Source organism: Astyanax mexicanus, chromosome 2 (assembly GCF_023375975.1).
Source record: "Astyanax mexicanus isolate ESR-SI-001 chromosome 2, AstMex3_surface, whole genome shotgun sequence".
NCBI classification, from domain to species: Eukaryota; Metazoa; Chordata; class Actinopteri; order Characiformes; family Acestrorhamphidae; genus Astyanax; species Astyanax mexicanus.
Genome location: NC_064409.1, coordinates 34,314,302 through 34,891,017, shown reverse-complemented (window position 1 = coordinate 34,891,017; position 576,716 = coordinate 34,314,302). Strand labels below are relative to the sequence as shown.

At 38.8% G+C, this 576,716-nt stretch overlaps 2 protein-coding genes and 1 long non-coding RNA gene across 3 annotated transcripts; 2 read left to right on the top strand and 1 right to left on the bottom strand.

Moving 5' to 3' along the window:
* Window positions 1-43,581: 43,581 nt before the first annotated feature.
* LOC111194568 (uncharacterized) lies at window positions 43,582-46,811 on the top strand. Its single transcript, XR_007437745.1, has 2 exons — window positions 43,582-44,097; window positions 46,236-46,811. It is a non-coding gene; the product is annotated as an uncharacterized LOC111194568 (long non-coding RNA).
* Window positions 46,812-299,318: 252,507 nt separating this feature from the next.
* On the bottom strand, window positions 299,319-575,589 carry snd1 (staphylococcal nuclease and tudor domain containing 1). Its single transcript, XM_022671391.2, has 24 exons — window positions 575,342-575,589; window positions 571,917-572,066; window positions 571,595-571,715; window positions 567,596-567,677; window positions 559,688-559,848; window positions 557,946-558,037; window positions 556,674-556,832; window positions 554,627-554,733; window positions 554,337-554,427; window positions 546,506-546,610; window positions 531,571-531,672; window positions 509,187-509,293; window positions 506,623-506,733; window positions 503,566-503,638; window positions 497,844-497,985; window positions 477,071-477,174; window positions 396,194-396,382; window positions 362,978-363,119; window positions 339,036-339,159; window positions 332,942-333,011; window positions 329,698-329,811; window positions 320,715-320,918; window positions 303,833-303,877; window positions 299,319-300,232 (listed from the first exon to the last, which is right to left on the bottom strand). Exons 1-24 carry the CDS (start codon window positions 575,417-575,419, stop codon window positions 300,167-300,169), a joined length of 2,739 nt encoding a protein of 912 aa, XP_022527112.1. The 5' UTR covers window positions 575,420-575,589; the 3' UTR covers window positions 299,319-300,166.
* Window positions 445,089-450,928, top strand: lrrc4.1 (leucine rich repeat containing 4.1). The gene is made up of 2 exons (XM_049474270.1): window positions 445,089-445,927; window positions 446,096-450,928. Exon 2 carries the CDS (start codon window positions 446,803-446,805, stop codon window positions 449,467-449,469), a length of 2,667 nt encoding a protein of 888 aa, XP_049330227.1. The 5' UTR covers window positions 445,089-445,927; window positions 446,096-446,802; the 3' UTR covers window positions 449,470-450,928.
* Window positions 575,590-576,716: the final 1,127 nt, after the last annotated feature.

Genomic DNA, 576,716 nt, shown 5'->3' with positions numbered 1-576,716 from the left:
ACTTGAAGGTCTTTTCATCGCAGCACAGGATTTAGGTCCGGGGCTTTTTTTTTTTTTCAGCTCCAGCCTGTGTGTATTTTTTTTTAGGTAGCTAAGAGTAAGAGAGCATCTATGGTTTAACAGGGATAAAAAATAATACAATTGTTGAAAAGTTTTAAAAATGATAGTATCTAAATACAGTTTCTGAAAGGGTCTACAGTGGCTTGGTACCATTAGTTTATTTTAGGGACTGTCTACAAATAACAGTTTTTGCTGTGTTTTTGGAAAGGTATTATATCTACAAACTCCTATACTTCAAATACTTCAAATGGCTTCACCTTTTTTCTAAAGGGATCATTTACAAATTACAGCACTTGATTTCTGAACTGTTTTTGGAAAGGGACCATCTACGAATTCCAATACTTTGTTTCTTTTAGGGACCATCAACAAGTTATAGTGCCTCTTTCAAAAAGGAATCATCTGCAAATGACAGCAGTTGATTTCTGAATTGTTTTAAAAAGGGATCATCTACAATTTCCAATACTTTGTTTCTTTTAGGCACCATCTACAAATTACAGCACCTGTTTATAGAAAGGGATTATTTACAAATAATAGGCCTTGGTTTCCAAACTGTTTTTGAAAATGGATCATCTACAAATACCAATACTTCTTTCTCTTAGGCAGCATCCATTTTTTAGAAAGGGATTATCTACAAATGATAGCCCTTGGTTTTGTTCAATTGTTTATTGAAAAGTGATCATCTACAAACTCCAATAATTATTTGTTTTTAGGTTACTTTTTACAAATTACAGCCCTTGTTTTCTGATTGGTTTTTGGGAAGGGACCATCTACAAACTCCAAAACTTTGTTTCTAACAGGGACCATGTCCAAATTATATCACCTTTTTTCATAAAGGATCATCTACAAATGACAGCACTTGTTTTCTAAATTGTTTTTGGAAAGGGACCATCTACAAATTACAGCACCTGTTTATAGAAAGGGATTATTTACAAATAATAGGCCTTGGTTTCCAAAAAGTTTTTGAAAAGGGATCATCTACAAATATCAATACTTTGTTTCTCTAAGGCACCATATACAAATTATAGCCCTTTTTTCAGAGAGGAATCATCTACAAATGACAGTACTTGTTTTCTAAATTGTTTTTGGAAAGTAAGCATCTACAAATTACAGCACCTGTTTTTGGAAAGGGATCATCTACAAATTCTAATGCTTTGTTTCTTTTAAGGACTATTTACAAGTTACAGCACCTTTTTACAGAAAGTAATTATCTACAAATGTCAGCACTTGGTTTATGAATTGTTTTTGAAAAGGGACCATCTACAAATCACAATACTTTGTTTCTTAAGGAACCATGTACATATTATAGCAACTGTTTTTGAAAAGGGGTCATCTACAAATGACAGCACTTGTTTTTCAAATAATTACTGAAAAGGGATCATCTACACATTCCAATGCTTTATTTCTTTTAGGCACTATCTACAAATTACAGCACATGTTTTTGGAAAAGGATCTTCTACAAATGAGAGCCACTTACATAAGGGACCCTAAGTATACAAATAAAAATGCCTAATACCCTACCCTTTCTGAATGCACACTCCTGTGCACTATTCCAAGTGGATAATGCTCGTCCATATACAGCTGTTATCTCAAGAGTTTGCCTTGAAGACACAGATACTGTGCCATGGCCAGCTGCATCCTCAGACCTACACCTGTTTTCAAATGCGTGGGATGCTATTGGACGTGCTTCAGCACTTCACCCCTACAGCACATTCTGCAGGAACTCAGAGAAAATATTCAAAATGCATGGAACCATTATAAACCTGTAAAAGTCCATGTGGAGACGTCTGCCATGGTGCGGAAAGTGATGACTGAGTGAAGGACATCTTATTTATTTGGTAAACATGATTGACATTGATTCCTCTGTCCTCGCATCTTATCTTGGCATCTCTCATGTCCTCAGGAGGATGGGCAAAGACGTGTGTAAATGATGGTAGGAAAGGAAAAAGGTTGCACTATTAAAGATATGGGAGGAAGTACAAATATTTGAAAAATACACTGTAAAAAGAGTTTGTACAACACTGACTAATGATTCTGGGTACTTTAGAGTACCCAATTTACCTGGTCTCCCTGTTTTTGGACTGTGGGAGGAAACCCACGCAAACAAAATGAGAACATGGAAACTCCACCCAGATAGAGACTTGAACCCAAGACCCCAGTGCTGGGAGAAGAACGTGCTAACCACTAAGCCACAATGCCTCCCACTTTACCAACTGTTTAGGTAACTTTCACATAATTAACACTTACACAAGTGGTATTACTTACCAAATACTAAAATTAAGATAGTCATATCATATTTTATAACATGCAGTACCAGTCAAAAGTTTGGAAACACCTTAAATTTAGTGGTTTTAGTAGTTCATTCAAACTTTGAAAAAAAAAAAAACTATTTATTAATTATTTAGTAAGCAAACCAGAATATGTTTTAGATTCTTCGAAGTGGGTATCTTTTGGTTAGATGGCAGCTTTATACATCTTGGCTGGATTTTCCCAGTCAGATTTTTGAGGTAGGGTCACCTGGAATTCAGGCTTTCAGTTAACAGCTGTGCTGAACTTATCAAGAGTCAAGCGTTAATTACTTGAATTTCTTGTTCTCTTAATGTGTTTTAGAGTATCAGTTGTAACGTTATAAAGAGGTAGAGTTGGTATACAGTGAATAACCCTATTTGAATAATTAGATAAGAGCCATCTAAATGCTTTACAGAGTATTTTGATTTGTTTAACACTTTTAAGTTACTACAGGATTCCTTATGTGTCCCTTTGTAGTCTGGATGACTTCAGTATTAATTTACCATGTAGGAAAGAGAAAGAGAAAAAAAATGAATGAGAAGGTGTGTCCAAATTTTCGACTGGTACTGTATTTAAATTGAAAAGAGCTGTAAAGATTAACATGCTACATGTTTTACACAACTAATTAGCCATGCCAGCTATTTGTGTACTGTGTTCTGTTCACATACAATCTCAAATGGCTAAATCTCTAAAGGCTCTTTATTCCCCATGTAGTGCACTATGTTAATCCAGAAATAACATCTGCTAACCCAACTAATTATTAATATGTCCAATAAAAAGCCATTTTTAGTCAGTCACATTAACATTTAGTGCTCTCTTTGGTTGTAAAGCTTGTGACTCATGTTTCATGACATGTAGAGCGCTGTGTATAGGGAGTTGTAATGACTGATTTGAGGAGGAGTTTATAACGCGCAGTGAAGCATTATTATCGCCATTAAGACAAAGAGTGGTCAGTAGTGACGTCAACCTTGAACCACTACTAAGATCCGTAATCTTAATTTATTCAGAGTGCCAGGTTTCAACACATTGCTTCAAAATGAAAAAGTTACATCACACTGTTTTAAAATGATTCAAATCTTCTCCAGCATTTCAGTACGAGCCTCAGGAAGTGAAAGCTGCTGATCTGTGAATTTATGGATCTAGTTTTGACACAAAATGCTTCTAAATGAGTTGAGTTGGAAAACCTTTATTTCAGCACAAAAATGCTTATTTCAAAACAATAACATCATGCTTGTTTTCTATTACTGTATTTAGTTTATTAAACCAAAGAAAAAAATAATATGTCAAAAAATTTGGTAACACTTTCTATGAATGTCATCTTTATTAGACTCTATAACTACATTCATAATATATTATAATGCATTCATAAGGCATTATAAACATGGCTATAAATATTTATAAAAAATGCATAACCCACTATAGCCATGTTTATTAAGCATTATGACTTGTGATCATAATACATTATAAGCTATGCTTATTATATACATGTTAAAATAGTTTATATCAATCGTTAAAAATCTAGTCCCACAATGAAAGTCTGTCACTTTACTTAGAGCGCACAAAGACCTGTTATAATACATTACAATTGACTATAACTAATATTATATTCAAGACAAGTATAATTCATGAGTGGTTAAAAATATATTTATAGGATTACTGAGGGTGTGTTTATAAGTTGGAAGCTGTTTTAGATACAAGTCTACAAGCTGGGACTGAGTTTCTTGGTATTGACATATAACTTTATAAACACAGCTATTAATGCTTTATAATCACAGTTCATGATGCACAATAAACATGGCTACGATGAATTATAGAGTTTTATAAATATGTACAGCCATGTTTATAATGTCTTATGAATGCATCATAATATGTTATGAGTATGTTTATAGAGTCTTATAGAGATGACATTCATAGAAAGTGTTACCAAACAATTTTCCCCAATTATCTATGAATGGAGCTCATGAATTTGATGGTTGAAGTCACTTAGAGTGGTCTGTAAGAGAGATGTTGCTGTTTTGACCAATGAGATGACCACTGATTGGTCACCAGATGAATTGGAGCATTTTACAAGATCAAATCGTTTATTTATTTGATTCCAAAAGTCCAACTTGTGCCATTACTAGCGGTCAAGGAAAAGACAGGCAGGCACAACACAGGTAGTTCTATAATCCAGGTCAAAATTAGGAAATTAAAAAGAAAATCACCAAAATAATAAAACTGAGGTTCTTTCAAAGGAGTCTTTATCAATCGATTGATAAGTAATAAGTAATAATTTGTGTCTGATGAGCTTAGCTTAAGCACACTGGAGCACATGGCCTGTCTATGTGCAATTTCCACAGAGCAAAATCTTTTTCTGAGGTCCTCAGAAATCTCTTTTGTTCGTGCCATGATACACTTCCACAAACATGTGTCACTTTGATAGATGCCTGATCTTTAAATAAAACAGGCTCCGCCCACTCACACCTGATTGTAATCACATTGATAAAAAAAAAAAAACTTTACTTTCACCTTTAAACTAACTGCTATTCCTAGAGGTTCACATACTTTTGCCACTCACAAATTTGTAATATTGAACCATTTTCCTCAATAAATAAATGAGCAATAAGATTTTTTGTCTTGTTTATTCAATTGGATTTTCCTTATCTACTTTAAGGACATTTCTTAGAAAATCTCATGTTTTAGGTCATATTTATGCAGAAATATAGAAAATTCTAAAGGGTTCACAAACGTTAAAGCACCACAGCATCAACTTGTTTTGGTGTGTACTATTAATAATTTCATCTCTTACCTTAAATGTAAAGTTAACTTACTGTTTTGCTTACTGTGCTAACTGTCAAATTACAAAGACACTACTTTTTGATGTTTAAGTTTTAGCTTTTGATAACCAATATACTCATGTCTTTAACCTTTGCTGGTCCCGGTTAGTTGTTAGTGGGCCAGGCATCTAAGGTATTGATATACAAAAAGAAAGAAAGAAAGAAAGAAAGAAAGAAAGAAAGAAAGAAAGAAAATACTAATATTAGTAGCAATAATACTAGGATAAAGCAACTGCATAAGTTAAAGATGATACAGTTACATTGGAGCTGGAATTAAATAACTGTATATATTATAGATATAAAACATTACAGGGTCTTTATATATATACTGGACTTCTTTTAATAATATTGTTGCCAACTGGGATTTCAGACATAATTTCTTCTTAGGAGTGATTGGAGAATAAGGCTCATTAGTTACATGCATTGATTAGAACATGCTGACAGTGTTACTCTGACTGATTAACTTGTTTTTGATCATCGCTATAACAGAATGCAGAGCATACAAGTCAAATTAGAACAAATACGACAAATAATTGTGATTATTCATAATTAACCAGAAAAACTAATGTGATTAGTAATGATTTCGGAACGAATTAGTTTGACAGCATGCTCATGAGAATAAGAAGACACTGAAAATGATCATTGCATTTTTTTCCCCCTGATGGCTGTTGCAGCTTCAGAAGCAGACACACAGCAGGTATTTTTACTCTCACAGTCATAAATGTCATTCTATTCTTATACAGTCATACAGTGACATCACCCTAGGCATACAAAAGCTTGGAAATGAACTAAAAGGGTCGGGAATTGTCAACAGCCAGCTGAAAGTGAACAGGAATGAACAGGTTAGACAGCTGGAGAACAAGAAAAGGTCACCAACGGTACCTTTCTAATGGCTCAGATACATATAAATGTCCTTGTTTATTTGATTTCCAAACATAATAAAACATTACAAATCTGTAAATGCACTAAAAAGATGTGTTGGGACTCACAGACAGCACCATTTTGTCTGTCTCACCTTTGTCGAGCTGTCTAATCATCGGATTAAAGGGAACGTTCTGGGCTGAGGACTTACAGGATGTTGACTTCAAAGCCTGGTTGCCAAAAAACACACCCAGTGCGTCTTCTCTGTTTAGATCTACTACAGAGAGAATGCAGAGCTTAAAACGTTCAGGGCTTAAAAAGCATCAAATAGCCAAAACCCAACACTGTGTCGCAGAGCAAAACAGCACATTGCATTTAATCCTGAATTATGCCACATGTCTTATTTTATTTATTATTTTCTGTAATGTTCCTGCCACTGTTTTTTTTTTGTTTTGTTTTTTTGCATTCTGACATATTTGCTTGGTATGATGGAAATCTAATTTAATGTGTTTGGAGAGCAATTCGTGTTGTAGGATTACAGAGGAGCACAAGGTCCCCACAGAAACAAGCAAATAACAGCATTGTTCACTGTGGCAGAAAACCCGCTAACCTGTGGCGTACAGTATTTGTTTGGCCCGAGTCATTTGTCATTTTGGCGTTTTGTTTCCTGAGCAGCTGACAGTGTACACATGCTAGCCTTAATGCACATGGTCACACAGGGTGAAAGCAGAAGATGAGACAGTAGCTGGCAGCCTAGGACAGCCACGGTTGTTCAGAATGGGCATTTTAGCAATTAAATGACATTTCCTGTTAGTTAGTAACTTACAATCAGCACAAACTCAGTGTACACTGATGATTGATTGTGTGTTTGTGTGGCTATTTATTTAGTATTTACGAATGGACGGGATATTCGTTTTTTCAGAGCGGTCCAATTAAAGGCATTAAACTGCAAGTTAATTTCTGTAATAATAATAACTATTGCACTTTATCTGAATTATGGGATTATATTATCTATTATACTGTGCCTTTTCCCTCAACAAAAATTATAAAATGTAAAATTATTTTGACTATTTATCATATTTAAAAAAAAAACAGACTACACAGATATCACATTTTAGCTTATTTGTATGTTTTTTTCATGTCCTGTCATGCATGTGTCCACCTCGTCAGGGTGGACATTTTTTTTTTTGTTTGGAAATTGGCTATTTAATAAAACATGATAATAATAGTTGTGACCTTGTTCTGTTTCAAATTTAGATTTTCTAAAATAAAAAAATATTTTAATTATTATGATAGTTAATCACAACAGTGTGGTAAGCCCAAGCTTTGCATCAGCTAGGTATGGAGACGGCATGAGAAACATAAAGAAAAATTAATATTATTAACTGCTGAACATTCAGCATGTGTCTTCAGTCTCTCGAAAATTAAACAGTGTGAAGGTTGCGATGTCACTGACCTTGTCAAACGTGGTTACATTCTTAAAGGTAGGGTTATGCAACATGTAGAATTGAGTTGAGAATGATCCCTAAATTCCAATTAAATGAGGTCGCAGGTTCGAACCCCCGCTCATGCAGCTTTGCCATCAAGCTGCCGGTGCTTAGAGGGAGCAAAATTGAATCGGATGAATCGGAACCTAGCCGCTGTGCTTTCCTCCGAACGCGCTAGCTGCTCAGGCAGTGATTCATCCGCAGCAGCTCGAAAAAAGGGGTGATTGACTTCACACGTGTCGGAGGAGGCGTGTGCTCGGGGATGGGGACGCACAAAGGGGTGGGACAATTGGATATCCAAATTGGGAGAAAATGGGGAAAAATCAGAAATAAAATTATTTAAAAAAAAAATTCCAATTAAATTATTGTACTTTAATTTAAATTGAAAATCCAAACAGAAAGTGGAATGGATTTTTGTCATCTGACATGCAACCCGAAATTAACATCTAGTGACTTGTAATTCAAATAGCAGAAAATAGAATTAGAATTCCATGAAATTCAAAGAAATTCCTAATATATATAATTAAGATGTATTTACCACCTACAATTTACATGATATTTTACATATACGTACAAGATAAATTTCATATATTCAGATATTATTGTATGGATCAAAAATTAACATTAAAAACATACTTTATTTGCGATTACTGATTGGACAGCACTTTCTATCCTAGAATTTTCATGCTTTATTAAGATCTTCAAATTAGTCATCCACACATTTGTCATATTTAGTGCATTTTTTTTTTTGTGAATGGTCAGTAGTGCTCAGTCCAGTCCAGGACCCGCATTCTCCCCCAGTGTGGGAGTTCTCCACGGGGCAGAACTAGAACCAGATACTGAGACCAAATTGCTGAACAAAAACTTCCCTGCAGGGCCTTTAATGACTCTCTCAATTACAAAATACAACAGAATCAATCCAGCACAATAGTCTGAATGACTTCTCCGCTTTCCTGAGAGTTGCCGGTCCCGTGCTGGCAGCCCACATTGCAGCTTAGTAGCCTGAGAAGTTCTAGTGGAGGCAAAAATCTTTTAAAACCTCCTGTGGGCAGCACAGGACCAGGCAGAACTAGAACCAGAAAAAAATATTAAAGGAAATGTTGACCATTAGATGCAAAAATATTACACTGTAATGCAATTTAATTAAGCAATAATAGACAAGATTCGTGCTATAATAATTCCGTCAATATAACATGTTATAGCACAAACCTCTGGTGTATTATTGTGATTATACCGCAGTTCCATTATCACTGTTTATTGGGAGACTTCGCGTTAAAGAGGACAAGAAAATATGATCCATTTGGCTATAAAAACTATTTTAACTGCCAGTCAAAATAGTGCCATTGCTGCTCTGTTTGTAGCTGCGCTGTTTCGTTTGTAAGCGCTGCATTGTTGCTACGTTACCTGTATGTGAAGGAGTAACACATGAAGATTTTCAGTTACAGTGCATTACCAGCTGACAATGTCACTCATAAAACGCCTCTCAGCCAATTACATTGCAGGGTCGGAACTAACTGTGGTATAATAAATGATAATTGCATTTACCAAAACATTGTTTAATTTGATTACTTTGAAATGAAAATATTGCTAACTACCTAACATAAATCAGCCTTGAGGCTTGCTTAAAGTTAGTGTCTGTGCTTCAATTACATATATAAAAAAAAACAATTGCTGTTAAAAGTATCACCTTCTTACTGATATGTGATGAAATCAAATCAAATCAAATTCCGGCAGCATTGATTCAATTTAAATTCTAATTTATTAGAATTTAGAATTTATTAAATTGAATTAAATTCTGAATTTTGCACAACATTAAAGCTTAAAGGGGTAGTTATCGCAAGATGACAAGGTGGATGTTAAAACAGCTTTATATGTTCATGAAAAAAAAAACTAAATGACCAATTAAAATGCTTAAATTAAGAAAGGTTTAAGAAAATAATAAAATAAAATAAAATGTGTTATTTTTGAGTTAAAAATATCATTAAGCATAACAAGGCAGCTCTGTGGATGTAGCAAACACATCCACTTCAAAGAAAACTGAATAAAATGGACAAAAAATATTTTAAAGTGAAGGGTAACATTCCCCTATACGTGCAGTAACATCTTCATTCCGATTAAATCATGACGAATTTATTATTAAACTGTGTTCATATGAAATTTACACTTAAATTATTGTATATCCTGGACACAAAAGGCATACTTTGATATTGAGTCAGCAGTAAATGGATACTCTATATCATGTACTCGGACTGGAAGTGCAGAAGGTCATTGTTACTGCAGTTTCCAGAGCTCACCTGCCAGTTTTTATACCTGAACCTGGCCTGTAACACAAGGTTGCAGATTTTTTATTTAATTTATTCAATTATTTTAAGCTGTTTTTAAGTGGATGCTTGCACTGTGTGTGAGATATAGCAATCAGCCTGGGGCTGTATATTCTGGATTTCATGGGTTTCCAGTGAACGCACAATGTATTGGGGTAAGATACAGTACGCGTGGCCGAAGCCGCTGTAAAACAGACTCCCATTATTGCAGAAATAATGCTAGCATGCAAAAACCATGGAGGCATGTTAGCTTCCCATAAAGCACACAGGGGGTGAAATTGTGTTGAGGAAAACTGGCCAAACTTTTCTTTCCTAACCTTCAGATCTGATCATGACTTCCAGTAACATACCTCTCCACTCCTCTCCACCCCTGCATTTAATTTACTGTATATATAAAACAAGTTGCTGCAACAATCATCTTAGCTGACAGCTGCTTTGTTGTTTTTTTTAATGTATAAATATACATAAGATATTTAGCATTTAGCACTTTTGGGAATTTGCATAAACGATGATAGATGCATTGTAATTTACATAATTTCGTATGCATAAAAAATTGAAAGTCCTATAGGCGAACGTCTTTGTGCAGTGCTTTTGGTTTGTGTGTGTGTGTGTGTGTGTGTGAGAAAGTAAATTCTCTCAACTTTACTGATAAACATTCTGCTCTTAGAAAGTAAAGGTAGAAGAGGTGCCTCTTATTCAGTAAATGCATTAACATGCACTTCATATTCCTATTCATGCACTTCAATTCAATCCACTTTTTTGTATGAAGTTGGGTAAAATAATGGGATCTGTAGGGTAATATTTATTTTTTTATTTGAAACCGGCCAACAGTCTCACAGAATAAGATGTGATGTAATTTCACCATATAAACTAATAAAAAATAATTAATAAAAAAAGGGTTAAACAAACCAGGATATGTTTTACATTTTCTTTCCTGCTTACATGAAAGCTTTGCACCTACAGTACTGGCTGCATTTTCTCAAATCAGCTTTATGAGGAAGCGTCACCTGGAACGTTTTCAGTTAACAGCTGTGCTCAACTTGTCAAGAGTTAATAACTTGAATTTCTTGCTTCTCTTAATGTGTTTGAGAGCATCAGTTGAAGAGAGTAAAAAGTTGTGAAGAGGTAGAGTTGGTGTACAGTAAATAACTCTATTTGAATAATGTTCTAACCCATATTATGTCAAGAACTACTCAACTAAGCAAAGAAAAAAATACTTTAAGAAATGAAGGTCAGTCTATCTGAAAAAAAAAAAAAGAAATTTTAAAATATCTTCAAGTGGAGCCGCAAAGACCAAAGACCATCAAAATTGCTATGATGCTATGATGATGCACAGTATAGGATCATCAGTTACCAGCCTCAGAAACCACAAGTTAACAGCTCCCCAGATAAAAACACCTAAATGCTTCACAGAGTACTCTGGTTTGTTTAAGACTTTTAAGCTACTACATGATTCTTTATTTGTTCCTTCTTATTCTGGATAACTATTAGTATTAATTTACAATGTAGGAAAAAAAAAAACATTGAATAAGAAGGTGTGTTCAAATTTTTGACTTTGATTTTTGAACATGATCACTTATTTGTACCACTGTATGTTTTCATGCCGTGTCTCAGACTGAGAAATCAATCTGAGAATACTCTGGTTACAAGTATAGTACAAAGGCCCTGGGAAGTACCATTACTGAGTAATAAGGCTCTATTTGTCAGATTTTTAGAAATGAATCTTTTGTAAAACAGATCAGTTTAATATAAAGAGGTCATTTTTACCTAAGATTTCTTAGTATATTACATAAAAAGTGCATGTTCTGTTGGCTTGTTTTTTTTTTTTTTTTTTTTTTTTTTTGCATAATCCACTTAATTTACTTACCATCAGGGTGTGGTCTTGCCAACAAGGGCAACTTTCCCTTGAGTAGTCAGTTATATTTTCTAGAATAGTTTACTGTCTGTACACAGTAATGATGGCTAAAAGAGCAAGTTTTCATTTTCTTCAATGTATAAGGGTGATTTGATTTCATACTGGCTGAGAGATGCAATGCAATGAAAAAAAATGTAAATCTTTTGGCAATAAAAACTGCTTATATTGCATAATTCTATAAATATTATCTAAATACCCAAGGAAGTAGCCCTGGTTGGCAATACTATGTACTGATGATGAGCTAGGGGTGGTGTGACAAATAAATAGCATATTAGATGGCCACATATATACACTACAAATCAGTTAAAGAAACTCAGAGTTTATTCCAAAAGACAGATTTGGCTAAATACTGGGCCACCACTGCTCGCACATAGTGTTCTTGTGTTAACTTGGCTTCAGGTAACATTAGCAGTAGCTTGAAACTCACTGAATTTCAGTTGATTGTTAAGCTTCTCTTTCTGCCAAACTCCCTGCAAACTCATTCCAACATCAGCTGCAACAGTTTCCACAAAACAAGTGTGATGAAACAGCCAATCAAAACACCAATAACGTGTGATTACATCGAGCCGTTTGATTTCAATCAGCACATGACAAGAGCTGCTTATGTTGCTTATTGTTGCTGTGGTTAGCTTTAACTAACTAATTAGCCAATTACCATTAGCATGACAGCTGTTTGAACAGTTGCTTGTGCTAGCAGTCATTATGCCTTGTTCTCCTGCTGTATCCTGATGTATAGTATGTACTCAAGTTATTCATTTTCTAAACAATTTCCTGCTTCTGAATGTCATGACCGAAAAAAAAAGAATAATTTGTATAAAATGAGCTCCTTGCATGTCCTCCTAGTATTTTATGTATTACATTGTTTAGCAGACCAAGCTAAAATGCTTCATGAAATGCTTCACTTTACTGGTGGTACTTTGGTTGAGACTTTTTTTTTTTATAGGTTAGGTAAGGTTATGAAGGGTTATGAAAGGTTATGTAGGTTTAGGGGGATTGTGTTATATGTGCAAGTTTGAATTAAAAACAGTGGTTCTGGTGTGGTTGGGATGGAGGGTGAAAATGAGCTTTGTTGGTGGAAAAACTGAACAGTGGGTTCCCATATTGTTTTACTCAAATATATCAAATATAATGCTGTGAAAAAGTGTTTGCCCCCTACAGATTTCTTTTGCTTTTGCTTCTTTATCATACTTAATTTTTTTAGATGTAACAAACACATTTTAATATCAGACAAAGATTACCTAAGTAAATATAAACAGCACTTTCTAAACAATGATTTAATTTATTAAGGGAATAATCTATCCAAATCTGGCCATATCTAGCCCTCTGTGAAAAAAGTATTTGCCCCTAAAGCTAATAACTTGGTTGTGCAACCCTTGGCGGCAACAACTGCAACAACTGTCAAGCTTTACTGATAACTGGAAATGACTCTTTTACATCTCTGTTCAGAAATTTTGGCTCCACTCTTCTTTGCAGAATTGTTTTATTTCAGCCACATTCGAGAGTTTTCAAGCATGAACAGCTGGTGTGCTTTGTTTGGATCATTGTCCTGTTGCAGAACCCAAGTATACCTGAGCTTGAGGTCACAAGCAGATGGCTGGATATTCTCCTTCAGGATTGTCTGGTAAACAGCAGAATTCATGGCTCCATCTATTACAGGAAGTTGTTCTAAAGAAGACCATCACACTTCCCCACCATCATGTTTGACATTTAGTATAATGTTCTTTTTCTAAAATGATGTATTACTTTTATGCCAAATCTAACATAGGATTCTCAAACATCACTCGTCCCTTCACTGTAACTCCTTAGCAGTTTACCCAAACATCAGGAATATAATCCTTATGTAATGTCTTATCCTAAATAATCTAATCTATCTGCTCCAAAGATAGTCTGGGCTTCAAATACACCATTATTGTATGATCTTCAGACATAGCAATAAATATACATTGATATTTCTGCATCATCATACATTTGGTGTTTGGAAAACAGGTGGACATAAAACCTGAGGGACTTTGACAAGGGCCAGACTGTTAGAGACAGACGACTCAGTCAGACAGTCTTTAAAACAGCATGTATTGTTGAATGAGGCCAATCAAAAGTCTGGAATCCTGATGACTCTAATTGGTGAATATGTCACACCTTAATCCTCTCCTCTCTCAACACAAGCCCTGCAACACTGGCAGCCGCCAGCCTACAAACCACTAAAACATGTTTAGTTCCTACATTCCACATATCCCTAATACCCCAAGGACTTCATATACTCAGACAGTGTTGTTATGCACTGTAAAACCTTGCCAATTTGTTTGTGCAGTCTGAGCTTTGCTTATTTATTTTTTTTCACCAGACTAGATAAGACTCTGTTTGTTTATTCCGTCTTTAAGCCTCTTTACGCTTTAATATTTCTGTCTGCTTGGTTTCTGACTATTGCCTGCACAGCTCTGCTTTTGTCTGAAACTTTTCTGAGCGTATCACACAATACACATTTCAACTTCTACAAGAAAACAGTGAGACTTATTCACTAAAGTACTCCAGACAACTTCCTACATGTATTGTAGGATCTGGTAACTGATGGATCCAGTTGTGCTCAAAAATTTAACATATCCCAAAAAAAATAAACTGTGAAGATAAAAACGGTGTTAATTTATATATATATATATATATTTTTAAGCTGTATTAGATCTTCAGTCTTTAGTGTGGTACCCAGTTTCAGTTTTTAGCTTGATAAAAATTATACAAATAATAATATTTCAGATTCATTGACCTTGGCTCATATTCTGTGAGGAACATGAATCAGAAAACTATAGTTTTGGAAAAAAAAAAAACTTTCTTTATTTGTACATTTACTGTTTTTTTGTGTTTATTAATGTGATTTAACAAAGATAAAATGGAACAAATTTAACAAACATGTTGTTAATACTACTTATAATTGGGATGAAGCAAACATCTGCTGAGTATTAAAAAAAATAACAGTTTGAATTTTTTTATTGAAAGCTCCAAAATAAATGAGTCCATTAGATCCAGAAATGCTTTTTTTCTAACAAAAAACGAATGCCATATATGGGTTAATAATGGTTGGTGGATGAGGCCCATATACTTCTGACATTTCAGTTTGGGTCAGGTGTAAAAGGTGCTAGGAAACATTGTCCAGACCAAAGGACCAAAATTGACCAAATCATGTTTCAGTTCCTGTTCCTGTTTCCATTAATTTGCTGTGTAGAATTAAATCTTTTTAATGGATTTCCACGTAGGTGGAACATTTTCAGTAGCAGGATCATGACATGAGAGTAAAACGGTACAGTATTAATGGTGCTGGTATGAATGGGATTTTACCCATGTCAGTGTCACTGCACACAGAACTATCCCAGTAAGAACATGGGGATATTCCTGAAAGCAGGCTCTCTCTATAAACCCGACTTGTTTCTAAAAGTCTGGCTCATTTTTGTCCATTACGAATCCACAAAAAAAAAGCTAATCTTGAGCCAGTCCGCTTTGTGGCTGGATAAAGCTTAGGCTCAGCTCAGCTTGATCCATTCTATTGGACAAACTGCACAATGTCACATGTTCACAGGTCTGTCCAAAAGCATATGTTGCCATAGGGACAGTGCGAGGCTTGAGATTAGCTTCTTTCATGGGACTGAAATTGGCTAAAAATTGAGTTAGCTCAGTTTGTGGAATAGCCTCCAGGTCTGTGATCAGAAATTGGCTACAGCTGAAGGGCTGCAGGAGGACTAACACATATTGTGCCTGGCAGAAGATAAGCTGCAGCCTGGAAGGAAGGTGTTGCTACTGGTAGAGATTTCTATTTCGCTGATCTGTGTGTGTGTGTGTGTGTACTGTATTATACAGCTGTATAAGGTAGAAAACAGTAGTATAACGTTCAGCATCTACCTGTACACCAGAAAGGTGTTAAAGCTACTGTATTTCTAATACAGTTACAGTGGTGTGAAAAAGTAGTTTTTTTGTCCTTCTAATATTTTTCCAGATTATCAAACCAACTTTAGTATCAGACAAAGACAACCTGAGTAAATATAGAAAGCACGTTTTCAATTATAATTTTATTTATCAAAGGAAAAAAAAACTATCTAAAGCAATCCAGCCCTGTGTGACAAAGTGTTTGCCCCTAAACCTAATAACTTGGTTGTGCCACCCTTTACTTCTAACTGGCAATGAGTCTTTCACATCTCTGCGGAGGAATTTTATCCCACACTTTTTTACAGAATTGTCTAAATTCAGTCACATTGGAGGATTTTCAAGTATGATTGGCCTGTTTAGGATCATACCACATCATCTCAAACAGACTTTGACTAGGTCACTACAAAACCTTCATTTTTTATAATTTTTTTAAAGCTACTCAGAGGTGGACTTGTTTGTGTGCTTTGGGTCATTGTCCTGCTGCAGAACCCAAGTACACCTAAGCTTGAGGTGAACAGATGAAACAGATGGTTGGATATTCTCCTTCAGGATTGTCTGGTAAACAGTAGAATTCCTGGTTCCATCTATTACAACAAGTTGTCCAGATCCTGAAGCAGCAAAACAGCACCAGACCATCACACTACCACCACCATGTTTTACGTTCAGTATGATATTAATTTTCAGAAATTATGTTAGTTTTACGCCAGATGTAATGGGACACATCTTCCAAAAAGTTCCACTTTCGTCACATCAGTCCTGGTGATCATCAGTATATTTTTGATGGTCAGCAGTGTTTTTTTGCCTTGGAACTCTCCCATGGAGACCATTTTCATCTCATTTTCTTATTATTGAATCATTAACACTGACCTTAACTAAGACCTTAACTAACCTCCAGTTCTTTAAATGTTGTTCTGGGTTCTTTTTCAACTTATTGGATGAGTTGTTTATGCCCTTTTTGAGTAATTTCGGTCGGCCTACCACTCCTGGGAAGATTCACTAGTGTTGCGTGTTTTCTCCATTTGTGAATAATATCTCTCACTGTGGTCTACTGAAGTCTCAAAGCCTTAGAGATGACTTTTTCCAGACTGATAGATGATTAATGACTTTGTTCTTCAGCTTGGGGCAGAATGTGTTGCTTTTTGAGATATTTTAGTTGATTCATGTTGTCAGACAGATTCTATTTAAGAGATTTCCTGATTCTACAGGTCTGGTAGTAATCAGGCCTGGGCGTGGTTATTGAAATTGAATTTTCCCTAATAAGTGGAAGAATAGAGGAATGACATAAATGCAAAACAAAAGACATCTGTAGGGGGAACTACTTTTTCACACCACAGTATATTTGTGTGTGAGTATATGTGTGTGTGTGTACTGTATTGTATAGCTGTAGTTTGACCATAGAGGATTTGAGCAGCTGTATAAGGTGGAAAACTACAGTAGTATAACTGCAGAGTGAATGGAAATGCAAGCACTCCCGTGATACCCATAAGAAACTGAAAGTGTGGTTCATTGTAGATTCTTCTACGAAAAAAAAAAACAGAGAGGATCTCCCGAGCCGACGGGGTCCAGTGGGTATAGTGAAATAAGAACACAGCAAATGGAAATTGAAGCTCTCCTGTGCTGGAGCTCCAGGCATATTTCCACCACAGTTCTGGAAAACTTTTGAAGAACTGAAGAATTGTGTTACTATCCTAAATGAGAATTTAACACATCCTTAAATACCTGTATTTTTTCTTGTCATCACTGTATTAAATAACAAGTGACTCAAATGACATAACAGCTTCATCATTTTGTCAATGCGACAAAAGAACAGCAATGATTGTAGAAGTGTACGAATGCACATTTCTGTAACACTTCCTATTAATCCTTCCTTTTGAATCCATTTATAGTGCATTATGAAGAAACATACCTGTACTCTGTAACATGTTTCGTAAGCTGCTCTAAGGGCTTTGAAAGTTTATTGTACTTTGTTGTAACAATTTTGAGGAAATAATAAGTAAAGGAATTTTATTCCAATTTCCCCACCTCTCTCTCCGCAGAACGCGCCACCTGTTTGGCTGACAGAGCTCATTCACATGTTTAGAAGGCTCTGCTGAATCAGCAAATACATGGCAGAATACGGTAAATGCAATAAGATGGTTTCGATAAGGCGTTAAAGTTTAAATAATTTTTTTCTGGCCTCAAATTTTAGCAAGCACTGGTTGGACATAAATGAGGATTACTGGCAACTGGATTAATGGATTTTCTTAAGTTTCGAGTGATTTTGAAGCCAGGAGTGTGAGGTACGCACTGGGGGAGGGTCTGTCTTTGTGAGGGGTGTACTCAGGTAACCCCGGGACATAAACACAAGCTGGTGTAAACTGTAAAGAAACAGTCTAACACACTCTTTCAGCTCTAGATAGATAGATAGATAGTTTGCATTTCCGTAATTCGGAGAATCAGGTGGTTTAAATGGTATTAATGACATGTCAGCATTGGATTAAACATGGATGTATGAAAAACGCAAATATGAAAATTATGAATCATTTTTAATAAACAAGGCATATTTCGCCCTAAATGTTTATTTTCTAAAAGGTAGTACAGCTAAATAGGCTAGATAACTGAAAATATGATATTCTAAGCTTTAATATTGCATATTGGGTGTCTATATTGAGTCTATAATTATTCATAAACAGAGCCAGATATTAATTATGACACGTTAAAAGGTTAAGTAATTAATTACTATTAGTTTGAGCAGTAACCCCAGTACTGATTATTAATGCTAACATTACATCGATACACACATTAAACAATGAAGAAGACACTTGTGACAGAACCAAAAAAATAGTTTTATATTCATGTTCTGTCCCTGCTCTACTTGCTCAGTGCATGCACATTTACTCAGCTATTTTCTCAGTTACTACTAACACTCTCCTTTAAAGGTTGTACACTTTTGTTAGCCTTGGAACATCTTTTACATTTTACAATTAAAAAAGTATGTTACTGTGCTATACATTCTTTTTTTAATAGCTGCAGATACAAGGAATTACACTTACACACTTACTTACATAAGACAAGGGCACACTAGCAGGGCTAGCAGGAACTTCAAGCTACACCAGACTGCTCTTTTACTTTTTTTACTTTACTTTCACTTCAGACACGCTGTAGCAGCAACAGCAAACGTGCTTTTCAGCGCCCTTTTTCGGACAAGGTTGGGCGATTCTCACTTGAGCGGGGCGTGGCAAACCCCCTCTTTCACACTTTCTCTGTTTGCGAACCTCGGGGACGTTACTCACGGCTTTAAAAGACAGTCTGGTGGCGCGGATTTCCTATATCGCCCGCAGCTGTGCGCAATCTAGAATCCTATTTCGTCACTCACACTCGCCGAGGCGTCAGCCGAAGGCGTCAGCTGTTGTGTAAAGACCCTCTCGTGTGAAGACCAACGCGGGTAAAGACCTGCGAGTCTACCTGCGCGAGTCCACCGAGCAAGACCACTGACAAGGCAGCCCGTCCTACTGCCTCACAAAATGTGCTCCCAACACATCTCAGTTATTTCCGGTACGCATAGAAGGCGTAAAAACACAAACAGGCGCCAGGATCATACTAACCTGCGTCCACTAAAACAAACCACGCCCACTACTACCTCATTCTCTGTTGGGCTATGGAACTGCCAGTCGGCTGTTAATAAAGCAGACTTTATCGCCTCTTATGCGAATCATCAGTCATTACAACTACTGGCTCTGACTGAAACCTGGATTAAACCTGAAAACACTGCTACTCCGGCGGCTCTTTCCAATTATTATTCCTTCTCCCACACTTCTCGTCTCTCTGGACGAGGAGGTGGAACGGGCCTATTAATCGCTAATGGCTTAAAACATACTCCACTATTACCGGCAAACACATTCAATACATTTGAGTATCATGCCACACTGGTTAATACTCCAGCAAAACTTGCCATTATTGTTCTCTACCGTCCTCCTGGACAAATGGGCGAATTCACGCATGAACTTGACATGCTACTGTCTTCTATCCCTGAGCAAGATTGTCCCATGCTCATTCTAGGGGATATGAACATCCACCATGACAGTACCAGCTTCACAGACTTCCTAACCCTCATGCAGTCTTTCGATCTGGAGCAGGTCCCCAGCCCTCCAACACATAAAGCTGGCAAACATCTAGACCTGATCTTCACTCGTAACTGTGACACCGACTCTCTAACTGTCACTCCTTTGCACGTCTCAGATCACTACTTTATGAAACTCAATGTTCATATTTCAAAAAAACCCACAGCTACTCCTACTATGGTCTCGTTCCGCCGAAATCTTCGCGATCTCTCAGCAGACCAGTACTCCTCGCTGGTGACTGACAATATGCCTCCACCAGGCTCATTTTCATCACTCAATGTAAATGATGCCACTGACACTCTCTGCTCCACACTAAGCTCCTGTTTGGACAACCTCTGTCCTCTTACATCTCGAGCCATTAGCTCAAACAAACCGCAGCCATGGCTTAAAAATGACACACTCAGGGAACTACGCTCCAAACTCCGAGCTGCCGAAAGAAAATGGCAAAAAACCCAAAAACAAGCAGACCTAAAAAATTACCAACTGCTCCTGGCTTCTTTTTCAGCCAACCTCACTACTGCTAAAGCTGAATTTTATCACAATAAATTCTGCTCTCTCACAGACTCCCGGAAACTATTTGCTACATTTAAATCACTACTCAACCCTCCGCCTCCTCCTCCGGCTACATGCCTTACGGCTGAAACACTTGCCTCATTCTTTACTGGCAAAGTGGCGGCCATCAGCAACCAGTTTACTGATGCACAATGTAGCAGTCCTACTGCATCCTCTACTGCCCGGTGTCCCTCCACCAAAGGCGTTGCTTTCTCCTCGTTCACTCCTCTCACTGAGAACGAGACACTGGCTCTCCTAACGCGTAGCCGTCCTACTACGTGTCCGCTTGACCCAATTCCTTCAAACCTACTGCAAACTATCGCACCTGCAATCATTCCGGCTATCACTCACACGATCAATGCCTCTTTAACTTCTGGTGTGTTCCCGACTGCTTTCAAACAAGCACATGTGACACCACTGCTTAAAAAGCCTTCTCTCAACCCCGCCCAGGTTGACAACTACAGACCGGTCTCACTGCTACCCTTTCTCTCTAAAACACTAGAAAGAGCAGTTCTAAATCAGGTCTCTGGCTTCCTCTCCCAGAATGACCTTCTGGACCAGAACCAATCTGGGTTCAAAAAAGGACACTCTACCGAGACGGCTCTGTTGTCTGTGACTGAAGCATTGAAAACTGCTAGAGCTGCAGGACAGTCCTCAGTGCTCATTCTGCTGGACCTCTCGGCCGGATTTGACACAGTCAACCATGACTTCCTCCTAACTATACTCTCAAACATGGGGATCGCAGACAATGTGCTGTCATGGATCAGATCGTACCTCACTGGGCGCTCGTTCAAGGTGTCGTGGCAAGGACAGCTGTCCTCAGCCCACTCCCTATCCACTGGGGTTCCCCAAGGTTCGGTACTGGGACCCCTTCTCTTCTCCATATACACCACCTCTCTTGGTCAGGTTGTCCGCTCACACGGATTTTCCTACCATTGCTTTGCTGATGACACCCAGCTATACCCTTCGTTCTCACCTGAAGATCACTCAATCTCTGCACGGATTTCGCAGTGTCTCTCTGACATATCCTCATGGATGAAGGAGCATCACCTTCAATTAAATCTCTCAAAGACTGAACTTCTGGTTATACCAGCAAAACCATCTTTTCAACACAACTTCTCTATAAGTATCGACTCTCTCTCTCTCTCTCTCACCGACAAAGGTTGCTAGGAACCTGGGTGTTCTGGTTGATGACCAACTCTCCTTCACGCACCATGTGGCCTCAGTTGCTCGGTCCTGCCGCTTTGCGCTCTATAACATCCGAAAAATTAGACCGTTCTTGACGCAACAGGCCACCCAACTCCTGGTGCAAGCGGTCGTCATCTCACGCCTCGACTACTGCAATGCCCTGCTAACTGGCCTCCCGGCCTGCGTAGTAAAACCACTCCAAATGATCCAGAACGCAGCAGCACGTCTGGTCTTCAACCAGCCAAAACGGGCACATGTCACCCCGCTGCTCATTGAGCTCCATTGGCTACCAGTTGATGCTCGCATCAAATTCAAAGCTCTTACAATCGCCTACAAGGTGATGAAAGAACAGGCTCCTTCCTACCTGCACTCGCTCCTGAAGGCTTACGCTACCTCCCGGCCGCTGCGCTCCTCCAATGAACGTCGCCTCGCTTTGCCAAACACTCACACAAAGCAATCCAGACTGTTCTCATACAGAGTTCCCCAATGGTGGAACAAACTACCTTCCACTACCAGATCAGGAGAATCTCTCGCTATCTTTAAGAGACTCCTGAAGACAGAGCTCTTCAAAGAGCACTTACTCTCTTAACACCTCTAACACACTAACTACTTCTAACCTCATTTCCTTCTTCCTCTCCTTCACTCCTCTATCCTATTATTCCCCTTTGTCCTCCTTTTATCCCTGTCCAAAGATGTTTTTCCTTTAAACTTATTTTACATTGTACTTGACTATTGTAAGTCGCTTTGGACAAAAGCGTCTGCCAAATGTAATGTAATGTAATGTAACATACTCACCTGTGCTCCTGTGTTCCCTTCCTGGTCTGGCAAAGGGCCCGATCACAGTTTTAGCTGCCCTTAAATAGTGCCTGAGCAAATTGAGGCATGCTCAGTAGCCCCATATAATTTAGAGGGGAGTTCTTTGGGGTTTATAAGATTTTAATTATTCCCTTTTTTTCTTATGTTTATTGTTAATTTTATGGGGTTGTTGCCTATGTTTTGTACAATAACTATTTTGAATATTTAGTTTCTTTTTTCATTTTGTGTTTATTTGATCTATTGTTAGTTTGTTTGTTTATTAGTGTATTCCACTGCAGAGGGAATATTTTGGTTAGGAGATTAACACTTCCTATGATTCCTGCATAAGGAGTTATTAATGCATATATAATTAATTATATAGCATGCATAGTACCTTAAAGTGACCATGATAAGCTTGAATAAAAATACCTTGAGCAACATACGTAACATGCTATAACATTCATTAAGTGTTCATTAAGACGTGTTTTATAATGCTTTGGCTAATGTTTGTACACCTTTGTAAATGGGACTAAATGGAACGTTTAAATTCAATGATTAAAAGATGTATCCCAATACTTTTGTCCATATGGTGTGTATGGGTGAAGAGACTGAATGCCAGGAACTGGTTGCTATTTCTTGTTCTTGCTGCTGGACTTTATAAATGCCTTGTTTGTGTGGGTCCTAAAAATGGTAGATATGAGCTTGTGTAAGGCCTGTGTTTAACCTATCAGTGACATTCAGTATGGCAGCATTCACCCGGTCCATAGAAAAATAGCCTCTCTAGAGACCAAACTAAACTGGTTCATGAATCTCTGGCCTGTGAGTTAATTGACTGTGTGCAAAATTCTGACAAGTCCCTTAGTTACTGTTGCTATGTAACTTTCGGTCCAGACTGCCTGGTATTATCTGTACGCTTGTGCTAATAGACTGAACAGTATTGTATCACAAAAGAGGAGCACATATAAACCTGTTTTATCACTCAAATACAACCTTACTTTTGAAAGAAAAAGAAGAGATGCTGTGTAAATAAAACAGAATGCTATGATTTGCAAATCTTATCAGTACCTTAAATTCTTATTTCATTACTTTGTTTTTTTTATGTAGATTGATAATACAATCAATCAAACTATGGGATTATTTAGTAAACAAAAAAGTGTTAAATTAATTTAGAATAGGTTTTATATTTTAGATTCATCAAAGTAATGACAGCAGATTTTCTCAGCCAGTTTCATGAGGTAGAGTCATCTGAAATGACTTTCAGTTAACAGTTGTGCTAAACTTAAGAGTTAATTACTTAAATTTCTTGTTCTCTTAATGTGTTTGAGAGCATCAGGTGTAAAGTTGTGAAGAGGTAGAGTTGGGTTACAGTGAATAGTCCTATTTGGGTAATGTTCAAATACATATTATGCTAAGAGCTACTCAACTAAGTCAAGATCAGTCAAGCTGAAGAACTTTGTAGGTATCTTTAAGTACAATCGCAAAGACAATCAAACTTCAAGATGAAACGGGCTCTCATCAGGACTGCCCCAGGAAAGGAAGACCAATAATTACCTCTGTTGCACAGAAACAGCAGTGCCCAATAACAAAAACATTGAATAAAAGGGTGTGTCCAAACTTTTTACTGATACTGTATATTTAATTCACATATTCAAAAACATTTCACCATTTTATGAAAAAAAAAAAAAAAAAACTTTTTGTCATATTTTTAATATGCAAAAGACAGTATAAGGTACTGTAGCTATATATGGCTGTGTTACCAAGTTTTGTGGGGTTGGCTTTCTGTTGTTGGGTGGGGGGGTTCTGTGCCACGGAAATTGCTTGTTATGAAGTAAATGACCATAAAACACTGAAAAAACTATGGTATTATAGTGTTTATTTGTGGGTTTCTTTGGTTGCTTGTGCCGCCATCATGCCAGTGATTTTCCCTACCCTCTGTTTTAAGTGTGCCTCTGACAAATCTCAGTTTAAAGGGTCATGTAGCCCTAACACTTCATCTCACCCTTCAAGCCTTACAATAATCGGGACACCCTACCCCTAGGCATACATGCAAAAAACACCAATCAAGGTGATTGGAAATGTGGTAGTTGCCTCTGATTGGCTAGAGGTGGCTAGAACACATTATATAAGGTTCAAATAAAGGTGATTTATGGGAAATGGACTTTTGTAATGTTTATTGAAGCAGGTGGGAGGCTTTATGTCTATTTTGTGATGGACATCAGCAATATCTCCTGTAATTTTAAAATGTAATGCTGTGTTCAGAATGTTTCAGTTTCAATAATGAAATAACAAAACTGCCACCCTTTAGATACTCAGGAGAGTGACTGATCTAAGAGGTTTTGCTTGAGGATTTTCTGCAACTTGACCAATAAAGAAATGCATGAAGATGGCTGTAATTGGCTGAGAGGTTGTATTTTGTTTTCTCCCAATGATCAAACTGAGATTAAAAACAATCTTGAGATCCTAAAAAGTCTGAAACAACAAGGGATTTGAGTCCCTCCAGGCCGGGTGATGATCTGAACGAGGAGCTAGCTGAGCATCAGCGTGCAGAGGAACGTCAGCAATGATGGCGCTGGTGGCGAAGCTATGATGCTGACTTTGACTTCTATTTTAGATGCTATTGATTTTGTCACCTCTCCAGCAGGCTAGTCACAGCTTGCCGACTAGGATTACATCCCTGTCTTTACAAAGTAATCATGTTTATCTGCTGCCCCTTGCAGCGAGACATTTAGGACAGCAAGGGTTAGCCTAACCGATCTCTGCTTCCCTCTGATCACCCACAGCTTTACTGCTGCTCCATTTCACTGCTATCAGAGTGGCTTCTCTGTTTCATGCAGCTTGCTGTCACTAACAGTATTTTAAATGAAAAAGTTCTCAATTTCAAAATTATGTATATACAGTATACAGTGACTGGCCAAAGAAAAAGGTCACACACTTGTGGTATGGCTGGGAGATTATTCTCATAGGGTTCAGATATGGTCCGACTGCCTGACTTAATGTGTAGGGCCAATAACATGGCATTAATATAACAGCTTTAAAAGTCACGCACGTGTCTGCCTAGTCACTAAGACAGCAGTGAATTGGGACACGGCCAATGGAAGTGGAAAAATATTTTTGTCATGAACTCTAAATAAAAGTATATATATATATATAACTGCAATTTGACATCCTGATTGTGCCTGTGAAATTTTGGTTGGCTCAGGTACTCATTTAGTTGAGTGACCTAGTGGGGGTCCCCATTTATAATATTAGGGGTGGCGTAGTCGTAATAGCTGGGTGTCTATATGGGTATATTTTTAGTGTGTGAATAATATCGCACAAGGCTTTAATTAGTATTGGTCACACACTCATAATTTTTTGTTAAACCGTCTGTAGCTTTGATATTTGGCCTTTCGCTGTGACAAACCTGTTTTTAGAAAAAAAGTCAATCACATTTTCTAAGGAGACTCTAACCATCACCCTATGTTGAATGCATGAGACATTATGCCTTATGCACAAAATATGTATTTCCACCCAAAAATACTGTATTTCCACCTCAACAAACAACCACAGGGGCGGCACGGTGACGCAGTGGGTAGCACTTCCGCCTCACAGCAAGACGGCCTGGGTTCGATTCCCGGCTGGGGCGACCCGGGTCTTTCTGTGTGGAGTTTGCACGTTCTCCCCGTGTCTGCGTGGGTTTCCTCCGGGTTCTCCGGTTTCCTCCCACAGTCCAAAGATGGCACGTTCAGGCTAATTGGAACTTGATTGACATTGCCCCTTAGGTGTGAGTGTGTGAGTGAATGTGTCTGTGTCTGTCTGCCCTGTGATGGATTGGCGGCCTGTCCAGGGTGTATCCTGCCTTCCGCCCGATGCCTCCTGGGATAGGCTCCAGCCCCCCCCGCGACCCTTCACGGATAAAGCGGTTGACAATGAGATGAGAAGAGACAAACAACCACACACACACGTACACATAAAAAAATACAAAAAAAGGTCTGGGTGAGTAGTCAAAGTTCACTGAATCTTAGTAGCAGTAGGAGTTCATGGTATTGTTGCGATAACGATACTCTTGGCGATATGACGAAATACTGATTTAAAAAAAAAAAAACACTACTGCACCAAAACAAATATTAAATTTTCTTATTGCATACGGTATGATATGGCACACCCTTAACTGAGACTTTTTTAAAAAAATACAAGAAATTAAGCAGTAACATTAATTTGTAACAGAAGTCAAAGATCCAGAATGTCATGGTACTAATAATGCGCTCTACATATCTCCATATATTCAGGATTAAAGTAAAAAGAAAATGATACTGGACAGATGTAATCTGTCTCTAGTAGATATATAATGGGAAATGAGAACAGTGTGAATTTTTCTTTTGCTAAAAACAGCAAAAAAGTACTACCCTGATGTGGATTAGGAGTGAGTGTTATGGCACGATATTTCAGGGTATAATATCGTACATGATATTGAAAAATTTTGGCGATATTATCACGTACAATACGATATGGCACACCCCTAATCTGAAATGTATATCAGATCCAGATGTGAAAACCTGGAAATGTCAAACCCAAATGTTTTTAGTGTATAGAAAAATAAAATGGATTAATCTCACTGTTCCAGTACTTTTGAAGGGAAATGCTTTATTTATTTATTTTTTTTTCAGCAATTTCCAGTAATGATTTAGGTCCTCTCTGAGATGTCTGAGATGGCCCTAGGGCTTCCCAGCTGTTAATCACTAATCACTGTTCATTAATTGAGAAATGCAAATTATAGATAATAGATGGTTCCTTTAAATTACTTTTACTTTTTAATTACTATTTTTTTTTTCAATGGCGTTCAATCGATGAATCGTGAAAGACCTACGTTAAATAGACCTTTACCTGGAGCTGTAGAGCTGATCATCTGTCATTTCCCATTTTGTAAAATCAACCAAGCTGCTTTGGTTCCCTTGCGTTGACAGAAAAGTCTGCTGCAGCTAGACACATTAATAAATCTTAATTTACGCTGCCTGCTCGAATAACAGGACACGCTGTAGGGGAGGCATGCCTCAGCATATCTAAGACTGGCTGCTTTTATTTCCATCATTGTTTGCGGATGTTCTTGTTCTTGTTGTCAGATGTTTAATCATAAGTAGCCACTCGTTGCATTTTTGAATGGATGGATGCACCCTGCACTGACTATTAAAAAGTTTGGAAAGAAAGAACACGGCACTCGTTCAGCTGGAGAGGATGAATACATTGTTAGAAACAAGAGGGAGAGAGCGAGAAAAAGAGTGTGGATTTTAATTAACCAGATCCCACAGGAAAGCATGTAGAGAAAACAATGGTGACTAATGTGAATAGAATCCACAAGTCCGTGGGATTCTCCTTTAGAGAGGAAAAATGTAATCAGGATTCGAAAGCCTCGCAGTTATGCAAGGACAGGAAAAAGGCATTTATCCTTTTGAGAGATGATACCTCGTAGAAATATAATGAAAATTGGAGAAAATATCCATAGGCAAGTCTTATTTGCCAAGAATTACCTTATTTCATGCTGTCATGTACAGACTTCATTTCCCCCAGGCTGGAATCTCTGCTATTGGCTGAATTCCTGCACACTGTGTAACAATATGTGGTCCTAGCTTATTATAAACAGGTGGATGATACAGTGCCTTGAACTTTTGCTACATTTCAGGCTTCAAACATAAAGATATGGAATTGTAATTTCTTCCAGGTGGCTTGTGGCAAACTTTAAAAGAGACTTTTTATGGATATCTTTAAGAAATGGCTTTCTACTTGCCACTCTTTCATAAATGCCGGATTTGTGCAGTGTACGACTGATTGTTGTCCTATGGACAGAGTCTCCCACCTCAGCTGTAGATCTCTGCAGTTCATGCAGAGTGATCATGGGCCTCTTGGCTGCATCTCTGATCAGTCTTCTCTTTGTGTGAGCTGAAAGTTTAGAGGGACGGCCGGGTCTTAGTAGATTTACAGTGGTCTGACACTCCTTCCATTTTAATATGATCGCTTGCACAGAGCTCCTTTTCGTATCCAAATCCAGCTTTAAACTTCTCCACAACAGATCTCCCTGGTGTGTTCCTTGTAGAGGTTAGATCGGGCCCAAAAAATGCGACCCGACCCGACCCAGTCCGAGCCCGTGCACGTTCTGCCCAAGCCAGACCCAACCCCAACCATAAACTGTCATTATGAGCCCGACCCGACCCGTCCCATAAACTGGTTGTTTTCGGGCTGTTTGAATGAGCGAAATATGATCAGAATTATATTAATTAACACTGAAACATAGAAGCATAGAACTATTATATAATTTAAATGATTTTTAAGAACAGCTACACACAGTGCTGCAAGTCAAACATGGAGGAGTTCACGTGCGAGAGAGAGAGAGACAGAGAGAGAGACAGAGAGAGAGATTTACGTGTTCTGGTGTATGAGCTACTCACAGGTAAAGGTTCTCTCATACTGTATCTCCTGTTTCTCTTTTATCTCCTCGTGCTCATATTCTAATCCCATACATAATTCTGCTGTTTTCTGGCGTATTTTGCGGCTACGCGAGTGCAACTAACACCGCGGACCGCGAGGTGCCGCTGCGCTGCCACTGTGGTGCTGAATCCGACTCCCTGCTGAATCCGACTCCCTGCTGAATCCGACTCCCTGCTGAATCCGACTCCCGCTTCGCAGACAGAATCGACACAATACCCCCCGCTGTAGAACTGCGGGAGTGAAAACAGCGATTATAAATAAATTTAGTTTTTTTACTTTGTTTTCGTTATTTGGTACGTCCCACTTGTTTTTGATTCTTCACAAAAAAAATACAATTTCATATCTTTAAGTTTGAAGCCTGGAAAGTGGCAATAAGTTAAAAAGTTCAAGGGGGCTGAATACTTTTGCAAGGCTCTGTTTCTAGTGAGAGCTAATTTACCAATATCTCCTCAAACTATGAACCAATCAGAACCATTTATGATTCCTGGACATCTGACAGGCTTTAGTAATGTCCCACCTCCGCCTTTACCTTCATTTTCACATTTCCTTTTATCTTGTATGCAAAATGCTAATGTTTCCAGCTTCACAACTAGATAGCTTAAAAAAAGTGCTTTGAGTCTGCTGTGGACATTAGTCTATTTATATAGTCTATGACACAAACGGCCATTAGCCTACTATTCTCACAGGTGTGTGAAAATTAGCATGCCACTTACTAAATTAGCGTCACTTATCCCGTGTGAAAGGGTGCGTTAAAAAGCGAGGAAGCCACTGACCTTTTATCTGATATAAACTAAGTGGTCAAAACAACATGTATGCTTTGTTCAGACAAGCAGAGATAATATTCAAAATGTACAAATTATAAAACCAATCTGAGTACCACAGATTTTCAATAGCACTTTACAATGCGAGTACATTAAGTAACAGAATGCCTTAACTAATTATTAATCAACACCAGAGAAGACGTTATTAATAGTTATTATTTTATTACTAATGTCTCAATTCAGTATTATTTACAAGCATTTACATTTATTTTAATGTATTCATTTGTGTGAATTAATGATTTCCAGGCTTTCCTTACGAGACAGAAATGTATTGCTATAGTATTAAACGGACAAAAAAAGAGTGAGAGACAGACTAAAAGGGGCAGAGGGAGACCGAGAAAGAGCATGTGTGCAAGAGCATGCGAGAAAGACAGTGAGAGAGACAGAGCAAGCAAAAGAGAGAGTAAGAGAGAAAATGTTTGGAGAGGGATAAGAGTAAAAAAGAAAAAGAGAAAGAAAGAAAGAAAGAGAGTGAGATAGAAAGAAAGGGCATGCATAAGAAAGACAAAGAGAGAAAAAGAGAGAGAGAGAGAGAGAGAGAGAGAGAAAGAGCAAGATACAGTGACAGTGAGAAACACAGAGCAAGAGAGAATGTGAGAAAAAGTGATACATTTTCAGAGGGAATGAGTGAAAGAGAAAGAGAGAGAGAGAAATGAAGAAAATGAGACAGCAAGAGAGAATGAGAGCGAGAGATAGAGAGAGAGAAAAAAAGGAAGAAAGAAAGAAGTTAATGACCAAATGAAAAAAAAAGAAAGAAAGAAAGAAAGAAATAAAGAAAGAGAGACAGAGAGAACGAGCATGCAAGAGAGAAAGCGAGGGGGAGAGACAGCAAGGGACAATGAAAAAGAGAGAGAGAGACAACGAGCAAGAGACTGTGACAGTGAGAAAGACAGAGCAAGAGAGAATGCAAGCGGGAGAGAGAGAGAGAGAGAGAGAGAGCAAGAGTGAATAAGAGTGAGAGAGTGATCAAATGAAGAAACGAAAGGAAGGAAGAGAGACAGAGACTGAGAGAAAGAGAATGCATGAGAGAGAAAGAGAGGGAGAGGAACAGCAAGGGACAACGAGAGAGAGAGAGAGAGAGAGAGAGAGAGAGGGAGAGTGCAAGAGAGAGCAAGAGAATAAGAGAGAGACAGAAAGAGAGAGAGAAAGGAAGAGTGAAAGAGATACAGAGAGAGACCAAGTGACACAAAGCAAGAGAGTGAGTGAAAGAGAGAGGGCAAGAAAGAGTGAAATAGAGAGAGAGAGAGAGCCCGAGAGAGCAAGAGACAGTGAAAAAGTCAGAGCAAAGGAGAATGTGAACGAGAGAGAAATTTTGAGAGGGAAAGAGTGAAAGACAGAGAGTGAGAGAGAGCAAGAAAGAATAAGAGAGAGAGAGAGAAAGAGAGAGAAAGGAAGAGTGAAAGAGATATAGAGAGAGACCAAGTGACACAAAGCATCGTTTCCATCTTTTTCCCCCAGAGTCTCTCTCTCTCTGTGACGGTTTGGCGTTGTGCCTTTTATCTGATCAGCTTGTTATCATTTGAATATTAACTCTAATTAACCAATCCAGAGTAAGCATGTGTTAACATTCCCCATCGGACCCCCTGAGACACACTGCAAACACTGTGCCCACTGAAACTGGGGGTCGAGCAGATAACCCACTGTTCAACTACAGGTTCAGGTTGAACAGTGATGTGGACCAGTGATCATTTTGAAATATGCCGATAGAAAAAGCAATGCAAAAAAAAATCTAATCTGTGTATTTTTTAAAATAATTTACTTTATGGACACGTTTATTGTTGTGATTATGTATTATGACTTGCTTTTATTCTAATTTGTTCTGTGTTTTTGTTGTTTTGTTGGTTCTGTTCTTTAAAAGATTAAATTTTATTCACTCTGGAAGCACATATTCTGATCTCACAGCATAGAAGGTCATATCAAATTAGTATCTTTTCAGTTTCATACCATTTGTTGTGGGCTAGCAGCATGTAGCATATCGTCGCTGTCCAATGAAAAACATTTATCTTCAAAAACAGCAACTTTAGAGGGGAGAGAAAAATCCTTGTAACCTTTCAATGGAAGTCAATGTAAAAATAGATTTTTTTCAGGTCATTTTGAAGAGTTTCTATTGGTCTGTTCATTAAAAAATCCACAAAAATGGACATAAGTGTTTTTCATTGGACAGCAACAATATGTAATTACATGTCATTACAAATGAATGGAGTGTGATTACATAGTTATTAAGACCCATGACCCTAGAACTCAAAGTGCTTTGTATTAGCTGTGCTTTTTAATGGCTTTAAACATATTGCGTTAGGAGCCAAGCGAGTGGTTCATGTTTGTGGGTGTGTGAGTCATGTCTTGCTTGCTCTGTTCTTCACAGGGATGAGCTGTTTCACAGGTCCCTGTCCTTTCAGCAGGAGCTTTGATCCTCAGAGATTTCTGGCAGATGAGTTGAGATTCAGGTGATAGCCATACCATTTGCATTATGAAATGAATCATTAAACAAATCACACTTAAATATGGCACGGTGGGCACGCTCGGTAGAGTGTCTGCTAATAGGTCAGAGGCAGAGAGAGAGAGAGTAAGAGACAGAAAAAGAGAAGAGATAAAGGGAAAATGAGAGAGACGTTATGTGTACACTGTATTCCCAGACGTTTACAGACAGGATCAGTAGGAAAAGAGGGCAGATAAAGTGACTTGAAGAGGGCACAAGTATGTTCACACAATAAACGATGTAGTAGCGTGATGGTAGTGTGATAACCTGCATAGCATAGCATTCACACATACTGTATTATTACATACAGTATATTACATTATTGCTTGGAATAGAGCCTTATTCCTTAAACACATATACAGTGTTATTGTGAATTGTTTTTCCTTTTTTTTTAATACTCACATTTTTAAATTAACAAACACGTTTTAAAATCAGACTAACGAGCAGTTTTTAAATGGCAATTTCATCTAATATGGAAAAAAAAACTATCCAAGCTAAACTGGCCATCTGTGAAAAAAGTATTCCCCCCACTAAAGTCTAATAACTTGGAATAACTGCAATCAAGCTTTACCGATAACTGCCCATGAGTCTTTCACATCCCTGTGAAAAGAGGAAGGAATTTGGCTTTAACTTTTCAGCCAAATTTGAGGGGTTTCAACCAGGAACAGCCTGTTTAAGATCATCCGACATCATCTTAATCAGACTTTAACTAGGCCTCTCCAAAACTCTTCATTTAGGTATGCTTTGGGTCATTGTCCTGCTGCAGAACCCAAGCACACCTGAGTTTATGGTCACAAAGCGATAGATGAACTTTCTCCTTCTGGATTTTCTGGTTGAGAGCAGAAAAAGTAATGGGGAAAGTCCTGGGGATCATTAAGATGTTTGTTGGTAAATGTTTGATACAAGCCTTTGTGTTCTATTTAGTCAGCATTTGTTTTTGCCTTGGAACTCTCCCATGGAGACCATTTTTTTTTACCAGTCTCTTTCTTATTATTGAATCATTAACACTGACTTTAACTGAGACAAGGGAAACCTGCAGTTCTTTAAATGTTGTTCTGGGTTTTTTTTAATGACCTCTTGGATGAGTTGTTCATGCCCTTTTGGAGTAATTTCGGTTGGCTGGTCACTCCTGGAAAGGTTCACCAGTGTTCCATGTTTTCTACATTAGTGAATAATAGCTATCATTATCATTATGCTTTGCCTTAGAAATAACTAGCAATCTTTTCTAGACAGACAGATGTCATTGACATATTTTTCTCACCTGTTTCATTTACCCTGCATCTTTTTAAGTACTATTTAAGTGATTTTTGATTCAATAGGCTTGGCAATAATCAGGCCTGGGTGTGGATAGTTGAATTTGACTTTCTTTTCCAAAAAAAACAAAAAAAACAAACTGTGGCTAATCACAGTCAAGGCCAGATTTGTCTTTGTTTTTTCCCCTTATTTAATGAAATAATAATTTAAAAACTACTTTTCTATATTTACTTGGGTTATCTTTGTAAATTTGTTTAATAATACAAAAAAAAATTAAGTATGACAAAACAGCAAAAAATAAATAAATAAGTAAGGGGGCAAATACTGTACTTTTTCAATGCACTGTAGCAATGGAAAGCCACCATCTTCCTAACCCTTTAGTTTTTTTTTTCTTTCTGTTTTTTTTTTCATCCTGTCTTCCTCCCATGTATTGAGATGCCCTGTTTCAGCCGTTCTTTCTTTGTTCTGTCCGAACCCCGTTTCCCATCCTGCCTACTGCCTGCTGTGATGCTCCTCGGCTCTGGATCCTGGTGTTAATTCCTTCACAGCAGGATGATACTGCATCCCTCTCACACAATATCACTGAGCATGTATCCTCCATCCTCTATTCTCTCTCTCTCTCACACATCTTTAATCTAATCTGTGGCTCATTAGCTTAATGTGACATCTTACATCTCATGCAACTTCTGTGATTCTCACGCATATTGAAAGTGGCTTAGCGATGCCCCTGGAAATCATTCACAATCTCCTAGAAACTGCTTGCTTGCAAACTTTTTGGGTTTCACCAGTTTTATTCACTCTCAAAATAATATTGAGCATTCTGCTGATTAGCTCAGACATCTCACATCTTCTGCAACTTCCGTGATTCTCACACATTAATAGTGGCTCGCTGACGCCTCTGTAGATCAGTCTTACAGAAATTTAAACTAGTAACCTCATTTAAAACAATAAATTCAATTTAACACTTTTTTTGGAAGGTTAATACATTTAACTGTGTTCAAATCAAGGTATGAATGTCTGACATGAGGCTTTTTAGAGGCTTCTTCTTTTCTGCAGCATCCTGCTTAATTCACTTCTCTGTTCCAGACTCGTGTCACGTCTGGTGTTGTAGGCGCTCCCTGTCCTTCCACACTTAGCTCCAACGGAGGTTCTCAGTCTATCAACTACAACACCCAGAATGCACCACACACTGACATCACACACTCTGCCGATCACGTGACACCTCACCTGCCCCGGCCAGGAAGTCCTGAATACTGATTACTTGTACTATTTAAGGTCTGTTCACACACACACACGCTGCGTATTGCCTGGTTTCGTCCACTTTACAAAGCGTTTATCTCTGTTATAGTTTTCTCGTGTATGACCTTGCTTTTGTTTTCTCGACTCTGATTTTTGCCTTGCCTACTCTGTGGATTATTGTGTATTACCTGGACTGCTTATCGTTTACGTTTTTGGATAACCTCTGATACTGCCGGCCTCGTGTATGAACTCTGGACTGTGTTTTGATTCTGATTGTGGATCTTCTCTGACACTGCCTGCCCCGTGTATGACCATTGGACTGCCTCTCTATCCGGTAATGGTCTTTTCCCCCTGTTATCTGCTTAACAGTATTCGCTACCTATTGATACTGTTTTGTTTTGTACCCTGTGGGTTTTTAATAAAATCCTTAACTGGTTCCGCGAGTGTCTGTATTCTGTACCCCACCATGACAACTCGTTCCTTATGCTTTAACTTTCTCTTTGCAAAAAAAAAAAAAAAAAAAAGGAAAAATCGGAAAACCCCAGAATGGGAGATTTTGTTTTGTATAATTAAGCAGAAATAGGGAGATGATTTCATCATGTATGGATTATTCTAGCATATTCTGTCCTGCCCAGGAAGAGGTATAAAGATGGTTGTAGGGGAGATGAGAGCCAGAGCATAATCTCATCTATCTATTCTCTATATGTGTCTTTTGAATTGTTTGTATTACCACTTTATGTATGTCTTTGTCTTTTCCAATAAATGTATTTCTTATTACAATGACTGGTTGGCTTGCTAGAGTCAATAGAGCAAATCCAGATATAATGAGGATATGGCTAAATGTAATTAAAGATGTGAAAATTCTTCTTTTATCATGATCACTTTCTATTAATAGACTTTGTTTCATGTATTTATTGTGCTAAATGTGTGGTGGTTGGGTGGGAAGGGAAAGTAATGGGTAAGGTGAACTGGATGTAGTGGGTTAGATGTAGGCAGAGTGGGATGGATGAGGGTGGGGTGGGATGGATGTGGGTGGGGTGGGATGGGATTTAAAAGAGATAAGAAAACATTGTCAGCTTTGGTTGGCGCAACTCAGTGTCCAGTCTCCTCCACAGGAACATTAAAGCAAGACGAATGAGTGAATATGGCTCACAGAGAGTATCCTGATTGGATTCTCATTGGTCTCTGCATCCTATTTGTGTGCTCTGTGAGCAGTGCTTAGTTTAGAAATAAAAAAGGGAATATACAATGTACTATACCTGCATGTACAGCCCATGGTGGGAAAATGACTGCAAGTTAAGCTAAGAGACATGCTGAACTAAGTTATTTATATACAGGGGTTATTCATTCACTGGTTTAACTAATGTGCTACCTTCCAGGAATAGTAAATTAAATAGTGGGATGTTTGATATTTGTAGTTTTCTATCTGACCAGTTATTCTACTGTTGTTTTGATATTTGTTGAGGTATTCAATGTTTTATTCTCTCTCTTACAATATCACTGAGCATGTATCCTGCATTCTCTCTATCACATCTTTATTCATCTATTGCTAATTAGCTTAATGTAACATCTCACATTTCCTGCAACTTCTGTGATTCTCACGCATATTGATAGTGGCTCACTGACACCACTGCAAATCATATACAATCTCCAAGAAATTGCTCACACTCATTTTTAGGAACAATCAAGTGAGACAGTGTCAGTGTGTAACACAGAGAGCATCCTTATTGGTCTTGCCTTATTAGTGTGCTCAGGGAAGTGTGCTACCGTCCATAAAAAATAGTGCTTTGCATTGTGGGATATCTAATAATTGTAGTTTTTTTTATTATTTCTATCTTACCATTTGTGCTACTGCTGGTTTGTTATTTGTGGAAGTATTTAATGTTGATGGGATGGGCTCCGTTTTTGAATTTTGGTTCCTCTCAAAGTTTATCATTTCCACTGTCAAGCTGTTGCTGCTGTTTCTTTTAGCCACAGCTTAAATGTTCAGTATATCCAAGAAAGTGAACCAAACTCAGAACATTGGTAAAGCAGGCAGTAGACACAGAGGGTGATATTGACTGAAAATGCTCAGCAGAGGAATCCCAGTAAAGGCTGTGTTTCCTGTAAGATAAGATTGGTAGCTAAAGCAGAAGGAGCATCGATTTTTTCTGCCCCTATTTATTCAATATTTATTCTGAAATCAAGGGTAGCAACAGGAAGTGTGCCTCCCTGTTGCTGCTGTAACAGGTAAGTAATTGCTGTGATGATTTGACTGTGTTTAGCTACAAAAGGCTAACTGAGTTCAGCAGGTACTGATGCTGGGTGGTTCGTTTTACTGAGGTCAGGTAGGTACTGTTGTTGGATGACAATATGTTCTACATAATTTAGACACATTACAAACACGACAAATGTCATATCAGTCATGTCCCAGTCATGCAAAAAAAAAAAAAATCCATATATTGTGACTTAGCTTACTGTAAAACCCAGCCCAACAAGAAAAGTATTGAATGGAGCTCCAGAGAACATTGCCTAGCATTCTGAGTGGAGATTTTCCATTGATCGGAAGATATAGTCTACAACTAGGCCTAATCCCTGTCCAGGAAACTCCCCCCAAATGTAAATGGATGATCTGACCCCATAGGACATATCATTTTATTCTATATTTTAACCCTTTTAGACCCTGCATCCATTACAATGACAATATAATTTATTTTCTTTATTTTTATTTTACTTTTTTTTTTGCACATAATGCTATTTGAGAGCTGTTGTCCATCAGAATACACCATGAACCAGCCAATGAACAAGTTTATATACCAATGAAACAGTAGCATGGCCCCGCCCACTGCACTGGAAAAACAGTAGTACTAGAGCCATTGAGGCAAAGTAACAGCTAATGTTTACTAACTGATTGTGATTTAGAGCACTTTTTTATAATAATCTTTTTTTACTGTTTAGGGGTGGTATATGAAATACAAAAAGTCAATATAAAATATTACACACAAGCTTATAATGCAATGGAAATAATAATAAAAAAATCTCAATCAAATATTTTAGTTATTTGGATTTATTTGTCGTATTGATTTTATAGTAGAACATTAGAGGCTTGTTTTTTATACATTACAGACAGAAAACAACATTCTTACATTTTTTTTTCCATCACTGGAGATAATTCAGGTCTGAAAGGGTTAATATAGTTTTCCCTAGATTGTACACGAATACTGAAGTCAACAAGACTAGAAGAAGACAATAAATCATATAGTAACTTAAAAGTGTTAAATAAACCAAAATACTCTGTATACTCTTAAGATGGGCTCTTATCTGCGATTATGTTAACTTATCCTGTGCAACAGAGGTAACGCTTGCTCTTCCTTTCCTGTGACGGTCCTGATGAGAGCCAGTTTCATCATTTTTTTGTTTTTATTTTTAGTTTTTAAGGTCCTTTGCAACAGCACTCGAGGATACTTTTCATGGTTGAGTAGTTGAGTAATTCTTGCCATAATATGGATTAAAACATCATTTAAATATAGTTATTCACTGTCTACCAACTCTACCTCTTCCAACTTTCCAACTGATGCTCTCAAACACATTAAATCTTGTTAATGTTCAGCACAGCTGTTAACTGAATGTCATTCCAGTGCCTCCACCTCATAAAGCTGACTGAAAAAAAAATGCTAAGATGTGCAAGAGGCGCCTACTTTGAAGAATTTCAAATGTAAATCTTTTTTTTTTCTTTTTTCTGGTGCAACACTTGAACACTGAACTTTAGGTGTGACCAAACCTTTCACTGGTATTGTATAATATCCATATATTAAAACATACAGTACATCTCAGAGAAATGGTTATCATGCCTGGCATAAATAGATTAATGATGCATTATTCTGCATTTCCTCAGCATGCATTTGGTTTGCCGCTTTCTCAGATATGCAAATGAAAAACACACTACTCTTCAGGATCAGATGTACGACTGCAAATGCTAATGCTCATTTGAAGCCCAACCTCCACATGGAGAATTTGTCCCCTGTGTTTTATGCCTGTCTGAGTTCGTCCAGCTCAACTGTCTGCAATCTGTGTCTGCAATCTAAAAGAGATCAATTTTAATATCAAACGTAATTCTGGAACTTGTACAGTGTAACCTCAGATGTCTTCTGGGAAATACTGCATGAGTATTTTATAACTGGGGGAAATTTGGGTCCCACTTTATAATAAGTGTCCCTAAGTACTGTGTAGTTACATGGTAACAATCCATGTAACTACAGTGTAACTACTGAAGAAGTACACATTGTTACAGATTAACTACATAGGTACAGGTTATGTAATTACACATGTGTATTAAGGTTAATTTTGACTTGTGTAAGTACACATGTGTACCAGGGGGAGTGTACTTACACAAGTAATAGAGCACGTGTACTTACACTTGTGTAACAATGTGTGTGTACTTACACATGTGTAATAGTGTGTGTGATAAGTTGAGTGTAAACTTATCCAACAGATATTGTCTGATATGTAATTAGGGCTGATTGAGTGTTTTGAAAACTAAAATAATTTTGGGAAGAAAAGGATGTCAGCATATCATCCCCTCAGGGGGAAAGTACTCATTGATATCCAGCACATTACCTTACTTTGTTAGCTCACCTAAAGACTCCACTTATGTTCATTCAGAACAAAAACCTACAGGTTTCCATCTTATAAATCAAATCATTAAACACTACTTCTTTTAATATTTAATGTAATGTTTAACTATACTTAAAATGTAATATAATTAAAATGTTTCTAACCTTTATCTAGTTTTAATGGTATGATTATGTTGCCATCACATTATCAGGGATCAACCCCTCTATAACCTTGCAGATCTATAACAGCAAGTTTCAGCAAACTGAATTGTAAAGATAAAACTCCTAAATATCCTATTTATTACACTATCCCAAAAGCAGTACTCTGATTAACAACCTGTAATTTACCAGTACTTACATAATAACTACACAGGAACATTTTAAAGTGTAACATTAAAATGCTATATAATAAATATGTTTAACTTTGGTACATGTATATCATATTTAACAGCAATGTACATACACAGTACTTACACAATAACTACACAGGAACATTTTAAATTGTAACATTAAAATCCTATATAATAAATGTTTAACTTTGGTACACATATTTCATATGTAACAACAATGTACTTACACAGTACTTACACAATAACTACACAGGAACTGTCCACTTATTTTAAAGTGTAACATTTAATGTACTTACTGTGGGATATATATGTTTAACTTTGGTACACATATTTCATATGTAACAGCAATGTACTTACACAGTACTTACACAATAAATACACAGGAACTGTCCACTTATTTTAAAGTGTAACATTTAAAATACTTATTGTGGGATATGTTTAACTTTGGTACACATATTTCATATGTAACAGCAATGTACTTACACAGTACTTAAACAATAAATACACAGGAACTGTCCACTTATTTTAAAGTGTAACATTTAATGTACTTACTGTGGGATAAATATGTTTAACTTTGGTACACATATATCATATGTAACAGCAATGTACTTACACAGTACTTACACAATAACTACACAGGAACTGTCCACTTATTTTAAAGTGTAACATTTAATGTACTTACTGTGGGATAAATATGTTTAACTTTGGTACACATATATCATATGTAACAGCAATGTACTTACACAGTACTTACACAATAACTACACAGGAACATTTTAAATTGTAACATTAAAATCCTATATAATAAATATGTTTAACTTTGGTACACATATTTCATATGTAACAACAATGTACTTACACAGTACTTAAACAATAAATACACAGGAACTGTCCACTTATTTTAAAGTGTAACATTTAAAATACTTATTTTCGAATAAATGTATTTAGGTTTGGTACGCATATATCATATGTAACAGCAATGTACTTACACAATAACTACACAGGAACTGTCCACTTATTTTAAAGTGTAACACTTACTCTGACAGATCTGCGTTGGATTATAGTATCCTAAATAGTAATTTAACAGTCACTACCTAATAGATCACTTTATGAAAGTACACAATCACAAACATACAGAACACAATAGAAATGTTTATCCAATGTTTTAACAATAAAATTATCATGATAAAATAAAACATTTCCAATGAACCTCTATTTCCCTACAGCAAAAACAAACAAAAAAAAGCTCATGAATTCATGAGGCATGAATAAAAGTTCAGCATCCCTGCTTGAAGAAGCTATCTTATCATTGGAGACAATACACCTCCCACTTGTCCAACACCTGTAACACAAAGGAAAAGAGAAGTTAGAGATGATGCAAAAAAAATAAACATTTTTTGGACAATAATGCACAATTATTCATGAATTTTACCTGTCAGGTATTAAGGATCAGTAAACTCAAGTGGTGTACAGCGTTACAAAGGAGTTTATAAAGGAGCAGTATTAGCATTAGCTAACTGTAGCACTAGTTTTTTCGCTGTGCAAAGGTGCGTCATTGCTGTTTTAAAACAAGCTACATGAGATGACCTGGTAACTAATATCGGCCCGGCCTACCGAAACATGCAAGTAAAGGTGACATTAAAAAAACTAGACAAATAAAACTAATGAAACTAAAGGTTTGGAGGACATGACCTGTTTGATTTGTATTCAGGAACATGTGGATTTTAAAATAAAGTTCAGGAAAGAGACAATTTTATAATTTTATTTGTTATATTTTGACATTAGCAGATTATTTTTTTTTTTTTTCTATTACAATTACAATTACATTTTTCAGTAATGTTCCTTATCAAACATGAAAGCTTTTTATGTAATGACTAAATAGAAATCCACGAGATTTAGTGGTGTAATGCTAGGCAAACAATTAACAAAAATCCCGGCCTGTTAATCTACATAAAAGTATAAAATTGCAAAATTTTCAAAACATGAACTACATCTCACATCTTCTTTTGTGCACATTAATTAGATCAATTTGATAAAGGAGAGATCACTTGAAGTAGAGAAATGTCACATCTGGTGCTGTAGGCGCTTCTGTTCCTTCCACACTGAGCTCCAACGGAGGTTTTCAGTCTAACAACTACACTACCCAGAACGCACCACCCGCTGACATCACACACACACCCACTCACGTGACACCTCACCTGCTTCCTCCAGGAGGCCCGTAGTATTGATTACCTACCCTATTTAAGGACACTGCGCGCACAAACCTGTGTCGCGTATTGCCTGGTTTCTACCACTTTACAAAGCGTTATTATTCTGTGATTGTTTTCCGTGAATGACCTTGCTTTTTGTTCTCGACTTCACTGTGGATTATCTCGTGTATTACCTCCCGACTCTGATATGGTCTTAGCCTCTAGGTATCTGTTTGCTGGCGTTATATGCTTTCTGTTTTGACTATCCCTGGACCCTGTGGATTTTTAATAAAATCTCAAAACTGGTTCTGTGAGTGTCTGTATTCCGTCCCCATCATGACAAGAAAGCTCAATTAAGTAGAAACATCCACTAGATCAAGTTTTTAGTTTGGACAAATATGAATCTGAAAAACTACAAATAAATGCTTTTTTATATAAAAAAAAATACACTTAAGTCTAGTTTGCTTCTAAAAAGAAATGGTGAACAGGGCTGGACAATATGGCAAAATGTAGTTATTGTATTGTGGTGGATATGTTTTCGATAGCTGGTTATAAAGGCAGGTCTCTGAATGAAAACACACAGATCAAACCCACACTGCAGCTTGAGTCAGTTAGCTTAATTTTGGAATTGGCTAGATAGGGAGTCCAGGTTAAAGAAAAAATAAACTATATATATATATATATATATATATATATATACATATATATATATATATATGTTCAACTTGCCCTGATGTGCCTGATCTTTTAATTTTCAAATAAGGTTTATTAATTTGGAATTGCAGGACTGTGATCTATAATGAACGAAAATTAATTTAGCTAACTAGTTAGCTAGAAGCTGGATGTAGTGGATAGCCATAATTTAGTACAACACTGTAGGTTGGTAGTTTAAAGCAGTTTTTAAACCCTGGACAAACAGTCCTTTACTGAGTTTACCTGTTATCCCTTAGCCCCCTATGGAGCTTCATGTTTCTCCAGCAGTGTGTTAGACACATCATACCACCACTTACCTTATTAAGTGCATTTATAGAAAGCTCTATAATATGTTGTATAATACAATGCTGTAATCTGACTTCTGTTCATTTGTAGTTGACAGTAAGACCACATGTCCTGACTTCTGCCAAAAATCTCTATGAAACGAAAAGTTACTTTCTTTTACATAAAAGGACACCATCGTAAGAAGTGCACTTAGAATAAACAAATTAAAAGCACAGGACCCAATGCTTCTAAGTATTTTTTAAGAGTGAAGAAAATGTAAATATACAACATTGTTATATTATTTTAAATATTAGGTGATAACTGATCAATTTTAATAATATTAATATAAACATATTTTTTTCTATGTAAATGTAATGTGGAGTAACATAGAGTAACTTAGGTTGTTAAGTCACCTTTACTTGCATGTAACTAATAATAAACAGAATACAGAAAAATATATATTTTTTGTGATTAAAAGTAATTGGGTGTCTGCCAAACCCAACCCCCCCCCCTCCCCCAAAAAAAAAAAAAAAATCAAGCCTGCTCCTATGCCCTTGTGTGTGTGTGTGTGTGCCAGCAATGAAGTAGCTAATTACATTCATTAGAATTAATGTCCACAAAATTAATATATAGCGAGTGTTTTATGTAAACATTATATATTTAAAAAAATGTTTGGGGTTATATTACACCAGCCAACTAGTCCAGTGTTTTAATGTTTTGTGTGGGCTGATTAACTCACCTTTTTCCTCAGCTGCTCTGGCAGGCATCTTTTTCCTTGCTGGTCTTGGAGGGGCCATTTTATGAAGCATTAGCAGCAGCAATCTAATTTAAACATGCAGGAACATTTACTCTTATTTCAGACAAAGTTCCAGACTCAAACACTGCAGCTTCTCTCCTCCACCGTCAGCGCGCGTGCACACACACACGCGCACACACACACACACACACACACACACACACACACGCACGCACGCACACACACACACACACACACACACACACACACACACACACACACACACACACACACACACACACACACACACACACACACACACACAAGCGCGCCCGCGCGCGGCTCTGCTCGCAAAAACCGGGGAAATATCGCGTTGCCTCAACAGCCAATCAAATCCGTCCGTGCTCATCCAATCAGTGGAAAATACCGGGAAATTCAAAATCCAAGTCCTCCACTAAGGCGCGCGGATCGTCAGAAAAAAGCGAAAATAACAGAGTTAACGCGGATAATGCTGATATATTTTAAAGTACAGCATACGATGGTTTGTTTAATTCACTGCTTTAAAAACGGTAAAGGAAACAGACGACTAATTAATTGGTTTTGTAAGTAAGGACTGCTGTACAGAGATCCGCCCTGCTCCTGCTCCTGCTGCTGCTGCTGCTGTGGGAGGAAGATGAAGCTTCAGCACACTGCAGATCAGACGGGCTTAAACGGTAAGATCTTTCATACACTATCACAATTACATATTACAGCATTCTACACAAAATACTGCTTTTAGAACTGCAAGATGTCTTCTTCTTTTTTTTACTGGCTAAATTATGCTATAACATAGTTAATATATTGACTGAATGAAAGTGTATAAATTTAAAGTTACAAAGTTATAAAGGTACAGCGTATTATTATTATTATTATTATTATTATTATTATTATTATATTGTTTTATTATTACATTTTTATGGAAACAAAAAAGGCAACAACAGTCACATTTTCCATGAACAATGCACTGTACTAAATGGCTCTAACTAACTTTCTAACTACTAAAGATTTCCTCCATAAAAGTAAATCTGCTAATGTCAAAATATAACAAATAAAATTATAAAATTGTCTATTTCCTGAACTTCATTTTAAAATCAACATGTTCCTGAATACAAATCAAACAGGTCATGTCCTCCAAACCTTTAGTTGTATTAGTTTTATTTGTGTAGTTTTTTTTGTCTATTTTTAAACCTGCAGAAATTGGGTTGATTCCTGTTACTGATTTGGAATTATTAAGTTGAGTAGAGAGAAAACAAACCCTCACATTTTCACAATATAAATAACTTACTTCACTGCAAAAATCACCTACACCTTTAGCCCGTATACGGGACAAGGCATTATAAGGGGTTATTTTACACTAAAGCCATGTTCTTGCATAAAGTTTAATGTCTAAAGCAAAGTTCTCTTTCTCCAATAGAAAAACCTGACAGCTATCTGGACAGCTATCTGGACAAAAATATAAAATACAGAAAAGAGTGAATATTAATATAAATGAGAATGGGTGTGCAAACCTATATGTATATAGAGCTCTGGAATAAAATTAAAAATGAATTTAATAATAAAAAAAAATTCTGAATCAGTTTCTGAGTAAAATGAACATTATTGTTTTATTCTATAAACTACAGACAACATTTCTCCCAAATTCCAAATAAAAATATCATTTAGAGCATTTATTTACAGAAAATGAGAAATGGCTGAAATAATAAAAAAAAAAAAGATGCAGAGCTTTCAGACCTCAAATAATGCTAAGAAAACAAGTTCCTATTCATAAAGTTTTAAGAGTTCAGAAATCAATATTTGGTGGAATAACCCTTACTTTTAATTACAGTTTTTATGCATCTTGGCATGTTCTCCTCCACCAGTCTTACACTGCTTTTGGATAACTTTATGCCACTCCTGCTGCAAAAAATCAAGCAATGGATTATATTCCATAGGTTTTCATTTTCTTTCTCTTATTTCTTTCCAGAGCTGTATATAGTACCAGTCAAACGTTTGGACACACATTCTCATTAATGTTTGTTCTTTATTTGAACTATTTACTGCGTTTTAGATTAATATCAAACACGTTTGCAGGTAGTTATTAGACAAAAAAGTGTTTGGTTTTCACAAACGCTTGATACAAAAACTCAACCCAAGTGGTTTGGGATGAATTGGAGCTCAGATTGTGTGAGTGAGTAGAACTAAATGAAAAAATTACATTTTCAGGGCTTTCAGAAAACAAAGCATGGTTCAGCATTATTTATTTGTAATATATTTTTCAGGTGTATGTGGAAATGGATTATATGACGCACTATCAACAAACGTGTATTTTCTGTTCTATGTTCATAAATAAGGCGCAACATATTGTAAGCGACAATAGTAAGAAACATGTAATTCAGCATGTATTGCTGCTGGGAGCGATTCTTAAAAAAAGCATTTTCTTTTAAAGTCAAACGAGTGCTGGATGTTAATCTACACAGATTTCTCTCCTGAAATTAGTTTTTTAAACGTAGGTTCTAACATTTACTAGCACTAAGAGCTACTAACGACTGCTGAGTGTTTCGGTAGGCCGGGCCGATATTAGTTACCAGGTCATCTCATGTAGCTTGTTTTAAAACAGCAATGACGCACCTTTGCACAGCGAAAAAACTAGTGCTACAGTTAGCTAATGCTAATACTGCTCCTTTATAAACTCCTTTGTAACGCTGTACACCACTTGAGTTTACTGATCCTTAATACCTGACAGGTAAAATTCATGAATAATTGTGCATTATTGTCCAAAAAATGTTTATTTTTTTTGCATCATCTCTAACTTCTCTTTTCCTTTGTGTTACAGGTGTTGGACAAGTGGGAGGTGTATTGTCTCCAATGATAAGATAGCTTCTTCAAGCAGGGATGCTGAACTTTTATTCATGCCTCATGAATTCATGAGCTTTTTTTTGTTTGTTTTTGCTGTAGGGAAATAGAGGTTCATTGGAAATGTTTTATTTTATCATGATAATTTTATTGTTAAAACATTGGATAAACATTTCTATTGTGTTCTGTATGTTTGTGATTGTGTACTTTCATAAAGTGATCTATTAGGTAGTGACTGTTAAATTACTATTTAGGATACTATAATCCAACGCAGATCTGTCAGAGTAAGTGTTACACTTTAAAATAAGTGGACAGTTCCTGTGTAGTTATTGTGTAAGTACATTGCTGTTACATATGATATATGCGTACCAAACCTAAATACATTTATTCGAAAATAAGTATTTTAAATGTTACACTTTAAAATAAGTGGACAGTTCCTGTGTAGTTATTGTGTAAGTACTGTGTAAGTACATTGCTGTTACATATGAAATATGTGTACCAAAGTTAAAAATATATATCCCACAGTAAGTACATTAAATGTTACACTTTAAAATAAGTGGACAGTTCCTGTGTATTTATTGTTTAAGTACTGTGTAAGTACATTGTTGTTACATATGAAATATGTGTACCAAAGTTAAACATATTTATTATATAGGATTTTAATGTTACAATTTAAAATGTTCCTGTGTAGTTATTGTGTAAGTACTGTGTAAGTACATTGCTGTTACATATGATATATGTGTACCAAAGTTAAACATATTTATCCCACAGTAAGTACATTAAATGTTACACTTTAAAATAAGTGGACAGTTCCTGTGTATTTATTGTTTAAGTACTGTGTAAGTACATTGTTGTTACATATGAAATATGTGTACCAAAGTTAAACATATTTATTATATAGGATTTTAATGTTACAATTTAAAATGTTCCTGTGTAGTTATTGTGTAAGTACTGTGTAAGTACATTGCTGTTACATATGATATATGTGTACCAAAGTTAAACATATTTATCCCACAGTAAGTACATTAAATGTTACACTTTAAAATAAGTGGACAGTTCCTGTGTATTTATTGTTTAAGTACTGTGTAAGTACATTGCTGTTACATATGAAATATGTGTACCAAAGTTAAACATATCCCACAATAAGTATTTTAAATGTTACACTTTAAAATAAGTGGACAGTTCCTGTGTATTTATTGTGTAAGTACTGTGTAAGTACATTGCTGTTACATATGAAATATGTGTACCAAAGTTAAACATATATATCCCACAGTAAGTACATTAAATGTTACACTTTAAAATAAGTGGACAGTTCCTGTGTAGTTATTGTGTAAGTACTGTGTAAGTACATTGTTGTTACATATGAAATATGTGTACCAAAGTTAAACATTTATTATATAGGATTTTAATGTTACAATTTAAAATGTTCCTGTGTAGTTATTGTGTAAGTACTGTGTATGTACATTGCTGTTAAATATGATATACATGTACCAAAGTTAAACATATTTATTATATAGCATTTTAATGTTACACTTTAAAATGTTCCTGTGTAGTTATTATGTAAGTACTGGTAAATTACAGGTTGTTAATCAGAGTACTGCTTTTGGGATAGTGTAATAAATAGGATATTTAGGAGTTTTATCTTTACAATTCAGTTTGCTGAAACTTGCTGTTATAGATCTGCAAGGTTATAGAGGGGTTGATCCCTGATAATGTGATGGCAACATAATCATACCATTAAAACTAGATAAAGGTTAGAAACATTTTAATTATATTACATTTTAAGTATAGTTAAACATTACATTAAATATTAAAAGAAGTAGTGTTTAATGATTTGATTTATAAGATGGAAACCTGTAGGTTTTTGTTCTGAATGAACATAAGTGGAGTCTTTAGGTGAGCTAACAAAGTAAGGTAATGTGCTGGATATCAATGAGTACTTTCCCCCTGAGGGGATGATATGCTGACATCCTTTTCTTCCCAAAATTATTTTAGTTTTCAAAACACTCAATCAGCCCTAATTACATATCAGACAATATCTGTTGGATAAGTTTACACTCAACTTATCACACACACTATTACACATGTGTAAGTACACACACATTGTTACACAAGTGTAAGTACACGTGCTCTATTACTTGTGTAAGTACACTCCCCCTGGTACACATGTGTACTTACACAAGTCAAAATTAACCTTAATACACATGTGTAATTACATAACCTGTACCTATGTAGTTAATCTGTAACAATGTGTACTTCTTCAGTAGTTACACTGTAGTTACATGGATTGTTACCATGTAACTACATAGTACTTAGGGACACTTATTATAAAGTGGGACCGAAATTTGTAGTCGAGTTAATCAAAGTGTCAGGGTGACCCAAGGTTCTTCCCGAAATACAAAATATTCTCTTTTATATTACTGCATTGAGGAAGCCGCAGCGAAGGGCAGGCTACGGCTTGTATTGCTGTTTGTACTCTTCGCTTCCCCTCAAGTTCTAACTTCTAAAGAGAGAGGCGTCTTATGTGGGCTGTTTTTCAGCTTTGCCCTTTCAGAAGTTCGTGCAACTTGTGAATAATCTTTTGCATCTTAAGCACACGCATCAGAGCTGTGTGCTTCTCGGCGCAGTGCAACGTCACTTACAGACAGACTGTACTATAAATAAAGCTTCAGAAATAATAGAGCACAATTATGAGTGATTAATCAAGCGCACAGTGTTCTGCCACAAGCACACCATCTATAAACTGTCTGAGCCTCAGAACAAGAGAAGAAATATCTGAGCGACTTTTTTTTTTTCTCGTATTTTTTGCATTAGATATTAGAACTTGATTTATATTTCTTAACAATGTTTAAAGGGGACATGTTATATCTTATTTTACACAAGTATATTTTATAGTGGCTTGCAAAATGACAGAACGAACTCTTTTACATTTAGCAGACAAACCAAGTCTCCCTGCAGCCGCGGGAGTCTCCCGCATTTCGGTAGTGGCTCCCTGATGCCCGCGAGTCACATATAATCTCCCGGAATTCAGAACGAGTGCCCCAAACGCGCACACAGGCCACAGACTTTTTTTCTCTAATCGTGTGTGGGAAGGAGAGAGAGAAAACAGAGAGGGTTCTGATTGGCCTGGTCTCTGCAAAGAGTCTGTGAGACAGCCAATCAGTTTTTAGTGTGGGCGGGCAGTGTTTTCTCCCCCTCCCGGACGGGATTTGTTCAGAGAGTGAGAGAAAGCAGATCATGGCGGAGGCAATATTAATAATTACTGTAATATGATATGAAATGTTTTTGATGTTGTGCATTTTTTTTGTGATATTGTAACGGTCAATTTTTGTCAAATAAAGGCTTTTTAAAAAAAAAAAAAAAAAAAAAAAAGGAAAGCAGAGGCAGGGCCTTCCAAAAAGAAAAAAGATAAAACTCATTTCACCTCTGAATACTATAAATTTAATTTTAAAAAAGTAAAATGAATGAATATAAAAGTAAAGTTTTTTTGTTTTGTTTTGTTTTTTTTTGGGGGGGGGGGGGGGGGGGGGGGGTGCATGGGGTAACCTCCCTGAAATCAACTTTTGCAACTTGGGATGTCTGCATTTTGTCACTTTACAACCACAAACCTAAATGTATTTTAGCGAGATTTTAAGTGATAAATCAACACAAAGTAGCACATAATTGTGAAGTGAAATGAAAATGCTAAATTGTTTTCCAATTTTTTATAAAACAAAATTTTGAAAAAGGTGTAATCTAAACCCCCTAAATAATATCCAGTGCAATCAACTGTCTTCAGAAGTCACTGACTACATTAATAGAGTCCAGTTTTGTGTAATGTAGTCTCAAAATAGTATAAATACAGCTGGTCCCTAAAGTCTCAGTGGTTTGTTATAGAACACTAGTGAACGAACAGCATCATGAAGACCAAGGAACTCACCAGACAGATCAGAGATGAAGTTGTGGAGAAGTTTAAAGCCGGGTTAGATAATAAAAACATATCCCAAGCTTTAAGCATCCCAAGAAGCACTGTCCAATCCATTATCCAAAACCAGAAAAAGAATTCTACAACTGTAAACCTACCAAGACGTGGCTGTCCAGCCAAACTGACAGATCGAGCAAGAAGAGCACTGATCAGAGAAGCAGCCAAGAGGCCCATGGTCACTCTGGAGGAGCTGCAGAAATCCACAGCTCATGTGGAAGAATCTGTCGACAGGACAACTGTAAGTTGTGCACTCCACTGAAAACAGGGCAATCCAAGAAGAAAACCTATTGAAGGAAACAAGACTTGAGACTGGGAAAAAGATTCAAGACAATGACTCTAAACATAAAGCCAGAGCTACAGTGGAATGGTTTAAATAAAAAAAAATATTCATGTATTAGAATGGCCCAGTCAAAGTCCTGACTTGAATACCACTGAGCTTCTGTGGAGAGACATGAAAATTGCTGTTCACAGACGCTCTCCATCCAACTTGGCTTAATGGGCAAAAATCTTAGTCCCTAGATGCACAAATCTGATAGAGACAAAGCCCAAAGCACTTACAGTTGTAATTGCAGCAAATGGTGGCTCTACTAAGTATTGATATATGGGGATGAATTTTTGTTTCACTTCACACTTATGCAATACTTTGTGTTTGTCTATCACTTAAAATCTCAATAAAATACATTTAAGTTTGTGGTTGTAAGGTGAAAAATGTGGAAATGTTTATGTGGAGTATGAATACTTTTGCAAGCCACTGTATATACTATAGAATAGGTCTATGGGCTATACAAAACATGCTCATGAAGTTCTTTGCACACAATCACTCTGACCAGCTCTATTCTTGCCAGCTTCAGTCCCTTTCAGAATGAGCTGTTTAAGGGCTCTGTCACTTTTATGCAAATAAGCTGTTGCTGGCCTCTCTTTATGTTTATGCTATGCGTTTACCACACCTTTGTGTTAGCTTGTGCTAAACTGCAAAACACAAGCAAGCTAGATTACGATTAGCTGTGATAGAAACACAAAACTCATTATTTGAAAGTACTTTCATCTCCCTCATCTGCTGACTTGCCAGAGACAGTAGGTATAGATCCTTCCATCAGACGAAGCATGGGGCTCAACTAGCAGAAACAAATGGTGGATCTTCAGCTCGGGTGAGGGCTCTGGTGGGGGCTGACGGGTGGTGAGGGGTGGTGCCAGTGTGGTTATATGCAGGTTTTCTTATTGTAATGTTACAAATGGCAGGTTGTTTTTTTGTATTTTTTTTTCAGAGTGAGATTATGCTTCTACAGCAAAAAAAAAAAAAAATATTTATAGGTTTTTAACTAGGGGTGCCAATAATTATGGAGGGTGCTGTATACAGTATGTGTAGTTCCCACAGCAAGACCCAGTGGGAATTGTGAACATATATATTGAGGAGATGCTGAAACTAGCCCTTAAAGCTATGACCCATTTAGTGTGCTGAACTGGCAGAGAGATATTGATATGTTAATATTAGCTAGCTTTTGTTTTCAGAAATGTGAATTGCCAACGCTCAGCCCAGAAACTCTCCCCGTGGAACGTTCTGGAAAACAAGCCTGGACGAATGCTTTCTCCTGAAGGCCTTTTTCACTATAGATCCAACTGAGATGAACAAACAATCCCCTAAAAATAGAGAACTGGTATAAACTAACTGTGATAAAAGAACAAAGCCCATTATTGCCATGGACAGTAGTTACAGATCCCTCAATCAAACGAAGCACGCTGCTCAACCAGCCGACCGAAATGGTGGCTTTCCACCTGATGTAGTGGGTGGGGCTCTAGTGGGCGTTGACGGATGAGGGGTGGTGCCAGGGTGGTTTTATGCAGTGGTTTTATCCTTATTGTGACATCACGATAAGGGAGCTATCTAAATGGCTCATAGAAGCATATGATTCCTATAGAAAATAAAGTATTGCTCGTACTATATATCGTTGCTGTCCAATATGAAAAAAAACACTTATTACCAAAACAGCAATTTAACAGGAGAGAGAAAAAAAACCTTGTAAACTTTCAAAGGAAGTCAATGTAAAAAGAGTTTATTTTTTTAAAGTCATTTTAAAGAGTTCCTATTGGTCCATTCATCAAGAAATTTTGGCACAGTGTAAGAGACAGTTTGTCTTTTCAAATTATGTAGTAAACTAAAAATCAACAAAAATGGAGATAAGCGTTTTTCATAGGACAGGGATGATATACAATATGAGCAGTTGTTGGCATTGGCTGCAGGAAGACCCTGTGGGAATTGTGAACATATATATTGAAGAGATGCTGGAACTAGCCCTTAAAGCGCTGATCCATTTAGTGTGCTGAACTGGCAGAGAGATATTGATATGTTAATATTAGCTAGCTTTTGTTTTCAGAAATGTGAATTACCAACGCTCAGCCCAGAAACTCTCCCCGTGGAACGTTCTGGAAAACAAGCCTGGACGAATGCTTTCTCCTGGAGGCCTTTTTCACTATAGATCCAACTGAGATGAACAAACACTCCCCTAAAAATAGAGAACTGGTATAAACAGAAAATTGACTACAGCAATGCGGGAGAGTATTTGCTGGTTTAAAATCACTTCCCGAGTCCATTTCCAATGCGGCCTTGCATGACTCCATCCCACAAATCAGCCAGGCTTTCCGCTGGAAATAGGCAGAGAAACTTGTGTTTACGCCGTGAACTCAAACTGCTTTTTTCCCCGCCGCCTCCGTGGGCCGTGGCTGGTACTTATCCGCGGGCGGCGGTGGTAATATCCCACCGGCTCACTCGGCCCATCTCCCACACTCACTCTCCATAAATGAGGCAGTTACTGGCACAGCTGTGGCCCGAGCCTAAAACCAGCTGTCCGCAGGGGGAAAGAAGCAGGACTCTCTGGATCCTCATTGACCCTCCGCTGTCATTTAGATTGCCCGGCACCTCGATATGGCTTCAACTCTGTCATCATCTACCTCTTACCCCTAACAGCCCTGTGATTACCACTGCATTAGGTCCTCCTGCTGGAGGAGGGTTTTTTGCACTCAACCTTCAGTTCGAGTGTGGGCAGTTCCATCAGACGTGGCCTTTTCTTACCCTTTCACATCAGACATACTGTTGTTTTAGGCAGAGAAGTGAACCGCTACATGTATTGCAACTGGTGACCCAAAACTGAAGTGAAAATGGTTAAATCCAGCTATAAAAACTGGTCTTCTTGCAATAAATTGTACATCATTTAGTGTGTTTTTATATCAGCTGACAACCGATGATTGTAAACTTTTGAAACATTTTACATTTTGTGTAATTTTAACAAAATAATACTGCACTCAATTAAGTTATTTCACTAGAGTGTACTGTTATCAAAATGGCCTAAATGTTTGGACAATCACTGGGATAAAGCAGATTATTCAGGGAAATGAAATAATGTACTATCATTTTACACAACTTTAAAGTTATTACAATTTTAAAAAGTATGTTTTTAATGTTAATTTGTGATTTAAACAATAATATATGTACGGAATGTACTAAAATGTAAAATGTTAACTGGCTAGCTAAAACTGTTGGCTGTATTAGCCAATGCTAGCTATAAGGGCTGTGCAAAATTCAGAATTTCAAAATTGAATTCAATTTGGTATATCAGTATGTATTTGAATTTCAAGAAGTGAAATTAAATTTCACTTCCTGCAATTTCATACAACTCGTTCGAGTATCATGCCACACTGGTTAATACTCCATCAAAACTTACTGTCGTTGTCATCTACCGTCCTCCTGGACAAATGGGCGAGTTCACACATGAACTTGACATGCTACTGTCTTCTATCCCCGAGCAAGATTGCCCCATGCTCATCCTAGGGGGTATGAACATCCATCATGACAGTAACAGCTTCACAGACTTCTCATCCCTCATGCAGTCTTTCGATCTGGAGCAGGTCCCCAGCCCCCCAACACATAAAGCTGGCAAACATCTAGACCTGATCTTCACTCGTAACTGTGACACCGACTCTTTAACTGTCACTCCTCTACACCTCTCAGACCACTTCTTCATGCAACTCAACGTTCGCATTTCGAAAAAACCCACAGCTACTCCTACTATGGTCTCGTTCCGCCGAAATCTTCGAGATCTCCCAGCAGACCAGTACTCCTCGCTGGTGACTGACAATATGCCTCCATTAGGCTCATTTTCATCACTCAATGTTAATGATGCCACTGATACTCTTTGCTCCACATTAAGCTCCTGTTTGGACGACCTCTGTCCTCAAACATCTCGAGCCATTAAACCAAGCAAACCGCAGCCATGGCTCAAAAATGACACGCTCAGGGAACTACGCTCCAAACTCAGAGCTGCTGAAAGAAAATGGCAAAAAAAGCAAAACCAGACAGACCTAAAAAACTACCAACTGCTCCTGGCTTCTTTTTCAGCCAGCCTCACTGCTGCTAAAGCTGAATTCTATCACAAAAAAATCAGCTCCCTCACAGACTCCCAGAAACTATTTGCTACATTCAAAACACTACTCAACCCTCCACCTCCTCCTCAGGCTACCTGCCTTACGGCTGAAGCTCTTGCCTCATTCTTTACTGGGAAAGTGGCAGCTATCAGCAGACAGTTTACTGATGCGACATGTAGCAGTCCTACATCATGCTCTGCTGCCCGGTATCCCTCTACCGAAGGCGTCGCTTTCTCCTCGTTCGCTCCTCTCACTGAGAACGAGACACTGGCTCTCCTAACGCGTAGCCGTCCTACTACGTGTCCACTTGACCCGATTCCTTCAGACCTTCTGCAAACCATTGCACCTGCAATAATTCCGGCTATTACTCACACGATCAATGCCTCTTTAACATCTGGTGTGTTCCCGACTGCTTTTAAACAAGCACAGGTCACACCACTGCTTAAAAAGCCTTCTCTCAACCCCGCCCAGGTTGATAACTACAGACCGGTCTCACTACTGCCTTTTCTTTCTAAAACATTAGAAAGAGCAGCTCTCAATCAAGTCTCTGGCTTCCTCACCCAAAATGACCTCCTGGACCAGAACCAATCTGTTTTCAAGAAAGGGCACTCTGAGACGGCTCTGTTGTCTGTGACGGAAGCGTTAAAAACTGCCAGAGCTGCAGGACAGTCCTCAGTGCTCATTCTGCTGGACCTCTCGGCTGCTTTCGACACAGTCAACCATGACTTCCTCCTAACTATACTCTCGAACATGGGGATCTCAGACAATGCGCTGTCATGGTTCAGATCGTACCTCACTGGGCGCTCGTTCAGGGTGTCATGGCAAGGACGGCTGTCCCCAGCCCACTCGTTACCCACTGGGGTTCTCCAGGGTTCGGTACTGGGACCTCTTCTCTTCTCAATATACACCACCTCTCTTGGTCAGGTTGTCCGCTCACATGGTTTTTCCTACCACTGCTTTGCTGACGACACTCAGCTATACCTGTCGTTCTCACCAGATGATCACTCAATCTCTGCACGAATATCACAGTGTCTCTCAGACATATCCTCATGGATGAAGGAACATCACCTCCAACTAAACCTCTCAAAGACTGAACTTCTGGTCATACCAGCAAAACCTTCTATTCAACACAACTTTGCCATAACCACCTCTCTCTCTCACCGACAAAGGTTGCTAGGAACCTGGGTGTCATGGTTGATGACCAGCTTCTCTTCACGCACCATGTGGCCTCAGTTGCTCGATCCTGCCGCTTTGCGCTTTACAACATCGGAAAAATTCGACCGTTTCTGACGCAACAGGCCACCCAACTCCTGGTACAAGCTGTGGTAATCTCACGCCTCGACTACTGCAATGCCGTACTAACTGGCCTCCCGGCCTGTGTAGTAAAACCACTACAGATGATTCAGAATGCAGCAGCACGTTTGGTCTTCAACCAACCAAAACGGGCACATGTCACCCCGCTGCTCATTGAGCTCCACTGGCTACCGGTTGATGCTCGCATCAAATTCAAAGTGCTTACAATCGCCTACAAGGTGATGACAGTACAGGCTCCATCCTACCTGCACTCGCTGCTGAAGGCTTACGCTACCTCCCGGCCGCTGCGCTCCTCCAATGAACGTCGCCTCGCTTTGCCAAACATTCACACAAAGCAATCCAGACTGTTCTCATACAGAGTTCCCCAATAGTGGAACAAACTACCCTCCACTACCAGATCAGGAGAATCTCTCTCTATCTTTAAGAAACTCCTGAAGACAGAGCTCTTCAAAGAGCACTTACTCTCCTAACACCTCTAACAAACTAACTAATTCTAACCTCATCTCCTTCTTCCTCTTCTCTACTCCTCTATCCCATTATTTCCCTCTGACCTCCTTAAGGCCCTATCTATAGATGCTTTATTTTTAACTTCTATTATTTTTGTACTTAACCTCTTCTATTATTTGCACTTCAATATTGTAAGTCGCTTTGGACAAAAGCGTCTGCCAAATGTAATGTAATATAATGTAAATTATTTGCAGTTTAGAGAAATTCATTCTTATCACATATTAGTGAGAATGTGATACATTTAACATACATTTTTCTTCCAAACAGAAGTACAGCCACTAACTTTAAACATATTTTTTTTATGAAAGAGAACAGATGTCCTTTTACATGTGTTAATATTTTGCATATTGCTGCAATTACAAAAATCTAAAGTACAAATCATCTCTGGCCCTCAATTAAGTCATTTCACTAAAAAAAAGTGTACTCCGATCAAAAAGCACTAATTGTTTGAACAACCATTGTGAAGACTTGGATAAAGCAAGGTAATTTGGGAAATAAAGTGCTGCCCTATCATTTTCCACAATTTGAAAGTATTTTACAATTTTAACGATCTATTTAATAGAGTATGTAAGTGTTATCATACAATAAGATCTGTATGCATGCTGTAGTTGTATTTAATATTTGCTGTAAGGCTTCATTGTTAAATAATTATGAGCTTTGATTATGTATTATGAATTTCTTTGACATTCATGGAATTTCTACTTCCTGCTATTTAAATATTAGAGATGAATTGAAATGTAGGGGTCATTCTCAATTTTATTGTGACTTTTGTACAAAACTACTTAATAGTTGGAAACAGCAATTTAAATATTCCAAATGTGTTCTTTAGTTGATCCATGTACAGAGTATGACTTATAATATTGCCATTGCAAAAGTTCTTAACCTCATATTTTGCTCATTTTGTAGGTTCGGTGTCTTCATCCTGGCATCCATTGTGAGCTTTGTGTCTGGGGAGAAGGGGGCTTTTCCAGTGTTATGAACCAGGACTGGGGTTGCCATTATTATCCCTTTATTATCTCTTTATTTTACTATTTTATAAATGTGTAACAGTAATTTACTATTTTTTTTTTATAAAAACAGTAGCGACAAAAGAAAATGGTTGAAAAAAATGTAACCCTCTTTTTTAATGTAACAGTGCATGTATTGTTTTACCATATTGTCTTGAAGTTTTTATGTCCATCTGCTTGTTCTCTATGATTTAATAATCCTTTCTGTCTTGCTAAAACATGGAATGCAAGTATTTTTGACCTTTGACCTCCTTTAGGTCCTATTTAAAGATGTTTTTACCTTTAACTTCTATTACTTTTGTACTTCACTATTGTAAGTCGCTTTGGACAAAAGTGTCTGCCAAACATAAAGTAATGTATTAGTTTTAATTAAATGCTGTGCCCTGTTTCAGAACTGCTGTACAGGATAAATTATATAGATAAGATAGATATTGTTATGTTACAGTATTAGAGAAGACCCACTAAAGCCTGAATGGTTTGGATTGCCAAACAGACGAATCTTCTTTCTTGTTGAGTTGCTGCATTGTAGACAGTCAGGCTGTGACGAGTTCACCATCCTTCTGCCTTTATCAGTGCTGACCCTCCCTCCAGTCAGCCCAGTGCTCTGTGGACCTGCTTTACTGATGGGCCTCTCTGCTCCGCTGCTCTTGCCGGACCCTGAGCTCCACTCCGCACCTGTGAGCAGGATGTGCCTAACCAAGCTTGTCCTGTCTGACAGTCATATCTTTCTCCTCGGAGGCCTCCGTCTCCCAGTTCCTCCTCTTCATGCCTGGCTTGCTCCTGCTCGCGGTGGACCCCCTCGGCCCAGCCGCCAGCCCGAGGCTGTTTGGCAGAAATTGGTTCCGCCGCCTCGGGTATCGTGTGGAGATCAGAGGAGCTGGTCAGCAGTGGACTGAAGAACATGATCAGCACCGACATGGCCTGAGCAAATGTGGACAGCATGCTGGGCAGATGGGCAGGGTAGGAGAACATTTTGGACATGTACTCTCAAAAAAAAAAAAAAACAGGTTCTTAAAAGTTTGGTTTGGTTGGTTTAAAATATATGTATGATTCTAGGAAAAAGTTTATTTTAGCCTGATCCCATCAGTTATCATGTCACCACCACACTCTCATCCAATCACAAACATTTCTTATGATCAGCATCACCGTGGTACTAATTTGACTCACCTGTGTTCTTTTTCTTGAGTTTGTACACCGTAAAAACAAAATCTTAACTATTGTCCTCATTATGACTTAAGTTAGCTGAACAAAACATACTAAATTGCACCTAACTAAGTTGCTCTGACTAAATAGTCTGTGTTGGCAAAATTGACAAATTGTAGTTGATCCCTAGTTGAGTGTAACATGCTTCACAAAAAACAAAACATTAAAAACTGACATGCTATTTTTACACAAAGATAATTACTAACAGCTGAAAACAATTCTAAAATAACAAGGACGACGAGCATGAGAAAGCAAGCTGATTGGTTGAGTTTTGACACGTGATAGAGACAGATGCATGCTGGGGGTTGTAGTCCTGAGGTGGAGATTGTCCATTGACAGAAGGTTTTGGACTACACAGTCTGTAATAGGCATGCCATTGAGGCCAAACCAACTATTCTGAACATGCTCATTTAGACTTTGCACGTGAACAGGGTCTCCTGAGCATTTATGCAGGGGCTTTCACCTGAGGTTGGTCACACTATCTGCATATTGGGTGTGTCCTCTCAACTCTTACTTACCATCAGTGTGTAGTCATTCTCCACAGGCTGCTGCCTTCTTTTAGGAATTATTCATGGGTTATATAATAGTTAACTTCCTGACTCAGTGTTTACAGAGGTACAAAACCCCATGATTCTTACTGACTTCACCCTCAAACCTTTCAAATTTGAAAAAGGTTGTGTCAAAGGGGCACTGAGTGATGTATGGGTTTAGAGGCAGGGTAGGAGGAAGAGCTGATTGGTTGCTCTGTTTGCTATAAATGCAAGCTTTTTATAACTTAAAAAATGACAGAAAATTATCAGTTGCCAACTTAAATTAACAAAATATATAACCTCACGCCCACTACATGAATTTGATTTATGTGAAGTGTGATTGACACTTGATTAAATTATTTTGTTGATCCTAAAGAGTCGTCAGGAAAATTTATAGTACACATTTCTTAACATTACATAGTTTTATACATATGAAAAATTCATTATCTGATCTGAAGATTCCTAGTTGGCACAACTGGTAGTGATTTTCTTCAAAACTTAAAACTTGGAATTGGATTTGGCCCTTAAAACTAAAAAAATACTAAAACATATTCAGTAAGTTGCCTTGAAAGAACGTTTTCTCTAATTTTTTTTCCATTTCATTTTTACAGTGTACTTTTCTGTTCTCTTTGTTCTTTGAGAAGTAGCACAGTGGAGCAAGTCTATATACTGAGCGTTTTATCTGATTTTGTTTCTCTATGCATCACCCCGCCTTTGCCTTTATCTATTTGGATTCATTTTTTGCCCTGTTTGCTATGTTTGTTTGGTTTTTGCTGATTTTTCTCTCCTGATTTTATATGCTCTCTTTTATGTTTTGATCAGTGCTTTTATTATTGACCCTATTGGATCCTTAATCAATAAAAACAACAAAAATGCAATGAAAATATAGCAAAACTTGAATGTACCTCTGCTTGACTTCATCATGCTAAGCCCATAACTGGTCATACATGGCTTTAGTGACTTAAGTGTTGAATATTTTGGATTTCCTGCAAAGTATGTGTTGAATAAGAACACTTCCTCCTATATATCTGTATCTGTGAAGATGAATGTATCCATATAAACTTGTCATTTATGCTCCTTTTTTCTCTCTTTTGCATTTACTCTTTATGCCTGTCTGCTGATCCCCATCCCCTCGCTGTTTAAATTTTGTATGAAAATAAAAATTCTTGATCACAAAAATATAATTATATATATTTATAGTTATAAATGCATTCGTAGAGCTTCATAAACAATTCATAATGCTTCAAAACACTTGACACAAGCTTTTCTAACTATACATAAATGTTTATAATCTCAAACATAAAACGTTGTAACACCACAGTATAAAGCTTTATAGCACAAAGCAATATAATGCATTATAATATATTCATATTTTCTGTTCTTAACATTAAATGGCGAGACCTGTTTCATAAAGTATAACAGATGTTGAGTTCACTCACATGAAGCTTTATCAAGATCCACTGCAATGCCTTCCCTCTAACTGCTATATGTATGCTATACGTAAATGCAGATAACATCTAATGCACACTTATAAGTGCTTTTCACAGACTTGTGAAAAAGTGATGTTATTACCAAAGGCATATAACAAATTATAAAAAGTCCGTGAAAAGCGATTATGAAGCTTTATAACTTGGCATATACCTAAAATCTGCGAAAAGTGCTTATAAGTGTTCATTAGATGTTATATGCATTTACGGAACAATTTTCATATAACATAAAACATATAGCAGTTAGAGGGAAGGCATCGCTGTGGATTATGTGAGTGAACACAACATCTATTATACTTTATGAAACAGGTCTCACCATTAATGTTAAGAACAGCAATATGAATACATTATAATGCATTATATCGCTTTATGATATAAAGTTTTATACTGTGGTGATATATCGTTTTATGTTTGAGATTATAAAACAATTATGTATAGGTAGAAAGGCTTATGCCAAGTGTTATGAAGCATTATGTATTGTTTATGGAGCTTTATGAAGGCATTTGTAATGCTTTATAGAAACCTGATTCATAGAAAGTGTTACCAATGACAGTATTTTTGTGTTGTTTATTCACAGATGTCTAACAAGCCAAAGGGGCAAAAAAAAGACACATTGTATTTAAAGATTGCCTTTATTTCTGCAATGGGTATGCTTTAAAATATGTATTTTGGATAGTTCTGAACACAGTCATACAGTGGGCATGACATATGTATCTCATTTCTCTTTCTTTACAACACTTTTTATCTATCTATTCTGTTCTCTTTGTACTTTCCTCTATCCGTCCCTTCTCCTCCCAATTGAATAGTCCTGATGTTTTACTGTATTTTTGCCTTTTCACCCTCTGTGTCTCTCTCTCTCACCCCCCCCCCCCCCCCCCCCCCAGGGCATGGCATCCATCTATTTCCATGCCATTGTTTTTCTTGCAGTGAACGATTGTTTTTTGCGCTGCTCCTGATCTCGGTGGCAGGCGGCCGTCGTGGCAGAAGAGATGACAGGCAGGGTCGCCCACCCCGTTGGCCGGCCTCAGATGTGATAACTGCTTTTTTGGAAAGGTCTCACCCCCAAAGTCACTCTCAATCAGCTTCTTCAGACTGTCAGGCTTGTGCCCAACTCCCCTTTCCTCGCAATCCAGGTCAGAGGAAGCTCCTGCTGTTCCCCTGGGCCCTGCCAATTTGAGTCTGTTGATTTTCTCATGTCTGAAGGACCGTCACTTCCACCGAAGGTCCCAGATCCACCCGCACAATTCACTTCGCTTTAAAGGGTGCGATGATAAATTGACGGCGGGCCACAGCGCTCTGTGGCGTCAGAGACTACTCCTGTTTTTCTCGGTTTCATCTGTTACACGGTAAATCTGCTCGCTAAGACAATGCGATTTTACAGCCGCAATAAACAAATCAAATCAAGCCGGAAGACACGGACGGAGTCGTGAAAACAGCACGTCTGCATTTCTCCACGTTCTGACACTGAGGAATTCTATTTCATGCATAATAAGGCAAAGCAACTAATGTTACGTTGCATCTCATCTGCTCTATCCCGAGCTTTATCTTTTTGATGGGTAGCTCTCTCAGAACACCAAAATTTACTGTCTCTCTCTCACTTTACCTCTCTCTTCCTCTCTTTTAAACTTATTAGAGGGTTTTGCTGTTGCTGCTCGTCTGTTCGTGTCAGATTCCTGGCACCGATGCCGAAAGCTCTGACAGAGACTGGAAATTTTCTGAAGACTTGCTTTTCTGAAGAAAGTGACTGTATGTCAATAATGTCATTTTCACAGCTAGACATAATAGTTTGATGTCAATTTGCTAGAAAAGCCCTCACCGTGTTCGAAAACATAAAAGCCATAGAATGTCAAAAAGTTTGTTTCTTCTGAAATCATTGGGATTAACCCTATCAAACGGAACACATCAAATCTGATCCATGCAAAGACGTTCGCAATGTGCTTTTAAATCTGTTTAAATCTAGTGCCAGTGAAGGTTTTGACCACAATAAAAGAAATTAGGATGTAGAATCTGTAGAATTATTTTGTATTTGTCACTGTATTAAATAGATTTTAAGTGATAGAAAAAGAGTATTCTACACCTGCTAACCTACCAAGACATTGCCCTTCACCCAAACTGACAGATCAAGCTAGAAAAGCACTGGTCAGAGAAGCAGCCAAGAGGCCCATGGTCACTCTGAAAGAGCTGCAGAGAAATCCACAGCTCAGATGGGAGAATCTGTATACAGGACAACTATTATAAGTCATGCGCTCCACAAGTACATCCTTTATGGAAGAGTGTCAAGAACAAACCCATTGTTAAAAGAAACATATGAATTGCTGATTGCAGTTGCAGCAAACATGAAGAGGAAGGTAGAAGGTGCTGTGGTCAGAACTTTTTGGCCTAAAGGAAAAGTAACACTGCTCCTAATCCTGAACACTCCCGTGAAACATGGTGGTGGCAGCATCATGCTGTAGAGATGCTTTTCTTCAGCAGGGACAGAGAAGATGATTAGAGTTGATGGGAAGTTGGATTGAGCTAAATACAGGGCAATCTTGTTGAAGGCAACAAAAGACTTGTTAGACTGGAAAGGAGATTCACCTTCCAGCAAGACAATGACCCTAAACACACAGCCAGAGCTTGAGTTGAATGGTGTAGATCAAAGAATTTTAATGTGTTGGAATTGTCTAGTCTTAAATCGCCTTGAGCATTTGTGGCAAGACATGAAAACTTGGGACACTGTGTAAAATGTAAATAAATATAAAAAATGCAATGCCACCCAAGGGCCAGAAGATCACAAGCATCCAGTACTGACCATCCACCTTGACCATGCACAGGGATTTTTCTAGATTCTTTATATGATGTGATGTATTGTAGATGGTGGGATATCTTCACAACTGACATTGAGTGCCATTTTTATGAGATTAGTGTTTTTATTATTTACTTTTTTTTTTTTAGATGAGTTGCTGCCATTAAGTTTCAAATTTGTTTTCTTTTTCCGTCCCATTTTTCTAAATTCTCCCAAATTTGCTAGGCCGACTACCCCACCCACTCAGCTGGCTTCCTTTATTACTAGCTATGTCTCCAACCTCGGGACAGTGAAGATTAGCACATGCCTCCTCTGACACGTGTGAAATCAGCTATTGTCTCTTTTTGAACTGCCGCAGATATAGCATTATAAAGTGCAAGTACACAGTTATTAGACACATTTATTATAAAGTGGGACAGAGTTTTCTAAAAGTTTTTCATTAAATAGTAAAATGTCTTACTTTTAACATATTTGATGTTTTCTGTAATTCATTTAGGAATACAATATGGGTCTATAAGGTTTGTATTAATGGTATTCTATTTTTATTTACTATTATCTATTATCATTTTACGTTAACATTTTTAAAACTGGGGTCTACAGAAAAAAAAGCAAGTCAATTATATTCCAATTCCATTGATGTACCGCTACTAGAGTTTTTCATTACTTAAACCTTTTAGACCTGAATTATTTCTAGTGATGGAAAAATGTAAGAATGCTGTATTTGGTCTGTAATGCACAGAAAATAAGACTCTAATACTCTTCTACTATAAAATCTATATAGCAAAGGAATCCAAGTTATTTAAAATATTTAATAATGATTATTGTTATTATTTTTTTTAAATTATTATTATCATTATTATTATCTTTTTTTTTTTTTTTTGTATTTCCATTGCATTGGAAGCCTGAGTGTAATAATTTATTTCATATTGACTTTTGATATTTCATAAACCATAAAAATGTAGCTGTTACTTTGCCTCAATGGCTATAGTACTACTGTCGTTCCAGTGCAGTGGGCCAACATGCATTTTTACTGGTTTATAAACTTGTTGATTGGCTGGTTCATGGTCTGTTCTGATGTTCAACAGCTTTCAAATAGCATTATGTGCAACAAAACATTTGAAAATAGAATACATGTAAAATACATGATGTCTGTTATAATAGATGCACAGTCTAAAAGAGTATATTTACATTCCCACTTTAACAAATCTCAAGCTAAACTGTTGATAACCATACTGTTCGTTTGCACCCTGCGCCAAAACAACACTGATCAAATCTGACTAAATATTTTTCCTTAAAGTAAAAAAAAAATAATAATTATTATATGTACAGCATTGTGCAAAAGTTTTTACCACCTGTGGAAATTTCAGTAAAGAAAAAGCTTCTTCTTATCTGTGCAGTAAGTGTTTATTAGCTCAGTAAAACGCCACAATAATTACAATATATTTAAAAACAGCAATTTTACAAAAAACATCCTGTTTTCCTTAAAGCATCTCCTAATATCTCCTCATCTGAGTTTAATAGAGTTATTTTTAGTGCTCATCATATCATATTAACACCTGGTTTGGTAAATTAAATTGGTAAATGTGGTAAATCAAGAGAGCTGAACATATTCACTCAGGAGAAATCTGAACTACACTTTGTTCTTCAGCTTGGCTCACAGGATATAACATAACTTTAATTAAAAATGAGAATTCCTTGTTATGTTTTACTGTATGTAAGTTTATTTGTATCTGTTCAAATCTTATGAGGTGCTTTTTTTTAAGGTGAGATAAATGGATTAGTTTAATTTGCTTTGGTGCCTAAAACTTTTGCACAGTACTGTAAATATATATATATATATATTTTTTTTTTTCTGAAAGGTTAATGGCCTTTATTCATCCATGAAGAGATTGAAGATATGTTCCTCCTTCAAGTAAATTCTGACCTTTGAGATGATCAGGTCACATGGTTCCCCGGACCGGAGGTGCACTGTGTGTCTAATGCATTATCCATACCTCCGCCCTGCGCCACTTAGCTTTGTTGTAAGTATTTCACCCTCACAGGTCAGTGACGCTGCTGGCCTTAACTGCCCACAGAAGCATGTCCTCTCCAAACAACCTTTATCTGCATCCTCGTCCGTATCGCCCCTTCCTACACCCACCTGGTTTTGTGGATCATTGCGCTCCGGTTGGTAGGAGAGAGTCAATCGAAAGGCATAACGTTCATTGACCTCATTAACAGCAGTGAAGGAGACTGAAAGTTCAGCCATGATTTACTCGAACCAATGCAGCCGGTTAGCTGATTTAAAGACCCGGGAAGGTAGTTTGGGCACAAATGGACTCCCTGAACTGTCAATCTAAGAAAACTCGGCAGCCGTTTCTGTTTTTTTTTTCAAATGTCGCCTTCATAACTCACTTTCGCCACCCTGTCAGGAGGCGCTTTTTTTTCCCCCCCACCCAATTCCCAAGGTTTTTAATATTCGCTAACGCTGATAAATGACGGCCCATAAACATATTTAGGATTACGAGAAAGGCTTTCCATGTATTACATTTTTCCCGTCTCTCTCCCGTCCCTTATAATATGCTGTTATCTCCTTGACAGTTATGTTCGCGTTCATTTTTCATTTCGCATCATAATGGCGAATAATAAGCGTCGGAATAGACACCGCGGGCCGCTTCACCAGAGCTGTGTGACCTGACTGGAGAAAAGTCCTGCCTCTTAGCCGCTGTGTTACTTTGGGCTTTCACTTTTAGGGAGAGTGACATTGAGTGCCAATGTGAGAGATGTTACACCTGTAGCCTTTTGTGTCTTGTATTTTGAGTTCTGCAAGCACATGGTCCCTGTTTCCACCCTAGCCATTAGTTTTGTAACCTTGTGTCTTATTTGTAACCCCGCCCCCTTGTTTTCTTGCCCCAGGTGTTCCTCACCCTTCTTGTGTATTTAAGCCTCTCTGTTTCAGTGTTCACTGTAGAGTCTTTTGTGTGCTACTTTGCTGTGTATGTGTCAGGTTTGTGTTTGATTCTAGTATTACTGGTTTCTTAGTTTTGATTATTCTTTTGATTATCTCATCTTTGTTATTTTAGTTATTCCAGTTTTGCGTTTTCTTGTGTTTGCTTTCTGTTTTATTTGCTATAGTTTACTGTTTAACATAATTAAAGTTATAACCTGCATTTACGTATATCCTCTCCTCATTCCTCAATTACAAGAACAAGCTAGGCTACGCTTTTAGAACCAGCATTAACGCAACTATTATAGAATAATGCTAACTTTAAATATACGTTGAGAAAGAACAAATTTAATGCCAGATTCTCATTTTATGAAGCTACACTACAGCAACTGTGGCCATCCTAAAAGTGATAATGGGGACTTAGTGAAACAAACATAAAATCAAGTCAAGCTTTTTTAAACTTGTTAAAGTGTTAAACAAACCAAACTACTCTGTGAAGCATTTAGGTGCCTCTTATCTGGAATAATGTTAACTCGTAGTCTCTGAGGCTGGTAACTCTAATGAACTTATTCTGTATATTGAAGTAACTAACTCTTAGAAAGACTGATGAGTTTTGTCCTAACATTTGTAATGGTCTTTGCAACTACAGTAGAGGAGTACTTCCAAATTTCTTTTTTTTCCCAGATTGACTGTCTTAAATGTTTTTTTCTTTACTTACTTGAGTAGTTCTTGCCATAATATGGATTAGAACATTACTCACTGTAAACCAACTTGACCTCTTCACAACTTTACAACTAATGCTCTCAAACTAACATTAAGAGGGGAAGACATTCAAGTGATTAACTCTTGAAAAGTTCAGCACAGCTGTTAAAACTCTTAGATAATCCTGTTTTAGCTATGCAGGAGCACAGTGTGCATACCTGCTTGTTTCCTTTTTTTTTGTTAATTTATTTCAATTTTTTTCCTCCCAATTTGGCTATCCACGCCTTTGTGCGCACACACCTCCTTCGACACGTGTGAAATCAGTCACCCTTTTTTAGAGCTGCTGCTGCCGATGCAGCATTGCCTGAGCGGATAGCATGCTCGGAGAAAAGCACTGCGACTCAGTTCCGATACATCCCCTTACAGACGCCTTGTGCCGCCCAGCCCCACCTTTGAGCGTGATAAGAAGAGAGTGCCATCTACCCACCCAGAGGGAGCAGGGCCAATTTTGCTGCCTCTGAGCGCCGGCAGCTGATAGCAGAGCTACATGAACGGGATTCAAACCTGCAACCTCCCGTTCATCGTGTTCCCCGCTTGTTAAACACAGAATAAAAGAATAAAATAACACTGCTGTTCTCTTAAATAAGCTGCTGCGTACCTTTACAGCGTGAACTCACAGGTCATTATATCCTGTGCTGAGACGCACGATGCGCCATGCTGTTAAGATACATTTGTGCCAAAGTCAGAGCACAACTGGATCTTAAAGAGAATGACGACTGGCACACTGATTGGTTTATTTCATGTTACACCAAAAACACACCACTGATTAATTAAGAGAATTAGTACATTGGGTTTAGTTTCGAGCCTGTTTCGAACAGACAGTTTAAAGTGATAAACTGGGCAAACCTAATAAAAAGTATATGATGATGAGAATTATTTATTTTATTTTATTTAACCCTCCTGTTATGTCAAGGGTCAAGTTGACTCATTTTAAAGTTTGATGATCTAGAAAAAAATAGTAAAAAGTATTTTTTCAGTATGAAACTGCCTTAATTAGTGTAATCAACATATAATAAGAACATGTTTCATCTCACATATTTGCAACTACCCCCTGCAAAAATAAAAACTAAAACTAAATTGCAATGTTATGTTTTACTGTTATGTAAAGCTACTGTTTTATATGTTGGTCTTAACATGGTTTTAACATGTATTTTTTTATGAAAACAAATGAATTATCCTAATTAAATCATTACCTATTAGAGTTAGGGAACAACACTAGATATTGATAGAATAATTAGTAATAGAGTTAGTAATTAATAAGTTTTTTAGTTTTTGCACCGGGTCAATATGACTCAGAAACACCATTGCTGTTCCTGACAAATGAACATAATAATAATAGGAGGGTTAAGCAAGTAGTGAGTAAAAACGAACTTTTCACTAAAAGAATAAATACTTGAGGAAAAACATGACGCTCCTGAAACTTTTCTTTTTAAAAATGTAGAAAGTAGAAAAAGAGAGACAGAGAAAAGAGAATAAGATGCACACAGATTTATACATGCTCAACAAACACAGCGGCTCGGTCTGCAATAAAACAATGCCACGGCACAAAAGCCAGCAACACGACCAGCCGACGTGATGGAGGACAATTACCCCAATTAAAAACAAAATGTCATGATTATCATACTCGCGCAGAACCAGCCGCCCGCGCTCTGTTGATGCACGCGTGCCTGTCCCAGGAACGCCTTTCTTCCCCCAACTGATCTTTAATTACCACAGTGCCGAGAGAGAGCTTTCCTCCACACTCTTTGTTTTGGCGCTGTCACCAGGCATCTGAGGCAGACTGGCTTTGATCACAGGCAGAAGCAGCATCACGCCAGCAGCCCAATGGGTCACAACACAGACATGCAGACAGTCTAGAGGTAGGAATGGAGAGAGGGAGGGTAGTCGAACCTTATCTTCAAGCATCTTCCTACAAAAGCATTTACAGTAAATATATAGGACTCTACAAGTTACTACTAGCTTGTCTTGCAACTTCATATGTGTACAATATGCGACTGAGAATTAGAAAAATTAAGAGATCACTTCACACTGACTAGTTGAAGCATGATTATCAATTGGAAACCTCTGGAATATAATCAAGAGGATAATGGGTGTTCACAAACCATCAAACGAAGCTGAAAAATGCAGTGGCATTTGGTCACCCAAAAGCAGTGTGTAAGACTGGTGAAGGAGAACATGCCAAGATGCATAAAAACTGTGATTAAAAACCAGGGCTATTCTACCAAATGTTGGTATCTTAAGACATTTATTGTTGTTTCTAAATTAAATATATCTTGTGTTTCTTTTCAGAGGTATGAAAGCATTGTATATTTTCTGCAAAATAAATGCTCTAAATAAAAATAAATATTTTTGGAATTTGGTAGAAATGGTGTGAGTACTTTAAAGAATAAAACAAAATGTTCACTTTATCTAAATATATACCTATACCTGAAATCAGAGAAGCTGACCAATAGTTTCCGGAGCTGTATGTGCAAACTGTATGCCAAGTTTATATATATATATATATATATATATATATATATATATATATATATATATATATATATATATATATATATATATATATATATTTATCACACAGTACTGTGCAAAAGTTTTAGGCACCTAAGCAAATGACACTAATTCATTTATTTTAGCAATACAAGCGCTTTTGCCTGAAAAAGCACCACATATGATTTAAACAGATGCAAATAAACATAAATACAGTAAAAAGTAGATTTATCCTGGATGCCCTCAGCCAGCATGTGTATAAGTTCAGTTCCATCAGCAGCTCACCTGATTAAACATCAGATTCGATTTACCAGAATAGGTATTAATATAAGGATAACTAGAAATAACTATTAAACTCAGATGAGGAGAGATTAGGAGCTGTTTTAAGGAAAACAGGGCTGTAAAAGTGCTGCTTTTTGTAAAATTGCTGTTTGTAATTATTGTAATGTTAGTGTTTTACGGAGCTAATAAACACTTACTTCACAGATAAGACACTTATTCTTTACTGAAATTCCCACAAGAGCCTAAAACATTTGCACAATCGGTAACACTTTACTTGGATGGTCCATTTGATGGCCTCTTTGATGCTCAACTGACTTTCAACTAACTTTCAACTACATGTCTATTAAATGCAAATTAACTAAAAGGTGAAAGTAAATGATTCTCTATTGAATAAAACCCTACATTCAACTCTAACCCAAACGCTTATCTTAATATTTTAGGATTGGGTTTAGAGTTAGATTTTAAGTTTAGGTTAGGGTTAGGGTTAGGTGTAGGGTTTGATTATATGCTTGATTAAGGGTTAAGGTTAGGGTAAGGTGTAGGGTTTGATTTTATGCTTGATTAAGGGTTAAGGTTAGGGTTAGGTGAAGGGTTAGATTTTAGGATTGATTAAGGGTTAAGGTTAGGGTTAGGTGTAGGGTTAGATTTTAGGATTGATTAAGGGTTAAGGGTTAGGTTCTATTTTAAATCATTTACATTCAACATAGGGTTAAGTTAAATTTAATGGACATTCAATTCAGTGTTAGTTGAATGTCAGTTGAGCATCAACAAGGCCGTGTGTGTGTGTGTGTGTGTGTGTGTGTGTGGATATATAAATACAGTTATGTCACATGCAGATATGTAAATGTAATTTTTTTTTCCCTTGGCACATGTGTGTATATGAACTGAACATCAATATTTATTCTTGGAGTTTCACAGTTGAACTGTTTGTTCAGTCTGTTTTGACATATGATGGACTGATTGCGCAGTCTGTATCTATGTGGCATTTCATGTTCGTAAAGAGGTATGAATACAGAAGCAGGGGTATTGACTGGACTCTGCTGGGGGTTAATTTGGATGCAGGCTTTGCGAGGCTGTAAATACAGTGCGGCTCTGGTGGTCAGGAGCTGACAGTGCTGCGGGCTTCTGGGAGGATTTTTGCTCTGAGGTCCTGTGGCTAAAAAGGCTGAGATTGATGACTTTCGCGTGGTCCTGCTTTTCATTTGTCAATAAAGCTGTCAGCACAGCACTAACCTGGGCGGGACTGTGTTAGCATTCATCAATGCTGAGGCATCCATCATAGCACTCAGAGTGGTGCCTTGGCAGTCCATTACCATGACTTGAGTGCAGTTACCACCTAAGTTCATTCTTCCTCCTCATGCAAGTGTGCATTCATGTGTGTGTGTGTATGTATGTATATGTGTGTGTGTGTATGTATGTATATGTGTGTGGGTGGGTGGATGAGTGTACTGTATTTGTGGGACTCTCTCTCTCTCTTACACTCTCTCTCTCTCTCTCACTCACACTCACTCATGTCCCTTGATGCTGTTAACACTAAGGTAATTACTGGTAGTGGTTTAGCACATCAGTCAGTCCCGCCGCCACTAGATTGATCTGTGCCCATCCTGTTTTCATCCTTCGCTTTCACAATCCTCACGGCATGATTTGGTGAATAGCCTCATTTATCAGCTCTGCTCTTCACCAGCCGGCAGCTACACAAGTATTTATCAAGCTACGGGCCCAGAGAAAATCAGCCCCATTACAGTAGGTTACTCAGTTAATACAGATTACAGCTTTCATGCAATAAAACAATAAAATAACAGATGTGGTGTGGCCATGATTAATTTGGATTAATGTGGTTTAGAGTTACAATTGGAAAATAAAAAGTTAAGTCACATTTTCAGTGTTAAAGCCATAGAAATAGAACATTTTACAACACAAAAATTGGAATTTAAAATTGGAAACAGTTCTAGACTAGTGTTAATCAAACTGTGAGGTGCGCTCTATAATGGGATAGATAGATAGATAGATAGATAGATAGATAGATAGATAGATAGATAGATAGATAGATAGATAGATAGATAGATAGATAGATAGATAGATAGATAGATAGATAGATAGATAGATAGATAGATAGATAGATAGATAGATAGATAGATAGATAGATAGTAATTTAGCATCATGTTTTGTCAGCTTGCAACAGGTCAAAATGGTCAAAACTAGTGTTTAAAGCATCCAAAAAGGATCAAAAGAACCGGACGAGACCTGCTAGAGGAGGCGGTCTCGATCTGACCCAGCTATTAAATATAGTCCATTTATTTGAGCTAAACTGCTCATAAGGTGCGTGACTCAGTTTACTAACATCCAAACACTGTGTTTAAAAGCTCAATGCTTTAGCGTTCAGTGTTAAAGCACAGATATAGGCGCTGGAACACAGAATCTTCTCGCTATATTTACTTTTTCTTTCGTATGTTTATATTTACTACTGTGCTAGAAAGCTCTGACCTCTGATCAGAGGACACAGCCTGCTGGCGTGGTTTATTGGTGCGCATTTTGGTGCGTTTAGGTTTATGCCTGTGTGAAACCAAACCAAACAGAAGGAGAAAACACTCCAAGTGAACAAACTTATCAACTGATCTGGACCAGAGAAACCAACTACAGGTCTAAAAACGCCCTTTGGCTACTTGAACATTGGGTGGGTAGTGAAGTTATTATGTATGTGTTATTATGTGTTAAACGGAGAGGAATCTTCTTGTTTTTCGTTCACTTTGTTAGCCAATTATAAATAAGATTTCTGGGCAAATGCAGAGTATGGATGCATCCACAGTTCAACACACCTGAATCACATACGAAAGAACTTTATGGGCACCAGAATATGCGAGCCAGGATCTAAACTTTTATCTGGGCGGTAATCAGGATTAAAAGTTACATTAGGTAAAGAAGTTAACAGTTAACAGAGGGTGTGGTGAGCTTTGTATTGAGCTGTTCCAAGCCAAGCATCCATCATATCATTCTAGTAGCAGTGGATCTTAAAATCACTTGTAAAAAAAAAAGCTGTTCCAGAACCTGGCTGGCTTCTTCATGTGTAAATATATATATATATATATATATATATACATACATATATATATATATATATATATATATATATATATATATATATATATATATATATATATATATATATATATATATACTTGCTGTAATCTACAGTATTATTTGTACTGTAAGATGCACTTCAAATCCTTTTATTTTCCCTAAATCGTCAGTGCGCCTTATAATCCGGTGCGCCTTATGTATGAGTTTTACCAGGATCAGTAAAACCACCCTGCTGAAGTGAAGCGTTACAAGCTCCAAAACAGCAACTTTACAGGAAAGAGAAAAAACCTTGTAAACTTTTTTAATGGAAGTCAATGTAAAAAGAGTTTCTATTGGTTTGTTCATCAAGAAAATTTGGTGCCAGGGACAGTTTGTCTGTTCAAATTATGTAGTTATCTAAAAATAGCCAAAAATGGAGCTAAGTGTTTTTCATAGGACAGCATTGATCCGTACGTTTTAAAAAGTACATCAAGGTTCTCACACTATATCAAAGTCTTTTATTAAAAAGTGAAGAAGGTTAAATTCTTCAGATGGAAGGTCTTCAAATTTTTAAGTGCAAAATGATGAATAGATGTACAGAATTGATAGATTGAATAATAATTTATAGTTTCACTGCACTAGTCTGTGTCTATACCAGACCTGGGCATTGTGTGAGACTGTTGACAGCTGTAAATTATAAGGAAACAGTAAATCTATTACACTATCCGCACCAAAAACTTGTGTGCGCGTCTAAACAGTGTATTACGGTAGCCGCGCGCACAGCTGAGCTAAAGGACCAGAGGCTCGCGCTTCTTCTGCAGAGAATGAAAATGAAACAGAAACTAGTTTTACAGCTAAATAAACATAATTTATCCAGATCCTATCTGTAGATCAGTGGAACTTTTTAGAAATGTTTGTCTAAGCTAATTAAATGGTTATAAAAAATAACTGCTGAACATTGTGTAACATGGTTAATTGTATTGAATATGTATGTTTCCAGGAATAATACTGAAACATAAGATAAGACAAAACAGGAAATTCAAAGGGTTATTATATCACACCACTAAATGCTTCAAGATCTTTTTCATGTATTCAAAATATATATTACTGTATCAGCTCCCACTTTAAAATAAGTGTCCCTAAGTACTATGTAGTTACACGGTAACAATCCATGTAACTACAGTGTAACTACTGATGAAGTACACATTGTTACAGATTAACTACAGAGGTACAGGTTATGTAATTACACATGTGTATTAAGGTTAATTTTGACTTGTGTAAGTACACATGTGTACCAGGGTGAGTGTACTTACACAAGTGATAGAGCAAGTGTACTTACACATGTGTAACAATGTGTGTGTACTTACACATGTGTAATAGTGTGTGTGTGATAAGTTGAGTATAAACTTATCCAACAGCTATTGTCTAGTATGTAATTAGGGCTGATTGAGTACACACACGTTGTTACACATGTGTAAGTACACTTGCTCTATTACATGTGTAAGTACGCTCACCCTGGTACACATGTGTACTTACACAAGTCAAAATTAACCTTAATACACATAACCTGTGTACATAACCTGTACCTCTGTAGTTAATCTGTAACAATGTGTACTTCATCAGTAGTTACACTGTAGTTACATGGATTGTTACAGTGTAACTACATAGTACTTAGGGACACTTATTATAAAGTGGGACCCTGTATCATTTTAAAAGTATTGGGATGCCTAACTTAGGAAAAAACTATATTCAGTTGTTCATAAAACAGTTGTTAATGCCAAAAAAAGGCTAGATTTCTCTCACTGAACACAAAAATAGAACTGATGTAAAACAAACAAACAAACACATACAAAACAGAAGCATAGAAGTAAAGTTCATTAGTCTGGCCCTCTAAAACCGTTCCAATTTCTTATGTGGCCCCTTGGGAAAATGAATTGCCCACCCCTGGTCTATACTTTGGGCACCTTGATGTCCAGCCAAGGGAGTTAGATCTCTAATCTGTTCTCTGATAAGCCATATGGACAGCGTCACACATATAGCAGCCGTCTACTGTTCAAATGCAGTGTAATTACAGAAGATAAGCAGTAGCAGTGTTTTCTTTCTTGTTCTCTTTATTAAACCAATTAGTCGGCGTCCACACAATATTTACTTTAATGGCACACATTAATTAAAGCCGCTAGCTGTAATCTGTGACCAAACAGTAGAATCATTTACTGTTGAACAGTATTGGTTGAGGAATGATGGGCAGGGACGGTAGTGTGGACTAATTAAAGGCCAGTAAGTGGAGGTTGATTGGTCTTTTACTTAATTATATGAGGACTCCAGCTTCAGCTTTCCGATAATTAAATAAGGCCGGTCGACTGCTCTGAAACGGCACGAGCGGACAAGCGCTGTAGAGAGCTTACAGCAGTTATGTTTAGTTACATGTGTTTAAGCGTGGCAAGAGACGCGTTTCATAATTATAACTAAGATTTCTTAAAAACACTTTATAACACTTTCTCTCTGAGTGTTTTTTCCTCTCTCGTTTCTCTCTCTTGTTCTCGTTATCAAGCCTAATTGCCAGAGCCATCAATCAAGATAGAAAAAAAAAAGAGAGAATATCTCGTCTGGCTGATGATCTTTTTTTAACCACTGAATTTATTTTCTTTCCACGTTTTCTTGCCGCACTGTGGTTTGAGCCTATGTGTCACCATAACAACAGGTATCCTCTGAGCTTCCACAGTGTGTACTGTGTTTAAATAAGTAGAGCCTATGAACAAAGAACAACACGAACTGAAACCATGAGGTTTATTTTTATCTGATTACATAAGTTTATATTTAAAGCATAGAAAAGTATTTGAGTCAAACTTACTAAGTACTAAGTAAAGAATTTTTAAATCAAATCAAAGAGCAAGTTTCTGCTGATTCTCCAAATATGTCCATTCGCCAATTTGACACTATTCGACAAAGCTATTTATAACTAATGCCTATGAACAGATGTCACTCTCCGCACAGAGATGTACCTTGCTGTCACCGAACGTCTCGTCCAGGGGCGCAGTGGTGGAGGTAACTGATTTGTTTTGACACTGGCCTGTCATTTGCCCTGACAGGATTTCACAGCCATTTTGTGATGTTAGATTTTCCCTATCTCTGCCTCTCTCTCTCCCCCTTCACCCTTCAGTCGACTCAAGGTCTGCGAATCAGTGCAATGGCACTGAGAAACCCTGACAGCTGCTCATCATTAAACACACCAGTGTACCCAAATAAATAAAGAGCCCCCCATAATTTCAAATCAAACCAATCAGACTTAAATAAAGTATCCCATACTTTAATAACAGTATGTGTGGGATCATTATTATCATGCTATAGGGTTAAGTACTGTACAGTCATGGATTGCACGAATAAGACCACTCTGCACCCTTGAAATAGCAATCCGCAAAAGTCAGAGTGCTCCTGCTTCTTAAAGAGAATGGCAAATTACACACTGATTAGTTTATTTTACTTTAGGCCTAAAACTCACCTATGATTATAAAAAAAAATGGGTAGATGCCTTTTGCGAGTTTGTCACCGTGAAGTATTAATCATTACTACATTTGAATGTTTAGGAATGTTGTAAATCCAGTTAATTATTATTAAATTGAGACTCTGGTTAAAAGATTTGTCATTATTAATAATGTCTTAACTAGTTTTAATTTAGAATTATTTGAGAAAACCTGTCGTAGGTACTGTTAATTCATGTTCCCTTGTTGTAAAGTGTTACCAGATGATTTCACAAAAAGTTAAATATAGTCATACCAGGGCAGAAAAGATTTTTTGACGGTTTGAAGGTTTTATGACGTATTTTTACAAATATTCAGACTTAAATGTGTTGATGAAATAACTATTTACATTTACATTTAAGGTATTTAGCAGACGCCCTTATCCAGAGCGACTTACAACAGTGCTTCAAAGTTACTTAAGATATCCAAAGCTAGTTTGTAGACTAGGATCAAGAGATACACAGAGCTTAATCATGTTAAGAACCCTAAGAACCTTTTTTTTTTTTTTTTTTTTTTGAATTTGTTTAGGAACTCTTTGAAAAGATGTGTCTTCAGTCGACGTTTGAAGACCGCGAGTGACTCTGCTGTTCTGACATCCAGTGGAAGTTCATTCCACCACCTTGGTGCCAGCACAGAGAAGAGTCTGGCTGTTTGTTTTCTGTGTGTTTTGAGTGATGGAGGTTCGAGCCGAGCCGTACTGGAAGCTCTAAGAGCTCTTGGTGCAGATCTGGTTTTGACCATCGCCATCAGGTATGAAGGTGCTGGTCCGTTTTTTGCCTTGTAGGCCAGCTTCAGGGTTTTGAATCGGATGCGGGCGGCAACAGGAAGCCAGTGGAGGGATCGCAGCAAAGGAGTCACATGACTGAACTTCGGAAGATTGAAGACGAGTCGTGCTGCCGCGTTCTGAATTGCTGAACTATGTGTTCAGCAATGTAATACCCCTTTAATCCGAGACAGCATTTAACAACCAACCAGACCAATATAATGCAGTTCAGACTTTTTGATTGAAGATGAAATTCATACTTATTTATTTGTTTGTACAAATATACATATAGATTTTAGGATGAATTGACCAATGTAATTTGTACAGCATACTTTTTACAATCTTTTTATGAGATTTCTTCCCCCTGCCAAGATCTCTTTATATATATATATATATATATATATATATATATATATATATATATATATATATATATATATATTATTATTTCCAATTTTTCCCATTTTCTCACCAATTTAGCACAGCCAATTACCCAACCCACTCACTAGGACTCCCCCTATCACTATTGATGCCCCAACACACCAAGAGGGTGAAGACACATGCTTCCTCCGATACATGTGAAGTCAGCCACCGCTTCTTTTCGAGCTGCTGCTGATGCAGCTGATGCAGTCGCCAGCTCGCTCGGAGGAAAGCACAGCGACTCGGTTCTGACACATCAGCTCACAGATGCCCTGTGCTGCGGACATCACCCTTTGGAGTGATTAAGGGGAGAGAGCGCCATCTACCCACCCGGAGGGAGCAGGGCAATTTTGCTCCCTTTGAGCACCGGCAGCTTGATGGCAAAGCTGCATAAGCGGGGGTTCGAACCTGCGACCTCCCGCCCATAGTGGCAGCACTTTAGACCACTGGACCACTCGGCGCCCCAAGATCTCATTTTTGAGATAAGGTTGTAAGGTAATCAAATGATGTTATTTTAAAATGTAATCCTTTATTAGACTTTGTTAGGGTAACAGTCTTAACAAGTGATCAGTAATCTAAAACATAATACAGTTTAAAGTAACCCGCCCAACACTGCTTTTAGTAACATAAATTTAGACAATAAATGTTATATGATACTCTACTTCACCCCTTGGCAGATAATGTTCTTTTATGAACATCAGTACATTAAGTTGATTAAAAATCAGTTTAAGTTAACAGGGTATTGCTAACTGACTTATTTCTTACTACGCCTCAAAAGTAACCTGGTTGCACAGCTAAACCACAGCTACAGTAAAATGGTTCCAGACAGTTTCAAACAGTTGCTATATACAGTATCAATGTGGTTTAAAAGCAAAAATTTAACTGCCATGTACATGTACTCTCCTTCTCTCCCTTCCAAAAAATCTGCTTCACCAAAAACTTCAAAGTGCTCTGCACCCTTCGGTGCCACTTTACACGCTTGGGCCCACCCCTCTCTAACATTTCCATCCATTAGACCAGACACATTTCAGTAATTTGGCCTCTTATATCTGACAGAGGCTATTGCATGCTAGCCGCTAGTTGCTAGCTGTATGCATCCTATAATAAAAAGGAGCACCGGTGAAAGATTTTTGCTCTGTCTCACTTTTGTCATTGACATGTGCTTTCTGGTAATGTTCCCTGCAAAAGAGGGCACAGCCATTTCAAGCTTATTTGTGACTACACCAACACTGCAGAACATGAAAGAGTCGCATTGGCATCAGCTCCTACAAAGATTATTATCTTATTTTTGGGGGGGAAAAAATCAAGGGGGCACAAAAAAGCAATAAGAAAACATTTACCGTATTTTTCGGACTATAAGGCGCACTTAAAAACTTTTAATTTTCACAAAAATTGACAGTGCGTCTTATAATACGGTGCGCCTTTTGTATGGATTTTACTCGTCAGGTTGTAAGGAGCAGTAAACACACACTCCGTGCAGCGTTATAGAGAGTTTCAGTGCTGTACAGAGTCCAGAGCCGTGCAGCTCCGAGTCTGAGCAGCAATAGCATTAGCTAGATGCTAACCGCTAAGCTAGCTAGCTTATTCACTGAGATCAGTATTATCTAAATTTTACTCGTCAGGTTGTAAGGAGCAGTAAACACACACTCCGTGCAGCGTTATACAGAGTTTCAGTGCTATACAGAGTCCAGAGCCGTGCAGCTCCGAGGCTGGAGCAGCAAATAGCATTAGCTAGATGCTAACCGCTAAGCTAGCTAGCTTATTCACTGAGATCAGTATTATCTAAATTTTACTCGTCAGGTTGTAAGGAGCAGTAAACACACACTCCGTGCAGCGTTATACAGAGTTTCAGTGCTATACAGAGTCCAGAGCCGTGCAGCTCCGAGGCTGGAGCAGCAAATAGCATTAGCTAGCTTATTCACTGTTCAGAGATCAGTATTATCTAAATTTTACCCGTCAGGTGTAAGGAGCAGTAAACACACACTCCGTGCAGAGCAGCAATAGCATTAGCTAGATGCTAACCGCTTAGCTAGCTAGCTTTTTCACTGTTCAGAGATCAGTATTTTCTAAATTTAGCACTTTTAATACTGCTGGAGCAGTATTATTAGAGTTAGATGCTAATCGCTAAGCGTTCACCGTTCAGAGGTGAGTTATCGGCCTGTAAGTCTGTGCTGCTTTGCCTGGCTAGCATTAGCTAGATGCTAAGCGCTAACTCTCTCAGAGGTGAGTTTTATCAGCCTGTAATCTGCTTGTTTACCGTGTTAAAACAAGCTACGGGGGACGAATCGCTAGCTAATATCTCACTGTCTTACCAGAACACGCAGGATTACTCAGTGTAACGCTGTCGTTTAAGTTTGGGTTAACTTTACTAGTTTAGGTGACTAGCTAGCGTGCTAGCGGATAGCTATGCTAACGCTGGTGCAGCAAGCCTTAGTGGACATCTGGAAATCTAAGCTTACTGTAAATAAACTGAAGCACGTTACTCACCCAAATAAACAGTTTTCAGGAGAGGAATCTGTGTAGTTAATATCCAGCACTCGTTTGACTTTGAAAGAGCTAGATTTATATATACTGAGATGCTCCACCGGCAAGCGACCACCCCCGGTGGGGGAAGGGAAACATGGCGCCACCCCTGTTCACTTTGATATAGGCACCCTTTCTAGTGTCACTTAACGCGCCTTATAATGCGATGCGCCCTATGTATGGAAAAATAGCAGAAAATAGGCGTTCTTTGATAGTGCGTCTTATAATACGGTGCGCCTTATAGTCCGAAAAATACGGTATATGAGGAAGAAGCAGTAATGTCTTAGTCCCAAAATATCAAACATATATACAGTGCTTTGAAAAAGTATTTCCCCCCTACAGATTTCTTTTGTTTATGCTTTTTTTTATCATATTTACATTTTTCAGATTTTACTATCAGACAAACATAATTTGAAAATTTCATTTATTAAGGTAAACGTCACAAACAACCTGTCCATATGTAAAAAAAAATAGAAAAGTGACCCACACATCTAATAATGTGGTTTTACAACTAAACTTGCGATATTGGCGATAAATGAGTCTTTAACATCTCTATTGAGGTATTGGGGCACACTAATATTTACAGAATTGTTTAATTTAGCCACACTGGAGGGTTTTGGAGCATAAACTGCCTATTTAAGTTCATGCCACAGCAACGCAACTGGACTATGACTGTCTAGGCCACCACTTTCTGGCGTGCTTTGTTCATTGTCCTGCTGCAGAACCCAAGTACGCCTGAGCTTGAGGTCACAAAGAAATGGCCGGACGCTCTCCTTCAGGATTGTCTGGCAGAGAGCAGACTTCATGGTTCCATCAATAACAGCAAGTTATCCATGTCCTGAAGCAGCAATGCAGCCTCAGACCATCAAACTACCACCACCATGTTTGACTTTCAGAATGTTGTTCTTTTTCTGAAATTCTGTGTTAGTTTTCGCCAGATGTAACAGGGCACAAACCTTTAAAAAAGTTTCTCTTTTATCTCATCAGTCCACAGGATTGTGACGTGACCATCATTCGGGACGCACGCAGATTCTGCCGTTCAGGCAGGACCATCCTGGAGGTGGTGGGGAGGAAGGATGGGAAACTAAACAAAACATTGTCACCTGAAAGCACCAGTGAGCAATGAGTATCATGTTGTGAGTCAAGTTGTTTAAAATGGAAGATTACAGAGCTCTGAGTGGTCCAGCAGACAAAGCGCTGCCACCATAATCAGGAGATCTTTGGTTCAAATCCCATTCATGCAGCTTGCCATCAGCTACCGGAGCCCTGAGAGAGCAAAATTGGCCTTGCTCTCTTTGGGTGGGTAGATGGTGCTCTCTCCCCACATCAATCCAAAGGGTGATGCCACTCAGCACAAGGCGTCTGTGAGCTGATGTATCGGAACCGACTTGCTGCGCTTTCCTCCGAGCACGCTGTGATGCTACTCAGCAATGCTCGAAAAGAGGCGGAGGCTGACTTCACATGTGTCGGAGGAGACTTGCGCTAGTCTTCACTCTCCTGGTGTTGGAGCATCACTAGTGATAGGGGGAGTCCTAATGAGTGGGTTGGGTAGTTGGCCGTGTAAATTGGGGAGAAAATGGGACAAAAAAATTAAAAAAAAAAAGTGACATAGCATTACCAGGAGTCTCCTGGTAGAACTTTCTCTAGAGCTTTCATTCTCATTCTAAAGTCATCCCAAAAGTTGTGTCTACACCCTTCTGTACCACTTCAGACTATTGGATGACCTCACTCTCCGGCTCGTCCATCCATCAAACACCAAACAGATTTCAGAGTAATTTGGCCTCTCATATCTGGCTGATTCATGCTAGCTGCTAGTCACTAGTTGTTAGTCACAATCAGCCTGTGATAAAAGGGCTCGTTGGTTGAGAGATTTTTATCCCGCTCCGCTTCTGCACTTCTGCAGTCGGCATGTAGTGACTGATGATGCTCCCTGCAAATGATCACACAGACGTTTACAAGGTCATTTGCAATTATGCTAATGCTGCACGCAATTGACTGGATGGAAAGAGGGCTTGCACTGGCTTGTACTGGCATGTACAGTTCATTTTCTTTTTTTCGTAGATTTTTTTTATTTTTATTTTTTATTTGGTTGCAGCTGCTAGCGTGCTACCTACATCCTGGAGGATGTCCAGCACGAGCTGGGCTCACGAGCGCTCATAAAATCTGCATTCATAAGGGACCTGAGTCATCTGTACTGATGAGCTCAGAAATCTTTCTGCCGTTAGCGTGGCTCTAATATGGGAAATGGCTACCAAATAATTTACGGACCCCCCCCCCCCCCAATGAAAAGCAGTGGGAAGGACAGGGGGATGTGGCCTCTAGCACACAGCCTCCACTTTAGGGAGTTCGGCGAGGGACAGGGCGTGCGGCAGGGCTTTATTTATTTATTTATTTTTTTGCTGGTCAGATTTGATTTGCTTTTTGCGACATGTGGGCAGAGGGGTCGTGGGGGTTTCTCTGCAGTGCTGAAGCTGGAGCATTAGCATAGGCGCACGCCCTGGGAGGTGGAGGCTTGTGTTGGGGTTGGGGTTGGGGATGGGGATGCACAAACAATCAGGCAACTGACCTCCCACAGCCATTCCCATCCAGTTCAGGCCAGTTATGCCAGCTGAATTATGCCTTCTCTAATGATCTCAAAACTCAAAACTAGTGTGTGTGTTTTTTTGTTTTTTTTTATAGGGCAGGGCAGCTTTGACCAACACATCCAATCTCATCACATCCTGGCTCCAATTGGCTCTTAGAAAAGTCATTAGCCCCAGGGGTTCACATACTTCCCCCCCCCCCCCTCACTTTGAAAGTTAATTGAACATGTTGTGTTCAATAAAACCATGCAAACATAATTTGTTGTGTGGTATTAGTTTAAGCAGACTGTGTTTGTCTATTGTTGTGACTTAGATGAAGATCAGAACATCATTTATTGACTAATTTATGCAGAAATCCAAGTAATCCCAAAAAGTTCCCATACTTTTTCTTGCAACCGTATTTCGGTCAGCAATTAGTACTCAGGGCAAGTTCTGCTAGATTAAAAAAGGGGGGAAAGTCTCCCACTATCTTTTTTATTAATATATATTTTTTATCAATGTTCTCTCTAGTGGCTAGGCTTGTCATTCACATTCATTATCTGCAGCCGATGAGGTTGAGCACTGTTGTATTAAAAATGTAATTGTCCGAATTCATAAATATGTAAGTGCCGTCTGTGAATAATTGATGCTCTCTAATGCGTGTGGGTTAGGTATAAACTCTGCGCAGGGGGACTGGCAGGTATGTACAGTGCATGCTGGATGGGAATAATTAGGCAGAGGAGCGTCACTAACCGAGGACTGCTCGTTACGAGTGCAGAGTTATTAATTACTAAACACATTTATTAAAACGGCCGGCCGGGGAGATACAGACACAAGCGAGGCCGCACACACTCACACACTCACAGACTCGGAGTCGCAGGTACGCAAGGGGGAATCTAATTATATTGGAGAGTCATTTTTATTATGATTAATGGTGGCTTATATGTAATACATGGTATTGCAATGGGGGGCACTGCTGCTGGTGGGTGATTTAGAGTGAGTAGCAGTATGTGTATGTGTGTATGTGAGAGAGAGAATGAGAGAAAGAGAGAGAGAGTGTGTGTATATATGAGTGTGTCTCTGCTATTCAGAGCAAGAGTGAGCGCGGTGTTTTTAATTACTCTCCAAGTCTCTGGAGAGTAATGGCGTCTCCGCTGTAGCTTAATTACACAGTGTTCTGTCAGAGGAACGGGGCCACTGTTATATCATCAAGTAAAACAAGGAAAGCGTCTCCGGGAAATATATATACGCGAGTAAATATATAAATAAATATAAAGATCTCCCACACTGTTAAATTTATCCCACGTTTCTCACAGTCCTCAAAGCCCAGCTAATTCTCTTTCCTCCGGCTTCCATCTACTGTACCTCTCATTTTCATGATATTAGATATTATCCTTAGATCTTCATGAACCTGCGTTGTAGTTTTTTTTTTTTTTTTTTTCATTCATCTGCACCTGTGGCAGCAAAACTAAAAAAAAAAAAACAACTATTCATCTCCAGCTGTCAGACATGTACAGTGTTGAAAGCCATATGCAGTATTTATGCCTCCATTTAACAATGCAATTACCATGTATCCCATTAATCTCACTTACACATTCACATTTGCACATGTGAATACAGAATAGGATTATTATTGCCTTTTATATGGTACTTCCTGCTGATGAACGAATCATAGACGTAACCATTTAGAACTGTGACTCTCAGAGGCAGTTTAATAGCCTACGAACAGTATATGCATGTTTTGCACATTTTGCATTTTCTGGGTAAAATAGATAGATACTAGATACTATATTATATATAGTAATTAGATACTATATTCTAAACTATAGATACTAATAGATACTATATATAAATAAATTATGTCCTCATTAAGTGTATTTTCAATTAGTAACAGTGATTTAAAGCATCATTCCTATTTGATAAAGCATATATTTAACCTCTTAGGTGTAATAGACCAAACCAGATAAGATTGAATCCAAGCACAGGTTTATTAGAAACATCTCAGGCAAAAACAGGACAATCCAAAAATCGCCGTCAAAATGACCAGGCAATAGTTCAAAAACCAAAACAGACTTTAATGCAAGGCTAACGCTTGGAAAAGTTCACAAAATCAAGCCCTCGCATGGATTTTACAGACGAGCAGGTTTAAATACACGACATAACGCATGCGCAGACGAAAAACAGGTGTGCCTCAAAACTGAGGTGAGTGCGACCTCTTAAGTCAGGGAGGGGTATTGCTTGTGTCACTCCTGACACTAGGACCTGGCGTCCACATGTGTGGACATGACATTTTTTGGGTTATCTAGACCGCAACACTAAATTGTGCTCTATAAGGTCCTGCTGTCCTCTTTTGAGGCCATTATACTGTTACCTAGCGGTGGCAGAAGAGTTTAACACGTAACAATTTGGATTTTGTTCAGAAATGTATATGAACTGTAAATACAGTTAATGTGTATGTTTTTACTTTAGCCAAAAAATGCTGCTGTGTTCAAGCACAAAATAAATATTTTGCACATCATCACTAATTGCGACTTCATTGTGTTTAATCAAAATATAAAACTAACGTACTCATATGTGGACTGAATTTTTCTCAGAAACTACGTCAGTTAAAAAGATAATTATTTGTTTTTACACCAATCAGGTGCCAATAATGTATGGATGTATGATCTAATGTATGAATTTGAATCTGTTGTACACCTGTTGTTACCTTTTTGCCAAATTCTATCTATGGACTTTGATTCCGTGGTGTTTGGATGCACTAAATATCATATAATTTGTTGTAATTAACAGATATCTCTTACAAGTCAATACTCTTGCAACAAAGCCAGAAGTACAGATTATTACAAGTTATTCAGTACTTCATGAATGTCTTATTAAACGTCCTTTAAAAAAGTGTGACTGAATATTCGGATTACATGTAAATTAGTGTAATTTGTCACTGTCATAAAAATACTGCCATTATTTTAGTTTTATTGCAGCATTTGAAAATGTCAGCTGCCTTTAACATTGTGGGGACATTCTGTGATTTATAAACCAATGGAAATGATTGAAATAAAAAAGTCTTATTAAAGTCATATTAAATGTATTACTTTTTCTCTCTTCTGTCAATGTATAGGTCTAATCTTGAAAAAGGGGTTTATTCAACAGTTCCTATGTTTTTATTTTCATGTATCTACACTGCCTGGCCACAAAAAAGTCTCCACCTGGGTTTAATTTGGCAAATGATGTGGGGTTGATGCTGCAGTTGGTCAGGTCTAGATTCAGCAGCAGTATTTGTTGAAAGAATGAGGTCAGCTGACTCCCTGAACATACTGAATATAGACCAGGTTATTCCATCAATGGATCTTTTATTCCCTGATGGCACGGCCATATTCCAAGATTATAATGTCAGGATTCACGGGGCTGGAGTTGTGAAAGAGTTCAAAAAAGGACAAATTGTTGGTGCACGTCTTGCTGGTGCATCTGTGACCAAGACAGCAAGTCTTTGTGATGCATCAAGAGCCACGGTATCCAGGGTAATGTCAGCATACCACCAAGAAGGACCAACCACATCCAACAGGATTAACTGTGGACGCTGTAAGAGGAAGCTGTCTGAAAGGGATGTCCGGGTGCTAACCCGGATTGTATCCAATAAAAACATAAAACCACGGCTGCCCAAATCACAGAAGAATTCAATGTGCACCTCACCAGAGCTGTTTGTCGGGACAATAAATTATTGTGGTCTAAAACCAGGTGTTTCAGTTTCATTGTCCAACCCCTGTATGTCTTATTTATAAATCAAATTAGGAAAATAATTTAGTTTACAAGTTTAGTTATTTAAAAGTGCAATAGTATAAAATTTAATATTGAAACTAGCCTATGTAGAACCATTTTCATTCTTTGGCATGGCAGAAAGGTTGCAACATTGTGAAAAAATAAACTGCGTGTGTGTGTTTGTGTGTGTGTTGTGTCTGAAATTGCTATTGGGCCATATCTCAAAGTCATGTAATAAACTGTGTTCTCTGCTGCTTTTTAGGTGCATCCAAGGTAAACTGACTTGCACAGCTCTGTGTAAGCAAAGCTTGTGGCGCTGTGGGTAGGTATATTTGTGTGTGTGTGTGTGTGTGTGTGTGTGTGTGTGTGTGTTTGATGAAATAAAGGATAAGTGCAGCTTGCTCAGCAGTGTGCAGGGTTTGAGAATAATAAGTTTTGGCGCTGGGGTGTTTTCTGAATTCTCTGCGAGTGGCACAGAGCATCCTCGCCTGCCCCCATTACACCATGTGACAAGGAGACAACCGAGAGGGACTTCTTCCCCCCTTCAAACGTTCGGGGACTCTCTCTCTCTCTCTCTCTCTCTCTCAAACACAGCCATGCACGCACACGCAGCCGGCAGACTGTGACTCATGCTGGATCTCGCACATTCTGTCTCGGGCCTGTCTGAGAGTTATGGTGTAATGTGATGGTGATAAAGCAGAGCTTGACCGAGGTTTTTTTGGTGGGGGGGGGGGGGGGGGGGTTTACTCACTGCACAATTTCTTCTGCAACCGTGGAGTCGTGTTCGGGAGATAAATGAGGTAAAGGGGTTTTCAAAAAGTCAAGTAAACATGTGAGTGAGTGTATGTGTTCCTGACAGTCTTCCACAAGTCATGTGTCAGTTAAGCTACAGATATAATTTCTGCACTACATTATTTTATTGTTTTTTTTTTTTTTTTTTTTATTCTGCACTACTAGTTTATTTACTGTCCACTGTTTACATCTCTAAAAAAATGCACTGATAAAATAAATTAATATATAACTGCGTACCTGCATTTTCTGTATGGCTTACATCAGTTATCCTCACAATACTGGTGTTCATTGTTGTTTACTGTGTTTTATTGCACTACCTCCATTACACACACGAAAATCAGTACCACTTCAAAATAAGACTACCATAAGACTACCTTTATAAAGGGTTTATAAATAACTTAATTAACTTAACTTATTCAAATGAACAGTAGGCTGTGACATCACACACAGACAACTCTCAACCAACCACAGAACAGCTGCTGAAAATGGAAGAATATGGATTTATAGAACTATGGATCATAATGAGGTTGATTAAAAAATATATATCTGTTGCTTCAATTGAATAATAAAAAAAAATCACAGACACGCCAGCACGCCAAGCCGAGAGATCCAGCACTGCGACATTCATTAAAGAAAAGTTCTAGTGGACACGTACCGTAACTATTTAAATCACTGGTGGTTCTAGGGGTGGGGACACAGGGGCAATGCCCAGCTGAAATATAATTGGCCCTTTGAAGTTGTCCCTGTCTTGTCACTTTTCAATGTACAGTAAAAATGCATGTAAAATTGGTTTATAAAGTTCATTTTGTTCCAAAAGTTTTACACAAAAATATACAATTTGCAAGCAAAATAGCAGATTATATACATATTAGCAAAAAAAAAAAAAAAAGAAAGAAAAAAATTCCAGAAGCAAAAAAAATTAGCAGCAACCTCCACAAACATCCATTTAAAAATTAAAGCAAAGGCAGGCAAAATCCAAATGCAAGTAATCCATATCAAATTTGGCCACTCGCGTCACAGGTTCACTGGTTCCAGACCAGCAAGATTGTGGGGCCAGAACGAAACCGGCTTTTCTGGCCCAGAGATGCTTTTATGTGTTCAGTGCATAAATTCAGACACTCATTCTGGGACTATGCCACTATATGAGACATCAGAGAAGCATCCCGTCTCTGCTCCCCTCTAGAGTGAACAAACTTCTGCAAAAAAAGTGACTCAACTTCTACATTATGCTCACATTAATAAAAACTGACTATAGTAAACTGACTGGCAAATCAAGCAACCTCCTAAAGTACTTTCCAGTAGATGCATTGATTTCCTTTCAGCCAATCAATGAGGGTCTTGTTGGCCTGTCTTCCAACGAAGTTTCAGGACATGCCAAAGAGTGGGCTGCCTGCGGATCAGAGCGGATTACCCAGCATTCCTGTTCTCCTCTGCAGATGATGGTGGAGGTGCCGACTGACTGCTGGATCCATTTTTCATCCACAACCCCCTTCACTGACTTCTACTGTCATATTTCATATTCTCTCTCGCTCTCTCGCTCGCTGTCTCTCCCTCCAGCTTCCTTCCTCTCTCTGCCAATTATGTGTTGCTCTTAATTAGGGCCCCATGTGAGGGAGTGTGTCCCAGGCGTGTGAGCGAGTGTGTGACGCCGAGACTCTAAGCAACACAACCGCATCTGTCCTCGTTTACCAGGACGCTCCGTCCACAGAGAGCACACCACTAATTACACACACACACACACACACAGCGTACCTCAGAATGGGAGTTTATGCATGCATGTGCATTTGGGGAGGGGCGAGAGCTTTATGTGGGGCACACAGTTCTGTGGATGGCTTGTGTTTTTTTTTTTTTTTGTATATTTTGCAAAAATGACTTGATTTTGTGGGAAAGCCAGATAAACACAACACAGAGCTACACTACAAAATCAGGACCAGCTAAATGTTCTGATTTTGTGTATTGCTTTTCATAAAAGACATTTCCTTTTGGCAGCTGCCGTAAGATTAGGGTTAGAAGAAAGGGTTTTAGAAATCATAAAACATCAAAAGAAAGCATCTTCAAAAACAGTTAACACATAACACTAATTTGGAACTGGCTGACCAAAACAGCACATTTTTTTTCTTTTTTTCAACACAGTTTTCTCTAATCCTCACAGAACACACTGAGGAACACATTCCCCAAATAAGAAAATTCTTCAAAAACAGAGACAACTTCATCAAAATCAAGTAAATTATGTAAATAGCCAAAAAAAAAGAAAGACACTATATTGACAAACTTATTCACTGATTCCACTGGTTCCAATCACTGCCATGGGCACGTGTGTGTAAAACCAAGCACATAGGCATACAGACCGCTATGATACTGCAAGTCCAGTTGTAAAAATTTCCTCACTACTAAATAATTAAACCCTATTAAACCTTATGGATTAGGAACTGGATTCACTCAAGTTGAAATGCATCGAGCGTCGAAGGCATTTGAGCAAATTGTTTTCAGATGTGCTGAAAAGAGGTAGAGTTGGTATACAATGAATAGCCCAATTTGAGTAATGTTCTAATCCATATTATCACAAAAAACTACTCAACAAAGTAACGAAAAGAAAAAATATACTTTAAGAAATGAAGGTCACTCAATAAAAAAAATGTCAAGAACTTCAAAAGTATCCTTAAGCGCAGTTGAACAGAACATCAAACATTATGGTGAAACTGGCTCTCATCAGGACCGATCCAGGAAGGGAAGACCAACAGTTACCTCTGTTGACCCGCTGCTGATGAGAACACTCTGACCTTTGATTCCTAAAAAAAGTACAAACAACCTCCAGAGCCTTGTGTAACTGTGAGACAGTTGAAAAGAAAGCAAATTTAAGAAAGCTGAATTATTAAGAAAATAGTTAGAAAAATAATATATGCATAAATAAAATGTACAAAAAAATTAAGAATTGTTTTGTATTAAAGGTTTGGTTATCTTCAAATCACACTGTTTAATCTACCCACAAGTCGTTTTTATTGCAGTATATTGTTATGGTAGCAATTAATTGCTCTAATCACTGACCACAAGTTGTGCCGAATTCAGCACCCCCGCCAGGAAAAGCACCCCCTCTCGGGAACACCTATCCACATCTTCTTGATAAAAGCGGAGATTTTTGCTTTACCTAACTTTAATTAGATTTGCGCACCCGAGAGGGAGCTTTTCATGGTGGGGGTTTACATTTTAGCACGCTTACAAAATAAAAGTTTATTTAATGTTTATTTATCCACGTTCCTATGCCAATGGGTTTTTTCCGGAGACTATGCTAGCCAAACCATATTTTCAAGCTTACCATCTTGGTCTTTTTCCTTAAAATAGTTCCTGCATAACTTAGACTTATGTTTCGGGTCATTATCTTGGTGTAGGATAAACTCCTAAACAAGGCACATACCAGTCCACACATCAGTCCATAATACCTTTTTCCAGTCTTCAGTTTTGCAATGGTGTTGTCTTAGCAATAGCTTTTTTGCTACAACTCATCCTGTCAAACCTGCAGCTCGAAGTCTTCTCTTATCAGTTGAAACTGAGACTTGTTTACCGCAACCACTATTGAGCTGAGCTTGAAGATGTTGTGCGGTGAGCCACCCATCACACAAGCTTTTAACTCTCAGGAATTTGTCCTCCAATTCAGTTGTGGCTTTGGGTCTGTCAGACCTCTTCCTGTCAGAGTTTCCCCCCCAGTTCCTGAGTGTCTTTTGATATTGAAGAAAACTGTACTCGCTGACACTTTGACTTTCTTGGCAATTTCTCTGTAGAAAAGACCTACATTATAAGTGTTTTTAAGTGATGGCGTGTCTCTCTTCTAATGTTAATTGCCTATATCTCACCATTTTGGTAGCAAAAAACTACTTTTTTGCAGTATAATACTGTACACAACTGATGCTCACGAGGGTATGGTACCACAGTGTGTTCCAACACTGCTTTTTAGCAGACAGAGAAGGTTGTAAACAATTGAGAAAAGTTGGAAACCCTGTAGGATTTAGTAGCACCAGCATTCAATGCTTGATCAACCTATTGCATATTCTCTGAAAGAGGCCTTTTTAGCCCTATCTGGAAAGGATTTGTCTCTCCGGGGATGTCTGTGAAAAATATTTCACACTTCTATTCAGTGATAAAACTCTTGCGTCCGGACTGCAATTAAAAAAACAGGAGGACCAGTGAGTTTTTTTGGAATTCTCAGTTGCATGACATCAGGTTCAGTAGCTCCTCCATTTCCACTCGCTGTTGTGTTTATGTGGGTCTCGGTGGAAACCACTTCCTCAAAGTGTAATTTTGGTGTGTGGCAGTGGACAAATAGGTATTTTATTAAACGTGAGGTGAAGAAACTCAGAGATGTGTGACCGGACAGGACTAAAATAACAGAAGGACCACCGGAGGAGTTTAGTGAAAACAGTAGGTAATTCTGTATGTAATTTTCTCAGAAAACGGCTGAGAAAAACACATACATGGTCGTTCCGGATGGGAATAAAATCACAAAGATAAAATTACCCCAGGACCTCATGTAAAACGTATCCCATCTGGATAGGGCTTGTGTAATTTTGAAATGTACGTTATTTTTTTTTTACATCTGGCTTTTCAGGACCTACCTTTGTACCACTTTAAGCTATTCATCGCCATTGAGCAAACTGCAAAAAATAACTGGAAAAATATATCTTAACCCTTTGAACATCCCAAGGAGCACTGTTCAATCCTTTTTCTAAAAATTGACAAAGTATTCTACAACTACAAACCTACCAAGACATGGTCATGATCCACCCAAACTGACAGATCCAGCAAGGAGAGCACTGGTCAAAGAAGCAACCAAGAGTCCAATGGTCACTCTGGAGGAGCTGCAGAAATCCACAGCTCAGGTGGGAGAATCTGTCCACATGTTAAGGACTCCACAAATCTGGCCTTTATGGAAAGTGGCTAGAAGAAAACCATTGTTGAAAGAAAGACATAACGAGTGCCGTTTGCAGCTTGCCACAAGCCTGAACAGACCACCCATGCTGTGGGGATGCTTTTCTTCAGCAGGGGCAGGGAAGCTGGTCAGAGATCAAAGAATATGCATTTAGTCTAACCTAAATGTCGTTGAGCTTCTGTGGCAAAACATGAAATTGATGTTCACAGCAGCTTTTCTTCCAACTTGGCTAAGCTTGAGCTATTTTGCAAAGAAGAATTGGCAAAAAAACTCAGTTTCTAGATGTGGAAAGCTGGTAGAGATATGCCTCCAAAAGACTTGCAGCTGTAATTGCAACTGAAAGTGGTTCTACTAAGTATTGATATAAGCAGAGGCGGTCTTTGCATAGAGGCATAGCTAGGCAACTGCCTTGGGCCCCTTTCACTGCAGCCCACTGTAGGGGCCCCTTGACTAGCTGCGAACTTCCCATAGGCCTACAGCTGGTAATTGGGGCCCTTTGGACAGTAATTCACACATAGTGCGTTCAGAAATGGTGATTCTTGTATGTTTAAAATGGAAACAAAGACAACACAATAAATTACAAAGAAATACAGTTCAGTCCACACCCCCTCTCTTTCGTGTTAAAATGGAATATTCTATTCATGCCATGTGGCCATGCCATGAACCGCAATGCGAGGAATTAAGGTGAAATTAAGTGTACAAGTGGGTTGTGAGCCAAAAAGCTACAAAAAGAAAAAAAGAAGGAAGAGGCTAAACTAAAAACAGATGCTCTTCCAAAACTGATAAGCTTTTTTTATCAATAAAATACTCAAAATATTTTAAATGAATAAAAAGTAATTAATATAAAATAAAAACTCATTCAAAACACAATCAAAAGCTATATAATAGTGCACAGAATAATATCAGTTTCAGTTAGTTTCAGTTTCAAATAATTGAAACAGCTCCCCAAAACCTCAAACTATCCTTTATATTTGACAATATTTTATTACTTTACAGGTCCTTACTCATCTTAATTTTAGTTGTTGTATTATTTTTAGCCTCACGCTGAATTTAGCTCCGTGCTGCGGGAGGGAGGGAGGGGGAGAGAGAGAGCGCAGCGCAGCGCATTTTGCCTGATTTCTCTTGATTAAATATCAATAAACATGTGAATTTAATACCATTTAATACCATATATTTTAATTCACTTGATAGGACCTTATTTATTAAAACGTTTTTTTTTTTTTTTTTTTATCGCAATGCCGCGCGCGCTTTCCTTTTGACTGACGCTAAACTGTTTGATCCAGTTATTATATTTTATTATATTAATTCCATTTTAAAGTTTTCGTTTCTATGTTTTGAAATTCGTTAGATTATATTTTTGTCCACATTTTGGGTTTATTTTCATTTGTTATTTTTCTAATAATAATAGAATTTTCATAATTTATTTTCAAAGTACCGTGCCCAACACTGGCTGACAATGAGCAAATTTCCTGGCACAACCAGCATGAATGACATGAAATGTTTAAAATTAATACAGACATGTAGAAAAACCAAGACGAAGACAAGCTGTAACCTAGATATAAATAATAATATAATAATAATAATATAATAATAATATAATAATAAATAATAGAATAATATGCCAATTAGGCATATTTAGCAGTAGGGTATTTTTTCATCCCTGACTCATATACCTGATTTGATCTTTTTCTGTACGATCCCTGCTAAAGTTTTAGGTGAAGGAGAACTAAAGAAGGTCAGTGCATGTTTCTGGAAAAACAAAACAGTGAGCGTGGCATCGCGATGGTTACCATCCATCGCAATGTTGGGTCCTAAATTAGGATGGACGATGATATCATCCATCGGCACAACCCTATTTTTTGCATATTAATGTTGATGGGCCCCCTAGCTAAATTCGCCTTGAGCCCCCAAATTGCTAAGTCCGCCACTGGATATAAGTACTGATACTTTTGCACATTACATTTTTCAGATTTTTATTTGATAAAACATTTGAAAACCATGTGTTTTTGTTCCACTTTTTAATTGTGTGCTACATTGTGTTGGTCTATCACTTAATTTATCAATAAAATTCATTTACCACATTTGTGGATGTAAGGTGCCAGTCCTTACTCTGTAAATCTACCGGCACTGGACTCTGATTCACACAATAAAGACTCCAGTTCCCAGCATGCACTCTGCTAATCACGTGATGCTACGGCGTTCCCGCTCTTCCAGCTTCTGATTGTAATCACCTGGTCTGCTTAGTATATATATACCCCTCTGTTTCTTAATTCATCTCAGAGAACTGAATCTAGCTTTTCTACAATGCGTTTCCTTTGTTTTTCTCTTTGTTACCTACTCATTATGTATTTTTGACTACTCTCTTGCCTTGCCCTCTGTATCATTTGCTGACCTATTTTTGTATATTGTCTACTCTTTTTTTTTACCTTGCCCATTTCCCTTCTGGATTTCCTGTGTATGACCTCATTTTCCCCTTTTACACTGTGGTATGTTGTTTATTTTTTGCTGCCTTCTTGTTACCGACCCTGCCTGTCCCTAACTACCCCTGCATGCCTAGCCCTCTTGTTAATAAATTGTGCATTTGATATCTGCGAGTGTCTGCCCTTGGTTTGGCCAGCGTTTTATATGGTGACAAAATGTAAAAAAGTTCAAGGGGTATAAAGTATAAATACTTTTGCAAGCCATTGTTTATGACACATTTCCTCCCGACATTGTTGAAAATCAAACGAGTAGGTATATAACTGTGTTGAATTTATCTGAGGGTCGCCTCCCCTTGCAAACTCTCGTTATATACTCCCATATCTGGTGCTTCTATCGTTTCCTTTCTAGTGAGTTTTTTTTTTTTTTTTTTTTTTTTTTTTTTTTTAGAGTGATCGATGGCAGAGCGTTTTCAACTAGAGGACATTCCACAGGTGAATTGCGGCTGCGCTCCTCAGTCGTCTGCTTTGTCCTCTGCCACATGTCCCTGCTTTGACTGGCAGCCACTGCAGACGTGGCAGAAAATCTATTCCACCTTCGTCCACCTCTACCTTTGACTGCGGTCTGTCTTCAGCCGACTGATTTATTGTAGCATTAATTTGATTTCAATTCCGTCTTTAGCCCTTGCCAGGGTAACCTTCAACAGTTTGGGAAGTACTAGATTATAGCTGTACCCACTGGTTATTCAGACTTTCCGAGGCAGGAAGGCAGAAGGGGGGAGAAATGGATGGCAGGAGCATGGCGAAAGTGAAGCCGTAAACATCAGCATATTTACCCATTCTATTTTACACCTGTCAACCATTTCTCAGTGAGGCTTTCTCTCAGTTCTCCTCTCTCTCTCTCTCTCTCTCTCTCTCTCACACCTTTCTTTCATGATGCCTTGGCTCAAACATCTTCTAGCTATCTATTCTAAATAGATATTGCCTTTTCTCCATGCTATTATGGCAGAGTTTCATAGCTCGAATGAAAAATGCTCAGGCTAGATGGATGCGCAAGATGGCTTGAGTGATTGATTTATGCGTATCCAGCTTTCTTCGTTGCCTACACATACATTGTGCATGCCACAGTTGCTGTCTTGAGTGCTAGATAAGAACATTGTGTGTGTGTGTGTATATATGTGTGTGCGCTAGAAGTTGTCAAAGAAAACTCTGCTTGGATTATAAGGCAGCTTATATAGTCATTTTCCCCTCACTCAGTCAACATGTCGGCTTTAACCAAGTGTGGCGCACTCAGTGCAGTGCAGGCTGAGTGCGTTTAGCTATTATGAGCCTTCCATTTGGAAAACGCCACAGAAAGACCTACAACCCAGTTGTTTTATAGCGAATCTTTCAGCTCCGACAGTCCAGCCAGTTAGCAATGAATTTATGATTAAATACTTGTTGGAATCCAGAGCAGGATATACAGTTTTTACAGTCAGTGGAAGGAAGGGACATTTTTTATGGACAGCATAAATGATCAGGATAAAACACCCAGATGCCATCTTTATTTGTTTGGCACAGACATCATTTTTATCATCATCACTATTCCAGTTCTGCTGTGGAAAACTTTCAAATGAATCAAATAGTTTAAACGAAAATAAAAATGATTATAATTCAAAGAACACAACCTGAAGATTGGCACCAATTACTGCACATTGCCATGTGAATGATATACAGTACTGTGAAAAAGTAGTTGTCCCCCCAAAATAATTTTTTAATCATACAAACACATTTTAATACCGGACAAAGATACCCTGAATAAACATAGAAACAACAACAACAACAAAAAACAGTTTTTGAATCATAATTTCATTTATTAAGGGAAAAAATATATATATTCAATCTAATCTAGCCCTCTGTGAAAAGCGATTTGCCCCCTAAATTTAATAACTTGGTTGTGCCGCCCTTGGAAGCAACAACTGCAATCAAGCTTAACTGATTACTGGCAATCAGTCTTTCACATCTCTGTGGAGGAATTTTGGCTCCACTCTTCTTTACAGAATTGTTTTAATTCAGACACATTGGAGGGTTTTCCAGCATAAAGGATCTGTTTAAGATCATCAACATCATCTCAATCAGACTTTAACTAGGCCACTCCAAAGTCTTCCTTTGGTTTTTTGTTTTTTTAAGCCATTCAAAGGTGGACTTTGCTGGTGTGCTTCAGGTCATTGTCCTGCTGCAGAACCCAAGTATGCCTGAGCTTAAAGTCACAAACTGATGGCCAGATTCAGTTGTCCAAGTCCTAAGGCAGCAAAGTACCCCAAGATAATCACAGTCTCACCACCATGTATGCCAGTATGATGTTCTTTTTCTGAAATGCTGTGTTATTTGTATGCCAGATGAAACGGGACACACACCTTCCAAAAAAAGTTTAACTTCTCATCTATTCACATAATATATTTAAAGTCCTGGGGATCAACAAGATGTTTGTTGGCAAATGTGATACAGGTCTTTGTGTTCTTTTTGGTCAGAAGTAGCTTTTGCCTTGAAACTCTCCTACTGATATCATTTATATTATTGAATCATTTTCACTGACTTTAACTGAGGCAAGTGAGACCTGCAGATCTTTCAAATTGTTCTGGGTTCATTTGTGACCTCCTGGATGAGTTTTCCATGCCCTTTTGGAATAATTTCAGTCAGCCAGTCACTACTCAGAAGGTTATTTGTGAATAATAGCTCTAAATGTGGTCCACTGGAGTCCCAAAGCCTTAGAAATGACTTCGCAACCTTTACCAGACTGACAGATGATCATCTGTTTTTGAATTTCCTCAGATCGTGGAATATTGTGTTGCTGTTCGAGATCTTTTAGCTGCTTCTTGTTGTCAGACAGGTTCTATTGTGTTTTCATGATTCTACAGGTATGGTAGTAATCAGATTAATCTGTGATTAATCACAGCTCATTCATGGGGGGTAAACACTTTGTCACACAGGGCCAGGTTGGTTTGAATTGTTTTTTCCCTTAATAAATGAAATCATCATTTAAAAACAGCTTTTTGTGTTCAATCAGCTTAGGTTTGATGATCTGAAAAAATATATGTTTGACAAAAACAAAAAGCAAATACTTTTTTTACAACACTGTATACATACAGTTGTATACAAATGTTTGATCACCCATGACCAAATTATATATTTAAAGCAAAAATAGGTAAATGTAAAATCTGTGTGTGTACTTAAAGGACCAATATGTAATTTTCAGTAGTAAATGATAAAATTATCAGGATGTTTCATCAGATATTAAGGAAACATGTTGAGTGAAAGCACTGACAGCTCTTGTCAGCATGGATTCAGCAGTACGTTCCTATTTTAAATGTGCAGGCCGTCCCGGGTTTTGTGTTTGTTTTGTCCTCTGACTCCTCCTGCTGCCCGTTCCCCAACACTAACTCCGCCCACCGAGGTTGCCAGCCGTACAGCGATCGGCGCTGCAGCAGAGGAGCTTAGCTAGCAGAGCTGGTTCAGTTAAAGCTCAGCTGCTACACAGCTTAAAAAGCCTCAGCATGTCTCAAAAAAGCTCAGTGACCAAAGCAGGAATATAACAAGAGTGAATATTGGCAGTGAGTTCGAACGGTGGAGATTCAGAGCTCAAAAAGACTGCAAGACCGACCCAGAGCTGCTACTTTTCTCCTGAACAGGTAAGCTAACTGGCTAGCTAATTTAGTCACGTCCTTTCACGGAGCCGCGGCCCGACACACCGCGGAGCTTTAGCTCTCCCTCATGTAACATACAGTCAATACAACTCTAGATGCTGGTTTTAGAAGAGTTTAGTGTGGTGTTTTGAAATTGAACTGCTGTAGCCATTTCACACACTAGCTCTCAGGTCCCACATAATGCACCTTTAATAAATAAATATTTGTCTTTTGCGTATACACAGTCTTCATAAAAATATATTTGCACCCAGAAGGAAGTGTCAAACTGCAACATCTAAAGTTTGCAAAACAACTAGATCCATTAATGCCAGAGGCATACCAGCTCACACATTATTGTGTTTTAAATTCACTCTATGGCAGACATGACCTCCATATTCAGCATAAACTCCACTTACTCATGTGTGTCTGAATATTTTGCTGAATGTTTTTGAAACCATTCCATATATCCCACGCAGAATAAACACTGAGCACAGGGCAGGAGATCTCTGCTGGAGTCTTCACTAAAAGATTAAATACATTTATTCAGACATTCAGCATTCTAAAATACTGCACTGTAATCCCAGATAAGTTACTTTATCTACTTTACCTGATCACTCAACTTTTCTAAACTTTGATTGAATAGCTCACGATTAGGTCTTAATACCATAATTGTCATGGTAAGACAGATTTTAGACACATGCAGATGTGAATAAGAAATAAGAGTCGAGGTACACAGGGAAAAATGTCACGCACGAGAATAAACAATAGCAGGGAAGTAATGCATTGTAATGCAGGAGGAACCAAAACAATACTCAGCAGAGAGTGAGAGTTCTGAGCAGTCTTTTATATTGAGTCCCCAGGTGTTCAGTATTCTGGTGATTGGCTTCCTGAAGGGGCCATGTGCATAGCCATGCGATCATGTGTGTGTGATGTCATGGTGAGGTGCATTCTGGGTAACGTAGTCTGGAAACTGAAGATTGCAGGGAAAGCAAAACACTCACAGTATAACTCACAGTGTGGTAAAGCAAAAATAGTAACTTGCTCTGATAAACTACAACATTGAACTCAAAGTTAACCATTATTAACGATTGTATGTTTATTTGCATATCGTCGCTGTCCAATGAAAAACACTTATCTCCAAAACAGCAATTTTACAGGAGAGAGAAAAAACCTTGTAAGCTTTTAATGGAAGTCAATGTAAAAACAAGTTTATTTCAGGTCATTTTGAAGCGTTTCTATTGGTCCGTTCATCAAGAAATTTTGACACAGTGTAAGAGACAGTTTGTTTGTTCAAATGTAGTAAACTAAAAATCGACAAATACGGAGATAAGTGTTTTTCATTGGACAGCGACGATATATATTTATAGGCTGGATTTTAGACCTATTCTTTATTTCCTTTCCCTTCTCTAGTGACTTTCACTGAAGCAATAAATTACAAAAAAATCTCTGCATCTCCACACATACTGCACACATTCAGCATTCACTAAAACGCATGAAGAAACGGTAACAAAGAGGGAAAATGAAGTATTGATTCCAATTGCCTACGAAGAAGTCAGGACGGACGCTGCACTCACCAACAATTTTCTGGAGCATCAGTGTGTTTGTGTGTGAAAGAAACTGAAATACGGAGAAAAAAATAAACGAATAATGATTACTGTGAAATAGACTTTTGAGATAAGTGCATTAAACAACTAAACAAACAAAAAAACTGTGTGAAACCTGTCAGACGTGTCGTTGGGACTAAATGGTGATAGGCACAGTCGTTCAATTCTTCCCATATTAAATGTTACATTTTTGATTTGCAGTTTTTTGGACTTTTATATATTTCAAACGAATCAGACAATGCTGCATTTGTACTCTCATATTTTACACAGGCGAGGTCTGACTCAGTAAATGAGTGAATAACAGTAATTTTTATTTCTATAGTCTAGAGCAGGGGTCACTAATAGGCGGACCGCAGTCCGGGTCCGGACCCAGACGTTGTCCAATCCGGACCCAAACCGATAAACTACTGAGAAGTATTTAATTCTGACAGAGTTCATTTAAAGCGGCGGAACGTTTATTGTCTATGGTTTACAGCGCAGTAAACTCCCAAACCAATCACGTGTGCTTTAAGATCACCGAACACTCTCCTCTGCCAATCAGATCTGTGCAGATGCGAGCGTGCGGAGCCACACAGGCGAAGCAGGCGGGGAGAAGTGGGAGAATAAAGCGAGAAAAGCTAAAACAGATGGTGCGCACCAGAAAAAGAAACATTAAAATACTACCTTTATAAAACATACTAACAGTAATGTAACCTGGCGGTGCAAGAGTGCAAAATATTCCACTTTACTCCACCTGCTCAGAACTCAGCAAGAAAAAAAAACTCCTTCGATCGCAGGCGCTCTCTCTCTCTACTCCCAAAACAACCATACCTCAAAACTAAGGCAACACCAAGGGGACAAAAAGCATTATCAACTCCCCCCATCAGTTTTACCCACAACATAATAAAGTATGCTACAGTAATAATATTAAATAAAATAAAACTACTGTTTAAAAAAAAGGTGATATTTTGGCCAAGTTCAGCAAACATTTCTCCATATATTGTACGATTTATCATTCATGTAATTATTATCATGACAGGCAGGCATAAATATAATAAAAATAAAAATAAAATAGAATAAATATATCATTTTGAAACAAAGTGAACATACAGATTCACATTATTAGACTCGATATGTTACATTATTGAGGGTGATTCCATTTATTGTATGATAGGTTGATAATGTAATTATTGTTAGAGGCCTATTTAAAACAATAAATATTGTTGAAATATACTAGTATGTGTAATTGTTTTGTCTTTCAGTTGTTGATAAAACACTGACAGAACTACTATAGGCTTCTTCAGTAAACAGAATAAAACACTGAATTATAACACAAGTTAACATTGGCGACGGTCCGGACCTTAGCCTGATTAAATTTTCTCTAACTGGACCAAACTGAATTCTAATTAAATACTCCTGGTCTAGAGTGTAGTTAAAGCAATTAAATGTTGTACCAAAGTGCATTACAAAAGAAAAGAGTGTTTTTCACCCTTCCTGACAGAAAATTACCTTTACATCATTTTTGAATTGTACTTTAAAATCACAAAATATTACAGTACTTCTCATTTTTTAAAAAATAATATAGTTTATTTTTGACAGCAGTTTTTAAAATATATTTTCTGGCACCACTGCTGCCAAAATTTACTTATTTTTACATCAACTTTCTTGCAGTTATAAACAGTATTTGAGAGTGATGTCTCAGAATAAAAACAGTAATTCTGTAAAGTTTTGTACTGTCAATGTTAACACATTAACACGTTCAATTAATCTGTAAACTTTTATTATTGTTATTATTATTATTTTTTTTTTTACATATTTATCATTTCACCTATTTTGACCCCAACTCCTGCTGTTCATACTTTTGCAGAGCCTAATGGAGTATTAGCTTTTTGTTTAGCGTTTTTAGTTGTTTTTAGCAGTATTTTAGCAAACACAGCATCACTACTGATCAGAAGTTTTGAATGCCTTTAGATTACCTTTCATTCACATTCAAATATGTAATAAATTCTCAATGTTGTAATTAAATAATAGTTTTTGTTTAGGTTAATAATGACAGTTTGCTTTGCTTGCTTTCATACTAACATGGTGACATTTAAAAGCAGAATTTGAATTGATAGGATGATTCAATGCATGTCAATGGCATTGCTGCGTTAGCTTGTACTGTGACGGGAACAAAATGAAAAAAAAAAAATCTCATTATTCTAATCATACTATACTAATAAGACTTGTCTTAATCTGTTGGATACACAGCCTAATCTCCAGTGTTGAATTAAGACCTACAGTGTTCATTTAATTCATTTAAAATCAATTCATTGCTGCACATTTTGCCCTGTTTAAGATGACCATCACTATTTCAGCTGCTTACTTTTACAAGCTGCTGACTGAACAGTAGCTTTACTGCCTTCCTGTCTTATCAACAGCCCCAATATTTACTCCCTGCTGTTAAACTGAAGGTAAACCAGCATTTCTCACCACCACTTTTTCACCATTTTCTCACCAATTTAGTCATTATCAGTTTAGCCCTCCATCTAGAACACATGGTAACCATGCTGAGTCTATCATCTCCTATCAACATATTTTTTTCCAGAAGGCAATTACCCAGCATCATTAGATGTGCTTGGAGGACAACTGCTCAACACCACATATATCTGTGAGCTAGTTTATGCCAACTGGATAATATTAGACGATGGTAGTGTAGACTGGTCTCAAGACAGATCCCAGCATACGCGACTAAATTACTAAATTATTCAACGCTTCCTACAGTGTGTACTACTAAATATAGCTCAACCCTATAATGCTCTGAACAGAGAATGTTACACAGTAACCAGTACTTTTATTAGAAAAAAAAAACAATACCTTAACCTAAACCATAACTTAACTTTAACCTTAATCATAACTCTACATTAAATTGACCTTATCCACAATCTAAACTTTACCTCAACCATAGCCTAAATTTAACCTTAACCATAACCTAAACTTAACCATAACCTAAACTTACCCTAAGCTTAATTATAACCTAAACTTAACCTAACCTTAACCATAACCTAAATTTACCCATAACCTAAACTTAACCTTACCTTAACCATAACCTAAATTTACCTATAACCTAAACTCAACCTAACCTTAGCCATAACCTAATTTTAACCATAACCATAACCTTAACTTAACCTAAGCTTAACCATAACCTAAATTTAACCATAACCTTAACTTAATCTAAGCTTAACCATAACCTAAACTTAACCTAAGCTTAACCATAACCAAACTTAACCTTACCTTAACTTTAACTTAAACTTAACCTTACCTTAACCATAACCTAAATTTACCCATAACCTAAACTTATCCTAACCATAACCTAAATTTACCCATAACCTAAACTTAACCTAACTATAACCTAAACTTAACCTAACCTTAACCATAACCTAAATTTAACCTAACCATAACCTAAACTTAACCTTACCTTAACCATAACCTAAATTTACCTATAACCTAAACTCAACCTAACCTTAGCCATAACCTAATTTTAACCATAACCTTAACTTAACCTAAGCTTAACCATAACCTAAATTTAACCATAACCTTAACTTAATCTAAGCTTAACCATAACCTAAACTTAACCTAAGCTTAACCATAACCAAACTTAACCTTACCTTAACTTTAACTTAAACTTAACCTTACCTTAACCATAACCTAAATTTACCCATAACCTAAACTTATCCTAACCATAACCTAAATTTACCCATAACCTAAACTTAACCTAACCATAACCTAAATTTACCCATAACCTAAACTTATCCTAACCATAACCTAAACTTAACCTAACCTTAACCATAACCTAAACTTAACCTAACCTTAACCATGACTATGCCAAACTATGCCATCACTGATTCCTACCCCTTAGTTTCTGCACCACTGAGTTCTTGCATATGTCTCCTGCGGCTAAAAAGCAGACAGACTCCTTATGAGTTCCTCCTGGTGAAAGATCATGTCATTTCTAGTCCCATGTCACAGTTGTGTAGTGTGTAAACCACAATGATTAGAATATTTCCAATTCGAGAAGAAGAATCAATTGTAAAGGGAAGTGTGTGTGATGTGTAAAAGTTACAACAATCTGATGACTCAACTTCCCAAATCAATCAACTACCACAAATGCAACATTACTGCATAGCTTAACATGCTTGGCTGCGATGGATTGGTGGCCTGTCCAGAGTGTATACTACCTCCTGCTGAGTGGGGTGGGACGGACGGACGGACAGACAGATAAACATGCTTGGAGGAGAAGTCAGGTAACAGACTCTCATGCTGAGTAAGTGGAGAAAGAGCAGGTGGACATACAGACTGTTAGACTGAGTTCAGACAGTGCAGTCTGTTCCACTCAGAACATAATTACACCCCGAGGCGGGACATGAATTCCATGGATGAACGAGTTGAAAAAGTTCAACTTGGGCCACGAATAGACAGAGAATTTTGTATCTGTAAATAATGCACATCTTGCCATTGATTTCAATGAGAAAAATGTGTTGCTGCAGAGCAGATGCACTCGTACCACTGTCTTATTCACCAGGATGTGAGCTGTTAAGTGCTTTTAAATCCGCATTCCACATAAATTGTGATAAGGTGTTGTTTTTCCCACAGGTGATAAAACCCTTAAAGGTCTGCCCTTAAATTATCTGCTTATTTGTCCTGTCATATGAGGAGTATTTATGATTCAGACAGGATTTTTATCCATCCAGACGCAGACAAAGAAGAATATTATTCATGCAGAGACCACAATTATAGAATGTCATGCTAATACAATGGCATTCATACACAAAAAGTACCGTTTAAAATGTTCAACATTTTCCCCACAGTAACTTTTGTATAGTTCTCTCCGATTAAAGCAGATTTCCGTAAATTTTGAGATTTAGGGCCCTCTCTGGTGAGAATGGGTAATTGCACTGTGCAAGCGGAAGAATTATTTTAAACTGTGCGGGTGTGATGCGGTCTCCGTTCAGAGTGGATGAATCCGATTCCAGGTTATGTTCTGTCAGAGAGTGAGAGCGCGCTCAGTCAGAAACTTCACGTCCCTCGTTTATTATCCCTCTAGCTTCTGAAGTCTCCATTGCTCCACCAGCTGCTCGCATTCAGTAAAACTGAGCCAGATCCCCTTTTAGAAGCTGTATTTGTGACGTAAGTATGTAAAGACGTGTCACGTGGCCAGAAGAACTCCTGCGAGAAGTGACCCGACAGCCCATTTTTTAGAATAAATATATTAGGCTTAGGGATGGTTGTTCCAGCACACTGGTACCATCAAACACAATATTTTATCCCTTCTCCTCTCAGAAATGCTTCTGCTTTCAGTTCAGAAACAAAATAATACAGACTGCCACTTGAAATACACAGTGCAGGCTTAACCATTACAAGATCTTGTTGTTTTTTTTTTTTTTTTTTTTTTTTTTTTTTTGAGTACTGCTGGGTCTGGTGGACCCACAGCATTTTAGGGTTTAAAAAAAAAAAAAAAAAACTTTTTTGTTAAATTAGTTTTCTTTACCTTTGTTAAATCAAAATCATAAATAGAAATGCCGCTTGATTTTATTTATTTTATGAACAAAGTAATTAGCAAATGTACAAATGAAGCAAGCTTGTCCAAAACTAGGGTGAATTAATTATTTGAACTTCATTAGAAATTTAACCTACTCAGGTCAGTTTACACATAACAACTGTCTAAACATCACATTAAACCCTATTGAGCACGGACATCTTTATTCCAGACTATACCACAGATAAGAGACAGGGATTCACTGCGCATGTGTTGCATTTCGCCGCTGTCCTATGAAAAACACTTATTTCCATTTTTGTGGATTTTTAGTTTACTACATAATTTGAACAGACAAACTGTCCCTCACACTGTGCCAAAATTTGTGTGTGGAGAAAGAGCAGGTGGACATACAGACTGTTAGACTGAGTTTAACTAGACCACTCCAAAACCTTCATTTAGTTTTTTATTTATTTATTTTTTAACCATTCAAAAGTAAGATTTGCTAATGTGCATTGGATCATTGTCCTGCTTCAGTACACCTGAGCTTAAAGTCACAGACTGATGGATAGACGTTTTCTTTCAGGATTTTCTGGTAAAGAGCAGAATTCATGGTTCCACTGATTAAAGCCAGTTGTCCAGGTCCTGAAGCAGCAAGAAGGCAGACCCAGACCATGTTTTACATTCAGTATGATGCTCCTTTTCTGAAATGATGTGTTAGTTTTACTTCAGATTTAACGGGACACATACCTTTTCACTTTTGTCTTGTCAGCCCACAGAATATTTTCCAAAAGTCCTGGAGATCACCAAGATGTTTTAAAGCAAATGTGATTTAAGTTATTGTGTTTTTTTGCCTTAGAACATTCCCATGAATTCCCATGCAATTCTTTAAATGTTAATTGTTCCGGGTTCTTTTATGACCTCCTGGATGAGCTATCCATGTCCTCTTGGAGTACTGTTGAATAGATGTTAATGACTTTTTTTTTAATCTGTTCTTAAATTTCTTCAGATCAGGACACACAGCGTTGCCTTTTGAGTTTGAGAGAGAGGGATAGGGAAGGATATATATATATATATATATATATATATATATATATATATATATATATATATATTTATATACAGAGAGAGAGAGAGAGAGAGAGAGAGAGAGAAAGAGATGAGACCATAGTCTACACCATAAATAATCAGTATTCTGAGAGCACATGTTCTGCTTTCCTTGCCTTCCTCAAACTCCCCCAGTCTCATACTCACCCTTCACACACTTTTTGTAGGAGCATATGCATGTGTTTGAGAAAAGGTGAGCTTATGTAATTGTTATTCCGCACTAATATGTACAGGTGCAAGACAGAGACCCACATCATGCATCATAGCTGACTAATAGCATGCAGAATTTGAATAATGAGTACTCACTGGCTGCCAGTGTCAGACAGCTGGCATTTCCACATATTCCACATATTACAGAAATAATACATATTATATATACCCCCTAGAGAAAACAGCAGGACGTTAACATTTAATATTAGTTCTGTATATTCTTATTGACAGCGCAAGTGGAAAGGTGCTGTTAAGGATGGGAAAGTGGGTTCTAAACCCTAAATCAGTGCCAAAGTTGCATTTATAAAAATGATATAACCCCCCTCCCTTCCCAAACTCACCATTTATCTAGTTCTCTGGAGTGATGAAACTTCACCCAATACCTTTAGAATGAGTTACAGTGGAGTTAATGATTCAGAATTACCATCCACCAACAGTACCTTAAGCAGTCTAATGCTCTTGCGGATAAATGCATCAAATCCTCGAAACAAAGATTCGTAATGCACTCTGCCATCTTGCGTGCACAGTGCTGTGTGCATTGTCATTGTCTTGTCTAATGGGGAGGTTCTATATCCACACAGGGTGTCTGATTTAATTTTCTGATCAGAAAGTCTTTATCATGATGCAGCATAACATAGAAATGAGTTTAAGTAACGCTTTATTTTGAATGGCCAACTGTAAATGTTTAATAACCTTACCTTAAAGATGTAGTTTCGATGCATTAGTTTAGTACAATTTAAATGGTAGATACACTGTTCATATGTTACATGAACATGAACCAAAGCTTAACCCTAACCCTAATCTTAACCTCAACCCAAGCCTCATTCTAACCAGTCCTAACCATAAGATCATTCCAAAACCTGTAATCGTAAAGCTAATTAATGGGGCACCCTAACTGTCTTTACACATCCCCACTTCTTATACTACCAGACAAACTCCAGCTACATGCAGAGCACAGGAAGTCTCATAATACCAGACAAACTCTGAGACTATGTCCTTGTGCTTTACAATGGAATGACACTTTGTGGAGAGGATAACCAGCAATACTAGGCAGCTTGTGTGTGAAGTGAGGGTGTTTATATAGTGCAGTAAACAGATGAATTCAATACGCAGGTGATTGATCTTCTGTGTTTGTAAACAGGTGTGGTGTCAGTGTGAGGTGCTTTCTGGGTATCGTAGTCCAGCGACTGAAGATCGCAGGTAGAGCCGAGTGTGGGAGAGACGGGAGCTCTTTCGGCACAAGGCGTGACTAAGTTTTTTTTTTTTTTTTTTTGTGAAAATAAATTGAGGGAAAAGAGAGAAAATAGATAGAACAGAATAAAGAGAAGGAATATATATATATATATGCCTTATCTGTCTGTGTGTGTGGGGGGGGGGGGGGCATTTAGGTACAGGTGCTATATGAATTGGATGGTTACAGATGTATAATGGTTTTGTTAGTGATGTGTTTGTGGCTCCACATATAATTTGGCCCCATTGTGACCCTGATCAGCTGTATAAGATTTGGGCGGGATCTTAACTCTGTAGAATAATAGATCTTTAAGACAGTGATTTTTCAATCACTTGTGTTAAAGGTTAATATTCACAGGGTTCCACAATTGGGGCTCTATTAAGCCTTTACTTTCTCTCCGTCAGTGGAAAAGTTCAAGAGTTAGGACAGTCAAAGATATGACGTACTTCCTAAAACTGCCTGTGTGTGTGTGGAGATTGTTGACAGTGCAGGACTGTGTGTGTGGATGAAAGCATAAAGGGAGTCTGATATTGGGAAAAAGGGACTGCCCTAGTTTCAGAGCGAGTGAAATCTTATCCGTCTCCGCATTCACTGAGGCTCTGAAAGAGACATATGATTTTCTTTCTTCTCTCGATTCTCTGTAATATAATTACGGGTGGTTTTCTTCTCTTGCTCAGAAAGAAGCGTCTCACTGCTTTGCTGACTCAAGTCACTGTCACCTCAGTGTTTCTGAGGATGCCCTATATACTTTATGATGGAGCGAAATTATTATATTAAACATACCTGGTGGAAACTTGAGGGCTTTAGATTTGATGACTTTGCATATAATATGGTTTTTACTGTGGACAATGAAGGGAAAGCTCCTACGCTCGGCCAGATCCCTTCAGTGTCATTTAATGCCTGACCGCATCCTGAGGTAAAGGAGTGTGTTTTGGCCTTGAGCCGTTTCCTCAAACGTCTCTGAGAATTTAGAGTGCCAGTACGAGACACAGAGAGAGAGAGAGAGAGAGAGAGATAGAAAGGGAAAGAGAGAGAGACATCCTGTTCCTTTACTCCTGTTTCACTGGAATTCTGCACAGACAGGCCATTTGTGTCCAGATGGAGAAAATGAAAGAGCCGTTTGACTGTGGTGACTTATTATCCACTAATTACCCTGAATTATTCAGCTAGTACTATAAGAGTATTATATAAGGTGTGTAATTCTGAGAGAGAAAAATGGGAAGCGTGACCTGAGGATGAGTCTCTTACAGTTCAAGAGTTAATTAAGTTATGAGATGAACTAGATATTTTACAACCAAGAAAAACGAAACAATTCTAACATACAGTGCTGTGAATAATTTATTTGCCCTCTTCCAAATACATATATATATATATATATATATATATACATATATACATATATATATATATATATATATATATATATATATATATATATATATATATATATATATATATTATTTTTTTTTAATCACTTACATTTTTCAAATTAACCAACATATTTTAATATCACCCAAAGATTAAATATAAAAGAGTAAATATAAAAAGCATTTCTTAAATGATAATTGTATTTATGACAGGAAAAAGTAAATTCCAACTAATCTAGCCCTGTAAGAAAAAAAATATTAAAACTAAAACTCTAATTTATTTAATTTATTAAAACTAATAATTTATTTGTGACCCCCTTTGGCAGCAACAACTGAATTAAAGCTTTACCAATAACTTGCAATGAGTCTTTCACATCTCTGGAGGAATTTTAGTTACATTCTACTTTGCAGAATTGTTTTAATTATCAGTATTCAATATCAGTAAACAGCAGCCAGAGAGAATAAACAAACCAAACACAGTTAACAGTCCAGGGGTCATAAATAAGGAGGCAACAAGGAAGATCAGGCAAAACATCAGAGCATCAGAGAGGTCATAACAGGTAGGAAAACACAGACAACGAAATAACGCTTTGTAGAGAGGAGAATCTTCAATACTTAGCATATTGTGTGTGAATGAGGGTGTGTATATAGTGCAGTGAACAGATGAATTCAATACTCAAGTCATTGACTTCCTGAAGGTGCTGTGTGCAGTGTCATGTGATTGAAAAAAAAAATCCATGTAAACCGATCTAGCTAATATAAATATAAAACTAATATTTTACTAAAACTAATATTTTTTTAAATTCTGACACCATTAGTGGCAACAGCTGCAATCAATCTTTTAATTCAATCAAATTAAAGGTTTTTTAAACATGTAACTGGTCTCACCTTCCAAAAATTTCCACTTTTGTCTTGTCAGCCCACAGAATATTTTCCCAAAGTCCTGGGCATCATTGAGATTTTCTGGTCAGCAGTGGTTTTTGCCTTGGAACTCCCAAGGATACCATTTTTGATCAGTCTCTCTTTCTTATAATTGAATCATTATTACTGACCTTAACTGAGGTAAGTGAGACCTGCAGTTCTTTAAATGTTGTTTTGGGTTCTTTTGTGACCTCCTGGATGAGTTTTTCATGCCCTTTCAGAGTAATGTCGGTAGGCCCGTCACTCCTCTGAAGGTTCACTACTGTTCAATGTTATCTTCATTTGAAAATAATAATAATAACTCACTGTGGCTCAATGGATTGGGCTTTAACCTACACCTCAACCTACATTTAACTTACACTTCAACTTAAACCTAAGTTAATATACAACAGTTTACATACACCTAATTCTAAACTTAACCTAACCCTTAAATGTAACCACTGAAGAATATGAAACTCTTTCTGTATGAGTTTGTACACATTATTAATTGTTTGAATCACCATATGTCACCAAAATGGAGAGAAGCAGCATGGCTGTGACTGTGAAGACACTGTTTTGTCAGTTCTTCTTTGAGTACATGGCAGACACAGTGGATGCATCAACAGTGGATGGGAGCTGTACTATTATTTAAAATTAGTTTTGGGTAAAATTAGGGATTGACCATTTAAAGTGTTATTTTAAGAAAACATTAGCTAAACCAGTTTAATTTACTTACTTCCTTCCTTTCTTTGTAACTTTTCCTTACATCTTAACTCCTCTCTCTCTTTCTCTCTGTCTCTCTCTCTGAGGTTGGAGGACAAAAGGAACAGAAGAATGAAAACGATGCAAGGACGGAGGAATCAATGTGGAATCAGGTGTTTACCAAATGCAAGGCTATTTATTCATGTTAGATTTTTTTTATCTGTTAAAGGATCTGCCAATATTAAACAGTTAAAAAAAACACTTCTCCCAGAGTATTGTTGTTATTACAAACTGATGAAATACCCGAAACCGCGTTTCTTAAACCTCTCTACTGGAATTAACTCTAACTGGAATAAACTGTGTTCCTTGTTTCTTCATGTCCATGTTGATGTATTTGGGATTTGATTTAGATTAACACACAGACGAGCCTCACACACACAGAGCAATCGCCTTTTAAACACAGAAGAAAGACTAAAAATGGCAAAATATGGATTTATACAGCTATAGATCACAGTCAGGTTTACTAAAAATGTAAAATCTTAAACTTATGATTGACTACATCAGTTGCTTCGTTTGAATTCAAAAACGTCAAGGCGCTGGCGTTTATGATCTCTCAACTCGTATACTTAATTTAATATTTCTAATCTTCTAATCTGTCTATTTCATCATCAGTCTGTCAGAGTTTCTTTATGAGTTTCAGTTTTTTTCAGTGTGGGTGTTAGGCTCTGAATGGTAAACACAAAAAAGACAATAGGTCACATCCATCTTGAAAATGTGCCCCTTGTGGTTTTTCAACAATTGACCTGAGCTCTGAGCTCAGCAGGTCTCCATCTTTTAAAACTCTAACGACGTGGCCCTTCAGAAAGGTGAGCTCATCTTTCCTCTGACTTTCATTTCACTATTACTATTTCACCGTTACACAACGGGGGGCGTGTGCGAGTGCTTGTGTGTATATTGACTTTGATGAAAGAACAGAGAAAGAAACAGACATGGAAGTAAATGTAAATCTCTCACTATGACTGTCCACATGCTGAGCCCATCTGTGCATGTATGTTTAAAACCACACACAGATATATATATACAGTATATATATATATATATATATATATATATATATATATATATATATATATATATATATATATACAGTATATATATACAGTATATATATATATATATATATATATATATATATATATATATATATATATATATATATATATATATACACAGTATATATATATATATATATATATATATATATATACTGTATATATATATATATATATATATATATATATATATATATATATATACTGTATATATATACTGTATATATATATATATATATATATATATATATATATATATATATATATATATATAAGGTTAATCCCCCAAGGTCCTGTTTCTGTAGTAAATACACATACACAGCAGCAGCAGCAAATAACAATGATAATAAAAAAAACCCTCTAAACTCACACATTAACCACTCAAACATCTCAACCATCTTCACACATCTCACTCTTTCCAGAGAAAAAGAGAAAAAAAATAACAAAAAGCATTCAGCCATCAGCATCGCCAAGGCTAAAATACACTGCGGCCCAAAGAGATGCTTAGTATGTAGCTTCAATGCTGCTAAAGTTTGGCACTTGTGTGGTATACTATGTGAAAACATGCCTGCAGATATATACACAACTTTCAGAACTTCCATAGCAAACAAAAATTCAGTATGTAGGGTCCAGTGGTAAAAACAGTTTAAACATTTTAAAGTCTACATCAGGGGTGTCCAAACTTTTTTTGTTGGGGGCCAGAAGGAGAAATATATTTGAAGTCATGGGCCACAGACTCTGTAATAAAACAAATAATGAAATATACCACTTTAAATAATACCTTTTCCTGATTATTTCATTTACACACCATTTTACTTGACTTACTATCTTTATCTTTGACAGTGTTGTGTAAACTAAGATTTTTTAAATTGATGTTTAATTTCATGATGTCTCTTAATATTAAACTCCTTAATTACGGCAACTTTTAGACCTTTGCCCTGTTTTTCTGAGCTAGAAATGCGCACTCTCTCCGCTTTTAGACTCTTTGGCCCGTTTTTCTGCGCTAGAAATACGCACCCTCTTCGCTTTTAGACTCTTTGGCCCGTTTCTGACACCTAGCTTTCAAACTTTGAATCTCACATTATAAAAACCTGCTTAACAGCGGGACAACTTTCATTCTATTTCTAAAATACGCGGGCCGCTCCAAAAAGGGAAACGGGCCGCAAATGGCCCGCGGGCCGTAGTTTGGACACCCCTGGTCTACATAGTCTACAAGTTTGTGTCGCTGTCCAAATATTTATGGACAACTGTATATATTTTGAGTAAACATACACTAAGCGAAACATTTAATGCATTTTTACTAGGGCTGTTGTGATTTACAAAAGGTTAAACATACAGATAATAGGGTCTCACATATTTTAAATTATTGTTTAATTGTTTTTTAAGGACCGTTTTCATTCTAAAAACATGACAAAACAACAAAAAAAAAGCTTTCTACCTTCCCGATCTAATGCTGCAGCCACAAGCTATTAGTTCCAAGTCAACATGCTAATCACAAATTGCTTGTGACTGTACAATAGTATTATACTCATTGTTCATTCATAAATGATGATTAATGGCATCTTTTACAGCTTGCAGTTTTCCCTCAGCAGTAATTAATAATGGAACACTACTGCCTAAAAATACCACATTTATTAGCCTGATGATATATTTTCTTATATGAAGCCACATTTTACTGTTAACATAAGTATCGTTAGTAACACAGTATCATCAAGTCAGGCAAGACTTTCCAACATTTATTTAGGTTTTAAAGCCCTATTCTTGTTAGATTAAATTAAATATAGTAATGAATTTTAACTACAGGATGTGTCTAAAATTTGTGAACAATTTACAAAGGATAAGAAATCAATGATGAGAGGGAAGTGGCTACTTGAATATTCACTGTCATCACTTTGAAAAACAAAAAAATATTATATCCAGTCCTAAAACCTGTTTATAGCTATAATATATAGCATAGATGTATAGCTACAGTTCCAGTCAAACGATTGGATAGACCTTCTCATCCTTAAATATATTAAGTTTTTTTTTTTTGTTTAATCTTTACTTAGTTGAGTAGTTCTTGCCATAATATAGTTAAGAACATAATTCAATTCAAATAGAGCTATTCACTGTATACCAACTCTACCTCTTCACAATTTTACAACTGATGCTCTCAAACATCTCAAACTGAAAGCCATACCACTTGACTAGCTAACTTAGAAAATAAGATGTGCAAAGTTATTATTTAAGCAAGAAGTGCCTACTTTGAAGAATTCCATAGAATAATTTATGTTTTTTTCTTTATAGTTTGGATTATTTAAATATAATGTATTAATCTACAATGCAGAAAGTTTTTTTTTTTTTTTTTAATTCATTTAACGTGTCCACACTTTTGACTGGGGTAACAGTTAGGAATTAAATTTCCACAGTTAAGTAAAAACTCTAACACTGCAGGTGATGTAAATTCATTTTTTTATATGAATACAAAGGAATAATGACTGTCACGAATGCCAGACATGGGTGAGACACACACGGATTAGAATCAGATAATTTATTAAAGATGGTAACTGTGGACTGTCATAAACAAAAGATTAACACCACAAACCATGGGCAAGGGTCAAAACCAGAACACAATCCTAAACAGAAGGGCTAAGCTAAATCAGTAGTCGGTAAACAAACAGGCAGAGGTCATACACGAAAGGCAGAAAAGATAAAGAAAACATGAGGTAGAACATCTAGAGACTTGCTTCAATACAGGACAGGAAATGAGGGGTATTTATACAGGAAAGCACAGGTGAGAACAATGATACTAACTAATATGATGGAGAGTTTATGAGACACAATGGCACGTGACTGGGAGAGTCCGGGGGAGAGCACAGGTGAATTCTGGGTGGTGTAGTTCTAAGTCACTGAATTAGAGTCCAAGGCAGGCAGACAGGAAGTGGCTGGCCTAACAATGCCAAACTACGTGCAAATCTTCCAACAGAACCCCAAACAGAGCACGAGTCCAATTTAAAAAAAAAAAAAAACAAATAAAAAAAAAATAATTAGAAACACAAGTGTACAAGATCCAAAAAAATTAGATTAGTTTAAAAAAAAAAACTGAAAATCTCAAAAAAAAAAATCTCCCAAAAAATCCTTAAAATCTCACAAACACAAAAAGACAATCCCTCAGCAAAAAATCTCCAACAAAAACACAAGTCCCAGCAAAATACAAAAGGTATTCGTCTTACCCAGTTTCATGTACAGCTCACAGCTCCACAAATAGTCCAGCCACATGAACAAGAGTGAGAGAAACAGCTTAAAGGATCTGTTCCTCAGAGGTTGAGAGGTGTGGAGCAAACTTTTTCCCTCTCATTGGCAATCCTCTCCACACAAAATGGCCGCCACCATCACTTCCTCTCACTAGTTTGTTATACGATAAAAGTCTTTCGGTGAAAACAGGAAGCAAAGCAAAAAGTTGATAAATAACATGTATATATTAGACAAAAAAATACCCAAACTGACATATTGAGCAAGAAGAGCACTGGTCAGAGAAGCAAACAAGACGCCCATGGTCACTCTGGAAGAGCTGCAGAAATCCACTACACAATGATTCTTGCCTAAAGCTGCCAATAATAGAATAGCCCTATTTGAGTAATGTTCTTTTTATATCATGGGGAGAACTACTCAACTAAGTAAAGAAAAATACTATAAATAAATAAAGGTCTGTCAATATAAAAATAAATAAATAAAAAACAAGAACTTTAAAATTATCTTCAAGTGTAGTTGCAGAGACCATCAAACTTTGTGATGAAACTGGCGCTCATCAGGACTGTCCAAGGAAGGGAAGAGCAAGAGTTACCTCTGTTGTTGCACAGAATAAGTGCATCAGAGTTACAGCAGCCCAGATAAGAGCCACCTAAATGCAGAATATCACAGAATATTTTGGTTTGTTTAAAACGTTAAAGTTACACTATGATTCATTATGTGTGCAGTATTAATGTACAATGTAGGGAAAAATAAATAAAAACGTTTTTGAATGAGAAGGTCTGTCCAAACCTTTGACTGGTATTGTATTTCTTTAACTTACTTTCTTTAACTATCTTGTGTAAAATGATTTGTTTATAGCTTTTTTTTTCCCACAGATCTACTGAAAAATAAAGCACCTACACTTCAAGGCTGTTTTGAATGGGGGAAATGAAGGGAGATCTATGAATTTTGCACAGATCCAATATGCTGTTGATAAGAATGCCCTTAATTAAAGTTATATTAAAGTTATATTCTGCAAGTCAACACTTTAAAGCACTTTTGTTCTTTTCATTTGAAATAGCAACATACCAGAACGTACAGTATAGTGAGCCAGAAGCAGGGTCGGTACACGGTGAAACAATCAGGAGTATAGGGATAAGGCAATGGAGTAGTCAGAGAGGAAAGCAAGGTCAGTAACTAAAGATCAACAGCAGAACAAACGTCTAGACAAAAGAGTAAACAAAGAGCAGAAAAGGGTTGACAACAATAAGGCAAGAGAGCAAGGAAAACGCATTGTAACAGAGCTAGAAAACTAGATAATACTCGGCAGGGAACAGATGAAACAGAGGACTATTTATACTAATACAAACAGGTGTGGGAAATGAGCAATCAGAAGGTGGGTGAGGCTGAATGCTGCAGAGTCACGTGTAGTTCAGCTACGCCATTATAGTTCATGGGCTGAGAATGCTGGGAAATGGAGTCTTTATGAGAACCATAGTCCTGAATTGACCAAAGATTTGCTTTAAGGTCAACTATGCGTACTTAATATATTCTATCCTGATGAGCATTGCAAGCAAAAGGGCTGTGTGTGTGTGTGTGTGCACGTGTATACATGCACATCACGGGAGGCCATTAGCAGTGTCCTTGGGCCGGGGCTCCTCAGCACTGCCATATTTCAGGTTCAAAGTCGTGCTATCGGGCAGCGCGTCCCTGTGGTGTCTTGAGTGGCCTCTGGTGTCGCACTGACATTGAGGTTTTCAGACAGGAAAGACGTAAGTGCTGTCTGACAACTCCATCAGATCACACTCTTTAAGTGCCATCACCCATATAGCTCAGCATCTACTTTAAATACACTTCGGAAAACGGACAGCGACGGTTCTGGAAGCTAATTGGCTGAGTCATGAGTCATTTTAAAGCATTTGCACAGTGCTTACAGTGTAAGCTATGAATAATCAAAGGAGGTTTACTTAGATGTTTAAAGAACTGCTAGGTAAAGCTTTATTTGGAACGGACACATTAGATGCTTTACCTTAGATATATGTTCAACTAACTGTCGAATTCCATTTCATTACCTCTGATTGCAAGCCTGGGGCTCTGTCGTACATCCTGCATAATGCATGAGGCACATCACAATGCTCTTTGCTACCTAACACCCCGTCAAAAGTGACCCGTTAAAATAGTGCAGAAATTTAGGAATAAATAAGTGAGATAGATCGATAGATTGCCTTCAGAAGTCACTTAATTAGCTGTGTGTAATTTAGTCTCAGTATCATAGACTGTGTATAGCTGGACAGAGCATCGTCTCTCAAAAGTGAAGCCACCACAGGTCGGGCGCCCCCTGCTGTTCGGTTTCAGAAAGCTGTATAACCCCACCCATCCCCATAGGTTTCAATGGCAAAACAGAAAACTTTCAATCACGTTTTTTTCCAATATACTGTAATTCTACCTCCATTATTTAAATGCAAGTGTAACCTCTGCTTATATTGTCAATTTTTTATATCCCCACAGAATTCGTTTTTAAAAACGTTATTCAGCTCTATTCATAAAAGGTGTGGTTATTGTAAAAGGGCTGGTTATGGGTGGGACCAATAGCAGACCGTCAGCTCTGCTCTGCAGTCTGTGACCGTGAGGCAGCCCTCAGGGGTGGGTTTATTTAAATGAGTAGGCTGCTCTCCACAGTCTTTCTCCCTCCTCTGGTCTCTACTGCGCAGAATCGGGTGTCAGGATCGCCAACATGGCGGAAGATTTTGGCTTCATTTTCATTGAATGAATGGGAACGGCGACACGACGTCCATCTTTTTTACAGTCTCTGCTCAGTATAAATACACCTGCTCTGTGAAGATCTCAGTGGTTTGTTAGAGAACACTAGTGAACAAACAGCATCATGAAGACCGAGGAGATAAAGTTGTGGAAACCTTTAAAGCAGGGTTAGGTTTATAAAAACATATCCAAAGCTTTGAGCATCCCAAGAAGTACTGTTTAATCCATGATCCTAAAATAGAACTGTATACCAAAGACATGGCCATTCACCCAAACTGACTGATCGAGCAAGGAGAGCACTGATCAGAGAAGCAGCCAAGGGGCCCATGGTCACACGAGAAATCCAAAAAACTCACTGGTCCCTCTGTTTTTGCAGTATGTAAGATGTAGAAGTGTGAAATACAGTATTTTTCACAGCTGTCCTCCTGAGAAACAAATCCCGTCAGGATAGGGCTTATGTTGATCTCAAACTTTTGAGCCCAGTTTACAACTTAATAGTCTATATATTGGATATTTCCTAGTTAAACAAGACTAATTTAAATTGTAAACTACACTTGTGACTCAGTTAGGAAGGGGGGTGAAATAGGGAAGGGTGATTTCCATGGATTCCGTATGAATGAAGCTGCAAGAGAAGGCTTTGAAGGCCAAACCTGCCCCAAGGCCTAATCTTCACCATTTGTAATTTGCTACACGAGCTAGTTCATGTGAATTCCAACTAATTTGCAATTACCCAAGGATATGCAACTGTCTTACTGAATTTGTTTCTCGCTCCACCATTGAGCTCATTACGGCACATCTCTGAAGGAACGCGTTGAGGACATGTCAAGCACACATCAGTATGATGCTATCTGATTAGTCAATAAGGGGATAAATTCTGACTTTCATTTAGAGTCTCAGAGTGGCGTGGAAGCACGCCGAGCTACCCTGAGGTATAAGCAGGCACATTTGAAAGAGGATATTGAGGAATGTCCTTCAGCTTTTCTTTTTTCTTTTCGAATGAATTATTTCCTATGAAAAGAATTCAAAGACATTATAACAAACAGGGCAGGTTGAAAGAGAAGTGCTCTTATGAATGGTGGTGGAGAAATCAGCATAACAGGAGCTCCACTTACTCACCTATTCTACTGCCATTTTCAGAACAATGCCATGGTCTAATGACGTAGTTAGGTATCACCTTTCCTGCCTGATTCCCACTGTTTTAATTATTTCACACTGAAACCATTCAGCCCCACTATACTACACCACAGCGAGACAGCTAGCCAGTTTGAGTGCACACTTCAGAATCTAGACAAAGAGAATCAGCTGAAATAGGTTCAGCATATGAAATTGTACATATAGATTATTTATGTTAATTTATTTTATTGAAATATTATTATATATATTAAGTAGTTTCATAATAGAAAACTGTGTTTTTTTATATTAAGAGCTCATTGTACCCCATTTGTCAGGTGCGGGTGCAGGGAGGACGAGGAGGCGGACGCATATGCAAACAAAAGGGATTTATTGAACAACAGGAATGAGGAAACTTGGGAAAACATGGAGCACTGACAGACGATAAACGTACAAGGATCGACACCGGGGAAATGGAACACGGACCTTAAATAGAGGTGCACACACACAGGAAACAGGAAACACCTGGGACGAAGGGGCGGAGCTACAAATGAACACAGGTGAGTGGAAAAACACTGGAAAAGAAACACAGACCTCAGAATAACACAGACATGAGAACCAGACAGACAAAAGACCTGACATAACCCCCCTCTTTAACGCTCAACTCCCGGGGCGCATAAAAACAGATCCCCAGGAGCCGGGCAAGAGAGGGTGGAAAACACAACAGGATACCAAACAAGACTAAGACTGAACACAGACGAGAGGAGACTGGCCAAAGGACGGGACAGGAAACTGAAACACAGACTGGATACTAGACAACAAAGGGGACTGGATATTGGGCTGGACAGGGGATGGGAAACGAGACTGAACAGGGGACTGGACAGTGGGCCTAAACGGAGACTGGACATTGGGCTGGACAGGGGATACATACTGGGACTGGAGTGGAGACCGGGGAGGTGGGAAAAACAGAGACCGGATGAGAACTGAGACTGGACAGAGGGCTGTACATCGGGCAGGGATGCAGACAGGGCAGGGGACATGAACAAAGACTGGACAGGGGACGGAGACTGGACGAAAGACTGGACAGGGGGCTGAGACTGGACAGGGGACAAGGACTGGACAAACGACTGGACACGGGGCTGAGACTGGACAGGGGACAAGGACTGGACAAAAGACTGGACAGGGGGCTGAGACTTGGGAACAGGGACGAGGACATTAACAGGGACAGAAACAAACACAGTGACTAGGACAGGAACGGAGAAACCACCAGGGACAGGAACCGGAACAAACACAGACACGGGAACCAAGACAGGGAGAGACACAGGGACCAAAAACATGGGAGGGTGCCCAGGACCAGCAAAAGTCTGCGGGGACAGCCTGGGCACAGTACTGGGGGCAAAGTCAGGAGGCCTTGCTGGCCTAGGGACACGGGGCCTAGGGCCAAACATTGTTCTTGGAGCAGGTACAGGAACAGGCCGCGGGCACAGGGTTAGAGGCGGCCGGAGCCGCGGGCACAGGGTCAGAGGCGGCCGGAGCCGCGGGAACAGGGTCAGAGGCGGCCGGAGCCGCGGGAACAGGGTCAGAGGCGGCCGGAGCCGCAGGCAGCGCTGATACAGAGGCGGCCGGAGCCGCGGGCAGCGCTGATACAGCTGGCGAAGACGCCGATTCAGCGGGAGCTGAGAGTGCAGCTGCCGCCAAGATCCGGCCTGGAACCGCAGATTCAGCAGTTGGCGAGGCGGTAGAAACCGGACCGGAGCTTGCTTCTGGAGCAGGAGTCGCAGACCTGGAATCCGGCCGGGCTGGAGAGCTGTAAGCAGGTGGGGCTTGAGAGCGCGGTGGAGCGAGCAGGCTAGCTAGCTTAGCCGGAGCTTCAGAGAGCGGCGCTGCCGCCGACACTTTCTCGGGGGGCGGCGCGGCCACCGCTGAAGTCTCGGGGAGCGGATGAGCTGCGGGGGTCTCGGAGCGCGGAGCCTCAGCCGCGAGCTTCTCGGAGCGCAGATGAGCCGCGGGGGTCTCGGAGCGCGGAGCCTCAGCCACAAGCTTCTCGGAGCGCGGATGAGCCGCAGGGGTCTCGGAGCGCGGAGCCTCCGCCGCGAGCTTCTCGGAGTGCGGCGTCTTGGTCGCGGGATTCTCGGAGCGCGGATGAGCCACGGGAGTCACAGAGCATGGCGTCCCATCCGCTGGCTTCACGGAGCGTGGTGTCTCGGTCGCGGGATTCTCGGAGCGCCGACATCTCGGGTGCGTGATTCTCGGAGCGCGGCGTCCCATCCGCTGGCTTCACGGAGCGCGGCGTCTTGGTCGTGGGATTTTCGGAGCGCGGATGAGCCACGGGAGTCACAGAGCGTGGCGTCCCATCCGCTGGCTTCACGGAGCGTGGCGTCTTGGTCGCGGGATTCTTGGAGCGCGGATGAGCCACGGGAGTCACAGAGCGTGGCGTCCCATCCGCTGGCTTCACGGAGCGCGGCGTCTTGGTCGTGGGATTTTCGGAGCGCGGATGAGCCACGGGAGTCACAGAGCGTGGCGTCCCATCCGCTGGCTTCACGGAGCGTGGCGTCTTGGTCGCGGGATTCTCGGAGCGCGGATGAGCCACGGGAGTCACAGAGCGTGGCGTCCCATCCGCTGGCTTCACGGAGCGCGGCGTCTTGGTCGCGGGATTTTCGGAGCGCGGATGAGCCACGGGAGTCACAGAGCGTGGCGTCCCATCCGCTGGCTTCACGGAGCGTGGTGTCTCGGTCGCGGGATTCTCGGAGCGCGGCGTCTCGGCGGCGGGATTCTCGGAACGCGGCGTCTCGGTCGCGGGATTCTCGGAGCACGGCGTCTCAGCCGCGGGATTCTTGGAGCGCGAATGAGCCACGGGAGTCACAGAGCGTGGCGTCCAATCCGCTGGCTTCATGGAGCGTGGCGTCTTGGTCGCGGGATTTTCGGAGCGCGGATGAGCCACAGGAGTCACAGAGCATGGCGTCCCATCCACTGGCTTCACGGAGCGTGGCGTCTTGGTCGCGGGATTCTCGGAGCGCGGATGAGCCACGGGAGTCACAGAGCGTGGCGTCCCATCCGCTGGCTTCACGGAGCGCGGCATCTCGGCCGCGAAAGTCACTGAGCGCGGGTAGAGTCCAGCCCCTGGGGGAAACGGCAATGGAGTACGGGCTGGTGCGGGGTAGAGCTCCTCCTCCCCCTCGGAGCTACTGGGCGCACATCCCAGGTAGTCCCACGGGCTGCGCGCCACTTGCCTCGGGTACTCATGGCAACTGCCAAACACGGGATGAGACCCGAGGCTCAACGCACCAACCCATAGCGCCCCCCCAAGAAAATCCTCCCCCGTAAAGGGATCCTCTTTATGCTGGCGGGACCCCTTAGAACGTCTACCCCGAGGCCTGTGGCGTCCTTTAGGCCTCGGGGATTCCAACGCCGGGGTCCCGCATGGTGCATGGCGGATCGCCAACCTGGAGCCGGTCCACTCGTTTGCTGCGTCCATATTTGGTCAATCCTTCTGTCAGGTGCGGGTGCAGGGAGGACGCGGAGGCGGACGCATATGCAAACAAAAAGGGATTTATTGAACAACAGGACTGAGGAAACTCGGGAAAACAAGGAGCACTGACAGACGATAAACGTACAAGGATCGACACCGGGGAAATGGAACACGGACCTTAAATAGAGGTGCACACACACAGGAAACAGGAAACACCTGGGACGAAGGGGCGGAGCTACAAATGAACACAGGTGAGTGGAAAAACACTGGGAAAGAAACACAGACCTGAGAATAACACAGACATGAGAACCAGACAGACAAAAGACCTGACACCATTACACACAGCATGCATATGAAAGCTTTACTAAAGGCCTGTGGAAATGAGTTACGGATTATTTATACTTTATACAGTTGCAAGAAAAACAATGTGAACCCTTTGGAATGACTTGGATTTCTGCCTAAATTGGTCATTAAATGTGTTCTGATCTTCATCTAAGTCACAACAATAGACAAACACAGTCTGATTAAACTAATACCACACAAAAACTTGTGTATATGTTTGCATGGTTTTACTGAACACAACATGTTAACATTCACAGTGCAGGGTGGAAAAAGTATGGTAGGAAGATGTAGGTTTATTAAGAGCATATTAGCACATTAACACATTAATTACATTGTAATAGACAGCCTGTACTCAATTTAAAGCATAGAAACATGATTCTGATCTGTGTCACATACAATATATGACGGGGGTTTGTTCTCAACTGGTCTCAGACTGGGACCCACATTTTCTCATGGTCATTAAGTGGTGACCCCCTTTTATAGAATACAAATCAAACAAATGTCTTTTTTAAAAATGCATAATATATATATTTAAACATACATATCCATGCTAAGTGAATTAAAGAGTGTCACGTCTTGGCCTCGTCTCGTGTCTCTGTGTGCATTCCCCACGTGACCTGTGCTCCCCTGTGTCTCCCGTCTCAGTACTTTTCCACATGTGTTTCTAATTTGTAGCTCCGCCCCTCGTTACCTGTTTCCCCAGGTGTTCATTGTTTCATGTTTAGTATAAATAGTACTTGTGAGTCTACGTTTGCGGTCGGTCTTTGCACCTTCCCCCGTTGTTTGTCTTGCCACGTTCTCTAGTTCTTCGTTTTGTATTTATCTCCGTTTATTCCCTGTATATTTCTAGTTTGTTTTCTTGTTTGGTTATCGGTCACGTTATTTCTAGTCACGTTTAGTTCCTGTTTGTTTCTTTGTTTATGTTGTATATATTTACGTATTTATCCCTTGTATATATTTCCTCGCCCTGTTTTGTTATTATCTGTTTCACGTTTTTTCCCTGTTTGTTTATGCACCTATTTATATCCGTTATTCCCCTGTTTGTTTATTTGTTTCTTTGTTATTTAATAAAGTCTGGTCTTACCCGCATTTACGTCCGCCTCCCGTCTGGTTCCCGCGTTACAAAGAGCATTTTTTAAGAAACTAAGGAGGAAAAAAATGACAACTACATGTATAAAAGATACTACAATAAAATTAAATATCAAAACTGCACAAAATGAATAAGGCCCCAAAATTATATATTTCCATTCTCTGCATATCTCTGCATTCAGAGTATTTTAGTAAGAAACTCTCTCTGTCTCTTTTTTACCCCCAATATAAAAGACGAATACAGAATCAGATGAGCATTCTTTTTTTTTATGTATTTACTTTTTACAAAAAAATCGAAACGTGTCCGAGACCCACTTTTGGGTCCTGTCAAATAGACAAAAATTTGGGAAAATTACAGAATTATAGATGTCTAGAAAATGATCTCCAGGGATATTTTACTTTCATTTTACTTAGATAGCAGTATGCTCTACAGTGTCAGAGACCAGGACCACAAGCCTGTTTGCTTAACAATTCAACATGGCATGAAAGATGGTATAGAATGTGTGAGAATGATTCAGGCAGGAAGTTTACACAGTGATAACTGCTGGCGTATTACTTCATCTGAGGACAGTAAATTGTTAGTTTAACGTTTAGCCTTTCTAGAAAACATTTATTTATTTACTCCTATACTTAAGTACTTAAGTTATTGCAAAGTTATGGTTTGTTACCAGCAGCACCAACGTCAAGCCAGAAGTCTGTCAATCTGCAGCATAGGTAGGATTATAGTGCTTATTATGAGTCCTCCATAATAGAACCCGTCCTTCGTTGGATCCCGAGCAGAATATGATTTTTTTTTTCTCTAAAGATGATTTAGTTTTAGTCTGTAGAAGTGTGTCTTAGTTTATTGTTTACAGAGGCCTGCTGATGGAAGGCCTAGGTAGTGGGCAATTAATCGAAACAACAATATGTGTGAAACAGGTGTGAAAGGAGCCGCGAACCACGGGCCGGACCAAAGGACCAGATTTTGGTCCAACCAAGAGAGGTGGTCTCGGTCCGGATCTTCTGAACCATGGTCCGGTTCGCCTGCAGTGTGAACGCGCTTTTCTGGATGGTTCGAACTTTTGCACCAATTACAGGAAGCTGAGCAGGTGTTCCTCAACAACGGCAGCAGAAGAAGAAAAATAACCAACTACTACTGACTGCAGCCTGCGGGAAGGTGGAGTTAGACGTCCAGCGCGTCCAGTCCCACCCACTTTGTCCACGCCACACCTCGTCAGTCTCGCAAGCTTGTAGTGTATACACAGTAATTAAGCCAGACACATTATATTTAAAGTCCGCTAACTGCCCTGTACATTGTTTACTTCCATTCAGAAGCGGAGCTAAGACATGATGCTGACAAAGTGGGCGGGACTGGACGGCATGATGCTAACAAAGTGGGCGGAGCTGGACGCACTGGACGTCCAACTCCGCCTTCCTGCAGGCTGCAGTCAGTCAGCACCCTCTCAAAATAACCGGAAAAGCAGGAAAAATGAGCCGTAGATACAGTTGCTTCAGGACAAGCACGCAAATTTTAAATAACCTAGAGTACTGTGCCTGAAGTTGCTGCTGCTGGTATAAAAAACACAATAGCAGCACTACTATAGAGACAAAATAAATCTGTTCATTTATTTTACCCTTATCCTGGAAAGGCTTTCCACCGAATGAACCACCCGCTGAATTGTCAACACGCAAACGTCAGACGCATTTCCTTCTAAAACCAACCAGCGTCAAGTTAAATTAAGGAAAACGCATCGATACGTAAGTGATGATGAAAGGATGTAGGAATATCACACAAAGGTATTTGGTGCGCTCCCTAAACTGCAGTGTGAAAACAAAAATAAGCGGACCAAATATATACAATGTAGCAAACACATGAACCTTGGTTCGGACCACGGTTCGGACTTTCAGGTGTGAAAGCATTTTTATAGGCCATTTTTATAGGCATTTGTGACAGGACCTGAAATCATTTACATATCTGTCTGAGAAATTAGTCCAGGTAATAAAGGTTGTCTTCTTTTCTTGTTCTCTTGTTCTCTAGAACTCTTGGATTGGCTCATTGTTTCATTCTCTTGTAGATCTTGTTCTTGATAGTCTTCTTTCTACTGTCTCCCACAGTGGTCCACACCAGAATTAGTGCATTGGAAATAGAGAATTACAAAACCCACTATACCATTATGTTAACTGAATGAAAATTTGCTGAATACAATTGAATCATGCCGAACTTACTAGTTAAAATGAACACCCATATCCACATTCACCTTATGATTGTAATTACATTTAGAGTAGCTTTTTCTGTTGTTGTGGCACAACAGACTGAGAATATTTAAATCAGCTCTCCTGTAAAACCTGCATCTTCTGCTAATAGGATTCAATTACAGCACCTCCATCCAGAGATTACACTGTCTTTTGTGTCTCTTTATGGACTGAGTGTGTAAAGAGGATGTGCATGCAAATGTGTCTGGATCTGTATTGCGAGAACGGTGGGCTTGAATTGTGTACATGCAGCCTATGTTAACGCTTTTGCATGTGAATAGCAAATGTCAGCCAATGCATACGTGCTTGTTTGTGTGTGTGTGTGTGTATATGTGTGTGTCTGTATGTGTGAGCGCACATACCAGCCTAGGCCCCTTATATATATATTTTTTTTCCCTGAACTCAATCATTTCTGTTATACCTGTTTAAGTGGTGGCTTTGGGCTATATAATCATTATATGACAGTTTCCTCTGTGTTCAGAGGCATATATGAATATTTTGTGTGCATAATATGAATATTTTTTTGCCTCTGAGTATTTTTGTTCTACATTCTCTGGAGAAAAAAGTACTAAATTGTATTTTTATGGATACATTGTCTGCGGCGGTATCCTCAAGGGAATGTTTTCAGCACCATTAGTTCCATTGTAACTCTAATTTTGATATTTTTAAGTGCTAAGCTCTGCCTTTTAGTATATTTTTTGTCTCCTTTAAGAAACATTATTAAAAAAAAAATCTAACTTTTTAAAAACGTGCTACGTGTGTTTTAATAAATGTTGTATTAAAACTGGTAATATGTTCAATATATGATAATTACAAACAGTGTTTCTGTGTACAAAAATATAGAATTGTTCATAGATTATAATGAACTTAATTATTTTTTTTAATTCAAGAAAAATATTTTATTTGTGCAGAATAGTTTAGTTATAATTTCATTAATTCATTTATTTATTTATTTTTTGCAATTTAGTGTTGAGTTTTTCTATATTTCCCATAATCCTTCTGCCAATCTGTACAACTGTCCAACACTCAATTTACTTAATTTGTTTCAGCTGGGACTCATTACGGTACCACTTTAAAATAAGACTACCTTTATAAAGGGTTTATAAATGGTTTACAATGAGTTTATTAATGGTTACTAATTGGGTTGTAAATGCCTTAAAAATCATTATTAATCAGTTATAACACATACTTAGAAAGGGCAAAAATGACTTGTTGTTTGCCAAATAGTGAATCCACAGCCGTCTATACTGTTGCCCTTTCTACATATGTGTTATAACTGATTATTAATGATTTTTAAGGCATTTACAACCTAATTAAAGTGGTACCCTCATTACTAATCATCTGTCTCATATTGGTCTAATTCCTCTGTGTGTATATAAAAGCTGTGTATATTGTTTCTAATGCTTAAAGTGAAGTATTGTAACTATTATCCTATTATACTATTATTTCCTGTTTCTTTCTTTCTGGATAATCAATCCCTGTTTATCCTGATTTCTCATTGGCTTCTGACCCTTCTGAAATTGCTCACCTGACTTTGTTTGGACTTCCTGGTTGTGGATTCTCTGCTTGGTTTAAGGTTTATATACATGTCTGCTTCTTCCTTCTCTCTTTTTTATTACCACCAGCCTATTCACTCTTTTTACCTACTGCTCCATTAACCCTTTTAATCTGCAAGTGTTTGACCCATCTGTCATTGTCTTATTTATGTGTTTATTATTTTTATCAATAAACATGATTCACAATTATTTAAGTGGCAGCATATTAGGTGGCTCTTATCTGAGGTGCTGTTAACTTGCGGTTTCTGAAGCTGGTAAGCAAGAGGAAACTCTTGGTCTTCCTCTCTTGGGGCAGTCCTGATGAGAGCCAGTTTCATCATTATGTTTTTGATGGACTTTGAGACTGCACTTTCCACATTTTTTAGACTGACTGATCTTAATTTTTTGAGGTAACCGTCATGTCTGGTACAATGCCAACCTGGGAGTTGTAGGCGCCTTAATCTCCTCTACACTCAGCTCTACCTGCGTTTCGCCGTCACGGGACTACAACACCCAGGATGCAGCACTCTATGATGCTGCTCACACTCACACACCTGATACATCACATGACTTTCTTCAGGAACTGTTTGCAGATAACGGATTACTAGCCCTATTTAAGAGGTTCATTTTGCCTTTGTTCTTCTATTTATTGACTTTTCCTCATACAAAGCACTTCTATATTTCTTGGTTTTGCTATTTCGTCTATGATCTTGTTTTTGTTTAACCAACCTCGTTTTTTGCCTTGCAGCTGATATTGCCCTGTCGTGTATTGCCCTGGACTGTACCCTCTTTGGTATGAACGTTCTTTGTTTATCTGTTTGCCGGTATTGATCTTCTTCTTCTTCTTCTTCTCTGACTATCCCTCTGCCTGCCGTTTATTGTAAGAAATTATCCTTTTATCAGTTTCTGCATGTGTCTGGGTTCTGTGATATCATGACAGTAACTTTTTTTTAAAGCTGTCATCTAAGCAAGAGGTGCCTGCTTTGAAGAAGCTAAAATATAAAACATATTTTGGTATATTTAATACTTTTTTTACAATGCAAATACCAAGTTTTCAATAAATATAGTTTGCATGACTAAGATGCATAACAAAAAAAAACACTTTTTACTAAACTAAGGAGTTTGAGTTAAACTAATAAAAAACAGCACCACAGTAAGTCTTATAATACACTTTATGTCCAAATGTTTGTGGACAGCCTTTCTGATGAATGCATTCAGCTACATAAAACTGCACCCATTACTGACTCTGATGTGCAAGTGTATGTAGAGAACAACAGAATAGAGAAAAACAACTCTGGTATGAATGAATGGGTTAGGGTTCGATTTAAGTTTTGGGTTAGGGTTAGGTTTTAGGGTTAGATTTAAGGTTAGGATTAGGTTTAGGGTTAGATGTAAGGTTAGGATTAGGTTTAGGGTTAGATTTAAGGTTTACATTAGGTTTTGGGTAAGGGTTAGGTTTTAGGGTTAGATTTAAGGTTAGGATTAGGGTTAGATTTAAGGTTAGGATAAGGTTTAGGGTTAGATTTAAGGTTTACATTAAGTTTTGGGTAAGGGTTAGGTTTTAGGGTTAGACTTAAGGTTAGGATTAGGGTTAGATTTAAGGTTAGGATTAGGTTTAGGGTTAGATTTAAGGTTTACATTAAGTTTTGGGTAAGGGCTAGGTTTTAGGGTTAGATTTAAGGTTAGGATTAGGGTTAGATTTAAGGTTTACATTAAGTTTTGGCTAAGGGTTAGGTTAGGATTAGGTTTAGGGTTAGAATTATGGTTTATATTAAGTTTTGGCTAAGGGTTAGGTTAGGATTAGGTTTAGGGTTAGAATTAGGGTTTATATTAAGTTTTGGGTAAGGGTTAGGTTTTAGGGTTAGATTTAAGGTTAGGATTAGGTTTAGGGTTAGATTTAAGGTTTACATTAAGTTTTGGCTAAGGGTTAGGTTAGGATTAGGTTTAGAGTTAGATTTAAGGTTTACATTAAGTTTTGGGTAAGGGTTAGGTTTTAGGGTTAGATTTAAGGTTAGGATTAGGTTTAGGGTTAGATTTAAAGTTAGGTTTAGGGTTAGATTTAAGGTTAGGATTAGGTTTAGGGTTAGATTTAAGGTTTATATTAAGTTTTGGGTTAGGGTTAGGTTTTAGGGTTAGATTTAAGGTTAGGATTAGGTTTAGGTGTAGATTTAAAGTTAGGTTTAGGGTTAGATTTAGGGTTTATATTAAGTTTTGGGTTAGATTTAAAGTTAGGTTTAGATTTAAGGTTAGGATTCGGTTTAGGGTTTAGATTCAAGGTTTACATTAAGTTCTGGATTAGGTTATGCTCTGTGAACTGTTTCTGTTTTGTGAAAAAGTTCTCATGTTCTTGTTTCAGGCTGTTTTAGCTTGGTGAAAGAATGTATATATTCTATATATATATATATATATATATATATATATATATATATATATATATATATATATATATATATATATATATTCATGACATGCAAACATCTCATCTCTGATTGGCTAACAGCACTGTGAATCTCCCTCCATGGCTCTGCAGTGGGCGGTTACAGCCAAGGAGGGTGAGATTTATGGGTTTATGGATTTATGGGTTGACATTGGTCCATTTTTCTGTCTGTTTTCTTTATTGGTTAATGCAGGCAATGGGAGTATCAAAACAGTTTTACATTTTTTACAGTTTCACAGCAGGCATACACAACTCGAAAGAACCTACTGTATTTAAATAAAGAGCAAGTACTTAATGCTGTCTATTGAAATTACACCTTTTAAACCTTTCATTTTGTAAGAAAGAATAAATCTGTAGGAGTTCCAATACCTTTATGCATATTGTGTAAGTTTGTGGAAGTTGATTCTTGTTTTTCTACATATGCTTTGTGTTTTTTTTTCTGCTGAAAAAGAGCATGCAGTGTTCCCTGTCTTCTCAGAATCAGTTCTTTTGCTTTATTGAGACATCATGCAAGTTGCAATCAGGTGTGACACTGTTCTCTGTGAAGAGTAGTATGCACCAGCTGAGGTGTCTTCTAGCCTCATAACCGCTCAGCTGTGCAGGTAAATAATGCAACCGCAGGCGAGCGAGGTAAAAGAAAGCAGACGACTCAGCTGAGCTGGGTAAATAATTTAGTGCGGCACGAGAATGGCAATATATGTGGTGCAGCGCTTCAAAGCTGTTTTTTTGGCGACTTGATTGGTTTGTTGCGGATTCTTGTTTTCAAAGCCGCTGTCGTATGTACGTTAGAGGATATTCGGGGAATTTTTCACTGCCTTGAAGCCATTTGGACCCTGCAGGCTTATAGTAAAAAAAAAGAAAAGGTGTTTGGAACATGACGAAAAAGAGAGGTAAACAATTGCAGTCAGCAGGAATGTGCATGGCACTTCAATGGAATACAGCCTCATTTTCCTCCGAGTGAGTGGTGACGCCTGGGGAGAAAGGAGCTGCCAAATTTCCAGTGTTCTCTGAAAAAAGAAAAACAGACAAAAGCCTTCAAAAACACAAAAAAAGCTGTGAAGGAACTGTGCCAAGCACATCACTGGGTCTCAAAAGCAGAGCACAACATGAAACGAATGTTTGCTTTTAATCACCTGCTGTCAGGGTCACGGATGGGTGAGGTTGCCCTCACAGCTACAGTACCTGCTCTCAGAAGAACAGGGGCTGCTACTATGTGTAGTTCTAGGATCAGATGAATGAACAGCAAGCAAATATATTCATTTTACTCTTTCTGAGACATTTACCAGTCTAGCCTCAATGAATCAATGAATGAATCAATGAAGTTACAGGGTATCACTTTATTTGGATGCTCCATTATAGATGCCTCATAAATGCTCAACTACATGTATGTGCAGGTCTATTAAATATAACTGAACTTTACTATTTGGGTTAGGTCTTGGTTTAGGGTTAGATTTAAGATTTGGGTTAGGGCTTGGTTTAGGGTTAGATTTAAGGTTTAGGTTATGTTTTGGGTTTGGGTTAGGTTTTAGGGTTAGATTTAAGGTTTGGGTTAGGGCTTGGTTTAGGGTTAGATTTAAGGTTTAGGTTATGTTTTGGGTTTGGGTTAGGTTTTAGGGTTAGATTTAAGGTTTGGGTTAGGGCTTGGTTTAGGGTTAGATTTAAGGTTTAGGTTATGTTTTGGATTAGGTTTTAGGGTTAGATTTAAGATTTGGGTTAGGGCTTGGTTTAGGGTTAGATTTAAGGTTTAGGTTACGTTTTGTGTTAGGGTTAGGTTTTAGGGTTAGATTTAAGGTTTAGGTTATGTTTTGGGTTAGGTTTTAGGGTTAGATTTAAGATTTGGGTTAGGTTTTAGGGTTAGATTTAAGATTTGGGTTAGGTTTTAGGGTTAGATTTAAAGTTTAGGTTAAGTTTCGGGTTAGGTTCTAGGGTGAGATTTAAAATTTGGGTTAGGGCTTGGTTTAGGGTTAGATTAAGGTTTAGGTTATGTTTTGGGTTTGGGTTAGGTTTTAGGGTTAGATTTAAGGTTTGGGTTAGGGCTTGGTTTAGGGTTAGATTTAAAGTTTGGGTAAGGACTAGGTTTAGGGTTAGATTTAAGGCTTAGGTTAAGTTTTGGGTTAGGGCTAGGTTTTAGGGTTAGATTTAAGGTTAGGGTTAGATTTAAGGTCTGGGTCAGGGTTAGGTTTTAGGGTTAGATTTAGGGTTTAGGTTAAGTTTTAAGTTAGGGTTAGGTTTTTTTGGGTTAGACTTAAGGTTTGGGTTAGGTTTTAGGGTTAGATTTAAGGTTAGGGTTAGGGCTGGGTTTAGGGTTAGATTTAAGATTTATGTTAAGTTTTGGGTCAGGGTTATGTTTTAGGGTTAAATTGCCTGCTGTCCATGAGAATAGACCATTCACCAGCCAATAAAAATGTTTAAAAATCAATGAAACAGTAGCTTAGCCCTGCCCACTGCACTGAAAAAAGACACAGTACCTCTGGCAGTAGGGCGTGGCAGCACAATGTATGCTTAATCTGAGCATCTATCCAACAGGTCAAACCAAGATCAGTGCACACTGTATCTTACTGATGTACTTGCTTTGTGCTTCTTTTTTTATTTTTTTCTGCAGACATAAACCAAAGGAACAACATATTTTGCATAATATAACAGTGAAAAAAGTAAGATATCTGACTTTGAAATGTATGGGAGTTGGAAATACCTCAGTAAAGTTCAGTATGTACTGTGTGTTCAGTCACAAGTTGCATTTAATTTGTTACTGAGCACCAGTATTAGAAACCAAAGACTAGTTGATAAAAACAAAAATGTGATATATTGCAAGTAGCTGAGTTTCCTAATTGATCTGCTATACATATAATCTGGGTGAGAAGTAGAGTTTACAACTAGAGTGCTGTACATTTAGCTGCATGCACACTTTGCCAGCTATTTTAACAGATGGGTTTCGCAAGATAATTTCAGACACCCTAGAGGCTTATCCTTACATATAAATAGTTGTAGTACAAATACCTCAAGGGTAGCTGCTCCTGATGCAAGCAGCCATGGTGCTCATGCAACTGTAGCAGGTAAATGTGTAATAAAGAGGGAGTCGTTTCAATGTGCACGTGTTTAAAATGCAAAAACTCCAAGGTCATATATGAAACACAATCAAGGCTCTTCTTCACTGTAGTATTCAGGAATACTATTATGCAAGGGTGTTGCCTCGGTGTGTGAAGATCTGGGGCTCAGCCCAGTAAAATATAGGATCAGTTTTGTCTCAAAACTAAACTCAAAACAAGCTACAAGAACAGACAGGACTGCTAGAATAAACATGGAATACACTAACAAAACAAAAAAACAAAGAAAAAGCAACCTGACTGACGTATAACACGCCACAAGACCAGACCACCTATCACTGAAAACACAGGGGCTTAAATACACATGGAGAGAACAGGAAACAGGAAACACCTGGGGACAGGTAATGAGGAGGCGGAGCTACAAATGAACACGAGTGGAAGAACTGAAGACAAGGGTGGAGACAAGAAGAGACACGGAGACTAGGAGGGGAAAAAACATGAAAGTTGACAAGGGATAAGACAAGGACATGACAAGTTTTTAGAGGGGTAGAAAGGTAGGTAGGTTTTATAACCAAAGGTAAATTTGTTTTACATTATGTGAGTCAGCATCCTGTTACAAAAGCATTTGTCAAGACAACACAAACAGGTTAAACAATAAAAAAAACAAATATTTATAGTTTTATTGAATTCTAAACCCTCTATGGCTGCTGAATTGAGCTTTATATAATTTGTTGTACGTTTTAGAGCTCTAAACCTTCGTCCAGATGAAAGACACCTAAATTCAACATACAAGGATGAGTACTGTCACCTAAAATTGAGTTAGTTACTTGCTTTAACTGTCTGTCGTACAAAGCCTCCAAGTTATTTAATGGTTAACCAATCAGTTTACGGAACTTACCCATTTTGCATTCAGATTCAGGCAATTCCTGTTCTTAGATGTCAAATTTCCAAACCATGCAATCAAGGAAAAAGATAAAACGGATTTAACAAAGCATGATGAATTAGGGTCAATCATTATTAATCCAAAAGGTACTAGACAATTAATATTTTTTAAGAATTGTGCAGTTTAATAACTTCCACCTTATTCCAAAGTACTTATGTAAATATAATTTGATAGAGTGTCTACAAACATTTGTACATACAGTGTATAATAAAGATTAAAAGAAGGTCAATAATACATTTTTGTGAAAATAAAAGAAAATGTTTGCAATCTCATTTACATGTAAAAAGATAATATTCTTTAGAGATTGTAAAATGCTCAATTCAGAGAAAGTTACATAAGTGAAATGTATTTAATTCTGGGCAATACTATATTGGCAACAACACCTTTAACTCAGCTTAACATTCAACTAAGTCTCAGTTTCATCAGTAAAGAGAGGTCTTAGAGGTCTAACAGCTAAAGTACAGCAATTAAGTCATTGCTAAGATGAGAAAATATAAAAGCTGGGCTATACAGCATTGTTACCAGAAAACTAGAAAACAACTAAAAAACTAAAAGATTATAGAAGGTGTTTGTTTACCTTTTTTACTCCATGCCTGTGCCATGCCCCACGTGATCCTGCACGTTCCTCCTGTGTTGTCACCTGTTTCCCATTTCCTGTTTTGGTCCGTGTGTATTTATAGTGTATTTCCATTCTCCTTTATCGTTTTTTTTGTACGTTGTTACGTTTGTTAGGCTGTTGGATTCCTTTATTTATGGAATAAATTTTTTTGGATCTCCATAACTACAAATACTGCTATCGTTCGGAAACGCCAGATAACTGAAACAGCAAAGAGTTCATCTGCTGATGCGAGTAATTAACATTTTTCTCTCTTTTCTTTTTTCCTCTGCATGTCGTTACTCAATATTAATTGTAATTAAAGTCACAAGGCATAAGGGGTTAAAGTGCATGTAGAAGAGTGTGATTGTTCTTTCTGTGAACTGTGCAACACATGAACCCTGTCAAAACCAACTACTCAGTAAATTTATTAAGGATGCAAAACCTTCATTATCCTCCATTAAGAAAGCAGATGAAACAGACCTAATAAAACCCTGTGATGGAGAGTGATGGCTCAATTAAAGAAGATAAAACTGACAGTTTAGGCGATCTGTTTTGGTAAGTAAGCAGATCTGGGAACTGGTGGGTGTTCACTGCAGACGACCTGGAGGTGTGTGTAAATCAAACAAATTGACAATTTGTAAACAATTAGTAGAAAAGAAGATAAAGAGATCTTTAGTTTTATTCTTTCACAAGTACTTTATGACTCTCAGCTCTCCAGACACGAGACTGTTCCTGCTCTCTAACAGGCCTGTGCATCAGAGAGGATAATAATAATAATACAGGTTAAACACGGCAAAGGTGAGAGTCATCACTAATTACTAGATTGCTCAGCAAATCCTCGCTCTCTCCTGCAGAGGACATGCGGCTGAAACCTCGCAATGTCAAGCTTTTTACGAGGCTTGGAATGAATCATGCAGTAATTTATATTTAATTGATCTGTGTTTTAACTGTTTTTTTTTTTTTTCTTAGAAATCAGCATAGTATATTCAAATATGTCAAGTAAGCCCTTTAACATGCTCTTTAATAATGTAGTGAAACATCTGAACCCACTAGATTGGAGCCCACTAACTGGATTAGGTACATTTAGTATTAGGACCGGGGGGGTTAGGATTAGGTTTTGGGTTGAGGTTTAGATTACGGTTAGGATTTGAGCCAGGGTGAACTTTAGGATTAGGCCTTGGGTTACTGCTAGAATTAGGGCTGAAGTTTAGGGTTAGTCTTTGAGTTGAGCTTTGGGTTACAGCTAGGATTAAGGCCAAGATAATTGTTAGTTTTAGGTTTTGGTTCAAGGTCTGGGATAGAGTTAGGATTATGACTATGGTGAGGTTTAGGATTAGGATTTGAGTTGAAGTTCTGGTTACAGCTAGGATTAAGGATAGGATAATTGTTAGTTTTAGGTTTTGATTTGAGGTCTAGGATAGAGTTAGGGTTATGGCTAGAGTGAAGTTTAGGATTAGGCTTTGGGTTATCGCTAAAATTAGGGCTGAGGTTTAGGGTTAGGCTTTGAGTTGAGCTTTGGGTTACAGCTAGGATTAAGTCTGAGATAATTGTTAGTTTTAGGTTTTGGTTTGAGGTCTGGGATAGAATTAGGATTATGACTATGGTGAAGTTTAGGATTAGGATTTGGGTTGAAGTTTGGGTTAGAGCTAGAATTAGGGCCAGGGTAAGGTTTAGGATTAGAATTTGTGTTGAAGTTTTGGTTACAGCTAGGATTTTTCCACCCTCACTGTGAAAGTTAACATGTTGTGTTCAATAAGACCATACAAACATATATTTTTTTGTGTGGTATTAGCTTAAGCAGACTGTGTTTGTCTATTGTTGTGAGTTAGATGCAGATCTGAACACATTTAATGACCAATTTTTGCAGAAATCCAAGTGTTTTAGTAGTTTTAGTCACCCTGCTGCTAATCCGGCTGTTAAAGCATAGTTGGTTTTACTTTCCAGCACTTTTAGGTGCTATAAAGAAGGAGAAAACTAATTCAAATAGAGATTTCAAAAGAGATTTCAAAGAGATTCATAGAGATTTCAAAAAAGCATGTTGCCTTCCTCTGCTTCTTCCTGCACATGCCACATCTTCACATGTTTGCTTCCATGTAGTCAGAAGTTATTCTACTGCTACTTTACAGATATGATATACAGTAGTGGTCATCTCCACTCAGTGTTTACTCAAAAAAACTACTTCAGAAATTACATTTGTCTCTGCCCACTAAAATTATCAAACTAAATTAACTTTAGTTAAATGGTTTGCAAGTTGCTGTTTCAGTATATTTGGCATTTTGAAAGAAATGCATAGTCATGGACAGATGCTAGCTGTTTGATTCTTTTGTTCTTCCTTTTTGTCTCTATCTTTTTCTGTTATTATGAAACAAATATTAGAATTATAAATCCAAGACCTTTTTTAGAAAATACGGCATTTTTGTTAATAACTACTTTCTGTTAAGAAAAAAAAAAAACAATGCTTGTGCTTGTTTTTAGTTAACAGTATGTACCTAACTTTTTGCCTCAAATACAATGGATTTAAAATAAATAAATAAAAAATTCATGGGAACAGTGCCAGTGCGTTAACATTATAGAACAGAGTGTGGTATGACAAAAATCGTTCACATGCACAGATCTCCACAGCAAACGCTGCCATTTAAACAAACACCTTGTCAGCTTCACTAATTCATTTAAATTTAAATTCTGGTTACAAATGAGACAGGAGGGATTACAGACGACAGGGCGGGGCTAAGGGCGAAGACAAGGCCAAAAACAAAACAGAGCCACATAAGGGCACATGGAGCACATGGGGAGGTAAACAAAACAATATAATAGAACAGAGGAAAGGAGCAGGAAGTACAAAAAAAAATGAAAAACACAAGACAGACACAGGCTAAGCTGTGGCACCGTGTCTGCCTGGGTTTCCTCCAGAGACTCTGGTTTCCTCCCACAGTCCACAAAAAAAAAAAAAATGCGGAAAAGTGGATACCTTGATATGTGTAAATGTGTGGGATATCCAGATATGGAATGGCACCCTGTGCTGGATCAACTCCTCAGTGCCCATAGCAGTCCTCCAGGTGGACGGTTGTTCCGGTTGAGAGTATGCTGTGTGTGATTGGCTGCCGCTTCTCACTGGTGTGTGTTGAGTGTGTGTAGACTGTAATTCTAAGTGTCCTTGAGTGTCTTGAGTGGCAGAAAGGTGCAATATAAGCGTAATTGTAAGTAAGTTTGGTTTATTATTTTTTTGTAGCTAGCAGCAAGCCCAATCAATCTACCTGTATTTGTCAAATCCTATCCAATCCTAATACAGAAATTTTACAAATCATTCAAACAGTCAATAGTATTAATGATTTTGCGATAACTAATGATTTTTAATTTATTTTTTAGAAACATTCACATCTGTTCATAAAATGAAAGTTTTGCTTATAGTTAGCAGCAAAGCATGAATCATCCTGACGTGATAAGTGCTAACTTATAAGTGCTAAGTCAACCAATTTATGGGCAATTCAGAGTTATCAATTCAACTGATCTCCATGTTTTTGAACTGAACTGTGGGAGGAAACCCAGCAGGCCACAGGACGAGCATGAAATTTCCCCACAGAGGGGGACTTGAACCCAATACCCCAGTGCTGAGAGGCAGATGTGCTAACCAACAAGCTACCATGCTAATGTGGCTTACAATAGAATTACCTGATACCAATTCTGCTTCATGCTTTCTTTGCTGTGGTCTTCTTTTACTGTACATCAAATACTTACAAAACAGTTTGCATCGTTTGACTGTATCAGACCATTTAGTTGATTGAATAGTTTGTTGTTGTTATAAAATGAAGGTTTTACTTAGGAGTGTCACATACACGACTATGGTCATGTATGTATCATTTCTCCCAAATATTTGCCCTGTGGACTGATTTAAAAGCTGTGTATTGTAAATATATTTAGCTATGGTTGCTGAAGGAAAGGCTACATACACTTACCCAGATTTTCACAGCACCATTTGCATCATGTATTGTTTAGAGACTGCTTTAGAAAATGCAAATGCCTCCAACAATCATTACTATGCCAGGAACACTATTAAGTACCTTGTAATAGCTCCTTGTAGACTTGTCATTCAGATCGGGCACCTATGGTGAGGGCCCATGATAAATATACAGTGCAGTACAGTACTCGCTGTTCTCATTATTTACAGTCATCGGGACATTGTGGATTTGCTATTTGTGGCTTACTGGAGAAACATAATGTGACCTTGGTCATTGCAGCCTGCATGCATGTGGGTTGCCTATGCACAGCGTACCTATGATGAGGTACCAGCACCAGGCAAATTGCAAAAACCCACAATTATGTGGAGACGTGGAGACTTCTCACAAGCTATGTCCATCATGCTCATCCTCAAAACAGATTAAAAAAAACAGTTTATTCTATCTGTGCTGGAATGGTGGAGCTAAAATATACACTAGTGCATCTAAAAAAAGATTTAATATATCATGGAAAAGTTACTTTATTTCATTAATTGAGTTAACAATGTGAAACTCATCTATTATAATGGTGCATTACACACAGAGTGGTCTATTCTAAGTGTTTATTTCTTTGATTGTTAATTATGGCTTACAGACAATTAAACCCAAAAATCAGGTACTTTTGCAAAGGTGGGCAGTGTGCCAAGTCCTGCTGGAAAATGAAATCCGCTTCTCCATTAAAGTTGTCAGCAGAGGGACTTTGGACTTGATATAACACAGTGGACCTTGGACTGTGTGTCTTTCCACTTGTCCTCCAGACTCTGCTCCCTTCATTTCCAAATAAAATGCAAAATTTACTGATGGTCAGTGATGATTTGGAGAGACATGTCATCTGCTGGTGTTGATCCACTGTGTTTTATCAAGTTCAAAGTCAGCAGAGTATTTTCCCACAAAATCTTACAGCACTTAATGCTTCCCTCTGCTGACAGCTTTTACAGAGATACAGATTTCATTTTCCAGCAGGACTGGGCACAATGCCCAACTTCCAAAGTACCAATAAGTCTTATTCAAGACACTTATTTTGTGGTTTTCATTGGCTGTAAGCCAAAATAATCAACAATAAAAGAAACAAATGCTTAACGTAGACAACTCTGTGTGTAATTCATCTATATAATATGTGAGTTTCACATTTTGAACTGAATTACTGAAATAAAGTAACTTTTCAATGATATATATTTTTTATATATCGTATCATAGTCACAACATATTGAGCATTTCACCACATCCCAGCTTTGAAGAGCTAGAAGCATTCACAAGTTGAATGAGTTTATGTAGGTGAATTAAATGAGTCAAGAGTCAAGAAGCAGACATTTTAAAAATTAAACTGTCAAAAATTAAAAATATCTTCAATACAATAGAATGGATCAATATTTTTTTGGGGCCAAAACTGATCGTTTGGGAATGATCGTTTAATACGGATGCTTAAACTGCCTGGATTTTGAACATTAATGTTGACCGTGTGTCCAGCACCTACCCATAAATCAAAACCTGTTTCTACATTAGCTATAGCTCCCCATAAGCTCTCTGTATGGTTGCTTTTGTTATGATATTTGTTTGGTTGTCCAGGTCGACCATAGGCTGAGTTCCTCTTACTGAGTCTTGGTTTCTCCTAAGCTTTCTTATTCTAGTGTGAGAAAAGTTTTCCTGTCAACTGTTGATACTATCACGGTGGTGTTAACTCATAATAGGCATGGACTCATATCTCTAAAAATCTGCTTTGTGAAAACTTCCATTGTAAAAAGAGTTAAATAAATCAAATTGAATTGATACTGAAAGATTATGGGGCAGGTTGCAACTGTACATTAACCTTTCCAGGTAAACTTGGTAGTGCTCATTTTGTAGGTCTTAAGTTATGGTCATGCATCATCTCTCAAAATGGAATCAACCCTATTGAAATGCTTTCGAACTTTAAACACCAACTAAGAGAGAGCTTGTGAATTTATTTGCAGAACTGCACTATTAAGCTGATTGTGGAAACATAATCAAAAATGCTACTTATCTAGCGCTACAAAAAAATCACAATTTCATTAGATTTCGGATTTACTTTTCATTATAGGGAAAAGTTAGGTCTTAACGCTGTGTTGTTCATCGTATTTGTTGGTGTTTATTGGCCATGCAGTGTTCTGATACTCTCTGTTCTGGGCTGAGTGATGTACTTTCAAGAAGGATATCCAGTTAGTGGTGTGACTCGTTTATTCTACTTCCATAAGGGACAGTTTTACACCAGTCAATATTACTGTAAAAAAAAAAAAAGCCTGACTTACTCCCTGGCTTTAATGAGTGTCTGCAGCCATGTGGAAGCTCCACAGTTCTATTAAAGAAGTGTGTATTGATAAGTAGTGGATGGGTTTTTTAATAAATTAACATTTTAATAGGTTTTTAAGGCTTTTTATGTTTAAATTATGCATATAAATTGGTACAAAGATGTTCGATTTATATTACTGAGGAGTAGACATATTAGTTTTTATTAGCAAGAAATACACAGATTAATAATTTTTTTTTTTTTTTTTTTTATAACTCGGAAGAAAGCGTGTATGAAAGAAAGACACTTTTTTATTACCATTTTATTCCATTCAGCTAATACACAGCATGGTCAACTGATTCTCATGTTAATAATCATTTTTGGTCCTATTAAAATTCTTACCTGCAGAGTTGAGAATATCTGAGTTTCTTAGAGGATTTGAATGGGTTTAATCCATTCAGAGCTGTGCAGCTTCAATAGTTGTACGGCACTAAAATGGCAGAGTCAGGCAAAATGAGCAAATCAATTTTCCACAGGTTTTGCGTGTATTTACGTTGAGCTCACAGGGCCATTTAAAACTGGTCACAAATGGATTTCCTTTCACTAAAATCTATCAATACATTCCACTCGCCAGCTCACCTTTTATAACCTTTTTAAAATGTACTGTATGTGGTGTGATGTCTTCCATGTTAATGCATGGAGGCGCTGTCTACATCTCAGTTTTGAAGGGCAGTAAAATTAGAAATGATGCAATGGTCTGTATTTCGAGTCAGTTGGCTTATAGACTCTTAGGGCGTTTTCACACCAGCACTAGGAAGAGGTGTCGGTCCGGTCCCAAACGAACTCTGGAGCGGTTCACTTGTGGTGAGAACATAATCTGGGGCCTCATGTACTAAGACTTGCGTGGACTTCCTACTAAAATGTTCCATACGCACAAAAAAAATCCGGATTTATCAAAACTTGAAATCAAGCGCAAATGCACGAAAACATCACACCTGCCACGTCTTCTATAATGTTATAATAATAATAATTACTATTAATATTATATACGCGCAGCGTAATAACTAATAATTATCCATATTTTAAATTGTATTATTCTAAGATGGATAATAAATGCTTTCATTTAAATGTTTTAAATGAGTTGCTTTCCAAGAAGCCACATGTCACGCACTCTTTTTCACACTTTTCTTTTGCTCTTGGAAATCTACAACGGTTTATAAGCCAGTCATCATCATGGGCCAAAAAAAAAAATGGTCACGGAAAATGCGCTCTTAGTGAATTTGGCCATTAGCAATATTTTCCAATAATGCCAACGCTGCATCTCCAACAACTTTGGAGTTTATATAATCTAGGCTAAGTGGAAACACGTTGAACGATTATTTCTGTAATCCAATGAAATTGTCTGATTAATTTACTTTATTTTACCCAATAATGGCTTACTACAATGTGCGCATAAAGAATATCTTAAAAGTTGTAATTTCAATGCATCGCCTCTAAGTGTCGCCAAATGACAAAAACACAATACATACGTACAAAAAAAAGGCGTACGTCTGAAAGGAAAGTGCCGTGGGGGAACTCACTTTCTCACGTTCAAGTCAAATTTAGTACATCTGACCATGAGCGTGAAATATGGCGTGAAACTAAATACACCTTTAGTACATGAGGCCCCTGGTCTTGATCCGACCCAGCTATTAAAAATAGTTCATTAATTTGAGCTAAACTGCTGATAAGGTGTAGTTTAAATTGATATATTAGTCAGATAACGCTGATTAACACAGCTATGAACAAACACTGTGTCCATGCACGAGCAGTCTGTGCTGCGTTCACTGCTCACACAGCCATGTGACTCGGTTTACTATGCGTACATCTGTGCTACACGTCCAAACACTGTGTTTGAAAGCACAGCATTTCAGCGTTTAGTTTTAAAGCACAGATATACGTGCTAGAACACAGAATCTTCCCGCTATATTTACTTCTTTCGTTTATTTATATTTACTCCCACACCAGACAGCTCTGACCAATCAGAGGACAGAGCCTGCTCGCGTGGTTTATTAGTGCGCATTTTGGTGGTTTAGGTTTATGCCTGTGTGAAACCAAACCAAATAAAGGGATAAAACGCTCCAATTTTCTCAAACAAACTAATTCGGACCAGAGAAACGAAATACAGGTGTGAAAACGCCCTTATAATTAAAATGGCATGACAACTGATACCTTACCATCTACTATGCTGCCTTCCACGTACCTGTGCTGCAAGCTGTTCCCCTTTAAGTATTTTTTTTCTCAAGGGAAGGACACTTGCTCTCTCAGTTTATTAAAGGTCATCTTCTTCTTTGTCTTTTACGCACCCAACAGAAACTTATCTGAACAAGTAGCACATGACCTCTCTGTCCCTGGAACACTGAGATAGGGAACACATAACAATGGCTGACGTACATCTTATCTACTGCAGAGGTGTATCTTCCCCTTTGTCTTGAAGTGTTTAAAAGGACGTAATTTGGTATTCAAGCTTGTATCACTTTATAGTTGCAAAGACTTACCCTTACGAATGCTTACGTCTGTTCTATCCAGTGATGGTATAGTTACTTTGAAAAAGTAATCCGATTACTGATTACTCCTTTAAAAAGTAACTTAGTTACTTTATGGATTACTTGATTTTAAAAGTAACTAAGTTACTTTACAAGTTACTTTATTAGTTACTTTCAGCAGCTGCAGACACCACCTCCCGCCGCCTTAACATAAACATTATAACCAGTTTTGCCAATACTCCCTTTATTGGAAAATGCATTTTTAACAGCAACAATTTATCTCTATTAAGTTGAACTATTTTCTAAAAAAATAAGTTTTTTTTTATAAAAATAAGAAAATTAACTTAACATAAATATTTTTTTATAAAAAATAAAATACGGTCTTTCTTGATTTTACTAAACATAAATACTTGTTTTTATAAAAAATATATAAAATAAAGAAAGTCTTTCTTGACCTGACATATTTAACACTGTAAAACTGAACATTGAACTTGTTGTTCTCTGCAGGGCAGCAGGGAGTGGTTTTATAAAACAGAACCGTGTATATGGTCTAGACCAGGGATCACATATATGCGGACTGCGGTCCGGGTCCGGACCCAGACGTTGTCCAATACGGACCCATACCGGACCCAACTACTGAGAAAGATTTAATTCTGACAGTGTTCATTTAAAGCACCGGAACTTTTCTTGTCTTTTCTTGCGCCACAGTGAACTTCCAATCACGTGTGGTGTAAAATCTTTAAATGCTCTCCTCTGCCAATCAAATTTGTGGCAGACCGCTGCCCTGGCTAGTGAATTGGGACGCGGCCGCAAAAAAAACGCCTTTATAAAGAGATTTGGAGCCCGACAACTGGCGGAAAACGAAAACGGGCGGAAACTAAAGACACGCCGAGCGCGAGAGAGAGAGAGAGAGACAGGGGAGAAAGCGAGACGCATGTGATTGGGGAAGAGCGGAGGGGGAATGGGTAAGGGAGCGATGTGTGTGTGTGTGTGTGTGTGGAGGAGATGAGGTGGAGAGAGAGAGAGAGTAACGCACAGTGACTTAAATAAGTAACTTTAATCTGATTACTGGATTGGAAATAGTAACGCGTTAGATTACTCGTTACTGAAAAAAGGGTCAGATTAGAGTAACGCGTTACTAAGTAACGCGTTACTGACATCACTGGTTCTATCTGCTTCAAATATATTCCTTCTGGGAGAATCTAGTCCATACCTGTTCATAGAGATGTGAACTTAAAAAAATGTATTCATTTAAGATACAGTCCCTTCTAAAAGTATTGGAAAAATAAGGCCCATCCCTTTATTTTGCTGTTGATTAAGAACATTTTTGACATTAAAAGATAAATGAGACCCCAGGTGCATCAGGAACTGATACATAGCTCAGAAGATAACCCTTTTATGTTTGAACCTACAGTTGCAAGAAAAAGTGTGGGAACCCTTTGGGATTATTTGGATGTTTGCATAAACTGGTCATTAAATGTGTTTTGATATAAATCACAACAATAATCTAACACAGTCTGCTTAAATTTATACCACACAAAAAAGTATATGTTTGCATGGTTTTATTGAAAACAACATGTTAACATTCACAGTGAGGGGAGAAAAGGTATGTGAACCCCTAGGCTAATGACTTTTCTAAGAGCTAATTGAAGGCAGGATGTGATGAGATTGAATGTGTTGGTTAAAGCTGCCCTGCCCCATACAAAGAACACACACCAGTTTTGAGGTTGCTGTTTTTAGGAAGCATTGCTTGATGTGAATCATGCCTCGCACAAAAGAGATCTAAGAAGACATACGTTCAAGAATTGTTGATTTGCATAAAGTTAAAAAGGGTTACAAAAGTATCTCTAAAAGCCTTGATGTTCGTGTGTCCACGGTAAAGACAGATGGTCTACAAGTTGAAAAAGTTGCACTGTTCTCTTCCTAGATGTGGTCGTCCTGTAAAGATGATTGCAAGAGCACAGTGCAAAAGGATCAATGAGGTGAGGAAGAATCCTAGAGTATCAGCTAAGGACTTACAGAAATCTCTGGCCCTGCTAACATTTTTGTTGACAAATCTACAATAAGGAAAACATTAAACAAGAATGAGAGAAGGAGTTCATGGGAGGACTTCACGGAGGAAGCCACTGCTGCCAAACATTATAAATATATAAATATACTGTGGACAGATGAAACCAAAATTGAATTGTTTGGAAGGAACACACTAAGCTATGTGTGGAGAAAATGGTGAAACATGGTGGAGGGGGCATCATGGTTCGGGACTGCTTTGCTGCCTTAGGGCCTAGACTGATTGTCGTCATCAACGGAAAAATGAATTCCCAAGTTTACCAAGTTATTTTGCAGAAAATCTTAAGACCATCTGTATGCCAACCGAAGTTTAACAGAGGACGGATGATGCAACAGGACAACGACCCAAAACATAGAAGTAAATCAACAACTGAACGGCTTCAACAGAAGAAACAAAAGTATCGGAACATGTGGCTGTCAGGCATTTTCACTGTCTGCATTTTATAGTTCATAGTGTGTGTAATGGGAGATAAATCAGTGATTAGGCAGCAAAAATAACAACTGATTATTATTATATATATGTTTGAATCTTACTAATAATGCCACTTAATGATTTACTTGTGAAAACATTTTAACAGTATAAGAAAATGGTGCAAGGAGGTGCAAGATATGCTATGCTGTGGTAAATGAGCAGTGTTGTTCTTTTCAAAAACAAATCATGATCAATATCGGATTCAAGGTAAGGCATATTTTTTTGCAGCATCATGATACCGAGGATATGCCCTAAATGGTATTTCCTGGAAGTTGTGCATTTCAATGTATTGGTCTTCCTTTAAGTTACACATACCAGATTAGAATATCAGTGAGTTCCAAACATTTGACACAGCATCAAGTCTGGGATTTGAAATTTGAAATAAAATAAAAGAGAAATACACCCTGCAATGCACACCATTGTTGTTCAGTGTTCTCCGGATGGTGGACTCATAGTGGCTTTCAGTCGCGAAGAGGTTGGGTTATTTGGGACCACATGCATTGGAGTGATCTTTGTTGTTTGACTATTCTTAAGGAGGGTAACAGTGGTCTCAAATTTTCTTAATTTGTACACAATTTGTTTTGATTGTGGATTGGTGGAGTCCAAACTCTTTAGATGGTTTTGAAACCTTTTCCTGCCTGATATGCATCAACGACTCTTTTTTTTTCTGAGGTCCTCAGAAATCTCTTTTGTTCGTGCCATGATACACGTCCACAAACGTGTTGTGAAGAGCAGCCTCTGATAGATGCCTGATCTTTAAATAAAACAGGCTCCGCCCACTCACACCTAATTGTTATCCCACTGATTAAAAAAACACCTGACTCTAATTTCACCTTAAAAATTACCGGCTAATCCTAGAGCTTCACACACTTTTGCCACTCAGACATATGTAATATTAAATCATTTTCCCCAATAAATACACTAAAAGTATAACATTTTTGTTTTATTTGTTTAACTGGGTTCTCTCTATCTACTTTTAGAACTTGATATTGATATATGGATATTTTAGATCATATTTATGCTGAAATATGGAAATTCTAAACATACAGAATAAGTAATATAATAAACTCACTTAGTTATCAAGTGTCACAGCAATTAAAAGAAGAGATTTTTGCTTTAACATCAGTGTTTTTAACATAACATAGATATATTGGGGTCTTAAATTGCCTTTAACTTATACCCACCACCTTTCACACAAAATGAGCTGGTAAATTAGCTAGTTAGCTAATTAATAATCATTTAGAGCTTTTATTGTGTCATTGTTTGATTATATACTAAAAATGACTGAACTTGTTCTGTTTTAGACAAGCTAAGCTAGCTAACTAATGTATATTGTACAAGTAACTCTCAAGACTGGTACACAGTGCTGTTGCCAGATTCGACATTTTAGATGGAGCCTCATGGATCTGTGTCTTTAATTTATTTAACTCATTCAACCAAACGCCTGTACATCTGCTCTTACCATTTTATAGAGGATACACCAACACATGTCTAAAATCCAGAAAAACAGCTTATTTCTGATGCCGTAAGATTTTTCTCTATACATTCTACACCCTGCCCCCTGCACTTGTAGATTAGCACTGAAGCTAACATCTTTTTCGACAGTTTTACAGCACCCAACCTGTCCACTTCACCAGAGCTTCAGAACCGAGTTTCTGTTAAATTTAGCTTTTTCAACCACAGATGCAGCATATAAGTTAGCTAGGATAGCTAGCAAACTAGCTCCACAAAGCACTCCTATCTTTTTGTTGTGTGTGAGTTGTGTGTGAAAGCAAGTTAGAGTGGGTTAGCATAGCTAGCTACTTTATGATCAGTGTTCACTGCAGTAGCTACTTCAGACTGCATTTATTGTAAATAGCATACGACCAAAAAACATTTACCAAATCGTTTGCTCTATAAGGCGCGCATAAAATTCTTACATTTTCCCCAAAATCATTAGTGAGCCTTATAATCTGATGCGTCTTATCTATGAATTTTAACAGTCAGGTTGTAAAGAGCAATAAAGCCACTCAGAGTTTCAGCAAGACTGGAGCAGTTTTAGCATTAGCCACTAAACACAGTGTTAACTCTTTCGCCGTTTAGAGGTGAGTATATCGGAGTGTAGTTTGTGTGTTTACCGCCTTAAAACAAGCTACATGGAACAAAGCGCTAGCTTATTGAGCCGTGACTTACCGGAACACTCAGAATTCCTCAGCGTAGCTCTGCCAGGCGACGTTTACTAGCGCTAAGCACTGCTAACCTTGGCTAAACTTTTTAACTTTTGAAAGTGGCCGTAGCAGAATAAGGTGGATATAGAACCATGACAACTCAAGAACGTTTTAGAACCACTAATACATTTTATTTATTGTATGTCTTGTGTGTGTGTGTATCATCTTTCTTTGATAAATGTACTGCCTCTTTTTTATTGCTTCATTAAGCAGCATATATGTTTCTGTGTGTTGTAACATGTTCAGTACATTTAGAAGGTCACAACCTGCTTCAACCAAAACAATAACATAGCTAGTGTTAAATAATGCCTTATAGAAATAAAACAATCCCACAGTAAAGCTCATTATCATGTGCACGTTAAAATATAATTTAAGGGCTCCATTTCGAATGACGCAAAGTCAGATATACTGTGTATTTTTATATTTTACAGGGGTAAAAGCGCGCCAATGATGTCCTGGATTTTGAGTGTGAAAGGGGCTTAAGCAATGTGAGTAATCGGAAGCGTAGAGAGAATTCCTGGTGGGCTGGAAATGACTCCGCTGTGGCTCTGGGCTTATATTTAGCTTTTTTTTTTTTAAAGTGAGGAACCGGTCATTTACAGATGAAATATGCTTCACCTTATATGGCTCCAGCTTACGTATTCCATAAAGGCTACAGGCCTGGAGAATGTACAGTAGTGTAATCATAGCAACCAGGACTGCCAGCACAGGGTGTAGTATGTTAAAATAAGCACTCGGCTTAATGTTTCTCTGTTTGTAATTGTAATTGAAGTATCTGGATCATCTGGCTGAATTGCTGCACATCAGAGGCAGGAGCTGTGATTGATTATGCCACTGATTTATTTAACCAGCTCTTATGAGGGAAGGTAAGGAGTGGATTCTCTATTCTCTCCCGTCAGTCAGACCTGTCTATTCAGAACGAATGCTCCAGTGAGTCCAAACGCATCCTGCAGGCCACAGTATTAAGGTAAGAATATTCTGCATTATGCATTCAACTGCGTCCTTTCATCTTCAAACTACATCCCCTACTAAATTATATGCATATGGGGGTAACTCCAGCCAAGCAATCAGAATCCAGTGATTGGTATTCTCGTGTGCGGCCTGGGCTGTACATCAAAGCCAGCAGGCCTACTACAATAAGCTTTTTGATCTCGCTACACAAAGTTAAGCTGACAGGCTCAAGTCAGAAAGCCCCTCATGCACAACCGGATAAGTACATATACACTCAAACTCCTATATTACCCACGCTGGAACAAATGAAGATAGCACCACTGGGCCAGGAAAGCCTTCATTTGGTCAGGGATTTCACACCTGAAGAGAATCTTGTGCAACTGAAAGAACTGCACGGCATCACTTCCTGTAAAAAGACAATGATGCATATAAATTAGGGATGTAACATATGAATACATATGTTCTACAGTATGTTCTAAACAGATACGACTGCATAGACAACTAGGGTACAAGCTACTGTCCAGTAGAAAACAACTTGCAGCTGCTGCAGGTGTTTTAAATCAACGTTTTCACAGCTTTTCTTCAGATTTTATTTAAACCAGCAAATATTCTTCCATCCTCTTTTTTTATTGATTTGCAGACAGAGAACCTTTCCATGTAGCTGCGTCATAGTGTGATATATTTCACTGTAGGAACTATATGATCTTTAAAGGATTTTAACCGCTTAAAATGCATTGTCTCGAATACAGGCTACAGGTGTAGGTGATATAAAATCCGTTTCTCTGCAGTAAAATAGGTTATTCACTTTCTGGAAATTTGAGGACTTTGAAATCTCCTACAGGACACTTGGAGAAGCTCCAGTTAATAATTCCAGATCAGTAACAGGAATCCATCCAAATTCTGCATGTTTGAAAAAAGAAGTAAAAACTAGACAAACATAACCACAAACTAAAGGTTTGGAGGCCATGAACTGTTTGATTTGTATTCAGGAAAATATTGATTTTAAAATGAAGACAATTTTATGATTTTAATCATTATATTTTGACATTAGCAGCTTTACTTAAATAATTTATATATATATATATATATATATATATATATATGTTCTATTACAATTACAATTCTGATTTTTAGATGTCTGTCAGGATTGTAGGCAGGCAGGAAGATGAGGAGGCAGACGCATACGCAGGCAGTGTTGGGAAGTAACGGATTACATGTAACGGCGTTACGTAATCAGATTACAAATTATAAGTAACTGTAATCTGTTACAGTTACTGCTTCAGTAAGTGGTAATCAGATTACAGTTACTCTGCTAAAATAAAAGGGTTACATTGCGGTACTTTCCTATTTTTGCTCTTCCAATCCAACACCGACAAAACGCAAATAACATTTTGGTGTGAAATCGCTCTGATATGACAGGGAACTGTCTGCCCCTCCTCCCGTCTCGCTGCACACACACACACACACACACACACACACACACACAGAGGAGGGGCAGACAGCGGCTCCGCACACACAACGAGACGAAATTAACTGACATTTTGGTCCACGAATAAAAACGAGACGAAAATGTTTGGCAGGGACGAAATCCAATCAGAACTGATTTAGTTCTGTGAAAGGTAGAGACCACTTAGGAAGAGATCCAATCACTGCTACTTTAGCGGAGGCGCCGCGCGCTCAGTTACAAACCCGGGAATTAACCTGTCGATACTTACGGAGCTCGACTGGAAGTTAACTCGACAGTGTTCAGCAGGAAGAGAGAGAGGGGAGAGGCGATATATTTCTCCTTTGACGTCGCGAAAAACAAGATCATTTGTAAACAGAGACTCCATCTCCGGTAAAAACACCACTAATCTTTCAGCTTCTGCAGACCAGAGTCACACAGATCTCCATGCAGAGATCCGCGTTTTAATGCTGATGTTATTTCATGAGCTGATGTGTTTAACTCGGCAGTGCACTAAAACACAGAACTGATACAGAATTCACTCATTAAGATCAGATCATCTGTTTAGTCTAACAGTGGGAAAGATATAGCTAGTGTTAAAGCAGGAACAGGTCAGAAAGGAACTCAATAATATAACGAAAATAAAACAATAAAATAAGTCAATCTATGAACCCAAAAGTCTGTGTAAAGTTCCTTACAGCACTTTCTCATCAGTTTCTCACTTTAACTCATGACGTCTCTCAGTACATCCTGAGAGCATCTCTACAGGACAGTGTGTGAATGTGTGTTTTGATCTCATTTATAGACTGTAGCTCCAGTAGGTGTGCTCAGTTAGTGCTGGAGATAAAACTAGATCCTTTAAAAGTTGTTTTTGCATCTACAGCTCTGTTTAAACTTTAATTTAACTATTCAGATGTTTTATGACCTGATTTCTAGAGCAAAATTTTAAATGTAAAATATGTATAGTCACACACCTACAATAATAATAATAATAATAATATACATTAAATCATATATAAATATATTTCACTTTCAAACATTAACAATATTACTCAAGTGGTTATTAAACGTTTCATTTCGTATACGTGTAGAGTTAATAATTCAAGGAAACTGATGAAAAAGCATTTACATTTACACCCTTTACATTTTAGTCGACTAAATTTACTGTAATTTTAGTAGACTATATTCTTATGACATTAAGTCGACTAAAACTAAAAACATTTCAGATGACTAAATTGTGACTAAAACTAAATACTATTTTCGTCACAAGACTATAACTAAGACTAAATCAAAATTTGTTGTCAAAATTAACACTGGTGGCAAACCTGCAAATAGATAGCTTACAGTTGTTGTTACATTGTTTGGTTTTAAATGGTTTTATCAATTTATAGAAGTGTTTCATAAAATTGTTTGATGAAATGGTTTCATAAGTATTTTTATAGAGTGATTGAAAAGGCTGTTTTATTTGTTTATCTATTTGTTAACTGGAAAGAAAAATAAAATAATAATATGCAATATGTGGTTGCTACATTCATTCAGGCTTAAAAAAATGACAATATTTAAAGTAATCCAAAGTAATCAGATTACGTTACTCACTTGAAGTAATGTAACTGATTACGTTACAAATTACATTTTGAGTGATGTAATCAGTAATCTGTAAGGGATTACATTTTAAAAGTAACCTTCCCAACACTGTACGCAGGTAAGGGGTAATTTATAATAAATACACAAAGAAACAAATAAATGAGTAAACAAAGAAACAGGCCATGCAAACAGACCAAAACAAAGCAAAGGAGAAATGAGGAACAAAAACAAGACTGAATAAACTAAACAGGGAAAAGAAATGTAAAATAAGGAAATAAACAAGAAGATTAACACGGAACAGTGAACTAGGGCTAAGAACTAGGATAAACGTGGAATAGACAAACGACAGGGGAAGGTGTAAAGACCAGCGCGGACAACTGACACAGGAGGACTATATATACAAAAACAGGAAACACAAACTAACCATTAACACCTGGGGCTAGGGGGTGGAGCTACAAATGAGATACGAGTGGAAAAGTACTGGGGCAGAGAAAGAGGAGCACGGGTCATGTGGGGAACACACAGGCACGAGGAACAGGTACACACAGAGAAACATGAGAACAGACAGAAAACAGGGCAAAGACATGACTGTGGCATATACTTTGGCCGATTAACTCATGTTGTGTCATTTTTAATGGCAGTGTTTTGATATGGAAACGTGACTGTATTTCAGATTGTTGTGTTTTATAAAAAGAACCAAGTTCAGTCTCTATAAAATGTGTTTAGAGTGTTGAAGATTTAAGTAGAGGTTATAGCCTCTAAATAATAAGTTTAAATAATGAGCCACATGTCACTTTAGCGGGTTAGAAATTGGGGGGAAAAAAACTATAAACCTTCATGTATTCTGGTTTGAGAGCCCAGTGATAACATCAGCTTATTTTCCAGTATAAATCCTAGATGTGAATCAGTCTTTTTTATTTTTATCCCATTTTCTCCTTAATTCACACAGCCAATTACCCATACTACTTATTTGAACTAACATTAGTAGTGCCCCAACACCAAAAGGATGAAGACTTGCACATGCCTCCTCTGATCAGTGTTGGGCACATTACTTTGAAAAAGTAATTAGTTATAGTTACTAGTTACTTCTCCAAAAAAGTAACTGAGTTAATAACGGAGTTACTCCACTATAAAAGTAATTAGTTACCAGTAAAAGTAACTATGCGTTACTTTTTGTTATTCGCCCGTCAAAAAAAAGGAAATCAATTATGCATTTACTATTATTATTAGAAAAATAACAAACGAAAATGAACCCAAAATGTTGACAAAAATATAATCTAACGAATTTCAAAAAAATAAAACGAAATTCTCCACACAACCAAAGAAAATTACAAAAACTTGGAAAAAAGTGGAAAAACGCGTCTGGGGATGAAATTAAACAAACCAAGCCACACAGGAAATATGTATATATAAACAAAACAAAATAATGGACAAAAACAACAATCTAATGACCGTTAAAATGGTATTAATATAACAGCTTCACCAAAAGAGAATAGAGCTTAGATCGACCCAGCCGGAGCCCGTGCACGTTCTGCCCAAGCCCGAACCATGAACTGTCATTATGAGCCCGACCCGATCCGCCCCATAAACTGTTTTCGGGCTGATTGAATGAGCAAAATATAATCAGAATTATGTTAATTAACACTGTAACATAAAAGCATAGAACTATTATTTAATTAAAATGATTTTTAAGAACAGCTACACACAGTGCTGCAAGTCAAACGCGGAGGCGTTCACGTGCGCCCAGAGCTACGTGATTACATTTTAATTTTATTATAGTTTAATTTTATTTATTTATTTATTTTCTGTTCAGTAAGTTTTTAGGGTGGGCTTGCTAGTTTTTATTAGTTTTCACACATCTCATCAGAGCGATCAATCTAAGAAACGTGAGAGAGAGAGAGAGAGAGAAAGAGAGAGAGAGAGATTTGCCTGTTCTGGTATAAGTTACTCACAGGTAAATGTTCTCACACACTGTATCTCCTGTTTCTCTTTCATCTGCCTGGCGCTCATATTGTAATCCCATACATAATTCTACAGTTTCTCAGAGTTTTCTGTCTTATTTTGCGGCTAGCGCGAGCGCTTTACACAAGAACTAACGGACCACGAGGTGCCGCGCGCTCGGCACAACACCTCCCGCTGTACAACTCCGCTGTACAACAAATTAAACACAAAAATTAGTGTATTCTATCAGTAGTTTCAGTTCGTTTTAGTTAGTTTTATAAACACAAAATACAGTTTGAGATAGTTATGTTTTTTCCTTTTAATTATTGTTTTTATTAGATACAGTTAACACACATGTTTTTTCACTTTCAGTTTTCGCAATTTTTTTCGCTTTAGTGAACAATAATAATTGGTTACTTAGCAACATTGTGATTATCACACCAGAGCTTTATATAAAATAAAAATAGGAGCCCGGTTTCAGGTCGGTCCTCGGGTCAGGTCGGGTTCGGGCAGAGAATCTAAGCTCTAAAAGAGAAAGCAGCAGCACCACAAAAACCGGAGCAGCTAAAAAGAGCTTAACGTCCTTAATTCGGAACTTGGGCTGTCCACGGCAATCACTGAATTGATAAGAGCACGCAAATCGTCACAATTGTGCCTCACTTCACCACGCTAATCCACAGGCACAGCGGCCAGAAACTCAAGTTCACCGGAAAGAGGAGGGGTTAACCAGGGCAAAGCGAAGTTGAAAAAAAAAAAGTTAATAGAGCGGCTAAAGTAACGTGCAGTAACGGGGTGTCGGAAATGGTAACGGCGTTCTAGTTACAGTCATAGTAATTAGTTAGATTACTCGTTACTGAATAAAAGGAACGGCGTTAGTAACGCCGTTAGTTTTAATGCCGTTACTCCCAACACTGCCTCTGATACATGTGAACTCAGCCACCAGCTCTTTTTCAACTACTGCTGCTGATGCAGCATTGCCAAGTAGCATCACAGTTCGCTTGGAGAAAAGCGCAGCGACTCGGCTCTGATACATCTGCTCACAGATGCTTTGTGCTGAGCACTGATCACCCTTTGCACTGATCTACCCACCCAAAGAAAGCAAGCTCTGGCATCTGATGGCAAGCTACATGAACGGGATTCGAACCAGCTCATGATGTCCCGATCATAGTGGCAGGCATCTTAGTCTGCTAGACCACTTGGAGCCCCATGCCAAGAGTCTATTTTCATGCCTTGCATCTGTGTCATTTAAATAACTAGGGTATGTGTGAATGTAATGAAAATAGAATTAAATGTTAGTGGTGTTTAGGTATATTTCTGGCGTATTGCTATTTATCTTAGCAAAGGAAAACACAGGTGCACCACTAACTGAATACAACCAAGGCAGACGTCAACAGTCAGATGTTTATTGCCATCTTGGCAGTAAATTGTCAACACAGGTGTGCACCCAACACGTATACATCCCGCTTGTTGCGCTCACATGGACTTGCAGCATTGCACAAACCCAAAGCGCATGCCAGTTGGCAGCTATGCATACATTTACATCAACAGTAAACAGAATAAACAAGCGTGAATGAGCAGATCAGTTTCCTCTGCTGATAAGCATTGGACACGTGCCGGTATCTGCGCCCCTGAATTAGCAATCTGCCAGTCAGAGCACACCCTGCTCCTCAGAATAGCATGGGACAAGTTGAATGTACAACCATACACCAATGATTAACAGAGTTAGTATGTGCCTTTTGTGCATTCCGTTACAATCATTACGATTAACAAAGACATACTGACATGCCCTAAATCAAGCTGTGCGATTGGTGGTTGACAGTTTACCTAAAGATCACTAAAATATGGTCCTAAGTTCACTAATATATATTTTTTTAAAGTTCCACTGAACCTGGATTTTATCCTCTTCCCCTATATAAACCTGGGCAGTTTTTCTTGTTTTTCTTCTGAGGACCTTTTAGTTTTAAATGACTGTAAGGTGAGTAAACGACCTAACACAGTGCTGCTACTGCTACAACCCTGCCCTTTGGTCACTCGCATCACAGGTTCAGTGGTTTCAGACCAGCGGGATCATGGGACCAGAACATCACCTTTTTTCTGTATGAGAGAGTGTGGTTTTTCTGTGGAAAAGTGCTGAAACTTTCAGGAATGAGGCCGAGCACTGACACCATGCCAGTAGAAAAGTGTCATTTGAATCTGCTGACTTTTACGGTCACTGCCTTTTTATATAAAAGAATAAAAAAAGTGTCAGTTTTTTTATTCAGAATATACATTTTCTATGTATGTAGCATGATGTAACCTTCTTAGACAAAAAAAAAATATATATATATATATATATTTTTTTTTTTTTCTCTCTTCTCTGTAGAGCTACCCAAGCCAGTCCAGAATTTTGATACAGGGCTCTCCTACCTGAACTCCAGACCTAAACCAAATAGAACATCTTTGGGGCATCCTCAGGCTACATGATGTCGCCATGGAGGAGTGGAAAAGCATTCCAGTGGCAACCTGTGAAGCTTTGGTAAAATCCATGCCCAGGAGAGTTAAGGCAGTTCTGGAAAATAATGGTGGCCACAAAATATTGACACTTCAGGAACTTTCTATGTTGCCAGTGTTTTAGACATTAACGGCTGCACATTGAGTTATTTTGAGGGAAGAATAAATTCACACTGTTATATAAGCTGCACTCAGACTACTTTTCATTGTGTTAAAGTGTCATTTTGTCAGTGTTGTCCCAATAAAAGATATACGTAAACATCTGCAGAAATCTGAGGGGTGTACTCACTTTTGTTATACGCTGTATATGGCTGTCCATCTCTGGGAGGACTACAGAATGGAAATTATACGTGGAAACAACATAACAACCGTAAAAATATTTGTAAAGCGATAAGAGACTAAATAAGCAATGTAAGCTTGTGTTCTAGTGTAAACAGTCTAGCGTGAGCTCTGTCAGTCCTGATGCAGGTGATGTTTATTCCATCAGTGCCACACTCACACGCGCACACACACACACACACAAACACACACTGTGTTTACCAGCGTGCTCTGCCAACACTGGAACAAGTGTTCCTTTAGAACAAGAATCTTTTACATTTAGCGAAACAATGCACAAATATCATTTCTCTCTCTCTCTCAAATGATTATTCTTCTTAGGAATCAATTATACCTTAAACCAAATGCCAAGCAATGGAAGAGAAAGAAAAGGCCAAGTGAGAATGGGAGCAAATAAAGACTGGGCACCATTGATTCATTACATAACAGCCATTGTGACATTTCACAATATCTCTGTGTGTTTATAAGTATGATTCTCTTCAAAGGGCAGTCGGATCCATCACCACGGCAACGCCACGCCAACAGTACCTGGACCTTCACTACATTGTTCTTTACCTAGAACACACACTGCACACACACACACACTGCGCACTCCCAAAGAATGTTTCACCTACAGCTCACACATCAACTTAGTCAGCAGCTATTGATTCCACTGCCAGTTCTCTCTCTCTGTCTCTGTTCCACTGTAAGCTTTTTCAGATGTGCTCTACACCCAGAGTCTGACATCACAGTACAGCATATAGGAGAAGCTGTAGGAACATATAGCTCTAAAGAATTGAGTTCAAAGAGAATTTTAAAAAGTAACTTAAAAATATGGTTTATTCATATTAAACTGCACTGAAAAATGATACCATTTTTTTCCAATTATAAAAAAATAAGACATTTTATAAACTAGGCTGGTTTTATCAAAATGCTTAACACAATTCACAAAACCACAAACCCAAACTGTGCAGTAGCTCATATATCATTCAAAATAAAGCACTAAAATAGCCTTCATGGAAAGGATCAGATTTTTGTCTAACCAGCTGCACACTGTTGGGCAAAACGAAAAGCTCTCTCTGTTATAGAAAGCTTTGAAATAATACTAAAGTAAACTAAAAAAAAATCTAAAAAAAAAAAGGAAATAATAGAAAATAATAGAAAACTCCTCTACCGGCTCTGCCCCACCACTCACTCTTCCTTCCCCTCTCATTCTCACCCTTCCTCTTTTTCTCTCTGCATCATGTTTCTTTTTTTAGTGCTTAATCCTGGTTATGCCACAGATAGTTCCGACCCTGCGTTGTGATTGGTTGAGTGCTATTATCAGCCGGTAATGCACTGTAACCTAAGCTCTCCATGTATTACTGATATGATCTGTTTCTAATTTTCAAACAAACTTTAATATCAGACAAAAAAAAAACTGGCAATGAGTATTCCATATCTCTGTGGAGGAATTTTGGCCCACTCTTCTTTACAGAATTGTTTTAATTCAGCCACACTGGATGGTTTTTGAGCTCAAACATCCTGTTTAAGATCATGCCACAGCATCTCAATCAGACTTTGACTAGAACACTCCAAAACCTATATTTAATTTATTATTATTATTATTATTATTATTATTATTATTATTTAAACCATTTACAGGTGGACTTGTTTGTGTGCTTTGGATCATTATTCTGCTGCAGAACCCATGTGTATTTAAAAAGTGCACTTTTTAACTGTATTGGAAACTTCAAAAGAGGTTGAATTCTACTAATATCAGTTTAAATAATTGTTCTGCACGTGTCATTTTAGTGTGTTAGCAACTGGAAAACCCTGTAATACAGGCTTAGTCAATCTTTGGACACATCTTATTATTTAATAGTTTTATTTAAATTCTTCCTAGAATTTAAATTAATACTGAAGTTATTTTAGACAATGAAGGAACACATAAGAGATCATGTACTAAAATCAAAAGTGTTAAACAAACCAAAAGACTCTGTGAACTTTTAGGTTCTGAGGCTGATAACTGAACTCTTGGTCTTCCTTCTCTGCGGTGGTCCTGATAAGTTCTAGACATTTTTCAGATTAACTGACCTTTATTTATTAAAGTATTTTTTTCTTTACTTATTTGAGTAGTTCTTGCCATAATATGTATTAGAACATTATTCAAATAGTGCAATTCACCGTATAGCAACTCTACCTCTTCACAACTTTACAACTGATGCTCTCAAAAACAACTGTTAACTTAAAGCTATTCCAGGTGACTCTACCTGATAAAGCTGACTGAATAATGCCAAGATGTGCAAAGCTTTCATTAATGCAAGAGGTGCTACTTTGAAGAATCTAAAATATAAAACATATTCTGGTTTCTTTAACACTTTTTTGTTTACTAAATAATTCCTTATGTTTTTCTTTATAGTTTGTATGATTTTATTATTAATCTATAATGCAAATCATTGTAAAATAATGAAAAAACACTCATTTACAGGTGTGTCCAAATGTTTGATTGGTACTATACTTAAAAAATGTCACTGTTGATAAAAACTAATATTTTTCAAAACTTCATCAATTACAGTAGAGATTTTTCTTTAACAGTGATTTTTTTTATTGACAGTTGCATATTACTTTATTGACTAAAACAGACAATTCATCACAATAAAAAGGAAATGAATCAGTATGACTCAGTATGTGTCAGGTCTTTTGTCTGTCTGCTTCTCATGTCTGTGTTATTCTCAGGTCTGTGTTTCATTCCCAGTGTTTTTCCACTCACCTGTGTTCATTTGTAGCTCCGCCCCTTCGTCCCAGGTGTTTCCTGTTCCCTGTGTGTGTGCACCTCTATTTAAGGTCCGTGTTCCATTTCCCCGGGGTCGATCCTTGTACGTTTATCGTCTGTCAGTGCTCCATGTTTTCCCCAGTTTCCTCAGTCCTGTTTTTGGTAGTTCCCTGTGTATTTTGTATTTGTTTTTCGTTAATAAATCCCATTTTGTTTGCATTTGCGTCCGCCTCCGCGTCCTCCCTGCACCCGCACCTGACAGAAGGATCGACCAAATATGGACGCAGCAAACGAGTGGACCGGCTCCAGGTTGGCGATCCGCCATGCACCATGCGGGACCCCGGCGTTGGAATTCCCGAGGCCTAAAGGACGCCACAGGCCTCGGGGTAGACGTTCTAAGGGGTCCCGCCAGCATAAAGAGGATCCCTTTACGGGGGAGGATTTTCTTGGGGGGGCGCTAAGGGTTGGTGCGTTGAGCCTCGGGTCTCATCCCGTGTTTGGCAGTAGCCATGAGTACCCGAGGCAAGTGGCGCGCAGCCCGTGGGACTACCTGGGATGTGCGCCCAGTAGCTCCGAGGAGGAGGAGGAGCTCTACCCCGCACCAGCCCGTACTCCATGGCCGTTTCCCCCAGGGGCTGTACTCTACCCGCGCTCAGTGACTTTCGCGGCCGAGATGCCGCGCTCCGAGAAGCAAGCGGATGGGACACCACGCTCTGTGACTCCCGTGGCTCATCCGCGCTCCGAGAATCCCGCGGCCGAGACACCGCGCTCCGAGAATCCCGCGGCCGAGACGCCACGCTCCGAGTATCTCGCGGCCGAGATGCCGTGCTCCGAGAATCCCGCGACCGAGACGCCACTCTCCGTGAAGCCAGCGGATGGGACGCCACGCTCTGTGACTCCCGTGGCTCATCCGCGCTCCGAGAATCCCGCGACCGAGACGCCACACTCCGTGAAGCCAGCGGATGGGACGCCACACTCTGTGACTCCCGTGGCTCATCCACTCTCCGAGAATCCCGCGGCCGAGACGCCGCGCTCCGAGAATCCCGCGGCCGAGACGCCGCGCTCCGAGTATTTTGCGGCTGAGGCTCCGCGCTCCGAGACCTCCGCTGCTCATCCGCGCTCCCAGAAGCTCGCGGCTGAGGCTCCGCGCTCCGAGACCCCCGCGGCTCATCAGCGCTCCGAGAAGCTCGCGGCTGAAGCTCCGCGCTCCGAGACCCCCGCGGCTCATCCGCTCCCCGAGACTTCAGCGGTGGTCGCGCCGCCCCCCGAGAAAGCGCCGGCGGCAGCGCCGCTCTCTGAAGCACCGGCTAAGCTAGCTAGCCTGCTAGCTCCACCGCGCTCTCAAGCCCCACCTGCTTCCAGCTCTCAAGCCCCACCTGCTTCCAGCTCTCCAGCCCGGCCGGATTCCAGGTCTGCGACTCCTGCTCCAGAAGCAAGCTCCGGTCCGGTTTCTACAGCCTCGCCCACTGCGGAATCTGCGGTTCCAGGCCGGATCTTGGCGGCAGCCGCACTCTCAGCTCCCGCTGAATCGGCGTCTTCGCCAGCTGTATCAGCGCTGCCCGCGACTCCGGCCGCCTCTGACTCTGTGCCCGCGGCTCCGGCCGCCTCTGACCCTGTTCCCGCGGCTCCGGCCGCCTCTGACTCTGTGCCCGCGGCTCCGGCCGCCTCTGACTCTGTGCCCGCGGCACCCGCCGCGCCTGCCCAAGCTGCACCCGCCCACGTGGTGCCCACTGCTTCGGCTCCAGTGCCAGCGGTGCCCGCCGCTCCTGTGTCTGCAGTGCCTGCCACCCACGTGGTACCCACTGCTTCAGCTCCAGTGCCAGCGGTGCCCGCCGCTCCTGTTCCTGTACCTGCTCCAAGAACAATGTTTGGCCCTAGGCCCCGTGTCCCTAGGCCAGCAAGGCCTCCTGACTTTGCCCCCAGTACTGTGCCCAGGCTGTCCCCACAGACTTTTGCTGGTCCTGGGCACCCTCCTATGTTTTTGGTCCCCCTGTCTCTCCCTGTCCTGGTCCCCGTATCTGTGTTCGTTCATGTTCCTGTCCCCTTAGGTTTTTCTGTTCCTGTCCCCGTCACTGTGCTAGTTTCTGTCCCTGTAAGTGTATTTGTCCCGGTTCTCTCGTCCACAGTCCAGTCTCCATCCCTGTCTAGTGTCAAACCCTCTGTCCAGTCTAAGCCCCATGTCCAGTCTTTGTTCATGTCCCCTGCCCTGTCTGCATCCCTGCCCAATGTACAGCCCTCTGTCCAGTATCAGTTCTCGTCCCCTGTCCAGTCTCTGCTTTTCCCACCTCCCCAGTCTCCATTCCAGTCCCAGTCTGTATCCCCTGTCCAGCCCAATGTCCGGTCTCCGTTTATGCCCTCTGTCCAGTCCCCTGTTCAGTCTCATTTCCCATCCCCTGTCCTGCCCAATGTCCAGTCTCCATTTGTGTCTAGTGTCCAGTCTAACGTCCAATGTCCGTTCACGTCCTTAGTCCAGTCCCCTGTTCGATCTCCAGTCCAGTCCCCTTTGTTGTCTAGGGTCCAGTCTGTGTTTCAGTTTCCTGTCCCGTCCTTTGGCCGGTCTCCTCTCGTCTGTGCTCAGTCTTAGTCTTGTTTGGTATCCTGTTGTGTTTTCCGCCCCCTCTTGCCCGGCTCCTGGGGATCTGTTTTTACGCGCCCCGGGAGTTGCGCGTTAAAGGGGGGGTTCTGTCAGGTCTTTTGTCTGTCTGCTTCTCATGTCTGTGTTATTCTCAGGTCTGTGTTTCATTCCCAGTGTTTTTCCACTCACCTGTGTTCATTTGTAGCTCCGCCCCTTCGTCCCAGGTGTTTCCTGTTCCCTGTGTGTGTGCACCTCTATTTAAGGTCCGTGTTCCATTTCCCCGGGGTCGATCCTTGTACGTTTATCGTCTGTCAGTGCTCCATGTTTTCCCCAGTTTCCTCAGTCCTGTTTTTGGTAGTTCCCTGTGTATTTTGTATTTGTTTTTCGTTAATAAATCCCATTTTGTTTGCATTTGCGTCCGCCTCCGCGTCCTCCCTGCACCCACACCTGACAGAATGACTTAACATTTTCATTAAATGACTAAAACTATGACTAAATTAAAAATATGACAAATCAACACTGCCTGAATTGGTGGCAACTAGATTCTGGATTTTACTTCAAAAGAAACAAAAGATTAGTTTACATCCCTTTAAGCTATATGCATAAACCAGGTGAGTGTGCAGACGGAAGTAGTAGGCCATTATTTTTGGTAACATAATGGTCGCTTCCAATACAGAGTCATTTCATTTTTAGAAATAAATAAAGTGGTTTATGTGCCGTACTGTGTAAAGCACTAGTTAGACACTCAAAGATACAACAAGTTGGAAATAATCTAATTACTAAAAGAGCCAAAAACTGCAACAAGCATCACATAGAGAAACAATACAAGGACTAACAAGACATGCACTAGGCAGAGACAAAAAACATTAACATGGTCAGAGGCAAAAGCCAAATAAGCAGACAAACCTAAAATGACATATTAGAGGGCAAAACTAACAAGGATAATCAGGGAAACAGGCAGAGACTGGTAACAGGCTTAGATAAACACCACAATATAAAGTCCACTTGATATGCAGCTATAGCGGGTTGGCAATACTTTGCAAAGTTACCGACAGACTGAAGGGGTATTTCTGCAATCAGGTGATACTGGTACTCAGGGGATGATGACAAGCATCAAAACTGTTCATGATTAGCTGACAGCCGTTACTTTTTTCAGTAACGAGTAATCTAACTAATTACTCTGACTGTAACTATAACGCCATTACCATTTCCGACACCCCGTTACTGCACGTTACTTTAGCAGCTGAATGAACTTTTTTTTTTAACTTTGCGCATACAGACAACGGCGCAAGTGTGTGTGTGTGTGTGTGTGTGTGTGTGCGAGTCACAAGGGAGGGGAGGATGAGACCAGGACTTCTCTAAGGGTCTGCAGGCTCATCCTCAGAGGGAGACAGTATTCTGTAGTGAGCACTACAGAAACTAGTAACGCAATAGGTACTTTTAATGGTAACTAGTTATTTTTATAGTGGAGTAACTCAGTTACTAACTCAGTTACTTTTTTGGAGAAGTAACTAGTAACTATAACTAATTACTTTTTCAAAGTAACGTGCCCAACACTGTTAGCTGATGATGTGCTAGTCCTCCACAAGAGCAGGTTTCTAAAACATGTAATCAGTGAAATCAGTGGACACATGTGGGAGGCCCAAAACTTTGACTTTGAATAAATGTACAGTGAACGTGTACAGTACTTTTCACTGACATTAGATAAAATGCCCTTAAAATGATATCTAGATCAATTTCTATATAATTAAGATCAGATTCATTCAGTAAATTCCTTCAGATTAGAGCTGAAATTAAGGGTCTTTCCCCATTTGGATCAGTTTGTCTCATTGTGAATATAATGTAGAGCACTCAGGAGTCTGCTATAGAAACACTGCCTCTGCTTTCAAAGTTTGGAGTGAAGAAGCGTTAGCCTATTAAAGCTCTCTGCGAGCTTTCAGAACTGTCTAGAAAGCAAATCATACACTGTAAATAGTCTTTCCAGCTCAACAGGCAGATAATTAATGGATGGGGAAACAACATGTCTGGAAGCAATCGGCATGGCTTTTGATCATCATGTGAAAAGCAAACACTCATGCAAATTCAATACAGCAGTGCAGGTTTTGCAATTTGCTTTATTTGGAGTGATGATCGGAATTCATAACCTAAGTGCAATTTATGCGGCGATAAACACTTCAGCAGATGAAAAAGACTCTGCATATCTTAACTTTCCCCTGCATTGCCTCAGATCCTCCAAAAATATTCCAAACTGTCTGCGCTCCTGCTGTCTTTATTTACAAAGAAACCAGCTTAACAAGGCATGGCGGTGACTTACAAAGGGTTAGGCTCATCCCAGGCCACTGCAGGTCTGCCTTTATAAGGAGCCGCAACGGCTGAGCATTGCAGGAATTCATTGAGTGGCACTGAGTGGCTGATTACGTTAATAAGACACCGGCGGTTTATTTAATTAATTGCATTGTTGAATTAATTCATGAATTTTAAATGTATAATTACAATAGACAATTCTCCTGTCAACCAATATGGACTGATAAAAGTGGGCTTCTGGTTGCTAGGCAACATAATGGTCAAAATGATTCCAAGACAGCACAGTTGTTTGTAACATCTTTCCAGATTAATGCAGAATTCAGCTGAAGTGTACTAAGCATTATTATTCTATAGTGCACTAAAGTGTGATTGTAGCCACACTATTAATCAGTATATTTAAAGAGTAATACAATGGAACAACTTTTTGTACTTGTACTTTAGTAATTAACTGTACTAAAATAGAACTATTTTAAATATACTCAAGTAGCATTTAAACATAGTAATTCATGTATGTAACCCCATATTTTAAATATGCTTACAGTAAAATGGCAATACATTTAATGAGTGTTACAACTGTATCACTATTATACATAGAGTATATTAGGAATGTACTAAGAGTTGATGTTTAATATATTTACATTAGAGTACAAATATGCTTCAGATATGTTCTTTTGTAGGTAGCACACTTCTAGTATACTTCATTGGGTATAAAAAACATATTTTAATATACTCTAAAAATACTGTATATTAACTGTAAATTTACTTTAGTTTACTTTCTAAAAAGTTACATAATACATTGTCTTTTAACTGAATTAGTGTAAGAGTTGTTTTTAACTCACTTTGCTAAAAATGTACAAAAGTATGTTTGGAAATAGTATTTTAGAAGTATTTTAGAAGCATATAGAATTACATTAAACTAAAAGTACTTTATTAGTCTATTTTTTTATAATACACTATATTCTACTTTTTAAAAAGTATGATCAAAGTTTACTTTCAAACATTTGATAAAAGAATAATATTATTGTACAGCTATTATTGGAGTGGTTGGCCATTCTCAGTACTGCAGTGGTTCTGGCATGTGTCAGTGTGTTAGTGTGAGTTGTGCTGGCACAGCAGATGAGATAATGCAGTGCTGCTGGAGTTTTTAAACACCTCGGTGCCACTATGGTCCACCAACCAGAAAAATGCAGACAACATTTGTAGAAGAGTTGTAGAAGCCAAATTGGCCTTCTTATGGCTGTAGTCAAAGCCATATATCTTCTTTTATTTAAATGCTTTATTTTAAATGTGTATTAGTTTTATGTTTGCACAGCAATAGATTTGTTCTAATGCTTTGGCTTTGAACTATGTAAAACGTCAGGTGATAGACCATGTTATATGCTTGTAATTGGGGGGTACTTGCTGTTTAGCAAGGGTGTCGCACGGTTTTCTGACCGTGTCATTGTGCCATGGACTGAATTAGGAAAGTGGACATAAGAGGAACATCTGTATCTTTAAACTTGGATTTACTTTGTTTACGGAAAATCAAGGAAAAAAATATGGATTCAGGAGACAGGCTACAGCTGGAAATATGCGTCAGTAATGCGGCTCTTTTTACTTTCAGTTTCGGAAACCCACTACAAGCATCCTGTGGGCAGCGTCCCATGACAACTGATGAAGGACTAGAGGATGTCCGACTCAAACTGTCCAAAAACAGATGAGCTTCTCTTACTGACTTTACATCTACAAGGTTGAGCAGCTATGTAGGAGTGTCTTATAGAGTGGACAGTGAATGCACACAGCGTTTAAAAACTCGAGCAGCATGATGGGCTCCACTATGATCAGGAGATCGCCGGTTCGAATCCTATTCATGTAGCTTGCCATCGGCTAGCAGAGCTGTAAGAGAGCACAATCTCTTACAGTGTAGACGGCGGTCTCTCCGCTCGTCAGGCGCCTGTGAGCTGATGTATCGGAACCGAGTCGCTGCGCTTTCCTTACCATGCTCTGTGATGCTACTCTGCAATGCTGCATCAGCAGTGGTTCAAAAAGAGGCGGTGGCTGACTTCACATGTATCAGAGGAGGCAAAAAAAAATACAGTCTGTAATTATAGAACTACAAAATGCTCCTATATATGCACTGGTTTGGTATTTGGCATTTTAGTGCTTAGTTTAGACACACGATGCCCCAATACTCAATGATGGGTTTGAAACTTTGGTTTTGGATGCTTCTACTGTCGGACCCATGAGCAAGTCTCTTAACCCTCACCGCTGCCTGGGGCACTGCAGCAGTGGCTGCCCACCAGTACGGAATGTGTGGTTACTAATGGTCACTGTATGTATGTGTGTAGTAAGCCTGCACAATTTTTGAATTTTTTTTGGCTAAGTCAATACCAATTACTCAAAACCCAAGGAAAACAGCAAAACAACAGTAATTGACCCTTTAATCAGGCATTTAAATTGCTTTTTTTTTAAGGTAAATAGGAGCGTTTTTTCTGGGATTAAAAGCATGAATTCGGCTGTAACTGGAAATATCTGCACAAAACTGTGCTGGACTGAGCTGTGCTGTGCACAGCTGTCAACACGTGCGCTTACAAGCATGTGCCCAACCATATCGATATCATATGATATCGCGTGTCCTGCGATGTGACTATTGCACTGATGCTTAAATGGTATATCGTGCAGCCCTAGTGTGTATGTTTACTGGAGTGTACATGTGTGTTAAATGTACGGATGGATAAAAGGCAGAGGGGAAAAAGAAGAAGAAGAAGAAAAAGAAAAAAAAGGAAGGGTGCATCCTCATTCTGTGCAATTACTTTGTGCGAACAGAACCTGACATTCTGCAAATCTCACTTTACTATATCTTTGTGATTAAATGACTGATTCATTCCCCCTATTTTCGGATCAGTCCAGGCAATGAAGTCACCTGAAAATTGCATTTAGCAGAACACTAATAAAAGTCATTTTCTGGAAACATCTTGGAAAAATGAGAAAATTGAGACCTGATATGCCATAATTTCCTGTCTATAATGCTTCATTAAACCTACTGAACCATGTGTTACAGAAAACAGAGAAGTTCATGAGTATTTTACTGAAAATAATATGACACTACTTTAAGTTAGTGCACCTTAGTTAGTGCTGAGCTCAGGTCTGTATAATTATATCCAATAGGCATGCTTTAGTTAGAAAGCTGCAGCTCTTTCTTCCTCCAGAGACTTCCAGAGGACAGTGAAACACTTGGCACAACTCTGTAGTTTTATGTTTAATTAATTATGTTTAATCGACTGGCCGACATATTGGCCAATACTATCACCACAGATATATCAATATCTGCAAAGCACAGTAAACTTGTGGCACATCTTACATCATCTTATATTACAGTATAATGAGCATCTAAGCGGCAAAAATAATAATAATAATAATAATTTTTGATGAGTGAAACTTTTGGTGCCTCACAGACAGCAATAGCAGCAATTGAACTTAAAGCATCGATAAAAAAATAAGAACATGTAGAAAGTATCTAACCTATATTGTGCTGATGCAGGTTATGAAACAAAAAAATGTAAATGCTTTCAAATAAGAAAAAGGAAAAAAAAAAGTAATTTGAGGTACTTTTGAAATTTAACATTAGAATATTAAATTGAATTGAAAAGAATCTCCAGTTCCGATAGTTTAATATGTATGTTTAAATTATATATAAATAAAGTAAATAAGCTGGTTAGTGATGCTAAATTACCCAGCTATAGTTAACAAACCCTTCTGAAGCTCAGTGATGACCTGTTTAGGAGAAACACAGCCAGCACAATCTTTGTTCTATACCTGACAATCCATAGTATGGAAATTGGAATTGGAAATTGGTTTCAACTCAGCATGTTTCCTTAATTTCTGATGAAACATTGTGATCATGGTATGAGTTACTACAGAAACTATAATCCTTAAACGGTCCCTAAAAGGTGTCCTTCTGCTAAAATCCACTTTTTCTTGATATGAACAGTGTGACTTTTGAATCTGGTGCGCCTTATAGTGCAGAAAAAAAATTGGTAGTATCAGTCAAAAGCTTGAACACACCTTAAATTCAGTGTTTATTTATTTATTTTTAGTTTTTTTTTTCATTATATTAAAATGTGTCAATCCAAACAATGAATAAAAACATATGGAACTATTTAGTAAAAAAAAAAATCTGAAAACATTCAAGAACTGAGGAAAGTATCCTGTAGTGCATGTGCAAAAACTATCAAAAAGTTCTGATGAAACTGGCCCTCATCAAGATTAGCCAAGGAAAGGAAGACAAAGAGTTACCTCTGTTGCACAGGATACGTTCATCAGAGATACCAGCCTTAGAAACCGCAAGTCAACAGCACCTCAGCACCTTTTTACCAAGTTTACAACATGGTTTCTAGTCTGGATTACTAAGAAAAAAATAAAAACATTGAATAAGAAAGGCATGTACAAAACTTTAGACTGGCCCTGTATCTATTGGGATCCAGCAACCACATTATAGAATGCGTGGACAGTTGTAACACATGGGCAGAAGAGATTGACCCACTGTGAGTGAAAGAATAACTTGTTCAGAGAGGAACACACATGGCCATCAGCTTCTGCAGCTTCACACATGGCCTCCAGAGCAGTCAATCCTTGTGAGTACAGAGTGGATTGGATTTCTGCTGCTGTAGACTGAGTCCTGTAAGCTGACAATCATTGTATCTAATCCATGTGCTACATGCTCAAGGCAAAAGTGTGTTTGACCATATGGAGAATGGTGTTTCCATCTCTCACTCTCTCTCTCTCTGGTTCGATTTCGCCGAAGCAGCTGGGGCCACGGGCTCTGATTGATAACATTTTGCCTGTTCTCGACAGGGGACTGCTTGGGGACAATCATGTCTCAAATTGGCTAAAATGGGCAGTGTTTATGCACGGGCATGCCAAGGGAGGAGCGGGACTATGCTGTGGGCTCTCAGCACACACACAGCCAGTCTGTGCGAGAGAGAGAGAGAGAGAGAGAGAGAGAGAGAGAGAGAGAGAGAGAGAAGAGGCCAGTCTGGACGGTCTGGAGCTGAAGTTTGCAGCAAACCATCTGATCAACCATCACCATCCATTCTCAATACCAACGTTGGTATTGAGCAATACTCATGTAAAAAGGTCAATACTCAGTGCTCTTCTCGAGTCCACACGTCACAGTACGGAGAGAGAGAGACAGTGTTTTTTTGGGGGGGGGATATTTTTTACACTCTGTCTATTTAATAAAAAACAGAATTGCGTTAAAAGAAAGAAAGAAAGTTCCTTATTTTTTATTATTTTTCCTAAGAAAAATTCTATTTGAAAGGAGAAACAAAGAAATGAAGATCTAGAAAAGATGTCTAATGAGGGGATAATTTTTATTTTATTTTTGTATTAGGGTTTCTCCTTTTCTACCTTAAAAAATAATAAAAAAAATTCTAATGTTAAGGCAAATTTTGTTTTGTTACTTTTCTATTGTTTCTAAACAAAAATGTTGATTGTGATTAATAAATTAATTTGTTGCCACGTACAATGTTTGGCAAAATTCTATCCTAGGTCTTTTGGATCCTTTTGGATCTATGAAGGTTAAATATTAAAAAGCATCAATATCGGTATTAATATCGGCAATACTGGCCCTGCATTTACTTGGTATCGGATCGATACCAAAATTCCCAGTATCGCCCACCTCTAGGTTTTGGAGGCTCTCCACAATTCTTCCATCAATTCTTCAGAGTTAAAATTATAAATTGATTTCTTCAAAGGTGTCAAAAGTATTTACATTCATTACTCAGGTAGAAGTATAGATACTTGGGTTTTAAAAATACTTCTGTAGAAATGTAAGTATCAACTCAAGACAACTACTTAAAGTATACAGATAAAAGTAATTTGAAGGGAAAAAAATGCCATTAAGGACAAAAGCTTAGGCCCGAGCCACGGGGTCCTATAGTATACTATCCCCCTCCCCAAAATACATTTTTCAAAAAGCTATAATGACTATAATGTTATTATAGTTCAAATGTTAAGGTTGATAAATGTGGGATACGTTAGGCTCACTGTTTCAGCCGCATATATACCAACTAAAAAAAAATGCATTTTAGCACAATGCAAATATATTAAAGAAACTTGGTTCAGACATTTTGCTCAAGGTTTTTTTTGTGTCTCTGCCACAGATACTACAAAAAAGATGCCTCGAAAGCTAGCTTTGTAAATGTCTGGCAGAAAAAAAAATTGTGAAACCTTTTACACCGTTTGCAGAGTTTTTTTTTTTTGGGGGGGGGGGCAAGAAAAACACTTTGTAATGACAGAAAGAACAAGATCAAATACTTGACAAGGAATGTGTATGGGGAAGGGGTTTATATACTAAATCAAATAGGTGTGATCAATATTTCGGTGATGGTGATCTGGGAGGTTTTATCTGATTTGTTATGTAATAAGGTGAGTGCTGTCAGAGTGTGGTGCATTCTGGGCAATGAAGTCCGCAGATAGAGGATCAATGGTAAACAGATGCATGAGGAACAAGAGTACCTTCTGCACAGTGTGTGATATGTGCCAAAATACAGATGAAATCGACACAGAAAATGGAGAAAAGGCTCTATCTTTAAAAATGTTTAGTTTAATGAAATGATTTTATGTAACAAGCCTGATGAATCTATAAAAAGATGAGTTGCTTGATTAAATAAAACAATTGCTGCCACATTTCCATTAGAACTGGTCAATTTTCACATACACTATATACTGTAGATTACCAATCAAAAGGAAGAAATGACTTTCAAAACATTTGAAAACAATATCATAAATTTAATGACAAACCAAACCGATTTGTTTTACAAATATTTATTTTTGAAATATCTCCTCTTATTTGCATGGTGATCAGGCATTTTTTTCCCCATCACTTTTCCCTTTTTGTGCATAAGTAAATATAACATTGGTTCTTTACATTGTGTGCAAACTTCATTATGAATAGCTTAATACAAACTGTCCCAAACAACCTGTAAATAAATCTTTTCCACTGGCAAACAATCAAATCAGTGTTTTGTGTTTATTTTTGCATCACACAGACAATATGTACTGAATTTATCTTTAAAATACATCCTAAAGACTGTTTGAAAAGCCTCCCAGGAGGCTCCAAATGAAGCTGCATGAGAGGACACTTTTATTTTATGCCACCAGCTATTCATTCTGCTTTTCCTGCTGTGTTTGTTTTGTTGGTTAGATGTAGAAGAGGCGTTAAATAATGATGCTATTGTGAGACTGCATTTCTGCATAATCACATTAATTTTCTTGTCAAAAGCTATTCTACTTAGGTTTCTCTACAATATTTCATGTTCCAACAAAGCTGCGGTCAGGTGTACTAGTTAATTGTGAACTTTTATTAAAGAGCACAATTGAAAGTATCCTTTGTCTCTGCATGACTGTATGGTATTCCAGCTATACAGTACACTTCCACATCTGGACTCGGTGCATGCTGGTCGCCTCCATAATAAATCCAACAACATCACTAAAGATCCCGCCCACCCTGGACACATTATATTATATTATTATTACTTTTATATGGTTTTAAAAACTTGTTGACTGTTTTATGGATATATGTTGTGTTGCACTGTCATTAAGGTACCACTTAAAATTTCATTGTATTATATGCAATGTTCAATGACAATAAAGCTCCTTTCTATTTAATTTGACTTAATATAATAATATAAAAATAACAATTACTTATTATGAATAAAAAGACAAGCTGCTTACTGCTAAGATTTAGTATTTTCGTATGATTAATAATTTACAGTGGTGCCTGGAAGTTTATTACTTCATATAGTTTATATAGCATATGCAGGAATATAAAATCTGGGTTTACAATATTTTGAACAGCACTGTATATAAAGCCCCATTATTTCTGTTATGCAATGTAATGTAAATACAGAACTGAGGAATAAAAGCGGAATTCAAATATAAATACTGAATCACACAGAATCAGACAATGAGTTGATTGAGATCTAAGGTCTCAAGTGAACTACAGCCATAATCCACATATCGTCGCAAACCACAGAACCCACTGTTAGCATCGCTAGACTAATCTGTCTTTTTTTTTTTTTTTTTGCTTCAAACTAAAATGCCTAGGACAGATAATGTAAATGAAAAGATGTATACAAAATAATAAAGAGCATATATATACATATATATATATATATATATTTTTTTTTTTTTTCTTTTAAGCCTAGTAAACTTTTGATCGAAATACGGTCAAATACTACAGTAACTATTTAAGATATATTTGTATAGTCTAGCATCTCCTAAAAATAATCTCTGGTATGTGTAACTGTCTTTTATAAACTGTTTTGTAATTTTTATCACTTTTTTATCATCATGTAATTTCATCTGTTATTGACTTAGCTTTTGAGTTTATACCAGTTATTCATTCATTCATTTGCTCCTTAACTAAAATGTATATGAATTGTACAGTTTAAAATATGTTGATGATAAATGCAGTGAATGAAAAAAAAAAAAAAACAGCAGAAAATTAAACAGAATTGGCCCAAAAAATATATAATCAAAATATCTAAAACATTTGTATAGGGCCCTATGTATAGTGCTGCAACAAATATGAAATTATATAAAACATGGCTGACACACATTGCACTGGACAGCTGGTCTATCTTAAGAATAACTGTGTGCTGATACAGATGATAATAAACAGTGTTTAACAAAAGCCCCTTTTATCCACTCCACAAAGACCACCAGGCTTAGTTAGACGTTTATTAAGCTCTATATCCATGTTTTGTCACTGAGTCTTATCAATTTCCTAGGAAATATCCACTCTCCCTCCAACTGGCTGTAAATTATCAACCAACAGCATTTTACGAGTCTGGCCTTGTTCAGATCTCTGCACTTTTATTACTTTTATTTCTCTCTCTCTCCCTTTCTCTCTCTCTCTGTCTCTTTCTATTTATGCTCTGCATCTTCTGTCTCCTTTCTTTCTTCTCTCTCTCATTCCTTTTTCTTTATGCCTTGATTTTTCTTGTTCTCTCTCTGCTCTCTTTTCACTCTGGCATTATAGCTGAGAGCGTCTCTGGGCAACAATGCAGGATGCTGTGATCCCTATCTGTGAAGGAAAAGAGGTTAATAATGTCTTTGAGAAAAGGCACTGGCAGCACAGCCTTTGATTTTTATCTCAGGGAGGGCAGATTTTAAATGGCGCTCCAGTTCCAAACACTGGTGTCGGTCTAGCAGCACACATCTAATCACAAAACTGCAGAAACAGAGCGTTCCATTACTCTGCAGCTCTTTTTTAATCAGGCAAACAGCGAAAAAAATATTAAACATTTAATATTTTGTAAAATTGTTTACTGCATATATATTTCTGTTAATTTCACAGTTTCCATACAATTAACAGACAATTATTTCATTCCTTAAATAACAACTGTGTTCAGTTCTGTAAAACTGTGCATTCCTTCTGTAAAAAGTAAAATGTTCATTCATCTCTAAAAACGTCACTAAGTTGGTAAGATTAGCCAATTTGTTTTGTATATTTCTATGTTTTCTGTTTTAATAAACTCTAACTCTACCAGCAGTCTCTTAAGCAGAAAAATAGACTGTCTGTTTTTGGTGTAATGTTTGATTATATTATATATTTCTCTATTCTCTATTCCAAAAAAATGTGACAATAACTTGTGACTTTTGTCATTTGAATTGGGTTTAAACTGCTGATATCCTGAAAACAGTAAATAAAAAAAATAGTGCTGTCTAAGAAGAACTTCACACAGAATTTCTTGATTTCTCAACTTGGGATTTTATTGTATTTATGGTGTCCTGTTGTGTTTTGTAGAGTATTTAACAAAACAACACATACTGTACATGTACAGATTAAGAGACCACTTAAAAAATTATCAGATTGTTTGAGTAAAATGAACATTTTTTGTTTCATTCTATAAACGACTGACAACATTTCTCCCAAATTCTAAGTAAAAATCATTTTAAATGTCATTTTGAGCATTTAGTTGCAGAAAATGAAAAATGCTCAAAAAAAAAAAAAAAAAAAGACATTATACTTTCAGACCTCAAATAATGCAGAAAACAACAAGTTCATATGCATTTGAAATCAATGTAATACTCAGGACGTTTAGAGTTTAGAAATCAATATATAGTGGAATAACCCTTATTTTTAACTACAGCTTTAAGGCATTATGAAATGCTCTCCGCCAGTCTTTCACACTGCTTTTGGGTGACCTTATGCCACTCCTGACTCAAATATTCAAGTAGTTTGGCTTTATTTGATGGCTTATGACCATCCATCCTTCTCTTGATTACATTCCAGAGGTTTTCAATGGGGTCCAGGGTCAGGGTCTTGATCTGGTGGTCCTTCATCCACACATTGATTGATCTAGCTGTGTGGCTTAGAGCATTGTCCTGCTGGGATAAAAACTGTCCTCAGGGTTGGTGAACATTTCCAAAGCAGAAGGAAGCGAGTTTTCTTCCAGGATAATGATGTATGTGTTTTGAATCATGCATCCTTCACAAAGATGATCCACCCAATCCCAGCCTTGCTGAAGCATCTCCAGATCATCACTTATCCTCTACCAAGACACTGTGGCTTGTAAGCCTTTCCAGGTCACCATCTAGCCATTTGTTACAAGATTGAGGTCCATGTCTCTTTAAAAGAGATGCAGGTGAAAGCATACTATTTTTGTTTGGATCAGCTTGTCAGATGCCAGTTAAGTCCTCCCCTTGTTTTTTTTTTTTGTTTTTTTTTTCAATGCTAGCTACATTTATTTTTGAGTGATAACAGCTGTTAATAAACACAAATGATGTGCTGGGAACCTCGACTTGGACTCCTGTGACTCATTTTAAAATAAAATGAGAAGAAAGTAAAGTCTTGAGGCCTGGGTCTCCTTTGATCTCATTGATTTAGAGCTTTTTTTCTATACTTACATGACTTGAGCCCTGCCTCTTGGAGACATCATCATTTTTGTAGGTTTATAGTTAATATACAGACTTGAATCTCATTGAAAACCTATGGAATGTAATCAAGAGGAAGATGGATGGTCACAAACCATCAAACAAAGCTGAACTGCTTGAATTTTTGGAGTGGCATAAGTTCACCCAAAAGCAATGTGAAAGACTGGTGGAGAGCAAGCCAAGACACACCAAAGCTATGATTAAAAATCAGGGTTATTCTAGCAGATACTGATTTCTGAACTCTTGAAACGTTTGTATTGTTGTTTCTAAATGAATATGAACTTGTTTTCTTTGCATTGTTAGATTTCAGATGCCTGAAAGCACTGCTTCTTTCTGGTCATATTGAACATTTTTAAATTTCTGGAAAAAAAAAACATTAAATGACTTTTTTTTGGAATTTGGAAAAAAAAATGTCAGTAGTTTATCGAATAAAACAGCCATTTTTATTCTACTCAAACTTACCTAATTAATACTGACTGAATAATTATTTTTTACAGATGTGTTTTTTTTAGAGTTGCAAACATTTTGTACTGTTCAGGATGACCTTGTGCTGTTTTAAAGATACATATACATTTACATATTTTATTTTATTATTTTAAAAACTTTGATATATTGCCATGACAGTTAGGATAGCTTAAGCTTTACCTCAGCTAAATATGGAAATAACATGAGGAATACCAAAATAAATTAACAACATTAATTTCTGAACATAGTGCAAGATGAAAATAAAACATTGTAAAGGTTGTGGTGTCACTGACGTCAAAAGTTACTTTCTTAAAGGGGCTTTTATCCCAAGAAAAACCCACCAACACGTCAAGGAAATCTATATTTGTAACAATGATGTGTTGATTCAGAGTAAATCGTGAAAAATGCATAGTTACATAGTGTTTATATACAATGTAACTATTTATGCTGCAGACGCAAAAGCACATTATATTGATAATGACCCGACACTCAGTTCTTTACATTGAAAGATGGTTCCATTCAAATGGAATGTAAACAAAACACTTTTGTTCCAACCAATCATCCTTCTGTTTACAACATATCTGAAATTTAAAGGAAGCAGCTTATTACCCGCCCACCAGCTTTGTAGTGAATGAAAGAGAAAGGTGACCACTCTTTTCTGAAAGCACAGGCTACTCTTATGAATAAATATGATAATAAATAATGATGGTTCCTGCCTCTGGCTCTCTGTGTGCTTGTAACAAGGCAATAAAAAACATTATGACAATGCTGTGTATTGTTATCAGCTGAGACATGCATTTAAAATTGTTATTGCTCGTATTATCATTCATTTAATGGCTTATATCGTCACAGCGTACTGCCATCTTCAATGTACTGTGTTTAAGTAGCCTGACAATAATGCACCTTTCAGCATCTGAACTAGGGACCGTTTGTCTTTTTTAAGCGATGAACGAAAGTAGGTTACGTGTTACATAAAAAGGGTGGGGCCTGAACCCTTTGAGCTCTCTGAAGCCCCTCCTCCTCCTCCTCCTCCTCCTCCTCACCACACTTGTACTCCAATGTTGGTAATGATGCCTGCAGTAAACAGCTGAAAAGGCTCAGCATGCTACAAAACCCCCTCTGGCCCTCTAGGTCTCGTTTAAGCAATGGGCCAGAAGTAATCTCTTTAAAAACTCACATTAAGCACACTGCCTGGCTTTTGTTTCCAAAGCAAATGGAGCTTGTGTCTGTCGCCAGTTTAGAACATTACAGTTATGGATTTGGAGAGAATGTGACTTCAGGGTTCCATAAATTTAGAGGACAAACTGACTGTGTTGTGAAAGGCTACAGTGCTGGGCAAAAGATGGGGACTTATGAAGGTGTTTCCATGTGTGTTTGGTATTGTGGATTTAACAATGAAGGTCCCTAATTTATCTATAGGTAAGCCGTCAAACATGCAGCTTGATTTATAGTGTGTCAGTGTGTCTTTGCTATCGGAACGACAGGAAAAGTATGCCTTGCGAGTCTCGAAGCACGTAAAAGGCATGTACAAATTATCTTCGCCATTCTCTAATTATACTTAAAACAACAAAATACAAAAACATAATACGAACAAATAAAACATGTAAATAACATTTTTTTTTATTGTGTCTAATAAGGGGATTGGCTGCAGATTTTAGTGCCAAAAGTCATACAGTGAAACAGGGGCGGTGTCATAATTGAACAGGTCTTGATGCGAACATACACAGATGCAAATCAAAGAATACTTTATTAAATAAAGTATAAGACAAAAGGATGGTCAGACAAAGCAAGATCAATAACAGTAAACAGCGGCAACAAGAAAATAACATTATTAACCAGGGTTGATAAACATTCCTTGGCAGGTCAGACACGACAAGACAAGGTTAAAAAGTCAATTCATCAGCACTGACTTTTTTTTAGGGCTAAACCATGTGGCTAGAACTCAGGTGATCTACTTCCTGGAAGTATCATGTGTTGTGTCATGTGATCAAGAATGGGTATAATGTCGGTGTGTGATGCATCCTGGGCAATATAGTTTTGTGATTTTATTAAAACTATGATCAAGAATGGGGAAAGATATGCTGAGATCTTTATGCGCATGGAACAACACTATAGAAATGAAACTTGGATAAACAGTAAATTAAAGTAGCCAGTCTACAACTTCCTTAAACATGGATTACTGAAACCATGATCTGTGGTCTGACGAGACCAAGATAAACTGGTTTATAGCGCACTCAACTAGAAATGACCATCCGCCTGGAGGACTGCATCGGGCACTACAGCATTTTAGCCAGGATCCAATATCTTGGCACACCAGTCTTACATACATTTGCACACACAAACATAATACACAAATACACACATACCAGATCAATTTAAAGTGGCTAATTTGTTTATGAATATTCAATTTACCTGAAATCCATGTTTTTGGTCTGTGGAAGGAAACCGGAGTCCCCAGAGGAAGCCCACGCAGACACAGGGAGAACATGTAAACTCCACCCAGATAGAGACTTGAACCCAAGACCCCAAAGCTAGGAGAAGAACGTTCCAACCACTAAGCCACTGTGCGACCCACTAGCAGAGAAGGGCTTTTTAGTTCACTTCTACATTGAATACGTGCATTCATTTTCATTGGTCCATGTGCAGCTGGGTTATCAATGTAATGAGTATTGAAGATGAAGGTAAAATGATCCAGACCAGTGTTGGCTTACACTATAATGTTACACCATGCTAATGTGAACAAAAGCAGAACATTTGACTCAATATTGACTATCAAAATGATTTACATTTTTTTGTTTCAAAATCAGACTGCTACATAATGTTGGAGAATTGAATAAAGCAGAATTGGCAGAGTTGATTTAAATTTACAGTATTGGAGAAAAGCTAATTACGTTGCTTTGTGATAAAGTAGACTAATATGTTACAGTTTATATTCTAGCACACATTAAAGTACTGGCTCATGAATATATTACTTGTTACTCATGTTACTAGAATGTCTCTGACTTTGCAGAGAACCTTCAGATAGAAAATGGATCAGAAATGCTAACCAGCTGTTTTTTCCAGCTTATATGGGTAAAATGAAGTAATTACTTTTTTCTGAATTGAGGCAACATACTTTAGCCAGGTTTCCAACAGTGAGTACAGTGACTGGAATGTGGGGAAGGTTTTGAGGTCTGCTTCTAAATTACGTACACATCCAGTCACATTAGGACTGGGACTTCAGTATCAGAATCATGTTACACTGTGCTACAAGGTATGGACATTGTACTGCACTGGAGAATGACTGAGGAGGCGTGAATGTGGCGTAATATAAATTTGAATAAAATGTAATTTATGCAGCTGTTTTGAGCAGAGACTAATTGGTATTCTAACAATGTTCTCAGAAGAACCAGTGATGGTATAGTTACTTTGAAAAAGTAATCCGATTACTGATTACTGATTACTCCTTTAAAAAGTAACTTAGTTACTTTATGGATTACTTGATTTTAAAAGTAACTAAGTTACTTTACAAGTTACTTTATTATTTACTTTCAGCAGCTGCACACACCACCTCCCTCCGCGGCGCCGCCTTAACATCAAAACTATAACCAGTTTTGCCAATACTCCCTTTACTGGAAAATGCATTTTTAACAGCAACAATATATCTCTAGACATTTAAAGTTGAACTATTTCCTGAAAAAAAAAGTTTTTTAATAAAAATAAAAGACCATTTCTCTTGAATTAACTTAACATAAATTATTTTTTTTATAAAAAATAAAATATGGTCTTTCTTGATTTCACTTAACATAAATACTTGTTTTTATAAAAAAGAAAAATAAAGAAAGTCTTTCTTGACCTGAAATGTTTAACACTGTAAATCTGAACAGTGAACCTGTTGTTCACTGCAGGGCAGCAAAGAGTGGTTTTATAAAACAGAACCGTGTATATGATCTAGACCAGGGATCACATATATGCGGACCGGGTCCGGACCCAGACGTTGTCCAGTGCGGACCCAAACTAGTAAACTACTGAAAAGTATTTAATTTTGACAGCGTTCATTTAAAGCGTCAGAACTTTTCTTGTCTTTACGGTATACGCGCTCTGCGGCCCAAAATCTTCAAACGCTCTCCTCTGCCAATCAGATCTGTGCAGACCGCTGCCCTGGCTAGTGAATTGGGACACGGCCGGGAAAAAACGCCTTTATAAAGAGATGGGGAGCCCGAGAACTGGCGGAAAAATGAGAACAGGCGAAAATTAAAGACACGCCGAGCACGAGAGAGAGACGGGAGGATTGTAAAGGTGACGGGAAAGGGAGCGGTGTGTGTGTCTGTGTGTGAGTGTGAGGTGGAGAGAGAGAGAGTAACGCACAGTGACTTGGATAAGTAACTTTAATCTGATTACTGGATTGGAAATAGTAACGCGTTAGATTACTCGTTACTGAAAAAAAAGGGTCAGATTAGAGTAACGCGTTACTAAGTAACTGACATCACTGAGAAGAACGCAACATGATATTGTATTTTTGATTGATATGCACTACATTTCAGTACAGTCATATACATTAGCCCAACTTAATCACACCAGAGAACCATTTGTTTGTAGCTAGAAAGCAGAAGAGCCCATAAAGCATAATGAAAGTTTGTATGCATAATTTGTTTGACTGATTGATGAATTTATTTTTTGCATATCATTAGTCTTTTGCTCTGACGTTAAAAGCATGAGAGTTGCTATTTGCCATCTTTTTGTAGGTCACCTGTGGTTTCTGACTGACGTTCGACCATTCATTAGGTCACCCAAAAGCAGTGTGAAAGACTGGAGGAGAGAATGCCAAGACGCATAAAGGCTGTGATTAAAACTCAAAAGGGTTATTACTTGATAGCAATGGTCAAAGCCAGATCTGCACCAAGAGCTCTTAGAGCTTCCAGACAGAAACCAACAGAAAACCAACAGAAAACAGACATCCAGACTCTTCTCTGTGCTAGAGCACCAAGGTGGTGGAAATAACTTTCACTGGTTGTCAGAACAGCGAAGTCACTCACGCTCTTCAAACGTCGACTGAAGACACATCTTTTCAAAGAGTTCCTAAACTAATTAAAAAAAAAAAAAAAAAAGGTTCCTATGATTCTAAACATGTTCAAGCTCTGTGTATCTCTTGATCCTAGTCTACAAACTAGCTTTGGATATTTGACGTAACATCGAAGCACTGTTGTAAGTCGCTCTGGATAAGGACGTCTGCTAAATACCTTAAATGTAAATGTATTACACCAAATATTGATTTCTGAACTCTGCTGAGTTATTTATTATTATTTTTTTGTTTCAAAATGATTATTTACTTATTTTCTTTGCATTGTTTGATTTTCTAAAGATATTTTAAAATTTACGTGCCTACAGACTACAAGATGGTGCTACACTGCTCAATGTTGGTCTGCGGCACCAGAAAAAAAAGAGAAATGCTAAACCATGAAAAACCCCTGGGAAACCCTGACCCCTGAAAAAAACCTGAGAAACCCTGATCTATACCACTTGGTGCACTGCTGTTTATAGTCTTGCCCTAATAAATGTAAATACCATATGCTGTGAACTTATAAAATGATTTCATCACATTTTCTTTTTTTTTCTTCTTTATTTTAAAGGTTTAGAAATCTTCAAATGCTCAAATTGTAAATCAACTTTTGGTCTTCAGTAACTGTGAGGGATGAGGTTAAATGTTAAAGTTTTAGTATTAGGTTTAGGGTTGGTGAGTGGGGAGTGTCAGATATTAGCTATTTCAGGGGGTGTGACTTTTCGAGTAAAATGTATTCTGCAATTTGATGATCTTGTTTTTGTTTTGTATTTAATTTAATATAGGTTGAAAAGGCTTTACAAATCATCATATTCTGTTTTTATTTATGTTTTACACAACGTTTTAACTTTGTATTGGGGTTGTATTTTACCATTTACCATCTGTATCACATTTAACCCTTGTGTGGTGTTCATATTTTTGTTACTTGTTTACTTTGTTACTTGTATTTTGCTAAGTGCGGACCACGCCTAAAGAAGTAGAGAAAGAAGAAGGAAAAAGGGGAGGGAACTCAGGGAAATTTGGGCTGGAGTTCTGAACTGCGTGCTTGAAGAAGCGTGCAGTTATATCCCGCCCTTTTTATTTAATGAGAAATGGAAGAGTAGAAAAAGGGGGTTGTTGGGGAGGAGGTGGGTTGCGAACTTTCATCACGAGAGATAGTTAGTTAGGGGAGGTATTTATAGGACGGTTGATTGATACGGGGTAGAGTTAGAACGTAGAGTTCGGGCGTGGTCCTTCTCCCAAACTTTTGTTATTACATAACATAATTTAATTCAGCAAAATTAAGCAATTTTACATTAAAATGCTTTACACATGCTCGCTTCACCTAAATTGCAAGCAATATAAACAGCTTACATGGTTAATATTTGCCCTTTTCCTTTCTTATGTTACATTTCTTTCAAAAAGTGCTACTCTTTTTTTTTATTAGTTTTTTAATAAAATGTAAAAGAAAATGAATTAAACTCAAGATATGAGTAGAACATTTGTTTAGTTTCAAATTTACAAATTAAGCAATGTTTATTAGCCCTTGGCCAAACATTCTGTATGTAATATAAATGGTTGGGGGGGGGGGTGTACAGTGTGTGTTTATCGAAAATGTGTTTTGATATATGTTTTTCACAAAAAATGAGCCAATGCCAATGAGTTTGAGTTAGAAAAAATATATTTTTTTAGTATCATTTGATGAAAATTGAAAACGGGTCCCACAGACCCGAACACCACACAAGGGTTAAAACCGCGTGTGGTTTATACTTAGCTGTATTTATGTATCATATGTGCCATAAGTTGCAAATAAACTAGTGATTTCTTTTTTTGAAAGTTAGAAGCAGCAAATTGTTCCTTCCTCCATTATGAGTTAGGAAAAGAACGCAGTCAAAGCACTTTTAGTTGATGCAATGGCAGTCTTGTCTCATTACTGCTTGTAACGACAGCCTTGCATTTGTGTATGTGTGTGTGTGTGTGTGTGTGTATGTGTGTATGTGGGGTTTGTTTCCACTGGCCTGTGTGTTTAAGTGAAAGGGCAGCATGCATGTAGCTAATGTGTGTCACATAGCATCAGACTCATTAGCCTCTAGCTATCTCCTCATCAGCATGTCAGCATTCTCATCTCCACTCATCTCGAAACAGTTGATGGCCGTTTAGCCCCTGCAGGAGTTCCTCATATCAGCAGGTCAGCATTTCCATGCCCACTGACCCTGCGATGCTCAGGAACACACTCAATAAACCAAGGTGAGCTTCTTTAGCCTCAACCTGAGAACTTTACATTTTTTTTTTTTTAAATCAGGGTTTCTCTGTAAACCCTGATGTAATTTTTGTGGTATTGGCCTACAATACTATACTTTATCAGACATCCCAAGTCGCAAAAAATAATTTCATTGTTTTATTACTTTTATCAGACATGAATATACTGGAGTAGTCAGAGGTAAAGTGAGTTTTGATGGGAGCCATGATGCTCCTAAATGCATTCCGTCCAGGAGGAAAAAAACAAACAAAAAAAAACACTGCTCACCCTCACTAAAAACTGATTTGCAGAGAACAGGCCAATCAGAACCCTCTCTGTTTTGCATGCGCTTCATGAATATGCACACGAGGAGAGCGCCTTTTTCTTCCTCTTCCTCTCTTTCACACACGCGATTAGGTAAAAAAAAAAACATCTGTGTCTGGAGATTTTATCTGACATGAGGACATCAGGGACTCCTGCAACTTCCAGGAGACTTGGGAAATCTGCTATCCTATACTATACTATACTACACTATGGCTCTCATGTTTTAAAGTCAATATAGAAAATGTCCATTTGAAATTAAGGTTAAAGAAAAGAACGTAATCATTGAAAAGCCAAGGAAAAGGGCATTTAAAAGCTGAGAGACATTTTTAAACTTTAAAATTTGCTGTTTTTTTGTAAATTATCATATTATGTGTGTGTCGTTTGATAGCTCTGAGGAACTTGCATCATTGGTTGAGTGTAAAATCAATTCACTGACTGAGTCGGTTCACGAATCGAGTGCAAATTTGAATCAATGATTCAAAATATTGTTTACAAGCCCATGCATTAATATAACACTCTGACCTCATGTAAACACAACCACGGGGAAACTCAGAGACATCACATAGCTTATCTCAGACACTGGAATATACTTGGGACATTTCATGATTTTGGTACATTTCAGGGGTGGTCACTTTTGAAAATTTGATTTTCAATTTGACCAATTTTTGTCATGTATTTATTAAATACAGGTGATAGACTATCAACAAATTTTATTTGTCAAGCTCAGCTATCAAAGCAGTTTTTTTATTAGATTATGCAATATATTTGGTAACTTACAGTAACAGGGTTGCAAGTAACAGGGATGCAAATCTAGGCTAAGTTGTGGTTTACCCCAGGAACAGATGCTAACTGTAGAATGCCTGGTTCCAATTGGGCTAAACAAATGTGGTATTAGACTGTTTTGTATTGAAAGTATTGAGACTTTAAGGATCAGTGAAGTGAGGGTGGACTATTAAGTTATATCATTCTAATTTTTGCTATTTTTCTTTGGATAATCTTATGTGCCTATGTTGACAGAGACCTTTTCATATGTCTGAGTACAGCTCATATATTTTTCAGAATTACAATTCACTCTGTGCTAATTAGTAGGCCTATGCTTCCATTCCTTGCTAGCTTATTTTTTATTTATTCATATATTAATATATTATGGTTTCATTTGCACATTTGCAAGTCATGCTTTCTCACACACAGCACTGTGCTGTATTATATTATAAATGCTCTATACTGTACTGTATTGCTGTAGAAACTCACTTGTAACTGCCTTATCCATTTCTGCACACTTTTAGTTTACTACATAATTTAAAAACACCAACTGTCCCTTACGCTGTGTCAAAATTTCTTGATGAACGGACCAATAGAAGTTCTCCAAAATGACCTGAAAGAAAAAAAACAACAACTTTTTTTACATTGACTTCCATTGAAAGTAGTTTTTTTTTTCTCTCTCCTTTACAGTTGCCGCTTTGAAGGTCCTTGTTTTTCATTGGACGATTTCTACGATATGTAACGCCCTTTATATACTGTGTGTATAGTGGCTTGCAAAAGTATTCATAACCCTTGAACCTTTCCATATTTTCTCATCTTTCAACCACAAACTTAAATGTATTTTATTGAGATTTTCAGTGATAGACCAACACAAAGTGTGAAGTGGAACGAAAATGATTTTATCAAATAAAAATCTGAAAAGTGTGACGTGCAAAAGTATTCTAAATTTATTCTAAAATTCCTAAGTAAAATCCAGTGCAATCAACTGCCTTCAGAAGTCACCTGGGATATGTTTTTTTTTTTTAAATAAACTAACCCTGCTTTAAAGTTTTTCACAACTTTATCTCTGAACTGTCTGGTGAGGTCCCTGTGTCTTCATGATGCTGTTTGTTCACTAGTGTTTTCTAACAAACCACTGAGGCCTTCACAGAACAGCTGTATTAATACTGAGACTAAATTACACACAGCTGGACTCTTTTCACCAATGAAGTGACTTCTGAAGGCAGTTGATTGGACTGGATGTTCTGGCCTCCATTTTCAATCATTCCTTCAGCCAGAGCATTGTTCCCACCTGCTACAAGACCACAACCATCGTCCCCCTCCCCAAGAAGAGCCCCCCCACCTGCTTGAATGACTACAGGCCAGTAGCACTCACTCCGATCATTATGAAGTGCTTCGAGAGAGTGGTGCTGGCCCACATCCAGCACAGCATACCGGACACCCTGGACTCACTGCAGTATGCCTACTGTCATAACAGATCCACCTCAGACGCCATCTCTGCTGCCCTCCACTACTCCCTCTCACACCTGGAAAACAAAGACTCCTACATTAGGATGCTCTTTGTGGACTACAGCTCTGCCTTCAACACGGTCTTCCCCCACAAACTCACCCACAAGCTGTCCGCACTCAGCTTGCACCCCTCCCTCTGCGACTGGCTCCTGGATTTCCTGACTGGCAGGCCCCAGTCTGTAAGGATTGGCAACAGGACTTCAGCCAGCATCACCACCTACACCGGCACCCCACAGGGATGTGTCCTCAGCCCCATCCTTTACACACTGTTTACCCACGACTGTGTCGCGTCACACAAGGACAATATCATCCTGAAGTTCGCTGATGATACCGCGGTGATAGGACGCATCACTGGCGGAGATGAAGCGGCCTACAGGAGTGAGGTGACCAGGCTGGTGTTATGGTGCGAAGACAACAATCTCGCTCTCAACACGGTCAAGACAAAGGAGCTGATAGTGGACATGAGAAAGGGGAGGAGACCTCATCAGCCACTGTTCATCCAGGAACTTGAAGTGGAGAGAGTGAGCAGCTTCAAATACCTGGGCGTCCACATCAGTCAGGACCTCACATGGACAATAAACACAACGCAGCTGGTCAAAAAGGCTCAACAGCGGCTGTACTTTCTGAGGAGACTGAGGAAGTTTGGGATGTCTCCCAAGATCCTCAACAACTTCTACAGCTGTGTGATCGAGAGCCTCCTGACCAGCTGCATCACCGTGTGGTACAGCAGCACGACTGTGGCAGAGCGCAAACGTCTGCAGAGAGTGGTGAAGACTGCCGAGAAGATCATCAGGACTCCACTGCCCTCCCTGCAGAGCATCTACCACCACAGAGTCCACAGGAGAGCTGCATCCATCCTCAAAGACTCCACCCATCCCCAGCATGGACTGTTCACACTTCTGCCCTCAGGCCGGAGGTACAGAAGTGTAAAATGCAAGACCACCAGGTTAAAGAACAGTTTCTTCCCCACGGCCATCAGACTCTTGAACACACCAAAGGAATGACCCTGCCTTCAGACTCTAAACACACCTCAGGTATAACCCTGCGATCAGACTCTTGAACACAACTCAGGAATAACCCTGCACTTTACTTCAACATGTTTACATTGCAGCCGTCACTTTACTGTTAATCTTTTTTTAATATATATAGTTAATGTCCATAACTGCATTATTTCGCACTTGCACTTTTTTTATACATTTCTTTGCTTAAGTAACTTTTTTTTTATGTCTTTGACAATTAGTTTAATATTTATAACCTTATTGTATTTTTTTGCACTTTTTCTATCTTCTATTTGGCATTCTTGGTGAAGAGCAAAGAAAGAATTTAATTGTACACTGAAACCCGTTTCTGTACTGTACATATGACAATAAACTCTTTGAATCTTGAATTGAATCTTATCTTTGGTTTTCTGTACAAAACTACAGGAGTGGCAGCAAGCTTGTACTGACTAAGTCGTTTTTGATAAAGGAGTAAAATGGTTTTGGTGAATTTGAATTGAAAATTTAATTTGACACCATGGCTTTAGGTGGCAGTGTCTGCGCCACGTGTGTTCTGAAAATGCCTCAGTTGTATTTGTGTTTTCTCTGCACGGGCTATTGCTTTAATAAGCTGATGCTGCACTCGGCTTGGCGGGGGGGAGGAGGAGGCAGCTTGGAGGGAAAAATACACAGCATCTGTAGCAGATGCTTTTCCTCCTTTTTGGAGAGCATTTTGTGTGACATTTGTGAGAGCTTGTTTCTGCCCATCCCCTCTCCTTGCTCTTTAAATATTCATTCTGACATTGTTATTCCTCCCTTTAACTTCTGGGTAACTTTTTTTTTCTGTATATGAGTGTGTGTGAAAAAGAAGAGAGAGAGAGAGAGAGAGAAGGAGAGAGACAGACAGAGAGTGGAACCATTTTCCTTCCATCTTTTTTTTCACAATTTCTCTTTCTCCCGCCCCTCTGGAGCAGATCACTGGTGTTTTGGCTGTATCTGGGTCAGTTGAAGAGCACTACTTCCCTGCCCTTCCTAAACAAAGGGGCTGTGGCTATTCTTAGCTAACAGGCCTGTCCTCTTTTTGTTGTGTCTTGATATGAAAGCTCCAGATGGAAAACTCCCTATCACAGATGAATGAGACCAGTTTTTCAACATGAAAGCATTTTTACTATTTGTTGTGACACGTAAGGGACTGCTGTGCATGTTTTTTGCTTCCCTGTGCAAAGAAGTAAGGTATGAAATTGAACATCAGTTTAGCCGTCATGTAGCTTTTCCTTATAAGTTACAACATAGAGTAGTAATGCTTTATAGTCATATACATATACATATACAGTGCCCTCCATAATTATTGGCACCCCTGGTTAAGATGTGTTCTTTAGAGTTCTCATAAATTGAGTTTTGTTCAAAATAATATAGGACCACGATGGGAAAAAAAGTAAAGTCCAACCTTTAACTCAAGTGAATTTTAAGGGGGAAATAAAATCCCTGACTAAGAAATAATTATTCTTCATAAAATCACCTGTTCCACAATTATTGGCACCCCTAACAATTCTTAGGAAATAAATTTAATAAAAGTATTTCTGTCACTTCTACAGTAGTTTACGAAGTTGATCAGAGTATGTAGGAACATTTAATTAGTAATTCACAACTTCCTGTTTCCCTGGGGTATAAATATGACGTGACACAGAGGCCATTTATCTTCAACATGGGAAAGACAAAGGAACATACCATTCAAGTGAGGCAGATGTGTGTTGACCTTCACAAGTCAGGCAATGGCTACAAGAAAATCGCTACTCGCCTACACCTGTCCATATCTACTGTCAGAGGAATTATTAAGAAGTTTAAAACAACTGGAACAGTGGTAAACAAGCCTGGACGAGGACGCAAGTTTATTTTGCCACCACGCACAGTGAGGAGGATGATAAGAGAAATAAAAAGTTCTCCAAAGCTCACTGTTACAGAATTGCAACAAATGGTAGCTTCTTGGGGTCACAAAGTCTCCAAAACAACCATCAGGCGCTATCTACATGCCAACAAGCTGTTTGGGAGGCATGCACGGAAGAAACCATTTCTCACTCACAATCATAAACGCAAACGTTTGGAGTTTGCTAAGCGGTACTATGACTTCAACTGGGACCGTGTGCTTTGGTCAGATGAAACAAAGATAGAGCTTTTGGCAACAAATGCTCTAAGTGGGTCTGGCGTAACACAAGAGCTGAGTATGCAGAAAAGCACCTCATGCCCACTGTGAAATACGGCGGGGGATCAGTGATGCTGTGGGCCTGTTTCTCTTCTAAAGGCCCTGGGAACCTTGTTAGGGTGCATGGCATCATGAATGCTCTAAAATACCAGGACATTTTAAAACAAAATCTGGTGGCTTCTGCCCGAAAGCTGAAGATGGGTCGTCACTGGGTCTTTCAGCAAGATAATGACCCTAAACATGTGGCCAAATCTACACAGAAATGGTTCACCGCACACAGAATCAAGCTCCTCCCATGGCCATCTCAGTCCCCAGACCTCAACCCCATTGAAAACCTGTGGGGTGAGCTGAAGAGGAGAGTGCAGAGGAGAGGACCCAGGTCGTTGGATGATTTAGAGAGAATGTGCAAAGAGGAATGGTCAAAGATCCCTCTTTCTGTATTCTCCCATCTTGTGAAACATTACAGGAGAAGATTAGGTGCTGTTTTTTTGGCAAAAGGGGGTTGTACAAAGTATTAACATCAGGGGTGCTAATAATTGTGGCACACATGATTTGATGTTAAATAATTATTTCTTAATGTGGGATTTTTTTCCTACTGAATAAATTCACTTGAGTTAAAGGTTGTATTTTACTCTTTTTTCCATCGTGGTCCTATATTATTTTGAACAAAACTCAATTTATGAGAAGCTAAAGAACACATCTTAACCAGGGGTGCCAATAATTATGGAGGGCACTGTGTATATATATATATATATATATACAGTATAGACCAAAAGTTTGGAAACACCTTATTCAATGCGTTTTCTTTATTTTCATGACAATTTACATTGTAGATTCTCACTGAAGGCCAGTGTTGGGAGTAACGGCGTTACTTTTTTTCAGTAACGAGTAATCTAACTAATTACTCTGACTGTAACTATAACGCCGTTACCATTTCCAACACCCCGTTACTGCACGTTACTTTAGCCGCTCTATGAACTTTTTTTTTTTACTTCGCTTTGCCCTGGTTAACCCCTCCTCTTTCCGGTGAACTTGAGCTTCTGGTCGCTGTGCCTGTAGGTTTAAGTGGTTTGGCGTGGTGAAGTGAGGCACAATTGTGACGATTTGCGTGCTCTTATTAATTCAGTGATTGCCGTGGACAGCCCAAGTTCCGAATTAAGGACGTTAGGCTCTTTTTAGCTGCTCCGGTTTTTGTGGTGCTGCTGCTTTCTCTTTTAGAGCTTAGATTCTCTGCCCGAACCCGACCTGACCCGAGGACCGACCTGAAATCGGGCTCCTATTTTTATTTTATATAAAGCTCTGGTGTGATAATCACAATGTTGCTAAGTAACCAATTATTATTGTTCACTAAAGCGAACGAAATAGCGAAAACTGAAAGTGAAAAAACATTTGTGTTAACTGAATCTAATAAAAACGGTAATTAAAAGGAAAAAACATAACTATCTCGAACTGTATTTTGTGTTTATAAAACTAACTAAAACGAACTGAAATTACTGATAGAATATCCTCATTTTCGTGTTTAATTTATTTATAAGCGCTGTTGTACAGCGGAGTTGTACAGCGGGAGGTGTTGTGCCGAGCGCGCGGCACCTCGTGGTCCTTTAGTTCTTGTGTAAAGCGCTCGCGCTAGCAAGCGCACCCTAAAAACTTACTGAACAGAAAAAATAAAAACAAAATAAAATTAAACTATAATAAAAATGAAAACTGTAATCACGTAGCTCTGGGCGCACGTAAACGCCTCCGCGTTTGACTTGCAGCACTGTGTGTAGCTGTTCTTAAAAATCATGTTAATTAAATAATAGTTCTATGCTTCTATGTTAGTGTTAATAAACATAATTCTGATCATATTTTGCTCATTCAATCAGCCCGAAAACAGACAGTTTATGGGGCGGTTCGGGTCGGGCTCATAATGACAGTTTATGGTTCGGGTTGGGTAGGGCTTGGGCAGAAAGTGCACGGGCTCCGGCTGGGTCGGGTCGGATTTTTTGGGCCCGATCTAAGCTCTATTCTCTTTTGGTGAAGCTGTTATATTAATACCATTTTAACGGGCATTAAATTGTTGTTTTTGTCCATTATTTTGTTTTATATATACATATTTCTTTTGAGTGTGGCTTGGTTTGCTTAATTTCATCCCCAGACGCGTTTTTCCGTTTTTTCCGCTTTTTTCAGTATTACAAGTTTTAGTAATTTTCTTTGGTTGTGTGGAGAATTTCGTTTAATTTTTTTGAAATTCATTAGATTATATTTTTGTCAACATTTTGGGTTTATTTCCGTTTGTTATTTTTCTAATAATAATAGTAAATGCATAATTGATTTCCTTTTTTTGACAGGCGAATAATAAAAAGTGTATAATAATAAAAAAACGCGATAGTTACTTTTACTGGTAACTAATTACTTTTATAGTGGAGTAACTCCGTTAGTAACTCAGTTACTTTTTTGGAGAAGTAACGAGTAACTATAACTAATTACTTTTTCAAAGTAACGTGCCCAACACTGCTGAAGGCATCAAAACTATGAATGAACATGTGGAGTCATGTACTTAACAAAAAAAGGTGAAAAAAAAACTGACTATGTTTTATATTCTAGTTTCTTTAAAATAGCCACCCTTTGCCACACTCTTGGCATTCTCTCAATGAGCTTCAAGTGGTAGTCACCTGAAATGGTTTTCCAACAGTCTTGAAGGAAGGAGTTCCCAGAGGTGTTTAGCACTTGTTGGCCCAGCTCACCTCAAACCATCTGGATTGGGTTCAGGTCCGGTGACTGTGGAGGCCAGGTCATCTGTCGCAGCACTCCATCACTCTCATTCTTGGTCAAACAGCCCTTACACAGCCTGGAGGTGAGTTTGGGGTCATTGTCCTGTTGAAAAAAATAGACGATCGTCCAACTAAACGCAAATCAGTGTGCCTTCAATTTTGAATAAATCCCCAACAGTGTCACCAGCAAAACACCCTCACACCATCATAGCCCCTCCTTCATGCCTCACAGTGGGAACCAGGCAAGTGGAATCCATCCGTTCACCTTTTCTGCGTCTCACAAAGACACGGCGGTTGGAACCAAAGATCTCAAATTTGGACTCATCAGACCAAAGCACAGATTTCCACTGGACTAATGTCCATTCCTTGTGTTTCTTGGCCCAAACAAATCTCTTCTGCTTGTTGCCTCTCCTTAGCAGTGGTTTCCTAGCAGCTATTTGACCATGAAGGCCTGATTTGCGCAGTCTCCTCTTCTCAGTTGTTCTAGAGATGGGTCTTCTGCTAGAACTCTGTGTGGTATTTAACTGGTTTCTGATCTGAGCTGCTGTTAACTTGCGATTTCTGAGGCTGGTGACTAGGGAAAATGAACTTGTCCTGAGAAGCAGAGGTGACTCTTGGTCTTCCTTTCCTGGGTCAGTCCTCATGTGTGTCAGTTTCATTGTAGTGCTTGATGGTTTTTGTGACTCCACTTGGGGACATATTTAAAGTTTTTACAATTTTCTGGAGTGACTGATCTTTATTTCTTAAAGTAATGATGGCCACTCGTTTTTTTCTTTAGTTAGCTGATTGGTTCTTGCCATAATAAGAATTTTAACAGTTGTCCAATAGGGCTGTCGGCTGTGTAGTAACCTGACTTTTGCACAAGACAACTGATGCTCCCAACCCCACTGATAAAGCAAGAAATTCCACTAATTAACTCTGATAAGGCACATCTGAAAACCATTTTAGGTGACTACTTCTTGAAGCTCATTGAGAGAATGATGCCAAGAGTGTGCAAAGCAGTAATCAGAGCAAAGAGTGACTATTTTGAAACATGTTTTCAGTTATTTCTCCTTTTTTTTGTTAAGTACATAAACTCCACATGTGTTCATTCATAGTTTTGATGCCTTCAGTGAGAATCTTCAATGTAAATGTAGTCATGAAAATAAAGAAAACGCATTAAAAAAGAGAAGGTGTGTCCATACCTTTGGGCTGTACTGTATATATAAACATATACAGTGATGGAAAAGTTGCAGGACACTTTTGTGTCAGTGAAAATAAATGAAAGGGAACAGGACCTATTGGAATACCGCAGCAAGTAATGGCTGAGGGGGCCTAACCTTTTGGGCTATGTTCGACACATGGACGCAATCTGGCAAGCAAGCATATTTTGTTTATGAATAAAAGGGTGTCCTACAGCTTTTGACTCACCTTGTACATACAGTAGCAGTCAAATATATTGTTATTTCATTATTTTAAAATGTTCTGCATTGTAGATGAATACTAAAGTCATCCAAACTATGAAGAAAAACATCTGGAATTACAAAAAAATAACAATTTGTGTAGAGTCACCTGGAATGACTTTCAGTTAACAGCTGTGCTGAACTTGTCAAGAGTTAATTATTTGAATTTCTTGCCTCTTAATATGTTTGTCACATTCTTTTTCGTTTTTTTGCATCTCTGTGATCTGTCCCTGTGATACAGGAGAGTTGACGTGTAGCCGTGGTTTTAAGTTTTTTGGATACAATCCGGGTTAGCACCCGAACATCCCTTTCAGACAGCTTCCTCTTACAGCGTCCACAGTTAATCCTGTTGGATGTGGTTGGTCCTTTTTGGTGGTATGCTGACATTACCCTGGATACCGTGGCTCTTGATTCATCACAAAGACTTGCTGTCTTGGTCACAGATGCGCCAGCAAGACGTGCACCGACAATTTGTCCTCTTTTGAACTCTGGTATGTCACCCATAATGTTGTGTGCATTGCTATATTTTGACCCTGCTAATTGAACTTTCACACTCTGCTCTTACTGGTGCAATGTGCAATTAATGAAGATTGGCCACCAGGCTGTTCCAATTTAGCCATGAAACCTCCCACACTAAAATGACAGGTGTTTCAGCTTCATTGTCCCACCCAGAGTTGCCAGCTTCAGAAACTGCAAGTTAACAACACCCTACATAAAAGCCACCTAAATGCTTCCAGCCTTCAATACCATTAGTTCACATTAGTTAAAGCACTATTATTCATTATATGAGCTAGTCTACTTTCTTTTTTGACACCTTGAAGCTAAGAAACACGGGCTAATGTTAGGTTTCTGTTAATCAGAGACAGAAATCTGCTACTTCTTAGGAGATAAACAGAGTCAGTAAAGACCTGTGCTTGAGCCACTTGATTTTTTCCTGTCTATTAGCATCATCCACCCTCTGGCGAAAAACTCTGCAAAGCACCTTTAGCCAAGGATGAAGCTGTCTGATTGATTGTCCTTATCTGTGCCACTTTTCTTTTTAGCCACTTTCTCTCACAGCCCGATCACTTCGGCGTGCTTGATAGACTTTGTGTACCGTCAATGTTTTTTAGTCAGAGATTAATTTCAGTGTGGATATTGAGGTGCTGGGAAGCAGTGGGAAATCAGATAACGTTTATAAAGCTACACTTGACCTCGAGAAAGAGGGAGAGAGAGAGAGAGAGAGAGAGAGAGAGAGAGATATCTTGAGAAACTGAGAGTAAGAATGCACAGGAATGCGTTATCGAGCCAGAGCTCATCAAATTCACCTCAGAGTTGGCCAGTCTAATGGACTTCTCATTCCATTGTTCCAACAGAAGCCTTCTCTCCTTCGTTCACTCATTACTGACAAATTGTGCAGCTCAACTCTTATTGAGCCACCCTAATAGTTTACCCTCCTGCTTCTGTAGCTGCCGCTGTGGAATAGATCTCTCTCTGTCTCTCTCTCTCTCTCTATTTCTCTCTCTCTCTCTCTCTCTGTCCATTGGTATGAGCGCTAAGCTGGCGTTCAGACCTAATCCTCTTCACTCAGGTGCTATATGGTCAATCCTGGCATAACCAGATGTGCTGAAGGTGACCCGCGCAGGATTAACCTCCTTGCCTCGCACAGTTGGAGCTCATTTGATCCCATTTGCAGAGCCATCACATCATTTCACATTTATCTAAGGAAAATCGTTTATCTAATGAAAGCAATTATGCATAGCTACACTCCCCACTCGTTTCTTTGGCAAACATAATCTGAGCATTTAATGCACAGAGGATTACTCCCGTGGATGGATCGGGGATTTAAAACACTTTTCTTTTTTTTTTCTTCTCTTTTTCATTGGCCAAAGCGAAGGCGTTGTGCTCGTTCGCGAGCCTGATTTATATCGTTTATTGGTCATTTTTTATTTCCGTGTAAAGCCCCAGCGCGTGCAGGCCTAAAATGCTGCAAATGACATCAGAGCAATCAGTGCTCCATTGAACCCATCAAAATGCTGTTACACCACAAGCAGCAATTGGTAAATAGCAATTGGAAATCCTCAGTTGATGCCTCTCTAACAAGTCCCAGAAAGCTAATGGACTGGCTGATCAATAGGCCGCAGGAGATTAACCAGATCTCATAAGAGCACATCTTCCATCCATTCAATTTGATTTGTGTCGATCCTATTTGCATACGAATACTGTATATGCCTGAAAGTGCACTTTAACTCTTTGCATGGCTTGTGGATTGCTTCATGCTTACGCCACAGCTCTTTATACCCTCAATTAAAAAAAATACATGATGGGAAACTGATTCCCAGTGATCTAATGCGGAAAATGTAAATGCAAAATAAATGTTTAGGATTATAATGCCTTAATAAAGCCCTAATTAAGGCCTTATTATAGTAATGATGCTTTCAGCTACTATTTTATTACACAGAAACTGTTGTTAATTAACCATCGTCTAGAGCAGTGGTTTTCAAATTGTGGTATGGGTACCACTTTTGGTACTCTAAGCTTCCCATGGTGGTACACTTCAGTAGACTTTAAAAGAAAATTCTGCTTGTATTAAATTATTAAGGACTGAAGTTTCCACCTGTAATTTTCCTAACATTACATTATATAGTTTGGGTTTAGTGCTTTACTCATTATAAATGGTATGTAAGCCTATGAACGCTTCAGGCCTTCACTTTCAGAACTACAGTTTTTACATTTTTATAATGATTAACTTTAGTTTCATTGGCCCTAGAATAAAACCCTGTGGAACACCACAAGGTATACTACTATATTAGCCAGTTACCAACAGTTCTCAACAGATTTCTGCAATATATATTTAACAGCTAAATAAGGCAGTAAACACTGTAGTTCACTGACTCACACTCTTGTTTTTCAGTCTAAACCCTACTCAGGAAAACTGTATTAATCAGAAACAAAAATCAAACAATTTACCATGCTAATTTCCAGATTGCAAAAGCAGGGAAAGCTTCACACCTCAGGTAAAGAACAACTGAGAAAAAGATATGACACGTATAATTGTGGATTACATGTCTACCTCTCTGTGTATAAATGTGGTGGTACTAGAAGTTTTAGTCTGGTAATTGGTGGTGCATGGTCTAAAATGTTTTTACATATTATACATGATAAGTTTTAAAATAAGCTTTGGAAAAAAAATAAAGAGACCACTTAAAAATTAGTTTCTTTCATTTTCCCAAATTGAAAACCTCTGGAATATAATCAAGAGGAAGATGGATGATCACAAGCCATCAAACCAAGCTGAAGTGCTTGAATTTTTGCACCACGAGTGCAGGCATAAAGTTATCCAAAAGCAGTGTGTAAGACTGGTGGAGGAGAACATGTGGAGATGCATGACTGTGATTAAAAAACAGGTTTTTTTTTTTTTTTTTTTTTTTACCAAATATTGATTTCTGAACTCTTAAAACTTTATGAATATGAACTTGTTTTCTTTTATTTGCATTATTTGAGGTCTGAAAGCCCTGCATCCTTTTTTGTTTTGTTTTTTCAGCCATTTCTCATTTTCTGCAAATAAATGATCTGGATTTTTTTTTTTTTTTGGAATTTGGGAGAAATGTTGTCCGTAGTTTATAGAATAAAACAACAATGTTTATTTTACTCCAACATATACCTATAAATAGCAAAATCAGAGAAACTGATTAGAAACTGAAGTGTTCTTTTAGTTTTTTTTTTCCAGAGCTGTACAGTAGAAGACTTCAACTAATTTAGCCTCATTCTCTTTTAATTTGGCCTGACAAAAAGATATCAGAGGTCTTGAAATTAATCTGAAATACTACACCAATACTGGATCTTTTCATTGATCAATTACCTATAACTGGATGCTGCATAAGGCTGAATGAGAACATAATAATAATAATAATGGACCTTATACACTGTTTTCAGTATATCAGTGGTGAAATAACCTGCTGAGAAGAAGTTTATGCTTCACACAGCTGGTACGGCCAGAACATACTTCGGATGTGAGCCCCGAAGCTGTTAGCATCCCTCCCGCTGATCGAGCTGCGACGCCCTCGCCATTAACACACGTCGATGTGTGTGTTTCCCCTGCACACCCAAATGCATGTGATTGATCGTCACACTTTGTAAGCTAAAAGTCCTCTGTGGTGTTTAGCACGGAAACAGATGGGCAAAATTAGATTGTAAATTGATGTGGTTCAGACAGTCGCTGACACGCGGCTGCCTGAGCGCGCACCGAGCATCGGAGGCAAACCCGACTAAATATTGATATTCTTCTGGAAATGGTATCCTTTATTAGCATAATAGAATAAAAATATCAGGGGTTTGGGCCTCTGCCAAGTAATACAGAAGAGAAAAGACGCATCTCATCCTGAGAGAGAATGCCAGTAGGAATGAGCTGTAATTGAAAAAATGAGTAAAACATGGGTAATGTAATAGGCAATACATTAAGGACCGGGAAAAATATCCAAGGTCAATAAAAGGTCGAGCATTGTGCAAAACCACTCTTTATCTACTTAATTTCCAGTCAGAAAGAACCATTAAGTTCACGTGTTTCAGGAGATTATCAACTGGCATAAGAGAAAGAGGAATGCATACATGATGAAAAAATACAGTGGAAAGACCTCTTAGACTAATGAACTGCCCTCAATCAGATAAACAGCACTTAAAGCTTTCATCTTTGAGAGAGAAGAGAAAATCAATGCCCACTTTCGCTGCAGTTCTAAAACAAAACAGGTGCTTCTTTTTTTGTCCTTACACTGGGAGAAGACCCGGAGGTGTCGCTAAGCCTGTTATAAGGGTGCTCAAGCAGATCCAGTATATATATATATACGTATATATATATATATATATATATACGTATATATATATATATATACGTATATATATATATATACGTATATATATATATATACGTATATATATATATATATATATACGTATATATATATATATATACGTATATATATACGTTTAAAGGGTAACTAAACCCCATGATTTTAGCTGATTCCTTTAGCTCAAATTTGAAAAATTATATTTAAAAAAAAATGTGAGTAGAAGTTCAAGTACTGGGCACTGGGTGATGTATGGGTTTAGAAGCAGGGCAGAAAAGAAAGCTGACTGGGTTGAGCAGTGTGCCTCTAATAGCAGTGAGACGCAAATGCTTAGACAGTATTATTGATTGATTATTGATTGATTTTCATATTGTGAATGTCTGCGTACCAAAGTACGCAGACACGTCATCCACGTCTATAGCAGAGTTGAACCTGTGAGGGCACTGCAGAGGTAGAAATAACTGCAATAACAGCATTTTTGAAGGTTAAGAAATGTTCTTCAAAAGGAACACTTTTTTTTAGCTATTAATGAAAAAAATATGGTTTAGGGATAAGTGCCTCTTTAAGGACTCTTTAATAACATTCCTCTGCCATGATGCCATCTGTCAATGGTGCTGGCACTCTGTGGATGTTCTGTGCTTCTAATCTTCTGAAAATAATTCTTCGTTTTACAGATAAATCCTTTAAAACCCATGAATGCATCAAATATAAAACAATAGATACTTCCTTCTCTGCCTCTTGGAAAGTGAATTAATTTCTCAACCCCAACTCCTCAACCCAGTGTAAATCAACCACTATATGGCACAACCCACTATATGTTCAAAACTAACAATACTCCCATAATCTTTGCCACACGGAAAAAGCGAGGAATAAACAGCCTAGGGGGCCTGTTCAGTGATGGCTCCCTCCTGACCTTTGTCCTTCCCTTTGTTTCTCGTCTCTCCTTGTATTTCCCAGTAATTTTCCATTCATGTGTGTCTAATTTGTAGCTCCGCCCCCTCATTACCTGTTTTCCCATGTGTTCATAGTTTCATGTGTGCATTTGCTGTGTATACATAGCCCTAGTGTTTCAGTCGGTTGTTATCTCTGTTTATTTCTTGTTTATTTTTCCTTGCCCAGTTTAGTTTATTCTGGCTTGTTTACGTTTTTCTTTTGTTTCTTTTGTTAGCCTCCCTGTTTGTTTATGTTATCTTCTTTATCTCTCGCTTGTTCCTAGTTTTTTATTGTTTGCTTGTTATTTATTTAATAAATATTACATCTTACCTGCATTTATGTCCGCCTCCCCTTTCTGTATGCTAACCCCTGACAAATTCCAATACCTACATCTTAAAGAGATTATTAATAAAAGTAAATACTATTAAAAATTTCTAAGAACTGACCCCCTCTCTACTACTGAAAATAAATTCACTCAAACCCAAGAAACTACTCTCCCGAAACTTTTAACACCATGAAAACACTACTTCACTAGCGATAGACAAATGGATCTCAGACCTTGTGACCAAAACAGAAAATAACTGGCAAATAATTCACAATGTCACCCAATACTAACATACAGTTAATTCAATAGAAAATATTACATAGCATACATATCACTACCCATAAAATGTACCTGATGGGCCTCACTGACACAAACACCTGTACACACTGTCCAAGCACAATAGACGACCAGCATCATGCATTTTGGAACTCCCCCCCCCCCCCCCCCCCTCCCCCCCAGTTTTAGTCTGAGGTCATGGGAGAGCTATCAAAGATCCTCAGTCTCAGCTACCCAATCCATTTCAATCTCAAAATATCTGCAAACAGTCTACAAAAGTAGCTTACAAATTTATTTTACGCAACTAGAAAGGCCAAACTAAATTATCAATAAAGCACTGATTCAGTTTGCTAACTGAACACTCAACTCTGGAAAGACGTACATTTACCTCAAAAGATAATATCAATCACTACAACAACATCTGGTCAGCATTTTTGAAATTTATCCAAAGCTAATCCCTCCAGTATATGTTTGTTTATTTAACTATTCTTTCTCTTCCTTCAACATGCCTGCTCAATACTTACTATTACTGTACAAAAATAACCCGTCTGTTATCTTGTCTTATTGTATGTTGTTTATCACTCTTACGTATTTGTGAACTTATATATCGTCGCTCTCCAATGAAAAACACTTATCTTCATTTTTGTGGATTTTTAGTTTACTACATAAGTTGAACAGACAAACTGTCCCTTACAATGTGCCAAAATTTCTTGATGAATGGACCAATAGAAACTCTTCAAAATGACCTGAAATAAACTCTTTTTATATTAACTTTCATTAAGTTTTTTTTCTCTCTCCTGTAAAGTTGCTGTTTTGGAGATAAGTGTTTTTCATTGGACAGCGACGACATGTGCATAAATGAATAATAAAAAAAAAAAAGATAATTCTTCAGTTCTACCTCTCTGTGATTTGCACAGATTCCTGATCCTTCATGTCACTGGTATGTGCCTTCTTCTACCCACCGCCACCAACAGCGTGCTTGGGTAAGTCTTATGATGCATGATGCGACTCCTCTCTACATCTTGAATCACTGCTTGAATTGCTTTTGAACATTTCTCCAAAGCACACATAGCTTGCAGTCAAAATAGAAAGCACACACAGTAGAATAATGTTATCCATTAAGTCAGTGACAGTCAGCAACAGAAAAAAAAGGTGTTAAAACGTCTCTGACATTTTTTTTTCTGCTCAATATATTCTTATCCTTACACAGGTAACTTGTAAGCTAAACTAGTAATGCCCCCAACAGCAGGAGGGTAAGAAATAGCACATGCCTCTTTTTAAACTGCTACTGATGCAGCATCACTGGACAGCAGACGCCTAAGAGCGAAGGGAGGAGAGAGCAACACAGATCTCCCCACCCAGAGAGAGCAAGGCCAGCTGTGTTCTCTCAGACTCTGGCTGCTGATGGCAAGAAGGTCCTTCTAACCCTTTAGAAAAGGGGTGACGATAAATGCATGTAAATAATTACCTAATTTTTAATCAGGAAATATACATTATAGCTATTGTAAGTGTAAGAATGTATTTAATAAATTAACTAAAACAAAAAAAGCAACTAATTCAAAGCATAAGTTTGTGTTTTTCAGTTGTTACAGGACCCTTATCTGACTGACAGCGGTTTTAACCAATCAAAGCCTTTTAAAATGGCTTCTGCCCCCACGTGACTGTGTGCCCCTTCTCCTGATTTTGAGAAGAATGTAGTAATTAGCAAAATCAAAGCAGGTCTAACCAATCAGATTCATGATTTTCACTCCGGGGGCGGGGCCATGGCTGTGTAACCCCTTCTCAGCGCTGTGCTGAAGGTGCTACGCGTTGCTTAGTCATAAACGGAGCTCATGCTGGATTAATTCAGTCGTTAGTTAACTATCATGGAATTGCGGCTGCAAATCAGACAGATATTGTGTCACATCATATTAAAAAGCCTTTTTAAAGGCTATCCTTCAATGTGAAACTAATTCACAATAATAGGCCACCTGACTGGTGAGGTTTTGTGTGTACCTATTGTTTTGGCTGCTCTGGTGAACTGTAGACATACAAATGAGTGATCTTTGTTGAACGGTTGTCCTTGTAGGCAAATTAAGCATTTATTGTTGGGTCTATTGTACACTTTTGTAGTTTGTAGTTCTATCTGTGGGCTTTTGATGTGTATAAAGTTAATATAACTTTATATAAGTCAAGAGAGAGAATATGTAGTTTTTGTGGTTGCAGAAGGGGTACCCACTATATTCACTGCACGCCACTGCTTAAAAGTAGGTTGGATCTTTTTACTCAGTCCATATTTATCTACTAAAGATGCATCACATTTAAAAAGAACCCCACATCTAGTGCTTTTCTCCACTTTCTAGAGAGCTTGCTCTAGCAGAGCAATATTCTTCAAACATTATACTGTCAGTGGGCTACCTTGCAGTAAATAAGCGCAGTTTACTCAAGCACAGCAGCAATTATGTATTATATTACTCTAGTATTTCATACAGTGTGTAATTACTGGTAAATATCTGTATGAATCACTGAGAAGCCCAGTTGTTCCCTTGATAAGGTTAAATAAAAACGCTCTATTCACTTTCCAATGCCGGCAATAGCTTATACACCACTTGTAGCACTGCGCCGGTAATAAAGGTTAAATCACTGAAGAGCATGGTGCTCTGTGGCTTTATGATCTTTGAAGAAAGCTTTAATCTGTCTGCGTCCATAGGGCACATAAAATGTTTTACAGCTTCTTTCAATTTAATGCAGAAAGGTAAGGTGGTGTTGTATGTTTGTTTTTTCTGTAATTAGATAATGTCTTTTACAACAGTGGTGTTTGCCTATTACACTCCACATAGCGCCACATAGCAAACTGCGCTTGTAACATATTGGCCTGAGCTTATAAACATCCCAGTGTATTAGCTGAGCTGGACAGCGCCCAAAGTCCTTAAGCTTTATTTAATCCACTAAAATCCCCATCCATGGAATTGAATAGACTTAAAAATTAGCCCTGTAAACTTCTGCTTATAATATTTCAGAGGCAGGAAACACTTTCTTTCTGGACCAACAGCAAAATGACTAGGAAAAACAGTCCTCTATTTATTTTATTTCCATTTCAAGGCACATTATAATGAAAAATAAGCTACTTTTAAAGATAATAACATCTGATAAATGTTAATAAACACATTTTCACAGCATGGTTTGCTTCATTAATACCAACCATATTAGATTCGCTTAGATTAGATTAGATTTAACATTAGAAGTACTTGTGTTTTCTCAATAACAATAATTAGGTTTTGGAGTTAAAAGTCATTAGAATTGTCAGGTATTTACAACTGGATCTGATACACAGTTCAGAAGATAGCACCTTTTGTCTAAAACCACTATTTTGTCTTGTGAGCAAAGGTATTGAAACATGTTGCTGTCAGGTGTGTTATCTTCCCAGGTGTGTCCTGATTTTTCCTGATTGCCCATTAATTTATTCAAACAATGAACAGCAGCGAATGTCTACATTCAGTTTAAGATTTTGGGTTATATCTGTGCAGACTGTACATTTATAGTTAGAGGAGTAACCGACGCAAGCATTAGAGAGCAGTCAATCGGCATTTGTGAGCAACTGTGAAATTGCTCAAATTTTCCTGAAGAAGAAAGTCATCACTGGTGTACTAAGTAACAGATGGCAGAAACATTGTTTCATTGTTAGAGTGCTGCAAAAAACACAACATAAACATAAAATATCCAAAGGGCAGGAGTGAAGATATCACAATCTACTGTTCACAGAAGACATCAGGAACTAAAGTACAGACACTTCACCAGAAAATGGAAACCACTATAGCAAAAAAGAATAAGAAGGGCAGGTTCAAATTAACCATGAAGTTTAAAGACAAGTCTATGGACTGATTATGGACTGATGAGACAAAGATGAATCTTAACAAGTGTGAAGGAAAGGCTAAAGTTTGGAGAAAGAAAGGATCTACTTATGATTTCAAATATACCAGCTCATCTGTGAAACACAGTGCAGGTAGTGTAATGGTTTGGGCTTGCATGCTTTCTTCTGTGACTTTTTTTTGTACATTAATGTACTATGAGCTCAGAAGTCTACAGAAACATTTTGACTGTCAGTTTGAGGAAAGATGCAACCAAACTGATTGGGAGACCATTCATCATGCAGCAAGATAATGACCCAAGATACACTGTCAAAACTAAAAAAAAAAAAAAAAGTTTATCAGGGGCAAGAAGTGGAAAGTTTTTAAACTGATGTAGTCAATCTCTAAACTTAAACCCTATATAGCATACATTTTACCTGCTAAAGAAAAGACTGGATGAAAAGAAACAGGAAAGCAAAGAAACTGATAATAAATAGTCTTATTCACTTTAATCTATTTTAACTTTATTAATCCAATACTTTTGCTCACAAGAAAATGTGTGGGTTCAGATTAAATGTGCCATTTTCTAAACTGTACATCAGAGCCAGATGTAAAAACCTGGAAATAAAAGCTGAATTATTTTTTACTATTCAAATTTTAATGTTAAACATTTTCAGGCTGCAGCAGAAATAAAGGCATTTGCTTTATTTTTCCAATGCTTTTGGAGGGAACTTTAGCATCTAAACAAAAGTGGAAAGTAGTGAACATGTACAATGGTGTGAAAAAGTGTTAGCCCCCTTCATGATTTCTTATATCTTTGCATATTTGTCCCTCTTATATGTTTTAGATCAACAAACAAATTTGAATATTAGTCAAAAGACAACACAAGTAAACAGAAAATTCAGTTTTTAAATGAAGGTTGAACAGAATGCTGAACATTCTTCATCAGGATTTTTTGTTAGACAACATAATTCAAGGTTACATTTATCACAGTAAGTCTTCCAGACTCTGATGTAGCTAAACAGCCCCTGACCATCACACTACTACAACCATATTTTACTGTTGGTATAATGTTCTTTTTCTGGAATGCAGTGTTTCTTTTTTGCCAGATGTACTGGGGCACACACTTTTTAAAATTTTAACTTTTGTCTCATCAGTCCAAAAAATATTTTCCCAAAAGGGGACCATCAAGATGTGTTCTGGAAAAGTTGAGACGAGCTTTAATGTTCTTTTTGCTCAGCAGTGGTTTTTGTCTAGGAACTCTGCCATGTATGCCATATTTGCCCAGTCTCTTTCTGATGGTGGAGGCATGAGCACTGACCTTAACTGAGGCAAGTAAGGCCTGCAGTTCTTTGGATGTTGTTGTGGGGTTTTTTTGTGACCTCTTGGATGAGTCGTCGCTGCGCTCTTGCGGTACTCATGGGAAGCTTCACCACTGTACCACAGTTTCATTTGTGGATGATGGATCTCACTGTGGTTGGCTGGATTCCCAATACTTTAGAAATGGCTTTATAACCCTTTCCAGACTGATAGATCTCAATTATCTTCTTTCTCATTTGTTCCTGAATTTCTTTGGAACTCGGCATGACGTGTAGCTTTTAAGGATCTTTTGGTGGACTTCACTTTGTCAGGCAGGTCCTATTTAAGTGATGTCTTGATTGAGAACAAGTGTGGCAGTGATCAGGCCTGGGTGTGGCTAAAGGAATTAAACTCAGGTGTGATAAACCATAAATAGGTTATGTTTTAATGGACAACCACTTTTTTACACAGGGCCACATAGGTTTAGATTTTTAATTTAAAAACTGCCTTTAGTGCTTACTTGTGTTGTCTCTGACTATTATTTAAATTTGGCAAAGTGATAAACATGCAAAAAAAATAAATAAATAAATCTTGAAATCATGAAACACTATTTCATTACATTACATTACATTACATTACATTACATTACATTACATTTGGCAGACGCTTTTGTCCAAAGCGACTTACAATAGTGAAGTACAAAAGTAATTGAGGTTAAAGGTAAAACATCTTCAGATAGGGCCTAAAGGAGGTCAAAGGGAAAAAATGGGATAGAGGAGTGAAGTTGAGGAGTCAAGCTGTAAAATCATATATATGCTGTTATTGTTTTTTGTTTCTTCATTGCTACAGCCTAGGCAAGACCAGGAAGACAATGTTAACATTGACTGCTTACTAAAATAACATCATAATAACATCATAATAACATCATACATAAAATCAATGGAGAGAGCCGCTGCATGCCTCGGTGCATGCTGGGTTGCATTGCGTTTAACGCAGCTCCGCCCTCCGGCTCAACTTTATTCAAATAAATCCGGCCGCCGCACTGTGTCCAGTCCAGCCAATCAGGGAAAAGCAGGCTGCGTCCACCCAATGAGGGAAGAGCAGGCTGCGTCTTCACACACACACACAAGCCTCTTACACACACACACACACACACACACACACACAGAACAGGCGCCTTTCAACCACAGAAGAGAAGCTGAAAGCGGCAGAATATGGATTTATAGAGCTATAGGTTACAGTGAGGTTGGTAAAAAAATAAAAATATTAAACTTATGACTGTCTACTTCTGTTGCTTCATTTTAATTCAAAAACGAGCAAGGAGATCCAGCGCAGCGGATTGCGTTGAAAAAAAGTGCCAGTGGACACGTACCGTAAGGAGCTGGTAACTGCCTGTGTCTGTAGTCTACAGGCAGTTACCAGCTCCTTAGAACCAAGGACTTGAGAAGGTGCGTTAAATTTACATTGGAACTGGAACACGGAGCTCCGAACAATGTAACCTCTGAACTGAACGCTTCCTAGTTTAAAAACGAGGGCATTGTGGAACACAGAATTCCACAAACGTACAGTTAATTAAATTAAAACCCCAACGTTTATGCTTGTAGATGCTAGATTTCGGATGAGGTCACTATAAATCTGACATGTCCCCCCCGTCCCCAGTGCCATCTGCGCCCATGGTTAGAAGTAGTTAGTGTGTTAGAGGTGTTAGGAGAGTAAGTGCTCTTTGAAGAGCTCTGTCTTCAGGAGTTTATTAAAGATAGTGAGAGATTCTCCTGGTCTGGTAGTGGAAAGTAGTGTGTTAGAGGTGTTAGGAGAGTAAGTGCTCTTTGAAGAGCTCTGTCTTCAGGAGATTATTAAAGATAGTGAGAGATTCTCCTGATCTGGTAGTGGAAGGAAGTTTGTTTCACCATTGGGGAACTCTGTATGAGAACAGTCTGGATTGCTTTGTGTGAATGTTTGTTTGGTAAAGCGAGGCGACGTTCATTGGAGGAGCGCAGCTCCACCTTAATAAGGTGCTGAACAAAATCTAGAAAAAATATGTCCAACTAAGTGGAAAATGTATATAAACAGGCAAGTATAAAAGTATAGACTTAACAAATTAAGAAATAATGATGGAAAAAAAAAAACTTTAAACAAATTTAGCTCTGCCTTGCTAATGCTCAAACAAACCAGACCCCAGTCCTGATGGGGGTTATTTTAAAGATGTTAATACTTTCATATAAACAGCATTTAAGCCACACTGATGAAAGTGTAAACCGTGTTTCCAGCCCCAACGGCTAGTGAACTATCCTGCTACGATCCTGCTAACATTCCTACAGGAGCATGAGAAGATCAGAAGATGAGTGTGAACTGTTTACTCTGAACTCGGGCACTGGTGGTCCAGTGATTAGAGCACTGGGTTATCGATAGCAGGGTCTGGGGGTTTAATACCTGGATTGACTAAGCTGCAGTGGTTGGGCTCTTGAGCAAAGCCCCTGACCTTTTATCCCCCCCAGACACCACAGCAAATACTGCCCCTTTGTACCTGTACTCACTAGTGTGTACGTGTGTGTGTGTGGTCACTGCTTGGGTGGATCAAAGGTGGAGGTCAAATTCTGTTTGGGTCCAACACAACTGGTGAATATCCGTTCCTATTGTTGAGATCTATACATAACAAATGCATGCTACTTTTGCCTTACATTGTGTCCTGCTTTTCTTTATAGATTTTTTGGTAACACTTCCTATGAACCCTGTATTCATAATGTATATACAACATGCATAATACCTTATAATGACTAAAATAAACCTGTACAATAACTCATAAGTACCTACAGCAGCATTATTCATAACACAATATAAACTACAAGTGTAAGACTTTGTAAAGAAAGGGCTTATAATGCCTTATAATATATATATGTTCATAAGAACATTGTACAATGTAGTGCTGTAATACACTATAACACAGATTTGGTATATTTTGGTATAATGCATTATATAATATGCAGCTATGATTTCTCAAATGAAGCGTTTATATAAGTGCGTAACACATTATAAAGCCTTATATACAGTCATTATGGTCAAGACATTATAGTAAGGCATGATAAAATTTACTTCATGTTTAAAAAGCATATGAAAATTCACGTCACTTAAAGTCAGTAGTGACTGTATATAAGGCTTTATAATGTGTTACGCACTTGTTACTACATTGTACAATGTTCTTATGAACAGATATTATAAGGCATTACAAGCCCTTTCTTTATAAACTCTTATACTTGTAATTTATAATGTGTTATGAATGCTGCTGTATGTACTTATGAGTTATTATACAGACTTCTTACAGTCATTATATGGTATTATGCATGTCATATAATGCATTACAAATGCATTTATAATACATTATGAATACAGGGTTCATAGGAAGTGTTACCGATTTTTTTTTATAAACACTCCATCAGAAATCACAGTGGTTCCCAACTTTAGCCATAACTCCTCCCAAGGGCGTAGGAGCGGGCTTGATATTGGGGGGGACACATTTGCCAATATGAACCCAAGCCCACCCTATAGTTTCCTAGAACAACATTTGTGGAAATTACTTTAAATTAAAAGTTAATTATTATTATAAGGTGATTTTACAACCTTAACAGGTTACTCCACGTTACAGTTACTGTTGTTAGAAAAAAATATGCATGCAATGTCTGAATTATATACATATAACAAAAATGATCAGTTATCACCTAATATTTAAAATAATATAACAGATTTGGTTATTATTATTATTATGTATTGGCATGTCAATTCTGTCATATATTTACATTTTCTCCTGCGCTTTTATTTCTTTTTCTACTGAGAGCTCTTCTTAAGATGGGGTCCTTTTATGTAAAAGATTGTAACTTTACGTTGCATAGAGATTTTTATAAACGTCAGGACATGTGGTCTTACTGTGAACTACAAATGAACACTAATCACGTTACAGCAGTATTTCTCAACCCTGTTCTTACATATTCTACTGCATATTAACACTGTTCTGCATATTCTAGAGCTTCCTCTGCTTTAAAGGCATTTAATAAAGTGGTGGTATGATGTGTCTAATACACTGCTGGATTTACATGATTAATTTAGGCTCCATAGGGGGCTAAAGGATTTTAACAGGTAAAATCAGTAAATGACTGTTTATTAGCTGATCAGGTGGTTCAGGTGGAAAACACAGATTTAGGGCAGTGATAAGGGTTAAGAAACTGCTTTAAACTACAAACATAAAGTACTGTACTAAATCCTGGCTATCCACTACATGCAGCTTCTAGATAACTAGTTAGTCAAATTCATTTTCGTTCATTATAGCTCACAGTAAGTCCTGTAATCCTAAATTAAGAAACAGTTTGAAAATGAAATAGTGATTAGCTGATCAGGTACAGGTCAAGTTGAACATTACATATATATATATATTTCTTTAACCCTGACTCCCTATCTAATTAATTTAAGTTAAACTAACTCACTAACACAGCTGCAGTTTATTAATCACAGTGGGTTTAAACTGTGTGTTTTGATTCAGAGACGTGTATTTTTAACCAGTTATCAGAAACATATCATCACAGTTGAAGTGGTTAGCCTATCGTTACCTTTCTGTTAGAAAAATCTCCGTATATCCAGATCTGTTTTAAAATCAGCTGAAGCTGCTGCGTCCCAATCCCGCTGCTAAATCTCACAGCGAGGGGGCGGGGCTTCCCCAACAGCAAACTGACTCTCCTCCTCCGATTGGTCCGGTCTGTCTCCTCATTAATATTACGGCTGATGTGAGCGAACTGATTTCATTTTTGGGGGGGACAAATCCACCTATTTCTAATATTGGGTGGGACATGTCCCACCCATCCCCCCCGGTTCCTACGCCTATGACTCCTCCCATCATTAACTCTAAAGAATGTGTATTAAAATTAAAGACCCTTGTGAAAAGATAGTAAACTTAAGAGCATTAAAAGTATGTTCAAATTAAGTAAAGAATACTAAAAGTGCATTTTCTATTTAATATACTTTATGAAAACACACATTAAATATAATTTCTCTGTAGTTCCATAAAATATATTTTGAAGCCATGCTTTAAATTATATGTTGTGTCGCTAGAAAATGTATATATAGTGGCATTAAATACTGCTTAAATTGCACTTTTTTGTAATTATTGTTCCAGTAGCCTTAAGGAGTACACAAAATGTGCATCAATACGTAAGTAGTACAGTAGTAAAATAAGTGTGTTAAAAAGGTGTTTAAAAAACACAAATTTAATTCTACTTAAGTTCACAGAAATTGTATGCAAAAAGCACTCAATAGCACAATTTAATGCTTTAATGTTGAATTTAAATGTAGCTTAATTACAATTGAAATATACTTAAGTTGCCATAAGTTCCAAAATAGTGCATTTAGTATGTATTTAGGTATGTATTTAAATTTGAAAAAGTATGTACTTTTTCATGTTAAGTATACTTTTAAAAAACATACTTAATACACTTTTCTTTTACAAGGGCAGACACAGCGTCAATTCTGGAAATGTAATACATGTACATATGTGAGAATGACTTGTGTGCTTAGGGTCATTGTCCTGCTGCATGGCCCAATTTCTCTTGAGATTCAGTTCATGGACAGACACCCAGATACTTTCTGATATAATATTCTGAAAGAATTCTCTGATATAATTCAGAATTCAATGTATCATCAGTGAAGGAAAGCCTCTCATCGTGTTTATTTTTTAAAAGAGCACACAATAGTACTGGCTTTTTTGTGAACAGATTACACAAAGATTTAACTATTGCTGCGCTACATCTAAAGGTCTAAAGGCACTGCACATCACCATGAAAACATCCACTGAAGCATAAAGTAAGGTAGAAGAACTTCATGATTTCAGTCTGATTTGCTGCATAATGGTCTGGTAAGCTTACAATCATTAAGGGGAAGATGAATTCCCAAGTGCAACAAAATAAATTACAGGGTAATGTAAAATTGTCTGTACATCATCTGAAACTCTGTAGAAGTTGGGTGATGCAACAGGACAGTGACCCAAAACACTGGAGCAAGTCTATTTTTTGGAGCCCAGATGCTATGGATTAATTAAAGAGAGCTGTACACTTGAGGTGTTGAAGGAATATGACAGAGCTAATTCGTATCTGCTAGATTATTGCAGCCAGAAGAGAATCAACCAACCGAGTCTTGAATGATTGCGTTTAATAAAGACATGCAAGATTAGTATTTGTTGTGTTATTATTTTAGGACCGATGTATTTGCATTTATCCTTGACTTGAATGAAGATTAGATCACATTTTATGACAAATTTATGCAGGAAAACCATGTAATTCTAAAGAGTCCACATACCATTTAATACCATTTATTTACAGAGCAATAACTGATATAATTTAGGAGACTTAAAGTTGTCAAATTTCCTCATATTTTTAGCAGATAAATATGACTACATTTTCTTTTCTTTTTTTTTTTTTTTTGGAAACATCTTGCAGTTTTTTCCAGACTGAGCCCAGCATTCTAATTCCAACTTCCTGGATTGAAGAAAAAAGTTTCACACACACACACTTCCTCTCTCTGTCTCTCTAGTCCTACAGTACACTATCTTGCAGCTGGTTAAAAACAGCTGTTTTTTTTTCAGATATTCTGCTTCGGTTTTTAGAAATGAAGTTGGCGTAGCATGAAACGACGCTAAATGATGTAACCCAATCAGTGATCTGTAGAAGGAGCTAACGTGTGATTGGTTGCACTAAAACTCCTAAAATTCCTGAAGTGGAAGATGCTCCATTTTGCTCACATGTAGATGCTGAAAATGAAGCTCTGGTATGATTTCATATGCAGATATTATGCACCCCATGAGCAACCCCAAGCATGCAGTCAGGTAGTGCAGACAGAGCTTTGTGCACTGGCTCATGGCTAACAGAGCCAGTGGAGGAGAGGTTTGGGTGGACGGCTGAGAGATGAGCCGTTCCGCTGATGGATCGCCCACCTCAAACAGAGGCAAAGCCGAGGCCATTAAGATCAGGGAAAATGATACATGCTGCAAACCAAGCAGATCTCTGCTTTTGATTAGAACGGGGACTTCTTTGTCTGTCGGCGGTGTTGTCACAGAGCCGGGACAGCGATTGCACGCCTGTCTTACACATTTCTTTGATCAAAGGAAGGACTGGGAGAATGTAAAAGGAAAGCTGACAGCGTAAGTGAAAGAAACAAGATTAGCATCAAGCTGTCTCTTAAGCGAGTGATACTCAGGTGGACTTCTTCATCATAATGAGCTCAATGCGTTGTCTGGTCTGTCAGAAATTTGTGATTTTAAAAAGTAGGGGCAAGCGTGGAAAGTAGAGGCCACATGTAGACACACTATGGTACACAGTAACGTCATGGATATGCTAAATTAATTGTTTGCTTAGTAGACAAAGACAACGTTTATAGCTCATGTGTCAAACACAATTTAATCTTTAACCCTATTTGAACAGGATTAGTTTCTTAGGGGGATGTCTGTGAAAAATTTCACACTTCTACTTAGTGATAAAATTCTTGCATCCAGACTGCAATTTAAAAAAATAGGAGGACCAGTGAGTTTTTTGGCTTTGTCAGTGACATGACATCATGTTGTCACGTGTTATCAGGTTTTGCACATGGAGTACAATGTTGTGTTTACGTGGATTTATGTGGAAATGCACGCCCAAAGTGTATTTGCGGTGTACACTTGTCCAACTGCCCATTAACGCAAACGTTGAATTAGCCAATCACATTGCGCGCAGCGCCTCGCGGACCGCGGAATTACTTATTTTTACAGCGCTGCAGCTAGCCGCAAAATAATGACAGAGAACCCTGAGTAAACTGCAGAATGCTGTATGGTATTAGAATATGCGCATGAGGGACATAAAAACTGTTTTGTAGAGAAACAGGAGATGAGGAATATTTGAGAAGCAGCTGTAACTTTGAGTAACTCACACTGAACACACCACACTGCAGGATAAACTGATAAATCTGATCATTTCGGTCGTTGGTTGTTTTTTTTGTTGGGGTTTTATTGCCACTCCAGCACAAATGTGGCTATTTGTGGCGATAATTTGGTTGAAAATTAGTGAAACCTGTAGAGTTTATTGAGTTTTTGCTGTATGATCTCCTCAGTGAGAATCCCCACCCCATAACCAATCAGGGAGCTTCAACTGCTTACCCCTCCCACTGCTCTTTCATTGTGGATGTGCAGAATGTCTTCAACGTCCGTTTTTCAAAGTTCAGGTTTGGAACATCACGTGGTTAATATACAGTCACTGTTTACAATTTACAATACCGTCACCATATTTAAATACCGCGGTATACCGAAATACCGTCATACCGCCCAACCCTAAACACAAACAACCAGAAGAGCATCTCTGAACCCACAACACGTCCAACCTTGAGGCGGATGGGCTACAGCAGCAGAAGAACCACACCGGGTGCCACTCCTGTCAGTTAAAAACAGGAAACTGAGGCTACAATTTACACAGGCTCCCCAAAATTGGACAATAGAAGATTGGAAAAACGTTACCTGATCTGATGAGTCTCTGATGATTTCTGCTGCGACATTTGGATGGTTGGGTCAGAATTTGGCATCAACAACATGAAAGCATGGATCCATCCTGCCTTGTATCAACAGATGGTTCAGGCTGGTGGTGGTGGTGCTGAAATGGTGTGGGGGATATTTCCCTGCCACAGTTTAGATCCATTAAAACCAACTGAGCATCGTGTCAACGTCACAAACCTACCTGAGTATTGTTGATGACCATGTCCTTCCCTTCATGACCACAGTCTACCCATCTTCTGATGCTACTTCCAGCAGGATAATGCTTCATGTCATAAATCACAAATCATCTCAGACTGGTTTCTTGAACACGACAGTGAGTTCACTGTACTCGAACGGCCTCCACAGTCCCCAGATCTCTATCCAACAGAGCAGCTTTGGGATGTGGTGGAATGGGAGATTCACATCATGGATGTGTAGCTGACAAATCTGCAGCAGCTGGACCAGACTCTCTGAAGAAAATCTGTGCCACAAAAGATTAAGGCAGTTCTGAAGGCAAAAACGGGTCCAACCCGGTACTAGCAAGGTGTACCTAATAAAGTGGCCGGTGAGTGTAGGTGTTTTATTAAATGTGAGTTGATGAAACTCATAGTTTAGCAAAAAACAGTAGGACGACTGAGAAAAACATGTACATGGTTGTTCCGGACGGGAATAAAATCACTGAGAACCCCCATAAAATAAAATATTTTCCCTGGACCACCTGTTTAGCATATCCATAACATCTAGCTCATAAAAAATGTTCTGGTCAACAGTCCCAATCATTAACTGCAGTGTAATGTAGCACTGACCCCTCCCTCAACAACACCAGGTACATGCAGAGTTATTTTCAAAAAAGCAAGTAGCAACAAATATAGTCACTTTTGTACAAATCTACAGCTAACTTCCACAGAGGAGAATCACCCAAACTATCCAGCATTCTTTCTCTCTTTCTCTCTCTCTTTCTCCAAGGAAATTGATCACAAGAATGATTAAACTCAGAACAAAGCAGTTTGCATAATGCATAGTGTCCTACCACCTCTCAGTCACCATCATGGTGTATACTGTGTGTGTTATATATTAGTTAGCTACCTGCTCTCAGTGTTGAAAGCTAGAAGAGCAAGTTGCTATCTACACAGATAAAACCCAAATCTGAATCTGATTGAAGACATTTAGCACTACTTATGTTTTCAATAATCAATGTATCAGAACCTGAGCAACAAAACCTACCTGAAGTTCACATTTCAGTATTTCAGGTATCTTTTAAACTGTGTATCAGATTCAGCTGAATTTTTTATCTTTTGTCTCATATTAATCTTTTAATGACCCATTTTTTTTTTTTTTTTTGTCTACAGCAGAATAAAGGGACTGGCCTCACCGTTCCAATACTTTTGGAGGAGACAGTAGATTGTTTGATTTTAAGTAAAACATCACATCATTAAACCAATTAAAAGGATTTATTTTTGTATATAAAAACCAATTTGGTTTTAAGCCAATTAGAGTCATTTTTAGAATTTATAATCAACAAAAGAACTGTGCTGGCTACAGCTTACAGTACCAGACAAGGACAATGAGGTGCTCATTGTTTTTAATGCACAGTTTTTTCATTTACAATCAATAATGTAAGTAGAAAAAAATTATGTAAGTAGACTAACAGTATATAGTGCACAGACATTTTCAAGGCTTTGCCCATAATATATATATAACATTAAAGCTGGTGTTGGAGCGTACCGGAGAGCACCGCTCTGCTAACAGCAGCTTAATGACTTTATTTCAGGGACTGCAAAGAACTCCTGGGACATTTAGTCATGTTTAAATGGTTTCATCTACAACCTCATCAAGAACTCTTTAAGTACCACTTCTTAAGAGGATAAGAGCAGCCCCCCCCATCTTACCAGTCACAAGGGTGGAGTCATTTTTTCTCCACCAGATTCAAACACTTACATGAGTAAAGAAGAAGAAAGATCAGATTTGTTAATTAGACAGAATTGAGCTTGTTAATTCTAATCCCTGCGTCTCTGGGAACGCTCTTCATCCATCAGCTAAATGGCCGAGAAGAAGGCACTGTATTAATTGCCATCTTGCTTCCATATGTCTTAATTAACTTTAAAAGCCACCTCCTTTTTTCTCTTCTTCTTTTCCCTCCACTGGTTTCCTTGATGTTTCCTTCTTGGAACCATTGAGCATATACAGCTCTAGAAAAAAATTAGACCACTTAAAAATGATGAGTTTCTTTGGTTTTACCTCATTGAAAACCTCTGGAATATAATCAAGAGGAAGATGGATGATCACAAGTCATCAAACCAAACTGAACTGCTTGAATTGTTGCACCAGGAGTGGCATAAAGTTATCCAAAAGCAGTGTGAAAGAGTGGTGGAGGAGAACATGCAAAGATGCATGAAAACTGTGATTAAAAACCAGGGTTATTCCACCAAATAATGATTTCTGAACTCTTAAAACTTTATGAATATGAGCTTGTTTTCTTAGCATTATTGGTTTAATTAGCATTAATTAGCATTAAAGCTCTGCGTCTTTTTTGTTATTTCAGTGATTTCTCATTTTCCGCAAATAAATGCTCTAAATGACAATATTTTATAATTTATTTGGAATTTGGGAGAAATGTTGTCTGTAGTTTAGAATAGAATAAATAGAATAAAATATCAGTGTTCATTTTACTCAAACATGTACCTATCAATAGCAAAATCAGAGAAACTGATTCAGAAACTGAAGTGATCTCTTAATTTTGTCCAGAGCTGTATACACAGTGGTGTGAAAAAGTGTTTGCCCCCCCCACACAGATTTATTTAGCTTTTTTTTGTCATACTGATAGTTTTACAATTGTCAAACACACTTTAATAGCAGACAAATATGACCTGACTAAATATAAATAAAAAAAGTACTTTTGAAATAAAAATATATAAATTAAAGCAAAAAAGTCAAGCCCTGTGTGAAAGTATTTGACCCCTAAATCTAATAACTTGGTTGTCACCCTTACCAGCAACAACTGCAATCAAGCTTTACCGATAACTGCCATTGAGTTTTTCCACATCTTTGAAGCCACTGAGAAAATGTGTCCTCAAAGCTAAATGTGAAATTAAAGTTCAAATGTGATCTAAAGCATAAAACATATTCTGGTTTGTTTCACACTTTTTGTTCACTAAATGATTCTACATGTGTTCCTGTAGAACTTTAATGTCTTTATAATTAAATAAAAAAAAAAGAAAATCATAAAAAGAAAGAAAACTTGTTTAATGAGAAGAGGAGTGCCCAAACTGTTGTACTGTATAAAACTGTACCTAATTAAACACAATAAGGTAAATAGTGTGCTGCAAAAGTTACAATGAAGACTGTCAATTAAAGTAATTAGAAATAATTTTTTTTATTTATATAAACTAAATTGGTTACAATTTTTTTTGCATTCAGTGGAATCCACCCACCCACCCTTCCAGTTCTGTTTCCAGACAGTACCATGCATAATCAATGGGGTTTGGGTCAGTAGATTGATATGACCAGTCAATAACATTTCACTTTTGTTTTTTGAAAGCTGCATAGTTTCTTTAGCAGAATGTTCCAGACAATTTTCTCTCTGTGAAGTGGAGCTCTGTCCACAGAGATTTGAAGCATTTGGTAAGATCTGAGCAGCTGCTGTTCACTTCAGAGTTCATTCTGCTGCTGCTGCTGCTGCTGCTGCTATCTGCAGTCACATCATCAATACAGACAAGTGAAGACGTTCTACTGGGAGTCGTTCCTGTCCGTGTGTACATCTTTCACTGATGAGGTCATATGCTGCACATCTTCAGCCATTCTATTCCACACTTACCTAACAAATCTCCCTGCAAAATGCCAATGTTCACCTCACCTGTCCTGAGGACTTCCCAGAACTCATATTCCTTCTGTTCTGCAGAAGGCCTGCAGTAGAAAATGCTTTGAGGTCATGCTGGTGTATTCAACATTAGGCTTTAGCAGAAACAAAAATGTCAGAGGCAATCTTTCATTGATTTAACATCCTGCTAAAATATGTTTATGCTACTTTAAAAAACATATCAGCTTTAGGAACAAAGGATTTCTTCATACAGAAATTGAACATCAACTATGTAAAATGGTAATAACTTATGCAATATAATATGAAATGATTCGGTATTAGTTGGTTACCCTCAACCTTAAATACTTCTTTTATTCCTTTCAATCACTTGAATCCCTTTTTGATGCAGTAAATAGGGGAAAAGGTGCTACAGCCTACTGTTTGTTAATTTTGCTACCAAAATTAAAAGTAATTCTTCATTAAGAATGCTAAAGTCATCCTGACTATATATGTGTAGACTTTACGTGGCTCGTATCTGGGGTGTGGATAACTTTCAGTTTCTGAGGCTAGTAACTGATGATAAACTTATGCTGTGCAACAGAGGAAACTATTGATCTTTCTTTCATGGGACAGTTCTGATAAGGGCCAGTTTCATCATACTGTTTTTGATGGCCTTTGCGATTGCACTTGAGGATACGTTCAAAGTTCTTGAAATCTTACCATTTCTTAAAGGATTTTTTTTTTCTTTTTTTAGTTGAGTAGTTCTTGCCATAATATGGATTAGATTATTACTCCAATAGATCAATTCACTGTATACCAAATCTACCTCTTCACAACACAACTGGGCATTAAGAGACAAGTAATTCAGTAATTAACTCTTGACGAGTTCAGCACAGCTGTTAACTGAAAGCCATTCCAGGTGACTCTACTTCTGACTAAGAAAATGCCAATGTGTAAAGCTGTCATCTAAGCAAGAGGTGCTACTTTAAAGAATCTAAAATATAAAATGTTTTTGTCTTCATAGTTTAGTATTAATCTACAATGCAGACATTTATGGTGTGTTCAAACATTTGACTGGTACTGTACATCCATTATTGCATTAATATTGTTTACATCTAACTTTATAGAAGCCAACCCCATTCTATTTTTTCTTTTTTTTTTCACATTTTTATCCCATTATCTACCCAACCCACTCATTAGGACTCCCCCTATCACTGGTGAAGCTCCAACACCAGGAGGGTGAAGACTAGCACATGTTTCCTCCGATACATGTGAAGTCAGACTCCACCTCTTTTTAAACTGCTGCTGCTGATGCATCACTGCAGAATAGCATCACAGCGCACTTGGAGGAAAGCGCAGCGACTCGGTTCAGATACTTCAGTTCACAGACATACGCCTTGTTCTGATCGACATCACGCTTTGGAGTGATGATAGGAAAAAGAGTGACATCAACCCATCCAAGGAGAGTAAGGCCAATTGTGCTCTCTCAGGGCTCTGGCAGCTGACAACAAGCTGCTTGACTAGGATTCGAACTAGCGATCTCCTCATCATAGTGGCAGTGCTTTAGACTGCTGGACCACTCTGACCTTTTGGACCTTTTCTATTCAACCATTTCCCACCAAATCTTCACACAAGGTAGCTGCCTTTATATACTTAAACTGTAAAAAAAAAAAAAAAAAGAAAGAGCCAAAACAATAAAACCCTTTGCTCATAGATCTATTACTTTATGAAGTACGCTGCACTCTGTAGCTGCACTCTCTTGTCACTGGGGTGTCAGTATGGTGTGAGCTGAGGAGAGTGAGTGGTGTGGGGCTTTGCGGGTACTGCTGGCTCACTCTCTAACTGGCCGTCTGAGTGGCGGTAATTGCATCTGACTCTGTCAGCTCAGGCATGGAGCAGCTAGAGAGGATGAAAGCAGGGCCTGGCTGAGCCTCGCCATGCCGTCACATACAGAGCCCTCCGCTCCAGCCACTGCTAATGCGTTCCGATGCCCAGCGTGGCCAACCCAAGGGGTCATTTTGCAAAGAGACAGGCCGGAGGGGCAGAGAAACGTTTACTTATTTAAATGGAAAGGTCATTAGTGTGAAGATACAGAGGGCCTTTGACAAATGGAGTCAAAGCCACTTAGCGTTGGTTTCCCCAAGTGAGGGTGTATTTAATACATAAGACCGGAGTGCTTCACTCTTCAGGGCAGAATACAGGGGGTGCCCTTAACGTGGCGTATAAATAATAGCATAATTAGTCCATTCATTTGTGCATTCAATTAAGTGAAATGAATTATTGAAGAAAAAAAAAATCTGATTTACTCAGTTGTGAGTAATTACAAAAGAGAAGCAGTCATTGGCATATTTGCTATAACATACAAAGTCCTCAGGCACTTGCTGTCTCACCACACACACACACACACTCGCACACACACACACAGAGACATCCGAGCCCAGTGCTGTCTTACTGAACACAGCTGTCTGTTCAAATGAGCACCAATAAGGAAGCTGGATAAGAACAGTGGCTTAATTTCTCTTCCTTTTCCGTTTCCTTTTCCTGTGAGTGTGTGTATGCGTGTGTGTGCGCGCGTTTCCTGAGGGCATGATTGCACAGCTGTCACATGGGACAATACCACCAGCTCCTTGTCACACAAACACACATACACACACACACATATGGCATGCCATGTGAAGTCACATGGTAGTAAACTTGTGGCCCAGCTGGGCTCCCTTACTTGTGCGAGGGTTACTTGTGTTTGTGGCTGCTGCAGGGATTAAATCTGGCAACTTATGCATTCCTTAACCTTTTCAACTTTAATTTTATTATTCTTTTATTAATCCTGCTATTAATGAATAAAAAAAATGACTATGAATTATTTAATAAGAGTTTAGCATATTCTGTGGCATCCCTCAGGGCTTTATTTTAGGGTCTACTAAACTGATGTTAATTATGTGAATAATGCAGTAATGAAGTGAAAGCCTATACATGCACTTAACAGGATTTAAGGCTGAGATTACACTTGTAATAGTAATTCAGGTCCCTTGGTTAAGACCCAAGTAAAAAAAAAAATGATACATTGTTGCAATGGAGTTGTGGCTGCCTTGGTTGTTAAAATTCAGATTGATATTTCCTCATCAAACTTAGACAAAAAAAATGTACAAAAAAGTTGTTCCTAATGAGGTTCAGGTCTGTAGGCTGTGGTGCCCAATCCATCCTTTCTCTTCATAATTTGAGCCTGATGAATCCTGGCATTGTCATCTTGGAATATGCCTGTGGAACAGGATAAATCAGGACTCATCAGATCACATGACCTTCTCCAGAGTCCAATCTTTATGTTCCCTAGCAAATTAAAGCAGCTTTTGCTTGTTACCCTCGATAATAAGTGGTTTTCTTAAGGCTACACAGCTGTTTAGCCCAAATCCCTTGAGTTCCCTTCACATTGCCTGTGTGGAAATGCTCTTACTTGCACTATTAAACAGATATCTGATTGCAAGGTTTTGCACAATCACGCAAGTTTTTTTTTTTCAACCACATTCCTTTTCTTGTAGATGACATTTCCCAACTGTCCTTCTACTTTCTACCAATGTGTTGGTCAGCTCTTAACCTGATTTAAATACTCTGAGCTCCTGAAATTATACTAAATTCATCTCCATAGATGGTTTCTCTGCATGCCAATAATTTGACCCTTTTGGAACAGATTAATCAGATTGATCCACAACCACAGGATGTTCCTGTCTTTTCACATGGTTGTTTAACAAATAAGAAGCTACTCACTGCATCAGCTAGGGTTAAATCACTTGTTGCCAGCTCAAACATTATCACTCATTCAGTAATTAATTATCCAATGGGAAGCTCTTAAGTATTTGCTTAGTTTAATCCAGGTGGTGACCTTTTTGGGCCAGGCAGTGTATTTGTACCTGAATAAAGGGTAGATATGTACTTGCCTGTGAATTAATTAAGTTCCCAAACTAAAAGTTCTGTAAGTTCTATAAATGGTTTAATATGATGAAATGGGACTACAGACATGAATTTGTTAATCAAAATAATATGGATTATTTATTTTGCTTATACATAGGTGATTTTTTTAGGGAGCTTGATCTTTTTAACCTTTTAAAAAAAATAATATATGTGTACACATTAGAGTGTTTTACAAAGATTGCCTCTGCTTTCACTCAGGTACTGAAGTATTGTAGGTCATAGTTCATAGTATAGTTCATTTCTTAGAGTGTGCACAGATGTGTGAGAGTAGAGTGCAGTGCGCAGAGTGATGTAAAGCTCTTTTCCAACACAAAGGAGAAATGAGGAAAAAGGCCTTTTCCTCAAGTGTTGACTTTACATTAGCAATATAGGTCAACTGTTACTCTTCCGCTGTTGTCCGCTTCAGGGCTAAGTGGAATAATGTTGCGTTATTTTATTTATTTTTTCCTTCAATCAGAACTATATTCACCATACACGCTTTTAAAGTTGGCCAACAGTACATTTACTGCTAATTTATGCTTCAGCCTTTCCGTCTCATGTCCTTCTGTCACATGTTGTGGCTAAAACATCTGTGCTCAGGGATTAACCCCATGTGATCAACGTTTACGAAAGATTAGCGACGTTATTCAGCGCGGGTTGGCAGTGCGCAGGTTAAACCTAGCGAAAGCAAGTCTCCAGGCTCCGAGGAGAACAAATGCATAAACACCAGCTGCCTTAATAGAAGAAGAAGTTCACTCAGGGGTCAGACATTATTCTGCCTGTGCCCGACTGCAGCACTCCCAGCCTGGGCTCCTGATAGCTGGGGGAACTATGAGCTGTGACAGAGACTAGACTGGCCTTCCTCTGAAGGAGGAGGGGGATCTGAAGAGGTTAGAGTAAGTACTTTCAGCGATTGCCCCGCATTATGGTCTGCCGGCTCTGAGCTCTCTCCCCTAAGGTTGGACATCAATGTGACATTGGGAATGGGAGTGCGAATGCAAGGCCACTGGTGCACGGGAAGTGGACACAAGATGTAGAAGTCCAAGGGTAAGTGGCTGCAGGCAATTTGTGACAAATGAATATAGAAAGTATATATATATAAAAAAAAAAAAAAAACATTCCATTAGCCTTTTGTGTGTTATGTCACACTAAGAGTGGGAAGTTGAAATAAAACTGCCCTGGGGTTTCAGATCTGTTGTAGTGGCAAAAATAAAAATCTGACAACAGTTTGATCAGGAACCATAAGGGGTAGGAATGGTGTGTGTAGGACAAAATCAAGATCATTTATAAACAAAGAACAATGCAAATAAATCACACAAATAGACCTGTCACTTTAATTATGTTATCGGCATATCGTACGATATATATTTGCAGACGGTTATAATAGCCATTGGGTTTCCGCGTGGGTTTGATTACATGAGAATTAACCGCAGCTAGATTTCAGCGACTCGCGCTGTGCTGCTCTCTCGCCGGCTCTGTAGAATCTGTCAGACAGCGACATCTATTGGTTATAAAATTAATGTAGTGCACACAGAGCTTATGCATCTGTGACAATGCCCCCTCCCACACACACACAAACACACAAACATAGCGGAGACTGTTATACTTCTGCACCAAACCTACGCCGTAGCCTACGCGTATCCAGCAAAGGTGTGCTACACAGCGGAGTGCGTTTATACTTTCCTAGCAACAATGTTTGGCAAAACTTTTTTTGGACTCTGGCCAAGTGTTGCTAGAATTGCAATGCTCTATTTTTGTCAGTGTAATATGATTTCCAGATTTAAAAAAAAAATAATAATTTGTAGTGTATTTAAATTTTATTTTAATGATCCCTAAAATAGCTTGGTGTAACTTTTTGTTTTTAATCTCCACAAATGTCACTCACTAAAAGGCTTGCTTTATGCAAGGAAGCACATCCTAGCACCTTTCACCACTGGCCACATAGGAGCCACACCCAGAAACTTTAACTAATCCTCTTCATCCTTTCCTACTTCTTCTCTACTCTTTATCCTTTCCCACCTCTCCTCTCCTGGAGAGACAGAGCTATAATTGGGGAAAATGGGAGAGCTGATTTCTTTTAATAGGACCTTGACTGCTGATAAACTGAGCCAATCACAACGTTCGCTTTCAGCTCACCCAAATACTGCCCAGCCAATCACATTAAATGCAAACAGCCATCTCTTTAACTATGTTAATTGTGGAAGTTTAAACTTCCGCTCCTTGCAAAAAATATATATAAACAAAAATTGTATTGAATTTTTGCCACTCAAATAAAATGTTGTCATTTTTATGTAAGTTTTGGGATATTAAAAGTTATTATTTCTACACATTGTATAGCAAAATTCAATGAATAAATAATTAATAAATGTGTGCTTCTGTGCTCTGTGGGTATGGGTGTGGTAGGATACACTAAAAGACACTTTAAAAAGAGTTTTAAGCAGCTTCTTTTGTTTCCTTCAGTATTTGTACAGGTGGAAAGTTGGAGTCACTAAATCAGTTTCCGGGACAGGGAGGAAAGGAGGAGAACCGTAAGGAAAAAGGAGTAAATGTTCGGGTTTATAGACGCAGCCAGGGTCATATGATGGGGCAGTCTTAGCCACAGAGTGGGCTGCCTGTTAGGTCGATTGTAAGGTGGAGTTGTTTTGTCAAAACAGTAAAATGTCCAATGCCTCAGTGTAAAGAGGATGAAACACTTCCTTATGGAGTGTGGGATAAATTACAAACAACTAACCTTAACATCTCTATTAATTTTAAATCTGTAGCCTATGGGATTTTTCAAAACATCTCAACATCAGAAAAAGACATCACATGGTTGGTCATCTGTATCGCAAAAAGTGAACTGTGGAAAACTCGCTGCAGAGTGACTATTGATCAGCAATTTGTGTCCAGTCCTTTTTAATTTCAGAATTAAAAAGTAGAAGGACTTTGGACTGTCAAAACAATCAAAGTAATGCATGGGACTTTTTACAATTTTAGGAAGTAAGTATATTGAGTATTTTCTCAGTGCTCATTTTTTTAATTATTGTGTGGTTTATGTATTATATATTTACATAAATTATCATGTAATGTTTTTCTATGTATGTGATGAATATTAATTATCAATAAAGTTTCTCTAAAAAAAAGGAAATGGAAATTATACAATTTGGGTTAAAGGAAAATATTTTGTTGTGACATCATATTCTTTTTTTATCTGTAGGTTACAGTTCATTAAGTGTTGAGCTGCTTTATTGGCTCTGTTTATGACCTCTTTCCAAAACAAACAAACAAAAAAAAAAACAATATTCTAAAGGGTTCCTGGTTTGGACATAAGACTTTGTACATAGGCCAAGAAGTGCTTTAACTATTACTGACATAAGCACTGAATGAATGTCCTGTACCCTCAGAAAGGTCATGCGGGTAGGAGTTACACAAAGGCAAAAACTCAATTTAGGGGTTAAACTCCTGACATTTGTAATTACTTGGCAGCCCAGAGCATTTTCTCCGCCAGTCCTCCTTCTAGCCCCTTGTCCCAGAGTTTAAAGGACGCAGGCAGGTAGCGTCAGCCATTATCTCATGAGGAGAGAGCGGCTTTTGACTGGTTTTCCTGCTATTGACATGAGCTCCCAGCAGTAATGACTCAGGGTTGGGGTTGGGTGTTGGGCTTCCTTGATAATTAAAGTATAGGAGAAATGCTGGTGATGTCACTGCCACAGAGAAATTAGACTTTGATTGATTTGATTATTGAAGATCATTTCCCCTGAACATTATCTGGTGGATTTTCAAATAGCTAATGGTCGGCCATGATGGATACAGTCAATAAGTCACTCTACTGTAGCGCCTCCACAGTAACCATTTTAATTTCTGCTAATTAAGATTTATTTTTTAAATAAAATAAAAAGAGCTCAAGCATATTTGCAGCAAGATCCACAAAAAAGTTGTAAAGCTGCATTGTTTTTACATTATCAATTAAATGCACTTTTTGCTTGCATGTGGAAAGGGGCATCACTAGGCAAGTGTAGATATATGCTACAGACCTAAATAAATGTACCATATTTTTTGCACTATATTTTTCTAGTCTATTTTCATACACAAGGTGCACTGGATTATAAGGTACATTATGCAACACTAGTAAAGAATAGGGGTGTTGCCTTGTTTTCCATATAATTCAGCATCTAAGCTAACTTAAGTAAACCAAACTGTAATTCATAAAAAAATATATATTTTTAATTCAAACGAGTGCTGGACATTAATCTACACAGATTTCTATCCTGAAAACTGTTTATTTTAGGGTGATTAGATTTGCAGATTTCTAATAAGGCCACCCCACATCACTACAGTGAGGAACCCTGGGTGTTCCGGTATGTCAGGGCGATATTAGCTAGCAGTTCGTACCACGTAGCTTGTTTTAACACGGTAGACATGCAGGCTACAGTCCATTATGCTCACCTCTGAATAGCAAGCTAGTGCTTAGCGTGGTTAGCAGCTAATGCTAATACTGCTCCAGCCTCGGTGCTGGAGAAACTTTGCTGAAACTCCTGTATAACACTGTACTTTTAGCGGATTGTTTTTTTCTACTGTCGTTTACCGCTGTCTCTTTGCTGTGAAGATGCTTGAAGATGAGGAAGAAGACACTGCAGACATTGCCTTAAGTGTAATACAATTATTTATTAAAAAGACTAAGACAATATCTTCAAGGCTTCCTAGGCCAGTCTTGGAGAGAGATGTTTCCCGATCTGATTGTCCCTCCTCTCTCTCTCGTCGTGTGGTCTAAACAGTATATATAGCTTTCCCACAGTCACTCCCATAGCTCTCATACCAAAACCACCCTATGTTCCAACCACCCCATGTATAGCTCCACCATATATGGAGACATGACCTTTTTAAGAAGTGGCATTGACCCCTCATGTGACATTCCAATCATATATAAACATGGACTTCTCAGAATAGTTCACCTGGACACATGAACCCATCTAGGCTAAAGGTCATTGTTCTTCACAAACAAGAAGGGACAGACATCCATAGTACAAAATATACCTCAAAAGAAAATACATATGCCGAAAAGATACGTCACTACTTCTTACAACCTGACTGGTAAAATTCATACAGTGCATTATAAGATTTTTGGAAAATTAAAGGACTTTACGTGCACCTTATTGTGCGAAAATACAGTAAATTGTTTAAATATTTTTTTATCCTTTATTCAGACAAAAAAAAATACATAACTTCCATTTAGTCACCATTTAGTTTTAAGATGTAAACACATAATATAAATAACTAAGTTATTTAGAAGAGAAGGTAGTTTTGTGTGACAGATAAAGCACTGACGCTAAGTGAGAGGGTAGAACATGACGAAAATGCAAATATATGAAAACAGGAGCCAGTGGGAGAGATATACTGTATTTTTGCACTATAAGGCGCACTTAAAATCCTTTCATTTTCCCAAAAATCGTCAATGCGCCTTATGTATGAATTTTACCAGTCAGGTTGTAAAGCCACTCTGCTGAAGTAGAGAGTTATACAGGAGTTTCAGTTTAGTTCTCCAGCACCAAGGCTGGAGTAGCATTAGCATTAGCCGCTAACCTAAAGTATTTCCCTCTTCCTGCTGCTAACCCTGGCTAGTGCTGCTGGAGCAGCATTAGCATAGCCTACTAACCTCATTTAGCGAGTAAATAAACCAATGTGCTTTATGGATAGTAAATTAAATATAAACTAAATACTTGTTTTTATAGTTAAATACTTTGTTTTTAAGTTTGAACTTCTATTAAACTCATTTTATTGAGTTGCACCTGCCAGTTATTTCCTCTTTACATAAATAAAACTCTCTCTTATTTAACTTAAACACAAAATCACTATTTTTTAGAGCACAGTCCATCTCTACATCTCCCAATTTAAAATACTTGGGGATAACACGTGGTTAGAACCTGGTAGAGATGATGCTACTCCTGCTTTCATCCAGCACTTCCTCGGCTGCTAAGAGAAACTGGAGAGGCAGTTGGCAACTGCTAAAACTGTGACAGGATATTGGATACAAGCTAACTGAAGGGGCTCCCGAGTGGCGCAGTCATCTAAGCGTTGGCCCCCTTGGGAGCCTCCCCTCAGTAAGCTCTTCGCCAACATCCTGTCACAGATCCATTGACTGTTGTCAACTGTCCAGCTTTTCTCAGCAGCTGTGGAGGTAGCGGATCAAAGCAGCAGCAGCAGCAGCGGCAGTCCCTAGTGATGCTACAGTCATTCCTGCCTAGGAGATCCAGCAAGCTCTCACTCATCCTGGGTGGGTTGACTGCCCCTTTATCATCCCCATCTTCACCTTCATTTAATATAATGCTAGTCAGTGCAGATCTCTTGGTAGTTAATGTGACAGAACTGGCAGCAAGTGCTCTCCTCCAAGTGTGTTCAGTTGTCAAATGATAATGTTGTAGCTCTGAGACAGATGACTTGCTTTAATGTTATTCAGAGGTGGTGCTACATATGCTAGCCTTAACCCTTAAACCTCCCAGTACTGGAAGCACCATGTGCACCATCTTACAACCTTTGCAAGGCCTGTGTCATGCCTGACTCTGTCAATCTGCCTGCTCCTGAAGCCGCTCTGCCTAAAGACTCCCAGTTTCCCAGCAGCCTCTGGCTCAGAACTACAATGACTGAGAATCACGTGACTCTCAAGCGTTCTACATCACCCAGCTATTAACTGATGGCTAATCATTTTCACCTGGTCTAGCCAGTATAAATACTCCCTCGGTGCAACTCCCTAGTTGCTGCATATTACCTAGATTTCTAGCTATGTACAAAGCTTTCTATTCTATCTTTAATTTCCTGTTTTTCTGATAATTTACTCTTTAGCTTTTTTTTTTTTGTTTGATTTACTGTTATCGACGCTTTTCTCCTCTTTGACTACTCTCTTGCCTGCACCCGGCTTACTGGATATTCTGTGTACCGAACTCTGCTTGCTCAGTACTCTTAGGTATGTTGTTATTTACTGCTGCCCTTTTGGTTATTACTCTGCCTGTTTTTGACCATCCTTACCATAGACTATGTATAGCTGGACAGAGCATCGTCACTCAAAAGTAAAGCCACAGCAGGTCGGGCGCCCCCTGTTGTTCAGTCTCGGAAAGCTGTGTAACTCCACCCATCCCCATAGGTTTCAATGGCAAAACTGACAAATTTCAATCACGTTTTTTTCCAATACACTGCAATTCTACCTCCATTATTTAAATACAACAGCTAGTGTACCCTCTGCTTATGTTGTCAAATTTTTATATCCCCACAGAATTATTTTTCTAATCCATTGTTCAGCTCTATTCAAAAAGGTGTGGTTATCGTAAAAGGGCTGGGTTACACCTAGCCGGGGTGGGACCAATGAATGTATGGGCGGGACCATAGACTGTGTATAGCCCTGTGGAGGCAGCCCTCAGGGGCGGGGTTATTCAAATGAGTAGTCTGCTCTCCACAGTCTTTCTCCCTCCTCTGGTCTCTACTGCGCAGACTCTGGTTTCAGGATCGCCAACATGGTGGAAGATTTTGGCTTCATTTTCATTGAATGAATGGGAACGGTGACATGGCGTCCACCTTTTTTTTTTTACAGTCTTTGATCCTTACTTGCCAAACGCTGTTAATAAACCTGTGTTTTCTAACCAGCGTTTGTCTTCCCTGGTCCTGGTCTACGTTACAGCCCATTGCAACGCTTATTGCTATCTTAAACTCTGCAAATGTATCTCATGAGGAGAGAGTGGCTTTTGACTGGTTTACCCACTATTGACATGAGCTCCCAGCAGTAATGACTCTTAAAGGTTGGGGTTGGGTGTTGGGCTGCTTTGATAATTAAAGTGTAGGAGAAACGCTGGTGATGTCACTGCCACAGAGAAATTAGACTTTGATTGCTTTGATTATTGAAGATCATTTCCCCTGAACATTATTTGGTGGCCCTGCCATAGATTGGTGGTTGACGATGAGAGAGTGAGTGATTATCTGGTGGATTTTTTTAAATAGCTAATGGTTGGCCATGATGGCTACAATCAATAAGTCACTCTAGCGCCTCCACAGTAACCATTTTAATTTGAATCCCTGCTAATTAAGAAAATTAAATTTCTTAATAAATGAAAACGAAAAAAAGGGAACAAGCATATCTGCCGCACCATCCATGAAAAATAATGTAAGGTTGCATTGTTTGCATTTTAATAACTATATGTTTATATTTCTACCTTCTCAATAGGCAAGTGTAGATATGTGTCTCAGACCTAAATAAATGTAAAATGTTTAAATACATTTATTTTTATTCTTTATTCACACACACAAAAAAATCATTGACTCAACTCAGTCAAGTCAGTATTTTGTTTTTTGAGAAGTAAAGACATAATATAACTAGCCGAGTTTTGTTTGCACAAAATCTTCTAACTTACACGACTGGTTATTTTAAGCTTTGTGGGTTTTAACAATTTTGTTTTGTTAAAATAAGGCAATATTGTGTAAGACAGTATTGTTTAATTGTTGTAACATCATATTCACAACGTTAAAAAAAATCATTTGTAGGACAATGTCTGTATTACAATCTGTAGTCTGCTGTTTATTATCTGCATTATTTGTAGGTTAAAGTTCACAAAGGGTGAGCTGCATTATTATATTGGCTCTGCTCATGACCTCTTTTTAAACAAGAAAAAAAAATTCTTAAGGGTCTTTGGTTTGGACATATGATTTTGTAGATAGGCCAAGAAGGGCTTCAACTATTACTGACATAAGCACTGAATGAATGACCTGTACCCTGAGAAAGGTCATATGGGTAGGAGCTACATAGAGGAAAAAACTCAATTAACACCCCGCCAACAGTCTATTTTCATGGTTTGCGTCTGCATCGTTAAAATAGCGATATACAAATATATGTGCGCTGATGGGCATGGTGATCTGGAAGTGAAGTGTGTTTAGGTAAATTTTTGGTGTATTGCTATCCTGAGAATGGAAAACACAGGTGCACTACTGACTGAAAACAACCAAGACAACAGTCAGATGTTCATTGCTATCAGGGCAATGCAAGCGTGCCAAACTCATCAACCCCAGTTTGTTACACACACAAGGACATGCCTCAACAATGAACAGAACGCAGAATAAAACAGCATTGTTGTTCCCATAAATTAACTGCCTTCACTGCATTAAGGCAGTATACACCCTGGACAGGCCGCCAATCCATCGCAGACACACCCATGATTAATTAAGAGAATCATATATGCTCTATATATGTCTTGCTTTTATATCTTTAATCAGTATTGAAGACAATAACAAAAGCACTAATCACAGATTGCTGTAAGGAAGTATCAGTAAAAGTGGTAGGTCATAAAACAATGAATAGCATCATTAGAAACTTTCAATATCGTGAAAATTACAGTATTAGAAAAGCTACTTGGAGTTATTGTCATTCTCATAGCAGCAAGTTTGTATTAAACACAGGTATCATGTGACTTACTACTTTACTATCCACCCACTATCCATCTCTTTGCCCCAACAAAAACAAAGCATTAAACTATTTCTTAAAAATGGTTTAACAACATTCATGTTTATGCCAATCAGTCCCTTAGGCTTTATATAATTGGATGTACACAAGCAGTGTTTATATAGTGTCTGTTGGAAGGTGATGGAGAGCCATATTTTGGATCTGTGCCAAATACTAACCTCAAGCAAACAGATCTACTGTGCATCAACTCCACCAAATAGCCATATTTAAATTGATTTTATGGCTATTGCTGCACTAAAGATTCATTAAAAATTCATTCACAGGCATGTTGGGACCTGTTTTATTTATCCTGAGGGACGAAACCCCCAAGCAAAATGCTTAGCCTCCCTATCCTTAATCTGTAGTGATGCCCCTGCAGTTAGGAAAGGTTACGCTGATTTATTTGACCACTTTCCCTAAATACCAAACACACACTGTCCAGAAGGGGAAACATGAAATATTTAACTGGATCTGTGAACAAAGGGGAAGCCAGGTTGCCAGTGTTTACCATACAGACGTGCAGTTAAGGTTATGTTTGTATTAGAAAATTCTTCTTATTTCTAGCTACTTGATCTTTTTCCCCCCACTACTGAGTGAATACTTGAACTAGGGTTCAGTCTGAAGTGGAAAACAAGGGGATGCTCCTCTCACTGTCAAAATAAATTACCCCCCTTAAAAATGAACCTTCCCTCTTTCACGCCCTTTCGATTTCAGATGTCTGTTAGCTCTGTGTTTTTGCATTCCATCCGTTTTGTAAGATTTACATACTACCAGGTTTCTGTCATGTCAAACAAACATGCCGTGATCTGGGCAGAGCAATTTACACCAACATAAGATGTGCTTATGCAGAAATTCGCTCTTTCCCTTTTCATTGGCTGTGCTGTGGAGTCTTTGGGAATGTGCATGCACCCACTACTGGAGTGGTCAGATTTGCAGTTGCTTATTATTATTATTATTATTTTTTTTTTTGGAAAATAATTAAATAATTATTTTTTATGAAAGTGGAACATGATAAGTACAAACTCCCAACTCCGTTCATCCCCAGCTGTTCGAAATGAAGCATTTTTAGCTGATGCTCCCAACAGCCTTACAATGCTAGAGATAACAATGAGGACATCACTATTTTTACACCGTTAACAAACTCAAAGTAGCTCCACATTTCATTGGAAGGATGCTGGGGGTCCTGATATTTAAAACAAGAAAATAAGAGCTTTGAAAGTGTACAGATTATTATTATATGTTTATTTAAAAAGACTGTTTATACACACAGTACCTTGAGGTAGTTCTCTGGATGCCGCCATCTTGAAATTAAGTAACAATAAGTCAACTGACAAACACAAACAAATAAGTAGGATAAGGAAACACGTTTCAAAATGAATTCAGTGGAAATGCATGAATTCCAGCTGTTGCTGAAAATATCTCTATAATATTCATGCATTTTCACAACATGCCCCTATCGCCATCATTGTTACCCTTTTGAAAGCATCGGATAAAAGTGATGTATTTCAAAATGCTGGGGGAGCTTTCGGAACAGAGGTGGGCTATTCCACAAAAGTCTATTTGCACTTATTAGGGCTGCACGATATTGAAGAAAAAAATACATAGCAAATTTTCTTTCTTTTTCTTTTTTTCTTCCAATGATATATATTAGGATATTAAACAATGCTTGGCCCATGAAGTCACCAGCCCCGCCCCCAACTGCGCGCTGTCTCGGTTTCGGGTCAATCCAGAGCTGAGTCAGCGCCGAGCACTCAAAACCTGAGAAAACCAGCAAAACAACAGTAATCGGCCCTTTAATCAGGCATTTAAATTACTTTTTAAAAGGTAAATAAGAGCGGTTTTCTGGGACTAAAAGTGTGAATTCAGCTGTAACTGGACATATCTGCGCAAACCTGCGCTGCACTGAGGTGTACAGCTGTCGACACATGCGTTTACACGCTTCCCCTCCCCCTCAGGCTTCTCAGGCAGCAGCAGCCTCACACAGTCACTCACACAGACACAGAGACAGCGCTGTGTATCTTCTTTTTGTGTCAAGAATCAAAACATTGCAACATGACGTGTTTGATTTAATTGCCTTACATGACATCGCACGTCCTGCGATGTGACTATTGGGCATGTGCACATCATGATGACTATGCTTAAACAATATATCGTGCAGCCCTATACTTATCATCATGTTTCACTACATCCAAACTCCATTTCACACTGAATTTACATTACATTACATTATATTTACATTTGGCAGACGCTTTTGTCCAAAGCGACTTACAATAGTCAAGTACAATGTAAAATAAGTTTAAAGGAAAAACATCTTTGGATAGGGATAAGAGGAGGACAAAGGGGAATAATAGGATAGAGGAGTGAAGGAGAGGAAGAAGGAATTTCTCCTTTAAATGTAGTAAATTGGGGAGTGTGAAAATATAGAAGAACAGAAGAGCTGTCATTTTTTTTAAAATCTTCTAATGAGTGGCTTTAGGCAAATTCTGGGCTGGAGATTTTCACCGGACTATGCAAACCTGCCCACTGTTAAACCTGTGGACTATTCTGAAACAGGACAAAAACATCATTATAACACCATTACCAGCCTAGGATATTTCAAGTTAATAAAAGTGAAATTCGGGAGTGTATGATTGACAGAAACTGCCTTAAAATATGATTAATGAAGGGCAAAAAGTAATATTGAACAGCAGCTCTGACAGCTCCATCTCCTGAGTGAGATAAGCTAACTTAGTGACATATTGCTGCCAGCAGTGTTGATAACTGTGATGATGGGTGTTAACATCATGCCTGATATTCTAAATGCTGTTACTGGTAATTGCAGCAGACAGTTTTGTTGGAGGGAATAAAGTGCTGGTTAAAGAATGAGAGGCAATAAACTGATCAGCAGCTCATTATACATTCCAGTTTTCTGAAAAAGATAGAAGAAGGTTTTAGCTAGAAACCACAAAAGTCTGAAGAGTTCAGAGAGGATGTGACCGACTACAACAGAACTAACAAAAGTGACTGAGCATCTGAAGTTAAATACCTTGCATTTCGTTGCTGTCTAATAAAAAAAAGGTACTTTCCTTTTTTGTTGATTTTTAATTTACTACATAATTTGAACAGACAAGCTTATGTCTTAATGTCTAAATGATTAGACCAATAAAAATACATTAAAATGACCTGAAATAACCTCTTTTTCACATTGACTTCCATTGAAAGTTTAGAATGTTTTTTTTTTCTCTCTCTCCTGTAAAGTTGCTGTTTTGGAGATACTTGTTTTTCATTGGACAGTAATGATATATAGTTAGTCCTACAGTTAGGAAACTTTGAAGCTCAGCTTGCTGGGATCACTGAATCATTTTAAACTTTTAGTTTCTAAACACCACCAGAAAGCCTGTGACTGTTTTAATTAGTTTTTTTAATTAGTATATATTTTTCTTATTTTATTGTTTATATTTATTAAATGTATTGTTTATTATTACTTTTTATTTTGTATTCTAATGTTTTATATTTTGATTCTTATGTTCTTAGTTCATTATTATTCATTTTATAATTCCTTCATTTCATCATTTTTATAATTTTACTTTACTTTTATTACCTTTTTATTCATTTAATATTTTATAAATGCTTTTTTTGTGTCAATTAGTTTTTTATGGTCTTTTAGAATTTTCTATTGTACATAATATATATTTTATTCATATATATTAAATGTTGATTTAAAATGAGTATTTCTTTCTTATTTTTTTAACAATTTTATTCTTTATTATTTCTAATTTCTTATTAAATGTTTTCAATCCCTTTGATGCTGTAAATGCTCTGCAATATTGTAAATTAGAGTCACCCTCAATGTTTTCCCAAGTAGAAATAATGGTTGATTAATTGATTGGACAGTGACACAATTGTAGACAAGTGTACACTTTCAGGTTTCATTTAAAGGGCTGAACAAAAATATCCTATGAAGTGTTTAGAAACTACCCCTCTATTAAAGAAGCTTAAAAGTAATTGAACAAATTCTCAAAAGCTTGTTTCATGGGATCCCCTTGTTAATACATCATTAGTGAAGCAGGTAAAAGTTCTGGAGATGATTCCAGGTTTGGCATTTGCTTTTGGAAGTTACTGTGAACCCATAACATGTGATCAAAGGATATCTCAATGGAAGAGAAACAGACCATCATTAACCTGACAAAAAAAAAAAAGATATCTAAAAAATAAAACGGATAATCACAGTTTGGAATGACTCAAAACAATGCTCACCACATCCTCTGTTAAACATGGTGGTGGTGGTGGGCATGCAAAGCTTCCAGTAGCTCTGGGTCACTAGTATTTATTGAAGATGTGACAGCAGACAGAAGCAGAAGGATGAGTTCTGAAGTGCACAGGGATTTACTTTCTGCTCAGATTCAACCAATTACAGCAAGTTTGATTAGATGGTTCTGAACAGTACAAATGTACAATGAACAGAAACACAATATGAAAGAAAACCAAGAATTTTTTTAAGGTAAAAAAGGGGAATATTGTGAAGTAATCCAGTCAATCACCAGATCTCAACCTGATCGAGCAGCATTTTAATCATTTAAGACAAAACTAAAGGTAGAAAAAGCAACAAATCAGCAACAACTGAAGACAATCACAGTAAAGACCTGGAAAAGCATCATAATGGGTGAAATCCAGTGTTTGGTGATGTCAATAAGTTTCAGACTTCAGACAGATTATTGCTTTCAAATGATTCTCAACAAATTATTAAAAATGTACATTTTATTTAAGGTAAAGTTTGCCTTTGCAGTTACTTTTGAGCCCCTAAAATGATGAGGCTTTTTAGATGAATTATATTTTTGTTCCCCTTAAATTAAATTTAAAAGTCTGCACTTCAGTTTAATCTCATTTGTTTCATTTCAAATCCAGGGGAGTGGATGGCAGATACTAAATCATGAAGATTTAGCCACTGTCCAAATACTTATGGTACTAACTGTATCTTCAGGTGCTTAAAACATTTGTATTATTGTAGTGTTCTTGTGCAGTGTGTTGAAACTCTGACTAAAACACCAAGTTAAATGGTAGCCAAAGTTGTAGTAAGCTTAATCATTTACTGTCACACTTCCTCATTAACATTGAGGTGAAAACTGTAAATAAACAACACAAAATGACATTTTCTGTCTTAATTTTACATTACATTGTACATAGTTGGAAATATTAGCACAAACAAAGCTGTCTTGCACTCTGACTAGCAGTTACCATAGCTGCTAATGTTGCTGTTAGCTTCTCACACAACTTAATAACAATGTGTTTTTAACTAACTTAACTTTAAATAACTAAACTCCTAACCATATCACCATTAAAATAGATCAACTTTAACACAATGATTTTGTTAGATAAACTTACGGCATTGCCTCAATGATGTTTTTTTTATCAAGGATGGAGGTGGATGTGCTTGACTAGCTTCCTGACAAGAAGAACAGCAGCTCCCCAAATCCCCCGGAAGTGACCCAAATAGGAAGTGACATCATAGGATAAATAACCAGAAAAATCACACCAATTTCTTTCAAAAAAAACATTATCCAACAAAGTTAGTAATCTAATACATGTTCTGTGCATTATTTTTATATAAAAAAAAAAATAGAAAAATTATACGAAGCAACACAATAATAAATAAAAAAGTAAAGCCACAGCCCATGCCAAAATTCAGCCATGGGGAGAAAAATTGATTGGGTTTCACAGTTTTTTTATTTATTTATTGTATCATTATTATTTTTTTTATCTTACAGTTGTTCCCAAATGTTTAAATTTGTTGAATCTTGGCTCTAAATACTAACTGAAAATGATTAACTACTTTGTTGAACTTCCACAAATCTCTAGCAAAACTGATTCCTTCCACCAAAACAACAGACACAGCTATTTATATGCTCATCTCTCACAGAGCATCAAATAAACACTGACAAGATAAATTTAAAGCACTATCATCAGAAGTATTTTTTTTTTTTTTTTTTTTACTTCATGCGACCACTGTACAAATTCAAATGCATACAAGTCCATGGAAATATATTGGATTTCTGTTCTTTATATTTATTTGTTGTGGTGTAGGACCCCCCATATAGTGATACAGTACTACATGTATATATGACACAAATGTGAGCCATTTTTACTGTATGTAGTTTGTTGCAAAACTGTAATTTTCACTTATGTAAGTACAATGAGAAACATGACGAGGAAAATCAGTTCACATACTAAGAGGAAACAAAAATGTACTTATTATTCATGTATTTGAAGGTCAGTGATTCTTAGATGACCAAGGTGTACTAAATGATGCAATTTGTGTTTAGTGATTTGCAAGGCTGTGATTTAGAATGATATTTGAGTGACAACATATGGAATTGAGCTTAGAGTTTAGCAGTTCGAAGTCACAATGTTGATACATGAGCTTCATGTTTTTTTTAGATTTGTGAGCATAGTATACAATGTGGAAAAACTGTATTACTTACTATTAAAATATTCTTCCTTTCATTGATTACTAAAACACTGAATATCAAAAATGTATTAACCAGCCAGGGATTAGCAGTGGCTTAGTTCATCCACCCTGTTCACGTCCATCCAGAAAATACAGCACCGTTTAAACCTTTAACTAACGCTTTCTGCCGCTAATGGGTTTCATTTCAATTCATTGGCGACGTTTGGCCCAAGTGACCCTGCCATCAGAGCACATATGCACATGCAGCGCTCCAGGAGAAATCACTGCCTGTCTGTCTGACATCACTGTTGCCTGTCTCTCTCTGGTGATCATACTAAATGGCATCTGCTAACGGCAGGCTGACCTCTGGCACCCCCGAGATGGGGAACGGATCCGTCCTGTTGGCAGATTGGAAGGGAATTGGGGAGCCGGTCCAGGCTAAAGCCCCCAGACTCCACCAGTACATTATATTACATTTCTCTTCTGATGAGCCGCCTATGTGATTTCCATATAAATGGAGGCTGCGCTATAAAGAAAAGCATGTATGTTGCCTGAGTGAGCATTTGGCTTCAGTCTGTGTGTTGAGGGAGATAGAGAGAGAGAAAGAGAGAGAGAGAGAAACAATGGAGGAGGGTGGAGAGAAAGTAAGAATGAGAGAGACCAAAAGAGACTGAAAGACAGAGAGAAAAAAAGAAGTACTTGGGAATGAAGAAAAATGAAGAAAATGGGAAACAGGATAGGAAAAAAAGATAAAAAATTGAGGCTCAGATAGAAAAAGAGGTAGATAGGAATATAGAGAGAAAACAACTGTAGAGATTACAGATAAAGTGTGTGTGTGTGTGTGTGTATGAGAGAGAGCTATAGAGAGAGTATAAAGAGAGAGAAGCAAGAGAGACAGACAGAAATATAGAGAAAAAGAAAGAAAGAGGAGAAAATAATAGAATGAACTCTGTTCATGTATCTAGTGTTCTTATTAAATATTGCAGTTTGTATATTATGTATACTGTTTCTTCATGAATTCCATCTCTCAATGTATCATTACTATTCATTCTATTATTGCTATGGCAACAGATGTTACGTAGACTTTATGCTAATAAAGCTGCTCATCAAGTTTCATTATGAACATCTACAGCATGGAAATTAAACAATAGAGATATAGACAAAAAAGACTGAAAAAAGAAGAACAACTGGTAAAAAGAAAAGAGAAAGTAAGAGACTGAATAAAGAGAAAAAAAGAAAAAGGAAGTGATGAGACAAGACAGAGAGTAAAGAAAAAGAGAGATTAGACAGAGAGTGAGACAGAAAGAGTGGGAGAGAAAAAGGAGAGAGAAAAGAAAGAAAGGGGAAGTAAAGAAAAATAGAGATAATAAAAAAGGGTAGACAGAAAAAAGGGAGAGAGAGAAGAAAGAACGAAAGAAAGGGAAAGTAAAGAAAAATAGAGATAATTAAAAAAGGGTAGACAGAGAAAAGGGAGAGAGAGAAGAAAGAGGATAAAAAAGTAAAGAAAAATAGAGATAATAAAAAAGGGTTGACAGAGAAAAGGGAGAGAGAGGAGAAGAAAGAAAGAAAGAAAGGAAGAGGAAAGAAAAATAGAGAATTAAAAAGAGAGTAGACAGATAAAAAGGAGAGAGAGAAGAAAGAGGACAAAAGAGAAAGTAAAGAAAAATAGAGATAATAAAGAGAGTAGACAAAGAGAAAGGGAGAATAAGAGTCAGAGAAAGAAAGCCAAAGATTGGGTACAGAGAAAAAAAGGAGAAAGGACAAAAGAGAGAGTAGAGAGAGAGAGAGAGAGAGATAACGCGTAGTTAAAACTAGCTGTTGCCCCTATGCCAGCACAGAAAAATATGAATGAATGAAAAAATGAAAAATGCAAGAGGGAATATGAAGAAAATGATGGCGTGTGTGTGTCTTTGTGCCTTTTGCTGTGGCTGGTAGAGGAGCTCTCTTCTGGCAGGTCTGCAGAGATAAGAGCAGACGCCGAGCGACAGTTGGTTGTCAAAAGCAGCCATGCATGACCCGACACACCGCATCAGCCACAACCAAATAGCCTCGCTTATCTTCCGACACCTCCGTCTGGAGAATGACGACAGGCCCGGCTTCCATTTTTCTCCCTCCGCTCGCACTCTCTTTCTCCATCCACAGAGAGCCCCGCCTGCCTTTCAGCCGCACACACGGCACGCCGTTCTCCTTACGCTATCGCCTCTTACGCCGCCTCTGTTTGCGGTTATCTCGACACGGGCTTTTTTAACAGTTACACTACAGCAGCTTTTAAAGGCTCGCTCGTGTCACTCCTGCTCCCTTTCAAAAGGATGCTGTAATTATTTGCATGCCACTTCTCCTGCCCCCTTTTTCAGCAGAACTGGATGGAGCCAAAAAGAGAAAGAAGCAGACTGATCTGCTCCGTTCCCCGTGACGTTACCTACGAGAAAGCCTCATTGACAAGGAGCTCATTAAGTGGGCCTAAATGGGGAACAGGTGGATGCTGTTAGCACTGGAGGGAAAAAGCTTTTATTGCACATTTTTTCAGATACGTAAATGACTTACTCAAGGAGCCTCTCAAGGACCCTTCAAAATCTATTTAATCCAAACACTGCCAGGATAAGCTCGTGTCCGTCATTATCAATCTGTCTCTGTTTACGTTAGTGCTGTGTTTTACTGAGCACACCAACACAAACAGACCATTATTGCAGGAGGCCCATTCAGGAGTATGCGTGATGGGAACTGTTATCGAGAAGATCAAAGCTTTAATCAAAGATTTCTGCATTATGACTTTGATATTCAGTGAAAATGAGAAAGTAGCAGTTTGAAACTTTTGGCATACAGTACTGTGCAAAAGTTTTAGGCACCAAAGCAAATGACACTAAACCATTTATCTCAGCAATATGAGTGTTTTACCTGACAAAAAGCTCCACATATGATTTGAACAGATGCGGATAAACATACATACAGTAAAACGCAACACAGATTTCTCGTTTTTAATGTAAAGTTTGTTATATCCTGTGAGCCAAGCTGAAGAACAAAGTGTAGAGATTTCAGATTTCTCTTGGATGCTCCTCAGCCAGCATGTGTATATCTGTATGTTTAGTTCCGTCAGCAGCTCACCTGATTTACCACAATCACCAATTTACCAAACCAGCTGTTGATATGATGAAATCATATGGAAATAACTCTATTAAACTCAGATGAGGAGAGATTAGGAGATGTTTTAAGGAAAACAGGATGTTTTTTGTAAAATTGCTGTTTGTATTTATTGCAATGTTAAAAATACTTACGTCACAGATAAGAAGCTTTACCATTACTGAAATTCCCACAGGTGCCTAAAACATTTGCACAATACTGTATATAGTATTTTGTAAGATCAGTTGTTTGTGTTCTTTACTGTTTAAAGTGAAGTTCAGAAAGGATTCTTACTTATGGTGTATGGAAGTGCCGTGTTTGGTTCTAACTGTAATTATTTTGTGTGTTCTCTGTCTTTTTTTTATTCCACCAGCTTAGCCATGTGGTAATACGAAAAAAAAAAACTTTAACTTGAGAACTTGGATTTTTTTAAAAAATAACAGTAGTAACAGCAGTAAGATGCTCGTTGCTATCTTACACCCCGTCAACAGTCTTTTTCATGTCTTAAGCCTGAGCCGTTAAAATTGCGTCAGAGTTTAGGAATAAATCTGCACTGATATGTGTGGTGGTGTTCCCTTAATGTAAGCTGCTGGCGTACCTTCACAGCGTGAACGTGTAGCCAGCTTGTGTGTGTGTGTGTCTCTGTCTCTTCCCTTGGCCTTAATACCTTCTGTGTGAAGAAAGTACACCATTTTAGCTTAACTGGTAGCTGCTCCACCGTTTACTCCATTTAGTCTGCTGTACTAATTAAAAAACATCTACACACAATGTCTACAAACACAACCATCAATATGTGACTCTCAGTTTTCAAATATATCTCAACTAACAAACGTAGTACATTATAAACGCTTAAACAACTTTTAAACAGTATTTTACGAAGCACACTGCAAACACCCACCTCTTCTCACCAAGATTTAGCGAGGTGGTGGAGCCCAACGCTGCTTCTGAAAACTCAAAATTCAGAACGCCCAATTTTAAAAATAAAAATCTGCTTCACAGTTCGGCTTACACCCAATATTTCACCGTGAAAGTGCTCAAAAATCACAAAATCAAATCTAAAATACATAAAAACAAGAAATACTGCTGAGACACGCAAAGCATGCTGTTAAGATGTCAACGCGCCAAAGTCAAAGTGCACCTGGCTCTTGAAGGAAATGACTACTGGCACATTGGTTATTGGTTTATTTTACGCACCCATGATTAATTAAGAGAATTAGTACATACCTTCTGCACACTTCGAGCTGCGAAAGGTGTATTTTTTCCGCCCATACTATACCAAAGACACGCCCTAAATCCAGCTGCACGATCAATTGACGATCAATTGCAATTGACCGGTGTGCTATAGATCGCTAAAGTAGGGTAAAACACTAAATATATTTTCTGTTTACCTTTCTACAGTATGTTTTTATTTTGCACATGCAGTAAACAATTCATAATATCACACCATTCCACAAAAAATATCATCTTAAACCTGTCTTCGTCAAATCTTTCTGGTAACCGGGTTGGTCTATTGAACAGTCATTTGTTACATGGTCACATCTGCCTCAACTAGTCACGTGCTTTGTTGCCAACATTGGTAATGATGGATATTTACAAATGGGTGCACACTAACACCACCATAAACTTGTATTTTTGTATTAAGAGTGGAAAATCCATGTTTTTATTAAGCCCTGACTTTACAGGTTGGGGTGAGTTAGAGGAAATCCTCTGATTTAACAGAAACTGCAATTATAAACATAATTTTTAAAATGCAATGTACACTATGTTGTATAAGTTCTGGTTAAACCATGATTTTAGCACCATGATGGAGCAGCATACTCTCAAATAGACTGCCAGCTTTTCAACCATGTTTACCATCAAATATGTTAAACCAGCTTAAACCATCCAAAACCAACAACAACCAGCATAAGCTGGACTTCAGCTGGATTTTTAATCAGTGCACTGAGCTGTGGAGCAACAGAACTACATTCTCTGACTTGATGAAGCACCATCCGCCTGATCAATACCTAATCAACCAATATAACTAATCAGCCATTTCTAACCAACCAACATCAGGACCTGATGATCCACTGATGCACAGAGAGAGGAGAATGAGAATAGATGTTTCCTAAAGCTTAAAGACTACTAATTACAATTCATTGTACAAGTCATTTCCAAAAAAAATGCAACCTATTAAAAAGTATTCCTGTAGAAATAAGCAGTTTACCTCAGAACAGCTTCTGACGAAGAGTTTATTTGAGTTAAAGTAAACTATACAACTAAAAATTACACGTTACCACATAAGGTAATTTTGGGGGCCAAAGGTCATAGTAGAATCCATCAAACGATATAGATATCTATTGTGTGCTTAAGAAAAAAAAAAAAAAAATAGAAAGTATATAAGATCTGTTTGTATCAAACACCTACCTCAAATCAAATTCAAAATGTTGACAGGAGCTTATGTCAACCTGTCACTCAACCCCAAGGTTTGAGTTGAGCCCCGCACATGAATTCCCCAGTAATGAAACTTAAAATTGGCTGGCACAAGGCCATGGCTGAGTCTAGAAAGCACAAAAATTACCGATCCTCCTCCTCCTCTGTAAAAAACCGGAAACTGAGTTCGTGTCTGCATTTTGCCGCCTGTCTTAATCCCAGACAAGATGAAAGAAGCTGCCTCAAATCCCCTCAAAGTGGCTCCCAGCAGAGAATACACCAGAGTATCCTAGCCAGGAAGTATTTTAAGATTTTGGAGTGGTATCACTGTGGCTACGCACACAGAGCTTTTTTTTTTTCTTTTTTAATAAATGGATTAATAATTTATTTATTTTTTATATATTGTAAGACATTGTGTAGGGGAAAAAAACAACACAAATATTTACCAAAAACTTATAAATGTAGTGTTTTCTTTGCAGGAAGCAGGTTTTTAAACATCAACAATTAACACAAGAGGAGGATGATTACTAATCGGCTGGGCAGCCCTTGTGAAAAGGAAATATACTTAAAAGTATGTAAAATTGGGTAAAGTGCATTTTCAATTTAATATACTTTATGAAAACACACATTAAATATACTTTCTCTGTAGTTCCATAAAATATATATTTAAGCAATGCTTTAAATTGTATGTTGTGTTGATATAAACTATATATAGTGGCATTAAATACTGCTTAACGTGCACCTTAGTGATTTTTTTTGTCCAGTAACATTAAGATGTACACAATATGTGCATCAATATGCAAAATAGTACATTTACACTATACTTCAAGTGCATTAATATGGTGTTTAAAAACGCATACTTAAATTCTACAAGTGTACAAAAAAGTGCTCAAAAGCTCAATTTAATGCTTTTATGTTGTTTAAATATAGCTTAATTACAACTGAAATATACTTAAATTGCTGTAAAAGTGCTGTAATTGGCTCAGATAATTAGTAATCAAAATACTATTAAAAGGGATCAGCTGTCCCATTTCCCAAACTACTACAGTGATTTCTCTCCAATCCTTCTGCTTTTCTTCCGGGTAGGAGAGGAGCAGTAGGAAAGGAAGAGGTGGAGAGGAGGAGTAGCAAAAGCATACAGGAAAGTCTGTTTACTTGGTAGCCATCTTGGTATCATCGCAAGGCAATTATTCGCATTCAATCCATACATAGTGTCCGTTTCCCAGACATATATTAATCCTAGTTGTAAAATGCTGTATATTTTTTCTTTCACTTAAAAAAAGCACCATTCAAAATGCTGTGTAGTTCAAGACTAGACTTGCTGTAACCCCTCTCTGGGAAATTGCGAAATTTCCCCAAAGGGTTTGATATATTTCGCTCAATTAATGTGCAAAACATTATTTCAGGATATATGCATATCTGCACAACAAAGGCTACCTTTGCCACTTAAACCCTTATAAACAATATAAGGGTTTACTTAAACCCTTATAAACAATATAAGGGTTTACTTAAACCCTTATAAACAATATAAGGGTTAACTTAAACCCTTATAAACAATATAAGGGTTTACTTAAACCCTTATAAACAATATAAGGGTTTACTTAAACCCTTATAAACAATATAAGGGTTAACTTAAACCCTTATAAACAAATATAAGGGTTTACTTAAACCCTTATAAACGTCCTGTTCCTATTTCAATCAGTAACTTGCTTCCTCCTCTTTCTATTCTGGCCTCAATGATCTGTGAGAAGTTGTGTTAAATATGGAGAGTCGTTATCCTAATAAATGTGCAGCAAGTGACATTTAAATCTTTAAGTAAATTTTCTGCAGATTTCATGGGGAGCATAGCAAAAAGGTAATTAATCAGTGGCGCATTTTAATGACTGAGATTGAGACCTGAAGAGTGCGGTTAGGAGCAGCGCAGAGCAACATGCCGAGCCGGAATTCATTTTCCTAAGCAAGGATAAATGTCCTTAACTGCTGCATGAAAGCAAGGTCAAATCACTGTCTGCAGTATATATATTGATAACTAAAGCCCAATGTGACATGTTTAAAAAGAAGGGGAATGGAGTTTATGGTAGATTTGGTATTCTTTAGTTTAACTAATGATCCACAAGTGATGAAATGCGTTTTATATATCATTTATATCATAAGCCCTAATGCTGAAAACTTAAAAATTGCCTAAATAAAAGTTTCAAAGATGAATTGGTGCCATCTTACACCCTGCGCAAGGTGCATTGCGATGCTCATTGCCATCACACACCACGCAGACAGTCTATTTTTTACATCTTGCAGCTGCACTGTTAAAATAGCCACAGAGTTTACAAATATATTCATGCTGATGGCCATGGTGGTCTGAAATGAGGTGTGTTTAGGTAAATTTCTAGCATATTGCTATCTTGGCAACAGAAAACACAGGTGCGCCACTGACTGATTTGAACCCTGACAACAGTCATAGTCAGATGTCCTCTTAAAAGCGTTCATTGCTATGTTAGCTACACAGGTATGCCATACACCCCCTGCTAATTACACACTCATACACACAGATGTACCGCAGTGCACAACCCCAACTCTTAAATCATCAATAAATAGAATACAGAATAAAATAACACAGCGTGAACATGCAAATAAATGTCCACTGCTGAAAAACACAAAAGCTCTTCACTGTTAAAATACCAATCCTCCAAAGCCACAGTTCACTTGGTTCCTAAAGGGAAAGGTAAGTAACACACTGATTGGTTTATTTAATGTTACGCTCAAAAAACTCTCATGATTAATTAAGAGAATAAGTACATGCCTTTTGCATGTTTTGTAACCTCCTGCTTACCTCCATGGACATGGATGGAAGGGGAAAATGAATAAAAAGATGCAACAAAAGATAGTCTGGAAGGTGGATAAGCAGCCCCAATCAAGTTTAAAAAAAAGCTGTCCTGCATGCTCAGGGTGCATCAGTGTTAGAAGGAACTATCCATCGCTATTTTAATGAAATGGACCATTACGGCAGGTTGCTGATCCAGATAAATAAAAAAGCTGGACTGCAGTTTAGTTTATGTATGTCTTTTCTTTTGTACAGAAGAGACCAAGACTGAGTACATCTTTTAACTGTTTACCAAAAACCAAATAAGGCCTACAAAGAAAAGAACACAGTACCTACACTCAAATATGTTGGAGATTCAAAAATGTTGAAAAAATAGATGGACGAATGGATGGAAACAAAGTGCTGGAGAGTTCTGAAGTGGCCAGCTACGAGTCCAGATCTAAATCACCCTTAAAATACAAGAGATCTAGAGCTGTTTGCAACAGTAGAGTGGTCCAAAAGTTGTGTGTAAAATTTTCACTTTTGGTCTTTTTTTTTGTGTTTTTTGTGTTTTTAATTGATGGAAGCCATGATGCTCCTGAACGCATCCTGTCCAGGAAGGGAAAAAAAAACAAAACAAAAAAAAAAACACTGCCTACCCACAGTAAAAACTGACTGGCTAACTCACAGACTTTGCAGAGAACAGGCCAATCAGAACCCTCTCTGTTTTGCATATGCACAAGGGAGGAGAGCCTTTCTGTCCCTCTCTTTCCCTCACGCAATTGGGGAAAAAGTCTGTGTCCCCTGCATGTGTGTTTGTCTTCACTCTTGGGCCACTCGTTCTCGATTCCGGGAGATTTTATCTGACTTGCGGGCGTCAGGGATTCGTTATTGATATACCATACACTTCCACAACTTCCAAAAGACTTGGGAAGTCTGCATTTAACAGTCAATACACAGGCATATACACAGGCAAGAAAATATCAGACAGCAATCCAAAATCAAGGTCAGTAAATACAAAAACAGGGTCAGTAACATGTTTTAAAACAATCTATCAATACTCAGAACAGGTGAAGGGGAGAGAGGGGTTTATATAGGCCAGTGATCAGGTGTTAGTAATTTGGTGACTGACTTCCTGGAGGTGCCCTGTATATTGTCATGTGATCGTGAGTGTCAGTGTGTGAGGCATTCTGGGTATCGTAGTCCGGAGACTGGAGAGTGTGGGAGTAACAGGAGTGCTTTCAGCGCCAGACATGACAGGAAGATATACTTCACTTTCTGGAAAAAAATCATGGGTGCCAACACTTTTGGCCATGACAGTATATGAAGTTAGTTCTACATCAGGTGTGGCTGATTTGTCTCAAACTGATGATTTTATTTTGCCCTGAATTTTTTCAGCAATATGTTTTTATTCATATGTAATCTTGTGGAAGGAACAAATCCCAGTGGGTGGCTCACTTTGGCATCTGTGTGTGTGTGTGTGTGTGTGTGTGTGCTCTGAGCTTTGCACAGCCCTCCAGTCATGTGAGCCAAACTCTGTGAGCTGAAACATCTGGCCCGTGAGGTTTGAACTATAATGAATGATAAAGAAAAAAATAAAAATAAAATGCTTCTATGGGGAGCTTTTGTTTACATGCCTCCCCAGTCTCTCTGTCGTGCTCAGAGTGACTTTAGATATGGCGTTCTTTTGCGCCATATCTCCTTATAAGGGCATCCCATTTCACTAGCCGGGGCAGCAGTAGTGTATTGGACAACGGCCCTGATGACACGGGTTCGATCATGCGTCTATTTATTTTTTCCTTTCTTCTTGGGTTTACCTGCTTTGAAATCAACTGTACTGCAATTAGGTTCAACAACCCTCTGGGCTGGAGAGCTACTAGTCTGTAGCACTCCATCTCATTACATCCCATTACACTTAATTTTTCAAAACAGATTTTTTTTTTATGGCCCGCCCCGTAATGGCTTGGAAAATATCTGACCAGAGGTCAAACTTAATTGCTGACCCCTGATCTAGAGGATGCATTATGACCCACTGGTGCTCTTTGGACTACCGGTTAAGATATTATGGTTTTAGGTAAAAAAACTAAATTGAGCTAATATGCTACAGTTTATTATGTCTACTGTTTTTTTGGTAATCTGTTTAGTGCTCAAAACAACAGTATCTGTAGCTATATTGGTATTTTGGAGCTTGATGCTTTCTTACATTTTTGTTTAATATAGTATTTAAACAACATTAAAGCAGAAGGCCAGAACAACAACAGAAAAACATAATCTGCAATAGCAAATACACGCATATATTTTCTAATTTTATTATTAAGTGATTAAGTATTTTATGTATAAGTTTGTTTAATGGACACCTCCCTAGAGATTTGCACAGTGTACCTTTATATGGAGCAGAACCTCAGCTGTGAAGTTAAGGTGGAACTATAATTTTAGTATTTCTGTCAGAAAATATATGAGTAGCATTATATTTGTGTATAATTCTCTGTTTATACAGTATGAACACGGCTTTATTTTGGAGCTCAGTGATGCAGTGTCAAGGTCAGACGACTGGAGGGAATCGCCAGCTGTGTCCACACGCTAAACATCTTTTCCAAGAATTTGTGTGATCTGTTCACGAGCATCACGAGTTTGTTGCGAATCGTGAGGTCTTGTGAGGCGAAGTAGTCTTACGCACTAATAAACAAAAACAAAACTCCACAGTGTGCCTCTTATTCGTATCTGTGTTTGTAGCTCTTAAGGATGTGCTGTCTGTTTATTGTGAACAAGGCATTATGCTCCTAATACACACCTTAAATAAAATTAAAATCCTCTGACATTGCAATTGTCAACGAATGATTAATTGAATCAAGCATCAGTGGACCTGCTAATTCTCACACAACAACAACTCTGATGGAGGGCTATTCAATTCAGGCAATTATGCTTCAGCGCACAACATGCTTAATCTTTCATCTGCTCAGAAGTAATGGGGGCTGTAATAAAACTGCAGACTACTGCTGGGTCAGGAATGGGAGGTCCTCAGCAGTTAGACAGAGGTTATGTTTTGTCAATTCTGCGGGGGGGATTTGTACGAGTGAGAAGAGAGGCGTGCGGAAAAAAAAATCCCTCTATTCATGAAGGTGCGCAGCAGATGGATTGCATCAGTAAATATTAAACGCAGTGTTGCAACCTCATCTCAAAGTGAAGAGACTAGGCCTCTTTCCATATTGCTAACACATCTGTCGACATCTATAAATATATAATGTCTCTATAAATGTGTAACGTCTCTCTTAGAGCTGGTAGAACATTTATAATCAGCTTTCAATATCAGTTCGATATCTAGCTCTCAGGTACATTTCATATACTTAATTTTGCAAGATTTCCAGTGTGGATTTTTCTTGAATCTATAAGCTTCAGTTCTAGTTCTAGGAGGAAACTCCAATGCTCATTAGTGGTATCTCAACCAATCACCAGCTTCCACTTGTTTTTATAAGACCTCCCCTTACAGTGTTCTCAAGTCTCACGTTTTGAGCGTGAGTTCACACGCTCACACGCCACACATGGTATTTCTCACGCTTGCCAATCCATCGGCTGTATACTATAATGTACTCACGTTGAGCCAATCAGAATATAGATCGCTCTGTTGTTAGGCAAACCTAGTCAAAGAGGGTGGGGTTTTAGCCAGAGTGTCTGCCTCCAATTTGGTCCCATTGGCTGTCTGGGGGTTGGCTCCACCCCTGCCTTCTACATACATCAGGATTTAGATGTGTTCCAGACCTGGGCCAACGACAGGGCCTACACCAAAGATTAACTTTACATTACCGGCGCACTGGATTATAAGGCTAATTCATCAGGTCTCACTGCTGGGTGGTGGTGAGGAGGGTAGCTAACTAAGTTAAGTAAAGCTAAGCCATAGACTGTGTATAGCTGGACAGAGCATAGCCTCTTAAAAGTAAAGCCACCACAGGTCGGGCGCCTGCTGCTGTTCGGTTGCAGAAAGCTGTGTAACCCCACCCATCCCCATAGGTTTCAATGGAAAAACAGACAACTTTCAATCACGTTTTTTTTTTTCCAATATACTGTAATTCTACCTCCTTTATTTAAATGTAACAGCTAGTGTAACCTCTGCTTATATTGTCAAATTTTTATATCTCCACAGAATTATTTTTTTAAAACGTTATTCAGCTCTATTCAAAAAGGTGTGGTTATTGTAAAAGGGCTGGGTTACACCTAAACGGGGTGGGACCAATGACTGTATGGGCGGGACCATAGACTGTGTGAGCTCTGTGGAGGAAGCCCTCAGGGGTGGGTTTATTTAAATGAGTGGGCTGTCTCTCCACAGTCTTTCTCCCTCCTCTGGTCTCTACTGCGCAGACTCGGGTTTCAGGATCGCCAACATGACGGAAGATTTTGGCTTCATTTTCATTGAATGAATGGGAACGGCGACACGGCGTCCATCTTTTTTACAGTCTCTGAGCTAAGCTAAGTAAACGAAACTGTAATAGAAAAATACTTTATTTTAAAGTCAAACAAGAACTGAATGTTAATCTACACAGATTCTCTCCTGAAAACTGCTTATTTGGGTGAGTATAGGGCTTTTGTTTATTTACAATAAGCTTAGATATACTAATTTCTCCAGCACTAGGCTATAGAGCATTAGCATTAGTGGCTAACCACTCCAGCAGTATTAGCCAGGGTTAGGAGCAGGCTACAGGCTAATAATACTCTCTTCTGAACAGTGATTATGAATGAAGTTCAACTTATATAGCGCCTTTCTAGAAACCCAAGGACGCTATACTATTTCCATGTTTTTTTTTACACACAAGCACATTACATCCACACACCGGTGAGAAGCGGCAGCCAATAGCGCACAGCGTACTCTCATCCGGAAACAACCGTCCACCTGGAGGACTGCATCGAGCTCTACAGCATTTTACCCAGGACAGAGTGCCAATCTATATCTGGGCAATCATACACACATTTACACCCACACTTACACACACACAACTTACATACATACCACATACTTTTTACACATACTTTTGTATGTGGCAGATTATTTGGCAGATTTGGCAGATTATTAAAGCATTTTAAGTGCGCTTTATAGTGCGAAAAATATGATTCTTGATATCTATAACATTAACAGTACTATTGAATTTAAAGATGTTATTATTGCATGCTTGTCTTTACAGTCTTCCTGGTAGAACTAGTCATAAAAATACATCAAAATGTAGTCAACGATTATTTAGTTTCGACCACTAATAGATTAAGTTAAGTGATTAGGCAGTGAGGTCTGCAAACTGCTTATTTTGTCTAAAGTTTATCTAAAATGCTATTGATCCCATCAGATTCAAGATATCTTGCATGTTCTTTAGCTGTGTTTTTGCTAAATAAATTATAATCAGCTGGGTCCTAATTATTATTCTGAAATATTCATCTATTATTTACAAAGACCAGGGTCAGAACACCAGGTCAGCCGATCTGTGCTGTAGCATTTTAACACCTTGCCCAAGAACCCAACAGTGGCAGATTAGAGCACCTGAGTATCAAACCTATAACCCCGGGATCAATAGCCCTGCAGCGCTCTGAACTCTGAAACAGTTAGTTTATCTTTTAACTGCTCACAGGAACAAAGTTTGAATATTTGCGCATAATAACTCAACCTAGGTCCGTTTTTAGATTTTTAGCAGTTTATAGAGAAACAAGAGCACCACGCAAAATCTTGACTCTCCAAGAAATGTGAGCTCTGAGATAACTTTTACAAATGTCTTAGGCTTCAGTTATCTTCACAGAGATCTTTAGAAAAGGGATTTATAAAACCATACAGTACCAGTCTTTTTTTTTTTCATTATTTAAAACTATGAAGAAAACCACACGAAAAAGTGTTAAATCAAACCAGAATATGTTTTATATTTTAGATTATTTAAAGTAGCACCTCTTGCTTAGGTGACAGTTTTGCACATTTTGGCTGGATTTTCTCAGTCAGTTTTATGCAGTGGCGTGCAGTGAATATAGTGGGTACCCCTTCTGCAACCACCCCCTAGACCCCCCCCCCACCACGCCGCTGGCCGACCGACCGACACAGAGATAAATATTACAGTAACTACATATTCTCTGTCTTGACTTAGTTGCACATTGAAGGACAGCCTTTAAAAAGGCCTTTTAATATGATGTGACACAATATCTGTCTGATTTGCAGCCACAATTCCATGATAGATAGCTAACAACACGTAACACCTTTAACACAGCGCTGAGAAGGGGTTAGAAAGCCATGGCCCCGCCCCTGGAGTGAAAATCATGAATCTGATTGGTTAGACTTGCTTTGACTTTGCTAATAGACTCATTACTACACCCATCTCAAAATCAGGAGAAGGGTCATGCAGTCACGTGATCAGAAGCCATTTTAAAAAGCTTTCATTGGTTAAAACCGCTGTCAGTCAGATAAGGGTCCTGTAGCAACAAAAAAAAACACAGACTAATGCTTTGAATTAGTTGCTGTTTTTTATTTTAGTTAATTTATAAAATAAATTCTTACACTTACAATAACTATAATATATATTCCTGATTTAATTTTAGTCACCTGGAATATCTTCCAGTTCAAAGCAGTGCAGAACTTCTCAAGAGTTTATATTTGAATTTCTTGCCTCTTAATGTGTTTGAGTTAGTATACAGTGAATAGCGCTATTTGAGTAATATTTTAATCCATATTACGGCAAGAACTACTAAGTAAAGAAGAAAAAAAAAACAAAAAAAAATTAATGTCAGTCATTCTGATCTTGAAAGGATCCTCAAGTGCAGTCGCAAAGACCATCTAAAACATTATGATGAAACTGGCTCTCATCAGGTCCAGCCCAGGAAAGGAAGACCAAGATAAAATCATTAAAGTTACCAGCTTCAGAAACTGCAAGTTAACAGCAGCTCAGATAAGAGCACTTAAAAGCTTCACAGAGTATTTTGGTTTGTTTGACACTTTTAAGTTACTACATGATTCCTCATGTGTTCCTTCATGGTCTGGATGACTTCAGTATTAATTTACAATATAGGGGGAAATAAAAGCATTGAATAAGAAGATGTGCATGCTTTTGACTTGTACTGTATATACTCTGATGTCTCAAACCTTGTCCCAACAATCGGCAGAAATGGGCTCCTCTAAGCAGCTGCCAATCAAATTGAAAATAATTGTTGACGTGCTAATAAAAGGTGCTAGCTTGGTCATAAGTTCCACCTGGAGACTCAAATGTAAGTCACTTATGTCTTTTAAACCAATCACATTTCAGTTCCCCACCATCTTCTGCTTTCAACCTATAAATGTACTGGTAGAACAGGAGAATGCTATAAGAAGATAGTAAAGCAGTTTAGGGTAGCCATTTATGCAGTTTATAATGTAGTTAAGAAATAACAAAGAATTCTGTTAAAGATAGTAGTAATAGTATTTATAGCAGTATTAAGTTATATTAAGTATTAAGTTATAGCAGCAGCAATAGTAGAAATAGAATAGTAGAATTCAGTAGATGCAGTAGTTTTAAAATTTCAGAAGTTAAAATGTTACTGCTTTCAGATTTAAACTGTTGCTTACTGCGAGGCCTGAGGGGGATACGATTTCCGCTCTCGGAGGTGTGAGACAGTACTGAGGTATTGCCGTACTCCAGAGAGTCGCAGAACAGGTGCTCTGATGTGTGAGACTTTCAGCCTCTCGGGGTTCGGAATGAAACTCTGAGATTCAAAGTGTCTGTGATTCTGCACACTAGAGTGTACAACGTGTCAGAACTAACAAGCATCCACAACATGTACGAATGTCTGTATAGAGATGCAACATTGCAAGAAGTGGTTACAGTGAGATTTCAAAGGTATGGAAGCTATTACTTATTTATTATAAAATAAGTATTAAAAATTAGATTTTGTCAAAATGTGATTAAACCGACCAGGCAATTTATTAATAATTTACAATAGCCTGTTTAATTTTCATCATTTCTTGCTTATAAGTTGTCACATCCTGGCTCTTTTCCCTGTTCATTCTCATTTGTTTTCGAGTTTTCCTGCTATTTTTGTTTATTTACCTTTCTCCATGTCCGTCATTTCTCCTTGTGCTTCAGTGTTTTCCTCCAGTGTCTCCTCGTTCAGTGTTTACACTTGTGTTTCATTTGTAGATCCGCCCCCTTGTTAACCTGTCTCAGGTGTTTCCTGTTTCCTTTTTTAGTCCCTGTGTATTTATAGTCCATGTGTTTCCATTCTTGTATGTTTATATATCAGTTCAGGTTGTGTGTGCCGTTGGTTTCTCCACTTTCAATGTTTCCTGTGTTTCTTTGTTTATTTAGTTATTTGTTTGTTTACTTTTATTTTCTTAATAAAACTACTTGTATTTGCGTCTGTTCTCCGTGTCCTTCCCTGCTGCACCTGATATAAGTGATGACCTGAAAAATTACATCAAAACATTATTTAATCCAGTGGGATTCAAGGCTGGCTTTAGAGCTTTTCCCTTTTTTAACACACCCACTATATCTCAATAATGGGCTGTTAATGAGCAGTGTTAATTTTGTTGACGTCATAGTTTTAGTCAACAAAGCTTTTTTTCAAGACTAAAACGAGACGATAACTAAATAAAAACAGCTTAAAAACAGTTTTTGCGTCTACAGCTCTGTTCAAACTATAACTTTACCATTCAATTCATTGCTTTATGACCTGATTTCTAGAACAAAATTTTAAAAGCAAAATATTTATAGTCACATACTTACAATAATAGTATACATTAAATCATATATAAACATAAATATATTTCACATTCAAACATTAACAATATTACACAACTGGTTAATAAATGGTCATTTAAAAAGTGTATAGTTAATAACATGTACATCCTTTACATTTTAGTCGACTATATTCTTATGACATTTCAGATGACTAAATTATGACCAAAACTAAAATGCTATTTTCGTCACAAGACTATGACTAAAACGATATTAAAATTTGTAGTCAAAAGTTAGGTGTTAGGTGTGAGCACAGAAAGCACTAAAATGTGCAGGGCAGTTAGAATTTGTAACTGTTTAAAAGCTATTTCTTAGCAGTGAATAGATTTTATAAAAAACCTTCCAAAGTTAAAGAACATTTGCAATTGTCCAGTGTCCAGCCAGCAAACATTACTCCACATTCACCTGCTACCATTGCAGCTGCTGTCACAGCTTAGCCCATGTCTGCCTTGTGTTTCTCCCTCATTTGGTCTCTTGTGCTCCTGCCCCTCTGTTTACCTGTCATGTTTCCCAGCCATGTGCTTCTGTTGTGTTTTGGTCCTGTCTCCGCCCTAGCCCCACCCTGTCATCAGTGATTTGTAACCCCGCCCCCTCTTGATTGATCCTCAGGTGTTTCCAGTTTCCTGTTCCCTCCATGTGTATATAAGCCCCTTTGTTTCAAGCCTTCTTGGTCTAGTCTTTTGTTGGTTTGTTTGCTGTCCGTGTTCAGGTTTGGTTCATGCTGTTTCTTAGATTCCTGTTTTCAAGTTTAGTGTTTTGTAGTTATGTATTCAGTGTAACTTTGGTTTATTTTGTTTGTTTGTTTGCTAATTTGTTTTAGTTTGTTAATTTAAATAAATATCATTATATTCTGCACTTACGTCCATCCCCTCACTTCTGTAACAGCTGCATTTGTCTCGTTATTCGTCTTTCATGTATATATCATTCCAGTGATGAGTAGCTCCTCCCATTCCATTACACATAACTATGCTCAAAAAATATATATATTTATATATTTTTTTGCTTTTTCTTTTATTGTCATTATGATCAATCTTAATGTGTTTTCTAAATGACTGCAGTAAAATAGTCTTCTATAACACTACATTTATACAGACAAAGGATTAGAAAATTATACATTGTATGCATTCATTTTTTAGAGTTTAATTTGTTTATATTGCAACAGACCAGTTTTTTTCATTATATTTCAGTTTTTTTTTTTTATTATTATTTATCATAAATGGCCACTGGACTTTGTACCATTTTATATTATCTTAAGCTCTCGTTGTCCATTCTGCTCAGTCATCTTCTCTGATTCTGCATGTCCTTCGACTGTTTTACAGTACAGATGGTGAACATCAAGCACACCAAGGTGAGTGCTCAACAGAGAATTTAAGTTTAAGAGTCATCAGAGTGATGCTACATCAAAAAACATTTTTTAAAGATAAAATTTTTTACCCTTTTTTCCTTGATAATGAAAAGGACATGTTTTGTCACGTGTCTATTTGGTCTATGCCCCACATATTCATGTTCATCAACTTATCTATAGATCAATGATTCATTAATCAGCACACTTTTTTAAGCAAGATTAATAATTCTACTTGAAACAATCAATCAAACAATCTCTGCTGCAAATTACATTTGTACATTATGTTTCCAGCACCAATCACTTTAAATGATTCAGCATTATGTAAATTGTTTGGAAATGTTACAATTTATTACAACTAGTTAGTTGTAATCCTCACTGCACCAGTAAACAATTATTCAATACATTTCTGTTGTTTTTAAGGGGACATATTATGCAAAATTCACTGTTTGTGGTCTTTTGTATTTACACCATAAGTGTGAAGAAAAAAAAATCCAGTTTTCTGTAAATCAGTTGAAAGAGTTCAGTAGATCAGTAGAAAATCCTCGGACAGCACACAGCAGAATTAGCCCGCAGACTTCATCTGATGGCGGGATCTGTGGCAAGTCAGCAGATGAGGGAGATGTAACTTTCAAATAATAAGTTTTTTGTTTTTATCACAGTTAGGAATGAAATAGCTTGTTCAAGCCTGGTCAATTAGCACAATGCAACACTAACGTGGTAAATGCTCAGCATTATATATATATATATAAAATGGTTGTGGCCAGAAACAGCTGCTTTACATAAAAGTGACGGAGGCCTTTAAATAGCCCTTTATGTGAAAGTGATTTTGTATAAAGGACTTCATGAACATGTTTTGTGAAGCCTATAGACCTATTCTAATGCCGACCTTACAGCTAACGATTTTCAAGCAATTTCACTGTTACAGACAAATTTCCAGAGTCGGGATAAAATCATGAGAGTCTTGCTAGAGTCGAGCTGCAATTGAGTTGTGGTCGTGTCCTCTCCATCGTTCAGAGTAAAGTGGTTAGGATCGAAGGTTTTAGTCAGTCAGGTTTGTGTCCTGACGCTCTTCATGAACATGAACAATATCAAAAATACAAACATTTTTAATAAGTACACATTTTACAATAATAATGTTCTTATTGCATTCATTCTATCTAAAACAAAAGCACATGTGTTGCAGTGAAAATGTGATTCTTTGCTATACAAGGTTGTAGCAAAAAGGGTAGAAGATCCTTATAGGCAGAGTTGAACACAAAATGTACTGTATGTTATCTCCACCAGAAGCATGATGGGAAACAATCTTATAAAGGATCTAGTTACAGTCTTGCAGTTAGTGATCCCCAGTCTTTGAAAATCTTACTCTGTGAGTAAAAAGTCTGTAGACTTGAGAGAGTGTCAGAATTCAGTCTGTTAAAAGTCTTTCAGAGTCTTTTTAAAGTTGTGTAGTGTATGAACAGCATAAATCAGGTGAACACCACACAGTAAAAGGTGGGCATCAAGTACTGTTAGCACCAGATACTAGTAAATGACCATCAGTTATTTTTAGATGACCAGTTAATAGTGGGTGATCCAAAGAAACCATAAGAGGAGCCTAGATAGTACTTTATAAGCACCTTATATGGTTAACCCTTATGTTTTTTTTTCTGCATTTGTTATACTGGAACTTCTCCCTAGAGAACACACCAAAAATAAAACCTTACATAAGATCTTCAGAGTGGTTGATTGCTCATGGAAGCTGCTGAGTCCTTGTTTTAGACTTAACGTCTCACCAGATCTAAGCATCATGGGATTTACAGCCATGAATAAATCTCCCTCTGTGTACATATACACCCAAATTATTATTATGGCAGGAATAGACCCACCAGAACGCCAACACTGTTAATAGTATCATAATCATGTCTAAAATATGTCACATGTTAGCATTAGCATGTTAGCATTAGCATGTTAGCATTTGCATGTTAGCATTAGCAATAAGTTAACATATGCAAAAATAAACATTTTATCAAAAGCATGTTAGCATAAGCATGTTAGCATAAGCATAAGCAACTTAGACTTCTACCCACGAAGCCTAACAATATGTGTAACTCTCATGTGTATCCAAACAGTTCAACACCAGCCAGTTTCACAAAATAAGAGTACTTACCAAAAGGTTTCCTCTCAGAGAGAACCAGCACAGAGTACAATGTGTTTATCCAACCACGCCCTCCCTCTGACCATTAGACCCCAACTATGTTGCCAAAGCATAGGCAAAAAGGTCTAGAGGCCCCCTAGTGCCAGGGAGGCCAAAACCTCTGTAAGTAAATCCATGTAGCCAGATTGATTACAATACAGCTCTGGAAAAAAAATAAGAGACCCTTCAAAATGATCCTTTTCTCTGATTTAAATATCTATAGGTGTATATTTGAGTAAAATTAACATTGTGGTTTATTTGTTTGATTTGTTTGATGGCTTGTAACTAACTTACATCTTACATGATTACATTCAGAGTTTTTTTAATAGGCTTCAGTGCATAGACATAACTGTTCAAAACAATCTCTTAGAGGCAGGATTCAAGCCAGAAAAGCAAAGAAGAGCTAGGCTAAAGTGAAATTTTCAGCTTTGCTCAACACCTGGCCATTTAATGTTTAGATGGAGACCTGCAGAGGTATACAAGCCACAGTGTCTTGCACCTACTGTGAAATTTAGTGGAGGATCGCTGATGATCTGGTGATGCTTTTGCAAGGCTGGAATTGGACAGTTTGGTCTTTGTGAATGATGCAAGAATCAAGCTGCATACAAGGTTATCCTGGAAAATACTTGCCTTCTTCTACTCTGGAAATGTTCCCCAACTTCCAGCAGGACAATGCTCAATTCCACACAGCTAGATCATTTATGGTGTGGATGAAGGACCACCAGATCAAGACTCGGTCACGGCCAGCCCAATCTCCAGACCTGAACCCCACTGAAAACCTATGGAATGTAATCAAGAGGAAGACGGATGTTCACAAGCCATCAAACCAAACTGTGCCACGAGTGGCACGAGATCACCCAAAGTCAGTGAAATACTGCCACAACACTTGAAAGCTGTAATTAAAAATCTGGGTTATTTTACCAATTATTGATTCTGAACTCTTCTTTAGATAAAACTTTGGTATTGTTATTGTTTCAAATATGAACTTGTTTTCTTTCCATCATTTGAGGTTCAAAGGCACTGCATCTTTTTCATTAATTTGACCATTACTCATTTGACCAGAAGACAACAAACAGGGAAACCAGAACCAGTAGGTCAAAGACCAGGAGAGAGTAAATCAAGAAAAAAACTGAGATTATACACATATCAGCAAAACAGACAGGAAAGCACTAAGTATGTGCAGTACATGTTGGCAATACTTTGCTATAATAGACTGAAACAAAAGGTTATTTAAACTAATGGGATCAAAACAGGTGAACATGACTATTTGGAGATATGGTAACTGTCTCTGAATGGTTGGTGTGGATCATATAATAGAGGGTGGTTTTGATTATCAGCACTAACAGCTAGTAACAGGTTACTGCTGCTATGGCAGACTAAAATCTTATTTCTGAGACAACCCTAGGGAAAGGTCTAAAGAGACTCAAGGGATGACTGCTGGATCCCCTTGCCCATGAATGTGGCATTCCAGATTCCTGGAAGTGGTTTCTGGGTCAGCCACTGGGATGTGGAGCAAAACAGGATGGATGGTACTGATGAAAACCTCAGACCATCCGGAACATCAGAAGCCAGAAAATCAACTCTGTTTCCTCTCCCAGTTCACCAGGTATTGGAGTACACCAGTCCTCCTTGATAAATCTAGTAAATGATAAACAGCGTACACAAAAGACCCAGCAATGTCAACTGAAGTGGGAGGCATGGCATTAACTTCACAATTAAAAACATCCACAAGTTTTCCTGTTCGTTCTTCCGCTGCAAGCAAATGACTCACCACTGTGGACCTGAAAGGTTGATGAGGTGATTTTGAAGTTATTTCTGAGAAAAGAAAAAAAAAAAAACAGACATAAAAAGCTGTTGCTGTTTTCAGAACAATTTACTGAATCACCCCAGAGACCAGATCTCAGCATCATTGAACGTGTTTGAGATCATGTTAGGGCCCCAACTATTTAGACTAATCTGTGTAATTTATGATAATATGGTTTATCTTGTCTAATGTTATTGCTGTTGATGTGTATTCTTTTGTGATAATAGTGACATAAAAGTAAATAAAGCAGGCATGGGCTAGGCTAATACAAAAAAGAGACATAAGCAAGGATCAATGACCAGAGGACAACCAACAGGGCAACCAGAATCAGTAGAGCGAAGACCAGGAGAACTAGGAGAAAGTAAACCAGGAGAAAAACAGTGTAAATCCTGTCACTGACTGTCTGCCTGCCATGGACTTTACTTCTCTTTCTAAAGACTCTATTTCCCAGAATGCACCTGTGCCTAACCTCACGGACATTCCGGATCTCGTGACACTTCGGCGCTTTGGCTCACGTGACTTTGAAGACTGCCATTCCCTGTCTCCCTTTGTATAAATACCCACCTGTTTCTGTTCCCTATCCCCAGAAAATTATATATATGCTTAACTGTCATGCGGGTCAGACAAGACATAGACATAGAGTTGATGGTGTTGAGATTTGTAGAGTCAGTGAGGTGAAGTTTCTGGGTGTCATCATTGATGAAAAGCTGACATGGAAACCACACATAAATCATTTAAAAACAAAAATTGCTAAATCTATTGCAGTATTGTACAAAGCAAGGGAGTTATTTAATGATAAAGCTCTATATATATTGTAGGTAACACTTTACTTGGATGGTCCATTTTATGACCTTGTTGATGCTCAACTGACATTCAACTAACACTGAATTAAAGGTCCATTAAATGTAACTTAACTCTATGTTGAAGGTAAATGATTCAAAATAGAACCTAACTGTACACCTAACCCTAACATTAACCCTTAATCAACCAGAAAATCTAACCCTACACCTAACCCTAACCCTAACCTTAACCTAAGCTCAAAATCTAACCCTAAACCCAATCCTAAAATATTAAGAAAAGCGTTTGGGTTAGAGTTGAATGTAGAGTTACATTCAATAGAGAATCATTACCTTTCATCTTTTAGTTCATTTGCATTTAATAGACATGTAGTTGAATGTTAGTAGAATGTCAGTTGAGCATCAAAGAGGCCATCAAATGGACCATCCAAGTAAAGTGTTACCATATTGTATAATGCTATAATTGTTCCACACTTAATCTACTGTATTGAAGTCTGGGGAAAACGTGCAAAACAATTACAAATTCTATTCTTGTTCTACAGAAAAGGGCTGTAAGAATTATCACCAGAAAACATTACAGTCATGCATCAAATACATTGTTTTATCAGTTGAAATGATTGAAATCCTATGATTTAGTTGACTTTTATATTTTATTGTTTATGTATAAGGCTTATAAAAATACATTAAGTTCAAACATCCAATTCAATTTTGTGAAGAGAGAAAGTTGTTAAAATCTTAAGGGGATAGATATGTTTGTAAAACCTAAATTTCGAACTAGTCTGAAGGAGCGGTGTACTGTAATTCAAGGAATAAGATTATGGAATAATTTGGAGAATGATGTTAAAAATGCTAGATCAATGTGTGTGTTTAAAAAAATGATAAAAGCTGGTCTGTATAAAAAAATATGAAATAGTATAATGTGTAACTATATAAACTGTTGTTTGAGAAGGATTTGATGTTTTTGTTTAGTTTTTCGAAATGTACTATTGTTCTTAATTATTTTTGGGATAAAAGGGGCAGATAATATAAGATTTTTTTCTTCTTTCTGACTTTCTTTTTATTTGTGATTTGTATTTTTTTTTCTTCTGTAAAAATGTATTTTGTTTATAATGAAATGAATAAGTCTTCTTCTATTTCTATTTCTTCTATTTCTAGACATGCGCAGGTACTTAACCCTTTCAGACCTGATTCATGTGCCAGTAATTGAAAAAACTAAATAATAATGCTGATTTCTGTCTGTAATGCACATAATAGAAAGATTCTAATATTCTAGTATACATAAAAATTAAATCCAAAATCCAAAATACTAAAATATTAACATTTTTTTGAAGTCTATTGGATTGGAAGCCTATGCCTAACATTTTTATTTAAGATTTGATATTAATATTTTTGTTCACAAACTATTCCTAAAAACTAAAATGAACATGATAAAAAGTATGAATCACATACAATTAGTAAAAAAAAAAGCTTTTTAAATTTTCCTCTTTGGCTCTAGCGCTGTTTTTCCACTGCAGTGGGCGGGGCTAAGCTATTGTTTAATTGGCTCATTTATAGTCTATTCTAATTAACAACAGTTTGTATCAATTAGTGTTAAGTGCCACAAAACATTTAAAAATATATAAAAAAACATCATGTCCATTATAATGGACACAGGGTCTGAAAGGGTTAATATATAGTTTTTTAGCAAAAAAGTAAAACTTACGTTGGACAGGCATAGTAAATAGAGCAGCAATAAATAACATACCACAGAAAGTAGGCTAGAGATAATACACAGGAGGTAAAAAAAAACAGAGCAAAGAGGAGAAGCAAACGTATAGTTAAAAAACAAAGCAGGGTCTAAACCAAGAGAAGCTAATAAACAAAGGGCTAGGTTAAAGAGAAGTCAAAACGTACAAACAGGTCAACAACAAAAGAGTACAAAGTAAAAAAGAAACGCTGGATAGAAGAGCTATGAAAATACGTTTAATACTCAGCAACGGGGAACAGAAACAGAGGGGTATTTATACAAGGGGAAAAAGGAAATGACATTTGGAACAGTCACGTGATCCGGAGGGCACAGTGCAGGTGCATACTGGGAAATGTAGTCTTTAGATAGAGAACTAGAGTCCAGGACAGGCAAACACTTACTCTCCTTCTCTGCTTTTCTTTAGTGTTTTGTTTGTTTTTTTCCTACCGACCTTGTTTTTGCCTTGCCCTTCTGTTTCTATTTTGGATCACCCCTGTGTGACCTTTTTTGCCTGTTCTTTCTGGTTTGTTGTATCTCGATGCTCAATTTAGGTTTTTACCATGCCTGTCCCACATAACTCTTGTAAATGTAACCATTTTTAAGTATCTGCGCACGTCTATGTCTCGTCTGGCCCGTGCACAGAGCAGCAAAACAGGTTGCAATGAGTGTGACTGATGTGTTGGCAATACTTCGCAATAATTGACTGAACAAAAAGCTTGAACAGCTTATTTATTCTAATAGGATAAAAACAGGTGAACATTATTACCAACAGTTGAGAAACTGGAAATGTGAGAACTGTCTCTGAGTGGATGGTTTGGATCATATAATAGAGGGAGGTGCATTATCAGTGGAGATAAAATGGAGGTGGTAAAGCATGACAGTATGTTTAAAAGGATACATGATAATACAATACAAGGACTAAGACAGGGGTTAACATGGGTTGCTGCAGAATGTTACATAAGCAAGCAGCCTCACTTGCACTGCATTAGGAATTTTTAGGCAGAATTTTTTTAGAACATATAAAACACAAGTGAGACTGATTTCGCATAGGTTGGTGCATTTGTGTGGTTGCATTAAGTGTGCACCTGGCCTGTTGTTTTCATGAAGTGGTAGAACTTTAAAAAAAAAAAAAGAGTGCTGACACTCGAAGCAAGGGATTGTCACGTCCCTCGCTGGGGCTCATACTGAGAATAAAAACAGGCCAGTTGCCTGCTTAATGGGATTGGTGGGTGGGCTCTCAAGTGGATAGCCTGCTTCATGAAAGAACATCATGTTTCAATTCAGAAAAGCCCCTGTACCAACGCCTCCTTTTACACCTCCCGTTGTACGAGTGGGTGTGGAAAACACAAAAGCACGTTCAGGGGAATTATACTCAATCAATTTTCCAAACACTGATTGTGCCTTGTCTTGATCTAAATATCACTGTCAGAGCAGAGATTCTCCACTGAAACCCATTCAGCTTTCAAGTGGAAAACCAGCTTAGAGGGTTTTGTGGTGGTAGAGTGGGACTCATTTACCACATACGTACAAACACATTTGATTGCAGTCTAGCAGCATGATTATGTATATGAGTTTTGGATTTAGTGCTATAAGCACTAAAGTGGTTAGATCATGATCATATTTCACAATTTCCGACGGCAAAGCAGATGAATGAGCTATAATAATGAAAAGGATCTGAGAACATAATCAGATTGCTTTCAGAAATAGTACTAATATTAATCCAACACTGCAAATTTCACGGTGTAATTCACTAAGCACTTACATAAATAATCCTTACAGCTGTTTCAAAACTGATTTGTTGACATGAGCTCAGTCAGAATTAAAAATACTAATGATGCTGGGTTTGGATTGGTTAAACTCACTGACCTGTGACCCAGCTCAGACTTTGGTTTAATGCTAATGTTACACTAGAAGAGTCGAAAAAAAATCTACTTTTTATCTAGTATTTATTTAACATTTATTCACTGTTACACTGTGCAATAATACTGGTCACACCCTACCATAATCATATCTCCTCTGACCTCTGACCTGATCTTAGCTGCACTAGATGTATATTTTTTTTCCTTTACTATGTATAATTTTTAAGTATCTTTATATATTTCCTGTAATTGTTTTGTATATATAGTTTTATTATTATTTGTATTATTTGTTTATATATTTTCCTGACCTGTTTCTCTGGCCTTTCCTCTGTACTGATGCAACATTGCAAATTTCCCCATTGTGGGATTAATAAAGGATTATCTTATCTTATCTTATCTTAAAACAGTCAAATTTTGTTTTACAGCACTAAAGTCTATTATTCTCTTACATACAGTGGTGTGTAAAGCATTCCCCCCTTACTGATTTCTTTGTTTTTCTTTGGTTTTTGCATACTGATATTTTTCAGATTATCAAACAAACCTTAATATCAAACAAATATATCTTCCTTTTATACAACAGTAAGTTCTGACCTCACAATCTGATTGGTTGAGAAGTGTTCTAACCGTGCTGATATTTGTGATAACAGCGCACAGCCTTCTTACACTAAATCTGTATCACTCCACGGACGCATTGCCGAGTAACAGAAGATACACACAAGACATTTTTGAATCATCACATCCAGCAGCAGCAGCATTAGCTTAGCACAGGCTAGCACCCAGCCAAAGCATGCTGGCATGTCTTTTGTTGAAAAAAGGGAAAGAAAATCCATCAGTCTCTTCGGCCGCACTCTGACAGCTGGAACAGTAACCAGCCAGGCTAGGCTAATCTAAGCTAATGCTAAGCTAAAGCAAGCTGCACTAACCTTACCACAGTCCTGCAGCTAGCCTGCCATCTAGTTAACCAACACCACCCAGCAAACAGGCAGAAATGCTCGCAGACGAGCAGCTTTCACATGAAGACGACTCCTCTGAGCAGAAGAGAAGAGTTTCAGCGTTATTTGATGGTTCTAAAGTTTATTAACCCCCTTAACCCCCTTATTTAGATTTTAAGCTACATTCATGGTGTTCAGTTCTGTTACAGGTCACTTGTGGTGGAACTTCTTTTTGGCAGAAGGTACAGTCTGTATTAAAGCATATTCATTATGAATTTCTTGAGGGTCTTTGCTTTTTTAAATTTATTTTGTAAAAAAAAAAAACTGTTGTATAAAAGAAATAGAACACTTGTGGTTGTGTGTTATCGCGAAAAACATCATGGCTGTGATGGGCTACGGCACTCGCCAAATCACAAGACGCATTATTATTATTATTATTATTATTATTTGCAATAACACACTCCCTCTTGTGTTCTATTGCTTAATTAGCATCTGTTTGTAGAGGGAGGTGGTGGATCCAAGTGCAAAGCGGTATGGATTTTTTTTTTCTTCTAATTATATACGTTTACTCAGGTATATTTATCAATACTGGTAAATATGGTTAATTATTTCTACATATGCCTTCGTATTATTTATATCGTCACACCTTTTAATAGGAATTTGGAACAGAAATGGTGTGTAGTGATTAGAGGTGTGCTTGTGGAACTGAAAAGAAAAGTGAACAGGCTGGGATTTAAACTGACTGGAGAATAAGTGGAAGAAAATGCCTCAAAAGAGTTAAAGAAAAAAAGGCGGGAAACCGAACAAAGAAATGCATATTCAAACAAAATGCAGCCTCTAATTCAGAATCAACCAAACTTAGCAAAACAGCACAGATCAGTCCTCTCTCTCTCTCTCTCTACTTTGTTTAATTCTGATAACCCAGATTATACTGGTGACTTTCTTTTCTGATAAACACCCCCTTGGATTTCTCCTAGTTTTGGTTTTATTTTATAACTTTCTTTTATAAGTTTATTTTCTTTGTTCTTGCTGTTACTTCTTTCTCTTTATTTCCTTGTTTTCTATTCTTTTCTTTTCTGTTACCCCCATGTTACCAGTCATCTACAAAGGTGCGACAAAGAGTGAAGCTTTGTGCTGTGTTTTTTTTTTTGTTTTTTTATACCATGCTGCACAGTTGTGGTTGGTTAGCATTGATCACTGCTGGGGGTTGTGGGAATTGGAGTTTCGGGACCCAGCTCCACTGATTCTTCCCATCTGTCACCCGGCTCCCCTGCTTTTACTTTTACTGGAAAATAACGAGGACAGAGGGAATTATTTTTTGACATTATATTTTTAACAGAGGTGTTGGGTGTTCAATTTCCAGCAAAACCACCTCGCAACCACGGTTGAGGCAGCGTATAAAATCACTAGCTATCTTGTGTCATTTAGGTGGTATGTTGCACCATCATAATGGCCCTGTTACAAGCACATGTTCCATTACACCATTACTGAGACCAGTACAACAGCACTACTGCAGAAACCTCTGAGAAGCTTTGGTAAAAAGCAGCATGCTCTTAAATCTGTCGTCATGTTGAAGTAATGGGCTCTAGACCGTATCAGCATAATAAAGGAATGTAGAGACTCTACAGAGAGACTCTCCAGTCCATTACATCGCAATTACACTGACACATCATATCAGAGAGGAGAAGCGCTTAGCATGCTTTTCCTGGGGAAACCATGGCAGTTAGAACCGCCCCCTCACTGTAATGGCAGATGGCTGTCTGTCTGAGCTGAGGCTGTCTGTCTGAGCTGTCTGTCTGAGCTGAGTGCAGCCCACTGGGAGCCATGTGCAAATATTTCAAATATTTCAAAAGCAGGCCAATTTAAAAGTGATTTCACAGCAGAAAGGGTGAGATGGATGGCGTTAAGGGATGATGCCTTAGATTAACCACCACTCTGCTCTTGTGGGCTACGTAGGAGGGTTTTAGGTTTGGTCAAGTTTTGAACATGTTTTTGTTTTTCACTTTTTTAATGGATCGTCATTATTGTCACACCTGGTGCTGAAAGCACTCAGCTCTACGTGCAATCTCCAGTCTCTGGACTACAATACCCAGGATGCACCACACACTGACTCTCACGATCACATGACACTGAGCACAGCACCTCCAGGAAGACAATCACCTGAATACTGAACGCCTGCTCACTGCCCTACTTAAACCCCCTATTGCACTTCACTCGTTGCTGAGTATTGTCGGTTTATCCACTCTACAATGCATTTATTTCCTTGCCTGTGACACAATTTTGTTCTCTCGACCTTGATTCTTGCCTGCCATCTGATACCTCCTTGCCTCCGCGTATGACCCTCAGACTGTTACTAGTTTATGGTATGTTCTCTCTCTCTTGCTGCTGTTTACTGTTTTTTGATCCTGCTCGGTTTGACTAATCTTTGAATTGCTTATTTTGCCAACAAACCTGTTTTATTGTATCTGCACACATCTAGGATCTGCCTAGCCATGACAATTACAGCCCACCTCAATCTCACATGGTTCATATCTTGGCTAATTTTGTATTTTGTATGTAACTAAGATGGGACCTATGTTTAACATCTCCTGGTCTCATTGTTGACCCTGATATTGAATCCATATGTAGGGCCAACATGAAAACAATGGATAAACATTACCATTCAACAGTTTTTCATTTTCACTCTTCTCTTCTTGTTCAATGTTTTTTTTTCCTACATAAAAATAAATACATTCTCCAGACAGTCATCCAAACTATGAAAGAACACATAAGGAATTATGTAGTAAAAACCTAAGTGTTAAATTAACCAAAATACTCTGAGCTTAAAGTCATTTTTTTTCACTTAATTAAGTACTTCATGTCATAAAATAAATTGGAACATAACTCAAACAGGGCTATTCACTCTACATCAACTCTACCTCTTCACAATTTTACAACTGATGTTTTTAAACACATTAAGAGAAATGGACATTAAAGTAATTAACGCTTGACAAGTTCAGCACAAGTAAAATATAAAACATTCTGCTTTCTTTTGGTTACTAAATACTTATAGATGTTTTTCTTTATAGTTTGGATGACTTTTTAGAATTAATCTACAATGCAGAACATTGTTAAATAATGGAAAAACACTGGATTACATGGTACTGTAACTTTTTAGATCCCAGTTGGGTTATTTATACAGGCCCAACATGCACATGTTATCTTGTTAAAGAAGCCAAATGGAATAAATCTATTAAGAACTGCATACAAGTCATATCTCAATGATGATTCTGTTGAGAAACAATGTAAATATAGCTAAATGTGAGCAGCAGTAATGCTTATATTTAGGGGTTTCACAACTGCAATGCTGCATTCTATTTTAATGTGTTTTACACAGTGGACACAGTAAACATTAGTACATCTATTCAGTGGACCTGGTGGATTTCATCCCCTTGACCTTCCAAATTACTCTCTCAATATCCTTAATGGCTGCTGAGCCACTGACTGAGTTCCCAAGAACATTTGGCTCATTTTTCCTCACAGCTACTATTCTTGGCCTGGCAGTTAGAGTTGAATCTTTTGGTATACTGTGCAATATATGTTTTTATTCATTAGCAAACAACCAAAATGAATGAATGATATGATTTTAAATCTGGAGTCTGATGTCTGCTATGATGTGGCAGTGATTAAACCTGACATTTACCATTTGTGCTTCTCTCCACCACACTTGTGTTGCATTATGCTCAGGTGTATAATTTGAAGGACGATCCAGACACTCAAGAATGTTAAAGAGAGTTTAATAACAAGTATAAAGTGAGTAGTTATAGCACTAGGTGTTAACCAAAGCCTAAACACAGTAGTCATCAAATTAAACATTGAGTAGAAAATATAGGCAAGAGGTCGAGAGCAAAGAATCAAACAATCAGACGATCAAACAAAGGGTGTGTTTACACCTGGTATTAATCTTTTTTTGGTGTATTTTCACACCTGTAGTTTATTTCTCCAATTTGATTCAGTTAATGGATTCGTTTACTCTGGGTGTTTTCCCTCAGTTTGGTTTGTTTTCACACAGGCACAAATTGCGCCCGCACACCAAACTGCGCCCCAATGCGACAGCACGTTGTCTCCTCTGATTGGTCAGAGTTTGGAACAAGTGGAAGCAAGAAGGTCAACAAGAGGGTCCTGAGATCCAGACCAGAGCACACAGCTGTGCAGTGTGAAGCTGCTGTAACACTGAACTTAGAAAATACGCCTCTGTGCTTTTAAACATGGTGTTTTTAATAGGTAGCTTGGCATACATGGATCGGTAATTGGAGTTGCTCAAACATGAGTGGTGAGCACTGTACATGTTGTCGCTGTCCAATGAAAAACACATCTCCAAAACAGCAACTTTACAGGAGAGAGAAAAAACCTTGTAAACTTTCAATGGAAGTCAATGTAAAAAGAGTTTATTTCAGGTCATTTTGAAGTATTTCTATTGGTCCGTGCATCAAGACATTTTGGCACAGTGTAATGGTCAGTTTGTCTGTTCAAATTATGTAGGAAACTAAAAATTGACAAAAATGGAGATAAGTGTTTTTCATCAGACAGCGACGATATGCTGTTCAGTGTGAAAATAAGTGATAAAGCTGCAGCAGAGACATTTGTTAATAGCTGTGGTCATTTTCTGGGTACTTAATCAGGTTAAACTGCACCTGAAAGGTAGTTTAGCTAAAATATGAGAAGTATATATATGACAGCTGGGCCGAATCGAGACCGGATTATGCTGCCACAAATGAACAACTCTAAAGTTTGTATGGAACCGGAGCCTTATGATGTCAGTTGTCTACATAAAAATCCAAGTATAAACACTCCCAAGACACAATGTAAATAAATTACACATCTGGGGTTGGCCAGAGATGGATCTCATCCACATTTAGTACAAGTGTAACCAGACTGCATGTTCTCCTATATCCCATGCTCTCACAGTGTGTGTATGTGTGTGTGTGTGTGTGTGTGTGTCTGTGTGTCTGTGTGTTGCTGGTAGATGAGTAGTAGGGTTTATTCACTTTAGATTTAAATAATCTGCTTACTGTTTAAGATGATATGGGAATGCAACACATATTCCACCATGTTGTAGAACTCTTAGAATAGTAGATTAGTTGTAAATGTAGAATAGTTGTAAACTATGAATAACGAGAAGTAAAATGGACATGATGTACCAACTGCAGTGTTTTTTATGTAGGAAAGTAACAGCAGATCTCATCTGATTACACCAGGAATGCCTTATAATGATAAGCGTAAAGCAAATCTGGTCAAATTATTGTACTATATATCCAGATCCTGTCAAGTTACAAAACACATGTTAATGGGCGTAAAAGGGACAATCCCAAAAATGATAAACTGAGATTAACCATGGATAAAGCAGAACAGAAACAATGCTCGGTATGCAGTGGATACAGTTGGCAATACTTTGCAAAGACTGAACAAACATGAGTGGTATATATGATAAAAATTAGTGTGGTTGAAAACACATGGCAATTATTGGTACTAAGCTAACGTGGAACAGAAAAACAGCTCATATTTGGTTCTAGGAAATTGTGTGAATATGACATCATGAGATCAGGTGGATTTTGGGAATTATAGTTTAGTAGGATATCGTACTATGTTCTCAAATTATTGCTTTTTTAGAAAATTAAATGCATGTGCAACAATGATAAAGAATGTAAATGTTAAACACACACCTTTTTTGGATATGTATTTGTTTGAACTGTCAATGCACTTTTACCATTTTTTTTTTTTTAATAATTTATTTCGAATCATTAGCAAATGCCCCAACACCACGAGGGTGAAGATTGTCAGAAAAACACTGGATCTCCTTACAAGTCTATCAGACCAAACATTTTTTTGGGTTGCGAAATATTTGTTACGCTTAAGATGTCTGGCTTAAAGTGGAAAACAGGAATAAACAGTAAAGAAGTAATGAAAAAAGTTCTTATTTTAACTAAAAACACAAACATTATAGCAGAGATGTCTGAGAAGCTAACTGGTGAATATCTTTATTCTGAGAACATTAGCCTGAGTGTGTGAAATGTCAGTAGGACACTCCTGAGTAGGAGTGTGAAATGACAGGCATTAGTTGTGGCGGGTGGGGGGAGAGGGGGGGACTGTCCTCCTTCATTTTCTGCGTTAATAGTCCATGGTAATTAGAACAATCCATAAGCCAATTTTTCATGTTTGTCCTCGATTTTCCGCCCACTGCCAGATATTTTATTTCAGTGGCAGGCCATTCCAAAACAAAGCAATCGCTAACTTCCCTTATTATCACTGAAACAGGTAGAGACTGGAGTTATCTCTAGAGAAGCAATTAGATCTTTCTAGGAATAAGATTAAATTTATCTTTAAACTGATATCACAATTATAGTTTGTAAGTGCAATCCTAATTCCAAAAATGTTGGGTTATATAGATGTACTGTATTTTTTGCACTATAAGGAGCACCTAAAATCCTTAAATTTTCCCAAAAACTTACATTGCGCCTTATAATCAGGTGCGCCTTATGTACCAGTCAGGTTGTAAGAAGCAGTAAAGCCTCTCCACCAAAGTACAGCTTTATTCAGGAGTTTTAGTTTAGTTCTTCAGCACCGAGACTCGAGACTGAAGCAGTATTAGCATTAGCTGCTAACTGTGCTAAGCGCTAGCTCTTTTGCCATACAGAGGTGAGAATTATCTGCCTTTAGCCTGCTTCTAACCCTGGCTATTACTACTGGAGCAGCATTAGCATTACCCGCTAACAGCTGTTTAGAGGTGAGTATATTGGACTGTTGTCTGCATGTGTACCGTGTCAAAACAAGCAATGTGGGACAAACCACTAGCTAATATCACTACAGTGTAGTGCTGTCGTGTGGCACTAGCCGCTAACCATGGCTAGCCTTACTGAAAATCTGGAAATATAATCTTATTGTAAATAAACAAAAGCGCTTTAGTCACCCAAATAAACAGTTTTCAGGAGCAAAATCTGTTTAAATTAACATCCAGTGCTCTTTTGACTTTAAAAATAATGTGCCTTATAGTCCGGTGCAGCTTGTGTATGAAAATAGACCAGGAAATAGATTGATTGATAGTGCACCTTATATTACGGTAAATAAAAACAGGATGCAAAGATTTGTAAATTTCATTGACCCGTATTATATTCACATTAAAGCCTAGAACACATATCAGATGTTGAAAGTGAGACATTTTACCATTTAATAAAAAATAGCTCATTTTAAAAAGTTGAAACAGGGCCATATCTACAATTGTGTAGTGTACCCTCTTCTTTTCAACAGTGTGTAAACATCTGAGAAGTGACAAGACAACAGTTCTGGGTCTCCTTTGCTGAATTTTTCAATTCATTATGCGCCAAATGTTTTCTAATAGTGAACGGTCTGGATTGCAGACAGTCCAGAACCCAAACACTTTTGCCATGTTGTTGTGATGAATGCAGTATGTGGTTTAGCATTATCTTGCTGAAAAGATGCCAGACCTTTCGCAGCAAGAGCCATTCAGACTATCTTACACCCTGCACAAAGCATGTTTTCTCTGCTGAGAAGTGCAGAAATGCTGCACCACTTAAATACCAATCCACCAATGTCAGAGCTAATTCGGTTCTTAACAGGAATGGCAAGTTTCACACTGATTGGTTTATTTCACGCTGAGCACAAAACACACCCATGATTAATTAAGAGAATTAGTAGATGCCTTTTCCATGTTTTGAGCCGCGCAAGTTTTTTTTACTGCCGTTACCATAGCAAAGACACACTGACATACCCAAGTCAAGCTGTGCTTTGTGTAGCTAATTGCTCACCTAAAGACTTAAAAGTAGACCTAAAATAGGGCCCATTGGTATTTATAATTCCACACAATCAGATATGGCAGGTTTTTGAACTGTGCACTGATAACAAGCTGGATGGTCCCTCTCTTCCTGAGTCCAGAAGACATGTTGTTTGCAAAAAGAGGAGCTTTGGCTCTGAAAAGATGGCAGGAATTCTGGATTGTGTTGCAGCATCTCATCTTTTTTGGGATTAAAATTGTAGAAGAAGGTCTTTATTAATCAATTATTTTCTCTTTTTTACATTTGGTGACCTTAAAAAGTTACAAAAGTACAAAAGTATAGACCTGAATGTGCTGATACTGCATGGAAACTAAATGTAAATATAAATTATTTTATCATTTTAGCATAGGTGTATCATTTTAACGCCTACATAACTACATATTCAGATTAGATTTGCATTGTGCCATTACTTTTGAGCAAAAATAAACTATGTACCTTCAAACTGTAACATAAGTCTCCCACCAACACATGCACACGTTAGTCCTGATCGCTTGATAACTAATCACAATCTCAACCACTTGCTTCCCACCCATTACCCATCTAGCCATGCAGAACAAGGTAATGCATGGGGCTTCTTCTTCTTCACAGGACCAGACACACGTGCAAATGCACAAACATGCAATGCACACTACATGTGTCATGCATATTTAATAGTGCGGGAACTCTAATGCATATTTTAAACCACATGGGGTCTCAGTGGCGACCCCGAAAGCGCTGCGGTTACTCTCCGAGGAACGAGCGTTCTCAGCGTAGCTTCAGCTGAAAAATCTCAATTCCTGGAAACCCATAGCATCGAACACTCATTATCAATAAAACATGAGATCAAGCTCTATAAGGAGGCGTGACATGACTTAAAAGATGCTTTTTCCCCCTGCTGCTGTGTTTGAGGGGCTTTGATTCACGGAATAGTTAGTGTTCCTCCATGTTATCCCTGTGTATTACCCATGTTTTGCTCTCCTGGGTGAGAGAGGATGAGATCCTTCTTGGCAGTGAAGATGGATGTCTCACTCAGGACGTTTCAGCAGCTCACTGGGCGGAACAGTCCAGGCACATCAGCAAGAAGCGTCAGGCCAATCATTCAAGAACAGTTCTGCTGCAAAGAGCATGATGGGAGAAGAATCAGAATCAGAACTAAAGAAAGACAGACAGTTTTATTCTATAAACTACGGACAACATTTATCCAAATTTCAAATAAAAATATTGTCATTTAGAGCATTTATTTGCAGAAAATGAGAAATGTCTGAAACAACAAAAAAGAGGCAGAGATTTCAGACCTCAAATAATGCAAAGCAAACAAGTTAAAATTCATAAATGTCAAGTTTTAAGAGTCAAGAAATCAACGTTTTCATGCATCTTGGCATGTTCTCCTCCACCAGTCTTATACACTGCTTATGGATAACTTTATGCCTTTACTCCTGTGTAAAAAATCAAAGCAGTTCAGCTTGGTTTCATGGCTTGTGATCATCCATCTTCCTATTGATTATATTCCAGAGGTTTTCAATTTGATAAAATCAAAGAAACTCAACATTTTTAGGTGGTCTCTTGTTTTTTTTTTCCTGAGTTGTATTTATCTATTTCTAGTTCCAGTTCCAACATTTACATGACCATGCACTTCTCTGCAATATGCTGGATGCATATACCAAGCCAAGACGTATTACTGTCATTTTCCTGTACTTCCACATATATAATTACATGGATAATGGATAATTTTGTTCAGTGCATTATAGGGCTGGGGCGACGCGTCGACATAATCGACGTCATCGATTACAAAAATACATCGATTTGCATAACGTGCGTCGGCGCGTCGTAAACATGGCGGCGCCTGTGGAGAGCATTAGAGGTTAGATCGGGCCCAAAAATTCCAACTGGCTGTTTTCGGGCTGTTTTAATGAGCGAAATATGATCAGAATTATGTTAATTAACACGGTAACATAGAAGCATAGAACTATTATTTAATTAAAATGATTTTTAAGAACAGCTAAACACAGTTCTGCAAGTCAAACGCGGAGGAGTTCACGTGCGAGAGACACAGAGAGAGAGAGAGAGAGAGAGAGAGAGAGAGACACACACAGAGAGAGAGAGAGATTTGCTTGTTCTGGTGAGAGCTACTCACAGGTGAAGGTTCTCTTTGATCTCCTCGTGCTCATATTCTAGTCCCATTCATAATTCTGCAGCTCCCTCAGTGTTTTCTGCCGTATTTTGCGGCTAGCGCGAGCGCTTACAACTGACACCGCGGACCGCGAGGTGCCGCCGCGTTTGTGCCGAATCCGACTCTCTGCTGAATCTGACTCCCGCTTCGCGGACAGAATCGGCACAACACCCCCGCTGTAGAACTGCGGTAGTGAAAACAGCGCTTATAAATAAATTAGTTTAGTTTCACTTTCAGTTTTCGTTATTTTTTTTTTTTTAATAAAAATATAATAAAAAAAACAGACGCCTACATCTCGGACTATTTTCTGGAGCCCGGTCGGATTTACGGGCGGGCCTCGGGTCATGTCGGGTTCGGGCAGAGAATCTAAGCTCTAGAGAGCTTGGACTCCGGAGAGCAATCTCCAGCTACAAAAAAACGCCAGCGGGCATCTAAAGTTTGGGAGCATTTCACGCAAAAGGGCAACAATGTGGTCCTCTGCCATACGTGCAAAAGGAGCACTTGAAGCGCAAACATCCAGGAGCACTATGTCAACAGGGTCACACAGTAAGTTACCGTTTACATCAGGGTCTCCGCGGGTGTCCTTAAAAAGACTTAAGGCTGTCTACCAAAGGTTTTAAACCTGCCACAGGCAGAAATTATACATTTTTGGTTTATATTTGTGCATGGCATTTCGCAGTTTCCAGAAACAGTAGCATTATTCATAAGTTCAGGTGTTTAGCTAAGCTAGCTGCCTTAAGTTATTTTAGCTAGCGCCGTCGGCGCTGCGGTGTCACACCGTTTCCTGTCACCGTCGGAATTTTGTGACCAGTGCTCACGGTTATGAGCGTTCATTGGCAAAACGGAAGCTTTCTATACCTACACCTTACCCTCAGCCCTAAACTGAACCGTTTTGGCCAGTCGGGGTAAACATTAGAAACGAACACATTTCGAATCGGCCAGTGCACCGGTCTGCTGAGAACTACTTGCCAGTGGTCACAAAATCTAGCGGTCACAGAAAACAGTGCAACACACGGTTGTGGTGTAAGGGAGCTTATCCATTTTTAGCGTTATAGATCTAAACAACGTGCTGTACATGTAAGTGATTATAAGTGTGGGGTTTGGTTTAGTAGGCTTGTGTTGTTGTTGTTGTTGTTGTTGTTATTATATATAAATATAGTAATTTATCGTTTGCTTTAAAACGTAAAATAATTATTTAAATATGTTTCTCAATGAATAGATTAGTCGACTAATCGAAAAAAATAATCGTTAGAATAATCGTTTAAAAAATAATCGTTAGGGACAGCCCTAGTGCATTATAATCACCCACCTAATTACACAGACAGATAATGAATCTAATGGAAGGAATTATTATTATCATATTTGACAGGTTTTAGTATGTGCTTCTGTTTTTTCCAGGAATGCACCATATGGGAATATAATTACGTGTAGGAAAAATGTAGGCATCAGACTGACGTTTAATATTTCCAACTCATATTTCGTTAATAAATTCTAGATGAGCAGAATTTTAAGGTAATGGTGGACTACTGCTGGTGAATGATGAAATGTCTGCATTTCAACTATTTCATCAGATTTTTGTTAAAAATAAATGCTGTGTTTCTCTGTTTTGCATATGCAGGTGGGAATTGTCCTAGCGTAATCTTTTTAACATGTTTATAAATGATCAGAAATATAAACTACAGGCCAAAAGTTTGGACATACCTTCTCTTTTTCTTTATTTTCGTGACTATTTACATTGTAGGTTCTCACTAAAGGCATCAAAACTATGAATAAACACGTGGAGTTTTATGTACTTAACAAAAAGGTGAAATAACTGAAAAAATATATAAAATAGCCACCCTTTGCTCTGATTACTGCTTTGCACACTCTTGGCATCATTCTCTCAATGAGCTTCAAGAGGTGGTCACCTGAAATGGTTTTCCATCAGTCTTGAAGGGGTTTCCAGAGGTGTTTAGCACTTGTTGGCCCCTTTGCCTTCTTCACTCTGTGGTCCGGCTCACCTCAACCCATGTCAATTGTGTTCAGGTCCGCTGACTGTGGAGGACAGGTAATTTTTTGTTGAGTACATAAAACTCCACATGTGTTCATTCATAGTTTTGATGCCTTCAGTGAGAATCTACAATGTAAAGAGTCATGAAAATAAAGAAAAAGCATTGAATGGGAAGGTGTGTTCAAACTTTTGGCCTGTACTGTACATGAAATATATCTGATCTGGGAATATACAGTTCCAATTGCCCAAAGTTCCAATACTGAGGAATCACTACTTTTATGAATTACTCTTGTAAAAAAAAGCACAATTAAGTATATTCATAAAAGTACATATTTTTAGCAATAATACCGATACATACTTAAATACACAGAATATGTACAACATATGACCACTTAAAGGGGACATATTATAGGTTTTACGAAGTTCTTTGCTCTAATCACTTTCACATAAAGAGATCTGACCAGCTCTATTCTTGCCAGTTTCAGTCCCTTTCAGAATGAGCTGTTTAAGGGCTCTGTCACTTTTATGCAAATAAGCTGTTGCTGGCCATGCCTCATGTTTACGCTGAGCGTTTACCTCACCTCAGTGTCAGTTTGTGCTAAGTGGTAAAACACAAACATTAACTGTGGTAGAAGCACAAAACTCGTTATTTTTAAGTTGCTACATCTCCCTCTTCTGCCATGGACAGAAAGTACAGATCCTTCCCTCAGAAGAAGTCTGCCCGGCTAAGTGAGCTGATCTACTGAGTGGGGTTCTGGTAGGGGTTGACGGGGGAGGGGTGGCGCCAGGGTAGTTCATGGTGAGTATGTTGGAGGAAGACACAGTGGAAAATGGGAATGGTGTGAATGTTAGTGGGAATTTAGTGGGGCTTTTTAACGTTTTTAGCATTGCATGTAGCATTATACAAAATGGTTTATTTAACCAATTATATGTATCATTTTTTTTAGATTACTAGTACAGCAATCTTTGCCTTACTGTCATCTGCCATGTTTTTTTCAGGCTTTGTACACAAGAACTTCCGGTAGGTAGGTAGTTGGTGAGGCATGTCCGGAAGTGGGTGGTGTTTTATTTCAGGCTAATCTTTATGTGATTGAGGTGGCTGTGACGACTGAAGGACAACTTAAGATTAAAAAGAAAAAAAAAACAAGGTAGAAGGTCACGTGAGCATGCACACCGACACACACCCACACACTCACGCAAGCATACGTTGTTTTTGTATGTCCGCAGGCACATTACCGGGGGCTAAGTGTGACAGATACACAGCTCCAGGCCAACCTCTTCATGTTACAGTTCACGGACAGTGACCCGCGAAAGAAGGTCCAATACCCCAGCAGATGAGGAGCTTTCAGCAGGGCCGTGACTGTGTGCACATTCCTCTGCGGACTATGACTCACCTACAAAACGACGAGTCAAGGCTTTCTGTTAGCGCTGTTTTCACACTGTGGTGAGCATTCAGCGGCTCACGCACCTCCGAGTACCTAACAGCCGTTCGCCTACACCGAGGGCTGCCTGTGTCCTTGACTCTGAGTGTTGAGTGAATAGGATTCTGTACATCTTTTGAAAGCAGACACCTTCCCACAGTGCGCCGCGCTGGAATGAAAAAATTCAGATGGAATTGAAAGACACACAAAAAAGAACCTCCAGAGCAAAGGCCTGAATACTTGTAGGTAACAAGGAAGTGTTAACAGCACACAGGAGCAACGGCAAAAGCCACAGCGACCTTGGGAACATAATAGCAAAGGCAACAACAGTATAATTGCTTCAGTGGTTTTATACCCATACAGAAAATACAGACATCAGCTTGCGCTGCACCTAGAGGAAGAAATATTTATCTACAGTATTTATTAGTAATGGCAAGAGTGGGGCTTTTGGGAGATTGAATCAAATAAACCAATTGATTCGGAAAGAGATTCAATGTAGTTGTTGAGATGTTCGAATCTTCAGCTGCTTTTGCTTTCTTAGTACCAAAACACATGAAAATATTTGAAACGTTTCGTAACTGTGAGATGTAACTAAATCTGTTTTGGGACTGTCATGTGGTTCTTTTCATTTTGATACAGACTCAGGGCCCTATTGTACAATCGTACACTCTGCACAAGCTGTGTCGCAATGCTCATTGCTATCTTACACCCTGCCAGCAGTCTTTTTTCACACCTTGCACATGTGCCGTTAAAATAGTGTTCAGGAATATATCTACGCCGATGGGCGTAGTGGTCTGGAAGTGCAGTGTGTTCAGGTAAATATCTGGCAGGTTTCCATCTTGGCAACAAGAAAAACAGCAGGTGCGCTACTGACTTTTTAAATCCCAGACAACAGTCAACAGTTAGCCGCCCAATCCTGTCTTAGCCATGCAGAAGCCATGCAAATCCAGCTTTTACCTCAACAGTAAACAGAATAAATGTAGCCAGGTGGTGAATTGATTATACACCTTTAAAATGTTTGTCTGTAGCTTTAAGAAACACAATCAGAAATGTTGTCACCCTGAGAGAGGAAAGGGAGGAGCTAAGAGCATGGTAGAGAAGGAGGCTCAAGCTGCAGTGAATGGTGGTGCTCCATTTTAGGATCCATCCAGAGCCATCCTAATGAAATAAGAGGTAAAAATCAGGAAATACTGAACAATATAAGGTTTAGTTGGCCTATAACAGTAGTAGATGCCTATATTGCCTTTCTAAACATGTATTTTGGATGAATCATAACCAGATGCAGGCAGATGGCATTGTTTCTGTGGGGTAGTGTGCTCCTCGTGGTCAAGCCTTGTATTTTTCTGGGTTACAGAAGCTGTTTATCCAAGTTCTGTTAAAGAAATGCTCAAGTCTTGTTGAGTAAAGCTGTGTAAATTGAGGTGAGCTTAAAAACAAATATAAAAAGAGCTCTGTTAATGGTATTAATGTGGTATTAATGTTATTTATCTATTTTCTGTAATTAGTGCCACTACCAAATACTGTACTGTGTTCTAAGTTGGGGTTTTTACAGTGTGTTCATTTTTATTTTTATTGTTACAATTTAATCAGAATAAAATACCCGAAAAAGTTTCTTTTGTCATTTGGTGTGCGTCCTTTTCCCCGGTGACATAAAGAATAAAACAATGTAACATGCTGTTCCCTTAAATGAGCTAAGATGCACAAAGCAGCGCTGTCAAGATATCAACACGCCAAAGTCAGAGCACACCTGGTTCTTAAAGGGAATGACAACTGGCACTAGTACATGCAAGATGCTAGTACATACAAGATCATTAGTACGTGCCTTTTGCGATTTTTAAGCTGCACAAGGTGTATTTTTTGTGCTCTCACGATACCAAAGATACACAGACACACCCTAAACCAATTGCAATGTGCAATTGACCGGTGCGCTATAGGTCGCTAAAATAGGGGCCTTACAATCAGTGTATTGAAACACTATGATTGAAATGAATTGATTTATTTCGAATCTGACTTTTTGAGTGTGCCATCATTAGTATTTATAGGAGAGAAAAACAAAAGTCTCTCAGACACTGAGGTGTTTGGCCACATGAGGAAAAAAAAACTGCGATGGACGCTCTAGAAAACGCTACGCAAAAAAAATCAAAGCCCGTCTGTTTAAACAGCGCACAATTACAGTCGCTTAAAAGAGCTAAATTCGCTCAAAGTGATTAGGCCTGTGTTTACTATAAGCAACACATTCTGTACACAAGATAAGGGCGCCTCATTTGCATATGCTAATTAGTCCAATTAGTTATGCTCCACAGAGTCATTTCTATTCAGCCAACCTACGGGCGCTTTTTGGGGGAGATTAACGAAAATAATGAAATAATTCAATCAATCAAATAAAGGCTAATATATGCACAGCGAATGGCAAGGGGCAGTCGCACATTTAATGTCACGAACAGGAGGAATTAGTCCTGGACGAATTAGCATTAGCGCCCCTTTTCGCACAGTGCCAATGCCAGCGAACGGTGGCCTTTTTTTTCCCCCCTTGCTCAGACTGAACAGGCCCGGTAGCTTTCAGGCTTTCGGCTTTCCTCCACCGCAGCACGAGGACAACTCGGCTGAAACTTCCCACTAATCTGTCTGCTACACGCAGCCCTTTTTACGACTCATCGATGCCGTAATGGCGTCGGCTGCAGAAAGGCACGAACGGTTTCCTGCTTTATTGCTGTTTACACAGGAACACTCGGCTGACGAGCGGGAGAGATGCAGAGCGCAGCCCCTCAGCCGGTTTTACCGCGCCGCATGTTTGCTTCTGTCCTTTTATTCAGGTGATTAAAAGCATGATAAACTGTAGACTTCATTAAGCCCGTCTTTCCTCTGGTGGTGTTGTTAAGGCTGCAAAGCAGAGCAACAAAAGACAGAGCAGAACGGAATGAAGCGCTGATGGAGAAAAAGAGACGTGATGAAGTGAAGTAGAGCATTACATTTACTCACTTACTGAAGTTACATACTGTTACTTGTATAAAACTCTGGAACATGCATCAGTAGAAAGGAAGGGAGAGGTAGAGTTTAAATACACGTGTTGATTTTCTGGAGTAGACCATTTTTTGGTATGAATATTTAAAGTCAAAGGTCAATCCAGAAGCTTAAAGGTCTCCTTCCACTGAAATCCACTTTTTCTTGTTGTTTGTGAAAAACAATAGGTTCTTCTGAGTTGTACATTTATGCTGCACATAAGAACTCTTCCTCATTCTCCATTGTCTGTAGTAGCTAAGAAAAGAAAATGTTCTTTTTTTTTATTCTTTAGAATTTCAGGTTAATACAAGAAACAACGATAGAAGACAGCATTAAAAAAAATACAAACTAGAGAAGGGAAAAGAGGAAAGAAAGACAAAAATAAATAATATGTCAACCAGAGGCAAGTGAGAGTTCATCACAAAGTTCTGGCAAGACTTTGCCTCTTTCTTTTTGAAGAAAGCCAACATGTCTATGAAACTTAACCTTGGAGATATAATTTTTTTTTTTTTCACACATCGAACTACATATAGAGTATATCATTAATATTTTCATTTTGTTAAGTAAACACTACATTCACTGATGCAAATGCTTGTCCTCAATACCAAAATTTGATATTTTTTAGCTAAAAACGAGAAATGTAAAAGAACTGAAAAGAAAATGTTCAGAAAAATGAGTCAATCAGGAAATCATCATGTCTATGTCAACTTGTGAGTTCATGGCCTCGCCCACCTCAGATCGGGACTGCCCACACTCAGCTAAAGAGCTTTACAGCTCTGTTTACACCAGCTAGGTAATGCTAGGTCTCTTGTGTAAGTAACTATAAGTTTAAATTGGATCTTTACAGTAGGAAAGCATGGTTTGACAAGGTAGCACAACTCAACAGAACACCGGTCAAAGTGGGCGCCGTTTGCAATGGATTTTATGATATAGAGCAGACATGGTGAAACTGCCCAAGCACCGAATCACCAAGTTTAGTAGCCTTAGTTTCGTTCACTGAAAGAAGCGTTTTCATCGCCACTAGGGGTGGAGAGTCGTTTGCCGGCAGGGCGGACTGTGGAGGCTTAGCAGTTAAAGAACCGAGCCATCCAGATACATCTCTCCATCCGGAAAGAGTGAATTTGATTGTGATTGGATGAGAAGTATAAACATTTACCATTCCGACACCCTATTGGTTTATTGGTTATACACAATTCATCACACCTGCACACGTTTTGAAACTATTTTTATGCATCTTGGCATGTTCTCCTCCCCCAGTCTTACACACTGCTTTTGGATAACTCTCTATCTTCCTCTTGATTATATTCCAGAGGTTTTTCAATTTGTTAAAATCATAGAAACTCTTCATTTTTAAGTTGTCTCCTATTTTTTTTCCAGAGCTTTATATTTCTACTTGAGTAATGGATGTGAATACTTTTAGCACCTTTGGTATTTGTCATTCAAATCTGTCTGAGTCATGAATTGGCGCATTGATATGTTTATTCATGTCATTGTTCCACCATTCTCACTCAGAGCTGTTCTTCTTCTTTTTCTTCTTCTTCCTTTTTATCGTTTTGCCACGCTGCCTGTGCAGCAGGCTGATGACGGCAGCAGTCTTAAGCTCACACGTACAGCACAGGCCAAAATCATATAGATCTGACTGTTCACACTCACATTCACATCACATAGGTGCACATATAAAAGTGACTCAAATCTGATTTGACAAGATTGTTTCGACATGTTCATACAGGCCTGAAAAAAATCAGATCTGTGTCACTTTAAGCCTTATAGTTCGGTACTGACAGATCCCTACAAGCTTTCATTATTCTCCTCTCCTTGATGCTCCTGTAAAGCAGACTTAATTCTGCAGCAAGTCCTTCAGCAAACACAACTGTCTGCCGCTGTATACGTTTCCCTCTGAAAAATCCCAAGCGAAGAGCTGGAGCTGTTCCAGCTCATTTCTTCTGCCTGAGCGGCTCCTCTGTGTTTAAGATGCGCACATGATAAAAATGCTGGAGATAAATGCATAGATAGATACAAAAATAAATAAATAAATCTCTCTCCATACTTCCCCACTGCAGAATATATCTAAACAAATCTTCCTCGAGTTCCATCTCCTTTCTTTCTGCTGAACTTGCACATGGATGGACACACACACAGTATTACACCTCCTGGGCATCTGGAGGTCATCGGATTACTGCAGAAGACATGTAGGCCCAAAGGGAGACGCAGGGGATGGGGGGGGGGGGGGGGTTGTTGTATGAAAAAAAAAAAGAGGAAAAAAAGAAAGGGAGCATGCTGGCACAGAACTGGAAGAGCCTGGGGAGTAGGAGAACTGTCTGTATGTGCTATGAGAAAGAAGGAGAGAAAGAGAGAGAGAGAGAGAGAGAGAAAGGGAATTAAAGGGGGGGATTCCACGCTGTGCTACTCTTGGAGTCACGTGGGAGTTGAGTGTGCAGGGTTTTTTAAGAAGTCAGCAGGAGAAGAGAGGACAGCTGAGTGCTTTTGCCGCGTCCTCGTACTTTCTTCCGCAGAGAAGAGGAAAGACGTCACCCCTATCAAACGGCTGCTCGTTAAAGGTGCCGTCACTCAGAAGTGATAATCACTCAGTCAAGGCGCATCTGCCGTGTGAAGTTTGTCTTTTTATATTGCAGCTGAAGCTGTTAAGCTAATTTAGCTAACGAGTAACAGAAGCTCATGACCAGCAGTTCTGCATCACACGAATCCACACGCACTAATCATCACACACACAAATTATAAACAGGAATGCAAACAAAAGCTTCTTTTCCAACACATATATAACAGAATGTCTGTGTGAAATATTGTTGCATCACTGCGGCAGAGTAAAGACACCAGGTCTTAAACTTGTTTAGGAATAATTATAGGTTCAATATACACACCATATATGCCATTTTAAAGCATTTTAAAGAATCTCTGCTTTTCAGTTATTTAGCCAATTAAGCTGTATCTCCTTTCAGAAAATAAACATTTAGGGCGAAATATGTCTTGTTCAATTTTCATATTTGCGTTTTTCGTACGTCCATATTTGATCCAATGCAGACATGCCTACAAATGTTCCTGGTTTTTACCATATTTTTGCCATTACATGTTCAATTGAATAATTAAAGTGTCTTAAATGAATTTTGTAAAGGCTTATTAAGTAATTATTAAGTAATATTAATTCATAAAACTGCCTTTGAATTATTTAATGTTTGAGTGAAAAGCCTTCAAATGTGAGTATGTCATTTCAGGTGGAAATTGGTAAAAAAAAAAAAAAAAAGGCTTGGAGCTTAAGAGGTTAATCAAACATGAGCGAGTATGAAGCTTAAAAGCTGACATACAGTACTGTGCAGAAAATTGGACACACCTTCTCATTCAATGTTTTTTTTTTTTCAGATTTTTTCCTACATTTTAAATTAATACTGAAGTCATCCAGACTAGAGCTTAGATTAAGCCCAAAATATCCAGCCATTTTTTAAATAAGCAGAGTGCTAAAACTGAGCTTTTTGAAACATCTTCTGGCTGTTTAAATGAGAGAAATCTGTCCAGAATTATGTTAATTAACATTGCAACACTGAAGAAGCATAGACCTGTTATTTAAAAAAAAATGTATGTTAAGAACAGATCTCCAAAGGATTAAAACACGAACAATGTGAACAATGATCCACAGGACTAAACATCTGTAAATTAGGCAAAGAAATAAAATTAAAATTAATAATTTATTCCATTAAATATTACACATTTAGTAAAAGTAAATTAAAATCCAGTAAATGTATGTCAAGTATGCAAAATTCAGTTTCAAATACTTATGAGAGAGCAGCAAACAGGCATTAGTTCTCTCATAATATGGAGACCCCACCGGTGGAGCCCCTTCTTGCCCATCCAACCCAACACCAAGAGGGTGAATGAGACTCCATTAATAGAACTGCCACATCTAATTTACTTAAGCAAATATACATGCATTCATTAGCAAAAAAAAACCCAAAATAACATACCCCCACCCACAGACGTATCATAATGCAGAAAAACTACTTCACTACTGTACTTCAGTACAGTATATTTATTATGTGCTGCATCGTTACTCATGACAAATAAAGAAAGTGCTACCAATCATTCCAAACCTAAATTACCACTGTACTTAAAGAACAAAACATTTTGAATACTTTAGTACTGCTACTTAAAGCCCCAGTAGGTAGGATTTCCTTGATTTTTGATCTTTTTAAAGAAGTAAAATTACAGCTTGAAACTCACTGCAGCGCTGCGTTGAGGTGTAATAGGAGGAATAGCGGTGCTCTCGTTTCTGTGCCGGAGCTCCTCTGAGCTCAAACCAGACTCTGTAAGTTTTCGAGGCGGCCGCGACCAACGTTCACGAGAACTGCAACCTGCTTTCCGACCTTTAGTTCTAACAGTTCTACAAGGACTACTGGTTCATTCTTTACAAACTAACATACAGACACTCTGGCAGAAGCTGGAAAGAGACCGAAAATGTCTGTGAAAGCCAGAAAACGAGAAAGAGAAACTAATCTGCTTGAAACATTTATTACATTCTACAACTGACTACTTTGTGCCCGCGAGCACAAAATCTCAATCCTACCTATTGGAGCTTTAAGTGTGGAGTTTAAAGAACACTTCAACTTTTACTCAAGTCACATTTTTTATAGAGCACCCAAGCCTGGGTCTCTAGATCTTTATACATGTCTGCCCCCAACTCAAATAACCCCAATAATACAGGAAGGCTGAGCCACAAAGCATGCTCAGAGCTTCTTTGTGAGCTTTTAAGGGGGTACATTCAACTGACTGCATAATTTTGATGGAATAGATCATTTACAGCATGCAGTGTTGGCTCAATTCCAGGAAGAACATGAAGTACCTCAATCATCACAACAATGGACTCTTCTCTTTGTTGCAGTCAAGAAAGTGATTTCACTTTCAGAGAGAAGGAGGAGGAGCTTCTTCCCCTAAGCTATTTGTATTCTTAACCAGGGCAGCAAATAGATTCCCCCTACACACACATTACACACTCAAAACATTCTACTGAACCCTAAAAGAAGATATAATTATCTCATTCAATTGCAATTATATAATATTACCTCTTGCTTAGTAGAGTAAATTGTATTGCTGTATTTAGTTTTATATATGAGGGTGTGCTTTATCTTATTTAATATTTCTTTATGTCCATACCTAACATATATTTATTTTTAATCTTTATTGTTTCATATGAGCAGACAGTTATCAGTGGATTCGTCTCATCGTGTACACCTCTGTATATGACAAATAAGCTTTGATTTGATTTGATAATAAGTGTGATGCATCATGACAAACTGTAGTAAAGTATTATGGGCTGTCTGTACTTCTGCTAGACATTTACTGAACAATGCAATCCAATTCAATTTGGCTTCATGCTTTTGTCCATTTTTATAGATAACAGTCTGTCATTCATCATCAGAAACCACATAAACATGTCTGATAGACATTACTTAAATGTTAAATGAAGCTCTAGAGACCTGTGAAACAACTTAAGAGAGAGTTTCACATACACACTACTTTGCAAAATGTATAAATTAATAAGAGTCTAAACTGAGGTTATTCAGGGGGGTTAATTGTGAAATTATGTAATATGGAGGCATATTATCCAATGGTAGTGGTATAAATCAATACCCACAATATCTACACAAATACTGTATATGCATTATTTTACCCCGAAAAAAGCAGTGATCCTACAACATTTTCTAACCTCTCTCTTTCTCTCTATTATTTATTTTATTTGTTGGTTTATTTTGCAGGGACAGAGCTCATTCATAAACAAAGAAAAGCATGATACATCCAGTGATGTCAGTAATGCATTACTTAGTACTTAATCTGACCAATTGTTTCAGTAACAAGCATGTTACTAATTAAGTAATCAGATTAAAGTTACTTATCAGTCACTGTGTGTTACTTTTTTGTCATTTTCCTTACAAAAAAGTAGTGTCCAGCTGAACGTGTTGAAAGGATGGACAAGAAAGACATTCACACTCATCACTTTACTGCTAGAACTGTCAACCACAACCGCGCCAAAATAACAACACCCTTGAGAAAAAGTTGTGTATTTAAATATAATAATAGTATACTTGATCAACAGGGGTTGGACAATGAAACTGAAACACCTGTCATTTTAGTGTGGGAGGTTTCATGGCTAAATTGGAGCAGTCTGGTGGCCAATCTTCATTAATTGCACATTGCACCAGTAAGAGCAGAGTGTGAAAGTTCAATTAGCAGGGTAAGAGCACAGTTTTGCTCAAGATACTGCAATGCACACAACATTATGGGTGACATACCAGAGTTCAAAAGAGGGCAAATTGTTGGTGCATGTCTTGCTGGCACATCTGTGACCAAGACAGCAAGTCTTTGTGATGAATCAAGAGCCACGATATCCAGGTTAATGTCAGCATACCACCAAGAAGGACGAACCACATCCAACAGGATTAACTGTGGATGCTGTAAGAGGAAGCTGTCTGAAAGGGATGTTCGGGTGCTAACCCGGATTGTATCCAAAAAACATAAAACCACGGCTGCCCAAATCAGTGTGCACCTCAACTCTCCTGTTTCCACCAGAACTGTCCGTCACCACAATAAATTATTGTGGTCTAAAAGCAGCTGTTTCAGTTTAATTGTCCAACCCCTGTATATACAGAATAATTAAAGTATGCTCTTTCTAATTATACTTTATTATACATTTTTACCTGCTTAATCAGTATTTCAGTATATTTTATTTGTGCTAATGTTGTACTGGTGATGTACTTAATAAAATAAAAATTACAATGCTTACTATAATTTTATAAAACTGTGGTTTTTATGAAAAAAAAAAACATACTTTTACTAAATGTGTCTAGAAGCCTATATTTCTGCAATACTGCAACAATACTGTACTTTGAAATTGTGAAATTTTGCTACCAAAACATTAATTTTGTGTTAAATTAAAACTGTGATGATGAACTTTTAAAACTGTTAAAAAGAACACAAAAAAAAATATCTACACTCATGACTGATGGCACTTTTTGGCTATAATTGTGTAAATAAGTAAAAGATGTTTTCATTTTAAACCTCATTTAATCAGATTTAAAAACTCTAGATTTCAAATTCTAGATAGCACTGTTTGCTTATTTTAATTTAAGTTGTCCATAAAACTAAGACACTTCATTCAGCTTTGCTATAAATGCATTTTACTGTTCTGTTCTACTGTTGTTCCACAGTACTCAGCTAAACTCAAAACCTAAGTGTTTTAAATGATAATTGTCCAACTGTTAATAACTGTTCTGTAATATTGTAAAGTAAGTCTACATTTGTGTTCTTATAGAATCTGACAGAATCTGATCTGTGATGTGGGTCTAAGTCTCTCTAATGCATTTCTATCTATTCTAGTCATAAAACCAGACAGCCGAGCAGAAAAATGGAGCCGCGGTGCACAAAAGCTCTGGGTGAGCTCGGCGTCGCTTTGTTAACAGCCTTGCTTTTCTGCTCTTTTACTGAATGAGATTCTATCAGGAAGGGGGTGGAAATAGTGGTGCGGTCCTGATGGACTGAAATTATGCAACCGTTCCTCCCCGCTGTCAGTGACTGACGTGAATGACGGAGGCTGAATCCTTAACGCTGTTTTTTCAGGACAGGTGTAATGAGCTCTGGCCTAACTCATTCCATTCCCCTCCCCTTTTCTAGCCAAGTGGAAAAATGGTGCCGGTGACAAGGGCAAAAATGATGGCGCTCTGAATCCTCTTAGCCACTCACGTGTCCGGCTCTTTGTTTGGCAAAACACAATGATTATACGGGAATAACACTCTGAATATTCCATTGCTGTGCCTTTTGTGTATTCTGAACAGAGATAAGAAAATATTTCTAATTAACGTATGAAATCAAGACATTTTTCTGAGTGAATGTTACAAAGTGTTGACACTTAAATGTAGTCAAGTAGCTGTAAAAAGTAAAAGTACTGGTTTTGACAGGAATTTAAGTAGATATTTTCAGAAAAATTATGATCGGATCAGCAGCTTATGCACTGAGGGGACAGTTGTACATGATGAGGAAGGCCTAGGGGGCATAACGTTCGTGTTTTATCTGTGAGTCAAATAAATAAATTGGATATTATACGAGTGCTGTCCGATCTTTTTCAATTTTTGGATTATCTATTGCAGATTCAGCACGTGAGAAGTATTTGGGAGGGCAGCCTGTTTTTTTTTTACTTTTTTGGGACCGTTGTACTGACATATTTCACCTTCTTTCAAAACGATTATTTATACAGTTAGGCCCATAAATATTTGGACAGTGACACAATCATCTTATTTTGGGCTCTGCATTCCTCCACACTGAATTTGAAATCAAACAAATACAAATAAGGTGAAATTGAAGTGTAGACTTCCAGGTTTATTTCAAGCAGTTGAACTAAAATAACCATGAAGTGTTTAGGAATTACAACAATTTTTCTACAATAGCCTCCTAATTTCAGGGGCTCAAAAGTTATTGGACAAATGAGCCATATATAAAATGTTCGTTTTTAATACTCTGTTGAGAATCCTTTGCAGACAGTGACTGCCTGAAGTTTTGAACCCATGAACATCACCAAACACTGGGTTTCATCCTTTATGATGCTTTTCCAGGCCTTTACTGCAGCTGCCTTCAGTTGTTGCTTCTTTACCTTAAAAAAACTCCTGGTTTTCTTTCACATTATGTTTTGAGTCATTGTCCATCTGTACTGTTCAGAACCATTTAATAAAGCTTTGCTGTAATTGGTTGAATCTGTTCAGAATTCATCCTTCTGCTTCTGTCTTCTGTTACATCTTCAATAAACACTAGTGACCCAGAGCTACTGGAAGCCATGCATACCCATACTACCACCACCATGTTTAACAGAGGATGTGATGATGAGCATTGTGTTTTACACTTGGGGCTATGATTTACTCCTCATATTCAGATCTCAAACAAGAAGTACTTGTTACAAATCTCAAACGCTAGGAGATTTTTCTCTTGCCAATTAGTTTAGCTGTCAAACGCTTTAATTTGTTGTTTTTATTAAAATGCCCAACCAGATTCATATCACTACTGTGTTAATTTGTTTCTGTGCGAGGGCTGGTACTGCTGATTAGTCACTGCACCCCACACACCACCAAGCAAAGACATTTGTTCGTTAAAAACTACTTTTAATATTATGTACATATAATTATACCTTGCAAACTTCAACTATTTAATATTTTTTAACTTTAAAGAACCTATCCTCACAGTTATCACATGCACACATTCTCACCTGTGCCCGGGGGAAGGTGGGTAGCCATCGTTGTGGTGCCCAGGATGCAGTAAAGGGCTTCTTCAGGGACCCAACAGTGGCAGTTTGCCAGATGTCGTAACTTGTAAACACAACACATCATCAAGATTCCAGTGCTCTAACATGGAAAGCAATGTAAAAATATTTTGGCAATTTTGAAAAATGTATATTGGTTTATTTATTGTAAATGTTCGAAACAATGGAAAGTCCTCCAAATTGTCAAAAAGTGAAAAATGCAAAAATGTAGAAATTCAAAAAGGATTTTAGGTAATATCACAGAATTTGTTTTTTTTTTTTTTTAAGAATGATCTTTTTTCTTTTTTAGAATAGGTCTATTGTCTAAAATGACTCATAATTCACATAAAGAATCTCACCTGCTCTATTCTTACCAGTTTCAGTCCCTTTCAGAATGAGCCGTTTAAGGGCTCTGTCACTTTTATGCAAATAAGCTGCTCCAGGCCACAGTGAAAGTACTCACATCTCCCTCATCTGCTGATTTACCACAGACAGTAGCTACAGATCCCTCCATTTAAAACAGCTGCTAAATCCTGCTGTGTACTGCCTGAGGTTCTCCACCAGCAGCCCAAAATGCCAGAACTTCAACGGATCTAGTGGGCGGGGCTCAGGTGGGGGTTGGCAGGTGGTGCCAGGGTAGGTCTAAGGGAGCTACACAAACAGCTCATAGAAAAATATGATTCCTGGAGTGTTTATAGGAGCAGTCACGAGCCAAGTGGAAATACACAAAGCACACACAAAAAAAAAAAGAGTTTTACATAATACGTCCCCTTTAAGTAAGACTTTGAGAAAGCTTTCCTCAGAGGATGATGGATTCCCTCTTTGGGAGTCTTAATGCTTTTTGACCAGAGAATTCAGAGAATAAAGATATGTAATAATAGTTATAGTGTCGTTAAGAATGAACAAAGTTTTGAGATATGGGCCACGCCCCATTTCCCTGAGCTCCTCCCCCTAGTCTTATATATACCTCTTAGTCACACCTCCCCTAACTAACGACCTCGCACCCGCCACCACCCTTCACTACCCGTCACGCCTCCCAATCCGCATCACTCAGGCACAGTCCATTATAACAGTTTAAATAAATTGTATCTAGTTTTGGTAACACTTTACTTGGATGGTCCATTTTATGGCCTTGTTGATGCTCAACTCACATTCTACTAACACTGAATTGAATGTCCATTCAATGTAACTGTTGAAGGTAAATTATTCAAAATAGAACCTAAACCTACACCTAACCCTAACCTTAACCTAAGCTTAAAATCTAACTCTAAACCCAATCCCAAAATGTTAAGATTAGAGTTTGGGTTTGAGTTGGATGTTGGATTACATTCAATAAAGAATCATTTACTTTCTCTTTTCAGTTCAATTTCATTTAATAGACATGTAGTTGAATATTAGTTGAATGTTGAGTATTAGTATTAGTAGTTGAGCATTAACGAGGCCATCAAATGGACCAACCTATCCATCCATCCATCCATCCATCCATCCATCCATCCATCCATCGTATGGGAGTGGGTAGTTACCCAGCCTACTCCAAAACAACAGATGTGTGTAAAGAAATCCAGCAAATGAGCAAATTGAATTCTTTTAGGCTGTGTCCCAAACCTGTTGCATATTGTTACACTAAACACCACACGGGAGAAACGTTCATCACACCTTGAGGTGTGGTATATAAAGCACAAGTAGTAGTGAAGTAGTGTAGTGTAGAACACTAGTGGTTTTTACCATTTTTACAGATTTTTACCCATATGTACCTCTGCTGCTTGGTAGAGATGACACAATCAGCTTGATTAAAAATGATAAAATGAACACCTTTTAAATACGATAGTGTCTCTAATAAGCTCTATTAAATGGTTGAATAGAAGTTAAAGGGAATAGAAGTTAAAGGGTTCCTTCATAATACAATCAATTAAATTCTGAATTAGAGGAATGAACCTAAATTTCAGTTTTTCAATTCTGAAAAACTTTTCTGCATAACACCTGTTGTATAAAACCCTGTGTAGATTAAACTCCTCTGACTTTCACTTTCACTGAAGTTCAGTGTCTCTTTACTTTTCCATCAGTTTCTTTCTTTTTTTTTTTTTTTTTAACTCCTCAATCTTTTCCTATGTCTGGGTGCTGCAATCTTTTCAAATGGAAGATCAGTCCTAAGAGTCATTTCCTGATAGCTCTCTTTGATCACCTCTAATAAGAGACTTGGAACAGAACTGAAGAGGACTGAACAGAACATAATTAACACTTTGAGCCTCAATTCTTGAGGACAGTCACCTAGGTCCAAATTGTCATTTTATTCCTCCAGAGCTGTTAACATGGCTGCCAACAGCTCTGGCTAAAGGCACTGTCAGCTGAAATGCAAGTAAAAAAAAGAAATGAAAATAGAAACTGGTGTTAAAAACAGTCAAAGGGACTTCTGTTTCAGGAATTTTCAGTTTTGGTCTTGGAAGTATTGAAAGAAGAGTTTAAAACAGTTTGGCTAATTTCTGATGGAACACACCTTCATGTAAAGCACCTGTGCTTGCACTAAGACCATTTAGAACAGGAGCTTATATATGGGTCACTATCAGAATATTGTGCATTTTGGCCTTCAAAAATGACGAAGTTTCACCTTAAATATTTATTTGTTTTGTTTTTATTTTAGTGTCAAGCAGTAAAACATGGTGTACAATTCTAGTGAAACTTTTAAAACTTTAATGCTGACCTTGTTCTGTCTCAACATTTCACATTTTTTTATTATTATTATTAATTTCTAATTTTTATCTCATTTTCTCCCCAATTTACACGGCCAACACCAGGAGGGTGAAGACTAGCACATGCCTCCTCCGATACATGTGAAGTCAGACTCCGCTTTTTTTTCAAACTGCTGCTGATGCAGCATTGCTGAGTAGCATCACAGCGCACTCGGAGGATCCGATACATGAGCTCACAGACGCCTTGTGCTGATCAACATCACCTTTTGGACTGGGAGTGCATATAGGCGGGCGGGACACACAAACTGCTGAGTAACTTAATGAGCTAATTAGATGAGCCTATGGTTTCAATGTTTTACTTTTGTTTTTTTTTTTTTTTTCAATTTTGACTGTTATGTCCCTCTTCAGGCTTTAGCTTACACCCATGTGTAAGGCGCTGTTGTGATGTTCATTGCTATCTTACACCCCACAACAGCCAATTTTCATGCCTTGCACCTGCATAATTTAAAAAGTAACATCACTTCTTAATATATCTACACTGATGGGCGTGGTGGATTGAAAGTGAGGAGTGTTCAGGTATATTTCTGGTGTAATGCTATCTTTGCAACCGAAAACACAGGTGCACCACTGGTTCCAAACAACCTAGACGGATGTCAACTGTCAGGCGTTCATTGCTATCTTGGCAATGCAAGTGCGCTGCACACGCCCAACACACATACACTCCCACGTGTTACAAAACACACAAGTACATGCAGCAGCACACAAGCCAACTTTTACATCAACAATAAACACAATACTAAATATAACAATAACATTGCTGTTGCCGTAAATGACATGCTTGTGCACCTTCACAGCATGAACAAGCAGGTCAGCTTCCTCTGCTGTTAAAATACCAATCTGCCAAGTCAAAGTGCACCTGGCTCTTAAAGGGAATGGCAAGTGACACGCTGATTGGTTTATTTTACGTTACACCCAAAACACACCCATGATTAATTAAGAGAATTATAGTTCATGTTTTTTGCTTGTTTTAAACTGAACAAGAAGTACTTTTCCTGACGTTATGACAGCAACCCTGCCACACCCGGCTCACCTATATACAGTACTGTGCAAAAGTTTTAGGCACCAAAGCAAATGACACTAATCCATTTATCTCAGCAATATGAGTGTTTTTATATGATTTGAACAGATGCAGATAAACATACATACAGTAAAACGTAACAGATTTCTCGTTTTTAACGTATTTAAGTATGTTATATCCTGTAAGCCAAGCTGAAGAGCAAAGTGTAGTTCCAGATTTCTCCTGGATGCTCCTCAGCCAGCATGTGTATATCTGTATGTTCAGTTCCGTCAGAAGCTCACCTGATTTACCACATTCACCAATTTACCAAACCAAGAGTTAATTAATTAATATGATAAGAACTAGAAATAACACTATTAAACTCAGATGAGGAGAGATTAAAAGTGGTTTTAAGGAAAACAGGATGCTGTTTGTAAAATTGCTCTTTGTATTTATAGCAATGTTAGTGTTTTACTAATCTAAAAAACACTTACTTCACAGATTAGAAGAAGCTTTTTCTTTACTGAAATTCCCACAGGTGCCTAAAACACACTTTGTTCAGCAAAATTAAGCAATTTTACATTAAAATGCTTTACACATGCTCGCTTCACCTAAATTGCAAGCAATATAAACAGCTTACATAGTTAATATTTGCCCTTTACCTTTCTTATGTTACATTTCTTTCAAAAAGTGCTACTCTTTTTTAATAAAATGTAAAAGAAAATGAATTAAACTCAAGATATGAGTAGAAAATTTGTTTAGTTTCAAATTTACAAATGAAGCAATGTTTATTAGCCCTTGGCCAAACATACTGTATGTAATATAAATGTGTAGGGGGGGGGTGTACAGTGTGTGTTTAGCGAAAATGTGTTTTGATATATGTTTTTCACAAAAAATGAGCCAATGCCAATGAGTTTGAGTAAGAAAAAATATATTTTTTGTATCATTTGTTGAAAAATGAAAACGGGTCCTCCCACAGACCCGAACACCACACAAGGGTTAATATTTGTCCCCTAAATTTTAAGCAGCCCTCAACTAAGAATTAGAAGTAGAAGAATTTGACTCTGCTGGAGATAAGGCAATTTTTTATTTTTTATTCTATTTCTGATAGAACCAGTTGCATGTGTTGCATGACAGAACCTGACCCGGCCCTGCAGTTCGGGTAAGCGGAAGGCGCTTCAATCCTGTGGTCAGCCCTTTCAGCGGAATCAAACGCCCTAATAAAATTCTTTGCAAGGAACCCGAGGCATGACCGGACGGAATTTCCTGCTGTCAGTCAAGCCTTTCATCCTGCCGCCACCAGCACAAGAGCTCCACTCGAGAGAAAAAGTGAATTAGAATAGAAACCGGTCTTTAGCCCGTGCCCTCAGCTCCAGTCTCAGAAACAGCACAGTCCTGGAGTAGAATTCAGAGACTCAATGCAGAGCGAGTGACCGCGCATGAGCTATTGTTCGAACTGGGATGCTGCTGCTGCTGCGGCTTGTGTTTGCTGAAGCTTGAGCTGTAATCAATTACTGGAGTGTATCGCCTTTCATTAACCTAAAACCCAAATGTGATTTGAAACATATTTTGGGGTCTGAATTATTGAGTGTGTTTCATTTTGCCTCCAAACGCCTTAAAGGGGAAACATGCTCCGTCCTCATGAAATATAGATCCCTGTATTCTCTCGCTTCAGTTTCTCACACGCCAACCGGCACCAGGGCTCTCTCTCTCTCTCTCTCTCTCTCTCTCTCTCTCTCTCTCTCACACACACACACACAAACACACACAAGTGCAGACACCTACCCTTCTCCGCTCCGTTTGATCTAGTCACACCGTGTCTGACAGAATTAGTGGCAGAAACTCATCGGCTCTTTAAAGGCTCACCAGCACGTGCGCTCATGTGCTTGAAGCACTATTAATCAGCTCTAATTTACACAATTTACAGCACTATTGCAATCATCACCTTGAGTACACTGTAGCAGAGGTTCCATGCTAGTGATTATATTTATAACCTAGTGAAGAAGCACAGCTGTATGGTGTGAAAATGTTAAGCCAGCATGGTGTAATCCAATAACATTAAAAACTTTTGATGTTGATGAGGCATCAAGTAAAAAATATTGATCACACGTTCTATGAATGTCATGTCTATTAAACTCTATAAATGTACCATATCATATTATAATGCGTTCATAAAGCATTGCATTAAAACAAGATTATATGTGGGCCATTTCATTTCAAATTGGTGCAATTTCTGTCCCCTGGATATTGTCCCCATGTATAAATGTGCATATAAAATAACTTTAAAATAAATTTTATTATGAAGCATAGTGTCTTGTACTTACCTGACCTAATTTCAAGATATGTAAGATATGTAATTAAAATATATATAAAAGTTACTACACTGAAAAAATTGCATTTGTTTCCTGTCCCCACTTTCCAACTATAAACTTTACCATGAAATATATTTTTATTAAAATCCTTCAGAAATGTATTTATTTTTTGCATTGTTGTGCGACTCCAAGTCCCATCTATGCTTTAAAAATATATATTTTTAGCTTAGAAATAACTTGTGTCCCTAGGTTTCACTCATTCCTGTTACTGTAACACATTAGAGTTGAAAAAAAAAAAGTTTAGTGGAATAGCCCACATATTTATTTCAATGTAAAACACATTATAGTAATGTTTATGATGCATTACAAACTGTGATTACAATGCATCATAAGCTGTGCCTGTAATATGTTACACATCTGGGTTAAATATCATATTTCTGTCACTAATAAAACTGTATGTTCCCATGATGGACATCTGTGACTTACTTGGAGTATACAATAAGACATTATAATACACTATAAACTACTATAAGCTATTATAATATTTAACATAGTGGTTAACAGTACTGTCATTGTAGCATGCGATGTTAGGGCAGCTTTGTTAAAGTTCTTTGTATTAACATATTACATCTTGTAAAAACAGCTAATGATGCATCATAATGCCAATTAAAATTAATATATAATAATCATAGCTATAATATCTAATTCACCTTTATAAATATTTATAGCCATGTTTATAATGTGTTATGAGTATGTTTATCGTGTTTAATATGCATGATGTTTCATAAAAAGTATTGTTTTTAAAATCCAATATTATATTAAAACCTATATTGTAAAAAGTTTGTTTCAATGTGTTTGAAACATTTACAGGTCACTGTGTAAAGTTGGTGTTCCTCATAAAGTTAGAGTGAGAGGAATCAGGGATCACCATTCCAAATGGATATCTGTGCATGTAACTACATATTCCAGAATTTCTTGGCTATGTGAAAGTCCTCAGCACTACACCTGTACATTTAATCCAACAGCTATATACATATTCTGTACTTCATTTTATTAAGTCATTTAGTTAATTCATTATTTTGCTGTCTGCTACATTGGGTTTGCCACTTAACTTGTTTATCAAACGGCAAAGCATATCTAAAACTAGGCGATTATTGGATGATACCAGTGGCAAATATTTATTACACATTAAAATGACTTCTATATTTTACACTAGATTGCAAATATTTCCTTTTATTGGCTTTACAGTTAAAAAAAATCTAATATTTATTAAAATATAAATAAATCAGCCCAAGGCAAGAGTTTGGACAAATTATATTAGTACTTAGTAACTTCCTATATCAGATATTACATATTTCTAATGCTTTCTTTAACAGGCAAGTCTACTCACTCTTCTTTGCAAATGTAAAAAAAAACAACAAAAAAAACCCTTCGCAAAAGGCTTTTAAGTCTGAGGGTCATCGACAGAGTTTCTACAACATTTAGGTCCTTTATCTTGCTTTCTGAAAGGTTTAAAGCGTTAGAATATACTAGTATTTATTCTCAGGCCTGCACTTCTGCAATTACCCTACTGCAATTTTACTCAGACCATACGCAAACAGTGCATTTTAAATTCAGTCACACATTCACTGTTGAATTGAGGTCTGCCACTCCAGAACGTTTACCTCGTCATCTTGAAACCATTTCTGTGTAGCATTCACTGTATATTTTTACAGCTTACAGTCTTGCTAGGGGGAAAATAAAAACTGACTTTCTCTTGACACTCTTCAATAATATATATACTTTTTTAGAGCTGTGCATTTCTTAGAGAGTTCTACTGTCTTTTGCCTTCATTTATTATCCAGACAGCTGTCTTTATGCTACAGTCACTTAACTAACTTGTATCGCTTTTATATATTTGAATATATTTAATTTAGCTGCTAGTCAGCTGTGTGTCCCTCATCACTTACGCCACAACAAAAAGAGGGTGATGAGCATCACAGCACGCTTGGAGGAAAGCGCAGCAACTCTGTTCTGATACATCAGCTCACAGACGCCCTGTGCTGCGGACATCACCCTAAAAGTGATGAGGGGAAAGAGCGCCATCTACCCACCCAGAGAAAGCAAGGCCAATTGTTGTGGCAAGCTGTATGACCAGTATTCGCAATCTCCAGCAATTTCCCAAACATAGTGGCATCGCCCAGCCCGCTGAACCACTCTGTGCCCCCTCTATCACTAACTTAAGCTTTGGTTAATTAGCGGGTGAATATTTATGCGGTTACAAATTCTATATTACATATTTTTATTTTTCTGAAATTACTTCTGTGGAAATGTTTTACTTTGCTATTACAAGAGTGTTTATTTTACGATGATTCCATATAATGTTTTAATCAAATAAAAGGTGCATGACCTTGGCCACAATAATGTAGTTCGGTTAGCAATCTTCTTATAGCATAGGTAATCTTTGTGGAGAGCAACAATTATATTTCTCACATTATCAGAGAGTTCTTTGCCATGGAGTGCCATGTTTGAGTATCCAGTGGTCAGTTAAAAAATATAAAAATTAAAATAAGTACCCAAAACACCAAATTTTACCACATGCTCCTCATTCACACCTGGACCACTGTAACTTCAATGAGGCACTTAACATCAGGGAGAACAGTGGCAAAATTTGGAACAATTTGGACAATGTTTACTGTAAAGTGTACTCATTTATGTTTCAAGCTAATTTAGACATTATTTAGTTGTTTTCAGAAGACAATAATCTATACTGCTACAAGTTGTACACTGACTACTCTTAAGTTATATCCCAGTTTAATGTGTAGTTTTTCTAGTTTTGTCCCATAAAAATATATAAAAGAATATTTGTTGGATACTGTATTTGAACATAGTTTTTGTATGGATGGGTTGTTCTACACAATAAGTGAATCAAGTAAGGTAACATCAATTAGGTACTGGCTATTAATTCCATTCCCTTTCACTCATTAAATCAGCAGTGAGACACAAAAACGAAGACTTTGCTCATTTTTATTCAGCAGATTTAAATACAATGACAGGGTCTACCTTGGAAGGAAAATAATTCAAACACTGTTGTTTCTGCTATGGCAGGAGAGCGAGACAGAGAGGAGAAGACAAAGAAATGACCGTTATATGTAAACATCCCAGAGGAGTAGAATGAATGCTTGTCAAGGCGTTGGCAGCTTTTCTTTGTGCCACAAAGAGAGAGAGAGCGAGAAAAAACACACTCCTTACACAAAAGTCCAGAAAGGTCAAACACTCATACATTTAAAAAACACACTCGTTAGTTTCACTTTGAGTGCACTTATCTAGCATCAAAATAATATCCATATACATTTAAATATAGAACTTTTCTCATGATTAAGGAAGCGTTTTCTCAGGAAGCTGTCGAGTTCATGAGTCCTCTGTGCAGACCCCACCCTTCTGAAAGCTCCGCCCTCTGAAGTGGAGCTCAGGCTGGAGCAGAACTACAAAGAGTTTGGCTGTTTGGTGTGTTTGGTTAAACAGTTTGTTTGGCTAAAATGAAAATGGAAATGATGATTGGCTAAAATGTCACGGTACGTTGGTCCTATTTTAAGTATCTACAAGTGAATTCACCTGTAGCCCTGCTCTCTTTTTAAAAAGAAAAAAAAGGAAAGAAAAAAAAAAATGGGGGAAAAAACCTTGGGGAGAAGAGGGGAAATGCACAGAGTGTCAAAGAAGACCGAGAGAGATGAATGTTGCGATATTACCAAAAAATAAGAGAGCATATAAACGCTTGCTTGTGATGTTTAGATTCTTTTTCCTCTTTCTCTCTGCGGATGCATCTTATCTTCCACAAGGTCTTTGGAATGGCAGGGACTCAGCGCCTGTAGCCAAACTCATCTGCGTCATCGGCACGGAAGTCTCCGTAGCGCCAAATGTTGAGCTGTGAGGGAAGGGTTGAAAGAAACGAGAAAAATTAATTAATAAGCCTCTGTTAACTTTGTTAACGGTCCACTGGCACAATGACCCAACAAAAAGTTTACAGATAATATATACAGAGTTTAGTTTGAATGTATGCCCTCATCCATTTTTTTTTTTTTTTACATTCGCTCACACTCCATAGTATCAGCTCCAAAAATTATTTGGAGTGAAAGTAACAGTAAGTGGGTGTAAAAATTCCAGCAGCAGAAAATGAGCCACCAACCAAATAATAGCTGCTATTTGGCAGGACTTTAGGGTCCTTACCACTGCAGAACAGGGTGAAATGAGGATAATAAAGGATAATAAAGTATGCAGAGAAACAGAAGGACGACAGTCTGTAATTATAGAACTATAAAGGGCTCCTATATGCTCAGTGGAGCTGAGAAAATGGACAATGAGTGTAGTTAGAAGAAAGCGAAAACATAAAACATTACATTAAGATCAGACTGCTTACATCCCAACAAACCATAACAACACCATCATTACAACCAAATAGTGATCAACTGATATGACAGCCAATTTATCAGGTCAATTTTTAGACTCGGCAATACCTCAAAAAAGTCTTCAGGCACCGCACGCTGCTTATATTTTTAGTGTATTTGTCACGCCCAGAATGCATGCATTTGTCTCTAACACGTGTCCACACTCTACCAATCAGCACACTTTCTCTCTCTCTCTCTCTCTCATCATCACCGGAATTCAGCTGAGTGTGATTAACTTTGGGAATATAAGCCAGTCTATTTCCTATGTTTTCTGCAAAGTATTGCCACTGTTACCCAGCGACATACCGAGCGTTCTTTCTCTGTTTGTATTTCCATGTACGATCCGTTTGTTCTCATTTTTGGCTACGTTTTTCTCGCCATTTCTGCTTTGTTTACACTGTTCTCTTCGGGTTTTCCGACTCTATATTTTTGCTCAGGGTTACTCTTTTGATGCTCTGATGTTATTGGTTTAGTGTTTCTCTGGTTCTGACCCTCGCCTGTGTAACGACTACTCTCTCTGTTTTTGTCCCTCATATTAAAGCCACATCACTTTTTAACTGTGTGCGTCTGACTCCAGTCTGTAAAGTTACAGTATTATTTATTATCACAGATGGCAGCCAATCTCACCTGGACATTTCAGAGGGCGTGGTTGGAGGAGGAATAGGTGAGCAGTGGAAATAGCTACTTTTCCACAGGCCAAAGTTCTCTTATATTACTTTGTACAGGGTTTATACACGTTCTAACCAATACATTTCCATGATTTTTTCATGACTTTTTCCATGCCATCACTGCACACAGACAATAAATCCCAGAATTAACTAAAACTATAACCAAAATTGATTATAGTAGGCCTAAAATAAATTTTTAATAATAAAATGTGTGTCACATCCTGAGAGCTAAATAGCTCAGGCAAAATAGATTTTCTCCATCGATAAACTGAAACACAAATGGTTTGTAGACCAAATTTCCATGACTTTTCCGAAACTATCTTGGTATTTTTATTTTTCCAAAACTTATCCAGGCCTGGAAACTGCTATTTTCAGATTCCATGACTTTTCTAGGTTTTTCATGACTGTACGAACCCTGTCTGTAATGTCACTGATTGAATGTGGTAAGATAACATGGTTGTACTTTTTGTGTGTGTGTGTGGGGGGGGGGGGGAGACCCCTAAAAATCAGTTGTGACTAAAAAATAAAATATTGGCGTTATAATGAGAGGCTATTTGTGCTCTCTAAATAACGGCAACGGCAATTAAAAAATCCAATAATGGTCCATCAAATATAAGGCCTTTTTTGTGAAAGGCTTTTGTGATGTTAAAAAAAAGAGCAAAAGTGCATTAGGCATTGAAAAAGTCCATGTAGTGACCAACATCAGCACGTCTCTCTAAAAGCAGAAAGAGCAGACTTTTTAAACAGCCTCTCGCACCAACCAATTTAGGTCCAGTCATGTGTGGACACATCCTCATTCAATTCTATTCCGTCGATTTCTCACGCAGGCTTCACTTCATAAAGCATTGAAGTGCTTTTTTTCTGTTTAACGTTCCATTTCCAAGCAGTGAAATGACCTTACATTCACAGCGAATTCCGAGATTGGAAGAGAAAGGAGTCGTACAAGCTTCACTCTTTCACCAAACACTCCCCCTCTCTCTTCTTCTCCGTGTGTGTGTGTGTGTGTTCGCTCGGCTGTTAAGACTGAGAGAATCACAGCTAATTAGCAGCTATGATAATTAGCGCCGTTGTTAGGAGAGACATCATCATCATCAGCTCCTCGCATGGTTCCGTTTGCAGCTCCCACAACAGAGCTTGCCACTCGTGTCTTGTTAAACACCCATTGGCCTCTGATGGGGAACTGTGCACAAGTGAGAAGATTGTGTTTCTTGCAATGGTGCTGGAAAATGCACCAAACTGGGCTGAATGGGCCACAGCCACAGAAGTAAGTGTTGTCTGGGACCAGCACTAGTTTTGAAGAGCTCACTGTTCCATGGTTGACTGTTGCCTTTAGAAGGAAAGAGCACATGGTCATACGGGACAGTGCAGTAGCTGTACTGAGCATGGAAGCTAAAGAAAGGCCTGTGCTTCAAATCAACACCATATAACCTGTGCATACATTAGTGTACCTGCCCTTATGGTGTAACTGCTATGCGATGCCAACACACCAAATGCTTACGAACTGGACTAAAGCCCTATCCCGTCAGGATTAGTTTCTCAAGGGGACGTCTGTGAAAATCTTCAAGCCAGATGTTGGTGGTTCCATTCATTACCACCACCTGTCCAGTCCACTGTGGGTGGTAATTCCTTCTATGATGTATTAATGATACAAACTGGAAATTGTGGAGACTGAGGAATGTTAAAAGGCAGCACAACTTCAGAATTGGACCTACTATAAGAACTATAAGTCGTCCTACCAAGAACACATGAGTGTTTACCCTCACAACAAATACAGTGCCCTAAGATAACACTCTGCAATACATACTGCAATCCCATGTTTTTTGGCATGTTAGTGCATAGAATAGCAAAATCGTTTAATGCAATGGATGATGAATAAAAAAGGGGAAAATAAGAACACCAGGGAATGTTTCCACAACTTGCGCTAATGTTAATAAGTAATAGAATACAGGAAGCTGATAAATCCTGCACCTAACAATTGAAGTTAGAAGGGCCAGGATCTATAATTCACTATAATCATGTGGTGGTCATGTGGTGGGAACATTTACATAACTTAAGAAAACCATTCTTGGTACATTGGGGAAAGAAATTACATACTAAGGGTGCATTTCTAGACAACATTTTGGGAATATTTAATTACTGTTGCATAAAAGTGCTGGGAATGTTCACAAAACTGTTCTTGAAAAATAACTGTAATCCTAGAATGTTGAATTGTTGCAAATAAGGTTAAGGCAAAGATTCAAATCTCATGTTAAGGAAAAGAAGAAAGTGCAGACAGCACGAATGAAGAAGAGAGATAGTAGGACTTGAGGGAATGATTTTTAGAGTTTAGCGTTGGAGGTGATTGAGAGAGCAGGGCAACAGAGGACAGAAGGAAGATGAAGAAAGATGGAGAAGACTGGTGAAGGGACTTACTCTGGCACTCTTTGCAGACTCCTGGCCATTTAGATACTCGGTCACCTGGAAAACAAGCAGAAGAACAGTGCTTAGGCTAAGAGCTGGGATTAGTGTCACATGGCAGAGCTGACTGAGGATTAGTGGCTTTAAAAATGAGTGAACAACAAAAAGATGACTAGAAGAATCACCCACCCACAAAGCTATGCAGTCAATGCAAACAAGCAGCTTTAGGGCAAGTGGGCTTCCCCTACGCATGTCCGCAATACAAACAGCAGACCTAGGAGCATCCCTGGGTCTAACAGGCACACATCCGAATTACTTTTATACACCTGATCTACATAACTACTAGTGTATTAAAAAATATAGAGCATTATTGAAAAGTTACTGTATTTCAATAACTCAGTTCAAAATATGAAACTCATTAGGTGTTTTACACACAGAATGATCTAGTTTAAGTGTTTTAAGGATCCATTTCTTTCATTGTTGATTATGGCTTAGAGGCAATGAAAACCCAAAAATAAGTGTCTCAGACAATTCTAATGTTATATAAGAACAACTGGTACTTTTGGAGATTAAGGCAAAGTTCCAAGTCCTGCTAATAAATGAAATCCACATCTCCATAAGAGAGCCATGTCATCTGCTGGTGTTGGTCCACTGTGTTATATTAAGTCCAAAAAATCTTACAGCACTTCATACTTCTCAAGGCTGACAACTTTTATGCAGCTGAGGATTTCATTTTCCAGCAGGATTTGGCACAATGCCCAAACTGGCAAAAGTACCAATTGGTCTTATATAATATTGTACATTTCTGAGACACTGATATTTAGGATTTATTACAATCATCAACAATAAAAAGAAATGAACACTTAAAATAGATCACTCTGTGTGTAATACATTTATATAATATAATATATGAGTTTCATATTTTGAAATAAAGTAACTTTTTAATGATATTATATATATTTTTAAATGCGCTAGTATGTGGACACTGAATTACTACTGAAAGAAGTCTTTAGTCAAGGAGACACTGGATCAAGGTAAGAGGGGGGTTTATATTTGAGGTCTTTGGTTTTGGTTGGAGACGGAGAGGTGTGGGAGCTTACAGGCTGCACTCAGACCAATCTTTCTGTCTCTCTCCCTTTCTCTCTTTCTCTCTCTCTGTCTATCTGTATGTCCCTGCACCCGATGAGCAACAGCACGAGCAGGCCTGCACAAACAGCGACCATATTGACCGTTTCTGCCAGAGTGGCCATTTAGAATCATCGACTGACCCACAGATGAGTCACGCAGGCAGGAGATAGAGAGAAGGTGTGTGTAAGAGAGAGAGGGAGAGAAAGGTTGAAAAAAGAGAAGAAGAAAAGGCACAGATAATGTGTTCAGCTCATAGTGCAAAGCTCTTAGAATTTGCCATTGTGATAGATAGCTTTAGAATGAAACAGAGGGGTGGGATGAAGCATGTTCCACTAGTGCCATATTTCCCAGCTTATTAGAAACAGTTGAGATCACAGCCAAGAAATGAACACAAACGCGCAAAGATGCCAGATGTTGAAAACTGCAGCGTGAGACGTTCTTTCTATAACGTGCTGGAGCACGCGTCCGCAGAGCTCGCGTGTGTTTGTGTGGAGGGTGTGGGGGTGTATTTAGGTCTTAATTGCTTAGCTGGCAAGCTGATTCTGCAGTGCTGCTGAACACACGGAAGGAGAGAGAGAGAGAGAGAGAGAGAGAGAGGAGGGAGACAGAAGCATATCTGGAGGGTACAGCTGCAGACTGAGTGGAAAGTGCAGGCAGCGCATGGGCCATCCATCAAGTCCACGGCCTGCTCGAACCACACGCACGCAAAGCAGCCTTGCACCTCATCGTCTACCAACCCCAAATGCCACCAGCTATAACCATTCACACCTTCACACACTCAGCGCTAAAGCTAAAGAAGCAGCGGAACACCCTGACATACATATAATCACCAGATGGTCTGAAGATGATGTGTAGATGTTGAGAAATGTGGATAGATACTGAGGGACACTGAGAGGATCACACACAGGATCTGACAGTGCTAACCTGTCCTCCTGGTGTTAGACAATTTTGTTTGAGTTGCGCAAAAAAAAAAAAAAAAAAAAAAAAAAAAAAAAAAAAAAAAAAAAATCTAACGTGTGATAAACATAAAAAAAAAAAATACATAGATTAAAAAAAAAATTAATAAAAAAATACTGGTAAGTGTTTACGTTTTTGGCCAACCTAGATTCATGCCAATCATTTTCTATGACAAAGCATTCCTATTATTCCACCCATAATAACATTAATAATATATACAGAACAACTGACAGGTGCTTTTGCAGGTGCTTTGATAGCAACGATACGAAGCTAACATTACATATTGCGATAATGTAAAAAAAAAAAAAAAAAGTGTTAAATTTAAGGCAGCAAGATATGTTTCGTATACTTTTATTCACATATCTGTTTAAACAACAAGTGTAAAAGCAATTTTTGACATTTAAATTATGTGTAAAGGGACGCTCTAAGAAGCTAAAGAAGTTTTAAGTAGCATAAGTAGCATGTAACAAATAAAGCCAATTTTTGTTTTTAATATATTTTGCCATTTAAAAAAAATACAGACATATTTACTATACTGTAGCAGGAATTATATGTATAAAACGTATATATCTTGTGTTTAATTTAAATCGATACAATGCATTTTTCCAATTTAATAAATATAAACTGTACAGAAAACCTAGAAGAAAGCCCATTATGAACTGTATTGTATACAGAAATACTGAATGTGTGTTTTATTTATGTAGAGTATTTAAACAATTGTTCCTATTCCAAATCCATTGCATTATGTTGCTATTATAGACCGTTTTAATGAGGAAAACAATAACAAAGCTAATGCGCATGTCTGTTCCTTCGACGCTTCCGGTGGCGCTATTTTCAAGTATACAGCTGTCAAAATGAGAGCGCATATTTCGCAAATCTCCCGAAAACAGAGCAAACATATGGACAGAAATTAGTATAAAAGTGATCAAACCTCTTTTCCTGATCCTTTTGATAAGGATTTAAGAGGGAAGTTTTTTTCCTCTGATTTAAAACGCTTGCCAGAGGTGACCTACCCAGATGTGATCACTACCTTGTTGACACTGAGGCAGTGAAAGCGTAACGCAGTTTGGGCACATATAATTACTTTCTCAGTGTAAAAGTTGGGAATATTTGTTCCTGTAGTAGAGAAGGCATCACTATAGTGTATGGTGAGGTTGGAGCAAGTCAGACGCTATCCAACACGTACTCTGCATGATTTGTAGATAAGAAGGAGGGAGAAGTTGTGAGCAGACACTGTAACTGCAGGCAGGTCAGCAGTGTGAAAAACGAAAGCAGGCGTGTTTACTATGGAGGACCAAAAATGAAAGTATAAGTAAATAAATTTTGAAATAAATAAATTAATAAATAAATAAATGTTGACATAAATAAATGCACATATAAATGAAAATAAATATATAAATAAGAAATGTATTTATTAATTTATTTACCTATACAATTATTTGAGCATGTATTTATTTACATATTATGTATTTATTCATTTATATGTGCATTTATTTATATATTTATTAATTTCAACATTAATTTATTTATTCATTTATATATTTATATATTTATACATATGTGTATTTATTTATACTTATGTAATTTTTGGTCCTCCATAGTTTACTTGTTTAAAGAACAATTTGACCTGATTTTCAATGTTTGTGACCTTTAGATTATGTGAAGTTTGCATTCATGTTAAATTAAAAAAATTACGTCCACTGTTTTGAACGCTGTTTACCGCTAAACTGAAGTGTCCTAGGAACAGCTACGTCACTTCCTACGCTCATGAATATTCCTCTAAAACGGTCTATATTGCTGTTATATTTGTGACACACAATGATTTAAAAAAAAAAAAAAAAAAACACACTGATAGTATCTATTTTATAATAACATCATTCTTTAATAACAGTTAACCTGACAGGCCTACTCTGGACGCAGCAAGCTTTAGCATTTCATGACCTGTAATTTGAATATTGCATATGTGCACATTGGAATGACCATGCTAGAATGATACACTGTACAGCCCTAGTTGAATCTAGTTGTGATAAACTGGCATTAAAGTCAATTTTTATCAAAGATTAAAAAAAAAGTTTAATCAAATTTAGCTTTAAAAAAATTTAATGTACAAAATTAAGATCTCAGTCTGGTTGGGAAAAAGCAATCTATTTAAACCTATTTTAATCAAATTTAGTTTATTATTGGAGACATTAGTCTCATTTTGCTAAAATAAAATCACTAGAGGACAAGGAAGCAAAAAAAAAAAAAAGAAAAATCGGACTGTTATCACAGTTGTGGTGAAGAAATGTCCTTTTCTTTTTACAATTTGGTAGGTTTTTACCTCATTTTTGTGCAATTTAAAAAGTGTTTAATATCTGCTGGAGATCTTAGATATGTGCACTTGGGGACTATATAGTGAAGTGACATCTCCCTAGAGATGTGAATCTGGACAAGATTCAATGACAAAACAGCAGGTAATTCTGCTTCTGAAGTTCTTGAAGGAGAGTGTCTGAATGGAAATGAAATCACAGATGAGGTCCTGTGAAAGAATTACCTCAGGACCCCATGCAAATTTAATCCTGACAAAATAGAGCTTTAGTCTGGGCTTTGGGCTTCATTTGGTCATCATGCTGGTGTTGAAAGCATTTGAGGAATTTATTTTATTTGAGCTAAACTATCTGTGTAGTAGAGAATAGGGGTGGATATTATTACCATACAATTATTATTATTATTTTTTTTCATTTGCGATATATATATATATACATACATACATACATACACACACTTTTGCAACAAAATGATATTCAATTTTATTTGGCGGTTACTGCATTGCATCCAATATGATAGGGCACACCCCTAATTGAGATTTTCACCTGACTGTAACCAGTAAGTCCAGGATCCAACATGTCATAATAATAATAATGCACTCCATACATCCAGGGCTTAAGTAAATTAAATGATACTGGATGGATATAATGTTACTAGTAGATATTATTTAATGTGAAATGAGAACAGTGTGAATTTTCCCTTTTGCTACAAACAGCAAAAAATCTGCACCCCGATGACCCATATGGCCCTAAAATAATATCACAATACAGCTCTGTAAAAAAAAAAAAAAAGAGCACCTAAAAATGAAATGATTTCTTCGATTTTACCAAATAGAAAATCTCTGGAATATAATCAAGAGTAAGATGGACGATCACAAGCCATCAAACCAAGCTGAACTGCTTGAGTTTTTACACCAGGAGTGGCATAAATTTATCCAAAAGCAGTGTGTAAGACTGGTGGAGGAGAACATGCCAAGTTGCATGAAAACAGTTATGAAACCAAGGTTATTCCACGAAACATTGATTTCTGAACTCTTAAATCTTTATGAATATGAACTTGTTTTCTTTGCATTATTTGAGGTCTGAAAGCTCTGCATCTTTTTTGTTATTTTTGCCATTTCTTATTTTCTGTAAATAAATGCTGTAAAATAAAATATTTTTTTTAGAATTTGGGAGAAATGTTGTCTGTGGTTTATAGAACAAAACAACAATGTTCAATTTACTCAAACATATACCTATAAATAGCAAAATCAGAGAAACTGATTTAGAAACTGAACTCTTAATTTTTTCCAGAGCTGTATATTATGCAATATCAAAAAAAAGGGCAATATTATTGCATACAAAAAATATACAAAAATCAAAACAATTGAATCATACACTAGAGACAAAAAATAATACATCAAGAATATATAACTAATTTTAAACAGCTTTCATATACTCTTTGAATTAAACCTGTTAAACCTTTCCTTACTGCATATTCATGTACTGTCCCCTAAAAACAGAAGTGACTGAACATGTGACTCTACCCTGCCCAATCAGTGACATTGTGGTAAAACGGACTTTAACTAAAACACTAAGCTAACTGGCCAACATAAGCAGCTTATAAGACAAACACCATGCCTGTTATTCATTAATTGAAATTGGAAAAATATACAAAAATATAATATACATGTTAACATTATAATTAATTAATTTGAGTTCATATCATCTAGGTCTTTGTGCACTACTGTGCTCCTAGTGCAAATTAAATTAATCACCAACATATGAACATATAAAAGTCCCATATTCTCTTGTGTTGATTCTCTAGTTTAATTCATGCTCTCTATTGAATTCACTTTTGTGTTTTCAAGTGTATCACTATTACACTTCCTCCCCCCAGCTCAACACAAAATCACCACACAGCATCTCCACAATGCTCTGCTGCTGCACACTGACTGAACATCAAGCCACACTCCAAACGCCCCTAACATTGAAAGCGTGTTTGAAAGTTTGGTGTACTCAATCTCCTCACTGAAATGAAGCGAAATGGCCCGAGTGTCTCTCTCTCTCAACCTCCAGGTCATCCTGCCTGAGGAGTGTCAGAAGCAAATAGGTTTTGGTCAGTGGCGCGTGTCATTCGGGATGCGTCTCATGCCTTAACCGTGACTGCAGTGGCACACAGGAAGTGTGTGTGGGCGCGTGCGTCTGTGTGTTTTATGTGTAGAGAACGGACTTATGCGAGAGGAGTCCAAAACGTCCATTACAAGACAGACGCTAACACAGTTCTTGGTTAATGAGGACGAGGGTGAATAGGGCTGTCAGAAGGAAGTGTCTTGCCTGCCCACAAACACAACCACCACCACCGCACTGAGGGCTGGGTAGCGGAGTGGGGGTTGATGGAACATGACAGAGGGTGATAAGGGGTGGCGAAGTCAGTGTGCTAAAGTGTGAGCGAGAGTGAGACAAAATAAAAAAAAGGAGGGGACGATACTGCTGTCAACTAGCCAACATGCGCTTCAGTCCGCCTGAATCTGTGGTTTATTGAGTGCAAAAGTGTCGAGAGAGAGAGAGAGAGAGAGTGTGTTAACAGTTCACAAACTACACAGCATTAGCAACAAGAACACGCCCCCGTCTCTCAACTTTCCCCAATTAGAGAATACTACGAGTACGTGACTGCATTAAAAACTAGAAGCTAGGACAGGAACAAAGAAGAAGAAGAAAAAAAGATGTACGAATATCTGGCAACTGAAAATGGCAGAATAAGAATTAGATAAAGAATTAGATAAAAATAAGATAGATATTTTAATTATTTATACCAAACAAGTACTGATTTTTGGTTATATTGCAATGACAAGCACTTTTTTTGGATTTCAAAGCACAAAACGGATCAAAAACAAAACAAAAGAAAACAAACAACAGACTGTTGGGTTGCCTATAGTCACAGGCTAGTGTAAAGACAGTCTGTCATCAACTTGGTGAGTAATCCAGCTGAGAAAAACAATTAGCTATCATCACAGCGAAACCGCTCCCACCTAGCTGATGCCTACAGTACTACTTACTATAACCCAACTGTTAGTAATCACGGATTAACAGCTTCAGCCCAGCCGGCTGCCGAGTCCGCATTCTTTCCTACAAAGTAAAAGCCCTCTTTAGGTTTTTGTAATTGTGTGGTCCACCACTCTTAAATAAATGTAGTAGAAACACTGCATTGTACTTTGTTGGTATATCTGCTGGGATGTATAAAAAAAAAAAAAAAAAGTTTAATAAATATTTATACATTATAATTCTGTAGAAAAAAGTGGCAAAATAAACAAAAAAGACTGCTAACAAAATCTTGGGAGTCAATGTAGTAGTCCTTTTTTAGTTTCGGACAACAAAAAATAATTTTGTAAAACAAAAACCATTCAGAAAATTATCCACAGACAGCTTCATTCATCTCTATCAGTCTATCATTACAAATCCGCGAAATAACATTTGTAATCCTGCTTTATTTAATAATAATAATAAAAAAAAAACATCCACATCTCCCAGGAGACAATCTGATGTCTCCCCCTCAGCACAATCACAGAGTAATAAAAATACTATACCTCCCATGGGCCTCCTCATCTGACCCCTACAGCTCAATTACACTAGGGGAAGAGGAGGATGAGGTGGGTAAGTGTGTGTATTAATAGTGCACAGGCTCCACTGGCGTACAGCTTAGAAACACTGAACTTCCTCTCATGAAATCGCTGCAAAAAATGCAAAAACTTCAGGAATTTCATCATCGCTCCTTCTGTTTTCCTTCCTCACTCAGCTTCTCTGTATTTTAAATCAAGCGGATAAATTTAGATGTGCCAGATTCTTTTATGCAAGCAGTCGTCAGTGCTGAAAAAGCTGAGATAAGCAGGGGGGAGTGGTTTGAGCGTTCCCAAATGGAAGCTGCTGCTGCTCTGGTGATAGAAAAAAAAATGGAAGTGGCTGAATGAAGCGTACACTACGTGGACAAAATTATTGGAACATCTACAATTGGTGACTGAGTTTCTGTGTTTTTTTTAAACCATTTCTAGTTGATCAAGGAGTAAGATCGTATTACGCTTTGTCTTGGGAATTCCTTTTAAACAAATAATCTTGTTTCAGTCCAATGCTGAGCTCTTTGAGGACCACCAATTCTTTGACCAATATTCCTAAAGCATGCATGGCCAGGTGCTTGATTTTTTTTATGACCTATGGTCATGGGCATGTATAAAATGACTAAATCCATTGATTAAGAAAAATCCACAGCAAAGGAAAACAGAAGTTACAAACTCTCAAGATTCTGCAATATTTAGCTGTGAAGCATTCAAACTTTTCAGGCTTGTAAATCTGTCCTGATAGCAGGTTGAAGGTTCTCCTCCAGGGTGTTGTTAGTACTCAGTTTACCGTGTCTTACGTCAGTGACACAGTAGCGTGTGCTTGTTTCCAGATTTTTAACTGCAACTGCATTTTTTCCCCCAGTCTTTCCATAACTGCACAATATATCTGAATCAGACTAAAATGCTCTGGAAAATCACAGGCATTTCTGGGTCTGATTTTTTTCTAAAGCATTTTTAACCAGCAGTAGGGATCTGTTCTATGATTGTAATTGGTTGTAATTACTGAGTAGGTAATGATCTGTGTGTAAAGCTAATGAACTTCAAATGGCACCAGTGTCACTTAGACAACCTGATGGCGCGAGGCAGCAGAGAAATCTCCATCAGGCACAAAGGGCTTTTAAAGGGCAGAACGAGAGGAGTGTCATTTGATTTCAGCGTTCTTTGTTTAACTGTGTTTTGTGGACTAGAAGCCTAGGATAATATTAACAATTATAAACTGAAGCCATTTGAGGACAAAAACAGCTCATATAAGCCTTTTGCAGACAGAATAAATGCATAAATGAAATAGTTTTTTATTTATTATAAAAATATTTAATTAAGATGTATTTTGTACACCCAACATTTTCAAAAAATTAACCATTTGCAGTAGCAAAACTTCATCACAGCATTAAAATGAAAGTAATAAAATCAAAAAAGCTATCACATTGGGTGAGCATGTGGGATATTTTGCTGGCAAGCCATTGCATAGCCCTACTCTGCTTTGTAAAGACTCACTACACAGCTGGATTGGGAAGTTGTGTATTGCATCAACATGTATCACTAGGCTAATTAAGGCATAATTCATTAGTCTTGGTAGGATAAGGGTGTAGTCCTTGTGTGCAAGTGTCCACAAGGACCATGAGGCTGTAGAACAGCCCGCTTCTTATTCTGTCAATCTAAATTGTGTTCATGAGCGCCCTCTGCGTGCCCCCATTAAGCCCTTCGGCAAGGATAGCTACAAAGCAGACTCAGCGGCACACTATTACCCAGAATTCCCTTTTAACAGTCGCCTATCTGAATGCATGGGTTCTTTCTGAGCTGTGTGAACATCATGGCAGAGAGGAAAATAAAACAATCAAATGTGAAAAAAAAAAAAAAAAATCATTTTTTTTAAACAATTCCTAGATGTGTGTCTTTATATTATTATATTACCTATATATCACCTTTTAATATTATATTTTAAAATATTACCTATTAATACTGACTAAGTAAAACTGATGGTTCCACTCCATCAAATATCCATGTAAAACCTGAAGGTTTTTATACCTTGCACACTAAGGCCCTATTTTAAGGATCTATAGGCAGTCAACCATGCACCATACACTTTCATTTAGGACGTATCAGTGTGTCTTTGCTATCGTAACGTCAGGAAAAGTACGCCTTGTGCAGCCTTAAACAAACAAAAGGCATGTACTACATCTCTTAATTAGAGCCAGGTGCTCTCTGACTTTGAAGGAATGGTAATTTAACAGTGCAGTGGTTCTGCGCTTCACAGCAAAGGAAACGGATTGCCTGCATTGCCAAGATAGCAAAGGATGTCTGACGGTTGACTGTTGTCTAGGTTAATTTCAGTTAGTGGCACACCTGTGTTTTCTGCTGCCAAGATAGCAATACGCCAGAAATGTGAACCTGAACACACCTCACTTCCAGTCTATCACACCCATCAGCGTAGATATATTCACAAGCTCTGTCACTTTTAAATGACACAGGTGCTAGATGAAGAAAACGGTCTGTTTGCAGAGCGCAAGACAGCAATGAGCTTCAGATTCGCCTTGCGCAAGGTGTAAGGTAGGACTGCTTATTTTGGCTTTGCCCTAAGTTTGACTCTTACTATCGTGTGGCTGGCTATCTTGCTCCCTAATTTAGAATTAGAAAATATTGGGCTACCCATTACTTTCTTCCATGATTAATTTTTATAAGAATGTTTCTGTGTATGTGCAAATATGCATCACATAAAAAAGGAAAAGAAGAGACTGTTCTGAAGAATCTGCTTGGCTAATTAGTTTAGAAAGTCACTTCACTGCATGAAACTTAACCAAAATATCCACTCGATACGTGTTGCTTGCCACTTGTCGCCAAATTGCCGTCAGAAATTGCATACTCCCATAGAAAGTGACTAGTTGCTTGTCGTTCTGTCACCTGATAGTGTGAATACAGGGTGAGCGGAGGAGGACCACAGGAGTTAGGGTTTCATTTGGGACTGGAAACAGCTTTCAGGTCATGTGTTTGTGGAAAGAGCAGCAGAGCTGAGTATGTGGGTTGTGCACATCAAAATTCAGCTTATTGTGCCATGGACTTGTTTGGTGTTTGACGCCCACTTTGCTGCCTGTTTCTGACATCCACAGTTACATGGAACTTGACCTTGAATTTGGAGATACTGGTACCAGGGCTCATTCCAAAAAAAAAAAAAAAAAACAAACCTTCCAAAAAAAAAAAAACGTAGTTTTGCGGAACGCCAGCTCTTTTGCCCTTTTGCATATGCCCTATCCAGATCAGTCAAACAAGGCATGCCGATTCTGGTCAGGCAGCAGATTGGCAGCTAAAAACAAGTGTCAATAGCTTGGCAATGGGAGAAGGAGTTGCCTAATTTTTCATGGACGCAGTCCACATACTCAGCTCCACTGCTCATCCAATAAAAAACATGTTCCTTACATTTACTTTATTCTTAATATTCTTACCATTTAAAAGGGAAATAAACAGGCTTTCCAAATTGTATAAGATTTTCTGCCAAGTAGCATCGATACAGTAAATAAATAGTCTACTGGACACACACTTCCTGACTTTTTGTGCTATGTTTTCTATTGAGTTAAGGAGTGTTAGCAAAGAAATCAATCTCTTCTGTAACTGCGCATACATATATCTGTTACAGATATCTATTGAGAAGTTTTAAATCATGCTGTCACAGTGTTAAACTGACCATAATGTAGTTTGTTACCATTTTCATGACCTTTGGTTTTGAGAAATTCTAAAGACGGCATGCTATGCTTTACTCCGCTCAGTGCAAAGAGCTAAGTATACAGTCAGCAACGCTTGTCTGCCTGCTGATATTACCTCTACCATTCTGGAAGCAAACATCCGCAAAAGAAATTGTCAACCTGATGTCAGACTAATACACAGCCATCAACCTTAAAACCAGCTTATAAATCTCAGACTCTTATCAGAGCACCTGCATTAACAGAAAGAGTGGGGGTGATGGGGGGTGTTTGCAAACCGTCTTATCTATCAGCTGCTCTCTATCTAACCTTCTCTCTCTCACTACTATCTTCCTCTTCATACTAAACTACCGTGAAAGTGTCTTGTTTGCTCTCAGATGTGTCGACTCCGGTCCGTGGGCTTTAGGAGGGCTCAGATTTGCTGATAGGTGGGAAAGCAGGTGTCAAGCGCCGCTGATATCCTCTGAGCAGAGAGGAGGACAAGTAAAAGGAGAGGATTCCGTGGCTCTTCACCTCTCCCAGTTCCCCCGGCTCCTCACGTGGGGTGAAGAAAATGAATAAAATATCAAAGAGCTGTAGTTCAGGGGAGTTGGAGGGCAGGTTGCTATGGCGTGAAAGCAGTGTAAATAATTACCATATATTAATGGCATTCTAAATCACATCTCATTTAGCAGGGAAGGGAAAGGTTTGATCCAGTGCATTTACTTTAATTCTGCAGATTATAATTTATCATGCTGCTTTCAGAGACATGCAAATGGATGCAAATTTCCAAACAGCAGCCAAGTGTACTAGAAATGCAGCGCGGGCGGCGGCGGGCGAACAAATACGAGAGCATGCGAGCAAGAGAATTGAATTTCAATTAAAGAACTTTCATGAATGTCTCTCACAGATCCCGGCCAGTTAAAAGGTTCTCCAGAGGCCTACATGACCCTGACTCATAGAGCAATAAACAACGTGGGCTTGGAAAAATGTTCTAAGCCTCTGGACTGAAATCTACAGCCCATTAGCACATCCTGAGGACGTGCAATACACAATAAACTCTGTGTTTAAAAAATGATTATGCAGTTTAATTATTTTCAAGGTTTGTTTCATTTCTTATATCCTTTTAAATATCTAGCATTATTCTGGGAAATATCTGATAATTCGTTTGCCAGCAGATCTTAATTATAATAAGTTTTACTAAAACAGGCTGTTCAACATTATTAAGCAAGACATCAATTATTATGCAATAGGTCAGAAAGACAGATCTTTCAGAGGATAAAAAGCTTTGCAATAGTGCAAGGTCTGGCAAAAGGCATGAAAGCGATGGAAATTTTATGAAATCTAAAGAGAGGTCATAAAAATGTAACAAGATCTGTGAGTGGTTCAGAGCACAGACAAAATATCAGTCAGATAAAGACTAGTTAAGCAAAAGTTCTGTCAGAAAATTTTATAGAAATAAATGAATGACTATTGGAAAATTCTCAATGCAGAATCTTCTAAAGTCTAGCAGCTGGCATAAAAGTGTATTATGTCCTCTTAAAACCATAAAACACAGAGAGACATATTAGCAGACATATTAGGTGCTCAGAACTACAGACAAATACCACAGTAACCTAAAATTTTCACTTGAAACTTGAACCCCTTAAGGTGCTTTTAAAAAACTTAAAGAAAAGGATTTTAGAAAGTTCTAATTGAAGATCCTGCAAAATTTCCCTCAATGATCTTGTATTTTAAACAGTATATAGTGAAAACATGGGCTGGAATATTAAAAAGTGTGCTTTTTAGACCCAACAAATGCTAGGTTTGCAATGTTTTTTTCTACCATGTAATAACATTAAATCATTGCAGTCATAATTTGCTCCATTCCATGCTACAAGGGAAAAATGCCAAAAAAAAAAAAAAAAGTTTGGCTTTACATTTTTTTAGGGATTTATCTTGGCATGTATGCCTGTAACCAAGATCTCCCCAGCAGACAGCAGTGTATGATCAAACATGATTTACTGACAACAAACCTGATAAAACCCTAAAAGTCCCTAAACACCTAAATTGCAATGGAATGCTTTACAATTAAAAAATCTGGGTTTCATGCACAAGAAAAAAGCTCATATCCTGCAAAAAAGTACAAATTGCTGTATTTTTTAGACTATAAAGCACACTTCAAATTCTATTTTTTTCCCCAAAATCTACAGTGTGCCTTATGTATGAATTCTACCAGTCAAGTTAAGGAGTAGTAAAGCCACTCCGCTAAAGCACAGCATTATAAGGGTAAGTTTTCAGTGAAGTTTCTCCAGCACTAAGGCTGGGTGCAGCAGCATTAATTTACTAGCGCTTCAAAATGTTTTCAAAAGAGAAATCCATGTAGATTAACATCCAGCTTCCCCATTAGATGTTCACATTGATGTAGGCATCTTTAATAGTGTTGCTTAAAGCGCTTTACAATCTGGTGCCCCTTATGTATGAAAATAGACTAGAAAACAGACGTTCATTGATAGTGCGCTTTATAATCCGAGTGCGAAAAATACAGAAACACCACAAGCATGGTTTTGTATGGATCTCCTAATCGATTTAACTGGTTGAACTTTGGAATGACTGTTTGGATGATAGCGGTTTAATACCTGTTCCACATTAACTAAACAGCGATCCAGACAATGTAGATGCTGACAACCTGTAGTTCCCAGGCTAATTACAGTACAATTACAACTTAATGTGAGGATTTAATTACTACGAATCAAGTCTGGTCGTGTACTAATAAAGCTTAGCAGGGTTTTTTCGGAAGCTGTGGCTTCTTCCAGCTCCAAGCGTCTCTCTCCGGCACTTATGGGAGCTGCAGGGAGCAGCTGGAAAGATCTGCCATGATTAGCCTCATCTAATCCAGTGGTCAGTGTGGCTGTGGTCCATCTGCTTAGCCATATACATATATCCACCCACACATACATACATACGGACACTTGTGCACAGGCATTCTGCAAAGCGCAGCCTCCCAAAAATACCTGCAGAGGATAAGCGCTTTATAATCATCTGATGACTGAAGTACTTGGCTAGGCTTCAAAAGCAGCACAGCAGCTCTCTCTCTCTCTCTTTCTCTCTCTCTCTCTCTCTCTCAAAGACAAACACATACACACAGCATCTGTAGAAGCGGAGAGAAAGCAGGCCAGGATGCGGCAGATGCGCGCATGCTGCAGATTACATGGTCGTGTGTGTGTGAGAGAGGGAGAGCTCTCAAAGGGGCGGGGGGGGAAGAGATGTTTTTGCAGTAATTCACAGCGAGGCCCAGCCAGGAGGAAACTGGCTTGCCAGCGAAACGAGGCAGAGGAAGAAAGCGACCCGGAACGACAGTGCTCCTTTGGGAACGGCGGCGCGGCAGACCGGACGGGGTCCATCCCAATCAGGTTCCATATGGCGCCGGGCTGCAGGTCCACCCGCTGAGTTTACACAGCAGTTGATCAGGAGAGCTCTCTGGAGAGCCGGAGCAGAAGGCCTGCCATTACTCCAGAGCATTAACTGATGCACATGTTAAAGAACAGGTTAAAAGACACAGGGTGAGACAGCCGCGGAATCACAGGCCATAAATGCTCACCGGTCACCACTAGCCAACTCCAATACAGCCAGTCTTACAGCGTGAACTTCCGTAAGCTGGAATAGTCCATTAGAAGAAGTTTGCCGTGGGGTTTGTTTCAAAACGTACGATCAAAAAGCTTTGCCATTTAGAAGATTAAATAAAAAAAGCCAAAGTTAATAATAATAGCACTTTGCAGGGAACGTCTCTGATTCCTCAACACTAGCGGCATAATTCCTGTGGAGACCCTAAAAAAAGAGAATCCTGAGCAGCTGCATTATTGCCCACTTTGGGAATTGCAATGCCTCTGACTGCAAGACCCTACAAAAGATAGTGAGGACAGCTGGGAACATTACTAGGGTCTCTGTCTACTCCATCTTTGACTTTTATGGTGCATACTATATCCACAAAGCCACTTGAAGTGAATATGCAGTGTGACTGCACCCACACCTTACCTGGCAACAAAATGTGAGGAGTGTGAATAACTGGCATCAACACGAAAAGTATTTTTATTTGTTTAACATGTTTTTTTTGGGTTTCGAGTGGTCCAGCGGGTTTTAATCTCGTTCATGTAGCTTGCCATCAGCTGCCGGAGCCCTGAGACAGCAAAATCGGCCTTGCTCTCTCTCTGGGTGGGTAGATGCGCTCTTTCCCAACATCACTGCAAAGGGTGATGTTGATCAGCACGAAGCGTCTGTGAGCTGATGTATCAGTGATGCTACTCGGCAATGCTGCATCAGCAGCAGTTTAAAAAAACAGGTGGTGGCTGACTTCACATGTGTCGGAAGAGGCATGTGCTAAATTCCACCCTACTAGTAATAAGGGGAGTCCTAAATGAGTGGAATGGATAATTAGCCTTGTAAATTGGGGAGAAAATTGGATAAGAATCAGTTTAATATAATATAATACAATTAAAACATGTTTTTGTAAAAATACACAATTCTATTTGTTGCTTCATTGTTCTGATGTCTATATTGTCTTAATCTACAATATATATATAAAAAAAAGGGAAAATAAACTTTTTTATATATATTGTACCATGGTTCTAACAAAGTATTCCAAACTTGAAATATTTTAATGTTTAATGGTAGATGATTGAGTTCTCTTGAACTTGAAATTGCAATGATATAAAAGCAGAATTTGGAAAATTAACTTGACAAAATTCAGATTCACCCCCTTCATTGGCAATGCACGCCAATAGCTCCACTCCAGAATGTAGCAGTTTCAGTAAACGACTTGTGTCAAATCTTAAAGAACATAATGTCACCAATAGTTCCGCTTTCTCATAAAGCTCCAACTCTGAGAAGACTGCTGAGCAGACCTTGGGAGTGCAGTGCTTTATAATGGTAGAAAATGGCCAGCGAATGAGAACCTGCTGAGGGCTCAGTGAAGAGCTGATGGGGAAACAGCAAGGCGCACGGGCCCACTCAATATGTTACAGCAGACCGCATGCCGACCTAGCGCTGACCAGGATGATTAAGTTTGTCTATAGCTGTGCTCTATGGATCAATGGAAAATAGCTCTCCATTTTACAAGGCGTAGAAAAGCCCATTACAACACAATACACCTCAATAGTGTGCTTATGTATGAAGCTAGGGGTCATGTCAGATTTCTACAAAAGCGAAAGTGTGCGTGTAAAGCTGAAAATTTCCCTGCTATTCAGAGAGAAATGTATAAACTCACCATTTTCTGCAGGTGTTTCTCCTTGCGGACATCTACCATCACAAGCCCCTCTTTGACCAGGCCCAGACCCACGTCGTCTTTGGAGTCTGTGAACTGCAGGGTGACGTGTGGGCAGGAAGCGCCGCTGTACTCTACGTTCAGCAGACACTGTGTGTTCTGAATGTCCTTCACAATGCAGTCCACTGCATCAGCCCGGGCATCCTCCTGAAGGGGGAACATGCACACAGCCACAGATTACACCTACATGCATTATATGGTCCACAAAAGAAAATGGTAATGCATACATCTTTCCTGGATTCAATTCACTTACATATGCCACTCAGTTGCACATAGACTACAGCAGTGACAAATAGAAATGCGTATTCACTAAAGGAAACGGAGAACGTTTACAGAGCTGAAAGGGTGGAACGAGTGATATAAAAATAATTTTAAAAAAAGGGCTGCGAGTGGTCCAGTGGGCTAAGCGCTGTGACAATAATTGGGAGATTCGGTTCAAATCCTGTTCATGCAGCTTGCCAAGAGCTGCTGGGGCTCTGAGAGTGCAAATTGGCCTAGCTCTCTCTGGGTGGGTAGATGACGCTCTCTCCCACATCACTCCACAGGGTGATGTCGATCAGCACGAGGCGTCTGTGAGCTGATGTATTCAAACAGAGTTGCTGCGCTTTCCTACCGAGTGTGCTGTGATGCTACTCGGCTACTCGATGCACCCTCCTGGTGTTTGGGCATTAGTAGTGATAGGGGAAGTCCTAATGAGTTGGTTGGGTAATTGGCCTTAAAAATTGGGGATAAAACTAAATAAAAATTAGAAAAAAGACAAATGAATGAGTATGTGTGAGTATGGCTGTGAAGATATTTGTAAAGTAACAATGATGATGACAAATAATGAAGTATCCTCAAACCAGTAGTGTGTTTTGGTTGAGCACAGTACAGTCGACTTTTTGATGATCAAAAAGCTGCATTCAGTGGCTTGCAAAAGTATTCATACCCCTTAAACTTTCTCAAATTTTGTCACCTTACAACCACAAACTAGCACATAATTGTGAAGTAGAACGAAAATGGTTAAAAATCTGAAGTGTGACTCAGCCTCAATATATCAATACTTAGTAGAGCCCCCCTTTTGCTGCGATTACAGCTGCAAGTTTTTGTGGTTCGTCTCTACCAGCTTTGCGCATTTAGAGACTGAGATTTTTGCTCATTCTTCTTTGTAAAATAGTTGAAGCTCAGTCAATCTTTGATCTAAATCATTCCACTATAGCTCTGGCTGTATGTTTAGGGTCACTGTCTTGCTGGAAGGTGAATCTCCATCCCAGTCTTAGGTCTTTAGCAGCCTCCAAAAGGGTGGTTTCTTCCAGGACTGTCCTGTATTTAGCACAGTGAACAGTGCTCCTTTGGATGCTCAAAGCTTGGGATGAGTTTTTAAAACATAAACTTGCTTTAAACTTCTTGACAATTTTATCTCTGACTCTTGGTCTTCGTGATGCTGCTTGTTCAGTATTGTTCTCTAACAAACCGAGGAGACCTATAAATTGTATTTAGGGGTTTCAGAGCAAATACTTTACACTGAACACTTCTGTACATCACATATTTTTACTAGCTCTTCACAAACTTGCTCTATTCCAGCTGTTTCACTTTTTCAGTTGTGCTTAGGTACAATTTTGGTGTACAAATATGCAACCATAGTTATCTTTGAAATCACTCTGAAAGCAAATCATTCAGTGATTAAACTCCCTCCTCAAACTTAGCTTTAGTCTACCCTCTTTTATACACATTTAAAAAGCAGACACTCACACACACATACAGGTTCATGCACAAATATATACTGAGTGAACTGGGGCACTGTGTGTGGTACTGCACCAAGAGTTGGAAGGCTAGTATTGACCACCGTGCTTTCACTGTCCCTCACTCGAGCACTCACATATACACACACAGAAACACACACACACACACACATAGCATTAGAGCTGACCCAGTCTCCATGGCAACTGTGAAGCATGGTACCCTCGGGGGTGTTAGGAGGGGAGTTGGAGAGGGACACACTTAAAGAGGGGGAAACTCAGGAGCTGTTTTGATTTCGCTTTCCCTCCGGTCAGCCCATTTCAGTCGCTATGGGCTAGCCCAGGGCTCACAGAAACAGATAAAAAGAGGGGGGAGAGGGGGAAAATAGAGAGAGAGAGGAGATTGTGAGACTGAAAGAGAAAGAAAAAGAGAGAGGGAAGTACAGAAGGGAGGAAGAAAGAAGTTTAAAGACAGGAAAAAGCAGGAACGAGATGGGAGGGGTTTGTCTCTTATTAGGCTGTATTAGACTGCAGGGTGAGAGACATGCCTAACATGGATTTTCTTCCCTGAGTGGCAGAGCAGAGAACAGTCTGTACAGTGAGTGTGATTATTTTTTTGCTAAGTGTGTATGCGGCTGGGTGATGTCAGAGGCTGCGTGTGCGGTGTGTGCAAGGCACGGGGCTGTCACACACACTGACAGCGGGCGTGGACAGCGAGCGAGTTAGTGTCAGTCGGGGAGACATGCTGTTTTTAGAGAAAATTGAGTGAGTGTGGATGTGTGTGTGCGCGTCTCTGAATGTGTGACGGGCTGAGAGAGCTCAGCTGAGGGAGAACTGAGGTGACTGCAGAGGCTCAGTCCTCACATCCCAACAGATGGAGCACATCACATACTTTTACAACAAACGCCAATAAACAAAAACACCTGACAAACCAACCTTCTAAAGCTTTCTTTTACAAGATTTTTCCACCTGGTCTGAATCAGTAAATAAATCTGGAGAATTTTCTCCAAGTGAGAACATGGAGTACATGATCTGTCTGGAGCGGGAGCAAGAAAATAAATACAGGAAGAAGATCCCAGGTTCCAAGTTAACACTGAGCAACAGCAGAGATAATACAGAATTTTCACACTATAAAGCACTCTTAAAATTCTTTCATTTTATCAAAGATTTTCAGTGCGCCTTATAATCCGGTGCACCTAATGTAAAAATTCTAAAAGTAAAGCCACTCTGCTAAAGTACAGCGTTATAAGGAATTTTTAGTTTAGTTTTCCAGCACCGAGACTCGAGACTGGAGCAGTATTTTTTTGCAGCTAACGCCGGCTAGCACTGCTGGAGCAGTATTAGCATTACCCGCAAACCATGCTAAGCGCTAAGTCTTTTGCCATTCAAAGGTGAGCATTATCGTACTGTAGCCTGCATATTTACCGTGTTAAAACAAGCTATGTGGAACAAACCGCTAGCTAATATTGCCCTGGCTTACCAGAACACTTCTCAGTCCTCAGTGCAGCTCTGTCGGGCAGCATAAGTCGCTAACCGCGACTAGCCTCAGTGAAAATCTGCAAATCTACGCTTACTGTAAATAAACGGAAGCCCCTAACTCAACCAAATAGACAGTTTTCTGAATAGAAATTTGTGTAGATTAACATACAGCGCTTGTTTGATGTTAAAATATTTTTTTTTATTTAAGAATTAGTTTAGTTTACTTAACTATACAGGTCCTGTACACCTCTGTTCCTCACTAGTGTCACATAATGAGTCTTATAATCCGGTGCGCCTTGTACTTTGAAAAATACGATACCTGGACAATATACAAGGTTGTCTTTGCTAGCAATTTAGCTCAAACTTCCAGATTACAGAGTGCAGAGATCTTTAAGGATTGGACCAAATTAAAACATACAGTGTGAAAACATCATTGGCTACCTTTTCATTCAACTCAATTTGCTTAGGTGATGTAGAGACTAGAACATACTATGAGCTTGTAAATCTTCAAGTGTCAGTTTTCTTGAATGTCTTGCAGGAGAGGGATCAATATGAAGGTGCACTCAGTGGTTCTGTGTCTGTGTACATCAATGTGTCAAATGGTACCTGACTGAACTGTAGGGGTTTTCTAGGTTTGAATCAATCTGAGTCTCTTTCTATGCTCTGTAACCCAGCGCTTTCCTAGAGCCCATTACCCAGAGGAGCTGTAGCTGTGGAAGCATAAGTGCTAATAGAAGAATACAGGATTTTTTTGTTAAATGAAATCCTGAACACCAAAACGTATGGAATGGTGTTACCATTATGTGTGAGGATAATGTGAACATTCCCTCTATATCTAATGACAATGGTACCTGGAGCCCTTTATGTTTCAAGTACCTGACTGAAGTGTTTTCACACCTAAAGCATGTTTGCTCTCACACAGCCCATGAGAATCTTCTCTTCACTTATTGAAGATTCATTTGTTCATAACTGTAGTAATGAACCACTCTGCCGATGCCGAGGTGATGCAAAGACTAGAAGATACTAGTCTCGAGGTTGTGAATCTTCAAGTGTCAGTCTTCTTGAATGTCTTGCAGGAGAGGGATCAATATGAAGGCGCACTCAGTGGTTCTGGGCGCGTGTACATCAATGTGTCAAATGGGACCTGAATGAACTGAAGGTGTTTACCAGGTCTGAATCAATCTTTGAGTCTCTCTCCAACTCCTTTCACACATGTACACTAACCCAGACCTTTTCCAGCATCACCCAGAGGAGCTGTAGGTGTAGGAGCAAATGTCCTGATCAGTTCTGCCAGCACCCACATCCTCTAGTCTGTGTGATGTCTGAGTGAGGCATTATATGTTTATTACTAATACTAGAATAGAATGGCAATTGAAGCTACTTCATCTAGAATATTTTAAATGTCAATATATTGGCATGAGTAACATTCTTGATTTTTGCCTTTTCAAGGCATAAAATATGTAACTTTACATAAAGGCGTATCTTAGACAAACAAAAAAAATAGAATATCAGTGAAAAGTAACTTTATTTCAGTAATTTAGCTAAAAATGTGAAACTCATATATACAGCTCTGGAAAAATGTAAGAGACCACTTCCCTTTTTACATCTGTTTCTCTGATTTTAATATTTGTATGTATATGTTTGTATGAGTAAAATTAACATTGGTTTATTCTATACAATTCTATAAACTACGGACAACATTTATTCCAAATTCCAAATAAAAATATTGTCATTTAGAGTATCATTTATTTGCAGAGAATGAGAAATGGCTAAAATACCAAAAAAGATGCCGAGCTTTCAGACCTTAAACAATGCAAAGAAAACAACAGTTTTCATGCATCTTGGCACTTAATGCCACTCCTGGTGCAAAAATTCAAGCAGTTCAGCTTGGTTTGATGGTTTGTGATCATCTATCTTCCTCTTGATTGTATTCCAGAGGTTTTCAATTTGGTAAAATCAAAGAAAATCAATTTTAAGTGGTCTCTTATTTTTTTTTCCCCCAGAGCTGTAGATATGTAATTACACACAGAGTGATCTATTTTAAGCGTTTATTTTTTTTATTGTTGTTTATGACTCACAGCCAATGAAACCCCCCCCCAAAAAAATCTGTATCTCAGAAGACCAATTGTTACTTTCGGCAGTGTGGGCAGTGTGCCAAGTCCTGCTGGAAAATGAAATCTAAATCTCCATAAAAGTTGTCAGCAGAAGGAAGCATGAAGTGCTGTAAGATTTTCCTGGAAAAAACTGCACTGACTTTGGACTTTAACACAATGGATCAACACCAGTACTCTCTGAACCACCACTGATTGTGGAAACTTCCCACTAGACTTTAACAGCTTTAACTGTGTGCCTCTTCACTCGTCCTCCATTGATTTTCAATCGAAATGCAAAACTGACTGATGTTCAATGATGAAGATTTCATTTTCCAGAACAATGCCCACACTGACTTCTGGGTTTTAATTAGCTGTAAGACAATCATCATTTTAAGCATTAATAATGCTTAAAATAGATGACTCTGTGTGTAATACATCTATATAATGAGTTTCACATTATGAACTGAACTACTGAAATAAAGTAACTTTTCAATGATATGAACATTTTTGGAGATGCACCTGTATTTTTACATATTTACATTAAGATATACATACAGGTGCTGGTCAACGAATTAGAATAATTTGAAATAGTGCAATCATGAAATTCTTTGAATGCATTTTTTGTGCAGAAAGCAAATCAGGTGTTCACCGCACCTGTCCTACTCGTTAGACTAAGAACAGAACTCGTTACCTGGAAAAAAATTTGCTCAGCTGAGCTTTCCAAAAGGCCCATTTAGGCCATTTAACTGTGACACTGTTGTTTTATTGAATTAGAATAATGGAGAAACCGTTTCACTGAATTAGAATAAATGCTCGAATTTTTGTTTTCTGTGAAGAGTGTTCACTGTGCAGTATAAAGTCAGGGTTGAGTAGAATTTCTAAGTTGTAAAATCAATCATGGGTAAGCAGCACGACCTCTCAACCGGAATAGTGGCTCAAATTCAAGCCCTTCGCCAACAAGGCTTGACCCAAACTAAAATTGCTGAGCAGCTCGGCATCAGCCAGTCTTCCGTCTGCAAAGCTCTCAAGAAAAACTGCAGCAAGCGCACCAACTGCTCCGGCGTCCGAAAAACTTCTGCTCGCAACAACAAGCAGCTGAGAAAGATCGCAGTCAGCAACCGGTTCAAGTCCACTTCCGAGCTCACCGACTTGTGGAACAAGCAGACCGGTGCTGACGTCTCCAGATCAACCACTTACCGTCGTCTGCGCGAACTCGGCTTCAAATCTCGCGTTCCAGCAGTAAAACCGATGCTGAACAAGAAACAAATGGAGAAACGGCTGAAGTGGGCCAAAGAACACGGCGAGTGGACTGTTGAAGACTGGCAGAAAGTGGTCTTCAGTGACGAATCATGCTTCTGCATCTCCTTCGGTGACCAAGGTCCTCGTGTCTGGCGTCGTGGTGGCGAAACCTACAACCACGAGTGCGTGAAAAGATCCGTCAAGTTTCCCCAGAGCGTTATGGTCTGGGGATGCATGTCTGCTCGAGGTGTAGGGAAACTCTGCTTCCTCAAGAAGACTGTCAATGCTGCCGTATATCAAGATGTTCTGGAAACGTTCCTGATTCCGACTGTTGAGGAACAGTTCGGCGAAGAAGACTTCATATTTCAACAGGATCTTGCACCGGCTCATGCGGCAAAGTCGACCAAAGATTGGTTCACTAAAAAACAGCTTGAAGTTTTGGCATGGCCGGCCAACTCGCCTGACCTCAATGTCATTGAAAACCTTTGGGCCATCGTCAAGTGGAAAATTCGTGTGAGTGCGGAAACTTGCGACAAGCTGGTCAAATCGATGCCGCGGAGACTTCAGGCAGTCATACAAGCCAAGGGGGCAGCCACAACATACTGAGAAAGTGATGATGGTAATTATAATAAAAATTATTCTAATTCAATGAAACGGTTTCTCCATTATTCTAATTCAATAAAACAACAGTGTCACAGTTAAATGGCCTAAATGGGCCTTTTGGAAAGCTCAGCTGAGCAAATTTTTTTCCAGGTAACGAGTTCTGTGATTAGTCTAACGAGTAGGACAAGTGCGGTGAACACCTGATTTGCTTTCTGCACAAAAAATGCATTCAAAGAATTTCATGATTGCACTATTTCAAATTATTCTAATTCGTTGACCAGCACCTGTATTAACACTGAACTTCCCCAGGGTGTCTGAACGGAAAAGACGCTAGCTTTTGTTAAACACTGACTGAAAAACCATCTCTTTCGAGATCACTGTAATTACGCAGTTATTAAAGGCTTGTGATTGCACTTAAATGTCTTAATTGGATGTCCTTGACATTCAAGCTTGGTGTAGTCTTTCTATCTAGCTGCTGGGTGTTGGGCATTGTGTAGCTTTATCTGAGTATTAATACAGACTTTTATATTTGGCAGCAGCATCAGAGCTTAGAGGTATTTTTTGAATTTTGCCTATACATAGCCACTGGGGATGCTTTTAGAGTAAATATGCACACTATTTACTCTAACACTATAAGCTGCTCTGTATAGTAGTTTCTGCTAAATGTCATAAATGTAAACATTAAATGAGACTTCAAAACAGTTTGCGTACCTACTCTTTCCATCTTTTTCATTTAAGACAAAACATTTTTTTCAAGGAAAAAAAACAGATTGTGTTGGATTTCTATTAAATTAAAGTAGATTTTCATAGATTTTTACCAACATTTTAGAACTTAAAACGAGAAATTATCATTTTTTCGGATTTAAGAAACACTCAAATTAAAAATTTCCCAAAATTAAATTTTAATTTTCCCAAAAACTGACAGTGTGTCTTTTAATCCAGTGAGCCTTATGTATGAATTCTATTGGTCAGGTTGGAAGGAGCAGCTGAAGTACAGCGTTATACAGGGGTTTCAGTAAAGTTTCTCCAGCACTGAGGCTGGAGCAGCATTAGCGTTAGACGCTAACTGCAGTGCTAGCTCTTTTTCTGTTCAGAGGTGAGTATGCATTAAAGTGTAGTCTGCGCATTTATCCTTTAAAAACAAGCTACACTGCTAGCTGATAGCATCCTGGATTACCAGAACAATTAGGGTTCCTCAGTATAGCTGTCTGGCAGCATTTACTAGTGTTTACTTTTTTTTGTATGAATAATGAAAATACTGTACTCTTTCACTGTGAATAAATTGTTGTGCGTGTTAAAAAATAAATAAATAAATAAATAAATAAATAAATAACCATGGTGACGGGGGAGTATTCTTGTGACATGATGCACTGAAGACAAGCTATTAGTCTGATTTCCACCAAGAAGGTAGTGGAACTATTGGTCACAATGTCTACAGTCTACAGTGTTGCCATTTATTATCCAGCTGATAATATGCTATACTGCTAGTTTTGTACATAATGTTGATTAGATATGATAGAGAGTGCCTTTTAGGCTTCTAGTAGCTGATGGCAAGCTGCATGTATGGGATTCGAACCAATCTGGATCTCCCAATGGTAGTGTCCCAATAGTTGTGTTTCTGTGTATGTGTTAGTATTTCTATCCTGCAGACACAGGATTAGGGAGAAAACACACTCTCTGGTCTCTCTCTCTCTTGGTATAATGGTTTTGCTCAGTGTATATGTATTTCAGCAAAACCTGCAGCAAGTCTTGTCTACCTGGCCTGCGTGTTTGTGTGTGTGTGTGTATACTTACATCCTGCGAGACCTGGATGAAGGCAAAGGCATACTCTGTGGCCTGAGCAGGCAGGGCCCGGGTGCTGAAGGCAGGAGGAAGAGTGGCGAGACGCACCGAAGACAACACTTCTCTCTGCGGGGACGACACAAACACACACAAAATACATTACAAAGAGGCCTTGCTCATCTCACAGGATGTAAACTATTGACACAGCCTCTGCTGAGCGCAGAGGCGAGCTGAGAGTGGAAGCTGGATTCTTTCTGTTTTCATCCCATCTGCCGCGGCCCGCTCTCAAAGCCTCTGTTTAAAACCGGGAGAGAGTACAGCACGCTCTTAATAGGCTCTTTACACCCACTGTGCTGGGCCCTCGCTGCGACGATAGGGGGACGGCGGCACTGACGCCAGAATGGGCTGCGCAACCTTAGTGAGGAGCTGCCACCATGCTCTACAACAAAAGCCTACTCCAGCATCAAACACAAGAGAAAGAACTGAGAGGAGGAGAGAAAGTGGGAGAGAAGAGAATGAACAAAGCACTTGCCAAGATGACTGTATCTTCTCCTCTACACTAAGCTTTGAGTGGTTCACTGAGACGACAGCGAGTTGGCGGACATATCAGAATACCTAACGGCAGTACTTTTTTTTTTTATTTTTTAACACAAATACCGCAGCATTAAAACCACTGCGGTCACTGAGGTTTACATCCTCTGCATTATAGCTGCTCTAAGCCACTGCACTAAAAGTAAAAGGGGGATTTTATCTATATATTTATTCAGAGAGAGATTTATTTAAGCCATATACTTCAGAAGGTCCATTTAAAGCCAGAGCCAGCCTAAGACAATACGCTGTCAATCAATGGCTATTACTCAGCTGTAGCTGACTAGTTGATGGTGGCAGGTGACTGAAGGAACCACATTTAAAAAGATAATGGGCTCCGTTGATGGGCCGAAGCTTTGGGTGTAAAGCAGACTGATAGCGCTTTGAGATGTCAAAGCGAGAACGATGGAGACTGAGCGAAGGAGATGGGCAGAAAGATAGATGGTGACAGAGGGAGTGAAAGAAAACACAGTATAAAGCAGTTGGTGGGAAAACATGAAGAGTAGAGAGAATAAGATCTAGATTTAGATAAATAAAAAGACTTAGACAACAGAGAGAGAGAGAGAGAGAGAGAGAGACTAATAGGTATACATTTCAAAAAAAAATTTTTCCCCTGTAAAAACATCAGCGAGCTTCACCGCAAATTATTTAAAATTTCCTTTTTATCAGGAAAGCTGAAAGCAAGCAGCAGGGCCTTTTGTTGGTAGTCAATACACACTGCAGGACACCATCAAGAGCACAGACCAAACACAGCAAGAAAATGTGCTGCTAGTAAGTAGAGCTGGGCAATATGAAGATCATCATGATAAATTGCATCACACTGTCATAATGTGCCTCTCTAAGCATATCATGAATATCAGTACTTCTAGAACTCCGAGCAACTGAACGTTTCATTACAGAGAGTATAATTAATCCTGTTTAACTGGATTAGGCTCAGCACAGTGTAAAATGATGAATAAAACCATTTATAAAAGATCCTTTTTCATTCATTCCAATATTTCAAACGGTTTGAGTAGGGTCTAACAACTCTATTGTTTTTGCAATACAATTCTACACTGAAGACATTTGGGACTGAGATCAAAAGTTGTATGAGAAAAAAATCAATCACAATCTCAGCCTTTTCCCATGTTTTGACTTACACCATGCAACCTAATTTGTAGGTAAGAAAAAGGATTGGAGAAGTATTTACAGCATCAACATCAACTTTAAATATAGGTACATTTAGGGGGTCTGCAGTCTTCTTTTTCTACTCTGCATTTATTTTGCCTTTACTTACTATACAGGTTGGGGGGGAAATATTAGAACATAAGTAAATGGTGTCCCTTGTTGACAGGTGTTGTCTTTTACAGTACCTTGTTAAAATGGTTCCTTACCTTCTGGTCCAGTATCATTGCAGTGTTATGTACGTGGAAGTGCATCATGTCTAATTTGACAAAAATGTATAAAATAATTACGTATATTACTCAGGTAGAAGTATAGATACTAGGCATTAAAAACGGTTAAGTACGAGTGTAAAAGTGCTGGTTTTAAATCTTCTTAAAGTATAAAAGTATTTTTCACACTTTTCAAGCGCATCAGATTATAAGGTGCACTGAACAGGGGTGTCTTGTTGACATGTTTTCCTTCTAATTCAGCAGGTCTCACAGCTGGGAGGTGGTAAGCTAAGCAAACAAAACTAAGCTTAGGCTAGGTGCAGCAGCTTTATCATTAGCGGCTAACCGCTAGCACTAGCTGTCCTGAGAAACCCTGAGGTGTTCTAGTAAGCGATATCAGCATGCGGTTTATCGCACGTAGCTTGTTTTAACATGATAAACACGCAGACTACAGTCCGATATACTCGCCTCTGAATGTTGAAGGAGCGAGTGCTTAGCGCAGTTAGCTGCTAATGCTAATATTGCTCCAGCCTCAGTGCTGAAGACACTAAACTCCTGTATAATGCTGTATTTTAGTGGAGTGGCTTTACTGCTCTTTACAACCTGACAGGTAGATTTCATACATAAGGCGCATCAGATTATAAGGCGCACTGACTATTTTTGGGGAAATTAAAGGAATTTAGGTCCCTCTCTCTAGTGCTAAAAATGTAAGCGGAAAATGCTATTAAGCACAAAAGCTTAGGCCGTGCCACAGGGGTCTATAGTCTGCAGGGGTATAACATTTTTCTTAAAGCCACAATAATAAGTCAACAAGGGACACCATTTAGTCATGCTCTATTATTTTTTTTCCATTCTGCATGTCTAAATGAAAATATCAGAAAACAAAATCTGAAATTCTAATGGATTGCCTGATTTATCTTTTGATCTCTGACTGAAGCCAAATTTCTTCCACTGTACAGCAAAAACAAATAATTTACTTTGATGTACCAATATTGTGCTAAAACACCCCGACATATTGGGATTGGAGTATTGAGATTTGTATATTCCATCTTGCTTCTGGCTGGAATTGGGTGATATGGCATAAATGTGTCACAGTACGATAAGAACCTTTCACTGTGACGGCAGCGATGTGTGCGTAGTGGACTTTAAGCCTTTAAACTGCCGGGTGAGCGGCTAATGCTAATCTGCCCCATCATTTCATTCCCTAATTTGATTGCGATGAGTTTACAGTTGTTTTAAATGAGATTTCACCACCTGCTGACACACAAACAAATACAGAGAACTGGATTACTCACGTTGCCATAGTCGATGTAGAACACATGAACCTTTGCTGGGGATTCAACCTTCTCCACACGAGCTCTGTACCTAAAGAGAGAGGAGGGGGATAAAAGTGGATGAGTAAATTATTAGATTCTTATTTTCCATGGCAGTGTGTGTGTGTCATGGAGGACCTGTTGGGGTAGGAGCTGATGCATGAGCAAAGATGCAAAGATACACATTGTATATATATATCTATTATATTTATAGGACAAGGAAAAAACAGGACTGTTCAAGATTCACTTTTGATTGTATAAATTGACAATCGTGCAATAGCCTAACGTTCTTAACTTGGTATTGACCATTATACCACAGTAAGCTCTGACCCAGCAATTATTGGCTGAGTGGCATTCTGTGAGTGCCATTATCAGCCAGTAATGCACTGTAACCGAAGCATTCCATGTATTACTCCGCCACATACAGGTAACCTAGCAACGGTGCAGCCCTTACAAACCAAACAGCACAGCTTCAAACAGAGCAGCAATTAACTATTTCAAATCGCAGAGTTTTTATAACCAAACAGATCGTATTTTCTAGTCCTCTTTAACTCAAATTTAAAAAAATCTAGAAAGTCTATTTTGTTAGGGGCCCCCTTAAAAGCCTTGGAACGGCCCTGACGGCATGTTGTCACAGATATGACAACTTGTATAATTTTTAATGTTATTATTTTAAAGCATATCATCAGCATAATATCTATACAAAAAAAAAAAAAAAATCACATCATGTAATTAAACCCAATAATTGTTTTATTATGAATAGTTTTCAGACACTAGAATTTGAATACAAAATACCCTATTAAATAAAATAAAAAGTAATAAAAATTTGAGACTAGGTCTATATAAATATATTAAACAACAGATCTTTAAGGTCATGATTATGACAGGCCACTATGCTTATTACAAAAAAAAAACACATTCAAATGCTTTAAAAAGGGTCTGAAATGTCTGGATGACAAATGATCACCGCTCCACCTGATCCCAAAATTATTGGATGGAGCCCCACCATTCCAGGGGGCTTTGAATGCTTCTAGCTATGCATTAAGCATGGCACCAAAATGTTCCTGTTAATCTGCTCCAGATTCTACTACTGACTATACTTCTCTATAGGGACTAGGCAAGCTATGTGTGTACTTCTGCACATCTGTGTCAACAATGGGTGCAGCAACATCTATTAGCTGAATACATTCATTAGAAAAAGAAGTGTCCACAAACATTGGGACATATGGTGTATACATAGATATGCACACACACACACCACACACAGCTCCTTGCCATGGGTCTCCAATCTGGCCCTCTGGGCAGCTTCCAGACAGCCTCTATCTGGTATGGCCCAGTTTAAGCGTGGAATGCAAAGTGTGTGTACATCCATTCTTCCTTCCTTCGCTATACAGAACTGAACAGAGTGTGTGTGTGTGTGTGTGTGTGTGTGTGACAGGCAGGTCTTCTGAATAGGGCCATTCTGGGTTCAGATCCTGTTATAGTCAAAGCGAGGAGAAAAGAGAAGCCCATATATTCACTAACCCTCAATCACAGGGCCAGTGTGAAAGAGCGGTTTTTCTATAAAACAGTTCAAAGCCCCGCGTGACAAGAGCAGAGACAATGCTAAAAGACGACTGGTGTCTCATCAAACCCACTCGCTCTCTCGCCTTTCCCTCAGATCCAGCGCACCCCTGCCTGGTTCCTTATTCCACAAAGCTCCAACTATGCAAAACAACATGCTTTATTTAAGACCTCTTACACAGCTCAGCCCAATTTAAGTCTTCCCTCACATTACAACCTTCACTGCTCAGATCTTTCTAACTCAGCTGTTCACATTCATGTTTTAAGTGCCCTATATCTGTCGTTACCGTGAACTCACTTCCTGTGTTCCCTCGCTGCCTGGAAAAGAAGTTCTTTAAAGACTTTCAAGACTTTAAAGATCAGAGTTGTGAGTAATTCGGCAATCAATGATGAATCTCCAATTCACTTGCCGTTACTGTATTTGCGTCAGAGTTGGGAACTGTCTAAAAATCACAAAGAAATCCTGCAATCCAATTATCATTTCCAAGAACATGCTTTTTTTAGATGCTTCAAGGAATTATTATTATTATACCAGTTAGTTTCGACCTTGCAATTTGCAATGTGATTGGCTGAGAGGCGTTTTATGAGCGGCATTGTCAGCCGGTAATGTGTTGTAACCGAAGCTCTCCATGTATTACTCCACCACATACTGGTAACCTATCAATGATGCAGCACTTACAAACCAAACAGCACAGCTACAAACAGAGCAGCAATGGAACTATTTTAACTCGTGGAGTTTTTTACCGGAACAGATCGCATTTCTCGTCCTCTTTAACATCTTTTAATGAACTGTGATAATGGAACCGTGGAATAATCACAATAATACACTCGAGGGTCTTGCTATAACGTGGAAAATTGACACTGCTGGACTGATCTACAGTACTCAGCCTGCGGCCTCGTGCTTGTGACTAGGGCTGCAACAATTGGTCAATATAATTGACAATGTCGATTATGTAAAATTTGTTGACTACAAATTTTATTGTCGACTAATCGCTAATTTGTAACAATACTGCATTACACAAAGTGCTGGGGACAGAAGCACAAGGGGAGATGGGTAAATGGTTTACTCAAACAGTTTAAATTCAACTCAGTGTGTGTTTCCAAAAGTGCCAAAATACAACAGATCACATATTTACTTACTAAATTTAGTGCTTCCCACGTTTAAAAAAATCTAGACATTTAAATACCTTTTAAACCTAATGTTTAGCTGTTTCTATTGTTTTTAGAAATGGAGGACATGGCAGAAATAATCGTTGACTAATCGAAAAAATAAGCCCTACCTATGACCGCAGCGCAACAGTGCCAATATTACACGTTATAGCAATCTCTTTCGTGTATTTTTGCTTAAGTACTGTGTAAAAAAAGCATTTGCAGCTGTTTTTAAAGGACCAAAATAAATAGCCATTTCAGTAAAAGCTGTGGTTGTAGAACAGTCATCTTGAATTTGGCCAAAAAGACACATGTAAGCAAATGTTACTGTACCACGCTTTCAACAGCTACTTGAAACTTAACTGTAATTTGTATGGTGCAGTGGATAACACCACTACCTGCCAGTGAGCTAACTATCATATTGCGTGGGAGACGTCGGTTCAGTCCCTGGCCTGGATGGCTGAATGCTGAACTACATCAATAAGAGTCCTTGGGCAAGACTCCTAACACTACATTGGCTGACCTCTGTTATAGGAATAACCTTGTAAGTAACTCTGGATAAGAGCATCAGCTAAATGCCATTTTAGTTTTAGTTGTGTTGCTTTAAGAACACAGCATTCACATCGATCTCTAATGGTGCTAGCTAACATTTCTAGAAAACATCAGGCTGTTTCTGTGGCAGCAAGGCGTAAAAAAACAAACAAAAAAAAAACACTTTTGACATTCAGTAAATTCCACATTATTAAACATATACTGTGACCAAGTAAATTAATATTAGTTCCTACATCGTAATAAAAAATGAGATGTGGTAGCTTTCTCACTAAACTTGTGCTGAGTTTACTCTTTGGGAGTCACAGAAATGAAGATTGATTGGTTCTGCCTCTGCGTTTCACCAGAGAGTAATAAATTAAAGAGAGCAGTCGCTGCTGGAAATATATATATATATATATATATATATATATATATATGGAATGAGAGGAGGATAAAGCCCTGCCCCTCAACAGAAAGAGCCAATTAGTGCAATAGTTATACGCTGTAAGCGGCAGAAATTTAACAATATTGTGGCACTTGTGGGGACCTTATATCTCTCCTCAAAAATGGTCACGTACCAAATAGTGATTCCACATTCGTTTATAGGGTGAAACCTCAGATCAGTCAACATTTGTTAATAACTTTATTCATTTAACTATAATAACATTAAATGACTAAACTGACTTTCTATATTATTATTATATATGTTGGTCTTTCTATTTATGTGTTGTAATGTTTTAACATATTTACTACTTAATTTATAACCATTAATAAACTCCTTTATAAATTATTTATCAAGCCTTATTTTAAAGTGGTACCCATTATAGTCATTATGGCTTTAAAAAAATGTTTTTGCACTATAGGACACCTGTGGCTTTTGTCCTTAATGGCATTTTTTCCCCTTACATTACTTTTACTTTCATACTTTAAGTTGTTTTGCAACCAGTACTTTTACCAAAAGAAATTAGTAAAAAGCTTGACTTGATCATTTAACCTCTACAGAAGTCTATTTTAAGCCTAGTATCAATACCACCTAGTAACGAATTGGAATACTTTTGACATCTTGTTTAAAAACACCGTTACATTTATTAAAGGGCCGGAGCCCTAAGCCCTACGAATCCTTAATTTGGCTGTTTGTGACCCATGTGCTAAATGTTTGACATCCACACCAAAGATGGCTTTTTGTAGCTACCTTCGTAGCTAAGATTTCAGTCTCAAGGGGGTCACAAGTGGGAGTTACCATGTTAGTCAAGATGACAATCACTAGGCACAGTTTTACCCAAGAACCATCATTATACCAAAGCTCTTTAGCACCTAAAGTGTGTAGCCAAAACGGAACGATACATTCTATTCACAATCCTGGCAAGTCCTGTAGATTGCTACAGTTTAGAGGCACCAATGTTAGCAGAGCAAACACTAGCATTGTGCTGAGGAATACAACAATAGTCAGTCACGCAGTCAGTCAGTCAATCTCTCCTGACACTTACAGCATTGTGAACGTATTGAGAAACCAGATGGTGGAGGATAGAAAAAAAAAAAAAAAAAAAAACCGAGCTGGACAAACAGAAAAGAGAACGTTTAAAAACGATTTGGCAGCGGAGAGATAGCACGAGAGGGGGCTGAATCGTCACAGCTCTGCGCCAAGCTTTTCAAACCCCCTCGCCATTCAGCAGACCTTGAAAGGACGCAAACTCTAATTAGTATTTAATAAGGAGAGAACAAGGCACCACAAAGAGTGCAGAAGAGGGAGGAAGAAAAAAAAAAAAAAAAAAAGAGCGTAATGGGCCTCCCTACAGAGGCTGCTGCTCATTCCCAAGCAGGAAGGGACAAAGCCAGCTCTCTCCATCGTCCCCGAATGACGAAGCTCTTTTTAAAGCAGGACACAGATAAGCACCAGCAGAAATAAGCTAAGGCAAATTGCTAACAACAAATAAACAAACAAACAAATTCCATATAACAGATGGCTTTTTTTAAGTGTCTATTCAACACTACTCCAGAGGACTAAATAATGGCAGTGACGTTCATTCGCACTTACGCAAGGGAACGGTCGCCACTTGTTTTACATAAAAATTGTCCAGCTCCCCCAAGTTGCTTTAACAACAGTTCTGATGACAATTCTGTTTATAATCAAGTGAAGTTCCTCTATTCAAGAGGCAGCAAACACTCATCATAAGAGCTTACACATGTGATTTACCTGGAACATCTGCTCTGCTCGCCAAAAGCTGCTCAAAGCTACTTAAAATTTCTTTCATACTGTTTGTAATCAATAACAAAAAACATCCATACAACCAAAATAACCCTTAACCAGGGAAGTTACAATCAGAATCACACCTGAATCATATTGGCAAATATCTGTATAAGTAGATCTCTTATCATACAAACTGCTTTATACTGTATATCAGACATGCTGGACAAGCAAGCTTTATTAGATACTGAAAACAGTATTTAATTTTTTTTAAGGCTCTGAATATTATCTGCATTCCCTTCATAGACAAATCTACATTACTGGTCAAAAGTCTGAGAACATCCTTACTGAATACACTTTTTTTATTCCTATTTCAGTGTTATAAAACCTTCAAAAATGTTATTAAATGACATTATAAGGAGAGACAGCCCCAAATTTATTTGGGGAATATCATTTAATTTTGGGGAATACTTATATACTGTATAAGTGTATTACACAGGGTAGAACTGACTACAGAAATGTAATAATCAGGTTCACATTCTGTGTTCTGCATCTTAAGTCTATAAATGAAATGAATATTTGTAATGAAGTCTGAAAGACAGCTCGGCAGACTGCTCTGGGTTTAAAGGTGAGTGTTCCTGTGCTTACCATTCTCCGTCAGCAAACTTGGCCATGCAGTAGTCTCCTCTGTGCGGGGTGAAAGACCCCTCCACAGGTGGCTGAGCTGCGATCTCTGCCCGCATGGTCTCCATCAGGTTCTCCAGCTGTGCTCCTGCACAAATCAAAAGGTAAAGAAGGGTCAATCTTTCCACTGTACTATTGGTCACTCACTTGCACATAATACAAGGCAAGGAAAGATCAACATCAGCACTTCTGAGATGAACATTGTTGTTTTTTTCTATAAACTACGGACAAGATTTCTCCAACTTTCCAAATAAAAATATTGTCATCTAGAGCATTTATTTGCAGAAAATGAGAAATGCTGAAATGACAAAAAAGATGCAGAACTTTCAGGCCTCAAATAATGCAAAGAAAACAAGTTCATATTCATAAAGTTTTAAAAGTTCAGAAACCAATACTTGATTAAATAACCCTGGTTTTTAATCGCAGTTTTCATACATCCTGGCATGTTCTGCTCCACCAGTCTTACACACTGCTTTTGGATAACTTTATGCCGCTCCTGGTGTTAAAATTCAAGCAGTTCAGCTTGGTTTGATGGCTTGTGATCATCCATCTTCCTCTTGATTATATTCCAGAGGTTTCTTAAATAGGTAAAATCAAAGAAACTCAATTTTTAAGCGGTCTTTTATTTTTTTTTTCCAGAGCTGTATATATTTATAAATAGCCTATGTCGAGACTTTATATATACACTAGCAAAGTACAGTGACCTAAATGGCTGGAGTCCAAGTGGCCATTGAAAAACTACTTAACAAACCATTTCTATTGACTATCACTTGGATTTTTAAGGGAAAGTGAACAGCTTCATGCATAAGAAAGAGCGACTAATAAAATAAAATAAATAAATAAATAAATTTGATCAAAGAACAAGGCGTGACCCGAACATGGAAATAAATAAAGGCAGCTCTGCAACTTGCTGTTCCTCTCACTCTGAGACAGAGGGAAGTCAGGTGGAGATATTTGTTTCCGCGTGAGCCCTGCAGCCATTCAATCATTCCCTCCAACAACACAGCAATCAGTGTAATCGCTGAGCTGTGAGGTTTTTAGGGGTTATGGAAAAGTCTCACAAAATGGCTTCACAGCCATGCATGACTAATATCATGGAGGGGGAATGAGGAGAGAAAGTCGGAGCAAGAGCACTGGGGTGGCGGGGTGCATAACACTTGCTGTTTTAGCAGGTTTATCAGCGCTGCACATAGGCAGCCGCCAGCCAGCACTGTACCTTAATTAGAATAATGTCAGTGCTAAAGAGAGCGGTACAGGGAGAAGGCTACGGTGTGTGTGTGTGTGTTGAGGAAACAGGAAAACAGATAGGAAGCAAGGACAGGGAAAAAGGAAGTTGAAAGACTAATCCAAGTGTGTCTAGCTTAATGCTAAGTTATTTAACACACACATGGGCGTCCCAACTACAAACTGGTAAATCAGCTCTATTGGTGACGTTTGGAAGAGACAGCAGTTTTTAGAGGAGGAAAACAAAATATGTTAATGCCCCACTGGTGTCATTTGTGATGCCACGTCTACTGACAATGCAGAACTCGGCGCTGATTTATTCCACTCATTAAAAAAGTTTGGAGTGTGTTCTGCCAGCCAGGAGAGCAGGAGAGGGTATCCTACCTCAGCTATGCTCCACTTTGAGTCCTGCGAGAGCTTGTTAAATAATAAATAAGACTCGGGGGAGGGAGTCCTCCGAACGCTATATAAATCTTTACACTTAATTTAACCTAATTAATATCAGATGCTCTCATTAAGACACGTGGACATTGCAGAGGCACAACTTTCACTCGCGCTGGATGAGAACATGGCAGAACTGTGTAATTTGCATATAGCAGTATAGAACATGACATAATTGGCACACTGCAAGAAGGACTGGGCAGTATAGATGTAATACAGAACACCACTGTAAATATATTTTATTTTAATTTTACTTTAACCAGGTTAATCCCATTGAGATCAGAGCAAGATTAAAAAAATTGTGTCTGTGTTTATTTAATACACGACTAGATAAGCTTATTCACTCCATGTTTTAAATAGGACTGTGGGTGCTCACTATACTTGAATGTAATCCTGCTAAGTAACATATGTTAAAAGTATAGACCTTCATTATTCAGTATAGATAGTATGGTTGTTTAAAAATACCTTTTTTAATAGAAGTTAAAAAACTCAAGCTTTTTTGTTTCTTCCCCCTAATCTGTTCCCCATTTTCTCCCCAATTTTACTCAGCCAATTACCCAACCCACTCATTAAGACCCCCCCTATCACTAGTGATGCCCCAACACACCAGGAGGGTGAAGACTAGCAGATGTGAAGTCAGCCACCACCTTTTTCCAAGCTGCTGCTGATGCAGCATTGCCGAGTAGCATCACAGCGAGCTTGGAGGAAAGCGCAGTGACACTATTCTGATACATTAGCTCACAGACGCCCTGTGCTGTGGACATCACCCTTTGGAGTGATATCCCTCCCACCCGGAGGGAACGAGGCCAATTTTGCTCCCTCTGGGTGCTGGAAGCTGATGGCAAAGCTGCATACCACTCGGCACCCCGAAGAACTTAAGCTTAAAACTCAAGTAAAAAATTAAAAGTACTGGTTTTAAAACTACTTAAAGTATAAAATTAAAAGTAAAGTCAGGGGGAAAAAAATAAAGAAGGCCACACTACAAGAGCCTATAGGGCTCTACGTAACCCCCCCAAAAAAACATTTTTCTTTAATAAAAAAAAAAAAGTTTCAAATAGTTTGGGATGTGCTAGGCTCCCTATTTCAGCTGCATACATGGCCATTAAAAATAAATGCATTCTAGTACAATGCAAATATATTAAAGAAGCTTAGCTGGGACATTTAGCTTGAGTTCTCTTGATTGTGTATTAACCAATACGGTGTCAAGATGGTATATGTTTAATGCTTCTTATCCAACCAATCAAATATCAAATTTATCAAATTCAATCAGATTTATCTGGATAAGGGATTTATTTGAATTATAATTTATAATTAATTTAATATTTTTTAAAATGAAAGGAGTAGAAAGTACAGATAACTGTGTAAAAATGTAAGGAGTAGAAATAAAGTCTAACAATCTTCTCTTCTCAAAATTGCCATAAATGTAGGGTTGTGACAAATTTACATACTATACAACCACTCTAAAAAGGTCACCAAAAACTCACAAGCAGGTCCTGTGCTTTTTTTTTTTTTACATAAAATAAATGGTGGGGAGGGGTTGTCTCCACACAAGCGGCAGCCTGATCCAATTGCGTGACAAGTTAAATCCAATCACACTGTCGGCTGACGGAGCATGATTCAAAATGCTGGCAAAGCAGAAAGGTGGCCCTGTGTTTGTCCTAAGCCTCGAGGCATTCAACCCCACACGGAGCACATGGAGAAAAAAAATACAGATTAAAAAAATCGCACACATTCTGAATTTAGACACCACTTGTTGCATGGTTACCGTGTTAAACATACTCAAGAGGTTTTAAATGTCTTAAAAAGCCCCTGTCACAAAAAATGTCTCTTCTGCTCACAACTTCAAAAAATACAGCATATTTCATAACCTTGAGGATATGAAACTCAAGGATAGCTGTGATAAATACAGTAAGGTTAAATCTTTAGCACCTGCTATAAATCTAAACACTCAGTGCCACCACTAAGTAAGAGTCAGTCAGAGAGTAAGGACGTATCTTGTATCACTTCCCACAAGCAGATGTGACTGTGCTCAGCGACTGTGCCCAGCGACTGTGCCCAGCGACTGTGTCCACAATGCTGTTATTGAGTGTATGAAAGCATGAACTAGCAAATGACAAACACCTACTACTACTATTAACAAGTTAGGTCTGATGTATTGATGAATGATAATGTCAACATTTCTATCACAATATATTTCTTTTAAATCTGTTAAATGCCACAGCCTGGGTTGTGCTTCATCATGCATTGCTGCTGTCAGTCTAAATGAGCCTTTGTCACAGATGATGTAATCCTAGTCCAATATATTGTATAGTTTAAAGAACCTTTATAAAAAATATATATATATAATAATTTATTGGAGAGATAGCCAGATGTTATTTTCAGGAGATCCTAGACAAATTAAATATGTCTTAATTGAGAGGCAAATGTGAATAGATATTCAACCATATTTTGATCAAATGTTTACTAAGTGAAGTCTAAATAAAATGAAAGAATCTGGATGTTCCTTAGTAATGGTATTAGTTCATATTTTTCCACTAAAGATTACAATTGTAGATTCTCCACAATGCTAACCCCTGAACCAGCGATGCTAACTGATTTTGCAAGCTGTGTAAATTGCTGACTGCAGTGGCTAGATTGCTCAAGTCATATTGTTTGAAATAAAATGATTGTGTGTATTATGTAATATGTATTACATCTATAGCTTACTCTGGTCTTCGGTTATGAAGTTTAGGACACTGGCATGAAGCTGCCGGTTTAATGAGGCGTTAACTAGTGAGGTAGCTGCAATGCTAGCTGATAGCCAGACTCGCCAGGTTTAAAAGGTGTCATTTAGCTTAAAAAAACAAAAAAAAAAAAAAACAGAGTGGGTAACACAGTTGTATATGCACACTGTATGTGAAAATTATGTTCTTCTACCCTCATTGCATGCATTAACCAATAAAAGAAAACAGAAAAATCAGCGAATCAGAAAAAAAGCCCCTGGACTGACGGCAACCCGTAAATTAAGATTCATGGCCTGCGAGTGACAGTGCTGTCAGCCAATCAGAGACTATATGTTTGCATGTCATAAATATTTATAAGTAAGAAATCCTCTTGTTGTTTGCTGCCCACTCTTTAATCAAATTAAAACAGCCTGAAATAGAAACACTAAAGCACTTTTTACACCAAAACCGGCTCACTTCACATTTAATCATACCCGATATAATTGGATTCAGTCTTCATAGTGTGGTGGACGGTTTAGCCACACCACAGTTTTTAGTGATATTAAGACAGTGACAATGTGTTAAAAAATAAATAAATAAATAAATAAAAATCATAACCATTACTGATCTTGGGAATAAATATTGATATTGAATTATGGTCCAGCCTTAGTCTGTAGAAAGGAATAAACATATACATTATAAAATATGTATAAAGCTATATATTTACAAAGAGTGAGGAGACTTCACCATGGATTGACTAGGTAAAAAAAAAAAATCCAATAATACAGGTTATACTCTGAATAAAGGGTTGTGGGAGGTTGCTTGGCTGAGATGAAGTGAATGTGTAGGACCCATTGATCCCTGAGCACACTTAAGGCTCTCGTCTGATACAGATTAGAGGCTCTTCCCTTTTTCCTCCTACTTCCTCCACTCACATCCACAACTTAAGACTTAAGGCCATCTTAATTTGAAGGTTTGAAGTCTGCACGCCTACGCTCCCCCATTGCAGTCAGTCTACCGTGCCTGAGAAGCACAAGAGATAATGCTCTAAGGTGAATGGCAAGGCCTGTCACTTTAAACAATGTCCTTCCTTGCTGAAGCACCGAGGAAGAGACATCATAATCGCACGCCGCCGCGACACCAAACAAACTCCTCAATAGGATCAGCCTTAAATACTTCTGAGTGCATCTCTAAAACGGGAGTGAAGGTGACCTATTTCTTTCATTCACTGCTCCTCTCCACACCCAAAACATGAAGCATACTGCAGGGAACTAAGCGATGCTTGTTAGCATTGTATAGTTGCGTAAGAAGCTATAAATAAATCATACCTGCATGTATTAGCATAGATAAGAAGAAGTGAAGCAATGGAAGAGAGGTCAGGGGGGGCTGGGTGCAGCCATGAGTAAGTACAATATACATATATGAGATCTGTCTTTTAGGAATGACTTGAGTTGAGACTGGAGAGAAGGAGGGAACAAATACCTGAGGGAGAAGAGAGGGAGGGAGATGAATAGAAGTGAGCTGGGAGGGAAAGAGGAAGGCAAAGAGGGATAAGAGAGAAAAGGGAAAAAGAAGAAAAAGAAATACTGAGTGTGCTACTGAGCTAGCGAGAGATATGCTGGTACATTTGCAGTCACACTTAGCAGAGAAATGGGCCTCCAGTAGAGTGAAGCACTTCATGGGGGGAAACAGCCCAAGAGCTGAACCAATAAGAAAGCGCTGGCACACTCGTTTCCCGCTTTTTCTACCAGTTCTGTCATTTCTTTGTAATTGTATGGCTGTGTTGCTGCAGCTGGCTGCTAGTGTGTAATTACATTTCAAATGCCCTGTGCAACAGAGGAGCAGGAGAGATTTCAATACAAGAGCAGGTTTTTGTTGACGATCCCATTTTCTGTTGTGTAGAAAGGCAGAATGATAATGCAGCCCTGAGTCCACCACGGCCCATTACCTGCTAATATTATGCAAAAAAAAAGCATATTAAAAATAAGACATTACCAGCACAAATCGAGACCGCCACAAAGATATATATATATAAAAATATATAACCAGGTAATCATATTGTAAGTGTAGCCAGACAAGGAGGGGCCTATAATTTCCACAATGGGGAGAACATGGATGGAAGGCGGAATTGAAGTAAAAACATGGGTTTCAGTTGAAATAAAAACACCTGTATTTGTTATTTTAGCGCTCGCACTTAGTACACATCTCCATGGGTTAGAACGAACATAAACTGTGGACTAATAGTTAAAGCTAATAACAGTGTGGAACATACAATTTCTGCCGGTACTACTTTTTACAGTAATAACTGTAACCCCTGGTCTACCACAGTGGATAAGAGAAATGACTTCAAATCTCACTAAGGAAAAAATATCCTATATTATTTTTATGGGTAGAATGAAGGAATTTAGAGAGATTTGGGAGGTTTTCTTGACTTTTCTTGAAAAGGAGGAGCTTGCTGACTTTATTGACTGATAATTGAATTACCTGTACTTTGGTATAACGTAAATACAGCTATCCGGCTTACTGAAGAAGTCTAAAGAAGAACACCACAAAAAAGTGGACATGAGAAAACTAAGAATATTTTGTATCCTTATTATAAATATTTTTTGGGGTGTGATGTTGATAAGCTGTATTTTCTTGCAATTAATGTTTGCAATGCGTTTTTCAAAATGGGATAATCGAGATTGTACATCTTTACATATAGAAGCTCTCATAGGGGAATCTCATTAGATAGACATTTGCTTCTGCCAAAAACCTGTTAACAACTCTCTTGGTGATTTTCATATTTTACACTTTAACTAAACTAAAATAGAAGGGGGTTTTGTTTGCACCTTGTTTAACATAAAGGCTGCATGTAAGTTTGAAGAGGGCTGCTTACTATTCGTTAAAAAAATAAATTAATAAACATACATATTTTTTTAACAATATCGCCCAGCTCTAGCAGCATGCATTAAAGCAAATAAATTATGCAGCTGTTGGTTTAAAAATATAAAAAAGAATAATAATAATAATAATAAAAAAAAGCCAATCCACAATTTAATACTAAACTTTATCTACATTCAAATCCTTACAAGAAAGCAACTTTACATGAAAGGACACCATGACCCAATAATGAATCATTTACAGTGTTTATAGAGCAGAACATCCTTTCACTCTCAGAACATTCTTTCCTCTGGGTCATGCTGACACGATTGCATCACACATCAATTCCTTCCAATTTATCAGAAGCACTTTAATCACACTCAAAAGATGTTTCTAATGGATTCAGATTCTGTGAATGGGAAGACCCAGTCATACCATGAACATCACAGTAAGTTCAGTCCTTCTCAGCTGAACATGACTTTTGCTTTGTGCTATGCTGCATTATCATGCTGGGAGTACCGTTACATGATGGCTAAATTGAGGCAGTGAAAGGATGCACCTTGTCAGCATCAATAGAATGTGCCATTCAGGAGATAATTGAGTCATTTGAACACATCCAAGGTGTGCCAAGAATAAGGAGCAGAACAGGTGTTCCTAATACAGAGCTTGCTGGGTGTCGAGACTGGCCTTTAATTAAAAGAGAATCTGAATGAAAGAGTGGAAAAACATAAGGAGTGCAGATGTTTCTTGAGTCAACAAAGTAATCAACATCCTATCAGGCTCCGTGGCATACTTAAAGAGTCTGAGCATGCTCAGTTCACTTCAGCTACAATCTACTGATTTGCATCAATGTGACTAGAACAGACACATTTTCTGATAATGGGCATGTGACATGAATGTAAATGGTAATAGTGGACTCCATGACATACACGCATGTTATTAGTGCTGTTGGTCATGGAGGCTGTTTCCTCCACAGCCATATTTGCTACAGTGTATAATTTTTTTTTATATAACTAATAAAAACTAAAAAAAAAAAAAAAAATACTTGGATAGTTTTTTTTGTAGGATTTAGGTTAATAAAGCACAAACATTATAGCTTGAACTGTTCTGGCTACTGCACTTGCGCAGATCTCCACATCACCTGAGGTTTTCCCAGAAGCCTGCTGTCATTCCTTCATATATATATATATATATATATATATATATATATATATATATATATATATATATATATATATATATATATATATATGGTTCAATTCAATTTTATTTATATAGGTTGTCACAAAGCAGCTTTACAGAGTAAAAACAGGTCCACGCCTCTTAGGAGCAGCACCACAGAGCCATATCTGATCTAAGCAAAAGAAAGAAAAAAAAAAAAAAAAAAAAATAAAAAAAAAAAAAATAAATAAATAAATAAAAAATGAGAATCAGAAATGATTGAGGCTTGCAAAAAAAAAAAAAAAAAGAACTTTTAATCAAAATAGAATTTACTTTATTTTGTAGGAGATTTTACTGATTTGGAACTGACCGAAGAATATAGTTCTGTTTATTTTGTTATTCTGTTACATTTGATCTTTAAATATACAGCATTTGATTATTTTTATTTATTTATTTATACAGTTATATAATGTTCTAATGTTCATTTGTTAACTTCTGGCAAAATAAAATAATCAAAAAATGACTCTGACTTATGTGTAAAAAGAAAGTGATTTGATTTATATCGTGATGCATATCGATATCGACTGATATGGAAAACTATATCATGATCCATATCCATATTCCATATCGCCCAGCTCTACTTGCAATAAAAACGTAGTACAAGAAAACAATCTGCCATCTACTTTTTAAAGACTGAACTGTTTGCTCAGTGACAAATATCAACCTGAAAATATAAGCCTATTATGGGCTCAGATTGCAAATATAATAAGAAAAATAACTATTTGAGCTGAAGCCTGGCTGCTGCACTTGTTTATTGAAGCTCAAATTCTTAGAGCAAAGAGAAACACTTAATGAAATTTGGGCAAACTGCTTGAAGTGCTAAGAAGTGTTTAATTAATAAAAGGCTGCATAATCATACTGCATAATCACTAACAATATAATTGTCATATCAGGACAAGGATTTGCTTGTTTAAATATCTTGTGCTTCAAATAAAACTAATAAAACGATCTACTTTAGGGGAATAACCGGCTAAATCACAAGATAATTAAAAAAAAAAGAATCACAAAATGAATCATATGTAAGATTTCTTTTGGGGGGCAGTAGTAGTAGCAGCAGCAGGCTGTGCCTGTCATCTTTTGGTACTGTTCAGGACTTGCTTAAAATGTATATTTAGTATATGTAGTATGATTGAGGGAACAAAGAAGAAAGTAAGGCAGAACAGAAGTGAAAAATTTATGTTTTTTTTTTCAGCATTAAGCCAATTTTTTGTAAAGTTGATTTAGTGTAGCTAATTGTGTCCCACTGGGTTCTATTTTAGGGCCTATGAAACTGATGTTAATTATGACATACAGCTCTTGAAAAAAACTAAAAAGAAAATATAAAAGTTAAAAACTTCTGGAATATAATCAAGAGGAAGATGAATGATCACAAACCATCAAACCAAGCTGAACTGCTTACTGAATTTTTGCACCAGGAGTGGCATAAAGATATCCAAAAGCAGTGTGTAAGACTGGTGGAGGAAAACATGCCAAGATGCATGAAAACTATGATTGAAAACCAGGCTTATTCCACCAAATATTGATTACTGAACTATGATTTCTAAATCTTTATGAATATAAACTTGCTTTCTTGGCATTGTTTGAGGTCTAAAAGCTCTGCATCTTTTTTGTTATTTTAGCCATTTCTCATTTTCTGCGAATAAATGCTCCAAATGACAATATTTTTATTTGGAATTTGGGAGAAATGTTGTCTGTAGTTTATAGAATAAAACAACAGTGTTCATTTTACTCAAAACATATACCTATAAATAGCAAAATCAGAGAAACTGATTCAGAATCTGAAGTGGTCTCAATTTTTTCCAGAGCTGTATAGGTAGATGAAAAAAAAAACAAAAACAAAAAAAACAAATGAACGAGCGAATGAGCAACGTGGGCTACAGGGTAGATGTGGTTGAAGCATTTTCATTTTCTAAAATCACCACAAGCATGTGTAGCCAGGACAACTAGGGGATTTGGAATTATTTGCTGCTTCATAACACCAATAGACACTTCACACATCAATTGCCTAATCTGTCAGTTGCACTCTACTGTTGTATTCTCTTATCCAAGAAGGCTTGTCTACTGGTTGGCTGATGTTTATGCAGTGCACGCACACCTGAGTGCACATTCAAGGGTCAACACAGCTCAGCTGAATGCAAAAACACATGAGAACCTTCCACCTCAGAAGAAGTGAAAAAGTAAGAATTAAAAATCCTTTCCGTATCCAGCGGCTGCGCTGGCTGCTTCAGTTCGAGGCGAGCGCAAACAGAAAGGAGATTAAAGTGCTCTTATGAGACTAATTTAGCTTCCGTTCCCCGTCAGCAGCAGGGCCGAGAGAAGGGAGGGGAATGTGGAACGAGGCAATCAGAGCCCGTGCGCTAAATTACAGCTTCGTAATTTGGGAGCAATTGCTGAAGGAGAACAGAGGCATCATCTGTGGCTTTTTCCTCACATTGTGCTGCTGGGAGCAAATCTAACGCTTTGTTTTGATTGCGAGGGTTTCCAAAATTACCCATAAAGCCCTGCAGTGCGCAAGGAACTCGGCTGCGTTTGAACGCTTCCCGTCTCCGCCACTTCAAAATGGACAACTGCGGAGATGGCAGCTTCTCAACTCGTTTCTTAAACAACTGCCATCTTGCCTGATTCAGAAAGCGAGAGGTGGTGGGAAAGAGCCTGGAAACAGACTGTTCATCACATCAAAAACTACATTCCTCGCCAGATTTTTAACACACACACGTCCCTTTGAAAACTGTGTAAAGATTAATCCGATCGTGCAGGATCTCTTTTAGTTACCTGAATCCGAGAATCTGAGATGCATTTACTCCAGGCTTAAAGGAGTGACTCCAAGCAGTAATCAAATCTATCCAAAGGTCAATGTTACTTATAGTGATTTCACTGCACAATTATTGCTTCAGTGCATCAGAACTGCATGAAATGTCATGAAACTGAAATCACTTTCAGTCAATTTTATTTCAAACGAAAAGATACAGACGCTAGCAGACAATTAATGAAGGCAAGCACTGTTCTGATTCGTTAGACCAATCAACACACAGCACATTTCACAGTACTGTTTAAACACTACATTAAAACCATATTAAAAATTACAACAAAAAGTTACCTCATAAGATTTTTATTAGGGGTGGGCGATATGGCTCTAAAATAATATCACGATATTTCAGGGTATTTTTGCGATAACAATATACTTGGCGATATAGGAAAACTAAAATAATTAATTAATTTCAGGAATATAGTATAATAGTATAACAGTATAATCATAATGTGGCAAAATAAATAATATAGCATAAAGTAATATAATGCAGCAAATAATATTGCAGAATATTTAGTGCATGCATATAAACTGCAAACTAAAACAATTATATACAATAAATACACCTAAAGCTTCTCAGTATAATAATAAATAATAGACTACTTTTAAGACAGAACAGCCCTATTATCACGATATGGATTTTTAATATCATGATATTTCTGTGTCACGATATATTGTATACAATATAATATTGCCCACCCCTAGTTTCTATTATAGCCCTGTACAGCTTGTATCCAGTAGGACTGTACAAGCAAATGCGCTTCAACAAAAAGACCTGTTCGCTTCGTCCCCCCAAAAATCTGATACTTAACATTAACTTAATATCAAGAACTCACAAGGATAAATGCTAGCACATGCTTCCTCCTATACATGTAAAGTCAGCCACCACCTCTTTTTAAACCGCTGTTGATGCAGCACTGCTTAGTAACATCACAGTTCACTTGGAGGAAATTGCACGGGCTTGGTTCTGATACATCAGCTCACAGACGGCTTGTGCTGATCGACATCACCCTTTGGAGTGATGTGGAGAGAGAGCTCCATCTACCCACCCAGAAAGAGCAAGGCCAATTGTGCTCTCTCAGGATCATAGTGGCAGCGCTTAGCCCGCTGGAGAACTCGAAGCCCAACAATCATGATATTATTTATATCACCCACACTTCGTCGTAACAGCGCAGCTCATGAAATCACACAGTGAGCTCTGAGTGTCTCAGCAAATGAAGATGCAGACACTTTGTTTAGAGGATCGAGGCCATGCTGTTTCACCATCAGCATTCAGGGTCTGAGGTTGCACAATTGGGCAAGCTCTCTTTGGAAGAAACAAACAAAATAAAAACAAACAAAAATAAAAATATGGGGTCTGTAATATCAGGTCATGTTCACATTTAATTGTAACCTTTATTGTAAAGCTTATTGGGAATTTCTCTCCAAGAAATTCCAAGAAAAAAACAACCAGTTCAAAACAGTTGTGTAGCTACAATGTTTTTTTATTTATTTATTTTTTTTTTATGAAAGGTAGATGGAGAATACTCCGACTGGGTTCAACAAACAGATAACTGAAGGCTATTGTCAGAAAAGTCAGATAAACCCTTTGTTTAACTGTAGTGAGCAGAAAAGCATCAGTGAGATGAATAGGCTACAACAGCTGAAGAACACATCAGATTTCTCCACTGTCAGCAAAGAACAGAAAGCTGAGGATGCACAGTTGAAGACACGGCCTGGTGTGATGAACCTCAGTATCTGCTGAGGCTCGCAGATGGTAGGGTCAGAATTTGGCACCAGCAGCATGAATTTGTGAACCCAATCTGCCTTGAGCCAACAGTCCAGGCTGGTAATATAGGTGTAATGAATGGTGTAGAAAATGTTTTCTTGGCACACTGTGGCCATGTTATTTTATCAATCTCCGCTTACATATGCAATTAATTTTAAAATTGTATTCATATAGCGTTTTTTAAAAGAAGTGTCGCAAAGCAGCTTTACAGAGATATGGGTCCAAGCCTCTTAGGAGTTAGCACCACAGTGATGCCAACAGTGTGCCAACAGTAGCAAGGTGGAGGTGGTAACAGTCGCAAGGAAAAACTCCCTCATACTAGTAGGAAAAATGGCTAGACTAGAGTGTATATGAGTTGAAAGCATAAGAATATTGATGATAGTTATTTTTCTTGATAATCACACCTCTAGGATACATGTAGATTACTAAAATCCTGACACTCAGGGCAGCCTATGCCTTTCAATTTTTTTGATCAGGGTCAATATGGTAGATCATCCTAACTAATAACAAAATTGATTTACTATACTAGATACTTATTTCTAGTCGATCACCTCCCCAGTACTGTACTTTTTCTTGGGAGCCATACTATAAATATGATTATGCCAAAATCTTGCTATCCTCAACTTAAAGCCTGTCCCTGTGCACGTCACATGGTCAGAAGGAACGCACGCACCTTTTCTAGCTTTAGTTTGAGTGCACGTAGTTTCACACTTTTTCTGTGGACACTTTTGAGTCATTTACTGATATTATTTGGTTTGAAGCATAATATAAATATGTTTGAAGCACTAGAAGTAAATAATATTGCCTGGGAAATAGCAAATTGCACTACTTTTTGCTGTAGTAAAAGTCCCTTTTTTCAACATTTTGAGGAATCTGTGGCAATGATGACGTCATGCGATTTACTCAGAGACCCGAGAGTGAATGTGAATACAATTGATTATGTGTTTTGAGCACATAAACAGAGTTATATTGGAAGAATAAAACATTATTGTATTTATTTTATTTAGGTGTTTTTTCTCTTGAATATAATGAAGAGGAAGATGGATGATCACAAACCATCAAACCAAGCTGAACTGCTTACTGAATTTTTGCACCAGGAGGGGCATAAAGTTATCCAAAAGCAGTGTGTAAGACTGGTGGAGGAGAACATGTCAAGATGAATGAAAACTGTAATTAAAAACCAGGCTTATTCCACCAAATATTGATTTCTGAACTATGATTTCTAAATCTTTATGAATATAAACTTGCTTTCTTTGCATTGAGGTCTAAAAGCTCTGCATCTTTTTTGTTATTTTAGCCATTTCTCATTTTCTGCGAATAAATGCTCCAAATTGTCACGTCTCTAGACTCTCCTTTCACACTCCCGAACTCCATTTTCCCATAAACCCACTGGTGATGACGTCACCATCAGCCGCCCACCTTCACCCAATCGCGTTACGCTCCCCCGTTCAGAGTCACCTGTGTTCTAGGAAGTTCCAGTTCAAAGTAATTCTAGTTTTGTATATATAGGTCTTACGGATTTTGCCTTTTGTCTTTGCCCTTATCGGATTTGTTGAACTATCGGACTGTCTCTCTGGCCTCGGATCTTGGGCTGTTTTCACTACTACGTCTCCTGTTTACACTGTGAGTTTTGTTCAATCTGTTATCTGGCTGTGTTATCCTGTTTACGGCTCTGTAAATAAACCAGTCTTTACCTTGTATTCGGCGAGGGTCCCTCCTATCTGTCTGGCGTTGACAATATTTTTATTTGGAATTTGGGAGAAATGTTGTCTGTAGTTTATAGAATAAAACAACAGTGTTCATTTAATTCAAACATATACCTATAAATAGCAAAATCAGAGAAACTGATTCAGAAACTGAAGTGGTCTCAATTTTTTCCAGAGCTGTATAGGTAGATAAATGAATAAAAGAATGAACGTTTTTTGCTGTGGTGAAAGTCCCTTTTTTCAACATTGAGTAATCTGTGGCAATGATGACGTCATGCGATTTACTCAGAGACACAAGAGTATATGTGAACAGTTGATTTTGTGTTTTGAGCACATAAATAGAGTTATATTGGAAGAATAAAACATTATTTAAAACATTATTTTCCCAGTGGATATCTTGCAAATGCTTTACAGCACTGGGATGTAACCATTGTTTTTAGAAAGAGTAAGTTGCACCCTTCCTAAACATATATGAATTATGCTGATGTGTAAAGGCCTTCCTGAGTAATTGAGCTGAGGATACAAGGTGCGATTTTGGACGTAAAATCAGTCCATCGGGTTCTAAGGGTTAAACATCTATATGTACAGCTTTGGAGTATGGCAGGAATGGGCAACGTCACCACATTGAGAATACCACAGCCTATTTTGACCTTGTGATTTCCAACTACGTTAAAAAGCAAACGTCATCTCAAACTGGATTCATGAACATGACAATGAGTACAGTGTCCCTTCAGTGACCTCCATGGATACAAAAAGCAAAAAGAACACTTTCGCAATGTTGTAAAATAGGAGATAGGAGAAAAAAAAAAAAAAATCGTACAAAATCCATGCAGCAAAATGGGAGCTGTTAAGAGCAAAAGAAAGCTCTACCCAGTTTTACTGTAGTCGTGTAGATTGTGGATTAGATTCCTGTTATATCTCAAGAATGCCTCGACTGATGAAGTCAACAAAATTATAAAAAATAAAAGGAATAAAACAAGCGAAGCAGAAAAGAATAGAATCTTCACGGGCACTAGACAGCTTCTTATTCTTACACGCCTGTCACTACATTGGAGCACCCTTCAACCAGGGTCTATTATTACAGCACCTGCCAGGACGCTTCCCTCACTGAAATCAATACAAAATGCTAACACTCATGTCCTCTTAATGAAATAAATGCAGCGGAATGCAAGTGGTGGCACTGAACGTGACAGGAAGGAAAGTGAGTGAGGAGGAAAAAGATGTTCATATGGTCTATAAGCTGGAGTGAAATCAGGAAAGAAGGTTTGTCAAGTGGTATTAATAGCAAGGGCACAGTGCAGTGATTGTTTTTTTTTTTTTTTTTAGGAAGTGTAGTGGTTCCCCCACACACCATAGGCTGTACGGGCTTCATTAGGTGGGAAACAGCTGCTGGGTGTAAAGCTAGAGTGTGAGTAATGTGGACTGAGTGGCACCTGGCAGGGAAAACAATCTAGTTATTAAGTCCTGAAGCCGTGCCAGCTCCAGATCTCAGCGGCCACGGAGCGGTGGAGTTCGGTGATGGCGCCACAGCCAAAGCTTGCAGGCAGACTGGAGCGACCGATCGCTGCAGAATCGGCTCTGAACGAGAGGTTTTAGATCAGGGCTGCAAAACTGCTAAAATATCTATAATATTACTTGACTGAAAAGGAGACAATAAATGAAAAATATTCTCGCCTATAAATTGAGATACATTATTATACTAGAGCAGTAAATGAAAGTAAAGAGAAGAGAAGAGGTAATGAGACTAGACAAAATTAGAGAAAAGAAAAGTAATGAGATTATGCAAAAGTAGAGATGAGAAAAGAAATACTGTGATTACACAAAAGTAGAGTAGAGAGGTAACAAGAATATAAATAGAGATGAGAAAAGAGAAGAGAAGTGAGATTATGCAAAAATAGATTAAGAAAGAAAAGAGAAGAGAAGTAGAGGTATTGACAATAGGGAAGATTAGAAAAGATAACAGACGAGAACAGTAAAAAGAAGAGATGAGATGATAAGAGGTAGTGAGATTAAAAAAAAGAAATGGGAAGTGAAGGTAGGATGAAATTAAGGTAAATGTGATGTATGTATGAGACTTGCTTTATTGTCCATGCTGGAAAGCATTAAGACTCTTAATGAATCAGTATTTATGTAATAAGTCTCAATAAAACTCATTTTACTGGCTCACTGAAATGCTTAAAAAAGCTAGTCGTCATGGCTGTTCAGTACAGTGCTTAAACATCTCTACACCTCATCAACTAGGAACAAAAATCCTTACTTACTTACTTGATCAATTATGATCTTGGTCAATTCTCTAGAGTAACAAAGAGCAATTCTCAGTGTGTTAACACTGGAGAAATCTGGTGTGAATTGCATACAGCACTTTAAGCTGATGTTCCCAACATGACTTACAATGCTAGTGATGGGGGCATATCATTGCCTATGCAAAAAAAAATCGCAATTTTTACACCATTAAGAAGCTCAAAGTAGCTCCATACTTCATTGGTAGAATTCTGAGGGTCCTAACATTAAAAACGAGGCACGCAGAACTTGGGAAGTGCACACATAGTTTATTAAAAACACTGTTTATATACACAGAATCTTGAGGTAGTTCTATGGCCACCGCCATATTGAAATTCAGTCATGATAATTCGACTGAGCAGCATAGCAAATTGACCAGCAATGAATAGGTATGATGGGGGAACAGACTCTTAACTAAAATTTTACCTTCCTTGCAATATAACTCCAGTCCAAAACTAATGCGAGAATTTACTTTGACTTATCAGCTGTCGTTTTGTTTCATGCCGTGTGTGTAAACAGTCTGGGTCTGGGCTCTTATGGGTTAATCTGTGTGGGTTATCTGAAGCTCAAATTTGTAAATCAAAATCTTGATCAGTGTATGGAATGGTTCTTGGTTAATAAACATCACTACTGAAAGGGAATGCACTCTGAATAAAACCAGAAGGAAAACTGAGGGTTGTTATTCCATTTTAAAGGTAGGGGACAGAACACAGAGTTATTGCCACTAAATGAGGTGCAAAAAAACAAAACAAAAAACAAGGTAATGACCTGTAATTACCCTCAAGAGCCATATCTGCACAAGGTGACATTCACATCCCACACTTCTTCTTTAACATCTGGAGGCCAATAGGTAAAGACAGCCAGCGCCTGATAGAGCAGACCCCCCTGACGAAGAAAAACAGCCAAGGTAGCTAAAGGTGTTCATTACCTTGCATATTAGCTCAGCTGGAGAGGCCTGGCCTATGAACAGCTTTTCTTTCGCCCAATGAGTAAAATTCCCCCCAGAACTGCATCCACCGAGCAGATTTCACATTGAGTAATTAAATAGAACTAATTAAAAAACACAGAGAAAAGAGAAATACAGAAAGTGAGATTGTGAGATAGTGCTGAGCTGAGGTGCCTAACCCCCTGAGATCTGAGCAAAGCACTATATTGGCGGCAGGGAGGGAAAGGGGGGATGTTTTGCTAGTGTTTAGAGACCATTAAGTGATATTATGTGATAAGATGATAGCAGCTTCCCATAGCAGAGTCCCAGAGTAAACGCATGCCTCGCAGCTCTGATAAGAACCAAGAGAGTCAGGCTTTGTGAACAATCCGCCGATGCTATGTTCACTTTGCTTGACTTCATGTATTCGCTCTGGCATTTCCCAATGAAAACAATGAAGCAACGTTCATTCACGAGAGACACTCGTCACTGCATGTAAGCCAACTGCTCTTACTTTCAAAATGAGAACTCTGCCAAGTACGCCACATTCGGAAGCGGTTTATTATTTATCAAAAGACACATCAAAGAAACATTTTCCAATTGTGACTAAAAAAGTAGATTACATGCGGTTTTGAGGTCAATGTGCTTTTTCTTCACAAGATAAACCGTTTGTCTCTGAGCATCCTTAAAGTACTTCACGCATCAAAAACAAAGTACTTCACAGGTACACTGAAGAGATCAGGGGAAAAACACCTACTCTGCACTGTGCATTCAAATTGACTGGAAAACGAGAGTTTTCACACTACTAGTGCGAATACTACAGCTGTAGAGCAAATTAATTTGTGGTAGGATGTGTCAGAACAATCTGTCTCAGTAGCCTTTTGATCAGACACATTGATCAGGGACAGTCTATAAAGAGTTTGTGACATCAACAGAAACAACCTCATGCAACTGCTGAAGGATTTTTCATTTCTTCATAAAAATGTATAAAAATAAAAAATGTAAAATAAAAAAAAATAATAATAAAATTAAAAAATGAACTTTGCTCTGGGACTTTGTTTTTTTAAAAACTTTCTGGGTGAGAAATACAGCCTACCTCATGTCTATACTGTAATCTACAAAATACAGATAGGCAAAGATGTGATGAACTGCCTGCAGCAGAGTAGGAATTCAGCCCACTGTGCATCAGCAGATGATCATTGCTGATGAGAAAGGAGATACTTGCTTTAGATCCACAAAAAGCTTTTTTCTACTCTGATAAGTACTCTGCACTAACCATAACCCCTGAAGGAAGCATCCTGTATTTGGAACAGGGCAGGAAAGGAGCTTGAAATTGCAGGTAGTAGGCGTTCATTTGAGGTAATACCACTAAATTCGTAATGAGAAACACCCACCAGTTGGGATGTTCTACTTTCACAAAAAGCAAATATCAGCACAGTGCTTACACTGGCATTGAGGTAAGGCTTATAGTAGAGTCCTTAAGCTACACCGCAAGCATTTTATGCAGTAACAAATAAATAAATACAAATATGTACAACGCACACATGATGGAAATCCGTCTTCTTATTGCAAAATCTCTGACAGATGACAGAACGGAAACACATGGCATTTGGTTGTTATGGCTGCATTTAGCATGTCTAGATTGTTTGCAATAATTCACCCATTTTTTTCCAAGTGCTTCTGAAATCAGAGCCTGGCCCATTAGAATATCTCTGCCTTTGTAAAGACGAAGTGACAAACCGGTAATGAAATTGCCCGGCTTGTAGCAATTTATCGAGCCGGGCTTTGAAGTAGTCTTCAAGGATGAAGGACTCCTTGATGCAGAGGCGTGGAGCGCAGAGCGCAAAAGGATGAGAGAGAGAACGAGAGAGAGAGACAGGACGCATGAGCTAGCAATGGAGATTTTGAGAAATTTGCTCGTTAAAAAAAAACATGCTTGCTCTTTTCAGCAGGACTTAAATATGACCAAAATTACCCCTTCCCGTCACCTCTCGTCCTGTTGCGCTCTTCATCCTCCCCTCTGCCATACTGCTGTCTCCCTCTCCTCTCCCTCTCAGAAAAACACTGGCCAATTAAAAACTGAACAAAACTGAAACACTTGGTGATTCAGTTGTCAGTTGTTCGGTTAAAGTCATGCTTCACACTTATACACACACAGAGGAAGAAACACAGCATAAAAAAAATAAGTTGTAATAACTGTTTAAAATAAGTTGCACAAGCTAGAATGTTACAATCACGTAGCTCTGGGGCGCACACGTGAGCTCCCCCACTTGTCCGCATTTGACTTAGAGCGCTGTGCAGCTGTTCTTAATAAACATTATTCATAAATAACAGGTCTATGCTTCTTCATTGTTGCAATGTTTATTAACATCATGCTGAACAGATTTCGCTAACACGTTTTTAAAAAGCTTAGTTTTAAAACTCTACTTCCTAAAAAATGTCAGGTTTAAATCAGGCTCGGGCTCAAAATGAAAGGGGGCGGGCGGGGCGGGGCGGGATGGATGGATGGCAACTACATGCAAACAATCTAAACTGGCTAAACTGTTCAAAAGGTATTAGTGAGAAGTTCTAAGAGTTAGTATAAGCCAGGAACTCAGTGGTTCCAAGGAGTTTAAGAGGTTAACGTGTAAAGACAAGGTTAACGTATGAAACTACACATTAAACTATGATAATACAGCGAGTAGTTCTTATAACCTTTAACAAGGAAAATACAAAAAATTGTGGCTTTCCTTGGTCGACAGTGATTCTTTCAGCCCTCTCCGTTTTAAGAAACATGTACCCCTAACATTTCCCCCTACCCCTTAATCCTAACAAAAAATTAGGACACCCAACCCCCAGGCGTGCACATGCAAAATAGATGGGTAGGGCCAAGCGGTGAAATGTCACCGTTAGTGAGATGATACAAACAGAAACATATGAAACCTTATGTTTAAACAACTAGAAGCTTCACTGACCACAATCTCAACTTTGCTACCTTGTTTCTCTGTTCTGTGTAGCAGTTTGGATGGATTTTCACCCTTTACTCAAGGGAACATTTCTCTCAGATCATGCTGCAGAATTTCAATGGGCTCAAGGTCAATACTCTGACTTGATTGTACTAAATATTGAATTTCTTCAATTGCTTTAAGGCTGTGTTCAGACTACAGGCAAATCAGATTTGTCTCTCAAATCACATCTGTCGACACGACTGTCGGCGCTGTTATTTGTAAGTGATCAGATCTGATTTGCATGTCCAGACACCACAGACATGTCTGCATGGGTTGCTGTGGTAACAACGTAGATGTCAGTAACTCATAGCTAAGATGGTCTGAGGAAGCATGGGATATGAAGGTGCGTTATCTCACCCTCCAAACAGTTGCTGTATGAAGTAGTGGTTTACTTGTATGTATCAACAGATACATTAAACAATGAAGGAGGCTGAAAAACACTGCAGCTGTAGTTGATCTGCTTTACTGTGCACCCAAAGGTGAGGCTTCATCCATCACACTGAACCTGATGTCATTGTCTGTCATGCTGTGATTGACTCAAAAGACACTCTGAAATCTGATTTGAGGAGCAAGAACATCCAGAATAAGAGACTCTGGTAATCGCATTGTATTTCTGTAGGGGTGGCTCGATACTGCTTTTCCATATCCAATACAGCTCTGGAAAAAGAATTTCTTTGATTTTACCAAATTGAAAACCTCTGGAATATAATCAAGAGGAAGATGGATGATCACAAGCCATTAAACCAAGCTGAACTGCTGACATTTTTGCACCAGGAGTGGCATAAAGTTATACAAAAGTAGTGTGTAAGACTGGTGGAGGAGAACAAGCCAAGATGCATGAAAACTGTGGTTAAAAACCAGGGCTATTCCATCAAATATTAATTTCTGAACTTGTTATTTCAGCCATTTCTCATTTTCTGCAAATAAATGTTTAAAATTACTATTTTTATTTGGAATTTAGAAGAAATGTTGTCCATAGTTTATAGAATAAAACAAAGAGCAAATGCGTTACTACAACCTACACACCATGCTTCACAGCTGAGATTAGACTCTGTTAATAGTTTTCTCCGAGCACAATGCTGTCTGCTTTTACCAAATACTTAGACTTAGACCTCTGAACACAAGGTAACAGCATGGCCTCCATTCACATGGTTGGGCATGTGCTTGTAAATGAACATGCCGAAAGCTGTGCACCTCAGTCCAGAAAAATGCTCTTATTTACCTTTAAAAAAAACATTTAAATGCCTGATTAAAGGGCAGATTACTGTTGTTTTGCTGGTTTTCTCATGTTTTGAGTGCTCGGCGCTGACTCAGCTCTTGATCGGTCCAGACATGAGACAGCTGCATTGTTTAATATTGCGATATATATAATTATAAAAAGAACATTTGCAATGTAAATTAATCCAACATCGTGCAGCCCTACTCTGGACACTGTTGTAAAATTGGGTAGACAAAATAGACTAATATAAAAAAGTGACAAAGTGCAATGGGTGCTGTTTGTTAAATAAGACTGCACTTGACTAAGGAAAAAATTACCTGATTTTCTCAGTTGCCCCCATTTTGCAGCTAATCTGCATTAATTAACCCACTGCAGTGAGTTGCGCTGAAGCGCCTGTGTGTGTGTGCGCGTGTGTACGAGAGAAGCTGGCAGCTGGTAACAGTGATGTTTACCAAACACGGCACAGTTATCTTGCATCACATGCTCTGAGGGCAGAACTCAAGAGCAGCCAGAAGGGCAGAAGGTCATATCTAGCATGCGGAGAGGGGAAGAGTGAGAAAGTGGAGGAGGAACAGACTCTCATTCTTCTCATCTCTCTTCCAGTGCTTTCCGCACCTGCAGCTCCGCTACATGGGGGTTAGCCGCTGCTAAACGCTGAACTGAACGTGATAGGATTGTCACGCTCCTGGGGACGCGAGTCACAGATTCGTTTTAAATTCATGCACATTAATTAATTATTGCATTAAGACACATTAGGAGACGACGGAAGTCAATTTTAAGGCCTCGCCAAAGTAGTTCGCTCCCAGAACAAAAGCCAGGACCCCTTATTATTATGCTAAACGCATACGCTGGTCTGGTTTGTAAGAGGGAGGTGAGGGAGGTAAGGGATGTGGGTATGTGTGCATGTGTGTGGAAGTAAATGTGCATGTGAGTGTAAAATACAGAGCTGCTGATTCACTACAGGTCACTGGCCTGTTCCTAGAGCAGGTCAGTCCCTCAAGGCATTCCGATGTTTGCTGACCATCTCCTATCATATGTAGGACATAACTGCGTAGAGCGCCTGTGGCTCTCATCCACCGCAATGTTTCCAAACCTGACTATGCATGAGAAGCTCCACACAAGCCTCAGCAGTTATGACATCGACACCAGCCATAACATCTGCAGCTCTCTGTACGTGCCTGTAACCCACCTCGTCACTTCATTTATATTCTATTCATATATGTGGACTTGTTAAAAGTCTGATGGAAGTAGGTGCGCACTCCTGTACAGGCTGACTTATAGTAGGACTGGGTGGTATAATGATATTTTTGTATACTATAGGGCTGAAACAATTAGTCAGCATAATACTTATTAAAACAGCATTTTTCATTTGTTGCCTGTGTAAAACATTATGCAGTCAGGCCTCTATTTAAGCAGTGCTTTTTTTTCCCTTCAAATAAAATACAATTCATGCCACAGAGGGTTAATTTAACAGTGTGCAGCGTGGGACCCTATGAGCAATGCCTATTTTCTTTTTTTCCCTAAAAGGGAAGGATAAGATGGTACAAAAAACACATTTACATAGTACCATCTGCAGCTGCACTACTCACTGCCCCCTGGTAATACTGTATAACGCAAGAAATATTTTGTATTTTGAGACAATTTGGCGGAGAAAAAAAGACAATGCCACCCAACTCTAGCTTACAGTCACATCAAAAGATTTCACTGTATCACAGCTGAGGTGACTGTATAGGCTCATTAAACCTGGAAACTGGGGGTTACTCACCTGTTTCCACATCCTGTGTGTAGAAGTGCAGTCCGTCTGTGATCTCGGTGACGTACACAGCCCTGTAGTTGGCCACGCGCTCCTTCTCTTCTGATACCTGGGCCACCTCTTCTGTTGGCTTCTCCTCATAATTGGCCCAGAGCTGCAAGATGATCAAAACACACATTTCAATATAAAATCACCAAGTGCATCATTTCAAATGAACAACTATTATTTCAACAAGCCAAGACTACGCTATGAACAGCTGAAGAAACAGCAAAAAAAAAGTCTATAGAGGACTGCATATCAGTAGATATAAAAGCACCAGATGGATGAGACACTGCATTTTAGAAGTTGCAGTGCAGACATTTGGGAGCCACTTGGCTACTGGGAAAGCATCACAGAAGGCATTACTACCCACAGCCGGACAGTGCAGTGGGTGGTAATGACCGTGACCAGCAGTGTCTAGCCAGAACTGTCCATGCAAACGGATAAGCGACTCTGGGAGAAAATCATTCACATTCAATGTAGTTATGGGATACAGATTGAACCCTAATATTATTAAAGGTGTCATTCCATTGTTTTTTTTTTTTCAATCATTGTAAAAAAAAAAATTGTGGTCTCTAGAATGAATGAATTCCATATGAGTTGGTTTTTGTGTGTGTGTTTGGGGGTGGGGGGGGGGGGGGGGGGGTGCTCTGGTGATCCAGTATAATGCTGCTTTAGTCCGGTGGAGGAGTGTGTGGCGGAGAGAAATGATGGGATTTTGGCTCTTGCTCATGAATATTCAAACATGCAAACATATGGCCTCTGATTGGCCAACAGCGCTGAGAGGTAGCGAGACAGAAAATAGTTAGAAACGTTTTAAAATACTCATTTTTACACTAATAACAGTCTTTGCAGTGTCATATGTTACTTTACAACATGTGCAACGGCCTGCTAAGTGCAGTTTTTAGCCACTGACCTAGTCTGAAAGTCTCTGTAAACAAAAACTCCACCGAAGATCCTATGTAAACTCACAGAGGTGGGTAGTTCAGGTTTAAAAAGTAAACCCCAAGGTTTTGTTGGTTGAGCTTCGTACTTCGCTGGTGGTGTTTGATGAGACAAATTCTAACCATTTGTTTTCTTAGCTCTGAATGACTGGGCAAATTATACAACACTGATGTGATATTTGCACACATAACACAGGAACAAACTGCCATGCTATTCCTAGCACTGTTAGCTTTTATCTGAGGAGACTGTTGCTGTCTGGTTTCAGCTCTGCCAGTGGGCGGTCACGAGGCAAGGTGGGCGAGGCCATGAATACTAATTCACAGACAGGGACTCTTATCCTGATCCACTCGTTTTTCTAAACATTTAATTCGTTTTTCTTTTAATAGCTACTGCAGAAAATGTAGGCTAAGGAAGAGTTTCATGTGCAGCCTCATATACAACTCAGAGACCTATAGTATTTCACTAAGAAAAAGTGGATTTTAGAGGAACACCACCTTTAAAACAATAAACCTTAACCTTAAGACAATACACACTCCTAACTACCCAACAAAAAATAATAAATAAATGAACGACTGAATTAATTAACTTAAAAAAAAGTGACACTACACTATTATAAGACATGTCGAGAACTGTTGAGTTCACTAAATGCTGCTTAATAAGATTCCAGTCAAAAGATAAGTCCTTACACACTGTGCCTTGTTGGAGCTTTGTTTCTATGGGATGCGCATGTCATTCATGACTAAGTGACAGTGAATAGTGGAGATAATCAGAGATGGTTAATACTGAGGATGCCTTCATCACTGGTAATTCTAGGCTGACAACATTATTGGCGTCTAATATAATAAGGCAAGATCGCATCAATGCTTCCTGCTATGAGCTACTAAGCTTCAGCACAAGCCTACAAAGGAGCTGGATCAGACATAACAAAATGACACATCACTCTAATATACCAAAACGTAATTTATTCAAGTCCTGCAGCCCATCTACTTCAACCTCTCCAAGATGATAAACTGGGATTGGTTGGTTACATAAGTGTTTAATAAACGCAGCCCTAGATGTGAGAAAAGTGACAATACTATATTGCACTGGGATCAATTTTGACATCATGATACATGACGGTTGCACCATGATTTTATGAGCATGTCATGGATAGTCAGAGTTTAAAGGACACTGGCCGACTAATGAAAGCATAATTAATCATACACATAATGGGATAGTACTTGGATAGTAGTGTACTGATCAGGCCAGTAACAATACTTGGCATCATTACCTTTTAATACACTACAAGGTCATAACTTGTGTCCATTCATGTGAATACATTTATATATGGATTGTTAAAAACAAAGAAAAAGAAATCCAATTCCAGTGTCTGAATATAAACTTAACAGTTTTTTTGGACTATTAGGCACACTTAAAATCCTTTACTTTTCCCAAAAATTGTCCGTGTGCCTTTTAATCCGGTGCATTTAGTGTATGAATTTAACCAGTCAGGTTGGTAGGAGCAGTAAAGACACGCCACTGAAGTGCAGCATTATAAAGGAGTTTCAGTGAAGTTTCTCCAGCAAAGAGGCTGGAGCAGTATTAGCATTAGCTGCTAACCACACTAAGTGCTAGCTCTGTCGCCGTTCAGAGGCAAACATTATTGGACTGCAGCCTGTGTGTTTACAGTGTTCAAACAAACTACGTGGGACGAACTGTAGCTAATATGGCCCTGGCTTACTGGAACACTCACTGTAGTGTTGTCGGGCGGCATTTACGAGATCTACCCGCTGGTAGCCGCTGATTCTAATGCTGCTGCACCCAGCCTTAGTGGAAATTTAAGCTTACTGTAAATAAAGGGAAGTGCTTTACTCACCCAAATAAACAGTTTTCAGGAGTGAAATAGTGTAGATTGTGTAGATTAACATTTAATGCTTGTTTGCTTTAAAAGATTTTTTTTTTTTTAAGAATTAGTTTTGTTTACTTAGCTTAGCTTTACTTAACTAGGTCACCACCCTGCGGCAAGACCTGCTAAATTAGAAGGAAAACATGGCGACACCCCTGTTCCTTACTAGTGTTGCAAAATGTGCCTTTTTTATCTGGTGCGCCTTATACAGTGAAAAAATACAGTAATTGAAAGTTCACTGCTCTAAAAGTAATGTTTAATGAAATGTGTTTTTTTTTATTTTGGATCTGTTTTGATTCTTATTACCTAGAACAAAAATGCCTGGATCTAACTTTAATATCTAGGATCTTACTAATCTCTTCTAGAACACTTTAAAAAATAACGATTTTTGAGCTATCTGAACAAAATGTGTGTGTAAAATCCCACACCCCTCCACAATTTCTCCAACATACCTCAGATGTATTGCTGTATTTTGATGTATTAGAAAATGTGTTAAATATCTCATTCTTATTTCCCAATCAAATTCCCTCCACATCGGACATTTTATTTGTTAATGTCCTGCTTTAAATGTGTCCTCCCATTTGTCATCCTTGGTAATATTAATAGTTGCCTCTAAGTCCCATTTTCATTTGATTTCCCTGTTGTCATTATATTCTAATTGGTAACGTCTTTGTACATCTTTGCTATGATACCTTGTTTATCTCTTTTTTCATCAATAATATTAATGGTTCCTTTAGTTTGGAAGGATCATTGCATATGCTACAGTATTACTCAATCATTTGAGTGGCATAAAACTGCTTTAGTATTATAACAATAATAATAAAAAAAAAATATTATAACTGTTCCACTGCAGATGCATTCTCAAAACATTGAAATAAATATAAAAAAAAAACTGGACTGCAAACAAGAGACCACCACTAAAGTTGCACCTTTTCAGAACACAGCATTATGTAATGTCTTCCTTAGGGTTAAGTCAAGCAGGGCAGGTTGTTGGCTTTATTTGTCGAGTGCAAACTGTGAGGTTTTTAAGTTAAAGGTAAAGATAAGGAGCAGACCTGAGTTCTATTCTAGTTGGTGTGTAATTATTAGCTAATATCCAAAGTTCTCTCTCTTTTTTTTCTCGTTTTTTTTGTTTTTTTGGCACGGCGCAGACACGAGTTAATTAGGACCAAGGGCTTTATATGCCAAGCTCTCCAAGTTCCACGAGGTGCAATTTGGGCCAGGAGGTGCGAGGAGCCGACATTTACTGGCTGATTTCACCGCTCATGCGAGAGGCTGCTAGCGAGAGCAGAGGAGCTGGTAAAAAGCCTTTATTACAAACCCAAGCAGTGACACGTGCACTGAGCCTTGCAGCTGTAGCCACCAAATGACAAAAGACAGGGTCAAACTACCCAATTACATTCAATTATTCCCCCCGAGGCCTGAAATAAATAAAGACGCATAAAGAGGAATCATTCCGGAGAGAAGAGGGCTGAGTTAATGAAGATCTAAATATGCCACGCTTCGCAAAACTTTTCCCTTTTTTTTTTCTCTTTCTCCTCCTCCCATTTCCTTCTCTCCCTGCCAGTGTCCTCTACAGCGGGTCATTCATCTCGCCCACTCTCTCTCTCTTTCTCTCTCTCTCTCTCTCTCTATGCCATGCCCTGGCACACTGACACGGCCTGACTTTTAATCAAACCTGCAGGACCAATCAGAGGCACCCAGATTAGTGTGTCACCACTCATTATCGTGGCGACTGTCACCGTGTCGTCCAAGGCACAGCTGGACGCGGCAGTGAATGCTATGCCCCCACCGGCTGAGTGACCCCTGACACGTGCTGGAACACGCGGCAAGGACACTGTCGCTGAACACATCATCCACATACAAACTGTCTGACCTGCGCATCTCCCACACCACAGCGCCAAAGACAAGTGACCCTCTAACCGCACACTCGTTTCTTTCTCTTTTTTTTTTCCTGTATGACTTGCTGAGACACACAAAGGGAAACACACACACACACACACAAACACACACAGCCATCCTGTGCCCTAGGCAAATGACCTTCCGCGAGCAGCCAACCATTCTTGTTTGTTCCACTTGAGCGCAGGTATGTGACTGCTGCTGCTACTGCTTCTGCTGCTGAACCACTCAAAGCGAAAAAGAAAAAGTGGGGGGAAAAGAGAGAGAGAGATAGAGAGAGAACAAAAAGAACACAAACAGCACGAACGAATGAGAGGGGAGAAAAAAAAATAAAAAATCACCCTCGGGTCTGTTCCAGACATCAGCAGGTCAGCAAATGTTCTGATGTGCAATTGTTAAATAAATAAATAAAACGAAACAAAATGAAACCAAATAATCATAAAAATGAACGACGCCGCCATCATCCTCATCTTCTTAAAACGAAGGTCATCGGATGCTCTCCTCATTACCGTCCATTAGGCCCTCCGCACAAACACATGCTTTCAACATCTCCTCCCACCCATCACCCAGCATCTCCAGCTGCACCACAGGGCCCCGGGAGCACGTGCCATCACAGGTTGACTCAGAGGAGTATGGTAGCTTTCTGCTTTCTGCCCAGCCATGCTGTACTGAGCATTCAAGTGGAGGTCAGCCTTTTCCTCTGAGAGATGCACTACAGCGCAGTTACATTCATAAAATCTCCACCCCTCCCTCTCTCTCTCCCTCCCTCCCTCTGTCTCTCTCTCTTTCTTTCTCTTCCGCTTTCTCTCTCTCTCTCTCTCACACACACAGCCCATTCCAAGCACTGATTAAAGGTGACAGCGTGTCAATTCCAATAGAATGTGTTCTGCCCAGCTAGAGCCAATCCCCATCAACACCAGGAATGAACACACACACACACACACACACACACACACACACACACACACACACACACACGCACGCACAAAATGGAGGTGGGGGTGCTGAGAGACAGAGAAACTCACTCACTCCATCTCTCTTTCTCTCTCCATCCCTCCCTCCCTCCCTCCCTCCCTCCCTCCACATACACACATGCACACACACAGAACTGGACCTGACAAAAGGATTCTCAGTAAATTATAATAGGATTATAAGCATTAGAATGAGTGAAAAGTGAAAAGGACTACAATATCCACAAGTCCTTCACCCAAGGACAACACAGCAGGAAGTGGATGGGTTCTGTAGGTGCGTTGGGTGGGCTGCATTTATTAGCAACTATAATACAGGGGGCCGTTGCAAACAGAATGATTTTTTTAATATAGCCCAAAAAAAGTAAAAAGTTTAAGAATTAACTCAAGTTTTTACTCAAGTAAAAAAAGTGTAAAATACTGGTTTTAGAACTACTTAAAGTATAAAAGTTAAAATCATATAAAGGTAAAAAAAAATGCCATTAAGGACAAAAGCTTAGACCGTGCCACAGAGTGCTATAGTGCACTACCCTCCTCCCTTATATAAAAAAAAACCAACAACAAAAAAAAAAAAATCACTAGAATGTTATATTAAATGTTATAAATGAAAACTAGCTGAAACGAAAGAGGAGTAATGACATGTTTGAAAATTAGAAAGTACAGATAACTGTGTGATAATACAAGGGGTATAATTAAAAAGTTATGTAAAAAATAATTACTCTAGTAAAGTATAGATTTGTTTGTTACTCAACACCTCTGCAATTTTGAGGAAACAACTAATGTATGTTTGAAGGCCCTCAGTTGGCCAAAGTTGCTTGTACGGCAAAGAACAACCCTTGAGAAAAGGAAGTATACTTAAGAGTATGTTCAAATTAGGTAAAAAAATATATATATACTAAAAATGCATTTTCAATTTAATATACTTTATGAAAATATACATTAAATCCATAAATACAAATGTCCTAAAATGTATTTTTAAGCAATATGCTTTGAATTATATGTTGTGTTGATAGACAAATATATAGTGGAATTAAATACTGCTAAAAGTTTTTTTTCAGTAGCATTGAGGTGTACACAATATGTGCATCAATACGCAAAGTAGTACATTTACAATATACTTCAATTGTTTTAAAAAGGTGTTTAAAAACGTACTTAAATCTATTTAAGAAAATAGCACTCAAAAGCCCAATTTAATGCTTTTATGTTGTGTTTAAATATAGCTTAATTACAACTGAAATATACTAAAGTTGCCATAAGTTGTTCCAAAATAGAACACTTAGTATGTATTTAAGTACATAATTTAATTTTGACCTTTTTCATGTTAAGTATACTTTTAAAAATCTATACTTAATACATTTTTCTTTTACAAGGGAATGGCACCAGGAAAATAGTGCAAAAATTGAAGCATCTAGATTCTAGTTTTAAAATTATTTTTATAGTTTTTATAATTATAATTTATTTATCAGGAAAATTAAAGACATTTAACTCTTCATAATTACATTGCACGTGACATCAGCATAAATACTCTTTCATTAGTGGTGGGATCATTAAAATTACTCTATTTTTCCCATGTGTGCTTCAATCTTTAATCCCCTTTAATCTTGTATGAACAGCAATTATTTTATTCATGCAACAAGCTCTGGCCTGCACATCACATATACATACCTAAAAAAAAACTATATTTTTAAATGCAGTAAACGTAACTGAAACAGCCCTAAATGAATGAATAGATACTAATACCCAGCCATATGTTCCATATGTGTGAACATATGTGAACAGGCATCACCTTTAAGGGACCCATTCTTGCTTGACTGCAGCCAAGACACTGGAACGCTGGCTCTACGTTGCAGGTCCAGAGGGCAAGAACATGAAATAACAGATCTGGCCTCGTCCAGAGTTCCCAGTAAACCTCTGGCTTTAATGAGCTCTTTGATTTCATCAAGTAGCCAAGTCTCGCCAGATCTGTAAGAGCACTGGTAATGAATATGAGCTCACTTGGTAAATCAATTTAGCATGCATTATATTATTAACCAAGACCCCTTTAGGAAACAAAGCCTCATTACTTCAGTAGCTTCACTCAAACTGCCTCCCTCAATGCCTTCCCTTCTGCTCATTCCACACCCCAAACACACATGGTTACTGTTTATTATTGTGTGTGGAGTACACACACACACACACACACACACACACACAGATCTAAAAAATAACAAGACCACTAAAACAAGAGTCCATTCAACTTAAAACAATCCACACACAGGTTAAGGAGGAGTCCGGCCCTGCCGTCCTGATGGCGGGCTGGTGGAAGGCAAGCGAGGCGGGTCAATCAGGTTCTGTGACCTAGTCTGTCTCGTCGCTCAATTCATCTGTCCATATCGATGAAGCTATTAGAGCCTGTGGGGGCATTGATGAGACGGGCTTGCCCTTGCATGCACCGTCTGCTTCCACGCATGCAAAACTAACCGTTAAGCTCGTAATGGGCGTCCAGATGCTTGCAGACGGTGTAGTAAATAAGTTGCACCCATACATGCTGACAATTTAGCAGAACAAAATGTTTTTTATATTGTGTCAATACATCATATGCATTGATAAAGTTAGCAAAACTGAATGATCCATCACTAAACAAAACTCACCATTAGCTTAAATTTCACTCAGCTTTAGCACCAAAAACTGAAGAGCACAAATTAGAGAATTAGAGAATAATTTTCTTAATACATTCATTCATTCACTTAGAATGGCTAAAGCTACAATTTGTTTCAACTAAGGTGTTTATTCACTATTGATATGCCAATTATCCACAGTGCATCTACACACAAATTGCAGAATTCTGGGAACAAATGTGAAAATGGTCCGAACACACGATCCTGGAAGAAGCACTATGGGAAATGTAGTGGGGAAGCTTGAAAGAGTTTGTTTTGGTTTGCAGAAACTGTATCAGGTGCCTGGGCACGTGACACAGGCAGATGCATTCTGGAATTGTGGTGCTGAATCAGGGCTTCTCCATTCTCTACAAGTGAAAAAAAGTACTGACTATATAGCACTGTAATGCAACATGTGCTGTTGTGCTGAACGACTCCCATCCAAAACTGAAAACTCATAAAAACGGCTTATTTTGTCAAACTTTATGTACCCAACACAGCATTGGAAACATGACTTAGGCCATAGGTCGGTAATAGGCGGACAGCGGGCCAGATGTGGCCCACAAGTGTGAAACATTTGGCCTGTGAGGTTGTTTGAACTATAATGAACGATAATGAAAAAAAAAAAAAAAAAAATGCTTCTCTGACGAACTTTAGTTTACATGCCACCCCTGTCTCTCTGTCGCGCTCGGCGTGATTTTAGTTTGCGCCTGTTCTTGTTTTTCCCGCTTGTTCTCTGGCTCCCTTTCTCATAAGACGTTTTTCGCATTTGTAACTCAGCCCACTAGCAGACACAGCGGTAGTATATTGGACCGCGATCCTAACGACTCTGGTTTGACCCCAGCGTAAGGAGCGCTGTGTTTATTTATTAATTTTTCTTTCTTCCTGGGTTTACCTGCTTCATTTTCCAAAACCTGTTTTTTTTTTTGTGGCCCGCCAAGCAATGGCTTGGAAAATATCTGGCCTGACTACCTGACTTAGGCCCTCATTTTTGACAAAGCAAAGTGTTATATGATACACATACTTCTTAATACAATCCAAACGGTCACAATTTACACTTCTGTAAGAAACTAAAAAGGGGTGTTTACTTTTACAACTGCACAGAATGCACAGAATAATCAACTACGGATTTTACTATTCAAACACTGGTGCTTTAAATGCTTTAATGAGTATTCATAGCCTGTAGAACAACTGCTGCATTCTTTTTCATCACACATGGCGATGGACAACCACCCTCCAACATCATCCATCCATCCATCTATTACACCAAACATATTAATCTATCTGCATAACAATGAAGCAGTCACTGCTGCTGAACACATCAAACACGACCATCAGCTAACACACCCCTACACATTAATGTCACGACCATATTATTAAACACTTCACATAAAACACAGAGAAATTAGTACCAGGATTATATTCTTATTTTCACCACCACAAAGAAAGACACACACACACACGGGCATACACCCTCTTACAGTGACCTGCTTGCAGCTAGCGGAACACCAGCGGTGCTACAAACAGCTGTAATCCCGTTAAATCCAGCGCTCGCCGGCGGCCTGGTCTGAGCCGCGACTGTGGTTACTTAGTAGATAAATTATGCATTAAAAGAGCACAGGTGGTGCACGCTGGTTTGGGATTGAGCAGCTGGGAGTTTAAGCACACACAGAGAACCTCTCCTTAGCCCCATATAATCGGCAACAGATGTTCGGCCACGGTGGCTGCCGCACTGCCTACACCACAGCTTACATCGCTAATATCGCCGCCCACTCCCTCACTGCTACGGAGCCTGGCCGCGGCAGCCCTCCTTAGCCTGCCAAAGTCGCTCGCACTCCTGATTGCTTCTGCCACCTGCATCCACAAATGGACTTTACACATTGCTAGCAGGCTGAGGAGCTGGCACAGCTCTGCTACAAATGGCAGGTGAAACATGAAGTCGTAGAGCAGCGTTGGCCGAGCTGCTCGGAACGCGTGGGATCGTTCGGTGAGGAATGGCCGGCCGGGGTAACCATGGGAACAGAGAGAGCGGAGGGAGAGCGGAGGCAGAGCGTCGGGCGCTGGGTGCTGGGCTGGTGTGGGGCTTGTTTGGGGGGAGATGGCTTGGCAGAGTGACTGCACTCGACCATTCCCTTCCTCCTTCTTTACGGAGCCCTGCCCTGAGGGATGCTCTCCAGCATATGGGGGCCTTATGCAATGCCCACACATTCTGCTCCACTGCTGCCTGTGAACATGGCTGCTCGCGAGTAACACAAGCGATGTCACACCGCTAGCGAGAAAGCTCTGAACATTGCAAAGGGGTGGGATGAGCGTCAAGAGGGAACTAACAATGCTAAGTACCCAAACAGTCCGAAGGAATAAGCAGAGCCAGAAATGGAGGCAAGCGCTTCACATTTTATATACAAAATGGCTTTAGATCATTCCGATTATGAGATTTTATACAGCGATATGTGAAAAGCCATTGGATAGCAGAATGTGAATTAATGATGAAATGTTTCCTCATAAAACACTTTATAAATTTATTTCTAACTTTTTTCATATTTTCTCTCCAACTTACACGGCCAATTACCCAACACACTCATTAGAATTTGAACCATCACTAGTATTGCCCCAACACCAGGAGGGTGAAGACTTACACATGCCTTATACATGTGAGGTCAGCCACTGCTTCTTTTGAACTGCTGCCGAGTAGCATCACAGCACACTCGGAGGAAAATGCAGCGAATTGGTTATGATAAATCAGCTTACAGGCGCCTCGTGCTGATCAACATTACCATAGCAGTGTTTAGCATTATTCTAAAATGTGTTTGTAAAAGTCTTATATTGTACTAGTCTTCGCCTACTAAATATATTAATGAAAACAATATATTTAAGGCATATTTTATTTAATTGAAACAAACCAAAACGTAAGAAAAGTGGGTGTATGTGAAAACCATGTAGACTCTCAGATATTCTTAATAAGCTTTTAATAATAGGTATTTCAATTAAAAAAAAAAAAAAAAAAAAAAAAAAAAAAACAGCATTCGATTGGTAAAACTAAATTGGCAAATTATATTTATAGGAATGATGTCAATCACTTAAACAATAATTGTATTATTTGGCACCGTACTGTAATTAATCATTACTAAAATCAGTTTTTTTTTATGCCGGCACTTTCCTGTATGTTTGGAAGGGGGGCAGTAATAACAGTGTAGTGTAGTTTACACCTGGCAGACTTGTGTTTTTTTTTCTGTATTATAATATCTCAAGGCAGTTGTGATGTTTTTTTTAAATGAGAATATTTTAATGTGCTGGGTTACTGAGTTTAACTGAGAGCTGTAATATAGAAAAATAAATTACAGTGTGGGTGTAGCATATTCTTTCTAGTGAAGAGGAAATATGCTATCAGCTGTGTTTGTGTGCGTACTTGTGAGTGTGTGAGACAGAGTGAGAGAGAGAGAGACAGAAAGATTGTGCCTTTAGCACAGTAACTGTGTATGGATAATTTGGAGGAAAATGAAGCGTGGATGAAAGTAGTGGATGGCTCCATATGTAGCTTGCTGGATTGCATGAGCAGTCACGAACACAACCACACAGATAAACTCATCATTCCAATCATTAGTATGGTCTCTAATTGAAGCTTAAAGCTAGGTGAGAGTGATGTGAGGTGTGAAGCTTAGGGTGAAAATAGAGCTCTCTGATTGGCCGAAAACACTCTGCTTTACGGGCAGATCTCTGTAGTTCAGTGGCCGAATAAACTTCAGGGACAAACCTGGTGACAACTTGATTAAAACTGCTTAAATGCGAGATCAAACCTTATGCGGACTTTAGAACATGGAATTGTACAAACATACTAGGAGGTCAAAATTCGTACCTGTTACGCAAAATGCAAACCTGTTGGCGAATCTGGATGTTTATCATGTTAGAGCTTTTTTGCTGCTTGAAACAAAAAGAACATTTGTACTGTTCTCATATTCGATTTCCATTTTATATTCCAATATCATTTATTCTTTATATTGCAGTATGAGGATTTTGCCACCAATATTATTCAGCCCAAATTCACAATATTCAAATAGCACACCTATAGTATTTAGGCAATGCAGCAAACTCTACTCTACTAACCACCACCCTTCCTGCCCCAACAAACAACCCTTAAGTTAACAGTACATCTGTACATGTAGAATTAAAATGCAATTAATCAAGTTTAATTAATGCTAGCATTCCTTCCTCACTGACAGGTTGCCATGGACACAGAAGCACTTATCAGTGTAAGTAAAGCCGCCTTCTCTTCTCAGATCAAATGCTGCGGTTTTTCCACAGCTCACTGCTGTCCGCACCAACCACTAAGAGGCATGTGCGTTTTTATCTGCCTTTCCGCACGTGACTGACGCAGTTCATACGGACTGGCGTGGTGGTGAGGAGGAGAAAAAAGAGAGGGAGAAATGCATAAAGAGAGAGATGAGAAGAGAAAGGAGTGTGTGTGAGAGACAGATAGAGGCAGAGAGAGAATAGGGGGGAAATAAGAAGAAACGAGAGCTGAATGCTGGGAGAAAGACAGAAAGACTGTAAGGAAAAGATAAAAAGAGACTTGCTGAAGCCTGAGAGACTGAGTGCAAATTTATGTAACTGTGTGTCTCCTTCAGGCTAGACAGAGACCCAGTGTGTCTGAACAGAGAGTCAAACAGCGATAGAGGCACAGAGAAACAGACAGACAGACAGACAGGCTTAGAGGAAGACATTCAGACAGACAGAGAGAATGACTGGATGACAGAATGACCTCTTCTATTCAACTCATCAAAATTAGACTCACTGCAGGACAGAGTGCACAACCTTTTCAGTCAACACAAACACATAACCACGTTAAAAAGAACAGAGAACACGACCTCTGTTACCCTCTATCCAAACCTCACTCCCCACCACTCTTCCCCACCTCTCCTACGACTGGGAACAATGCTGTAGTAGTGGCAACACAATGGTGTTGAGTACTGTTCTACACAAAGTTCCAGCAGGTTCAAAATCACACGCAAAAAAAAAAAAAAAAAACGTTGCGGTTCAAGACGACCTACATCCTCTTCGAGTGACTCCGTTTCACTGGGTGCAGGACGCCGGCGACTTGATCTGCGCGTGAAGCCGTCAATTCAAACCGACTCGCTGATTCACTCGACTCGCTCGGCGTGTGGAGCTGTCAGTTCAGTCGGAATCCGTGATGTGAGCGATTCCCTGCGCAAATTGATTCCCGCTGGAGCAGAGAGCGTGGAGGGAGTTTCTATGAATGTGTTGCCCTATTCAGCTAGTTTACAGAGCATATTAATAGAAACACACACACACTGATTTCAGCTTCATCCTGTTTAGGAGAGAATTCCACAGATTTTGCTCAGCTTTGCATCAAAGAAGAACTCCAGTGTGAACTGGAAACATAACGAGTGTGAACGCTTTGCTTTTAGCCGATGCTCCCAACAGGTTCCCAACATTGCTATTTATAAGATCATTGCATTGCTCATGCAAATAAATGGCTATTTTTACACCATTAACAAGCTTAACAGTGCTACAGAAGTAATCACCACCGTATTCTGTTGAACTGGCTGCTGTATTTAACTGTATTTAAGCTGTGTTGCAGCATAAGTTGTCACAGCTTTCGCTATTGCGTTTGATATACATATACATTTTAATGAACCAGGTCTGTTATGTAACAGTACTAGGGCTTTGCAAATGACCTGTTTTAGAGCTTTGTTTTGGTTACGTTCACCAAATAAAAGTTTTTTGTTTCTTCACTTAGCGCTGCTCTAAAGAATAGCACTGTATTTTTCGCAGTTGTTTTTTTTTTTTTTTTTGGTTTAAATTCTACTGGACAACACTTTGGTCAACAAAGTTGTTTTAAATGTGCTTTAGAAATGAATTTGACTTGGACACTATAAAGTGCAATTATAAACAATTTTCCCCAAAAATCGCCAGTACGCCTTTTAATCCGGTGCGCTTTATGAATGAATTTCACCAGTCAGGTTCTAAGGAGCAGTAAAGCCACTGCTGAAGTGCAGCGTTATACAGGAGTTTCAGTTTAGTTCATTAGCTGCTATCCCTAGCTAGCACTGCTGGAGGAGTATTAGCATTAGCCGCTATCTGCACTGAGCGCTAGCTCTTTGAGCGTTTAAAGGTGAGTGTTATCTGCCTGTACCCTGCTTCCTACACTGGGCAGCACTGCTGGAGCAGCATTAGCAGGTCCTATCGCAGCTCCTAACTGATTGTAATTATGTTGTATAAAAGCCTGGTAAATTTTTAAGTATGCATATTATCCACAGACATGAGTTACATGAGCTAATGCTCCAGCTTTAGTGGAAATCTTTAAATCTAAGCTTACTGTAAATACATCGAAACACGCAACACTCACCCAAATACAGTTTTCAGGAGAGAAATCTGTGTAGATTAATATCCAGCACTTATTTAAAAATGTTTTATATTTTTAAGAATTTAGAAGGAAAACATTGCGATACCTCTGTTCCTACTACTAGCTACTAGTGTCGCATAAAATGTGCCTTATTACCCAATGTATAAAATAGACCAGGAAATAGACGTTTATATAGTGTGCCTTAAAATCCGTGGACATCTGTAAATCTAAGCGCACTGTAAATAAAATGAAACACGAAACTCGCCCAAATACAGATTTCGGGAGAAAAATCTGTGCAGATTTACATCCAGCACTTGCTTGAAATGTTTTTTGTTTTTTTTTAAGAATTTAGAAGGAAACCATGGCGACACCTCTAGTTACTAGTGTCGCATAAAATGCGCCTTATAATCTGATGCACCTTATGTATAAAAAAAGACTAGAAAATAGACATTTATTGATCTCAGTGGTCTAAAGCTCTTGTGCTCTATCAGACCCACTTTAGCTTATTAAACAGCTGATTAGTTGCATCAAGTGTATCTGAACAGGAGCAAACACATAAGCTCCCCAGGGCATTGTTTTTTTCAGTGGTCTAAGTGCAAGAACTGGAAACCATTGCTCCAGGGAACTCTCCCACAACCACTGACAGCACATGACAAAGGAGACGCTTATTTTTCTCTTACAGAAACGGCCTCTTCTGGCAGTGACCTCTCGGAAGCCTGGAAGCGCCATCGGAGGGGACGGAGGGGAGCTGATTTACAGCCGGACGTTAAAGTCATAGGGCTGCAGGGGTCGGGAGGGGTTGTCGTCGGCGGAGACTGATGGCTTTGGAGAGCGGATGAAAGGTGTGTGTGTGATTGATGTGGAGCGGCTCTAACTTAACAGCCTGCTACAACTCTATAGGGGATGGAGTGTCAAAGAGCCAACATACAAACGCAAACACACAAACAAACAAACAAACACACAAACTACATGTCTGGCAGAATGACAGAAATAAGATGCAGGCCTCCGTAAAAAGGCATCCGACACAAAAGCGACAGAAGAATTAGGAGGGATCACTAAACGAAGGGAAGAGAGCATTTTATAGAAAGCGCAAACAGTGCGAGCATTCAAGCCTTTGAGTCAGAAAACAAACACTTATTTGAGCTCCTCCAGGTCTAATATACACCCTAGTGACAAGGTGGTAGCAGCCATTCTACTAACAAAGCAGAGTAAATGAATGCGTTTCAGCCATCTGAGAGTGAATAGGGGTTCTCAGTAAAAGAAAGTAAGTGAAAGAGAGAGAGAGACGGAGGAGACAGAAGGGGGAGTGAATGCATTTAAGAGTGGAATTGGCTGAGGAGCTAAGAATAGCTTCTCCCTGTGCTGAGGACTTTTTTCCCTTTTTTTTTTTTTAGAGCAGGTAATAAAGAAAATTGATGAGCCGTTAGCTGAATCCTCAGCCCTGGATCTGCCGGCTTAAACCTGTCTACTGCACACATTCTCTCTCTGGAGGCTGTATGAATGTGTGTGCGTGGAAAAATGCACCTCACCACGACGAACCGGCAGACAGGAAGGCCAGAAACGGGGGGAGAGAGAGAGAAAAAAAAAAATGTTGCATCAAGCTACGAAGCGCTGCGGATTTCAACAGCCATTGAAAGACGCCGCACTCCAAATCCAGTAAAGCTAAGCATTCAGAGATTGCGATTGCTACAGCCTACGAAACACGTTTTAGATGAACTCGTAAGAACATGAACAGTGGCACCACCATAATGTGAACCACACACATTCACTGAGTGCCATAAGCGATTAGAGGACATCACCCGAAAGAAAGCGAAGTCCATGGAACCGGTTCTGCTCATGCAGGCAGTGACATAACGAACAAATGTTCATGTAAGGAGAAGAGTTGCTGTTAGCCACTTGCTCGCTGCTTTTCCCCCACCAAGTATTCTCCGTATGGAGGAGTATTTATTTAAACCAGCCAATAATCATGCACTGAAACCACCCACAGCGCTCTGTGTGTTCGACTGTGGGCTGTTTGCTGTTGCTGTCAACAGAATCCTGGGTCACACCACGAGAACATAATGTATTCTGTTGTGAAGTTTTGAAGGAAAAGGAGTTTGGAGTTCACCGGTGGCGAGTTTAAAGAGCTTAGCAAAACTGTTTTATAACGAGAGCCACGGTGCAAATAGCTGAGGACACAATCAGCCCCCTAAGCGCTCTTTAACTTCGGAGAGCGTGGTAACGCCGCCGCCGCCTGCAAGAGCAAATATTTAGCATTTCATTAGTCAAATAGCCTGGGCATCCCACCGCAAAACTCATCAGACTGAGAGTTCAAGAGTCCCCACTCTCCACAAATGTCACTGTGTGTGTATATATGCATGTGTGTGTGGGGGGTGAGGGCTCATTCTATTTTTTTTTTTTTTTTTTTAATTACAGTCAGGCGATTAAAAGGGGACACCTGAAGCGAGCGCAGGGATGAAGGCCCTAAACGCTCTAGTCGTGTGGGAGTGTGTACTCATCAAAAAATAAAAAATAAAAGCAAATGTCAGCAGGCTAGAGGGAAATGCCAAGGGTGTGTGTGTGTGTGTGCATTGCACGTATGTAATGGACAGGTCTCCTCAGCTCTTATAGCTTCTATACAACTCAGTTGAACAGAACAGAGATTTATATATGTTCTATGTTTCTGCACAAATTTGACCTAAAACTCTGTGTGTCAATTTAAACAAGCCTTAAAAGTTAATAAGGGAGTCAGTACGATTACTGGAGACATGTTTTTTTAAGACATTTATTATATGATATGTTACTAATGTAATTATTGTAGCAGGACCAACTGAAGATGCAACTGAACTGCAAACTATTGGTTAGATTCTGTCTTCAGTATCATCTGAGGCACTGGTTCTTAAACTGGGGTATATGCATCACTAGTGGTACGCAAGGTTTCTCAAGGTGATAGGCCAGTGCTAGGCCAGTGATAACATTATTAGAACTATTATAACCCATATTTAACATTAGCGTCTTTTTTTAAAGTGTTTATCCTAAAAATCACTACATGTAAGCCACACTTCAGTTTTTTACTCTTAAACTGCATTGCTGTCATTCGCAACATCATTCTCCAACTGGCAACCAAATCATGGTCTACTTCATAAGGGTTAATAGCTGAATAATTAACATAGGGTTCAAGGGAATGCCATGTACTGTAGATACCATTGTTCAACATGTGTGCGGCATATGCATTCCTGTAAAATGAGTCATAGCTGATAATTGGATGATTTCATTTCATTTTAAGTCAGTTAAAAGTTTAAGAATCTCTAACATGAGGGAAACCAGACCAGCAGACTACCAGGAACAAAGAAAGCAGTACAATGTTCATGTCAAAATGACCACTACAGCCTTTCATGGCAGAATTAAACAGCTTTTCTCTTTTCATTTGAAATGTCAAATCTCAATGAGTCAAATATGCACTAATAGAAAGTCAGGCTATTACATCTCCAAAAAATCCAAGTGGCCCATTAAAGCCAAGGTCATTCTGGTGTTAAGGAAGAATGAACCTCATTTTCCTCTAAGCACATCCATGTAACATGGACTTGGAAATGTATTAAAGTGGCAGTCCATAGTATTTTGTTTCTAAACTGAAAGCAGAAGCATTTCTGAGAGGAGAAGGGAGAAAATAGTGTTTAATGGTACCAGTTTGCTGAAACAACCATCCCTGCTAAGCCTAATATATTCATTCTAAAAACTGGGGTGTCTGATCGCTTTTCACAGGAGTTCTTCTGGCCACGTGACACGTCTTTACATACTTACGTCACATGTACAGCCTCTAAAAGAGGATCCGGCCAAGTTTTATTGAACGCAAGCAGCTGGTGGAGCAATGGAGACTTCAGAATTGGAAACGCAGACCTCAGAAGCTCATTCACTCATAGTAAAAACAAAGAAATGAAGGAGTGAAGTTTCTGACTGAGCTCTCTCTCTCTCTAACTAAGCATAACCTGGAATCGGATTGCCCTGAAATCCCAAAATTTAGAGACATCAGCTTTAGTCCTCCAGAAGAACTTTTCATAATGGAGGTAGGAGCCAAAAATACAGTTTCACATTAAAATAATAAATACAGAAATGTTCTGTACTAGTTTTGTAATGTAATGTCTTGTAACAGTTTTCCAGAACTATTGCAGAGGAGCACAGCTAATAGAGAGAATCATTAGTTGCAGCCCTAATCTTTTGTGACGTGTAGTTCGTGCAATATGCCGGTTTGTTTTTTGGGGTAAGCACAGTGAAGCCACTGCAGTGGTGGGCCGGGGAAAGCCTCGCCACCAAATCATGCAGAAAAATGGCTGCTCACGGTGCTGCACAAGGGACGAACCTCCGCACTCCCAACACTCGTCTATCACCCTTACTCACATCAACAGCCCCCTCTGCACGAGAGAGAGAGAGAGAGAGAGAGAGAGAGAGAGAGAGAGAGAGAGAGAGAGAAATAGCGAAGAAGAGAGGCAGGGCAGGATGTCCCGAAAGCAGACAGCAATCAGTTGTGTTTTCTTTCGCTGCCCGAGTATTCAAGCATGTGTTAATCAGCAGTAATGCAATTCACAGCGTCATATCTTATTACAGCCCCCCCTCCCTGTAACATGCACACACAGGCACAGTCTTCTTGTGCGAACTCTTGCTGGTAAAACAGAGTCATGCGTACTCTTTCTGCACGAGTGGACCCGGGGCGGCCGCAAATCTGCCCCTGAGGACCTCAGCTAAGAGCTGGGAGGAACATCACAGATGAGTGCAGAAAGGCAGCAGAGCGGCCAAGGACACAAACACGCAAACAGCCTATCCGAGCACAAGCCAGAACTGGCCTCGCGCTGCGCTGGCTTCTTCATTACGCTGCGCACGAGTGTTTATACATGTGCGTACACACCATGAAGCAGTCACGCTGACGTAACCCAACAAGTCCTACGTACATGTATGTGTCATAAAATGATCAAGTCAGTCTATTTAGCTTATTCTTTGAGCTTTACTTTTAAGAATACCATATTTTACAGACTACATGGTGAACCATATCATAAGGCACACCATCAATGAACGTCTATTTTCTGGTCTATTTTCATACATAAGGCACACTTTAAGAAACAATAGTAAGGAACAAGGGTGTCGACATGTTTCCCTTCTAATTTAGAAGGTCTCGCCACTGGGGTGGGGGCGGTTGGCCCGAGAGGAAGGGAAAAAAAAAAAAAAAAAACTGTACTAGGGGAGCACTGAATGTGTTAATCTACACATATTTCTCCCCTTAAAAAAACTGTTTACTTGGGTGCTTCTGCGCTTCTGTTTACTTACAGCAAGCTTAGATTTTCAATATTGTAGCACGGTTAGCAGTAGCACAAGCCTTGAATAGCAGCGCTATGCGCTAGCCGCTAATGCAGCCTGACAGCACTACACTGAGTAACCCTGAGTGTTCCGGTAAGCCAGGGCTCTATCAGAAGCTAGAAGCAGGGCTAGTTCTGCTGTTAGCAGCTAAAGCTAATACTGCTTCAGCCTTAGTGCTGAAGAAACTTCACTTAAACTTTATAAAGCTATGAAGTGGCTTTACTGCTCCTTACATCCTGACTGGTAGAATTCATACATAAGGCGCACTGTCGATTTTGGGGAAAATTAAAGGATTTTAAGTGCACCTTATAGTGTGAACAAAACGCTTCAAAATGCTATTTAACCTTATCTAGATCTAACTGGAGCACCGCTGACTACTTTTCCAACACAAGACAAAAAAAGATTTGTGGGACACCATATAGCTTTTATCCACTGCCTTACAAAAAAAAATATATATATGACCCACCTCTATGGTTGAAGATCATACATTTACAACTTTCTCCCAACCATCCACATGTCTGTTCTCTTTGTGGAGGTAAAAATCAGTTAAGAAGAGTGAAAGCATCTGGTTCTTGTAAGGCTATCGAGTAAGATCTTAGTCCAAGAGCCTCACAAGCACCAGAGAAGCCCACCTCACCAAAGCTAAAACAGTTAAAACAGCGCCAATGTCTCTGGAAAACGATGTGCTGGTGTTGGATTCCCCTCCATATTATGTAAAGAGCAGATTTTTGGATTCAATTTTGAGCCGTTAACCATATAGGTAGGTCCTCTTTCTTTGGAGACACTGTAGATGGTGTTTGTAACACTGCTTTTCAAGTAAAAAAAACAACAAAAAAAAAAAACAACACCACACCAATATTTGTTATATATGTTGAAGCGCATTTAGCTTTGATTGTGGCTCACATTCACTGTGGCATTGTTTCAATAAGCTTCTGCAATGTCTTAAGATTTATTTCAATCCAGTGTTGCATTAATTTTTCACCAAGATCTTGCGGCATTGATGATGGTAGAGTCTGACCACTGCTCAAAGCCTTCTCCAGCACATCCCAAAGATTCTCAATGAGTTTAAGGTCTGGACTCTGTGGTGAACAATCCATGTGTGAAAATGATGATCTCATGCTCCCTGAATCACTCTTTCACAATTCCATGCCCATGAATCCTGATATTATCATCTTGGAATATGCCCGTGCCATCAGGAAGAAAAAATCCACTGATGGAATAACCTGGTCTATATTCAGTATATTCAGGTAGTCAGCTGACCTCATTCTTTCAGCACATACTGTTGCTGAACCTAGACCTGACCAACTGCAGCAACTCCCGCTCATGTACTTAGCTCAATCCAGCCACAGCAATATTGTGAGTATAGTTCTGAGTGATTCAGCTGCCCAGTCACACATGTAATGTCCGTATGCTCGCTCTATTAGCTTAGATATGTGTTTTTCGAGTCATCAATAATGCATTCTCAGATCTAAGCACATTCAATCAACTCCATTCAGTCTTGATCTTGTCAGAACACTGATTTATACAACGCGTTTTAGATTAGATAATGCAGCTCAACAGCAAACGCAGTCAGACTCTACTGGTGGACGCTGTATGTGGATGTGCACGGGTGTGCAGTTACAGCAAAGGGTGGGGAATAAGAGTGAGTGTGTGTCTGAGGAAGAGGGCTGAGAGGAAAGCTGACAGAGTGCTGAAACTGCATCCAGGGATTTGTGAGAAGAATGTGTAAATAACACACGCATCACTTCCACTTCTGCGCTAATCTTTACGATTGTGCGCGTGGATGTGTGCATGCTGACGGCAGGCTGAGCGAAGCCGAGGAGTTTGTGGGATGCCTTTAGAGTTCTTGCGTTGCTTGTGAGAAGAATTGTGTGCTTGTGTATGCCTGTTTGTGTGTGAGAGTTTTGATGTAGAATACTCCAATACCCTTCTCCGGGTAATGCACATATTACATAATCTATGCAACGCATGCAAGTAACACTTGTCAGCTTTTAGCCTTTGTAAGATGAAAGGAATGATCTTTTTTTAGTGATCTAGAGAGGAAGAGAGAAAGTCGAGCACTTACTCAACTACAATCAGACGCGCGCAGAAGAGCACACACAAACACAGACCTTACATTCTCCAACCGGAGGCAAAATAATTGGGGTGTGTGTATGTGTGTGTATGACTCCCAACATTCAGCTCAATGTCCCTGGAGGCATTCTATCATACAATATAAGACATATCTTCTATTGAACCCTATGCCCCCTTTTCTCCCGCTATTCAGTCCCAGCACTGCTATTCAATGCGCAAGCCCGTGTTTACCTCTTATGGGAGATCACCTAAAGGACCACAGTGCGAGAAACGAACACGCACGATGGGTGGAACGGAGTCGAAGCCTGGGGCTGCCACGTTCAATTAACTCCACGTTGGAATCAGCACAGAAAACACATTACAGACAGAGAGAGAAGGAAGAGAGGGAAAAAAAAAACACAGCGTACGGCCTTGTGGATACAGAGTCATTGTTATGTATACGCGGTTCTGTTGTGTGTACACAGGCTGCGGCGGGTGTCACTTAACCATGCTAATTGGCTCTCTGGCTCCAAGTGCGAGAAGAATTAATCACTTTCCCAGTTTTTTTTTTTTTTTTTTTTCGTCAACCCTGAAACGCACAAGTCACTTTCCCACCGGCCAAGGAGGCAAGGACTGCTGGCTGCATAAATTATCTGTTTAAAAACTTTCTCTGCACTCCTGAGACCACAGTTCAAAATGTTCCGCTGAGCGACCCACAGAACATGCTGCTGATGTCCTTCAACTGTCAGTTACTTATGACAAAAAAAATGTTTTTTTTTTTTTTTTTTACAAAATTCTGAGCAGGTAAAAACAAACTTAGCCTAATGGAACAATACATATTACTTTGCTGGTGTATTGTTAATACCTAGACATGAGAGACTGCTTGTTTGACATCACAAGGTCGCATTTTGAGAAACTTAAATAGATTTATTCATTACTCACGTTGTCTGCCATTTTAACTTCAGCAGTCTTGCCTAAAACAGTTCCTGTAGTCCAATAAACGGCCTTTTTATACTTGTACGAATGGACAAACTCTTATTCAGCACTACAATTCCCAGAATGCATCTGCCTGTGTCACATGTCCAGAACGTTTTCACTCCTGACACAGATTCTGTGATCCAAAACCCACGTAGCTTTAGCCATTCTAGCCTAGCCTTTCTAGCGCACGTATATTAAGAAAAAAAAAGTAATTCCATCTCAAGTAAAATTCTAAATGTTAGTTTCCCTAAAGAAGGTTGCATTACATTTAAGAATTAAGTGATTGACAGCTTTTGCTGGATCGGACTATGTGCACTACATGGGGTAGCTGAGTTGTAGTTGAGGCTGTCAGGCAACTAGCAAGTTATTTAAAACTTTTAATGATCATGTGTTGTGCTGTTGGTTGCATTAACACAAAACTCAAAGTTTGTACAATGTTTTCTACAGTTTTGTAATAAAATGCACAAAATCTGCCCTTTTTCTGCTGAAACATTAGGCTTTCTGGGCAAGTATATGAATTGCTACTGTTTTTTTGTGCTAGGCTGTTACTCAATGAAGGCCATCTGAGACAAATGGTCTGAGAGAAGGGGATGGGTCTACAAGCAAGTGAAAAAAAATCACAAAAGCAACAATATGGCACACATTTGTGCTTCATTTCTAGAGAAAAGGACAGAACTAACCCACGACAATCCATGTTTCTGTACAGTCAATGACTTATTCTGAACACATACTCATTTCTGCTGTGGAACCCCTTAGCTTCACCACCCATGGAAGCCACACAGTCAATTATTCATACAAACTTGGAAGTGGGAAACTGCAGAGGCATCAATCTGTGCTTCTCAATTCGAAATGAGAGGGGAGACCACGCAGGCTTTGGAAGAGACTAAAGAGCTTCCGCAGGATTGCACCGGATGACGGGTTATTTTTTTGAAAAGGGCTCAGGAAACATTTCTTGCAAGACCACAGCTCAGGCGCGCCTTTGAATAAAAAAAGTGGGGGAGAGCCGTTATATAACAAGCTCTAATGACATACATTACCTTAATATGCAGCGCCAACTCTGGGTCTCCTACTGACAGGGGGGATTACGGATGGATCAAACCAAAGGTGTCGGTGCATGCAATTTTGACTAACAGCAGCAAGACAATGCGCTTGCTGTGAGATTGGTTGGAAACAGTAGAGGGACGATCTTATCTGTGGGTGGGGCAAAACACCACTGTAGGTAGGCGGTATGTTTGGAAAGAACTCAGTGAGAACCTTTGTTCTAAGTGTTGACGAAGATCAGAAAACACAAGGAAAAAACAAGGTTTGCTGTATTTTTTTTTTCTTTTCCTCAGACTGGCATGCTAAATACTACGGGACAGGAACTATCTATAAAGAATGCTGCACTGACCTGTGAGAGTCTCCTGCATTAAATGTGAATGCGATTTTTGTCAGAGTTGCTTGTATTTTTGAATGGAAAATACTAACCAGAAGCCAGGGTTCATACACATTGTAACCAATACATTTCCATGATTTTTGTTCATGACTTTTTCATGCATTCAAGGCAAATTTTCATGACCATACGATTTTTTGAAATATTAGTGCAAACATGGAAAATAAAACCAAAAATCAACTAAAGCTATAATTAAAACTGATTATAGTAGGCCTGAATGAATCTGATGTAAATGTTGATTTTTTTTTTTATAATAATAAGTGTGTCAGATCTTGAAAGCTCCATTGTGTAGGCTTAAATTACTGAACTGGCTCTGAGCTGACGTATTTGTTAGCTCAAAACAGCTTTTCTCCACCGATAAACAGAAAAACAAATATTTGCACTTCTAATTTTCATGACTTTTCCCAAATTTTCTGGGTATTTTTATTTTTCCAAAACTTATCCAGGCCTGGAAATTGAGATTTTCAAATTCAATTACCTTCTCAGGTTTTTCATGACCATACAAACCTGAGAAGCTGACGTCGTGATCATAACCACAGTGGGTGGCAATGCCTTTTATAACATACTTCCTTCACTAATATTGTGATATTGTGTACAAAAACATGTTAAATGTAAGCCCAACTTCCATCCATCTGGTTCACATACAGCCTTCTGAGACAACAAAATCACAATCAATTTACTGCTGTGTCATGACATATGGCAAGTCCCATGTATGCTAAAGAATGCTGCACTGGCCAGCAGAATATGCATGTGGAGCCTTCTGTATTACATGTAGATGTGATTTCTGCAGATGTGATTTGTCTCATGTCTCATGGACAAATTCTAGCAAGACATTGGCGGTTATATTTATTACATTACATTGCATTGCCCATTGTGGGTGGTAAATCCTTATGTAAAAAGGGGGATTGTGCGTTTCCCTAAAGAAGGTAACATTACATTCAGGAATTAGTTGATTGACCACGTTTGCTGGAGTGGATCATCTGAATTACATGGGGTATCTGAGTTGTAGTTGAGGCAGTCAGGCAACTAGCAAGTTAATCATACTATCAATGATCATGTGGTGTTGTGCTGTGGTTGCATTACCACAAGCTTTGTACAAAATACTCTATAATTGTATTTTTTGATGTAAAAATGGCATAAGAATGTGACTTAAATATAAGTGGAAATGCTCAAAAGCCACATTACAAGCCTATTAACACCCAAGTTATTTTAGGGGGGATAAAATAAGCCCCGATAAGCTGTGCTCTCAGTGGCTGGCTAGCTTTTAGATAGCAGGTTATAAAGGTGTCGCTCCTGCAGGGGACTCTGGACATCACCCATAGCCTGGCTCCTGCAGTAGGGAAGGCAGGGCTGGGCAAAAGCCTCGGGGGAGAGCTGCCGTATCTAATTGGATAACTCTTGCTGTGATTCAGTGTGTCGTTCCCTGTCTGACACAGCCTGCCCTCCATTTGTTAAATTAGAAGGCAACAATGACAGTGGTGTGAGGAGTGATGACCAGAATTGTAATATATATATAATCACCCACTGCCCCTTTCGCTATTAGTCTCAATTCTCTCCTAATGCAATTTACTATCACCCCTAAAATAGAATAGTGGCCGAGAGAGCGGGAGAAAGACAGAGAAAGCAATCAAAATGTACAGAAAGAAGAAGGCCCTGTTCATACTTGGCATCAAAATGAGTTTTGGGTGATCTGATCTGAAGTGCTTGGGTCAGATTTCTCATATGACTCAGGTTGAAGTAGAACTGGGTGTTTAGGGTAAAAAATTCAGCTCAAACCATATTATTTATTAGTAAGTTATTATAACATGCTTTGCTTCTAACCCCAGCGGACGGTGGAAGGTTTGTCCTTGAAACGCAAGCATTTTACCCAGATCACACCTGTACTTGTGATGGTCAGTAATGACTGGATCACCTAGGGTGAAGTAAGAACAGGATCTAAGATGCAACTGCCTTTCCTTCACAAACACAAACAGCAAATAATGTACCTGCAGCTTCAAGCTGGCCAGCACTCCCTTTCCCTCATCAAGTCTTCAAATAACTTTAACCGAGGCGGATTTGAAACGATTTTCCTGCACGCTTTGACATTGCCATGGTGACAACCACTGCTGTGGCTTGATCTCTGAGTGGGAAAATAAATACATGATATAAAAAGCTTCGGATTTAATTGAGGGTGCTTTGTCAGGGGTGACAATAGAACGTATTTCATATTCCCATGCTCAGGCAATCTGGCTGACAGGATTTAATTATCATCATCATCATAAGAACAGATTATAAGAGAAGGACCTTTAATCAAAACCATTGTCCAACAGGGAGAGTGAGGGGGGAAAAAAGTACACGGACAATGAGAGATCAATGCTTTCATCTCATCATACACCACTAACAACTTATTTAAAGCCACACTGATATGAAGCAGTGATCAGGGATGTGCGTGATGAACAGGTAATGGAATAAACCCAAATGAGACAAAAGGGAACATCACTTCTCCTGATTTACATGAGAAGCCATAGACGGAGGAAGTCTCCATCTCTCAAGTGCTGGGTTTGAAATTTCAAACCTATTAGCTTCCCTAAAGCTCCAATTATCCTGATTCATCTTTAGCTCCTTCTTGTTAAGCCAGGTGTGTAAAGGGCTGACTCGGCAGCAGCCTATGCAAGGCGGGCCATCTCTGCGGAAAATACCCATTTTCTCCGGCTTCTCAAAAAACTAAGGCGTCCTCAGGGCTCTGCAGGGGCCCGCGAATGCGCTAGAATCACTCAAGCTCTCGTGGCAGGCAGCGTAATCTTTTGATAGTCTGAAGCGCTGAGAAACTGCGAGGAAAATGGCCCAGGCCATTTAGCCAATCATTTGTGACTGTTAAGCTGGTGCTGTAGGTCCGCTGCTGGTTCACCGGCTGCACGAATGGCTGGATGTAGGTACCTTTCAGTCTCTTCCCGCCTAAAGGGCTGGACTTCGTCCAAAAGAGTTAACGGAGGGAGAAAATACTGAAACAGGATTATACATCAATCAGCAGTCCTCAAGGACACACAGCCACTGAGCATCAAAAGCAGGAGTGTCGAGCTTGCCAACTTTGCTGGATCTAAACAGAGCTGAACCTTTGACCAGAGCAAAACTGAAGGGCAGAAACTACATCTCGGGACTGCGGTTCATACGTTACCACTTAACAACTCAATCCATTATTATTAGTTATAGTTGTAGTTAAAGATACTGCAAGACAATTTCTTAAAAGGATATTTGTTCCAGAGAGACAGCCTATAGTTAGAAAATTACAAGATCACAAGAAAGGTTTGACTTCATGTAGAAAATAGCATATACCACAGTATGTTTACGTATTATATTGATGTCTCCAAGTGATGTGGACAGAAAATGAATGCTACCCTCCCAGATAGGCTAATATACTGTAATCCTTAGTTTGTGAATATGATTGGCTCTAGGAATCAGCTAATTAGAGAAATATCTGCTAATCTGTCTTAAAATCAACCAATACTAACACTACCCTGAATTTTAACTGGCATCAATGTACGACTCTCCATTAGATGTTGCACTAGAGCACAGGCAGCTCAACAACCAAAACAAAGAATTCTTCTGTTTTTACATTTTAATTTAAATTTTACCCATTTTTTTTCAAACAATTTAAGTAGGCCAATTGTCCCACCCTTTTAACTGTTAGTCACCTGTATACCAGGTTTTCCAGCATGGTGGCCAACCTGCTCAAACCACAGCGATTGTAGTTTTTTGTCCCTGGTTCTGCTCAAACATCAAAACGGTGAACGGTGACTGGTGAACACATTGGCAGACAATGTGATAAGCATGAAAGAAATAGTAACTTTTTTTGTAAAAGTCTATTATTTTGTTTGGGTGCTTTATTGACAGTAGAGCACAAACACGCTGCATTTAATACATTATTAGCAGTTTTAAGATTGCGTTGTTATCTAATTAATTAGTAATACTGACTTGGATCTCTGCTGCATGCAGTCCCTCGAGAAATAAAGCCCTGAAATTCAGTGTTCAGTTAAGTCTCCAGGTTAACTGCGAATCACAAGCACAGAAATCTAAAGGACAGAGCGGCACAGAGTGAGTGGTACAGCTAAGCTAACAGTCTTAGTAGAAGGACAGTTAAGGGTCAGCATGCCTAAATGACACAGAAGCTGTCTGCAGTAAAAGAAGGGCAAAAGCAGAGAGATAAAAAGGCCAGAACAGAAGGAAATAATGGGAGAGGATGAGGAGGGCAGCGGTCTAATCTGTGGCTATGAAAAGCCAGCTGCAGATCCCGCACTAGAGGCAGAATGAACTGAGAGCTCGGTAATCTCCACGTTAACCAATAACGAGATTACACATACCCTTGCTCTTCGGAGGGCCGCTAATTCTCTTCACTTATTTTCTTCATAAAGCGTCCACACTAATTATTACTGAGCTTGTTAATGGTCTCTGGTAGACAAAAGAGCAGAGGTTGGCACCACATTTAGGGCTGCTGAAAACTGTTCTCTTGCAACTCAGTTGCCCAGCAACAAAGAGTGTGATTGCGACGCTGCGCAGCAACCGTTTACATTTTGAGAGGCTTCAGCACTGCAACCATGTGATGCTGAGAAGCTGAACGATTCATTTTTTAGGGGGAAAGTTTTTTCTTTTTTTTTAACCAGCTGATTTAAGGGAAGAGGGAGGTGTGGGGCTGGCGTTATAGAGTAAACTGTTAATAAATAAATAAATATTCATATGATGGATGAAGTATAAACAAACAAGTTACGACTGTCTAGACCATAGACTGTATTTAGAGCAAACTGGATGCCAGAAGTTGAAAAGTGAAGCCAAAATGTGCCTTCTATCTTTGGAAACGCTAAAGGGTTCCACGGCAGAAGAGTACGTTCAAGAAAAACATGGATGCCAAGGTCTCATTCCATCCTCTTCTGTAGAAATAAAGCAAAAAATGCCTGCCATATTGTCGATTTTGAAACCAGAGGATTTGCATGACACTGTGGCATCTGTAGTGGATTAATCGTGCTGCTAGGGGTGGGTATCGAAATTCAATACTTAAGAGGCACCGACCGAAATGTCTCGGTACTAACGAGAACGGAAACCGTTTGGGTATTGGTATCGAATTCACGGTACCGAAAATTTTAAACGATACCCAACCCCAAAGTACTACTACAGTAGTTGTCTCTTCTGCACCTCCCTCTCTCTTTTTTGTCCCCTACTGCCACATGTAGAGAGAGCATCTTATACACATACATGCATCACTTTATTCTTTATCTCTCACATTTGGGTTAAAAATGATGAACAGGTACTTCAGATATAAAGACTTCTAATATCTTACGTCAACATTAAATAACTGTAGAAAGACGAGGAGTCTGCATTCGTAGTACACGTAGGTGCGTGTGTGTTTGGAAACAAAATGAATATGCAAATAACTACAGTTTACTGTTGAATTAACACATTAAAGGCTTTTAAAGGACCTCCTAATAGAATTGTATGGTCGAGATGAAACAAACTAACTTGCACAACTGTGTACAAAGTAAATGAAAGAAAGCTTAATTAGGCTATTGGTTATGTTGTTCATTATTTTTTGGTGTACACCATAAATGGAGATAAAAAAAATAAAAAAAATCTTTTGCTTTCAAAACAAGAAAAAGGGAAAAAAGAGGCAAATTACAGATAAATAAATACAAATTGTGGCACAGTTATGTGTGAAGACCACTGTGTGCATTCTGTGTGCCTTGCTTGAAATACGTCCAATTTTAATCCCTTCTCCTCCTTAATGGCGTGTCTCGGGCTCAGTCACTGGAGGTCAGCTGAGGTAAGCACTTTTTTCTCCCCACTCCTCTCCTTTTCAGAACAAAGGCGAGAGCCTCATATGCCGCTCCCAAATCACAGGGAATGGCTTAATGAGAACCGCGTGTCCTCAGAGTCCATTTCATTACAGAACGTCTCCAAACGGGACACCTGACACAGCAAGTCGTTAATGCCTCTGTCTCCACCGCACAGGGAGCAATAAAAAGAAACTGAAACACTCCTAACGCTAGAAATAAACGAGGGCGCGACTGCATGCGCCGGAAAAAAGCGAAAGGTCAGCGTGAAACAGCGGCGAGGCTGTCAGCTTTTGCCATTTCCTTACCCCCACTAATGTTGAAGGGTTATTTAACCCTGGAGCTACCTGAGACAGACTCGCGAGCAACGGCACAGGCCGGACGCTGAAAGCCTCCCATCTGGGACGAGAGCGGGGCAGTCTCGCTGATCTGTACCGCTCAGTCCTCAGCAGTTCAAACTTGATCTCGTCAGCGCGGCCTGTCGTGCCGGCCTGTCCCCTCTCTGCAGCCACACAGCCAAAGGGGGGAAGAGGCGAACGGTCAAGCCAAACCTGTCTCCTCTAATTCCCTCTGCTTCGTCTCAGCCAGTCAATCCCACTCGCTAGGGGAAGGGTGGCGCGGGAAGTGAAAGGGTCAAACTGCATGTGAGGCGTCACTCAAAACCCACCAAGCGCCGCGTCCAGAGAGGTGACATTGAGACGGGGTGAGGGGTGTGTTTCCAAGCGAGGAAGTGTACACGAGCGTAAGTGGCTTTTTAAGCTGGAATCAAAGTAGATGCAGAGATGCACATTTCCTGATGTTATTCCGCAGGACAGGCAGGGGATCAGTGCGGCACAGAGCTTGACATTTGTCTTAACAGAAGAGGATACGATTACTCAGACCAGGTTAGGATGGGTTCCGACAGTTTCTCAAAAGAAATTCAACATGCTTGGTCTGGAGTTCAGATTTCACATTTTAAATTTTTGTGTATTTATGTTTGTATTACCTGTTTAAGAAACTTAAACCTTTTAACAGAGCAGTAAGTAATGCATTAAAGGTCTTATTCGATCATTTCTTCATTCATTTTAAAATGTCTAGTTATGGTCTCTAGAATGAACAATGCCATATAATCTGTTTTTTGTGATCCATTATAATGGAGCTTTAGTTTGGTGGAGGAATGGGGCAATGCCAGTTAGAAATGTCTTTTCAATGTCATAGCTTACTTTACAACATGCGTAATGCCCTGCTAAGTGCAGTTCAGCCACTGACCTAGTCTTAGAGTCTCTGTAAAACGAATTATATCGGATCACTGGAGAACTTTTTCACAAAAAACAGCTAACAAGGCATTTATTAATTTTATAGACCACAACTAGACATTTTTAAATGAATAAAAAAATAACTGATGGAATAAGACCTTTAAATATGCAATGTTCTGAGAAAATGTGTAATTTGTTGTGTTTGGGCACTTTCCGTGACCAAGCTGAGTGTGAGCTGAATGAGTGAGCACCCTTTTCTTTTCTTTTTCTTTTTTGCCAGTAATTGGTGTAGTGCACTGCAGCTAAAAATGAATGAAAATCAACACTAAAATCTAAAGTCGACATTTATTTATCATCTACATTGTTGCTTATGTTGACAAATTGTTGCAGCCCTGCGTTTTATAACATATATATACTGTTATACTGTAGAATGCAGTACTGTGAAGATCAACAAAGCTGACTCATAGACTGATATAATCCAAGCATTTAAACTTTGTTTTTATGACTCTTATTTGTCGTTTTGTCTACATTCTTTTTCTCCTTTTTCTTCCCATTCACTCATTTTTCTTTTTTCCTCATCTTCATTGTTTTTTATAATATACACTGTATGTTATGTTCTATATATAAATTTTTAAAAATAATCACTTAAAAGAATATTTAGGCAAAACTATGAGGTTTAAATGCAGGTTTGAATTCTTGTGTGTGAAAGCAGACCAGCGATAATGAGCCCATGCTTCACACAAGTGCAGAATCAATATCCTTGGTGCACGGCCAAATATTGGGGCCAGTAGTGAAAGCGCCCTCCCTTAGCAGTTCTTCGCTCATCCTCTAGCAGAACACTGTCCGCCATTCATCTGGCTTGGGACCAAAACGCAAAGTCCTATTAAAGCTCGACTACGTCAGTAAGGAGCAAGAAGTCTCCGAGGTCTGAGACGCAGAGAGAGATGAATCCAGGTAGCGGCTTCAAAAAGGAGGGCAGAGGCAGGCTCTGCGCTGCTGCCTTCAGCTGTAGATCATAATGATGGCTGGAGGAGGCCCTTCCAGTGTTCTCGGTTTGTTTCTCTCGCTTTCTCTCGCTGTCTGGGTGATGAAAGCGAGGGGCAAAGGACATGCGGAACAGCTGGCGAGGCCGCGTTCGAGCGCCAGGCCGGTCCCTTCCTCTCGGCCCTTTTGAAGCATAATGAAAATGAAGAGAGAGATTGGGATCAGGGAGAGAGGGAGCTTCATCAATCAAAGCTCGGTGGAGGAAAAGAAGAAGAAGAGACCCAGTACACGGTGCCAAATCTACAGCGCTATTTCACCACCATCCCCGAGATGCACAAGAGTTCCAGAGGCTTGCATTTGTACGACACCCACTGTTCCTGGCATTTCAATGCCCGGGTGTTTAGCTTGAATTAATGCGATACGACAACAGGTTTGTTCGCCCCCCAATTACCCCCCCAGTTGGGTTGGATTTCAGATGACAGAGGCTGGCCTTTGCTCCCCAACCAGGAACGAGGCGGAGAAACATGAAACCATGCTGATTAGCGCACACTCGCGCTGATTGGATCCGAAGTGACAAATTTTGTTTGCTAGTCTGCTCTCACAAAAACGCCAGAGCTATGCCTGGGGTGCACGTGTTGTGTGTGTTTTTTGTGTGTGTTTTTTCAGTGCATTTGTGTGCACACACACTCACCTTGTCTTTCCTCTGCCTGGCCACCTCCTCGGCCGACTGCAGGGTCTTGTAGTAGGAGCTGCGCTCGGCTGTGAAGTGGACCTTAGAGAGGGAGTTCTCCACCAGAGCCACAGACAGATTCACTCCCTCGATGTGAAGCCAGCCTATGAAGTTCCCTGCTTTATCCATGCTCTCTACCTCCACCTCCACCTGGGAGAGAAAGAGAGAGAGAAAAAAAAAAAAGGGAAAGAGAGAGAGAGAGTTAATGTGCTGTATCTGGGATTAGTCCAGAGATTCCATTACAGCATGACAGAATAGAAGAAGAGGCCCTGGCCTAAAATAGACAGATCTGTGGAAGAGAGTGAGCTTTCTATTGATCACTCACTAGGCTCTGAACCTCAGGTGAAGAGGGAAAGCCTACCCTCGACACACAACCACACACACCCCTACACACACACACACACACACACACACACACACACACACACATACACCTATACACACACACCTGCACAGTGTGACTGTCAGCAAATCGCTCAATCGCTCATCTTTCTCGCACAATTAACCACTGGTTTGAGCTCCAAGCTAACTTTAGCCTGACATTCTCAATTAAACCACATGCTTTCACACACTCGCGCACACACACTCACACTAACCTTAGCCCGACATTCTCAATTAAAGCGCGCACTCAGGGAACACAGACTCCTAATATATCACTTTTGTCTCCGGGTGACGGGGGTGTTTATTGGCAAGCGATCAGAGACGAACGGGAAGGACAAAAGGTCTACAGTTACGCATAGAGGGAAAAAGAGAGGGAGCGAGAGAGAGAGAGAGAGAGAGAGAGAGAGAGAGAGAGAGAGAGAGAGACGTCTTCAAGAGCAATGATGTGTTGACTCCCAATTCTATTCTCAATACACTGCCTGGATTATTATTGGCTATGCTGTGCAATCAGCCCTCCTTAAAGAGGGATTTCTCTCTTTTTTATATAACAAATCTCAATTAAAAAATAAAATTAATAAATAATAAAAAAAAAAAATATATATATATATATATATATATATATATATATATATAAAGAAAAAAAATCATGCAGGAATCTAGTTAGCTGCTAATTGACTCCCCAGTGCATAAGTAGCTGGGCAGACTACTTGTCTGCTGCATATAACTGCACTAAAGTTTGTGAGTGAGGTATGTCACTCCTCTAGACCTCTGGAGAGAGCAGGGCATCAGCAATAAGAATAAATAATGTAGAAATAATAGATTAAACTGTTTTGAGCACATGGTTACTCTCTTTTTATTTTGCATTTTTTGTGAATTTGTAGTTTTCATGTTGAATGGACTTATAGAAATGCTTCAAAATGATTATTTGTAACACGATTTTTGCATTGACTTTAATTCAAAGTTATTTTCTCCTTTTTATTTACCATTTGAGATGCATTTTTTTTTTGCAAAATTGTGTGTGTATATATATATATATATATATATATATATATATATATATATATATATATATATATATATATATATCAATAAAAATGTATATAAAAATATAAAATGTAATGTTTTATTCTATAAACTACAGACAAACTTTCTCCCAAATTCCAAATAAAAATAGTTATTTAGAGCATTTATTTGCAGAAAATGAGAAATGGCTCAAATAACAAAAAAGATGCAGAGATTTCAGAGCATAAATGATGCAAAGAAAAATTCATATTTATAAAGTTTTAAGAGTTCAGAAATCAATACTTGGTGAAAATAATCCTGTTTTCATGCATCTTGGCATGTTCTCCTCCACCAGTCTTACACACTGCTTTTGAATAACTTTAAGCAGTTCAGCTTGGTTTGATGATCATGCATCTTCCTCTTGATTACATTTAAGAGGTTTTCAATTAGGTAAAATCAAAGAAATCATCATTTTCTCTTATTTTTGTTGCAGAGCTGTGTGTATCTATATATAGTTTACTGATGCTATAATATAGACCCCACCCTATCCAGTCTACAACAGGAAAGCAACACGGAAAGGGCAAACACAAATGTTTTGGTAAAAGCTGCTCAACGAGCTGCTCAGTTGGTTCTGTCACATTTATCATTAATGATAAATAAGTAAACATTAATTAATCTTAATAGAAGATAAATGTTCAATTAAACATGATCTAGATTCAAGGTCATATTGTCCAGCTCTTCTGAGTTGAGTAAACTCAGCTACAACGTACACTTTCTGGGGCTTGTATCAGGCTCTTTAGGAGCTTGTACAGACTGAACTCTCTGCTGGAGAGCACTATATAACTAATCAAACAGATTTAAATTACACTCTAATCAAGGCCAAATTAACAATTTCCTGTCAACAGATGTGAAGCTACACATCTGAAACTCAAAGTGGAGTGATGCAAAGACTAAAGCATGAGAGTGAGAAATTCAGACTACACAGACTAGACTGCTGCTGTAATCTTATGCTTCATTTTAGGCAAAATATGCTAATGTTTAATATATTAAATACAGCTATTAAGCAGGCTACACTGAGGAACTCTTGAGTGTTCCGGTAAGACGGGGTACTATCAGCTAGTGGTTTGGCCCACAAAGCTTGTTTTAACACAGTAAAAAAACAGGCTACAGTCCGATATACTGACCTCTGATTGACGAAAGAGCTAGCGCTGCGGTTAGCGGCTAATGCTAATACTGCTCCAGCCTCTGTGCTGGAGAAACATCACTGAAACGCTGTACTTGTGGAGTGCCTATACTGCTCTTTACAACCTAAAGGGTTAAGTTCATACATACGGTACACTGGATTATAAGGCGCACCAACTTTTTTGGGGGAAAATTAAAGGATTTAAGTGCACCTTCTACTGCAAAAAAATATGGTACACATACCATTTGATCTTTCATTCGCCATTTTCTCACAAATTTGTCTGTGTGAGTGTTTTTGTTGCCGCTCATGCGGTCATGCTGTTTACAGCTGGTTGCATGGACGATAATCCAGCAAGTTACCCATGGAGCCATCCTCTACTTTCCTCCACTTAATTTTCACATTATTTATACAGAGATCAAACACAGATAAGCCACAGCATTAAAACCAGCTGCGTACATGCATTACACTGGTCAGATATAACATTATAATATTTCTGCTTTTCTTGCAGCTTTTTTAATATATCCCCAACAACATTAATCCTATATTTTTGTATTATTCATTTGATTAACTGAAATAACCAGAGCCTTGTTGTATTAAACAGTGGGATTCATTCTTTACGGATCATTAAAGATACTTTACTTTAAAAGTACTTTAAAAGTAGTCATGCAACAATGAAAAAAGAAATCCTGTATACAAGGAAAAAAATGCATTAAGATGCATCAATGATTATTTATTGAATCACATCGCAGACCTCTGAATCTTAATCTAATCAAATTGTAAGGTGCCTAGAGATTCCCAGCCTTAATAATTATCAAAACATACTGGGCTCAACAGTCAATATTAAACAAAATATGATTAAACAGATATGACATTAATCCACACAGCTAGGCCCAAACTAGATTGAGAGGTTGATTGGTTGGTACTGGTGTTCAAACAGTTCACCATCATTAACCATCAAAATTACCAGATCATCTATTCCTCTATTACCTCTAATACCCATTGTCACCTTTTTAAGACTAATATATCCCTAACAAATATTAATTAAAGTAAAATAGCCTCACAGAAGCAGTAAATGAGCATGTGAGGAATTTGCATCATTCTGTGAGCTGGAGGAAAAGCTCTGCCTAAACAGCTAATCAAACAAAGCTTGCTGACAAAGTCCTGTTATTGAAGATTAGAGGCACAAAAGGCAGCACAAACTGCTTACGCTCTCCCAATTAGATGTTCATCACTTTTTTGCGCACTCCACACATTTACGTAAGACAAAACCAGTTTTGTCAGGCCGTTTTAGGGCCGACGTGGGAACGGGCAGGTGCTGCGGAAAGATACTCCAGGAGTCAAGCGATTAAGACTGGGGCTGCTCAGCCCCTCGGTCCCCTGGGAAATCTGCTGGGAATTACTTGGGAGGCTGAGCCAGTGAACACGGAGAAAGTAAAAAGCTTTTTAATGAGGGCATAATCGCCACTTTGATTAAACGCGAGCATGACAACCAACTTCACATTATTGGGACAAACAAACACGTTTCCCTCTTCACCACTGGCTAATGGAAGGCTGATGTGCTCCACTCAAAAGCGACGGCCCTCCTGTTGAGACCGCCCCAAGAAATGGGCTGCGGTCTGGGTTAGCAATAGCATAAAGGCTAAATAGGTTAGCTAGCTTGTTGCACAATTTATTTCATACAAGGAAAATTTCTATCCAAGGTATAAAATAGCTTAGCAAATTGCTGATAAGCAAAATTAAACAAACAAACAACAAAAAATCTTCAGAATTTTATTACAAGCATGATAAATTATTAAATCTTCATTGAAAAAAAAGTATAAAATATATATGTCTTAGTATGTTTCAATTAGCTAATCTAAAAAAAAAAAAAAAAAAAAAAAAAAAAAAAAAACTTCTCAAAATCACTAAACGATTAATATAATACCTACCAATGCCATTTTACCATATGCAATTATAATCTAGAACATTTTGTAATTAAAAGAATGCAAACAATTTATATTGCCGAACCTCACGTCATAATTAAGACTATTAAGAATTAACAATATCAATAGCAATTCTCAGAAAGTCTCTCATAAAATGTCAAAATCACATAGTCACAATGACATTGAACATCCTGTACCTACAGGAAGATATTACGACATTTACGTTATTTGACCTTATCCAGAGTGGCTGACAATGTTATTCCTATTGCACATGTGGGCCAATTAAACCCCAATCTCCTACACGATGTGGTAGATCACTGGTAAGTAGTGGTGTTCTCCACTGCACCACTCCAACCACAGAGACTCAATGCCTTAAAAATAATATGGTTTACGCAGAAGCTATGTTGCACCATTGGCAGACGGCTGCACAAAGCAGGTCTAAAAGGTACCGCACTGTCAAAACTTTGACTTCTGCCACAAATGATTAGTTCAGTGCCAGGATCAACGTTTTGATGCCATTCGTCATTCGATCCATGCACCAAACATACATGTACAATCCTACCACAAACTCTGCGAGAACTGAGTAAGAATGCATGGATGGATCCATGCAGAGATATCCACCATATCTTGTGTAAGCAAACCCATGCTGAGAGACACTACATCTGTATGTGTAGCTCAATATATATTGCCTGTAGCAGTACAAATTAAATATTTAATCATTTATTGGACTCATCCAAGGTAATTACTTTCCACATTGCTGATAAGCAAAATAAAACTAAAAAAATCTTCAGCATTTCATTACAAGCATGTTTTTTTATTATGAAAACTTGATTACTAAAAAAGTTATAAATATGAAATATATATGTCGTAGCATGTTTTAAGTAACTAATCTTATAAAATACCTTCTCAAAATCACCAGATGACAAATGAAATACCTACCAATGCCATTTTAAAATATTCAATTACAAAATAGATCAACGTTTTAATGCCATACATCATTCGATCCATGCACCACACATCCATGTAGTCAACACATCAACCCCATCAGAAAAAAAAATAATAATAATAAATCAGCAGGAACTAAGTGAGAATGCATGGATGGATCCAAGCAGAGACATCCACCATGTCTTGTGTTAGGAAACCCATGCTGAGAGACACAACATAGACTGTAGCTGTTTGAGAACAAATTCAACATTTAATCATTTATTGTCCCTGGCTGGTATCTTCCCTTCGAAGAGCAATACAACCCAGCACTTCCTTTCAGGTACTATTTTTAATTATTTTTGACAATGAATGTATTTATTAGCAGATGAATAGCAATTTCAAACAGCTTTTAAATTGCATAAAACACCACTTACATGTAACCATTTATTTCTATATTCATGTTGATTAACAAAACACATCCTACTACTGTGTTTGCTTTGATAAATGAGCCAGTCAATTTTTTTTTCCCACCCGTGATTACTTCTCTGTGGGGTGCTAAAAGTGTACCTGTTTTCTGATGCCTCTGACACTCTGAGGTAAGGTCCATTTCCCTAAAGCCTGCGTCTGAATACAGAATAATGCACCAATCATGTAGCATCATGTTTTCGTGTTCAGTAGCTGTAGTTATGTAGCTATAGTCTCACTGTTCCAGAGAGCAACGCGTGTGCACTCACCTCCCTCTAAGTCCCCAATTATTTGAAAAGGCTATTAAGGATGAAGACACATCCATGCTGGAGTGTCAGTATGGAGCAAGGGAGTGAGGGATGATTTGGCACAGCGTGACTGAAGCGGCTCCAAAGGTGTGTTCTAATAATTCACTTTCTCTTGCCCGGTGCACTCTGCACGCTACTTGCTAAACCCCGGGCGCCCGGGCATTCTCGCTTTGAGTGTGACTAAATGAAACACAAAGTGAGAAAACGAGACACGGTTATGGTGCGTATTAGAGCGATGGTGAAATATGGCAATCTGGGCAAAGAACTGGAAGGCTTATCTTAATACAAGGTCACATTCAGCGCGGCACATTGGAATTCTGAGAAACCCTCAAATATCTTGCATAATCCATTGTATTCATTCCGCAATTACATGAATTCAATCTGGGCTCAATAAGGACTAAGATCGTATTGTGCTTCCCTACGACCCCATATGGAGATTGAATTACGAAGCTGGAAAGGAACGTGACTAAGGGTCCCAGGCACACATTTCACACAGATCACACAACCGATCACACAAAGGCACAAAAGAAAATTTACACAGATGACCCACACTTGTGTTGTTTTTCTCAGCAGGTGGTCGCAGCTTACTGCATATACAATACACCCTCAATTACACTCATAAAGGACTTTCCCTAACCATTCCAACAGCAATTCAATCAGCAAGACTGACAAATGGCACAACAATGCCTGTTCTGTGATGCCCCCCTTGCCTCTGCATTTATCTGCAATATACTTGGATGGCAAAGCCCCTCCTGTGCCCATTTAGCAAGCAGGCAAACGACTGCAGCATTAAAAGCACTGGCAGAAAGGTCATTCACACCCACAGAGAGAGAGACTGAGAGAGGCAGAGAGAGTATCTGAGAATTAAATACAGAAAAAGGGTAAAGAGGGGAAGCCCATATGCCTCTAACTTTATGTCCCCAACCTCCTATTCTAAAAGAACTTCATTTGCTGTGCAGAGCGGAAATAAAACGGAAAGGAAAACTGCTCACCGCTTCACGTCACCCGTTTCAAAACAACAGGGCAGACCTGCGTCGAGAGTAATGAGAACAAATAGTCCCACTGAGCTACATCAATTATACACCACCACACAGGAGCATCTCACACACACACACACACACACCATACACACACACACACGCATGCACGCACGCACGCTGGTCATTCTAGCATCACATTAGACCCTTCCCCACTTACACACACACACTCCTTGTTATCTGCCAGGCAGCATGCTGAAGCAGCAGCTCAGCATTCAGCAGTCCATCATTCGTCTTAAAGCGGTTAGGGAGCTGCACTGCTGCAGATTAATGGGCAAAAATGTTTACGTGAGTGTGTGCTTGTGCGTGTGTGAGAGAGAGGAACAAAAAGAGAAAAAAAAACAGAAGAAAGTACTGAAAGAAAACTGAAAAAATATAGAGCTAAAGCTGAACAAGAAAAAAAGAGTGAAGAAATAAAGAACAAAAAACAAGGGAAACAAAGCTAGCTACATTTAGCTAATATGAGAGAGAGAGAGAGAGAGAGAGAGAGAGAGAGGATGGAAAATGAACAAGAAAGAGAGAAAAAGTAAGAACATGGGAAATAAACAAAAAGAGAGCGAGAGAATGGAGAATGAACAAGGAACAGAAAGAGTAAGAGCATGGAGAATGAACAAGAAAGAGAGAGAGTGAGAGAATAGAAAATGAACGAGAGAGTAAGAGCATGGAGAATGAACAAGAAAGAAAGATAGTGAAAGAATAGAGAATTAACAAGAAAGAAAGTGAGAGCAGAAAATAAAGGAGAGAAAGAGAGTATGGAAAATAAACAAGAAAGAGAGAAAATGGAAAATGAACAAGAAAGAAAAATTAACAAGAAAGAGAGAGAATGGAAAATGAACAAGGAAAGAAAGCAAGAAAGAAAGCAAGAAAGAAAGAAAGCAAGAAAGAAAGAAAGGGGGGCAAAACAATCAAAAACTAGTAAGAAAACAATAAAAAAGAGAAAAAACTAGAGAAAGAAAGAGAAATAGAAAAAGAGAAAGATAGGTGTGAAGTTGGTTTATTGATTTTAAAGTGTTTAGTATGTATTTTGATCAGTGTTGTGTTTGTGTTGCTGTTTCAGGTCTATTGTTGTACTGCACTGGTGTAGCTGCTGTTACTGGAACTCCAGCAGTCAGACCTACCAGAGTCCCGCTCTGCAGCTCCATTCACCCATCCTGCACAGAGCTCCCCGTCCCGCTCAACACAGGAACTCGATGGTCTGATAGGGCCCAAACCATGCACAGATGGCTTCAACTGGGAGCCTCTTAAGAGCCAAGATAGCACCCTGAAGCTTTAGAACCAATATGGCTCCCGGTGGAGCACAAATGGCCTCTGGAGAGAGTGAGAAACATGGCACTGAGCAAAGCGGGGCATAAATACCCCAAATATCTACCCAAAGAGTCATACACAAATCACCCGCCGACAATCACACACAGACACAGTCCAGAGGAGCCATAGAGGAGAAGAGTGGCTCTCCATCCTGCTCTCAGAATAGCCTACATCTCGCATCTCGCCGCTCCAGCTCCAGCTCGCCCACCGCAACTCAGGAAGGGAACATTACAGTCTTTTAAAGCGGGGGGGGCAACTGCAGTCCTGGAGGGCTGGTTTCACGCTGAGTTCTATGCTTTTTTCTGCACAAGTACACCTGATTCAAGCCACAGAGTTGCCTGGTTTAATCAGTACGAATGCTGGACAATGATTCTTGGGGTAAAAATAAATAAAAAATGAAATAATAAGCAATCAATCAGCCAAGAAATGCCGGACATCCATCAGATCATACCAAAGTCTTTTTATAGTCAAGACATTTCACTCCACGGCCATCTTTGAAACACCAATGGGCAGTTATATTCACTCATATAATACCAATAATAGCCAAAAAGTTTTCTTGAGAAAACACTAAAATACTTTAAAATGAAGGTTTATTTACAATTTCTATAACATATTTCACATCACTGAACAAATCTAATAAAAGCTTCATGAACAGTTTGTAGTGTTCGGCTACAAAACGAACAAAAATGGGATCTGCACTTGCGCAGATCTCTTTACTGAGCATGCTTAATGTTTTCCACTCTCACAGTAGAGTAAGCAGTGTGAAGAATGCTTTTTATCCTTAAACCGATGCCAGATTGAGCTTTACAAGAACTTCCAGCCATATTTCAATCAGTGGTTGGCATCCTGAATAAATGATTCTAGCCCTATTTGGATGGGATTAGTTTCTCAGGGGGTCCGGGGGTAATCTTCTCTTTTATAGGGGGTCCCCTGTGTTTTTATTCTCACCTGGAACGACCATGTATGTGTTTTTTTTTTTTTCCTCGGACTTCCTCTGAGAAAATTACAGGCTGAATTTAGTCCAGTCCGAACGAACATCTCTGAGTTTCGTCATCTTGGGTTTAATATAATAGCTATTTGTCCACTGCTACACACCGTAATTACACTTTGGGCACACGTTTCCACGGAGATCTACGTAAACACAGCTCACAGACGCGATTCCATGCAGACTCCCACACTTTATGGTTGTGAACTGTATTTTCAAATTGTTGGTGAAATTTGGCTTCGTCCCAAACCGAAATAAGAGTCAGTGTCTCTTCTCTGCACCAGTGTCTTTTAGAGTGCTTAGACTCTGTGTGCAAAATCTGATATCACATGATAACACGATCTCACGTGACCGAGAAAGCCAAAAACTCACTGGTCCTCCTGTTTTTTTTTATTATTATTTTTTTTATTGCAGTCCGGATGCAAGAGTTTTATCACTGAGTAGAAGTGTGAAATATTTCTTTTAAAGACGTCCCCCGGAGAAAGTAATCTCATACGGACAGGGCTTTACACACATGGCACCAATCTCCCATCTTGGATTTTTACTCATATATTTGTGTCCATCCTCACCAAAAAAATTATTTATGTTAGTTATGTTAGAGTACTTGTTAAGTTTTAAAGTACAAAAACACTTCATGTATCAAACATGACTTGGCTGATAGGCTGCCAATGAGAGGCTGGGATAAGTGAGGAACTCTTCATTTGATTTATCGCCAACCTATTCCTTTAAAGAACACTGAAAGCTGTTTAACTAAAAACAGGTTCAGGTTTAGACAAGGCTCCTAAGTGGTGTAGCTGTCTAATGTTTCGCCCTATTTTCAGGAGAATCTGAGTTCAAATTCTAATTATTCCAGGAGAGCAAGAGAGCAGAGTTAATTGGAGCATTTAATTGGATATGGAGCAGAGTGTATAAAATCTAACAACTCTGTTTTTCTCTGCATGTTTTAAGATGTGGTGCACTGTAAGTTTCAGATTATACAACACAACACTTTCTGAGGTTAGATCACGGAAACATTGTAAAAACGATGAGATATTTGTATCACATTACCCTATTACTCATAGGCAGAGGGGTACTCATTATTGGGAAGCAGCTTTCAGTAATGAACCTGCTCTTACTTCAGTATCATTATGATCACAAGAGTCAAACTGTAGGCATAACTTTGATGAATCCTCTATGCCCTGCATCTGTGTCTTAGATATTTTCTAGTTTAACGTCATGAGATGATTCTCTCATTACACTCGCTCATGCATGTGACTGTGTGTCTATTTTGCAGTGTGCAGTACAGAGATCGGCCACCAGGGCTGTCACTATAGAATTGTCTGGAAAGGTCTGGCCTAAGGGAGATGTTTAGGGCTCCTTCCCTTTAACGACCTGGAAAAACATTATGCTTAGGCCAAACCTTCCACTTCTCTTTCGTACACTGTCTACTGTTTAAATTTAATTTTTAACTTTTCATGTATCTTTGGGATAAGTGGGAGGTGACAGCTATTTTGTTTTGTCTATTTTGCAAGCAGGGAGTTAGACTAGTTTTTTTGAGTAATTTAGTAATTTGAATTACTAAAAGAATACTAAAATATTTAGTAATTTAGTTCCATTGTTTAGGGCAATTTGAACCCAATGATTCCTGGCGTTTAGGGCAATTCAAACCCAACAAAATTCTGGTGTTTAGGGCGATTTGAACCCAATGAATCCTGATGTTTCCATTTAACGACTTGGAATAAACATCATGCTTAGGCCAACCCAGCACTTCTATTTCTTTAACTTTTTGTCAAAGGTTCTATGTATCTTTGGGGTGAGTAGGGGGTGACTGTCATTTTGTTTCCAATAAGAATCTTATTTTTCTTCCGTTTTACAACCAGGTAGTTAGGGTGTTTTTTGTGTAATTTAGTTTCTCTGTTGTCCAGTTTGGTAGGTTGTGTTTGTCCTTTTGTTTTGTTTGTAGTTTTGGCATATGCTCAACCCTGACATGACATTTCTCTATTTCTTGTCAATAAAACAAATGATTCAAACATCTACACAGTGTCCTATGTCCAGTGTCCAATGGTCACCTTCACTTTCAGGTTTACTGCCTGACCCTAAACCAGGTCATAACATAAGACTAATCTCTGCACCTGACAGACTGTATATATAACGGTGAGCTAGGTTTAGGGCTAAAATTTATGTTAAAGATGGACTATTGCAGAACACCATTAGGAACCTCCACAGCTCTGATGCTGAGGAATCTGGCTTGCTGTGTTAGCAAACATGGTGGCCCAATGCCTTACTGAGAATCACTGCACTTCTGTTTGGTAGCTCAATAATAAATATTGCCCATATGAGTTTAAATGTTTAAACATTTATTGTTCCTGTAAGCTTATATATCTTTCTTCCAAATAGCATTGCACTGAGACACTCTCTTCTGGGTACAACTACTTTTCTACTTTTCGTCGAGTGTACATGGAGATATACACACTAAACAACTGCAGTTCCTATCCTTCCTGCTCTAATCAGCTGGCAAACTCTGTAGCGCACACATTCTAAATCAGCTTTTTTGGCAGAGCCCAATTACCAGCAGCCTCTCGCTCATGTGTAGTCTCCCCGTCTTGCTATAAGCCCATCATGGCCATAAAGGGTGGTGGAGGAACGGAGCCAAGCAGAGTGAGCACGTTTTGATTCTCTTATGTCACATGAGGATTCATCTTGCGCCTCTAATTTGCAGATGTAAGCACCACTTCCAGCCGAATACCAAGCAGGCAGGTTGCGGTGGGGGCGGGGCGGCGATGTCCTCATTCGTTTTCATTAAACGGCAGCCCCTCTATGAGTAATGTAACCTGCCACAGCGCTTGAACCATAATGTATAATATTATAATATTAAAGGTGGAGCTGGAAGGGAGGGTGGGAGAGGGGGAAATATATGACTGCAAGGCATTTCATCAACAAAAGGTACTGAGGGTTGCATCATACTTGCAGAGCTATTGATGAGAGCCTCTGCATGTGTGTGAGAGTGTGTGTGTGTGTGTCTCTTCGTCAAGGAGAACAGGAGAAACGCACATGGTTTAAAAGCCAACTCGGTGTGCAGAAAAGCTGGCGTTGATGGACAGGTAAAGGAGGGAGATCTGACGCACCACTCAGAAGATGAAGCTTGGAGAGTGTGTATGTGTGTGTGTGTCGTCAGTGTGAAGGAGAGGACAAAAGAGGAGAAGAAGGAAGGTTTAAAAAAGAAAAAAAAAATTAAACAGAGTTTAAAGCAGCGATTAAAGCTCAGCGCAGGTCTAGCCAAGAGGACCTGCATGGCCTAGCCTAATCGCAAGCCTTTCCACTGATTAAATGGCATTATCAAGCACAGGAGTCAGCCAAAAGAGCATGTCGCCATCGTTCACATGGGGCTCAGCCTGCTGCTGGATATACAGAGCTCCACAGCATGACTGTGCCATTCTCCCTCTCTCTTTCTTTCAAACATACACACACACAAACTTCTGCTGAATCAGGGTTACAGCACTCCACTCAAACCCATGTTATCAATACTCACTCAATCACTGTTCATATTATTATCTACAAGTAAAACATCTAAGTCATGTGGTGTCAATTATTAACAGCTACAGTCAGTCTGCTATGTTATTGCTTGAGAGTGATGTGACCTGTGCAGGTGTGATTGATCGTGTATAAACCAACAGGGTGCAGAACTCTTATCCAACCATAAATCTCAATTTCACTCTTTTTGGATGGAGAGATTTATCTAAATAGGGTTTTTTGAACAATGAGAAGCCAGAATGAACACAAGCTGAAATGAAATGGGAGTAACAAGGCTATTTTTAAAATGCAAGTAGAAGAAAGTACAGATAATTGAGTGAAAAGACTAGAAGAAAAAGTTGTCTAAAAATAAATACTCCTGTAAATTATAAATGACTAAACTTTCTACTTAAGTAAGGCAACAAAGTATTTGTATTTAGTTACATGACACCACTATAATAATAATATAGTAGAGTAATATTTTAAAAACTAAAATTACGACAGTGGAGATGGAATATATTTTGACATTACAACAACAGAGCTACACATCATAATGCAACCAGGAAACAGAGGGGCTAGACCAATTATGTCTTCATTTTTAAGAGATATCATGCTATTAATGATAACTACATCACTGCCACTGGTGTGACTGGAGCAGCTAAGGTGCTAACTTGAGTGAGTTGCATGCTACCCAAGATCACTTAGAGGCAGAGAAGGCTTGCTATTGGCCATGTACACAGGCAAGAATGTTAGAATTTACCAAAGCAGAACACAGTGCAAATCAAAATGATCTGCTTTACAAAGAATTCATTAAAATAAATGTGATTTTGCTAGTTTTGCTAAGTTATGACAGCACAACTGATGATGATCTTTAATTTAGACTGGACTAATATGTCCAAACATTTAAATAAACTATTAATAAGTCAGATTCAGCCTTATTCATATAAACATTACAATTAAACATGCAGTTTAGGCTGGAGCAGTATTAGCATTGGCCAATAACCGGAGCGCTAGCTCTTTCGCCGTTCAGAGGTGAGTGTATCGGACTGTAACCTGAGTGTTTGCTATGTTAAAACAAGCTACAGTTCATCGAAACACTCTGGGTTACTCAGAGTGAAGCTCTGTTGGGCAGCATTCATTAACGCTAAGTGCTGCTAACAGCGGTTAGCGCTCCTGCTAACCATAGCTAGTGCTGCTGCTAATCACGCTGTAGAAAAAATTGAAAAAAATTGAAACATTGAAAATAAGCTTACAGTAAACAAATAACACCAAATAAACAAGTTTTCAGGAGAGAAATCTGATTAGGTTAACATACAGCACTTGTTTTACTTTAAAAGATATTTATATATACAGTACAGGTCAAAAGTTTGGACACACTTTCTCAATTAATGCGTTGTCTTTATTTTCATTTTATTTATATTGTAGATTCTCAATAAAGGCATCAAAACTATGAACGAACATGTGGAGTTATGTACTTAACAAAAAAAAGGTGAAATAACTAAAAACATGTTTTATACTCTTTTGTTTTATAGTTTCTTAAAAATAGCCACCCTTTGCTCTGATTACTGCTTTGCACACTCTTGGCATCATTCTCTCAATGAGCTTCAAGAGGTGGTCAATTGAATTCAGTTTTCAGGTGTGTCTTATCAGGGTTAATTAGTGGTGGAATTTCACAATTTTTTGTCAAGTACATAACTCCACTTGTTCATTCATAGTTTTGATGCCTTCAGTGAGAATCTACAATGTTTATGCCTTATAATGCCTTATAAAACGGTGCGCCTTATATTCCGTAAAATACAGTAAGTAAGAAAGCAGCACACGTACTACTGCACTACTTAAAACAGATTTTGTGTGTGTATGGCAGCACCACATGCCCAGTGACAACTCCCCTTTTCGTGGGTAAATTGCTTCATTTCTGGCAGAGTTCTAGCCATGCGTTGTGTTCACACTGTTATTAGGTTTGCTGACAGCACAGCTGTGAGGGTCGACAGCGTGAACAGAGCCACACATCTTAATGTGCGTGTGTGCGCTTGATTTTAATTTTAATCACTGCTCATAGAGGGGAAACGGGGGAGAAAAAAAAATACGAGTAAACAAACAGAGGCAGAGGACTGGTATGACAGAAGAGACCTCAGCAGTTCAGAGCTTAGACTTCACAGGATCACACATGGCATCTCTCAGGTTCAGCCAAAAAGAAAAACAAACAAAACTTCACGATTTTCCAACTGTTCTGTTTTTCGACTTTTTGTAAACAGAACCGTGAAACTGCAGATGCAGTAACTAACAAATAGAATACAAGTGGGCTGCAACCACCGTGCAAAGACAATTCGTTTTATTTACACAGTAAAGCTCTGCAAACTAGGTCCACTCAAGCACAAGGTCACCACGATCAATGTCAAGTGACTGGTAAAGTCCCCAAAGCACTGGACGGTGAGGTTCTGGGACTAGGTTCCTTAGAGTGATAGCTTCCCATCCACCATCTTTGGGAAAATATAATGAAGTTGTATTAGTGATCCAGAACTAAATCACCCCACATCAGTAACGGAGCTTACTAATGCTCAAGCCTGAAGGCAAGAAAATTACATGCATTATGTACATGCACTGTCATGTGTAACTGTGCTTAGAGATGCACAACAAACTAACTGGCCACTTCAATAAATAACTTGTGTCAGAATAAAAGAAAATCTATTTAAGATAACCTAACAATTTGAGGCAGGGTACATTTTATGTAACACGGACATGCAGGTTAAACAATGTTAATTAATAGGGTATAAATGTAATCACAATTATCACAAGCTCCCAATTCAACTGCTAATAACAGCCCAGACCCTGTAAAGGGCTGTAGAACCCTATTAAAATCTGGTGCAAAAATCCACTCCATGTGCATAATGTGGAGAAAATATATTCCCATATGCTAATTTAACCTATATACTAATTATTATTCTTTTTTTTTTTTGGTCAGATTTAGACTCTCAAAAAGAATGTGTAAAACTAATTCTGCCTTGTTTTGGAAACAAAGAAAAGAGTTACTTCCACTAACCAGATATCACTCTTCAGAGTCCAATGCTTAGCCCAAAACAGTATCAGCAGAGCCAGCACAGAGTTGCTCTAAGCCACACAACGAGATTCACCTTGGAAGTCCATGGTAAAGCTATAGAGTAATATGATGTCAAATTAATTAAAGGATATTGAGCAATCTATCTATCGAGATTTTTAATTAACAATGGACACTCATTTTTGCTTAGTTCAGGGTTTATATTCTACTCTATGTTGCTTCTATGTTCATGCTTGGCCGGGGCAAAGCCATGTGTGTACAAATGGGGAAGTGAACAAAGTTTTAACAGAATTTAAACAATCAAAAAATGATAATAAAAAGATTATGTTGATTAGAAGTTGTAAATGCCAGGTCATAGAGTTTGACCGTGTTTTTTTAAATAAGGTTGACAAGAAGGAGAAACAAGTAATTTTATCTTGAGAGATAATGCAGAACATTACACAAGTCTGCATGATGACATAATACCAGGTAATGTCCGAGTGCCCTCAATTAATATAGGCAATTGATCGATTGTGCTTACAAGCAACAAGCGATTGCTATAAACCCCCAAAAACTGTTGGTTTATCTTATATTAGAGTATAAACTATTAATACCAAGTTAACTTTGGATAAAGGACACTGTCTGATTGACATGATTTGGAATGAGGGGGAAACTATCAATTTAGCGAGATCATACCTTTAACCAGCGCGAGCCACAAACCACCATCCATCAACGCAACCTCTCCTGCTCCTCATTACCTGATCGACATGTTGGCTGCGAAAATCAATGCTGTGCTCTTGCACACGCAGATGCAGAGCAGAGAAAAATGACTGGGAGGGCAGCAGTGGCACTTAACCTCGGGTAACCATGGTTACTGTGTCAAAACGCTGCGTCCCGCGGCGCCATCTGCGAGGTAAATAACTAGCGTGTGCAGGAGGCAGCGGGAACCGGGCGCCGCTACGACAGATGGGCTTCATGTCGCAGCCCAGAGTCTGCGAGTGCAAGATCCTCTGCTAACTAACACAGAGTCTGATAGCACCCAATTATACATTTACATTCAGACTCAGGAAAAGATCTCACTGACCTTTAGAACCTTCAGAACTCACAGAACAACTACCGAGCAGACATGAACTAAGATGACCAGTCTATTAGGTGATGTAGAATTAGCACGACAAGTTTAACTAGATTAAAAATTAGATTTAAATGTTTACGCCACATCTCATACGTCCCAACACACACCCATACACACGTCAGAAGTAAAGACCTCTTCAACTGCTATTTCTTGTCTGCTAAAATCAAAGCCATGCAAGATCCATATTACAGGAAAAAAAGAATGCATCAATTCTCCGATGTCTGTTAGGGATGTAAATACACAGTTAATGAGGCCTTTAATTAAACAACGTGTGTTGTGAGGAGAAATAGGGACAGAAAGATCTGAAATCGAGAGCATCCCTAAGGTTAAATAAGGTAGTGTTTTCCGTGCAGCGTAAATCAAAGGCTCATTTCGAGGACGGTGTCAATCGATTGAGAGGAAACTCTTTTCTCTGTGTGTGCTCTCTTAGCAGAGTACCTCAGCTAAAGGGAAGCACTGACCAGAGCAGCCATTATCTTACAGCACACGACTATAAAACCCATTTTCTTACTAAATCTTTAGTCAAACTTTTTTGCTTTGAATTATAGAAAAAGTGTCTTGATGTGTGATGTCTTATTCACTGGAATTCATTCATTATTTATCAGCATATTTATCTTCTCTTTTAAATGTTAAGCATGGAAATTACAGTCTTCACTCTTGCTGTTCCCAAACTACAGACTAAATTAGGAACAGCCTCAAAATGAACCTAAGATTCTAAACTTGAAACTTAAAAATCTAGTTGACAGAAAAGGCACACTGAGGAGCACTATCAGCTTCTTATGCACATAGAAAAAAACTCATATTAGCTTAATTTTCTTTAAGATGGTCACTTAAATCTCCACTAGGTAGGACTGAGATTTTGTGCTCGTGGGCTCCCCCTATAGTTGCAGAGTGTAATAAATGTTTCAAGCGGATTAGTTTCTCTTTCTCGTTTTCTGGCTTTCACAGACATACTCGGTCTCTTTCTAGCTTCTGCCAGAATGTCTGTATGTTAGTTTGTAAAGAATGAACCAGTAGTCCTTGTAGAACTGTTAGAACTAAAGGGCAGAAAGCAGGTCGCAGTTCTCGCGAGAGTTGGTCGCAGCCGCCTCGGAAAACTTGCGGAGTCTGGTTTGAGCTCAGAGGAGCTCCGGCACAGACACGAGAGCACCGCTATTCCTCCTATTACACCTCAACGCAGCGCTGTAGTGAGTTTCAAGCTGTAATTTTACTTCTTTAAAAAGATCAAAAATCAAGGAAATCCTACCTAGTGCTGCTTTAATTCAAAGATTGTCACTCTCAGACAATAATCTTTTTTTTTTTTTTTTTGTGGGCGCTGAGTGGTCTAACAGGTTAAGAGCCTGATCAGGAGAGCGCTGATTCTAAAATTTCGGTCATGCCACTTGCCATCAGTTGCCGGAGCCCTGAGAAAGCACAAAAGTCTTTCTCTCTAATAAGTAAGAGACCTAAAAGTCTTGTGGTTTCTAATAGAATAAGCTTCCATTCAAGATTTATGGAGAAAATGTCAATAAAATGGATAGATGGTTTATTGGAGTCTGAAGGTGTCAAGTGGGTGAGTAAGCTTACTTAGGTTGCACAGTCAATAAAATCAATATATTACTGATAATATAAAAAACAGAATGATATTACTGATGTCTAAGGATTTCACCCAAACTAGTGCACCTTTTAAAGCCGTAGTGAAGGACAGTGCTAATACTGACTTCTGTAACAATGGCAAACATAGACTTTTACTCAAACTCTGCAGGCAGATTTGGTTATGGTTATGTAACATTCAAAAATTCTAAGTTTTAACTCAAATTTTTGCATGCAATAATATGTCCATTTTCTTCAACGCTAATAAAGATCTTTATTAAGTACTCACGCTTTCTTGTTTACTTATATTTAACATTATTTTTTGATACTTGAGAGTAGAAATGTGCACATTTGACCAGGGAGTACTGTATATTTTGTCACCAAACATCCACATGCATGCAATAGCAAGTTATGTTTCTTTTGCTGTCAGGGAGCTTGTGTAACCTCACACTCTTCTTTTAGCCATTTGAAGCACAGGTCTAAGTGGCTACTGCTGTAATTGGTCACCTTGGAGAGCTTAGCTTGAAATCCAGACCTAACATGGTGGAGTCAGCTAATCAAGAGCTGCTAAAACGGCTCTTCACATACAAAGACCTCCTGCAGCTGGAGCTCATTTAAAAAGGCTTTACAGTACTGTACAAAACAGTTCACACACAGCCAGGCTTTTTCCAGAAGGGGAACATTTTACAATGGGAATACAGGATAAGAGGAGAAAATCTGAGTATTATAATCCAAGTTATAAAATAAATGTTAACGGGACATTCAGAGATAGACAGAGATAGACAGCCACAGCAGTAAAGGCTGATTTAAGAGCGTCAGTGTGTTCCAGCGTTCGAGTGGAAGAAGGAGACAGGAGACTGTGTTTCTGAACGTCAAAAGAAACAATCACGAGCAGAGCTGTAAACATTTACAGGGACGAGAGTTCTGACAGCACACGCCGTAAACAGACACGCTCCGTCTCTGGAATGCTCTCCTCCAGCTTGCAGTGTGGAGGACAAACACGCAGCGGCCTGACCTCTGTCAGCTGTACTAGGGGCGTGTTTGCAGGCGGTGACATTTCGCCGCAATTCCTCACAGCTGCGCTTCTCAGTAAAGTGAACGTGTGTTTGCGTGTGCATGAATGCGAGAATGCGTTTGAGTGTGTGTGTGTGCAGGTCGGTCAATAAAGGTGAGACCAGGTGCTGAAGTGAGCTCATTGATCGGCTTATAGACTGAACGCATTGGTGTTGCAAAAAACGCTGCTCTAAACTAAATCTTTCAACTGCAGAGCCCTCATTATTGGCAAATCCATGCACAATCTCCCCCTCACCCCCGCCCCATTCATCTGCACACACACACTCTTACACCACCACTCTCAAATCACTGCCTTCCCTATTTCTGCCTTTCACATCAGTAGATAAATGATGGGGAGAGATTAGAGGGAGAGAAAAAAAAGAGGAATAGAGGGAGCAAGAGACCAAGAGAGACAAAATAAAGAGAGGAAGTCTGAGAGCAAGACAGAGAGAGAGTGACAGAAAGACAAGTAATGGAGAGAGTCAGAAAGCAAGGTGGGATGAAAGAAGTGAAAGTCAGAAAAAAAAAGAAATGAGAAAGAACGATGGAAGTCAAAGAGCAAGAGAGAGAATGAAAAGGTGGGATGGAAGGGGTAAATTAGAGAAGGAGTCAAAAAGAGAATGTGAAAGAATGATGGAAAAGGAGTCAAAGAGCAAGAGAGAGAATGAAAAGGTGGGACGGAAGGAGTAAACTAGAGGAGTCAAAAAGAGAATGTGAAAGAACGATGAAAGAAGTCAAAGAGCAAGAGAGAATAAAAAAAGGTGGAATGGAAGGATTGAATTAGAGAAGGAGTCAAAAAGAGAATGTGAAAGAATGATGGAAGAAGTCAAAGAGCAAGAGAGAGAATGAAAAGGTGGGATGGAAGGGGTGAGTTAGAGAATGAGTCAGAGGGGTGGAAAGAGTCAGAAGAAGTAAGAGAATGAGTCAGAGTGAGATGAGTGAGAACAAGAGAGAGATTGAGAGAGTCTGAGATCAAGAGGAAGATAAGGAAAGCTAGAGAGCTTGTGTGAAAGAATGGAAAAAGAAATCAAAGTAAGACAGAACAAGTAAGAGAATGATTCAGAGTGAAAAAAAAGAATGAGAGAGAAAGACTAAGAAAGCAAGGGAGATGGAGGGAGTCTGAGGGCAAGTAAAAGAAGTGAAGAGAGTTAGATTTATTTAGTTAGATTTATAAAAACATGATGAAGGATTCAATGAAAAAGAGAAAGACAGGAATGTGGAGAGACGGACAGCGACAGAGGGAATGTGAAAGAGGGAGTAAAATGGCACTGTATGGGAGAGAGAATAAAAAAAAGGTAAGATTGAAGAAAGGGATGGAAAGATAAATAATGTGATAGAGGCACAGAGGGAGTCAGTATGTGTAAGAAAAAGAATGAAAAAGTGTAGTATAAGTAGTAAGTATAAGGAGGCAGAGAGCTGAAGGGAGTAAGAGAAAAGAAAGAAAGAGAGAAAACTAATTACGTGTACTAGTTAATCATGGGTGTGTTTTGGGTGTAATGTGAAACAAACCAATCAATGTGAATGGTTTCATTCCCTTTAAGAGACAGGTGTGCTCTGTCTTTGGCGCATTTGTATCTTAACAGTGCGGCGCTTTGTGCGTCACAGCAAAGAATATACTGACCTGCACATTCAAGCTCTAAAGGTATGACAGCAGCTCATTCAAGGGAAGAGCAATGTTTTTTTTATTATTTTTTATTCTGTTTATTGTTGAGTTAAAAGTCGGAGCAAGGCGTGAAAATACTGTTGACGGGGTGTAAGATAGGAATAAGCATTGCGACACGCCTTGCATAGGGTGTACGATAGGGCCTGGAGAGTGAGAGAAGTCAGAGATTACAAGACAGAGTGTCAAGAGAAAGAGAGAAAAGAAGTCAGAAGAGATATAAAATAAGAAAGTGGGATGAAGGGAGTGAAGGAAAAAGAATACAAGTGAAATGATGGAGGGAGTCAGAGTGAAAGAATGATAAAGAGATGGAGTCACAGTAAAAGCATGAGAATGTAAGAATGAGAGAGACAAAGAGAGACAGAAAGACCGACAGAAAGAGAAGAGAGAAAGAAAAAGACAATGATGGAGTCAGAAACAGAGACAGGCAAAAAGAAAAAGAGAGAAAGAAAGAGTGAAAGTGACGTACGACTGTATCTCAGGGCCTCTTTTTAGGAGGAAAGGGGTCGTTTTTGATGTTATCAGAGCATCTCCTCCACTAGCTGGGAAGTGAGATCAAAAAGTGTGCTGTCTCGCTGGGGAATGGCAGGGAAGTGATATGAAACTTAACCTGCATCCTCCTCTCCCACTTCTTCTCAGCAAATGAGCGTGGATGTTGACACAGCTATTATAGCACCTCCCGAAAGCGTCCAATTAAAAGACAAACTGGCAGCATGCTTAAACTTTGATGTACTGCTCTCTTCACACAGCTGCATTCACAGGTTTTTTTGGCACAGGCACCCAGACGCGTGAGCGGGAGAAGCTATAGGAACTCCCGCACACACTGCACTCTTACCTCGTGCCGTCAGTCATCCGAGCTGGTTAGGTGTGTGTATGGTTTATGGGTCAGAAGAAAGCTTCGAGTGACCTTGAGCGGATGCAGCACCGCCATAGGCGATCACTATGGCAATGCTCCCGGATGGTGAGCGGAGGAGCCCAGAGGCCTTTTAAAAGGCACATAAAGCCTTTTACCTAATGCTCACCATAGAAATAGTCAATAGTGAGTCAGTCAATGAACGTCCAGACAGAGGTGGTCACATGCCATGTGAGCCACATGACGAGGAAAAGCAATCAGCTACGACAGGATGCTTTACTGCCTCTTCAACTTACGAGTCCACGTGAACACCAGTGCTGGTGAACACTTCCCAAGCTGGGGGCATGTCAATAATAAACAGCAATTTAACATCAACTGAGGTCTGTTTTATATAAAATTTACTTTTACCCACTTGTGGGGAAATACAAAAAAATCAGATAAATACAGGATACTAGAAGCATGCCATTTATCTCTAATGTATCACAATACATTGTGTACAAAGATGTCATTATTAAAAAAATCCATACAGAAATAACAGTGCTATTCTGTTTGAACACAAGCAATTTTCTATTTGTTTTGCTATTTATTGTGAAGTTTTACGGGTACTTTTTTGGCATAATCGTTTAATAAATGTTAATTTAAAAAAAAAAAAAAAACAGCAGTTTAACGTCAACTGCTTTCTGTCTGTTTTATATAAAGTTTTCTTTTATTCACTCATGGGGATCAAAAAAATCAGATAAGTACATGATACTAAAAGCCTGACCTGTATCTTGTATCATACACAATATATTGTGACACACTGATATCATGATTTAAAAAAAAAAAATCCATATAGAAATAAAAGTGGTATTCTTTTTGAACACAAGCTATTTTCTATATGTTGTATGGATATTTTTTGGCACAATCGTTTAAGAAATGTTAACAAAAAACAAACTAACAAAATAAGGCAGCTTAACAACATCCACTGCTGTCTGTTTTAGTAAGGTTTACTTTTATCCACACATGAGGGACAAAAAAAACAAAAAACAAATACACTATAATAAAAGCCTGACATTTATCTTGTATCATACACAATATATTTTGACACATTGATATGATGTAAAAAAAAAAAAAAAATCCATAAAGAAATAAAAGTGATATTGTTTCACTATATACTGTGAGCTTTAGGGTATTTTTTTTTATAAAATTGTTTAAATGTTTGCAGGTTATATACCTGTACTAAACATACTGCACTTTATTTTTTGGTAGTTTCTTATTGCTATATTACATTTATGTTCTGTATATTTGTTACTATTATACAGTACAAGTCAGAGGTTGTGACACTCCTCATTCAATGTTATTTATTTAATTTATTTTCTACATTGTACGACGGGTGATTTGGAACGAGCTGTGCAAATTGGTCATCAGACGTAAAATATAAAACATATTTTGGCATATATAAAATCACTTTTTTTTACTAAATATTTTCACATGGGTTCCTGTAAAGCTTTAATGTCTTTAATAAAAAAAATATTATTTTAATAACAATTTAATAACAAATGTGTTAAAATATTTTTTACAAAATCACTGTTGTTTTGGTAAATTTCTGTTTACAAAACAGACAAAAAACATCTATTTTGTTGCAGTAGTACATTTCTAAAATTAAAATATTTTCCAGTGTGTGTGTGTTTTTTTTTTTTTTTTTATCGACAAGGGTTTTCTAATTTTTCTTGTACATTTCACTGCCATATTGCTCAACTATGGCAGTAATTGTAAATATACAGAATAAGCAAACAAGGTGGAGAAAAAAAATGTTCATTTGTCTGACTAAAACTTTGCGAGATTAATAATTATGAGCTTCCAAGGTGGACATTAAGGCTGCATTTTTTTCGCCATCCTAACCTGCCACAAAACAAAAAAACTCGAAGGCCTAAAAATGAGGATGCACTTCCAGAACCCAGTATAGCATATATAATATATGTATGCTACATTTCTTTCTAATGAACAACACGAAAAAAAAAAAAGACTTCACAGTCACTCAGTTTGCACTATGGCAATTTCTAGAAGAGCCCTTGAAACAGGGTAAGCTAACTCCATTTGAAATCCACAGAGCCCGGCTGAGAGAGGATGGCGCTCCATAATGAAAGAGCTAAGCATGTAATGAGGCGCCATATCCTCCCTTAAGCCGGTCAATCTCTCCCAGAACGGGGAGCCTGAGAGGGAAGTCATAACAGTGACCAGTGAAAGAGAGATCAATCACGTCCAGTCTTCAGCTCCAGGGCCCGTGCGTCATTCCCTCCCCTGCCCTCTGGGAGCAACACTCAGGACTGCACCTTCTGGCCTGAGGTCACACAAGCCACTGAGATTTATCTGTGTATCTGCAGTTAAACATTAAGTTTAAGAGTCAAACCAAGTTAAACATTAAGGGTTAAAATGAGTGAAGATGATCACATGATAATAATTCTAGTCTGTGTTGAAGAAAGCCTGGAAGACTAATACTGAAATGATTTTTCTGAGCTTCTCAGAAGTAATAAATGAGGCCAGACGATTCGACTGTACGTGGACGGAAAAGGTCGATGGGCTGAGAAAACCGGTGAGACTCTGGTCTGGCCCGTGACGAACGAGTGGGCCACTGGATAGATTCTAACAGCCTGGTTATTAAAATCAATAACAGCAATAACTGTAATCCATCTCTTTCTCGGCTACGCTCCGTCCCGGATCAATGCATATCGAGCTACATTTGTAATATTGCTAATATCGCACATAATTCCCTTCACAGAGACGTGGAATTAGGACTGCCGGTGGAGAAGACGTGTGAGGACATGTGAAAGTGCATGCATTCATGCATGCACGCTGACAGAACACTGACGTGTGAGCGTGCAAGCTTACTCCACAAAGAGAAAGAAAACTCTCTCAAACCACATTAATAAATAAATAAAGAAGAAGAAAGAAAATGTTCTCGTACGCCGCAGTGACCACCCGTGGTCAGGACTACAGAATTACAGAACTACAGAACTGTGGGCCATCCATTCTGCTTCTTAAGAGCATGCAAGACTGAGCTGAGTGAGGTGGGGTTCACACCGAGAACACAGCCAAGGGGAAAGAAGCTCCCCAAAGAGCGGTCAAGCCACATTGATCACGTTTAAAGCAAGAGAAAGATTTGCAAGAGTATTAAGCTACAGTGCTCCCCATAGTTCTTTTCCATCTCTCACACACACACACACACACACACACACACACACACATTCTCTCCTCAGCATATACACCTACACATACACCATACAGCAAGACATATCAAACTGGTTCCAGGGTACTAAAGAAAAAAATGGCTCTGCATCAGTGCGAAAAACGAACAATGATTTTCCTCAAAAACAATTCATTAATTAAACTGAATCAGAAACGTTTGTGTAGCAGTGTTAAAGGAGAATCGCTGCCAAATCCTCCTGCTTGCAACCAACCGTATGTTGACTGTGGCCCACTCATTTCAATACATGAAAGACACAGAACCCCGTGTGCTGGCAGAGCCAATCAATGCAGAATAAGCCAAGATTCCAGTCATAACCTACGTTCAAACGCTTCAGCTACAAGGTCAATCGTTTTTGAAAAGCTTTTCCACTTATAAACATGAGATTCCTCAATCAACAAACATCAATAGACAACATTAATAGAGATTTTTTAGTTTTGTTTTTTTTTTTCTTTTCCTCACAGATCATCTTTTAGAATAGCTCTTTTCAGGTGCTCGTGCAAGTGCAGCTGTTGTATGCCACTTTGTTTTTGTTGTTTTGATGACGTGAATCTTCGAAAATATTCAGATACCTCTTTTACAATGTGACTGAAAACACACAAAAAAAAACATGATTGAACTGAAGGGAATGCAGCAAAATATGAAGCTTAAAATACTGCCACTAAGGATTTGTTGCTTGAAATAAAACATTTTAGCTATAAAGCTTACTATGCAAGAATTAATTATGACTAATAATGAAAAAAAATGCTGGTTTAATGCATTTCATATTGATCCATTTTCAGCTTCGACGTTTAACATTGATTGTCAATCCTACCAAGAATTCCAATACATCTACATCTATTAACATGTTTTATCTGCTTACCCTACTGTTTGTTAAGCAAATAAATGTTCATTGACAGTTACATGTTACATAGTTACATATCTAAATTATTCTAAATGTGCATCTATTCCTAGCTAGCATTAGTGATATGCAGGCATTAGCCATTGATTGATAGCCAGGATTCAACTTATTAGACATTTTTTCGCGCTATAAGGTGGACCTAAAATCTTTTAATTTTCTCAAAAAACGACACTCTGCCTCATAATTCGAGGCGTCTTATGTATGAATTTTATCAGTCAGGTTGTAAGAAACAGTGAAGCCACTCCGCTGAAGTACAGCGTTATAAAGTACCAGGTGTTTCAGGAACGTTTCTCCAGCGCTGAAGCTGAGCGCAGCGCCACTAGCATTAGCCGCTAAATGCAGTGCTAGCTCTTTTGCTGTTCAGAGGTAAGTATATTAGACTGTAATCTGTGTGTTTACTGTGTTAAAACAAGCTACATGGGATGAACTGCTAGCTGATACTGCCCTGGGTTACTAAAACACTCAGGGTTCCTCAGTGTAGTGCTGTCAGGGGCCATTTACCAGCACTAAGCACTGCTAACTGCACTAAAATACTAGAAATCTAAGCTAACTGTACATAAACAGAAGTGCTAACCTCACCTAAATAAACTGTTTTCAAGAGAGAAATCTGTGTAGATTAACACCCAGTGCTTAATTGACTTTGAAAGACATTCTTAAAATGGTTTAAGAATTAGTTTTGTTTACTTAGGCGCCACCAGCAGTGAGACCTGCTGAATTAGAAGGGAAAATGGCAACACCCGTGTTCCTTACTAGTGTCACTTAAAATGCACCTTATGTATGAAAATAGACCTGAAAATACATATTCATTGATAGTACGCCTTAAAGTCTGTAGAATATGGTGGTAAAATTTGCCATAGAGTAAGTTTTATGTTTTATGCCATGAACTAGAATTGACCAACTAAATGTTGGATGCTATGAATTTGTTTAAATATTGCTGTAATTGTTGCCTCTCTCTCTCTGATGGCCTTATTCTTTCTTGTCCTGCCTTCATCTTGTGCTCTTTCCTTTATAAAGGCATCAAAATTGTGCTAAATTAGTCTTTTTTGTTACTGTTTTAGAGAATGTTTAGCCTAATGCAAGTATTTATGCAATAAACACTGGAATTGACCAACTAAATATTGAATGCTATGGATTTGTATAAATAATGCTACTTATTGTTGCCTCTCTCACTGATGGCCTTATTCCTTCTTGTCCTGTCTTTGTCTTGTGCTCTTTTCTTTAAAAAAAAAAAATCAAAATTGTGCTAAACTAGTCTTTATTGTTACTGTTTTAGAAAATGTTAAGCCTAACGCAAGTATTTATGCAACAAACACTGGAATTGACCAACAAAATGCTACAGATTTGCTTAAAATATTAATTATTTGGATTATGATTATGTGAAACAGTAGTTCAGCCTAAGCTTATCAATATATTATGGTCACGTTTTGCCAATTTGTTGAACAAAACCTAAGGGGGTGGTGCTAAACAGGGTTCATGTCCATTTGTGTGAACAAAGTACACAACAAGGGACTCCAATTTGAGGTGCAATGTGGGTAACACACACACACACACACACACACACTCACACAGACAGGCTTCTATTGCTTCCCCTGACACCCCGTAATAAAAACAAGGGAATAAAAACAATGAGACACAAGTTGGAGGGGGGAGGAAGTGTAGTCTCCATTGCATCAGGGTGACATTTCCCACACTGTGAGGCAGTTATCTGGCCTTCACTGAACTCCAGAGAGACGAGAGGCAGGCAATCACAGGGAGCCCATCATCATTCGTCCTAACCCCCTTTGCGTCCAGTGACACGGAGAACGACATGCCGTCCAGTGTCATTCAAAAAGCCATTTCTGTCCTCCAAGACCCCTCTGACAGACAGACAACGAGAAAAAGATGGAAAGGATGAGAAGAAAAGAGGATGAAAAACCACATGCCATATTTCTCAGCTCGGGGCTTTCTTGACACTTTCAAGTGAACAACTGAAACCCGTAGCAGCCGAGGGGCTTTAAAACGAGATCATGTGAAATGATGGCCAGGCTCCAAACCAGTGATATATGCTCATTTTGGGTAGTTTAACTTAGGAGTAAGGTAATATATTGCACCTACATTATAATGGATCTGTTATCTCTTTGGATTTGGATCTCAGCTTAAATTACTTCTAAACTGTAATCGGATCATCAGTAATACTAATCACTAACTCAAGACCTTTACCAAACACTTTGTAAACTCTAGTAATACTACTCAAATTTATCAAGTACACCCTTCAAAGGATAGTCATGTATCTCAGCTTGTCCGAAAATGCATGTGTAAAACAAGTCCTTTAGTGGCGGCTCAAAGCACAAATTCCCTTTTCCAACTGGAAAGACAAAAATGAATAAATAATTAAACCAAAAACATACTTTTACTATTACTATTTTAACCATTTATCCTAAAAAACTGACGCGGTTTGTTAGTAATACAGGTAATAAATTATGTAATATACAGTGTCATGCAGAACCATGTCTAAAATTTCTCATGTTTATAAGTTTTCATTTTGAAGAAGAAATAAATTCAAAGTCAAATAGGTTTTTGCATTTCAGAACGTTGCTTAAGTGTTTCTCAATGGCACAACTGTCTAAAACAGTAATGTAAGACTGTAATTAAGCACAATTGTGGTACTATTGCTCATATTCCCAAAACTACACGTATCCTAATGCAAACCATTATAATGTTCTTAAAAAAAAAAAAAAAAAAAAAACTGTTAAAGGCTGTAATCAGCGAGAGAGGGGAGTCAGTCAGTCTTGGGCCGCTAAGGTAATGGCGTTTTAAGCAGCCATGTTCAGACGGCTGAACAGCGGCGTCTGCGCTCTCTAATCAAATCAGTGAGAAGTGTGGCGTCTCAGAAATGAGATTACAACATCTGTGTCTCTCTTCCAGGCCAGGCACACCTCGGCGTGTCCTGAGCACAGCCAAAGAGCACCAAACTGCACCATCACCTCAAGCACTGGTGCTAAAGGAGTGGTTAATTCTTTTAATCTCTATTGTGTTAAATTAATTTTTACCCTCCCCCTCTCAAATGGACTGTCCAAAAAATGACTGACATGTTGGCAGCTTCGGCAACTGTGCTTATCTCTAGGAAAGGATCATATTTTTTCAAAATATTACATATTACTAAAGTCTGCATACCACCAGGAAACCATGAAAGCTGTTGGGTACGCATGTTATTATGGGAACTATAATAACTATAATACTGCTGTGGCAACTGTAGTGTAGTCTTGTTTGTCCCCCCATTACTCTCCTTATTTCTATCATCTCTACCTTTCTGTTGCGTGTACAGAGTAACTCATTACACTTCCATACTTGTTTTTTTTTATATCTCTCTATATTTTTTTATCTTTTATTGTTCTCAACAATTAGAGTGGGAATCAATGAAAAATTACTTAACTGATATTCTAAATAAATAGAGCATAATTTATACAATTGTAACTAGAACAAGATCACCCCTATTGTACTGTAATCTTAAGTGTGATGTGAACTGTTTTTTTGTTTTTTTTCGTGTAATGTTATATCCTTAAATGTTTAGCTTTGATTGATGTTTTATGTATTTAATTCATTCTGGAACAGCAGAATATGCATGGCAAGTTTTATTCTTGCTAATCACTTTAATTACATCTATTTTACTCATATAACGCAATACTAATGGATTTCTATCTTAAATTTCTGTGGAAATAACTACATATTTTATTACAAATAATTTCAGATCATGAAAGATTAGATCTTTGTCAAAATGTGAAAATAAGTCTAGAAATTATCAAAAAATTATGTATCAGTTTTAACAAATATGCAAAAAAAAGAGGGCTTGGCTTTTCAATTCCCATATCGAAGCATTGTTAATTACCCCCACAATAGTCATCCTGATGCAACTCAATATACTACTACTGGAGAATTCATTTCCAGAGACTGAAGATACATCACAGAGATCAAAAAATGAATAATGTAAGCCTAAGAACATAAAAGAAAAAGTGTCTGCCCTCCAAGACAGAAACTAGCTTTAAATGTGGTCACCATGCAGCATGTTCAAACACTGTTCAGGGCTAGCCTGTGTTTTCATTCAAACATCAATGACAACAAAGGCGGTAATGATGACGTCCCAAGGACAGACTGTGCTCAGCTGCAGAAGAGAGAAAAATTAACTTCAGTAGTGATCGCTTCTCTCCCTCTCTCTCGCTCCTGCGCTTTCTCTCGCTCCTGCGCTTTCTCTCGCTCCTCTCGCTCCTGCGCTTTCTCTCACATCTGCGCTTTCTCTCTCTCTGCAATCTGGTCTAAACGACTGGCAATATCAGAAACAAGGCCATGCTTCCAAACGGCTCCATAATGAGGAGGCAGGGGAGAGAACATGGAGGAGAAGACACTTCCCCAAGACTGCTGAACGCACAGATGCTGCTAATCAGCAAGGCTACCCAGGATGAGACGCAGACAGACATGCAAATCAAGAGGACGCAAATGAGAGCGAGAGAGCGCGCAAGAGAGGGAACGAGCTCAAAAAATAAAAGAAAAAAAGAAAAAGAATAAATCAAGAACTCTCAAATGATGGGACATTCTGGGCAGAAATCTAGTGGCAAACACACAATTAAAGGAATTTAGAGAGGGTCTACTTGAGGAGTGCGATCAGAGCTAAGAGGCTCACATTCAGACTAAAGCAGGCGATTTCTGATTTCTCACCAACAGTCATACTGACTCATAGATCTGTCACAAAAAATATTTTCATTGGACGATATATAGTCACAGAAATAATTGTGATAAACAATATTACTGTAATTTTAAGAGAATTGTTTTTTGTCACTGATATAATTAATACTATAAAAGCCTAGTGTATGGAAATCTCCACTTTTGTGTCCCTAGATGCAGTGCACCAGAAAAAAAGATTTTATTTTATTTTCAAATAAAAAAGTTTGATCCAACAACTTTTTTAAATCAACTGCATAATATTTAAGGCACCAAAACAATGCTCGTCCCCACAGTAATGGGTAAAAGGTGGGTGCCTTATTTTAAAGTAAAGGTGTTTTTCTATAATTTTACCTGCAATAATTACACATGACTATGAAATATGATTTTTTTTGTGATCATTTTGCTATTGCTTTTCGGCACAAAAAAAGAAAAAAAAGAATACAACATAAGCAGATACAGATATACAGGGGGAAATATGACTTTAGTTTGAGTTGTGGTCCCCAGGAGACATTTAATTTTTTATCTAGATCTAGATATGTATTAAAAAATATTGAAAGTCCAATGTCTCCTTTCAGCATTCAAGGAAAACAAAGCACAATATAATGGTCATCAAAAATGACTGAGATCCTGTTCTTATATTCTATGATAAGTCTATAATTTAATTATTGAGATAATTATTGAGGTCTACATAACAGCTCACAAAGTCTCTCCCACACTCTCACTCTGTAGCAACGCAGCTAGGACCCAGACCTCAAAACACACAGTGTTGTGTTGAATAAAAAAAAAAAAGGCTCATGTCACCAGTGTATTAATGAGCTAAGTGTCCATGTGTTATATAACGTGTTGGCATTGCTTCTGAATGTTACATAACCCCAGATCTATGGTGCCTTCTTTCATTCCATTGACAGATCTGCCCAAAATTAGTTAGGTTTGCTGAACCTCAGCAAGCTGAAATCATTAAAACAATTTAATCAGGTACAGTAAGCTATGCAGTTTCCCCACCGCTTATGAAACGCAGATTACAGACAAAAAGAGACAGACAGAGGAGGAGAGCACCAGAGAGAGACACAGTGTGAGAGAAGAGCTTTTAAACATGTGCCACTTACTGATAAAGTGGCTTTTACACACCAGGTGCATTAGTGAAGCCCCACTTCCAATTAGGCAGAATGAGGTGAACCCAGAGGAGGCAAGGTGGGGGACAAGAGCCTCAGCCAAGCTTGACGCTTTACGCTGCAGACTGCAGAGAACCAGGCATCCGACGCTGCCATTTGCAAATACTACGCTCATACAAATCCGGCCCCCAACAGCGTTTTAGTAAATTTACGGCAGCCCCTTTAGTATGAAGGAGGGGAAGACACACACACACACAAAAAAAAAAAAAAAGTCAACTCTGCGTTTCACGATAAACGAGCCCGTGGTACCGGCTAGACACTGGAGTCAGCATACTCGGGCAAACTCAGCGTCTCGCCATGAATACCAAAGACAATAGCTCCGTCTTCACCCCGGCCAATTAACAATGGATGAGCCTAAATGAACTCATGAACTATTAATCACAGAATGTGGATTTTTAGAGAGGCTTGTAGGCACCAGAGGAAAACTTTGATAATAACTAACTCGCCTCCTCGGGCTTTGCACAATTCTGTAAAGACATTGTGTCTACAACATTATTTTTACCAAAAGAGCACTGATAATTACCACCAAGTATTCGGATTCAGATTACCCCACCCAATAAGGGTGCTCTCACACCAAGACCGCAGTTCCAACAGGTGGAAAGGTGCTGCAAACCACGGTCCAGACCAAGGGACTAAATTTAGGTCAAAAGAAGTGGTCACAGTCCAGATCAGTTGCTTTGGGTTGCGTCAACTACTGCTGTGTTTCAGGTTACTATAAATGTAGGCTGTTTAGTGAGCTGTTTGGTTAGTGGTATTAAAGTTGTGGGAAAATCTTGTAATGTTCTATGAAGCTTGGAGGGGAGTGAGTCCAGGAAGCCTGGGAAGAATTCAACACTGAGACATCTTGAGGTGTTGTGCATTGATGATTGGTTAATAAATGGCCACATCAACTTAGCTTGTCGATGTCTGGTCCTCATGTTTGGGGTTTAAATGTTGCTGATTGGATCATGAACGGCAACAAAAACCTAGCTGTTAGGTGTTGGGTCTTCACGTTTGGCTTAAATGTTGCTGAATGGATCATAAACAGCTACAATAACCTAGCTGTTAGGTTTTGGGTCCTCATGTTTTAGGATTTAAATGTTGGTGATCGAATTAAAAACGGCCACATCAATTTAGAGTTGAGTAGAGTATAGGGGAAGGGAATGGCTCCCCAATGTGGAACCCCAGTTGTTAAGTGCAGAATTTACCATCTTCCTGTATTATGTTACTTAGATTAACCTTTTTTTATAAACCACAATAAAAGGAGTCCCAGAGCAATCTGTCACACTCACTCACTATATTGATTGGTGCTTGTCTTTTTTTTATAGGATGTCTCGCAGGGAGGCAGAATTCAGCACAACACCTGGAAAGGCAACTTGAGTAGCTGACAGTACACAGCCTTCTGACATATACTCTTCTGCAAAACCATCAATTTTAGGAGCAGATTGAAGTCCACTGGCCACAGCAAAGTTCACTAGTACACTCTGCAGTGTAAAGCCAAAACTGACCAGAGTAAAGGTTTACAACGTTACAAAAACGTTGACCTTGGTACGGCCTTTGGTTAGGACAGTGTAGAAAATGCCCTAAACTGTGAGGCAGAACTGTGAGCTACAAGGTTAATTGAGTTTGGCTTCTCCTCCTCTTCAAGACCAAAAAGAGGCCTGAAGTAAGGCAGAAGCAAAAAGTTGCAGTGAAAGTTCTTTGATCAAGCTTTCAAAAAAAAAAAAAAAAAACAGGTTTTACTTTGTAGAGATACATGCATGTGTACACGCCTCTCCTCTCTCTCAGTCTTGCTCACGCTCAGAATGGCTGTGTTATCACCAGAGGCCAGAGGCCATCTGATTCACCAATCCACCAGCTCCGGCTCCAGCCAGGCCTGGCAGTCACCAAGGAAACAATGGTTAGAGCTTAATACACATTTAATATCCTGGCAAATAGAGCACAGCAATCTAGCTGCCGTGTTCTCGTTTCTCTGTGCGCATGTTTACTAGAGAGGCCACTGAGCATAAGCCAATGTGACAACGCAATTTGGGCACACGGCTCGGCTGCATCATGGCTTGCGTCATCGCCACTTTGGTGAACTTAAGCGTGGCCAAGTATAATCAAATCAGCTTTCTCTTTCAATGAGTGCTCATTTACAGAGGCCACGCAAACCATTTAGTACGACACACTGACCTTAAATGAGGAGATGGAGAGACGAAAAAATATATTTTAATCATTTTTACACCCGCCTCCTCCTCCTCCTCCTGAGCATTACGTAAAGCAGTCGGCTGCAAGGCCGGGCGAGAGCCAGGCTAGCGTGAGTGAGTGTGAGCTTGTGTTTTTTTGGGGTGTGTGTTAAGAGTGTGAGTGTGGAGAGAGTATAGAGAGAGAAACATAAGGTGACGCAGGCCCTGTCGTCAGCAGCTCTGGGGCTGAGAAGTTCTCTCTCTCTCTCTCTCTTCTGGAGCTGCTACAGTTCTCTCTCCATCTCTCTCTCCCTATCTTCCTCTCTTTGAGTGCTCCTCATTTGAAGGTAGAGAAGAGAAGAGGGATTGAACACAGCCTACGGGCAAGGCTTTCACAAAGGGCTCATCAGAGAGGGAGGGGGAGAGAGAGAAAGATAGAGAGAGAGAGCATGAGAGAGTGAAATTAAACCTCTCATTGGATCATCATTAATATTAGAGTGGCTCTAGATCGTCATGAAATGTCAGTGTCCAAACAACACAGTCCCACTTCACAGGAAATGCTCTCACCACAACAGTATTTCTTTAAACGTATTAAAAAATGTTGTTTTTTTTAAAGCCTGCAGTGGCTCTCTATCCAAAGGAAAGTGAAACACAGTCCAAGAGATAATAGAAAAAAAAGACAAAAAATGAAAAAAAAAAAAAAAAAACAGCCCTGGCAAATATAGAAAAGGGCCAGCACAGGGATGCCAAACCCTGCTGTTCCAAATCGCAGCCTAGGATGCCTGGCACGCTTGGCACAGCGAAAACATCCTCAGCAAACCACTTACCAGAGAGGGGCAGGGGACAAGGAGCGAGAGAGGCAGAAAGGTAGCGAACAGAAAGAGAGAGGGACAGGGAGAAATCCTCTCAAGCATAATGCTCTCAGCCTTTTTTTCCCCTCTTCTTCCAGGAACAAATTCAGCCTGAGCTGTTGCAGGGATCCCCCTAGACCAAGCAACCACACTGATAGAGAGAAGCAATGTGGGGGATGCTCTCATTGACAACAGCATTATATAACACTATTTACACTATTTATATCAATCACATGACCAACAGAGCACACATACTCCATCTCCCTCAACGAGGGAAGCCCAAACCTCAGGATGTTTCTGTGCATGAGCGTGTGTGTGTATTTATACAGGCCAATGGAACGTAGTAGACAGACACCTTCAAGTCTTATGATTCAGGAAAGTTGTCAAATTAAGCCGTTATGCAGTTAAATGCGTAATGCATTGCCGAACTGACCAAATACAGCTCTGGAAAAAATACATTGAGAGACGGAATCAGTTTCTCTGATTTTGCAATTTATAGGTATAAGTTTGAGTACAATGAACATTGTTGTTTTATTCTATAAACTACAGACAACATTTCTCCCAGATTCAAAATAAAAATAGTCATTAAGAGTATTCTTTGCAGAAAATATTTATCCTAAAGTTCAAATTACTAAAGTTTTAAGAGTTCAGAAATCAATATTTGGTGGAATAACCCTGGTTTTTAATCACAGTTTTCATGCATCTTGGTATGTTCTCCTCCACCAGTCTTACATACTTCTTTTGGATAACTTTATGCCACTTCTGGTGCAAAAATATGAGCAGTTCATCTTGGTTTGATGGCTTCAATGTATTCTAGGGTATTTTAATTTGATACAATCAAAGAAACTCAATTTTTAAGTGGTCTCTTAATGTTTTAGAGCTGTATATTAAGAAACCAGCAGTCTATTCAGGTTTTAATTTAATAAGGTATTTCAATACACAGACTAGCCATTACATAAAAAACACCTGCCAAAAAGGTGCTTTTCCACATTCCTCGACACTTCTGCTGGGCTCATTTGCACTTCCATTAGGCAAATTTGGTGCCTGGCACCTGGAAAATTTGGTGTCTGCTTGCTTGTTGTTTCAAGCAAGCTGAGTAGGGATTAAAATGTGGAACATTACAAAGAGATGATTGGCCAGAGAGAATTCTCAATTTTATTCTTTTTTTCTTTTTCATTTTTCCATTAGGCAAATTTGGTACCTGGAATTGGGTGCATTTTCATTACCTGCATGTGCGAAGTCCCAAGTGAGCAGAGTAGTGTTTAAATGAAGACATCTACCACAATCCAGCCATTTGTAAAATCAGACAGCTATGCAACGTCTCACACAGTTGAACAGGGGTTTAAAGCAGCTGCCATAGAATGCATGAGTTGTTCTTTGGTTTATAATTGGTACAGTATGTGACTTTAGTTGGGAAATCATGCAAATTTGCATGCCAATTACACAGTTCTGGTTTCCTTTTTCGCTAGGCTTATGATATAAGTACGAGCTCTGCATTTATTGGCTGGCTTACGGCACTGTGGCCGCTCACAGGAGCCACATTGTGCTGTATTACTATCAGCAAAGTAACAAGAACACAAAAATTATTTATGCATGTTTCTCAGGGGGACGTCTGTGGAAATATTTCACGCTCTACTCAGTGATAAAGCTCTTGCACCCAGACTGCAACTGAAAAAACAGGAGGACCACAGTTTTTTGGCTTTCTTGGTCACGACATCAGGTTCAGTAGCTCCTCCATTTCCAGTCGCTGTTGTGTTTACATGGATCTCCAAAGAAACGTGCGCTCAAAGTGTAATTTCTGTGCATGGCCATGGACAAATATCTATTTTATTAAATGCGAGGTGACAAAACTTATGTGATTCCCAATGGGACTCCCGATGGGACTAGAATTACCAAAGGACCACAGAGTTCAGCGAAAAACATAGGTAATTTAGCCTGTCATTTTTTTTTTTTTTTGGAGGACATCTGAAAAAAAAAAAAACGTGTACATGGTCGTTCCAGGCAGGAATATAATCACGGAGGACCCCCCCCCCCAAATAAAAGAGAATTTTACCCCAGAACCCCTTAGAAACTAATCCAGTCCGGATAGGACTTCAGTGTTATTTTTTTACAGTGTAGACACAACAGTGTTTACGGTTCATGGTATGAAATTTATTATGTAGTGAACTCTAAACATTATCCATTAAACAAGAGTGTCATCCAATCACGTTACAACACACTGTTCCTTACACTTTACACATTGTGTACTCAAAACTGACTTCACCGCCTTCCCATTCTCACAATCCCCCCTCGACCAAATGGTAAGTGATGAGCAGCCCACACATGGCTCCTTAATCCTGAAAAGCCTGGCTTAAGAAAGAAATAAATAAAAAATGAAAAAACACTAACATATGAAAAGGGATTTGGAGAATATGGTCTGTAACAAATCTGTTTGCATTAGCAGGATATTAAGTGCCTAAAACAGGCCTGGGAGCGGAGGCTGGGGAACAGGGGGGCTAGCACACAGTGCTTCAGCCATATTTTACATCCCTCCACCTCTTTCTTTTCCGTTTGTTTGTTCCCGTTCTATACACACCCTCCCCCACAGGGTCATCAATCGTTCTTTCTTTTTGCCCTGGTGGCAGGGGGAGCTTTGAGAGCTCAATCAGTGGCCTTCCCGGCCAGTGCTTAACCCTGCTCCCCATGCTGGACAGCCACTGTTCAATTTAGAAAGTGCAGCCCACGCCGCCCCCCTCCGGCCACCGCCACCACCACCCCACACTTCATACTGTGCTCCACCACCTCTGGGAAATCCTGAGCTGCACTGCAACAGAAAACACATTTAAGAAAAGGTCATAGCCCATAGTTTACGAGGATTTATCCTGGAGCTTTCAGTCATACTCCCTGTTCTCCCCCCTCGGACCCCAGCACCATTCTGCTGCTGTCTTACTGGAGAACACCCCCTTCTGTATGTGGGCCACGGCTGAGATACTGCCCAGCTATGTATGTCCAGTTGAGTGGATGTGAGTTGAATGCAGTCTTTAACACATTTGTCCACCAGTGCAGCGCAGATTAGACACACTTTGCTCAAGGTCTGGTTCTCTACACCTGGTCGATGAAAGGTGGGCGGGGGGGGGGTTGGGAGGGGGCCCTCAGTCAAAAATAACCAGAATGTTTTCTATATTTGTAAATTTGAGTGACTAGGGCTGTGTAGTGGCAAGAATTTGTATTACAGTACGTATAAATGATACAAGGGATCTGATTCAATATATTTTGATACATATTGTGATACAAGGCCTAGAAGTGCTCAGTTAACTCAGTTAAACCCTGTAACTCAGAATATTACAATATTCTAGTTTAAAAAGCTTCAAAACTACCATGAGATGGTATACAGTAAAACTATCCTAAGATATTATAATACAGTAAAAATGTATCTAATTTGCCAAGTGTAAATTACCTTACACCATTGTTACTTAACCCTTACTAAAAACACAGTTAAGTGCCAGCATATAAAAAATAAATGTAATTATGATTGTATCTAGTGTTTAAACAAGTAGGATCTATCTTTTTTTGGAAACTAATAATTAAAAGTAGTTACTGTGTTTTTTTTAAAGATTAAAACAGTACTGATAAATAAAAATGTCGTAATAATTCGATATATTTAAACATTTTCTTACATCCCTATAAGTGATGCAAGACACACACACACACACACACACACACTTCCTCTTGCAGAGATGATCCATATTTTCCAGCAATGCAGAATTCACCTTGATGTGCCTTTTCGGGCTGAATATAATTCTCCATGCATTAGATTACCAGACCCTATTACCTCTGCCTCTGCCTCCAGCCCTGCATGCTCCCTCGCTCTCGCTCATCTTTCTTGGAATAGACTGTAAGCATATTGTTCATTTAAATCTAACAGAGCTCAATCTTCCTACAACTCAACAGCTTAATGGTGCCATTGGAATATATTAAATCCCTCCATGAGGCACATTGTGCAAGTTTAAGTCGGATCCATTTGCCCTTTTCTTATTCTATTCCATTGCTTGAAGTGCGCACGGTTAAAAGGCGGTCATGAAGTCGCATCGATGTGGCGGGAGATGACCTCTAGATGACCTTGGCAATGGGCTGCCGGCGAGAGGTGTATTTGTGGATAAAGGGATATTGCGGATGCCTAGTTCAGCATGGAACAGCCATAATCCCACAGAGTCGCTGTTTAGTATTTTCAGATATTTGTGACTAAACCATAATAAAACACAAAGACGTGTGCAATGAGGTCACCAGACAGACATTAAAAAAAGAGATGCGGTAAAGTACATAGTTAGGATATATTTAGGGAAATAATATAATATATATATAAAAACAGAAGAAAATGTATTAGATTCCAGGGGAAAACTTCAAAGCCAGTCGTCTCTTTTTGAGTCATCTCTAAGGCTGTTTTCAACCCTAGCTTGTTTGCTAAAGTCTGCAGCAAAGTTTGGGTTTTTTGGGACATTATGTTTTATATATTTATTTATTTCATTAACTTAACAAAAAAAAAAAAAAACAAGAATCAAACAACAAACAATACAATATTCTGATATTCCAAATGTTACAGAACAGGAACTAGTATTTTATGTCCCATGAGCTTTTGACTTGTGGGGCATCCTTTATTAACTTCTATTGAGTCACTGTCTGACGTGTGGACAATAGTTGGAACCAAAAGCCGCTGGTCACAGTCATTTCCACCCATTGCACCGTTCAATGTGGGTGAAAATGCCTTCTATGATGTGTTCCCAGAACCAATTTGACAAGTGTGTGTGTGGATCAAGGAATTTAATCTCATGCAACCTGTCCAATTAGATCCATTAGACAAAGCATGCTAGCCTTGGGCCAACTACTTTACAGCATTAAAACCCTGTTTTTGTGTTGTGTAGCACACTATTACTTATTAAACAAGGTCCCATCCCTAAACAAATGCATGTCCTCTGCTGTTACAAGCAGCTTGGCTATATGATGAATGATGATTGATGTAGTGTGTTAATGGTTAAGTCGTCGATCTCTCCATACAGAGGCTGACAAGACTGACAGAGAACCCCTGTTCCTTTTCATGGCTAGAAAAATGGTAAGGATAGCTTAGAATTCAAATTAGCACCTGTACCACACTGCCTTGTAGAAAATGGAATTGGATGTGGCTTAGAAAATGCTATTTGGTGAACCACATGACAAAATGTGGGGTTTACCTGAATAAAGGTAGAGGTGGAGTACTCTGAAAGTGAAAGCATCCATAGATCACAAATTCCACTGTATTTCACTTCATTTCTCTATACTGCTCTGTATCCTGGCAGTAAATAAATGGGGTATAAAGTGGATGACTGAAGGGAGGGGCTGGCTGATGCTAACGACAGACTGAATCAACTGAGGTTGGCACAGTGCTTGAGATAGAGGTCCTTTCATCTCCACAGAAATCATGTCCACGCATTAGAGACACAAAAATAAACTTTTTTACAGCTGCCTGTTGCCATGGCTTTGCGAAGAAGACTGCTGCATTAGGGAATGCTGGCTCTGGCCAGAAAACTGTGCTTGCTGCTGATGGAAATGATTTAACAGCCATTAATTAACAAACTTTTAGCCATTTTGCAAAAGAAACAATCAATAAGAAAATAAATGTATATAGTACATCACAACTAATGTGTGTTCTTTCCAAATTCAACTCAAAATACCACTTTTAATAACTACTGCAGTCAATCCCCTGAAGAGAATATGCAAAATAGGTGGAAAATCAAGAGCTTAATTAGCTGCTTGAAAAAAACAACAAAAAAAAAACATTAAATACCTGTTTTTTATGTTTGATTTTATGTGAAAAACACGGCTGTAAGTTGAGATAGCAAGTCACGAAGCAAAAAGTACTGAATGTTCTTAAAGTTCATAATTAAAGGAAAAGTGGCTACACTACCTGGACGCCACAGAAAGGGGAGGCCATTGCTGGCCGCCACCAGTATACTGAGAAAGCAGGTGGTGAATGCCAAAAAACAAAAAGCAGCACAATTTGGAGTCAACAGACACTGATGTTTCAGTCTGAAACACTAAAAGTCTCCATGTCTGTACTTTTTACTTACATAATAACACAAGGTCAGCTTCATTATACACAACATCATGTAAGAAATCGTCCAAAAGTTGTGGGGCTTTCTGGTTCTGTGGATCAGCTCTTTGTCGATAGAACAAACAATGAAGCACTTGCTGAAAAGAATACCCTGCCTTCACTGAAGTATGGCAGTGGCTCAGTCATGCTCTAGGGCTGCTTTACTTCCACTGGCTCGGGAAACCTAAAGCATATGGAGCGCAAGAATTTCTAACAGGACAGTGATCCCAAGCAAACCTTAAAGTACTCCAAGGTTTCGTTTCAAAAGAATTCCTGGAAGATTCTGGAAAGGCCAGAACTAGAACTGAATAGGAAATCATCTGAATACTGAAAATTACTGCCAGTGAGAATAGGTCAACTCTGCCTATGAATGCTACCAAAAGCTGGTGTATGGATATGCAATGTATCTGCAACCGGCAAACAATAAAAAAGGTTGCTTTTCTGAGAAATAAATGTCTTGATTAGGATTGACAAAATTGAGAACCAGCAGTAGACATTAAACGTGGCATTATGTTAACATTGTAGAACCTGCTTATATTATTGTTTTTTCCCCTTGCAAGCATCTAAAAGTAAGTGTAATTGGCTAAAAAGCTCAATTTGCAATTCAAGCTAAATTTGAATTATTTTAATACATTTGGATTGCAACTGTACATTTGCATACAAACGATTATGAAAGACCATTCTGTCAGGGACTGGCACCATGATGGAACTGAAAAGGTAAGTTCAAAAGTTCAGTAAAACCAGTGCCAAGAGACTATTCATCTTAAGAGATGTTACGTAATGACTACATAAAGGAGAAACCTGCTGCCAAAAATTACTATAGTAGAACTTTTTGGCACGTTTCCACACTTGCAGCTTCAAATATATAAAGCTGCCAGTTCAGTCATGCATGTATTCATATGAATTACCATCTCATAAGAAGGTGCGGAATGAAAGGCTCAACAGATTTCCATTGGAAATGTGTGAAGGGAGCTTCACTACTGCTGCATTTTCAGCTCCTCAAAATAGAAGCAGCCGGCAAACTTCATGCTTGGGCTGTGTTACAGCAGGGCATTAATGTTACGCGCAGATATTTAATTTAAAAACACTGAACTCGCTCTTATGTTTCGAGTCACACAAGGACACAAAAGTTCCCTTTCCAACTCATCCGCTAATGAGTATTCCATATCAGGAACTTGTATTGGCATATGAGAGCACTCCGCTATCTCATTAAAAGGAATGAGTCCATCAGTTTGACAAGCTTGCCATTTTTACTGCAGGTACAGTTTGCCCTTTCAGGCCGATACGGATCTAAATCAGGAAGGAAAATCCTAGCCTAAAGCATTTCGAGAGGAAACGATGAGACTGTTCTCAAAGCAAGCTCTGCGACTGCAAGTGCCCTCAGAATCAGCTCAGCGCACCGGCTGCCGGTGATGGGTGAAGTGGGACTCCAGTTGAGTTGGATTTAAGGTACCTGGCTGGAGCTTCATAAGCTGGCCTGTGGCCAGAAGACAAACGGAGCCTGGCATAATGAAGGTCATTAGCAGATAAAGAATGGCCATTAGGAGACTGCCGGCAAAGAGGAGGGGCTGTGACACCCAGCGCCATGGCACCGACTCACTTCAGCTCCCACCAATTCCTCACAGCACAAACAGCCTGGGCAAATATCATTAACCACACACTGGGGCCTGACTGCTAGAACAGAGGAGAGCGACAGACAGATATGAACAATAAGAGCGAGAGAGAGAGAGACACACATGAGATAACCTGCATGAAGCAGAGAGACATGAGAAACGTAATCTTGTTATCAGGTAGCGGTTTTATTAACCCTAATCTAATTCTGCATCTTAGTTCATTTTTTCAGAAGCTAACAAGCAATCTCTACATTTCAAGTGTGAAACTGCTTTAAAGTGGAAAATTAAATCTTACATGACACTATTTAACCTTGTATGTAACTTAGATTCCAATAAATAGTCATTTTCCTAGGGTCCTAACCCTAACCAAATCAGCTGAAATTTAACACTCACTAGCAAGTTAAAGAAAGGTATGGCTTGCTGATTTAACCTCAGCTAAAAAGCTTATCGCTCAAAGGTGGCTTTCCCTATGTAATCTCAGTATCCAACACTGACCATCACAGCTACTTGATATAGCAATGTTAGAACTGTCCACAGCTCGAAATTGTAAAGGCAAATCATTTACTCAAGACTTGGAAGCAAATATGTTGGGATGTAAGAAACAGATTGGAAAACATGTGAGGCATGCTAAATTAAAAATACTATATAATTATATACTATAATATTATATATATATATATATATATATATATATATATATATATCATTTCATTTTAAGGGTATGTATATAACTGTGTATATATGTAGATGCTTATGTAGGCTTAGACTGTATGTGCAGGACAGGGGAAGGGAGGGTTCTCATTGTCATTTTGTCTGTTCTTTCCAAATTTTTGGTTTTGTAGTAGTATATTTATTATATTTGATAACAGTTGAACTGACTGTGAGAAAAACAGAAATAAATAAAAAAAACTGATCACAAAAAAGGCGTATAGCAAACTGAATATTTATAGATCTATAGAATACTATCCAAAACAGAATAAGAGCAAAATTTGCAATACATGGTTTCATCACAGTGCATGTGTGCATGCACCTTAGTTACATCACAGGACATGCAAAATCAGGTAAGGGAAAACATCTAGCATTTTCTCACTTTTAATAACAAATATACCATTTGGCTGTTTATTTGACGCTATTTTGGATATTTGCATAAGGAGCATTTTGGTGGCATGTGGCCAAAACTCCTATATTGTGAAATTATTGCAATATTTATCTTATGAAAGAGTGGTGGTGAGATCAGAGCCAATGTAGACATATTTAATGGACTGGACATGATTCTGGCTTGGACATATGCATTGATTTCATATTTCACAAAGCTAAGAACAAAACTAGAAATACTATGCCACCGTAAATTTGGACTTAATTTGGAGATTAGTTTTTTTTTTTAATTAACAGTTTTGTCTCCTTACATTAAAGACAAGATAGACACAAAAAAATTGCAAGGAAAAAAAACTGTAAAACTGAAAAATAACAGTTCATGTTGAAATCACATAACTAAATTTAGAAAATCATAAATAAATTTCTGGTATTAACATTCCTAATGCCCACAAAGCAAAAGCACAGAGGCATTTTAAAACTCCTATTTTAAAGTCCCATGTGCATGCCATAGTGTTGTCTATTGCTCCGTCATAGTTGGGAGCATACGATGTGAATAATGATAAGAGGTAAATCCCACATAAGGTGGGTGGTGGAGGGGGGAGGGAGGCACAGCGCTGCCTGCTGCAGTAATCTCCCATGGAATTAATTCCTGGAAACTGAAATTAAATGGAACGGAAGTGTCCGTTCCCCCAACCCATTCAAGGTCACAAGTGTTTGCTGAAATGACAGAGCTTTCAGACTGACATTTGATTGATTCAAAGCCTGGGAGAAAATATGTCTGAGCAGCCTGGAGCTGACACCAACGATGGGAGTATGTGTGTTTGCTGTAGATGCAACATCACTCCCCCAAACACACACACCCGAAACAAAGTAGCTGTTTGCTGTTCCTCAGAAACGTGTACACACAACAGCAGTAACATATGGGTAAAAGAGGATAAGACTGCATATTCCCACGCTGTGACACTGTTAGACACACAGTATGTCTGTTTCGACTTTCTGGAGGTGATCCACAGAAAAGTCACAGGGGTCTGTGAGTGCATAAAGAGAAAATAGTATATCAGGAGCTTGTTCGTCTATTCCATTGGAGCTGTGCGGCAGCAGCTGAGCCTGCGGTGACGAGCCAAATGCATCATAATAGAGCACAATAATTCCCTGAGCTGAAACATTGCATTCAGTGCATTCAGTTCTGGGCCATGTTTCATACAGTCTGCTCATTCTTGGTTGGTGGAGATGTTTGTCTAAAGTAGAAGTTTGACATAAGAAATTGAGTAACTGAGCACTCGCTACATAACCACTTGACTGACAGAACAGTACAATACTACTGCCCCCACTGAAATAATAACCTGCGTTCAAAATACAGGGGTGCAGCAATTCTGAAAAACAGCACCAAGTACAGAAACTTTAAGTCCTGTGTAGGGCTGGGTGACATGCTTAAGAAAAATGGTGATATACAAAAAAAAAAAAAAAAAAAAAAAAAAAAAAAACACAAAGTAGGCGGATATACTCTTTAAAATTTTAAGATTTATTTATTAAAATCACACCCAGAAGGTAACATGTTTAGCAGAAATGCTTTTCTGATATCATACTTTTTACAGAACATTGCAAAATGTCAATACATACAATATATTCTTCAGCCCTAGTCTTGTGTGATTTTTATAAGGATATGGCGTAATCTTTCTGAATACTGCAGCAGATATAAAATATATCTGGTTTTGAAAGGCTCATTGTTGTCAGGATGTGTTAACCTTATAAGTCTGATATCAGAGTCAAGAAAAGTGACACACCCAGTTAATATTTCAATTATTTTACACTACTGTAAAATATTTACAGTATGTTTTTAGGGTTTACTATAACTGGTTTAACAATCCATTATAAGCATTTTCACCAATACATGTTAGCACAAAAACTGTTAGCAATACCTGCTGGCCATAACACATTATACGGTATTTTGCACATCTGAACACAGTGAAAACATGTCCACAGATGACTGGTTTAATGACAAATAGACAGTGCTAATAAACTACATACCAACACTGTTTTTACTACTTTTTATGTGCAGTGCAGCCATCTTGGATTCTGAACTTGGAAAATCATCATTCAAAGCATCACATCATTCAAAGCCACCTTTGCAGTAACCACTCACCTAGAGGAATGGGCAGCCACCTAGGTGCACAGGGAGCAATTGGGGGTTATGTGCCTTGCTCAAGGGCACCTCAGCTGTAATTACTGAGGAAAGAGAAACTGTAGTTCCTTCAGTCAAGGGACTCAACCAGGCAACCTTCTGGTCCCAAGACCCCCCTTCTCTAACTATTATATAAAGGCTAACCCCATAAGAAGCCAATTTATACAGGACACAATGTTCCACTGTGAATGACCACTACAGAAATATAATTTCTTTAGCATTTTAAATGCTGTGAAGTTGATAAAAAGTGGTACATTTTATTGCAGCTGTCACTAAAACATTCCACCCATCTGGAGGGGCAATAAACACATTAAATGTTTAAACTTCACCGCATCACAGCTGGACTTGCATGTTACTGCAGGAATTGTAGTGGTTTAAATGTATTGATATGATATCTGTTGTCTTGTTTGTCCCCTCCCCCTATTATTCCACACAACTCTGGTCCTCTGGTATTGTACTGTATAGCAGAACATTGCACGACCACATTGTTATTCCAAAGGTATTTCATCATACCAGTACCAGTGGAAGACCATTCTGAAAGTGTTTCAGGCTCTGTGTTGCTGACACTAATGCACACAGTGCTCAATGATATGGATCTGCTTTGAAGGTACAGTCCAGACAGCATAGCCCAGGGACTAAAGCCCATAGTGACTTAATTGGACAGTATTGGTGCTCTCCAGTAGGTTGGAGCCGGGTGGGAGGGTGACCTACATGCAGCTGGCTTCAGCCCAGATTTAGTGGCACACCCTGGGGCTCCTTCACCACCTCCCCCACTCTGGACTAACCGACAAGTTCCCACCACGTCAAACTGGGTCGGACTGCATGCCCAGTTCCAAGCAGACCTCTTCCACAAGCTTCCCTGCCCGGGGCGAGGTGGGCTGGCAGACCGGAGCTTCAGTTCCCTTTTCGGACCTTTTCCAGAAGGCTGTGAGCAAGATGGGCACCCCCAACATGAGCAAGGCATTCTGGGTCACACTGCAGTCCATGGATCAGCAACACAGACAGCTGGAGTGAGTGGTACAGTCCACGTGGTAAGAACTGCCCAGAGCCACATGCAACCTCCTGTACAGATGTGTGCGCACCATATACAAACACACATCCAACCCACACGTGTTGGTGGACAAGCCTGTAGGGGGATTATCGTGTCCCAAATCATGTGTGTCATATCCCTGTCCACCAGTATGACTATGGGCAAACAGAGCCACTCACTATCTGCCTGACAAACATGAAGAGTCAACCAGAAAACCACATCACAAACAGCTCACCGTATCCCTATTTTTAACTGGCTTACTACTACAATCCATTGTTTGTTCATTCACAGAACCACACAAAAGTAAATCTTGAGACTGGTCCCTTCCAGCACTGTTCTATTTAGGAAAGTTCCTTCGGTCATTTGTCTTCATCGTTTTAGCTGCGAGTTGTAAAACTGCGAAATAACCCTTTTTATACAAAGTTCCTTTGGCTTCCAAACAGTAGGTAGGTGGGCACAAGAGTGTAGAGGGTGCAAAAGGCTATGAAAAAGCACATTTTTTAAACTCTACCGGGGTGATAAGGAACGTTCTAAAACAGGATGTACTGCCCGTGCTCAGTTCCAGCACTGTCAGAACTCCCATAGCATGACAGGAAGGATATTTTAATCTTGGAAGGCAGGAGAAAGAGGGGGTGAGAGAGAGAACGAGTGAGAGCCTATATTCCAGGAGTCCTGCCTGGCTCTGTGCAGCCAAGAAACTCCCTCAGCTGCATCCAAGAGTGGCTTAATCCGTCTGGAGAGAGTGATGACCCACACACAGTACTGTCCAACCCCTACTGTGCCTCCTCTTGGACCGTGCACTGACCAGGCCAACACACTTACAGTCTCCCTCTCCAACTCATCCAGCAGTGGAGTGTTACAAACCCTGTGTGACTAAACACCACCATCACCTTCTGCCTCAAACAAAAAAAGAGAAGGAGGCGGTGGACAAAGATGAAACAGGGCAGCACATCTTAGGATGTAGGAAGTAGTGAGAACGGCATAAAAAGTCACTAATTCACTGGACAGTGTTTATCTGCAAAATAACAACAGCATGCACTGCTTTCTTGTGCAGCCTTAAAATAATGCCATGTACCCCCCCCCCCACCTCCAGAGTAACCAGTAAACCAGTAAAAGAAAAAACAAAAAAAAGAAAGGCTAAACAGAGGAAGGCAGTTGTATAGAGGAAGATGGTGGATAAAGGTAACGAGAGAAAACTGTAAAACCAGTAAAGGGCTTAAGCAAAAGAGCAGACCATTGCCAGAAGGGGGAGGGGGTGGATAGTGTCAGAGAAGGAGCGTTTTGAGCAAGTCTGTATGCGCATGTGAGGGAGAAGGAGAGAGAGAGTAAAAGGGGGATAGGGAGAGTGCAAGAGAGAAAGAGAGAGAGAGAGAGAGAGAGACAGCACAAGAGAGACAAAGAGAGCAAGAGCATGTGTGTGTGTGTGTGTGTGTGTGTGTGTGTGTGTGTGTGTGAGAGAGAGAGTGGGCGGATGAGTTAATGCACAAAAACACTGCATCAAACCAATGCACTGCTTGAAGCACGATGCGTCAGCAGTACATTCACGTTTCCACTGAAGGACAAAAGGGAGAGTGAGCGCATGTGCCTGTGCCCTGGCTGACTGCTTGCTAAAGCACCCCAAAACGTGCTGGGGGGGTAAAAAAAAAAAAAATACATCGTAAGCTGTTGCTGCTGCACACAGCAATGGAAGCAGGACTAAGGCAGGACCAGCAGGGTTAAAAGGAGAAGAAAAAGGGAAAAAAAGAAACGCGAGAGCGAGAAAGAACGCTGTTGCCGTGGGGACGTACTTCTCCCTCCCAGCGCTCATCCGGCAGCAGCTCAAGTCGGGGGCTGTGGGTCTGAGCTCCCCAACGCTGCTCTCAGCTCAGGACACCGCAGGGGCTCTAGCTTCGCGCTATACGGATACTTTTCAGATCGACGCTACGTCACAGGAGGGGAGGAGAAGTGCGCTCTCTCGCTTGCTCTCTCACTCTTACTCTCATTCCAGGGAACGAGAGAGAGAGGGAGAGAGAGCAAGCGCAAAAGAGAGAGAGAGCACGAGCGTGCGAGCGAGCAAGCGCAAGAGTGTGCTCGAAAGCAGGAGAGAGCTTTCTCCACCAAGCAAGCCTTATTGGGCTCGTGCTGCCAGCAGTACCTTCCTTCGGACTCGCCGATTCCCTTTTCAAAAGAAAGTGACGGATTACCAGGAAGACTGCGGGAGGCAGATTGCTGCCGCTACCATTTGTGAATCTGCCGAGCTGGAGAGCGGAACTAGTTAAGGAAAGAAGCAACCCAGTGACTGCAGTGTCTCACACAGCCTTTTAAACTGACCGAGGCACAGAGGCAAATCAAGCAGACAAGGGACAAGCCTTGACAGAAGGAGGACAGCAACTGGGAAAGTGAGTGGAAAAGACTCTTAGGGGATTCAGGCTTTTCTTTTTTTTCTTTTTTTATTTTTAAAACAAAAGGATAGAGAAGCATCTGAAAAGACTGAGGAATTCTGATTCTTCTCTCCCCCCCCTTTTCCCCCCAAACCCTCCTCCTTTTCACCCTCTGCCTTGGTTTAGCGCATTTAGGCATTATACTATTATGGAGACTCAGAAAAGGCATTTAACAGCGGCTTCAAGCGGCAGTTTCCAAGGACATGCTTCTGCGGATGAGGTGACAGCGAACGACGGAGCACGTCTCTGGGAACAAAACTGGAATGTTATCATTGCCTAAAGCTCTGTGGGCCTGCAGCTTTTCTTTGGATGCTCTTCTTTGGATTTATTAGGGGCCATTTTGGTGTTCTTTTTCCTTTCAACAATAAACTAAATTAAAAGGCATTCCTTTTCACTGGGATATATGAATCTTTGAAAAAAAGAAAAAAAAAAAGAAACAGAAAAAGGGAGAAAATAGCAGCATCTGTGATTGTGATTGCAAAAAAAGGACCTGTAAAACCACTGAGGTAGGTGTCTGGCCTTTCCAAAGCTTTATATATAAAAAGTCTGCCCTATTCTCGTTCATTACTCCTTGGCTTTTTTTTCTACCCATCCCCGTTGCTCTCGCACTTTGTTAATGAAGATGGCCCCACTAGTTCAGTAAATGGAAAAACAAGCTAGAGTGTTGCTTAACCCAGGGTAGGGACAGTTTTCTTTAAACTAGCACCAAACCCCTCCCCTCATTCCCCTTTCCACCTCCTCCTTTCTTCCCAATCACTACCGTCACCCCAAAGCCCACCCCCCATCCCTTCCCCCGCCCCCCAGACGATGCTGAATTATGAACGTGCCACATCATGAGTCTCCTGGGGCGGGTAGCTGTGCGTCGAGCCAGGAAAACCGCCCTGCTCTGTGTCGTCTTCCTCATGGTGCAAGTGTGCGTGGAGGTGGCGGCAGGAGCGGCGGGTCCCCAAGGCTGCCCGCCCGTCTGCTCCTGCAGTAACCAGCTCAGCAAGGTGGTGTGCACCCGCCGCGGTCTCACCCGCGTGCCCCCTGGCATCCCCACAAACACAAGGCACCTCAACCTGATGGAGAACGGCATCGAGGCAGTGGAGGCCGACTCCTTTCGACATCTCCACCACCTGGAGGTGCTTCAGCTGGGGCGCAATGCCATCCGACAGATCGAGGTAGGAGCCTTCAATGGCCTTACCAGCTTGAACACCCTGGAGCTCTTCGATAACCGGCTGACAGTAGTGCCTAGCGGCGCTTTTGAGTATCTGTCAAAGCTGAGGGAACTGTGGCTGAGAAACAACCCCATCGAGAGCATACCTTCTTATGCCTTCAACCGAGTGCCCTCTCTCATGCGTCTGGACCTAGGTGAGCTGAGAAAGCTTGAGTACATCTCTGAAGGGGCCTTTGAGGGTTTGGTCAACCTCAAGTACCTCAACTTAGGCATGTGCAACATCCGAGGAGAGATGCCCAACCTGAACCCGCTGCTAGCACTAGAGGAGCTGGAGATCTCAGAGAACTTCTTCCCTGAGATCAAACCCAGCTCTTTCAAAGGACTGACATCCCTTAAAAAGCTATGGATCATGAACTCTAAAATAGGGCTAATTGAACGCAATGCATTCGATGACCTGTCCTCTCTGGTGGAGCTAAACCTAGCCCACAACAATCTGAGTTCTCTGCCCCATGAGTTGTTTGCCCCTTTGAAGTTCTTGGTGGAACTACACCTCCACCACAACCCTTGGAACTGCGGCTGCGATTCATTGTGGCTAGCACGGTGGCTGCGTGACTACATCCCAACCAACTCGACCTGCTGCGGCAGATGTCATTCTCCAGCACACATGAGAGGTCGTCAGATGGTGGAGGTGGACAGAGGTGACACCGGTGCAATGCAGTGCTCTGCCCCCTTCATTGCAGATGCCCCAAGAGACCTCAATATTTCAGCAGAACGGGTAGCAGAGCTGCGATGTCGAACGCCGTCAATGTCGTCAGTGCGGTGGCTCCTACCAAATGGCACTATACTGACACATGCATCCAGTCATCCAAGGATAACCGTGCTCAATGATGGAACTCTAAACTTTTCGAACGTGCTTGTGGCCGACACAGGCATGTACACTTGCATGGTGTCCAACGCAGCAGGAAAATCCAATGCTTCGGCTTACTTAAATGTGAGCGCAGCTGAACTCAACACATCCAACCTCAGCTACTTCACTACTGTCACAGTGGAAGTGCTGGGACCGACATCTGAGCTGCCAAAAACCAAGACCACAACAACCACACCAGGTGCAAGTACAACGACCACAGCTTCTCCCTCTGTCTTTCAACCGGTTTTCATCTCAACACCAACAGTACTTCTCCAAAGCACTGACATACCACCAAGTCGGCCGCCTGCAGTGCCAGCTTCAAAAGTTACAACAGGGAAACCTCCCAATCCAGCCAGCACCAGCCTGGACGAGGTCATGAAGACAACAAAGATCATCATTGGCTGTTTTGTGGCAGTGACACTGCTAGCAGCAATCATGCTAATAGTGTTCTACAAACTGAGGAAGCGGCATCAACAAAGGAGCACCGTGGCTGCAGCCAGGACTGTGGAGATCATTCCTGTGGATGAGGACCTACCACCACCTGCATCTGCTGCCAGTATACGAGGGGAGGGAGCACTAACACTACCAGAGATTAGGGACCATAACAGTATTCACAAGTTGGACTACATCACCCACAAATCAGACTACAGCTACCATAAACCCAAAATGGATTACAGCACTCACAAACCCAAGTCAGATTACAGCATCCACAAACCCAAACCTGACTTTAGCACTTATAAACCGAAATCGGACTACTGCATCCAGATTCCCAAGACAGACTACATTACACACAAGCCAAAAGAGGATTACAACACTTACAAACCACAAGTGGACTACAGCCCTCACAAACCATCCCCAGACTTCACTCACAGATCATTGCCTGATTATCACATTAAAAAGCCAGAGCAAAGTCCGTACAAACCTGGATATAACACCCACAAGCCTGATTACAAATCTCAAACAGTCAAACCAGACTTCAGCCCTTTCAAACCAGATTACAGCATTCACAAACCCAAAACAGACTATAGCACGCACAAAGCCAAAACCAATTACATTCCCCACAAAGCTGCCACCAACTACAGTCCCTTCAAGATGGATTGCAGTCCCTTCAAACCGGACTACAGTGCATTTAAGGCAGACTACAGCCCACTCAAAGCTGAATACATCAGCCACAAACCAGACTTTAGCCCCCACAAGTCTAAAATGGATTACAGTCCTCACAAAGAGGACTACAGCCCCCATAAGCTCAACTATAGCACCCTAAAGCCCAAGTACAACACCTACAAGCCTGGAGGACATGCAGCTAAATGGACAGAAAGCAACAGCATTGGAAACTCTCTTCCTCGAACCTTGCCCAGTACCATCACCACTATCTCAGAGCCCTTCGTCATGAAAACACATGCGAAGGAGAAAGTACAAGAGACTCAAATCTAGCCCTCGACAACCTGCTCCCAAAAGAGAAATTGTGGCCAAATCACGGCCAGAAATATATCCCTAATCCCCTTAAAACACTCCCAAGACACCCAATGAAAACATGCAATAGAATGCACAAAGAGAAAAAAAAAAAAAAAAAAAGACTGTTCTTTTTTTTTGTACAGCGTGCAAATCCTAGAGACTGATTTCTTGATGTACATGCTTATAAATAAATAAATAAATATATATATATATGGAGAGAAAAAAAAATCAGAAAAACTATCATGGGCTGTCATAGAGAAGCAGATTATATTAAAAATAAATTAAACTATTTTCTAACTTGTAACTTCTATTTAAAAAGACAAGTTGTTTAAAGATGCTGTCCTGACTTTAAGAAATGAGGGTAGTGTTTTCAAAGGGCATTCTGTGTGATTTCTAAACCATGCTACAGAGAATGCAGTGAAAAGAAGAAAAAAAGAAAAGAAAAAAAAACATTTATACTGAGAAGTCTTTCTTTAAGAGGAAAAAAAGGTCCATGTTGATCTTTACAGATTTATCTTGTAAGCACCATAAATTTGTACTGTGCCAAATGTTATACATGCAATAAAAACAGATTTTTGGAAGAAAAAAAGTAGAGATTTTTCTTCACTCTCCCTCTCTCTCTCTCTTCTGGCGTACTGTAGCGATCAGGCAAAGGCTTCAACCACTGCAGTAGGACTCTGCAGTTAGACTTTAACCCTGAAACTGCTGGATGATGCTTGAACCTAATGAGCTCCTTTAGAGAAGAGTTATGCATCTTGCTTTACACACGCTCGACCGCATCACCGTCTGTCAATTTACACTCAGCTTATGTAATTAGGGCTGAGTCTGCATTTTCGCCTCCTAGGAGGTGGATATCTGAAACATGACGTGTTTCTTTCCAAGTTCTCAATGCGTCAGCTGCAGGTAAACAGCTGGCAGAAAAGCTGCTGAATAAAGCTACTTTTTTTTCAAGGGCAAAGACGATCAGAAGAATATTTAGAGTATACATATAAAGTGCTTTGATCTTGGCTGAGGTGGTTTCAATGTGCTTTAATGCTTATTTTGTTAAACAGCAGGTTTTATAGAAAGAAATACAACTCAATGCATTTTGCCTTCAAAATTTAGAAAAAGGTGTGTGGTAGGTGATTTATCACCACAAATTGATCTGTTTTGTTAGGAAAAAATACAGTACAATATGATCTACAAGACTGTGGGCTTTTTTATAAAAAAATTAAAAAAATATATATATATTGATGCCCTTTTCATGAAAGTTTCAATCAAATCTTTTCATTGCATTCCTAAACATCAGATTTTGTTTCATATTATGGTATTAATAAACAAGTATATACATATATTTAGGTGTTTAATACACAAAATGGTAATAAAAGGATCCTGCTCCCTTTTTAGAACAGGATGCGCTTCTCAGAACACGGTGAAATTCAGGCTTGGCATGCATGGGATTCTCAAGACTGCAATGTGTTCAATGTGTGACCGCTTTAGAGGTCTTTGCATTCCTGCAGAATGTTGGCATTTTCCTTTATTTTTGTCTTTTTTGGGTTATAAAAAGGGGGTTGAAAGAACGTTGCGCAGCTAAGTGTTCATGCAAGGCCTCATACACTGCTAATTGAAATGCAAGAAAAGAGAAAGACTAAACAGTCGACAAACTGACAGCATATTAGAGGATAATAAAACGTAATGCATGTTTGTGTCAAGAGGCATATTGGCTGAGTGGGCACAGGCTGTCTAAGAGATTAAAGGCTGATTAAATGATAATTGATCCAGCACACGCGCACGGACACACCCTTCCCATAAAGCTGGGACATCTGGCCACAGTGCTGCCTGGTCCCAAAGCACTGGCCAAGCCCGGCTGCAGGGCCCACGTCTCTGCCCACTTCCACCCAGTTTGGATACTTCCTCATATTTACTGCTAGGATTATGCAATATCAGCATCTTGGAAAAAATACAATAATCTGTCTGTCCAACGATTTTCTGAATTATGTTTCCTTCTGTAGGCAGTATTGAACATTTCAGAAGCTTAAAGGGCCCATTTATAACTTATACTTTGATTTTTCTTTTTCTTTTTTTTTCGCATTTATATTACTATTATTATTATTATTATTTTATTATTATTATTATTCTGACAGCCAGTTATGACATCTGTTACGGTGTATGTACAAAAGCATTCATCATTTTACATTTTCATTTTTCAGATTCTGCCACATTGTAATACCATATGTCATAGAAAAATAACTTTTTATGATATAGCTCTCATTCCATGGAAGTTAAAGAATGCTGTACTGATCTTCAAGATGTGTGTGAGGCCTACTGCATTGAATGTGGATGTGATATCTGCCAAAATTGTCTGTCAGTTGTTCGCCAGGACAGTTTCAGCAAGATGCTGCCAGTCACAATCATTATAATTCGCTGCTATGTTGCCGTTTTGGATATAACTTTGGAGATATTTTGTGTACAAAGCACAAAATTGCATGTTTTCAAATATTTTCTGACTGCCCTGTGTTGTTTTTAATACTTTAAGAAGTCCAGTTGAACTTTTACTGTTTTTACAATTTACTGGAATGTGGATGGATGGGACTGCAATGTGCTGATTGAGCGCATGCAAGTAGTTTATTTATTTTTTATCAGAATTGGGAATTGTATATTGGCTGTCTTTCTAGCCTAGACTGCAGGTAGAATATATTTGGAACTTGTTTTTGTTTATCACACTCTATGCAAAAAGTGAGGAACGTTCAGTTTTCCATAATATGAACCCTTTAAGTAAGTAGAGGTGTTACTTCTGAGGAGGTCTTGGAAATGTACAGAACTGTTTAAGTTATGAGGCGTTATCTTTTGAGTGAGGCTGAACAGTGGTCAATGTGCTCATGGCAAGGTGAAGTGAATTATTATTATGAGTGTGAGTGAAGACTTATAGCGGGTGCCAAGTTCCATATCCAAAGTTTAACGCATGCATTAAACATTGCTTCCATTGCATATGGTTAGAATTGTCTTATGTGCAATTCACTAAGTAATAGTGACAAATTATCTAGCTACAAATGTCTCTGGCAGAAATTACATCCATATTAAATGCAGAAGGCCCCAAACTCATATACCACAGCTTATGTCAATGGTATTTATACTTAAATGGAACATGGCAAACTTGTGTCCAGTATTCTATACACAATCTGTAGTTTTGAATCTGTGCTTCAACAATGGCTCATGCTGGTCACTTAAGCAGAGATCAAGCCAGATCAAGTCAAATGTGGCCCTCTCACTTTCAGCCAATGAGTCAGATGCTGAATTCACAAAGCAAGTATTGTTCCAGGAGATAGCTTTGTTACAATATGACACACGATCAGAAAAAGGTGCGTTTTAAAGGGCGCCGGCATGAATTGCAGCTACAAAGAGAGGAGTTGTTTTAAAATTAATTTGCACCAGCCATGTCGCTGATGCTTCTACAACTTAAAACATTACAATTATGCCTCTGTGTGCCGCTGTTTAAGGGCGAGCTGTAATTATAAGGCATCCGCACAAAGAGCGAGGGGCTTTAAATTGAATGTTGCATGCGATTGTGCTGGCGAGAGAATCAGAAGCAGAGAGCACACTCATGAGCTGCCGCTTAGCAGATGCAGTTATTCCATTTTGCAAGAGCGCCTCCACAGTGTCTCATTCGCAATTAGGAAGCGATTTCAAAAGGGGGCATGTGGCTCTGTGTTAGCAAACAGATCAGAGCTTGGCAGAAATGGGGAAGGGGGAGGAAGAAACATGATGGAGACGGAGGGAGAGCAGGAAGGAGAAGAGCAAAGAGATTAAAGAAGAGATTAAATGAAAGTGAAGCGGTAGGACAGATGAACAGGAACGGAGAGTAAGGATGGGAACGCTGGGGCAGTGGGGAGATCAAGTGAAGACCTTGCAGCATCAGTGCCAGCCAAATTTGGACAGAGGGACTGTTACTGGGGCGACTGGGGAAGCGAAGCAGCAGAAGTGTGATGTGGGGGAGGGGCGGTCCACCAGGACAGATGGAATAGAGATAACAATGGCAGTGACAGACTGCAACACAGATGAGGATCATGGGCACAGGGTCAGAGCATGATCTTGTCCGTCGTTGCTGAGGAGGCAGGAATACTAGGCCGGATTTTATGTTTGAGAGAGCATTGTGATATGCATTTCGATTGTTTGAGCAAGTGATCGGCTGTGGGCAGATGGTCAAACATGCGTTTTAAGACTTTCTAATTCGATTAAAGGTTTAAATTTAAGATATAAATAACTATTGTACTAATGGCGCTTGTGCAGTTCATGGTACCTACACTGTTAAAATTGATCGACTCCTAATACGCATTTTAGCTTTTCCACTAGGCAAGTTTTGTACTAGGTTACTTGGAACTGGGTACTTTTTAGTACAAGCATGCAGAGTAGGGGCTAAAGCATGACTTGTAAACTTTCAAGAGCCCATAGAAAATAATTAGTCAATCAATCAATCTCAGTGACGTAATTATCCGTAAACTGAGAATCAGAAATAAGACCCTACTCAGTTTGTGCTGATGCTTCTAAGCATGGTAGGTTTTACAACAGCACCAAATATATATTTCAAGCTTAGTGGATAACAAACCAGGTACCAAGATCCAAAATGCAAGCAGAAGCAAGTGGTGAAGGCACCAAGCAATGGGTAGCAAGTAAGTGGCTCAGCCTAAGAAGCCTTCAGAAATCACACAACCTATTTTGTGTACAGAAACGAGAAACTCTTGCTGTTTAGTGTCGTTATTTACGAGCTGCTGTAGCAGGGTCAACTGCATACGCAGTTTGTTGTGAGGCATTAACGGAGATCTGTAGATTTTCTGATCGCTCACAAAAGCAGCCCATTACAAGCTGAATGGAGCGTTCGTCATTGGCTGACCTTCTCCTCCGCCGTCTCAGGAGGATGCGCGAACAGATGTTCGCTGGATGCACTTCTGTCTGCGCCTCTATTCTAGGTTTCTCTAGCGAGGTGTGTGTGTGTGAGTCTGTGAGAGAAAGGCGGGTGTAGATGAGCTAGAGATGAGGCAGTTTATGACTGCCTGTGCTGGCTTTTGTTCTTCAGGGCCCTGGTTACAAATCACGTCTCGCCATCACTTCTTCTGCCTCGTGTCTTTGGGCCACAAAGGGAGATTTAAGAGCTCGAAAAGGCCCCAAAAAACACGCAACTGTGGGCTTGTACAGCACCTGTCTTTGGAGCCTGGTTTTCAGACAGTGCAAAAGAAGCACTTTAACCTTTAAGCTTAAAAGACTGAGGTAATAAGCCTTGTGCAAGCTTGCATGAAATATGGACCACGGGCTCAGCTAAGATGGCACTGAATATTTACACGATGTCCAAGCAGACCAAGATGAAGGGCTTCTTGCATGAAAAAAAAAAAGAGCACAGAAGTAGTATGACTCTTACACACACGCCCACCATCATCGGTGGTTAGTGCAGAAATCGGGCTAAGCCTTCCCAAGCTGCTCCTTCATTATACATTAGCATATCTCTGTGGTGCGGTTTCTGTGGCCTCTGGTGGTGCTACACATTCGGGAGACATTTCAAGCTTGTCTGCTCTGCCCATGTTTCTCATTTTAACATGATGCAAATGGTGACAGTGCGAGGAGCCTCTCCCCCAAAGCCAGTTTCTAGCATGTTCCACCCAGAGGGCCTGCTCTTCTGACGCACATCAGCTCCACACACAGGGACTTGGGCAAAATGACTTCACTTTGGCACAGTTTGCGGTTCGAGTATGACAAGCATCTCCTACGGTGCTCCTTCAAAGGGGCCGAGGGAAGGGGGAGGGAACTAGCCAAGGTAGCTACTTAACGCTGCGGCCATCAAAGTCCCTCTGATTCACCGTGTGAGCGCAGTCACAGCGCTCTGCTTTTAGAGAACGGAAAATTAAGGAGGAATTCCACTTGTTTTGACTAACCTGGTGGGATGCAGACAGCTCAGGGAGAGGTTAGGTGGATTGCTCGTAAATTTAGTAGCGGCACACAAAAAAGAAACTTATTTAACAGGGTGGCGGCCAATCGGATCAATGAAATGAGGTGTGAAATTTGCATAATCAACATTTAATTACTTGTAAAATTATGCATGAGCACAACATTTTTGCTACAAATTATTATTAGCCTACAAGCCTAAATACGTTAACATTTTAAAACTGGATAAATTACTTTATTATTATGTAAATATGGAGAGTAAGTATGCAGCCGCCAGGTTTTGTGTCGTTGTTGGTTTGCAACAATGAAAAAACACCACATTTTCCATCTCATATTTTAAGTCTCATAGTTTTTTCGTCTTTCCATTTGCAGCTCTTAATTCTAACAGTTAGTTTTCCACGTGTTATTATTGGCACATTTGTTTTTCTTTGTTTTAAAATATGATTTTGCTATTCCGTAAAAAAGGGGAATTATACCTAGGGACAACGTGATTCAGAGGCTTGACAAGATTGAGCAGCAAAGTAATAGTCGAGCTGTCAGTCAAATACCTGGTTAATAATACTATTAGTGGTTATAATGTTCTTTTGGATGCACAGAATACATAAAGTAAATGTTCTTAGGAGCTTTTTCAGTAAGTGACATTGGTAAAAAATGGCCTGTTTACAACAGATTTGTTGTAAACCAACCAGCTAAAGTAGTCAGCGATGCTGGACCTACAGTATTTATAGTTCCCTTCAAAATCCATTTTATTTTTGGCAAGAACAGAGTTCAAGAACTGTTTAAAACATTTACAACATCTCTCACATAAGCTTGGGAGTTGAACCATACTTAAGTAGCTTTGGTTTATATCAGTTGGAAACAGCAAAAAGTAAACAGAGCTGAGCTATGGTACTGAATTTTGATGGAACGTAAAACAATTTGGAATAAAATACACTTTTATACTTGGTCTATGGAAAGGGTTGGGCCTAATCAATATGTAGGTGTGTTTGGTACTGCCTCTAGTTTCTAATGTGCAGACTCTGGTTGCAAATTTAACACAAAAAAAATGTTGGCTTGATTCCTACAGAGCAAAAGGGAATAAAACTGCCTTATTATTACTATTTTTTTACATTTATTGCTCTAAATACCTAAACATGCTTGCATCACTTATAGCAACTAAACAAGCAGGCAATGGTCACTGAGGGAAGTTATTTGTTCTTCCGTAATAAAAAAAAAACAAGCAGCAGCTCAATTCTTCTGTTAACACAGTTGTGCCATCATGCAGTGGTAGCTTGAATAATGTGTTCAATTAGTTGTAGTTAGCATTATGACTCATTTATATTATATTATTCAATTAGTTTTTACGTTGCATGCCACCATTACCACAACACGCTTCTTTTTCTTCAAAAACTGAAATCATATGGGTAACGCGTAAAGTTCGGCCGGGAAATGGAGTTTGGCATGGTTGGTGCATATCTAAAAAGCTGAGCTCATTTGGGCTTTTTTATTTGTTGTGTTTAGAAAGCTATGAACCACACATAATTGCTTAATAAATGTGGTAAGACCACAGGTTCAACTAAAACAGTTATCTAATCTATAAATTGTTTTATGCATGGCAGACACAAGTCCCTGTTCGCGTTTTTTTATGAACTTGTCTGATTGGATACTTAATCATGAGTCGTCCACGTGTTAAAAGGCTCTCAGGTCTGCACACTGAGGAGAAGCGCTGAATGAATCTGCTCATAAGAAAACAGTAAGAAAAGAGAAATGCGTGTGGCAAAACTGCCTTATTTTCTGGAAGAGAAAAAAGCTGGGCTAATGCACTGCATTTACTTTTTACTTGTGTTTTATTGCTAATAGAAAAGGAGATATACTCCTAGTATTGTTTAATGGTTTAAACATTAAGAATAGTATGTTTACATACTAAAAATAAAATGTTAGATTAAGTATCCCAATATTCAGATGAGCTGGAAGCTATTCTACAATATGTCATGTGGTGCAACCATGATTTACCAGACTTAGTGTACATCAAATAAAACTGATAGAAAGCATAAAATACAATTAACTTAAGCATACTGTAAAAGCAATATTGTAGCCAAAGAGTTCATTTGATTATTATATTTAAAAAACAACAACAACAACAAAAAAAGAAAAACTAAACCTATTAACAAAAATGACTAATATAGGGACAGACTTTAAGATGTATCCAAGATAACATGCCTGAATGGAAATGTTTCGCCGCAGGGGTTAGGATTTAATATATCACAATATATTGCGGTACTGTAAGCAAGGCAATGTATTGTGAAAGTTTTCTCAAAAAATATTTTAACAGTCACATTAAGAAAATACTTTTATAAAATTGAAACAGAAATGTTGAATTTTAATCCATTCAGAACAGTGGTACAACACTAAATAATAAGTAAAAAGGGTAAAAAAAAAATACAACACTAAATAAACAACTGACATGTAAACTAATAATTATAAATGAATAGATTATTATAATTTAGACAGAATTGCAAAAAAAAAAAAAAAAAGCCACAATACTTCGATATATTGATATTTTATACCCCTAATATTGAGATAATATTAAGATGTTTGAGATAGTAAGATGTGTCCCATGTGAGATTAAGGTGGGCTGTAATTATGGAGGCCATTTGGAAAGCCCAACTGTCCCAGTAAAAACACTTAAATCAAGTCCCACTTGTGTGTGTTAACTGTGTTACACTTGGTGCTAAGCAGATGACTATCCCTGACCAATAAATGTTGGTCTGACATTTTTTCAGGGTCATAAAAATATTGTAAGGCACCATTTTATTGAAACAGCAGACTTCACTTGGAAACAATAGACATTCTAAGTTAACAGAACTGGGATCAGGACAGGAAAAAGCAGGATTGTGCTTTCTTAGAGGACTTGCTCGTTTGGTACAGCCTTGCATCAGCCTTCCATTACCAGCGTTTCAATTGGACTGACAAGTAAAATCCACCGAGAAGACTGAAACATAAAACTCACCAGACCTTGGCCACTTCATCAACCACCCCTGCTGCCTTTATAGACAGTGCAGACTTAAAAAAAAAAAAAAAAAAAAAAGTGTGTTTTTTTTTTTAATACCTTGTCAGCAGGGGGCACCTCTAATTAAAGACCGCCTATACCAATAGCAGCCTACCATCCCGCTCTCCTACCTTTACCACCAGCTGTGAAGGGCTAATTAAATACAAGGGTGACATCAGACATCAAAGTTGGAGAATATGCCAACACACTCTGGCCTCTCTCTGAGCCATCCAGTTCTTATTTTACCCTCTCACTCAGACACACACACACACACACTCTCTACACAAAAGCCTTTAACTAATCACCCTTCAGCACCCTGAGGCCAGTGATGGCTGAATGCAGGCATGAGCATGATATTTTCCCCGCATCGCCACGCAAAGTGACAGCGGGCTGAGGTTAGCACAGTTAATTTAAGCCGGGTGACTGTCTGCAGTGAAGTGGCTGTGGCCGGGCTGCTGCCCTCGGTACACAGTGTAGATTCAAGCTGCTGTAAATCCAGGCGCTGGACAATAGGATTAAACTTTGTGCTTGTTGGTGCTCGTCACTGAGGCCAAAGTGCATTATTCGTCGATATTGGGGACAATTGATGTCATCACATGAAAGTTCAAAGTGCTCTATAATGCTTATATGCTGCAAGATTGAGTAGTGCAGAGGATAACAAGCCTAGAACCAATGGTTTACGTTTGACCAGTAAGATAAATTGTATTTTTATAGTTACTCTTATAGTTTATCGTTATTTGCCTTCACATAGCAGATGTTAATCATGTGACATAAGGCTAGAGGTAGAGCAAGGGCAGTGTGCTAGAGGCAGAGGACTTCTAGAATAACCTACCCCAGAAGCGAGTTCTTAGGGAGCATTTGAGCACAATTATTTTTTACTGTATTTTTTAAAATGTTTATAATATTTTTTTCAAACACAGAATAATATTAAATGTTTTAGCACCAGACAATTGTAAAAACTAAAAATTAGGCCTATTTAAAATGCCCCAGCTGTAATTTCAGCTCACCAACCAATCAGCACACAGTAGAGGTAATATTAGCTTCAAACTGTTTGCTGTACGAAATTAGAAATATACATGCAAGTTGTCTTTGGCAGTTTATATCCATTTACACTGAAGGCTCGATTTGCTATATTCTAAAACTGAGAAAACAGGAAGTGGGTAGGCTCTCCAAAGCCATAAACTGGTTCTGGTAGATGCACACATTAAACGCACTTACTAAAATTCCTCAGCGCAGCCAAGAGCCGAAAAGCCTTGAGTTCAAACAAATTCAGGGTTCTTATTTATCACTTTTTACCATTTTGGGATATCCAATATCGCGTTTCTCGTATATATCGCACATCCTTAGTTCACACATTCACAACTTCCACAATCTGTCGATGGAAAGAAAAGTGCTGGTGAACTGAGACAAGACGGCAGCTCAGCAGGCTTTGGAGAAGTGCATTGTCTTCCCCGAAACCATTTCCAACTAGTGGAAGGTTAACAAGGCCTGTGGCGGCAGAAGTGTCCGGTGCCAGGCTCGGCGTGCCACTCTGGCAGCGAGAGTGCGTCCCGCGCGCGAGACACGCAGATAGCGCCGGGCATCTGGCTGGCACGCAGGCGGGGTGAATCAGTCAGGCTTGGCATGCGCCTCACCTCCCACTTCTTCTGGCACTGGCTAACTGACGCTTCCCACCCCCCCTCCTCACCAGCGACGAGCACAGCCATTACTGAGCCATTAGCATTGTTGCAGAGGTAGCGGTGTAGAGGTAAACACGGCGCGCCGCTATGCTAAACGACACGTTCCACACCAGGGAATGGAAACTGTTAGCCAGCGCCAACTGGTAAAGACTGGTCCACAAGCTTGAGAAAACTGCACCTATGGTGCCAAACGAAGTGAACGGGGATGGGGGAAGTGTGTTTGTAATTGTTTAAGATCTGCTTGAAGCCAAAAGACCTCGTGCATGTGCATTTTAACAGCAGTCACACAATGTACATACCGGTACTATAGATTTGTGAAACCACCTTAAAATCTCAGCAGTCTGTGTAGAGTGCATTGACCACTGTTCAAGCAGAAAGCTACTCAGCTGATGTAGAAATTGTGGTCATTTGCATTAAAGGAAGCACCGGCTAAGCTAATTCTTTAGAGGAGCAGATCAGCCCCAATTCAAAGCACTTGCTGGCAACATTGAAGCAGCACCACTGTCTCTTAATGCCCACATTAGTTTAATTGAACAAAATAAGCAGCAGAAGAGAACATAAAAAGCACATGAAACAGTGCAGGAGGAACAGAAAAAGGTATTGATTAGGAATGGGCTTGTGTGCAATTTCCATGTACACTTTTAGAATTATTCTCAACTTCTTTCCCCTTTTCCATTAGAAAAAGTTGGTCAAAGTTTAATTCTGCAGTACCTGCATGACCATGGCTCCAAGCAAGCAAAGGAGGGACTAAAATGTGAGGTGTAAACATTGTAGATGCCTGATTGGACAAAGAGAATGCTACAATTTGTAGAGTAGTGATCAGTGGTCGTGTGTTTTTATTTCATTTACAAAGGCACATTAGGTCCTTGGACTGATGGTTGATAAAAGAATCCAGCTACATTTTGGAGGGGGTTGAGGAGGGTAGTGGTAAAATAAATAAAACGTCTACAGGTTCCAAACTGATCCATAGCTCTGCTCTAGTCCCTACAATACACTATTTTATTGTATAATGGTAAATCTTCTTAGCTAATTAACACTATACATTCATGATCATATCAAAGATATCTTTAGTACTTAAAAAAACACTGATCCAACTGTGCACTTCATTTGCAGAGAGTGTAACTGCAATTGTTCTGTTTAACTAGATGATGTGCAGCAAAAATGGAATAAACACCACTGTAGTATACAGGAGTAGTATCTAAATAGCAGTTTTTATTTTAAGAAATGATTTTAAAGAATATGCTACTTCTGATGCATTATATCTGTGTGTGAATACACTGAGATAAATAGCATATATCGTAAAAATGTCTTTAAATTTCATGATATTCAATATTTTTGTCATGCAGTCAAGCTCTAGTAGATATCATGCAGTGTAAAAGTGTCATTATTAAATATTTTCCTCCCCTTGTTCCCGCTTACTTAATGATCAAACAAACTGAGGTAAGATTACAATGCTACAAAGCTCTGGGTTCATAAGTGATAACCAACCCCTGTGTGTTTCTTTCTTTCAGTGTATGCAAAACACATTCAACATTCAATAAGACTATTCAAAATATGAAATATGACTACAGAGCTTGCCAAACATGGAGCATCTCTGTTTAATAGAACAAGGACATGACCTACTACGGATAGCACTGACCTATGCTAATCATACCACTGATGACTGGCAAGTAATATAATAAGGGCTTCCCCAGAGAGCGACGTTCTGAACATACCCATCTACAGAAATCTCTAGGAATTTTCTGTACAGTTCAGTGTCCTGATGGATCAGATGTACGGAAACATATTCCAAATGCAACGCTTTGAAAACTACCTACTAGCTAAACTCCACAGAACCTTCTGCTCCAACAAAGGAAATCCATGTTTTTGTAAACTCCAAATTCTGTAATCACGTCAACACTGCTTCAGAAGTCACAGTCTAAAGTGGCAAATGTGATGAGTAAGCAAGCCACTTTAGTGCCAGTCACTCTAAAAGAATAAACAGCTATGGACCCACAGCAGCTCACGGGTGCACACGCATGCAGTCTCAACTTCCAAATTGGGTCAAATGCAGCAGTTTGTTGCGGGGAACAAAGTTTTTCATGCCTCTCAACTTCTCACTTGAAACGAGCAGTTTTTTTTTTTTTTTTTTACCACTATGTAGCCAGGCAGCCAAGCTGTGACAGAAGTCAACATTTGATAAAGTTCCACTGCATACTATGATGACTTGCTTGTAATAGTTATAAAGGTTATTTTAGACAGGATATAATTGAAGGATATCAGGAAATCCACCTTAAATGCTGAGAAAGATCAACCATTTTCAAAGAGACACCAAACAACAAACGTTTGCTACATTATCGTGGCAAAATACATTAAGATTCCTATTTTTCTTTCTAATATACATTGCTGCACTAGGTTTCTCCAAATTGGAGTACAATATTGGACATTGGCTAGATGATTCATGGACAATGAGAAAAGTGTGAATTTACTTTGTATCAAAAAGTAAAAAAAACTGTGTTATTTGCCTCACATGACATTGCAAGGCCTGAGATGTGACTTTTGCACGTTCGCAATAACACCATTGTGATAATCATGATTTTTAAGAATACAGGTATTTTTGTCTAATTTCAGAAAAGGCTCAATAATCCAACATGTGACGATATTGATAATACACTCAGTGTATCTAAGAATAGAGTAAAATCATTGATATTAGGCAGATATAACCTGCCTCTGATTGATAAGTCATAGACAATTACAAAAGATTAGATTACATATTTTCTCACCAAATATCAAAACATTCTCCATTTAAATGTCTTCAGGACATTTAAAATGCACCTGAATCCCACATTTAGTTCTTTTTATCGCTTTGAAATGATTGCAAGAACTAGGAACAAGCACTGGTATCACTAGATATTTTATTTTTCATTTTTGTGTTTGCATTCAGCTGGTTCAAAGCTAAAATGTAAGGAAAATAAATGTTAGTTACATTTGTATCTAAAGTTATACTGGGGCGTCTAGACTCTCTGTAACTTTCGAGAACCACGTCCAGAATTCCCACGTTTGGTCATCCTTAAACACGTCCATGTCCACAGGAAGATGAAGGGTATGGCAAATATAAGCATTGCCTTATCAACGAATCGATAGGAATAATAATAAACAGATTAGTCGACTATCAAAATAATAATTGGTAAATATTCAACATGTAGTAGTTGTAGTGTTAAGAGTCTAGCAGTGCCCAAGAAAGTAGGAGTTTTCTAAACGATTTGAACCCAAGTGGATTTAAATCCAAAAGGAAAAGAGTAACATTACTTTAAGAAAGCACCAAAACATCCTCTCCATCTCTCAAAGGGACAATAACCCACTCTCTCCAACAAATACAGACTATACACAACTCCATTCCTTCCAGAGGTGTGGAAAAGAAGTGAAAATTCAGTCCTTCAGAAAAGGATTCTGTCCTGCTCGTCCTTCCGCTACAGCTCTTCCCCTGCCGCACTGGGAGGCTTTAGAAGGGGGAGGACGCTGACGAGGCGGCTGCGATTAGACACTTCTCTCTGAGCTCAGGGTTGTCCTGACTGCCAGCAGAGGTCAGCCATTGTGCTGGACTAAGCCAGTCCAGGATTACTTGCTCCCAGAGCTGATTCTTCTGAATACGAGAGCTCCGGGCAGCTACGGCTGCACCAGCCTGGCTAAGAGTGGGTTCGGGCCCTCGCCGCCGTACACCTGCCCACTCTGGCAATGCACAAATCAGGACAGTTGCGGAGATAAACACCGGGGGGAAAGTGGAGGGGCTGACAGCTGTTGAGTGTGGATGGGCGAGAGAAGAGGTCCGAATGATGCCCAAAGCGCCCATTACAGCACAGGGCAGCTCCCCCCAGCCAGTAACAACCCAAATGCAAGGGGAGCCATTCTAAACCCAGACTAGATGCCAGTGAGAAACTACTGCACTGCCCACAGCTCCCAATTCTCACTCTATACTCTATTCCCATTTGCCTAGACTCTTTGTGCTCACACACACACACTTAAACAGTCAGCCAGGCTTTTTACAGCAGCTAACGGCTCCCCAGCACCCTATTCACACAGACATAATGTCTCAATGTGCTGAACAAATGGGAAGGTTCTCACTTAAGTTTCCCGACACAATTACCAAAGGAGCTGAATCAAAGTTCTTACCACTAGAAACGCAACTCTGAGGCATTGATTAAAAGATTACGCATGATTTATACCGAGCACGTGCAGCACTGACGATTATCACCGCAATCCCTTTTACAGTCAACGGCCCAGTCTACAAGCATCCGGCTATTATCATCATAAAAAAGTCATAAAACTACAACATCCACGCTCATATGGCACTAGACTTCTGATTCGACATATGAATAAATGTGCATGATGTTCTACTGCAAATATACAATGCTATGTTAGGCTGCAATTTTTTGGACAATGTTAGTTCCAGAAATTATTGGACTAAAATATATTAGTCATTTTAGGACCATTTAATGCTAATGATACAATGATACTATTATATCATGATGTAATTAGACCCTTTAAAAAAATTACTTTAACTAAATATCATTAACTTTTTTTTCCTCTTTTTATTTACCGTAGTTTACTCTGTATGTATAAAAGCAGCATTGTTAATACTTTGATCATTGAGTGTCTGCCTAAAACAGTAGCAAACCTCATTCCTTCATTATTGTGAAAGTCTACGTTATGTTTCATTTTCCAGAATATAATCCATCATTTTGTGACTTGCATAGACATACACTACATATAGAGTAGACTAACTTGGGATTAAAACAAATTTATGGTGGTGTTCTTATGTCTCACTTTTTAAGGTACTTTCACCCAATGCAGTGCTAGCATCATGCTTAGGCAAGCATTTTCATGTGTGGATAGACATATCTTTAAAAACAGAAGGAGATAAATCTCTTTTTTTTTCTTTTTTTTTAAACAACCAGACATATGTGGATGTACCTTAAGGCCACTATTGAGTGTATGTGTTAGTGTGAGAGAAAGACCAAGCAAAACAAGCAAGAACAGGGGGCGATAGGAAGAGGAACAATGTAAAGCTGAGAAGGACAAAACAAATCAAACAATTTATATTGAAAGGTGCTGCAAACCACAGTCCAATGGCCAGAAAAATGGCAGAACTTAGTGAGATCAAATTCATTTTGGGGGGTTGGTTTCAGTTCAGATGAACTGAACCATGATTTGGTTTGAACTAATAAGATGCCACCGCCCAAAGCTGCAAAGTGCCCTCCTACAAACAAAGCAACGCTATGTATACCGGGAAACACAGCTCATAATGATTGATCAATCCAGGTTAAAGCAACGTTCTTTAGTGTGTACCCAAAACTAACTGAGACAAATCCAAATGTATAAAACAACCACCAAATCAAAGCTTTGTTCGCTTTTTGGTCTGGACTTTAAGCTGTTAAAAAATGGCCTGTGTGAGAAAGTGTTGTCCTCCTCTATTGGTTTAATGCCTGGGCATCCGTGGGTGGGAGTCCAAAAAGAAACTCAACTGGTCTCATTCACTCTGATTCAGTTTGTTTGACGCTGGGAGAAACAAAAGAGCCATGCTACCCACCAACCACAGCGCAATGCTAGAAAGTGTGGGTGTCTATACGCTGATACAACAGACATGTATGTAAGTTAGTGTGTTCTCCTTCAAGTGTGTAAAGCTGTCCACTGATGTTGAATTAGCAGCAGATTGAGAAGATTAGCTGACTGGTTAGCTGGCTTTTAGCGCTATACTGGGCTGATGGTGAAATTTTGGTCAACATCCCTAAAGGCAAAAAATAAATAAATAAAAAATTTAAATATTATTAATCAATACCAGTTTGCTGCTTGAACCATTTGTATTGAAGTAATGAAGGCAGTAGTTGTGCATAAACAGACAGTGCAGGGCACAGATTAGTACAGTATCGACTCTGCCTTTGCCCAAAAGCTTGCATTAAGGAGTAAATGATAATCTTTTGGAAGGACACTTCCCATATCTGGAAGGACACAAAGGAATCTGCTTCTGCACAGAATAAAGAATACAGTGAATCTCTGTCGAAGACTATTTAACCTAAGAAATGCTGCATTATACAGCATGGCACCACAAACCACTTTCTCTCTGACTGCACAAAACTATAGCCAAAATGAACGCAAGCACACAGCGATCTTAAACACACCAGCACCCCTGGAGTGCACAATGCCCCGCAGTGTGTTTTGCCAGAACGCAGGCACATAATACTCTGTTCTATGCACAAATCAGGCCAGGCTCAATAATCCAGCCAAGGACGACGACGACGGCGGCGGCGGCTTCTAAAGCTCCTTCGAAAAGCAGAGACGCATGTCCAGCAGAAGCCACACGGACCAGCGAGCCCAGAAGATTGAGGTAAAGGTGCAACGCATGAGTGTGTGTGTGTGTGTGCGTGTATATGAGAAAAAGAAAGCGAGCGAAATAGAAAGAGAGTGAGAAAATTGAAGGGGTTAAGATGTTCAGAGCTCCCATGGAAGCCACCAGTGTCTCATTTGCAACGCCACAAGCCTAAGGACACGACTCCCTCTACGGGCTCCGCTAATGACAGCATTTTAATTTGCTTCTATTTTTCGCAGAGGAGAAAAAAAAAAAAAAAGAAAAAAGAAAAAACAGCTTAGAGGCTGATTGTGAGCCCACAGCAGCAGGGCTCCAGCACAGCAGCTTCCAACAGGGGGAGGACTGAGTGTCCTCTGCAGGAGAGCAGTCCTGTAGATCCAGCAGGCAACATGCTGACGATGGGATGCACCCCGCAGGCCCACATACAAACCCACACACACACATACATACATACAGGATGTCCTGGACAGACACACTCCCCCACATCCCACAGTAGGCTTGAGTCGATTAAAAAAATTCCACCATTAATCTATATTGTGATGGCCGGCCATCCAGCTGCACAAAAAAAAGAATCTGGGTCTCGTGATCAGATGAGAAATCTGCCCTCAGAGCAGCACAAGGCAGTATGTGTTTGTTTGTTGTAGGTTTGCTCAAGCTGCTGTGCTTTTCCTCCCTCCACTTAAAACAACAGCACAGAACATGCAGTGTTAAAGTTAAAGGTAAACAAATAAAAAAAATCTACCAGTCAGTTAACTACCTCTCATTCATGATGGGATGATTTGTTCATCTGTCTAATTAGCTTTCTTGTGAAACTGACCATTAGACAGTCAAGAAATAAATAAATTATAAAAACATGCTGCCTTGTGCTGCATCAGTTCAGATGCGAAATCTGCCCTCAGAGCAGCACATGGCAGCATGCTTGTTTGTTTCTTGTTTGTTATTTAAAGCTAAGAACTGCACTTAAAACCTGAACAGAACATGGAGTGTTTAAGTCTATGGGGTAAAATTCACAATTTTTTATATTTTTCGTATGTAATTGATTTATTTGAGTGTTAGTCATATGCATTTTATCTGTAAATGAAGGATTTGTGCATCTGTCCATTTCGTTTTTTTCTAACGGACTAATAGACACTCAAAATCCTGAAGGACTAATTTCATTAGAAGGATGCACAATTTCACAATTCTACAATTAAGGAAGTCCTTGAATTGATTTAAGTCAGTTGCACACAAAACAAACAAAAGCACAAATGCACCAATTAACAGATGAGAGGCAGATGACACACTAACACGGTGGTGGTGTATGAGGTGTTCATGTGTGTTGTGCTAATACGAGTCTTTCAGACAGCAGTGCTGCTGGAGTTTTTAAACACTATCTGATTTTTTTTGTTCAATTTGGCTCAGATCAGATTTCTTTTATTATGTTTAATCTACTGCTTTTTTTATACATCACCAATGCCTCACATATCTGGCAACCAAACATACTTACAACACCATTTAACTTCATTAAAACAACCTTAGTCATTTACGCACACACTCACACACACATTCCATCAGTGATGCTGCTTCTCAAACACGCATGCGCACGCATGCACACACACACCCTGTTTGCAGAGGGAGGAGGACGAATGAAATAGTGCAGATCCTGAGGGGAGGTTATGTCACCGTCTTGCAGCAGCACAGCTCAGAGAACCCCATCACGCCAAACACACAGACACAGAGACACACACACACACACAAAAGACAGAGAGTGAACAAGAGCTATAAGCTCAAACAAGCTTTATTATTAGAGCCCTCATCATTTCAACACAAGACAAAATGTCACCCTCACAAGGGGGTCAGAGAGAGATAAAGAGCGAGGGACAGAGTGAGACAGAGGGGAGAGAGGGGGGGAAGGCACTCTTTCAAACAGTAGAAAGCTGAGTGCCACGCTCTCTCTTCGTCTCTCTCTCCCTCATCCCACCCGCCTCCCTCTCTTTCTCTTTCGCATGCTGTCCAGTCACTTAGCAACACACCAGCAAGTCCAAAAGCCTGCAAGTTTCTCTCAAGGTCCACATGAAGCCTCTGGATGAACAGACTTCATAAAAAGACCGAAAAATAAATGAATAAATAAAAATGCATTTTTTTTGTGTGTTTGTGTGAGTGTGCGTGTTTCAGGAAAATGGGAGGAGCTAAACAAACATGCTACTATAATTAAGCTGCATGTGAACATTTTTGAACATCTTGAACAATATTAAATGAAATAACATGATCCCCCATCCTTAATTATCAGGGTACCACTTTTTGATAAATTCTTGTATTTTTTTTTTTATATCTCAGTTAGGGGAAGGGGTTCATATCATATATTGCGCAATAATTAACTTTAATTTTAATTATTTTGTTGCAGTAGTGTCTTCTTCAAAGAAGTACATTTTTTATATATTTATATATATTTTTAATTTAGTGTTATATCACCAAGAATATGGTTCGTTATAGCAAAAATGCCATGAAATATCGTGATAATATTTAAGGGCCATATCGCCAACCCTTAGTTCTGACTTTAGTATAGAGATTACATTATAAAAGCTGTGGGTGCACCCAAATTATATTAGCTAATTTAAGTGGTTATAAGCAGTGTGTGGACACTTATGGACATTAGGTACTCTATTAGTTAGCTTCCTGGAAGGGATTAACCTTATTCACAGACTAGATCAACATTCACAGTGACTAACAACCACCCATGTCTGGAAAACTGGCCCTATATGAACAAAAGTACTGGGATATTTGAAATCATAGAAAAGTGAAATTAAAAGAAAAGTGTAACTGAATTAGAACTGACTACTACTGACTACAACTATTGGTCTGATTTAATTGCATCAACACAAGAGAATTAGTGAATTAAAGACGATGGGTGATCAACACTTCACCTCATTTCCAACTGAATCATTGCAGAAGCACCGGATGAATCACCATGATTCCATAGATCACAGTTCAACTGCCCCACAGCTCAATGCTGGGTTTGCTTTACAGCACATAATCCCATATATATATAATTTTTTTTTTTTTTTTTTTTTTTTTTAAATGTGCATGAATAGGCTTTTAAATCTCAAACGTAAGAATTTTTACATCCTAAGGAATATTATCAAGCAATTAAGCAAAACTGAGATATTTAAAAAAAATGGCAATAAGGAATTCCAGTCTGGTTGTACCAGAGTACTTAATTTACAACTATTGATATGAGGATTTGATAATTGCACTGATACGAGAGCATTAGTGAGTTAAGGTCGCTGGGTGATCAACATCTCATCCCCAAATAATTCATCCCAGTAGTATTGAATGGAGCACCATCATTCCACAGAAAACACTTCAACTAATCTAGTCCAAACCTAGCATCCGGCATGGTGCCAATAGGTTCATTCCCCCCCCCAGAGTCCCTTTCTACTGGCAATACTTCTACATGGATAAAACAAGCTGCATGTGTTCATTTCTAAACCTTAAGCAAAAATAGTAGTGTCTATTCTGATATGAATGGAGTAGTATTTGGTCACTATATCATATAAAAATGGCAGTAACAGTGTAATATACTGACATGCCACAACTTCTATCATAGGACAGGAACTACTATTGTGTCCCATGATCTTTAATGACAATACATATAAACCATGTACTGTATTTTTTTTTGTAATATAAGGAGCACTTAAAATTTCTTAATTTTACCAAAAATCGACACTGTGCCATATAATCCAGTGCACCTTATGTGTGCATTTACCAAAAGTACAGTGTTATAAAGGTGTTTCAGTGACGTTCCTCCTGGAGTAGTATTAGCATTAGCTGCTAACCGCAGCACTAGCTCTTACGCTGTTCAGAGGTGAGTATATCAGACTGTAGTCTGCATGTTTACAGTGTTAAAACAAGCTACGTAGGACAAACCGCTAACTGATAGCGCTCTAGCTTATCGGAACACTCAGGGTTCTTCAGTGTAGCGCTGTAGGGCTGGGAATGTGGATGGGATTTCTGTCAGATTTGCTGGGCTGTTTGCAGACAATTCTAGCTAGTCCCCACCTATTATGATCATTATCATTACCATACACTGCACTGTCCACTGTGAGAGATAATGTCTTCTATGCTGTATTCCTGGTACATCAGTGACATTGTGGATGGAGGAATGTTAAATGCCCGCACAACTTCAGAAATGGAATGTCCCCCCAAACTGGCACCACCTCTTAGGTTGCCAGGAGCATGTTAACTAGAGGCAAACCTCATTCACAAGATAACACACAACAACTATACTGTAGGAGTGAACTTTCTCAAGCTATTCCCTGAGGCAACACTTCATTATCGACTTAAATAGTGCTGTGCCATGACTAAGATCTTATGAAGTGCACGAAAACAGACAGATGCAATGCTATCAGACTTTACATTATAAATAAAACAGCAAAACATCAACAGAGACACGGTTCAATCCATCATAAATCTAAGCAAGTGCTCAAGTCTGGCAAGTAGTAAACAATGTATTATAAGACTTTATGAAATATGAATGGAGTCAGAGCTTTGTCTAAGCATAGCCCAGAGTGGAATCTATAACATATGTTGTTGTTGTCTTTAAGAACAGGACATATCAGATAAAAAAAAAAAAAAATGCTTAAAAGTGTTGATCAGCATTCCATCATCTGCGTCTAATTTGGTCTTCCCACACTGCATGTCCCAGGAGACCAGAGTGTCCAAGTGTGTGTCCTGCCAGTCAAACACACTATTAATTATTCAGCTCAGAGAGAAGAGAGAGGGATGTGGAGGAAGGAGGGAGGGTAAGAGACAGAGAAAGACGGAGAGGGAGCGAGTGCAACAAACAGACAGAGAGATGATGGTGACAGGAGGAGACAGATGAGCGAGATGGAGAGAGAGATGCAGCACTTATGCAATGTGACTAGCGAGAAATAAGTCCAGTGTCGGAGAATCAATGTGAGAGCAGTGCACTCTGAGAAATCCAATACACTGTCAAAAAGCAAAGGCGTAGCTCGCCGTCCTGTAGCAAACACAGATCTTACTGTAGTATTGAAAAACACATAGTTGGGCCATGCGGTGGCCAAAGTTCTCTAAAAGCCAATATTCTTAACTTTGAGGCAGCCTTTGGTCGATTTGTTCAGCCATTCCAGCACACACTGTTCTTTACAAGGGCATCCAGATCTAATCCAAGTTCTTAAAGCTGGGAATTGGCCAAATACAGAATCGATCAAATGATTTGCTGTTTCTATAGATAATAAAAGCCATATGGTTTATGTTGCGCTGCTAATTCATCCTTGCATAAAATCACTTTAACCTATATAATGTGACATTCTAGACTGAATTATTCTAGAAGTGCTGGTTCATACAGTATACTGGAGGGGAAATTAAAACTAGTATGCATTTTTCATATACCATCAAAGCTAGAGTCGCTTCGGAGAGCTGTGTAGAGCAGCACCACCAAAAAAAAAAAAAAAAAGCATACTGGCACGTCTCGCTAGCTACTCTAGCCTGTTAGCATAACAAGCCAACACACTGGAGTAATAGTAGGACAGCTCTTTGGAGTTAAATACTCATTTCGCAGCATCTTATCTGAGGAGTTCCTGCTGCTGTTCCTTGCAATATGAATGTTTTATCAGAGTAAAATAGAAAGACAACAGGTTATGCTACACAATGACTTGTATTTAAGCTGCCAGAGGCCCATCCTTACATCATTCAATCCTCCCATATAAAACCAATTAGGTCGGAACAGGGCTTTTTATTCTGAAACTCATGACTTCTTTTATATCCTATGGATTATTATTTAGCAAATATTTAGAAAACAAAATCAAGATGATTTTTTTTTTTTTAGTTTTTTAGTTTTAAACTATGACTATTAAGGAAATCCAGTCTGATGGATCCACCACAGATATATGGATGCATAGGTTTGTCTCGCTGTAATCAAGATAGCTGATAATGACTAAAGACTGCCATTTACGCAATAAACCATAAATAAAACAAGTCAGTTTTGACAGAAGCCAGCAATTATCAGCTCTTATCAGCAAGACTTCTTCTGCAGCTGATAAATCCTTAAGATTCCATAGCTGCCAATATAATGGGTTGAGCATCAGCAGGAAGACACACACTGCCCTGCAGTAAGCCTTAGTGGCCTTGCTCAGAAAGGTCATTAGCTGAGTTGTGTGTGATCTGTAAGAGCAGGAGGCAGCTGTGGATCCATGCAAAAGGATGAGTCATGACCACGGCCCAAAGAGGAAAACTTCTTCCTCCTCTAAAGTCATCCTCATCCTCGTGCTTCCTCTCTCCATCCACCCATGTTCTCTTACTCTTACAGAGCCACTATGCAGGAGCCTCCGAGCATGCTGCTGCTGCTGCTGCTGCTATCGACGCCCACCCCTCTGCTTTACTGCATGACTGCACTCTTACAGAAAGAGAGAGAGAGCAAAACCCAGAGAGAGAGAGAGAGAACTGAGAAAAGACATCAAGAACTCCAAGCTTAAAAAAGCTTTATCACTGGATCCCTCATATCTTCAACCCCAAATGTTCAGCCCGCGGCAAGACCCTCTACTTCACAGCCATCTTATCCCTATATTCAGCCCAGTCGCCCTACTTACCAAACTCTAAGCCAAAATAAAACATCTGGTCACTTTCAGTGGAGGACCAGTGGAAGAGGAATGCGTGGGTTCACACAGCCCAAAAAGCAAACGCTCAGTTAAGCTCTCAGCCCTGAAGAACCCTGGAGAAAGAACTGCAGCTTTCCTTTTAATTCCACATATTCCAGCCTTTTAAAAGATGGAAACGAATGTGAGGGAGACTGTGGTGTCTTGGGTCACCACATGTGCCAGCTCAATTATGCGCTACATGTCAAGAGTTGGTCAGAGAGCAGGATCTTGAGGAAAAAGCACTTTCAGCATGTGGTTCCAATGGTAAAACGCACCTTGTGGTTAGAACGGCTTTTTCACAAATATATTTGCAATTTAAGTCATTCTTTTGTATACCATACAACGTTGTATTTTTTGTAACACACATTTTGTTTTTAAGTCTTCTGTTCTCTGTAGAAGAAGCTATGATCTCTATAGATCTCATACTTCTTGTTTTCTCTGCTCTCTGTCCCCTTTTGCTTTCTTTATTTTCCCTCCTCCATGTAAGCGATCATTAGTAAAGAAAATTGGCTACATAAAATCTCTGAAAAGAGAATCTCTGAATCTCTGCCATGCCATAGATTTTAACTTCTGCAATTTTTAGTTACCGTGTTGCCCGATATACAAGAAATGTGCGATCACCTCTGAACAAGTTAAGCTCTTCTGCCAAATTGAGCAAATGAGGCTCATTTTTTTGGGTTCGCAACCATAATGATGCTGTCCTGATTGTTAAGTTCAATTTTGATGTAACTATACAGCACACAAAATGGACCAGGCTGTGAAGACCCATGTACATACACACTACTCCATCAAGGCCTGTCACAGTAATTACAATGATTTATTGTACAATATTTAGACATAACTTCAATTATCTTTACTAAACTAAATATTGGCCATTGTGTTCATTTTTTTAAGAACAGCCCAACTGCTGACTTTAAACCAGTGGTTTTGTTCTTACTATGTTAAGCGAAATTAGGATATTAAAAAAATAAATAAATGCAATATTTCAACACAAATATTTTATGAAAATGAATATCAAAATATTAATACAAATAATGCAATAATGCAATCATTACATCAGTGTCAAATTAAATAAAAATTACAAGTAGGGGTGGGAAATATGGCCAAATAAATAAAATAATATCCAAATAATTAATGGTATTTTCGCGATAATGATACTTTTGGCAAATGACAAACACTGAATTTAATAAATATATATTTTAAAAAATACACTACTGCAACAAAAAGAAAATAAAATTGTATTATTGCATACAATAACATGGCACAACCCTAACTGAGATATAAAAAAAAAAATACAATAATTTTATCAGATTGTAACATAAGTCAATGAATACTCAAATCATGATCCTAATAATGCACTCCATATATCTCTATGTATCCAGGATTAAAGTAAAATAAATTATACTGTTCAGATATATTTTTTCTCTAGTAGATATGTAATGGGAAATGAGAACAGTGTAAATTTTTCTTTTGCTAAAAACAATAAAAAAAATAAAATAAAAAAAAGTAGTACCCTGATGTGATAATTAGGGGTGGATGATCTGGCACAATATTTCAGAGTATAAAATCGTTCACGATATTCAAAAAGGTTGGCGATCTTATTGCGTACTAAACAATATGGCACACCCCAATTACAATTATAATGTTCATTGCAAATGCAATTGCCAACACCATGCCCCTTTAACGGCATAGATATATGAAAGTGACAAAAATTTAGAAGCTCCTTTTTGAACTTTCAAACTTCCAAGGTCAATTGGTGTCTAAAAAAAAAAGGGGGGGGGGGGGGAAAGGAAGTACAAGATTCTTTAAGTGACTTCTAAAAAGATAATGGACTTATTAGCCCAGTCATCGAACTGCGGGTTAATCTAGCGTCCAGTCTAACGTCCCGACCAGTTCCGGGATCTGTAGCTGCATATACGCACCGAAGCGCAACATAAAGGACGCCTCCTCGCGGACACGCGTCGTTAGCTAAAGCTACTTAGTCTGTATTAGTGTGGATACAGCCATTTTTCCCCCACTACATTTAAATACTAAAACTTGTACAGGGTAAAAAAAGAAAAAAAAAAGAAAACTTGCACCAGCACAGTGTGTTCTAGCAGTAAAGGCCTGTCCATTGTGTTATCTCCTTTCTCTCTCTAATGAATGTAACGGCAGGCTCCCGAGTCCCGCCCGTCTACAGCGGGCAGGTTAGAGTCAGCCACTTATATAAAGCTCATCCCATTAAGCCTGACTACAGAGCCTGGCTCGTTCACACCACACTAATGGAAATGGCGCTGATAGTGCCTGAAATGGCCTGAAGAGAAAGGCTGTGTGTGCTGGTGTGTGTGTGTGTGTGTGTGTGTGTGTGTGTGTGTGTACACTTGCATGCATGTGTCCCACTTGGCCCCTTCAAGTCAAGTCAAGTCAAGAGGCTTTTATTGTCATTACATCTGCGTACAGGTACACAGTGTGATGAAATTACGTTCCTCCGGAACCATGGTGCAACATAGAACCACAAGCAATAGACAACATAAAGTGCAGGAGTGACGACAGTGCAACATAAAATTATAAAATTATAACACTAAATAACAATAAATACAATAAATACAACGGACGAGACAATTTAAAGACAGGACAGTGCAGTACCGATACGGTATAATAAAGTGTATAGTGGGGATAAAGTGCAAGTATGATTGGGAGAAAGCTTTCCCCTGCTGAACTAGTGAAAGCTTTTTAACCCTGACTCGGACAGCACCCCTGGCCACAGGCAGCATTTCCGCCTCTAATAGAGAAAGTGAGGCAGCACAGAACAAAAATACGAGAGACAGACATGAGTAGCACTTTGCACCCACCGTAGAGGAGTACGGGCTTAGCATTAAAACTGGGCCTTGGTGACACACACTCACAGATTGATGATATTATGAGCAACTATTATGGTTATTTTGAATTATGTGAATTTATATTCAGAAATAATAAAATGTGTCTCTCGCATTTATTGCTGTAGGATGGAGGAATTATTATTATAAGGCATGCTTGACCATTGATTTCTCAAGGCCAGCGGGGTTCTTAAACTGTGGTACATTTTAGGGTGGTACACCAGATGACTTCAGAAAATGTAATGAATGCAAAAAAAATAATTATTGAAATCTAAATTGTTTTTTAACCTAATTTTTTATCATCAGGTTTTTTTGTATTTATTGCTTAACCTTACGGACCCAGTATGTAGGCTTACACTTTAAATCTTTAACATTTCAAAGGCCTTACGATTGAATCCTGAGGAACTCCACAATTCGACAGTTAAGTTTAAGTTTAAGGGGTTGCCATGTTGACTATGTAGTCCACTACATTGTCTCGCATTGTCTTTCCAAAATGTCTTAATAGGCATACTGAACTTGCAAGAAACAATAAACAATCATTTGCATCAAGCAAAGTGGGTACGGCCCACAGAGCAAACCCAGTAGGTGGTACACACTACTATGTTCATGTTACATCACAGCTATTTATTTTTAAGTCAAATTTGAGATTTCAAGAATTTAGTATAAGGGCTACTTGAAAGTAAGAAAGAAAGAAGATGAAGATGGAAGCTGAAGACGGCAAACTTAGTCATGTTTAAAGCAGCATTATGTAGAATTGTAACCTACAGAATCATGTAGATGATATGAAAAAGAGAAAATAACATCTCTCTCAACACTACTTCGGGATGCACTATGTAACTTTGGTGAATCAGGAGAAAAATTAAATGAAAAATGCTCAGGAGAAGTAAAACACTGCATAACCCTGAGAGTAATATTTCTGTAGAATACTATATAATCACACTTCAGTCTTAGTCTACAGCCTTCTTTTACTTTTAGTGACCGTTCTGTATGTCTCAGCTCATGTCTGTCTTTTTAGGAGGCACTCAAACCGCAAATTCTTTCACTTACTGACTGCAGGGGGAGCCCAGGAGTAAGTAATTTTAATTCTCCACAATGCTGCTTTAATTGAATCATCAAAACTCGAGTCCTACCTCTCTCTGCAGTACCAGCTCCTTGGTGAACAGTGTGGCCTCCTCACTGAAGGGCTCCGCCGTTCCACCGGGAATGTTTCGGGAGCCTCGTGGACACTCGATTCCTGCACACAAACACAAAACATGGTCAAACAGCATGAACAACCAGGATTAGCAGAGGTGGCGATTATGTATTGAGCAATCACTTAAAAATTGCTGGTTAAATTGGGACCAATAGGCTTTTCAATTGACTTTTTAAGAGACTGTCAGTAGATGTTATGAAACTGAGCAATGTAAATTTAAATAAATAAAAAATGGGTTCCAAAAGGCCCAAAAAAAAAAAAAAAAAAAAAAAAGACACTGACACTATGGCTCAAGGATCGTGACTTCAAATCCTGGGTGGGTTAATTAATTGTCTAAGCCTAATTGGGAATAATTATTTTAATATAAAAAAAAGAAACAAAACCATTAAATAAATAATTCATGACACAAAATTATGGTTGCTGCTAGCGACACTGACAGGAAAATGTATTTAAAAACTGAAGGAACCATCTATTATGTCATCCCTCATCTCTAAAGAGAGGACAAGTATGCACACAATGTTTTGACACCACGGCACTGAGCAGTATTTGTCTATTTTAAGTTAAATACAGAAACAAACCCACATAAAAAATGGGCCTGAGAGGCTCAGGAGACAAAAATGATCCTGCGAAACAATGTGTGGGTGTTTTACATAGCCAAAAGCACCATGGCAAATTTACGAGTTGGCATACTTTCTGCGGTTTAATTGGCTTGACGCCTGCACTATCGACCAATCTACCACTGTAGAGGTCACATAGGTTCCATGTGTTTGACATGGTGAGTGAAGCCAGATTTTGCATTTCTCATACAAAACATGCTATAAAACAGCTATTTGACCTTTTCCACCAAATCAAAAGCTGCTAAAAATCACACCCATACTAATCAGACAATTGTATATGAAAGTTGTAGGAAAATGAAGGAAAGTGCTCTATAGATAGCACGCTGTATAAGCAAATATAGTTTATGGCCATAAATCAGCCTGAGAAGCAGTACACACACTCAGACAAACTTGAGATACAGCTCTGGAAGAAAAATTAAGAGACCAATTCACTTTCTGAATCAGTTTCTCTGATTTTGCTATTTATAGGTATATGTTTGCGTAAAATAAGCATTGTTGTTTTATTCTATAAAATACAGACAACATTTCTCACTAATTCCAAGTAAAAAAAATGTAATTTAGAGCATTTATTTGCAAAAATGAGAAATGGCTGAAATAACAAAAAAAATGCAGAGCTTTCAGACCTTAAATGATGCAAAGAAAACAAGTTCATATTCATTAAGTTTTAAGAGTTAAGAAATCAATTCTTGATGGAATATCCCTGGATTTTTTTAATTTTCATGCATCTTGGCATGTTCTCCTTCCACCAGTCTTACACACTGCTTTTGGATAACTTTATGCCACACCTGGTGCAAAAACTCAAGCAGTTCCAGCTTGGTTTGATGGCTTGTGATCATCCATCTTCCTCTTGATTATATTCCAGAGGTTTTAAATTTGGTAAAATCAAAGAAACTCATCAAGTGCTCTCTTATTTTTTTTCCAGAGCTGTATGCTTTTTAAAAAACTTGAAATCGTACAAGTGTACCCAGAAGGTCAAAATGCATGAAGGAGTACATGCTGGTGCAGGTCTGTTCTATATGTTACAGCTTTAGACAGGAAGAAATAAATGCAAAACAAGCTAACTGAGCTTTGAACTCAGCGGCTAGCAGCACGTGACAATATTGGTCCGTGCTGCCCTGCTTGTTTCTATTGATCGCTGACCATGTTGGAACTGCAGGGCTGTTCCATGAGCTGGTTATGGACGTGTGGAGCACAGCAGTGTGCGGCAGCAGTGCACAAGGTAAGAGGAGAGGCATGTGGAGCACTCAGTATGCCGGGTACAGCTGGGCTGCTGCAGAGCTCCAGCGAACATCTTCACACCCGGATCAGTTCAATCACACCCGCACGCCTTTGTCTCCACATCAAGCTTTAAACACGCTGGAGTTCTGAGAGCAGCAGGAAGAGTCCTGGAAACTACACTCCACCTGCTGCAGCATCTGCAGCAGCCCTCCACTGATGTGTGCGAATGTACACAGTCTCGCAGCGCATCTCTCCTCCTGCCTTTCAGCCGCTTGCTTACTCGATCACTCGCACTCTTTTTTTGCACTCTCTCTTACACACAAACACACACACACACACACACACCTCTAGCAAAGCCTAACAGAGCACTTCATTCTAAGTTGTACGTTTATTGACTGCGGCAGAAAGAATCAACGCCAGCTTGCACCTGTTAACCTCATGCTAACAAAGCAGCACAGCCCTTAATATCCCACTGCGCTCCTTCAGTGAGCTAATCAATACTGGACACTCACGGCTCCTGCATATACAGTACGTCTGCAAAAAAACACCATACACCCCAAACAACCCGAGCACACACACACATGCTGCAGCACCAACATAAATCACACAAGACTCAGTGTGAACGTTTTTGATAGTGACATGCCAAAAAAAAGGAAATGTAAGCATGTAAGCACAGTTCTATAACTTCCATGGGACTATGGGTGGACTGTGTGGCTGTAAATTAATAATTTCATATATAATGATGATAATTAAGATTAAGATAATTAAGATTTTTACCAGATTGACAGAAGTGAAAGTGGTCAATGATCCAACATTTCATGATACTAATAATGCACTCCATATATCCAGGACTGAAGTTAAATAAATAAAAGATGTTTAATGCAAAATGACTTAAGTGTGAATTTTTCTTTTGTTTCAAACTTGTTCCCTGATGGCCCTGAAATATATATATATATATCGATTAACAATGATCAAAAATGATACAATATGGTACACCCGTGGGATATAGTCACATGAGATTTGGCACGTCACCGTAGCATGAACCACAAACACACTGCTTTGATTCAAACACTTTAAGAGAATACTTCTTGGTTTCTTTTTGACAGTTTTCTGAGACAATTTTGCACATCACTGCCAGGTTCCACCAGCCATGAGGAAACCATTGAACGGTAATTCAAATTCTGCAATAAAGTTGTAAAGCAAGTAAATATTCGATAGCTGACCATCTGCTCTTTAGTCAAAGGCTGTTCAAAAGCAAACTGGGCTACCTCACAGTAGAGCTACCCCAATACCATGAGGGGAAATTAAAAGCACATGCATTGAGAAGCCAAATCCAGGAAAGCAAGCAAGAGGGTGTTAGGCTAAAAGTTAATAAATGAGTGCTTATAACCTTGAGTTCTATTGAGGAAAAAAAAAACTCATTATGCTACTGTAAGCATTGAAATGGTTTGCTATGTATAGTCATGATGTAAACCAGCCAATACAGCAGAGCTTATTGCTCACAGAAATTCAGGGACTTTTTAGTGGCTTTATAGCAAAGTTATAAGCAAGCTTGTAAAGCTTCATCTGAGCATTTCACAGCCCAAACAAATAGTCCCATTCTTCAAAAACCTTTTTTTTTTTAGAAACCTTTTTTTGTATTACACCTTTACTACCTAAACATGTAAGTCAACAAGCTGCTCATCCTCCCTGCATGCAAAACGTAATGCGGCCGAGATACTAAAGTGTGTCATTTGCATGCATGGCATTTCAAGGACATATACAGGTAACTCAAATGTATTCTTGTGACCAGTCAAGAAGGCAGAATCAAAGCTGAACAAAACCAAAAACAAATGATTCTGTAAAATAAAGGTCTGTAATATGAATGTAGCCCACAGAAAACCAGGCTCTTGGTAGTGCAATGACTATCAAATTAGATCTTTATACAGAGAAAAAGCAACACCAACAAAAGTGACTACAGTGCCTTCCAACACTCATAGTAAAACACTTGGCCAGTCAAGAAAATAAAGGAATAATTAAGCCTCCAGCTCCTCCACAGTGTCAGCTCTCTCGTCCATATCCACAGACAGCTCTCCTTCTGATGCAAGGCAAAGAATAGCGAATATAACAAAATGTACCCATTCCAAAGTATTCCACAGCAGCAAAATTAAACAACTCAATTACCTCTTAATAGTCAGTAAATCGTCTCTAGATTAGCATTTATATTGCTCCAAGCGTCCGGCTGCTCTAAGGAGGAAGGCGATTTCCACAAACGGCAGCAGCGCAATTTTTCAGGGACTCAGGATTCATTTAACTGCTTCAGAGTGACAAGGGCCAGGCCCGAACCAAAATAATTAACACAACATATGAACCCACACACCAACAACCCACAAATACCCAACCAACACCTAATCCCTGCAAAGAAAAATGCTGCAGGAGAGCACTTTTTAGCAAACACACACACACACACACACTGCACAGAGCAAACAGCAGAACACAGTATATTAACTATTCACGCCTTTGCTTCTCGTCAGCCTGAGACGCAGAGTTCTTAGGAAATTCCCTCTGTTTGAAAAGCCTCAGCTCCGTGAGAAAGGTTGCGCATTCAGCAGCCGCTCTCTTTCCCAGAGGCTTAATGACTTCAAATCGCCATCAACTCACTCAGTGCCCCTGAAAAATGGAGCTTCTCCACCGGGCAAGTCAAGCCAAGCAGAACACGGCAGCCCATCTCATTCAGCCTGGCTCGTTCAATCAGAAAAAAAGGAATCAAATAAATGTCACCCATGCTAATCAACCAAGGATTCTTTTTTACTTCCAGGGTTTACATTCTCTAAACCGTGGGTAAAAGAAAATGTACACACCAAAATGAAGGAGGAAGAGGACAAATATATACAGCATTTATGATCCAGAAAATTATCTAATCTGTGTGACACTGGGTGATTTTATTGGGTCTGTTCTTTTTTTATTTTTTCCCTTCCCTGAAACCGTATTAGTCAAGCAGCCGAGGGCAAACCAAAAAGCGTCACGATCCTGTAAAGGCACGCTCGAGTTCACTGAAAAGCCATGCAGTGTGAACAAGCCATCACTGCTCCACACGGCTGCGTGAAGACTAAAACGCAGAGCGCGCAGGAGATAGAGGCCGATTGTAATAGACGTTGCATAGAATTCTACCCAACACGTGAAATTACAATGACAAATATAACAAAAGATGGAGGGAAAAACAGCAAGTACAGCAGAGATGTGTAAGAAAATAAAGCAGAACAGGCACGCTTCTCCTAGCCTGCGCTACAAATAAGGGGGCTTGAACTGTGAAAGAGAAACTAACCAATCCCGCGCCCTCTCTCCTGTAACGGGTGGGATCTTGTGATTCGAGCTGAAATTAAACATTCATTCATATGCAAATGCGATCATTTCATTCCTTTCAATGATTTTCTACAGAAAGTTCCTAATGCGGTGCAGGTGCTGTGTTAGTCTTAGATGAGGAGCGTACAGCCCTGACCCTCTCACACTAATGTGCGGTAATTTAAACATGCTTACTGAAGTATTATGGAAATGGAGATTAGGAACGGATTCGTTCTTTTGGAATGGAGATGTAGTTAAACGGAGCTTTACTTTGTCTTTATGGGGCAGAAATTTGCCACAAAGAAAAAAAATAAAGTAAGATAGCTCTTCAGGTAATAGTGAAAGTACATGGTAAAAATAATGTAAAATATTAAGAGTTTGATATTAGAATTACAATTAATGACAAGCAATGATCAACTGATAAACCACGGCTCTGATAGTGTTTTTTGGTATCTAGATCCAAGGCATTAGCAGTAGATCATACTGACAGCTGTATATATATATATATTTTTTTTTTTTTTTTGGTGATGCTCCAACATCCTAGTTGTCTAGCAAACACAATTTGACCCTTAATTTGAAATAAGAAGCTAAATTCTTATACATGCCCATTTTTAGGCCACAAATTATATAAAAAATTCAGCATAGTCACTGCAATGTTGGCAATGGACAATAGTCACATGTAAATTTAATCAAAGCAAAAGGAAAGGAAAATCTGCTGTTTTCATATAATGCACGATTCCCATCATCTATCTACCAGAAGCAGGATATATCTGTCTATTACTATTTACATATTTTTTGGCATCCATATCATTACACGTAAACTTAAGCTAAGCAAAAACAAATAATACTTTAGGAAAATGATGAAAAAAAAAGGGTTAGAGAGAAAGAGAGAAAAAAAAAATCACTAACTTTTAACATATCCTCCAGTGCAGTCGCACAGACTATCAAAACTGTTATGACGAACCTGGCTCTCATCAGGACCACTCCAAAGTTAAACGCACCCGAGAGAAGTGCCAGCTAATTGCTTCACAGAGTTTTTTGGTTTTCTTAACACTTTTAACTTAACTACATGAATCCTCATGTGTCCCTTTATAGCAGGGGTCACCAATCCAGTCCAGAAAGGGCCGCTGTGGTTGCGGGTTTTCATTCCAACCAGGCACGGGCACACCCTCTATGGGTGGCCACTTGTTTGGGGACTGAGACTGAGGCTGATTGAACAAGTGGAATCAGGTGTGCCACAGCTTTGTTGTAATGAAAGCCTGCACCCACACCGGCCCAATGTGGACAAGATTGGTGACCCCTGCTTTATAGTATGGATGACTTGAGCATTCATTTACAATGTAGGGGAAGAAAAAATAATTGGATGAGGTGTCAAATTTTATACTGGTCTCACTGGATCTCACAGATAAATTAAATGGACAATTAACATTATAATGCCAATTTCCCCTCAATACCAGGCAGCCCTATCTACAAAACATGAGCCTTTAGAACAGACTGTTTACATGCTGTCTAATATTATGTAGACGTCACCCTTTAAAAGATGTCACTAACAAGATAAATGTTCACCACACCTGGCAGTGGTTTTAATGTTATAGCTATCTACTGTATAAGTCACTACTGGCTTTAAGCGTACTTTTAAATCTGACATTTAAACGTGGATCTCACAGTGGATAACCCTACTGCCCCGAAATACTGTAATAACCCATCCAGACAGAAATGCCACAGCTATACTGATAAAATACCAGGAAAGAGAGAGGGGGGGAGGGGGGGGGGGGGGATTCCTAGAGATGCATTAACCCAGAATTGTACAGAAAGTCATTTTTAATGATTTACAATAACTGTCTCTGATAAAACTGGAGTACACAAAATGCACCACCAGCAGCACATCTGTAACAATACTATTAAATGTCTTTTTAATTTCCAATAATTCTTATCACACTGCACTAAATCCAAATAAACAGGAATAACGTTTTCTCTGAAAGGAAGTGCGTAGGTATTCAGTCTTCTACAAGTACTGCTGACAAGTATGCCATGCTCTTAATCACAATTAGTTTAACAATAATAAATTCTCCTATTGCCCACCATCAAGTACAACTAAGGCCTCTCCCATCTAGCTCAGCTGTGGCAGGGCAAGAAATCCCAAGGAAGTTATCATTACTCCCCTAAACCCAAACTTCCCAGCAGCCTCAACGTCAAGAAATAGAAATGTTACAAGTGTAAATAAGGCAGCAGAAGCACGTGGCTGTTAGAGTGTTAGAGAGCTACAGAATACGGATGTATAGATGAATAACAGAAGAGCGCAGATGTCAGCGATGCCCTCATCTCCTCTGAGCTAATATGAGCGAGTGACTCATATTAGGGACTGCAGCACAGCTTTTTCTGCACTACCAGTGTGCGCTCTCTCTCTCTCTTTCTATCCCTCTCTCTCACTGTCTTATTCATTTTCGCTCCGTTTCCCTTCATCAGGGGAACAGAGGCAGAGACGAGAGTGGCGAAGTTGTGGGGCGGGGGGGATACAAGTGGGAAGGGAGCGAGTGTGTGTGTGCGCGCTGCCAATCACAATCAGCAAGAGGAAGTAGTAATTTCCACTAAAATCACAGACGCCTCAAAAACACAAATACGTGTATAGTATGCAGCACAGGAACTCAGGCCACACAGCACAAGCTGTGAGGTTACACAATGTGACCTGGAATGTAAAGGGCATAAAATACAGATTTTGTGGTTTAGAAATATACAGATGAAAGGCAGTGTTTATATTTGGAGGATGCAAGAAAAAAAAAAAAAAAAAAAAAGACGTCACTTGGAACTTGATGAAAAATGGCCAGTCTTTATAATAAGAAGCAGCAACAAGATACAAGTTATTCGGGACCTAACAAACACTAAGTCAAGAACATACCTTATAAAAAAAACCTCCCATCTAAGTTCTACACAATACTACTGACTGATTGATTTCTGATATCTTCATGTCTAGGCCAGATCCCTCTCTTACTTGTGATGGTTGTTGAAAAGGGTTGGGGGCGAAGGGTTGGGGGCGAAGGGTTGGGGGCGAAGGGTTGGGGGCGAAGGGTTGGGGGCGAAGGGTTGGGGGCGAAGGGTTGGGGGCGAAGGGTTGGGGGCGAAGGGTTGGGGGCGAAGGGTTGGGGCGAAGGGTTGGGGGCGAAGGGTTGGGGGCGAAGGGTTGGGGGCGAAGGGTTGGGGGCGAAGGGTTGGGGGCGAAGGGTTGGGGGCGAAGGGTTGGGGGCGAAGGGTTGGGGGCGAAGTGTTGGGGGCGAAGTGTTGGGGGCGAAGTGTTGGGGGCGAAGTGTTGGGGGCGAAGTGTTGGGGGCGAAGTGTTGGGGGCGAAGTGTTGGGGGCGAAGTGTTGGGGGCGAAGTGTTGGGGGCGAAGTGTTGGGGGCGAAGTGTTGGGGGCGAAGTGTTGGGGGCGAAGTGTTGGGGGCGAAGTGTTGGGGGCGAAGTGTTGGGGGCATTAATCTAATACCATTGATTGTGTTGTTTTAAATTTCAATTCTCTATATAATAAGCACAAAAAATCTGATACATTGTGACTCGTCATTGTCTTGACAGTGAGAATATTTCACAGAAAATAACATGGAATTCACATTTTTGCATCGATTTTGGCTTTTAAAGGCTGTGATTTTAACTTTTGATATGATAAAAGAAGCCAAGTTTGAGTGCAAATGCAGTTTTCAATAAATTGGCTGCTCAAATGTTTTTGTCTCTAGCTCCTATTTTTTCTTTTAGCATTGTAAAGCTCTATCTTTTTTTTTTTTTTAACTGGTCTTAAGATTTTGATAAGGACAGTATAAGACTTTCTAAAGAGCAATCAGCAAAAGATTCATCTATGTACACCAGTGACTGGTCACATGGTCACTAATTAAATAAGCACGTTATTAAACTCGTAACTACAGCAGATGGCCAGTTGTGCACACTTTACCCTATCCAAGACAGAAACCCTCATTCTGACACACACTTTTACACATATACACAAACATTACACACAGCCGGAGGGCGGTTACGATAGCGATGCATGAATATGCTTTGAATACATACATATAAGTGGGCGCAAGTGTGCACAAGCAAAACACACACATACACACTTAATTTGCTCCCAGGAAAAACACACCTACAGCTCATCTCCGAGATGTGCGGGAATGCGTCCGCTAACTGATCTCTCCCACACAGCGCGCTTTCGCATCTGAGTAAGAAAGTCACTTCACATTCCGAGAGGAAAAGGAAGACGTACCTGCTGAGAGACACATCAAACGTCTCTCGTAAATCTTAACAGGCTCTTCACGGGGCAGAGGGGATGTCTGTGAGGCTCTAGCCTCTTTTGCCAGTAGGTGTAAACATGAACGGTTAAAAATAAGCTCTGCAGTTCCTGCATAACTGTACCTCATGTTCCTGCTCCCCAGATCCTCTCCACACTGTAACTCTATGAAAAATGGCAGCACACACATGTATGACTCAACCTTTCTTATCCCTCTAAGTGCATGTCAATCCATTCAAGGCCATTCTTCAGAAATAAAAACAACTGTAGCACCATAATCAAAACCACTCAGGACAGCACGTAATGTGTGGAAGTGCTCTGAGGCCTAGAACTCGTCAGCATGTTCCAGGTAACAGCAATTCTGGAAGACTGAAGTGTTACAGCACCATTCAGAAATGAGGCTTGTTCACATTCTTAAATGTTAACAAATAAATAATACGCTCAATAAATTTAAAATAAATACGTTTTTTTTTTTTTTTTTGGCCCAATTGGTTAGGGAACCTTTATGCTGGCTGTCGTTATAAAGTGACATGATCTTTGTGTTTCTATAACCAATAAAAGCCCACAACATACCCGAGTATAAGATGTGCTGTTAAAGGAGGAATCAGGGGTGAAATGGATTTTGGGTGTAGTAAAACATGACCAGTACAGTGTTTTTTCACACTACATGTTGGGTCTATTATCTTCATCTTCAAGTACAATCATACTGGTTTGTTTGGTTGTGCGTACAAAACAATAGAAAACAGTAGATATGTATGATATTAAGCTCCTCAAGCCATTTCGACACTTGGCTTGGCTACACTCAATTTTTTTTTTTTTTTTTTACACAAGATTTTTTTTTATTATATTTTTTTTTATGAAACTCATTTTTACATATGAACTTTATGCCCAGACTTTGTTTTAGAACTGTCCTTTTGACACGTGTAGTGTAAAGCTAGAGATTTTCGGTGTCAGGTGCTTTCTCACTACAGTTCTTATAGTCCTTGTTCACTAAAATAAGGTCACATATGAACGCTGTCTAAAGAAGTTTTCGAAAAAAAAAATGGGCACAGGCAACAGGAGGATAGCACAATGCTATGAACAGTCAAAGCACAGGAGGATTACATACTACATTTAAAAAGTTTTTATTCCCAATGTAACAGTAGCACAAACTGTTTCGTTGCCTTCTGAGAAGTTCCTCAATAAAGGAGCTAGAGGGAACTGGATTTGCTTTAAATAATGATAATGATCTATTAAAAAAAATACCTAGAATGGATCAGGGCATCCCTACTGTTTAAGTGTATGCTTTTTAATCAATAACACTGCATTGGATTAGTGCCTATGCTAAAATGAAAACACTAGCTACATGTTTATTGAAGAGCAGGAAATCCACACACACACACACACACACTTTACAATTCATAACCTTCTGAAGAGCGACTGCTAATCAAAAACGGAAAATGATGGGAGAAATTCCTAATGAACTCATTCCCATGAGAGGGACATGATTGAGCAAAATGATCCTGCATTCGTTTTCTAAAAGCATCTTTTCTGAAGGAGAACACACACACACTCTCTGACACACACACACACACAGGCAGCTAATGCAGCACTACCGATTTTGTTTTTCCAGGAATAGTGATTCACTGTAAGCTGCAGCGATGCAGTGAAAGCCTCGCTCAAACTACAGCACCTAAACCTCCCTAACAGTCCCTCACACCAGCACACAATGACAAATGTCACTTAAGACATCTGCTGAATGTCACTTCCTGAAAAGACATTTAGTTTTTGCAGGAAAGATAACAGGATAAGATTGAAGGCGGCTAAAACATACTAATCAGAAGACACATTTTATACACAGTATAAAGATCAGAATCTGTGTCATATTGATCTTTACAATAGAAATGGTAATTCTGACGGTAATAGAATGGCATCTTTATCCACTAAAGATCCGGTACAGGATGTGAATAAGGGTTGGGTTGGAGAAAAAGAAAGAAAAAGAAAAAAAAAAAAACACTATAGGAAGGTAGCTTTCTAGAAAAATGGTTTAAAACCACTGCTTAGCACCATACACTTACCCTGCGTTCATATGGTGTTTCCAGGTTGCACAGAAACTATTCTAGCAAGCTACCGATTGAGCCATCGGCTGCTTTCATTCATGTTTCATTTTCTTTAAACTACACCTGTATTTGAGCAAATATGCATCATATACTACAGTATAATCAGACTATAGTCATCTCTGTTATGTTCAGAACTACACTAATGGGGATATGAAACAAAGTACTGTAGGAAGTTTCAGCCAATCAGTGCACAATGGCGCTTCATCACACCATAATTAATTTGCATGAAGTTGAGAAAATCTCAAATCTGTTGCAGCTACAAATTGTGCCCTGTGTCTCCTGCCAGTGTCGGCTACCGGAGCCCTGAGAGAGCACAATTGGCCTTGCTCTCTCTGGGTGGGTAGATGGCGCTCTTTCCCCACATCACTCCAAAGGGTGATGCCGCTCAGCACAAGGCGTCTGTGAGCTGATGTATCAGAACTGAGTTGCTGCACTTTCTTCCGTGTTCGCTGTAATACTACTCGGCAATGCTGCATCAGAGTCTGACTTCACATGTATCACATGAGGCATGTGCTAGTCTTCACCCTCCCCTGGTGATGGGGCATCACTAGTGATAGGGAGGAGTCCTAATGAGTGAGTTAAAAAAAATGAATTCGTACAATGAATATCTGTGCCTGTGCATGGTATCCCCTTGAAAAGAGTGTGTTTAAAAGCACAGCACCAAAAACTTAAGACTGCAACATGAAACTCATGCTTCCTTTCCTCACAGAAAATAAGTTTTACAGCAGGGTCCTTCATTCGTGCCATTTTGGCCCAATTTTGTGGTGCTATTTTTTTTTCTTTGCATCTTATGTGCACAAAGAACTGTGGGCAACTGGAAGCAATGAAGGATACCTCAGCTGCGTCCTTGAAATCACTCTCATCTGTATATGAAGAGTCCTTTAGTTTAGAGCCTCATCCAAAAACTCTTCAGGATGACATTGAAATATCATGAGCAATAAAAAGAGAACATTCTCATTGCTTTAACCAAAGTCATAAAAACTGTCCATCCAAAAACACCCATATATTATAGTACAGGCTGTTGAATTCCTGTGCTCTGAATCCAAGTAAACTTCACCATGAGTGCAAAACAGCGCAAACATCTACGCCTTCAGCCGCAACTGCAGGCTGGCCTCCTCTCAGCAGAACCTGAGCTCACTGCGCTGCATGAGCGAGGCTCTGAAGCCTCTAAAACTTGCAGTGGGAAGAAAGTCGGCCCAGAAACAGAGGGAGCCCCCACCCCCACCCACCACATCCACATCTCAGAGTCCCTCAGCCCCCACAGAACACTTTGATGTCTGCATCTCAGCTACCTCTCTCTCCACTCCTCTCCTACTTGCTTTAGCAAGGACTAGCAGAGTTTCCCCCTCTTCCTCTCCCTCGTACTCTCCTAATCTCTCTCTCCCTGCCGGAAGAAGGAAGTGAGGTCTCTGAAACTAGGGTGGGTTGCCTGGGCTTGGCTCTGATGAGGGAAGTTTCTGACTGCAGCACAAGAGAACGAGCACAGGGGTGTAGCTAAGGACACACAGATGCACAGCTGGCCTCAGCAGAAGGCAACAGCACACACAGCCGCACACATCTTCATAAAAAAAGAAAAAGAAAGAAAGAAGAAAAAAGGCAAGACAAGGTAATGCAAAAATAAACACAAAGTGAAACTACGCACACCAACTTCACTCTCCAAACAGGTTCCTCACATCTCCGTCCTGATTCTTTTCAAATTAAAGCTGGTAATGAAGAATTTACTTTTACAACACTCATTACCAAAAGCTATAGAAAAGCAATAGAAAAAAAAGCAATAGAAAATATGCCAATTTGTCTGAAAAGAACGTACACTAGGGTATAGAAAAAATATTAATATAATTAAAAAATTTTACTTTATTTCAGTAATTCAGTTGAAAGGTGAAATATATACATATATATATATATATGTATATATTTCACATACAGTCCTAGCTTGGAGTTAACTGTACAGCATTACTTTTCTCCTACACACAACATACTGGTACCCAATCTGGTCAAAGAACAAAATACTAAATTGGAGGCTTTAATTCATTTGGTATCAAGTACTATATTACTACACTTGGTACTGGCTTTGTAATCAAAATTCTCAAAACACGACGTGCCTTCTGTATCCCTTGACAACCTTAGTGTCCTTTGCTGATGTGACCAAGGATGTCATATGATACTTCAACTTGGTACTGCCATCAAAATCAAAATTCTAGTATTATGACGACCTTTAGTACCACATGACACGCTCAATCGCATCGGCAAAAGCGGCCGAGGAAACAAAAATACTTCAAGGGTTTCAAGGTGACAAGTTTGCAGGGTCCACAGCAACTAGCTCATGTAAAGCAAGCAGCATCAAACGGCTCTCATCTGCTGTTGCTGCAGCCAAGCAGCCACTCCAGCGTCTCGACATGTTTATTTCATTGAGCGGGAGAAGTGCATTCCTGTGGTAAGATGAAATATGCATACAGCAAGTCATGTAAGAAAATGGATATGTAAACATGGAAAGGGAGCGAGAGAAGGGAAAAAAATCATAAAGGAAGGGGGAAAAAAAAGTCTGGAGGAGGGAGGGGGATTTCTGTGTTTTAACGTGCTAACCTTTGCCAGCTCGCCCGTGGGAAGCCTCCTCCATGGCAACATTAATAGGAGTCTGAGAGGCGTAATGAAAGCATGAGTGAATGAAAGCACTGTGTGCTCGCGCTTTGTCTCATCGGGGTCTTGGCATTATCGGACCTCTCTGCCACTTCAGGCCATGAGTGCTATTAATTGGCAGCGTGTGCTGGGAATGGGCTTCAACATGGAACGTATATACATGTATACTGATTATGGGCTCGAATGCTGCCTACACAGACAGCTAAGGCTAGAAATATGCGTGCTGCTTGGCCAAGTGTTCAAACAGACAACTGTCTGCATCTTCAGCATAACTGTTCACATATTTGCTTAGTCTACTGTATGTTCTACATGTGCTTTACTGGAGGCGTCCTCTAGAGAGCAGACAAGATAACACTGACCATATAAAAACAGCCCGTTTAAAAATGTGGAATTTTGTAGCTGGGTAGCCACAATGCTAACAGGCAGGCTCTGCAAGGCTAGAGCTGCAATGCTATCAGAAATAATAGCTGGGATCCACAGATTACCGTATTTTTTGCACTATAAAGTGCACCAGATTATAAGATGCATCATCTATTTTCTGGTCTATTTTAATACACAAGGAGCACCAGATTATAAGGCGCATTATTTTTAAAGCTACACTGAGGAACCCCGGTGTTCCAGTAACCCAGGGTGATATTAGATAGTGGTTCATCACACATAGCTCATTTTAACATGGTAAAAACACAGGCTTCAGTCTGATATACTCACCTCTGAATGATGAAAGAGCTAACTAGCATTTAGCGAGGTTAGCAGGTAATGCTAATGCTGCTCCAGCAGTGCTACAGTCTGATATACTCACCTCTAAAGGGTGAAAGATCTAATTGGCACTTAGCAGCTAATTCTAATACAGGCTCCACTCTCGAGTCTCGGATTATAAGGCGTATTTACTATATTTGAGAAAATATAAATATTATAGTCCAAAAAATACAGTAGTTAATCTCGATGCTAACACAGGCTCAGCAGGGCAGTTGGAGCTGCATTGCAATGAGAAACAGCAGTTAAAATACTAGAGCAGGAGCAGGTTTGTCCCAAATGTAACAGCCAGACTTAGCCACAACTATAACATTTGGGCTGAGCAAGGTTGGAGAAAGTTAGACACTAAAAGATGCTAACAGCCAGGCTCAACAAGGGTGGGGCCACAGTGCTACCAGGAACCGAATGATTGAAGCAAGTTAGTTCTAACACTAACAGCTGGACTTAGCAAGAACTGAACGGCTTAGCCAAAATGCTAACAGTCAGGCTCAGCGTTCAGACTTGGAATTGTACAGTGAATAGCTGGGTTCAGGGAAGCTGGAACAGAATAGCCGTGGCAGCAATGCAGTCAGGAGAGATGACAGCATTCAAACATCCAAAGATTACAATAGAAACTTATTGATAATTGACCAGAACCTAAAGCAAAGAACCCGAATAGCATGAGACATGGCTGTTGCTCTAGTATGACCTCTACATGCAGAAATGGTCCCAGTTAGGGGTGGACGATATGGCCCTAAAATAATATCACGATATTTCATGGTGTTAACACGATAATGATACTCCTGGCGATATGACAAAAAAATAAAGATAGTAAAAACAAATACAAGAATTTTAGCAGATTTGTAACAGAACTCCAAATATCTCCATATATCCAGGATTAAAGTAAAATGAATGATACCGGACAGATATAATCTAAATTATAATCTAAAGATACATTTCTAGTAGAAATTTAATAGGAAATGAGAAGTGTGAATTTTTCTTTTACTTACAGCAGTTAAAATGTAAAACCCTGATGTGATAATTAGAGGTGAGTGTTATTGCACAATATTTTAGGGTATAATATTGTTCACGATATTCAAAAATGTTGGCGATATTCTCGCGCACGATACGATATGGCACACCCCAAGTCCCAGTGCTTCTTTAGTTCCTGAAAGGATGTGCACAATTGACACATCATAATGCGTACACAAACAACAAGTACATGTCTAGCCTTAGACATTTTCTCAGAATAATGTCTTGCCTTGCCTATATTATAAGTAGATCATTTTAAATGTTTTGGATTTCATACTGCACTGCTGAAAGTGCTGCCACTGTGCAGATGAAGTGTACAAAGAGATTACCACACAAAGCGGCAAAGCAAAAACAAGGAGATTGACCTATGGAGACAGGTCACGTAGGCTCAATAAATGTGCACGAGCATCAGGGTAATGGCTCCCTCGCACAATCATCTGCACTATAAAAAGAAAGGCAAAAAGATAAGTTATAATCATCTTGGCTTAAGAACAAGCAGCGACAGTTTGTTGCTATCAGCATTCATTTCAGCCTAATGCAAGTGTATTACAGAACTTGCATGCTGTCTCTGGTCTACGGCAAATGGCTTCATCAGGCCCGCCGCCACCTGCTGCTGAAATGCCTTTAATAGGCTCTGGTAATAAGCCTGATGGAATAAAACAATTTCAGTGATCATGCAGGAGGAGGGGGAGAGGGGAAGAGCGATGGAAGTGACGTGAGCAAAAGAGGAAAAACAGAAGAAAGACTACCTGAAAGGAGCCTGAGCCTGAGGAAAGAACTTAGAAAGCAAACGACAAGAAGACAGAAGTGACTTGCTGTAGCAAAAGGCTGAAGTCAAAAAAAAAAAAAAAAAAATCCCTCATGGAAAAACTAATTACAAAAGAACCGGACGAGCATGGAAAAACAAGGGAAGACGCTTAGAAACAAATTACCAAATTAATTGAAATATCTACAGTGCAGGCACGCGCCATTAAGCACGGCTGAAGCGGGGGTGAATGTATGTCCTCATGCAGCGAATGGATGGACCTCCCTCCTTCCTCTTGGTTTTGGGGATAAATAATTACTCTGGGTGGGGATGGAGGCAGATAATGACTCTTCAATAACAGAGTAAATGGAGGCCGCGCTCTTGCAGCCTCACGCTGCGATCGGTCTTGCACCGACTGCAGGAGCAACCTGACAGGAAAAATACGGACCTGCGCTGGCCTTGGATAAACCTGGAGCATGCAGACAAACAGAGAACAATAGAGCCGCAAACAGTAGAAGCATTTTAAGAATTTGTACAGGACTTACAAAAAACAATACAGCAAAAAAAACAAATGCAGTGTTCTGTCGTTTGTTAATTCTGTGACGCATTTTAATATCTGTTATTTGTTATATCTGTTATGAATTGTTCTGTTATTTAATGAAGGCAATAGATACAGTCCTCTTAATATCATACCTGCAAGCTGGCTTAGATAAGGGCTTTCCTGATAACAGGGCTAGTGTGACAAAAACATAATAATCAGATGACCTCATGTGCAGCCCCTGAGTGATGTTATTAGTGTGGTGGGATAACACAAACCAAACAAGTGCTATCTGGATCTGGGTTTCAACAACGATCTCCTGTACTTAGTGAGAAACGAAACCATTCAGGTTACTTTGTAAAATACCAAAACACACAGAAAAGCACATACCTCACAAAATACCTAGCAGTGAAGTGGGATAGCTCACAGGATAGCTCACAGCCAGATAGCTATTCCTAACTTTCCGCATATATTTTTCCCTTGTTATTCCCAAATATAACTGAATAATGTTATGAATATTTTTAGGTTGTCAGACCCTGTTTACACCAGGTCAATTAACATATTCTTAAGTATCAGATTTACATCTGAAAAGCGGTCTGAGACACATTAAAAACAGATACAAATCTACACAACCAACCACTTTAGAAAGTGGTCTAAAACACATTAAAAAGGGACATATTATACAGCACAATATTGGCTTGTGCTAAATGGCATCGCGTTTAACTGTAAAAGAAGCACAGAACTCATTATTCGAGTTAAGTATTTATACCTCCCTCATCTGCTGACTTGCCACTGACCCACAGTGACTTGCCACAGATTCCTCCTTCAGACAAAGTCTGCTTGCTAATCCTGCTGTGTACTGTCCTAATGTCTGAAGTTCTCAAAAAAAAAAAAAAAAAAAAAAAAAAAACTAAAATAGTGTTGTTGTTTTTTTTTATGATCTAGTGAGTGGGGCTCTGGAGGGGAAAAAACAAAAGCATGCAAAAAGTAAGTTACGCATAATATGTCTCCTTTAAAACAGACACAAATCCGATTATCAAACTACCGTACTTCAGTAGGGGGTCTGAGAGATTTGAGCCACATAATAATTCTGCAGTTTAAATGCACCAGTCTCAAAAACACATTCGACACCTACTATTCTAACCAGTACAAGCAGGACGTCACTGCTGACTTAATCAGTCTAAACAGTATTTTTTTTCCAGTACAAAAATAATGTATGAAAAGTTTCACAGCTCACTGTACTTGTGTTTTCGACTGAGGACAAAACACTGCCTTTGAGGTTCAGGATATGTCTCTTTAGGTGCTTTTATCTGTGTTCTGCATTCTACTTATTTAATTAAACCAAGAAAATACAGTTTTTCATTCTAGGGGTCCTTTAAAAAAAAAAAAAACATTGCTGCACGTCCAGTTATAAACACATATTCTATAGCTTATTTTAATGCTATCATAATTTTAATTTTAGCATTATTGGACAGGACCTCTTACACCATGTTGTATATACACCGTGCAGCCCTAGCCTGGACAGACACTAATGGAACAGAGCTTTTACAGTCACTTCAAAACAAAATTGTGTTCTTTCTCTCTCTCCCTCTCTCTCTCTCTCTCTGTGTCTAGCTCTAGCACACACATAGAAGGCAGACTGCTGAGAGGCATGCCCTCCAAGCTAGACACTATGGCCTTTCAACTAAACTCAGATTGAGTCCTTCACCAGCAGCGCGAACCCTTCTGCGTGAAGACCAGGAGACCTGCTACAGCTCGGCGACCTCTGTCAGCATCAGCAGACCTGATGCTCCTTAAACTAACCGCCACCTGTGAAGCTGCAGCATGCAGGAGCTGAAAATAAAAAGAGCAGCCCTACAGTCATACAGACACAGAAAGAGAACTGACTCGCGCATCAGACAAGCCGAATTAGGAGACGACACCAGTGTAAAAACAGAGGAGCTTTGCTAAATAGAAATATATATACTATATATGTATATATATATATGACACTACTGATCACATTTATCTAGCTCACAATGGCAATTATAGCAATCACAAAAACAATATAATATAATTTAAAAAGTCAAATAAATTCCATAGCAGTGTATACAAATGTTTGTTTCATCATTATCCATTTTTCTTCAGTTTCTTTCCACAGTTTGGCTGAAAAACATGGACGTTGTGATTGCAGATTTCTAATGCTCTACAGGAAAAACTGTACATGTCAAATTTGCAACGAAAGTCTGCACAATATAAACCAGAGGCGGAGCTACATTGATGGAATTTAGATGACACTCTTATCCAGAGTGACTTACAAGGTTTTTCCTATTACAAATGTGGGCCAAAGTAGTGTTAGGAGTCTTGCCCATTTACTTTTATTGGTGTAGAGCAGCACAGTCACTCAGATTGGGAATTAAACCGCAGTGTCCCACATGATGTGTTGGCTCACTAGCATGCAGTGGTGTTATCCACTGTGCCACATCAACCACATTAGACAAGCCTACTCATTTGATAGATGCTCTCCTCTTTTCCTAGACCAATGTCTCAGGCTGCCATCATTGAGTTTACAGTATAGACTCAGGGTAGATTTTTCGATTGGATACCCAGTTTGTTCAGTAAGTGTATTGTTTTATTAGTAAAAGCTCAGTAAATTTGGGGACAATGCTGGACCAACAGATTGCATTATACTGCAAACAGCCAGCAGAGGTGCTAGACCTGCAATTGCTTTACTTACACTTACTGCCATGTCCATGCTTTTTTATACAGTCACTGGTTCAAACAAGTTGTTTAATTCAAGTTTGCATGCAGCTTTTTGGTCAGATGTATAGTTTGTATGTGGTAACAGATTTATTGATTGTTACCTTATGAATGGAGTGCAAAAACTTGTACATCCTTAGGTCACAATGATACAATTAGGTAGCAACATCCAAATCCATCTAGCATTTTTTTAGAATACATATTGCAAGCACCTGGCAACATCATAGCAACCACCTAGCAACACCATATTGCAAACTAGTGACCACACAGAAAACAAGTCTAGTGTATTGGAACCACTAACAGAAGTTATTACTTTAGTTTTGTGATTAAAACTCTGTGGAGAACTAGAAATTAATACTTTTTTTTAATTCTATAATTAAAAATTTTGTAAACTATTTAAAAATAATTAAATATCCTTCCATAAACTCTGCATTCAGCATTTTATTACAGCCCCTTTCTTGGAAACTGTAACTTCAAATAATAATTTTTCTATGAATTATTTTCAAGCAGTGAATGCTGCCAGCAAGTAGCCATCGACTAAAATAAAAAAAGCAGAAAAAAAAAATGTTACAGTAATACTTTAACGCCTGACATGTCTGACCAGAGGCTGTGAAAAGCCCTCCTATTCCCTGGTGTACGGCACCCTGACCTGAATATCAGCTCGTATTCCAGTGCCATGATACCAGGAGCAGCCGTGTGCGGTGAGCCGTCAGGATGTGAGCAGGGAGACAGGAAAAAGCCATCGAGTGTTCGTTTGGTTCTTACCGGCAAGGAGGAAGGTGATTAGGCACGTCTCTTTGGGCATGTACAGCTTCAGTCTGGAGCCGCTGAACACGTACTCGACCACCGCCTCCGAACGGCCTGCTCTCTGCAGGAACGGCAGGAACTGCTTGGCTTTCTGGGTCTCCTGCAGAGAAACACGCAAAAAGGTACTTCATCCAACCTGTCTTGCCAAGTACGATTTACATAATTGCCCAATAATGGCAATGAAATAATGGTGAATAAAAGCCCAGGTCTCCACTACACCTTGCTTTGAGGTTTTGTTAGATTGTACCCATTTGGTCTGGTTAGATTTGGTTGCATACTGGAGTTTCATATAAAGTGCCAGTCAAAAGATTGGACACAACACCTCATTTAATGTTTTATGTTTTTCTTACATGGTAAATAAATACTGAAGTCATTCAGAATATAAAGGAACACAAAGTATGTAGCAAAATTATGGCCTAAACAAACCAAAGCATTTAGCTGTTAGCTGCAGTTTTTGAGACTGGTAACTCATACATAAAATACCGAAATTTGTTCATTTAATTTCTGTTTATAAATAAGGGCTATTCTAAAGTTAGTTACAGCAGATAAGTATCTGTAATGCGCTTATATTGTACTGCATCTGAAGAGAAATCTGTTCTTTTTTCCTTTTGTTGTTACATACTTAGTCAGAAATTCTGAACCAAGCAAAAAAAGTGTTTTCACATTGTTAAGAAACCAAACCATGGTTCAGCTGGTCTGCAACGTCTTACACATCATCTTTGCTTTTTCAGACAAAACTAAAACATCCAAAAGTAAAGAACATTTTTGGTCAAAGCTGAAACCAAACAAATTGAAACAGAATATGGCTAAATAACGAACAAGGGTCAGTATTTTCCACCAGCATTATATGTATAAATACTTATTAAACACTTAACATTTTTAATATTCCAGCAGGGAAATTAACAAGACACAATATATAAACCTAAGAAAAGCTTTTGTAACTATGAATTTACTTCAGTAGTGCTAAATGTTCCTCAGCAGTCACATATTAGCAAAACCCTGCTGCCTATAAATCCTGCATTCCTATTTTTAAAACACTGAAATAGGACTTAAATAAAACAAGTCGTTGTTAGATAGGGATTATATAGTCTTTTTTACTAATTTGGCCGAACACCAAGAGAGATTTAAGTTTTATTTATTTATTTATTTATTTATTATTATTATTTTTTTTTTTTTAGCATTTTTGGTTGCCAAATAATCAGTGCAACCCTAGTCAGGACCAACAATGTAGAGACCTTTAGTCTCAAAGCTTGACTGTTTATGATTGACTCACTAACTCGTGGCAATACATCTTATAAGACTATCATTCAGCAATATCAATGCTTTTCAGTGCAACACTGATACAGGACAGGCAGAAACGAAACGCACACATGCATGATGGAGAATACACAACGCGCTTCAAAGGGGAAGTGCATTTAAAGTTGCTATGCATTCGCTCATGACTAGATACAATGGCAAATGTATAGGCAATCATCACCTCTACAGATAGTAAGTCTCTTTAAATTAAAGGTTAGCTGCTAGACTGCTTTTATAATAGAGTGATGGATCAGATCATATTATTAGGTGAAAGGAGAAAGTCATGTATGTATATAAGCAATGCGTCATTGAGTCTCTGAGTGAAAAGGGCACGTCTATAATTCCAGTGCTTGCCTGCTCATCTTTCAATTCTGACAGCGGGGGGTTTTATAGATAAGTAAGTAGATGCTGGGATACTGGGGTATAAGAAGGCTTAATTTAAGTCAAGCTGTTTCCTGTGAGTCACCCTGGGCCAAAGAGAGAGCCACCCACTGCAGCTGGAAATATCCTACAGCTGTGACCCACACATGATCCCTCTCTTTATTTGTCTCTCAGTCTCTCTCAGACAAAGAGAGGTGACAATATGGAGGAACGTATTGTGGGATATTATTATTAGTAGTAGTATTTGTATTAGTATTAGTGTTGTTAAAAAAAAATATCTGTTTCAAGTGTAATTGCAGTTCGAAACTAGGCCTGTCAATGTTTTTGTATAAAATACTGTCCTAGAATTAATCGCTAGGCGTAAGATGATACTTATGACAAATTCCCTCAATCATTTATGCTAATCTCAATATGGCCTATCATGACTTTTCTTAGCAAGGAGTGCACATTAGATATATATTAGGGGTGTCAATCGGTAAAAAAAAATAATCCGATTAGTTACAACAAACAGGTGCATACAGGTGCATTTCAGTAATTCAGTTAAAAATGTGAAAGACATATTATATAGATGTACTGCACACAGAGTGGTCTATTTTAAGCGTTTTTTTTTTCTTCTCTTTTATTGTTGATGATAATGGCTTACAGCTAATCACAACACAAAAGTTTCAGAAATCTCTGAAAATTAGAATAATATATGAGAACAATTGGTACTTTTGGCAGTGTGGGCAGTGTGCAAAGTCCTGCTGGAAAATGAAATCTGCATCTCCATAAAAGTTTTTGAAGTGCTGTAAAATGTCCTGGAAAACACTGCACTGACTTTAGACTTGATATAACACAGTGGACCAACACCAGCAGATGACACGTCTCTAGAAACCATCACTGACCATCAGTAAATTTTATATTTCATTTGGAAATCAAGGGAGCAGAGTCTGGAAGAAGAGTGGAGAGACACAGTCCAAACTGTTTGAAAAACCTGAATTACTGAAATAAAGTAACTTTTCAATAATATTCTCTATTTTTTTTTTTTTAGATGCACCTGTACATCATTATTGCATCAGCGGCATAGAACGGTCACAATTATTTCAGAAAAATATATTGCCAATAAAAATAGTTATCATTACAGAAAAAGTCATTGCATTATAATGCAATTATATTATTATTTTATTAGTGTCATAAAATGGTTGTGAAATGACAATAATATTGTTTATTACAATAAATTCTGGGACAATACAATGACTTATAAAGAATAGTTATCCTTAAAGCAATGTAACTGAATTATTTTGCCATTATATCACTGTCACAGCCTAATCATATGGTCCTAAAAAAAATATATATTGTTGACTTTAATTATTTCTGGGGCAATATATCATTTAAATAAAAACAGGTATTGTGACAGGCATTTATTTGCCACTGATATAATGGCAATAAGAATGCAGTTATAAAACGATTTAAGAGCTATGAACATTTTTTAGGAATATTCAGACAAATAAATAAACCTGCATATGTTAAAACCAATGTCGGCTAAGAAAATATTGAGATCAGCAAAAATGACTAAAGGCAGGTCCATATTTTGAACAAAAATCTAATAACTTGATTAATATGACAGAGCCAAAACAGTCCCTGGAGGTCTATGAAACCCTGAACAATATGAACTACACAAACATAACATCAAACTAAACATGCAGAAGGCTACAACATGCCTGCTTCTGAAATCCACTCCTATATAGTAAGTAATGCACTGTACTGAGATGTAGTTCATTAAACTCATGAACTCAAGATTTAAGAGCGAGGGGATGCAGAGCAGGTACTGCTGGGAGAAAGTGGGGGGAAGAATGAAGTGACAGAATGGGTTAGAACAAAGTCAGGAGCTGTTAAACGTCACTTTCATGTTTTACATGCAGTGGGAGGAGTAGATCTTCTCTCATTACGGCGCTAACAAACTTTATTGGCCCGAGTAAAATTTAATCTTCATTTGGTGAGCAGCCCAATCAAGATTCATACCCCAGCGTGGCCCTGGCCCCTGGCACACGTAAACAACTTAAGCGCTACAACTGAGATTACTTTATTAATGGAGCAGGCTATATTTAGAGGGGCCTTCATCAAATTAATGTGAAGGGAAATGGAAGCTAGAACCGTCATGAATCTGCTGTCACAGGCCTCCTGTATCAGAGATTGAGACAGCGGGTTAGAGAGCAGTAATCAGGAAACTGCAGTTTGGGAGGAAGGAACACACATTTGTGCATGCGCAGAATGCAAATGCAAAATATACACAAGCTGTACTCGAGAGAGCAGCTTTCATTTACATGGATGTATATTTTTAAAGAAATAAGTTGGTTCCATGAGGTTTACTTTATTTGTGTATATTTGTAGATTAATGGTACCAGCAACAGTAATCTCGCTTTTATAAACGAGCATTTCCCAACCGGCTGTTCCTTTACAACTGTATGCCACAATGAGTAGTCATAATCGATGAAATGCAAATGCATCATCTACTGTATTATTAGGCGCACACTCAATAAACGTCTAATTTCTGCTCTATTTTCATACATAAAGCACACTGGGAAGCATTATGCAACACTAGTAAGGAACAGGGGTGTCACCATGTTTTCATTTTAATTCCACTAAGCAAACAAAACTGTAATTCTTAAAAAGCATTTCCTTTTTAAAGTCAGATGAGCACTGGATGTCGAAAACTGTTTATTTTGGTTAAAAAAAATGCTTCCTTTTATTTACAGTAAGCTTATATTTCCAGATTTCCACTGAGGCTAGCTCGATTTCGCTACACTGATGAACCCTGATTGTTCTGGTAATCCAGGCTGATATTAGCTAGCGGTTCATCCCACGTAACTTTTTTTTAACACAGTAAACGCACTGGCTACAGGCCAATTATAATCACCTCTGAATGGGAAAAGAGATAGTGCTTAGCACAGTTAGCGGGTAATGCTAATGTTTCTCCAGCAGTGCTAGCCGTGGTTCACAGCAGGCTACAGGCTGATAATACTCACCTGTGTAAGGAAAAGAGCTAGCACTTATTGCGATTAGCGGGTAACATAATATTGCACCAGTCTCGAGTCTCGGTGTTGGAGGACTTAACTGAAACTCCTGAATAACGCTGTACTTCAGCAGAGTGGCTTAACTGCTCCTAACAACCTGACTGGTAAAATTCATACATAAGGTGCACCGGATAAGGCACACTGACAGTAATTCAGGAAAATTAAAGGAATTTAAGTGTGCCTTTCAGTGGGGAAAAACACGATAATTTGCTGTGTTTTTTAAACGAGCATTTTAATGTATTCAGATCTTAGTTTTTAGATTTTTAAAACACTTAACTTAAAATGAAAACTATTTTTTCACATTATCACCATACATAAATGCAGCACAATATGAGTTTTTTTTTTATCTGGTCAAGGGTCCGTTCCATTTAAAGCTACAGTTTAAAAAATAAATATATATAATAAATGGGGGCTGATTCAGTTGCAAAATATATCTTAAAAGTTTACAAGGCCACAAAGTGTTGAAAAATTAAGATTACTTAAAATTAGCACAAAACTATACAGTGGTTTGTTCACTAGGCAAAGTTTTGATGGATTATCACAGCAGCAATAATGCAATGCATGAGCACCTGAAGAGACACGTGCTATTCTGGACAATGCACTGAAAAAACAAACTAAAACTTAACCAAAACTTAACCTGGGAAAAAAAAACAACATTTTTTTCCAAAGAGTAATAGTGCAGGTATGTGTGTTTAATGCATGCCAAAAAAAATCAAAACTTTTTTTTTAAAGAAAATTCATAATTTAAGGTTTAATCAGCTTAAACTAAATCAACAGAAAAATAGCCTTAAGTTAATAATTAGCTGCCCTGTACTGTGAAACACTGTGTGTGAATAGGCAATGCTAAACTGCTATAAGCTGAACTGTTGGATATGCATAAGATGTTGGTTTTATCATTCAAAAAAACTGATTAAAACAATGAGACACACAAGAGAAACACAAACACATACCCCAGAGATGTCGGCAACTCTGTGAATGGGGACCTCCTTCTTGCTGTGAAGTCCTTTCCCGTTCTTGATGGCCCTGCAATGATTCAAGCAAACAGCATTATGGCCAGTCATCGAGGGCATTAAAGTGGCGCTATAGAGGAGACAGATGGAGCGTTCCTTTAGACCATAAAGGCCTGAAAACCATCGCAGGGCTGGCCAGAGAAATCAACACTTAAACAGGACAGCCATCCGCACGGCCTCCACTCACCCACCAACAAGCTGCTGGAGGCATAAATGTCCTGCGCTGTTTCTTATGGGTAATCCAGAGCCAGTGGCTCTGTGCTGGAAAGTATCATACAGCAGCATTAGCACAGCCTATTACAGAGGGACTGTGTATATCAGGAACAAAACACTGCACACCCTTGCGCTGTGTGTGGGGAGGAGGCATTAATAGTGCATGAGGAAAATTGGAGCCCTGTGAAACGTTGGTAAGTAAGAGTGGTGGAGCCCACGGGCCCCGGTAGATTAGAGACAGGCTGCAGAGAATGAGGTACACGACTTCGGCCTCTTTAAGGCAGATGGATCAGGGTCTAAAGGTGGCTACATCTTCCCTAGTGTCTAATCTTGTTCTGTGGGAGACTGAGTGTGCGCCGAGGTAGATTTCTCACAGGGTACGGAGCAACAACCAGCAATCTCTTCTAAAAATAAATTTGAGACCACCGTGGCTCACATCTCTACCTGGTCCACGGGGGAACATTATGCAGAGGCCGAGGAGAGAGCGAGAGAGAGAAATATGAAGAGAAAGAAAAGTGTGTGAGAGTGTGGACGTGCGTAATGTGATGGAAAAGAAAAAAGAAGCAGCGAAATATGCCACACATTTTAACACCGTCTCTGTCCTGGAGTTGGTCTTCTGATCGTAATCAAGCCCACCGAAATAAGACAGGAAGACCACATCCCTCCTCACATCCGAATCAGTAATCCATATAATTATATTCATAGACAAAGTGTTGTGAAAGGTGTGATTTAACACTCTCTGGAGCGAAAGCCACAGGACTGTTACGGCCTCTGTGAAATGAAAGAACGCGGATGACTTACTGCTCCCACAAAAAGGGCTTCCAGTCACACCTTCCCCTGATGCAGTTGCCCGGAATCCGATTTAGTTTATCCTCCCCATACCTTAATCGCTCGCACACAAACAACAACATCTCTCTATGCCTCCTACTTCCACATATCTTAATCTTTAAAAAAAAAAAAAAAAAAAGGGCTACAAATGCTGGCCTCCCTCTTGTTCACACATGACATGCACTGCCATTGGAGAAAGAAGTAATGCATACAGACCAAAGGATCAAAAAAAATAAAAATAAAAAAACATTGGTAGAAAAATACATTGGTTTAAATGGTGGATAATCGAATTAAAAGCCCTAAACCCCTACAAACACTAAGGACCAATCCCATTTCACATTTGATTACTTACCCCTACCTCTCTGTTTTGCATGTGCACGCCAAAGGGGTAGGGGTGTCCCAATTCTTGTTAGGCTGGAGAGGTAGGGGGAGGGGATAGGGCTTGTTAGCCCTGCAAACTGAGATTTTTCAGATGCACACTTCAAACCAAGGCGAGAATTACAATCACAGGTGAGATGGCGGAACAAGCGATCAAAGAAACCCACAAATGTACGTTTTTTTTTTTTTTTTTTAACTTGTTAAAAGTGACGATGAGCACTATATTACCATAGTTTAATGCGTAGTGTCAATGTTTTTTTTAGCTGAATTCTTCATTACAAGCATAAAAAAAAAAGATTGCTAGTAGTTTGTCTCAGTAGCTTGTTAGCTAACTTTCCCGTTACACTTTAATTGGTGCAACAGAAGGCAGGGATTGAAGCATTTAAAGTAGAAAGAAAAGATAAATAAATAAATAATCTAATCTAAAAGCTAATTTCAGCTCCCCACCAAAAAGAAATTAACAAATGGAGAATTTCTGCACCATCTCCCCCCTTTAAATGCTCTAAAGTTTACCAGTTTTAACCAGCAGCTAGGTAACTAAACGTAAGTGCTCCCAGTGATGTAACGGTGCTTGAAGGGCTGTCCCAATTCTTAGGGGCAGGGCTTCACCCCTTCCCTTTGGAACAGAATTATACTTGAAAAGAAGGGGTATGGGTAAAGTGGTAGGGCCAAGGGTTGAAATGGGATTGGGCCTTAGTAGATAGTAGATACAGGAATTGCAAACGCAAGCTTTTGTGCCCACACTGTTGTGTGATGCAGTTATATATGAAGGGATCACACAACACTGCTTAATTGTCGTCTTCTGCTGTTAAATGGGTGACAAGAGCCTCCCTAAACTTCACTGTAATTGGTTTTAAAAGTCCTATCCGTCTAGAAAAATATATGATTTCATACAAATGCATGGAGACGCTCTTTTTTGGCCTGACAAGATGTTGTCAGGCTTTGTACCGGACTGTGGTTTGCGGTACCATTCACACTTGGTGTTTTGGTGTAGCTTATAGAGAAAGCCTTTCACAGCAAACACACAGCAAACAACGTAGGTGTGAAAGTACCCTCAGTGACAAGTGGCAAGCAACACATCGACAAGCAAGAAATCGATTTTATGTTGAAGGATATTCTAAACCAAACTGTTTTTTAAACCAATCATTGACACAAGGTCAACAGTCAACAGAGTAGTTGTGAACATGTAAAGAAGCTCAACAGCCCTTTCTGTGATGCGCCTTTGCACATATACAGGGAAAATGTGAATTAAATGTTTGGAAAAAGTAGCAAATATTGGTGTCTTTAGTAACATTAGCCAGCACACCAGCTCCAAGACAGCACCACTACCTGTTGCCTGCCAGGGTAACAGTTTTAGCCTCATCATCAATGGTTCTCGAACCAGCTAAGCAGACGGAGCCCTAAATGGTTCAACGTTTTGCCTGAACTCAAATATAATAATGCTGTACATATGGATAAAACAGAGAGCTGGACCGCCGGGCGTCCTGAGCAGCAGATTGAGAACCACTGATTTGTAGGATAAACAAACATGAACATTAACACAGGCTCTTGTCCTTGTTGATATGATTCTGTTCTTACCGTGCCTCTGCAGCCAGCAGCTCATCATAGTGAGAGGACCTCTGATCATCATCCTGCCGATATCTGATGCATGTAGCAAGGCCTTTACTGACCAGAGCTTCAGCAATATTTCTGAGAGGAGAGAGAGAGAGAGAGAGAGAGAGAGAGAGAGAGAGAGAGAGAGAGAGAGAGAGAGAGAGAGAGAGAGAGAAACAGAAACAGAGAGAGATAGGATGAGCAAATGCTATGTATGCTTTTTTTTTTTTTGAGTCTTCACAGCTTTAAATTCTTTGGGCTTTAATTGGAGAACTGAAGTAATGACAGTTAAGTGTCAGAAGGCAGGCACTGTGTGAGCAAGCTGAGATGGTTGATTGGGAGAAATCAGATAAAATAATTGCTAAAAACTTATTTCCCTGCTGTCTTACTTCCCCGTCTGGAACAAGATGTTTATTTTGTTTTCCCGCTCATTTTTTAAAGTGCATCAAATTTGAGGAGCTCATAGTGTGAGAGAGGCAGCCCTGTTTTAATTACTTTTTCCTGTTTGCAAGCCTCCATTTATTACACACGAGCCTCCATCCGGAACAGCAAGGGGCTCAGGCATAAGCACGAAAATCAGGAATGGTGGAGAAAAAATTATGAAAGCCACAAAATTAGAACAAAACCATTTTAACGCTCTTTTTTTTTAATGTTTCAATTCAAGATATTATATTATATTAAAGACATTTAATTTGTTAATACAGGGTTCTTGCAGGTTTCAACGAGTTTCTCAGCTTGTGTCTAATTACATGATAGCTTGAGTTCGTTAAGGGTTTTTGTGGCAAGCTGGCGTTTCTCTGTCTCAGCGTGAGACTTGAGCTCCTTCGCACCCAAGGTCCCTAACTGGATGGTCCTCTTGCATAGTTTCCAGTAAGCTTCATACTGATTACTGGGAACCGTTTGCAACCAACTGCGAAAATAGCAGTTATCAAGCCAAGTCACAATGAAAACACACTTTCCCAAGTTTTCCACTACACACAGCCGAATTAACTATAGAGGAGTTACTTTGGAGACTGTGGCAGTAGATATCCACAAATGTACTTGGAATGCAGGTAGAGGGTGAATAGAGCCATTTTCTATCTGCAGTAACCGTGGGATTTGTAGTTTAATCCCCACGTCCCAACACCATAGAGTTTAGATTCTCTACCCAAGCCCAACCAGAGCTTGTTCGCTCGTCCACATTGGTTTATACTTGACGCGTTGTAAAAGATGCAGCCTTCCGCTTGGCTAAACTTAGAAGCTGCACACGTCGGTCAATCACCTCAACACTAACCTCAGAATTGTTTTATCTGTTCTATGCGGTGCTGATGCAGCTGCCAGGCAAGACAATGAAAAGTTTTAACATAACGCAAATCTGCCGATTCCTGCTATCACTTATACTTAATTTATTCTGTATTACTGCACTACCACTATTCATAATATGTATAGTTTTGGTATTTATACATTCTTTGACCACTGTAGTAGGTGTGATACTCATCTGATGTTACAGCATTTTTAATTTATATCTTACAAGGTATAGTTCATTTTTCAAGCCTCAATTAGCATCTTTTATAATCTTATATTTTTTACTATGCTTTCTTTCGGTACCACCCCTATTATTGTTGTTCGTTTCTACTGTGTTGTGTAATCTATCCATCTATCTATCCATCCATCTATGATGCACTGTTTATTAACGTCATTCTGAAAAGGTGGGGACAATTTGAGCTCAGGCAGAACAGAACGTGCACTGGCTCAGGTAGGGTTGGGCTGGATTTTTTTGGCCCAATCTCAGCTCTGGTGGTCCACCAGAAAGACAGAACACAGATCTAGCTTCTGATTAGACAGCGCTTCTCCGGAATTAATCTGACTAGATTGAATGGAAATCTGTACGTCTTCAAGACATTTAAGATATGCATTCATTCCTGCATTCCAAGCCTGCAACATATTACAAAAAGGGTGGGATGCCAGCGATCATGATTTATTTACTAAATATGGATGGAAACTTATTTTAAACTTATTTCTTTGTGGAACATTTTCAAAAACAAATGTCCCACAAAGAAATATTGGATGAAGGGCAAGGGTGCATGCATAAGCTGAAGACCTAAACAAAGTAACAAAGGCATAGCTGCAAAAGAAGAAGGTACAGGTCTGCCTGCAGTCCTGACCTGTCCCCAATAAAGAAAGTAATAAAGAAATGAATAACCTCGCACAGGGTTCAGACGTGTTTAAAGGAAGAATAAAAAAAATCAATAAATAAAATAAATAAATAAATAATACTTGAAACACTTCATTTCTTGGTATACTGGTACATATGGCCAAAACATTGTTTTTCTTTGCCCCAGTGTCATAAGAAGGAAGCAACATTACAAAGAGGTAATGTTTTGAAGAATAAATAAGAATATTTATTTAATATTTACAAATAAAATTAAGTTGACTAGAAAAAACAAACTATATTCGGTATCAAATAAAAGCCAAAGTAAATGTAAGAAACACTTAAAAATATTTTTTTTCTGAGCCAGGCTTGAATAAAGCGCTGACTCAGACAGACTGATTCACAGAACTGCACTTACATTCCTCCGATGGTGACCGTGGCACAGGTGCGCTCTGGGAAAGCAGGGACGGGGCCAGTTTCTGCAGCAGTGGTGGCAGCTCTGATGTAATCTACAGTGACGTTGACCTGAGAGCACACAGAAAGCCAAGCAATCGTCAGTCACACGCATGCAAAAGGCAACACCACACCAAGCAGTCATAAGTCTTTATATACTAGACATGAATTGACCAGTGAAATCCCATATGAAACACACACTGTTTGCCAGTTTTATGGCAAGACGTTACAAGTGACAGAAATACACCTCCAAAGAGCAACACAATATAAGGAGCTCCTTACAAATCAACTAAACGACCAGTACAGACCTTTAACTGAATACGTTCACTGGTAAAAGATGGCTGGGCATTTTTTTTTTTTGTTTACCACAGCATCAGCCAATGAAGGCCTGAGAGACAGAGAGAGTGTGTGCACGCTCACGTACACAAACATATCTATCTGAGTGTGCGCATAAGTGTGTGTGTGTGTGTGTGTTTGTGTCTGTGGGCTACTTTCCAAGGTCACCCACAGTCAGTGTAAATCATGTCAGGCTAGACTGTAGATCTCCCCAGAGGAGCACCAACCATACATGGAAACTGTTCATCACGTATAGCGAATGAGGCAGAGAAGGGGAGAGGTGGAGGAAAAGCGGGCTGGGATTTTACAAGAAAAAGAAAAAAAAAAAGGGAAAAAAGACCCTGGTCTGACACTCTGACACACCCCTTTAAAAGTGTTACTCTCCTTCTCTAAACCGACATGAGCAACAAAACCAGTCAGTGTGAGTGAGGGGTAGAGCTGCTACAATCTGTGATTTTCACAGTATGCTAACCAAAAAAATACTGTTTTTCTGAGCTGGATTTCTCACTAAAAATTGATAAAAGATGGTCTCCAAATGACCCAGCAGGCTAAGGCACTGCCACTATGATCAAGAGATGGCTGGTTCGAATCCCATGCATGCAGCTTACCATCAGCTGCCAAAGTCCTGAGAGAGCACAATTGGCCTTACTCTATCTGGGTGGGTAGATGGCGCTCTCTCCCCTCATTACTCCAAAAGGGTGATGTCGATCAGCACAAGGCGTCTGTGAGCTGATGTATTAAAACAGAGTCACTGCGCTTTCCTTCAAGTGCACTGTGATGCTACTCATTAATGCTGCATCAGAGGTGGTGGCTGACTTCACATGTATCAGAGGAGGCATATGCTAGTCTTTGTGTGTTGGGGCATCACTAGTGATGGGGGGAGTCCTAATGAGAGGGTTGGGTAGTTGGCCATGTAATTTGGGGAGAAAATGAGAAACAATTTGAAAAAGAAAAAAAAAATGATGAAAGACCAAGAACACCACACCTTTCAAACTGAAATTTTGTGTTTTAATGAATTATTATTTTTTTAGCCTGGTATGGCTACTGCACTTGCACAGATCTCCACATCTAATGGGGCTTCCCCAATAGCATGCTGCCTCTCCTCTGCTCTTGCCACAACCAGCTCTTTTTGTCAAAGGGAATGACTTTATCCCTAGCAGGCACTATCTCTGTTTAAATACTAACAGGCACTGTAGCTGTTTTGAAGCAGGTCAGTCGCAATGCTAACAGATGTCTCTACAGGCTTGAAGCAAGCATGCTGTATTGCTAACTGTTTTTCCAAGCTGGATTACTCACTGTTGCTGACAGGAGATGCCTTTCCACACAACAGCCAGGTTAGATTCTCCATTCACTTGCCATTTTCCAACAATATCAGTAACATGCACTTAGTATTTAAGTCCACAATATGATAACCATGCACTTTCATAACCTGCTATACTGCAAAACTGGTCACTTTTGCAATCCTAGGCAACAGCAGCAAAATTCTCAAGCAAATACTTCTTTACTGAAGTGAAAGAGTCCCATCTAACAGGGCAGACTAGCGTAACTGTGTCTGGCAACCGCAAACCGCTCATTTCACAACAAACCAGGAGACAGGAGTGTAAACAAACTGCTCCCGTGTCAGAATTGGTCTCCATCTGTGCTCATCTTTCACAGAGGCCATCATACCCTCCCACAGGGAACAGGCAGCCTCTTGTTTTCCCTCATTAATGCTGAGCAAACGCACAGGAGCAGGTATTTCGAGAGAGGATACACTCCCACCCACAGGGAGGCTCAAATCCGGCCATTCTGCAGCCCCCAAATTCCTGCTGGCCACACGGAAAGCTGCGAGAGAGGACGGATCGCCTGTCTGCGTGGCTGTTGGAGGGGAGAGCATACATTAATCTGGAAGGCACAGACCCAGCACGAGGACAAGGACACCGCCTTCCTGCCTCACTCTCCCACAGTCCTCTGGGTGTGCAGAGATGGATGCTGTGATTTTGCAATGGATTCTAGGATCAAGAACTCTACATACACACACACACAGGAGCATTATGAAACACATTGATTTTCACCCTATCTGCAGATCTCAGGTTTGAAGCTCAGCAATTGGACAGCCATCTGCAGCTTGTAGTCCAAGATGTTGCCTAGCTGTTCCCTTCATCGTTCAGTGTGCTGCTGTTCTATTATAGTTTTGTTTAGTTTGAGTGATTACGCAGAAGCGCTTTCTGGTCACTTCTGAAACATTCTTTTGCAGGTGGATGGTTAACCAGCATTTAAGCTATATTTGAATGTTGAGAATGCTTGGTCAAGGTCTCTTGGTCCACCAGTCTTGGTTGCACTCACTTGGTGCTCGGTCCACCAGGCTTGGTTGTGGTTATTTGACGCATCAGACTTGGTGCTCGGTCCACCAGGCTTGGTCGCGCTCACTTGGTCCACCAGACTTGGTCGCGTTCACTTGGTCCACCAGGCTTGGTCGCGCTCACTTGGTCCACCAGGCTTGGTCGCGCTCACTTGGTCCACCAGACTTGGTCGCGCTCACTTGGTCCACCAGGCTTGGTCGCGCTCACTTGGTCCACCAGACTTGGTCGCGCTCACTTGGTCCACCAGACTTGGTCGCGCTCACTTGGTCCACCAGGCTAGGTCAATTTTAAATAATTGTAGTGTTGCAGTTGCAGTGCTATCAGTATTTTTTATTTAACCAAATCCATTTGAAAAAAATCACCCTATTGAAAAGAGTGTTCGACTGCAGCATTGGATGGTAGTCTCCAGCACAGTTTAAAATATGACATAACATAATTGAAAATATCACCACACGTAACCCAAAGGTTTTAACAATAAGTTCTCAAAAACTCAGTAGCCAGTCCCAGCATGAACCAGTACAACACATCTGATGAACAAACTATCATCAGACATCAGGCTAACAAAAACCTTACCTCTCACAACAAAACCTTTATCCATCTTCTATACATCACCTATCTATCCACACAAAGAGAGGATGCAACCTAGCCTGACAGACAAATAATGAAACTTATGTTTCATTAGGCCTAAGAATCCTATTTTCTCTTGTTTTCGTACAATGTTCTTACACTTATTCCAGAAATAAAACATTTTTGCAAATGGACTTTTGTCTCTCAATCTCTCTCTCTCTCTCTCTCTCCCTCCCTCAGCTTGCAGAAAGCTCTGCTCCACTGGACAGGGGTAATGAGCTTGGGCAGGTGACGCTGCAAGCCCCTTAAAGAACCCACACAACACAACTAACTGCACACCATAAAAAGCCTGCGCTAGAGAAAGGGCAGGAGAGGGGAGGGATGGAGAGAGTTAGAGAAGAGAGCACAAGAGAAATTGCGAGGGGGAAAGAGAGAGATGGAGTGAAATAGCGAGCAAGAGAGGGAGAGAGAGCGAACGAGCAGCCATCTGGAAAGCAGATGATAGATTTAAGGGTTTTCACTCTGCGATGTCTCGCTAACTAATAGTTTGTCAGAGCTGCTCTGGAACTTTGTCCAGAACAAACTTTCAACACTAGCAGGGCTGAGATCCATTTTGGAGGCCTTATACACCGCACTTTTCTCACCTATGAAGATCTATGACTATGGCTATGTTCACGCTGCGGACAAATTGGATGTGTTCCCAAATTAGATTTGCATTTCTGGACATTACAAATGTTATCTGCATGGTATGCTGTGGTAATGCACCTCCATACGTCATTTGGAACAGACTTTAATCTGAAAATTGGATGTTGTGGTTTCAAATACCAATACAAATACAATCTATATACGCCAAAAAGTCTTTTTAGATTTAGATTTGAAGTCTAAACATAGCCTATGGCTCGTTATTGTAGCTATAAATAAGAATACAGTGGAAGATCCTGTGACAACAGTGAAAACCATGTTAAAACCATGAATGACTGTTTTACACCATTTGCTTTTAAGACACTCTTCCTCATCTATTTATTGCAGCTGTTTTAGGCAATGAAACTACACGGTGTTAAATACTGCACACACACAAAGACTGATAATACACATCCCACTTCTACAAACTTCAGATCACTGCATTTAATTCACTATCACACGCAAGATAAAGAGTGTGTGGGAGCAAGCTTAGAAATATCTTTCAAGTATTTTGAACTCCAACGCACCTACATCAACAAGGAGCTACTAAGGAGGGATTTTATTTGTCCGTTAACCATGGCTTTTTATGCAAAGTCATATTAACTGAAATGAAATGTATTTGTAAAAGAGAAAACATTAACAAGAAATAAAAAATAAAAAAATCAACAAAATATAAACCAGAAAATCCTGGTGAGCAAGCGAAAGGCAATGTCGCAAAACATCCTCAAAGCTGAAGGAAGACTCTCTGCTGTAAAGCAGGGACACCGAAAGTTTCAGATGTTTGAGGGTGTTTGATTTCACCTACCAGAAAGTTGCTGTAACATTAATTTAACATCTTTTAAACACATATTGGTATTGGCTAAAGAAATCTCTATTTTTTTTGTGTACCATTTAATTACGTGGGCATTTCAGAGTGCAGATTCCCATCAAATTATAGCATATTTAGTTAACACGCTTTAGTTCAACTGCAACACAGTCAAGGCAGTGGTGAATTAAAAGTGATCTTAAGTGCAGTAACATTTTTCAAAACTTGCCAAATAATGCTCTCTGCAATATTTGTAATGTGAAATGCATGGCCATGGCAACCACTCAAACGCAAGCACCTGGCCAAACAGGTATATATCTGGAAGCTAAAGCATATTTAAAAGCTAAAAAGTTTACTCTTATTTTAAAGCAAAGCACGCCGCAACAGCTGTTGTTAAGGTTAGCAGCATGCCTGCAGACATTGCTGAAGATAAATCATCCACTGACATCTTAAATGTCTTCAAAGTAATCCAGTTTGAAAAAAAAAAAAAGTCAACAATTTTGTGCTCCTTTAAAACGCACCTTTTATTATATCTAATTTTCTTTTGCTCAGTATACATTGACTAGTGTCTGTTTTCTTTGAACTGGGACTTTTATTTGATCTCTCTCAGAAAATGTGAAAATTGTGACGCAAGAAAGTCTATCCCTCCATTTACCTCATACTACATACTTTACTTTTTTTTTTTTTTTTTTTTAGATGTTTTTGTTTTTGTTTGTTTATTTGTTTGTCCTATTACTCCTAGATTAAGCAAAGGATCTTAAATATGCATTCTCAGAGACCCAACTGTGTGCTCACATAATGACCTGATAGTTTAAAGGGTGTGTGGATGTTGTGTAAAATGTAAAATGTTGTGTAAAATGTTCTAAACAAATAACAAATGTTTAAATTGACTACAGCTGTGTACTGGTAACAAATTTCAGGCAACTAAATCCCAGTATAAAAACTTTTGAAACCTACCCATCTTCCTTATTTTTATCTTTTTGGACCTTGGTCCACCACAAACACTCTACTTTTATTTAGCAAGACAAAACTAAAAAGATATTATCTAGGTCTGTAGCTATTAAATATTTTAGTAATCGAGTATTCTACTGAAAATTCCTTTAATTAATCGAGTAATCAGATAAAACATTTTTGCTTGGCTAAATAATTGGCAATTATTAATATACAAAAGAAAATAAGACATTTCACTTAATAATGAACTGGTTTCCATCTTTAGATGAGTTAATTTGTTACATTTTCTTAACAAACGTACAAATATTGTTGTTACAATACCACATTTATGACTTGGAGGCTAGGAGACATTTAAACTTTAAACTAAAATCCGCTGGTATTTTGTGACTCATTGAGAAGCTTACACGATGGGTTGAGTGTAGAGTCGATTCACTGAGAGAATTGTTTTACAAATAGAGTGCAAATTCAATTTAATGATTCAAAACATTGTTAACAAGCCCATGATTTGAAAACACAACCATGGGGGAAACTCAAAGACGTCACAAATTTCGCCTCAGACACTGGATTACACTTCAGAACCTGTGTTTGTGATTAAAAACTGAGAAATAAAGCAGTAAATGAGTCAAAGAACTCCGATGAGGAACAGTGATTAATCTTTTGTGGAAAGAACAGAGAGCAATGGCACTGCAATATTTTAAAAACTGATGAAATTCTTTTAAGATTTTTCTTTTTTTTGCCAAATATGGTTTATGCTGACTTATCAGTTATTAAGCCGAGAAGATGACAAGGTGCAATCTTTGTGTCAAATGCAGTGCCTTCTTAAGCATGCTGTGTTACATAAAAAGAAGTCTGTGCAAAATAACACGCTTTAAGGTTTACAATTAAATAAACGATTCCCCAAGGCAGAGAAATCCTTTTTTGTAATTGAGGTACTTATATAGGAATTATTTCTCCTATATCATCCTGTTTTTGACCTGATGTTACTAACAGTCATCACCCGAGATGAACTGGTTAAATTACGCTTTTATAACAATAACAAGTTGCTTGATCTCCCTGCCATAAATCAACACAGTCATGGGAGAGGAATAGTTAACATGTTAACATCTCCCCCTCCCTCATATACTGTATTCACTGGTATTTACACTTACACTCCGTTTATCAGACACATTGTACAGGTATAAGCAGTATTTAAGTGGTAGTTTGTCTCATTTACAACATAATATAGCTTAATTTTATTATTCATAAAACACAATTAGGGTAATTATGTACTGTTACTCTATCGCAATGTAAAGTCGACCTGCTGAACTGTGCTGCTTATTATTCTCAGCAGTGACTAAAAGCATTATTCCACGCAAACTCTTAATAAATACTCTCCCATTTATTAATTTTAACAGTTTTCTCTCTCAATTACAGGCCAGAAACCATCCTACAATGGCAACAATGGCTCAGGTTCTATATTGCATAACGAAGCGTGAAGAAGCTAATTTCACAGCACAAAGCTGTTGTCATTGGCTTGAATGTCATTTAGTGCCTTTTTCTCAGCAAACAAAGCCTGAGATTCATCCTGACAGCTCTACAACACAGCTCTGCTGGGACGACAGTGGGTACAATGGCATCTGGTCGCCAGGGGTATTGGCCTGGAGTTTTGACCCTGAGCATCACCAGTTAAACCCACATCCGTGAGTGACTGTGAACTGACATGAAAAAACATGAAGTTTCTGTCCCATGACTTTTGTCATGTCTGTAGTAAGTTAAAGAACAGAAGTGAATGAGATGTCTTGTTGTATATAAGTTGCTTGTCGGTTGGCATGGGCAATAGTAGCCAGATTTTCTCTGTTGCGCTCAGTGTGACTTTAGTGTAGGCCAGTTCTTGGGCTCCGTATCTCCTTTTAAGGGTGTTTTTTCCCCCGGCGGTGTCCCAATTTACTTGCCGTGGCAGCGGTAGTGTATTGGACGGCGGCCCTCACAACAGAGGTTCAATCCTGCGTGAGGTGTTTCTTTATTTATTTCCTTTCTTCTTGGGGTTACCTGCTTTGAGATCAACTACTTTGCAATTGGGTTTAACAACCTTCTGGGCTCGAGAGCTACTAGCCTGTAGCACTCCATTCCATTACACTTCATTTTGCTTACATGAACTCCAATTTTTCACAACGCCTTGCCCATTTGAGCATGTTGGCTAGTGTTCAGCCTTATTGTACCAAAAAAAAAAAAAAAAACACACCACCACCACAACCTCATCATTAAATCCGGCATGAACTTTTGTTGAATAAATATAGTGAAAAAAGGATAACAATGTCGGCTATAATGGCAAAATGTAGCCCATGCAAGAAAATCACTATTTTTCCACCATTAACAAATAGCTCCAAAATTCACTGGTAGAATTTCTAGAAATTTACACCAACATGCCACTGAGAACTTTGAAAGTGAACAGGTAGTTCTTCTGGGGATGGCATCTTGAAGTGATCTTGAAATCTTGAAACACGATCAAATAGGTAGTGTAGGGGAAAAGATTGCAAAACATGCCATTTGGGAAATTAATATTAGACAGCTGGAATTCATGTATTTCAACTTTGAGCTTGTTATTGGTGTAAAAATATTCGACAAAAGTTCGTACTCCATCATGATTCACTCCTATAACCGAACGTTAAGCTGTGGCATGCACTATCGATTAACTATAAAGACAGTTCTCATAGTTTAAGAGTTGGATACTGAAGAAAATAGGTAGGTGTTAATACCTGAACAACTCAGATTAAGAGTCAAATCTTTACAGGAGGTTTTTTGACAGGAGGATTGTAGATACTGACAATAGTCTAAGAAATGTACAAACTACAAGTCCATAACAGGTTACTGATCACACAAGGTGGATCAAAAAGTCATGGGACGTTTCATGGGGGAAAAAAAACACATTTGTATGAACTGGGTTACATAACCGTTCATAAGAGCGTCCATGCTAACCCACCTCCACTGTTGAAAGTGCCTATAAAAAGGAATAAGCAGGCAAGCACTGGAATTGGACCTTGAAGCAATTGAAAAAAGAAGGCTGTCAGGTTCAATGAGTCTTGTTTGCTACTTCAACATCACGTAGACAGCCTGGTACGTGTGTTCCATTTATCTGGGGAAATGATGGCACCAGAATGCACTAACGAAAGAAAAACAAGCGAGTGGAAGGAGTATGGAAGGCAATGTTCTACTAGGAAACTTTGCCATAAGTGTGTACCTTGTCCTCAAAAGTTTTAGGCAGGTGGAATGTGGCAATGGTATTCCCCATGTCTTCTTTTAGCAGGTGGCTTGACAAGCTGCTCACAAGGCAGCTTGAGCAACATGAATAGTTCAAGATAGGTCCCTGCCTCCAAATGTCCTTGAAAACATGTGCAGTTCACAGCATTTCCATTTCGAATAGTACAGGACTTGAAGAAACTGCCAAGTTGTTAGTGGCAGATAATACAAGGCAAATTCAGTCTCTGATGAAAAAGGTTGCTATTTATATAATGCTTAAAATAAATGATGAATAAACATAAAACTGCAGAAATTAGTTTTAGTAGCCAGGTAAACAACGCAAATTTCTTAGATCAGAGTTAAGTCAGAATCCAACTCCCCTATTTGTACATGCTTCCGCTGCAGGATGAGCGTAAAACGTTAGAAATAAGAGTTAATCTACTGTTACAGCAATGCATGAATACAACAAATGAATTCTTAGTATAAGCATTGATGTCCATACTGCTGTGATGTGTCTGCACAAATTTTGAGCAATCGGATTTTGACACAAAACCATTATTTTTTATTTTTTAAAGAATGTCTCAATTTCATGTAAGTGGTCCAAAATCTGAACCATCTAAAAAAAATAATAATTAAAAAAAAAACTGCTTTCATGCTGCAGACGAAGCGAACCATGGTTTAGTACATCCATCCTAAAAAGAAGCTCTGAACTTTGGTCTGGACTGTGGTTCACTGCCCCTTTCACACCTGCAACTTTGGTTAATGCCAAACTGAAAAGTCTAAAAGTCATGACCAGATAAGGTAGGTGTGAAAGCACCCTAACACAGCACCCATGAGATAACGACAAAACTGTTTGGGTTTTACATGATGTTTATATCTCATTCCACAAGTCTACTGGCAGGTTCCAAAGCAAAAATGTATTAATTTATTTTGATTAACCAAGTTTTTGTAAACATGATTGGATTACAGTTAAACTTCTTTGTATTACAGGAATCTAATTATGAAGTGCACATAAACTTTCACCGTCTTCCACTTTAGTTGCACATAATTATTTGTTTCTGCACATCAATGCATCTTTTTTTTTTATAAACTGAGAGACTTGCAGTTCACAGAAGTACAGAACAGTAAGAACTGGTCCTGATGTGATGTGATGTGATGAAGGAGCGCGAAATCACTGCTAAATCTCAGTGCTGACCAAGTACTGTACGTGTACATTTGAACCTAAAACTCAGGGACTGTTCTGACATTTCAGTTTGTATCTGTACAGCACAAGGTGTTATCTGTAATCTACAGTCTAAAATAAGCACAGGTAGTCTCTACCTATCTTTAGCCTGGCATTCCTCTGCATCAGCATCTGAGTTCAGCTGCTCTTCGCCTTTAGGTAAAGAGCTCCTGTGCTGCCTGCTGCAAGCACAGCCCTTTCCCACTCAGTTCCTCCTAAAATGTTACTTAGCTTTGCCTGCAAACTCAAGAAATTTGAGAAACAAGGCTAAACGAGGCCATTTTAAATGACTGTTTTCCCAGCTGTCAATTTATTAAAATTTTCCAACTACATTACCAATAATTAAATTGCAAATGTGGGCTTTATCTATAACATTAAACTGGGTGGTATACCGGTTCATACAGTATACCAGAGATCAAATTAGAACCGGTAGAGTGCCGTGTAGAACAGCACCGCCAAAGAAGAACAGTAGCAGAGCTCGCTAGCTAACGCAAGCCAGTTAACATAAGTTAATTCAGTGTCGTATCGGAAGCTCAGCTCTGTGAAGTCTCACGCAGTCCTGCCTGGAGAAACATAAGAACAGAACTCCTAGAGCTTCTGCTTCTGCTGCTTCTTGCAATGAGTAAATATAGCCCTTTTTAAATATATTAATACTAAAGCTCGAAGGATAATTGTAATGAACGATGAACTAAATGTATTTGTTAACTAAAGAACCAAAAGATTTGTAATAAACGTATAAACAGCTGCTTAAATACTTCAATGACTAATGGCTTCAATAATAATAATATATTGTAAATTGATATTAAACTTGTGTTTAACTTGTGCAACAGAACATTTGAGAAATTTATTTTGAATACTTTTACATTTTGAGTATTTTTGGTCCATTTATAGTGTTTATTAAACTTGAAAATTATTAAAATATTTCGTTTTTAGGGCCTATTTACATACTTCAGCTGTTTTTCTGATAATAAAGTCTGATTTCTTCATATATTGTGTCATTTTGTGGGACAAAGCAAACCAAATACTAATTAAAGCATTAATTTAAAGCCTTAATGTTTAATATCATATGTAGTCCTACTAGTACAGTAAGTCACAAACCTACACTCAAGCCCAGTTGTGCGTATTAATAAAACAAATACAGTGATACAGTGTACAGTCAGAGTCTTGCAAAACCACATTTAATTTTTTAAGGCTAGAGTTATTGGGTAGTTAAATTATCGAGTTTGAGTGAGGTCTGATGGTGGGTGCCAGATAAGTAAAAAGCTGTACTGATTTTAAACATTCCTAAATCCAGAGTGTTGTGTGTATCAGGCACATATCACTATTACCACATACATTTTTGAGCACATTGGTAATGAGTTGTAATGATCGTTACTGGCGGTGTCTTTCTAGAACAGCCAGTTCATTTCCACTTTCACAGAACATGGAAAAATCATGGGACACACTACAATTTCATAACTGCTGCCCCATGCCATTTTGCATGTGCCAGAATACATTATGAGGCACTCATAATCGTAGTCCTAATATTTTGGCTCATCAGTGCATGGTAAAGCGGGAAGGTGAGGCGTGCATAAATGAACACCAGGGCTTTGAAGGCTTATATCCCCCGAGTGAGAAATCTAATGCACTTTGGCTAGGTGTAGCAAGGAGAGGCTGTAATCCATATTTTATGGATTAAATGTGAGCTGCTGGGTCTGCACAAGGCTGTAACACCCGCTGAAGCACAGCTAGAGGAGGACTTGATATGGCTGCAGTTGGTACACCCATGGCACGCCCAGCACTATCTGCTTTGTTCAACCACAATACCATCGGCCTGCAATTGTACAAGCGCACCAAATAAACACCTAAATAAATAAATGAATAAACAAACAGGTGTTTCCACTAGTATTATTTTCAGCAGCGGTGGTACACCCACATGTTTGAAATATGTTTTGGCTGGAAACAACTGTAGCAATCTGGACACCATGGTATTAGAACACTGCTATATACAATGCAGACAGAGATGTCAAAAAATGTGGCTAATGAATTGATTAAAATAAAGCATTTAGCAGTTTCCTGACTTGACTACATTCTTCACAAACTGGCTGTTTTTGAGCTGAAAGACACAAGCTGTACAGTAGCATAGTAACATTAGTTGAGATCACATACAGGTGCATCTCAAAAAACTTAACCCAGTGGACCGACACAAGCAGATCACATGGCTCTTCAAACCATCCCTGATTGTGAAAACCTCACACTAGACCTCGAGCATCTTGGACTGTGTGTCTCTCCACTCTTCCTCAAAATTTACTGATGGTCAGTGATGGTTTGGAGAGACTTGTCATCTGCTGGTGTTGGTTCACTCTTTTTATCAAGTCTAAAGTGCAGTGATTTCCCAGAAAATCTTACAGAACTTCATGCTTCCCTCTGCTGATAACTTCTATGCAGATTATATTTTCCAGCAAGATTTGGCACGCTGCCAACATTTCCAAAAGTACCAATTGGTCTTATATAATATTCTAATTTTCTGGAGACACTGATTTTTGGGTTTTAATTAGTTGTAAGCCATAATCATCAACAATAAAAGTAAAAAACACTTAAAATAGATAGAACTCTATGTGTAAAACATATATATATAATATGAGTTTCACATTTTAAACTCAATTACTGAAATAAAGTAGCTTTTCAATGATATGAATTTTTTTGAGATGCACCTGTAGATGCAGATGAATTTTGTGTAGTTGTTAGGCTTGGGCGATAATGTAAATTGACAAACGATTATCGTCACCAGAATTATCGCGATAAACGATAATATCGTTAAAAATGAAAGAAAAAAGTACCCCACGCGACCGGATTTGCCCCTCCAGTACAACGACGTTTTCTCGCCATATAATCTAGCAGCCAGTAAATGTTACATTTTTTTATTTAATTACCGACACATCCTGACAGGTAAGGATGCAAGTTATGCTTAAAAATAGTGCTTACAGGATGATGAAGTACATTTGCACGTGTTTCAGAGATGGTGTCAACCAGAACTTAAATATGACAAATATTTGAGACACTGTGTATAATGAACGACCTTAATGACAGCTTTTTTAAGTACAGACATAATATCACTGGGATTTGTAAAATTATAAGCCAGGCAGAAAAATCTAAATAAAGAAAACTTAACAGATTAAATTCGTCAATATTCAACATGTATTTTAGATTAATAAAATGGTAGGTTTAAAAAAGGAACTCTTTTTTTGGATTAAGGTAGGCGTATTATTTTTAAATATACAGAAATCTTTAAATTAATAAATAAAAACACTGATGGTTTAACTTTAGGCTATAAAAAACTGTAATTATAACTTTAACACAAAAGTGACAGACTGCGCTTAGTGTGCTATCCTTTGTAATCAACTCACCCATTTAAAGCAGTTTGCCGTATTGGATGCTGGATGAAATGAGAATCAGAATCTACTGTGTTGTTAGGATTCTTTTTTCTGACATATGTAACTTCTAATCTAAACGTAAAGTCCGCTCTGCACCGCTTCTATACCCGCGTCAGATCCAACACTCCCTCAATTTCCAGCAGCGAAAACACCAGCTCATGTTTTACGTGAATGCAGCGCTTAGCTCAATACATTTGTAAAAAATATATATAAGGAGTTCGTTAAAAAATACAACAAAAACAGATAAAGGCATGTTTAAAATATAACTAATAAACACTTCTTATGCATTATTTATAATTAAAACCTTATCCTTGTGCATTTTTTATTAAGTTTTTATAAAACAAGCCCTGGACTGCTCGAATTTCAGTCTACTTAGATGCATCACGTCGACTTTCACGGGCAGCCCTAACTGTTATTATTATTATTATTATTATTAAGTTGTAGTACTATTTTATTTTTTGTTAGTTATTTTTTTTATTTCTTAATTGTTTTTATATTTGCTTTTTAACAGAAATGTCCCGTATTTGTTCACTTTTTTACCAACAAGCATTCGTGAATCACAGCAATTTAAATTAAATTCGACAATTCGAGTTTTAACACAAATATTTTATTCTGCTTTATAGCAGAAAATTGTGAACTTCAAATACAATCCAGGAAAATTGGAAATCTTGTCTTATAGTTAACAAACTAAATAAAGTTTTAAACATAGAAGTATTTGTTTCTTATTATTACATTTTAAAGTATAGAAAATAAACCTCTTACACCACTAGGACAAAAAAACGTTTTTGCAGCTGGCAAAAATTATACAACACACACATTCGGTAGCTACATGTACCCTTTAACTGCTCTGTGCCAGCACGCTTAAGCATTCTTTGCGAGGAAGACAAGCATGTTAACCTTGTCGGGTTTAAGATGAGAGCGTGAGGGACTAACAACATTTCCAGCTGTGCTGAAAACACGCTCGGATGGGGTGCTTGTTCATTGCTTCCAGCACCTCAAGGTCTTGCCAGGTCAGTGACTGCGCACGTCGGTCAGCGGCTAGAACACGTCCAATTGCTGGGGCCTGCTCTATTATTCTCTCAATCATTTTTTGTTTCAGCCCCAGCGCGTGGCGCAATCCTGTTTAAGTACAAAAAAATTTGTATATAAAAAAAACCTTTGGTTTATATATTTACTTGTTTTAGTTACTTATTAAAGCACACATATTTATTTTGATATTTACGTGTTTTAAAAAATACATACAATCATATTTAAACAAATAAATATTTCAATTTTAAATATTTATTAATTGTCTGTATTTTTTTAAAACACGTAAATATCAAAATAAATGTGTGCTTTAATAACTAACTAAAACAATTAAATATATAACATAAAATATATATAATATTATTAAATTATTCGTTTGTTCATTCATTCTTTCATTTATTCAATACTTTAATTATCATTTCTAATGTGTCTCAATTGGGAAACATACCGTAATAAGAGAATGCTCCGGTAGTTGGAGTTCTTGTTGAGCTTTCAGTAAGGCCCGCTTCTTCTGCCAGCTGTGGGAGAAAGTACCAATGACGGACTGGCATACACCTAGAGCTCGGTCTGTGCACGGTCTTTGCTTCTTAACTGAATTTGTCACGGCCAAATGCAGGTTATGTCCGAAGCAGTTTAACCATTGCCATCCAAGTTCGTTTCTCACAGCTGACTTTATGTTTGCAGCGTTGTCAGTTGTAATGCAGGAAATTTTTTCCTCATTCAGATTCCAGTCCTGAATTACAGAACGAAGACCCTCAGCTATGTTGGTTGCAGTATGACACTGTTTCCAAACATTTGCTTTGAAGCTCCCACTGTGGCGAAATAAAGTGTGCCGTCAGGGACATATATGGTGTCATATTGGTACTTGACCACATGTCCGTTGTCAGTGAGTAAAAGTCCGCTTTTTTGATCAAACCCTCGACTTCTGCTCGAACACTATTGTACATGTCGGGCACCGCTGTCTTGCTGAAGTACTTACGGCCTGGTAGCTCATACTGTGGATTCAGAGTTTGTAACATTTCTGTGAACGAGGACTTTTCGACTGTGTTGAATGGCAGCAGACCCTTTACCAAATAATGTGTTACACTGGTCGTGCACTCTCGCCATTTTGCGCTGTCACGTTTGTACTTTCCGCATTTTGCGAACGCACCTATTATTGACGGCTGACTGGATGAACTGCTTTCTCCTTTGGTCAGACCAAGTTTAGCACACTCATTCGGATGATGTATCCTGAGATGCGCACGCAAATTGCTGGTATTGCCGTCCTTTGTCATGATCGACTTTCTGCACAGACGACATTTAACTGCATTGATGTCTAATGGTTCTCCATGTTCGTCTGCTTGGAAGCCAAAATACTGCCAAATCGGCGTGGTGACACCTTTCTTTTGTACAAGATCCTCCATTTTTCACCATCCACCCAGGAGAAGGTCACACGGAGCAGTAATTAATTTGCATGTACCCAGCATTCAATTCCGGAGTTAAACTCTTTGTTCTGATATAATCAACTTACGTTTTAATTTGAAGCATATTATGTATGTGTGGTCTAAAATACTACCTTTTTTCTTATGGCTATGAACATGTCATAGATTAGATTAATGAAATAATGTGGTTGATTAAAAAACGGACCCAAAAAAAAAAAAACACGTGGTTAACGATAACGAACCTCATATCGTCACTGGCTTAAATTATTGCGATATTCGATAATATTGTTTATCGGCCCAAGGCTAGTAGTTGTGTCAAAATGCTGTGTGTTGCACTGTGGCATACAGAGCAATCTGTACAGTGCCTGGATGTGAAAAGTTGTTTTTGAAAAAATGTTTTTAACTGCGTTATCTTGACATTAGCTAGCTGAAGTTACTTTTCTCTCTCCTCCTTCTTCTCATAGTATTCCTTCTGTATCTGGAGCTTCAAATTAAAAGTGCACTGTAGAGTTTCGTAATTGGAATTTCGTGACATATAAAATTCAGAAGCAGCAGCAAATTGTTTTTTTGTTTTGATTTTTTTGGCAGCAGTGGGGGAAACACTGAAACAACCCTGTGTGCATATTCACATCATCAGATTCAGACTCCAGATTTCAACCAGAACTGGCAGGAGAGTTGGGGGATGAAATAAATAAATGAAGAAAGAAAAAACTGAGTAAGTGCCCAACGCAAAATAGGGAAAAAAGGAGCAAGAACTTTGCTTCTGTACGCACTCGCGTAAACACAGACATCAAACACTTCTTGCTTTCCTTCCTCTCCCTCTCTTACACACACATACACACACACACACACACACACACACACAAAACTCAAACGCTTGCAGTATACTCACACCCACATAACAGGAACCACTTTGAGCGGGCAGGATTATCCGAATGTGCTCTTTCCTGATAAGTGGATTAATGCAACATTTTCATTTGACTTTTTCGCTGAGGCTGAGACCCTCTACAGAAGTGCTACTTATAAAGTTAGCCAAATCTAGCTTTGGATTATGTCATGAGTGAGCGCTGTTTCAATACGCAAGGTGGGGGGAAGGCGGGAGTGGGGGAGCAGCTGGTAAGGAGGCTGGAAAGGAAAGCGCTTCTTTGCGGCTTTCTCTCCGTTTCCCCGGCGCAGGGTAAACTCCCCTCTCCGTGCCCAGCCTCTCAGCGTTCCTTTCAAAAGAGAGAGCATGGCCTGAAACGGACTCCCTCCAGCTCTCCCTGCGAGTGTGTGTTCCCCACACCCACTCCTCTTCCTGAGCTGGCATCCCAGGCCAAGCAGGTATGAAGGCTCGCATAGATTTAAAAAAGAAAAAAAAGGATGCAGCTCATTTGGTACGGTGCGCAGAAGCTCCTGCATGTACAAGAATGAGCTCAGATTTCTCACAACTTTAAAGGGTGTGCTGGTCTATGTATGAAGGCTGTTACCAAGGAGATAGAAGCAGACTAAACCATCAACTCACGCAGAACCTGGACACAAGCAGAGCTACAGTATTTAATGAAGGCTGAGGGTGAATGAAGGCAGTAAAACTGAGCCTTATAATTTTATTTATACAGCAAAAGAACCCAGCCTAGATAAGCCTATGGGCTAAACTGTAATTTGTAATTACCATTTGACAATATGAACCCTAGCTAGGTTCGCTAGCTAGCAAGTTAGTGCTGTTAAGTCTTAATAAAATTAATAAAATACAATTTAGTGTCAGCTAGAAAATGTGCAGGTTCATGGTAAAAACATTGGTTACTTCAAACAAGCTAGTAAGCTCACAACATATTGTATTTGACATGGGCATGGTTTGCATATAGCTAACACTAATCAGCTAACTAGCTAATGCTTTCACTGTTAAACATGATATCAGGCTCTTGACTCAATGTTTGTGCTCGAGAAGAGTTCTACTCTACTTATTAAAAACCATGGCTAAAGGAAGGCTATTGGCGCATGTTTTAGTAAGTATAACAGGGTAGATGTCGATGATATAGCGTTAGCCAATTTAAATAACTGGAACTTCCAGGTAAGTAAAGTTTGCAGAGGCTTTGTAGCAGTGGTTCTCACTCCTTGGCAATTTGAGAGAATTTAACCTTCTTTGAATAAGTAGTGCTGGGCTAGACATATTAAAATATAATGTATAATACGTAACTAGTAAATATGAAGTAGATAGTAACAATTGTATTAATATTTATTAGTATTTTTTTTTTTAAGTAAATTGTATTGAGAAATTTATTTTAGTATCACAACTGATACATTTAGGCAATCTTTACTCAGCATATGAGGTGAAATCTACAAAAAAAAGAAAAAATGTTACCTCACACTTCTTAAGTAGATTCTATAGGTTCTTTTTTACAGTGAACAAAACACTTTTATACCTTCGAAATGTGACTAAAGGGAAGTTTACTTTTTATGCAATCAGAAAACTTGGATCTAATGAGTAACTGACTCATTGTTTTTGAAAATCAATACAGTATGGCAAAACTAAATATCGCAATACAATATCAATATTGCCTTACATACTTATTAAAAAAATATCACCAGAAATGGCAAAAGGCACTTTCAGGTTTATTATTTTAAATGTAAGTAAAATTAACACAAAACAAACCTGTGTGAATGCTGCTGAGGAGCAAATCTACACGCATACAAAAAAAAGAATATCACCACTTATAATCTGTATCAGTTTACCATCTCTTCACAAACTGCTTGTTTCCAGGCCGTAAGATACAAGCTGTACAGGGCTAGTATAGTAACATTAGCTGGGCTGACTTGAGCCTTTCTCTGTGTAAATTCTACTCACATGTGGCTTGATTAGTACTATTGATGTACAGTTCATGCATGCATACATGTCTGGAACAGCACTGCTCAAGTAAATCTATGATTAAAATAGCATTGTTGAGGTAAATGTATTGTCCTTTGTTGCTTTGGCTGTCTGGTTATTAAAAAGATTAGGCTAAGGTTATTAAGTGTTTTTTTAAAGTGTAGCTCTGTATTGTTTTAAGAAAAACAAAATACATGTCTTAATATATTTTGTGATGAAAAAAAGTGGTAAGGAGAAATAAATCCTCTGCCTTTAACCACATTTTATTTTGTTCCGTTTCAAACAAAACTTTTCATTTTGGTGCACCTCTACATTTTAGTGAAAACGAAAATGGTTCTACTTTGCATACCGGAGAGCTTCTGTCACTGTAAAACCCCTCTCTTTCCACCAATACACACTTTTATGGGGTGGATTTTGTCAAAGTTTGTCACTGCTGTTGCCAAGGTAGCCAAGAAAGAGTTTCTCCCCTCGCAGTGAAAGGTCCTTCTCTCACACACACACACACACACACCCTTGTGTCCTAGCAACAAAAAAATGAAGCCAACTAGAACGTCTCAAAAAATGTTTCCATGTTTACTGTGTAATTTGATTGTGCTATGCTCCCAGGCATTACATATTAAAAAAAAAACACACACCACAGGTTCTTCTGTTAATAGCCTATATGCACCAACATCACATTTACATTAACAGCAGCCCACCTCCTCAATAACCTGGACTCTATTATATACCATGTTGTGTTTATATTAGTGCACAACAGGTCGTCCATTTCAGGAGAAGACCTATATAATTAACCTTGGGCTTGTACCTGTTGCCATGTGCGAATTAATGACAAACTATACATAGTAGCAGTTCCTATACTTCTAGACCAGGGTGTGAAACCAAGCCAAACGGTAAATTGTGTTTCACAAAAGAAAATCCCTGTTCAATTCCAACCATTATCAGTTTACTAGGGGTGTAAGAAAACACTTATACACTTGAGAATTGTGACATGAATTGTGGTACCATATCAATTCTGAAAAGCACAGTATAGATTTTTAATTAACACTTTGCAAGTCAGTATTCTAAAGGATCAGAGCAACCAACAGACATGCTACAAACATCAAAGCAGACAACATAACCAACAACCAACAATTAAGAAATGTATCTTGGAAAAATGCCCTCTTGTGTTTACTCAGCGAAGAATGAGAGAGATCAGATTTAGTCTGTTCAGTATCTGTGTCTTCACAATATCCCAAACACAACACATTTTAGGTTTACTGACAAAATTTCATCTTATTACACATTTAAAATGTCCTCTTGGCAATAAAATCTGCATTTTCACTGTGTTTGTTGTTTTGGGGCAACAGCGTGAACAAGGAGTCAATCAGTATTTCTGATTAAAAAAATAAATAAATGAGTACAAAAATACTAACGAATACATATACTATGAGTTAAAATTGTTTTTTTTTTTTTTTACTTAAACTAGTGTATTATAAATATCCCCGTAACTGGAATAATTACAAAGAACTCAAAATATTATTTCTGTTCTATAATCTTTTCAAGCCCCACAATATTGAACCAACATAGTCTAATTTCTGGTAATCTCGAATTAAGTTATAATCGCCATCTTCTACAAACAATGCATAATTTTTAGACAAACAAAACGTATGCCAAACCATTAAAACATTCTACAAAACTGCTGAAGAGTTTTAGTTTACATGTAAAGACTGACAGGACAGTGGCTCATTTTTTGTTGACCACTAGCAATTTTGCACTCTTGCTGCAAATCACACAGTTCTGACTGTATAAAAAGTAAACTTTCCTTTGATTTAGATTTTATTAAATGTGAGTGAATTTATTATGAATATTTCATTTTCTTCTATGAGAGTTAGCTAGTGGTTAGCGGCTAATGCAGCTCCAGCAGTGCCAGCCAGGTTTGGCAGCAGGCTACAGGCTGATAATACTCACCTCTGTACGGCAAAAGAGCTAGCACTTAGCGCAGTATGCTAATACTGCTCCTGTATACTGAAACTCCTGTATAACGCTGTACTTCAGCAGAGCGGCTTTACTGCTCCTTACAACCTGACTGGTAGAATTCATACATAAGAGGCACTGGATTATAAAGCACACTGATGATTATTGAGAAAATGTAAGGATTTTAAGTGAGCCTTATAGTGCAGAAAAGACTACTACTATACTATACAATTTTCCTATTAAGAACAAAAGTAAAGCAACATCTCTTATATTTATATATTATCACAATATTTCATACTGTAAGTGCTGCCTCTTTATGCATGTCATATTGTCAGGTTCTTGGCAATAGACAGCCTATGGGTTACATGCATAAACGATAATTATGTATAAATCCATAAAATAAGCAAATTTGAATGATTTTCTCCCTGCAAATGTCAAAGCAATCTGGTTAAACCTCAGTTTAATAAAATGCTGTCTATTTATTGTGGCGTAGAACACTGAATGCGTGTACAGAAGCACAGCACATATGCACCTCACAATCGGGGTGTGTGTTAAATGGTTCTCACAGCATGACCTTTCATTTCCCTGCATGCTTTAAACTCTGAGCCATAAACCTCACTTTATGCAGCCCATTATTATTTAATAAGGCCTACATGATGAACAAGTGATTGTGCCCACAGCCCTGCACAGCCCTGCACTTCTATTTCACAGTGCTCAATTACAGTGGGAACCAGTGGCCAAGTTAACAGAAAACACAGAAAATCAGAATCTAGTGGTATTCCCTTAAATCTGAGTCCACGTGCGTGCGCGCATCTCTTCATACATCTTAAGGCATTTCATATAAACTTCAAATATCACCACAGGTTGGTGTATAAAGCACTGTAAAAGGCATGGTAAAGTATAGGCGTAGTGGTTGAAAGATACAGCGCTTTCAAGCAGACTTCAAAAATCCAGAACTCATGTACTATGGAACACACAACTCTGGAATTCACTTTAGGAACCCTCCACAAATGACCAGAAGAGTGTGCGCGCGCGCATGTGGGCACATGTGCACAAGAGTAGAGAAGTTAAACTAGAAGCTAGAGAATGCACAATATGAAGTAGTGCTGGGAGGTTAAGAGAGTTCATTTGATTGAATTGATTTTCATGTTCTAATGCAATATTTAACATGAGATAATCAAGATTGTCTATACATAGTCTTCTGTCAAGAAACCTGTAAAGAACTCTTTAATGTGACAGTGATCCTCACATTTTGCATTTTTCCTTTAGTGTAAGCAAAATGTTTGCATCTTGTTCAAAATAAAAGATGTTTAACATTGAAGGAAACTGTTTGCACCTCAAAAAGTAGCTAAATTAAAGATTTTATTGTGCACAGCCTTGACTCAATTAAAAATAAATGTCAAATAAACAAGGAGTTAGCATATTTAGTAGCTCTAAATAATTATGTTTGTAATATTTTGCAGAAAAAAATACTTTTTTATTTTTATCGCCTACTCCATCATAAAGTAAAGTTAACTAGATTGGCACAAAGATTAAAGCTAATCTATTTCAACCCAGTGCCGACAGCTCACCTTCTTTCCAATCAGCTTCTTTCTCAGGAATTCTCTGGCCTCGAACATGTAAGGAATGTCGTACAGTGGACGGAAGCGCTTGTCCTTGTCCTTGTTCTTCTCCTGTGGGACAGAGGGGGAGGGGAATGGAAAGAACAGAAGAGAAAATCAGCATTTCCCACATAGAGACTCTTGATACTTAAGCCTCTGGAACAGTTAAACAGCAACACCCATCCATAAACATTTCAAGGGGGAAAAAAAGAAAAAGTAGCATTTTTCTAATTTTTTTACTTTTCTTTTCCTATGAGTTTTTTTTTTTTTCCCTCCTCGTTAATATCTTCTTACACCACTCGTTTCGGAGTCTTACATTATTCTGTTCACATGCCCCCTACTGCAACCACCTCAGCTGAGCTGTCAGGATGGGCATCACAGTGCAGAATGGATCAGAGCCCTCTGCTCGGAATGATGGTCCCACACAGCTAGGCAAATTTTTTAAAGGAAATAGAATCCGATTTGCATTTTATTTTCGTTCAAATCCAATTTTTCTGCCAAAGACATGTCAGAAAATCTTCTGAATCTGAAGAACCTTACTTAATGCATAGTGCCCTAGTCACGTGATTCCGTATTAAAAATAGAATAGTGGAAATATTCGGAAGGAATATTGGAAGGAAACGTGGGTTCATGTACTTGTCAGGTGTTTGGGCTTGCTGATGCTGCACTGCAAAGAGCTGGAAGGCAGATTGAAGTTTCTAGATTCAGTTCATTCAAGGCAATGATGCTTATAGTTCCAGTATGTCAAGTCAAGAGGCTTTTATTGTCATTCCATCTTCTGCAAGAACACAATGCAGTAAAATTACGCTCATGCAACAAACTGTACGACATAGATGACAAAGTTCCAAAACGCATACAAACTGTGCAAACACAGTAGACAACCAATTAACAGACAGGGCAGTGCAGTGCCAACACAGTACTTTCTGAATATATGTGAGAGAGTAAGATGCAGAAACATGCTATAACAAAAATTATGTGAGCTAATAACATATGTTAACAGCAACTAATGTATTATACATTATATTTACAGCATAATACAATACGTACATACAAATGTGTGTGTGTGTGTGTGTGTGTGTCAGGGAAGAGAACATGAAACTAAAAACTGTTCAGAGTAAATACTCAAGCTTTAACCTATATACATATTTTTGAAAAACTCGCCACATTAAAAGTTGCATTTTTTATTCTCATGCTCCAATTCTACTGATTGCAGAGAATGATTAAAGCTTGAGAGAATGAGGTCCCTGGGAAAAATCATTCATTTCACATTCAGAACCAGAGTTGTAACCGGATGAGTGTCGTGGGAGCACCAGAAAGGACAATTCAATTCAGCAGAAACTGCCAGCAAGAGAAATAGCATAGCAAAATATAATTTAAAATAAATGACCACTTCCTGCCTGGACAAAGTATTGAGCGCCTTTTAATGAGGAATCCCAAAGCACAGTGAAATTTCATCAAGACACAGCCTTAGTACTGAGGAATGCTCAGACTTTTAACCAGGCAGAGCTGGTTTGCACAATGGGTTACTGTGAATTATTAATTGTACAGAAAAACAACTGATCTGCAAATGGCATTCAGTTAAAGATGAAACCTTTTATTTATCAACATATTAGGTGGAACTGGGGGTTTATTTATTGTACAATTTTAAGAGTGAACAAGGAGTGAGCAAACAGATTTTTGAGCCTTTGCTATTTTTTTTTTTCTTTAATCAATTATAGCTATGGCTTGTTCAGAATCATAATTAGGAAATGTCAGGTGATGCATTTTTTTTTTTATGTTATGTTTATGTTTTTTTATGTTTTTATTATTTTCTCCCCAATTTACAAGGCCAATTCCCTCAAAAGGACTTCCCCCTATTACTAGTGATACCCCAACACAAGGAGGGTGAAGATTAGCACATGCCTCCTCCAATGCATATGAAGTCAGCCACCACCTCTTTTTAAACTGCTGCTGATGCAGCATTGCTGAGTAGTATCACAGCACACTCTGAGGAAAGCGCAGCGACTCGGTTCTTTTTTTTTTTTTATATAATTTTATTTCTAATTTTTTCCCATTTTCTCCCCAATTTACACGGCCAATTACCCAACCCACTCATTAGGACTCCCCCTATCACTAGTAATGCCCCAACACACCAGGAGGGCGAAGACTAGCACATGCTTCCTCCGATACATGTGAAGCCAGCCACCGCTTTTTTTCGAGCTGCTGCTGATGCAGCATTACCGAGCAGCCAGCGCGCTTGGAGGAAAGCACAGCGGCTCGGCTCCGGTACATCAGCTCACAGACGCCCTGTGCTGCAGACATCACCATAGGAGTGATGTGGGGAGAGAGCGCCATCTACCCACCCAGAGGGAGCAGGGCCAATTTTGCTCCCTCTGACGCCGGCAGCTTGATGGTAAAGCTGCATGAGCTGGGGTTCGAACCTGCGACCTCCCGCTCATAGTGGCAGCGCTTTAGACCGCTGGACCACTCGGCGCCCAGCAACTCGGTTCTGATAAATCAGCTCACAGACGCCTCACCGTTTGGAGTGATGAGGGAGAAGAGCGCCATCTACCCACCCAGAGAGAGCAAAGCCAACTGTGCTCTCTCGGGGCTCCAGCAGCTAATAGCAAGCTACATAAACTGGATTTGAAGCAGCAATCTTACACTATATGAAAGTTTTTGTTTTTTTATCATCTATAATAGCCTGAGGCGTGTTTGAAACAAGACTAAAATAAAAGCCTTGGCTTAGTTTGTGTTGCAGACAGTGACACAAAATTCAATCTGACCATTCACATCTGACTATGCACAAAAATTGGATGTATATCTGATCCAATTTGGTCTATGAAAGCAACTCAAATCTCATTTCATAAGATACAGCTTCTGGTCATGTGAACGCAACTGATTAAAAGAGCATGATGTAGAATTCTGCAACTACGGGTGCGTAAACTACTGCACGCCACTGTATATGCAGAAAGAACAGCTTGAGACAACACCTAGGGTTAAATTCATTAAGCCCATTAATTAGGATTTGTTTGTTAATTAATTATGGTAGCATAAGCAGCTCAAATCAAATGAGGAGGAATAAGCTCGTTCCAAATGGTGCAGATCTGTGCCAGGGCCAGAATATGCAGCAAGTGCTCAAAAGAGACACAAAAATCCTGCTGGGGAAAGGAAGGACAACCCACTTTCTACCCAACTATAAATAACCCCGGCGATTCCTTCTCCCCGAGCGAAAAACAGGGGGAGGCCGTCCAGGCCTGTGTTCAAGAGCGAGTGTGAGCGAGTACACACACGCATGGGGGCTGGGAACATGTCATATGTCACCTTGTCCAAGGTTGAAGTGTTTGGATTATAGCTTTCACAAAGTTTTCCTCAGCGTTGTGTGTGAGCAGAGTGTACTCTTTAAAAAAATTAAACACCTGAATTGATCTACACCTGCTACACCCTACCGTTTCATGCCCCATATGATCAGATTAGTGCACTATAATGCCTACATTGAAACATAAAGGTCCGTAGTAGTGGGGGTTAGTGGACGTATAGTATTAGTCATGCAGCATCACATTACGCACATACTTGAAGGCATGGTCTAGGCACAATGCCCTTTCTTCTGCTTTTGATCAGAGAAATTGAGGGCTGCCAGAGCTCTGAGAGGGCCCGCTGACTGGGAGGGAAAGGAAATGTCTTTTTCATTGTATTCGCTAAATCAAGCGTGTGCTGCAAGGACAGGGCAGGTTAGCCGAGTGAACCGTAAGAGGACATATGCGGATTTGAGGAGCAGACAGATATGACAGCTTTGCACTGATACTGGGCCAGGAAAAACGGCCATTTTGCCATTTTCTGTCATAAGTAAGAACAGGGAATATCTTTAGCCCTGAATTTCTGTCTTATTTATACTCAAGCAACTAAACCTCAGGTGGACAATCTGACCCATATCTGACTCATATTTTGACTAGTTCCAATCCTTTTATTCACATTTTAATATTTATATATTATTTACTCTTCATTTTTCCAACTGCAGTGCCAGTGTTTTCACTTCAACCGACACAGTAAAATATTGGTATGCATAAAAACTGGACATCACTGGTTAATTCTTTATTATTTGCATACTTGCATTTAAATTATTCATTAAAATAAGGGGCATTACGTTAGGTGCAATAGCTAACGGAAAAGATAGCATTACATCTTTGCTTTCAACTCCCTAATCTTAATTAATATATCTTCTATAACTATTAGCACTCCCCATGCACTGTCGTCTGGATAAAACTGCGTGAAAGCTCCTTCATTTGTCCTGTAATAGTACTTAACTAACAGATATTTTCAGTATTTCTTTGCAAATCTATTTTTTTCCCCATTAATGTTAACCAATATATCCACCAAAGCAACCATCATAACTACTAATGCATCTCAGAAAATTAGAATATCATTGAAAACTTACTTTATTTTAGTAATTCAGTTCAAAATGTGATACTCGTGTATTATATAGATACATTCAACACAGAGTGATCCATTTATATAAGAGTTTATTTCATTTATTGTTGATGGTTATTGGCTTTCAGCTAATCAAAACCCAAAAATCAGTGCCTTAGAAAATTGAAATATTATATAAGACCAACTGGTACTTTTAGGCAGTGTGGGCAGTGTGCCAAGTCCTGCTAGAAAATGAAATCCACATCTACATAGAAGTTGTCAGCAGTGGGACCTGACTTTGGACTTGATGTAACACAGTGGATCAACACCAGCAGATGAGTGTCTCTCCAAACCATCACTGATTGTGAAAACTTCACACTAAAAGCAGCTTGAACTGTGTGTCTCCACCATTCCTCCAGACTCTGATCCCTTGATTTCCAAAAGAAACGCAAAATTTGCTGATGGTCATTGAGGGTTTGGAGAGCCATGTCATCTGCTGGTGTTGGCTCACTGAGTTATTTAAGTTCAACGGCCAAAAAAAGTAAACATAATGCAAAATATTTACTAAAGAGAGCTCTTTAACAAGCTCTGGCATGGGTGTGTTAATCCTTGTGTCCATGATGCAGTGGTTAGGATTCGCTTGAACAATTGGCTACACTGCCTAGACAAGGCTCTTCCTATATCCAGATCCAAACTGAACACTGAGAATAAAAGAACCTTAAGGGTGCATTTCTTCTGATTTTGTGTTTTTCACCTTTTTACCCTTCCCCAGAGTCTCTCTAAGCAGTGTGCAATGAAGCCTGACTTTGTGCATTGCGTATTCAACCGCGAGTCAGCGTACATGTTGAATACTGAATGAAAGCAAAGATGTTAATTTGGCAGAAAGCACAGTTCTGTCGTGGTGAAGCAGTGGTAAACCAAAGATTTAAGAAAGATGAGAATCTAGCAGTTTAAATGTATGACCCATTTTTTTGGTCTTGCTTTTGAAATAAAGTACAATAAGAATATATACGGTACTCAATACAGAACATTTTTAATATCCCAGAAGAGACACCTTTAAAGCACAATATGGCTAGAAATAATTGTTATTGCTCAATGTAAATTATTCATATAAATTGTTATTTAACTTACTCAGTTACAAAACATTTTAGGTTGCCAAATATTCTGTGCATCTCTAGTGATGAAGGCCAATATTTCTATTTCTCTACTGCAAAAACTAAGCCAATTTTTAGAACGATTGACAATTAATCAACACTACATGACAGTGTGACTGTTCTCCTTTAAGATGGCATTTCACTGGCTGGCCCTAGAGTGGCCTCATTTTTGATGCATCACATTCGTCATTCTTCTTGTCAATATACAAAATGAACAACTGATTGCTTCTGTAAACGAAACCCAATAGAACGTAGACTACAGAATTCATCATTAAGCTCTCAGACATCCCTAATGTGTCTTCTCAACAAGGACATACAGGGTCAAACGCAAAACCACACGCTTCCATAGCGGCCCTAAGGCTCTAGCAATCCCAGCTACCCCACATGAACCAAACCCATTCAGTCGACTAGCTTCAGCTTCTGCTGACATCATGCATTATTCACATACACTATCCAAATGCTTAACATTCACTTCTGAAGTTCTTTTATCTACGATGTGGGCTGGTTCTGCACTGGTCCAAGAGAGCAAGAAGTTACCCAGCTAGTGGGTTAGCAGTGGTGCTTTGGGTCAACAGTAACTCTTGTGTAACTAAGTACAGAGCCTCTGGCCCACTGCCAGCGTTTGTTTAGACGACCCAGCAACCTTAAACAGGAGTTCGGGAATAAGTGAGCTCGGCCTGCAGGTCAGCTCGCGAAAACTGACTGTTGCTACCACACGAAGCTCAAGTGCTTAGCCATGACCTGAATCATGCTTTCAGCAAACCAGCTAGCAAGGAAAGCTGGCATCAACACTAAAACTGTAATATAAAGCAAGACTATTAAACAGTACATCCACCCTCAATATCTGCTGCACCCCTGCCCTCTCAGCACACTGCTGATAGCACTGGCTGAACCGGCATCAGTCAGCATCAGTGTAAAGACAACAAGAAAAAAAAAAAACATGGGCTGAGTAGTAGGTGTGAATATGCGCATTTGTGGAGGTGGCATAGCTCCAATTGCACAGACCAAGAGTACAGACAGGTCTTTCATCATTGTTTTTTTTTTTTATATATATATAATAAAAATCTGTGCCTTTTTAAGACATTTGCAATAAACAGCCAAATGTGAAGAAAGCATGCAGCGTAGTAAGAACAACTACTACAGAGATCATTCTAATTGTCCACACACTCCACTGCTGTGCTAAAATCTCTCAGGCGCTCGTTCTCTTTCTCTCTCTTTCGAGATATTATGATTCAGAGAAAAGAAAAAAAGAAAAAAAAAAACGCTTTAGTCTGCTAGACCTAAACCACACTACACTACTATTACTGTCCCCTCACAATAATTCGGGGATATTTCAGCTTTAAAAAATAAAAATAAAAAAAAAATAATCATGATTTTAATTCATTTTAAGTAAACGACACCACTAATATAAATGGAATTTAATTTTGCCAATCTAATGCTGTTATTAAAAAGATCTCTTAAACACTGAAATGCGTCCAGTAATAGGTTTTGGAAAAAAACATTTGTAGTTTAAGCAGTTAAAAATAACGCTGTTGTTTTTGTTCTTAATAAAGCATCACAATTACTTTTGTATTTTTTGGTTGCAATTTAGAAAAAGTTTTCGAAATAAGTACTGTTTTGATATCTGTACCGAATAGAAGGTACCATCCCGGTACTCATATCCTATTTGGATGAGCCTAGTTGTACATAGGAAGGTGGCGTCAAGTAATTATCAACCAGAATCTTACCAAATGCACCATTTATAATTTTTTTCACATAGCATTTACCATTCATAAAACAAAACGTAAGCATAAATTGAGGTTCTAATAATCCTGTGTGAATCTACATTTGGGTAATCACTCAATTATATCAAGCAGAAAAGGCACCTCCTATTTCATTTCTACCCAAGATTTCATATCCAGTGAGAATTGGTCATACACTTCACTGGCATCCTCTACTCTACCATCTGAATCAATCAGAACAGGGCTTTGGATTTCAACAGTTAGGCATACTATTTTTTAGCAATTTTATAAAACTCATTGTTACATAAACTAAGATATATATTCATATAAACCCATAAAGAGAGAAATAATTCTGCAACATCAGCTTGAATGCAATCCCTGGCATCTGCAAATATCCACGGCACATTTTCTGCATTTTTAAGTTACCCAGAAAAAGTTATTTGAGGACTGCAATTTTCAGGCTGCACAACATTCTCAGTAAATCTGAGGTCAGAATGATGACAGGGCCTCTTGATGACATTCCCTGTTTAATATCCAAAGCCACTGCAACGGCACTGCTTCAGCTCTGTGTTTACACCCGCTGTCCTGGTGGAAGGTGAACAAAGGACAGAGTCCAAGTTCCTTTTATTGCATCTACCTGCCCTTTTTCTTTCAGAGAAACCCTAACCATTTCAGCTCCTGCAGTTCACTCATTCTGTACTCACAGGGTACTGGGCAACTATTATACTTATATTATTCACACATTTCTGATTAAACATTGTTTGTTTTTTTGTATTTGCTTAACTAATATTTAAGCTATTTAAATGATCCTAATAAAGTTCAGACTACTTAGATAATAGAATATGGAGAAATAAGTATATTGTGTAGCATGAAAGCAATGACAATAGAGAAATTTGTAATCGTGATAAATCATCCACATCACTGTGAATACCATGTTTTTCTTCAGTGCTTAAAAGACACACACACCAACTGCTAACTTGATTAGGTGCAGCACATTTAGAATAGAAATCACTGTATTTAATTAATTATTATTTAATGCATAGTATTAGTAGTGGCAGATCATTAAAACATGCTTTTCGTCTGCCACAAAATTCTTGCAATAATAATTTGCAATATTTGTCCTGTATTGTCCAAAACAATAAAATAGTGATGTTGGTTTCAATGATCCTGGCTTCTGAATCACTAACTCTGAGTACTGAGTGCTTCACATTAGTAACACTGCGTGTTCTCATTTAAGGTCAGCAAATGTTGCCAGCCTAGCTACAAACTCCAGTACCGCTCCATTTCTCAGAACACTACTCATTAACTTCCAATTATTGCAAAACATTAAACACGGTTGTGGACTGCAAACATCAGTAGTAGAAAAACAAATGTAATATTATAAAAAGAGCCATGTTGTTCAGGGTATTAGTTACATTTATTTTTCTTAAATCCATTTAAATAAATGCCCAGTAAAGCCTCTTATTGGTATTAGAGTCTCTGAGGTCAACATGTTCACAACAAAACTGATTTAAACCAACGCTAAAAAGAAGAGAACCTGACTATTGCTGAGAGAAATAGACAGAACTAGCCTGCTGGTCTATAATTTCACTTTATATCTTTCAGCTGGGAAATAAACACATAAAAATAAACATAAAAAAATCTGGTGTTTGATCCTGTACTCATGCATGTGTAATTTTATATATATTTTTAAACATAATTTAGACATTGCCCATCTGTATAAAGCCAATTCCACCATAATGTAGTGGTCACCAGTTAGCATAATCCCAAAGTTTTAAGTTACAATAGGGCAGATGATAATTTTAAAGCTCCAGTGGCTCATAACCAATACATTAGGCTGATACAACACATCATTAATTCATAACATTTAGATTACTGTGTTTGCATGTTTAAATAGCTGCCAGATGTGAAATAAATGATTCATGCAACATTTGACAGCTTCAGAGGACTACAGTTCAATGACCACTCAGCTATAGCACCGAAACCCAGACATGATCTAATGCCTGATTGGAGGAAAGTTTGTTCTTACATCAACTGTGACCAAAACAGTGACCGGGTCAGAAAGCTCTGCAGGAGAGTGCTCGGCCAATCACGTAAACGATGAGTCACAAAGCCACATAATGACCTTAGACAGAAAAATTATACAGAAGACAAGGTACAAAAACTGGGTGTGATTAAACATATGTGCGCACACACGCAGACGCAGATTGTAAAAAGGAAGCAGACGCAGACAGACACACACGCACAAAAAAGTCATACAAATTTATACAGTCATCAACTGACTCCTCTAAAGACAAGATTTTGGCTGTACTTTAAACACTGGATCCCAAAATTACCCTGCAGACCTCTCTCGCACAAACACACACAAATGCGCACACACACAAACGCACACAAACACACATAGTAGAAGCAGCTATGAGTCATTGAGCTGTTCTGACAACCCCTCCCTCCCCATTCTCTCTCCTTGTGTCCTCATGTGGATCCCGAAAAAAAAGCTGACACTACCACATAGCTCAAAATAGCTCCCAACAGTGCAAAAATAAGCCTCAGTCTGGCCCAGAGAGAGGCAGGAAGCAAAAAAGAGGGGAAAAAGAAAGAGGGACAGGTCATCAGCAGCACGTGAAGTCACGTTTTACTGCAGCTTGCGTAAATGGTCCAGCAGCCTGTCAGTCATTGTGTACTTTTGGTGCGTGTGTGTGTGTGTGTGTGTGTGTGTGTGTGTGTGTGTAGAAGAGGGATGGGGATGGAGAGAAGAGACCAGACAGCAGCTGCCAGGGTTCATCTGTGCAGTGGTCAACACAAAGCCCCTGTAGAGCTCACAGCAACTAGAGAAGAAGGGTCCAGAAGGAAACACCCAAGCTGCACCAGGATCACTTTCATCATTAAGACCAAGAGAGACAGAGAGAGATGGCAAGAGAGAGAGAGAGAGAGAGAGCACGAGAGAGCACAGCGCAAGACAGATCCAGAAAGAGAGAGAGAGCACAACAATGCAAGAGAGGATGAGTGAAAATAGAGAAAGCACAGCAGAGAGCACAAGAGTGTCAAAACAATATTTGTTAGCAGCCATGTCGAGTGAAAAATGTGACTGGAGGAAAGAAGAAAAAATCAAAAGTCGAAAATGTAGAGCCCTAAAACCCAAATGTTTTTTTTTTCTGTGTGTCTGTCTCTCTGTCTCTAAGCATCTATAGAACATATTTAGGTGAAGGACAATACATTGATTAGTGCAAAATATGTGCAAAACTATACAATATTTTAACATTAGTGCTCTACTGGAGCAGCATTAGAATTACCCACTAACTGTTCTAAGCGTTAGCTCTTTAGCCGCTCAAAGGTAAGTCTTATCGGCCTGTAGCCTGCTACTAACCCCGGCTAGCACTGCTGGAGCAGCATTAGCATTACACGCTAACCGCACTAGCTCTATCGTTGCACAGATGTGAGTATTATCGGAGAGTAGTCTGCACGTTAGACGTATTAAAACAAGCTACGTGGGATGAACTGCTTTGCTAATATCACCCTGGCTAACAGAAAGCACTTAGGGTTCCTCAGTGTAGCAATGTCAGGTTGGTCTGGTTAGCCGCTAATGCTAATGCTCCAGCCTTAGTGCTAAGCTTACTGTAAAGAAGCTCTTTACTCACACAAAAAAAACATTTTCAGGAGAGAAATCTGTGTAGACTAACATACAGTGCTTGTTTCACTTTGTAAAAAAATGCTTTAATTATTACAGTTTTGTTTATTTACCTTAGTTTAACTAAACTTTATTTAGCTACCCTCACCACCACCAGCCAGCGGCAAGAACTGCTAAATTAGAAGTTCCTTATAGTGTCTGTTACAATGCCTTGTAATCCAATGCGCCTTCTTAATGAAAATATACGTTCATTAATAGTGTGTCTTATGATTCGGTTTGCCTTAAAGTGCGAAAAAAAACGATAATTTTAAAACGTGTGACGACTTCGCTTCACTTCTGCGAGACATCGCATTGTTCATGCTTTCTACAGCCATTAGTGTGAACTTCAGCCAGTCTTCATAGATTTTTAGTTCTGTCTAATCTAGTCAAATTTATTCTGAAATTCTACTTTTTCCCCCATCCCCCAAAAACACAGCAACCTCATGACCTTCACAACTCCTTCAGCTGAGCACCCAAAGCATCACCACCACTATCAGCGATAACGCATCTCCCCTTTCCCCCCACCCATCTCTCTCCCTCTACATCCATCTCTATGACATAACCGAGTGCATCAGAGCACAAGAAGCATGCTGTTGAAGCATCTGGTGCAATTCGGCACTACAGCAGATCAGGGCTGCACGTTACCATCGAGGGACCGGTAAAACGCTGCTGCATGTACATGGAGTACACCCAATCAGGGCTGCAGGCACAGCAGCATCATATTTACCATAGTATAGTGTGGTCTACTAACACACATTAGGCTCAAGTGAGCCTTGGACTGTGTTTTATTGCTGAAGCCAGCCCTGGAACTGGAACTAAGACTGAACTCTCGCAGGCAACTGTCCATTTAATTGTCCACAGTAATATGAGGAAGGGCAGAGCGTGTGTGCGTGTGAGACTGAGAACAAACATTCTGCACACTGTTCACTTTTCGCAGATGTACAATAATCTCTGCACAAATTCCAGCATGGGGAGGATTGCAGAGGGAGTATCAGCCTCAGTAAATACAGCTCTCTCATTTCTAGCCCGCACCAGTGAGGAAACAAGGCAATATTGTGTAATTTCACCAAAGCTTTGCAGCAATCTCCTGCAAGAGAGCTCCCCCCATCCCCCCTCACCCTCCTCCCAACGCCCCATATTCTGGCTCACATCCCCTTCCACAGAAGCGCATGTGTGCACATTCCCAAACACATTTCCAATATTTGTTTTAGAACAGGGGCTGATCTGATTAATCCCAAATCATCCAGCTCCTGAAATCTACATGCGTTCAGATCTAACCGGCTGTCAGGAACCTGTATCCATAGATACCGAGCCTTAGCACAGCATGCCAGTGTATTTTTATCAGCTCTGAATGACACCCTTCTTTATTCTCTCTTTCAAACTCATCCTATGAAATACATTACAGCATCGGTGCGTCGAATATACAGCACTGCCTGTCTCAGCAATAACGACGTTATTTCTAGCCGTAATACGCTGGCGAAGAAAAAGAAGCCCTGCAGGAGAACTTCACTAGCGTATGCTAATGTGCTTAAACCGGCCTTGCTAAAGGAAGCTCCTTTTCTAATTTGCTGACTCAAAACATTTATTACAGGTAGGTCACAGGTCAGAAGCAAGAAAGCCAATTGAGGAGATTCCTGCTCATGCAGGCAGACACTTGAATTCAGCAGTTTGAATCCACAGTGATTTCATTTCTAGAACACAATAGGATGAGGACCACAAGACAAATGGGACAGTAGCCTTACTAGATATCAGACATTCCGATTTAAAGATGTGTGAATGCCAGAATAAAAAAAACGCACTGTGGTGTGTGCACATATATAAAACACTTGGCCAAAAAAAAAAAGAAAAACGCCACTTTGATTTAACTGAGCAAATGATCTGGAGTTGCTGCAGTTGGTCAGGTCTAGGTTCAGCAACAGTATGTGCTAAAAAAATGAGGTCAGCTGACTACCTGAATATACTGAATATAGACCAGGTTATTTTTTCTTCCCTGATGACACAGGCATATTCCAAGATGACTATGTCAGGGTTCATGGGGCTGGAATTGTGAAAGAGTGATGAGCATGAGATCATCATTTTCATACATGGATTGTTCACCACAGAGTCCAGATCTTAACCTCATTGAGAATCTTTGGGATGTGCTGGAGAAGGCTTTGTACGGCACTCTTAGACTCAAATTAATGCAAACAATGGATAGAAATAAATCTTGTGATATTGCAGAAGCTTGTTGAAAGAATGCCACAGTTAATGTGTGCCGCAAATTAAATCTAAAGGTGGTCAAACAAAATATTAGTGTGGTTTTTTTTGGCCAGGCAGTGCATATTATGTTTTTTCTTAGTATGTAAGTGTATATAAGCTTTATTATACTTCTGCAATAAGTCAATGTAAAGCCATTGCAATCGTGTTCTAAGCCTTTGTGACTGTTTATACTTAAGTGACTGAGATGAAACTGCAAAGTGATGCAGACATGCAAAGATTGGATCGTCTAGATGGAAACATGGGGCTTAGCAGGCCAATTACAGTTGCTGATGCCTGTGTTGCACAACATGTGATCACATTTTTTAAGAGGTGCATGTCAGAATACAGCAAAAACTTGTTTGCACTTCTCCACAGACTTCACTTCATATGTTGGATTTATGATTTTATGCTGCTGGCACCAAATACGAACCCCTTTACCTGCGTGCTCCAGCAGAAATTGAGATTCATGACATCAACCACATTAAGTGAACTGTGCCCATTGCAGCCTCAGCTTTGTGTTTGTGGCGGACAGAAGTGGAACCTGGTGTGGTATTGACTACAACCATCCACCATAAGGTTAAACATGAATAGTCACTGCATCCTTTCTTAGCTCAAACCAGTCTCACCATTTTTTGTTTACCTCTCTTAAAGAAGCCAACTTCGTCCACATACCTGCATAGCACTTATGGGATTGCTCTGAGTAAACTCAAGACGTAGCACAGTCATTTAAGGTGATTACATAATAAAAAGTAACAAACGAGAACCTTGTATTAGAAACTGGTCTTATCTTTCAGGCGTGAAAGCACCATTGGTTTCTACTAAACATCCACACTATACAGGACCATGGACAGCTACATTGTTTGCATTTGCTTGTGTTTTTGAGAGTTTTTAAACAATGGTTTGAAATCCACAAAGAAATACAGTATCTTTACTACAAAGAAAAAAAAATCTAACTCTTTCTTTTGCCTGGATAACATTCATAATATATGATGAGAGTCTCTTTGGTGGAACAAGAAAAACCCATTAAAAAGAGGGTCAGACATTCTTTTAGCGTTGCATATCATTGCTTAGCAAGCACAGATTCATTACCTTTCCAGCATTATGCCGAAAAGTCTATGAGCATGGAGATTCCCAGTGTGGGGGAGTGAATGAGGCAAACCTGACTAACAAGCTGAACTTGTTAGGAGAAATGTTATTCTCAGATCGATACACACAGTAGGATCAATGTCTGTATCAGAATTTCAAATAATCAAATATATATCATGTTTGTGACACAGAAGTGGAAACGTGTACACATGGTCTTTGGTTGCACTGCAGTAGTGGTAGTGTTGGGTAAAGTGGGGAGATAAGAGGGGTTTGGTCCTCTTTAGCTCCACCTGGTGTTGGGAAGTGTGCACTGAGGCTGCTGAAGGAGACTGTACTCTGCAGACTCTTTGAAAGATGCATGAAGTGACTAGGAACGCCCTTTTAAAACTGGTGAGGGGTGGAGGGGGGGGGCTCTCTACATCAGCAATTTACAAAGGGTGTATCTGACAGCGTGCACCCAGTGGATTCAGTAATGGCCTTAGTGACAGGGAGCACCAAGGACACAAACACACACATACACATACACACAGACTGGGACAGACAGGCAAAGACAAACACACGCTCACTCTTTCACTTAAACACACATAAATGCGCACAAACACGTGCACGCACACACACACACACACACACACACACACACACACACTTCCTCGTACCTCGCCCTCATTCCTCGGGGGCCGGATGCTGGACAGGTGGATGGTCTTGTATTCGCCAGAGTTCAGCTTCACAACAATGGCATCTGCATTCACCACCTGCATCACCTGTAGAGAGAGAGAATGAGGGAGAGAGAGAAAGAGAGAAAAAAGAAAAGAGAGGGAGGGAGGTTAAGAGAGTCACTGTTCCACTTGAAGGACATGGGGAGCATAGAGCTTGTTGCCAGAGAAACAGCTTTGTACATCCAACATGAGTACAGCCTGATGAAGCACACGCGCGCTCACACACACAAAAAAAAAAAGAGACAGCAGCAAATAAACACTTCACCCACTCTCTGCTGACAAACATCTCTACTTCTTTCTCCCTCTTCAGCGATCGGATCCGCTCATCGCACAATTACACGACTATTATACTAACTGACAAAGAACAGTAAGTAGCAAAATAATAAGGGGGAGTGGGGGTGCACTGTTTTGTTTGAGAGTCAGGCAGAAAATAGAAGATCTAAAAGCATTGGAACAGGTTTCAGAGAACTGATTTATCAGCTATGCTGTTCGAGTAAACAAGGCTGCATGTTCCTCCTTCCTCCGACAGGAAGGAAAGCAGAACTGAACAGATAGATAGATGCAAATAGAGATGGAGAACAGGCAGAACGGCAGGCAGAACGGCAGGCAGAGCCGCCAAAGGGTACAGAAGGTTGGGCAAAAACACAGAGGTAGGAATTAGGGGTGTGCCATACAGTATTAAACACAATACAGTAATTAATCTATTTATAAAAAAAAAAATCATCATCATCATCATCATCATGATAATAGTGGTATTCTGTAGTGAAAGAATCAAAGCTCGTATTTGTTTTCCTATTTAATGTGAAGCTATAATATTGTATACATTTTTGTGATAGCTTTTTATATGCATGCTCTAAATTTCAACCACTTTGTTATTGTGGTACTCTTTACATGTTAAATTATTAAATTAGTTTATACAAAATCTTCTACACTAAGTTTTAGTAAGCTTACAATTTGTTTTTGTATCTACTGAATACTTGAAAGCGTTATATTAATCCAAAATAAAACTAACCTTTATTTTGTTGCAGTAGTATTAAAACTGGGCAATCTGGTAAAAAATACTGTATAACAATACTTTTCACAATAGACAATATTTATTGGAATGTTTTAATATTTAATGGAAAATGCATCAGCAGTGGCAGATCCTTAAAAACTGCTATGCAAATACTTTGATATAGACAGATTTTTATTTTTATTTTTATTGAGTTATATTAAGAAATTATGCTCTTTTTATAATAATACACAATAATAAAATAAATACAATTCAATAGATCACAATACACTGCAATTATTTAAACCCAATTTTGGACAACAAATATAAAATCTGAATAAAATGAATAGTTGACTTTTATCCAATTAGAACAGTGAACTCTAATGACAGTACAGCACTATTATATCTTGTTGGCAGAGCTTAAACAGAACACTGTCAGCCACCAATTTGTTTACTTGTAAATTAATCATTAAATTTGGATGCTTTGTTTGTCATTTTGTTTTGCAATACTGCATTGATTTTTACAATAACTTGGTAGAAAGTAGTATAATCTTGAAATATTTGATCATATTTTTTTCAAAAAAATTCTCCGTAATTGCCCACTACTACTATAGAGTTAAACAGTGCAGCTCCAAAATAGCGACGAGTCTGTGTGCAGAACAGTTGGCAGAGGCTGGCTGGGCCAATGGGAAAATCAATAGGACCCAAAGTCTGCATTTCAAGAGCGCAAAGATGAGGACTTCAAATGCAAACATCTAATTTGAGCTAATTAAGAATAGCTTAGCACTCAGAGTGGAGCAGAGCAGACATTTGGACAGGTGCAGGTAATAGATTAGATATAAAGAGATTTTATCGGGCTGAGGAGCGTTATTTAAACACCCCCCACATACCCCCCTCCCCCTTCACCCCCTCTCCCCGCACACATGCACACAGACCTCATTCCAACTAAGCGCAGGGAGATCAAATCAGTCTCCACTGGCGATGGGCAGAAGAGGCGAGGCTGTTATTGGCGAGATTATCATGGCACAGAGCAGCAGATCATTCAGCTATTAGCTGAGCCATCAGCGTGGAAATGAAAACAGCCCACATACAAAAACAAGTGCCCGCCTTGACACTCAGCAACTCTGCCTCAGACTCTGTCCACGGAGACAGCACAGCACAGCACAGCACAGGCACAACTCAGGGACAAACACACACACACTACATATATATAGCCCAAAACAGCAAGGTCATATCTTTGTTTTCCCCCCTCTCTCCACTCTCCCTCTCCATTTCTCCCTCTCTCGAAATGAATGTGGAGATGAATGTGGATGTTGCTGCAAAATGGCTGGCCAGCACATTTGCTGGTTAATTAGCAGCTGCATATGCAGAGCGCCTCACTGCAAGCTGCCAACAGGGACATCCAGCCCAGCTCCGTGACTCACTCAGCCCAGGCACATCTCTGCCTGGTGGGAAGACACTGCCACCCACAGGCCAGCGGGTGAACTGCGGCCTTCCTTTACAGTGTGTGAACAGAGCGACTGACTGGGTTTACTACAGCATCTCTAGCAAGATGTATTAGGGCAATATAGAAGCAAAAATACATAAATAAATAAGAAAATAAACTGTTTTACTTTTACAGTAAAAGCTTTATTTAAACGTGTGCTAACTCCAATAAAGGTAGGCTAAAGTGATTCATTTAAGAACAGCTGAATTACAAGCCTTTTGTAAATACCAGTTGCCACATTTCTGTAAAGCTGCGACAACATGTTGTAAAAAGCACTATATAACTAAATTTGGTTTGATACTACAGAATATTAACATTCCTACATACAGACAGATAATCAAGGTAAGTATTTCAGGTAATAATAACAAGGTAAGTATTACAGTACTGCTGGTGATAAGCAGTTACTTTGGCCTAATGTTACAGATGCTTATAAAACAAAAATACTACTAAAAAAAATAATAATGCAGTAAATGCTATGAAGGAGACAGACTTCCTGCAATATACAAAATGATGACAAGCTCATTTACATTACAAGCTTTTCCATTTTTCTGGGGTGTATTACATACAGATTTTTATTAAGTATTTTTTTTTTAAACATGAATGCTTTTATACAGACACTCTGATGCACACAAGAGCGTGCTTGCACACATGCACACAGACACACACAATATCAAAGTCTATCCCATCTCTCTCTCACTCACTCACTCTCTCTCTCAGGGCTCAGGGAGATCTGTGGTTAGCTGTAGCGGATATAAATGTTTTATTCTTGCTGGTCTTTTCTGACTCAGGAAAACCAGAGGAAAAAGGAAAAAAAACTACTCTAGTGGGCGGCTTTTGAAACTCATTCTGTAAGCAGATTGCAAAATGACACTTTTATATAACCGACGACCAAAGCTAAATATTTCAGGGGTCTTGAAATTCAGAGCAGGTGTGAATATTAGAACATTCAATGAATCTGCAAACTTGCAAAGTAGTTGGGCCAACAACTCAATCATCAAGATAAAGACTTGCACAGCTAAAGCAAGAGTGGGTTCAAGACTTCAGTAATGTCTTGAAGCTTATTTATGCTCATTTTTGCATCCAGACATGTAACGGTCACTGTCCACATACCTGTATGCCTTCATTACATTGTCAATGGATGTTAGGAACACATCCACTAGAAGGCATTCCAAAGGTTTCTGAACAAAACAAACTATATAATGGTGGACAAAAGCTGTGACACCATACTTACTACAAAAAATAACATTCACAGATCATGTTGTATGCTGTGGATATTAGAGGTTTGCACAACTTCAGAAATTAAAAATGCCCATGCTATTCATGTATCTCCCACTATTAGACTTAGCTCTAACTCTTTTCATGTTGCCTTTTCATGAGCGTGTTGGCCATTGTTCAACCTCATTTACAAGAAAGCACCTTACAACGTACACAGGCGTGGGCATTTCCAAGCTGTCCCCTGAGGGAACATCTCATGGCAAACTGACATAATACTATTCTGTGACTTGTCAGGCACGTGGCATGTAAGTGTATTAGATCTGAAAGAAACTGTCTACGAGTTTCTTCATCATGTCCACATGGCAGCGGTTGTGTTTCACTTGAACTACTGTCTACACTGTTACCATTATTTCCAATGATACAGCTTCAATCTGCCCATATCCACATTCTTATTGCTTCTTTTAAGTAGGAAATGAAAGTGAGTGTGCAGAACGGCTACAGCGCTCCAATTTTAAAAGTTGGCTACATCGCGCACCCCTCCACAGACGCCAAGCTCACTCGGGTTGCCAAGGTAAACCTACTCGAACAAGTACAAAAATGAGTTCAATAACTTCTACCATGGCAAGCAACAGTATAAACCAGCAGTGCATTTTATATAACTTTGTCCACAGTTAGTTAACTGTGTCAGCCTAAGGAAAGTTAAAAAAAAATAATAATAATAAAAAAAATAATAAATAAAATCATATAATAATATAAATGCACACCCTAGAGTTGCCCATTAATGCAGCATCTAGTTTAGCAGATAATATATACATCTGCAGCCTGATTTAAATCTCAGTTATGACGCTGGACTTCCTTAATATCTGAAGGTTACATGGTTAATATCTGATGACACATCCTAATTATTTACCACTGAAAATATAATCCTTAATGGGCCCATAAAGAATGTGCACAAATACAGGCTCAATAACTGCAGAGTATGCACCAAAGGCTTCATCCACATCGGAATCCGTATTTAATGTTGAGCGTAACTGAGTCTTTAGAAGTACAAAGGCTTCATCATATCAAGCCTCAGTTTCTCTAGAGAGAGATAGGACCCAGTCACATGCTCTCCTGGTTCTCCACTATTTCAAATAAGCAGAACCTACTGCTGCCCTGGAATTCCCAATGAACTCTAAAAGTAATGTGGCACTCTTTTTCTCGCTCGCTTGGCCCCAGACCGGAGCGAGGGCCTTTAAGCCATAATTTAACAGAGGAATGCTGGGTCCCGACTCCGCGGAGACAAGAGGCCGGCCGCACTAGAGTAGGCAGAACCCAAATAGAACACCTGAGGCCTGCAAGGATTGCTTAATGGCAAACCAGCTGAGCCCACAGTCTGCACACTACTGCTCAACTGTCGCACGCCGTCAGGGCACTGAAAGGAAGTGGCCGTGGAAGAGAGTTTGGTAAAGAGAAAATGAAAGCAGAAAAGGTCAGTTGTTAAAGAGTGTGACGCAGAGCTTGAAATGTCAGCTTCAGCGGTCATAAATAGATAGTTTTTAAAAGATGTATCCTCGCCTCCTTTATGCTTAAAAAGAAAGGACACTAAATATAGAAACCGAGAGCTTGACTCAGATTTTATGACTTGGGATGAGATTCTCAGGCTTCTGTCAGTCAGTACTAATTCTCTTAAGCCTTTCACACGCTGCTACCATTGAACACGTGCCTGCAGACAATGTAGTGCTGTACGCCAGCCAGTTTAAATATCTTGACTAGAGATGCATCAAAATGTTGTTGTTTTTTGGGCTGGAACCAAAATATTTGGCTAAATATTGAACAGATATTTCATGAATTTTGCAACGCCAATGAATAAACTGAATTAGCAGTGCTATTAAAATGTACCTCAGTAGTGCTACTCAAGTCATACGAATCTATTTTCTACAGAGAGAGAAAGGCATTCTTGTGAAAAATAAATAGATGCCAAGGTTAGTTTAGCTAATATTACTGTACCAGACCTGTACAGTTTATTTCAGCCAGAAAACAGCCAGCTTGTAAAGAGACAGTAAACTCTTACTAAGCATGATAATTGATGCTAAACATTTGATGTTCAATTTATTTGAGTATGGTGTAAAATTAAAGTCCCTTGAACAAATTCACAAACTTTCTTGTAATAAACTTTTTTGTATTTATAGCATTTTGAGCGATTTTTGTCTTGCCCATGGACTCTTTTTGGTGGGGTGTGATATACTTGCCTTACCTAACCTTACTATACCACAAAAATAGATGTTAACCATGACACTACATTAAATATTGTATACAGTATATAACAGCATTACAAAACGGTCCTTAAAACAGTCAGAAGGCAGTCTGAATTAAAGCACAGATTGTAAAATAAATAAATAAAGACAGCCCCTGATCCAGTCTCACTGTAAGAGATTACTGTATCACACACTTAACTCTTTGATTCAGAACAATCCCCATATTTAAAGCATTTTACAGGTTAAAGTTAAAGATAGAGTAGCTCCACTGTTTTGTTACTGGTCAGTGAGTTGAATTATAGTCTTTAAGCCCACCTGCACGGCAAGTGAGAGACCGTCACTGGAGAGCATGCGTGCCTTCTAGCTGTACAGAACAGCAACATAATCACAGCATGTGATGAAGTAATTTTATCCCTTCTGTCATTTCACAGAGAGGAGTTTATTTAGAAAACTCAAAACTAAGCAGATACTAAAATCAGGCTGGATGATGTGTCATCAAACCAAAATGACAATAGATGAATGATTATTTTTACTGGTGTGATGAGATCTCGTGGCACAAGATCTCTCTAGATTAAAATGTGACGATTTTTTTTTTTTTTTTGTCAAGCTTAAGAGGTTATCTGGCAACACGGTAGCAATGTCGGTGAGTGCGGTGGCTGAGCAGTCAGAACAGCTCTAAGCAGAAGAGGAAAATACAGGCACAATGCAAAAACACTCTTTCCCATGTGAGTGTGTCTTTTCAATCGCATGGGACATAGTTACGGTCTCAACTGCGTCCAGAATATGTAGACATGCTAATATTTATATAAAATAAATAAAAATAAATAAAAAAAACACATGACTGCATCACAGGGAGTTGTACTAATCTCTTAGCCCTAAATTGTATTTTAAGAAAAAAAAAAATGTTCTGTCTCTGTTTGCACTTCAAGCATAGCCTTAATATGACTGGTTATGGTTATACATAATTATTTCAAATTTTTAAAGACTCAATTTGTGATTTGATTGGCAAATACATTATTATATATTTTTTTCTTCATTTCAATTTTTAAGTTTTCTTTAAAGTATTTTGTTCTCGTTAACCCATTATGTCTCGTCTCATAAGATGAGTGTCATTACACCCCTAATTATTTTATTTAAAAATATATAATATAATAATAAATAAATAAACACATTAATGATGCTCAAGTTGCAAAACGGCTGCAGTGAATAAGGAGATTCAGTGGCAGGCACTAGAACTTCTTGATAGCTCCTGTGAATCTGAAACTTCTTCACATAGAGCACTGATCTTTAAGGCATCTGTGTTAGTTTGTACACAAACTGTTCAGACAATTGTCTAATATGGGTCATATGGATAAAAAAAAAATGAAGAGAAAGTTGAATTTGGGCCACTTTTACCTGCTGTGTGAACATAACCCAAGTTGCTTTTATAAGGCAGACTGGTTGGTTTAGAATCATGTGACCATGCTAGCTTGAACACATACTTTTGTATTTGTAAACACATAGTGGGGAAGTGTTAACAGACAACAAGAACATGTCAGTTAGAGGTGCTTAGTTAGTTTTAATTCATTTTAAGGTACTGCCTAGGCTGAAAATATGACAAATTGTGCAACACCACAATCCACTGTTCTCAGCGATTTTCTGCAATTCTGCTGCACTCATTCCTCTTACACAGTCATCCAATGTTACAACTCTGTCTAAGACCATTTTTAAAAAGTTATATATACACAAATAATGTCAAACTGCATGACTGGTATCTTTTTGCAGTGTATTCTAAAAAGTATTACTGACTTGCTAAGCTGAAGTTAAGATGGTGTAACTCCGAGCAATCTCATGTAAACTCACCTTTGCCACAAACTGTCTGTCCTTCTGGTCCAGGTTAGCAGTGGGAGCAACATAGTCTTTCCAGATCCTTACTTTACGCTCTTTTGCTGAGCTGTAAAACAAAGACATTCAAATATAAACTATTTTTCCTGAGGCACTAAAAATCACAATTTCATAAAAAACTAAAAATACTAGATAACTAGATCTAAGAGGCTGAAGTTAAAGACTTTTTCAGCCTCTAATCTAATGTGGCCAGCTGTATCCTTTGCGGTCCTAAAGGTTTCAACTATTCATGACTGAGAAGAACTGACCGTTCTGCTGCCCGCAGTTTCTCTGCCCCCTGGGTGTACACTGCCATAGACCAGTCAACACAGCGTGCAAAGCCATCCTTCAGCAACAGCTCTGTGATGTTTCCATTCTGTACAAAACACAAAAGGAATTAGACAGAAATAAAGAAACAAATAACAGGCAATGCAACCGCAACAATTGTAGTTTACATCTGCTCACTATTTGACACATTTTATGTTTAGACTATAAAAATCTAAAGGCTAATATTAAGAAAACAGGTCTAAATCAGGCATTTAAAAGCTACAATGCACATGTATGCACACTGAAAGAGAGAGTAAATATTCGGGATGATGGCTATAAAAAAGGTTATACAAGTTATGAGATCTGCATTAGCCTATATGATTGGGAGCTGCTCCTTACAGGGTCAACCCAATCCCTTCAGTGTCCCTGAGCCCCACCCAGATAAGAAAAAAGCTCTAAAAGCATATAGCCCCAAAACCTATGTGGGTACAGTGTCCGCCCCATCAGCACGCTCACGTCTTACATTTTTATTTCATAACATGGTTCCCCAGTGTTCCCCACATGTGGACAGATCAAAAACTGTCACATTTGACAAGATCCCTTTCAGCCTGATTATTCTTATCAAATGTACTGTACTGGTTACTGTTTACAATTACAGATCAGATAAAGAGAGGCTTTCTAAAAGGACTAAAGAACAAAAGTGGATATCCTAAAAGTGCTGGAATAAGACCAAAATGTCCTCTGCTATCTACAAAATGATTATTCAGCAATAGTAAGATTTGTAGTGTATGGGTCCCGCAACAGCCTGGTTCCTCTTAAACTTGCTAACTCCTTGTATTTAATCCATCTTGGAGGTTTCTCTTATCGTCTATAACCTGCTATAAAAAGCTCATCAGTTCTACATTTAACAGTTCTAAATCATCCAAACTTGCAACATTGAAAGAATTGTATGAGTACAAACAACTCCCCCACCCTGTCAATAACAATAATAAACAATATTTTGCATTGTTTATTGCATTGTAATATCCTATAGAAACAATGTATTTCATTTAATACATTTTTTGTTTGCTTCAAACAAACAAAAAAACAGCAGATTAAGATCAACAGTGCAAATACCAAACAGTGCATGTATAAACCATGTGACCTTCAAGATGTTAAGATGTTAGTAATGGGCATTTAAATGTAAATAAAGAAGGTTAGGTTGGTAAAATTTAATTATATTTATATTAGAAATACCAATCACTTAAAAGATACTGCATTAACTACCACTGAGATCTTAAAATGGAGAAAATAAATGCTTGTGTAGCTGCGGTGTAGTTAATGAGTGAGTGAGAGAGGGATAGAGGGAGAGTGAGAGAGTGAGCACTCTCGCAGCTCAATACATTACAGCCTGTCACCGAGAGAGAGACAGAGAGTGACCATGTCACACTAAATATCACACACACACAGTACATATACACACATTGCTCACTCACAGACTTTACACACACACACAATTTTAGTTAATTTGTCTCATTACTTACACTAATTATATTATGCTTTATTAATATTTATTTATTATTACTTTATTTTAATCTTATATATTTATTTAAATTTGTATTGTTTTAAAATGTAGACTCTGTTCTGTTCTGTTCTACATTCTAGAAATTGTTAAACTCTGAATCAGTTCTCTACTTTTACTATACTGTAAAACTGTGTAACTCAGGCTTTGGCAACACAAATGTACTACTATTTGTCATGCCAATAAAGCACCTTGAATTGAATTGAGAGTGAGAGAGGGAGAGAGGGAGAGAGCTCAACACAATGGAGTGTTTTCAGCGCAGTGAGTATGTGTCGACAGTTTGGAGGAAAATAAAGCGTGGATTAAAGTAGCGGACTGCTAAGTAGGTAGTTTGCTGGATTAGTATGTTTGCTAACCAGCAAGCGTAACATGCGTAACATGGAATCGTACAAGCACCATAGGAGGTCAAAATGTGTGCCCTTCTTGCAAAATGCGTACATGTTCACAGGTCTTTAAAAATTGTGTTTAAATGTAAGTGGTGGTCATACCGGGTGGAGGATGGTGCCCAGGATAATTTGGTTGGGACAAGACTCCAGAATGATCTGCACGTCTCTCTGAAGTAGCCGGGACTCAGTGAAGAACTTTGCCTCTGCTGCAAACGGCTCAGGAGTTTCTGCCCCATCAGCTTCCCGTTTAAATGTTGGGCACTAAGGAAGAAGACAGCGTATAGTTTTACACAAAACATACAATACACTCACTACTACTAGGGGACATCTCAATGTGATACAGATTTATTGCGTCAGGAATTAGCTATTTAAAATGTAATCCTCTGTTTTTACCACTACGCCACTATCCCTATTCCAAAAACTAATCAACATTTTTAGAAGGCAATAAAGCAGTTTAAATGTATGCAGAGCGAAACCCTTATAGCAGAACATTACAATTTAAAGGGACATTACTAAAACCCCACATTTCAGTGCTTGTGCACTAGAGCTGGACAATATATTTTTCAGAATTGTTAATGTTTGGTGCACATGCACAACAGACGCATTGCTGAATGTGCAATACCTTGTGCACAGTCAATCTAAATGATGCACTGCTTAATAAAAATTAAACATTAAAACTGTTTAAAAACTCATTTACCATGACTAGTGATATCACAGCATACAGTATATACACCTTCATCTGCTTGAGCACTATTAGTAAAATGTCTGCTCCCACACAGATAAAAAAAAATGTTATTAATTGACACCCTAGTATTTTGCAAAAATGATGTGGCGAACTAACCATAAATACTTTAAAAATCCTGTGTAACTTGTTTTAAACACGGGGAAATAGCGGTTGGCTGCTAATGCTAATGCTACTTCAGCCCTGATGCTGGAGAACTAAACTAAAACTCCAGCGGAGGGGCTTTACTGCTCCATACAACCAGACTGGCATATCGAATTAAAAAGTGCACTGTTGATTTTTGGAAAAATTAAAGGACTATAAGTGTGCCTTACAGTGCAAAATGTAAAGACGTGCATTTTGGAATGTATATATTTACTGAACAGATACAGAGTAAGACTTGTCAATGCTTGCCACTGCGTGTCAATTTGTGAGCTTCGCATCTGTGGAGGAGCAGGTGGGGCAAAAAACTTTATCCAGTGTTTGGAAATTGGACTCCTCTTACACATGCATGCTCACAATTATTATTACTGATCGGTTCTTTAAAAGTACTCTGTTAGACTGAGTCAAAAGTCTGGATCAAGATATCCCATTCATTTGTATAAAATATAAAGATGTACCTTAGGGTCAGAACGAGGGTTCTGGACACTCACCTTTATTCCAGACAGCATCACTGTGACCAGGTAGTAGTCGGGTAACAAGAGTGCTCGCACAACACTGCCATCTCGAACATGCTCGATAATAGCTGGATATAAGCAGAAGAGAAGAGAGAGTGAGAAAAATAATTTAATAAGTAATTAAGACCCAAAACTAACATTTGAAACCCCCCACCACCCTCAATTCAGTGTGTAAACTTACACACTGATAAGATTGCAAAAACAATTCAGTTGTTGAACTTTAACGCTAACCTTGTGACAACTACAAACATGAATGAAACATGAATTTCAGGTTTTCTCAGTCTTGAAGGGCAGACAACATCCTGTATTTACAAAGCAGACCTCCACAAGAAGCACAGCACCCTAAGTTTTACTGATAACTCCCAAAACCTCACCCAGTAAATCACTATTCTCATTCAGGAGAGCAGCTACGGAGCTGAATACATTCCCTGAACAGAAGGGAGAACACAACCAATTCCTTAAACCCATTCACTCTCATTTGCAGTGTGCCGGCTGGCTGTGCGACAGAGGTCAACTTTGAACAGTATCTGAGTCAGTATTCAATTTGACAGAAACAAGCCTCTCTCATCTGGATGAGGGAGCGCAGAAAGGTGGGGTGGGGGGAGTGTCGCTAGGAATGACACAGTGGCGCAGTGTGATAAAGGCAGAAAGCCATTAGGAGTCTGAATGATGAAATAAGGTTTCTTCACATAAAGCTTCACTGCTCTGCTAGGAAGGTGCTTTTACATAGTCCTTGTTTGGTGCAGACCTTCAGGCTTTACAGACTGTTTGGTCTGAATTAAATTAGCAGGTGTAAAAGGTGACACGATCATAGGAACAAAATTTGATTTCAGTTTATCTGCAGTTAGAAAGCAATTTTTATGTTGTTTGGACTTTTGAACTAATCACAGAAAGTTGAGGCAGGTCATCTTCAACTAATAAACAATAGAAGAAGAAAATGAACCTATGTTGTTCCAAAATCACACTGCCTCTCAGCAGTACTGCATTGCTTCAAACTCATGGTTCTACTGTATCTGTGGATTCACACTTATTTATAAATAGAAATAAAATTAATCCAAAGGTAATGTGTTCTGCTTATTCTGCTCTGTGGTGCCTGTGCACTGGACGGGAGTCGGATCCTGGGAGGAGGCAGAATTTGCCAAGTCACCTTGAAAGGTAATTAGCCAAATTAACACAAAGCCACTGTCTGACCTACTGCACCCTTGCACAAACTAAGGTTAAAGTACAGGGAGATGTAGCCCATGTCTGTAATGGGCATAGCAAAGTTTTTTAGTTCGCTCAATAAAGCATAATGTAAAATCAAATCTATCCATTCGGACCAAATGTACATAGTGTTAAAGAAACACATCCCATGTCTAATACCAGTCATGCATTGGTTAAAGGGGTATAAAGCCCCCCAGCAGCGAGCTGTGGAGCAGTGTAACGGCGTTCTCTGGAATGAGGGTGCTTCATACAATACTTTTGGGATGAGTTGGAGAGTTTGGGATGAGGTGGGTAGTGATCATCCAACATCATGATCTCACTAAAACTCTTTTTGTTAAATTCAATTAAATCCTCAAAACAATTCTCTAAATCCCAGCAGAAAGTAGAAATTGTTTTGGGAAAGAAAAAAAAATGAATAACCAGGCATCTCCCTACTTTTGTCCACAGAGTAGACATGCTATAAATACACTGTTAGAAAAATCATACAAAGAAACAGAGAAAAAGCAGTCTCTCACCGTTGACAGGTTTTTGATGCAAGGAGTCCACAAAGTTGCGGGGGTTCTCGATACTGTACTTCAGGTCCCGAATTGTGTGCGACCCTCCACCCTCGGACCACATACCCTTCTTTGAGGACTTTGCCTGGTCTTCCAAATCACACAGTCTGGCCTGATCAGGACTGAGACACACAAACACACACAAAGATCAGTTAATAAAGTCTTTATATATTCACTTTAATTGCAGTTTTACAGCAAGGAGGGAAGCAACAGAGGGCAGCTGATCATCTAGAGCAGGGGTCACCAACCTTTTTTTAACTGAGAGCTACTTCTTGGGTACCAATTAATGCGAAGGGCTACCAGTTTGATACACACTTGTGAAATCACAAATTTGCTACCTTTAATTACATTTAATTATGTTATTATTAATTATTAATTATATGCATCTATGTGAAGACACTGATCATGTCAATGGTTTCTCACAACAATAATTTAACAAGGTAGGAAACAGATAAATATCAATATGCAAAATTTTATTTCTATAAATCTCTGCAAGTATTTACATTTTCAAATGATCACTTCTACAACATTTTCACTAGCCATTACCAATTTTTAACAAATCATGAACTACGGTGCACCATGTTTGTACAGATTAACCATTGTGTAACATACAAAAATCAACTTTCAGATTTTACTGAACTTATCACCAAATCTGCAGCATTTTTAAAACAAAATTACCATAGTACAAACACATTTAACAAACACATTTGTCACGATTTTTCAATAATTGAAAATGAAAATGAGAATGAGAACATCTGGTATCTGTTTGTTTGTCTGTTAGTGGGAAGCCTGGCATTGCATGCTGGTCACCAGTGTATTGTATTCTGGGGTGTAACTTGACACTGCAACTCTGAGTGAGTCTTGCAGATGTGCATCAGTGAGGCGTGTTCTGTGTTTGTTCTTGATGAAGTTCATGTCAGAAAAGGCTGATTCACAAAGATAGGTTGAACCAAACAGGCTGGCAACCTTCATAGCTGCTATGCGTACACCACTGTACTTTTCTGTGTCAACAAGGCACCAAAAGTTTGGTGCACCCTGATAGGCTTTGAGGTGGAGGTCATTTTGCAATGTCACAATTTCAATTTCCACCTGTCCAGCATCCAAGCTGAAAGTTGCACTTAGTTGCTCAGCAATGCATGTTGTGTCCACGTTCCTGAAAGGATTGGAAATGAATGACACACATGGCTCAAGGTTTTCAAGGTCACAAAACCGGTTCTCAAACTCTTGCCCAAGTCTGTTTATGATTTGAGAGTACTTTTCTGCAACTTTGTCAAAAGTCTCAGAAGCAGAAGCATTGTCTTTCATCACCATCTGCACAGAGGGGAAGTGCAGCACCTTTTTTCTCTGTAAATGTACAGAGAAAATGTTCAGCTGAGCTTTAAACGCATTTAAAGCACTTATCATGTCAGCAACAGCCCTACCTTTGCCTTGCAGCTCACAGTTCAAACGGTTCAGTTTCCCAGTAATGTCCGTCAAAAATGCAAGGTCAAGTGTCCACTCAGTGTCCTCCAGCAGCGAGGTGTCTTCTCCTTTGGATTGCAGGAACTCTGTGATTTCACCCAAAAGTGATAAAAAACGAAGCAAAATTCGTCCCCTGCTTAGCCATCGGATTTCTGTGTGTAGTAGCAGGTCACCATATTCAGCTGACAGCTCCTCCAATAGCACCTTGAATGTTCTGTGCTGTTTAGCTCTGGAGCGGATGCTGTTTATGATCTTCACGACGGGAGTCATCACATGTTCAAAGCCGATCACCTTTGCACATAACGCCTGCTGATGAATGATGCAGTGGTAATGCAAAAAGTTTGGGAACTCTGGGTCACCTTTACAGTGAGCGATGAATCCTGTATGTCGGCCAGTCATAGCAGGAGCCCCGTCAGTAGTCACTGATACCAGCTTTTCCAGCGGTACCTTTTTCTCCGCAAAAAACTCCTTCACCGCGTTAAAGATGTCAACTCCCCTCGTAGTTGTCTTTAGGGGTAGTAGTGTCAGAAGTTCTTCTTTTGTGGAGAAATCATCAAACACCATCCGGATAAAGATCATTAGCTGCGCTGTACTGCTACTGTCCACGGACTCGTCACACTGGATACTAAACCACCTGCACTTCGCCAGACCCCGGTCCAGCTGATCGGCCAAGTTCCCGGACAGAGCTGACACTCTTCTAACCATTGTTGTTGCCCCCAGTTGGACATCGGAGAGAGTGGAGATTACATCTATTCCATATTTCTTGTCTTCAAGCACGGTGTTTGCGATTATCATCATTGCTTCTTTGAAAACCTCCCCGTCTGAAAATGCCTTCTTTTTCTTGATCAAGAAATGTGTAGCTCTAAATGAGGCTTCGGTTGTTTTTTGTGAGTTTTTTACCGGTCTCGTGAAAAAAGACTGTTGTTTGCACAAAGCTGCCTTTAACTCGCGGGCCTTTTCCTCTCGTAGTGCGCTGCCCGGTGGGTAGTTAGCATCGTAGCTTGTGTGACACGTCCTGAAATGTCTCTCCACGTTGTGCCGCTTTGCCGTCGCCACAGTCGCCCCGCAAATGAGACACACGCAGGAATCTTTTACAGTCGTAAAAAAGAACTCTTTCTCCCATTCATTGTGAAAATAATACGTTTTCGTTCTTTTTTCTGCCATGTTGTCAGATGCAAATCATCTCCTCACATCTCCTCACCTCCTCACCTACTGCGCCTGCTAGCTGGTCCCCACGGTAACCGCGGGCTATCACTAATCAAATTAGGAACATTTTTTTAACTTTTTTTTTTTTGTTGTTGTAATTTTCCAATTTACACCAATGCAAGTGTAATTTAAAAAATAATAGCAAAAAAAAAAATAATTATGCAGCTCACTGGTAAGTGTCACTATAATGAGCTATTTTTAGAACAGGCCCGCGGGCGACTCATGAGGTCCTTTCGGGCGACCTGGCGCCCGCGGGCACCACGTTGGTGACCCCTGATCTAGAGTATATCCTAAAACTTTACCCTCATATCAAAGCATTTCTAAAACTGAGAGCATGATAGGATACAGCATCTTCTGACATTTCAGATCAAACACCAGCACTTCATCAGTGCACTCTTAACTGGGTTTGGCTATGCTGCACTCGGAGTGCCGGGGCCCAGATTGTGAGAAGGCTAAAAAAGATCAGACCTCCAGCAGCTTTTGATTAAGCCTTCAAATGCATTAGTTCATTATCAAACCCAAACACATGTTTCAATTAAGTTCATTGTTGTTCAAACAGCCAGCATTATCTTAAAGAGGAATTAAAATGTCTGACCACAGCAGACGTTCCTCAGAAGATTTTTAATAAGCTCCTATCAGTCACGTAGGCACAACTAAAGCAGGGTCGAGTGTGTGTATGTGTGAGGGGTTTGAGAGAGGCACACAGCCAGACAGAGCGACAGCGTAAAAGAGAGGGGGGGGGGGGGGGCAGAGAGACAGTGAGAGACAGAGAGAGAGACAGAGAGAGAGACAGAGAGAGAGACAGAGAGAGAGACAGAGACAGAGAGAGAGACAGAGAGAGAGACAGAGAGAGAGAGAGAGTGAGAGAGTGAGAGAGAGACAGAGTGAGAGAGTGAGAGAGTTTCAGAGTGACAGAGATAGACCAAGTAAGTGAGAGTAATACAGAGTGAGACCAACCAAACAGACAGAAGAAGCCAAAGACACAAAGAGAGTATTAGAGAGACAGTAAGAGAAAGACAGACAGAACAAGAGAGAATGAGTAAGAGACTGACCGTGACTATTTGAGAGAGACAGACAAAGACCAAACCAGAGACTGAGCAAGAGAGTATAAGACAGTCAGAGAGTGTGAGAAATCAAGAAACCAAAAAAAAAAGTCAGACCCAAAGTGAGCAAGACAGATAATGCTAGATTTAGATCAAGAAAGAGAGAGACCAAGCAAGAGAGAGCAACGGACGAACTAAGAGAATGAGAGTCCAACAGACAGAGCAATCAAGAGACAAGCAAAAGTAAAGGAGTGAGAGTGAGAGAGACTCAGAGACACTGGAAGACAAAGACAGCACACAAGGGTAAAAAGATGGAAACTAATTCTTTTTTCTTTACTCCACTGGAAATGGATAAGACCCTAAGCCTTTAGAATCTGTTCCAGCCTAATCGCTTTTGATCAGCCTGCTGGATCAATGAGCATAAAGAGCGCTGATAGTGAGACAGGAATAAACAATGAGCTATCATGATACACAGAGAAGCCCTATCTGAATCAATCACTCAGTTCAAGAGGACTAACTCAGCTTTAGAGTGTCGATTCTCCAAACCCCTGAAGGCATGTTACAAAGGAGAGCTCAAACACTGCGGGACGCACAATTACTTTGATTCAAACATCCCAGTCTACAGCAGTAAATTACTGACCACCAACTGGGCCAAAAACTACCTAAAGAGCTGCCTTTCACTTATACAGTCCATCCCCATATCTGACTAAGGGAAAAGATCTGCCACATTCCGCCGCCAACTGGGATAGAGAATGGAGCCCGGTAATGTTATCAGGTCCTGGGGTCCTGAGAACAGAGGTGACAATTACCATCTGCTGTTAGGCACGGAACAGGCGGACAGGATCAACAGTTATACAGGACAGGAGGTGATACAGGGCTTTGGGCCAAAGGTGGAAGGGAAGAGTGTTTCAGATAATTAGAATGTTTATCAAGCTACATGCTTACACAGTCGCAGACATTTCAAACGGTTCTGCAACAGATATATCTCCAGTGATTTAATGTAACCGGGCAATTCTGGCCAAACTCTCACACTAGATGTGATCATGTTACGTAAAGAGTGCATCATATCCATATATCAGTAATTCATATGGCATGTTTCATGTACTTGTCAGTGTGCCAGCACTCCATAAAGCGGTTAATCTCCAGTGTAAATCACAAGATCGTAACACTAGTGACACATTTCATTAACAATTTCCATTAGTGCCAGTACACCCTGTGCATTTTAAATGTCATACCGATAATCCCAGCTTTGTGCCCATTATACTTTATTATAGTTAATAATGCATGACCAAAAAGGGGCACTCCTGCTGTTCCATTTTACGACCATCACTTCACCACTCACATAACCATGTTGAGTTCTGGGATGGAAAGATAAATGAACTCTGAAAATGTAGTGTAAGAAAATGCATGTGTTCTGTCTGTTATCCATGATAACAGACCAACCACTGTTAGTCACATTTCAAGATCAAGCTATGCCACAAGGACAAGTTGACCTGATATATAATTATGATGTTTGTTTCCAAATATAGACATCACTTTAATATGCACGGACGGACTATAATTGTAAATAACTGTCTAGTGGTCCACTTTGCACAATGTGCACAAATACCATAATTGCTGGGCTATTGAGGGCACCTACATGTAAGCCACACCCACTAATTTTAAAAGAAAAAAAGAATTTGTACATTTACAGGTAATACTTGACTAGTCGTAGTTGTCCACATTATAACACGATCTATGTACAGGGAAAAATGTTAGACAAAAAATATATTTTTTTACGCAAAATTAATTATGTACTGGTAACTAGCCGCATAGTTAAATAAGCATCAGTGTTCAAAGCTTGTGGGCTTATAGCCCTGAAATTTTAGTATGTCCAAGTTTGCTTACACAACGCTCTACTGAACTTAATGCAGCTATGTGGAGTCAATGCATGGTCTATAGCTTAGCCTGTGCATGTGTCTTATGTCATTTATACTTGTGGGAAGGTGTGTCTGAATCATTCCACATTACACAAATGGTAAGCTGTGAATATAATACGTGGTGGAGGGCACTCGGAGGCTATAACCAAGGGTATGTGCAGGTTTTAGATTCAACACAGAATCCTGAAATGTTAAACAAACATAAGTGCAGGCAGCAAAGGACGTGGGAATGGGGGACAATTGTGCTCATATTGTGCTTACATTCTTAATCGCACTGCAGAATCTACAAACACAACTGTAACTGTAAAGGCTGAAAGAGCATGATTAATAGTATATTCTCCTCATCCATCCTTTAACCAAGATAAAGCCACCAAGTGTTAGGAGGTTACTGTGTAGCATGACAAAGGTAAATAGGTGCATCAATTGGATAAGCAGAGCCAGACAAACAGAAAGGCCTTCTCATTGGTGGAGAAGGGGGAGTGGGTGGGTGCAATGTGTTGTCTGTTATAAGCATCTCTTTTTTTTAAGCAAAATAAATAACCCAATATACAGATCTGGAAACAAATAAGAGACCACTTAAAAATTATGAGTTTTTTTTATTTTACCAAATTGAAAACCTCTGGGATATAATCAAGAGTAAGATGGATGATCAGAAGCCATCAAACCAAGCTGAACTGCTTGAATTTTTGCACCAGGAGTGGCATAAAGTTATCCAAAAGCAGTGTGTAAGACTGGTGAAGGAGAACATGCCAAGATGCATGACAACTGATTAAAAACCAGGGTTACTGCACTAAATATTGATTTCTGAACTCTTAAAACTTTATGAAAATGAACTTGTTTCTTTCCATATTTTGAGGTCTGAAATCTCTGCATCTTTTTTGTTATTTCAGCCATTTCTCATTTTCTGCAAATAAATGCTCTAAATGACAATATTTTTATTTGGAATTTGGAAGAAATGTTGTCTGTAGTTTATAGAATAAAACAACAATGTTAATTTTACACAAACATATACCTATAAATAGCAAAATCAGAGAAACTGATTCAGAAACTAAAGTGGTCTCTTAAATTTTTCCAGAGCTGTACATCTTCCTTTGGGAACTTCTATTCAGACTAGGGCTGCCACAAACGATTATTTTTATAGTCGACTAATCACCGATTATTTTTTATGATTAGTCGACTAATCGGATCATACGTTAATTGAATATAAAACACAGAATGCAGCTGCTATTATACAACCAACATTAGATTTCAGCTATATGCTAACTAAAAATAAAAACAATTAAAATCATAGTTCATTAAACCTTTAATGAAATATGCAGCTTGTTGTAACAGACAATTATTTTACTGTTTAGCATAAAGTGTAAACAACTGTGTAAAATAAGGATAAGGCACTGGCATTTATGAAACATCTCAACTGTGAGGTTGTTTGAACTATTATGAAAAAAAAGTATATTAATAAAAAATGCCTCTCTGTCCAGATATTGTGTACATTACCGTACACAGGGCAGCGGTCTGCACAGATCTGATTGGCAGAGGAGAGCGTTTGGTGATTTTACACCACACATGACTGATCTGTGAGTTTACTGCACCGAAAAGCACTGAAAACAGAAGCCACTGTCAGAATGAAATCCTTCTCTGTAGTTTATCGGTTTGGGACGGCATTTGTGACAACGTGTGAGTCCGGATCCGGATCGCGGTCTGCCTATTAGTGACCTCTGTTTTAAAGCTATCAAGATGAGTAAGTTAAGTACTAAGTTAACGCTCTGTTTACGCTAATTTTAGCAGCTAAATAGCAATTTAGCTTCTTCGTCATTTAATCAGCCACAACATGCCTCCTTTTCAGGTGCTCGTGCATCGCGGTTGTGCTGCCGAGGAAGGCAAGTTCTTCATTGCAGATATTGCATTGCACGCGTTTCACTTTTATTTTCTTGGTGATCCCACACTTTTGAGTTCTGTAGCGGGGTAGCCATGAAACCAGAGCCTGTCTGTATAATGTCCTGAGATGTCGTCCACTACCTACCCCGGTTTCCACTACTGCGCATGTGCGTCCAGGACAGAAAGGCAGTCGCAGCAGTTTGGAGAGAAAAACAAAGAAAAAAAAAAACCGACTAATCGACTATTAAATTAGTCGTCGACTATTTTAATAGTCGACATAATCGTGACTAGTCGACTAATCGTGGCAGCCCTAATTCAGACACTGTCGAACTTACACATACAGATTCATACAGATCCAGACTTACTTGTTGCCTCTGATACCCTCTCTGCGGACTGTGGCAAGTCCCTCAGAAACCAACGACTCAGCAATGTTCTCTCCTGATGTATCTGAAGGGAGAAACATGAAAAAGCAATATTAATGTTACAGATTAAGCCAGGAGGAAAACTTTATAAACACACTTTAAAAGAGCAGACTGAGAGGGGTAAGACTAACATGTGCTACACAAGCAAAGCAAATCACGGCAAGGTGCATTTCAAAAGCTTTTTGATAATTCATGCTTGCCTTTCATTCTCTAATGAATAATGTTTTCATGGATGTGCTGATCTTAGGTAAGCCCAGGCTTTTGATGTTGAGCACATGTTGGCTTAAAGCCCTTGTGATCAAACTTTTGAAAAGTAAAGATAAGGTGTAAAATAAATATTAGGGATGGCACATTAAACACTTAATGCCCAATACCAATGCTGCAACCTGGAGTACAGGCAGCTACTAATATCACCCCGATCTTTTCCCACTCCCTTAAACTAAGCTGTTAATAATATATTACTTTGAAAGCTTCTGGCCTTTATTCTTTCTTTAAATCCTTGAACAGTGGCATGCAGGTTCTATAGCAAAAAAAAATATGTAGACTTATTTTTTTTACCTTTTTAATTCAGTGATTTTGGCCAGTTGCTGACAGATACTGATTAGTACATCCCTAATAAATATATGTTTGCCAATTTCATGCAAGACAGATCAATGCAGTCACGGAAAAACAAAAATAGAAAAAGAACTTCTCAATCTAAGAAGATTTAAAATTATTTTGGAGCATTTCTATAGGTCCATTAAATCATCAAATTTGGACAAAATGTGATATAATTACAAAATTCACATTCATAAGTCAAAAATAGAAAAGAAAAAAAAAAAAGTAAAAAATAATTTTGTCTGACAGCATCGATTTTTTTGCCTGCTCAGAACTCTTCTGCACAAACATCCATAGAGGGAATGACCCGCTTTGGCCTTTTAGAGGTGAGAATAATTTCATCATATGGTGCTTTCCTTAGACACACCTTGTTTCAACGTTTAGCATGTATCCATCAACTAGCTATCTAACTGTAGGATCATGCTTCTAAAACACTATTTACACAAGCATGCACTGTCACATGACTCAAAACATGCATTGACTTTGGTAGGGGTCACACAATGTGTGTGTTAGAAATTGATTTGAAAAAGATCAGTTAGCTAAGAGTGTTGACAGAAAACAATCAGTATTATTATTTTTTTTTTTTTTATGACTGAAACTCAAATATGTGTAGAAAGTGTAACACTGGCAAGCGTTAGGAAGGAAACCAAGCAAATACTTTAAAAAACAGTAACCTGATACAAACAGAGCACGTTGAGCAGAACTAACATACACTGCTTATGTGAAGCTCCACAGCTGAGGTCTGCACAAGAACTTAAGACTGACAGCATTTTAAATGGAGTTGGTTTAAAAAAGAAAATAACATTTTACTTTGAGAGACAATGCACATAATAGCATAGAAACCCTGCACCACCTGCATTACTATGTGTGCCTGTAAAGATTAATGCAATATCCAGCTCTTTAATCAGACATAGTATCAGTGATGAGCTAATAGTGCTGAAAAGTGTAATAGGTATTATTACACTGACTGTTCAATTTGGGTCCATTAAACCGATAAACATCTGCATACTAGACAGTTAATACTATTTGGGTGCAGAAGGCAGACGGTCATGACTCACACAGTTCACTACATCAGGAGTAAGTAACAGAATAAGTGTGTTTACCTGCCCTTAATTACACAATAACTGCACAAAAATCTATTTGTGTCAATAATCTGATCAATGTGTTTACACACACATTGGTAATCAGAAAATCTCTAGGTTATTAAGTCAATCCATTGTTGGATTTCTAAAAAATTAAACTTTGGCTAATATAGGCAAAATTTTGATCATGTTATATTTCTTAATTTTAGTCATTATTATTCAGATATTGATATGAACATAGAAGCAACCAAAAAAAAAAAAAAAAAACAATGGGTCTCACATTAGATGTCTGTAAATGAATTACTGTAATCAGAAACATGTTTAAATTGTATATCAGTTTTCTACTAGAACATATTGATCACAAATCACTGCCCAGCACTGTCTTCTAACTAGAATAATTGCACAAAATGTGTGACATACTTCCTGCTGTAGCATTTTATAAACATTGCCCCATTTACCAGCAATTATTGAACTTTTTTTATATCAAACAGTGAGCAATATGACCCCTCTTAAAGCTTTCTCTATCTTGCTGCAAGACAGACTATTTCTTTTTCTGGACTGTCTGTCCTAACTGGACACATTTATGTGCATGCACAAACTGAGTTACTATATATTTTCTGTATCAATTTGTGATGAATTTTTTAAATGCACACATTAAATAGAGGAGAGCAACTTAACCAAATTTGAAATTCATATATCTGTTGTATATAGAATTTGAATGCACCATATTCTGTCTAACAGTCTTTGTGTTAAATGCAAAATCTTTTGTACAGTTTTTCAAAAAGCACTTAAAGGGATAGTTCGGGGTTTTTGACATGAATCTGTATGGCATCAACATGACCAGTTTCGTGCATTCTCACTGACTTACCCCCGACCATGTCCGGTGAGCGGAGTTCTTGTCCAGTATTGTCCGAGCCGAAAGTAGTCCGGCATGTTTGCTGGGGTCACGAAACGAAAGCGTTTTTCTTCCCAAAACAGTACGAGTGCAAAAGAGTGATTTATTTGCATAACAAAAAACGGTGTCTGCAAAAGTCACGCCTCATTATCACTGGGGCACTACTTTCATTTTGGATCAGTGCGCGCGATTGCGCAACCTGGCAGCTAGCCTACGGTTTCGATTTCACTGTTTACTGTTCGGGAACATGTCGGACTACGAGAGCGACGAGGAATATATTGATTTCCGCTCAGAGCCAAGGGGGTATCTTTATGAGCCTGAGTATACTGAGGAGGAACTTGCCCAAATCGAATTGGATCGTGCAGAAAGAGAGAGGGTGGACAGAGAAATGATTGAGACCGAAGCTGGAGCCGCTGCTGCTGCTGCTGCGATACCAAGGGTGGCCGACAAATCCTGGTGCACTTGTTTGAAGTGCGAACTAATGCCGACAGAGGTGGAATGTTACTGCTGCCACGAGTGGGATTTAGTTATGCCCGACATACAGAACCTGTCAATTGATGAGGACGTCGGCGGGCCAGCTGCTGCCTGCATCACAAACAACAGCGGGCATGGAGAAACATAGTCATCCTCGCTGAAGTGCGCACCGCAAACAAGAAGCTTCTTCATTTTCACCACTTTGGTGTCCACATGGAAGCCCATTGCAAGTATCCAAAGTTGCCTGAGAGCAATGTCAGTCACGGGGATACGATGGAAACTGTGCGGAGAATCAGCCACATCTTTGTTGCTACAGCCTGGATAATCACAAGTCCGCACCATTTTAACACACACACATACAAATGTATAAATCTGTGTTCAATAAGCTTATAAAAGCCGATAAACTTCTCTCTAAAGCTTGCTCTTTGCGTTGCTGGTTGAAGCTGAGCGCAGCCAATGATCTGAAAGACTAGTGCGCTGCTCGCAGTTAGAATGACATGCGCACTGATCCAAAATGAAAGTAGTGCTCCAGTGATAATGAGGCGTGACTTTTGCAGACACCGTTTATTGTTATGCAAATAAATCACTCTTTTGCACTCGTACTGTTTTGGGAAGAAAAACGCTTTCGTTTCGTGACCCCAGCAAACATGCCGGACTACTTTCGGCTCGGACAATACTGGACAAGAACTCCGCTCACCGGACATGGTCGGGGGTAAGTCAGTGAGAATGCACGACACTGGTCATGTTGATGCCATACAGATTCATGTCAAAAATCCCGAACTATCCCTTTAAGTATAAACAATTTAAATCCCAAACATTATCAATGATCATAGGTTAATAAAGACCAGAGCCCTTGCCGTTAAAAGAAAGGCACATGCTACTGCTGCTGCTTACCTTTTCCCAGATACACCATGCCATACTCTCTGCCCTGCTGGGTTTTGATCTCCACAGTGAAGCACACCTCTTTTCCAATCATCTTTTTGCGTAGGAACTCTCGAGCCTGGAAAGCCCAGGGCTGTAAAACATATACACAGGGCACTCAGGCATCAGCGGTTACAGCTACAAACCACAAGAGGGAGTCACCCTGTAATTTATTAAATTAAATCACAGCAATTCAAAACCTCCTTCTCAGAATAAAAAAGAAAATCATGAAGATTTACAATTTGACTATGTGACTTTACAAAATCACTGGACTAAGAACACTGCTAGAAATCACCTCATCAGGTGTGTCCTTAGTCTCAGGCTGGTTCTGGATGGCACGGCGGGCGAGGGCACCAGCACGGACATTGCTGAGGTTGATCTGTCGCTCTGGGGGAGGACCACCTCGTGGCTGGCCTCTTACAATGATGGCACATCCGGATAAGACCTGCAAAATGAAACCCAGGAGAAATTCTTGTACCATGACTTTGTACCAGGTTTCTGTTAATTTTTTTTATGCAGTTTCTCAACCCTGACTGGTAGAAATTGTATGTCTATTGTGATGCTCAACTGAGCTCTCAAAAATTACCTTTGTGCCAAGATGTTTTTTTTTTAATTCAGTCATGACGATTAAATTAATCTAAATGACCAAATTATACAATTTTAATTCACATGCACACAATGAAAAGTATTGTTCTGTTAAAATGCTGAAATTCGTGGCAATTTCTGAGTGGGGAAAATATTAAAACAAGATAAAAGTTTTAAAGACATTTTTCATTCCAAATATTTCTTTCAGATTGTAGTCCTGTTTGTAGTCCTGAATATATCCCAGAGGGAAAAACCTAACTTGGTAAGCTCACTTACTGTATTACTTGGCCTCTAGGTTTTTTCTAGGATAACACACATTAATAGAATGTTTTTTAGTTTGTTTTTTTGTTTTTGTTTCAAATAAGTGTACAGAATAAACACGTTAAAATGTTTTCTTATTTTGTAGGTTTTGGGAAAACATATTGAGAAAAGAAACATTTTCAACATAAACAACGAGTCTATTTTGTAAATTTAAAACATGGGGCTTTGAAAATGACTGTGTAAAGTGTAAAGTATTACTTTAAGGTCGGGCCCACTGTGAAAACTGTTGTTATAGAAGGAATAAGACAGAAATTCCAAAAACAGTTCCTTTCAAAATTATACTTTAAAAACAAATACACATTTGAGTCAGCCAGCTATTAAGACTTCCAAAAGGGTTCTCCAGAGAAACATTAAATCAGAAAGTAGAGAATGATCGGTCCTTAAAAACTAGATAATGATGTCTGGAAAGTTAACTGCCATACTACATACTACATACTAAGTTACATGAGACTTTTTAGGAAATAAGTTATGCTATTACTCAGTAATTTTAAAAATCACAAATGGTCTCATGACTAACCTGAAAACAAATATAAATGATTTGAGGAGAGCATCTTACACATAAAGGCAATAGTGAGCCTAGAAGAGTCAGAACCCTTCAAAACCTTTAAATTCAAGGTTTTTTTTTGTTTTTGTTTTTCGCAGTTTATTCAGAATTTTAACACTAACCCATGGCTATCAGGTAGTTTAAAATAAAGTGTTTAAAGGATATTTGTTCATTAACAACATTAAAAGATGTTACTAATGCCGCCAAAACTAATTTGTCAGAGGTCAGTTTGAATGTCGTTGGTAAAAGTTTTATTTACTAAAAAAAAAAAAGACTGAAGTTACTTAGGCTATTTACATTCCAGAAACCTTTTTTATGGACCGTTCATTCTCTACTTACTGATTTAAAGTTTTTCTGGAGAACACAGAAGTGTTAACAGCTGGCTGAATCAACTATATTTATATTTTTTCTTTTTAAATATAATTTCGTGAGAAATAGTTTAAGGTTTTAAGTTTAAGGTCTATCTCATCTCTGATGTACAAGAATGCAGATTTCACAGTTGTTTTGAAGGTTTCTCTGAAGGTATTCTAAACATAAGTCGTTTTAGGAAAAAAAATATACAGACGACATTAAATTAACCTCTGTCAGCATACATGTTTATTTTCTGGTTGCATTAGCAACAGCTTTAAAACAACCTTTATTTAACATTGCCTCATTGGTTAGTGTTAATTTACTGAAGTGACAATAAAAATATATATTTAAAGATTTTAAAGGGTTGGGGCTCTTTAACACTCATAATTCCCCTTTAGATATAAGATGCTATCCTCAAATTATATTAGTTTAATAACTAATATAAAAGTGAACACACAAATTAAGCCTAGATTAGAAGCATAAGGGACAAAAAAACCTTAGCATAATTTAACGGGACTCAATCATCTCTGCAGCTGAAGAATGTTAGCTAGTTAGCTACAATTTTAAAAACACATTTTATTAACAAAAGGAAAAAGCTATTAAAACTTAAGAATAGTTTTTTTTCCACGTTATTATTTTCCCCTTTCATTTTTTTCCTCCTGTAAGTCGTCCACATTTCCACACAGAGCTCTTTGCCGTTAGCTTGTGAGAAAGAACCGCCGGGCCAAAGATCTGGCGCTAACAGCTACGTGTCAGTTTCTCGTAAGTTAGCGCTAGCTGTTACTGTTCAACATCTGGCAAAGTAAACATTCAGCCTTAAAACCTCCCATGAGGCACGAAGTTAACTCCAGCTCTACACTAAACTGTGGATTAGTTGTTTATATAATAACCAACTTTTAACGTAAGCTTTAAAAAAACAGTAACAGTAAACCTGAGCTCCTGTTGGGAAATAAGCTACAGCGTCCTACAATGTCCGTTAGCTTCGGTGGCTAACTATAACATAGGGTAACGTTAACTGCTTTCGGCCAAACTCTTTTAACGGTTCTCTCCTCATTTAAATAACGTTACCTGTCTAGTTAGCCTTATCCAGCCTAGCTACATACAGTGTTCAGTCTTGAGCTAAACAGCTGCTTTAACTTTAGCTAACTTACAGAGTCAATCCAGCTGCACAATTTTAGCTAGCTAGGTTAAATCACTTTTGACCAGGCAAATGTCATCTAACTTAGCAAGTTAACTTGGGTAACTAACAGTGCTTTTAGCTAACGTTACAACTTTAACCACATATATTGTTATTAAGCACTTTTATATATTAGCGTAAGCTGGCTAGATAGGGTTATTTAGTTAACTACTAACTTAGCTAGCTTCGTTAATTAGCTTTAGCTAGCAGGACAGAGAAAATATATAGTATAGACAGGTTAGCTGCCAGGTTTAGCAGCTGTTACAGTTAAGTTATTATTCAGCTCCTCCTATAACTACACAGTGTAGCTTTAGTTAAACTTCTGGGCAACATTTACAGAGAGACAAAAACGTGTGAAATGTAGTTAGTTAGCATTAGGGTAGTTAGTTAACTGTTAGCTATTTTAACAGAGCCAAAAACGTCCATAGTTATGAATCAAGGCAGCAGCTTACCTACGCTCTCTAGCTACATTCGCTTGCTAATATAACGTTATCTATCTATCTAGCTGCGTAGCTAACCCAGCTAGCTAACAGCTCTGTCCCACGGTTTAAAACTGTGCTTTTACATCTCCGCTCCTGCAGAAACAGCCCTCAGCTGCAGGCTGAGAGCAGGAGCACAGCAGCTGTTTGAGGCTGCAGAGCTGAAGCGTGTCTCCGCTCAGAGAAAGTTGAGAGGTGTTAGTAAGTTAACTGTAGTGGTGTGAGTGAGAGTAAGTGCTGTGCTCTGAGTGCTGCTGTCCTACCATCTTCACTATTCCTCTCTGCAGCGCCGGAGCTGGAGCCGGGTTGGACTGAACTGAGCCAGAGACGGGAGTCGCCATGTCCGCGGGGTTGAAGGTGTCCGTTCAGGGGCTGCTGAATCAGGAGGGGCGCGCGGGTCTGCTGCGGCTGTTTTGGTAAAACGAGAGAAAAGAGTCTGAGCACGGCGGATCACGCTCGCTTAACCGGAACCATGCGAGGGATGTACGAGTCACAGAGAAGCTCTTCCCGGGTCACAGCAGCTCCAGCGCGCAGCCAATACAGCGCTTTCACCGTGACGTGGGCGGGACGCAGCGGAAACATCCGGGTCGCGGAACGGTGCGACACGTCAGCACAGATTTAAAAGTAGAAAGCGTCCCAGACAGAGCTGAGGAGGGAGAGCACAGCCCGCAATGTGGGGCTCAAAAACTCATCTACAATTTTAAAGTGCTTAAAGTGTTTTAAATTGTAAGGCGGTTAAATTTTCTGTTTTATTTCAAATACAGAAATTAAAATTTAGTAGGACTGGACGATTTTGTAAAATAAATAATCTTATTTTTATGTATATGAGCGATTCTCAATTATGCATAATTTTATTATAAGTTATTACTTATATGAAGTAATGCACGAGCTATTGTTTTCATTAATTTTTTTTTTTACTAATAGTAAGCAGACCCTTCAACCTTAAATGAAGCTTTTATATTGAAAACGTTGCAAACATTAGCTCCCTGTATTTTCAGGAAAAGTGCAAAATGTGAAAATCACTTCCACATAAGAGTTCTTTACAGGATTCTGAAGCAAATGTCTTTCTACTGACATTTCCTGTGGCAGCATCTATATGTAAAGATGTACAATCTCGATTATCCCATTTTGAAAATCACAATAAAATATTACCTGTAATTTGATTAATCAAATTAATTTAATTACCTTCCAGGCCTATCAGATTTGAATTCATGAATGTGAACATTTTAAGAGCTGTGCCCGGTTGCATAAAACACCTTAAGTTTATCCCTTAAAAATAATCCTTAAATTGGCAGGACCCACAGAATCAAGAAAATCAGTTTCAAGCCTTGTTTGTTTGTTTGTTTTTGCATGGGAGAAGAAACTGTTTATTAAGATAGCAGTGATGTTTGGAAGGAAAAAAAAGTCTCACAAGAATAAACTTTCCTTCCAAATTGCCGTTATGTGACAGATGTAAAGGTGCAGAAGGTTCCCTTCAGAAGCCTCATATTTTATGGATGTGTCCTAAACCGAATAACTACTGGAGTGATATATTTGGTTGTTACTCAGGGGTATATGATTTAAGTTTATCTCCTGACCTGATCTCCTGCATATTGAGATCAGGTTGGAGTATCTAGCCAATATATATGACCAATAGGT

Coding starts and splice junctions, on each gene's coding strand:
- lrrc4.1 (XM_049474270.1), top strand. CDS start 446,803: ATGAGTCTCCTGGGGCGGGTAGCTGTGCGTCGAGCCAGGAAAACCGCC.
- snd1 (XM_022671391.2), bottom strand. CDS start 575,419: ATGGCGACTCCCGTCTCTGGCTCAGTTCAGTCCAACCCGGCTCCAGCT. Junction 554,734..556,673: donor TGGGCACCATCCTCCACCCG/GTATGACCACCA, acceptor TGTTTTGTACAG/AATGGAAACATCACAGAGCT. Junction 363,120..396,193: donor CCAGGCAGAGGAAAGACAAG/GTGAGTGTGTGT, acceptor ATCATCTTGCAG/CTCTGGGCCAATTATGAGGA.